The sequence below is a fragment of the Balaenoptera ricei genome, chromosome 5 (assembly GCF_028023285.1).
Source record: "Balaenoptera ricei isolate mBalRic1 chromosome 5, mBalRic1.hap2, whole genome shotgun sequence".
Taxonomy (NCBI): domain Eukaryota; kingdom Metazoa; phylum Chordata; class Mammalia; order Artiodactyla; family Balaenopteridae; genus Balaenoptera; species Balaenoptera ricei.
Window position 1 is genome coordinate 128,797,981 of NC_082643.1, and position 509,396 is coordinate 129,307,376.

The following is a 509,396-nucleotide window of genomic DNA, read 5'->3' on the forward strand; positions in this document are numbered from 1 at the left end:
TCCCACTTATTACAACTTGCCCCTGCTGGGGAACCCATCGCTCTGGTGTCTTTTGTGGTCAAGGCTGTTCGAGGTCTGTTTTTGGTTCCATTTGCTGGTGCAATGGTGGATCCTCAAATTCTTCACAAAGGAGCCCCTTAACAAATGAAATCCTCCAGATTATTGATAATAACTTCAATCTACCTTTAGGCTAAAAGAACCCCGCTAAAAGATAAGAAACTGAAAGAAAACTGAAGGCTTACCTCTCTAGGTGTAAAGACTAGATCAAGATACTTCTATAATTTAAAAAAATGTAGACATCCTATATATGTATTGTCCTGGGAGGTAGAAGGACAGAATCAGGTCTGATGTGTGAAGGGCAGTGAATTATTAAGACTCCACTCCATGCTTTCATGCTGTTACCTTTTTCCTAAAGCAGAGAGTCCACAAACGGTCACCACCTCAAAGCTGCAAGGGTAGAGCAGTGCGGAAGCAACCAGAAATGTTAGAGAAGGAAAAGCGTTTTGGAAATTCTCCAGACACTCACACTCCACTTCATTTTTCTGTTCAATACTGGATTCCACTGTGCAGCATCCTTGCCAGGTCCTGAAACCTCCGTTGATAAACTCCTTCAATGACGGAGAGCCTCGTCACGCTAGTGAGTCTTCTGTATTGCGTTAAATGCTGTGATGTACCACTCCAATCCCTCTTCGCCGCACCCTCCCTGTCCCTTTTAGGAGGGAGGCATCCCTTCCCCATCCTGCTGGGTGTGTTGACAGGTGAGGCTTTCAGCTGAGTCTCTCTCCAGGAACTGTCCTCAGCCGAAGAGAGTCACTTTGCCCAACATTACACCTCTTTTCTAGGTTGAATTGATAAGAAGATACAAAGGTCTGTCCTTCTTGCCTCAACTCAGGACAGCTCTGCAGGATCATCCCATATCAAGCCCATGGGATTGGCTGAGGCCTTTGTTGAGACTGCATTACCATTCAGCTTTTCACTCTGCCCAATCCTGCTCCCTTCACTCTCCCCACAGTTGTTGATTCCAACAGCACTTCCTGATAAACTTCCTACATAGAAATCTCCATCTCAGAGTCAGTTTCCCAAGGAACCCAACGTGTGGTATAAAGTATAAATCTGCCTTCGTATAAAAAAGTCCACTTGTCCTAATTTTGACCTCAGAAGCTGTACTGGGTAAAGCAATTTCTGTTCTACGTGATGGCCTTTCGGATGTTTGAAGGCAATTATTATGTGCCTGGGGGAGTCTGTGAGAAGGAAGAGGCACCAGACAATGCAATATGACTTTAGGGCCAGAAGAGTGTGGTGTCTTGGAAACCATGCCTGCATCAGAGCTGCCAAGCACAGTTAGAGATATTCCCACCCACAGGACCAGCTGGTTCCATAAACAGTTTCCCATAACCAACCTTGAAGACAGTCTGTATTAGTCTTCTATTATGCAAACAGTTCTCGCATAAAAAATACCACAAATTTAGCGGCCTTAAACAACATCCACTTATTAGCTTACCATACCATAGGTCACAAGTCCAGGAGGGCTCCACTAGATTCTCTGCTTAGGGTCTCATAAAGGTAAAATCAGTGCTTCAGTGGGGCTAAGATCTTATCTGAAGGGTCTGAGGAAAAACACTCCCCCAAGCTTGTTCAGGTTGTTGGCAGAATTTAGCTTTTTGCAGTTGCAGAACTGAGCTCTCCATTTCTTTGCAGACAGGCAGTCACGGACCACTTTCTGCTTTTAGAGGCCGTTCTCACATAGCTCTCTCCATCTCCAAACCAGTGATGTCCTGTACGTTTTTCTCATGCAGATCTCTCTAACTTCTTCTTCCATCAGCCAGAGAAGGCTTTTTGCTTTTAAGGGCAAACAAGTAGCTATAGATATATCTCACTTTAAGAAACTATGACACATGTAAAATCCAGATTTATTATGAAAACACAACTGAATAGTGATCTATAATAAATATCATGGGTTTTGGCAAAATTTAAAGTCAGAAGGAAAAGTTATCTAATCATTTCAAACAAAAGATAAATTAGTGAAAACTTAAGGCGAAGTAGTAATTACCTGAAATAGTTACAAAATAACTTCTGTAATATAAAAGATTTGTAATGGGCTTTCTTTAAAAAGCAGGCTACCCATGTATCCTTAAATGATACAATATGTTGCAAAACCACTTATGTACATCTGAGAATGGAAATCTATAAAAGATAATAATTGAAAATTTTCATGTGCATAATGCCAACTTCAAATTATTCTTTTTACATATGTATATTTGAATACATCCTGATTCTAAAAGTAATATATATTGTTTTAAATTTTGAAAAAAAAATACAGAAAAGAATAAAGGAGAAGATAAAAATCACTCATTTCTACTTCCAGATGCAATCATTTTTAAGATTTGGTGAATATTCATCCAGTTTCCTAACTGAATGCCATTAAGCTTTCTATTTAAACTTCATTTTAATAAATACATATTAGTTCACTGTATGAACAGACTTTAACCTACTTAAGTATTACACTAATTTTGGATATTTATACTTTTAATATATTTGCTATGATAACATACTGGGATAAACATCATGATCTACGTTTTTTATCATTTCCTTGGGATTAATTTCTGAATCAAAAGATATAAACATTTTCAGTTTCTTGAAACTCTTGGACTCAAGGACACCAGGCAGAGTGTAGGGCAGTGGTGAGGTACCTTACTGAAAACAGAAGTGTTAGGTAAGGGGCTTCCCTGGTGGCACAGTGGTTGAGAACCCACCTGCCAATGCAGGGGACACGGATTTGAGCCCTGGTCCGGGAAGATCGCACATGCCACAGAGCAACTAAGCCCGAGCACCACAACTACTGAAGCCCGCGTGCCTAGAGCCTGTGCTCCGCAACAAGAGAAGCCGCCTCAATGAGAAGCCCACGCACCGCAACAAAGAGTAGCCCCTGCTCGCCGCAACTAGAGAAAAGCCTGCACACAGCAACGAAGACCCAACGCAGCCAAAAATAAATAAATAAATGGATTTATTAAAAAAAAAAAAAAAGAAGCGATAGGTCAAAATCTATGTATATTAAGAGATGAGACCCTCATTAATCACCCTCTTCACACACTTGGCTCCCAGAACACTGGCAGCCAGGATTCAAGAAACTGACCCAAGAGAAATGTCCTACAACAATGACATTTGGAAGTCCTACAATGAATAGCTAAATCCCATCTAATAATCTTACATTTTAAAATTAATCTATTACTCTTTATATCTGTCATCTGCAACCAGTAGTACCTTACAACTCAAACTACATTTTCCAGTCTGCTCTCCATTTGTCCACCATTAGAGTATCGTACAGAATACTTTTCACTGCCCTAAAAATCCTCTGTGCTCTGCCTATTCATTCCCTCCTCAGGCAATCACCGATCTTTTTACTGCCTGCATAGTTTTGCCTTTTCCAGAATGCCGTACAGTTGGAATTATAAATTATGTTACCTTTTCAGATTGGCTTCTTTCACTTAATGTTCCTGTATGTCTTTTCATGGCTTGACAGCTCGTTTATTTTTAGCAGTAGATAATATTCCATTGTCTGCATGTACAGTTTATTTATCCATTCACCTACCGAAGAAGAACACCTTGGTTGCTTCCCAGTTTTGGCAATTATGAATAAAGCATCTATGAATATCTTTGTGCTTTTGTGTGAACATAAATTTTCAACTCATTTGGTAAATACCAAGGAATGTGACTGCTGGATTGTATGGTAAAAGTATGTTTAATTCTGTACGAAACTGCCAAACTGTCTTCCAAAGTGGCTTTACCACTTTGTATTCCCGTCAGCAATGAATCTCCACATCCTCACCAGCATGGTGTTGCCAGTGTTTGGATTTCAGCCATTCTAACGGATGTGTCGTGGTATCTCCTTGTGTTAATTTGCAATTCCCTAATGACGTATGATGTGGAGCTTCCTTTCATATCTTGTTGGCCATCTGAATATCTTCTTTGGTGAGGTGTCTGTTCAGGTCTTTTGCCCATTTTAAAAAATCAGGTTGTTCCTTTTCTTACTGAGTTTTAAGAGTTCTGTGTATACTTTGGGTAACAGTCTTTTTTCAAATGTCTTTGGCATATATTTATTTTCTCCCCGTCTGTGGCTTGTTTTCTCATTATCATCAAGATAATCAAGCATCTTCGCAGCGGAGTTTTTAATTTTAATGAAATCCAGTTTATCAATTATTTCTCTCGTAGACTGAGCTTTTTGGTGTCATATTTAAAAAGTCATCACCATACCCAAGGTCATCGAGATTTTCTCCTGTGTTATATTCTAGCGTCAAGTATATTTTTAAAGCGAATAGAGCCCCGAACGAGAATAAAGGGTCCACACTAGGCAGGTCAGCCACCACTTCTTATTTATCGTTGTTATCTCCAAAGACTAAAACTCAGCTTGGCACATAGCAAGTAATCAATACGTATATGTTTACCTGCATGAATGAATGTAAATGGCCTTTTTAGTCAGCATTTAAATTCCCACCAATAACGGACGCCCAACTCGCCTCTCCTACTCCTTTTCCTGGCCTTCCGCGGAGCGGCGGGGCCTCGGAGCCCCTCAGTGCCCCCTCCACTCTTGCTCGTGGCCCTCCAGGCTGCAGGTGGTAGCTTCCTTTGCTGGGGGCGGTTCCTGGACACCGGTGTCCCTCGCCTGGAACAGCCCTGCAGCCCTGAAGGAAGAGTGAAGAGCACTAGGCGGCGTAAGAGCGCGGCTTCGGGCGGCCGGGCTGGAGGCGCTCGACGGCTCGCCGCGGGCCCCCGGGACCCTGCTGAGCGCTCGACCAAGTTGGACTGGCCGGCGGGGGGCGCCCAGCGGTGGAAGAGGGGCACTCTGGACTGGGCCAGCCCCGGGCGGCCAACAGAGCGCCCACCTGCCCCGGTCCTGCGGCGCCAAGGTAGCCGGGCCGCCGGCCGCGGGGTTTCCGAGGTCCGCGCGGCTCGGCCCGAGGGCGAAGGAGAGGGAGGGCGGTCGCTGACACCGCCGCCCTTCAGTCCCAGGTTTCTGCGCGACCGAAGCTGGCAGCCGTTTCCTTCAGCTCTCGGTTTCCCGGCGGCAGCCCGAGCCGTGCCGGAAGCGGGCGGCGCCACGGGCGCCGGGGGCGAGACCTCGCCGTGCTCTGCGCCTGTTACCTGTTGCGCGCCCTTGCCGCCGAGTCTCAAGTGGGCATGTTTCAGGTGGGCAGGTCCAGCCTCCCCAAACCTGCCGCCCGGAACCTGGAGGACCTGGACTCTGTGCAGCGCGTCCTCTTCCACAGGTCAGTGCTGGGCCGGGGGATCCGCGAAAAGACAGCCCTCCGTTCCCGGGGATGAGGGCGAGGGGAGGGGCGACCTTTCTTTCGGGCATCTTGCGGCGAAAGTCTCGTGTGGGATTCTCCTTGGGGCGGTGCTCGCCGCGGGAGGGGAGTCGGGACCTGCCCTCCGCCCTTTCCAGAATCGGACGCTCGGGATTCACCCGCTCTGGTCGCTCCGAGGCTGGCCCCGCGCGGGACGGGGTTACCCACCCCACTGCAGAGAACACCACCTTCTCTAGAAGAGATACAACAATTAAGCAAAGCTGTTTTTTAAACATCTCTAGACTTTCTCCAGGAAAATGAGCTGAGAGGTTTGTTTGGACTTGGGCTGTGAGTGGAATTAGAAGGAGGCACTTTTTAACAAACCTAAATTCTATCCAACCCCCCCCCCGCCCCGAGCACACACTCACGTACAGTCACGCGTGCGCATCCACACACGTAACTACACAAAAGAGATTTAGGAGTGCCTCTCGGATAAGAATCCCAACTTGCCGTAAACTGCTACTGTATTAATTTATTCTGTCGAACCTTATACTTTATGGAAAATAGACTAACAAATATTAAAGCCCATGGTAACGGTTAGAGGTTTATGGAAGAAAAAGAACTAAGAATCCACAAGGAGAGCAAATTCTATTTCCATTTTAAGATTAAGAGAGGATGGTTGAAACGCCAGGCAGTTTAATGCTGCTTTGACTCTAAGAGAGCCTGGCCTTCATAATACGTGATCTGGGAAAAACTCGCTTAGAAATATGTCAAAAGTATCTCTTGAATACATTTGTAGTGAGAAAGAGTAAGTGGCGCTTGGTAAATATCTGTCAGGGGGAGGCTTATGTGAGTTCTCTCATCTGTAAGCGTTTCAAGTGACTCTTTTAAGTCTTTGTACAAAACCATATGAGCTGTAGAAATCCTGTTCTCTTAGAAGTGTGAATAGAGAAGAAAGACATTTCTGTATTTGAAGAAAAAACAGTATTTTGAAGGGAAAAAGCAATATTCAACATTTTTAGCCTATAAATAAATAGTATCCTGTTTTACTTATTCTGTTAGCCAAAGATAAGGTTGGAAATGAGAAAATTGGATAATGCTTATGGATTTAAAAGTATCAGACATGGTATTCGATTCTGAGGAAATAAAGGCATAAATGGAAAAAATGGCTTAGTACGTAAATAGAAAAAATGAACTTAGTAAAGAATGACATTTAAAGGTTTATACAATCCTGTTCTGTTGGAAGTGTGCAAGGAAGAAATCCGGTCTCTTCAATTTAAAAACTGTCTTCTGAAACCTGCAATTTTCCACAGTTGGTTTCCTTCCCCTCTCTCCCCAAGAGAGCCCCTGCCGTATACAATAAAATATTATCAAATGAGCAGCTAAAAGGGGATTCTGCTAAATTCCCAAAGACAGTTCTCCCTGCATTTGAAAAAATTACAGTCCATGAATAATCCCCCAATTTATTAACTAGAAACTCATTCACAGCATGACTTTGATAAAGCTGGGAGGGGTGTTTGTTTTAAATGCTTAAAACCCTGATGCAACAGAATTTCTTCATGTTTTAAATGTCAGGTGCCAAAGAATTCCAAACTGATTAACCCTGCAGGGTTTCAGATCCAAAGCACAAACCTGTCTGAATGAACCAGGACAAAAGAATATGTTTAAACTACAGTCTTCAAAACTGAGATGATTATTTCAGAAGTAAGCAGTGGAGTGTTTCTGGAATAAACCTGCTCAGTATATGAAAAGCTACTTTATCTGAATTACAAATAACTGCACCCACATGCTATGGGAACCAATGGAATCTGAAACTTAAGTGTCTTTGTCAGTATGATGGCTACAATTCTCTATTTTTAACAATATGTGAACATCTTTTTGCTTTTGCAATGCATTATTTTTGTCAGTGGTTATTTACTGTTTAATGTTTTCAAACACACTTATTAAAAAATTGGAAACATCTATAGAGGTTTCTGTTTCATTTCATTAAGATAGATTTTCACACAAGTTCATATTTAATCAAATGCCTTTTGCTCATATATGTAAAGATTTGTTCAGACATAATGTAATAGAAATTAGAGAAAACAGATAACCTTTAAACTACACTCACCTACTCATCATAGTTCTCAGGTTCTAGACCAGTGCATGGCCTATTTTTTTTAATGCCAGTTTTACAACATTTTCATGTTTTTCCTTTAAAACATCCCTTGTAAGATATCCACAAAATTTTGGCAATTACATTAAAGAGACCGGTAGCCTTGAGCCACAGAACATTTATAGACAAGAAAGAATAGCAGACTATTCTATTTTTACATCTTACTTTAAAGGATAACCCTTCTGAGTGTTTATTTTTTAATTACTTGTATATTTTCCATTGTAAATATGGTTTTCAAAATGTAAAGCATTAAATTGCTGTGCTCTTGAAAAAGATACTTCAGCCAAACCAAAACTGAAGCAAAGTTGCAAATTTTTCTCTGCATGAGGTGTTAGCTTCAAAATATGTCAATATTAAAATAACAATAGCTCAGCTAAAAATATTCAGCTATCCTACTTCTTGATAAAAAAGTTACATATAGGTTGTCTGAGTCAGGGAAAACTTCAGTATTGCATTTCCCAGTTATTTTTACTTAAGTAAATCAACAAATATTTGTGTCACTCTTGATTATAGGAAGTACCCAAATAATCATATTAGCACTCATTAGAATTTTGCAAAGATTTTTCAAAAATTTGTGCACAAGGTTACTGCAATTGAATCATTCCCTTGGAGTCCTATTCCATTGCATACTGTAATAGTTGTGGGATTTGGCAAGACTTAACTTGTCTATATTTTCCTGTTCATTCTGTAATATAAAGGGATATTGAAGGATGGCGGTGTGAACTTCAGGTGATATTTAAGTGCTCTATAGAAGTAAAGTTCTGTGAAACAGAAGGGATTATATTTACAACTGTCCTAAAAAAATTAAAACAAAACCCAAAAAGACAGCTATTCCTAAAGGCTCTGAGAAGATTCAGCTAAGTGACTTTTGCCCAGAACCTAAAGGCTAACGTATGGCTCTGGTCCAGGCTAGAGTGCCGACATTTTGACGCCTAAGCCAGCAGAGAAAGTGAGCTAAAGGCAAGTCTCTGAAAATGTTTGATGACCTAAATTTCATGCTTTTGGCAACCGTAAAATAAGCATATTTTAAATACCTCAAATATCCAAAATTCTCAGGGGTAAAGGTGTGCCCCATTAGATAATATTCCTGATGAATAAAATATCCTTTTAAACTCAAAAAGTAAAATCTAAAATAAATAATAAAATAAGAGCTTTTTGAAAATATAGTATATATCACACACTGCTCTGTTTCCTAACGTGTAAGACATTAGATTTCAAAGGTTATCTCAGTTGGTTCTTAGCAAGCCTGTATAGTAGGTAGGGACTATTATTGCTGTCTTCAGATGAAGAAACTGATCTTGTTCCCAGTCACTTGGTCGCTTGGTTATTAGTGACAGAATCAGGATGAGAACCTGGCTCCTCTGGGGAATGCCTGGCACTTATAGATTATCAAGCATTTTCATAGTGGTTATCAAATTAGAGTTTGACAAACATAGTAGGGTTTTTTTAGGTGCTTCTGAGGGCACTTGACACTCATTTATAAACTATGGTTTTTGTAAATCTCATGAGTGTCCTACTTTTTTCTTCATCAGCAGATTGTCAGGCATCAACAATTTTTGCTGCTGTGTATTCCTGTTTTTTGTTGTTGTTGTTGTTTTAATTTTTAAAATTTATTTATTTATTTATTTTTGGCTGTGTTGGATCTTTGTTTCTGTGCGAGGGCTTTCTCTAGTTGCGGCAAGCGGGGGGGCCACTCTTCACTGCGGTGCGTGGGCCTCTCACTATGGCGGCCTCTCTTGTTGCGGAGCACAGGCTCCAGACGCGCAGGCTCAGTAGTTGTGGCTCACGGGCCCAGTAGCTCTGCGGCATGTGGGATCTTCCCAGACCAGGGCTCGAACCCATGTCCCCTGCAATGGCAGGCGGATTCTCAACCACTGCACCACCAGGGAAGCCCTGTATTCCTGTTTTAAGGAGGCCTTCCTTCCTTTTGGTTGGCAGCTACTGATCTATGGCAGTAGAACAGTTTACCAAATTTGTTAGAACTTGTAAATGAAAATATACAATGAGGATAAATAAGAGTAAATGAACTGGGTTTGGGGCTTAAACTTTGTGCCATCTACTTTAGTTACTTTTATGTTTGCTTTTGGATTCTCATCTATATTCCGTTATTGTTCAAATGCAGCATGCATGTTCTTGGAACAAGTTCCATACATTTTTACGGGTAATTCAATTTTTATATAGGAAAACGAGAATTTTCAATCATAACGCAATTCTATAAACATAAGATTGCCGAAATGTTATTCTTATATATTATGACTCTATCCCAAATTTGAAAAATTCCACATTATGAAGTCTGTTTTTAAAATGCTATTTTGCTGAGTCTACCAAGTTAATTATTCATGATTTTAAAGTGACTGCAGTTGTCAGTATTACTACATAGTTCATGAATTATTATTTCCATGTGCACAATTGAGGCGATATGAATTAGTTCCTAACAAAACTCTGTTACATGAATTTTTTACCTTGCAATTAAATTTTTTTTAATGGACATGACCTCCTGTGGCCCTGTTTTCATTTGGTTCTCATTGCTAGCTTATATTACTATTTAGGAAAGAGCTCTTGAACCTGCTAAAGATACTAAATATTTAATTATGTTCTTATCTGGTGTATTTTATGTCAGAATTGTATTGTTTGCCTAATTGAGATGGTAATCAATGGAAATAAGGACCTTATGTCTCATATATATTAAACTAAACATATCTGGGCCTCAGAAGACGGCTGGCCATTTGTGTAGTGGAAAATAGAAAATAAGAATATACCCTGGCCTGGAAGTTTCCTGGTGGCCTAATGGTTAGGATTCTGGGCTTTCACTGCTGTGGCCCAGAGTTCAATCCCTGGTCAGGGAACTGAGATCCTATAAGCCGTGCTGTGCAGCCAAAAAAAAAAAAAATTATATATATATATATACACACACACACCCCGGTCTAAATCTTTTAAGTCTTCCTACAATTGATAATTATGAAACAGACAGTCGGTATTCTTATAAGGCTCTTGAAAATGGCATTTTATTCTTTTCCTTTCTTCATCCTCTCCAGTATATCTAAGGGTATCAAATATTAATTTAATTAGTATAAATATAATATATAAAGTTAGAAATCTGGAAATCAGATTACCATACCCTGAAAATTTAATTAAGAATTTAAAATGGGGCTTCCCTGGTGGCGCATTGGTTGAGAATCCGCCTGCCATTGCAGGGGACATGGGTTCGAGCCCTGGTCTGGGAAGATCCCACATGCCGCGGAGCAACTGGGCCCGTGAGCCACAACTACTGAGCCTGCGCGTCTGGAGCCTGTGCTCCGCAACAAGAGAGGCCGCGACAGTAAGAGGCCCGCGCACCGCGATGAAGAGTGGCCCCCGCTTGCCACAACTAGAGAAAGCCCTCGCACAGAAACGAAGACCCAACACAGCCAAAAATAAATAAATAAATAAATAAGTAAACTCCAAAAAAAAAAAAAAATTGGGAGGCTGCAAGAGGCCAAAGTGAGAGCAGCCCTGTTTAAAAGAATTTAAAATGATTGCTATTATTTCTTCTTTTGTGAAAGATCAAGCAAAGGTGTAACTTTTTCTGGGGGCAGGGGAGGAATTTTGTTCATTAAACATACGGAAATAAAGTCAACATAACTCAGAGATTTATCTAGTGTGAAAGGACATTTTTTTTTTGGCCGCACTGCGCGGCATGCGGGATCTTAGTTCTCCGACCAGGGATCAAACTGGAGCCCCCTGCAGTAGAAGAGCAGATTCTTAACCCCTGGACCACCAGGGAAGTCCCAAGGACATTTCTTAAAAGATATACTTTTATGTGGCACTTCTTGCTCTGGTTCAACTTTGTGCAAGATCAAAGACTGAAAAAAAAAAAAACAACAGTCATGTCTTCTAGGAGTTGTCATTTGGTAGCAAAGATAGACACATTCCTAAATAGTTTAGATACTAGGCAGACTGGCAGTTAATTATACCAGAACTTTATGGGATATGTTATGAGGGGAAGGTGGAAAGAGGAATTCTTACTATAAGGTAGGAGAAGAGTCTGGGAAGACTTCTTGGAAAAGGTACAGCATGAATTGGGACTTGAAGGAAAATGTAGTGTTTTGGATAAGCAGCATTCCACAGACAGGGAACTGTGTGAGTAAATGATCCACAGAATAGCTAATGTTTTTTGACACTTTGTGTCCTAGGTATTTTACGTGCATTAACTCACTGGATTCCAAACAGTCCCGTGAAAGAGGTACCAATATCCTAAGTCGCAGGTAGGAAAAGTGAAGCTTGCAGAGGTTGTTTGCTCAAGATTATACCCATGATGGGTGCTGAGGCAGGAAGAGGTCTGCCTGCCAGGCTCAAAACCAGGAGGTGGGAGTGGGTTCCAGCCTGTTTGCGAAATGGTCAGTGGGACTTATAGGTATGAAGCATAGAACTGAGGTAAGGCTAAGGGCAGTGTTTCCCAAGTTTGCCTTTGAGGATCACTGGGGTTACTTTTTAAAATAGAGATTTCCAGGCCCCTCCTCTGGAGATTCTGATCCTGTTGAAGTGGGGCAGGACCCTAAAGTCTGTATGTTTAACAAGCACCTCAGGTAAGATATTTTGATTAGCAAGTTGGACACACTTGATTAACTTAATTAATGCATAGCAGGAAATAACGTCTCTGATTCCTAGTTGGTGCTCAATTATTTGTAGAATTGGAAAGTTTTTTTAAGAGACTACACAGTTTGGATTTTATTCTCTGTTTAATGGGGCAGCATTGAGACTTATGAGCAGGGTATGAAATTATTAGATACTTACAGAAAAAAATGAAGTGTTATTTATAGTAAGGAAATGTGGAGTTTTGTTAAAATTTAAAATGTCTTTTTTCTTTGTTTACTTCCAATAAGTTGCTTTTAAAGTGATGAAAGGCTAAGTATTAAAGAGGTGCCTAAAGCATTTTAATTTTAGAATGGAATCTTAGGGATTGTGGTGAGAATAAGTATGTATGTTTTAACATGAAACATAACTATTAGTGATTCCACCTTTTAAAATAATAGTATCTCTGATTTTAAAAGTAATACATCTTTTTTTTTTGGACCTCAGTACTGATGGAAATATTTGTTTCTCTTCCTTCCTGGTTCCACTGTCTTCAGGCTTCTGACCCCATTACTTTCTCCATCACTTTTAGCTGGCAAGGTTGCCTTCTACTTACCAGAGAAAATAAACACCATCCCATGGAGACTGCCTCAGCTTCCTGAGTGAAACTGGCAAGTCAGCATCCACACCTGCACCCTCCTTTGGGTACCAGCTTCAGGGAAGAGGTGTTAAGCAAGGTCATAGCCCTCCATCTGTTCCTAGGGTGCCATATCCTCCTGCCACCTCAAGAACCTCCTTTACCATTTATGAACTAGTCCCCTGTTCTCCAATTTGAGTGGTATATGGACCTCTCTTTTCAGGAAAGACTCTTGCAGATGGATTTCCAGGGATGACAAACTTTATTACAATTTTAAATAAACAGGCATAAGCTCTGTGCTTTATAGCTCTTATATAAGATAAAAACAATTTTATAAATTAATACAAATAAACTACAAAATAAAATTCAATCGCTAGTTTACAGTTATAAAAAAGCAAATTTAGAAATTAATACAAATAAAACCATAAAACTTAGGATATTCAAATATACATAGTTTAATGTGACAAATGAAACTAAATTGCAGCTTGAAAGTTTAAATATTTGATGGCTACTGCTCAGGTTCTTTTGAGTTCTTCATGCATATATCTCTCTGGGCCATGGGGAGACTCATCTTCACTACTCTTCTCTGTTTGGAACATAATATCCTGTAATAACAAGATAAGTTAAGCCTTCCTCTAAGAAATCTGCTGTGGCCCCACATGCCCTAGTTTGTTTCCCTTTGGGTATTCCAGTAGAACTCTGTATTTATCATAGGACACTATATGTTATAAACTGCCCATTCACCTTTCAGTCTCTACCATCTACCCATGTAGTTTAAGTTGAATCCCCAGCACCCATCCATTGAGATCATAAAATAACATTATATCCTTCTCTTACCTGCTACAATAGGAACATTTCCCCATGCATTACTCTTTGAAAACATTTCTATTCACATCATAATATTCATCATACTTTATATATAAAGGTGTATTTAACTTTTCCCCTATTGTTGAATATTTAGATTGCTTTCAGCTTTTCACTTTTACAAATTTTATAAATTTTATTTATATCCCTTATTTTCTTAGAATAGATCTCTAATAGTTGAATTACTGGGTCCTGAGGAGTAAATATAATCTAGTGGTTAATGACTTAAGTTCAGTTCTCCGTTGGCTTTGATGCTTGCTAGCCATGTGACCATTAACAAGATGAATAAACTCTCTAAGTTTCAGTTTCTTTATTTTAGTATAGGGATATTTAGTTCATATATATTTATATACATATGAATAGAACAAGTAATTAGAACAATGGCTGAATCTCAATAAATGCTAGCTATTATTTTGTACTTACAAAAAATATTTGATGTAGGTATTCGCAAATGACAGGTAAATTTTACCTGTTTACACTTCCAACTTCAGTGATGAGAACACTTCATCAAATTATAAAATTTTCAGTTAGAAAATGAACACGCAGTAGATTTCACAATATGGGCACCAATTTGAAGCACCTCTACAATATCTGCTTGGGAGAACTGTTAAAATGTTTGCCACTGGGAAACAATAAGAAAACCAAAGAAACAATGGCGCGTATTTACATTAACACCTAGAAGGCATTGCTTAAAAGCGTCCATTCCTCGCGCGTATGGAGAGGTAAAGGGTAGCTTCTTTTACCTCAAGGGAAGCTCAGGCGGAGCGCCTCTAAGGTTTTGGAGAGCTGTTCAGCGTAGAAACAAAGTGCAAACCGCAAGAAAACAAAACAGTGGGCCTCCGCCAGTTTTAATAAGTTACGCTGCTCCAAAGGAGTGTGCTTAGGAGAGCGGAAGTGGTTAAGTTTCAGCTTCTTCCATTCCTCCCGGATACCCTCCTGGAAATTCAAGTTCATTGGCTCCTTTCAGTCGTCTCGCTTCTCTCAGGGAAGCTTCATCGTCTCCCTGGCAACCTGAGCTGCCACCAATTGAAGCTGAGGATTGGTGGTCACGTGCCCCCTACCCGTTCCCGAGCGGAGGCACGATGGCGGCCCCGGCAAGCCGTAGCTGCGAGATTTGAATTACCCTACTTGTAGCTGCTGCGGCCCTAATGATGGCGTCTCCGGCGTTGTGCGGTTCACGTCAGAGCCCAGAGGGACTCCCTGGAGACCCTTCCTCACAAGAAGAAGATGCGGATTGTGATCCTGAAGGTCCGGTCAGCGACTCGGGTTCATACTCCTCTACGAGTACCGATTATGAGTAAGGTTCTCGAAGAGGGACAATTAAATCCATTCCTTCTGCCTCGAGAGTGTTACACGTGGGCTGGGGGGAATTCGAGAGTGTTGGCGTGGTAGAGATTAAGTGGGGTTTATTTGCACCACGTTTCAGTTGTGTGATAATGTGAGCCGAAATGACTGTGCCATTCTTTGTTACTTTAGGTTTTTGTGATTTTCAGAGGAGGAGGTTCTCTTCTTTGTGGTGGGTTCTGTAATATATGAGAGTGTATCTATCTGTTAGAGTGTTCATAAAATTCTCTTCTGTCGCAGTGTCTTCTTGCTTTGGTGTCATGATCTTTGTGACTTTAACCTCAGTGTTTAGAGTGAAGTGACATCCTCCACGTTTTATGTCAACTATTTAAATTATGTAGCTTTTTCCGGTTATAAAAATGAATAGCTATATAAAAGAAAGAAAATCCACCCTAGCCTCGCCATCGAGAACAACCTCTCTTAGCATTTTTGGGGGTATTTCTGCTGTATTTTCCTATACATTCCCATGGTTTTCTTGTTTTCTATTTTATGTTATAATGTAATTTTTAAATACAGAATATCTAAGTGTTATTTTCTATTTTCTTATCCCTAAAAATAATGAAAAAGTTATTTTTATTCACAGTACCCAATGCTACTTCAGTTTTGAAGGAATTTATCCCTTACTGCTATGGATTAGAAAAGTCAAAGTAATTAGCGGTAGCTTGAAATGACTAGCATTGAAAAGGTTCTGGTGCCAAAACATCAATCAGTGACTGCCATATATAGTCATTTTTAGGATGACATTTTATGTGTATTTAGAAATAACAGTTACAAGTATTTAATGTGTATTTAGGAGTATCAGTTACTTGGCAATTATCTTCACCCATAGGTATGTAAAACATTTTTATCATTATCTTTAAAAGCACAAGGGAGAAAACCATCACTAATGGCTGCTTAATTATATTCTAGAGGCTTAATGAGGACAGATTATATTCTGGAAGACTTGAACAAATTTAAGGATCAAATACTTTGTACAATCTTCTACTGTGGTCGTTTAAAAAATAATTAAAAAATTCATGGCTATCAAGCAAGGCTGCTGGAAGGAACTATGGATTATGTAGAACCTTATTTAGTCTTGCTATGGGAGCCATAGACAGTGTGAGATTCAAATTCTTGGTTTCTCTACATCTCAGAATCACACATTTTTAACCCAGAGAGAATCTATTATATTCCCATGATCACACAGCCAAATGTTGTCAGTGGAGAAATTTAAGAGACCTGATTTCAAATGGGGTGCATTGATTTTGATGAGTGAATAAATGAGCTAGTCCTTTTTTCTAGGAAATAAGCAAACTGAGAACTCGTGTTAGAAAACTTATTTCAAAGCATTTTGTGACTTGGAATACATGTGTGCATATATATATATACACATATATATATATACACACACACATATATATATAATATTTTAGTTTTTTTAAAAAAGGGCATTAAACTTTCTATATCAGTCATTCACTGATCACTCCACATATTCCAGTGTCTTTATCATCCTAATAATAAAAGTACAGGAAATCTCAATTGTAAACTGTTTGGCTGGTCTATATTTCAAGTCCTACCAAGGTTCAGATTTTATGGCTGTCGCTTCTTGGTGTTTAGGACATGAGAGTTGATATACACTGACCAGGTAGGCGTCTGTTCTGTTTCTTCCTTATGGTATTTACTTCCCTAAGCTGCAACATCACCAATGCAAAAGGTGGGCTTCCCAGCATGGACAGGACACTGGAACATGTGGATCCAAGGTATAGGGATGCGAACCTAAGCTTTCTCATCAAAGCTAAGAGATATGAATTGCCTGTTGTCTTTCATTGCCTACATGGAGGTTATTAAAGAAGTTATGCTACTTATTGATTCACATAAAGTATCCTGAACTTTCAGGGTTCTAGTTAATTTCTGCATATTCTTTCTGGAAATTATCATTGTTTCTTGCATGCTTTGAAACCGAAAACCAGTTTGAGCTGCAAGTGATTGTCAATATAGAATTAATAAGTTTATCATTTTTTAGATAAAATGTCTTCAGGGTACATTCTGGTATAGTACTTTTAATAGGTTTGTTTAAGACTTACAAGAGGAAATTTTTAGATTGGTGCAGTACATCTTAACCTGGCATATTGGCAAGTTCCTGAGGAAGTTTCAGAGGTAATACTGGAGGGTGGGTTGGGTTGAGGAAACCGTTGACTAGTTTCAATATTAAAAAAAACAAAAAATTATTTATTTACTTATTTGGTTGCACCGGGTCTTAGTTGAGGCAGGTGGGCTCCTTAGTTGCGGTGCACAGGCTCTCTAGTTGTGGCATGCAAACTCTTGTTGTGGCATGCATGAGGGATCTAGTTCCTTGACCAGGGATCGAACCCGGGCCCCCTGCATTGGGAGAACGGAGTCTTATCCACGGCACCACTAGGGAGGTCCCGACTAGTTTCAATGTTGAAATAACAGAAATCATACATTTACTTGCAATAATGCCATGCTTTCTTTGCTTTGGTTTACATTTACCCAACTCATTGAAGCCACATTGGTTCATGTTGGCCAAAGTCATCTGTTTTATGACTTAGATTTTTGATTTTTCGAAGTGAATTGTTTATTGTGAGTTTTAAAGCCTTGACTGATGGAGGCGGAAAAAGGATACTTTAGAAAGAGAATTTAGCTATAAAATGCTAAGGAGCGTCCACTGACAATAAGAAGAATGACTGGAGAAGAAGGAAAATAATGCCCTTTAAATTTTTTTTTCTGGGATTTTTTAACAACTTTACTGAAGTATAATTGACATATAATAAACTGTACATATTTGAAGTGTACGGTTAAGTTTTGACATGTATACATCTGTCAAGATAATGAACATATCCATCTTGTCCAAAAGTTTCCCCATGTGCCTCCTTCATATTACTCATGCCTGCCTCACTCTTTATAACCACTAATCTGCTTTCTGTAATGATAGCTGAGTTTGTGTTTTCTAGAGTTTTATAAAAATGGAGTTATATAGTATGGACTCCCATTTTTCTCTGGCTTCTTTTAATCAGCGTAATTATTTTGAGACGATTCATTTTGTTGCCTATATGTTGTTTGTTCCTTTTTATTTCTGAATAGGATTTATTTCTGAATAGGATTCCATTTATTTCTGAATAAGATTTCCTTTTTATTTCTAAATAGGATTCAGCATAATTGGTTTTTTTTGTGTGATTATTCAGCATAATTATTTTGAGACTCATTCATGTTGTTGCCTAGGTGTAGTTCTTACCTTGTAACTTCTGAACTGGATTCCATGGATATATCAAAATTTATCTTTTTCTTGGGTTTTAACTTGGGAATGTGCTACTCAAAGAATAAAAATATTTCATTCAAAGTTGTGGTGCAATATATTAATATCAATTTAGTATAATATTTTCCTTTTTCTCTCCTGCTCTGACCCTTGACTTTTTCCTTTTAATTTAATTTTTCTTTTATCAAATTATATAGATTAAAAAGTCAAATAGTATGTAACTAGGTTTATGATGAGACATGGTAATTCTCTGCCAGCATCTCTGTATGCTTCCAGCTCAGCATGTTTGAAGAGAATTCATTATCTGCCTTGTTTCTCCTCTAGTGTTGCCCATCTCATTTGCTGACCTCACTCTTTTCTTACTCAGGTCCTCAGATCTAGTAAGTCTCCAGTCCTTTTGACTTGCTTTTCTGATATCCACCCCACCACCTCCTCCTGCTTGTAACAGGCACTGCCTTACTTAAAGGGCTTGCATCTCCCATACACCAGTAGTCTAACTGGTCTGGGTGCCTCTAATTTCTCCTGTTTTCAGTCTTTCTCCCATACAGCTGCCAGAGTTTGCTTTCTAAAATCATTTTTCTCTTAGAGAACCTACTACAAAAAGATATAATGTGGCAGTTTGGATCAAAAATAGGATTAAACACACACATGAACATTACCAGCAAAGCTAACTAAAATGAAGTAGATATCCACGTGCTTAACCAGGTCATCCCTGTGATCAGGAGGTGAAGGCCGAGATTTAAAAACTAACAGTAATACTTCAGGTTTGTTTGCAGATGACTGTATTATTCCGAGAATTCAACCACTTCAATTACAATGGAATGTCTTTATAATGTAGCCTGAAATAACTGAGACTTTTGAAAATGAGACTAATTCTGTTAGTATTCATAGCACATTGGCAGTGTCGGAATAGTTTTTTCAACAGATCATTATGAGAGGCATCCTGGTACAGTGTAATAAGTACTAGATTAAGAGTAGGAGTCAACAACCTGAAAGTGTTAACATTTTCATTTCATCAAGTTTTCTCTGGTCTTGAGGGATTCAGAATTAGGAGAATTCTTGGTTATAACTTACTGTTTTACAAGATGTCTCAAGACTCCTATATACTAAGGGGCAAGTACTTAAAGAGAAAATAAAGGCTGAATGTGTAAGCATTTCTACCTCTTTGGAAATGAAGTCTTTGTGTAGATGACCTAGAAAAGACATGCTTTTCTTTAACATGAAAACTATCCTCCTGGTACTGGGAAACTTGATGGGCCTTCATCTATTTTGACTTATTTCAAAATTTAAAATATTAGGACAATTGTGTTAGAGCAGTGGAACTGTAAGATACTATATGATACTATAATATCATATAGTATCTGTATAATACTATACAGATACTGTATGTATCTGTATGATACTATAATTATACTATAATGATGGATGATACATGTCATTATACATTTGTCCAAACCCATAGATTGTACACCACGAGAGTAAGCTGTATGTAAGTTGTGGATTTGAGGTGATTATGTTTTGTCAATGTAGGTTCATCGATTGTAACAAATGTACCACTCTGGTGAGGGATGTTGATAATGGAGGAGGCCATGCAAGTTGGGGGACAAGGAGTATATGGGAAGTCACTCTACCTTCTGCTCAGTTTTGCTGTGAACCTGAAACTGCTCTAAAAAAAGAAAAGTCTTTTAAATCATTTTTCTACTCAAAAGCTTGATGGCCTCCCAAATAAACTCCAGATTCCTTAGGATGCTTTTTTAAGCTCTTTTAGATCTGTCCCTAGCCTATCTGATCTCATCTTTGATGATCTTCCTTTAAGTCACCTGTATTCCTATTTGTCTAAGCTCTGGCCGCTATTTAAAAAACATCCAAGGGAATTAATTCCCTGGCTGTCCAGTGGTTAGAATTCTGCACTTCCACTGCAGGGGGCATGGGTTCGATCCGTAGTTGGGGAACTAAGATCCCACGAGATGTGTGGTGTGGCCACAAAAAAAAAAAAAAATCCTAGACTGAGTGGCTTATAAACCATAGAAATGTATTTCTCACAGTTCTGGAGACTGGAAGTCCAAGATCAGGATATCAGCATGGTCAGGTTCTGGTAAGGACCCTCTTCCAGGTTGCAGACTGCAAGTTCTCATTGTATTTTCACATAGCAGAGAGGAGAAGCAAGTTCCCTGTGTCTCTTATAGGGCACTAACCCCATTCGTGAGGCCTGCACCCTTATGACCTCATACAATTCTAATTGCTTCCCGAGGGCCCCACCTCCTAACACCATCCCATTGGATGGAAATGTTTCAACATATAAATTCTGGGGGAACATAAACATTCAGTTCATAATACTACTACACTGAAATATTCACCCATTCTCATTCCTAACATGTTCTTTCATACCTACACTTATACGTATCGATACTTTGTTCTCTGTTTGAAACACGTTTTCTTCCTATCTCTGCTTGTCACAATCATTCAAGTTTTCATTTAAGTGCCACCTTCTCCTAGGACCTTATTTGATCCCTCTTAGACTTAATTTCTCCAATAACAGTTTTTCTCCTATAGCAGTTTTCATTCCTCACTTTTGTCACTTGCATTTCAGCTAGGTGATGAGCTCTCTGTCCACCTGACATCTTTAAAAGCACAATAAAGCCCTATCAAAAAATGATTTGCTGGTCTTTGATTTCAGTTCTACCAGAGTTAGAGCGTATCCTTAACTTAGTGATGTGTAGACATGCCCTGTTTAGCGGAAGGGCTGGGGTAGGGAATGGGGTCATTATTAGCATAGTTCTAGTGGAGATGTGTTCCTGATGTAAAAATTTATTTCATGCAATGACTACACAGTTAGTAGTTCACTGGCTGATCCCTTCTTCTCTGACGTGCTCCACATTTGTTCCAGTGGTTACTGGCTGGGCTAGAAGCAGCAGCAGCAGCTCCCACCAGGTTCCCCACCTCCTCAAGCTGCTATAACAGCTAGCATAGATTTTAACCCTTAAAATCATGGTTTCCTTTTAGAAAACAATCAAAAGACTTCGGGGATGAAAATCAGATATTGCTAGTAGACAGAACACAGAAATGAAAACACAGAAAAGCATTAGGCAGACCCGTACTTACTGAACAAGCCCCAGATAGAATCCATGATAATTTGTCATGGTGTTTTTATTTTGTGTGGTTTGTCTCTGTACCTAGGATTGTCCTGCTGTACCTGTTAGCACTATATAACTATGTAACTACATGTGTTGGCCATTTTGGTAAAGCACATTGTGCTTTCCCCACTAAAACGAAAAAAAAAGTATTATAACTGGTTTGAAGTAGTAGCAAAAGTCTGTTTTCCTTAAGGAAATGTGCCATGAGGGCTGGCTATTTTGTTAATGTTTTTTCTTGTGGTGGCCAAGGAAATTATATATATATATATATATATTATATGATACTACTGCATTTGGTGAAAAATGCTGACATTAACGCAACTAAGGACCTGAGAGATTCAATAACTTAGAAGATGAAAAAAAGATTTAGTATCAACATAGAATTTTGAAACACCTGAGTAATTGAGAAACTTAAAAGCATTATCTGAAGTTCATTTTCTTTAATATACTGTTAGAGCTTATGTAAGTAAACTTGCTTATTTGCAAATTAGCAAGTTTTTCTTTGGTAAGGACTCTGCTCACATTTGCCACATCATTTAGGGCCTTGAAACCAATTAAAGTGCCGTCAAACTTTGCAGGCAGACTATAAATATACAGTTATTTCTGTTTAGAGCAAAGTAGAATGAACAAAATAAAAATCTCATTGAAAGACATTTGCACAATGACAGCTTTGCAGCTTGCACCATAGGCTCTCAGAAAAAAATGAAAGAGTATTTATATTAATATTGATTAATGTAACCCATGTATTATAAAAATCTTAATTAAAACTGCTAGATTTAATTCCTTTTTAAAAATAAATATTTTAGACTTCCCTGGAGGTGCAGTGGTTAAGAATCCGCCTGCCAATGCAGGGAACAAGGGTTTGAGCCCTGGTCCGGGAAGATCCCACATGTGGCAGAGCAACTAAGCCCGTGCGCCACAACTACTGAGCCCGCATGCCACAACTACTGAAGCTCGCGTGCCTAGAGCCCATGCTCCACAACAGGAGAAGCCACCACAAGGAGAAGCCTGTACACTGCAACGAAGAGTAGCCCCTGCTCGCCGCAACTAGAGAAAGCCCACAAGAAGCAATGAAGACCCAACGCAGCCAAAAATAAATAATTAATTTAAAAAAAAACTTTTAAAAATATTTTATTTTGGAATAAATTTAGATTTACAGAAAAGTTGAAAAGATAGTACAGATAATTCCTGTAAATTCTTCACCCAGTTTTTCTCTGATGTTAACCTTTTACACAAATAGGGTATATTTTTCAAAACTAAGAAATTAACATTAGTATAGTACTATTAACTAAACTCTAGACTTTATTCAGATTTCACCATTCCCCTACTTATGTCCTTTTTCTGTTCCCGGATCCAATCCAGGGTATCATATGGCATTTAGTCATCACGTCTCCTTAAGTCTCCTCTGGTCTGCAGTAGTTTATCAGTCCTTCCTTGTTTTTCATAACCTTGATCACTTGGTTAAGGTGATGTCTGCCAGGTTTCTTCACTGTGAAGTCGCTGTTTTTCACTTTCCATACTCTGTCCTTTGAAAGCATGTCACTGAGTCCAGTCTACACTAAAGAGGAGGGAAGATTAAGCTCCATCTCCTGGAGTGAAGAGTATATATAATATTAATTTCATTATTAATAAATAGTTACAATGAAAAGTTGGCAGTTTTGTTTTATTGTTGTTTTTAATACACCCCCTCCATTCTAATAGAACTAGTTTGAGAGTACAGTCTTTCCAACTCTGTTAAACTTTCTGATATGTTAATCAGTTATGCTCTTGATGTTTTTCTAAATAGGAAGTAATCATCTGTGGTAGGAATAAGGAACCTTTTGGGAATCCTGAACTGTGGCCTTAAAGGCAGTATCTAGTTTTGGTTCATACGTTACCAGCACTTAGCCTGGAATCTAGTAAATAGAGATCATTGGAGGCATCTTCATTTATTGCTAGGGGTTGGAAAAGTGCAGAAGTACAGGAGCTATATCTAATAAAGGTGTAAGTTTCTCTCCAGTTCTGACTGTGGTGCAAGAGGATGGGAACTGTCATTTATTTGGCCTTTACCATGCCAGGCACATTATTTTATTTGCTGTTGATAACGGCCCTGTGAGGTAGCTATAATCTGTTTTCTGGAAGAGGAAACCTAAAGCTTAGAAAAGTGAAAATCTCAATAGAACAGTGTTTGAACCAAGGTCTGTGACCTCTCAGGTCATTTTCTTTTTACTATATGTTTTGTCTTCTTTTTCAGTTTCCTATGTTCATTTCCTTGTCTTTATTCCTGTCTCTTATCTCCCTTCTTTTAATTTCTCCCTTTTTCAAAAAATTTTTTCTGCTTGAAGTGAAATATTTTTTAAATATAGAGCTTAAGAAAGTGGATCTCATTCATTGCTGGTGGAAATGTGAATTGGTATAGTCTTAGGGTAAAGACACCTACCTACCTACCTATCTATCTATCTATCTATCTATACCCCTACATAAAAGAATGGTTACTGTATTGTTGTCCATAGGGGCAATACTTGTGCTGGTACTTCTGCTTGGCAAAAAAAAAGAAAAAAGAAAAAAAGTGAACACAACGCTTATCAGTAGGTGAGTGACCAAATGTGCTACATTCCTCATGCTACATCCCTTAATGTAGCCATTCGAGGTTTTTAAATTGTTTTTTTAGTGTTAAATGATAAAGGGGTGTGTGTGTGTGCGTGTGTGTGTGTGTGTAGATTCCACTCACTTTTTCAAAACAAACAGTAACAAATAACCCTATATATGTTTTATATGATTATAAGAACACAGATTAAAAAAAATTTTTTTTATTGAAGTATAGTTGATTTACAATGTTTGTTTTTGGTATACAGCAAAGTGATTCAGTTATACATATATATCTATATTGTTTTTCATATTCTTTTCCATTATGCTTTATCCCAGGATATTGAATATATCAGTAGTTCCCTGTGCTATACAGTAGGACCTTGTTGTTTAGAACACAGATTTTTAACATGTCAGTGAAAGGTAGGAAGGGAGGATGACATGTATGATAATTACATGCCCATTTATATAAAATGAGTCTGTGCTTATGTGTGCATGAAAGTACAGTCACCAACTAGAAATCTAGTCAACACCAGTTCTTTCCTCTCCCTCATCATCGCATCTAATCAGTCTCAACGTCCTGGTGATTTTCAAGCATTTCTCAAATGTTTTTCCTACTTTCCATTTCCTCTACAATTGCCTTAGTTATCATCTTTGCTTGGACTATGGAAACAGCCCCCTAAATGGCCTCTTATTTTTTTTTTTAATTAATTAATTTATTTATTTTTGGCTGCGTTGGGTCTTCGTTGCTGCATGGGCTTTTCTCTAGTTGTGGCAAGCGGGCGGGGGCTACTCTTAGTTGTGTGCGGGCTTCTCACTGTGGTGGCTTCTCTTGTTCTGAAGCATGGGCTCTAGGCGCGCGGGCTTCAGTAGTTGTGGCACATGGGCTTAGTTGTTCCGCGACGTGTGGGACCTTCCCTGACCAGGGCTCGAACCCATGTCCCCTGAATTAGCAGACGGATTCTCAACCACTGCGCCACCAGGGAAGCCCCTGGCCTCTTATCTTGAATCTTGTCCACCTCAATTCCTTCTTCTATTGCCCTGTCAAAGTAGATCTATTCAAGGATTTCTAACATGTAAACCCCTCTACCTAAAACTCTTCATTGATGCTCTCTTACCTGCACGACAAAACCCAAACCCTTTGCCAGGGTCCAAAAGGGCTTGCAAAATTACAACTTGCAAAATTAGACTTCTCCTGTCATTCCCCACCTCACCACCTCCACTCTGGCAACTGCAGACTAGCTTTAGTTATCCACGTAGGCCATGGAGACTACCCCTCAAGGCCTTTGCTTGTGCTGGTACTTCTGCTTGGGATTCTCTTCTCGTCTTCCCCTTCAGCTCCCCAAGCCCTCCTCCCCAGACACTTGTTGCTTTAAAACTCACCTCTGGGGTCTTCTCTACCAGAAAGTCTCCCTTGACCTCATCCTCAACCCCAAGCTAAGCTGGATGGCCTCTCTTTTGCACCTACCATGTGTATTGTCGTGAATTCCTTCTCAGTTTCTCTTCCCCACTAGACAAGGGAAGGAACTGATGTTTGCATCTTTGTAATTCCAGTACTGTCCACTATGCCTGGAACTGTTTATTTGTTCCACAACTAAATGCCACCCCCTGTGGCACCTCCACCTGCAGGGATCTTAAAGTCATAACCAAAAAGTGGTTTCACATTCATATTTTAGAGAATAAGTGACTTCCCTGGTGGTCCAGTGGTTAAGACTCTGCACTTCCACTGCAGGGGGCCCAGCTTTGATCCCTGGTGGGGAACTAAGATCCTGCGTGCCACACCACACTGCCCCCCCAAAAAAGGAAAAAAAGTATAAATTCCAAATTTAGAGAATTAGGTGAACCATCTTCATGTTTAGCAGAGAGGGAAAAATGTTTCTTTGGGGTCACATATCTCTCATACAAATGACAGGCCAGATTAAAAGGGTGAGATTATAAAGCAAGTAAATTTCATTCATTTTCTAATTAATATATATCTTCATAAGTAATTGTGTATAATTATGGTATTTTCATTGCACCATTTTATTTTATTTTTTAATTAATTAATTTATTTATCTTTAGGCTGCGTCAGGTCTTAGTTGTGGCAGGCAGGATTTTTTGTTGTGGTGCGCAGGCTCTTCCTTGCACTGCGTGGGCTTCTCTCTAGTTGTAGCATGCGGGCTCCGGAGCATGTGGGCTCTGTAGTTGTGGTACACGGTCTCTCTAGTTGTGGCGTGTGGGCTCCAGAGCATGTGGACTCTGTAGTTGTGGTACACGGTCTCTCTAGTTGTGGCGTGCGAGCTTAGTTGCCCTGTGGCATGTGGGATCTTAGTTCCCCGACCAGGGATCGAACCAGCGTCCCGTGCATTACAAGACAGATTCCTAACCACTGGACCACCAGGGAAGTCCCTGTGCCATTTTAAATTATGGTACATTGTTATCTAAATTTTTTATGGTGGGGACACAGTTATTTAGACTCATCAGAGTAAAACTACAGAGATATTAAATACTGATTTCTGCAGGTACAGACAGATATAGTCAAAACAACTGATATGGTGAATAATCCACAGTAAGTAGTGCTAAGTGCCGAAAATTATGCCACACACTGGGAACCAGCAAGTGCCAAAGAAATGTTAGTTTTGATATCTGGGGATAGTTATGCCTTTTTTTTTTAACCATTCATATATAGTTGAAAATTCTGTGTTAATTACCAACTACAGACCAGTGTAGTGGTTAGTTTCTGATTAATAGAATAGTGCATTTTTTGGACGAATTTTCACAGTATTTAGAAAGAGACACGACTTTTAAGTTAAAAGAACCAGGATTGCTAATAAACACTGCAGAAAACAGATGTCTTCTAACTGGTTGAATGATTAGAACACAAATTATATCATGCCAGGATATTACAGCTCATGTTTCTGAAAAGACTCTCTCCACATGTTAGTTCTTCCACTGTAACCAGTTTTGCTTTAAAGAATAGCAGTTTGAAAGGTAAACTGTTCGTAACATTGAACAGGGTAGAGTTTGTGGTTAGGTCTGTTACCCTAAGACGGGTATTTTTGTTTTTTAATGCTCTTTGAATCATTTTAATAATAATAATTTTGTTTTTGTTAATGGCCTACTTCCCAGTTAAAAGTTTTTTTATAATCACATGATGAATCATGTAATGTGTGGTTTACTTTTCTTACTACAATTATTCATTAAAAGGAATTTTATGAAATTATAGGCTACAGAGTGATTATTATTAACTGTGATTACAAACTAGTTGTTTTCAGCAAAGATTTTAGTTCGTGGTGGGTGAATGTTCCTTTTTTGAAAATTTATTATATAAACAAAGTCTTTTAATACTGGTAGGCTTTCACTTTTGTTTTAACGTGTCAGCCATGCTGAATAATTTCTTTGCAAATAGGATGTTTTTATGTGCAATTTCTGAATGTCTCACATCTGTGGATATAATTGTATAATCAACTACTAATGTAAATTATTGTCCAGTGAAATTGTCTAAAGTGACCAGTAACCACACAGGGACTGAATTAAATTTAAAAAACGAAACAGAACCTTAGATTCTAGAAGGGGGCCATCTCTTTTTTAATTTGTTTTCTTTTCTATCACTGTGCCATTTTGATTCCATCTCCTCCAACCCCAGTTCTTCAAGGCTCTACAAAAAGCATTCTACAGGAAATAATGTTGATGCTCACAATAAATTAGAATCAGTGAGGAGACTCTGAAATAATCAAAGACCTTTCACCCTTCGCGTCTCCCCGCACCCCAGCCCCTACCCTCACCCGCCTGCCGGAAAGGCATAACTGTTTTTCCCATGTTTGGCTGTGATTTAGATTATCTTTTCTGTTTTTCATAGTGACCTTGAGCCTGAATGGCTGGACAGTGTGCAGAAGAATGGAGAGCTATTTTATTTGGAGTTGAGTGAGGATGAAGAAGAAAGCCTCCTTCCTGAGACACCTACTGTGAACCATGTCAGGTTCAGCGAAAACGAGATTATTATTGAAGAGGATGATTACAAAGAAGGAAAAAAATATGAACCCAAACTCAAGCGGTTTACCAAGATTTTAAAAAGTAAAAAACTTTTACCCAAGCGCTATAATAAAAAAAATAGCAATGCCAGTGGGCCAGTATCCATTCTAAAGCACCAGTCCAATCAGAAAACAGGAGTTGTTGTCCAACAGCGGTACAAAGACGTGAACGTTTACGTGAACCCCAAAAAGCTAACCGTCACCAAAGCCAAAGAGCAGCTCAAGCTTCTGGAAGTACTGATTGGGATTATCCATCAGACCAAGTGGAGCTGGAGAAGAAGTGGAAAACAGGGCGGTGGAGAGAAGCTTGTGGTCCATGGCCTGCTGCCAGGAGGATCTGCTATGAAGAGTGGTCAGATATTAATTGGTAAGTTCTGCTGGTGAACATCAGTCCTTGTTTGCAGGGTTAATGGTTGATGATGCTTTGTGAGGAAAGTGATCAAAACAGAGTTATACCCAGAGTCTCAACCAATTAAGGACTGCCTGACGATATTTGGGACAGTAGTGAAATTGGAAGGATTGTGTACTGCAATGCACAGCATTCTTAAGACAAGCACTTTAGTGCATTGAATACACATGCGTGCCTTGTTAGGCCAGGGAACAGCTTAACTAATTTTCAAGTTTTTATATAATTTTATTTCATCTTGGTTTTCTTTGCTGACAAGAAAAAGAAAAGTTGACTGTACAGTGATAATTTAGGTTTGAATGACCTATATCCAATAACATGATACAAAAATATATAATTTATGAATAAAAATACTTTAAAATTGTATGTTTGCACTTAAGTGCCCCGAGTTCTTGGAGTGGTTTTAAACTGTTTCCTATGGCATATGTAGCAACATTGGTGTTATATGTAAATTTCCTTTGAAGGGCGCTTGTCATAAAATATCCCACCAATTTTGAGGGGAAAATAAGAAATCCACAAGTTATTCTGAATATATGTTAAGATGAGCATTTTGTGTTGCTGATACATTTTAAGCTGTTGGATATGTTTGAGTTTGTAGCAAAGATAGATTAGTTACCTAGAGATAGATTAGTTACCTAGAGATAGATTAGTTACCCAGAGATAGGTTAGTTACCCAGAGATAGGTTAGTTACCCAGAGATAGATTCGTTACCCAGAGATAGATTACCCAGAGATAGACTAGTTACCCAGAGATAGACTAGTTACCTAGAGATAGACTAGTTACCCACAGATAGATTAGTTACCCAGAGATAGGTTAGTTACCCAGAGATAGATTCGTTACCCAGAGATAGATTACCCAGAGGTAGACTAGTTACCCAGAGATAGACTAGTTACATAGAGATAGACTAGTTACCCACAGATAGATTAGTTACCCAGAGATAGGTTAGTTACCTAGAGAGAGACTAGTTACCTAGAGATAGATTAGTTACCTAAAGATAGATTAGTTAAAGATGAGAATATGTTGTTAACAAAACTTACAGGTAGAAACTGTTCTCCAAGCTGATGGTCTTAAGTTGACCCAGCCTGAGAGATTTTGATAAAGGAACTTTTATAGATTCTTTAGAAACATTTAAAAATATTTCTTTAAGTCCAGATTTTTTGTTTGTTCACTGATTCATTAGATAATTTTTTGAGCACCTGCTAAATGCCAGGAACACGAAGATTACTCTAATGATCCAGTTGCGCCTCCTAAGGAGCTCATGCTGTAGTGGAGCTCACGTAGGGTCAGAAATAAGCAGACAGTTTCCCACCATGTGATAAGTGCCATGATAAGGGTTTGCAGGGAGGAAGCCTGCAGGAAGGGCATCTGTGCAAAGCATGTATTCCACATGGTTGCAACAAGATCTCCACATTCTCTTCTTACAGCGTGATGTTGATACTCCTCCCATGGAGAGTTATGGTATGTGTGTGTGACTCTGTGCCCCACCGCCCCAGCCTTGAATCTGGGTGGGTCTGTGACCACGGCTTAATTGGTACTGTGCACACAGACTTAAGGAGTGGGCTCGTAAAAGGGGATGTGCCTTCTGCCTGTCCCCATTCTGTGAGGAAGGCCAGGCCACATGAAGAGGCCCTGAGTCGTAGCATTCTGGCTGATAGCCCCAGCTGAGGCCCCAGCCACGCTCAGGAACAGCCATCAGACGTGAGTGAAGAAGCCGTCCGGGTAACCTCTGCCCCAACCATCTGGCTGCAGCTACACAAGGAACCCTGAGTGATAACCTCAGCTGAGCCCCATCACCCCCAGGACCGGGAGAGACAATAAATGGTGGTGGTTGTTTCTTTCATTTTTTTTTTTAATTGAGATATAATTGACATACTACATTATATTAGTTTCAGGTATACAACATAATGATTTTATATTTGTTTATCCTCCGAAATGATCACCGCAGTAAGTCTAGTTAGCATCCATCTCCACACATAGTTACAAAGGACGGTTGTCGTTTGAAACTACTGAGTTTTTTGGGTGATTGCTTTTGCAGTAATAGGTAACTGGAACAGGAGCTAATGCATACTTACATTCTCTCAGGTCCTCATCTTCCTTTTTTGTCAAGTTACAGAATTGGACCAAAATACCTCTAAGGTTTGTTCTTTTAGTTCTGTCAAAGGAGACCAGAATTCCTGCTTATGAAATCCTGCCTGGTTATTGCCCACCACCATAATTGTATGATCCTGCATGCTGGGAAACCTCGGCTACACATTCTCTTTATACTCGCCTGGGGCTTCTGCTTGGAATGCCTATTTGGGCCGAGTTATAGACAGATCTCTAAAATTCTTTTTACCCTTTTCTCTTGAAACCTAACAGAGAGGTGGTTATGACCAATGAGCCTCCTATTCCATATTTCCTTTCCCCTGATACTCACTCCAGTCTGCTGAACCTTCTAGGAATGGCAGTTACCTCTGGCCGTGATCTTTGCACCATCTGTATGGGTGGAAAGAGAATGAACCAGAGAGAAGAAGACTACCAGGGTGGTCCTACTGTTTATCGTTAAAATAATTTAAAGATACACAAGATGCTAGTAGTCTACCTTTTAACCTGAGTGAGGTAACGTGGATGCGTTCACTTTGTGATAATTCATTGTACTGTACTACAATTTATGCACTTCCCTGCATGTGTATTAAATAGCAATAAAAAGTTAGAAAAATGAGGCTTATGAGTTCAATTTTGTAATAGAAAAGATTATGATTTACTAATAAGTAGAAAAGGAAATTTGTCGGAATAAAATGATTATTTCATCTTTGATGCGTAGCAAAATGGTTGGCTCATAATAAGCCCTCAAAAACATTTACTGAATGAATGAATAAACCATGTAAAAAGAATACATGCAGGGAAAACAATTAGAAGTTAATATCAATACAGCAAAATGCTAATAGTGTTGGATTAGGGTGGGGGCATTATGGGTAATTGTTATCGCTACTTTTCTAAGTTTTTAATTTTATGATTATGTTCCATATTTTTTAATTATATAATTTTGGGACTAAAGAATGGATGATTTTTTTTCAGCATTAATTTTTTAAAAATTCTCTGAGCAGTCACAGGTGTAAAGCTTATAAATAATGAATATTACTTTATGCCCCTTAGAGCAGAGATATAAATCGCTGTTAGGAAAGAGACTCCATCCTTGAATACTTCATCGAGCAGATGCTCTTGTTTATCAAGATCAGAAATCCTATTCCAAGTTGGGTATGTGTTCATACCCATTTGCAAGAATGGACGATTTTAATGTCATGGTGGGTTTGCTAATCGCACAAGGTGCTTCTGTGGTGGTAATTTCTCACTTGCTTCTTTCATAGTGACATTTCACACTGCAGTCACCCCACAGGCAGGAAGATCATGAACACTTTGTCCTGGTCAATGCAGTTTGCTCGGGGTGACTTCTGCTGTTGTCTGGCTGGAGGTTGACCCACTGTTGACTAAAGTCCCTTGACCAGCACAGTGAGACGGGTGACTTTTCTTTCCTTTTACGACAGCAGAACTCTGTTCTATTCTCATTCTTCTTTGCTGGATTCTTGGGGGTTTTGCTACCTTTTTTGGTGCCATTTTTGGTGTTCCTGCTGCCAAGGGCTTGCATGTTTAATTTTTATATTTCTATTTTTGCGTTTCTGTTAAAGTTGGACAGTTGATAGCTCCCGGACTACCTGTAGCTAGCCGCCGACTCAGTCCAGAGCAAATAGAAGTTCCCCTTTTATCTACATCCTAGAAACTGCATATCATCTCAGTGATTTATTTTTGTCCTCAAGATTACCCATTTTCTGGTCATTTTAAACTAGATGTTTTTTTAAGGATTGGGAAGGATAGGGTTAGAGAGAGTACACATTGATATTCTTTTTTTTTTTTAATTATTTATTTATTTTGGCTGCGCTGGGTCTTAGTTGCGGCATGCGGAATCTAGTTGCAGCATGCGGGATCTAGTTGCGGCACGCGGGATCTTTGTTGGGGCATGCGAACTCTTAGTTGCGGCATGCATGCAACATCTAGTTCCCCATCCAGGGATCGATTTCAGACCCCCCTGCATTGGGAGCATGGAGTTGTACCCACTGGACCACCAGGAAAGTCCCCACATTGATATTCTAGACACACATACCCCTGGAAACTATTTCTGATGAAGAATAAACAAAGTTTATTTCAAGCTGTTTTTGTGTCAACTTCTAATGTTCTCACCTGTGATCATTAAATAGATTTGTTTTGTATAATACTTGTGCTAAGTTTCTCTTTTAAATTTTAAAAAATTTTGGAAGTGTTTTTGGATTTACTTTTAAAAATCATTTTAGTTGAGGTATGACTCCATAATATGCACAAATCTTAAACGTATACTCAGTAAATTTTGACATATGTATGTCCCTGTGTAACTACCACCCAGGTCAAGATATGGAATGTTTTTGGTACCCAGAAGGCTCCATGGTACATCCTCCTAGCCAGTACCCCCTCCCAAAGGTAATCTTTTAAAAGTCAGAACTTTTCTATCAACAGAGTTGATTTTGCCTCTTCTTGAACTTCATGTATATGAAAGTATATGGTGTGTATTCTCTTGTTTCTATTATATTTTCTTTAGTTTATAATCTATGAGAAATATCCACGTTCTCACTATGTAGTATTCCGTTGTATGAATACATACTATTTATTTTTCCATTCCACTGTTGATGGACATCTTGGTTATTTCCAATTAAAATATCTGAAGTGCTCTTTTGAAAAGACAGATTTGTTTTTCATGAACACATAACATGGTTTTATTCTCTAATATTTTGCAGACTATTACTTGGTATACATTTTTATTTTCTCCTGTAATAGGTGTAACATTTTGATATTCTTAATGAAAATAACTCTACTTGTTTGTCTCTCCTCTCGCACGTCATTTTTTCCCCATATTTTTACCCATGGAACTTGAACGACTAGTAAAGGAAAGACACAAGCAGTGGGTTCACCGGAAAGACAGAATTTTAGAGTTTTTATGCCTTTGTTGAGAGCGTCTGGTTGTTACTTCCCCCTACGGATGAGCACCAAAGGAATCCCATGACTTACCAGAGAGCAGACAGCCAGTCAGTGATAAACCTGAGACCCACAGGTTGTGTATTCCATTCACAGAGCTCTTTCACTTGCCAGGTTGCTCACTTGAATGGGTGGGGAAAGTGCCAAAAGATTTCTCTTTGAAACAAAAACGAAAAGAAATGACTTAATCCTTTCAAAATGTAATTGGGAAATAAGTGTTAAACTACCACAATGTACTGTTTAACCCAGTTAATTCATTCTGAGACATTTGTCCTAAAGAAGTAATCTAAAACACATCTGCAAACCGCAGCCAGCAGATCAAATCAAGCCCACCACCCATTTTTGTACAGTCAGCAAACCAAGAATGGTTTTAACCTTTTACAATGGTTTTTTAAAAAAAATCAAAAGAGTGATATTTTATGACATATGAAAATTATATGAAATTCAGATATCAGTGTTCATAAATAAAATGTTATTGGAACACAGCCACATTCATTTGTTTATTGCTGCTTTCAAGCTACAATGTAAGAGTTGAGGAGTTGCGACAAACACCATATGGCCTGCAGAGCCTAAAATATTTACTGATCTGACCCTTTACAGAAAAAGTTTGCTGACCCCAGATGTAAAAACAGGAAAAGCTATGTGCACGAAAACATTTATTCAAGCATTTTTTAGTAATAATAAAAAGCATGAAAATGTCAAACCAAGGGTATGGTTATTTAAATTATAATTTAATAAATTTGTATGTTATTTGACTATTAAAATTGTAATTGTAAAAACTGTATACCAGCATAAAAATTCTTATTACTTGAGAAGTTTAAAAAGAAAAAAATCCTTGATGCCTCATTTGTGTGAACAAAGGTAAAGACTAAAAATAATTTGCAGAAACAATCATGGCTATAGTGCCATCAATAATTAATAGTTATCAATAATTTTTACAACATTTCTGCAATATTATTTTCTATTTTAATGAGAAATAAAAACCTGGCACTAGTTTCTTATCCATCATCTTCAGAGAATGTGATGTTTTACTTAATATTCTGAATAGTAGTTACAGTAGATGAGCTACCCTTATTCAAGGAATTCTAGAATGGTAGGTTGGGAGGGACCTTAATTTTCTCTGGTTTAGTGCTTACATGTTATAGTTGAGGGATTGATATTGAAGTTAAAAAAATACAATAATTTTTATTCTCTCAAAACTTAAGAATTTGTCAGTAAATGCATTAACTTGAATGTATAAAATGGCAGTATGTAACTATGTTTCAAAAACCGGATGCTTTCCCCTCTGAAGTCAAATTCAGCTTAAATGATCTATTTATTTATTTAAGTAAATTTATTTATTTATTTTTGACTGTGTTGGTTCTTCGTTGCTGTGCGTGGGCTTTCTCTAGTTGCGGCGAGCGGGGCCTACTCTTCGTTGCGGCACACGGGCTTCTCATTGCAGTGGCTTCTCTTGTTGCAGAGCACAGACTCTAGGTATATGGGCTTCAGTAGTTGTGGCTCGCGGGCTCTAGAGCGCAGGCTCAGTAGTTGTGGCACACGGACTTAGTTGCTCCGTGGCATGTGGGATCTTCCCGGACCAGGGCTCGAACCTGTGTCCCCTGCATTGGCAGGCAGATTCTTAACCACTGCACCACCAGGGAAGTCCCTAAATGATGAACTTATTTATTTATTTATTTATTTATTTATTTTTGACTGTGTTGGGTCTTCGTTTCTGTGCGAGGGCTTTCTCTAGTTGTGGCAAGTTGGGGCCACTCTTCATCGTGGTGCGTGGGCCTCTCACTATCGCGGCCTCTCTTGTTGCAGAGCACAGGCTCCAGAGGCGCAGGCTCAGTACTTGTGGCTCACGGGCCCATTTGCTCTGCGGCATGTGGGATCTTCCCAGACCAGGGCTCGAACCCATGTCCCCTGCACTGGCAGGCAGATTCTCAACCACTGCGCCACCAGGGAAGCCCTAAATGATCAATTTAAATGCACAATCTGATCCTACCCCACTGTCTCATACCTATTTCCCAGTCCTCTTGTATGTAAATACCAGCTTCTAACAAGACTGATTTATTCTTTTTCCAATGACTGCCAAATGTACCTTGTATGTCCTTCTATTCTTTAGCATTCATGGTCCCTGACTCTCACTTGGTGCTTAGCCGAAGTTGCTTTGTTCTGTTAAGCGGGTATATTAATTTTCTATTGCTGCTGTGACAAAGTACCACAAACTTAGTGATTTAAAGCAGCACAAATTTATCATCTTGCAGTTCTGGAGGTCAGAAGTCTAAAATGCGTCGTCTGCACTAAAATCAATGTATCCACAAGGCTGCATTCCTTCTGGAGGCTGCAGGGGAGAACCCCTTTCCTTGGCCAGCTGCTGGAGGCCACCTGCGTTCCTTGCCTTGTGGTCCCTTCATCTTCAAAGCCAGCAGTGTAGCATCTTCATGTCTCTCTTCCTCTGACTCTGGTTTTCCTGCCTCCTTCCTATAAAGAGCCTGTGATTACATTGGGCTCATTTGGATAATCTCCCAATCTCAAGATCCTTAACTTAATTACATCTGAAAAGTCTCTTCAGCTATGTAAAGTAACATATTCACAGATTTCAGAGATTAGGATGTGGACATTTTTGGAGGACAGTTATTCTGCCTACCACAGTGTGTGTGAGTTTTAATTTTTTTCTCTTTGCAGTAGTAATAATATATGCTTATGGCAGACCATTTAGAAAATGTAATTAAACAAAACAAAGAAAAAGCCCAATCACCCAAAGGGATTCACTTAAGTATTTTGATAAACGGGTCTCCCCCTTTATGTTTTATATGATTCTTGAATGAAATCTCTTGATAAACTTGATAAATTTCCCCTCTTATTTCTACCCATCAATAATTCTCAGACTATTTCTTATTTAACAATTCAAATCAATTCATGCAGTTCATTTCCTTTCAGCCTTTGAAGTGGGACCCTGCATACAAATGACTCTCATGCACTTGTTGAGAAAAAACTTTCCTGGAGTGCACGCTGCCCACTGCAGTGATGTGACATCCAGGAAGCCTGCCATCTCTGAGTCACCTCACAGAGGTGCTCAGAAAGACGTGAGGAAAGCAAGTATCTGGGAAGTGAGAAGTGGATGTAACATTTCTTTTATAGAAAGAGACAATTTTCTACTAAACATTTAAAAATATTGTGTATATACTATACTTGTTCTAAAATTTATTTTCATATCTTTTGTGATGATACATGTCTCCTATTTTTAGAGGCTTGTTGGACATGATGCTTCCAGATGATACTTCCTATAACACTCAACTACGGAACTGTATTCATTAGGGTTTGGAGGGGGAAAAAAACAAAGAGTCATTTGGGACATTATCCAATGGAGTTTTAGTTTAAAGGAGCAAGGTTTAAATCTTTTCACTATTTAGGTGTCCTGAGGATAGAATAATCTATAGACAGTAGAACTCATGGTTGGTACGGTCCAGAAGGGGTTTTGTTTTATCAGTATATCAGTACTTCTATATTGTGTTCACCTCTCTCCCTCCCAATCTCTCTCTCTCTCTTTCTCTCTCCCTCCCTCCCTTTTTTTTTTTAAATGTTTATTTATTTATTTAATCTATTTATTTGGTTGCACCAGGTCTTAGTTGCAGCAGGCGGGCTCCTTAGTTGTGGCATATGAACTCTTAGTTGCAGCATGCATGTGGGATCTAGTTCCCTGACCAGGGATTGAACCCCGGCCCCCTGCATTGGGAGCGTGGGGTCTTATCCACTGAGCCACCAGGGAAGTCCCCTTCCTTCCTTTTTAAAATCACTATAGCTATAAATAATTTGATATAGTACACTTGTTTAATCTCATTTAAAAATAATTAAGGGAGTATGTTGCTTTTTCATTTTTCCAAGTTGAATTGAAGTTGGAAGCTTATTTTAGTTTGCAAGTTCTTACTCTTTTCTTCCAGTTTGATTGAGATATAATTGACATACAGCACTAAGTTTAAGGCGTACAGCATAATGATTTGACTTACATACATCATGAAATGATGACCACAGTAAGTTTAGTGAACCTCCATCATCTCATATAGATACAAAATTAGAGAAGTAGAAAAAAAATTTTTTTCCTTGTGTTGAGAACTCAAGGTTTACTCTCTTAACACCTTTGTTATATAACAGACAACAGTGTTAATTATATTGATCATGTTGTACATTACATTCCTAGTACTTATTTATCTTATAACTGGAAGTTTGTACCTTTTGACCACCTTCATCCAATTCCCCTCTTCTCTCCTCCCCCGCCTCTGGTAAGCACAAATCCAATTTCTTTTCTGTGAGTTTGTTTGTTTGTTTTGGAAGTATAATTGACCTACCACACTATGTTAGTTCCTGTTACACAACATAGTGATTCGATATTTCTATACATTGCAAAATTCTTACTTTTAAGAAAAGTTACCAGGTTGCTCAAAGTGCTGCAATAGTGGACCATCCTATAAGGCTTGGTGCCCAAACCTGAGGAACTCTCTCAACTGAATAGCATCTCTTGAGCATTTGAACCTAGTGTAGGTCATTGCAAGCTTTCAGAGGGCTGGCCTAAGGAACTCCTACTCACTCTGCACTTAACCCCTTTCCCATATGATAGATATCAAGAAGAGCAAGGAATGAAGGGAGAGGGGGAGGGGGAAGAATAGCAGTAGCTAAAGTAATGGCAGCTTCACCTGTTCCCCAACCCTCATTCCCACAGGGCATCATGAAAAGGGCCAGGTGACCCCTACACACATAGTGGGTTGCATTAAAGGACAGGAACTTGGAGCTTAGGGAACACAAATCTTTTATAAAGAACAATTATTAACAATAAGATATTGTTAATATATCTTATACTGTACTTTTTTTTTTTTTACTGTTGTTATACTGTACATTTGCTCTGGAGGGAGGCACTATCTCATCCAAAGCTGTTCGCTATACAGACAGTCTTGAAAAGATAATCCAGAACACAGACTTTCAGTGCCTTGGCTTTTAAGATATACGAAAATATGAGAGACCAATGGAGAATTGTCTACCAACACTATTTTATCTATATATATCAATATATATTTATTATCTGTCTTCCCCAAAGAGTATTAAGCTCCATGTGAATAGAGGTTTTTGTCTGTTTTGTTCAATTCTCTATCTGCAGTGCCTAGAACAGTGCCTGGCATACAGCAGATGCTCAATAAGTATTTTTTGGATAAACTAATGAATGGATGAGTATGAATTATTTAATCAATTTCCTAATGATAGGAATGAGGAGAAAAAAATAACCTTGGTATGTGTATTTCTATTAATGTACTCACTGGTGTTTAGATATTACCTTTATGTTGTGAAAGTAAATTTCCATTTTAACACTGATCTTTATTAAAACCACCTGATTTGATCATATACACATTTAAAGAAAAGCCATGGAAAAGGAGATTTTTTACCGAAACATGCTATAGGTTTTATTGCGGTTGGGGGCTTTTGAAACAAAGACGTGTGTAGGCACATATCAGTAATAACAGTGAATACGCAGCATATTGAGTTATGATATACCACATGGATTTAATTAAAATTTCAGCTGAATTTTTTTTACTGTGAGTCTAAGTGGTTAGATTCAATTTTGTTAAGTGCAATATTTGGTTTATGCTACAAATTTTCCATTTGTCCCTTGGCTTTATGTAATTCTCCCAATTGTATCAAAAATGAGAATATTCATCTCTTTAAATATTCATAGGTTATATATAGTTATGGTGCAATGTTGGGCTGCATTATAGTTTAAGAAAGAGTGGGGTGGGAGATTAGTTCTGCCACTAATGAGCTTTATAACCTTGAACAAGTCCCTGAATGTCTGTACCACATTTTCCATTGTACTTTGAAGATCAGAATAGATGCTTTTTAATGTTCCAATTCTAGATCTTTTTCAGTTTTGGATACTCACACTACTGTCTTTTATTGTGATTCTGTTTTCAGGTGATGTCCTTGTTGCCGTGAACGATGTAGATGTGACCTCTGAGAACATAGAGAGAGTTCTGTCTTGCATTCCTGGACCTATGCAGGTGTGGACATTCTTTTTCTGTGTTTTATGATGAATTACATGACATAAGTGTTTGTGCTATCTTCTTTTTATGAAATTCTGAAAATAGTCATGTATAATGGGCGAATTATACTTACATGCTAGGACATTTTTAAAATTTTAGCTCTTAGAGATTGTTCCAAAAAGAGAGAAACATCTACGAGAACAAGAATAAAAACATACATAATGACCAACTTGCCATTATAAGTACCACACCTGCTGATGAAAATCCAATTCCTAGAAAAGCCATTTAAAATAGTCATGGAATTTTCTATTTTCTGACTTAGTAAAATCATAATTGCTATAAAGTTTTTTATTGTGGTTTTGTTTATTTTAAAATCTATACTATTCTCTAGATTTTTTTTTTCTTTTTTGTTATCTAGTTTAGCCTTACTCCTGAGCTTTCAGTTAGCTACTTAATGAATTATTTTTCATTCCTTGTAGGTAAAAATAAATCTCTTTCATAATAAGTTATTTTGATTCTCTAAGCATTGACATTTTGTATTACAGATGACATTTTTATGTCATTAGATGTATTTTTTTTAGTTTAGTTTTTTTTTAATTTAATTTTATTTATTTTTTTATACAGCAGGTTCTTATTAGTCATCAATTTTATACACATCAGTGTATACATGTCAATCCCAATCGCCCAATTCATCACACCACCATCCCCACCCCACCGCGGTTTTCCCCCCTTGGTGTCCATACGTTTGTTCTCTGCATCTGTGTCTCAACTTCTGCCCTGCAGACCGGTTCATCTGTACCATTTTTCTAGGTTCCACATACATGCATTAATATACGATATTTGTTTTTCTCTTTCTGACTTACTTCACTCTGTATGACAGTCTCTAGATCCATCCACGATTAGATGTATTTTTAAAATGCTATACCTCCTGTTTAAGAATGTTCTGCTCTTGTTATCATCAGGAATTGGCTTTCTCTCTTTTGAGGGGTAGGGAGGGTGATATGTTTTAGACAGGTTAGAGACTCCATCAGGCAGTGAGAGGATGAAGCAATTTTCAGATTGATCAGGATGAAGAACAGAATGCCTGATAAATCAGAATCATATCTGCATCTGATTTGAGATTCTGAAATAATAGGACCCATTATGAAATTTCTTGTTTTCTAAGAAAAAAGACTCCTGTTATGTTCACTTCCTTCTCTTAACACACACACACACACACACACACACACACACACACACACACACACAGATGCTCTGTAAATTTAGCAGTCTTTGGAAATGCAAAATGAAAGTGCTAGAATAACTATGGTAGCCAGTGACTAGCAATGTCTAGGAGTGGATAGAGAGATGGAGATGGAGATGGGGCTGTTTGAAATAATAGCAATCAGGCGGACATAGTGCTGGAGTAGGGTGTGCTGGTATTCCCTTTAGTTGCTAGATGAGGGGAGGAACAGGGGTGGGCCAAGGTACTAGGGCACCTTAAGGGGTCCAGACAGCAGCTACTTGCCAGTCAGTAATGAAGAATCACAGAATTTTAATGACTGAAACAGTGTCACCCAAGTGAACTGGCTGCGTATCAGCCCCGAGTGAGGGCTCCTCCTTTCTTGCCTATGTCAGTGGCAGGTGTCCTGTCAGCGCTACCAAAGTTCAACCACATCTGTTCTGTCTTCAAAAAAAGAATTATGTTTCCAGTGGAGTCACATTATACTTATATTTAATTAACATTTGCAAATTCAGCTATGCACACTTGGCAGAAAAAAGAAGAAAAAGAAATAATGATTTAAATATTTTTGGACCAATTTCACCCACCATTTCCATGTCCTCATTAAGCATGAAATAACAGTGTATCTGTGGTCTGCCTGGTTTGCCTTTACAACTGCATTAAATGTGGTTCTGTGCTTAAACATATATATATATACACACACACATACACACACACATAAATATATGTATTTTATATATATTTATATTTATTTTATATATATATATATTTTTTAACAACATGGCTCTTAAGTGCCAATTCTTACATCTTGTGCCAAAATGAGGAAACGGCAATTTGTTTTAAAGATGGAAGAAAAACTGTTGTGAGTTGGAATTAGCCTATTGAGAGAATATGTTGTACTCCAGCACGGCCTTGCCTTCCTACTGCAATTTCAAGGGGATTTTGACTATATACAACTTGAGAATTGGGAAGGGAACTAGTGTTTGTATGTGCCAGCAAGTGTGTCAGTGCTTTGCTAATTGCATTCCCTTTGATAATTTCATTTGTTCCCCATAACAATCTGTAAGGATCTGATAATTTGTATTCCTATTTTATACATGAGAAAAAAAAATCTGAGAGAGAGTTAATGATTTGTCCAAGGGTGCAGAATTAATAACTCAGAGCTAGAACTGAAACTGACTCCAGAGCATAATCCTCCCATTTCACAGACAACCTGGGTAGATCTTTGTGTCTGCATCCCCTTGTTCTTGTTGGGCCAGAACTAACTGCAGGGGACTTGTCTCAGAAAAAGCTGTTCTACCTAGTTTGTATCTATGGCATTTGAAACCGTTATGCAAGCAATAAGGGGAGAGGAATGCTGATTTATAAAGACTACCTTAGCAGATTTAACATTTAAATTTGGAAATAGCCAACAGTAACATTTTAAACTTAGAGTATAAAAATAGCCTGAAAGGCTTCTTGTCATCCAACAGAAGATGCCCTGGAAGAGAGTATAATGTGGTAGAAAGGTCACTGAGGAGAAGGAGGGCAGATCTCTATTTTAAACCTCACTGAGCAAGTTTCCAAACTCTTCTGGGTTTCAGTTTCCTCATTTATAATCAGAGGGGGTTTGAGAGAATAAATCTCTGAGCCCCATTCCAACTCTACAGTTCTGTGTTTGAATTTTAAATAAGTTCTGTTATAAATAGTTTCAGAACACCAGGATGAAATCCAGAGGCAAAGCCTATATACTACATGAGGCACAAAGAGCCCAAATCATTTCTTTTAAAGCCAGGTTTTAAGAATCTGCAAAACAATTATCTTAGATTCTTCAAAAATGTTAATGTCATGAAAGAATAAAAGGCTGGACAACTGTTTTAGACTAAGACAGACTGAACTAACATACAACCAAATGCAGTGACTAATCCTTTATTGATCCTGTAGTGCAGTTAGGAACAGCTGTATTGGGATATTTGGGGAAATTTGAATACAACCTTTACTAGAGAATAGTATTGTGTTTAATATTAAAATTCTTAAGTATCATAATTGTATTTGGTTTTGTATCCTTAGGAGACATGGACTGAAGTACTTAGCAATGAAGCATTAAAATAGCTGCAAATAATTCTCAGGTAGTTCAGGCGAAAATTTTGTTTAAATAGAGAGAGAGGGTTAGGATGGAAGGAGAGGGGAGTCACATAAGCGAGAAGAGCGGGAAGAAGCAAATGTGGCAAAATGTTAAAAATTGCTGAAACTGCGTGAGAAATATATGCATAATCGTACAATTCTTGCAACTTTCCGTAGGTTTAACATTTTTTGAATAAAAAGTTGTGGGTTTTAAAAAAATGTTTTAAAAATTCAAAATGGCAAGAACAAAGGTGCAAGTACTTTTCTAATTACTGACTTTTGTGACCTTGACCTGTTGCCACAGCTCTGTTCACTCATTTATTCAATAAGCACATAATGATGCAGTTATGCCATCCCCTCCCCTGGCTTGATCAGGAAACTTGGGTCCAAACATTGCAGTTGACCGGGATTGATTATATTAAGCCCTGGGCCATCGCCGGGTTTCCTGGAACTTTGGAGGAAACCAACTCCTTTTCTGGGAGATCAGCCTGCAGAACATTCATCTTAGACTCTCATCTTTCAAGTACTTCTTAGACCTAAGAGAGAGGAGAAAAGGCTTCTTAAAGGAGATGACACTTGAGTAGAATATTTTAACTTTTATTATTTCTTTGTAACACAAAAAGTGGTACTCATATATACTGTGGAAAGATTAGGAAATAGGCAAATTTTTAAAAAAGTATTTGTAAGTGTTTTTTTATTCTCAGAACCCAGAGGTAACCAGCTGTGTCAATATTTTAAAGAAGACTGATGTGATCAGATTTGCATTTAGGATTATATCCCTCTGGATGGGACTGGGGGTTGGGAAACCAGGTGGTCAGCTTTCCAGTAGTTCAGAAAAGAAGGGGTAAAGGCCTGAGCAAAGGACTTGGCTGTGGATATGGAGGAGAAGGAGTAGATTAGATTTAAAGTATGCGGGAAGTAAAGAGGACAGTACTTCCTGCAGGAGAGAGCAGAGTCCAAGATGCCTTCCAAGTTTTGTCTTGAGTAATCTCGTGAGATCACCTGAAAGAGGAGGATCGAGGAGAGAGAATTTGCTGAGCCAAGTAGACTCAATTCCTTCAGAGTTTTGACTAAGGAATATTCAGAGCATCTGCCAGACAAAGGAGAAAAGATCAGACACATGGAAAGCAACGAAGGTGCTGTGAGGGAGACAGTGTAGACCATGGGGCAGAAGTGAGAGTGTGGTCTGGCTCTGGAGCTGCTTCAGATTCTGACAGCCTCCCCAGGTCCCATGTGTGAAGAGGATGGCATGGTAGATAATGGGGAGAGAGGATCGGTTGGTTGGTTTGGCGGAGGCTGAAGAGACATTGCTTGTCACATGGGGTGGGTTGGAGGTGGGAGTAGAGAGAGGATATAATTCAAGCAACAAGATTTTGGAAGTGGTGAATTATAGAGAGCATATCCTTGGACCTGAGGTAAGACATATCATCTCCTGAACTGAGGGGCGGGGGGCACCGAGGAAAGAAAGGATGGGCAAATTGCACAAATAAGAAAACCTTCTGAGGAAGACAGGAGATGATGAAACGTGTCACCAGTTAATGCCCATGGAGGAACAACAGAAAACCCTTTTTATAAGAAGCCTCATATAAACCCAACAGAAAAACCCTCTTTGTAAGGAACTTCATATGAACTCTTATAAAAACCTTTTTTTATAAGAAGCTATAAACTATCTTATATCAGATGCTTCTTAATAAAAGTTTTTTCCTATAAAACGCATAATACCCTTAATATTTACATATATCAACCCCTTTTTAAATATAGCACTTAACTCTTAATTTGGTTATCTGTCTTACCCTTTTATCATTTTATCAAGACAACCAGATTTCCTGACATTTATAGCTACTTAACATGTAAGCTTTTCAGAATGTCTTGTTAAAGTGTAGTTATCTTTGCATTATGGAGCCAACTTTACTTAAATCAGAAGAACAGCGGCTAAAATAGTTCCTTAAAGAATGTTAATGGCTGGTTCTGTGGTGTGTGTATTTGTTTGAGTTTTTGTCACGCTGAGGGGAAAAGGTTCTTGCCCCACAGAAAAGAAGTCCTGTTGTTTGCCAAGTGTAGCATTAAAGTTAGTTTTCAAGTGTGTCGTTCTTCACCAAGCATAGCAAACCAGTCTTAAATTTTAGGTTGCCGTTGCTGCCTAAAGTAAAATTGGTAAATTTTTATTTTAAGTCTACCAGCTCATTCCCTTTTGTCATTCTTGGTGGGTCATACCCTATCTTTTGACCTCTCCACCCACAAGAATCTCAGCTGGAGAAGATGCCCTCCCTTCTTTCTCTTCAGACACATATTTCTTTCTCTGAGGACCACTGGGGCGCACAGCTCTCACGGACGTTCCAGCCGACGCAGCCCGCCTCTGTGACACCTGCTCCCCTAGGATGTCGCTCATCTCCTGCTTCCTGCAGTCAGATTTCTCACCCTCTACTCCATTCATATACCCAGGGCCTCCCCAAAGCCCAGTGCTGGGGGCAATCTTCAAAGCTCCCCTCTATACTGGTACAAAGTCTGCATTCAGGATTTCCCCCAATTCTAAAGATTTTTCACGTTCCCAAGGAACACTGCCAAAGACTCCCATATATTTTCTTTTGGACACTCCTAAATCCTCATTCTCAAATGAAAGAACCCCCTGAGCTCCAAGCCATTTTTACCTCATCGGATCCTTGTGCAAGGATTCAATGTATTTATGCTTATGTTTATATTTTTACTTATGTATACATATATTGAGCATTACCCACTAGAACAGATGCCATCCTCAGAACATAGTCTTTCAGGCCATATAATGCTTCCATGTTGCTTGTTTGGGTCAAAACCTCACACCAAATATTCTTTTTCACATATTTCTAAGATTATTTTGGAAACAGTGTCTCTTCAACTCTCCTCACTTTATCCTTATATTAATTTTCCTCAGATAACTCTTGATTGTTCTTATATAGGATCTCTAACTTTTTATGTTTTTGTTTAACTTACTTGATATTTTCCCCCCAAATATACTAGTGTTCTATTAGCCTTTTTAGATACAGTGTTCTAATAATACCAAGGGCCCATTTTTCAACATCAAGTTTACAGAAAACATTAAAAATTAGTAAAGGTTGATCTTTTCCGTTTGGAATATTAAATGTTTTGTAAAGAAACATGATCGTTTGGCCTCAGAAAAATTTCATGAGGAACTTCTCCCTTCCTACTCTCTGGTCATGACCTGGTTCATCTTAACTCTGAATACATATATATTGATGAATTTAGACCTTATGTCTCTTTTCTACTTGTTAATAAAATAAAATCTGAAACTTATTTTAAAATTTTATTTATTTATTTATTTATTTGGCCGCGCCAGGTCTTAGTTGCAGCACGCAGGATCTTTAGTTGTGGCATGCAGAATCTTTAGTTGATATGCGGAATCTTTGGTTGATATGCGGGATCTTTCAGTTTCAGCATGCATGCTCTTAGTTGCTGCATGTGGGATCTAGTTCCCTGACCAGGGATTGAACCTGGGCCCCCTGCATTGGGAGCATGAAGTCTTAACCGCTGGACCACCAAGGAAGTCCCAGAAACTTATTTTAGAAAATATGTTTATTTAACTAAATTCACTTTAGGTAGACAGAGATATCTTAGTGCCTCTGAAGTGCCAGACAGCTACAGATAAGCAAAATTGAATACAACCATAAATAGTCCCTCTTTGCCAACCAAAAAAAGTATATCTAGATATTTTTTCATTTGAAAGATTTTATTCATCAGAATAGATTTATTTTACAGTATAATACTAACAATAGTTAGATGGGCTGATGGGATTATGAATGAATTTTTTTAAAATAATATGCTTAACATTTTTGATAAAAATGTATAAATATGTAAGGCTCATTTTTTAAAGGAGTGATAGTAATATATTCATATTTATCATATAGTTAAAGTTGGCCTTGAAAATAGTACCTTTTAATAAATTAAAAATAGGTATTGTTTATTATTGTCTTGATAATAATTTTTAAGTGTTTCCTCTCAAAATGCAACTTACTGCATACAAACAATTTTATCTTCTTTTAAATATTGACAACATTTCCTTTTTCCACCAGTTTTTTGAGGTATGATTGAAATAAAAATCATATATGTTTAGGTTGTACAGTGTGATGATTTAATATCCTATATTGACCAGACTTTTTTATTCTTGATCAAGCATGAATTTATTTTTTGACTTTTAAAATTTAATCTAATTAAAGGAGTCATTGCACTTTAATGTCTAAATTTAAAATTTTATAGGTTGTTACAGTTAGAATGTCCTGTCTTGCTTATCTGTATTCTGATAAGGCTTTAAACATTAGGAATATTTTGTGCCTATATAGCTTGTGATGACGTCCTTACTACACAAAATTAACTATATTTAGTGAAAACTTCTTTTAGTCAAGATACACACTGGTGCTTCTTTGAAGTAAGCAAGTTATCTTTGGCCAGCTGGCATCTAGACACATATCTCCTTTTTCAAGGAAAGTTAATTGAGAAGTGGAAGCTACCTTTCAACCACTGGAAAATGGCCACATTCTGGACTCTTACCAATCTTGTTTGACATCAGGCCATGAAATTAAAACTATCTTGACAAAACTGATAGATAATCTTCTTAGGGTCATGGTTCAAGATCTGGCATATTGATAGTTTTTACTGTCCTTAGCCTTTATTTTAAAGGACCACAAAGAGTGTCTAAGAGACGAATATTTGAATATCACCTCACTTGAAAGGAGAGCTAATTCTGGTTATATGAGGTCGCTTTTAATCCTGAATCTCTTCCTTTTACCTTCCCCAGATGAGTCAGTGCTATTACCATTCTTAATGTAATGTTACTCTCTATTACGCTATCAGATCATACTAATTTTTGTTTTTCCATGGCATTTCTCGTATTTGTTGTCAGTACTTAGAATAAAATGATTACGTTTAAACTAATGAACTTATATACAGAGAATTATATATTCTTAATAAATATTTGTAATAATATGTGCCAGATATTGTCCTAGGACCTGGAGATACAAATATAAATAGAATACACAGTCCCTGCCATCAAGGAGCCCATACTCAAGAATGATTTTTATGCATACTGTGCGTGCCTGAGTGAATGTGCATGTACAGATCCTTCTTTGTGAAAACCACAGCTGATTTTCCCTTGTTGAAAAATCAACACGTTTTAACTTTTTAAAGGTGAAACTGACGTTCGAAAATGCACATGCTGTGAAAAAGCAAACAACTCAACCAAGACAGAAAAAGGCACAGTCAAACACAAGTGATTTAATCAAACTTCCATGGGGAGAAGAGGTCAAAGGTACCCAGCAGAATATTCTAAACACTCCTCACATTGTTATGTATCTCACACTACAGCTCGACTCGGAAACATCAAAGGAAGAGGTGAGTGTCTTCTCAAAAGTGCAAAGGAAAAAAGTAAGGACCTTTTTATAGTCTTCCAAATGATTCTCAGTCATTCTGTGTCTTATGTTTTTGGTATGTCTCTTACACACAGCAGTCTTCAAATTGACAAGCTCAATGAGTCCGTTTATGGAGATTACTGAAATATTTGAATTTGTTTCTTCTACCTTCTTTAAAAATTTCTATTTGAATTGCTTTTTCCATGATATTTTTTAAACTATACTTGGTTGCTTGTATCATTATTATTCTTGCTGTATATTCTTATTTCTATTTTCCTGTGATTACTCTAAAAATTTTATCATGATATTTCTCTTAACAGATTCTAAAGTTAAATACTATCTTAACCCCTTTTCAGAATAATTCAAGGCCCTTAGTACACCTTAACTCCAATTTTCCCCTCTTCACCTGCATGCTATTGTCATCAATATTTCAGTGCTATCATTTTTTTAAATTCCACAAGTTGGGCATAATTATACTACTAGTACTACTACTTACTATTATCATATTTTATACATTACAAAATGTATAAATTATATATCATAAAATGCATATTTTGTACATATTTCATACAGATGAGTCATCTTTAAATTTATATATATGCTTACCATTTTCTTTATTCACTATTCTTAAATCTTAGGCTGACCTTATTTGATCATTTTTCTTCTTCCTAAAACATATACTTTAGGCATCTCTTTTTAATGGAAATCTGTTGGTGATAAATTCTTTTTGTTGTTATTTATTTGATGATGGCTTTTTCACCCCTTCTTGAAAGGTAGCTTTATAATTCTACATTGTGAGAATAGGCCAGTCGCTATAACAAACAATCCTAATGTCTCAGTGGCTTAACATAGTAAAAATTTATTTCTCATTTCAATGTACATGTTCCTGGTCAAATGGCTCAATGATTTGAGCCCTTCATCCAGTGGTTCCATTATTCCCAAGGACTTCAGAGTCCTCTCTTGGATCTTTTCCATCTAGTTGGCCAATGAGAGAAGAAAGAAAGCATGCAATATCACATGGGACATTTCAGAGGCCTAGCTTAAAAGTAGGAACATCACTTCTGCTCATGTTCCAATGCCTAGAACTAGTTATATGGTCTCTCCCAATGCAAGAAGTTGAGAAATATAGTCTTCCTGTGTGGCCAGGAAGAAGATGAAGTTAACACATAGCATTACTTATGCCCAGTAGGTAGAAAGTTATTTTCTCTAATCTGTTCGAAGATAGTATTTCTTTGTCTTCTGACTTATAATTGCTGTTAATAAGTCTACTGTTGGTCTTTTCCTTTAAGGAATCTGTCTTTTATTTTCTTTGTTCAGTTTCTTGCTTCTGGTATGTCCAAACTATTTTTTAACCTCTCCATAGTGTTTTTTTGTTTGTTTATTTGCTTAAACAGTCCTATTTTTATTTTTAGAAGTTCCTGAAAAGTTTTTAACTAATCTACATGCAAATCTGCCATGCTGTTCCTAGTAGTCTTTTGTTGTTTGCTTGTCTTAGTGATTCTATACTTTATTTCTCTAAGCATCTCATACGTAGCTCTTCTTCATTCTATATCTTCCTATTCCAATATCTCTAAGTCCTAATGGGGACTCTGACTTGTGGCTTACCTTGTTATTTCCTTGGGTATCATTGACTAAACTTACTGCTTGATTTTATCTTTGGGAGTCCTGTGGTTCTAAATGGGGAATGCCTTCCTTCAAAGAGAAGTTGCTTCTTCTGCTTCTATCACTGACATAGAGCACTTCAGCCTCACTAAAGGGTCTAGGTTTAATGCAATGGTCCTAGGCTCAGCTCACCTACCTAGCCACTGGCCCAATGCTCAGTGTCCTGACTGAAGACACTGTAGGTATCAGCCCTCAAGACAACCTGCCTCTGTCCTTCTGCCCACTACTCACCACTCCCAGCTGAGGCCCCAGCTTGCTTTGCAGTGCTGGGGAAGGGGGTTGGAAAGGTATGGAGAGGATGTCATTGGAAACCTCTCTACTTGTTATATATCCAGCAGTTTAACAAGTATGTTTTGGCCATGAATCCAGTTGTTTTACAGCACAAGGGTCTCAGAGCATCTAGTTTACCATAATGCTTTGAGGAGAAGTGAGATCTAAAAAGTTTTTACCTAGTTTACATTTCTTTCCTTTTGAAATCCTTGCAGCCTATACTCTCAATACCAAACCCATTTTATCCAAAGGGTGTATTTCCTTGTGTTGCTTCTTCATATGTCAAAATTTAGCCAATAATTGAACTGGAAAGGAAGGGATTTACTTCTACATATTTTTATAATTTTCTGTGTTCTGAAAAATACATGGAGACGTAGAGTTGATAATTCTAATTTCTTACACGTTTTACTAGTCCCTTGTATCTTTAGAACAATACGAAATGTAACCGTGTATTAAATAGAACACACAACATGTGTCTGGGATGGTAGCATCCTGAATCTTTCGAGGTCATCTTGGAGTAGGATAGTGCTGAGGCCTTTTGTCATCCTTGCCTTTCTTTCCATGGGAAAGTGTGTAGATGCTTCTCTAATGAACAGGTTTCTGTCTGTCGACAGCCCTGTATCAACACTGTAATTAGGAGAGGCTTTTTATTCTTACTGAACAGAGTGGAAACTGCTGCAAATACATGCTACTAACGAGTGCTTTAAAATACAGCTAATTAAATTGGTTAGGAACTGTAGAGCTTGCCAGGTCTTGAATCGTGAGGCTTTCTGGGGTGGTCGAAGCAGAGGTTGGAATAGAGACTTTCTCAAATGACCTTTGTACTCTGGTATTACTCATTTTACAATTAAATGTCATAGGGTCATTTTGTTTTCATGTGAGTTACATATTTAATAACAGCTTGTTTTCTTCAAGTTACAAGATTTGGACATTTTTAAAAAAATGAATCAAAGACTATATGGTTATTTGTTTAAAGTGGTATTTGGTATTTGGCTAAATACAGTAAGTTTATTTACCAGTTAAGGTTTAAATTTATTAAGTAGACATAACAGAAGATCTTCACTGGTGTTTGAGTTAATTTCTAGAGATAAAATGTTTTATAATATTCTTAAACTACTACAGAAATTTTGAGTTGTTAGGCAGACTGTATTTGGCCCACATAATTCCATAGCAATTTTCATATACTGAATGTGCTTAATAAGTATAAAAAAAGATGTGTCCAGTTTGTCATTATTTATATTTTATCCTAATGTAAAAGTTGCGAAGGCATGGACTCCAAGTCACATAATTATTTCTTGTAAAGAGAGACCAAAGCAAAGTGTAGAATGCTCTTTAGAGAGATAACCAAAGAAAAGATACAGTATTTTAAGAGTTTGGGCTTTCAATAATGGCTATGTTAATATTTATGAATATTGTCATTAAGTAGCATAACTGGAAATTACTCTGAATTCTCTATGGTTTCTATCTAGAAATTTTAATTTTGCCTGCTTTTAATTTGTCATGTGAGAAAAATAGTATGTTGCTTTAAGTAATAGCAAAAAAGTGAGGCACAGAATGATTCAATCCATCATGTAAAAGTATTAGCAATGCACATCTTGATTTTGAAATTTATAAAAATGAAATTTTTAAAAAACTGTGTGTTTCCTGGGAATATGCTCTTCTTGAAAATAGAAAACTATTAAGCATTTTGTGAATAATCTTATGGATTTAGTATTTTCCATAATTTAAAATGTCTCTTTTAAAGTTTGAATACAGATTAATTTGTGGTGGACAAACGCTTTCAAATTTAAACAGAAGATTTTATAATATCATAATACTTCTTTCTTCCTATCTGCATGACTTTAATTTAATTTTGTATTCTCACTCTGTAAGTTTAATTGCAGTCTTGTCTTGTGTTTAAATAAAAATTTAATGGTTTCACCAAAGATGAAGCTTATCTTAAAGACTCCTAAAATTTACATTTGGTGTCTGTGTGCATATGTAACCACAGGAGATAAGAATATATAATGAAATATAAATATTAGTATTTGAATTTATTGTAAAGGGACATTAATGTTTGAAACATTGTTTGCAATTAGCTGTAATTATTCCAACGAATCACTATCCTACTCAGCATATGTATCATGACTAATTTTGACAGTCTCTAACTTATTTTCAAATGTGGTATTTTAAACACTAGGTAATGTGTTAAAATTCCAGGCCTACTTCTCTCCTTATGTTTGAATAAACCTCCCACTGAAGCTGAAAGGAATCTTTTTTTTTTTTTCTTAATTTGAAGTCTGAACTTGCCATGAAAAATATAACAGTTGGAAAATTTGATGGGAATTGACATTTCTATTTCTTTTTATTTAACAGCAGGAAATCCTATATCATTATCCAGTATCTGATGCATCTCAGAAACTTAAAAGTGTGAGAGGCATATTTCTCACACTCTGTGACATGTTGGAAAATGTAACTGGGACACAAGTTACTAGGTAATAATTGATTTTTATTTAACTTTAATTCTCTTTCTCTCAAGTTCTTTACCTTAATTCTGACAAACAAAATACTAATATAGGTATCTATTATACAAATATATTTGTATCTATAATGTAAATATTTATATGGCAGATACAATGTCTGCAGATATTTGGTTTCTCTCCTAGGTTATTTCTACTAATCATCTATTTAAAATGTAAGTTCTGAGTTCAGCTGTAGATCTGGATGTTTTGGACTTTAACAAAGTTGGATTAATGACTATACTTCAGAATTTCTTCATGAAGGCAGTCTCTCTTAAGCACAGCATTATGATGAGTTTGGGATTTTTTCTGATTTTATCTTGACTATTAACTTGCTTGACAATAGCTTTGTGGTTGGTAAGGATGACTGAATACTGAATTTTTCATATAGTTCAAAATATTTTGTTCTGTTCTTAGAACAATGATAGAAAACACACAATACACATACACTTTAGGAAGAGTATTCAGAAGGCAGTATCATCTGTGCAAGTTCACTCAGTGATGGATAAGCAAATTGGTGTTAAATAACTTTTTGAAAGTCAATTATAGAGCCACACATCCCATTCCATGTTTTTTTTTTGGTTTTTTATTTATTTATTTATTTTTGGCTGAGTTGCGTCTTCGTTGCTTCGCGCGGGCCTTCTCTAGTTGCAGCGAGCGGGGGCCACTCTTCGTTGCGGTGTGCGGGCTTCTCATTGTGGTGGCTTCTCTTGTTGTAGAGCACCAACTCCAGGCGTGCGGGCTCAGTAGTTGTGGCACATGGGCTCAGTAGTTGTGGCTCACGGGCTCTAGAGCACAGACTCAGTAGTTGTGGCGCACGGGCTTAGTTGCTCCGCAGCATGTGGGATCTTCCCGGACCAGGGCTCGAACCCATGTCTCCTGCATTGGCAGGCGGATTCTTAACCACTGCACCAGCAGGGAAGGCCCCCATTCCATGTTGATTTATCAAGTCTTGACTTTGAAATATTATAGTTAACTTATGGAAAAAGGGGGCTCAAAGTTTTTGAGTTTTGTTTTTGCTTTATTTCATAAAATAGATTTATAGATTATAAACCATTTTTCTTCCTTAATATTTCAACAATTTTAGACTTTACCAAAAACAGTTTATCTCAAACTTTGAGCTCCTTAATATTGATACAATATCAAATTGGATTTTCTAGGCTTTAATTTTTCTTTTCCCATCTTCTGATTAAAATGACACCTCTAGGATTTTATTTTTTTTGAAGTATATAGTTGACTTACAATGTCATGTCAGTTTCAGGTGTACAGCACAGTGATTCAGTTATACACACACACACATATATATATATTCTTTTTCAGATTCTTTTCCCTCTATAATGGGTAATTATAAAATATTGAGTGTAGTTCCCTGTGCTGTACAGTAGGTCCTTGTCTAGGATTTTAATAGTTGGGATCTGCAAGATAACAGGAAGAATTTCCTTGTTTTTCTAAATGAAAGTGATGTTTAACTCTGGGACTTTTAGTATAGTGTATATAGAAAAGATTAGTTCATTTCAGAATACTAGTAACCGAGGCTCCATTTAGTCTAGAAATTCACATTTATAAAAGCATGTGATAGGCCTTTTAAAATTTTTTTTAATTGCTTTATTGAGATATAGTTCATATATCATACAATTCACCCACTTAAAGTGTACAATTCAATGGGTTTTGTATATTCGAAGATATGTGAAACCATCACCAGAGTCAGTTTTAGAACATTTTTTTATCCCAAAGAGGAACCCTGTACCTTTTAGCTATCAATACACCTACCCCACCCCAAGCCCTAAGCAACCACTAATCTACTTTCTGTCTCTATAGATTTCCCTATTCTGGACATTTCCTAAGAATGGAATTGAAATATGTCGTTATTTGTGACTAGCTTCTTTCACTTAACATAATGTTTTTAAGGTGCAGGACTCATTTTTAATCTTATTAGTAAGAAAATGTGTTTGTTTCCCCATGTGGATTTTATTTTATTTTTCTCTGAAGTATAAATATTTTACTTCATATTTAGACCTTGTTAGCTAAAATATGGGTTAAACATGTGGAAAACAGTAAATATATAGAGAAAAACTTTTTTGTGAAAGAATATGAAAATAATTGTTATTTCAAGGATTCCTTAGCAACATGTCTTTTGTTGCATACACTGTTTTAAAACTATAGTGAAATGAATTATGACTATAAAGGAGTCTAATATTTGTCTAAAAGTATATGCATTTTTAAAACTTTATTAAGGCAGAAGTAATATCCCTTTAAAAAAATCTATTTAGCAATTCATATTTAAAATCCCACACACTTATCTACTGTAGTATAGAAGGTACACTATATCCTAGGACTCAACAGATAAAGACTGATGGGTGTATTTTAATTTCAAAGAAAACACTAAATATATATATATATTTTTTTTAATTTTTTAAAATTATGTTTAATTTTAAAGTAGTTTTAAAAAGAAGTATCTGATCAGTTAAGAAAACATGGAAAATATAAAAACAAATGGAAAAAATTAAAATTACCCCAAAGTCTACCACTCAAAGATAACCACCACAGATTCCACGAGGCAAAGGACTTGGCTGATCTTGTTCATTTCTGTAACTCCAGGGCCCAGGCACGTAGTAAGTGCTCAGTAGATATTGCTAAATTAAATGATAACCTTTCACTTAATTTTTTCCATCTATTTTATACAAATGGAATCATGCTCTACCTACTGTATTGTAACTTTTTGTGTGTGGCAATATATCATTTAACATTTTCCCAAATCACTAAATGTTATTTTACATTATATTTTTATTTTATCTTCTTCCCACCACCTACCCACACTATAAGAAGGAATCATGTTCTGTGTAGTTCCATAGTTTATTGTTGTATCTCTTTTTTAGAACACATTTAATTTGTTTTCCAACTTCATTGAAATATAATTGAAGTACAGTAAATTGCACATACATAAAATGTATAATTTGATCATTTTTGACATTGGTATAGACCCTGAAACTATCACCATCATGAATATAGCCATCACTCCAAACATTTCCTTGAGAATATGTTTAAATCTGGCTTATATTTTGGTTACTTGTTTATGTATCTGTGTCCCATACTGAATGATCATCTTTTGAGCTGGGACCACATCTTTGTTTCTTTGTAATCTCTTTTAGTAAATCATGTTCATAAATAGACAATCAGAAAAGATTTGTTAAATTAACACACTGGGATGGAAGCTTTCTTTTGAAAATAAAATTGTATATAGTCAGTTAATGTTAGCAAAAGAATTTCAACATATTTTTGCTGTAATGGGTCTACTTTTGTTTGACCTAGAGTTTTTTGTGGGTTTTTATATTTCAGAATATGTTTTTGTTGTACAATTCCTTGCCTTTTCTGTGTGGCAGTTAGGTATATGCCAAGAAATTTGCTGATTAAGTGTGCAGTTCTTAAATCATGCCATATGTAATCTTTTATGAATGACTGTTTATAATTTTATGACATTTAAAGATGTTCTAATTTCATTTTGACTCTATTTCTTCTTAGCTCATCCCTTCTTTTAAATGGGAAACAAATTCATGTAGCTTATTGGAAAGAATCTGACAAGCTGTTGTTAATTGGCCTGCCTGCTGAGGAGTAAGTTGAGATTTTTTGTTTACCTTAAAATCATTTCTGAAATACTGCTAACAAAGTCTGTTTCATTAAAATGATGACATTTTTGTCAAAAGGTAAATTCAAGAAGTTTTACAATTTAAAGGTTTGCTGCACTAGTATAATGGCTACCTGTGTTCATTTGGTATGAATAGTACAGAAAGGTACCAGGAAGGCCCAGCTAGACCAATTAGTAAGGGTGGAGGCTGTCAGTACACTTTCCTCTGAGATATGGCCAGTACAGAGGTGGCTGAGAGATGAGGGGGTCCTCTGAGATATGGCCAGTACAGAGGTGGCTGAGAGATGAGGGTGTCCTCTGCTCAAACTTTTGACAGTATCGTGGTTTGGATTTTGCATGTTTACAGTTTTTTACTGTTGGTGATTTTGGAGAATTAAGGGTCAGCAGAAAGGTGTTTTGCCTCAACGTTGAGCACCTTTGACCAAATAATGAATATTTATCTTTAAAGTGACTTCTCTAATGGTATGTCTTATATTATCATGGTCTCCTTCTTAACATTTTTGCAAGTATTTTGAAAAATGTCTCATGTTAATAGTGGGAGGTAAGAGCAGGGCTGACCATTTATACATTTGGTAGAAGTGAGTTACTAAATCCAGCCCACACTCAAGGGGAAGAGTATCAAACAACTGTGGACTTGTTTTAACACCACAAAGAGGAATTCCAAAGGAGGCTGCAGTGAAAAGTATCAAAATTATTATGTTTTAAAGTGGTCTTTAATTTTGGACAGAAAGAGATATGATCTATCATAAATGTGGGATTCAAAACTTTTAACATGAGGGGATAGTGGTGCCATTATATATGTTAAATGATGGCTCTCTTTTACCAGCTAATGTGCATTTTTCTGTCTAAAAACACTGCTCGGAGACTGCCCTATGCCAATGGGTTGGATCGTGAAAAACTGAGTTGTTTTGAAAGAACAAGAATCGGAGAACATCCAGAACAAGACACTTTAGGGTGTGGTAGCAGGGTGAAACATCTGCCTTTGGACTTTCATAGTAGCCCAAAAGGCAAAAGACAAGACACAGATGATACAATGGTGAGATAAGGTAGTGTGGGCAGTTAGACAGCAGAGAGGAAGGCCCAGCTAAGGAACTGAGCACAGGCTGCTTCCCCACTTTCTGATGCCACCAGCCAGATTAGTTAGGCAGACAGAGACCGTTTCCAGGAGAGGTTTTACCCTGAAGCCAAAAAAGGACTGTCACTGCTGAGCTCTGGATCCAGGTTGTGCTGGTTAGGGGGTGCTCTAGCCAATTTCTCAAGCTTTGTTACCGGGGTGGGAGTGGGGAGGCGGGGTCTTCCCTAAATACTTATGTCATCCCTATCCTTGAGAACTTGGCTTGTTAATTTAGAATGAATTCGAAGGTCCTCCTCCTTCTCTATCCTGAGCTTCAAGTCAGAAAGAGCCCTAGCCACCTCTTTACCCAGCTCTTTTACGGCTCATAGCCACCACCCCGTACCAAACTCTTTTCCTCATTGCATCTTGTTTCACATGACTGTGAAAGGTAGTTATTATTATTCTCCTTCGTTTAGACTGGGAAACAGAGTATTGAGAGGTCATGCACTAGCACCTCCTCAGTGTCAATTTATATGTCTCTGTATCTCCAGCATCGTACAGATGGTTTGTAATTGAACTCTGGCAGCCTTGGGATTGTTTTTCCCTTGTCTGTCTTAATGCCACAGTCTGTACTTTCTTTCTTCACCACTGTGCCTTTTACAAGCAGGATGAGAAAAGTGTTGCCCCACCCAGGATACAGTGGAGCAGATACTCCAGGAACATGTGTTTTCATGGGGGGAGATCATCTTCCTGTGACAGCTGCAGTCAATAACGGGGACCTAACCAGGAAGACAGTGTGATGTAGTGGAGAGAGTAACCTTGGAGCTAAGGAGATAAATGCCCACCAGCAGGTTCTGTTCCCTGGGTGTGCCTGCAGAAGTTGCTTAACTTCTTAAACCTCAGTTATACCCACTGGTATAATGGGAATAAAAGACCTGCTTTGTAAAATTCTTACAAGGCTTCAATGAGAAAATGTTAAGTTCATTCCTTTCCTTTCTCCTACATTCTTTCCTTTCTCTTTCATTTAGGGGTGTCTTTTTGTCACAAGAATTAGAGGTTGAGATCTGGGTATTACTGGAAAGTGTCAAGAATTTTAACATTTCTTTCTATAGGCCCAGATACTGAACCAGCTGCTTTATATGCATTAATTTTATTTAATACTCAGAATGAACCTGAGAAGGCTTAGTGATTATGGTCCCATTTCACACATAAAGGAAATTGAACCCTAAGGGGGTTAACTAATCTCCATATAGATGGTGATATAAAAGTGCCTACTTGACCCATGTTAGAACCCCAGATCTAGACATCAAACTCTTTAATTGCTAATGCAGGAAACAACCATTATACACAGCTATACTCACAGTTAACACGCATGCTTTTCATATTCTTTACATATAAAATGTAAAGATGATCTGCTTCTTTTATATTATGAATCAATTGATTATGTTATAAATGAACAGATGTATTTTTGCTTCTTTTTAGAGTTCCTCTTCCTCAGCTAAGGAATATGATTGAAGATGTTGCCCAAACCTTAAAATTTATGTATGGTTCTTTAGATAGGTAAGTACTTCTTTGAATTGAACCTCAAGTTTTAAGTATATGATTCTAAATCACTTTTTTGCACTTAATAGTGTTCCTTGGTTGTCAAGTTACTTGTTTGGGTTTTTTCTTCTTCTTATTATTTTCTCATCCTTCATGACTGGCTTTTATTTTACAGCTCTAGGCAGTTTTTCACTGGATCCATTGCTTTTTCTTTTTTGGTCTCATATGTTACTTTTGTGAAATAGTGATGTAACCACAATTATATTCTGATCTGATGTATTTTTGTAGGGGCAAATGTAAGAGCATTTCTTCAGAACAGATACAGAAAAGAGAAGTTTTTTGTGTTTTCCTCTGATTATAAGACCATTGTCAAATTCACTATCCTAAAATGTGATACTTTTTCCTTAAAAAAATTTTTAGTAAAAAAAATGTATGTGCTATTAAAATAAATAAAAGACATGGTGGAGAAGGTAATTGTCTATTTAGTTTCATGTATATTCTTCCATATATTTTCTATATAATATGAATATACATACTCTCTTTTTTTACCCATGTGGGCTCATATTATACATATTTTTCTGCTTCTTGCTTTGTTTTTATAAATTTTTTTAATATAAATTTATTTATTTTATTTTTATTTTTGGCTGCCTTGGGTCTTCGTTGCTGCACATGGGCTTTCTCTAGTTGCGGCAAGCGGGGGCTCCTCTTCGTTGTGGTGCGTGGGCTTCTCACTGTGGTGGCTTCTGTTTGTTGCAGAGCACAGGCTCTAGGCGCGCCGGCTTCAGTAGCTGTGGCTCGTGGGCTCAGTAGTTGTGGCTTGCAGGCTGTAGAGTGCAGGCTCAGTAGTTGTGACTCACGGGCTTAGTTGCTCCACAGCATGTGGGATCTTCCCGGACCAGGGCTGGAACCCATGTCCTCTGCATTGGCAGGTGGACTCTTAACCACTGCACCACCAGGGAAGCCCTGCTTCTTGCTTTTTTAACCTTGCAGTATGTGATGCATCTTTCTTGATATGAAAGAGGAAATTTGGGGTAACCGTTTAATATTTGAACATGTAAAATTATGGATGGAAAACGATGTTTGTTAAGTCCCAGTACTTCAGAGGGCTAAAATGATACCTTTGCTTTCAAAGCTTTAAGAGTATATCAATATAAAAATTCAAAGACAATTTATACATTTTTCCAAACCATAGTAGTATCAGATCTCTGTTTATCTAGAGTGGATCTTTATTGTCACTGTTGTCAAAGCCACATAAAGGAATTTTTTATGATGATGCCATCTGGGAAAATTGTCTAATTTGCAATATTTTCCTCCAGGAAAATACAGACACCTCCCTCTCAAACCCAATTACTTATTAGCATTTTCCAAATATGTGAACTACAAAAGACTGGGCAGCCATATACAGTGCTTTTACCTTTTACTAATAAGAAAGATTTTAACCAATGAAGATTATAAACTCTTAAGGTGGTTATAAACTACCTCCTTAAATTTATACTAGATGAGCAAACCTTGCTATGTTTTGCCCTAATTGAAGCTTTCTATTTTCATAAGACTAGAGATAATCAAAGATTAAATTCCTATAATGAATTCTGTATATGAAGATAAAGCAATTGGAGTTGTTCTGCAAATTCCACTGGAGTAGGTTGGGGGCAGAGGGACTCTTAATTTCTCTGAATTTCATTTTGAAATTTAGCTTCCATTGATCTGGAAGTATCTCCAAGTTGACAGCAAATTTAAGTAGTTTCTTCTTGCCTAGGTGGGAATTTGAAAGGCAAACTAAGATAATAAATGTAAAGATCCACTGAGTTCTTAAAACCAAGAAGCAGTATGGATCCAAGATATTGTTAATAGTCATTTTGCAATATTTTGTTTAATCACAAGGTTTTTTTCTGATTATGAAAGATATTAAAGGCCATTGTGAAAAATTATGAAAAGACTAAAATGTCCAAAAACTTAAATTATCTTTTTCAAGTTGTGAGCTGGTTAGTTCCCTGTGAGCCACAGAAAACTGATTATACATTAATGAAATTTAGTGTTTTGATCAAATTAAAGATATGTGTCCTTCATCATTCCCAGCCAATCCATCAGCAAATCCTAACCAGTCTGTCTCCAAAACACATCTCAAATCCATCCATTTCTCCCCATCTTCACTATTACCCTGTCCACCGCCATCTCTCACTACTACAGTAACTTCCTGATTTCCTTGCCTCCATTCTTGCCGCTTTAATTTCCAAAGTTCCAGTGATCTTTCTACATTATTATCTGGCTCCCACATACCTTTCTGATTTCAGACCTCAATCCATGCTGCCCCTCTGTATTGTTCTGCAGGCACCCTGGCCAAACTTGTTCCCACCCTGGGCTTTTGCACTCTTCCCTCTCATTAGACCTTCTGGACATCGGGATCTCAGCTTAAATGCCCCGTTCTCGAGAGACCCTTCCCTAACCATTTGATCTAAAATAGCCAACCAGTCACCTCACCCATTCAGATGGTCCTGTTCTCTGCTTAGTCCTTTGTACAAGTTCATGTTTTTACTTTTTGTTCATTTGTTGTCATTCTCCAGTAGAATGTGAGCTCCATGGGAGCAGAGACCTTGTCTTTTGTCTTGATATTTTTACTGCTGTACTTCCATCAATGAGAGTAGTTCCTGAAACATAGTAGGCACTCAAGTAATTAGTTGAATGAATCGGTGAATATTATTCTGATATATTAATGGTATAAATACCAGTTATTGTGTTATCCAGTAGTTTATACCAGTGAATGGTTGTAGGTAATGGTATATGCTACTTTTACATGGCTAAAACCAAGTTGTCTTTTTTTTTTTTTCAAGAGTTTTTAAATAGTTATGCCTTCATTACTGAAGAGGGGAGGAAATAGGCTAATTATGTGTTTACTGTATACCAGTAAGTAATAAACATAATAAGTACTTACTATGTACTGGTACTTTGCATGAGAGTTAGATTGTATTATCCCCATTTTTACAGAGTTGGGACCAAAGTTCAGAGAAAGGTTAAATGATTTCCCTGCGAGATCTACCTAGTAAAAGCAGTGATAAGATTCAAAGTCAGATCTGTTCTATTACACAGCTCAATATCTCTTTGTTATCCTGTGTTTCCGGAAAGATACTGGGAGTTGTAAATGGTTGAGAGATAGTCAGAGGTAAAAGCGAGTTACATTTTTTGCAAAAAGGGAACTTCAGCCCATTCTGTTATAGATATACCACTTGTGTTAGCCCTGTGGTTTTCCCATAGTACCATCTGCCCTATGTATTTGAGAATAGGCTTTAGGGTAAAAAATATTGACAGGGTGAATTTCTTAACACACGCCATCAGTAACATAGCAGTAATTCTTATTAAGGGAGAAGTCAGGAAGAGAACCTATGTAGTCAGGAAAGATCCAGTCCCCTTAGGAGCGTACAAGCAATGACTACCGTTTCTGTATGTTGTTCTAACTTTACAGCTCTTGTTTTTTCAGTGCCTTTTGCCAGGTTGAGAATGTTCCTCGTTTGGATCATTTTTTCAGCTTGTTCTTTCAAAGAGCACTTCAGCCTGCTAAACTACATTCCAGTGCCTGTCCCAGTACACAACAATATGATGTTTCCAGTGCAGTACTTTTAGACAATCTCCCTGGAGTTCGGTGGCTCACACTTCCACAGGAAATTAAGGTAATCTTAGGCGTCATAAATAAGAATCAGAGCCACTTGCCATATATTCTTTATCTTCTCTCTCTTTTTTTTTTTTTTCCTTAGGCTTTTTTTTATTTTCAGGTTATGGGTAAGCGTTAAAGGGGCAATTGGTTGATAAGGTAGGAGGTTCAGTGCAGTGAACTTTTTCTTTCTAAATAGAAATTAGCTCTCTCATCTTACTTTAACATTTAAGCTTTGTTCAAACTTGGAATACTTTTCAGATATCGTAATTATATGGTGTGTCTTACTTTTGAATTTTGTGATTTAGATTTTATAATGCAGGGTCATCGAGTCAGGTAGATGAAATGACTGGCTAACAAATTAATAATAGCAAAATCTTTGTTTACGTGAACATTTGTAATTAGCTTTTGCCCTGTGCCAGAGATAGCTCACTAAAGGTAAGATTCATGATGGTTAAACATTATCAATGTGACTTTAGTCATTTCTGTACATCCAAAATAACTTTACTGTTGAATGATTGAAAAGCTCATTTCAGACATTTTCATCAACAGTAATGTATTTAGCCACAGCATTTGTAATAGTATTAATGAGGCACTATGCCATAGCAGTTCCTTGCCCATGAAGAAACCCAGGTTATGCTGTAGTAATATCCCAATTCAAGATTCTGCTCTTCATGGAATTCTACAATGTATGATCAAACAAATGCCTTTTGAAGTTTAATAATAATTTAAACAGATATATCGGTCCCTTTGCTCAGTTTCCTCATCTGTAAAATGGGAACAATAATACTACCTACTTCATAAAGAAGTTATGAGTTATCACACATAAAATGCTTAGAATCATGCCTGGCACTTTGTAGTTGTAATTATAGCTGTGAGAGTACTATTATATAATGATTATTTGGAGGGAGTTGAGGGGTTAAAGCATATTTAAAGGAAACTTTACCTTCTTGTATTCTTTTTTTGTCCTTGCCTTTGTCAACTGCCCCCTGCTGCATTTTGTATCTCAGGCCAATGATTATCATTTTCCTAAATCATATAATAACTAAAAAGTATGAGATAAAACTAAAAGTATGAGATATATAATTCTGCTCCCATCAGTGTTTTCATAAGAAATCATAAGTGTTCAAAATAGATACAATTTAACTAGATAACCTTACGTTTAAGATAGAAAGATGCTGTTTCCACAGTCTGTCTCATGCCCATTCTGGGGTCTTTTTCTTCTGAAAGATACAAGGCCGCTTTTCGTGAGTCAGAGTTGCCATCTCATGAGGCCTGTCGGTCTGGTCTTGCCACGTTCTTTCCCCTGTCTCAGAATCTCTTCACTAAAGAAATCTCTTCCCTCAGAATATATAGTCTCTTCTGTGAGAGTAGAGGTACTTAATGTTTGTAGGGGCAAAGTCTTTAGACTTTGGATATATTAAGATTAAATATTATTTTCCTTCTAAGAGTTCTTGTTTAAGACATTTAAAATATAGCCTATTTTGGTCTTATAAATTCCATGTGAAGGCTACCTCCTGTATTCAGATTTCTTTTTTATTGGAGGTTTTTTCCCTTAATTTGACATATATTTGATTAAAAGGACTGTATGCTTTTATTTCAACCTAAAAGAATATCAGTGTGAGAAATCACTGTGAATTCTACTGTATATATTTTTTAATCTTTTGACTTAAATCATACCTGTTGCTTATCTCACCAAAGCTCTGGTTGTCTTTGTCCTTGTTGAGTTGGACACTACTGTATGCAGATCAGCCTTCATTGTGCCAGGTACTCAGATTTGTGGTGTGCTTTGGGAATCCAGAAAAGTCCTCTGGATGCTCACAGTTTAGTTGGGTAGGTGGAATTAATACACGGGAAACAATGAGGATATAGCTTAGACATTTTCTATATTTTGTATTCTGGTTAAGAGAATTAAGAACAATATTTTTGCAAAGAGATAGATACCTTCTGATAAAGTGATCTAAAAGTCTCTGATGAATGTGAAGTTTAAAATACATAATAACCCTTAAAGTTTTTGTTTTTGTTTTACCAGCAAACTCAAAGAACTCACACACTTTCCTTTTGCCTTTGAGATTTCTTACTGTGTGAAAAATAGTGGGGTTTATTGACTATATATATTCTAATGGAAAATATTAAGGAATTTTATGCCTTGAGAAATCTAGTTAAAAACATGTGTGTGTGTAAGGTAATTTGTGCCTGGTAAATTTTAGGTGGAAATAGTTGGTTTTAACTTGGAAAAAAATGTACTTGTTCTGAGTTTAGTATATGATGAAGTCGCACTTCTGTCTTCTTTCCCAGAGAACTTCCTTATTTTGTTTGTTTGTTTGTCAGATTTTTAAAAAAATAATTTTTCCTAAGATACACTGGAATAATAAAGAGAAAAGATATTTTACTTTTTCTCTTAAGGAATATGAAGAAGCAATTATAGTAACCTTGTATATTAGCCTGTAGAGTTCAGTAGCAGGAATAGCAACCTGTTAAACATTAATGTCTCTGAGATCAAAAATCACAAGTAGGTAATTTTCTTTTTGTCCTATAGTTTTTCACAAGGGAAACTATAGCCACGAGAAGGAGAACATGGAGTATTTGCTAGATGCAGAAAAAAGTAGGTCACAAATGAGTAATAAGTCATGCCATATGAAAAGCATTGAAAGGCATGACTAATGTTTCCACAGCTTTTGTCGTCTCAGTAAGACACATTTGTGAAACAGTCCTGCAGAAAGTGCCTTGGCCTTAAAAAACAAAACAAGGATTATTTTTCACAAATACTGTATATGCTACAAGCTTCAACTGTCAATAGTTTCCAATTTATATATATGCATTACAGATTAAACTGCAGATTAAATTTATTCTGTTTTTAAATTTTGAATGCTTCAGGGAGGGACAAATACATGAAAGAGTTCAGGCAAATTCCATAGAAACAAAAGCTAAATCCTAAGTAAGAGATTTTTCTAATAACTCTGTAGGGTGGTTAAACTGTGCCAGATTCCAGGGGAACACTTGCCTTCATGATTTAATCCGTGAATAAAGATTAACAGTCTTTTTATACAAAACATAGGAGGGAGACAGAGAAGAATGTTGGATTCTTGGATTTTCCAAGAATCCAACTTTTGAAAAATACATAGGAAATAGAAAAATAAAAACAATTCATAATAGACTGGCTACATTCAGATTGATTTTTTTTCCTTTTAAGATTTTTAAAATGTTAAAAAATTTTCTGGGCTTCCCTGGTGGTGCAGTGGTTGAGAGTCCGCCTGCCAATGCAGGGGACACGGGTTCGAGCCCTGGTCTGGGAGGATCCCGCGTGCCGCGGAGCAACTAAGCCCGTGAGCCACAACTACTGAGCCTGCGCGTCTGGAGCCTGTGCTCTGCAACAAGAGAGGCCGCGATAGTGAGAGGCCCGCGCACCGCGATGAAGAGTGGCCCCCGCTTGCCGCAACTGGAGAAAGACCTCGCGCAGAAACGAAGACCCAACACAGCCATAAATAAATAAATAAACAAATACTTTAAAAAAAAAATTTTTTTTTTCTAACAGAACTGTAAAGCAGCTTTTTAACCTCATAAATTAGTTTGCAATGAGTACAGAGTGAAGCCCATTTTGCGATAACTGAGATTTAATTGAAAAATGCCTATAGGTTAAAATACATTAATTTTTTTTTTTGTAATCGCAAAGCTTAAAAGCAAGATGTTCCATTTGGGGACATTTCTTAAATAACACAAAGGAGAGAGATATATTTATTCAATTCTTCAAGTAATTATTAAGCAATTTTATATGGTCATTACTAAAAAGTAAGTAATATGAGTTAAATGTTTGTGTTACTCTTTTTTTTTTCTCACATAGGTGGAATTAGACACAGCATTGAGTGACTTGGAGGCTGCAGATTTTGCAGAACTGGTAAGAGAAGCAGTGGATTTTAGGAAAGGTTCATTGTTGATTTCTTATTTTGTAAATCAGTCATTATTCTAAGTATTTTCCAAGGGGGCATGTAATAATCTTGGAATACATAACATTAGGATTCTATATTGAAATGGACAAAATTTATTTTGCTTGCCTTAAGATTTTCTGTTCAGTTAAAAATATTTGTTACGTAATGTATACGTAATGATTAATTACATTAGTATCGTTTGGAACCGGGATTTGAGAGAAAGGATACACATGTAATATTGGCTGGTAGTATGGTTTTTGATCTTTTTAAAAAACTATTGATATATTTTCTAGCTCTGTCCACTAGAGCACAACTATTACCCAGGCCGTGGTGTATAAATAATATTTCTCACTAAAGGGAACCAAGACTCCTGTGAGAAATGACTGATTCCAGATTTAGGGCTGACAATGTACAAGATAAGCCTGGCAACATCTTGTTATATCAGACATCCAGAAAGCTTTCAAAAAGTCATAGGGTTAATTTAGGTTTCAAGTAATCAGGAGAGACCTTGAAGAGGCTCCCTCTTGAGCATCTATAAGGACAATAACTTGAAGCACATCAGATATGTCTAAGTCCATGAGTTCATAATGGTACTAAAGAAAAAAAGAAAGTTCTTGGTCAACTTTGGAGGATGCTAAGGAACTAATACACTATTGTGAAAACTGGTAATTAAGGAGAAAGAATCAAACATTTATCTGCCTTTCCTATCTGAACCATACCTCAAGGTTACCAAATAGAGATGAGGGGGAGTTTCTCTTTACGGAAGTGGTCTACCTAACATATCAAGAAAGAATGACAGAATTGGAATACCATCATTTTTCAATTCCCCTCAGTGAGTTAAAGGGTCTAAGCAATGATCATCAGTAGCTGTTAACATCACAAAAAGAAAGTCAGCCAGATAGTATGTGGTTCCTGATGGAAGCACACAAACCACCTATGAAATGTACCTGATCACGCCTCCAGGTCTAACTACCAGTTTACAGGAAATACAGCGGAAGAGGGACATGTTAAATGACCCCATTTGGGGGAGGGAGATTGCAGTCTGCAAAATTCAGACTAGACAAAACAGGACGGTTTCTTCAACAAATAAATTTGTTGAAGAAGGTGAGGGGGTGGGCGTGGGGTTAGGAGAAGCTGAGACAGACCTATGAGTCATAAGAGACTCAAGAAACATATCAGCCAATTTCAGTATATGGACCTTACTTGGATCCTGATTCAAGCAAGCAAAAATTTTTAAAACATCTATGAGACAATCAAGGAAATGAAAACACTGTTAACTGGATATTAGGTGGGAATAATTCTCTAGATGTGGTAATGATATTATGGTTATGTATTTTTTAAAGTCCTGTTTTAGAGATGCATTCTAAAGTATTTACAGATGAAATGATATAACATCTGGGATTGATTTTGAAATAATTCACCAGGGAGAGGAAAGAAGGAGAGAGGGATAGAGATGAAACAAGATTAGCTATGTACTGGTCATTTTTTAAGCTGGGTGATGATGGGCACATAGGAACTAATTATACTATTTTTTTTTTGTATATGCTAAAAATTTTCAGTAATTAAAGTCTTTAAAAAGTAAATGGGAAGTTAGGAAGTAGAAGCAGTGAGGCTGGATCATTCTTCAACAGATTGCTGGTAAATGTGGGGAGAGAATATTAGCTTAAGGGGTGGCTTAGTCTTAGCTAAGATCCTGAGCAAATGGAAGGGTATTTTGTTTGTAAAAATAGTGGAAATTTAAGCAGGGTGAACTCTTCATAGGTCATAAATTTTTTCACTAATGGAAAAAAAAAATTAGCTAGATACTAATCATTAGGAGCAGTTTAGATCTAAAATATTCAAATATCTGGGTTTTTAGGAACCTATATCCAATAGGTTTAATTAAAACTCTAATTCCTGCCTTTATAGAACATCATTTTAATGAACAGTGGAACTAACTATGGCTAGAAAAAGATCTATTGGGATTCCTTGGATACAACGTCAAGACACAGTACATAAAAGAAAAAAGTTGATAAATTGAGAATGTAAAATGATACATTTACTTTGGAAAACAGTTTGGCAGTTTCTTAATAACCTAAACATACACCTACCATATAATTCTGCCTTTCTATTCCTATCTAATTACCCAAGAGAATTGAAAGCTGTGTCAGTACAAAGACCTGTAAACAAATGTTCGTAACAGCTTCATTTTTAATAGCCAGAGACTATTCAAATAACTCAGGTGTCCATCAACAGGTGAATAGACAAAACAAATTGTGGTATATTCATGCAATGGAATAATATTAAGCAAAAAAAATTGGCAGGGGGTGTTGATGGAGCTGTTCTATATCTTGATTTTGGTGGCACACAGCTGTACACATTTGTCAGAACTTGCAGAATAATTCACAGTGAGTTTTACCTTAATTTAAAGAAAAAGAAGGATCTATTCTAAACTTTTTGTGAAATTAGATTTAATATTTAATCTTATATTTTAATTCTGTGTTCTTTTCTTTAGTTGTTTTAAATTATTATTAAGGTATAATTTATATTCAATACATTCTTCTATGCCGTTTTATAGTCAGTCCCTCTCCCTACCCCCAGCCTCTGGCAACCACTGATCTGTTTTCTGTCCACATGGCTTTACCTTTTCTGGAATGTCATATAAGTTGAATCATATGGTAGATAATATTTTGGGTCTGACTTTTTTTTAAGTAGGAAGTTAAAATATGTATTTTTATACAAATATTACATGAGTACATTTTTAGGGAAAAGTACAAACAACAAACATAAATCTAGCATTTTGCTTGACCACTCATACATCAAAACCAGCCCTATTCTTAGAGTTAACCATTGTTATCAGTTGATATATATTCTTGGTAACCTTGTATTTATGATCATACACTGAAGTAATTTTGTCTGATAATGTTCAGTATAGATGATGCTTTCACACTGCTAGTAGGCATATAAACTGATGCAACCTTTCAGGAAAGCAATCTGGCAAAATACGTTAAAAATATATATCCTCTGATCTCGGAATTCAACCTCCAGGACCTTATCAACTAAGGAAAATATCAGGGATGTAGACAAAATTTCTTTATAGGAATTATCTGCACAACGCTGTTTATACCGTGAAAAATTACTGGACACAAATTAAAATACCACATTATGGAATCTGTTCAATAATACATCCATTAAAATCATGTTTAGAAAACTGTCTATTGACATGAAAAAATGTTCAAGATCATTTTCTAAGGAAAAAGCAGGGTCCAAAACTATACACATAAAACAGCTTGCCCACACCCGTTTGGATGGCTACCATTAAAAACAAGCAAACAAACACCCCAGAAACACCAAGTGTTGGCGAGGATGTAGAAAAATTGGAACCCCCGTGCACTGTTGGTGGGAATGCAAAACAGTGCAAATGCTATAGAAAACAGCATGGTGGCCCCCCAAAAAATCAAAACCAGAACTACCACATGACCCAGCAATTCCATATACTCAAAAGAATTAAAAGCACAATCTTGAAGAGATATTGGCACATCCACATTCACAGCAGCATCATTCACAACAGCCAAAAGGAGAAAGCAATCCCAGTGTCCACCAACAGATGAATGAACAAACAAATAGACAAAAACCATGGAAAATACATACAATGGAACATGACTCAGCCCCAAAAAGGAAGTAAATTCTGATATAGGCCTCAACATGGTTGAACCCAGAGGACAGATACCACACTAGGTGAACCAAGCCCATCATGAAAAGACAAAGTAGGGACTTCCCTGGTGGTCCAGTGGTAAACAATCCGCCTTGCAATTCAGGGGACACAGGTTCAATCCCTGGGCAGGGAACTAAGATGCCACATGCCACCGGGCAACCAAGCCCACATGCCACAACTACTGAGCTCACGCGCCTCAACTAGAGAGCCTGTATGCCTCAAACTACAGAGCCCACGCGTCCTGGAGCCTGTGAACCACAGCTAGAGAAGAGCCACAACTAGAGAGAAGCCCGCACACCACAATGAAGAGCCCGCGTGCTGCAATGAAAGATCCCGCATGCCTCAAGAAAGATTCCGTGTGCCACAAGTAAGACCCGACGCAGTCAAAAATAAATAGTAAATAAATCTTAAAAAAAAAAAGAAGACAAAGTAGTGCACAATTCCACCCACAGGAGATGCCTAAAGTAGTCAAGCTCATAAAGACAGAAAGTAGAAGAGTGGATGCCAGGGGCTGCAGGAAGGCGTGGGGAATGGAGAGTTGTTTAATGGATACGGCATTTCAGTTTTGCAGGAGGAAGAGTTCTGGAGATTTGGCTGTCCAACAGTGTGAATGTACATAACACTACTGAGCTGTACACTTAAAAATGATTAAGATGGTAAATTTTATATTATGTGTATTTTACCATGATCAAAATTTTAATTAAAATAAAACGATTTTTAATTTATTTATTTATTTATTTATATTTCATGCTTTTTTAATATTACTGAACACCCAGTTAATCTCATTCCAGAGAAGGGTGACATTTCTGGGGCACAGAAAGAATGGTATTCACAGCTATTTCCCCAATCACATTTACTACCATGAGCCAAGAACATCCAGTTGATTGCTTAAGGGAATGTATCTCACCTGAAATCCTCTTGGACTGCATGCATAAAATAAAACAGTTTTTAAAAGCTGACCTATAGTGAAGCCAATCAGAGCTTCCAGACCCTCAAAAAGCTTCCAGTGAACTTAATACCTAGTTCTTAAATATGAGGACAGTAAAGCATCACAAGAAATATCTTTGACATAAAGGCAGTCAAAACAAATGAAAAAAGGTGGGCCTGATTTCTTTCACTGAGCATAATGCATTTGAGATTCATTCATGTTGTCTATATCAGTAGTTCAGTCCTTTTTATTGATGATAGTGTTCCATTGTATGATGATATCACAGTGTTTATCCATTCCCCAACTGAGGGATATTTAGATTTTTTCCAGTTTTCAGTTTTCCTTAGGTTTCGTTGTGTTTTTTTTTTTTTCAACTTACAAAAGTAATGCATGCATATTGGTTAAAAATAAATGCAAGCATGGTTATTAAAAACAAATGTCCTCCCTCCTCATCCCTCTCCCCCAGTTCCATCCCCAGTTACAACTGCTCTTACAGTTTGGAATATATTCTTCCAGACCCTTTTCTATACACATACATACCCCCATACAAACCAACACATATGTATATACATACATGTATATAATTGGGGGTGCTGTTTTTAACAAGACTTAGATCATAGTGAGTATTTTGTTCCACAGCTTGCATTCTTTGCTGAACAATGTATTCTAAAACCTTTTGTGCTTGCTCATATAGATCAACCTTATTTTTTTAAACAGATGTATGATATTCTGTGATGTGAACATAACCTTATTTCCTTAACCATTTTCCATTGTTGAACTTTATCTCCAGTTTTTGCATATTACAAATTCTACTCTTAACTTTTTATACAAACATCTTGAATCTCTTGTTCAAGTATTTCTGTAGATTTCTAAAAGAGGAATTACTCAAAGAGTATGTGTATTTAATTTTTTTTTTTTACGTACTGCTCAGTTGCCCCCAAATAGGTTGTATCAATTTGTACTTTCAAAAATAGTATATGGTAATATTGGATACTTTAGGGGATGTCCAGTAGAAGCATTTTGTCTTAGTAGATTTCTTTCAATCCCTCTTGGGGTAAGAAATCTTATGTTCTACTCTTAGATGTCTCTAATCAACATTATCTTACAAGAATCAAAAATAAGATTGTTCTCAGTCAAAAATAAATATATAGGCACCTTATGTCTCACCCTAATAGCCTAATATATTGATTTTTAAAGAAGGCACTATGAAAAGTTCAGTTACTACAAGGACCTGCTGTTCAGGGAACTATATTCAATATCTTGTAATAACCTATAAAGGAAAAGAATCTGAAAAAGAATGTGTGTGTGTGTGTGTGTGTGTGTAACTGAATCACCTTGCTGTACAACTGAAACACTGTAAATCAACTATACTTCCATAATAAATAAATAAATATTAAAAGAAGAAGAGATAAGTTACTTAAGAATGTAATTTCCATTTTAACTGTTGTAGCTTAACTAGGATTTTTTTAAATCATAAAAAATATATATATACATATATATAAAATTTTATATATATATAAATCCACTGTGGTTTTTCCCCCAGTCTGAGGATTACTATGACATGAGACGGCTATATACAATTTTGGGCTCTTCTCTATTTTACAAGGTAAGTTGAAGCTTGAAATTTTTATATATGTCGTACTGCTATATGAACAGACCTAAAGTAAATTTTCTCAAATTCTTACAAACATGAAAAATACATTTATCTCTTTTTCTCTGAATGTAGGTACCATAAAATTTAGATCTTAAAACAAGACTTGTACCTACGTATTTACAAATACAATAAATATTTCTGGTTTCATTACATTTTAAAGCATTTACAAACGTGTAAGAGAGAAACAGTACTCAAAGAACCAAGTGTATATGAGAGAAGAGCAATACTACTTTGTTGATTTCCTTTTGCAATCATGTGGTTTTTTTCCTTATCTTCAGAAAATAACTATGCATCTTGTAAATTTTCTAACATTAAGTAGTTGACTTCCATGCAAAGCAAGTTAAACATCAAATGAATTTAAGTATTTTAATTTTTAAAAAAGATTTTTAAGCACAATATAAAACATATCTAAAGAAGAATCAAACAATACAGAGCTGTAAGCAGTGAAAAGTAAGTCTCTCCCCACCTTGACTCCTGCTTCTCCACTTTTCATCTTCAGAATTCAGTGCTTTTGTAATTTTGCCAAATTCTCAGGCTAGTGCTACTTAGAGGTGATCTTGCTTTATGCTAAAGTGTACCTGTTATAGACTTAAGTTATCCCAAATACTTGATGTCTAGTTGAAAAAAACATCTATTTTTACTATGTCTTCATTTATTCCATTTGAAACTGGAATATTTTAAGCCAACTGAAGAAATACCTATAAAACTCTTAGAACTATATTATAGAATTATTGCTTTATGTCACTAGTTGACTTTTATTCTCTGTGGTTAAATTCAAGGGTTATTTGATATGCAGTCATTTGCCTAAGGATGATCTTATTGATATTGCTGTATACTGTCGCCACTATTGCCTACTGCCTTTAGCAGCAAAACAAAGAATTGGTCAGTTGGTAATATGGAGAGAAGTATTTCCTCGACATCACCTCCAACCTTCTACAGACTCAAACACTGAAGTCTTTCAGGAACCTGAAGGGAGGTATTTTTTGCTAATTGTTGGCTTGGTAAGTTTACCTTAGTTTTTCTTGGGATTTTTTTTTTTTTTTTTTTTTTTGCCATTTACAGACTAAATAAATACACAAACAAAAATGATAATTTAAAATTATAACCATGCCAAATAGTAGTATTCAAACAAAATGTTATGTGCCCTTATTTCTTTTCATTTGTATCCATTTAATACTCATAGAGAAATATTAATGAAACTCAAGATTTTAGCAGGTTCTTAAGATCTTTTGTTCCCATTTCTATAAAAACAGAGGTTTTATCTTCTAGTTTGTTTTGGGAAATAGACATGAAAAGAATATAGAACCAGAAACAGAATAAATATGTGATTGTAAATGAAAGGACTACCAATTATTGAGGCTCTTTGAAAGCTACCTTAGGGAATTCCATGTGCCAAAAGTGGCAGTTGAGGGTATATCAGGATAAGGCAATGTGAGATTTGTTTTCAAGGGTGATCAAGAAGCATTGAGGATAACTAAGAAGGGGAGGGAGGATTTTTCAATAATCATCACACGATTATGCCCCATGCCCATATCTGTTTAGTATTCATAAATTTATATGTGCATGTTACATACAAATATTTTCATGTAGCTAAACCTATGTTAATTTTTTTTCTTATAGAGACATTATATGTTGTGTGTGCTATTAGAAGCTGGAGGCTGTGCATCCAAAGCTGTTGGGAATCCTGGACCGGACTGTATATATGTGGATCAGGTCAAAACAACTCTTCACCAGCTGGAAGGGGTAGATTCCCGCATAAATGAACGGCTAGCCTCTTCTGCAACCCCCTGTTTGTCTTGTGCTGACTGGTTTCTTGCTGGATCACATGAAAAATTAGATAATTTAACAACCTCCCCTATCCTCAGTCGGCTACAAGGTGCTTCCAAAGTAGCAACCTCTCCAACATGCAGAAGAACTCTTTTTGGTGACTATTCCCTAAAGACACGGAAGCCCAGTCCATCCAGAAGTGGAGGATCTGACAGTGGTTGTGAAGGTGGAGAAGGTGTTGGCCTGAGTCCCCACACTGCAGCATCTCAGGGTTCTGATGGTTCAGAGGAAAGCGGGGCCTTGCTTAAGGTGTGTGTTCATTCAAGTGTGTACGTTCTGGGAGCTAAGCTGTCTCTCCAGTCCTTACTTCTAATTGCAAGAGAATTTTTAATGGCAGATACTTCTTCATTTGCACTAGTGGTTTTAGTCACTGTTGGCAAACCAACGAGTTAGGACCAAAGAAAGAAGAAAATATCAAGTAATAAAACATTACTAGCCCCTTGACAGCTAGGACATCTACTTGACAGTAATTACAAGTAGGGAAGCTCTTTAATCCCGCCTTCCATGTTCAACTCTTTCTTTTCTATTCACAGTGATAACAGAAAACATGCTACTTGTGGGGCATTTGGTGGCTGATCTAATTAAATAGACAAGAAAGTGTTCAGTAGAAACAAGAGAATCAGAAACTTTAAAAAATTATATAGATAGGTAGATAGATAGATAGATTCGATCTCCTAATTCCAAACAATAGAGCACTCTTGGAGCCCTAAGTGGGTATATTTAGGAAGTACTCACATTGGTGGTACTCATTATCCAAGTCTGTGAAATCGGTAGGAAATATAGTCTAGGAGGATTTGGATAGACTTAAAGAGCCCTGAACAACTCCTAAAAGAAATTGAATTAATCTCTAAGATTCAGCCATTTAACAAATATTGATGGAACGTCTACTATGTGCCAAGGGCTATCCTACACAAAGGAGATAAAAAGATGAGTAAGACGCAGCTCTTGCCTTTGACGAGTGCAGAGTCTAGAGAGGGGGACGAGTATGCATACATATAAATTGTAACAAAATTTGGTGATGGCTCCATTATGGCTCCAGTAGAAGGTTTACAGGGAGAACTGTCATGTCTTCCCATGACATGGCCCTCGGGTCACTGTTGCCATAGGATAAGCCAAGAGGTACAAATTAGCATCAAAACTATTTAAAAGAAACATTGCAAAATAGTAAGTAGTTCTCTTAGAAGGATTTTTAGTTTTACGTCATTTCTCCTGTTTGATTCCATTCTTAGATATAAATGGATCTACTTAATAATACTTTTTAGGTCACTAAAAAGAAGTCTGCTCTTCCAAATCCATTTCATTTGGGGAACCTGAAAAAGGACCTTTCAGAAAAAGAACTGGATAAATATAACACAATGAAGTAAGAAACTTCCTTGTTTTATTCTTTTTTCACTTAACTCTGTGTCTTCGAGGAAATGTTACAACGAAAAAGTGCTATTCCATAACATATAGAGATTTTATTCAACAAATGTAATTATGATATCTCTTATATATATGAAAGGTAATAGCTATGCTGTTTCTTTAATATCTTTCATTATACATATAGGAAACATACTCATGTTATAAGAAATAAAAAGCATACAAAGTAATACTTCAAAATGTGAAAGTTCCCACTTATGTCTCTTCCACAGGTAACCTCCCTTTTGTGTGTCTAGTTTTTACATTAGAGTTTACTATTTTTAGACTCTGGTGGATGCTGTGTTTTTGCAGATAGTCCTTAGCCCCGGGTACTCATTCCCAGTGCTTGAGAGTGATGGCTGCTAATGGCTCATGCATGGCTGAGTCCCTCCCCTGGCCTTGTCTTATTTGGAAGTTTACTTACTCCGCCAAGGTTACAACCTCTCTGTAGGAGTAGCCTACATCTAATGACTAATAGATAAGTAAGTACAAAGGCTTGGCCCCTACTTAAATTCAGGACAGCTCTAAAAGGCCATCCAAGCTTCCGCATTCCCGGTGGTATCTGCTGAGACCTCTGTCTCAACTGCGGCACGGTTCAACTTCTCCCAGTGCTCAGTCCTTCAGTCTTACCCCCACAGGTGTTGTTTCCAAGCATCCCCCCTGATAAACGTCCTCCCTGCATATCTCCCGATCAGAGTCTGGGGCCAGAGAACTGAGCCTATGACACCCTCTTTAGAAAATAAGTGAAACCTCAAATTTACAGTAAGTAGGGAGTTCTCATGTAAAAGGAACTAAGTGAGAGGAGCATGTGTAACAGCTTAATTATTAAAATATGAAATGTTACATATTTACTTCTTGTTGGGCAAGAACAAGAACACTATTATGTGGTGACAAGCTGGTCTTCCTGAGCTTCGTCTGCTATTTAATTACAATGTCATGCATGGTATCAACTTGTGTAACAAACTCAATTGCACACTGTTTTTTTTTTTTTTTTTGGCCGTACCACGTGGCTCACGGGATCTTAGTTCCTTAACCAGGGATTGAACCCGCGCCCTCAGCAGTGAAGCGCGGAGTCCTAACCACTGGACCACCAGGGCATTCCCTCAATTGCGCACTTTTATTTGAACAAGTAGACATATACAAATAGAATTCCCATTAAAAAAAAGAAGTTCAGAGCTACCGCCTTCTTGATCGTTGAAACATTTTATAATAAGTTCAAATATATATCTCACAGAGTTTTCAGGAAAAGCCTTTTTCCTGAAGTCAGGGCAAAAGCAAGGTAATTTGTCTACATAAAATAATGCACTGGAAATATTGATACAATGTGTTAAAATTTGGAATTTAATGCCTTCCAATATGATGTTTAACTTTTTAATAGTTAAAAATGTTTTTTAATCAAAGAAATCTAAATCAAACCTTTGTTGGAAGCCTGAAATACCTTCCCCAACCCTAGTCTTCCATTTAACAAAAACTACTGCTCTGAATTTTTATTACCTCCATATCTTATTTTTTAAATATGTATGTGTGTTATTTGGGCTTTATCTCTAGTAAAAAGAAACTCTTTTTCCAAGTTTATAACGTAAGTTTATATTATAACTTAACATAAATTTATAATTATGTTAAATTAAGCATAAAGTAATATGTGATGTAAATCATAGGCTCTCCTATTTAAAAGGATGCTACAGATGCCTACTTATTCTCTTTATTAACATGGAAAGATCTTCAAACTATGTAGTTAATTTTAAAAGTGTGATATAAACCAGTGTGTAATATATTATCCTAATTTGTATGTGTTTTTGTAAAATAAAAATTTATAATATACTAAAAACAATAATATACAGAAAACATTTCATTCAGTAACCAAGTCCTATCCATTCTGCATGGATCCAACCCCTAATGATCCTACCCTAGATCAAGCTCCTATTCTCTCACCTGGTTGTATTGCAATGGGCTCCCATCTCCCAGCCTACCCTGAATACATTCTCTGCTATAGGAGTGACCTTTCTGAAGAACTAATCTGATTTAATCTGCATTTTTTTGAACAAATATTTGTCTTCCCAGTGAGTAATTGCTTGTTTGATGATTTTTAAACTTTCGGTTTATACACTGAGTGAGTTAATATACACTGAGTTGATTTATGGTTTTCAAGCACTAGACCTGCTCATTTTATCGTGGGGTTGTTTTCAGAGAAAATTAAAGAAGTTAACACAAATGTTAATTCTAAACTTCCCTAAATAGGAATCTTATTAATTAATGATTCCTATTAAGAATTAATGATTCTTATTAAGCATCATTTCTGTTCTATACCTTTTCTTGAATTTGGTGACCTCAGGATTAAAATGTATGTTTTAAATTATTTTCCTTTTTGAATAATTATAATTTTTTTCATTTTGATTATTTTTTACTTGATCGAAAAAATATCAGCCACCAGTGTTAATGAGCCAACCACCCTATGGAAAAGTATGAGAAAAATTTGTAGATGATCTCCTTCCCTGCCTATCCCTGGTCTCTAAAGAGAACCAAGAGCATTAGTTAGTGATCAAAAGTTATTCTGATCTTGCTGCCTAATTAACAATTTAACAGGAATTTGGTTATCATGGATGACTGAGGCAGTATTTAGGCTAAGAGCTGAAATATGCCTTTGCTTTGCCTCTGTGCTATGGCTGGAAGAAAAATCAACTAAATGAATTTTTTTAATAGACATTAGAATGAGAATAGAGCAGCCTGAGTGTTTGAGATGCAGATGGGGAATTGCTGTCCATTTATTTAAAGATTGCCAATCAGGAAAAAGCAAGGTATAGTGGAGTAGAGTCAGTTAAGCTCTGACACTTAGCTAGGTGGCCTCAAACAAGTTAATCCAAGTCCTCTGAACATTGATTTCCTCACGGTTGAAATGAGGATAGTAATGTTTAATATCTTACAGGGTCCTTATGAGAATTAAGTCTAAGGTATTTTAAAGCACCTACCCTGGAACATAGAAGACATTCAGTATATGATAACTATTGCCATTATTTCATTGTTGCTGTTATTGTCGCTCTTTAGGTCTTCTTACTGCTGGCAGAAATAAGCAGTATTTATAGGTTCTGCTGGCCTGTCTGAGATCTCAGTAGGGGAAGAAAGGATGGAGAAGAAGAATGGAGAAGTGAAAATAGTAAGAGAACATAGAAGAGAAGGAAGACTGTAATGATAAGAAGTAGTAGAATACTTCTAGCAATTGCCATGGTATTCTAAAATATTAACTCAGCTTTGCAGTTGGTAATAATAATTTTATTTTTCTTCAGGATCATCAGTTTGACTATCGTCGTAAGAGACTTTAATGCTACTAACTGAAAAGCTTAGTTTATTGGAAGGTGTTTTTATTTGTGGTCCACGCTAGACATACCTTGTTTATGGCTTGTAGGTATCTGGGCCAGACATGGGCTGAGTTATTCATTACCAACCATGGAAAAAGAGGAGTTTAGCCAGTTTGGGTTGTTTAGCAAAGGGATGATTAAGTTACTTGCAAACGAATTGGTGTTTATTTATCCTTGCGTGACATGTAGTGTTTGCCTCCATTAAGGGAATCGATAATAGCCCTAGCCTGTATTTCAGATAAGGAGGAAGAGGAAATTCAATGTTTGGCCTAGTTTCCCTTCCCTAATTACACTCCTAATATTCTTTTGTAGTTAAAAGCTTATTAGATGTCTACAACATTCAAAATGAAGCAACATTTTTAAGTTTACTTCTAATATCTTTTTTTTTCTTTTCAAGATTGACGTCTGGTCCTGAGAACACACTTTTCCACTATGTTGCCTTAGAAACAGTGCAAGGGATCTTTATTACTCCTACCCACGAAGAGGTGGCACAGCTAAGTGGCTCTATCCACCCTCAGCTGATAAAAAATTTCCATCAGTGTTGTCTCTCCATTCGTGCAGTTTTCCAACAGACATTGGTTGAAGAGGTAGGGCACTGCTATAAATATAATTTTCTGCCAGTTTATTTCCAGACCTCTAAATATTCTCTCTAAAACTCTTTAATCAATATGTCCAGCAATGACTGTTGTCATTTATTTTTTTTAACAGTCATTCCATCTACCTTGAGTGCCAAAGGATTATATTCACTGTACTTAACTTTAAAACTTTGTTTCATAATTCTGAGTTTGATGTCCCAGATTACTATTTCAGGAAACAGTGGACCTGTGTGTTTTCTATAGCAAAGTAGAACACAGTAGTTTGTAATGTAAACTTGCCTCCCATATTTGACCCAACCATTTCTCAGACAGTTATCTCTACCATTTGGTAACTGATAATTCTTTAAGTATTCAACCAGCAGGATAAGGTATTTTGGAACAAAAGGGAATAAAGTATAGCAGTAGGCGCAATACTGTTATGTTTCAGCCACTTGGTTGGTTGGTTGCTTGCTTGCTTGCTTGCTTTTCAATCCAGGATGAAGTTTTATTTGATATTGTACCTCTGGATAAGTAGTAATGTTGTATACAATTAAAATATCAATTAGATAGTTTTAATAGCAGGGAAAGATAAGTGTTGATTTCTTGAAAAGGATAAACATACAGAAGTTTATTTGTGACTGGTCAAACATCATACTGCCAAAAAAAAAAAAAAAAAAAAAACCTCCCTGAAGAATGATTGTAATGTACATAGCAATACGTGTACTAAGGATGCTAAATTTGTGAAGAATTTAGGCTTAAAGGTAGAAGAACATTGGGCTGGGAGAAGGAATCCTGGACTGAGCCTTATTAACTCTTCCTATTTTCTCAGCTATAAAGTGAGTGAGCTGAATTATATCATCTCTTAGGACTCATTCAGCAGTAAAATTCTTTGTCTTACAGGATTTCTTCTTCGAGCTCTCAGAAATTGGTATTCAACAAAATGTTATGTTTGACTATATATGTCTATGTGCTTTGCATTGTTAGGCTCCTCCTTTCCTGTTTAACATACTGATAGATTCTATAAGGTTTATTTCATTAACTTATTTAGTAATATTTGGTAATATAAATTAGACTTTCCCATATTATTTAAATATTGAGGTACCTACTACACACCAGATACTACTCAAGATGCTGGGGATACAGCAGTGAACAAAACAAAGTCTTTCCTCATGAAGCCTGTATTCTAACAGGGGAGGCTAATGAATTAGCAAGCAGTGTAATATATCAGGTAGGGTAAGTTTCAAGAGGAGTAATAAAACAGAGTAAGGTCGAGAGGTGGGGGTTACTATTTTGAAAGATGTCTCTGATCATGTCAAGTAATATTTGAACAGAGACCTGAGTAAAGTGAGGGACCAAGCCATGTGGCAGATGTGGAGGCACAGCTTCCAGGCAGAAGGAACAGCAAGTACAAAGCCCCAGAGGTAGGGTGGCTGAGAGAGCCCTGGAATGGGCTGAGTAGGGAGGAGAGTGGTAGGAGTTGAGATGGCCAAGGTAGCAGGGCCAGGTCATGCATGGCCCAATAGACTAGGGACTCTGGGCTTTGTTTGGAAGAAGACGGGAGGTTCTTGGGCAGTTCTGAGCAGAGCAGGGACGTGATCCTTAGTTTTGAAAGGATCCCTCATGCTACTGTGAACGAGCTTGTAGGGTAGAGAGGGTGGAGGCAGGGACCAGTTAGGAGCTGTGGAAATTCTCAAAGCAAGAAGTCAGTGGCTTCTGGATCTTGAATATATTTTGGAGGATGAGCTGAAAGGATTTGCTGATGTCTTAAATAAGTATTTTGAGAGAAAGAGCAGAATCAAGGATCACTCCACTGTTTTGGCCTGAGCTTTACAAAAAGTCTTTATGTTCCAAATGAGTCACTGGTTTGCTAATGATTTAATCAGTGGGAAATTTAGAGTATGCTTCAGAGGAAGAGGCAATACTGCTTTAAGTATATGTGTTTTAAGTATATTACAAAATCATCTATTCATTTAGTAACTCATTAGTAATCTGTTCATTAAGCACCTACTGTGTACCAGGCACAGCTGCTTTCAAAGAATACAAAGATGAATAGCATATTTTGTCTGCCCTGGAAAAGAGATTTTAATGTACTGGGAAAAACAAACCTATAAACTGCTGATATAATATAGCGTAAATACTAATAAGGTAGGGCTGTGAACAAAATGTTCCCTTGGAGAGTCAAGAGAGACTTTATCCGTGAAGTCTCTTTTAGGAGATGGTACTTAAAGTAAGTATGAGGGGACTTCCCTGGTGGCACAGTGGTTAAGAATCGGCCTGCCAATGCAGGGAACACAGGTTCGAGCCCTGGTTCAAGAAGATCCCACATGCCGCGGAGCAACTAAGCCCATGCACCACAACTACTGAGCCTGCGCTCTGGAGCCCGCGAGCCATAACTACTGAGCCTGTGCACCACAACTACTGAAGCCCACGTGCCTGGAGCCCGTGCTCTGCAACAAGAGAAGCCACAGTAATGAGAAACCCGCACACTGCAACAGAGAGCCCCCGCTCGCCGTGTGCAGCAACAAAGACCCAACACAGCCAAAAATAAATAAATAAACAAACAAATAAATAAATGTATAAAAAATAATAATAAAGTAAGTATGAGGAAGAATAGAAATTTTCCTGCAGGTAAAGAGAAGAATGTCATTGCAGGCACTTAAAGTATTACGATCAACCAATTCAAATCTATATATAAAACGTTTTAAAGTAACAGTTAATACCAGTTAATACTAATAATACCTATTAATTTACAGAAGAAGAAAGCACTAAATGGTGGAGATCATTCAGGTTCTACAAATTCAGTGACTTCTCTTAACCCTGTGAAAGAACATGGTGTATTGTTTGAATGCTCACCTGAAAACTGGACTGATCAGAGAAAAACACCACCAGTTATGGCTTACTGGGTAGTAGGGTAAGTGGAAAAAAATATTAAAAAGTGACAGAAAAGTGGTAATGGAGATAAACATTTTCAGATATAGGCATGGAATTATTAATCTAACTATAATATTTTAATGTATTTTAGAATTTTATTTTATTTCCTAAGTATCTCCTTTAAATTGCTCCCAACTCTTTTTCTGTTAAAAAAAAAAAAGAAGAAAACTTATTCAGTTATCTTACAAAATTGTATTAGTCATACACTAAAAGGTAATGAGTCCATACTTTCACTGCTATTTCCTTCTCTCTGTCCCTACTTCTTTTCTTCCCTCTCTCCTTTCTTTCCCTCCTCTCTTCCCCTCTCCTTCTCCTACCCCCAACCAACTACAAGACCCTGCCCTCCCTGGCCCCTGCCCACCTGTCTGTTTCCACCTCCTGTCACTCTCTTCCTCCGTCCACTGTGCACAGTCACATTGGATGGGGGATGGTCTGCTTCTTCACCTTTGCATATCTGGCTCCTGGATATTCAGACCAGTGCTAGCATGCCATCGCCTGTTAAAGAGACAAGCCATGATCTCTTGCCCACATTAAAGTGGCTACTCGGTTATTCTCTGTTCTATCACCCCTTTATTCTTAATTTTCTTGTTTGTTTATGATCTTTCTACCCCTCACTAGAATGTCAGCTTTATGAGGTCAGGAATTGATCTGTCTTGTCCACCACTGGCACCTGCAACAGCACCTGGCACACGGTCACTTGATAAATATGTAAGGATTTAGTAAATGGAGCTGTGCTTGGCAAAATGTGGTGGTGGGTAGGTGGACTGAAAAACACAAAGCTAAACACAGTCATTGCATCTGATGGTCTTACATCTAGCAGAAGAAATATGAAACATGCTTAAATACCTATGTATATATGGATGCATATTCTATGGAGATAGAGAGAAAGATAGCTGGCTATATATAGTAAAGTAGGTAATACAACCAAACACTCTGGGAATTCTGAGGAAGGGGGGGAAATCTAAGCTGAGATTATAAAGAAAGGCTTAGAGGTTCCATTGATCTGCTTTAGAAAATGAATTGGATTTGGATAGAGCATTCTAGGAAAAGGATGGTATGAATAAAGATCCAAACAAGGGAAATCATAAGGCATGGCAGTGAGTAGACTGGTTTGTTAGGATGGTAGGGGAATGGCATGTGCAAAGATGAAGTGAAAGATCAAGCTGGAAAGCTAAGTTAAGACCACTGCAGAGAGCCTTCAATTCCTGACTAAGGAATGGAATTTTGAGGGAAATATTGAGCCACTGACAGTTCTTTGAGTTGCGGTAGAGAATTGGTGGAGGAAGGAGCACAGAGTAAGGTGGGACTAATGTTACTGGACACCTATCATATAGTACTAAGCTGTATGACAAACACTTTACAAATGTTATCCAAAGCAGTAATTCCCATGTGCTGGTCCACGAGATTTAGAATCACCTGAGTCACTTATTAAAATCAGAGATGCCTGCATCCCACCCCAGACCTACTGAACTATAATCTATGGGAGTGGGACTCTGTATGTTTAGTAAGCTCACTTGTGATTCTGATGTGTAACCAACCAAGTTTGGGAGCATCAGCATGATCAAAACTCAGTGTAGTGTGATCAGAGCTGTGCTATTGGAAGATCAAGCTGGGAGCAGCAAATGAAAATGGTGTGGACACAAGAGAGAATAGAGATAAGAAGACCAGTTAGGCACACATGCAGGTGTACAGTGGAGCCTTAACTACATTCACAATTGGAATTGAAAAAAATCAATAGGTGTTGAATTATGACGAAGCTGATCTATGTAGAATAGAGAAATTTAAGGAAGTCAGGCAGAACTACACCTGATTTAAATGGCTTGATTTGTATACATTAGTATTGATTAAATAGACTAAAATTTTTAACTCTTTAAGACAATCAAAGTTTCAATGTTAATCCCAATTCAATGTCTAATAACTATTGTACTTAGAATGATGGTACACCATTGGCTGTATTGTAATAATAATGACTAAATTTAATACTTTAAAACTGAGGGACATGATTATACATATTGATAAAATAGGCTTTTTACACTCTGGAAAAATAAACATAATTGACCTAAGGCATATATTATTTATTTTATAATAAATCTAGCTGCATTTCCCCCTACTGTAGATTTAGATTAGTGGTTTTGAATTTACTACTTATTCTTTCAGAAACAAAAAAATTAAGTAAAATAAATTGAAGCATTGGAGTCTTTTTCCTTTGTTTTTTTGTTTTTGGAATTTCTGAAATGAGTGTGTTCTTTTCCTCTACAGGAGGCTCTTTCTTCATCCCAGACTTCAAGAACTTTACGTCTGTTTTCATGACTCAGTCACAGAAATTGCCATTGAAATGGCTTTTAAATTGTTCTTTGGATTAACCTTGTAGCTGTGTTTTCTTGATGTATAGCAACACTGTGCACAGACCATAAAGTAGTGTTAGAACTGCTGAAATCCATTCACAAAGAGATAAGGTTTAACTTCTTTCCACTATTCAATACTGAACATAAGATTGTTAAAGACTGAGATGATATGCTGCTGGATTTGATGCACTAAATCTTATTGTGAGACTTTTGAAGAAGATACTTGATCAAAATATGAAGAAGGGATTGTTAACTTATTTCCATTTTGGTATATACCATTAATTTATTTACTAGTTTGAAATAATGTGATGTGTTTTATGTAAAATTAATATAGGAATGTTTATCTGGGAAAAATACCCAATTCGTTGTATATTTTTCTCAAGACTAATATTGATATCTGGCGAAACAATCATGAAATTGGGAGGCGGTGACCAGGTTCTGTAACTGATTAGTGCTGTGACCATGAGCAAGTTGTTGTACCTCTGTGAGCTCAGAGTTTTCATGTACAAATGAAATGATTGCTTTGAGGTGTCTAAAGACCCTCTTAAGTATAAAATGTGCAATTTTTTCCCTCTTGCTTATTGTTTGGTACCTAAATTTGTAATGTCCAAGTACTGATTCCTTCTTAGATCAGATACTTTTCTTTAGTTTAGGTGTTTTAGTAGATACCTCACAATGGGGGAAGAGAGGAGTGAAAATTAAACTTCTTTTTTTATTTATTTGATTTTCTTTACTCTTCCAGGTCAGTTCTATTTTGACTAGGATATATTTTTTTAAACTATTTGTCCATAAACTTTCATTGTTTTTCTCTTTGTTGAAATATATTCAGGTATACACACATTTTATGCAAGTTCATGAATTTTGGGAAAGTTGTATGTAAATATTTTTTAAAAATCTAATCATGTTGAAAACACTGAAAAAGTTGACTAAAGAAATTCTATGGCGACTTCTTTTGTTCAATACAAATTTTTGCCTTACAAATATGGATCATTATGTATTGGGTTTTCCCAAAGGGGGACATTTTAATGAACGATAGTTTACTTGACTTTGAGTAGAGAAAGAAAAGTACTAAGATGAGAATTTTCATTGGCTGTCAGAATTTGGTGGATTGAAAGAAAGGAAGAACACGACAATTCTTAATTGACATTTACCCAGTGGATTCTACTGAAGTCTCAGATGCCCCCAAGACTTTATAATACTGGGTTCTTTCTTCTTCAGGACTTAACTTTGGAAGGCAAATTATGTCAGCACATCTAAAGCCAGTCCCTGCCTTTCCCCTACCTCAAACGTGAGACCTCCAGCTTACTCTGAATTAACTGCAAAATGTAGTCGATGCACCATTTGAAACATCTGGTCTTAGAAGAAACACTATTATCCCTCTGTCATGAGTTTAAGAGATTTTCACCCAGGCGTTTAAGATGCAAACCATTATACTTGTCCCATTAGTGACTTGTGGGCCTTAATTTTGGCATTCAAAACAGGGAAAGAAACTTTGGTTCTTGAAATGTAGAAAATGCCTTGCAATATCCTCCCCCTTAAGATTATAATATTGGTCAAATGGTAGACAGACTCTTTACTACTGTCTTAGGACTGCTTGTGTACATATATAGGTATTGAGGTATTCTTTAAAAGTATTTAGTAAATGTCTTAAATTTCTTGATATGTCCTCCAAAACACCATGAGCTATTTTTAATACTGAGAATTATTCATAAATGCAGCTATTGATCACCTCAGATTTTCAAACAGACTGAACTAAGACTTGGGATTTTACCATCAGGACCTTTTTGTTTCATTTAATGAAATTTTGGTTTGTTGGACTGCTTTCCTGGTGTCAAAGAATCATGAGACCACCATTTAATAACTGAAATAAAAAGACAAAGCAGACTACTGATGGTAATAAGGGCGAAGTCATTTGCAACATTGTAGATGTGCTCTGTAATGACCATGTTGCAGAGACATTGCACTTCTAAGAAATAAAACCAAACATTATCTTGGCTTTTATCTCTAAATGGATATCAAAATAAGCATTATAAGTAAACTTAGCTGCCCATTTTTCCATATATGTTCAGATTCACATCTGAAAGTAGATCAGTCTGATTATTAGACAAGAAGTGCCTATCTGCCATTTTATTAAATAAAGAGGGACAAAGAATACTTTAGCAGATATAGAAACATTCTTAAGTTGGAGTTTATTAGCATCCTGCAAAAGTTATTTTTTACCAAAGACTGTAACGCAAAAGCCTATATAACCAGCATTAAAAAAAAAAAAAAAAGTGCTGTCTTACCACCATCATATATTTTTTAGCCCCATGAAATTACATTTTAGCTTCTAACCCCTTTCTCTTTCTTTATCGCTCTTTTGTTTGTTTCTTTTGGTCAGGTTAGAGAAGAGAATGTTTCTTATTTGTGCCAAGGGACCCTTGATGTTGATGCATGCTGGCAAGATAGTAAATTTGCAGTGCCTGCTTTTTTATATTTCTAATACAAATGGGAAAAGCTATGAAATCAGTTTACTAGGTTTGTCCACTTTGAACATTCTTGAAAATAATATTGTGATTAATCATGTGTTGTCTGTTTGATTTCCTCTAAATAGTGCCTGGCATATGCTGTGTGCTATAAAAGTGTTAGCTGCTACTACTACTACTACTATTACCACCACCATTTATTATTATTATTATTAAATATCCATTGGTTGAAAACCATGGAGTCAGCTAAATCATACCTTCTACTGTACAAAATTTTGGAAAGCTAAGAAAAAGTATTCCACACTAAACACTTTTAAAACAATGACTTATACTTAGGATATTTTAAAATATATTATTGAATGTTACTAAAACTTTAATCTGTATACTAAACTGTGTGGAAATAATTTAATTTTGTAGAGTTGTACTTCTATATTCTATATAATTGAAGATATTTTTATACTATATTGATAGTTTTTAATAAAGATGGTTTAGAGGTTTGTTTGCAGTTGTGTTGCCTTTTTGTCCATTCATCCTACAAACATTTATTACATTTCTGCTCTGTACAAAGCACTGTTCTGGATGCCAGAGATACAGCAGTGAACAAAACAGCTAAAAATCCCTACCTTCATAGAGCTTATGTTCCTGTGGGAGAGGTAGGCCACAAATAAGACAAATAAGTAACTATGTTGACAAAAGCTAAGAGAAAAAAAAAAAAGTGAAGCAAGAAAATGGGATACGAAGTGTGGGAGACAGGGTGGCCAGGGAAAGTGGTGCTGAGGTGATCCCACATCTCAAGTAAGTGAGGAAACTAACCAAGCTGATTGCCAAGGAAAGAAGAGTGAACAGTGCAAAGGCCCTGAGACTCTATACTTTTAATATCAACATATAAATCACCAGAACTTTTTTCATTCCCCAAATCAGTAAATAAAATACAATGCAGCAAATTAAAATAAACATTTTCAGCTTTATCTATTGAAAAGAGCTGATTCAGAGCTCTTAATAGGGTTAAAAAAAAAAAAAAGCTACACTTCTAAGTACTTTCACTTTTGCTGTCTCCTAACAAAGAATACATGTCAAAAGTAAGCTAGAGGATATCATAAAGGAATATGCTATGAACATGTCAACTACGGGGTCAAATGTCAGGGGAGAGGGGCAAGGGAGTCAAGAAAGGAAGGGACAGAAAATTGCCCTGGGAAGCAGCAGAAGACTTGATTTTGCGGCCTCCGAGATACTTATGTTCCCTGTGACCAGAGATGGTTCCGTTGACCTCTCTTGGCACCTTAAAAAGACAGTCTGGCTTGGAGTGTGATTCAGGCAATTCACCCTTTAAATTTCTCCCCAAGTCCTCTGAATTACCTTAAAAGTGAATGAAATGTTTCATTTTTCAGATTTTTGCAGATAAAATGCCCATCATTTCTTGAATTTGTAATGGGTTTCACAAAGGATTTTGAAGTCAACACAATGAGAAGACTTTAAATATTTCAAGCTAGGAATAATGATTAATGCAATTGCTTCAGAAAGATTAATCTGGCAGCAGCATGTAAAATGTAGAGAGACTCAGGCTGAAAAACCAGTTGAGTCAAATAAGCCACCATGGAAAGGAAGGTAGCACCAAACATGGTACCAGTAGGACTTGCCAACTAGCTTTATGTGAGGTAATCAAAATAGTAACAGAATTCCTGCTCTGGAATCCTTCTGGCCTAAATATTTGTTTTTTTATTAGTGACAAGTACTATTAAAAGTGTTCAGACACACTTAAGATAATAAAGAAGCAAATGTAACCTCAAGTTCAAAAAAGCCAGTAACTCATCTCACATTTTATAGATGTTTTAAGACTGCAAGTCCTACAGAGTAAGAGATGATAAGATGGAATCTTCCTTTATTAGAAACCATCAAACAAGCTGTAAAGAATCAGGAATATATTGTTTTATTAATAATACTAAGACATTATTTGCCTCTTTCACTCTCATTAGCGTACAGTGGAGTTCTCCACCAGCTACATGTTGTGTGATATTGCAGCAAATGGAGTGCAAAAGCAGCTATGTAAATCCGGCTGTCTTTTATTAAGCCAGACATTTAAAAAGACTTTCAAAAATATAAAACAAGGCTGTTCTCACTACATTTTTTTGTTTGAAAATAGTTACTTTTTATTTTAAAATGTTTCTTATGTAGGGGTTTATTATTGTTACTTTAAATGAGTTGATTTTTAAATTTTTCTGTTTCAATTTCTGAAATGGTTAATGTCAACACGTAACACCAAAACAGAAGCTTCTTTGTGGTCTTCAATGTTAAGAGTGAAAAGAGATCCTAAAATCAAAGTTTGTGAACCACTGTTCTCGAACAGGTCATTGATTCTCAACCCTGCACATCAGAATTACCTGGGGAGGACTTTCCTGGTGGCGCAGTGGTTAAGAATCCGCCTGCCAATGCAGGGGACACGGGTTGGATCCCTGGTCCGGGAAGATCCCACGTGCTGTCGAGCAACTAAGCCTGTGTACCACAACTACTAAGCCTGCGCTCGAGAGCCCGAGTGCCACAACTACTGAAGCCCAGGTGCCTAGAGCATGTGCTCTGCAACAAGAGACGCCCCCACTTGCCGCGACTAGTGGAAGCCCACGGGCAGCAACAAAGACCCAACAGAGCCAAAATTTAATTAATTAATTATTTTTTAAAGAGGAAGAAAAGAAAATACAAGGCTTAAAAAAAAAATCTAAAAAAAAAAAAAAGAATTACCTGGGGAATTCAAATTCAAATACAGACACCAAGGCTCACTTCTAGATATCCTGATTTAACAGTCAGGACCTAAGCCAATCATCAGTTAGACTAAACACTCACCCACTCCCCACCTTTGAGTGTGCAGTCTGGCTTGAGCACCACTGCTCTATACAGAATTACCAATTTAAATAAAATACAGGGGAAAGAGGAACATGTGTTATGGGGTGCAGTCAGTAAAACCAGACAGTGACTAGACAAACGACCCCTGCTAAATCACACGAGCAGAAATTAAAGCAATTTCTAACAGAAGGTGTAAGGCAGCGGTCCTCAACCTTTTTGGCACCAAGGACCAGTTTCGTGCAAGACAATTTTTCCGAGGACAGGGAAGCTGGGGATGGTTCAGACAGTAAGGCCAGCGACGGTTCAGGCGGTACTTCCAGCAATGGGGAGCGGCAGATGAAGCTTCGCTGGATGGCCCGCTGCTCACCCCCTGCTCTGCCGCAGGGTTCTTAACAGGCGGCGTCCCAGTACCTGGCCTAAGGGTTACCCTGGGAACTAAAACTAAACTCGGTTAATCCCACACAGTTGGTTTATTGCTCTGTCCTGGTTTGGGCTACTAAATTTCCTTATACAGAACTGGTTCTCCCGCGACCGTTCCCGCACCTTCCTGGGTCAGAACCCACTAGCCTCCTCGCCCTGCCTGCCGCAAGGACAGCCCCGCACCAACACTTGCCAAGACACTTTAAAAGACTTGCACCACGCGGAGGAGCCACGTGTCGGGAGTCACGTGGCCGGCGCCGGGTGGCGGAAGGCGGTTGGAGGCGCCTGCGCAGCTACGCACCCCCGGCGCGCTGGTTTCCCGGCGGGCTGAGCGGCGCTTTCCAGCCGGGACGACGCTGAAGCGGTCTTTGGCTTCCTTTTGTCCGTCTCTCCCGCTCTCGTTTTGAGCTTCTGCTGCCCGATTTTACGTCCATCGTCCCACCATGCAGAGTGTACCTCCGAAGAAGAAGCTGGAGAAGAAGGCGGAGAAGCAGCTCTTTGACGCCGCGTCCTTCGTGAAGGACCTGCTGGCGGGCGGGGTGGCGGCGGCCGTGTCCAAGACGACAGTGGCGCCCATCGAGCGGGTAAAGCTGCTGCTGCAGGTGCAGGCGTCGTCCAAGCAGATCAGCCCCGAGGCCCAGTACAAAGGCCTCGTGGACTGCCTGATGCGGATTCCCCGTGAGCAGGGTGTGTACGCGAGGCCGCCGCGCCAGCCTCTCCCCGCGCCGGGTCAGCTTGCCAGAAAAAGGGGTGCGTGGGCCGGGCGGGGACACTTGCGGGCGCCACGGCCGTGTGTGTCGGTGATGAGTTTTTCTTTGCCTTCGAAAATTCAATTTCTTAACCGGTCTAAGAGGCTCTGCTTTCCCAGGGCCAAGAAGGCCTACACGTGACCAGTCCTGGGGCAGGGGAGACCACCACCTTCTCTTTCTCTGAATTTCTCCTTCGCAGGAGGCTCTGCACCTCCGTGCACCTGTGCCTGGCTCAGGAGGAAGATGGTTGACCTCCCCGTATTGGGGTAGATGCCATCAGGCCCTTGGCTGTATGTTAATAGGTGCTTTAAGTTGCTTAAATATTTGTTGAAATAATACGTTTAAGAGAAGTATTCCAAATATGGAAGCATTGGGGCCTCTCAGTATCTAGTACGTATTCAGTGAAAAGAGGTTCTGTTTATTCTCAAGAACTACTGAAGACCAGGGCTGAGACCAAGGAGGCACTCACGTATGCCCAAATTTTAGGGGGATGCCAAAAAAACCTCAGTAGTAGAAACAAATAATATTTTAATGCAATATATTTAAAAATCGAAATTAATGAGAAAAACCCATGATGAGCAAGATATAAAAATTTTAAGGAAAGTCGGGATCAGTATTAATTTTTATTTTTTGGCGTCAGGCTCTGTCTTTACTTAAAGTTTTGATATTTTGGTTCCTTGCGGAGTTTTTTTCCATTAATATTGAAATGATTTCAAGGAATAGATAATGAAAATGCTTTATTAATCATTCAATGCCCTCCTCTCACTGAATGGCTCCTTAAGTTAGCTAAGTGGATAAGAGGATAAATTGATCAGAAATTTTCTGATATAGCTGGATTCAATTGAAACCTCTATATGAACTCTAAAAAGGAAAGAGGTCTATTTGTATTCTGAACAAGAAGTGAAGTGGCTTCAACTCCAGTGCAGTCCTTTCTTTCACTCCTAAGTCTAGGGCAGGTTACTCTTCCTCCCATGAAAAAGGATTCCTGGGAACTCCGTGGTGGTCCATTGGTTAGGACTCCTCACTTCCACTGCAGGGGGCACGGGTTCAGTCCCTGGTCGGGGAGCTAAGATCCCACAAGCAGAGTATTTCAGGTTGAGGGTAGACTCTTAAGACATCATCTAAACTGTGGATTTAAAGTGCCCATCTGGGAGCTGAGTTTAGATCTTTAATGGTAAGTGAGTGATTCACATCTTCTCCCTCCCATTTATTTTATCAGAGCAAGCTTCCCATTTCTCTTTGGAGCAGTAGGAGCCTCTTTATTATTTGCTAATCTGCTTTAAATATTTAGTCAGGTAAAGTTAAATATTCTGGATAGATTGTGCTGACCAGTGCTAAGTCATTTTATATTTTAAATGTTTTTTGTAGTATTTAAACCTAAATATATTCCATATGGCTCTTGTAAATTGAGACCATTATGAATAGTATTCTGGTTCCAGCTTTCTTTAAGCAGAATTTTAAGAAAATGTTTCCTAGTATATACCAGGCCTTGTTATGAGTACACCATGGTATATTCTATGCTAAAAGATTAGTAATTCACAACAGGGATAATATTGCCATCTAGGGGCATTTTTGGAAACTTGTGAGGAATTTTTTGTTTAACACAAAGATAGAGGGGAGTAATCCTTAATTGCAATGATATGAAAGGCAAAATCCAGGGCTGCTAAACATCCTGCTGCTGCTGCTGTACATGGCCAGTCCTACACAACAAAGACTTATCCTGCAACCTCATGACTCAGATCTCCCACTGGACATTCATGTAGCAGTAAAACCTGTTTATGATGATCTAAGCCTAGAAACTAACTCTTATTTACCTATAAACACAAACTGTCTGGGGCAGAATTCTAGTACACAGTGATTCCAGTAATGCAGCTATCTTGTAAGTAGAGGAAAGATTGTACTTTGTTTTATTCAGAGTTTTACTGAGAGTTGTTCATCATTGTGAAAACTCATGTTAGCAGTTGTGTGTGTGATATTTGGTCACAACTTATATCATCTGCATTTTTAACTATTGAATTCATAATGATTGTATAGATATATTTATTAAGCCCTTTTTTCCAAATGTCAACGTGTGTCTTAAGCACAACTGATTCATTATAAATAGAAGCAAGCAGTGGACTGTTATGTCTGTGGTATGATCACGCCTCACCAATTTACTAAGTAATATATATATTTTATAATAAACTATTTTATTTTCTTTTTGTATATAGCAGAAAGGGCATTATATTGATTTTTTTGAACTAGTGAAGGGGTCATTGTCTTTGAATTCTATTTCTAGATAGTAAAGGAAACATTGTAAAATATTTATTATGTATAGAAGACTTGAACGTGGTAGCGCTGAGAATCACTGTGCTAAATCAGTATGGAGCTTTACTAGGCAATCATACTCTGAGGCTGTTATTTTCTGGAATTTACCTTCTGTCTCTTTTGTGAAAGTCAAGATACATTGCAATCTCAGTGTTCTGAAGTTTCTCTTGTTTTTCCTGTTTGCTCGAGTTTTACTGATAACTTTTCCTTTCTTTAGGCAATATGGAATGAGCATAAGAGGCAGTGAATTCAGAAGGCACAACTAGATGATCTCTCACTATCTTCTTACCTTATCTCTTTCTTTACACCTCAAGGAGAGAGCTCATTCTTCCTCTGAACATAGCTTTAAACATCTCCTTGGGTGTCTTTGATACTTTTTATAAGCTTTCCTTGGCTTCTGAAAGCTTCTGGATTTATCCTGACTAATGCTTTTTTTTTTTTTTTTTTAATTTATTTTTATTTTTATTATTTATGGCTGTGTTGGGTCTTCGTCTCCGTGCGAGGGCTTTCTCCAGTCGTGGCAAGCGGGGGCCACTCCTCATCGCGGTGCGCGGGCCTCTCACCATCGCTGCTTCTCTTGTTGCGGAGCACAGGCCCCAGACGCGCAGGCTCAGTAGTTGTGGCTCACAGGCCCAGCTGCTCTGCGGCATGTGGGATCTTCCCAGACCAGGGCTCGAACCCGTGTCCCCTGCATTAGCAGGCAGATTCTCAACCACTGCGCCACCAGGGAAGCCCTGACTAATGCTTTTTTTAAAATTTATTCTTTAGTTGGTATTATGACCTTCCAACTTTGTATGTGTACTTTTATTTAGTACTTTTTAAACCTTTATTACACAAATAATGCATGTTTACTATAGAAAATTGAAAAACAGAGAGAAACAAAAAGTTAGCACTGCTAACATCACCACAATTAACATTTTGGTGTCTGTGCTGTGATTTTTTTCACTGAGCAAGCTATGCATCGGTAAATATATTTTAATTAATATAATTGTTTTATTTAATATATTGTAACGTAGGCTTTTAAAGATATTATCTCTAAATCTCATTTTTAAGAGCCTACCAGAACTCTTTTCTCTTTTAGGTATTCCTGGCCATGAATTCATCAGCTGTCTTTAATCTGAAGTTTTCCAAACATATTTTCCTGAAGGCTAAAGCAGTGAGGTTTTTATATCTTGAAGATGATATTTTGGGGTATGGAAAGAAAATGTTAAGTAAATGTGTTATCTCAATAAAATGGGAACATAAACTTTACTGATATTTAGTAAATGAATTGGCACTGGCACCTATGGTTGGCCAAATGTCAGTTATATATCACAGGATGCTAAGGTATCCTGAAAAAAAGAGTAGGAGTTACACAGGGTAAAGGGGATAACGGGTACCCTTACTCAATTATTGTATAATGAACATATTATAGTTTATGTTGGCTCAGTTAAATGGATTTATAGAGGTAATAAGACTATTTGAATATTTAAAATTGTCAAGAATACTATTTGAAATATAGATTCACATATACTATTTTTAAGAATGAACCTCATCCTAAGGGTGCCTTGAGATAATAGCAGATGATAGTATGAAAACATCATGATTAGCAAGATATCTGAAAATACTATTTTTTAACTATTAAAACAAATGCTCAGTTGTGCCCTAATATCTAAAAGTTTTCCCCGACCACCCTATCTAAATAGCCCTTCCTCATTCTCCAACTACATATACTATTTTTTTCTGTGGCCACTTAACATGTTTATTTGTTCATTGTCTGTCTTTCTCAAAATGTAAGCTCCATAAGACCAAGAACTTTGTTCCTATGCACTTGGTACCAAATAAAAGGTTTTTAAATGAAGAATCTTTTTTTTTTTAATTTTTACTGGAGTATAGTTGATTTACAGTGTTGTGTAAATGAAGAATCTTTATCTCATTCTTTAATTTCTCTTTTGGATGTGTTTTACAAATGTACATAACAGGGTAGTATAGTAGCAAAGGTATATAATTTACTTTTTTAAGTATGTACATATTTGAGAGTCATGATTACGTTTTTTTAACTGATAGGCAGACTGTCAAAGCATGTTGGAGCCTGCTAGTCTAGAATATACAGTTGACCCTTGAACAACACGGGTTTAAACTTTGTGGGTCCACTTACACACAGATTTTTTTTTTCCCCAGTAGTAAGTACTACAGTACTTGATCCCTGGTTGGTTGAATCCATGGTTGCAGAACCATGGATATGGAAGAACCACGTATAGGGAGGGCTGACTACAAGTTATTACTTGGATTTTTGACTGCATGGATAATCAGCATCCCTAACCCCTACGTTGTTCAGGGGTCAACTGTATACCCAAACATGCCTAGCATTTGCATTCTTGGCTAGAAGGGGACCAGTAAGTGGCCCAGTAACTTTTTCCCATTTTCCGATCAGTTCTGTATTAATTCTTAATTATTTTCTCAGAATTAAGTTCAGAGTAGGTTTTTCTCACCCTTAAATTTTGAAGAGATTATTTTTACTTAGCAATTAAGTAAAAAAAAACTTAGATGTTCTGCTATTACCAGAGAAATATACCACAACCCCTATGTTTGTCTCTATCAATTTTGTGATTATATATTAGGAAACTGTCCTTTTGTTCTGTGTGACTAGAGAGTTAAATACTGCTACATTTGCATCACTCTTGCTTTTCCCTTGTTTTATTCTGACCACAAAGTACTACTGTTTTTATCCAAAATGGATTTTTACCTAGAGGCAATAGAGATTTAATAGCTCTAGGCCTGGAGTCAGATAGATCTAGAAAATTCTGGAGTTAAGTCCCAACCTTTCCCTTACCTTGTAACCTTGAACAATTTTTATTTAACCTCTCTCAACCTCAATTTTCTCAGTTCTATACAAGGTCTAATAATATTACCTACCTCATATGGTAGTTGTGGCAGTTAAACAAGATAATGCCTGTAAAATACTCAGCCATGTGTCTATTGCATAGTTAGTGCTCAATAAATTTTAACTCGTTAATCATTTTGAATACATTCCTAAATTTAGAAACATGTATTCCTCATGTTCATTTGTAAATGAATGTATTTGAGATAAATTTGCATTACATATAGAGTAGATTTTTGTAATCTATCTAAAGAGCCTACATAGTACACAGTGTACTTAGAGTACATTTGAATAAAACCTTGAAACCTGGCCCCCAGAAATAATATTTCTATAGAAGATGCATTCAGAGTTCCACTTTGAGGTTCCTCCTCTTTGCCCTCTTACTAAGGACATTGGAGCTCCTAAAAGCGTGGTACAGCAGTGAGATGCAAAGAAGGGAATAAGTTTTTTAAGTATGATCTGTGGAAAAAGAGGCTAAAGCAGGGGTTTTTAACCTGATATCTGTAGCTCCAGGGAATCCATGAATCCTGAGAAATACATGCAAAAGTATTTTATGTGTGTGAGATACTTTTTCATATATAACTCATTAAGAGCTGCCAGTTTTCCTGTTATACTTCTAGGGATTTATTTATTTCTAGATTTTTCATTGAGACATTGACAGTTGTTTTGATGAATCCTCTGGGTTTTTTCATGCAAATACAATTTTGCTAAAAGGAATACGTTCTTCTGTCAATGCTAGCAAACCCCTTTAGTCATAAATCTGTCACTCTGTCATGGTCTCGTTAATTTGCAGATGTCTTTGTCATCAGAATCTACTATTTATATTCAGTACATTAGCCAAAGTTACAAACTTTTATACTACTTTTATATTTATATGACCTTCTTTTTGTGAAATAAATATTAATTCAGTACTGTAATCATAATTATATAATTATAACTAATAACTCATAATCTGAAACCTGTAATATCTCAATACCATCTAGCTGAATCAACCATTTCCAAAATGACTATTAATAAATAAGAGCCATGTATAAAATGGGAATTCTAATACATTTTTGATACATGACACTTTTTTAAACTCAGTTTATTAGTTTTTTTTTTTAAACAAATGATGATTTCAACTTAAATCCCATTTGATCAGATCAGCAATTCTTCAGCCAGTATGTTCTTCTTTATCCTTTTAAGATCCTCTGCAAGTAGTCTGTTGTTGTGTTACTATAAAACATGGTCTAGAAAATCAAATCTGGGCTTCCCTGTTGGCGCAGTGGTTGAGAATCTGCCTGCCAATGCAGGGGACATGGGTTCGAGCCCTGGTCTGGGAAGATCCCACATGCCGCGGAGCAACTGGGCCCGTGAGCCACAACTACTGAGCGAGCCTGCGTGTCTGGAGCTTGTGCTCCGCAACAAGAGAGGCCGCAACAGTGAGAGGCCCGCGCACCGTGATGAAGAGTGGCCCCCGCTCGCTGCAACTGGGGAAAGCCCTCACACAGAAACGAAGACCCGACACAGCAATCCATCAATCAATCAATCAGTCTTATTCTTCAGTATCATTTACACAGTCACATTTTACTTTCAACATTTCTCTTCCACAGGTCTGACCTCAGAAAATAAAAATGCTTAACTATGTTATTAAGTGTTTTTTATTAACTATGAAGAACTTAAAAATCTCTAAAAATACCTCCAAAGGTTAGATTCACCAACTTCCCTCAGTAATTCAACGTGGCCATAACTAGCAAGAAATATTCCTTTATAATTTGCTTATATTTCTCATGTTTTAAGATTTTTATTTTGCTTCCATTAAAGAAAAATTGTTGACCTTTCTTAGTACAGAAAATATTTGTATGATTAAATTATTTATGGAAAAGTATTGTAGTTAAGTGACTGAATTATTGAGCCAGATTGCTTGAGTTTGAATCCAGATCTACAGTTTTCTGACTAAGTAACACTGGGCAAGTTACTTAACTAACTTCTTTCTGCCTTAGAAGTTGTTTTTAACTCATTTCTTCATATTTAAAATGGAGAGACTAATAGTACCTACATCATGGGTGATAATGAGAATTAAATGAATAAAAAACAGTTCCTAGAAATTAGTATTATTGTTTTGTTAATATTGCCTCAAAAATTTTTACAGTAATCATTTTCCATTTTTTAAAAAATAGAGCTTTATTTACCATACTTTAATAATTTTAGGACTTCTCTAAGATTTGTTTCTCCAGAAACCCAAAGCTGAACTAGAGCTTTGGAGACAGACAGAAGACTTGATTCAAAATCCTGGTTATAGTTTCTAAACTTATAAAAGTTTCAATTTATGCATGTATAAAATAGGTATTACAGGAGAACGTATGTCATAAGCATAGTGTGATGATTAAATGAAATATATAAAGCCTTTGCCAGTGCCTGGCACATATTAAATGCTCAAGAAGTTGTAGCTATTACCATTATGTGTTAAATGCCCTAGTAATTTATGCCTACAACTGAATGCCTTGTAACTGAATCAGCTGTGAGGACTGAGATTTCTTGGCTATTAATATACTTCTTAATTGTCTTTGTGCAACTGCTTTATTTTTTTTTTTTTTTTGGCTGTGTTGGGTCTTCGGTTCATGCGAGGGCTTTCTCTAGTTGAGGCAAGTGGGGGCCACTCTTCATCGCGGTGCGGGGACCGCTCTTCATCGCGGTGCGCGGGCCTTTCACTATCGCGGCCCCTCCCGTCGCGGGGCACAGGCTCCAGACGCGCAGGCTCAGTAGCTGTGGCTCACGGGCCCAGTTGCTCCGCGGCATGTGGGATCTTCCCAGACCAGGGCTCGAACCCGTGTCCCCTGCATTAGCAGGCGGATTCTCAACCACTGCGCCACCAGGGAAGCCCTGTGCAACTGCTTTATATTTAGCTTGGGATCACCAATATTCAGTGTTTTATCCCACAAAGTATAGTTATTTAACAAATAAATATCTTTCCCTTTGTGTGTTTATCTAATCTAACTTTCAGTTTCTGAGCACCGGTCCCAGTCAACTGAGATTATCTTCATTTGTATTTTTATCTTTAGAAGACTGATTCTGGGTATTCTATTCTCCCAGCTGGAACTAGAGGTATCCTATTCAGAGTAGCAGGGTCAAACCATCTGTAAAAACAACTATGGGTCCTGAAGGGCTAGCCTGTTGTATTCCAGGGCAGCTATGGATTATAAAGGCAGTTCTGAATTATCAGGGTAACACAGTGACTGAATTATAAAGATTGGTCATTACATGGAGATTTGAAGTGGGAAGATTATTGACCTTGAAAGTTTCCTACTATCCATCAAGCCTCTGGAGACTGCCTTGAATTGTAAATTGATTCTTTTTTGGCTAGGTATTAAAATATAAAGATAAGACTCTTTTATCCCTTTCTCATTCTCAGGAGTGTAGATACAAAACAGTTTTGTTCCAACAGCCTTGTCACCATAGGAATTGTATTTTATTATTTGGAAATGAGGCTAAGGGTTACTAGCTTCTCTGACAAATACTAGTAAGCTCTGTTTTTCTACTACTAAAGAGCCCTGTATTCAACTGGTAATGCTTTCCATAGGTTTTTAGGCATTCAAGGCTTCCTGTTGGAAGTTAACAAAATTGAAATGGGGTACGTGGAGTTAACACTGCCTTTTTTCTTCAGTTGGAGACACATGTAAACTTTATTTTTTTCCTCACGAGAAAAGATGTTTTAGATAGTTCGAACAGCTAAGTTTGTTAAAACTATGCAAATTATTTAATAATAATACAATATAAGTTTAGTATATTTTCTTTTATAGGTTTCTTCAGTTATTGGCGTGGCAATTTGGCAAATGTTATCCGGTATTTTCCAACACAAGCTCTAAACTTTGCTTTCAAAGACAAATACAAACAACTGTTCATGTCTGGAGTTAATAAAGAAAAACAGGTAATTATTGTTTATTTTATTTTGTTATTTTTTAATTGAATGAAAGATTCTTTAAATTTTATAGTACTTTGCAATTTTCAAGTTTTGCACACATGATTTCATATTGTCTCATAGTAACCCCTTTTTTCCACCATCCCTGTCTGCCCTTCCCCCTTCCCTCTCCCCACTGGTAACCACTAGTTCTCTATATCTGTGAGTTGCTTCTTTTTTGTTTTATTCATTAGTTTGTTGTATTTTATAGATTCCACATATAAGTGATATCATATGGTATTTGTCTTTCTCTTTCTGATTTACTTCACTTAGTATGATGATCTCTAGTCCATCTTTCTGCAAATGGCATTATTTCGTTCTTTTTTATGACTGAATAATATTCCACTGTATGTATGTACCAAATCTTCTTTATCCATTCATTACCTGTGGGGTTTTATTTGGAGAGGAGGTGCTCAAATGGTGGAAAAAAATAATAGTTAAAACATAGTAACTGTTAGGGACTTCCCTGGTGGTCCAGTGGTTAAGAATCTGCCTTCCAATGCTGGGGACATGGGTTCGATCCCTGGTTGGGGAACTAAGATCCCACATGCCGCAGGGCAACTAAGCCCGTGCACCACAACTAGAGAGAAGCCCACACACCACAACTACTGAGCCCGCCCACTCTGGAGCCCACGCACCACAACTAGAGAGCCCATGCACTGCAGTTGCTGAGCCCGTGCACTCTGGAGCCCGTGCGCCAAAACTAGAGAAACCCACGAGCTGCAACTACTGAGCTCATGTGCTCTAGAGCCCATGCGCCGCAACTAGAGAAGCCCACACGCTGCAACAAAGAGCCCGTGCAACTGCAACGAAGACCCAGTGCAGCCAAAATAAATAAATAGAAATAATAAATAAATAAATACCTTAAAAAAAAGATTAATAATACCTGAGAAAAAACATAGTAACTGTTAGCATACTATAATATGTATTGTTATAGAAATTACATATGGAAAACATAGAATTGTATTAACTTTTACCAGTTTCTCTAAACCTCTTAACACAGTTTTAATAACTAAGAGATGTTTTGTCTCAACGCAATATTTCTCTGAATAAATATTAATTTTAATATAATTTACATTTTATAATCCCTATTCTGCTGCACTAGAAAAATTCAGCATTTAATCTGGTTTTGATAAGCAAAAAAAGCAGTCAACAAACGTGTATTTCCTAATACTAAAGTAGTTTATTTCCTAAAGAAGCAAATTGTTTCTTCTTTATGACTGAGGCTCTATTTGACTGAGATTAAAGTGTGTAGGAAGATCAAGTCAAATACAGGAAAATGATAAATTTAACTTAGAGAATTCTCTTGTAAGGAACTATATTCCAACAAAAATTAATTTCAAAAAAGAGAACTCTCTTTTTTTATCACAAAGGTGCTTTTTCTTTTCAAGGTAATCACTCCCTTGGTTATAAAATCTCATTTTCAAAATTTCCTACTCGTATGAACTATGTGTCATTTGTCCTGGTCTCCATTTGTTTTGTTACCTCTGTATACACTAGACCACCTACATTACTGTCAAGATCTTCCCCTCACCTGCCCTTATAAAGTCTCTCTACCCCCTCATCCTTTGTCTTTTTCTCTTCCTCCAGCCAACCAACCAAGCTGTCCTAGCAGATTCTTTAAAAGCAACTATTTATGGAACATTTCTTTGTTGCTATTTCTGTTAATTTCCTTTTAGACCCTTTATTTCCTTTATTGAGTGCTTTGCGCTGTTATGTAGTTGGAGGTATAAAGGTAACAAAGAAAATTCTTTACGCTTATATTCAGAAGATCTGGATTTAGGTCCTGGCACTCAGCTTATTTAGCTGTGTGAATTTTTGAATATCACCTCTCTGATCCTTAGTTTCCTCATCTGAAAATTGGACATAAGAATACCTACCTCATGAGGTTTAGATGAGTAAGGTTTAGATGAGACTAAACATGTAAAGACACATAAAGTGCTTGCAGTAGTGCTGTGCTTTTCTTTTTTTAAGTAATTGGTATTTTTTTAATATTATTTATTTATTTTTGGATGTGTTGGGTCTTTGTTGCTGCATGCGGGCTTTCTCTAGTTGCAGTGAGCAGGGGCTACTCTTCATTGCAGTGCGCAGGCTTCTCATTGCGGTGGTTTCTCATTGCGGAGCATGGGCTCTAGGTGCGCGGGCTTCAGTAGTTGTGGCACACAGGCTCAATAGTTGTGGCTCGCGGGCTCTAGAGTGCAGGCTCAGTAGTTGTGGTGCACGGGCTTAGTTGCTCCATGGCATGTGGGATCTTCCCAGACCAGGGCTCGAACCTGTGTTCCCTGCATGGGCGGGCGGATTCTTAACCACTGCACCACCAGGGAAGTCCCAGTGCTGTGCTTTTATGGTAGGCACTCAGAAAAATGTTTCTGTCATCTTTAGGTAACAACTCTAATAATTGGAACTTCTCTTGACTAAGAACCTATGTCAGAGGGTCCTCAAGACCATCTTCATGTTCAGTGATTCACTAGGCCTCAGAGAACTCAGAAAAGCTGTTATACTCATGGTTTATTACAACAAAAAGATATAGATTAAAATCAACAAAGGGAAAAGGCTCATAGGACAAAATCCAGGAGAAACTAGGTGCAAGCTTCTAGCTGTCCTCTCCTCGTAGAGTCACCTGGACAGCACTTAATTCTCCCAGCAATAATGTATGACAGCACATATAATGTGCTGCCAAATAGGGTTGCTCACTTGAGCCATGGTGGCCAGGCTTTTTGGGGAGTCAGTTTCATAGGCATGTGTAATGTGACTGACCTTAGCTACTCAGTCTCCAGCCACTGCCCCCACCCACTCAAGAGGTCAAACTGATATAGTTTAGCTCAAAGCATACAAAGGGGTGTTCACCATAAATCAAGGTTAGTATAAACTATCTGGTGTTACCCAAAGCTTCAGGCATATAAAGACACTCTAATTAGGTAGGATATTCCAAGTGCTCAGACGGTTATCTCAAACGAACCTTCGAGTTTGAGCAAGGGTGGTCCTTAAGATCTTTTCAGTGTGTATAGGGTTTGGGCAACACAGGCCTGCTGAGTTAACTCTTTATTGAACATTTTCCACCCCATCTCCCCCAAAAGATAATTCCTGTAAGACTAAGCCAAATGGAGCAATTAGAATTAACCAGAAATTAACCAGAAAATTTATGTTACTAACATCTATCCCTAACAGTGTAAATAACATGGCTCTAAAAGTTTTTTGTTTTTGTTTTTTTAATTTAATTTAATTTATTTATTTATGGCTGTGTTGGGTCCTCGTTTCTGTGTGAGGGCTTTCTCTAGTTGTGGCAAGCGGGAGCCACTCTTCATCGCGGTGCGCGGGCCTCTCACCACCGCGGCCTCACTTGTTGCGGAGCACAGGCTCCAGACGCACAGGCTCAGTAACTGTGGCTTACGGGCCCAGCTGCTCTGCGGCATGTGGGATCTTCCCAGACCAGGGCTCTAACCCATGTCCCCTGCATTGGCAGGCAGACTCTCAACCACTGCGCCACCAGCGAAGCCCGGCTCTAAAAGTTTTGAAGTTAACTTTGATCCGTGCTAAAATTCTGTAATAAATTTCATATTAGTAGAGCCTGAGGTAAAAACATTTTTAGTATACCTATAAAGAGCATGCTATCTTATTTAGAATGTAAAGGTATTCAGTCACAAGTAATAGTGTAATGTTTAAATATATATTATTTACTAAATCTGGATACTAATGACCCTTTTATTTCTCCCCTTGGACATCAAAATTGTATCCTATCTCTGCCTCCAACCCCCTGCCATGAAAAGTGGGGGAAAAAAAAAAGAACTTAAAAAGAAAAGTCAATATTTTTGGTTTCTTACCTGATCTTAAAAGAAGCAGAGAAGATAGAAAAAACAAATACAGTGTGTGTGATTTAAAAGTGGTTGATCTACCACAGTGAGATATCTCTACACACTTACCAGAATGGCTAAAATGGTGACAACAGCAGATGTTGGCACGGATGCAGAGGAGCTGAATCATTCTTACATGGCTGGTGGGAATGGAAAATGATACTGCCACTCTAGAAAAGAGTATGACAGTTTCTTACAAACTAAACATATGCTCATCATACAATCCAACTCTAGGGCATTTATCCCAGAGAATAAAAACTTCTGTTCACAAAAAAAGCAATGTATACAATGTTCATAGAAGATTGTTTCATTATAGACAAAAATTTGGGAATAACCCAGATTTCCTTCAACAGGTGAATGCTTAAACAATCTATGGTACATCACACCATGGAAGATTACTCAGCAATAAAGAGGAACAACCCTTTGATAAAACAAATACTGTATAATCCCCTTAGGGACCTAGAAAAGGCAAATTCATAGAGACAGAAAGTAGAATAGAGGTTACCAGGAGCTGAAGGGGAGGGAGATTATTTAATAGGTACAGAGTTTATATTTAGCATGATGAAAAGTTCTGGAAATAGATAGTAATGATGCTTATACAGTATTGTACTTAATGCTGAATTATATACTTAAACATGGCTAAAACAGTAAATTTTACGTATATTTTACCACAGTTTTAAAAAAGAACAGACTTTTGATACAGCAACTTTGAATGCTAAGTGAAAAGCCAATCTCAAAAATTATATTTGCTTTCTGATTTCATGTTTATGGCATTATTAAGGTGAGAAGATTATAGAGATGGAAATTATAATAGTGGTTGCTAGGAGAGAGGGAGATGGCTATAAAAGGGTAGCAATGAGGGGTCTTTATCATGGAACTGTTCACCGTGGTGATTGGTGGTTACGTGAATCTGCACACGTGATAAAATGGCATAGAACTAAATATACACACAAATAAGTGTGTGTAACTGGTGAAATATGAATAAGGTAGATATTTATCAGTGTTACTTTCCTCTGCTATAGTTATGCTAGATATTACCATTGGGGGAAATTGGTTGAAAAGTTTATAAACTCCGTATGTATTAGGATGCATGTGAATCTGGAATTATCTCAAAGTAAAAAGTTTTAAAAAAATAACCATGGTAGGCAGGTGTGTGCCTACTATATACTGTTTCACTGAATTTTTACCTCATTCTTTGAGGTAGTTATTTTTATCCCAAATGTACACATAAGGAAAGCAAGACAGAGCTTAAAGCACTTACCCTAGTCATGTGTTCATGTCTTTCTAACTCCCAAATTTAGTTCTTTCTGCTGCACTCTATTCCTCTCTCAGCTGAGGTGACTAGACTAGATGAGTCTTAGCTGAACTGGGCATAAAATATGCCTCTGCCACTCCTTAGCAGCTACCAGCACAACCCTCAACAGAGAAGACTAGAACTTCCAGCTCTCTTCCATGCCCAGACAAACTGTTAGAAAGAACTTTGGTCACAGGGTATTTGTTCTTGGAGGCATCAAGTCTGTTTATCATCCATTTGTCAACAGTTGAAAATAAACAGGATTATTTTCCTCCAAACCCCCTAGACTCTTTTGTTCTCCTCTCCTTGCCTGATTCTTTTTCATGCCCTCTCCTTTTACAGTATAGTAGTATCTGAAATTACTAACTTATAATTAAAAACTCATTTATGCTGATATACAACCTCTCCTGGGTCTGTTTTATTTTCAAGCTTAATTGTGGAGGGACAGACTTGTTACAGAAACACTTGCAGGATTATCATTCAGCATAGATTCTTATTTCTTGTCTCCCTCTCCTTCCTCCCTTCCACCCTCCCCCTTCCTCCCTTCCTTCCTTCCATTAGTAGTTTGGCCATGCTATTTATACATGTTGTGCCTGCCTGCTTTTTCATAGGCCCCACTTTCACTATCATAGGGGTCCTCGTTTGAATAATAAATTATATGATCATTCGCCCAGGAAGTCATGGATCTGTTTTCTTTCTCTTATCTAGGAAGGAAAAAAGAAAGGTTAAATAGAATTTAAGATGCACTTTATAAATCTTTGTGCTGCATATCATATTTGGTTTGGCTTATTTGCTTGTAAGAAACAGAGACTTAAATTACTTCAAGAAAAATGAGTATTTCTTGCAATGATACACTGGCACTGGAATTTGAACCAAGGACAGCTGTAGGGATCAAACTGTATTCTTTATCTTTGTCTCCCAGGTCACTTAGTCTATCTCTGTCTCTAATGATCTGCTTTTTGGGTGTGTTTGCTCTGTGTTTTCTCATTATTGCCCTTTTTTACTTACCTATATTTTCTTTGTTTCTTTTAAGTTCAGTGTTAATATCATAGTGATTCCTTCTAACCTTTCAGATGGTGAGAGGTTCTTTACCTGAGATCCATGCATGCTTGAGGAATAACTTACACTAAAAGTATCTGTTTATATATATGTGATTTTTTACTGGAAGAGTATCTATAGGTTTCAACAGTCTCAAAGTAGACTGAAACCTAAAAAAAAATTATTTAATATCTTTTCCATTTCTGTCCTTACTGATAACTGGCATAGAACTTCTGGAGTCAAATTCCTAAGACTTAAACTATGGCCCAGTTCTACTTTTTCTACCGGGTTACAGATCATCTTCTAGACTATGGATTAGCTACCCTGGGGTGAGATTCAACCTTCTGGTCTAATCTCTGTGTGATTATGAACTGTGGCTACCTATACAGTAGAACTTATGAGTTTCACTTAAAAGGCACGATGGGAGTCTGAGTACCCTTCATTAAACAAATATTTATTGAATGCATTACTCTTACTCTGGGCAAGGCCCCATGACTTGCTTTCTGAAATAAGCAAATGAATTAAGAATCTAGGCCTCAAAAAAATGTAGGCAACCTAAATGTCCATGAACTGATGAATGGATAAATAAAATGTGGTCGTGAAATATTATTTGCCAGTGAAATGGAATGAAGTGCTAACACATGCTACAACACGGATGAACCTTGTAAACATGTTATATGAAAGAAGGCAGTCACAAAAGACTGCATATTGTGTTATTTCGTGTATAGGAAATGTCCAGAATAGGCAAATCTGTAGAGACAGAAAGTAGCTTAATGGTTATGTAGGGCTCAGGGGGATTGGGAAGATGGGGAGTGACTGCTGGTGGGTACAAGGTTCCTTTCGGGGTGATGGAAATGTTCTGAAACTGGTAATGATCGCACAGCTCTGTGAATATGCCAACAGTCCATTGAATTGAGTACTTTACGTGGGTGAACTGTGGGGTGTGTAAATATATCTCAACAAGTAAAAATAAAAATAATAATTCTGGCCTGAAGAAATTTATAGTCCGTAGAAGATAAGACAAGACAGGTACACAAATAATTATAAATTGAAAATAGAAAGTTATTGTAAATACTATTTTAAAAAAAATGAGAATCTGGAACATGTTGACACATTTTACATATTGATCACATGATTCACCTTTAATTCTCTGAGAGATGAAATATTTATGGGGAGAGGGTATGATTACATACAGTTTTGGGTGGGTTGGAGATCAGAGAATTTGTGGAAGAAATAGAATTTGAGTTAGAGCATAAATTGATAACTTTTTGTTTTAAAAAGATAGGAAGAAAATTTAAAAATAAGAAGGGCATTCCAAGCCAAGAGAAAATTGAGAGTTCTAGAGAATTTGTGGAAGAAATAGAATTTGAGTTAGAGCGTAAATTGATAACTTTTTGTTTTAAAAAGATAGGAAGAAAATTTAAAAATAAGAAGGGCATTCCAAGCCAAGAGAAAATTGAGAGTTCCAAAACATCTGAGACTTAAAATTGTTAGAAATAAGAGCCAGAGAAGCAAGAAACTGAGCTTGACTAGAATGGTTACTGTGGCCTTGTACCCTAGATTTTCTATGACAGTTCCAATTCAAATATTCCTTTCTTCTCCAGTGAGCTCTAGATGTTGAAAAGCAGTTTATTGGACTTAAGCAGGGCACATTTCAAATGTTTATCAAAAAGAACTTCAACAGCCCACGTGAACGAGTAGATCAATAAGGTCTTACATGCCACTCAACCACATTATAATTGATTTCTGCCAATTTACATGTTGGCATTTGAACATAATCTATATTTTTGAGCTACTTAAATTTATTTCTACTAAAACTACAAAGTGAAACTGTGGCATTATGATGTATTACTGTCCCTCTCCCCTGCCGCCAAGAAGGGGAACCACTAAAGCCTCCACAGATGCCTAACATTTTAGTCATAACTAAAATATATTATTAACGAAAAACTTTATACAGTCTAAAGAGCAAAATATCTTATGTGGCCTCTTTTGCTAACTTGGGCTACTTTTGCTGGAGGACATTAAAATATCTTGGAATTTCAGTATGTCAGCATCTAAGCTGTATCTCCCAGACCGCCTGGTAAGAAATAAAGGCTACATGGACATGAAGGGAAGTATTTTGCATGATAATATATGCGTTATTATAGGTGATCACTTTATAAAAGCAGTTTGTAAATCTGGCTTTTTAACCTTATAAAAATAAGGATGTTTAAAAATCAGATTCTATAGTTTAATAACCATGTTTTAATTAATATGTTTCAGTTCTGGAGGTGGTTTTTGGCAAACCTGGCTTCTGGTGGAGCTGCTGGGGCAACATCCTTATGTGTAGTATATCCGTTAGATTTTGCCCGAACCCGATTAGGTGTTGATATTGGAAAAGGTATGGGATTTTTAGAAATACTAACTCTTTCTTCTTTGTGTTTTTGAACACTGTATTATCTGTTTTAGTTATGCTTATAACAACAGTGTTGTGTTCCATCTAAAAATTTTATTCTCAACCAAATGGTAAAGTTATAAAGCCTAAAGATTACTACTTTTTTCTTTTCTCTTAAAAGAGGGAAGGGGAAGGCCAACACTGTAGTAACAAAAAGAGTAAGCACAGAGACTGCTTATAACTTATTTCCAGTTTGTTTGTTTAGAGAGCCATCTTCTAGATCCCTTCATGCACTTAGTTTCCTGTCTTGACTGTGGCTCCTCTCTACATTAGATGTATAACTCTCATCCTAGAGATTCCCTTTTCCTCTGTCCTTACTTATTTATCACATCTTTCTGTGTTTTCGTTACACCCTTGTTTTGGTAGATATGTTGTTTGATAGCTTTCTGAGCTTTCTGAGAAGGGTGGATAGGAGATAAATTGAGATCTTGCATATCTGAAAATGTCTATGTTTCACCCTCTTAATATTTGGCCATATGTAAAATTCTGGATTTAAAATTATTTTCTTTCACAATTTTGAAACCATTAATCTGGATTCTAGTTTCTAATACTGCTCCTAAGAAATCATTCTCTTACTGCTGATCCTTTTTATGTGGCTTTTTCTCTTTTTAATTACCTTATATCCCTGATGATATGACATGCACAATGATGTATCTTTGTGTGAGTCATTTTCAGTAATTGTGGAGGTCACTCAGTTGGCCCCATGTGAGCGCAACACAAGTTGGAGCCTCGTGTTCAGTTCTGAGGATGACAGAGGAGTAAGTCACTTGGCTACTCAGGGTGAGGTGGTGGATTTTGAGCATCCAGATGCTAATTTGTTCTCACCACAATAGTACTTAATTCCTCGAATTTTAAGTCTTTCTGTGGTTATTGGAATCAAATGGCTCGCTTCTCAACAATATCTCCCTCTGCAAGAAATTAGGTTTCAACTTTCTCTGCTCCACTTAGTGAGTTACCATCTTCCACCTCCCTTCCATCTTGCTAAAATTTGTGGATTTTATTCTCATCATGTACTCTTTTTTGCTTATATGGCTTTAAACCTGTTTTTTCTTTATTATTATTTTAATAGAATTTCTTAAGGGATCAGAGAGTCTTTCAACGAGTATTATTGAGTGCCTGAGGTGAACCAGGCCCTGCTTGAGATACAGGTTGTGTATGTGTAATATACACACACACCATATTAAACATGGAGCTCCTGGTTCATGTACCTTACAGTCTTGTGGAGATCACGAGTAGTAAAGAAAAAGAATAAATGACTAAAATATATTGTCAGCAAAAAATGCCATGAAAAAAATTTAGGAGAAGAGAGTGACATCAATTTAGATAAGTGATTAGAGAAAATACCTCAGAAGGTGTGGCAGTTTGAACAAAGATGAGAATAGGAGTTTCATCTATGATGTTTAACTGGCATTCCGAATTTTTTTGTTATTGTTAAGAAAGTGAAAATAACATATGTACCTTGGTTTAATTTCAATTCTATAGTTTTGTTTTCTCTCAAAATTGGGAGAACTTAGTTTATTTTGAAAGATTGTATTCTATATATAATATTTATAAAATATCAAGGAGTTCTAGGTCAAGGGAAAATAAAAACAAAACCAGCAAACACTAGAAAAATATGACACCTCATCTAAAATGTCAGTGATCCTTAAAGTTACTAGTTTTTAGCTTTGTCTTTTTGCTTTATCCGTCCTTTTGCTTTTCAGCTGAAGCAAGTTGTAGAGTTTTGCATGCCTAAGTATTTTCTGGATGCTGACTAGTAACTTCTCATAATTTTATTGAAATGTTTTAAGCCAGTCAGATTGCTTGAATTAGATTGCTTTTATAAGAGATTAATATTTTCAGTTAAAATATCTTAAGATACTACTTGACATCTTAATTATCTTTAAATGAATGGAAAGATTTTGACTTGTGCCTTTTTTTTTGTTATAAAGATTTCTAAATGTTAGTTCCAGATAATTTAAATCTGTAAAATGTTTAATTAATTTACTTTGATTAAAGTGTTTATCTGATATAATGTTGCTGATAAATTTTAAATGGCTTTATTTTAGGTCCTGAAGAGCGACAATTCAAGGGTTTAGGTGACTGTATTATGAAAATAGCAAAATCAGATGGAATTGTTGGTTTATACCAAGGGTTTTGTGTTTCAGTTCAGGGCATCATTGTGTACCGAGCCTCTTATTTTGGAGCTTATGACACAGTTAAGGTAATTTGGTACTTTAACTAGTATATATTAAATAAATTGTTTGTTTCTTTTTATTCTAATGTTCAACAGGTATGTTTACTTTTAATTATAGAAATTAAAATAAATGATGACATAAGAGATATTATAGCATTCTGTTTAATCATGACTTTGCCATAACCTACTTAAGTTATAACTGTATTATGGATCTGACTTTGGATATAAAGCATAAATATAAACATTAGGTTTTTGTGCTGTTTGCACTGAACGACTCAAATAGAAAACATGCTGATTAGGTTATATCATAATTAGATCTTTGGTATATAGGAAGGGCATAGAGTTTTTCTGATTTTACATTCATTTTATTATCACTTTTTTACATGCATATTATCAGTTTACTATCATCAATGGAAAGCAGGCAAGGCATAATTAATTAGTTAAATATGATAAATGCTACTATAGCTCAGTGATCTATTGGGTACTGTTAGATTTTGTATTGTATTCTCCAGGTTGTTCTGCAATCTGCCTTTTCAGTTCAGATGTAAATAGCACTTCATAAGGTAGGAAAGAGAAAGATCATAATAATGGCTACCATTTTTTGAGCTATTACGTAGTTTTGAGAACTTTTTAAAGTACTTTATATCCTCACAGTGTTCTAGGATAGCTTTTAATATATCCCATTTTAAAGATAACCTAGGAATGGCTAAGTAATTTATTTATGTGGCAAGCACAGGTCCCGTGCTCTTAATCACTACATCATAATGCTTCTAAAAGGAAGCAATGAAATTAATCCCAGTATTATTTACTAAATAAGATTAAAACTTGAGGGAAATTTTATAATAGTTTTATATATTGTCTCTGCCCTCCCTCATTAGTATAAATGTATCAATAGTTGAATGTTATTTTTATTGTGGTCTGGACATAATACTTTTCGTTTGTAGTGTATTTTTTAGACAGATAAATAGATTAATGGAAATTACAGGATCTTATATATATTTATTTAATCACAGAAAAATTTATGTTTAATCACCCTCTGCTTTCCTCTGTTATCACCTGTAGTAGTTGTAAAATTTAGGAATGTTTCTTCACTAGCTTAGAGCTTTAAAGCTGTTTATCACACATCATCTGTTAATAATAACAGGCATTCTTTCATCTTTTCCAACTCTATGAGGAAGAACCATGGAGGAACTTTTTTGGTCACTGGCTGCCATCTCTAGTTTTCAGTGCTATTAATAACAAATCTCCTGTAATAGCAGATATGCTATTCTTTTTCAAATATGCTTTCAAAATATAGCCATGTGTGGGATTCTCATTTCTTATTGATCTCCCACTATTATTTTAATCTTTCCACATTAAATCCAACTGTTTTTTTATTGCATTTTAAGTATAATTGAGCCCTCTTTCATATATTTATAAGAATTACCCTTTGACTTAATGATTTAAGATATTTTGGAAATTTAGATGGTTACTTGATAATTTTTCTTTTCTAGGGCTTATTACCAAAACCAAAGGAAACTCCTTTTCTTGTCTCCTTTTCAATTGCTCAAGTTGTGACTACATGCTCTGGAATACTCTCTTATCCCTTTGACACAGTTAGAAGACGTATGATGATGCAGGTATTTTATATTATTTGTAAGCTTAATTGAGTTTTCCAGTATCTGATATTCAGATGTAATTTATTAAAATTTTAGAGACATTCTGGCTGAAAGGCATAAGCCATTTGTTTTACTTACTAAAATAAATACATGATGTGTTCTGTCTTGTATTCTTTTCTATCCCAAAGCAGCCATCATCCAGCAAAGTTTCTTCCATGTCTGCTATCAGAACAGAAATGTCTTTTACTCCTATAGTATGAGTATGTATTATTGTTTGGAGAGTGGAGGGGCATGGCAAGGATTAGATGTGTTTATCTTAACTGAATATTATTAGATTAAGTAGAATAAGCCCAGTCATAGGCCACTGACATATGTAATCATTTGTTGTAGTATATTTTAATAAAAGTAAATAATTTTTAACTCCAAGGATGAAGACTTGTTTATAATGATGTATGTTCTAAATGTAAATACCCAAACCAAAATTTTGATAAAATCAATCTCCATTGCTGTTACCTGTTACATTCATTCATTCAACAAATAATTGAGTGCCTATTCACCAAGCTCTGGTGACACAAATAAAATAAGGCAGAACCTGCACCCAAATTCATAGCATAGTATTGAAGGCATACTGTTAATGGTTTAAGTAGAAATGTGCATAGGTTCCAGGAATGCAATAGGGGAGGGGTACCCAAATGCTTAAAGTGATCAGATATGGCCTCTTAGAGAGCTAAATCTCAGTAAATAGGCTTTTTCTCCAGACAGTGAAGAGTACATTCTCAGCATAGGGGAAAAAACATACCTAGAGGTATGGCTTGAGAAGAATTTCAGTATACCCATATGATAGGTTTCACGAGGGCAAGTGAAAATAATGAGGCCAGAAAGCTATGTTTATTATGTGCCAGAACTGTCCTAAGCATTTTACACTTTAACTCATTTAATTCCCAAAACAATGCTGTGAGGTGTAGTTATCCTCATTATCCTCTACAAAATGGTCCTGGAAGAACCCAGTGGGCCACCTGAAAAGGTAAAGCATATCTATCCTATTGCTTCATTTATGGACTATCCTTAAAGTTGTTCCCTTTATATCTGTGTTTCCTCTTGATCTATGTCTAGCTCTAGTTTAATAAACTGAAACACTTTTGAAAATTAATTTGCGAATAGACTGTGGATTAAGTAAGTGGTACTGTATCAATGTTAAATTGTCTGATTTTGATAACTGTACTTTGGGTATGTAAGAAAATATTCTTAGAAAATGCACACTGAAATGTTTAAAAATAAGGGGCAATGATAGCTGCAACTTACTGTCAAAATAATTCAGAAAAAAAATTGTGGGTGTGGATTTTTATATATATGTGTGCATTGCTATATGTATAAAACCATACCACTGCCATAACATAGTACCTAAGACTGGGTGGCTTAAACAACAGAAATTTATTTTCTAACACTTTGGGAGGTTAAAAGTCAGTCAAGGTGTCCAGCAGGGTTGGTGTCTTCTGAGCGCCTCTCTCCTTGGCTTGTAGATGGCCTTCTTCTCCCTGTGTCTTCTCATGGTCCTTTTTCTGTTTCTCTTCTTATAAGGGTGATCATAATGGATTAGGGTCTGCTCTAATGAGCTCATTTAACCATAATTATTTTTATAAAGACCCGGTCTCCAAATTTAGTCACAGTCTGAGGTTCTGGGGTTAGGTCTTCAATATATGAATTTTGTGGGGACACAATTCATAACAGTATTCTTTAATTTTTACATTTTGATTTTATATCCCACAACTTTGTTAAGCCATATTACAAACACCAACCTATATGTACACCCTTTGAAGTTTTTTTTTGTTTTTACACACACAGTGATATAATCTGCAAATAATAGCAGGCTTTTTTCCCTTCCTTATCAATTCTTATGCCTTTTATTCCTTTTCTTGCCTTTCTGCACTGGTTGAGACCTCTGATTCAGTGTTACATGAAATAAGTAATAACTGGCAACCTTGTTTTGGTCCTAGTCTTACTGGGAATGCCTTCAGTGTTACAGATTACAAAGTTTAATGTTCGCTGTGGATTTTTCGTAGTTATCCTTTATTATATTATGACTGGTCCTTTCTGTTTTGGATTACAGTAATTTTCCTCTTTTTTTTTAATTTTTTTTTTTTTTGACTGCGTTGGGTCTTCGTTGCTGTGCGCGGGCTTTTATCTAGTTGCGGAGAGTGGGGGGCTACTCTTCATGGCGGCGCACGGGCTTCTCATTGTGGTCGCTTCTCTTGTTATGGAGCATGGGCTCTAGAGCACCGGGGCTTCAGTAGATGCGGTACATGGGCTCAGTAGTTGTGGCTCACAGGCTCTAGAGCGCAGGCTCAGTAGTTGTGGCGCACGGGCTTTGTTGCTCCGTGGCATGTGGGATCTTCCCGGCCCAGGGCTCAAACCCGTGTCCCCTGCATTGGCAGGCAGATTCTCAACCACTGCTCCACCAGGGAAGTCCTGGATTACAGTAATTTTTAATCATGAATGGTGGTCATGTTTTTTTCTATATCGAGATGATCATATCATTTTTCTTATATGCCTGGGATCAATCCAGCTCGGTCATGATGTATTGTATTTTGTACCCCTTGCTGGGTTTGATTTGCTGGTTTTTGTTCAGGATATTTTATCCGTGGTTTCTGTGACACAAGCTTGTCATTTTTTTCCTTCTTGTGTTATCCTAGTCTAATTTTGGTATCAGGACTATGCAAGCCTCATAAAATATGTTAGGGAGTCTCCCCACTTTTTCTCTTCTTTGGAATAATTTCTGTGAGATTGGAATTAAATTTCCATTGAATGTTTAGTAGAACTCACATATAAAGCCATCTGGACATGTGGTTTTCTAATTTATGAGAAGATTTACAACAACTGGTTGAATTTCTTTAATGAATTTAGTATTCTAAAGTTTTTTCCTATTCTGTTGGTAAATTACACTTTTTAGGAATTTATTTCCTCTGTGTTTTCAAAATAATTGTCATAAAGTTGTTCATAATATCATCTTGCTCTTTCTTAATCTCTGGGTCATCTGCAATGATGTTACCTTTGGCACTTCTAATAATTTGGGCGCCTTTTCTTGTTTTTCCTGAAACAGTGTTTCTAGAAATTTGTCAAAGTATTTCAGATAACTAACTTTTGACTTTTTATGCTTTCTTTTGCGTTTATTATTTCCTTTATTTCTGGTGGTTAAAGTTACCACTCAAGCTGCATCTTACAAATTTAGTTGAGGAGTTTTGTGGTTGTTAGTTAGGTTTTAAATATTTTCTAAGATGTGTTTTTCTTAATACCCAAACGTGATATTTTTCTAGTTATCTTTTTTGTTCTTGATTTCTCTCTTAATTGCAGCATGGTGAGAGGATAAATCATGGTATGTGATGCCAATCTTTTAAAATTTGTTAAGCCTAATATGTGGTCATTTTCAAGTGTGCCTGAAAAGCATGAGTATTCTGCAGTCAGTGGGAACAATACTCAATATATGACCATTAACTCAACATACTTACTCAACACAGTGTTAATTTTAATCTATCCCTGTTGCTAAATTAAATCTGTCTTATGATAAAAGATGTTAAGATAATGGCAAACTATTTGTCTTTCTTTGTATAGAGTGGTGAGGCTGAACGGCAATATAAAGGAACTTTAGACTGCTTTGTGAAGATATACCAACACGAGGGAATTGGCGCATTTTTTCGTGGTGCCTTCTCCAATATCCTTCGTGGTACAGGGGGTGCTTTGGTGTTGGTATTATATGATAAAATTAAAGACCTCCTTAATATTGATATTGGAGGTAGTTCATCAGGAGATTAAATTGAAAAATGGATATAGTTAACTTATTAAATATACAAATTACATAGCTGCCATTTGTGTACATTTTGATAGTGTGTTATTACTGTCAGTATTTTCTTAAAGTGCTAATTCTGCAGTGAAGCATAGGCTTTTTTCAAGGATTTAAATACTAAAAAATCAAATAAATGTGGTTTCTTTCCTACTTAGACTCAAACTCACTTGAATGAGAAATTGTACTTATTTTAAGTGGTACCTGTTATTTTTATTAGTTTAAAATCTTTTTCTTTTGTGATTAAAAAAAGTAAAATTTATAATGCTAAAATCTAAGAAGTGAAAGTATCTTCTTTTAAAATGATATTCTTTTAATGTAACTGTCTCCCCATCTTTTAAAATCATATGATATGACAAATATTTCTTAAAAGCTTATTAGGAGATGTCATCATGATATCTATGGGCATAAGTAAGCTTTATTCTACAACATCTCTACTAAAGCAGCTCAGGTTATTACTATGTATTGTGTTTATGGTATCATATAGCTTTTAATAAGCACAGATTCTAGATCTGATCATAAAAAAATTGATAATGACTTTAATGACACTGCAAACTGTAGTTGGAAAGTAAAAGGTATAAAAATGGCGTATCTGCTAACTTTTATCTATAAAATAAATAAACTCTTGCTAATGTGAATATATCTTGGAACAAAAATATCCCCTTGAAAATTACTTTGTGTACTTTGTATTGATGATAATAAAGGAAGTTTAAAACTTATGCCTGAGCTTTATTTTCCTTGATTCTAACTTATTAATAAGCAGAGAGTAACCAAATTTTTGTTAGAATTGGGAACTGGCTTAAAGACAGAAAGCAGGGTTTTCAAGGTTTTGTACAGGAGTCTGTCTTGTTTTTCAGAAATGTTGTAGAAGACAGTACATTTGAAATCCCCAAGACTTTAAAGTTTTAGTGGGTAAAGGAATGTTAAGCTAATGGGGATAAACTATAGAAGGATTTTGTGAGGCTGTGAGTGGGCAAAACCAAAACAGGGTGAGTGAACTTATTGGTGCACAGGGCAAAGTATATTTCACGGAAAATAATCCAAACTATACTTTTTAATATACTGGTGTTATCACTTGAGGAAAAAAGTTAACTCTTCTGAAAACTCTCAACATGATTTCTTGCAGTGGTCAACATAACGGAAAAAGTTATATAACAAGATAGAAGATGCTTCTATACTGTCAGTAGTGCTGTTTACCACAACAAAAGGAAGATTTAAGATGGCCCAAAGAAAATCAGTTAAAATAATAAAATATTAGGAATAGTGTCCCGTATAAAGATAAACTAAGAAAAGATTAAAGTTTTTGATTTGTTTAGGAACATGCTTAGAAGCAAAAAGTCTTTAAAATCTTGAATGGCATCCATAGAGAGCAAACAGAATTTAATTACTAAATTACTAGACCAAAAGCCTGTTCTTTGAATCCTGGAACATGTATATAGTTAGGACAAAAGAAAATAAAATGTTAACCTAGGTGACTGAGGCTGAACATGCTGTGCCTACCAACCACACAAACTGTCCAATAAAGTTGAAAGGTTGGAAGGAGTTTTATTTAAGAGGAGAAACTAGGAAGATAGGCACCAAACCTAAATTGACAAGGAGGATTGCCAGCCATCTCAAAGCAGTGAGTAGGAAAAAGGAAAGTCATCTGTGAGAAATCATAACCCCCAGGCTTGTGTCACAACAAAGTATAGAATATATACATAAATACTATCTGTGATACAGGAACTCCAAACTGAATAAGTAAAACTGTTCTAGGACCAGTGAGACTTCCTCAGGGCTCTGACAGAAACAAATACAAAACCTCTCTGGGACACTTCTATGACCCAGGGCACGCAAAAATCCCACAGAAAAAGCAGCCTTACTGAGGATGAATTCATGGTGAAAACAAATCATATGAGGAAACAAGCACTGTGTGGGAGAGTTGGTAGATACAATCAGAATTAGCAATTAGCACCCTAACTCTAAGAACTAAAAATGTGATAAAATACTCTAAAAGGCTATAAAGTTAGAATGTTTAAAATGATTAATAGATTTTTTTAAAGGAAGCAAAATAATACAAATAGTACAGTATGAAAGAACAGACAAGTCTGAAAGAACATCTAGAAATGGTAGAGTGCTTGAAATTAAAAACATGACAAAAAGAGGCTAAGAGTCATAGAAGTTAGAATAAAGAGACCTTACACATTCTAATAGGAGATCTAGAAGAAACTGAAAAGAAGGGGTGAGAGGCAGTAATCAAAGGACAATGTCTGAGACTTCTCCAGAACCTAAAAAATCTATCCATCCTCAGGTTAATAAAAAATTCCCGGTAAATTTAAAAAAATTTTAATGCTATAAATTTTATTGAAGATGATGGGATAGTACTTTATATTTGTGCTGTATTACACAGATTTCTAAAGCACTGACATACATATTAGAAATAACCCTTGAAGTGAGGTAGATAATAACTGGGAAGGTTAAATGATTTGCCTCAAATCACAAAAGTTAGTGGCAAATCTTGGACTCCCTATATCTAATTTAAAGTTCTTTTTACTAATACTGTACAACTAGTATACTTTAGGATAATATAACCTGAGAGCTCACAGTTGGCCTTGTAGAATGCAGAATCCACCATCTTCATTTTACAGAAGAAGGAACTACACCCCAGAGATTCTGTGGCTTGCCCAGAGAGGCACAGGTAGTTGTTCATTCCATCATTGGAATCGGGTCAGCATCTGGTTCTTGCAGTAGTCCTCTTTTCAGGAAACAGGGTACACCTGCTCTGGAATCAAATCCCTACTCAGCTCTTATTGGCTGTATAACTTTGGGAAATCATTTTTTTTTTGTTCATTTTTATTGGAGTATAGTTGCTTTACAGTGTTGTGTTAGTTTCTGCTGTACAGCAAAGTGAATCAGCTGTACGTATATTTTTAAAAATCCACATTAGACACATCCTAATGAAACTACAAAGTATCAAATAAAACTCATGACTTGCAAAGGTACACTATTTAGACTCATCAATAATAATGGATGCCAAAAGATAAGAGACAGTTACTGTCCATCAAGAATTGTATTGTCAACCAAATTATTATTCAAAAGTTAAAGATTTTTAGAAACAAAATATTCACCATTCAGAGACCTTTACTGAAAGAAAACCCAGAAGGAAAGAGGTATGCAAGAAGCATTGAAGTAAACAAATTGGTAAACATATTGGTAAACCAAGATAAACACTGGCTGTAAAAGACTTTTTGGTGGGAGAAGTAATGTAACTTGGTGAATTGGGGAATAATTTAGTCTCTCAGTTTTCTTGGGAGCCTACACACATTTTGGTCTCTTGCATTTTTTCAGGGGCAGGCCCCAATGTAAAACTAGGTATATTACTATAACTAGGCAGGTAAGTCTGCTTAATTCTGGAGTGCAATAATTATAAGCCCATAGACACATTTCTCTAATATCAGTAAAGCTGATTTTTTTTTTTATCTCCATTGCCCACTCTTCTAGCTCAACTGTTTGAAAATTCAGGTAGAGATTCAGCTAAAATGGTATCTAGAAGGAAATTTATGGCTGCAAATATATGTATTAGAAAACAAGAAAGACTGAAAATTAATGAGCTGGGTGTTAGAAAAAGAACAAAGTAAAAAAAGAAATATAGAAGGAGATAATAAAGAGCAGATGAAATAGAAAACAAAGACATAATAAAAAGGCAAGAAACCCAAAAGCACTTTAAGAAACCACTAGTGATAGGAGCCAAGAAAAGAGATTCAAATATTAAGAATGAGAACGTTGGACATATAGCTATAGAAAAGATTTTTTGAATAAATGAATAATCAGCTTTATGTCAACAAACGTGAAGGCCTACATGAAATGGTCAATTTTCAATAAAAATATAAATCAATATTGATACAAGAAATAATAGAAAACAAAGACTATATCCCCTAAAGAAACTTAACCCATGGTCATAAATCTACTTGTAAGCTCCAGGCCAAGATGGTTTTCAGGCTTGTCTTAACCAAAATTTTGCCAGAGAAAAGAAAAAGGGGAAACCTCCTCAACTTCTTCTATGAAGCTAGTATAATCTTGATATTAACAAGAAGAGTAAAGAAAGGAAAATTAAACCTTACGGATACAAACATTCTAAACAAAATAATCACAAACTAAATCCAGTATATCTAAAAACAGAACCATCATGGGTGGCCTAACAGGTTTATCCGAGGAATACAGGGATATTAGAAAATATATTAGTATTACTCACCACATTAACTGATTTAGGGAGAAAAAAAGATCATTTCAATAGATGATGAATAGCGTTTGTTGAGTTTCAGTATCCACTTACAAGAAAAAACTCTTAGCAAGGAAAAGAGGATAATTTTAGCTTTTTTATGTCAACGCAGAAGTATCTTCTTTAACATTAAGCACAAGACAAGGATGCTCACCGCTATAGCTTATATTCACCATTGTACTGAAGAGCTTAGGCAACATAATTAAGAAAAAACAAGAAGTAGGATTTAAAATGAAGAAAAAATTTGGTTATTTCCCAGGCCATATGGTTCTATATACAGAAAATCCAAGGAACTCTACAAATACTAGAATTTATGAGAGTACAGCAGGATTGATGGATACATTGATCAATATACATAAATCAACGTAATTCCTATGTTGTAGCAGCAGCTGGGCATACCTACCATGTATTGGCCTTTTTGGTTTCAGGCATTGTGGCTATGCTCACATTATTTAATAATAAAAACAGCCTCATAGGTGTATTTGCCATCTTCATTTTAACAGGTTTTGAACCTGGGACTTGGATAGTTAAGTAACTTGCCGAAGGTCAAGGTCACCTACTAACTTAGGTGAGGCTGGGACTACAACCCAAGTCTATGTGACCCCAAACCTAGCCAGGAGGTACTCTCATTTCCTCCCAGTAAATGTAGAGAATGTAATGATAATACTCCCTTGCTCCTGACCCCAACTCTTTACTCCGATATTTTGCGTTTTTTTAATAGGAAAATTATTCTCACACCCTCAAGTTGTACACACAGCATGGAGAAATAAATGGTCCTAGGAGAATTTCTGGATATTCTGGACTAAATCCAGACGTTGGCGGGCCTACATAGGATGGTGGCCGCAGGGGCACCTGAGGAGAGCGGGGAGAAGCCGGGAGCCGCCCAGCAGCCCTGGGACCCGGGGTCTGTTGGGAGCAGCGGCACCCAGTCCCCGCGCTGCTCACACACTGCCTGCTGGGAGGCGAGGCCGCGACACCCGCCGCGTCAGAGAGGACAGAGGACGGCGTCAACGGGTGTCACCAACTTCTCCGGTGTGCTTGTGAGACGGAAGAGCGGTGTGATTCTTTAACGTAGGAAGACCAGAGCCAAAACATGACATTGCGGTTTCCACAGTACCGCCCTTGAAAATGGATTTCACGTTCCTCATAGCAACAGCAGCAGGAGCTATAGCCACCCTTGCTGCTGCGGCTGTTGCAGCATTGATAGTGGTAAGAAGTCTAAGTTCTTTTAGAAAGTGGACAAATAAGGACAATGAGCGTACGAAAAAACCTCGTAAAAAAGTCTCTTTCATGAGACCAACCCATGGGAAACAGGAAAGACATGAGGAATCGGGCGAGAAGGAACAGGAATCACACAAGGAATTGGACGAGAATGAACAGGAAACCCCGGAAGAACTGAACGACAAGGGACAGGATCACGAAGCACCGAATGACAAGGAACAGGAAAGCTAGGAAGAAGTGAACAAGAAGGAAGAAGAAACTCACAAAGAAAGGAATGAGAAGGAACAGGACAGCCAAACTTCGTAAGTGTAAAGTACATCTTGGTTAAACTTCAGGCAGACGACAGATGCTGATCAAATGAAGAAAGCAGACAGCTGGGGCAGCGGAGGCTCCTTTTCTGCGGACCAAAGGGCAGAGGCTGGAGGCCATGCACAGGCTTGCTTGGTGTCACAGCAACACACAGACGTAAGGTTACTTTCCTGTAAAACTGGTTTTCAGAGGTAAGGGTTAGGGGAGGAGACTGCACCTTTTAGGATGATATGAGGGAAGTTACACGAAGGGAAAGTTGTCAGTGTGTTGTTTCTTGACATGTTTTTTTTTGGTATCTCAAGCCCTGGTGAGGCGGAAAAAAAAAGTCCCGTTGGCTTTCACACGAGACACTGTCACTTGTGAGGAGTAAAGGACTCCTTCCCCCCGGGATCGGCGGCGCCCCTTAGGGCGAGGCGAGGCCGCTGCCGGCCGCACAATGGGAGCCACCTCACAGGGGCGGGCGCGGTGCGGCAGGACTGCGGGCGCGCCGGCCGGCGGCACGTGGGCGCCGCGGGGCGGCGAGGCCGGCGGCCGGCGGGGCGGCGAGGCCGGCGGGGCGGCGAGGCCGCGGGCGGGCCCTTCGGGGGGAAAGAGCGAGGAGGTGGTTGCCGGGTCAGCAACCGCCAGGCTGCGCGCCCGACTCCGGGCAGGCCTGGGCAGCGTCCTGCCCCTGCGACCGGTCGCCCCCGGTTACCAAAACAATCGGAAGGGGTCCTTCCGAACACGTGGGCAAACCGCCGGCGGCCGCTCTCACCTAGCCCAGCCGCAGTGCGCCCCGCTGCCGCGCGGTGGCGACCGAGCTAGCCAGTTCTGCTTCCCCTCCTCCTCTCCTGCCCGATCCTCCCCGCTCCCCCTTCTCCTCCCTCCCACTCCCGGCTGCCTCAGCCGCCTCCATTTTCCAGATCTTTCTCGAACCCGCAGCTCCTCGGGCAGCCTTTGCCCGAGTGCTGACGGAAGCGGCCGAAGTCGAGGCCGGGAGCAGCCTCGGGCGCTGAGGGGGAGCTGGCGCGCCTCCCCAGCGACCGAACGCGCAGGCGCAGACCCAAGTAACTGCCGGTTGGAGGCGGCCGAGCCGCAGTGGAGAGAGACCTGGGTGGCTGAAGCTGCGGCGCGGGCGGCCTCCAGCTCCTCCAGGGTTCTCCGACGTGCTGCCCTCGTTTTAATGCGCAGCGACTTCGGGTTATCTCTCCTTTGCTTCTCGTAGGAGTCGCAGTTCCAGGAGCAACAGCCTAGGAGAGGACGCGGTCCCCGCACAGGGGGCTTCAGCACCATCCCCCCGACCATTAGGCGGCGGGATGTCTGTGGTCGGCATTGACCTCGGCTTTCTCAACTGCTACATCGCAGTAGCGAGGAGTGGCGGCATCGAAACCATCGCCAATGAGTACAGCGACAGGTGTACCCCGTAAGTGCCTTGTCTGGTCATAACCCTAGGAAACGTTTCCTCCCGACCCTTACGCTTGTCCCGCCCGCTGGTTTCTTCTGATGCGCGGAACTCGGAGATGACAGGTGCAGTCCATCAACTGCAGTCTCTAGGGACCGCGGGTTGGCGGGCCCAGGTGGGAGTCGGACGTACTCGCTCCGCACAGCTGCTTTTCCTTCAAGGACAAGGGACTTAACTCGGATAGCTGGCCCATCTCTCCCTTCTGTACCCACGCCCCCCCCCCCACGCCGCCCACCACGCCTCTGTCCGCCGGCGGCCCTGCTTTAGTTTTCGGGAAAGGGATTGGAGTGGGACCACCACGATGTCCGGAACACTGGAGAAAGATCTTTGGTTACCCCTAGTGGGGCTTGTGTGGGATTACTGGCCGCGGGCGGGCATCCCCGCTCGCTCAGTAAAAAAACTGTTTATTCTTTCTGCCCTTCCTCCTTTCCCCATCTGTCAGCATGACAGCTTTCTCTCAAAAAAGTAGGAAATGAAAGCTTAGACTGCAAATATCAGAAGATGAGTTGCAAGTTCATCTGACCCAGAAAACCTTTTTTGTTTGTTTTTAAAGAAGAGATTGAGATATTCAGGTTTTTACCTCAGTGTCCTTGAGGATTCGAGGTAATCGGATCGGTTTCCAGGGGCGTAGGTTAATGGTACCTTAATAGGGAGAGAATCAGGGATGGGAGTCGTTGGCCTCAAGTATTGGTAATGTTCATCCATTAAAGGAAAGCGGGGGAGTTAGAACCTACCAAAAGCATATTTCTACAGAATGAACTGTTGGGGAGTCGGAGGCCGCTGTCCTGTATAAACATGACTGTGAAGTGATTCCATTACGAACACTTGATGAAACACTTAGGAGGAGTGGCATTATGTCATGGAAACATGTTTCCCTATGTTCCATCGTTTCTCTGATCTGGGAAGTTAGCAAAGAATAGAATTAAGTAAGACAGGGTATGAAAAACTAGCTTCTTATTGTAGACTCCTGTTACCGGTAATTTTATGAGGAAACCAACTGTCCATGTCTTATTTCCTATGGAGAGGCAACTAAACATGTTAATTTGACCCTTCTGAATGGTCCAAAATACAATACTTTAAATATAAGACTAATCTTGTCAGTGTTAAGCTAAGCCTTTAACTAATTATATTACTACACTTTTATGAGTAATTTAAATTATGTCAAGGAGATGTTGACGATAGCTTACTTGAATCAGTTTGTGCTTCTGTTTCTTTCCAAGAATAATCTATAAGGTTTTATACCACCTTTTTCTAGATTATATGCATTACATTTCTTTTACTGAAATTTTGGATCTTTGTATTCTCAAATGTGAGCATAGGTCAGTTAATTTTCATAATACTGTTAGAACTCTTCTTTTTACATCTTTTTCTGGCTTTTATGCACAATGAGAAGGTGAAGTAGTAATTGTGAACTATTTATGACTTCACCTCTACAACGTTTTAAGCCACAGCAGATATGGGCTTCTGCCAGAAAAGCACTAGGAAATTCCACTCTCCTCTTTCAGCAGAGTAAAGGTTAATGGGGGCAGTCTTTGGCTTCAGGGACTTAGCCTATGGAGAAAAAGTGAGAGGTAGGATGGACGTTCCCCTTATCTTTAAAGCCTTATCCTAAAAGATCAGAAACCAGAATTGTAAAACAGATACTGCATTTCCAGGCTCAGAAATCTTAGTAGTGGGTCCATGACTCTTTAAATTTAAAGAGCCTGGCCAAACTTTCAGAGAGTTATTTAGAAATTAGGCTGCTTATTTAAGTCTTCTAGAAGTCTCTCTGTTAATATTCTTAAGCACATTGGCAAATTCTGTGTGGCTGAGATTTAATGATCTTTCTGATTGTGAGTAAGAGAGTCACTTCTAATATCTAGATTTAATGAGCCTAATCCAAAGTAGAAAGTTCTAAAGGTGGAAGGATTGTATTCCTAGCTTTGTATCAGCAACTCTTCCCTTCTTTCTGTGGCTGTGTACTGTCATTTATCTCAGGAATATATCTTTTATTGTTACTGAACTAATACTTCACTGTAGTCCAGTGTTCTTATACTGTATATTTGCTTTACAGGGCTTACATTTTTGAGGGAAAACATAGCCCCTTCTGATCCCTAGACATTTATTCATTAAATGCCTGTCTTGCAAAAAGCATAACTATTAGAGGACCTGTAACTTTTCTAATACACCACAGTGTTTAATAATACACATAAACTAGCTTTTCAAAAAAATTTTTTTCCATATTCCAGTTGCTGACATCAAGGTAATATGACACAAGGTAATATAATGAGATGCAAATACATTATAAAAAGATCCTGTGAGGACTTCCTGGGTGGTCCAGTGGTTAAGACTCCGAGCTTCCACTGCTGGGGGCACGGGTTCGATCCGTGGTCAGGGAACTAATATCCCACATGACCTGAGGTAAATAGAATAGAATAGATTAAAATAGGATAAAATAAAATAAAATATTGATGAAAAGATCCTGTGGAAAAGAGGTAGGAAATGTTTGATTTAGTTGGTTTCAACATCCATACTTTTTCACATTTGTTTCATCCTTTAACATACTTGATTATGGATTCATGGAAGAAGCCCACGTATAAACGAAGGACAATTTAATGAAAAAGATAATTGCTTAAGTTTGGTCTACAATTAAGGGACCAAGGGCAAGTAGTTAAACCTGTTCTTCAGATTCACCTTCTGTAAAGTTGGGAGTGCTTGTACTAGCCTCTCTTATCTCATGCATAAGTTGAAGAGGAAGAAAGAAATTAACATGCATAAATTGAATAAAATATTAACTTATTTTTTCTGAATTTTTTCTTAATTGAAATTATTATGCAAATAGTACATGTTCATTGTAGAAGTACAGGCATGTTAAAAGATGAAAATAAAAATTATAATTTTTCCATCCAGAAATAAAACTTCCAGATGGTTTTCTCTGTGTGTGTATTTCAAGGGTAGATTATATTTTATATTCTATTTGGTGTCCTCTTTATATATAAAATATATTTCTATACTATTAGTTTTAGTGTCTGTATAATCATTTCCTTAATTTAATTCATCCCTTATTGGATATTCAGGTTGTTTATATTTTCTTTTTATAAGCAGTGCTGCGATAACTATCTTTATAACTAAATTTTTGACCCTTAATTCCTTCAAGTAAGTTCCTAGAGGTAGAATTGCTGAGTGTGCACATTCTTAAGGCCTTAGATATGTTTGTATTGCTCAATTAAGTATAGATGTAGGGACTGGAATTTCCATGCTAGACTCAGTTATATCAAAGTGATTAGTTTCACACATGGGAAAAGAAAACTGCAGCCAGAAATCCTCATTCAGTATCAGATTAAAGCATGTGGTCAGCTAAAACATGCTGCCTGCCTGTATTGATAATAGTGATTTCTATGTGCTAAGCGTTGTGTTTGCATTGTCACACATATCACACCAGTTCTTTGAGTTTGATAATACTATCTTTTTCCATAAGAAGCCTTAAGCAAAGTTAAGTATCTTGGCCAAGAACTAGTAAGCAGTGAAATGGATTCAGTTTCAGGCTGCTTTGACCCCTGAACCCCAATGTCCTTACATTATCCATTGGCATATGGATGGTATCTATATATTGGGTTCAGGGGGGTGTAATGGGACAAATTGTCTGGGCAGTTACTGTAGAGAGAAGGAGCTTTACTTTAATATCAGTCAAGTCATCTATTTTTGGGTATTTTCTAAGAAGTATTATCTTGTTTTAAAATGTTTTAATATGCTTTTAAGTTATTTTAAGAACATGTAAAAATCTTGTTTCAATTTAGAAACTCATTAAAAAATATGTACACAAAATAAGTTAGTGTAAACCTATGGAGGAAAGTAGTGTGGAAAGACTATAAACTATTAACAATGGATATTTCATGACAGTAGAATTATAGAGTGTGCTTTTAATACATAGTCTGTAATGTTTTGAATTTTTATGAACTTATTTTACAATAAGGAAATTGGACCTTTTAATCAAACTATTATTTCAAGACATTTTTGTTAGGTGTACGTATTTGTTTTGTCATCAACATTCTGTAGGATCCGACTTACTGTTCAATTCTCTGTTTTTCTGTCTTCATTACTTTTTCCCTATTTCTTTTCCAGTGTATGTATAATCTGAAAATATGCGAAAATATTATTTATACACTACACCTCAAATATGTGAGATGTCCTCTTCAATGCACAAAAGTAGAAATCACTTACCTTGGGGTATTGAAAATAAAAATTTTTGTACACAGAAAATGACAAAACTACAGACATTAACAGTGGCTAGCTGGGTAGGAGGACTTTTTATGATAATAGCAGTTTGGAGTAGGAGAATATTTTTACAGTTTTTTAATTAAATATTCTTTGTACTATATGAAATGGTTTTGTTTGTATGTTTTACTATTAGCTTACATTAACTTTGATTTAAAATATTTTAAATACTGAAGAATTACATAAAGTAAATCTCCTTTTTCTCTTCCCAGACACCTCCTAAACTTTAGTGTGTTTCTATACATTTGCGAGTATATGTATATAACTGGGATTTTTTTTTTAACGTAGAATTTCATTATACGTATTTTGTAATTGCTTTTTTCAAAATATACTGTGGACATCTCAGACTTGCTCATATGACTCTAATTTATCTCATCTTTTTAATGGTTGTACAGCATTCCGTTTATCTATACACTACCATTAGTGTACATTTCAAAATATTTTGCTGTTGACAAACAAAAATTCAATGAACAGCTTCCCCCCCCCCCCTCCTTCTTTTAAAAAATGAAATTGTGCCTAAAAGAGTGGGTGGGCAGGTATCTCACATTTTAGCATGGCCAAAGCTAGAACTATAAAATCTTTTAGTATGAATATTATGCACAAAACAAAATGAATCTCCAGTCATTGCCTTGAATTTGTGGGTGAAAAATTCTGAAAAGTTTCTAGAAGGCAAGGAATGATAGGTACAAATTACATAATATCTATTACGAGTTGAAGGTGCTTCATGCCATTGGTAGTCTTTTTAGCATGTGGTCACTAAAATACAAATTAATGACCATAGCTGTGTTCTAATAAAACTTTATTTGCAAAAATAAGTGGCAAGGGGTAATTTGCAAACCTCTGTTCTAGGCAGTCATAATCAAAAGACTTAAAATTACTGTGCATGGCTATTTGTCTTTGAACTGATGAATTTTAAGTAAGATAGTTAGCTTTTAAAATAATGTATCTAATCTAATAATTAATCTAAATACTTAGACAGTATGTCTCATTTAACGTACCTAATCAGCTTTTTAAATATTGTGTCTACCTATATAAATGTCTGTGTGATTTCTGTTAATGGTTTCAAGTTATAAACTAATTTGTGAATTACGCTTACTAGAAGCATTTGGAAACTATTAAAGGAATTTTTATTATTTTTATCTGTTAAAATGTTTTATGTATTGTCCATATTGAAAGATTTGGAAGTTTATATTATTACTAAATCATATATGCCTAGAAGTTTTATACCTTTAAGTAGCAAGCTAAAAAGGAAATGGCAACAATCAGTCCTTTTGAGAACATTCCTCCCCCACCCCTTCTAGGGCAACTTTTTTCCAGATAATTTTGAGAAATAATAACTAGATGTTTTCTTTACTGTCAAACTCTCAGATCCCTTAATTTGTTTATAGGCATTGAAACACTCTAAGAATGTTTTCTCCAACTTATTTGAACCACTAAGGAATCATTTTGTACAGAACACTATTTGAGAAATGATGCAGTGGTTCTCAGCTGGAGAAAATTTTGTCCCCTAGGGCGTATCTGACAATATCTGAAGATATTTTGGTTGTCACACGGGGAGGGGGAAAGGAGGAATGCTACTGGCTTCCAGCAGGTAGAGGCCAGAGATGCTCCTGAAATCCTCTAGTGCACAAAATAGCCCCACTACCTCAAAAAAAATTAGCCCAAAATGTCAGCAGTACCAAGGTTGAGAAACCCTGCTCTATAGACATCTTGGCAACCATAGTTGAAAGTAGTTGCTCAGAGGTTGACAATTTGATTCAGAGCCAAATTGGCCATGTAAGGAGCGGACCTTTTGATTTAAACCAATTGATTGTCCTCTCATATCATTAATTCAGCTATTGTATTTCTTAGCATCTACTCAATGATAGCCAAAGAGGCTATAAATAGTAATTATGGTCTCATGGGACTGGCAAGGGAAAGCGGAGATTTCTAAAAAATAGGGCTATTTTTAAAGTTTAAATGGTAAGATCAAGAGGTTTTGAATCCTTTGCTTTATAAAGAAGCAAACAAATTTAGTGTTGCCCTCTTAGGTGAGAAGTTTCATAGTCTGTTGGCAGTATGTATTTTCTCCAACCTAACCATGCTTGGCTTTATAAAAATAGGCTTTATAAGAGAGACAGAAAGTTAATCTTAGATTTTAAGGGAAAATACAAGTACAACTTTCTTAAAGTAATATCCTGTCATTTGATTTTTATGCCCCTCCTCTACTAAAAGTGATATAAGACATTCAGAAGTTTTGCTTATTTGTTTAGAGTTTTGTGGCATTCTTTGAGAATCTAGGACTACCACTGTGGTGGCAACATCAGACTGGATATAATAGATTTAAGCTGCATTGTGAACTCTCCTTTTTTTTTTTTTTCTTTTAGGTATAAAATGGAATTTCTAAATAGTAGTTGAAATAATATATAAAAAGTATAATAACTGGATTATGTGATACATAGTTGGATAAACTGTTGAATATCCTTTTCTATAAGAACTTTTATATCAACCTAATATGTGTGTATTTTCCTTGGTATTACTAAAGGTCAGGTAAAAGTTTTGAAAGAGAATAGGTATTTAACTTATTTTGATTTTTCTGAGTGAATACAGCACTTAATAAATGATAGTTGAATCAATCTTATTTGGAATTAAGTGTTCTAACAGAAGTTAAACTCTTGAGAATCAACCTAAGAATAAGATTTTCTGTGCATTGAAATGTTGGTAGTCTCGTATTGAAAAAAGTATTCAGAAGTGTATCCAAATAATGGAGTTGAGACTAAGATGGACTATAAAGCAGGCTAAGAGATGGCAAGTCCATGTTTTCTCTGATGAGTTTTAGGGTGGAATACCAACAATCCGCGTGGATTGCTGTATCAGGTATGCAGATATCTACTCTGGCAAAGACTGTGTTGAATCAAGGAATTATTTGCAAGAGAAATGAAGATGTCACCTGAACCGCTGATTCTTACTATATCCTGTTTTGGCCAGATCACAATTAAAAGTAACTTCCATTTCGTTCATCTGTTCATCACATTTAACATTTTAGTCCTAAATATATATCTGCTTAGATGTCTCAAAGGTACCTCAATCTCAACCTGTCCAAAATAGAACTTGTGATGGTCCATCCCCAAACGTGTCCCTCTTACAGTGTTTTCTGTCTCATTGCATGGCACCACTATCTACCCTCTTATGCAAACTGGAAACCTAGACATTATTCTTGACACTTACCTCTTCCTATTATCTATTTCAGCACTGTTCAATAAAAATAAATATAATGTATGTGAGCCACATACATATTTTAAAATGTTCTAGTAGTTACATTAAAAAGGTAAGAAACAGGCAAAGTTAATTTTAATATACTTGATTAAATCAGTATATTCAAAATCTTATTTCAACATGTAATCAGTGTTTTAAAATTAATGAGATATTGTAACATTTCTTTTTAAATTTTAAATCTTCAAAATCCAGAGTGTATTTCACACTTAAAATAAATACATCCAATTCAGACTAGCTGCACTGGAGCTCCAGTGGCACAGTTGGTTAGCGTGAGGTACTTATACAGCCTAGCTGCGTTTCATGTGGCTGATAGCCACGTGTGTCTGGTGGCTGCTGGATTGCACTGCGAAGGCCTAGTTCACCACCAAGTCCTTTGAGTTTTAGCTCCTAAAATCTCTTATTTCCTTTTCCTTCTGTCTCAGCTGCTACTATACTGATAGAGATTATTGATAACTTCTAGCCCTCCACCCATTCCTGTAGTCAAAATGATCTCCACCAAACACACCCCTAATTGAATCCATCATCATTTACTCTTCCTTCAAATCTCATCACTTTCTCCGATAAGCCATTCCTGATGCTCTTTTAGGTCAATTCGTGCTGTTGTCTACTCTCATTGCACCATGTGTACCCGTTTTTGTACCACCTAGTTTACTTTCATTTGTGACTCTATAGCAATATAAGTTCCAAGGGAGCCAAAACGATGTCTGACTTTTTTCCCCTTATTATTATAGCTTTAGTACCCAACAGAGTGCCAGACATGTAGTAGTTACTCAGCATTCATCTGTTAAATTGACTGAATGAACCTAACTGCTTGCCTTCCGTGAAAAGTCCTGTGTCCCCAATATAACAATATCTTGTTCAGCCCTTGAAAAGCACTGTTCTGGGATCTTTTTTTTTTTTTTTTTTTTCACTTTGTATTATATGTAAGCATGGAGTGTTCATTCTATTATTCAAAAGGCTTTAATGAACTCTCATAACCTACTGAAATATATTTCAAATTTATAATATATCATTTGAGACACTGTATAATCTGGCCCTCTGATATGTCTACCAAAATGTCCTATGAAACTAGCGAAGTTGTATTCTTCCTAGTCTCCAAGTGAGCATTAACCTTAGGAGCCATCTTCCCTTTCTTTCAGTAAGTACCTTGGTTATGTACCAGATATATAGACCAGTGCTATCCAGAACTTTCTATTCTACAGTGTATGTTCTATGTATTTTCTGTTCTCTGCATATCCAGTAGCCATATGTAGCTGTTAAGCACTTGAAAGTTGGCTCTTGAGCCCTTGATGTGACTAATGCTGAGGAACTGAATTTTTAATTTTAGTCAATTTAAATTTTACTAGCTACATGTGGCTAGTGGCTACGATATTGGATAGTGCAGAACAAGGCAATGGGACATACATTATCTACCTACATGGCATTCACATCCTAGTGTGGAGATAGTCAGTAAAAAAATAAATTGTATCAGATGGTGATACATTATGGAGAAGAATAAAATTGTGGAAACAGGAGATGTATGTACTGGGGAGGAGCAAGAATGCTATTTATATAAGATAGAGAAGGTGTCTCGGATAAGCTGACATTTGAGCCAGAGACATGAAAGAAGTGAGAGCTCATGGCATGTGCTCCAGAAAGAGAGAACAGCATGTACAAAGCCCCTGAGGCAGAAATGTGCTTGCCCTGTTCCAGAAATAGCAAGGAGACCTGTGTGCCTAGATTGAAGTTACAGAGCAGAGCAGCTAAGAACCAAACCATGAAAGGCTTTATTGGCTGTTGGGGAGATAGGACACCCTTGAAGGGTTTTTAACAGAGGAGTTTGTCTTTAAGAGGATCACTCAGGCTGTCATATTGAGAATAGACATATACTGGGAATGTCCTTTTCCACAAAACAGATACATATTAAAATGCTTTCTTTTCTTTCAAGTCTTAATTCAGAAATCACATCTTCCACCTGCTTTTCCTAAGCCTTATTATCTAGAAGTGATTATTCTCTTTTTTTGCTAGTATCATTCATAATTTTATTTTATACGTTGAATATTTTTCAATAGACTAAATTCTCCAAGCACAGTGATTGTAGCTAGTATACACACAATGCCTGTAAATATTTTTTGATTGAATGAATAATTACCTGTAATTACAACTGAAACCATGGAAACATTTTCTCGAATCACAACATGAAATTTTTTTTGAAAGTTTTTTTAATAAAAATGTTACTCTACACTTGTTTTTATAAGCAGAAGTACATTTGCAGTAATAAAAGCAACAGTCATATTGTTCAAAGCATTTACCTATATTCACTCACTTAATCTTCACACAACTCTGTGAGTAGGTATTATTATCAACACTATCTTCTAGATGGGAAGCTGAGGCAAATAATGGTTAGGTAATTTCTACAAGGTTACTCAGCTGTTAATCGGCAGAGCCAGGATTTAGATCCAAGGAGCCTGGCCTTACTAAATACAGTTAGTTTTTTTAGTAAGTCATAGACCAGTAGAATTTGGAAAACAATTTTGGAACCAATACAGTGTTGCCAAGTATTAGCACATTTAAAAAAATTCTAACGTTTATTCTGACCACTATTCTATTACTTAGGAAAGTTTAAAAATATGTAAAATTATGATTTCAGTAACCTGTTTTTTGAGTAATACATAATTATATTCATTCCTTTAATTCATTTTTGTATAAAGAGAAGCAGAGTAATAGCACATTAGTATAAAAATACCTTGAGAACAAACTTTGTTTTTTTCCTGTTTAGAGCCTGTATATCTTTGGGATCAAGAACACGAGCCATTGGAAATGCAGCTAAGAGCCAGGTAAATTGTTCCTGTAGATGTTTTGACTTATAGGCAGAGTTAACTTCATATGGGTAACTAAGCTCCCATTTTATGTACTTAAGAGTGAAAAAAAGAATAAAGAATATGACTGGTCCTAATATCTTTGTATCTTATTAGATATGTTTTGCTTTGGGTTGTAAAATATTTCTTGAATTTTATTTTTAAAAAATCTTAGTTGTGAAGTCAGAGTATGCTACCAAATGGCGTCAGTTTTTCCTTGTATGGTCACTTTCTATGAGGGATATCCTCCTATCTAGAATATATACTTCTACAACAAGTGAATGATGTGTTTGTAAAAGAAGGTGGGAAAAAATGGAGAAATTAATATCCAGAGTAATCCTCTGTGGCTACTATTTTACTACTACTTTACATGGAATCTGTTTAAGTATTTATATTTCTAGGCTTCTGAAATCCGTTTGCATAAAACAGTCACTTTTTTTTTTTTAATTTTTTTTTTACTTATGGCTGTGTTGGGTCCTCGTTTCTGTGCCAGGGCTTTCTCTAGCTGCGGCAAGTGGGGGCCACTCTTCATCGCGGTGCGTGGGCCTCTCACTATCGCGGCCTCTCTTGTTGCGGAGCACAGGCTCCAGACGCGCAGGCTCAGTAAATGTGGCTCACGGGCCTAGTTGCTCTGTGGCATGTGGGATCTTCCCAGACCAGGGCTCGAACCCGTGTCCCCTGCATTGGCAGGCAGATTCTCAACCACTGCGCCACCAGGGAAGCCCATAAAACATTCACTTTTAACATTCCATGCTATAGGTTCATTTTCCTTGGACTTTATTACCATGAACCAAAATCCTTAACAATTATTTCTTACATTTTAATATATACCTGGGTCTTCTTTATTACAGAATAAGTCTGTTTAATGGAGCGTTTTTCCTCATGACTTTTTGTACTCAATTATTCAATTGACTCATTTATCCACGAACTTTTGCTTAAGATTTTTTTTATCAAGATTGTCTTACAGTTGGCCTGTGTATGAATGTGTTTTTTCTTTCTTTTCCATTTTCATATTACACATAAACAAATGTTGTTTGTGCTAAAAGGACCCCTTCACTAAAATTTACATCTCGTATTCTGGCTGATCTTCCTCCTCTTCTTTTTTTTTTTTCTTTTTAGTCTTCCTTATTTTTTGGGGCTGCGTTGGGTCTTAGTTGCGGCACACAGGATCTTCGATGAGGCATGCGGGATCTTTTCGTTGCGGTGCTCGGGCTTCTCTCTAGTTGCAGCTTACGGGCTTCTCTCTAGTTGTGGCATGCCGGCTTTCTTTCTCTAGTTGTGGCGCCTGGGCTGTCTGGCTCCAGAGCATCTGGGCTCTGTAGTTTGCGGCACATGGGCTCTCTCGTTGAGGCGCGCAAGTCAACAGTTTTGTGGCGTGTAGGCTTAGTTGCCCCGCGGCATGTGGGATCTTAGTTTCCTGACCAGGGATCGAACTCGTGTCCCCTGCATTGGAAGGCGGATTCTTTAACCACTGGACCACCAGGGAAGTCCCCTGGCTGATGCTCTAAGTGTATCATAGACCTCAGACTCTCTGAAGAAAGCAAACTATAAGTTACTTCTCCAAAAAAGCTGAAGAGATCAACATGGTAATTCAGCATCCCAGTAGTTTTCATCTCATAATTGAAGATCAAGATCTACTTGGCTTTAAAGATCACTAAGAGGGCAACAACTGGATCTCAATAATATTCTATAGTTTGAACTACATGTTCTAGTTAAAGAAAAAAATTACTTTGCCAAAATACAAGCTATTTACAAATTAAGACACTTTAACTTAGCATCATGTTACATGGAAGGAGTTTTAATTTACTAGCCTAGGAGCAGTTTTCAGCAGTGGAAGCAACATAGTAACACAAAGAATAAGATATTGAGAGTAAAAGAAAAACATGGCAATAAAAAACATAGTTTAAATAAAAACACGAATGAAAGTGGAAAGAAAGAAATCAAAGATACTAACTTATTAGCCCAAAAGTGTTGAAGAAAACCAGAAATGAGTTGTAGATAGATTTTCATTGTATTATTTGAAAAGTTTTACAGTTTTGTTCTTTTTAAAAAGTTTTAAAGTTTTTTTTCTTTTTTGAATCTAACATTCCTAAGGTAGGAGCAGAGTTGGAGGGGCAATAGTGTAATTTTTCTATCAATTAGAAACCAGAAGAATGAATGATTGTGTGTGATTCTGAACTTGGATATATAGGATAAGGAGACTTGGTGATTCTCAAGTATTAGCATAGTGTTTATTTTGCATTAATTAAGTAATTGATAAATAAAAGTATTTACTGCCAACAGATAGTCACGAATGTAAGAAATACAATTCATGGTTTCAAAAAGCTTCATGGGCGATCATTTGATGATCCTGTTGTGCAGACGGAAAGGATCAGGCTTCCCTATGAGCTGCAGAGGATGCCTAATGGAAGTGCAGGAGTTAAGGTAAGCTTATATTCCCAGAATGCAAACATATGTTCAAATTAAAGAAACCAAATATGATAATATTGCCTGTTTTTAAATATTTAAAAAATTTTTAATTTAACTCCTTTCCTCTGGATGCAGTACCTATATACCAAAAATACAGGCAGTTTTCGTAATATGCTTTAGTGAATGCAAAAAAAAAAATCTGATTTAGAATAATAATCTTTTTAATCCAAATACTTTTATTGTCAAGAAAAAAGGATTATTATTTGGAGAACTTTTAGAGGTGAACCACTTTTAAGGAATAAAGGCAGAAGCATATGTGATTTAGAAAAATAGGCCCCAAAAGTATGTTAATTTCTATAATGAGTTTTCTCTAATTTAGAAGAATCTTATAACATATTATAGAAGTATTAAAGCAAACTCTTCTTCCAAGTAAGAGATGGATTCTGGATTTTTACTTCTACATCCTGAGACAGAAAGTTATAGATTGGTTAACAAAAACTAACAGAATACCCCAAACCACAGAGTTATTATATGGCTCAGCAATTCTACTCTTAGGTATATACACAAGAGAATTGAACCATATGTGCACACAAAAATTTGTACGCTTATGTTCATAATAGCATTATTTATAATAGCCAGAAAGTGGAAACAACCCAAGCGTCCATCAGCTGATGAGTGGATAAACAAAATGTGGTATAGCTATTCAATGGAATATATTATTTGGCCATAAAAAGGAGTGAAGTACTGATACGTGCTACAACATGGATGAACCTTGAAAACATGCTAACTGGAAAAAAGGCAGATATAAAAGGCCACGTATTGTATGATTCCATTTTTTTGGCTATCCAGAATCAGGCGAATCAATAGACGTGGAAAACAGATGTGTGGTTGCTAGGAGTTAAGGGTAAGGGGGAATGGGTGAATCTACTACTACTACTGCTAATGGGTCACTCTTTTTAGGGTGATGAAAATGTACTACAGTTAGTGGTAATCAGTGTACAGCTTTGAATAGACTAAAAACCACTGAATTATATACTTCAGAAAGATAAACTTTATGTGATATGAATTATATCTCAAAGTTAAAAATTTTAATAGCTGATTTTAAACTTGATATATATTTCCATGTTTAGAAGAGGGTTCTGACTACAGGATGGATGATGAGTTGTAGTAAGGAGACATGAGACTTACAGTAGTTCAAAGAAGACACCATGAGAGATTAAAGACAAGTTGAAAAATTGTGCAATTTGTGGATCAGGAGGTGAAATTTGTGGATCAGGAGTTGCTGACTAGGAAGCTGGATGGGTCATGATAGCAATAAATGAGATAAAGAATAATATTCACATGTCCTTTAGATATGATAACTTCTGGTTAATGACTCTGGAGCAGTTTTATTCTAAACTACTTAAATTCTTTTGCTTTTATTCTTTCAAAAGAAAATTAAAAATTATGCTTTGTGAGTAGTTTGATAAAAACACAATAAATTATTTTTACAGAAAGCCAAAACCTAATTTTTAAGTGATACAATTTTTATACAGTCATAGTGAGTGCATGTAAGCTAGTTGAAGAGGCTTTGAAAACGTTAATCAGTCCTGTGTCAAACTAAGTTTCTTCATCTTTTGAAGACTGAAGATCTTTAGCATTCAACTTCTCAAGCATTTTATCCACTTATTTTTTCTGACATTTGTTTGAATAAACTTTGATGTTTATTTCATCTAACTTTTACATTATTTTTAAAAATACTGTATTGTTGTGCCTCCTATAATCAGACTAAGACACCTGGGTACTTGATTCATTTTCCCTTGTTTCAGTGTGGTTGATTTCTTCCCATGTTTAAAGACAGTAATTTCATGTAATGCTTGGTTTTGAACTTACTTGTAAATTGATTTGTAAACAAATGGCTATCAATTTTAAGTCTGTTTCAAAGTAAATTTTATATAATTATTTATACATACTTATACACTTACATACAAACATGCATTGTGCTGCTTGAGAAGTTCTTTAAAGCTCTTCCAAAGTTTAGTGTATTCGCTCCATTGCGGTACAAAGGTAAAAGACATAGCCTTTTCTTCTGTAAATTAGATGTAGTTATTGTATGGGTTTTAAGGTGACTTTGTATTGCTTATAAATATTGTGGTTGTCATTATGAAAGGGTTTGATTAAAGTTTCATTTGTAAAGTTTCATTTTATGTGCTTAAATTCAACCTAGTCTTAAACCTGTGTATGAGATGAAGTGGTTATTTTAAAAAATAATTTTAAAATTCCATGTATACATCTATATACAGTAATATATATTAAATTTCTTTTTTTTTAAATAAGGAATTTTTTCTTTTGGCTGTGTTCTCATTTCCTTTTCACAAAACTGTATTACTAAAGTTTTCATTTTAAACCCAAGAAGAGTTCTAACTTCCAAAAGAAAGATTATTTGATCTTTTTCCCCTTATTTGTTTATAAGGGTAGTGAATGATAAAACTTGCTTTTGTGGGAGATGGGGACCTGGAGCATGTAAAGACACTCTTGAAGATAATTTGTTTGGTTGTAATACTATGTGTAAGGCACTGGAACTTCAGAGATGAGACATAATGATACTAGAGCAATCCTTTTGGTATATAACTTCATTGAGCACGGACTTTGCCTTTTTCACGGTTGTGTATCGATCATGTATAAGGTAGGTGCTCATAAAATACTAGATGAATAAATGACTCTTGATAAGTATCTCCACTTTTGGCTTTAGGTGCGATACCTAGAAGAAGAGAGACCTTTTGCAATCGAGCAAGTTACTGGAATGCTGTTGGCTAAGCTTAAAGAGACTTCAGAAAATGCTTTGAAGAAACCAGTGGCTGACTGTGTGATTTCAGTAAGTTTTACCTCAGTAATGAACACTCATGAATCATATTTTCCAGTGTATTAATGTTGTATTGAAATATTTTTCTTCCCTTTATTCCTTCTGCCCTTATCCAGTAAATAACCTAAATCCATTTTTACTTTTATGTTAAAAAATTATTTTATTTGATAAAGTTCAGGATTGAGTTTCCCATAAAGTTAACTGTGATAATCAGTGAATCTTAAAAACTAATGTATGTGATTAGTTGGTGGCTGCTGTACCTGCCACTTATCCCTAAGAATCTTTCCAGGTAGCACTTAACGTCCCACCTCTAGGGACCGACCTTATTAACATTTATGTCAAAGGTTGAAAATGCCCAGTTGGGAATTTGAGATTCTGTATATTCTGTATCAGAAATAAAAGATCCTTTTTTTAAAATGATAAATTAGATGTATTTAACTTGTATACTTGCAGAAGTTTTGACATACTCATACACCCGTGAAACCATCATCATCACAGTCAGTATAATAAACACATTTATCGCCCCTCAAAATCCACTTGAGCCTTTAAGATAAAAATTGTTTGTATATAAGATGAACAACATGACACTTTGATATACATAGTGAAATGATCACTACAGTCAAGCAAATTAACATATCCATCTCCTGTGGTTACTTTTTTTGTGTTTGTGTGGTGAGAATACCTGAGATCTACTTTCTTAGCACATTTCCAGTATATAATACAGTATTGTTAAGTGTAGTCACCATGCTGTACGTTAGATTTCTAGAACTTATTCATTCTACATAACTGAAATTTTGTACCCTTTGGCCACTGTCTCCCCATTTCCCCTACTCCCTGCCCCTGTTAACCACCATTCTACTCTATCCTATGAATTAGACTTTTTTAGATTCCACATATAGGTGAGATCATGCAGTACTTTTCAGAAAGAAAAGATCTGTCTTTTAAAGATTCTTAACAAAACATTTAATCTTTTACCCCCTGTCTTATCTCTTGAGATCCCATTATATATTGATAACTAGTTTTTAAGTTATATGTTGTCACCTAAATGTGAATATATTTTTAGTACTGTTAAACTTGACTACGTAAGTTCAGGAGTCTCATGTCATCAGAAGAATAGAATCGTATTATGAACTCTTCAGTGAATTTAGTAATTAAAATTTGTCAGGTGTATTTATTTATTTTTATTTATTTATTTTTAAAATATTTATTTATTTGGTTGTGCTGGGTCTTAGTTGCAGCAGGCGGGCTCCTTAGTTCCGGCATGCATGTGGGATCTAGCAGCCTTGACCAGGGATCGAACCTGGGCCCCCTGCATTGGGAACATGGAGTCTTAACCACTGCGCCACCAGGGAAGTCCCTGTCAGGTGTATATAGAATTTTTAAATGAGAGAAAAATATTAGCTGAGTATTTTGTTTTCCAGTCATTTTGTAATAGTAAATGATGGAGTTTACCATTGTCCAGGCCCTATTAAAGGCATTTAACGTGTATTAACCCATTTAATCCTCAGAACCACTCTGTAGGTAGGATATTATTAACCTCAATTTCACAGATGAAAAAACTGAGACACAGAGAAGTTAAATAACTTGTGGTCATAACTCTTCCATTATACTGCCACTTGAAAGTATATGTCAGAATGGTGCACATTTTAAAAATGTATCTTAAATTCAAATCCATCCCTATTTATTTAGCCATACTTGATTTTACTTTCATGTCAGAAATTAGTATCAGAACATGGCATTGTGAACTTCTTGGGCATTATTAACTTTGTAATCAGTGCAGTAGACCCATGTGAGCTGTACAAAGGGAGGTATTTTCTGCTCTATGCACTGTCATATCCCTAATGGCTAGAAAAGTACTGGTACATAAGTGCTTAGTGAAAATTAAGTGAACCATACCTTATAATTTAGGTTTTTGTCTGAAGGATAATACCAAAATCAGGATATACAAACTTAACAAAATTCAAGTTCTTTTTGTGTTATTATCTATTAAATGAAATTTCTAAATTCAAAAAGCACTAAGATTGGAGGAGACTACTTACTTAAAATTGGAAGAGCCCCAAGTTTTGTACATGGATATACTTAATTAGCTTTTTAGAAATTTGTCTGTAGACCAAATGGAAGTGCTTCTTAGTTTGACAGTAATAAGTATATGTAATCTTAATTATTAGTTTTAAATTAAGAGTTTATTTTTTAATAGAAATATATTTAATGTTTTTTCGTGATTTATAAAGAAACACATGCTCATCATAAGTCCCCTGCAATATAGTTCCCCCTCCCTTTGAAATACAACCATTGTAAACATTTGGGAATATATTCTTCTAGTAGTACATACATACACAAAAATGAAATCATGCTGTATATGCCCCCTTTTTTTAATGTAATAAAGATACTATTCCATGACAATTCAGATCGATCTGATTCTAACATCTATGTAGGATTCCATTATGTGGATATAACATATTTAACCAATCTCATTTTAATAGACTCTTGGGTTTTTAACGTTTCATTATTAAAGATTAACAAATAAGTATTTTTATAGACCAGACCAACATGAGAAGAATTTAACATATTTTTGAAATCCTACAGTATTAATTCTATTTTACTAATTGCTTTAAATTTGTGTTCATACTTTAGGTCAAAACTTTATGATGTGGAAATTGCCAACCTTAAAAAAAAAAAAAACTAGTATTTTTTTCCTCATTTATTTAATTAGAACACCACTCTTTGCCTTAAGCTGTACATAAGTTCATTTTTCAATTGATGAAATGTTTAAGTAAAATCTATTACATTGAACTAATAACACTTAATTATTGTTTTGCAATACCAGATTCCGAGCTTTTTCACTGATGCTGAGAGAAGATCTGTGATGGCTGCAGCCCAGGTTGCAGGCTTAAATTGTTTAAGGCTAATGAATGAAACTACTGCAGGTAAGCAGTTTGCAATTTGAAAATCACTGTCAGAAAAATATTATTATAGTTTTTTTTTTCTAATTAATACAAAGCATTTATTTTTTAACTCTATTATGTACTGATATAAGCTTGTCATTTTGGAGCACGACATTATGGCAGAGTTTAAACATGTCTTTCATTGGCTATAAGAGTCATTAATATTATAGGGTTATAGATGGGTAGAGAAAAAAACATTAACCAATTTATGAAAAGTGAATTTACTTTGAAACTAATAATTTGTATTACTCTACTGTGTGTTAAAATGTAGTATCAGCATGACTTACCTATTGTTTTCCAAGTGATTGCTAGGCTGGAATTAACCTAATTCTTTGTTCTTACATAGTTGCGCTGGCATATGGAATTTATAAACAGGATCTTCCTCCGTTAGATGAGAAACCAAGAAATGTAATATTTATTGATATGGGACATTCTGCCTACCAGATCTCAGTTTGTGCTTTTAACAAAGGAAAACTTAAAGTAAGTAAATAAATGATTTGCTATATTTAATTTTAATGTCTAAGAGCATATGAGACTATATAGAGAACCCTAATGCTTGGGTTTAAATCCTGGCTCTGCCACTTAAAAACTGTGACCTTGAGCAAGTTACCTAACCTCCCCAAATCTCAGGTTCCTCACCTGAGAATATTATCAGTAGGTACCTCATAGAACTTTTGAGGATAAAATGAGTTAATGATTATAAGATGCTTGGAATGCCATATAGCAGATATTATGTGTTAGCTATTTTTATTATTGTTGAGGTGTTCAGTCACCTATCAGGGAGCATAAATTACATATTTATAAATGTACATAGGAAACATTTCTAAAATGATTCCCATTGTCTTTAGAAACCTTTCTATCCTGGAGTCCTAATCAAAATTTTCTACAGTGTGGTATTATTTACCTATATATGCTTATCTTCTTACAGCCTTTGTTTGGTTTTGTATTCATTTCTACATTGATTGTCTTACCCAGACTTAACACATACTCTCTCTCTCCCCCCATTACACACACGTATAGATTAGCTCAGAAGAGTAAATGCTTTGGGTTATCCAGTACCTTTTAGAGCCTCTCATCTTGCCGTTTATAGTACTATATTAACATCCTTGTAATCAGAAAATTAAAGGGAAATGACTCATAGTGAATACAGAATAGTTTTTTGCAAATTGATTTAATCCTTGGTATTTAGTGTTGAATTTTAACTTTATTAAAAAAGAACATTTTCCTTTCTTCCTTTTTAGTGAATACCTTAGAGTATAGAGCTATAATTTTTTAGGTCACAGGCCCTTTTGGAAGTTTGATAAAAGCTATGGCCCTTCACTCAGAATGATGCACATTTGCACTAGTCACATACCTACACAATTTTACATCTAATTTTGGGTAATACTGGACCTCATGAGAAGTCTGTCCATGGATTCTTCATGCTAATCTGGGATGACATCCCAATCAGGCTGTGCTCACATCCTACTGTGATGTTTACCACTATTCCACCACCCATCCTTGTGAAGAAAAGCTGATGAACCACACCAACAGTGGGATTCTACTTTTTTAGTCGTGACTATTATAAGTAGTTATTTTTCCCTCTACCTCGGGGAGAGAGACTAGATGTCTTGGGTCCTATGTTTTCAAGAACTATATCGTTGAAGTGCTGTGACTTGTCTATTCCTTTTCCACTCGACTGCTAACTGGGGCCTATTGCTCAACAAGCTTATTATATTAAATTTTTGTCTCTCCTCTTCATTTTTTTTGTTTTCTTTTTTGTTCCCTCGCGTGCTTTTTTGTTCCTTCTGTATATTTATGCGGGATGGGGGCACTAATTCCTGATTTGTAAGTTGACCAATTACAATATTTTAGATTTAATCTTTGGATTGGCTCTTCTTGGCTGTTTTGTTTTTGGTTACATACTTAGGACCCTTTCCTTGCTCTCTTAAACTTGGTTTTTGGCCCACCTCTTCAGTGTTATAGAACCATAGGTTGTAAGATAATGAAGTTTTAGTCATTGTAACTCAGTTATTTCAGAATTAGAATTATTCTTTCACGTAGGTATATAGATCTATAACTTAAAGCAGATAATTCAGAGTGGATAGATATGTTGGCTAAATATAAGTGATAATTAATATAAGTGGTTCCAAGTTTGGCACCCCTGTGATTTTTGTCAAGTTCTTTGGTTTTGAATTTTAAAAGGTATTTTGGAGGGGGTGCTGAAAACATCTAATATTTCTGAAAATTCCGTTCTGGTTTTTCAATTAAACAGGTCTTGGCTACTACCTTTGATCCATATTTGGGTGGCAGGAACTTTGATGAGGTTTTAGTAGACTACTTTTGTGATGAGTTCAAGACAAAATATAAGATAAATGTAAAAGAAAACTCTCGGGCCTTGTTGCGCTTACATCAGGAATGTGAAAAACTAAAGAAGCTAATGAGTGCAAATGCATCAGACCTTCCACTGAACATTGAGTGTTTCATGAATGACCTTGATGTTTCTAGTAAAATGAACAGGTACCATGCATGCTTTCAGTTTGAAAAGTGTTTCCTTATTTTATGTTTAGTTCATGTCTGATTTTTCTTCGTTCTGTTATTTTAGAAGATATGCTCAATTTTTATATCCCCAAATAATTAATTTTATTTCATTTTCCCACAGGGCTCAGTTTGAACAATTATGTGCTTCCCTCTTAGCCAGAGTTGACCCACCGTTAAAAGCAGTAATGGAACAAGCTAGTAAGTGGAAGTTACTGAACTAACCATCAAAACTGTACCATGGTGTTACTTGAATGGGGTAGACAATGGTAAAAGCAATAAAAAATTCATGTGCTTTTTGAAGACTTGTATTTCTTGTTTTAGAGAAGGAGATTATAACTCATTGTTTATTCATAAGAGCAGGGCTACTAGAAATAGAGCTTATGAGAACTTCTGACTCATATTGTTTACATCATAAAACTAATGCTAGTTATATTTGAAGGTGTCTATATGTAAGATTTTAAAGATTGGTTGAAAGTGGAAATGAGGACATGACTGCTTTTTGTTAAAAGTTTTTTGTAATCAATTAAAATTACCTTCTCTGGTGATATGTGAGGTGGAAGTTAAAACTGAAGGACTCTGAAGTCCATGAGGTGTTTGTCTGTCCTTGTGGTCACTTCATCATCTAGACCAAGTACAGTACCTGATAAGCAGATAATTAATATCTACTAAATTTTGCTTTTTTCCAAAATTTATTTTTATCTCCTTTCCATTTTACCTTGTTTTGAGCAAATAAAAAAATACATTTTTTTAAAAAAGTACTTTCCGGGGTCTACTGTTCACATTTTTATAAAGGCTGTCTTATTTTTCTCAATTAAACCTTTCCTTTTCCAGACTTACAACGTGAAGACATAAGTAGTATAGAAATTGTAGGGGGAGCAACACGAATTCCTGCTGTGAAGGAACAAATCACTAAGTTCTTTCTTAAAGACATAAGTACCACATTAAATGCTGATGAAGCTGTTGCAAGAGGATGTGCATTACAGGTATGATTATTAGTCTTTTTTTAAATTTTAGAATGTATATTTTGCCAGAAATATGGTAATAAGCCTCAAAGAACTTTTTAATATTATCTTGTCCAACCAGTTATCAATAAGCTAAAATTAAATTGAAATTATTCCTGAAATATAAGGGTTGTGTCTGTCCCATTTGTTTGTAAACTATCATAGGACAGTATGTCTGTAATTATACTGAAAAAGCATTTATTTTATGAATTCTTATAATTATTCCTATTTAAAATTCTTTTTTTGAGATTTAAACATATTTTACATCAGTTTTTGTAAAGTCACATTTTTACATCAGTTTTTGTAAAGTCACAGAAAGAGTGCTCTGACACTTTAAAATTTTAACTAGTTATTACCAAAAACCCAGAAATTTTTAAAATGTAACAATTTTATTATAAGAACTTTATTAAGCAGTTCAATCATGGCAACCTAGGGTATGTTTGGTGTTTGTTGATTTAAATATGGTATACATCTTATTTTCAGTGTGCGATTCTCTCACCAGCATTTAAAGTGCGTGAATTTTCCATAACAGACCTTGTTCCCTATTCAATCACGTTAAGATGGAAGACCTCTTTTGAAGATGGGACTGGGTAAGTTACTTCTAAAGCCTTGGTTAGAGCTTGTCCTAAATAAGCAATTGAACCTACTATTCTAAATTAGAGGAATTTATACTTCTTAAACTTGTCAAACACTTTAGAATACTATCTTAGAAACAAGGAGAATATAAAAATGATATACAATCTGTAAACCATTATGGCATATTTTTTAATTAGTATTTTATTATAAAAGTAAAACATTCTCATTTTCAAATAAAAATCACAGTATAGAAATATAAAAACTTAAAAACTTGCATTTGCCGTACCCCAACTCCCTTAGCCCATTTTATTGAGGTAACTAACTATTGTTAACAGCTGGGTATATATCTATCCAGTCATTTTCTTTGAATATCCAAATAAAAGCATGCACTTTTAAATCGTACTTTATTATTAAATTTGCATTTCTGACTGTTGTGAGCTGCAAGTCTTTTCATGCTTTGACATTAACATTTCCTTTTCCATGAACTGCCCAGGATATAAATTGTTTACTTTCCTACCAAAATAAAATCTGTATTTCAAATATTATATTTGACTGCTTTTCAGAAGTATAGTTTGTATAATAAAATAAACCTGTATTTAGGGTTTTGAAGTTGCTTTTAAGATTTTGTTCTGTGTTCTGTACATCTGCACCCCCAAGAAATTGAAATTTTTGCACAAATTTCAAAAAATATCGATAGAATTTGGTCCTCAGATGTGAGCAAAAACATCCTTATATATTGCCTTAAAATATACCTATTCTCAGATAATTTTTCTCATTTTAGTAGGATAGAATTGTCTGTTACTATGTCAGACGTTCTAAAACTTTGAGCCCTAAACTTGTCAAAAGGCACGTTTATTTATAGCAAAACCAGTAATTCTTTTTCTTAACATTTGTGCACAGAGGTCTTTAAAATTGCTGCTTACCATGAATTAAAAATGAGATGGATTCTGTAATTAGGTTCATAGGCAACTTTCTATTTGTTTTTAACTGTTTTCCCGCTCCATTTTAGGGAATGTGAAGTATTCTGTAAGAACCATCCTGCCCCATTCTCAAAAGTCATTACTTTCCACAAGAAAGAACCATTTGAACTAGAAGCATTTTATACTAATTTACATGAAGTGCCTTATCCAGATCCAAGAATTGGTAAGAGAACTCCAAAACGTTTTTTCATAAATTTTAGCCTCTTACAAATATGTTAATATTTGAATCAAGGAAACAAAGTAACATTTCAGCTAAGCCAGCACTGGATTTTTAAAGAAAGATAATCATACTTTTTTCTAAACGTGCACTTTTTAGTGCTCATAGTTTATTTCTGGAATAACAGCAAGTTTGAATCTTTTTAATTCATTTTGAAATGCGTATTTAAAATGCTCTGTAATTGACCTGAAAAGTTTGGGTGAGGGTTATTTTTTAATGGAAGAACTCTTTAATCAGTAAACTGAAATTGTGCTGCCAGACTGACTACATATTCTGATTTTAAACTTATGTTCACTGGCAACAACTAGAATCCAGTTAATCACTGGATTAATACGAAAGTGGAAATAGGAGACTATAATATCCATTTTAGCTGAGTAATCTTTTAGAAGATATAAAACAAAGTAAGATTTACATCATTTAAAAGAGAAGGAATATTAAGTTTAAAAATTTTCTGTATGTGCTACTTCTATTGATAGACTAAAAAAGGGGACAATATTAATTTTTCATGTACATTATTTAAAGCAGTAGAAGTAAATTATTGAAAATGGTATTAGTTTTTGAGGGCTTCTGGAACAAAGTACCACAAACTAGGTGGTTTCAACAATAGAAATTTATCGTCTCACAGTTCTGTAGTCTCGAAGTTCAAAATTAAGTTGTTGGCAGGACTGGTTCCTTCTGAGGGCTGTGAGGGAAGGATCCATTCCAGGCGTTTGTTCTTGGTTCATAGATGGCTGTCTTCATGTTCACATGACGTTCTCCTTGTGTATGTATCTGTCTCCAAATAAGGACACCAAGTCATTGGATTAGAACCCACCTGATGACTTCACTTTAACTTGATTACCTTGTAAAGACCCTATCTCCAAATAAGGTCATCTTCTGAGGTTACTGGAGAGTAGGGCTTCAACATATGCATTGGGGCCAGAAGGAGGTCACAATTCAACCTCTAACATAGGTCAGCCAGATTTTTTATATACAGTTTTTCTGCCTGGTAGTGTCTCTGTTACTATGGATAACATTATATATTTGAGACTTTTTTTTCTGAAAAATAAAACATCAGATTTCTTAAAGTGAAAAATTAATGTGACCTCAGTAGGTAGTAGTGACTGGATAACTTAGCAATTTTGCTATAGGAAAAATCCAGAAAAAATTTTAAATTGCTTTATTTATGAATTGCCAAGATGATTATGATTTGCAAAGTTTATAGCAAAAAGGTAATATCTATTTGGTTTTCAAACTCAGAAATTGAATTTTGTTATTTTGGTTTTAGTGTAGCAACATTGTAAAACTTAAAAGTGATATTGCCTTCAGTCAGATTGTCCTTGGTTAAGATCCCAACTCTCCTTTTTCCTATTGTTGATGATTTGGGGCAGGTTGCTTAACCTGTCTGAGTGTTTATACCAGGTTTATTAGTATATTAAAAAGGTGATCTGGGGGAAATGCATGTCCCACAGAAATTAATCAGCATATGATAATTTATGATTTTCTTTTGCCAGCATCTGAAAGATGATAGTAAAACTATTGAATGAATGAATTGAATGAGTTAATCTGAGGCCCATGTACTGATCAAAGCTCTTTTTTCCTTAAGGGAGCTTCACTATTCAGAATGTTTTCCCACAGTCTGATGGTGATAGTTCCAAAGTTAAGGTTAAAGTTCGTATTAACATCCATGGAATCTTCAGTGTGGCTAGTGCATCAGTAATTGAGAAGCAGAATATAGAAGGGGATCACAGTGATGTTCCTATGGAGACAGAAACTTCTGTTAAGAATGAAAGCAAGGATGATGTGGTATGTAGAAATTCTGTTTCAAAAAGGTTCCTCTAATATATGCAGTGTCTTAATTCTACCTGGTACTTTTAATAGTTGAAAATATTAATATCTGAGGTTTTGCTCTGAAGTTCTGCTATAGGAATCGGTATATAAACTTTTAAAAATACAATCATTAAAGAATAATTCTATTTTAAATGCTCTACATCTTTTCACATTGTAACATGCTTTTCGGAGGCTTGTGTATTTTTCATAGCATTATATGGAAAATATGCATATGTGTGTCTGGAGCCATCTTTCCTAAATTCTTTATTTCTATTAAAAACATTTATTATAGCTAGCTTTTTAGCTTACAGATAAATCCAATTCAGAATGATAAATTCTGAACTGTATACATATTTGTTTTTAGATTGAGAATACATGCTTAATAAAGAAATTTTCAGAGCTTAGTTAGGAGATATCTGTGGCAGTTGAGCAGAAGAATGTGCTGTACATTAAGTAACATTAAAACAGATTTTTGACAGTTTCTTTATGAAAGAGTTATATGACTCTAACATTGTATTTACTCTTGGCATACTATGAATGAAGGAATCTTAGGAGAAAGTTATTATATTCCATTACATAAAGTTTTCATCTTTTTATATATACTATTTGTAAGTTATTTTAATGGCTTTTGTTGGGTTTTTTTCAAATCATAATTGGAGGTCTGCCCTAGGCTTTTCATATATTTCTGCATGTTAAGAATGGATTTTAAGATTTTAAATTTCAAGACAGTTTCTCCCTTTTGTGAAAGTTGTCTTTTTGTCTGTTTTTACTAACAGTTACTATAAAATCTTTTTTTCCAGATTGATCAGAATTCTACCACTACTCCTTAAAGTACTTCGTTAAAGGACCATGGCATTTTCTTTCATTCTTCTTCCCATGTGTTATTTTCCTATTACATCCTCCCTTCCTTGAATTGAGGAGAAGGAAATACTGTCCTAATATGTTAGTGAAGATACAGTCAGTTTTTCATAAATAAACATAAGAGTAATAGGTGAAAAGTTAATTTTCTTAATTGTAGTTCACAACAATGTATGGCAGACGTTTAATCCATTTAAGATTTATTTTTTGCTAAAATTGAAAGCATTCTGTATGCCTTTTATTTTCTTTTGTTTTTAACATCTTTATTGGAGTATAATTGCTTTACAATGGTGTGTTAGTTTCTGCTTTATAACAAAGTGAATCAGCTATACATATACATATATCCCCATATCCCCTCCCTCTTGCGTCTCCCTCCCTATCCCACCCCCCTAGGTGGTCACAAAGCACCGAGCTGATCTCCCTGTGCTATGCGGCTGCTTCCCACTATCTATCTATTTTACATTTGGTAGTGTATATGAGTCCATGCCACTCTTTCACTTTGTCCCAGCTTACCCTTCCCCCTCCCCTTGTGCTCAAGTCCATTCTCTACATCTGCATCTTTATTCCTGTCCTGCCCCTAGGTTCTTCAGAACCATTTTTTTTTTTTTTAGATTCCATATATATGTGTTAGCATATGGTCTTTGTTTTCCTCTTTCTGACTTACTTCACTCTGTATGACAGACTCCAAGTCCATCCACCTTACTACAAATAACTCAATTTCGTTTCTTTTTATGGCTGAGTAATATTCCATTGTATATATGTGCCACATCTTCTTTATCCATTCATCTGTCGATGGACACTTAGGTTGCTTCCATGTCCTGGCTATTGTAAATAGAGCTGCAATGAACATTGTGGTACATGACTCTTTTTGAATTATGGTTTTCTCAGGGTATATGCCCAGTAGTGGGATTGCTGGGTTGTATGGTAGTTCTGTTTTTAGCTTTTTAAGGAACCTCCATATTGTTCTCCATAGTGGCTGTATCAATTTACATTCCCACCAACAGTGCCTTTTAGAGTGAGTTCTTTTAAAGCTATTTCACTTTCTTCACCTGTTTTTCTTCAAAGTCTCTGTGTAATGTTTTAGACCTTTAGTTTTCTCTGTATCATGTTAGTGAATCCTGGGAACTAAAAACAAGGAGAGTATGGCACCCATTTTCTACCTCTCCTAGCATTTCTTATTTGCTGCTTCTGTTTGTCTGTGGGCTTGAAATCCAGTTAGCCAGTCCTTTCGGATGATCTCTTGAATGTGGACTTAAAAAACTCACTCATGAATAAAATGTATGAATTTATAACATCTGCTTTGGCCATTCAGAGATTGATCTGCTTACAAGAGTGTTTTCGGCTTACCAGAACCCAGGTAGTTGGTGTTCCGTATAAGGTATTTCTTCTTCTTAAGTGAGATGTTCCTGATTATTTCTTTTATAATTTATATAATCAAGAGCCAAAAAAAAGGTAACTAACGTTATGGATCATATACTTAGCATTGTGAGTGAGCACATTCACATATATTAATCTCCTTTTAAATCCCTACCTTAGCTGATATGATAGGTGTTGAATAAATTGTAGTTTATTTCCTTATTCTTGCTAATAACGTAAGTTATCTCCTTATCGTTGCTTTTAACATAAGGGGTGATGTTGAGTACCCTGCTGTGCAAAAGACATCCTGTGTACTGTATTGCATAATGGTTCTCTCTAGGACTTCTCTCTTTAATTCTGTATCCAGAAGTTTAAAAGCTTAAGGCTTAAATACCATTATAGAGCCCCTTCCCCCCTCCCAAAATGTGAACAAATTCAAAGTATTTGAAGCTAATTGGAAGCTAATTGTTTTAAGCTTTACAGCAGAAGCTTTATAGCTGAAGGTTCTTTTTACGGTTCCCTAGTTGCTGACATTGCTGGCTCTGAGGTCAATGAAACCCAGACATATATCAGTGAGCAACAGTAGGAGTTCTTTGTTTTTTTCTCTCTTTGCATGAGAGTCAATTTATGAGAGATTATTTTATGGGCCTCATTTTTTCATTAAAAATTAAGATGGCTTCGATTTTCCTGAAAAACCATAAAATAGATTGCCAACTTTTCTTCAATACAGTATAAGGATGTCTCAGAAAATGGACACTTTTCTTCTAGGTATTTAATAATATCTGGACATATTAGGAAGGTATTACAACTTAGGCTTCATGGCACAGTGAAGGATCAAAGAGACTATTTATCATACTAATGTACCACAATTTATTCCCCAGTTGTTGACAATTTGGGTGTTTATCTTTTTATCTATTTTTTAATTCAAAATATCTGATTACTTATATGTACCAGGTACTGTTCTAGGCACTGAGGATACAGTGGTATTAAGCAAGATAAAGAAGGTCCCCACCCATCTGTAACTTACATTCTAATGGAAAAGGATAGGCAAGAAGCAACAAGATACCATATAAATATAAAGGAAATTAACAGCAGGGGATGCATAGTGGAAATTAAGTGATGAGGAAAGCCACCTGTGAGGAAGGAAAAGGAAAGCTAGCCTGAAAGATGAAAAGGCAGTTTGAGAGTAAGGAGCAGGTAGGTAGTTATCCAGACAGAGAGAATAACAAAGGCCCTGACGGCAGGATACCCTTTTTTATTGTTACAGATACTAAGGTAGCTGATAATATAAAATATAGAAAAGGGGAGAGTGACAAAACAAAAAGAAATTGAGAAGGTAGGTCAAGGGACAGATTAGATAATTATTCTGGATTTTATTCTTAAGTGCTTTTTCATTTATTCAGCGAATAACTAGAAGTACCTAAATTGTGTGTTTGGATATAGCAGTCAATAGAAAGACAGTCTCAGCCCTCGTGGAGAAGCCAAAGTCTAGAGGCACGTCCATTAACTTACCCGCTAGTGATAATATTCCTATGAACCTTCTTAAAATTATTTTAAAAGACTAACAGGTTACTCTCATATCAACTGTAAGATGTACAGTTTTCCACTTAATATATCTGAAATTGGGATGGGTCATGCAAATGATAATATCTTATATTCACTGTTGCCTATGGCAGTAATCATGAGAAGTTCTCATCATCTGTCTATACATGTGTGAACTTGGTTGTTATTCCTAATGGCATGAGTAAGCAATTGCAACCCCTTGACATTAAACAGATTGTTTAAGGACCATTCAAGGAAGGAATATCAGTCCTGGTTGTTGTCCGAAAATAGTCTATTGACTCCTTCTGGTAAGATAAAGAAAAAAGCATCATAAAACTTGTAGAATAGAGGACTTCCTTTGGCAGTCCAGTGGTTAAGACTCCACTGCAGGGGGCACGGGTTCAATCCCTGGTTGGGGAACTAAGATACCGCCTGCCACATGGCGCAGCCACAAAAAAAAAAACTTGTAGAAGAGGTATCAGTGGCTTATTAGAGACCATACTGGAGCAATTTTTAAACAAATGGCTGGGTCACTAATGCTCTTGATGGCACAGAGAACAATATTGTGTAGAATAATTCAAACATCAACAACTGAATCAAGTGATTCAGAAGAGTTGGATTCTTAATGTGAAGTAGTTTTAGAAATACCTTAACCATATTATTTGATTTATTTCTTTCAGAGATATGAATATATACACAATAGAAGAGCTCTTTCAATAAGTATAAAATAAAAATGCTAAGTGATAAAGTATTTTGGCTTTAATTAGCAGCATTGTTTTCTTAGTATTACATGAAATAGAGTTATTAATGTATTTTTGTCTTTCTGCTTTACCCCAACTCACCACTATAACACATTTTCCACCTCTTTTCCATCATAGGGTTGGGGAAATTGTAGAGTTGGAAGGTGGTAGGGCAGGGAGGATGGGGGTGGAATTTCAGTAGCTGACCTTTTAACTACAAAGAACAGTGGTGTAAATTATCTTCTAACTTGTTTTTCTCTTTGGCACAAATAAGCATTTATTCAGGATAGCCTTCTGGACATTATATGTATACTTAACTCCATATATATATATATGAAGACCTAAATTATCCTGATTCCTGAATTCCAAGCTTTCTCCTTTTTAGGAGGATGGTGGTGGGTAAGATTAAGAAAGACCAGAAAAACTTAATACTTGTGATTGTTTGCCAAGTGGAGAGTCCATCTTGGCAATCTTATGGGTTGAAAATTTGTCTTTTAGACATTAAAAAAAAATATTAAAAGTTTACATTGTAATAATTCAGAGACATCTACTTTGACAGTTTTGATACATTTCGTTTGAGTATTTTCCTACATTTAAAAAATATAATTGAATTTATGTGTAATACTTAAATTTTGTATCTTTTTCTCTTTATTTTCCCACATTAAGTTCTTTATAAACATTTTTCATGTCAAGTTTAATGTTCTCTTTTTTTGTGAATCTTGGTTTGTGAATTTGACTTGAGAACAATTTTCCATTTATTTTGCAGTTATTTGGCCACAGGTGAATGAAACAAGATTTATTCACATAGCATCAAATAGATCTTTTCATCTTACTTACTACCTGTTAATCTAATTATTTATAGTTACTCTCAAAAACAGCTTCTACTTCACTGTGTTCACACATTTGAAAACAGGCTTGAACTCTAAGCTGCTGTTCATTACCAAACAAATAGAAAAAAGAAAGAAAGAAAAAGACTACAGATATTGTCAATTACATATTTTCTTTGCAGGATAAAATGCAGGTTGACCAGGAAGAAGAGGGTCATCAAAAATGTCATGCTGAACACACTCCAGAAGAAGAAATTGATCATACAGGAACCAAAACAAAGGTTTGTTATACTGTGGTTGTGTCTTTTTGAGATTGATATTTTGAGTTAATACATTTGCTGTGTAATGCATGCTTTTAATACACCTGGTGTTTTTAATTTCGTATTATGAAAGCATATAACCAGAATAAATACATTTCAGTGATTCACTATAGAAGATTTTTAAAAGAATGAATAAAATTATATTTTGGCAGGAAAAAAAGATGTTTTTCATTAATTTTTTTTTCTCATTAAAAATCATGTAATCTCAGAAAATAGAAACCGGAATAGGACAAATGAAGAAAACTTAAATTAGCAATAATGCTGCATCTGAATATTAACCACTCTAAGCATTTTGCTGCATATCATAAAGCATTTTTTTTGTGCAAAATAATATTTTTGGAAGTAAAATTTTAAAGGGTAAATGACTCTATTATTAAGAGTCATTATTTTATTAAAAAATGATTGCTGATAGAAGAGAACGGAGAAACACCCTGCCCCAGTCACCCAGATGAATGTGGCTACAGCTCTAAACTATCATCTTTGACAGATTTTTCTAACCTGAATAGAATTTAATCTGTGATGGTTAGCTGTATAGATTTTTTCCAAAGGCTATAAAGATTCAGTTATAAATCCTAGTTGCTCAAGTAATATAAAACCTGAAACCCATTTTTCTAAATTTTTTATTTTATTCAGTATGTTTGCCTTTAATTATTCAACAGCTCTATTGAGATATAATTTACATACCATCCAATTCTCCCATTTAAAAGTACAATTCAAAGGTTTTTAATATACTCACAGAGTTATGCAGTCATTATCACAATTTTACAACATTTTCATCACTCCAAAAAGAAGCCCTGTACCCATTAGCAGTAACTCTTTATTTTCCTCCCAACCCTCTCCCTGCCAGCTCTAGGCACCCACTAATCTTTTTGTCTCATTGACTTGCCTGTTCTGGACATTTCATATAAATACAGTGGTACAATATGTAGTCCTTTAATGACTGGCTTCTTTCACTAAGCATGTTCTGGACATTTCATATAAACACAGTCATGCAATATGTAGTACTTTAATGACTGGCTTCTTTCACTAACCATGTTTTCAAGGTTCATCCAGGTTGTAGGATATATCAGTACTTCATTCCCTTTTATGGCTGAGTAATATTGTATCATACAGATGCATACCACATGTATTCATTCATCAGCTGATGGACACTTAGATTGTTTCTACTTTTTGACTATTACGAATAATGGTATTATGAACAATCATATACAGGTTTTGTGTGGATGTATATTTTCATTTTTCTTCGGTGTGTACCTAGGAATGGAATTGCTGGGTCATATGGTATCTCTGTGTTTAACAATTTGAGGAACTGCCCAACTGTTTTCCAAAATGGCTGCAATATTTTACTATGTTGTCAAAAATGTATGAGGGTTCCCATTTCTCTATATCCTCACCAACTCTTCTTTTCCTCTTTTTTTTTTTTTATTATAGTCATCCTAGTGGTATGAAATGGCATGTCATCGTGGTTTTTATTTTATTTATTTATTTTTGGCTGGGTTGGGTCTTCGTTGTGGTGCGCGGGCTTCTCATTGTGGTGGCTTCTCTTGTTGCGGAGCACGGGCTCTAGGCACGCGGGCTTCAGTAGTTGTGGCATGCGGGCTTTAGAGTGCAGGCTCAGTAGTTGTGGCACACGGGCTTAGTTGCTCTGCGGCATGTGGGATCTTCCCGGACCAGGGCTCAAACCCGTGTCCCCTGCATTGGCAGGCAGATTCTTAACCACTGTGCCACCAGGGAAGCCCTCACTGTGGTTTTAATTTGTATTTCCAGCACAATATTTTTTATGTAGAAAGATTTAGTGTATACAGGGTGTAAAATACTATCAATATTAAAATAATGTTTTTAATTAAAGTATAGTAGATGATAATAGTTTTGTTTGATTTTACTTTGTTTCATCAGAAATCAGTCTCTTAAATTTCTAAAACTAGCTTAAAAATATATTTACACTTTTCTTGCATTTCTTTTGCAGTCTGTATCCTCAGATAATCAAGAGCGATTAAACCAGACCATTAAAAAAGGAAGAGTCAAGAGTATTGATCTACCTATCCAGAGTAGCCTGTGTAGGCAATTGGGCCAAGATCTTCTCAACATCTACATTGAAAATGAGGTATATAAATCAGAATTGATGTTGAAGTAGGTGGTAGTGTGTTCTGAAATTTTTGTAGAAGTAAATGATTATCCCTCAAATTTGTGGAACTAGGCTATAACTCATAAGGAATTATTAAATAGATTATTGAACTACTTTATTTTGGACAAAATGCTGAGCTGTATTTGTGTCATGTACAGTGTAACTTTCATCTTAGTTACATGAAAAACATGGATTGTCTCCACTATAGAGAAAGGCCTTTCCAATACTAGTAATTCTTAACCCCTTTTATTGTGTCTTAATAGTAGCACACCCAGCAGACATTGTATAGGAAAGTATTACCAGCTCCCCTCTTCTAATGTGTTGTCCTTAAAGATTAAGGTTCAATTCAGAATGTTTTCTGACTTCCATTTAATACTTTTTAGAATCTGTTGTCATTCTTGAAATTTTCTTTACATATTTACATGTTTCATTTTACAGTCTCTTGAGGAAAAAAGTTTGGTTTCTTTACCAATAGTTGTGTGTAAAAAGTAATTTTTTTATATTAAAATTTACACTTAAGTGGTAGTTACTAATTTCTACGGGCTTGACTGGCATTAAAGAAGGTCAGTTTTCTTTGAAGTGCCACATACTCTCCAATTGCTGCATGTTATTCTGGGAATTTCCTCAAGAGATTTTTGACTTTACAATGCTGCTCTTTCTAGTACCTAAGTATATCACCTATTCATTAATTATTAAAGGCTACACTTTATGTGAAGCAAGCATTTCTAGAGATCCTGAATAATTCTGAATTTGTATGATTTGAGACTAATTTTCTCCAAGGAATGAATTGTGGGGAAGTGCAGCTAATGATAACTTTTGTGTATAAGATTTTTTCTTAAATTCTTAAATGGCTCACTATTTTTTTTTTTTAAATAAAATTATTTTATTTATTTATTTTTGGCTGCGTTGGGTCTTCGTTGCTGCGGTGAGCGGGGGCTACTCTTCATTGCGGTGCACAGGCTTCTCATAGCGGTGGCTTCTCGTTGTGGAGCATGGGCTCTAGGTGCGTGGGCTTCACTAGTTGCAGCATGCGGGCTCAGTAGTTGTGGCTCGCGGGCTCTGGAGCACAGGCTCAGTAGTTGTGGCGCACGGGCTTAGTTGCTCTGGGGCATGTGAGATCTTCCCAGACCAGGGATTGAACCCGTGTCCCCAGCATTGGCAGGCGGATTCTTAACCACTGTGCCACCAGGGAAGTCCATGTCTCACTATGTTTTTTTCAAATTGGAATATAGTTACTTCACAATGTTGTGTTAGTTTCTGCTCTACAGCAAAGTGAATCAGTTATACCTATACATATATCCACTCTTTTTTAGATTTCCTGTCTCACTATTTTAAATTCACAAATATCAGTGCATTGTAGTATTATGTTTAAAATACTGTTTTTGTTAAAGTACAAATTTTGTTTTTTATTAGTCTTCAGATTCTTTGCTTTTGATTTGACAATAATGATTTTTGTTAACATCGTTAAATACTTTGATATCTTATTTAATCCTCAAACCTATGAAGTGTAAGTACTCTTTTAATAGATGAGGAAACAGGCAGAGGTAGACTGAATCACCCAAGTTCAGAGAGTAACCTTTTGTTTTGGAGCCAGGTAGTCTGTCTCCAAAGTTCAAGATCACAACCGCTATACTGTGTCACTTACCAAAGCCAACATTTATTCAGTACCAGTTATGTGTCAGGCACTGTACTAAATATTTTATGTGAATTACATCAATCTTATTAACAGCCATACGAGACAGATAGAAGTAAGCACTCTAGGATAAGAAAACTGAGGCTTAGGTTAGGTGACTTTGCTGCAATTTCAAAGGTAGTAAGTGGGAAACCTGGGATTTGAACACCAATATGTACAATGACATAGTCTATGGTTATTTTTTTAAAAAGCTTTTATTGAGGTATAATTCACATACCATACAGTTCACCAATTTAAAGTGTACAGTTCAGTGGCTTTTGGTATTACATTATTAATTTTTTAAATTGTGGTAAAATACATATAACGTGAAATTTGCCATTTTGACCATTTTTAAGTGTACAACAATTCAGTGACATTAATTATATTCACAGTTATATAACCATTGCCACTATCTTTTTTAAAGATTTATTTATTATTTATTTTATTTATTTTTGGCTGCATTGGGTCTTAGTTGTGGCACACAGGATCTTCGTTGAGGCATGCAGGATCTTTCGTTGCAGTGCGCAGGCTTCTCTCTCGTTGTGGTGTGCAGGTTTTCTCTTCTCTAGTTGTGGTGCTTGGGCTCTGTAGTTGTGGTGAGTGGGTTCCAGAGCGCATGGGCTCTGTAGTTTGCGGCACGCGGGCTGTAGTTGAGGCACGTGAGCTCAATGGTTGTGGCACATGGGATCTTAGTTCCCTGACCAGGGATCAAACCCGCATCCCCTGCATTCTAAGGCAGATTCTTTACCACTGGACCACCAGGGGAGTCCCACCATTGCCACTATCTTTTCCAAAACCTTTTCATCACCCCAAACAGAAACTGTAACCATTAAGTAATAACTCTCATTCCTCCCTTCCCCCAACCCCCAGTAAACCAATCTATCAATACTTTCTGTCTCTATGAATTTGGTAGATAACTCATATAAATGTAATCATAGAATATTTGTCCTTTTGTATCTGGCTTATTTCACTTAGCATAATGTTTTCAAGGTTTATCCACTTTGTAACATGTATCAGAACTTTATTTCTTTTTATAGTAGAGTAACATTCCATTTTGTATGTATACATTTTATCCATTCATCTGTTACAGATCAAGTGAGTTGTTTCCACCTTTTGGCTATTGTGAATAATGCTGCAGTGAACATTGGCATACAAATATGTTTGCGTTCCTGCTTTCAACTTTTTGGTTATATACCTAGGAGTGAAATTGCTGGGTCATAGTGTAATTCTTTTTTTTTTTTTTTTTTTAGAATTTATTTATTTATTTATTTATTATTAATTTTTTTTTGGCTGTGTTGAGTCTTTGTTGCTGCGCGCGGGCCTTCTCCAGTTGCGGTGAGTGGGGGGCCACTCCTTGCCGCGGTGCGGGGGCCCCTCACTGCAGTGGCTTCTCCTGCTGCGGAGCATGGGCTCCAGGTGCGCAGGCTTCAGCAGTTGTGGCACACGGACTCAGTAGTTGTGGCTCGGGGGCTCTAGAGCGCAGGCCCAGTAGTCGTGGAGCATGGGCCCAGCTGCTCCGCAGCATGTGGGATCTTCCCAGACCAGGGCTTGAACCCGCATCCCCTGCACTGGCAGGCAGACGCGCAACCACTATGCCACCAGGAAAGCCCCATATTGTAATTCTTTGTTTAGCTTCTTTAGGAGCCACCAAACTGTTTTTTCCCTAAGCTGCAGTATTTTACATTCCCAACAGCAACGTACAATGGTTTCAAATTCTCCAAATCATCACCAACACTTATGTTCCATTTCTTTGATTATAGTCATCCTAGTAGGTGTGAAGTGGTATTTCATTGCAGTTTTGGTTTGTATTTCCCTAGTGTTTTCATGGCAGCTAATCTGAAACTTTTTGAATAGGGGAAGATGATAATGCAGGATAAATTAGAGAAAGAAAGAAATGATGCGAAGAATGCTGTTGAAGAATATGTATATGATTTTAGGGACAAGCTTGGCACTGTCTATGAAAAATTCATCACACAAGAAGTAAGTCTAAATTTTGTAGTTTTTTATGAGAACTATTTAAATGTTTGCTTGAGAATGCTAATATGAATTATGTAAATAAATGTACCAAATGTGTTATTGTTGTCAATCTTTTTGAGTACATTTAGGAATGGTTCTTAGTTATTTTTCCAAATTGCAGAAGGCTGGTGAGAAAGATGTTTATAAACAAAAAGTCAGAAGAAAAATAATTTTTTACACTTGAAAAAAATTTTGTCCTTCCTTGATGACTTTTATTTCTAAGGAGAGCATTTTCAATCAGTATCTCTTAAATGTATAACTAGGACTTGAGAAAACTGTCTGCAATATTGGAGGACACAGAAAATTGGCTTTATGAAGAAGGAGAGGACCAAGCTAAACAGATTTATGTGGATAAGCTTCAAGAACTAAAGGTAAACTTTTTAAAGTCCATGTTAGTGTTGAACAGAACATTAAGTTGTCCTAAAAATTATGGTGTAAGAGCACAGTGTATGTGTTTAATAAATAAATATATAAAAAATTACTAAGGCAGGTATGTGTAAGAGGAAGTGTTCTCTGAATTTGAGAGGTGAGTAATGCTACATGATAACTGAAATTAAATAATGTATAATCATATTTGTCTATCATGATACTCAGATATAAAAATTTAGCAGATGACCAGAGTGTTAATATTACTTTCATAAAAGCCATGTTTCTGAGATGTCATTAAGAAGTGATTTGTCAGCCTGACCCCTTATCCATTATTGCTCTGCTTCTTTCCCCCTTGACTGCTCCGATTTTGAGGAGTAATACACTGCCCTTTTGTATTTTCACATTGTAACTAATGTGAAATTAGTGGGACACCAGGCCAGCAAAGAACTTGAGAAATAGTACCCCTGCTCTTCAGTGTCCTTTTACAAAGAAATAAGGAGATGTGTCCACCAGCTGCCCTTTTTCTACTAGGTCAGTGGTCTGACTTTAAGAAAAGACCACTATTACTCTTTTCCTTCTGCTTGCTACCCAGCGCTCCCCCACACAGAAAAAAAAATGCTTTAAAAGATTAGAAGTTAAGATTGGAAAGATGACAGGAAATTTTAGTCTTTCCTTCTTTGTGTGAATCGTAGCAGTGCTTTAATGTGCACATGAATTACCAGGGGCCCTTATTGAAAAGCAAATTATGGTTCAGTATATCTGACTTGGGCCCATGATTCTGCATTTTTTAATAAGCTTCTGGGAGATTCTGATGCTGCTGGTCCCTGAACCATTCTTTGAGTAGCAAGTGAATACACAGATGCTAAGTGATGACATTAGTAAGGACTTCTAGCGTATGGGAAAAGGAAGCCCTTCAGGGATTGGCGGGGGCGGCGTGTGCAAAAGAAGTTACTTAACTTAAAAGCAAAAGAAGTTAATACCTTGCAAAAATTACCTTCATGCCAATAAATTACTTTCAAAGGGAATAATTAAAAAGCAACTTGAAAACCTAAGCTTATGAACGCAAAACTAGCTTTACTGTATTTTATCTTGGTGGTTTTTACTCCCCATCTCCCTAAAATATATATACTTGGGGCTAGAGGAGCAAACCAGGCAGCTGAGGCTAACAGAAATAACTGAAAAGCCCAGCAGCTCCCAGAATGGATTATTTCGCTTCAAGTATATAAGTAACCATAGAAATGAATGTTATAGATGTTTTCACAGGCTTTACTGTTTTTTTGAGATGGCTTTTAGGAATTAAAAATGCTTTCAGGGGCTTCCCTGGTGGCGCAGTGGTTGAGAGTCTGCCTGCCAATGCAGGGGACACAGGTTCGAGCCCTGGTCTGGGAAGATCCCACATGCCGCGGAGCAACTGGGCCCGTGAGCCACAGCTACTGAGCCTGCGCGTCTGGAGCCTGTGCTCCGCAACAAGAGAGGCCGCGATAGTGAGAGGCCCGCGCACCGCGATGAAGAGTGGCCCCCGCTCGCCGCAACTGGAGAAGGCCCTCGCACAGAAACGAAGACCCAACACAGCCAAAAATAAACAAATAAATTAATTTAAAAAAAAATGCTTTCAAAAACATTGACAATAAAAAGTATAATGTGTAAATAGACTAAATGCAATATGGTATCCTGGAACAGAAAAAGATGAAATCCACATAATCTGGAGTTCAGTTAATAGTAATACACCAGTGTTGGTTTCTTAGTTTTGACAAATGTACCACGATGGTATAAGATGTTAACATTAGAGAAAAGGTGCTTGGCTCTTCATTGTTTCCTTTGTAACTTTTCTGAAAACCTAAAATTGCTGTAAAATAAGCTGATTTTTATTTAAATATGTAAAGGATTTGAAAGAAAATATTTGTTTTTCTAATGCATTCCCCTCCTCAAAGTTATAGGAGGCTGTTTTAAAATTTAGAATCTCCCTCCTACCAGGCAGCTGGGGCAAGGGGCTGAATGGGTCTTTTTGTTTTTAAGCACTATACTTAAAATACACATCTTAATCTAATGAATAAATATAACATAAATAATATTCAGTAGGTATTAAATATCAGGAAATCCCAGTAATCATGTTGCTTTTAGAGTTATATGCATTATAAATATTTGAAACCAAGTTTCAAATACATGAATTCTGCACGCAGCATATAGTCCTTATGGTTTTCTTAATGGTTTTATAGACTTTTAACACGTAACTTTAAAGTAATTGAAGTTTTTCTTTGGATTTGGGAGGAATCAAGAGGTAATCTTAATGAATGAGAGAAGACAGGCATTCCTGTGTAGGATTCAATAAGCAAATAATCATCTCCACATAGGAAAATAAGAGGGGGGACATATTTTAATCTGACCACCTTTCTTTCCTATTCATCATTCTGTAAGGGCCCAATAAAAGTTTTCTGTTAATAACTTTTTCTTTTTAAAAAACTTACGTTAACAGAAATATGGCCAGCCTATTCAAATGAGGTACGTGGAACATGAAGAGAGACCAAAAGCTTTAAACGACTTGGGAAAAAAGATCCAACTTGTCATGAAAGTTATAGAAGCATACAGAAACAAGGTATTGAATTCATAAAGTAAACTGGTGATGATGGTAATGTGTGTATTACGCAGAGAGGGTGGGGTAAATCTAAAAATTCTCAACTACAAAGCTATAGCAGTTGTTGCTACCAAGTTCCAGAGACATTGTGCACCAAACTTAAAACTTTTTTTCTTTATTGTAAAATTATCAGTAAAGGATACTGATAATTTAAAATACAGTGCAGATATGTGGCTTTAATCTTTTAAAATTCCCTAAAACTATATTATAAATTAATCCAGTGACCAAATTCATTGTTTTCTTCTTAGGGGTTTCATTATAGTGCAAAAGGTTTTTTTGGACCTTTTTTAATTTACAGGCCTCTTTGAAACTGGACTCTGCTAGCATTCATTTTGTCCCTTGGCCTCTTTTTCTTTTGGTTGCACTTTGTCTTCCAGTCTTTCAGTCATCTGTAACTCCCGTATCATTTATTGTTTTATATATATGTGCCCAAATCTATCTTACTACCCTTAACCTTTCCACTGTTTTTCAGCCTCAAATGTTTAGTTATATAGATAATATCTCCATTTCGATGTAACAGTAAGATTTGACAAAATTAAGCTGATGATTTTTTCCCTCTAAATCAGAGGTTAGCAGACTTTTTCTTTAAATGAACACATAATAAATATTTTAGGCTCTGTAGGCCTACCATCTCTATACAGCTACGCAACTTTGCCATTGTAGTGCAAGAGCAAACACACAATGTATAAACAAATGGGCATGGCTGTGTTCCAAAATAACTTTATTTAAAAATTCAGCAGGTTGGATTTGGCCTGCAGGACAAGTTTGCTGACTCCTGTTTTAAACAAATATTCACTATAATTCCCCCAGGTTTTAACCCTGATGTTAAAATTGCATCAGTGGGCTGGAGAGGCCAGCACCAGAAAGATTTAGGCAGGGTATTATCATAGCTTACATTTATCAAGCACTTACTAAATTTTAGGCACTTTGCATGAATTATCTCACTGTATTCTCACAAGAATGTATTATGTAAGAGAATTGCAGTGCTTAAGCAAACTTGTCAAGGATTACACAGGTAGTTTAAGAGATGCAGTCAGGATAAAACCTAAGCAATCTGAAACATACAAACCCTTAACAACTATACTGCTTTTCACTACACAATGTGGAGGGTGATTACTTATTTTAGAAATAAAAGATTTGTAAATTCTATAAAATAAAGAGTGCAATCCAGCCAACCTAAAAGAATCATCCAGGTACTGATTGTGAATGTGCCTGCCAATGTCAATGTCCATATAAGTACAAATAGAATGTAAGGATAATGGAAAAGTAAGAAGGAACAAGCAGACAAATAAAAACACCAAGAATATTTCACACCTGGTATTGGAAGATCTGTATACAACTACTATAACCTAGTGTTCGCCAGGCTGTAGCAGTCTTCTTGAGGATGCAGGTTTAAAATATTATTCAAAGCAAGGCAAGATTTCACTTATGCTCAAGAATTTTGAGTTACTATGTTCCAGGCTCTCTTCAAGGTGCTGGAACTACAGCATCAAACAAAACACTGAACTTGTTTCTAATATGCTTCAGTGGGAAGAGATAGACAATAAATGAGTTACTATGAAGTAGTCAGATGGTGGTGATAAGGGCTATGGGAGAAGTAAGGGACTGCCATAGGTGGAGGAGATTTGTCAGAAAGGCAGACTAATAAGATGACAGCATGTGAGGGGAGAATTAAAGAAGCTGAGGGTTCAAGATGTATGATAACTATAAAGAGAATGTACTTAACAAAGGGGGAATAGCAGTTGCAAAGGGGAGAATGTGTTGGAGTAACAGTAAGGAAGCCACTGTGGCTCAGAACAGTGTGGGGTGGGATTATCAGTTGCCAGATCATGAAGGGCCTAGTGGGCCATTATAAAAGTTTGGCTTTTACACTAAGATAGGAATCCACTGGAGGCTTTTGCGCATAGAATTTAAAATTTTGACTTATCTTTTAAAGGCTATGGAAGCAGAGAGACTAGTTAAAACATTAGAATAACACAAGCAAGAAGTGACGGAGCCCTGAACCCGGAGAGTGTAGGGGGAAGAAGTGGTTGGATTTCTGCTGCATATATTTTGAAGGCAGAGCTAATAAGATTCACTGATAGATTTTATGTAAATATAACAGAAAAAGGAGTCAAATGACTCCAAGGATTTTTGGCCTGCAAGGGTGAAGTTGCCATTTACTGAAATGGGGAGAACTTGGAAGAGTAGGTGGGGAGATAATCATGAATTTGAAACATAGGTAAGTCGTTTCAAACATTACAAATAAGAATTCAAGTTGGAAGTTGGATATAGAGTAGGGAGTTCAGGGAAGAGGTTCAGGCTAGAGATTATTTTAAAAGCATGCAGACAGGGACTTCCCTGGTGGCGCAGTGGTTGAGAATCTGCCTGCCAATGCAGGGGACACGGGTTCGAGCCCTGGTCTGGGAAGATCCCACATGCCACGAAGCAACTGGGCCTGTGAGCCACAGTTACTGAGCCTGCGCATCTGGAGCCTGTGCTCCGCAACAAGAGGCTGCGATAGTGAGAGGCCTGCGCACCGCGATGAAGAGTGGCCCCCACTTGCCGCAACTAGAGAAAGCCCTCACACAGAAACGAAGACCCAACACAGCCATAAATAAATAAATAAAAATTAAAAAAAACTTGCAACTTTCACGTTGTGCATTTTAAAAAAAAAAAAAAGCATGCAGACAGAGGGATGAATGGGGAGGAGATCCTCTTTCTATATGTTGCATTGTCATTTCTTTCTGGTTTTGAGACTGCCAGTCTAAATCACGACATCTTAGATCATTGCCTACATGTGACAGCTGCAGTTGTCTCTTTCAGACAAAATTTTATTATGTATTGGGTTGGCTGAAAGGTTCATTCAGTTTTTTCTGTAAGATGGCTCTAGTAGTGCTTAGTTGTCTTAAACTTCGTTCGAAACAATTTTATTAGATTGTATTTTGACAGCTGTCATATCAGCGTGCATTTTAAAAACAACATCAAAATTGGTGAATTTTTGTGTAGCCATTTTAATATTGAAGATGGAAGAAAAAAAAGCAACATTTTCGGCATATTATGCTTTATTATTTCAAGCAAAGTAAAAATGCAACTGAAACACAAAGATTTGTGCAGTGTATGGAGAAGGTGCTGTGACTGAACAGACATGTCAAAAGTGGTTTGTGAAGTTTCATGATGGACATTTCTCTCTGGATGATGCTCCACAGTCGGGCAGACCAGTTGAAGTTGATAGTGATCAAATCGAGACATTAATTGAGAACAATCAACGTTATACCACGCAGGAGATAGCCGACATACTCAAAATATACAAATCAAGTGTTGAAAATCATTGGCACCAGCTTGGTTATGTTAATCACTTTGATGTTTGGGTTCCACGTAGGTTAAGTGAGAAAAACCTTCTTGACCAAATTTCCGCACGTGATTCTCTACTTAAATGTAATGAAAACGTTTCGTTTTTAAAACAAATTGTGACGGGCAAAGAAAAGTGGATACTGTACAATAATGTGGCACAGAAGAGATCGTGGGGCAAGCGAAATGAACCACCACCACCAACACCAAAGGCCGGGCTTCATCCAAAGAAGGTGATGTTGCATATATGGTGGGATTGGAAGGGAGTCCTCTATTATGAGCTCCTTCTGGAAAACCAAACGATTAATTCCAACAAGTACTGCTCCCAATTAGACCAACTGAAAGCAGCACTCAATGGAAAGCGTCCGGAATTAGTCTACAGAAAACGCATAATCTTCCATCAGGATAACCACGTGTTTCTTTGATGACCAGGCAAAAACTGTTACAGCTTGGCTGGGAGGTTCTGATTCATCTGCCATATTCACCAGACATTGCACCTTTGGATTTCCACTTATTTTGGTCTTTACAAAATTCTCTTAATGGAAAAAATTTCAATTCCCTGGAAGACTGTAAAAGGCACCTGGAACAGTTCTTTGCTCAAAAAGATAAAAAGTTTTGGGAAAATGGAATTATGATGTTGCCTGAAAAATGGCAGACGGTAGTGGAACAAAAGGGTGAATGCGTTGTTCAGTAAAGTTCTTGGTGAAAATGGAAAATGTGTCTTTTATTTTTACTTAAAAACCAAAGGCACTTTTTGGCCAACCCAGTAATTCTTGTCAACAACTTAAACATATTCTGTTGTACAAGTCAGAATTTTCTGTCTAGCTTTCTCTGTGCCTGCTTAACTTATTTTTCTTTACTCACTGACAAATTTAAGTCCATGCAGCTTCTTTCTTGGCTAAGTACTACTTTTTCCTCTAATACCCTTCACCATTCTTTTCCAAACCTGACTTCTTCAGAAGGCCTTTCCTTTTAAAACCCCATACTGATCTTTCTTTCTCCCAGTTTCTTCAGTTCTGTGTAGTTTGTAAATGGCTTCTTCACATGGGTATGTGTGAGGTATACACTCAATAAGAGTCTAACTCTTTTAAGCAGAAATTATCAATAAATTGGTGCTTATTGAAAAACCTGTTACATTAAGTAAAGTGTTTTTTTTCCTAATAGGATGAAAGATACGATCATTTGGATCCTGCTGAAATGGAAAAAATTGAAAAATATATCAGTGAAGCCATGAGTTGGCTGAACAGTAAGATGAATGCACAGAACAAACTAAGTCTCACTCAAGATCCTGTGGTGAAAGTTTCAGAAATAGTCGCAAGGTCAAAGGTTAGAAACTATAAACTTCTCTTTATCATGGGTTCAGTCACTAAACTTTTTTAATGGGAGCCATACTTTGAGAAATAATCAACTTGGCAGAAGAATATAGAAAAACAGGAATTTGAGGCTAATCTTTAATTTTGGGGAAAAAAACATTCTAGGTGGGACATCTCTGTCCCTTGATTTAATTAGTCATATACACAAAGCTGTTTTTTAGATTTTAAGTGTAATACAGAATGAAGTAAAGCAATGCGGAACTCCAAATATGTCCGATTTTTCTAGGCTGTATAATACTTCTGAGCCTCCATTGTAAAACGGCAATATATATTTGTCTTTGACGTAGTTTGAAATGTGTAAAATTCCATGGTAAAATCTTACTTATGAGGTAAACTTTCCAGTTTAAAAAACATTACTACTGAAAATGTTAAAGGTTATAGAGAAAACTATGAAAAACACGGGGACAAACTTGATAATGAAGATCAGCATCTAAGTAGAAAAATGAGTAAAGACATTGGTAAAACAACTGACAAAGAAATACATATCCAATAAACATTTGAAAAGGTGTTCATCTTCATTACTAATCTAAGAAATGCAAATCTCTTCTCTCTGATTTGGCTGTGTGTTTACATTCACAATCTTTGCCATAATTGCCAAGGGTGTGAAGAAATGGATGCTCTTCCTGAGCAACTTGGTTAAATTTGTTACCGTTTTTCTGGGACATCATTTCAGAATATGTATAGAAATTTAAAATGAGTTTACCCTTTAATGCAGAAATTACAATTCTAGGAATTCATCTTAATTTGACTGTTACGTAAGTATATGCAGATAAATACTCTTGCTTATGATAGCAAAAACCTGGCAACAACCTAAATACCTATCAGTAAGAAACTAGATAAATAAATTGATGCATATTTCAACATTACAACGCATTTTGACAATTAAATATAGTATTTAAGATATCAGAGATAAATCTATTTAGATATATAGATTTATACAACATATTGTTGAGTGAAAAAGGAAAGATAACTTTATTTAGATTCTGTAATCTCACTGTATCAATTAGCGTGTTCATAGATTTGTATGTTTGGAGATGTGTGTGTGCATGGACATACATCTAGGATGTTCACCAAAAGGTTAGTTATGTTAATCTATAGGAGATGGAATTTCAGGTTATTCTTTTTAATCTAGTTCAGTATGTCTGTAGGTATTTGATTCATTTTTAAAACAAAAACAGGTTTTAGGGTGTTTTTTATTGGAGTATGTTTGATTTACAAGATTAGTTTCAAGTGTACACACAGTGATTGTTTTTATAGATTATACTTCAAAGTTATTATAAAATATTGGCTGTATTCCCTATGTTGTACAATATATCCTTGTAGCTTATTTATTTTATACATATTAGTTTGTACCTCTTAATCCTCTACCCCTATCTTTCCCCTCCCCAGTTCCTCTCCCCACTGGTAACCTCTAGTTTGTTTATATCTGTGAATCTATTTCTTTTTTGTTATATTCACTCATTTGCTTCATTTTAAAAATTCCACATGTAAGTAATAACATACAGTATTTGTCCTTCTCTGTAAGCATAATACCCTCCATGTTGTTGCAAGTGAATTGTCATTCTTTTTTTATGGCTGAGTAGTAATATTCCACTGTATACACGTGCCACATCTTCTTTGTCCAGTCATCTGTTGATGGACACTTAGGTTGCTTCCGTATCTTGGCTATTGTAAATAATGCTGCTAGGAACATTGGGGTGCATGTATCTTTTCAAATTAGTATTTTCATTTTTTCCGGATATTTACCAAGAAGTAGAATTGCTGGATCATATGGTAATTCTATTTTTAGCTTTTTGAGGAACCTCCATACTGTTTTCTATAATGGGTGTACCAATTTACATTTCCACCAAAAGTGTACCTAGGGTTCCCTTTTCTCCATATCCTTGCCAAAATTTGTTATTTGTGTTCTTTTTGATGATAGCCATTCTGACAGGTGTGAGATATGTCATTGTGATTTTGATTTGCATTTTTCTGATGATTAGTGATGTTGAGCAACTTTTCCTGTACCAAAACGGGTATTTTTTTAAATCATAAAACAATAAGAGTATTCTCCTTTTGAGAAAGTTTGGCAAAGAATCTATAGTAATTTACTCCTAATCAGATGAGATGCAGAGTGTGATAAAGACCAGTGTGCACTAAAACACTCCCCAAGGATGTTACTTCCTATGTTTCCGTCCCTATCCCAGTATCTGTGACACTGGTCTTGAAAGAACTTTAAGTGTTTCAGTAGCTTTATCTGAAATGGTCTTTTATTTCTGTGTAGAAAAAGCAAGGATATGGAAAATTTATCTCTTTTAAATTATTAAGTTGAATTTACTTTCATGGCTTATTTTTCTTTCAACAGAAAAGGCTACTGAGCTGTTTTCAGAAAATAAATAAAGTTAGTGTGTATATTTATATAATTCCATTTATTAAAACTTTTTATGTAAATGTTGAGAAACTTTAATTTATGCAATAGGTATTACGTGATGTAATTTTCATAACAGAGCTCTCGGCATAATTTAAAGGAATGAATTAGAATTTATTCCTGGGAATTCCCTGGCGGTCCAGTGGTGAGGACTCCGCGCTCTAACTGCCAAGAGCCCAGGTTCAATCCCTGGTCGGGGAGCTAAGATGTCACATGCTGCGCAGTGAAGCCAAAAAAATAAATAAAATAAAAACTATTCCTGCCAAAATAAACTGTATTCAAATTATGAGGAAAAAATTTTAGGAACAGTAAATACAGAATGTATTATTAAAGACTGAATAGATTCTTATCACCCCTGACAAACACTAGCCGAGAAGTTAAATCCTTCATTAAGGTAGTTTAAGAATTAGTTGGTTATCTAGCTGAGCCAACAGCTATTCAGGAATGTGGAATTATGTGGAAATTTAGAAAGTTAATGTGGACTTTAGAATGTTAATGGTAACTTGTTACATAATATTTTTAATATAATCAATTTTCTTCATGTCTTTAGGAACTGGATCATTTCTGTAACCCCATCATTTATAAGCCCAAACCGAAAGTAGAGGTTGCTGAAGACAAGGCAAAAGCTAATAGTGAACACAACGGACCAGTGGATGAACAGAGTGGGACTGAAACTAAACCAGATACAACAAAAGACAGCACACAGCATACTAAATCTTCTGGAGAGATGGAAGTGGACTAAGTCTTAATTTTACCTTCACATAATTCAAACAGTACAAGTAACCACAGGGTCCATTCTTCTTCTTTTACATCTGGTACACACAACAGATGTTTAGTTGTTCTTAACCACTTTTTGTCATTTGTTTTTTGGAGTAGTTTTGAAAAGTGTTATACATTGAGTGCACCTCTGTTCATTTCCATTGCTGCTTAATGTGAAGCTTTAGCTGAATATACATTAACAAGTCAGTTTAAGCTTTCCTAATATATTTTATGTCAAACATGCAAGATTGATAAGTAGTTGGCAACCTTATTTAAAGCTTCTCCTTGGATAAACCTCAGCTCCTTTATTCAGGAAAGGATACTGTATTGTGCTACTGTTGCAGAAGCATAGATTTAATTGCATCATTATTTTGAAAAACAAATATTGAAATTGATGTGGTTTAAAGCCACCAAGTCACTGACCTTTTTCTAGTTATGGTATTGTTATAATTTAAATATTAAAACAAATAAGAGGTTCCTTGACAAATTAGTCCATCTCGTTGGTGTGTCATAAGAACTTCAAAACTTTGTTTTCATCATATAAATGAACTAAATCACACACTGAAAGGGAAAACGCACAATTTTATGTTAAGGTTACACCAGCAGTTAGCTTCTTTTCATTAGTCATGTGGATTGATGTTTCTCAGAGTAATTCAGTGTCTTTAGCACTTGAAACTTCTGATCTACTTGTCCTGAAGACCAGCTTCTGCTAAAGTAATGCTGGCCCAAAAATGATGAAGCATTTTTGATGAAAATACCTTCATGTTAAGGGGGAAATGCTGTTGACCTACTCAGACATGCATCTGTGATGTTGATAACCTTGTTTTAGTTTTAACAGTTGTTTTGGTCTTCTTAATTGATTTTGTTAATATGTTAACAGAGGGCAGGGAGAAACGGCACAATGTGTATTGCATTATATACATTTATCACTGATTTACTTAATGTTAACATATAAACACTAAATAAGCAGTAATACTTGAAAAGAAGCACTTATACCATAGGTCTTAGGAAATACTGCTTGTAATAAACTTAACTGTGTTACATATCAACAGGCAAAATATAGAATGTTACATAGTGTAATATGATATGATGTGATTAAATTATAGTTCCTGCTGTTACGTTACCTGTTCAGACCTTGGCTCCAGTTTTGGTGCTTCGTATATAAATTATATGGGTTGAGGGGCTGTGAAATTAAGATATTTTAAAGACTTAATCTGTGCTTCATCACCAGACTTGTTCACACTGTTCAGTTCTGTGCAGAAGCTTGATATGGGAGCAGAATGAAATGACTTTTCAACCTACAAGAAAAAGAAGCATAGACAATGCATGGGCACTTGTGTTCTTAATGCCAATCAACTAGATTGACTGACATAGGTTAAAATTTTGAAAGGCTCAGTTTTCCCCAAAGCTACATCATCTTTATATTACAAATTAAAAAAAAAATTAATATGGGCTTTTCTTAAGTAATAAAAATTGAGAGTTTAATATCTTTAGGGATAGTTGTTACTTCTCACAACTAGTTCTCTAAGAGAGATTCTGTTTCTACAATGTAGTCTGCACTGAAAGGAAAGTATGGAGCAGTGCATTTTGCAGGGATTTTTATTCATCCTTTTTGAGGGAGATGTCCCTTTTTTGCATTAAAAAATCATATAGGCCCAATATATTTTTTAATGTTTTCAAACTAATGAAGTAATTATATCCATTAGTAATGATGAAATACATTTGTTTAAAAGCATGTATTGTTACTTTTCGTTTGTATGTTGAATATATGGTTCACTTCAGTAAGGGCATAAAAGTTATGAAAGGGAATATATAACAGTACACATAGGGAGTTCACAGCTTTTTGTTATGAAGAAAATCTCCACCCACTTTGTTAGGAGCTGTACCTCCAAAACTAATTGGGAATATGTGGGAACAAACCTTTCTGCATCTGAATTGTGTAGTACATCCAGACATTTTTCAGTTCCGTTAAGTCAGTTTATATAGTTCTGTGTTTTAGTCAGAATTATAACATTCCAATTCCTGCAGTTATGTAACACTTCATTTAATAAGTTAAATATATCCAAAGATAATATGTATACTTTTCCTACCCATTTATTCAACTTAAATGATTTTCAAAAGCCCTTAACCTTATTTATTGAATACAGTAATAAAAGAGAAAATGTTCTCCTTAATATAGTTTTGGGTAGAAGGCATGGGTTCAGTTTAATTTTAATCTGTATGAAATATGCAGTGCTTAGATGAAAAATTAAAGATCTTTTTTCAAAATAAGCCACTATTTTAGAAGTTATTTTAAAAAATACATTGCAAAATAGGATGTTTTCCTGTAGTAAGCAAATAAGAACTAAGTATGTAGGAAATGATTAATAGGATTAATAGGATATGATTAATCTAATGTATTAATCTAATACACTACGACTCTATGGAAAAGTATAAATTATTTGGTTTTAGAAATCAACTCCTGATAGCCAATCACATGGTGATTTTAAAAACAAAGTTCGCTAAATAATGTAACAAAAGAAAGTCTGTGATGTTTTAATTCCTTAGCAATATACAGAATACTTAAGTTTTAAAACAACTATTGATACAAACAGCACACCAAAGAAGTAGGCTATTGGAATAACAGATAATCTCAATTTTAAAAAGGTAAAAATTAGACTTTAATTAAGAAGAAATAAAGATTTCTTAGACTTTAGGGGGTCAATTTTTAGTATGATTATATTTCCTAGCTAGAAGTGTTTAAAGTGAATTTGGGGGATCAGTTATCAATATAATAAAGTGATATGTTAAAACAGTTTATCCAAATTAGCACAGCTTCAACTGTTTTGAAAGATTATATTTAAAGATAATAGACATTTGAATACAGTTATCAGTTGACCCAAAACAGATTTAACCATCCCTCCGTTTTCATAAATTTGAATTGTAATACTAAGCCTACAAACATTCCCAATAGGATTTTCTGTTTTGTTTTTAATAGTTGGTATTTGGTAGTTCACAACAATTAAAGTCTTGGCATTAATTTTACATATCATAGATTTAGAAGTGATAGAAAAATATAACTTCACCTTTCTCAGCTTTTAGAATCTGACAACAAAAAAACTTCAGTTCTAAAGTAGATGTTGTTTTGTGGTTAGACTTCAGAACTTTTAAGTGGAATTTGGTTTTGTGATAGTGGATTCTGTAAAACTTAATGAGAGGCATATCTAATTGTATTGATACATCAGTATTTAAAATCTGATGGCATTGATTAAAGTCAGCCACTGATGACTTTTCAAATGACAAAGGTGTAGGGATGCTTATAAAGTTTGATTCTAATGTTTTATTATCCTCTTAACTACAGTATGTTTTATAACTATCAGTCATTTACCAAACTAATCTTCTTAGTCAATTTCAGAAGAGACAGACTTTTTGATCAAAAAAGAGAAAACAGTTTTAAAATTACCTTTTTTTTTCCTCAAGGTTAAGCCAAAGTATAATTTTAAAACAACTTCCAGGAAGCACATAATCTTTTCTTTTGATAAAAAGTCATAAGATTTAATGCAGATCAAGACCAGGTCTTTAACCAAAACAAACAAAAGCTTTAGTTATTTTACTTTCACATCTCTAATACACAATAAACTAAAATTAATATTCTTCCATATACTCATGTTTCCTAACCAAACAGCTCTGGGTTTATAATATAGCCAGATGTCTTAAGTTTTTTTTCCCTTGTTAAATTCAAGGGTAATTGTTTCATACAATAACAGGGTACCTGGAATTTTTAGAATATTAGCAAACTGCTTAGAAGAAAAACCCCTAAATGTCTATGGCAGTGGTCAGTACCTATAGGGGGTAATGGCTCTTTCACCTTCCAGATCTCTAGGGGTACCTCTAGCATATTGTTGGAGTAAGTATTAAAAGAAAAGGCATGTCTGTTAAGATACATTGTTAAATGACTTGGAGCTTTCAAGTCAAAGAAAGAAAACTAACAATTGAATCATGAACATTTGACTCAGTCTGTCAGGCAGGTCAAAATCCGTATCAACAACAACAAAAATAAATGGTAATGATCTTTGCTTTGGAATCTCTAATTTACTGTCATGTCCTAGGTCACATGATGAGTATTAGGGAAGTGTACTGATTACCCATCCTATAAAGAGATTAGTGAACTTCAACATGTTTTAGTTTAACTGCATTATAGTATATACACTATAAATGGAAATTATCTTAGTCTTTCCTGTTATCTTGTTTTATCTTTCAGTTCTGGACTCTTAAACATTATATTTCTCTCAATTATATTTTGTTTTATTTTGGATTATTCTTTAAGTCTTTTATTTCATGGATTTTAAAAAATACTTCTTTTACGATTACTTTGATAGCTAATTTTATTACCTGTCTTCTTTTTACTTTAAAACCAAATCTTACTGTTAAGAATTTTTTGACTCAAATTTATACTTGAAAAGCCATGTTATAAGTTTCCATATGTAATTTCTCTAAAATTTAATAGTGGCTTAATAGATTTTTCATATTCTGGCCTTTGAATACTTTTAAGTAGTTCTAGACCAAAAGAGGTCAATTTTGTGAGTACTGTGTATTAAGTAATCAACATCCCTCATTTTTAATCCAGATATCAATGTAACAAAAAGGGTCAGAAATTCAAAATAGTTGTTAAAGATCAGACAACTTCAATTCTTTGCTGCTTTCTGATAACATACATGTGTTGTGCATCCTCCTTGTTTTTTTTCAGAATTTCTTAAATTTTTTGCTTCCAAGACCTTGAGTTAACATGCTCTTGAAATCATATGGACCCACCCAGAATGTAGATGTAAAAATGTAATTAGAAATGGAGAGCTAAGCAAAGGAAACTTTAAAATGTTGTGGTTTCTTCCCCTGAAATAATACTTTTATGGCTTAGTGTCTTGGAAGGAGACTCACATTAAAAGTAAAACATGTTATATTTGGCAGGATGAAGCCATTGTTGTTTAATATAGAAGCAAATTTTTAATGAAGTTACTGAATTGTTTAGTACTAATATGGCATCAAAGTCATTTTTCCTTTCCCCAACCATTATTAAAATAATTTATACACATAGTGACTCCGACTCCAGTCATTAGTATAAAATACCTTCTGGCAGTTTAGTACCTACTAGCTATTTTTTTTTTTTTTTTTTAAAGAAAACTACTGCATTTGATTTCTCAATTTCCCAGTTTGTTTTCAGCACAAAGAGTGACCGGTGCAATGCAGAAAATCATAATCAAGTGTGATGTGTCTATAAACTGCATATAACAGACCCTTAGTTTCAATAAGCAGACATGAGAATGGTTTGTGATGTTAAGTCAGTAATGTTATTATATACGACGCTAATATATATGTGGCATGCAATTTTGGTTCACAAACATTTATAAAATGTTTACATTTGACAGAATCAAAGTATATAAAACATTTTCTATGTATGTAAAATGGCATCTTCATACTAGTGAACAAAATAGCAATTGATAAATGCATTTCATTTTTGGATGGCAAGTGCACATTGTCAAGAAGTTATGTAAGTATAAATATATTTATCTACTTACTCTTTGAACCATGAGTTTTACACACCTGAGGCTTAATGTTCACCTAGTGAACTTCACTGACTTGGTGGTTTGTGGACAGGTCATCAGAGTCATTTACATAAACTTGCTTGGCAGTGAGGGTTCTGAGTAAATTGGCAAACTTTTTAAACCATCAAATGATATCGATTCTGAAAACTACAGTAGTAGTTTGCTAATACTGTGTTGTCAGCGAATAACTATATTAGAAGAGAAAACCTAGCAATAAATGAACTAGACTTCAGAAATTTTCAGTACACAAAGAGGAGCTCCCTGCCCAAGTTTCTCCTAACCTCTTTTTGAGAATTGCTATTCCAGTTGAAAATGTGTCAAACAGCATGTTGGGATAAGAAAACAACTGAGGTCCTCTGGTCTAGATTACAGCATTTGGTGCTTAATCTTCTAGTGCTTGAACAGTTTGTGAGAATAAGAAGGATAATAAATCCTCAACTCAGAAAAATATTTATACCCCCACTTAACTTTCCAATGAAACGGAAATAAATACTTTCAAAGTCTAGAAGGCTGACCAGTTGGCAGTTCATTCCTGTTCATCTTATCCTGATGTGGGGGAGAACTGGAGAGGATTTCGCCCTTTTTTTTTTTAACCCATAATCCCTAGTGATTAAACAGCAAAGAGGTGATAACCTTCCCGAAGTGAAGAAGGAATGTCCGTTGACTGTAAGTACCTCCTAATACTTTATCCTCAAGCTCTCCGCTCTGCTGAAAGGTAAAGAAATCGGTTCAGGATGGTTCATGCGTTCTGCAAATCCCAAAAGGCAATTTGAAGCAGTTCTATTGAGCAGCATTTCCTTACTTTTCTTCACAATTACATTTGGTCTCCTGTTTAACCTCGCTGAAAAGGATTTGTGTATTGGTTTTAGACATAACAAGATTCACGTTAAATTAAGAACAAATAACTAGGAATCTGTAGTAAAGAAAATGAACCCTGTTGAAGGCAAAGAGAAGCAAAGAACAAAGAGAAATAAAAGAAATCCAAATATCAGTAGTTATGGCAATATAAGTACCATAAACTTAGCAGTTTAAGAACTATATGTAGTGTTTACAAATACACTTCTTAAACATAATGACGTAATAGTTGAAAGTAAATTAATGAAAAAATATAAGAAAATGCCAATCAAAAGAAACTTATTAATCAGATCAAGTTGCCTTTACAAAGTGGGGAAAAGAGGGGGGGAGTATTGGGATACAGAGTTTTAATAATGGTAGAGCAATTCACCAGAAACATAACTCTGCAACAACAGCCTCTAAATATATAAAGCGATTGACAATTACGAAAAGAAGTTTAGGCCCACAATAACAGTGATAACTGGTAGTAGGCTATAAGTATAAAGAGAAATGAATAGAACTTTAAAACCTATATCTAATATAATTATATGAACTGTCACTCAGCTATTAGGTAAAACTATTACATAAATATGTAATATTTAGTAAACATGACACCATAGCCAAAAGAAATTCCGTATGCTTGAATTGAAAAAAAATGAACTTATAGAAAAGTAAAATCCTGTTGAAAATCAAAAAATACTTCTAATTGAACGACAATATAAACTTGCTTTAAATGGCAGCTGTACCCCTTAAACCTCAATCTCTTTTGGACCTACTCTTTCTTTCATTGCAGTACATGAGCATGCACATAATAAGCACTCAGCAATCTTTAAGTAAATGAACCTGCATATAAAATGCAACTTGGTAACATGCAGCAGAAGCACTAATTTAGAATTTTATACAGGCATACCTCATTTTACTGTGCTTTACAGACACTTTTTTACAAATTGAAGCTTTATGGCAACCGTGTGTTGTCACAGGATGGTAGGTATTTTTTAGCAATCAAGTATTTTTTACGTAAAGTATGTACGTATTTTTTTCGACTTAATGGTATTGCACACTTAATAGACTACAGTATAGGGTAAACATAACTTTATTTTTATTTATTCATTTATTTATTTATTTTATTTCTGCACCAAGCACGGCATTCAGGATCTTAGTTCCCTGACCAGGGATCAAACCCGTGCCCCCTGCAGTGGACGCATGAGTCTTAACCACTGGACTGCCAGGGAAGTCCCAAAGATAACTTACAGGCACTGGAAAATCAAAAAATGTGTGAAACTCACTTTGTCATATTCACTTTATTACCATGGTGTGGAACTGAACCTGTAATATCTCTGAGGTATGCCTGTATGCTTTAATGCATGTACTTAAAATGATGTAAAAGATGTAATGACCTAAGAATACCAGTAAAAAGGTAGACAATAGCAAAATGAACTTAAAGAAGTTAAAGGTAAAGAAGGAAATAAGAGCTGAAATCAATAGTAAATGGAATAAAGAATCAAAACCTGTACCTGAAAATATTTTTAAAAACAGACAAGCCTCTACCAAAGTTAATCAAGGAAAACAAACATAAGCATTAAAGAGATTGATTTTGAGTTAAAAATCTACCCATAATCCCATTTACAATCCCATCAGAAAGAATACAATACGTAGGAATAAAACCTACCTAAGGTCGTAAAAGACCTGAACTCAGAAAACTATAAAACACTGATGAAATAAACTGAGGACAAAACAAACAGATGGAAAGGGATAATGTGTTCATGGACTGGAAGAATTAATATAGTTTAAGTGACCATACTACTCAGGGTAATCTACAGATTCAATGCCATCTGTATCAAATAGCAAGGGCATTTTTCACAGGACTAGAACAAATAATTTTCAAATTTATATGGAAACAGAAAAGACCCCAAATAGCCAAAGCAATCTTGAGACAGAAGAACAAAGCTGGAGGTAGCACAGTCACTGATTTCAAACTGTACCACAAAGCTACAGTAATCAATGGAACAGAGTAGAGAGCCCAGGAAAGAACCAATATTGTAAAAATGACTATACTACCCAAAGCAATCTACAGATTCAGTGCAATCCCTATCAAATTACCAATGGCATTTTTCACAGAATTAGAACAAAAAATTTTACAATTTGTACGGAAACACAAAAGACCCCGAATAGCCAAAGCAATCTTGAGAAAGAAAAACGGAGCTGCAGGAATCAGGCTCCCTGACTTCAGGCTATATTACAAAGCTACAGTAATCCAGACAGTATGGTACTGGCACAAAAACAGAAATATAGATCAATGGAACAGGATAGAAAGCCCAGAGGTAAACCCATGCACCTATGGTCACCTAATCTATAACAAAGGAGGCAAAAATATACAATGGAGAAAAGTTTCTTCAATAAGCGGTGCTGGAAAAACTGGACAGCTACATGTAAAAGAATGAAATCAGAATACTCCCTAACACCATATACAAAAATAAACAAAATGGATTAAAGACCTAAATGTAAGGCCGGACACTATAAAGCCCTTAGAGGAAAACATAGGCAGAACACTCTTTGACATAAATAGCAGCAAGATCTTTTTTGACCCACCTCTTAGAGTAATGAAAATAACAAAAGTGAACAAATGGGACCTAATGAAACTTAAAAGCTTTTGCACAGCAAAGGAAACGATGAACAAGACAGACAACCCTCAGAATGGGAGAACCCTCAGAATGGGAGAAAATATTTGCAAATGAAGCAATTGACAAGGGATTAATCTCCAAAACATACAAACAGCTCATACAGCTCAATAAGAAAAAACAAACAACCCAATCAAAAAATGGGCAGAAGATCTAAATACACATTTCTCCAAAGAAGACATACAGATGGCCAATAGGCACATGAAAAGATGCTCAACATCACAAATTATTAGAGAAATGCAAATCAAAACTACACTAAGGTACCACCTCACACCAGTCAGAATGGCCATCATAAAAAACTCTACAAATAACAAATGCTAGAGAGGGTGTGGAGAACAGGGAACCCTCTTGCACTGTTGGCAGGAATGTAAATTGGTACAGCCACTATGGAGAACAGTATAGAGGTTCCTTAAAAAACTTAAAGTAGAGTTACCATATAATCCAGCAATGCCACACTGGGGTATATAAATGAAAAATATGAAAACACTAATTTGAACAGATACATGCACCCCAATGTTCATAACAGCATTATTTACAATTGCCACGATATGGAAACAACCTGAATGTCCATTAACAGATGAATGGATAAAGAAGATGTGGTGTATATATACAATGGAAAACTACTCAGCCATAAAAAAGAAATGTTGCATTTGCAACAACGTGGATGGACTTGCAGAGTATTATGCTAAGTGAAATAACTCAGAAAAAGACAAGTACTGTATGATATCACTTAGAATCTAAAAAATAAACTAGTGAATTAACAAAAAAGAAACAGACTCACAAATATAGAGGATGACCTAGTAGTTATCAATGAAAGGATGGAAGGGGGGAGGGGCAAGTTATGGGTTGGGCATTAAGAGGTACAAACTAACTACTATGTATAAAATAAATAAGCTACAGGGACATATTGTATAACATAGGAAATATAGCCAATATTTTATAATAACTATAAATGAAGTATAACCTTTAAAATTATGAATCACTTTTGTATATCTCAAACATATAATATTGGACAGCAACTATACCTCAGATAAATAAATAAATAAATAATTTAAAAGGTAACATACTCATTGTAAAAATACTGTAAAAACAGGAAAACACAAAGATTAAAAGATAAATCAACGAACGATTCAGGAAAAAAAAAAAAAAGACCTCTGTGAGAGGTCTCTATATAATCTACATAGATAGAAAAAATTATAAAACATTACTGAGACATTATAGTAGACCTAAATGAAGAAAAATACCATGTTCAAAAATTGGAAGACTTGATCTTGTTAATGACAGTTCTCCCAAAATTGCTACATAGACTCAATACAGTTCCAATTTCAATGCAATGCAAGTCTAGTCAAAATCTCAGCAGGTGTCTTTTGGAGAATGACAAGCTAATATTTATATTGAAATGCAAAAAGCCAAGAACTGCAGACACTCTTAAAGAAAAATAAAAACAGGGTATCGGCTACAGCATTATACATATAAAGCTATTAAGCTTTAGTTAAAATAGCGTAATATTGGTGCAGGAATGCAATGGAACAGAATAGAGGGCCCACAAAAAGACCATTCATTTGGTGACAATATAGAACATTGGACAAAGGTCAGACTCTCACTAAAAGGTACAGGGGAAAGTTGTCATCCACATGGGGGAAAACACATAACTAAGTACTATGTCACAGTATAAAGAAGAATCAAATCCAAGTAGACTAAAGACTTAGCTGTGAAAGTCAAAACTACAGAAGTTTGTTCATTTAACTGAGGTATAATTAAAATGCAACATTGTATTCGTTTCCAGTGTACAACTTCATGATTCAATATTTGTATCAAAACTTTTTAGAAGAAAATACCTCATGACATCCAGGTAGGAAAAGATTTGTACAATCCTAAATGAAAAGACTGAAAAATTCAACTGCCATGAAATTAAGAAATTCAATTAAGACACAAAATGAGTGATAAGTCACAAAGTGGGAGAGGATATTTGAAACACAAATAAATGATAAATAGCTGATATCCAGAATCCAGCAAAAAATTCCTACAAATCTATTTTTTAAAAGACCGCCTAGGGACTTCCCTGGTGGTCCAGTGGTAAAGAATCCGCCTTACAATGCAGCAGACGTGGGTTCGATCCCTGGTCCAGGAACTAAGATCCCTCACGCCATGGGGCAACTAAGCCCGTGCACCACAACTACTGAGTCCATGCGCCTCAACAAGAGAGCCCATGCGCCGCAAACTACAGAGCCCACGTGCCCTGGAGCCCCTGTGCCACAACTAGAGAGAGAAAACCCACACACCACAACTCGAGAGAAGCCCATACGCCACACTGAAGAGCCCATGTGCTGCAGTGACAGATCCCACATGCCTCGATGAAGATCCCACACGCCACAGCTAGACCTGACGCAGCCAAAAAAATAATAATAAAAATAAATTAATAAAATAAAATAAAAGACAGCCTATTGGACAAAAGGGCAAACCCTTGAATAAGCAATTCACTAGAGGAATGATCAATAAACATATGAAAATGTTATCACCTTATTTGTAACCAGGGAAAATGCAAATTAAAATTAATGCGAGATAACACTATATGCCCACTAGCTTGGCAATAATTTCAAAGTTTGACAATACCAAGTGTTGACAAGGATTTGGAGGAACAGAAACTCTCACTGTTGCTGGTGTAAGTATAAATTGCTAAAACCACTTCAGAAAACAGCTGGCATTTACCTAGTAAAGTTGAATATACTATACACACTCCAGTTCAAGATATTTAAGATATTCATGCATACGGACACCAGGATACATGCTGGTAATACATTTACATAGCAGTATAACTGGCTTTGGTCCCAAGCAAGAAACAACCAGAATGTCCATTAATAGTAGAATGGATAAATAAACCTTGATATAGTCATACTCTAATACTCTGATACCATACAGGAGTGAATATAATAAACTACAGCTACATGCAACATGGATGATTCTTACATGATGCTGAACGAGAAATACACATACATGAAATACATATTATGTTAATTCCATTTACATAAAGTGTTAAACCAGGCAAAATGAAACTACACTTTTTAGAGATGCATATACAAGCATAAATCTATAAGGAAGCAAAGATTATTACAATTAAAGTCAGGATAGTGGTTAACTTTGGAGAAATGGAAAAGGTTGTGATCAGGAAGAGAAAGGAACTTCCAAGGTGGGGGCAACATTCTATTTCTTGAACTGTGTAATATGGGTGTTCACTTTATTTATCAAACTGTTCAGAAGTGTTGAAATGTAATTTTCAACAGGTATACTATATTTTACAACATAAAAAGTATTAAAATAAAATGGCTCTTACTCTCAAAGAAACTCAAAGACAACTTTAAAACAACCGTCTCAACAAAATTTTCCATGTGGACTGGAAGTAGTGATTATGTTACCATACTCTTGTATTGCATGTTGTGTCCTAGTTTCACAAACAAAAAGATCTATTAGTATATAAAAATCAGCATAACTCCAACTTCTGCCTCCATCTTCATATAACTATATTCTCCCTGGGAGCCCCTATTTTCATATGGCTGTCTTCCTATAATGAGATTATTGGTATATAAAAATCAGCTGTTTTCTGGAAATTAATTGCATTTATAGAAACTGCAAGTATAGAGAAATCTATTACTAAAATCAAACACTTTTTCAAGGTCACCCAAATATGAAATAGATATACCTCTAGGAATCCACAAGACACCCAAATATGAAATAGATATACCTCTAGGAATCCACAAGACACCCAATGAGATATGTTCTAAAGCTTTTAATCCTATTCAGTTTACATTTCTTAAGAGCTTATTATTTTTGTTCATTCAAACAGTATTTTAATTAAAAAAACTACAAATTGTGATAACTGAGATAATGTAAAAATAACTGTGTTCTCTATTAGTCAGCAATTACTTCAATAATTGCTACGTAACTACCACAAAACTAAATGGCTTAAAATAGCAACCATTTATTCCTTGATCTTTGGTTTTAAGCAGAAAATAAATGTAATATTGTCAAGCAGGAAAAAATGCCAGATGAAGATGAAAATGAAGCACACTGCTTAAATATTTTTATATTAGTTTATTTTGAAAACGTCAAACATAGCAAAAAGTTGGAAGAACTGTGTAGGGAGCATCCATAATTCACCTTCACCACAAACATTCTGATTGCTGTATTTGCTTTATCACATAACTATCTTATCAATCAATTCATCAATATATCTGCATTTCAAACTTCTAAGATGTAGCTATCAGTAAACTTCGTCCCTAAACACTTAAACACTCATATTGCTAAGTAGAGGTATTGGTATTTCTTTACATTTTTAAGGTAATATTTACATAAAGTGAAATGCACAAATCTTAACATTTGATGTGATTTCACAAATGCATACACCTGTGTAATAAAGCCCTCTCAAGGATTAGAACATTTCAGTTATCCCAGGAATTTTCTTTATGCTCTGTATATTAATTCTGATACAACTATAGGCAACCATTGTTTTGAATTTCTTATCAGAATAGTTTATCTCATTCTAGAATTTTGTACAAATAGAATATTACAGTCTATTCTCTTTTGGCTTCTTTCACTTGCATGATTATTTTGAGGTTGATCCAAGTTATTGTGTATATCAGTAATTTATTGTGCACATTCTCTATTTACTTCTTAGTCTTCTGTCTAGTTGAGCTATTTACTATTGAAAGAGGGGTACTGAAGACTCCAAATATTTTGATAGAACTATTTCTCCCTTGAATTCTCCATTTTTGCTTCATATATTTTGGAGTACTGTTGTTAAGTGTGTGTTATGGTTGAACTGTGTTCCCCCCAAAAGATGTGTTCAAGTCCCAACCTCTAGTACCTCAGATCGTGACCTTATTTAGAAATAGGGTGACTGCAGATGTATCTGTTAATCCCATACTCCTAATTTATACCCCCCCTCCCCTTTGGTAACCATAAATTCAGTTCCTTGAATCATATTTGATTTCCTTTATCAGTGTTTTATAGTTCTCAGTGTGTAAGCCTTTCACCTCCTTGGTTAGGTTTATTCCTAGGTTTTTTAGGTTTTTTTTTTTTTTTTTTGATGTGATTTTAAATGGGATTTTTTATTTTTAATTTCTTATTCAGGTATTTCACTGTTAGTGTAAAGAAATGCAACAGATTTCTGTATATTAATCTTGTATCCTGCTACCTTGCTGAATTCGTTTATCAGTTCTAGTAGTTTTTGTGTGGAGTCTTTAGGGTTTTCTATATATAGTATCATGTCATTTGCATATAATGACAATTATACCTCTTTCCTTCTGATTTGGATATATTTTATTTCTTTTTCTTGTTTGATTGCTGTGGCTAGGATTGCCAATACTATGTTCAATAGAAGTGGTGAGAGTGGGCATCCCTGTCTTGTTCCAGAATTTAGAAGGAAGGCTTTCAGTTTTTCACCATTGAGTGTTATGTTGGCTGTGGGTTTGTCATAAATAGCTTTTATTATGTTGAGATATGTTCCGTCTATACCCACTTTGGTAAGAGTTTTTATCATGAATGGATGTTGAATTTTGTCAAATACCTTTTCTGTGTCTGTTGACCATGTGGTTTTTGTCTTCCTTTTTGTTAATGTGGTGTATCACACTGATTGATGTATGTATGTTGAACAATTCTTGTGACCCTGGAATGAATCCAACTTAATCATGGTGTAGATCTTATGTATTTTTGGATTCAGTTTGCTAATATTTTCTTGAGGATTTCTGCATCTATACTCATCAAAGATATTGGTCAATAATTTTTTTGTAGTGTCTTTGGTTTTGGTATCACAGCAATGGCGGCCTCATAAAATAAATTTGGAAGTGTACACTCCCGCTCAATTTTTTGTAATAGTTTGAGCAGGATAGGTATAAATTGTTTTTTGTATGTTTGGTAGAATTCCCCAGTGAAGCCATTTGGTTCTGGACATCTGTTTGCAGGGAGTTTTGTTTTTTTTTTTAATTACAGGTTCTATTTCCCCTCTAGTGATCAGCCTGTTCAAATTATCTGTTTCTAACTGACTCAGTTTTTTTTTAATTTTTAAAATTTATTTATTTATTTATTTATTTATTTATGGCTGTGTTGGGTCTTTGTTGCTGCGCACAGGCTTTCTCTACATGCAGCAAGCGGGGGCTACTCTTACTTGTGGTGTGCGGGCTTCCCATTGTGGTGGCTTCTCTTGTCGTGGAGCATGGGCTCTAGGCACACGGGTTTCAGTAGTTGTGGCTTGTAGGCTGTAGAGCACAGGCTCAGTAGTTGTGGTACACAGGCTTAGGTGCTCTGCGGCATGTGGGATCTTCCGGGACCAGGGCTCGAACCCATGTCCCCTGCATTGGCAGGTGGATTCTTAACCACTGCGCCACCAGGGAAGTCCCTCTAATTGACTCAGTTTTGATAGGCTGTATATTTCTAGAAACTTGTCCACTTTTTCTAGGTTGTCCAATTTGTTGTCATGTAATTGTTCACAGTATTATCTTATGATTTTTTTTTTAACTCTGTAGTATCAGCTGTTATTTCTCCTCTTTCATTTCTTATTTTATTTGGGTGCTCTCTCTTCTTGGTGAGCCTGGATAGATAGATGTTTGTCCTTTTTTTTTTTTTTTTTTTTATCTTTTCAGAAAATCAGCTCTTGGTTATATAGATATTTTCTACTTTTTTTTAAATCTCTATTTTATTTACTTCTTCTCTGATATTTATTATTTCTTTCCTTCTGCTTACTTTGGGTTTTGTTTGTTCTTCTTTTTCTAACTCTTTTAGGTTAGGATGTTTGAGATTTTTCTTGTTTCTTGAGGAAGGCCTGTATTGCTATGAACCTCCCTCTTAGAAATGCTTTTGTTGCATCCCGTAGATTTTATGTGTTTTTATTTTCATTTGTTTTGAGGTATTTTCTGATTCCTTCTTTGATTTCATCTTTGACCCATTTTAAAATTTTTTTAGTAGCATTTTGTTTAGTCTCCACATGTTCATCTTTTTCCAGTTTTCTCTCTGTGGTTGATTTCTATTGTGGTCAGAAAAGATGCTTGAAATAATTCCTATCCTCTTAAATTTGTGGAGGCTCCTTTTGTGACCTAGTATGTGGTCTATCCTAGAGAATATTCCAGGAGTGCTTGAAAGGAATGTGTATTCTGTTTGTTTTGTTTTTTGAATGCACTGTCTTATAGATATCAATTAAGTCCAATTGGTCTACCGTGTCATTTAGAATCTCTATTGCCTTACTGATTTTCTGTCTGGAAGATCTGTCTATTGATGTCTATGAGGTGTTCAAGACTCTTACTATTATTGTATTCCTATCAGTTTATCCCATTGTGCCTACTAGTATTTGTTTTATATATTTAGGCACTCCTATGTTGGGTGCATATATGTTAACAAATGTAATATCCTCTCCTTGTATTGGTCCCTTTATCATTATATGCCATTCTTTGTCTTTTTTTATGGACTTTGTTTTAAAGTATCTTGTCTGATATGAGTATTGTTACCCCCACTATCTTCTCATTTCCATTTGTATTAAATATCTTTTTCCATCCCTTCACTTTTGATCTACATGTGTCTTTTGCCCTGAAGTGAGACTATTCCAGGCAGCATATTGTAGGTTCTTGTTTTTTTATCCAATCTGCCACTCTATGTCTTTTGATCGAAGTATTTAGTCCATTAGCATTTAAAGTAATTATTGATAGGTATGTACTTACTGCCATTTTGAACCTGGTTTTCCAGTTGTTTTTGTATTTCTTCTTTGTTCATTTCTCCATTTTTTTCCTTTAGTTGTTTGATGGTTTTCTTTTGCACTGGGTTGGCCAAAGAGTTCGTTCAGATTTTTCTGTAAGATGGGCCTAGTAGCACTTAGTTGAATTTAACTTCATTCGAAACAATTTTGTTAGATTGTTTTGTGACAGCTGTCATATCGGCGTGTATTTTTAAAAAAACTTATCAAAATTGAAGTTACTCTTGCCCTGCCACTAGGTTCATCAGTACCGTTTTTTTTAGATCCCATATATGTGCATTAGCATATGGTATTTGTTTTTCTCTTTCTGACGTACTTCACTCTGTATGACAGACTCTAGATGCAGATGTAGAGAACGGACTTGAGGACACAGTGGGGAAGGGGAAGCTGGGATGAAGTGAGAGAGTAGAATTGATATATACACACTACCAAATGTAAAACGGATGGCTAGTGGGAAGCTGCTGCATAGCACAGGGAGATCAGCTCAATGCTTTGTGACGACCTAGAGGGCTGGGATAGGGAGGGTGAGAGGGAGGCTCAAGAGGGAGGGGATATGGGGATATATGTATACATATAGCTGATTCACTTTGTTGTACAGCAGAAACTAACAAAACATTGTAAAGCAATTATACTCCAATAAAGATATTTTAAAAATTGGTGAATTTTTGTGTAGCCATTTTAATATTGAAGATGGAAGAAAAAAAGAACATTTTCTGCATATTATGCTTTATTTCAAGAAAGGTAAAAACGCAATTGAAGCGTACAAGAAAAGATTTCTGCAGTGTATGGAGAAGGTGCTGTGACTGATCGAACATGTCAAAAGTGGTTTGCAAAGGTTCATGCTGGACATTTCTTGCTGGACGATGCTCCACAGTCGGGTGGACCAGTTGAAGTTGACAGTGATCAAATCAAGACATTAACTGAGAACAATCAATGTTATACCAGGCGGGAGATAGCCAACATACTCAAAATATCCAAATGAAGCAGTGAAAATCATTTACACCAGCCTGGTTACGTGAATCACTTTGATGTTTGGGTTCCACATAAATTAAGCGAAAAAAACCTTCTTGACCTTATTTCCACATGTGAGTCTCTACTTAAATGTAACAAAAATGTTCCATTTTTAAAACAAATTGTGACAGGCGATGAAAAGTGGATACTGTACAATAATGTGGAATGGAAGAGATCGTGGGGCAAGCAAAATGAACCACCACCAACCACACCAAAGGCCAGTCTTCATCCAAAGAAGATGATGTTGTATATTGTGGGACTAGAAGGGAGTCCTCTATTATAAGCTCCTTCTGGAAAACCAAACAATTAATTCCAACAAGTACTGCTCCCAATTAGACGAACTGAAGGCGGCACTCGACGAAAAGTATCCGGAATTAAGTCAACAGAAAATGCATAATCTTCCTTCAGGATAACGCAAGACTGCATGTTTCTTTGATGACCAGGCAAAAACCTGTTACAGTTTGGCTGGCAAGTTCTGATTCAACCGCCATATTCACCAGACATTGCAACTTCGGTTTCCATTTATTTTGGTCTTTACAAAATTCTCTTAATGGAAAAAATTTCAATTCTCTGGAAGACTGTAAAAGGCACCTGGAACAGTTTTTTGCTCAAAAAGATAAAAAATTTTGGGAAGATGGAATTATGAATTTGCCTGAAAAATGGCAGAAGGTAGTAGAACAAAACGGTGAATATGTTGTTCAATAAAGTTCTTGGTGAAAATGAAAAATGTCTTTTATTTTTACTTAAAAACTGAAGGAATGGGACTTCCCTGGTGGCACGTTGGTTGGGAGTCCACCTGCCAATGCAGGAAACACAGGTTCGGTCCCTGGTCCGGGAAGATCCCACATGCCCCAGAGCAACTAAGCCTGTGTGCCACAGCTGCTGAGCCTGCACTCTAGAGCCCCAGAGCCACAGCTACTGAAGCCCGCACGCCTGGAGCCTGTGCTCCACAGCAAGAGAGGCCATGGCGATGAGAAGCCTGCGCACCACAATGAGGAGTAGCCACCACTCGCCACAGCTAGAGAAAGCCTGTGTGCAGCAACGAAGACCCAATGCAGCCAAAAATAAAATAAATAAAATAAGTAAATTTATTAAAAAAAAAAAGAACAAAGGAACTTTTTGGTCAGCCCAATAGTATGCTTAAGAGCCTTTCTTTTTGGTTTTTGTGAATCTACTGTAAGGTTTTGATTGGTGATTACTCTGGATTTCAAGGATGCCGACCCATAACTATATCTGCTTGCTTTAAACTGAGAGTCATACAAGTTAAACACATTCTTAAATGTCTACATTTTTGTACTCCCCTCTCTCATATTTTTTTATTTTAATGTCCTATTTTACGTTTTCATGATTATCTTTTAGTGCTACTTGTAGTTATAATGTTTTACAAAAATTATTTGATTTTTTTTTAAATCTATGTCATGGCTTAAGTGATCTTCAAGCATATATTTGCCTTTCCTGCTGGGATTTTCCCCTTTTCTGTAGAATCTTGTTTCTTTTTTAGAGATCTTTCAATATTTCTTTTAGGGTAGGTTTAGCATTGTTGAATTCTTTGTTTTTGTTTGTCTAAGAAATTATTTTTCCTTCTATTCTAAATGATAATCTTGCTGGGCAGAGTATCCTAGGTTGCATGTTTTTCCCTTTCAGGAATTTGAATATATCATACCACTCCCTTCTGGCCTGCAAAGTTTCTGCAAAAAAGTCAACTGATAGGGGAACTGGGGGTTTCCTTGTAACTCCTTGTTTTTCTCTTGCTGCCTTTAGAATCCTTTCAGGGAATTTCTCTTGTCCTTTAATTGGGAGTAGTTCCTCTGTTTTTTCATTTTACTTAACTTTCTCTGTCTCTATTAATTTAGGAGAAAGTTACCCACTATGGTTTTGAAGGGGTGTTTTTATGTAGGAGCATCCCTGTGTAGACTGTGTGTGTCCAATATTTTTGGTGCAAGGGCTGGTTTTGGTATGGATGCCAGCCATGTCTTTTTCAATGTGTGCCAGTCATTATCCCCTTGAGAGGGGGTGTGACTGCTATTGTGGTGTTCAAAGCTTGTGCTGGATGTGAGGCAGGGCCTCCTCTTTGTTCCTTGGCTGTCACCACCCTGTTGGGGGCAGGGTCTGCTCCCCAGTTGTTCAAGTAGAAGCCCTGAGGGTTGGGTTTAATCAGGCTCCATCCAGTTGAGTGTGTGCTCTACCCCAAAGGAGGTGATCGCTGAAGCAAATGAGGCCCGTGTGGTCACAGTGACCCTATGCGCTGCCTGTGCAGGCATCCATGGTTCCGCTCAGCAGCCCAAGGTAGCATCTCTTTTTCCATTGTGTTCATCCCAGATGTAGTGAAAGGCTGTGGTGTGGAATAGGCTGTGGCTGGGGATTGAGGCACTGTGGCTGTGCTGCCACCTGAGACCTGGGTTGCCTCTGGCAGACCTCTCCCAAAACCCATCTGCCCCAGATCTGGCATGAAGCTGTGGTATAGAGTGGGCAGAACTGGGGCACTCCTGCTAGGAAACGAAATGCCACATGCTACTGCACAGGGCCTGACTACCCAAGATTCAGCACCTAGCTGCTGCGCATTCTTGTGGTGCTGCTCAGTGCATGTGCTGACAATGTGTGCTGTGGCTGGGCCCACCATCATGCATAGGCTGACAAAGAGCTCCTCAGCTCCCCCTGAATCACACCCCAGGCCCTCCAGGCTGTCTCTGCATGGCTAGATGAGTCCTCTCCCAGCGCCTGTCTGCCTGAGATTCGGCACTTAGTTGCTGTGTGTTCTTGCGGTACCACCCCATGTGCACACTGACAGCGTCTGCCTGGCTTGCCCAGCCACCCCGATAGGTGCACTGACAATGTTCTCTGTGGTTCCACCAAGATCACACCCCAGGCACCCTGGTCTGTCTCTACACAGAGAGACTGAATCTTTGCCCTGATCTGTGCCAGGTTGTGGTGTGGAATGAGGGGGATGGGGGTGTTCACCCCTTCAGATTGGGAAATGCAGCAAGGCGGCAGCTGACAGTGTTAAGTCTCCTTCCACCCTGATTGTTTGCAAGCCAGCACGTGTGACACTGCTCCTGAGTAGAGTCTAGGCTTCTCCAGTCCTTCTATCTGTCTCAGTGGATTTACCAATAGGCAAGGGAGCTCCCTAGTGTGAGGATCTATCCATGTGGACCTCCTTTTCCTTCCAGACCCCTCCCAGGGGCACCAGTCCCAACCTAAGGCCATTTTTTTTTCTTTTGTCCTACCCAGTTACATGGAGATCTTTCTTGCAACTTTGGTTGTATAGGAGATCTGCCAGTTGGCAGTTAGTTTTCTGTGAGAGTTGTTCCACATGTAGATGTATTTTTGATGTTTGTGAGGTAGGTGAGCTCCAGGTTCTCCTACTGTGCCATCTTGATCCCCCTCCTCCTATAACTATAGACATAGACTTAAAGTCTATGTCATCTCATATTAGTATAGCCACCCAGCTTTCTTTTGGTTACTGTTTCCATGGAATATCTTCTCATCTTTCCACTTTTAACCTATTTGTGTTCTTCAATCTAAAGTGAGTCTCTTATAGACAGTATATAGTTGATTATCTTTTAAAATCCTTTCAGCTTCATTTGCATTCAAAACAATTACTGATATGGAAGGACTTCTGCCATTTTGCTATTTATTTGTTGTATGTCATATCATTTTTATCCTCTATTACTGCCTCCTTTTGTGTTTAATGGATTTTTATATAGCATGCTGTTTTTACTTCCTCTCATTTCCTTTCAATATATATAGTTTAAGTCATTTTTCTAGTGGCTACCCTAAGGATTACAATTAATATCTTACACTTATAACAACCTAGTTCCAATAACTATCAACTTAGCTTCAACAGTATACAAAAAATCTACTCTTTTATAGCTCCGTCTCTTCTTATGTTGTTCCTGTCACAAATTATACCCTTATACATGGTGTGTCCATTAATATAGGCTTATTATTATCACTTACACATTTGTCTTTTAAATTATATAGGAAAAAATTTACTAACAAAAAAATGATATTATATTTTATACTTAACTATGTAATTATCCCTACTAGTATTCTTTATTTCTTCATATGCTCCAAATTACTGTCTAATGTCTTTTCATTTTTTAAAAAAAAATATTTATTTATTTATTTATTTATTTTGGTTGCGTTGGGTCTTAATTGCAGCATGCGAACTTCTTAGTTGCAGCATGCATGCAGCATCTAGTTCCCTGACCAGGGATTGAACCCAGGCCCTCTGCCTTCGGAGCACAGAGTCTTACCCACTGGACCACCAGGGAAGTCCCTGTCCTTTCATTTTTTAACCAAAGGATTCCCTTTAACATTTCTTTTAGGCAGTTCTATAACCAACAAACTCCCTCAGATTTTGTTTATCTGGGAACGTCTTATTTTTTCCATTTTTGAAGAATAGTTTTGCCAGATATGGAAGTCTTGGTTTACAGAGTTTTCGTTTTTGTTTTCTTTTTTTCTCTCAGTATTTTAAATATGTCACCACACTATCTTCTGGTCTCCAAGGTTTCTAATAAGAAATAATCTTATTGAGGATCCCTTCTTTGTGGTGATTCACTTCTCTCTTGCTGCTTTCAAGATTTTCTCTGTTTTTGGTTTTCAATAGTTTGTTTATAACATGTCTTAGTGTGGATCATTTTAAATTTATTCTTTTTGAAGTTTGTTGATTTTCTTGGATGTGAAGATTCATGTCTTTAATCAAATATGGAAAGTTTTTAGCCATTATTTCTTCAAATATTCTTTCTGTCCCTTTCTCTCCTCTACTTTTGGAACTTTCATTATGTATATGTTGGAATATTTGATAGTGTTCCACAGGTCTCTTAACCTCTGTTCATTTTTCTTCAAGCTTTTTTCTTTCTGCTCCTCAAACTGGATAATTTCAATTGACCTATTCAAGTTAATTGATTCTTTCTTCTCCCTGCTCAAATCTGTTGTTGAAACACTCTAGTGAAATTTTATTTTAGTTATTTACTGAATTCTCATTTGAATCTTTTTTATAATTTCTATTTCTTTATTAAGATCCTCTATTTGTTCAGACATTCTCAACATTCTCCTGGTTTTCTCTAGTTCTTGGTGTATGGTTCTCTTTAGCACTTTGAGCATATTTAAGACATTTGATTTTAAGTCTTTGTCTAGTAAGTACAATGTCCGGGCTTCCTCAGACACTGGGGCAGTTTCTGTGAATTTTTTTTCCTGTGAATGGGCCATACCTTGTTTCTTTGCATTCCTCATATTTTTTTGTGGAAAACTGGACATGTTAGTATTATAATGTGGTACCTCTGGAAATAATATTCTCTCACCACCCCCTCCTCAGAATTTGTTGTTGTTACTTGTGGTGGGTTGTAACTGACTGTTTAGTAAACTTTCTACATTATTTTTGTGAAGACTATACTTTTTTCTCAGAAGTATATGTTTCTTTAGCTTAGTATTCAGCTAATGCTTTGACAGAGATTTCTGGATGCTGGAGCCAAGAAAAGGAACAAGATAAAAAAGGATTCTTCTCTTTTTTCAGATTTGAGGGCACTCCTTCAACATTTAGCTGGGCCATATAAAACTCTACTCTAGCCTTCACTTCCTGCTTGCACTGCGACTAAAGATCAACCAATATTGAAAGGCTAGGGTCTTCTCAAGTATCTTGTATGTGTTCTGCCCTGGTCATGTGGATAACCTTTTAGATTCCCTGGTATACAAAGGAAATTCTGAAAGTCCCTATTGCCCCAAAGTATCTTATTCCCAGTTTGTCCTCTGAGGTTGTGTGACTACTGTGCAACTATTGCTTGTCCCAACTGTTATCTTTTGCCACAGCATCTTGTTTATTTGTGGCAGTGGTTTGTTCATTTGTCTCTCAATGTGTTTAAGGGATGCCTTCCGTGGAGCCAATTCTCCACCTAGAGAATTCCACATTGGGTGAAACAAAGGCAAACATCTATATGTCAAGGAACCAGAAGACACATCGAAACAAGACAATCAAAATTCTTTGAGAACAAGGTCTATTCTGTTCCCTCCAGGACTAGAAACCCACACCAAGAACACAGGTTGATGCCTTCAAAACCAGGACCAACCTGGGAACAGAGAAGTGTGAGAAAGGTAACTTAAATGCCACAAAGCTCTCCTATGTGCTTCAGTCACCCTTTTCCTAATGAAGCATTCACTTAATTGCTATAAACCTTTGACTATCTTCCAGGATTCCAGTAAATTTGATCCTGACAATTTGCCAGTTTTTTGTGGGTGTTTCTAGGGAAGTACAAAACCCCAGTTTCCTACTCCACCATTTTCACTGACATTACTAGTCACACCTCTTTGCATTATTTTTTGTTCTTGTTTTTAGCAGTCTCTCCAGGGATCGCAATATATATCCTTAACTTTCATAGTCTATTTGGGGGTTACTTTCGTACCACTTCACTTCAAAGAATCTTCCAAACATATTTAACTTACCCGATTTCCATTTATTCTGTAAATGTCATATATATTACGTTTATATACAACATAAAACTCAAAGTAAAAGGTTTTGATTTTTACTTTAATTACTGATGTAAACTTTAAAGAAATTAAGAAAAAGTGATATTTATTTATACTTATCCATATATTTCCCATTTCTGGTGTTCTTTATTCCTTCCTGACGATCTGAATTTCTATTTGGTATCATTTCCACTCAGCCTGAAAATGTTCCTTTGGCATTTCTTGTAGTGCACGTTAGCAGATGATGAATTCTCTTTGTTTCTATTCATCTGAATTAATATTTTGTTAGGTACAGAATTCTGAGTTGGCAGGGTTTGCCCTCCAACCCCGCCCAAGCACTGAAATATGTCAATTCCCTGTCTTCTTGTTCCATTATCTCTCATGAGAAGTCAGCATCACTTACATCATTGTTTCCCTGCAGCAATATATTGCCTTTCTCTAGCTGCATTCAAAGTTTTCTCTTTTTCTCTACTTTTCATAGGTTTGATTACGATGTGCCTAGGTGTGGTTTTCATGGTATTTTTCCTGCTTGGGATCCAAAGAGTTTCTTGAATATGTATACTTAATAATGTCTTTCAAAAACTTTGGGAATTTTTGAGCTATTTTTTTCTCCATAAAAAAGAAAAGCTCGGGGCTTCCCTGGTGGCGCAGTGGTTGAGAATCTGCCTGCCAATGCAGGGGACACGGGTTCGAGCCCTGGTCTGGGAAGATCCCACATGCCACGGAGCAACTAGGCCCGTGAGCCACAATTACTGAGCCTGCGCGTCTGGAGCCTGTGCTCCACAACAAGAGAGGCCGCGATAGTGAGAGGCCCGTGCACTGCGATGAAGAGTGGCCCCCGCTTGCTGCAACTAGAGAAAGCCCTCGCACAGAAACGAAGACCCAACACAGCCAAAAAATAAATAAAATAAATTTAAAAAAAAAAAAGAAAAACTCACTCCACCACACATTTAAAAATTTTTGTTGACTACTGGAAATCATTATCATTCTATGATATCTGAAAATTTTTAGTATCTGATATATTTTTACAATAAAAGGAGAATTAAATCTTCTGAAAAATAGAAGAGGGGGGTACTCTCATAAACACATTTCACAAGTCAGCATAACCCTGATACCAAAACCAGACAAGGATGCCAAAGGAAAAGAAAATTGCAGGCCAGTATCCCTGATGAAAAGAGATGCAAAAATCCTCAATAAAGTATTCGCAAACTGAATCCAAAAATACATTAAAAGGATCATACACCATCATTAAGTGGGATTTATTCCAGGGATGCAAGGATGTTTCAACATCCACAAATGAGTCAATGTGATACACATAACTTTTTTAAGACAATGAAGTATTATCATATGACCATCTCAACTGATGCAGAAAAAGCATTTGACAAAATTCAACATCCATTTATGACAAAATTCTCAACAAAGCAGGTACAGTGGGAACATATTCCAACATAGTAAAGGCCATATATGATAGGCCCACAGCTAACATCATACGCAAAGGTGAAAAGCTGAAAGCATTTCATCTAAGATCACGAACAAGACAAGGATGCCCGGTCTTGCCACTTTTATTCAACATAGTACATGAAGTCCTAGCCAGAGCAATTAACCAAGAAAAATAAATAAAAGGCATCCAAATTGTAAAGGAAGAAATAAAACTGTCAGTATCTGCGAATGACATAATATTATATATAGAAAACAGTAGAGACTCCCTCAAAAAACTGTTAGAACTAATAAACGAACTCAGTGAAGTTGCAGAATATAAAATCAATACACAAAAATCAGTTGCATTTCTATACACTAATAACAAACTATCAGAAAAAGAAATTAAGAAAACAATCCCACTTACAACTGCATCAAAAAGAATAAAATGCTTAGAAATAAATTTGACCTAAAAATTTAACATCTATATATTGAAAACTACGAGATATTAATGAAAGAAACTGAAGACACTAATAAATGGAAAGAGATGCCGTGCTCATGGATTGGAAGAATTAATATTGTTAAAACATCAAAATTCCACTGGTATTCTTCACAAGAATAGAACAATCCTAAAATTTGTACGGAACCACAAAGGAACCCATATAGCCAAAGCAATCTTGAGAAAGAATAAGAAAATTGGAGGCATCATGAGTCCTAATTTCAAACTATGTTGCAAAGCTATAGTAATTAAAACAGTATGGCATCAGGATTTAAAAAGACACATAGGTAGTCCCCTTGCGGGCTGATGGTTAGGACTTGGCGCTTTCACTGCCATGGTATGGGTTCAATCCCTAGTCAGGGAGCTAAGATCTCACAGGCTAAGCAGTGCAGGAAAAAAAAAAAAAAAAAAAAAAGACACATAGATCAATGGGACAGAATCAAGAACCCAGAAATAAACCCACACCTATACAATCTACTGATTCATGATAAAGTAGCCAAGAATATACAGTGGGGAAAGGACAATCTGTCAATAAATGGTGTTGGAAAAACTGGGCAATCACACGTAAAAGAATGAGACTATACCACTATCTTACATCATACACAAAAATTAACTCAAAATGGATTAAAGACTTGAACACGAGGCTTGAAACCATAAAATTCCTACAAGAAAACATAGGTGGTAAGCTCCTTGACATAGGTTTTAGCGATGACTTTTTAAATCTGACACCAAAAGCAAAAGCCAAGAAAAGAAAAACATGTGGCAAAATATCAAGCTAAAAAGCTTCTGCACAGCAAAGGAAACCATCAACAAAAAGGCAACCTACTGAATGAGATAAAATAATTTCAAATCATATATCTGATAAGGGGTTAATATCCAAAATATAGAAATAACTCACACAACTCAACAGCAAAAAAACAAACAACCCAATTGAAAAATGGGTAGAAGATCTGAATAGAGTTTTCCAAAGCAGATATACAGATGGCCAACAGGCACAGGAAAAGATGCTCATCATGACTAATCAGGAAAATGCAAATCAAAACCACAATGTGATACCACTTTACACCTGCCAGATGACTGTCATCAAAAAGTCAACAAATAGTCAGTATTGGCAATGATATAGAGAAAAGGGAACATTTGTGCACCGATGATGGGAATGTAAATTGGTGCAACCACCATGGAAAACAGTACGGTGTTTCCTTAAAAGATTAAAAATAGAACCACCAATTCCATTCCTGGGTATTTATCCAAATAAAACAAAAACACTAAGTCAAAAATACACATGCACCCCTATGTTTCACTGCAGTATTATTTACAATAGTCAAGATATGGAAACAGGGCTTCCCTGGTGGCACAGTGGTTGAGAATCTGCCTGCCAATGCAGGGGACACGGGTTCGAGCCCTGGTCTGGGAAGATCCCACATGCCGCAGAGCAGCTAGGCCCGCGAGCCACAATTACTGAGCCTGCGTGTCTGGAGCCTGTGCTCCACAACAAGAGAGGCCACGATAGTGAGAGGCCTGTGCACCGCGATGAAGAGTGGCCCCCGCTTGCCACAACTAGAGAAAGCCCTCGCACAGAAACGAAGACCCAACACAGCCATAAATAAATAAATAAAAATTAAAAAAAAAAAGTAAGCAAAATAAAAGAAACAATAAGAATTAGAGAAATCCAATGTTCATTGCAGCACTATTTACAATAGCCAGGACATGGAAGCAACCAAGTCTCCATCGACAGATGAATGGATAAAGAAGATGTGGCGCATATATACAATGGAATATTACCCAGCCATAAAAAGAAACAAAATTGAGTTATTTGTAGTGAGGTGGATAGACCTAGAGTCTGTCATACAGAGTGAAGCAAGTAAGAAAGAGGAAAACAAATACCGTATGCTAACACATATATATGGAATCAAAAAAAAAAAAATGGTTCTGATGAACCTAGGGGCAGGACAGGAATAAAGACACAGACGTAGAGAATGGACTTGAGGACACAGGGAGGGGGAAGGGCAAGCTGGGACAAAGTAAGAGAGTAGCACTGACATATATACACTACCAAATGTAAAATAGCTAGCTAGTGGGAAGCAGCTGCATGGCACAGGGAGATCAACTCAGTGCTTTGCAACCACCTAAAGGGGTGGAATAAGGAGGGTGGGAGGGAGACGTAAGAGGGAGGGGATATGGGGATATACGTATGTATATAGCTGATTCACTCTGTTATACAGCAGAAACTAACACAACACTGTAAATCAATTATACTCCAATAAAGATATTTAAAAAAAAAAGAATTAGAGAAATCAATGAAATTGAAAACAGTAAATCAATAGAGAAAAATCAACAAAACCAAAAGCTAGTTCTTTGAAAAGATCAAAAAATTCATACGACTCTAGCCATGCTAACTAAGAAAAAAAGAGAGAAGTTACAAATTACCAATATCAGAAATGATAGAGAGGACATCACTACAGATCCCATGGACATGAAAAGGATAATAAAGGAATACTTCGAACAACTCTATGCTCACAAATTTGATAACCTAGATGAAATTGACCAATTTCTGTAGCACATAATCTGCCAAAACTCACACAAAAAGAAACAGACAATCTGTTTAGGTCTATTATCTATTAAAGAAATTGAATCAATAATGGATAACCTTCCAAAACAGAAAGCACCAGGCCCAGATGGGTTCACTGGTGAATTCTATCAAACTTTTAAGGAAGAAATTATACCAATTCTCTACAATCTCCTTCAGAAGATAGAAGCAGAGGGAATACTTCCTAACTCATTCTCTTAGGTCAGCATTACCATAACACCAAAACCAGTTGACAACATTACAAGGAAAGAAACTACAGACCAATATCTCTCATTAACACAGACGCAAAAATCCTCAACAAAATATTAGCAAATTGAATTAAAAAATTATATAAAAAGAATTATACACCATGACCAAGTGAGATTCAACACTCAAAATTTAATTAATGTAATTCATCACATCAACAGGATAAAAAAGAAAATCACATGATCATATCAATAGATGCAGAGAAAGTATGTGACAAAATCCAATACCCACTGATGATAAAAACTCTCAATAAACTAGCAGTAGAGGGGACCTTCCTTAACTTTGATAAAGAGTATCTATAAAAAACCTACAGGGACTTCCCTGGTGGTCCAGTGGTTAAGATCCGCACTCCCAATGCAGGGGGTGCAGGTTCGATCCCTGGTTAGGGAACTAAGATCCCGCAAGCCGTGTGGCATGGCCAAAAAAAAAAAATTTTTTTTTAAGAAAAAAACCTACAGCTAACATCATACTTAATGGTGAGAAACGTGAAGCATTTCCACTAGTATCAGAAACAAGGCAAGTATGCCCCCTCCCATAATGCCTTTTCAACATCATACTGGAAGTACTAGCTACTGCAATAAAACAAGAAAAGAAAAGAAAACATGTACAGGTTTGGAAGGAAGACAAAACTGTCTTTGTTTGCAGATTATTCTATCACCTATGTAGGAAACCAAACAACAACAACAAAAAACCTTCCTGGAACAATAAGTGATTATAGCAAGGTTGCAGGATATATGGTTAATATACAAAAGTCAATTGCTTTCCTATATACCAGCACTGAACAAGTGCAATTTGAAATTTAAAATACAATGCAATTTACAGTAGCACCCCAAAAATGAAATACTTAGGTGTAAATCTAACAAAATATGTACAAGATCTATATGAGGAATACAACAAATCTATGACGAAGGAAATCAAAGAACTAGATAACTGGAGAGATATTCCGTGATCATGGATAGGAAGACTCAATATTGTCAAGATGACAGTTTTCCTAACTTTGATCTACAGAGTCAATGCAATCCCAACTGAAATCCCAGCAAGTTATTTTATGGCTATCAACAAGCTGATTCTAAAGTGTATACTGAGAGGCAAAAGACCCAGAATAGCCAGTGCAATATTGAAGGAGAACAAAGTTGGAGGACCGATACTACTAAGGGTATTGGGTGATATAAATCTACTGTAATCAAGACAGTGTGGTATTGGTGAAAGAACAGACAATTAGATCAATGGGAAAGAATAGAGAGCCCAGAAATAGACGCACAGAAATACAGTCAATTAATCATTGACAAAGGAGCAAAGGCAATAGAATGAAGCAAAGATAGTTTTTTCAACAAATGGTGATTAAAAAACTGGTTATCCACGTGCAAAAAAATGACTCTATACACAGCCTTTACAGCCTTCACAAAAATTAACTCAAAATGGATCATAAACCTAAAAATAAAACTATAAAACTCCTAGAAGATAACACAGGAGAAAACTTAGATTACCTTGGGTATGACAATGACTTTTTAGATACAACACCAAGACACAATCCATGAAACAAATAATTGACAAGCTGGACTTCTTTAAAATGAAAAACGTTTGCTCTTCGAAAGACATCGTCAAGAGAATGAGAGACAAGCCACAGACTGGGAGGATGTTGCAAAAGAAACACTGATAAAAGACTGTTATCTAAAATACAAAGAACTCTTAAAACTCAACCATAAGAAAACAAACAACCCGATTAAAAAAACAAGGCAAACTGTTCAACCCATATCTCACCAAAGGAGACAGACATACAGATGGCAAATAAACGTGAAAAGATGCCCTACATCATATATCATCAGGGAAATGCAAATTAAAACAAGATGCAACTACACAGCTATTAGAATGGCTAAAATCCGGAACAATGATAACATCAAATGCTGGTGAGGATGTGAACAGGAATCCTAATTCATTGCTAGTGGGAATGAAAAGTGGTACTGCCACTTTGGAAGACAGTTTAGAAGTTTCTTACAAAACTAAAATATACTCTTACCATAAGATCCAGCAATTGCTTTCCTTGGTATTTACTGAAAGGAGTTGAAAACATGTCCACAGAAAATCCTGCAAGTGGACATTTATAGCAGTTTTACTCATAACTGCCAAAAGTTGGAAGCACTAAGATGTCCTTCAATAGGTAAATGGATAAATAAACTAATATATCCAGACCATGGAACATTATTCAGCGTTAAAAGAAGTGAGCTATCAAGCCATGAAAAGGCATGGAGGAAACTTAAATGCATATTACTAAGTGAAAGAAGCTAATCTTTAAAGGCTACATTCTACGTGATTCTAACTATTCAACATTCTGGAAAATTCAAAACTAGGGAGAAAGTAAAAAGATCAGTGGTTGCTGGGGTGGGGTAGGGGCGGTGAATAGGAGCACAGAGGATTTTTAGGGCAGTGAAAATACTACAATGATGGGTATATGTCATTATACATTTGTCCAAACCCACAGAATATACAACACCAAGAGTGAATCCTAACGTGAACTATGGGCTTTGCATGATTATGATGAGTCAAGTAGGTTCATCCTTATTAAAAATGTACCTTTCTGGTGAGTGATGTTGATAATGGGGGAAGCTATGCATGTTTGAGAGGAGGGAGTATATGGGAACTCTCAGTACCTTCCACTTAGTTTTCCTGTGAACCTATAACTGCTCTAAAAAATTCTTTTTTTTTTAAGTCGATATAATCCCTGATACTAACAGAATAAAGGATAAACACCACAACCTCCACACCCCCCCCCAAAAAAACCCCACAATGACAGCAAATTACAGGAACTTCTGAAAGTTTAACAGCAAAAGCAAGTCTAATTGGAAGACTGGACTCTCGAACCAACCGCTCAAGCATTGTAACATATAACCCTAAAGGAAGGATTTCCAGGAACGAAGGGAAAAGTTGACTTTTCTCTGAACAGCTTTTATACAGCTTGTAGGTAGACAAACTTACGTAAACCTGATATATCCATTAATGTAGAAGAAAAGAGCTTTCCATTTAGAAACTGACCTAAGTTTGTGGAGTAGTTCTTAGTTTGTTACATATCCTTGCTGAATACCACCATCTTCTCATCTGCATAAAGTGTATCATACCAACCTCAGAGGTCTTTTTTTTTTTTTTTTTAGTTATTTCTGAGATATACATTTTAAAGTAATAACAAGAATTATGACATAACATTATACCAGAACATATAAGATTTTTAGAAATTTCTAAAAATTTCAGAGGTCTTTTTTGATCAATACATTATCGCACGTGTGTGAGAACTCTCAAATGTGTTATTCTACAAATGGCATTAAAATTAATAGAAATTTACCAAAATAAATAATGGAGTCCATTTTCTTAAAGCACCGTATCCATTCATCACAGGTATGAGAAACTGGAGTAAGCACAGAGGTGTAAACGGGTGGTTAAGTCAGGTACTGATTTTTTTCCCCTATGCTGTTCCGTCAAGTTTAAGCATTTGGAATTCAAAAATTGTTTTAAACCCTTTACAGAATTGGAAGAAGTAGCTTTTCAGACCGTGAAGTGAGTAACTAACCAGTTGTGAATGTCTCATATCTTAGGCTACCTTTTTTATCCGTCTTGCGCGGGTCTTCCAAGAGCCGAACTGCCAACGCTCCCAGCCGACTTCTCGGCCGCCGAAGCACTTCCGGTCCTCGGCCCGCGGGCGAGGGGATAAGGAGCCTGCCACGCATGCGCGCCCCGGCGCAGCCTCTGCGGAGCGCCCCGCCTCGTTACGTCCCTTCCAACCTCGCTAGAACGGCAACCGGCGGGAGTTTTTCAAAATGGGAGCGCGGAGGCGCCGCCCAGGCCTCGGAAGGTGCCCGGGAGACCTTTCGGTGGCTGTGGTGTCGTCGCCGGGAGCGGCGGCCTAGAGAGCCGAGCCTGATGGACGCCAAGACACGCTGCCTACTTGGAGCGCTGCCTCGAAAGGACTGCGTGAAGGGAGTTAATCCGGGGAGCACGGACCGCGGCCTGGAAATATGGCGACCTGCATCGGGGAGAAGATCGAGGTGAAAAGACTCGGCGGTCCTCAGTAGGGCGGGTGGGAGTCGGAGTGCCGGGACTCGTCGAGACCCTGGCAGGAAGGGGATAGAGCGCAGCTAACGGCTGCAGGTTGGACGCCGGAGTGCTTTGGGAGGGTCCCAACCGCCGGGGGCCCGGCTGTTTGAGGGCGGAGCGGCCCGCCCCTCTGAGACGCGGGGGCGGTGGGACAGGTGTGTTGCTCGCGGCCCCGCCCTTCTGTCCCTAGGCACCGCGGCTTCATGTCAGCGATCCCGCCGGAGCTGCCGCGCTAGAGCAGGGCGAGGCTATCTTCCCCTTCTCCAAGGGGATGGCGGTTACCTCCGGCGGGAGTTGCGGCGGGGTTCCGTTCAGGGCCTTAGCTCTCGGGGGCTGGCTGCAGGTGGGACGAGGATGCTGAGGCTACGCTGAGGCTGAGGAACCAGATCATTAGGGTGCTCTATCTAGAGACCAGCCCGGAAGCTCAGAGACCCGCAAGGCGTCAACATGCTGTCCACCCCAGACACCTGCTGTATCGAGGTGTGATACCTGCTTGAATTTTGAATGCAAATTCTCCTCCCGATCCATTTTAGCCTCTTTTTTCCAGCCCCTTCCTATTTTTCTTCCTTTCTACGTCGAAAATCATCACACATATTCTTTAATTTTAACTTTTAAGGATTTTAAAGTTGGAAATCTGCTTGGTAAAGGATCATTTGCTGGTGTCTATAGAGCTGAGTCCATTCACACTGGTTTGGAAGTTGCAATCAAAATGGTAAGAATATGTTAATCAGTTTCTCACTTCTACTTTGCAAGTAACTAGGGAGGTTTGCTACTTGAGATGTTAGAAACTCCTTACCTGCCAGCCTTTTCTTTATGCTGTAAAAAAACCCATTGCTTAGGCAGAAGACAGTAGTTCCAACAGTTGAACTTAAGGATCTCTTAGGAGATCCTTAACCATGCTTAAATAAGTGTTCTATCTTTACTCATGTTCATTAGATTTGGTATCTGTTTTAATTATACGTACTTGGAGTAATTGGTAGCAGTCAAAGAACAAATAATTTGTTTATAATAAGAAGAATACACTTGTGCATAGTTCTGTATTACACTGTAAAAAGCTAAAATACTATTCTTGATTGTTAGAAGTCAGTCCAATAGGAGTAACATAAGCAAATTAAGAAACACCTAAACCAGTAGGAAAAGGGAAGGGAAGTTTTGTTTTAAAGGTTTGCTAAATTTTATTTGTTGTTATTATCATAGATATGATGGTTGAGCTATTAAATTCTTTAAGTTGGTAGAGTGTATTAGAATGCATTGGGCAAGCTTATTGAATGTCCACTCTGTCATGCACTCTGCTAGGTGCATGGGGAAAATAGACAACGAAATAAATTGATCTCAAAAAGAAGAAGATAAAAGGACTTCAGAAAATTTTAAAGTATACTTTCTCTTTTCAAAGTTAACATGACAACTTCACATTTGAAAGTTTATCATCAACATTTAAACCTCTCATGTTATTTTTAGATAGATAAGAAAGCCATGTACAAAGCTGGAATGGTACAGAGAGTCCAAAATGAGGTGAAAATACATTGCCAATTGAAACATCCTTCTATCTTGGAGGTAAGATACAAATTTTATAAAAGTGGCCAAGGGCATTGAATTTTTCTGTATTATAATTTATTATGCCCTTTTACGTTTCAGTTGTATAACTATTTTGAAGATAACAATTATGTGTACCTAGTATTAGAAATGTGCCATAATGGAGAAATGAACAGGTATCTAAAAAACAGAAGAAAACCATTCTCAGAAAATGAAGGTAGGCTGTGCTTCTTTTATTCTTTCTTTCATTTTTCTTAAAAAAATTTTTTTTTGGAAAATACAAATTTTACTCTTTGTAGTTTTGAAGAAAGTACTGTTTTATAATATTTAGTAAAACTGTTTCAATTATTACTTTGGGCTATAAAAAGGGATATTTTCCCCCCCAAATTAAAAAAGCTGTTAATTCATATAAATAATTCAGGCATTACAGAAGTAAAGTAGAAGAAGAAATTTGCTATCCATCTTTTGCCAAAACAACATTTAAATTAAGTCATTGGTCACAGTTGAATGTGTATCCTTTCAAATCTAGAAAAAGCTTTTTAGAATGCTGTTGATGACTATAAAGTACTTTCTAAGTCAAACACAGTATCTTTTGAAACCATTTATTATAGAAAATGTCAAACACTTAAGTTGAGACAGTAATATAATGAGCCCCTATGAACTTACCACTGAGCTTCCAAAACTATCAACTCATTGTTTCATATGTACCCTTCTTATTCCCCCAATTCCTCAGAGTATATTGAAGCAAATCATAGACATCTTTTTATCTTTAAACGATACAGACTTTAAAAAAAAACAAAAAGTAAGCACAAAGTCACTATCACACCTAATAATTCCTTACTATCAAACACATTGTCAGTTTCAGCTTCCCCAGTTTCTTATAAGTAACTTTTTTTTACAGTTCAGATCAGGATCAAGTAAGGTCCGTGTATCATCACACAAATGATTGTTTTCAAATTATCTTACCCTGCTAACTGACATTGTAGGCTAAGATTGAAAGCTAAGAAAGGTGGTTGCTGATAGGCTTTTTGTCCATTTGATCTATATTTAACCCATTTGGAAAACAATTTGGTCATATGTGTTAAGAGTTAAGGAAATGTTCATATCCTTAGACTGAAAATAAGAACATAATACATAATAAGAAAATAAATTCATATACATATTGATGATGAGTACTGCATTTTTCATAATACTGTATAATAGTAAGGCCTTCTTAAATAAGACAACTTGCAAAAGATAGGAAGGAAATGAATTACCAATTTGACTAATTAAAATTAAGAACGTGTATGACAAAGGATACTGTCAACAAATTTAAAAGTTAAAGATAGGAAGAAAATATTTGTATAACAAATGGCTGTCCAATTAATATTTAAAATATAAGGCATGCCTTAAAAGAAAAGATAATTGTATAGGAAAATGGACAGGGGATGTAAGCAGACTGTTCACAGAAGAGAAAGTATAATTGGCCAATAAACATACGAAAAGATGCTCAAAATCAGTAGTAATCATAAGAATGCCAACTAAAATAATGAGTACCATTTTTTTACCCATTGGATTGAGACTACCTAATTTCAACAAGGATATGCTTGAAAATAACAGTGTTTTGGAGGGCGATTGGCAAAGTGTTAAAATACTAAATTTTATCTTTCAACCCAGTGATTCTACTTCTTGAATTTACCATAATGAAGCACCCCATATATATGCACAAGAAAACAAGCATGTACAAGAATGTTTATTGCTGTATTTTTTTATAATCTTGAAATGACCCAAATATTAATCAATAGCAATTTAATAAGATGGAGATCTATGTGTACTGACATAGAAATATCTCCAAGAAATATTGTGAAGTGGCAAAAAAAGTAATAAACTATATTTTTATATTTTAAAAACATTTATTACAGTGTATTTCTATAGATTTAAATGTACATAAGCACATGGAAGAAAAGTTTAAAAGAATATAAACTGTTAATAGTGACTACTTTTTAGGAGGGTTTGGGAGGACATCAAAGGAACTTCAGCTTGCTTTTCTTTTTTTCTCTTTTTTACAATTTGAATTATTTATGAATTGTTTAATTATAAATATTTTCTCTTTCTATGGACTTCTGGTTACCCTAGTTAACTCTAGTCACTCCCAATTCCTAATAAAATTAAGCTTCCCTTAACTGTATTTAGAAAACTCATTAGTTGGAAAGGACAAAGTTTAAAAGGAGTGCCTAGTTGTCTTAATGGGAATTATTAAAGAATATTATGAAATTATCAGAGTGGTATTTTGGCTGGTAAAACTAAGCTACAAACCAGTTTACTAACTGTCATACTGGCATATGTACTTGGGTTTCATAATGTATTCTTAATACTGAATCTTCAGATTTTCTAAATTGTAAGTTTTATTTTTTGCATTCTAACAGCTCGACACTTCATGCACCAGATCATCACAGGAATGCTGTATCTCCATTCTCATGGTATATTACACAGGGACCTCACACTTTCTAACCTCTTACTTACGCGTAATATGAACATCAAGATCGCTGATTTTGGGCTGGCCACTCAATTGAAAATGCCACATGAAAAGCACTATACTTTATGTGGAACTCCTAATTACATTTCCCCAGAAATTGCAACTCGAAGTGCACATGGACTTGAATCTGATATTTGGTCCTTGGGCTGTATGTTTTATACGTTACTTATTGGAAGACCACCTTTTGACACTGACACCATCAAGAACACGTTAAATAAAGTTGTATTGGCAGATTATGAAATGCCAGCTTTTTTGTCAAGAGAAGCCAAGGACCTTATTCACCAGTTACTTCGTAGAAATCCAGCAGATCGTTTAAGTCTGTCTTCAGTATTAGATCATCCTTTTATGTCCCGAAATTCTTCAACAAAAAGTAAAGATTTAGGAACTGTAGAAGACTCGATTGATAGTGGACATGCCACAATTTCTACTGCAATTACGGCTTCTTCCAGTACCAGTATGAGTGGTAGTTTATTTGACAGAAGAAGACTTTTGATTGACCAGCCACTCCCAAATAAAATGACTGTATTTCCAAAGAATAAAAATTCAAGTGATTTTTCTTCTTCAGGAGATGGAAGCAGCCTTTATACTCAGTGGGGAAATCAAGAACAAGAAACCAGTAATAGCGGAAGGGGAAGAGCAATCCAAGAGGCAGAAGAAAGGCCACATTCTCGATACCTTCGTAGAGCCCATTCCTCTGATAGATCGGGCATCTCTAATAGTCAGTCGCGAGCGAAAACGTATACAATGGGACGATGTTACTCAGCAGAAATGCTTTCAAAATCCAAAAGATCAGGAGTAGATGAAAATGAAGAAAGATACTCATCCACAAACAGCAATGCTAATATTCTTCACTTCTTTAAAGAAAAGACATCCAATGGTTCTGGATCTTTTGAAAGACCTGATAATCAAGCACTGTAAGAATAATTCTATCAAAAAGCATTTTACTTTTCGATAAACATTGTATTAGCACAAACATGAAGCTGCATCTAACTAAGGGTTACCTTTTTTCTAACCTTGTCAGATATTCCTGGGGCACTTTTAACTATGACTTCTATTTTTTAATAGGAAGAGAATCAGAATGATGATTTTGAATTGTGGTTAAGAATCTCTTAAAATGAGTGTATGTGCTCATGAATGTATTTGTAGTATGTGTTTAATACTTGGGAATTTCTAGTGTCATTTTAAATTTTATATGAAGCAGGTCTCCAGTGCAATGTATCATATATTAAACATGTCTGATTCCTAAAGTACTCTTAACAGTAACTGTACACACACACACACACACACACACACAGACACACACACACACAAATAGAGAAAGAGAAGTTGACCCTAAGTGATGAGTAATCATATTATTGACTGCTTCTCACATGAAGGCAAGTTTTTAGTGACTAGTGTTTTTCTTTTTCTGATCTTTGATTTTTATGTTTAAATTAAAAGAGCCATATAGAAACATTGTCACAGTGCCATGGGCATTTTGGCATGGGAATTTAGCTTCATAGACACAATTTAGTTATGCAAATGTTGGGTTCTACAGTTAATGTAAAAATTTTTAGGTATTCATATCAGAAGAGAGCTCACTTTTTTAGTGTTTTTTTATCTTAGAAGGTTACTACCTGATAATTTTTTATTAGTTTATGGGAAATTTTTTTTTCTTTGTTTAGCTCCAATCATCTTTGTCCAGGAAAAACTCCTTTTCCATTTCCAGACCAGACAGCTCAGACTGAAATGGTGCAACAGTGGTTTGGGAATCTGCAAATAAATGGTGAGTTTTTAATGGACTATTTAATAAAAAGTTAATGACTTGGCCACTTACCAAGCATTGCAGTTTCCTATTTGGGTTTTCTTAAGAAAATAGTGCATTTTCAATAAACTGTTACAATAACAGTAATAATAACTGTTAACACAGTTTGAGTATTTACTGTATCAGCCACTGTCCTTAATGCTTAACATATATTATTAACTTATTAAATTCTCACAAAAACCATATGAGGAAGATACTATTATTAGCCCTGTCTTACAAATGAGGAAATAGTAGTGCGCAAAGGTTAATTTGCCAAGCTGCACTGTCCATAAATACAAGAGACAGGAGTCTAACGCAAGCAGTCTGGCTCAGAGACTTCACTCTTAACCCCTCCGCTCTTGCAGCCTCTCTGTAATAAGTACCTACTATCAGTGCCTATAAAATAATCAAAAGATGGTTGACTTTATTTTTAAGTAGAAGGTGATGTGGACCATCATAGTGTACCAATGGGACCTCACATACACTAAAATACACAGCTACTAAAACCTAAACATTTTTAAACAGCTGTCATCCAAGTCATTATTTTATTTATAGATACAGAGTTTGAAAGTTAAACATTTCTCATTATTGAACATGACATTCACAGAAGGTAGGCTGGAAAATAATGATGGAAAAAAGAATAAAAAAGAAACATATGGAGAGGAGGAGAGAATTTTTTACTAAGTATCATGTTACCTCAGACAAAGTGCATAATATGGCTGTAATTTAAGCAGAGAGTTGTTATGTCACCTCAAGAGTCTATTTTTTTCATGTATATTATTTTCAAGGGCCCAAAAGAATTAATCTTCTCATGTGTACTTGTCAAAGATGATAATTCAAGTTTATGTTTTTTAAAACTACAAAACTGCCATGTGCTTAATCTTGCACTTAACCTTCTATTGTGTTTATAGATACTTTTATTTGATAACATGGACATGTCTGAAGTAACCTGTTTATAATACTGTAGTAGTGCTGCTACAATTTTAAAGTATATTATTTGATATAAGATATTTTCTGTCATAATGGGAGTTATGGAGGGAGGCACTTAAAAGTCATTTAAGGGAAAGCTGAGATATAGATTTTTAGAGTTTAGCATTAGAAAAATTGCCTTACAAAGTTTTATATAGTCTAGTCATTTTAAGGGCTTAAAAAAAAAATAATGTTCCCATGTGAACTCTAAAACTGTATAAAATTTAAATGGGTAAAGTTCAAGAACTGTTTTAGAAATGTGGGTACAAATATATTTGTAATATTAAGTATTAATAATAAACCTATTTCATATATTTTAGAGTGTTTTGGTTTTAGTTGCATATTTTGTAAGTGAAGATGAAATAGTCCTTAGCTTAAAGAGAGTGAATTTACATGTTATGTAGAATGATTACCTGGGAACTCCTCTCAAATCTGTATTTGTTGCAGCATTGGCAGTTGCTTTAGTATTAGTAGGTGACCCTAGGTGACTAGTTTTTGCTTTGATTGAAAAATTAATTTCATATTAATATCTTTTCTTTCTTAGTCTTAGATTAAAGGTATTCCTTCACAGGCTGGCTTAAAATGTCCTTTTAAAGTCACTATTTTATTATGCCATATCTTTTTGTTGTTTTTTTTTTTTTATTGGCCGAGCCGTGCAGCTTGTGGTATCTTAGTTCCCCAACCAGGGATTGAACCTGGGCCCTTGGCAGTGAAAGCGCCAAATCCTAACCACTAGACCACCAGGGAATTCCCTTTTGCCAAATCTTAAACTGAAAAATTACAAGCTTTTTTTTTAAACTAGATTTCTTTTGTTCCTCAGGAAAAAAGAATGCTATTGTAACCAGCATGACAGTTTTGTGTAGACTTGACTTTTTAATTATTCACTAAGTTGCTTTATTCTATGTATATTATAGCTCATTTAAGAGAAACTACTGAGCGCAACAGCATTAGCCCAAACAGAGATTTCCAGGGCCATCCAGATTTGCAGGACACATCAAGAAATGCCTGGGCTGATATAAGAGCCAAAAAGAGCCCCAATGCTTCTGATAATGCGCATTCTGCAAAACAGTTGAATACCATGAAATATATGACTGCATTTCACAGTAAACCTGAGATAATTCAACAAGAATCTATTCTTGGCTTAGATCCTTCTTCCGAACAAAGCAAGGCGAGGGGTATGGAGCCACCATTGGGTTATCAGAAACATACATTACGAAGCATTACATCTCCTTTGACTGCTTACAGGTTAAAACCAATCAGACAGAAAACCAAGAAGGCTGTGGTATGTCTATTATTTTTCTAAATCACTGGATGATATTTTCCTTGAGTATATGGTTTCTGGTATCAAACATAATGATATCTTTTCAGTTCCCTATAATGTTCCTGTATTTTTGATACGTACTTGATAAACTCACTTAAAAGAGACTGGGTGTTTATGGAAAAATAGCTGTTGTTTCCTTCTGGGTACTTTAAGGATGGTGAATTGATAGTAATTTTTGAATTTTATATTATTGATAATGAAAAACATTTAAAAGTAATACTGGCTAAATACTGTGTTAAATATTAATCACTAAGTTAATATTTAATACTATCTTTTGCTTTTGTTTTCATTGTTTTACATTTAATCTAGTCTCAAAAAGATAAACTAGAAAATATAACTTTTTTTAACATCTGAAACTATTTAAAGAAAAGGAGTATGCACAAAATTAAGTATAGGATTTTTCTTTTTAATGTCATGTGTGCATTGGGAATGGTGATTTTGATATTTTAATTCCGTCTTCATCCTGTTTGTCCGTTTTCCCTTTCACCCAGTCTTGCCTTTATTTGGTGTGCTATTGTCTTTTCAAGCCCTTAAATTCTCCACCCTACCTTCTGCTTTCTTTCTGCTCACTGGTTATCATTTCACACTTCATTATACCTTCTTTCCTTTGCTCCTTATGTTTCACAGTTGTGCTGAAATACACCTGTGGTCTAGACAGTTGCAGTGAAGCAGCTATTTGATTTTGACTTTAATTTTTGTTTCTGCCATGGTTAAGTACTTTTCTGTTAACTAATATGTATGTCAGAACTGTTCTGGTAAATAAGAGAATTGTTACTGATTTTAGTTTTTTTTTTTTTTTTAGGTGAGCATACTTGATTCAGAGGAGGTATGTGTGGAGCTTCTAAAGGAGTATGCATCTCAAGAATATGTGAAAGAAGTTCTTCAAATATCTAGTGATGGAAATATGGTAATGTGGATTTCCTTTATTATCTTGCATTTAGCATTCCATTCGTTCTCTAATGATATTTAAAAAACAATTTTTAGTCACTTTTCCTGATATGATAGTATCTCTGGAATTCAAAAACTAAAATAGCATACTGCATAACATTTAAATAAATTAGTGTGGTGTAAAAAATAATTATAACTAGGAACAAAATCTAAACTTTAGGCTTAAGTTTAAAAAGCAAAAAAATTACTTTTAGAGAATATTTAGCATTTTCAATAAAAATAATATACATGTGAGCTCTTTTTATAATTTTAGTAACAAAATATAGTGCTCTAACTTAATGGCATATAATCAGAATTCTTAAAAATTTTTTGCCAGATCACTATTTATTATCCAAATGATGGAAGAGGTTTTCCTCTTGCAGATAGACCGCCCTCACCTACTGACAACATCAGTAGGTACAGTTTTGACAATTTACCAGGTATGTAGATTTACCAGGGAATAAACTTAGATAATGGATTTATATATACATATACTCTATACTGTGGGTATCATAAATTGTAAATATTTTGGCTTCAGTTGGGATGCAGGTTATGTTCTTATAACTTTATATCTGGTGGGATGTGCTATACCTTACTAATCCAATGTTTAGTCATATTCTGTGTTATAATGGTATTTTATTGTTTACTTAAGTAAAAACTAACTCTAGGATATTAGTCATGTGTCACACAAATATAATTTGTACACTTGTATAGTTACAATTTGTGTAGAATCATGTTAAAAATTCAACATGAAGTATCTGGTTTTTGACTTTTGAAATCATTACTGTGCTACATAATGATCACTTGTAATTGTGGTTAACCAAATTTGGCTCCTGGTTTAGCTTCTGGATATTATGAATTGGGAAATTAAATACTGAGTAGTAAGACTTCCCTAAGGTAACTTAGAAACAAATAAGAGAACCTATCTAATCTAACTCTGTTAGAAATTAAAACACGTAGACAAGACTATCAAATACTATAAATGACCATAGTTACAGGGAACTGCTAAAATTTACTACTCTATGCTTTACTAATATGAAAAGTGCTACATTTCTTTTCCTAAAAGTCATTTGGTTCTGATATCTCAGGTAGAACTCTTTTCATTTCATTTATTAAAACTTTCCTGGAGTCATTATCTTACTTTTAATAAGGAGTCAGTGATTCAAAGTAAGAGATTTTTTAAATAAGCATGATACTGGGACTTCCCTGGTGGTACAGTGGTTAAGACTTCGCCTTCCAACGCAGGGGGTGTGGGTTCGATCCCTGGTCGAGGAGCTAAGATCCCACATGCCTCATGGCCAAAAAACCAAAACAGAACAGAAGCAATGTTGCAACGAATTCAATAAAGACTTTAAAAATGGTCCACATCAAAAAAATCTTTAATAAATAATCATGATACTAATCATCAGATTCTGTTATATACTTCTTAGGAATTTTATTATACTGTCTTTAGTTTTCATTAAAATAGTAGACTTACATCTCTAAAATATTTTTGTTTGGGTAATGGGATTGTTAACTTTGGGTAATGGGATTATTAACTTTCAACTTGCATTTTTGAGGAAGAGTAGAAATAAATGTTAGACTGTTACGGAATTTATGTCAACACTTTATTCCCTAATGTTAGGTAACTTTTTTGTTTTCTCTCCCTAGAAAAGTACTGGCGAAAATATCAATATGCTTCCAGATTTGTGCAGCTTGTAAGATCTAAATCTCCCAAAATCACTTATTTTACAAGATATGCTAAATGTGTTTTGATGGAGAATTCCCCTGGTGCTGATTTTGAGGTTTGGTTTTATGATGGTAAGTGCCATTTAGAAATGGTAATTTTTTTCCCTTTAGTTTGTAACTTAGTAGTTGTGGGTTTTTTTGGTTTTTTGTTTTTTGTAAATTCAACACAGTGAGATTTATTTATTTATTTTATTTACGGCTGCGCTGCATGGCTTGCGGGGTCTCAGTTCCCCGACCAGGGATTGAACCCAGGCCACAGCAGTGAAAGCTCTGAATCCTAACCACTAGACCACCAGGGAACTCCCCAACACAGCGAGGGGTGTGTGTGTGTGTGTGTGTGTGTGTGTGTGTGTGTGTGTGTGTGTGTATCCATACATAAAAATTATACAGCACAGTATACTATATGTCAAATGTTAATCAAAATTTATATATACTTGCTTGTAAACAATTTATTCTCTAATATGTATATTAACTCTCTTTCCCCTTTTGGCTCCAGTTTAACAACATTCTGATTGATATTATAAAAAATAACATGAAATAAACAATATCCTGTTTCTTATTAGAAATTTAAATGGACACATACCAAATTTTTAGAATAATAAATATCACAAAAGGATAAGGTTGAACCAGAGAATTTTCTTTTCTAAATCTATAAAGATGTTTACTTTTTAATCTGTAAAGTTTCCTCCTTTAAGGGACACATAGTACATACACTCACACAGTACACATAATTATAGCTGTCCTTCACTTATGTTTTTGTATGAGAGTAGTGGTTTTTTAAAAATATGAAAGTATCAAACTTAAGCCAGTTATATGCGGAAAAGAAAAATGGCCTATATTTTTTGACTACTACTTTGAGAGCCTCATTTTATTAATGGCCAATAAGTGAATGTAAATGTTACCTTGATCTAGGAGTCATTATGTACTGGGGTATGATAATGAATATAAATCTAGGAATATTTAAAGAAATAATAAAGGGTTTTCTGCTTAATTTTTAAGGAGCAAAGATACACAAAACAGAAGATTTAATCCAGGTGATCGAAAAGACTGGCAAATCTTACACCTTAAAAGGTGAAAGTGAAGTTAATAGCTTGAAAGAGGAAATAAAAATGTATATGAACCATGCTAATGAGGTATGTACCGACTTTTAGTAGGTTTTTTCTTACCAATTAATAATAATACAAATGACATAGATGAAGTAATGACAGAAAGCACTCTTTTGAAATAGGGCCACCGTATTTGTTTAGCACTGGAATCCATAATTTCAGAAGAGGAAAAGAAAAGTGGAAGTGCTCCCTTTTTCCCAATAATCGTAGGAAGGTAAATGTTTGAAAATTTATTAAATATGGCTAAAATGTGTAGAAATGTTTTTTTTAAAAAACCAGTTTAGTGTTTACATTATGAACATTCTTTTGTTTTCTATAAATTGAAAGCTTTAAAGGAATGTATTTGACATATCTTTCTCCTTCAGAAAACCTAGTAGTACTAGTTCACCTAAGGCCTTCACACCTCCTCCTTCTGTGGATCCAAACTATCCAATGAGAGAGACACCATCTCTGAATAGAATGATCATAAATAGTGCTGCTTCTCCAAAACAGGCACCAATACTTAATCCTTCTGTAAGTAAATATATGTCACTTCTGTACTTTAAACTCTTCAATGATTGCCTAATGTCCTTGATATAAACTAAAACACCCTACTGTGGCCTTACTATCACCTACCTACTTTTCCAGTCTCATTCTGAGCTACCCCACACTCTGTGCCTAGTTCCTTGATTAAGCCAAACTCTCAGGGCCTTTTCACATGCTGTTCACTTGACCTGGAACTCTTTTCCCGAACCCCTTAATGGCTAATTCTTTCTCATCTTTCAGGTCTCAGTTTAAATATTACCTCAGCAAGGCCTAACGTGACTCCTCTGGGAAAAAGCTAAATATATTAACATATACATTGTTTTATTTTTACTAGTAAAATATCATTAACTGCCTTAATATCCATGATAGAATCATGGTTAAACAAACTTATATTTTTACTCAATGAACTATCATGCCAATAAAAACTATATAGCAATGTAGTAAAGTGCGAGATTAAAGAAATAGATCTCTGTGTGTGTATATGGGTATGTGTGTATTCACACACACAAACATACATACTATAATTGCAGCTATGAAAAATTATACCTTGGGAAAAAAAGACAAAAGAAATCTACCAAAATCAAAACAGTAGTTGTGTGATTTTTTTTCCTATTTTATACTTTTCCAATTTTCTGTAATGTGATTGTATTTTTTTAATTTTGTTTTTTAAAAATTAATTTAAGATAATGAAAATCCGGTCATCATCTACTTTTGCTGAAGTTGGCTTATTAGAATGCTAAGGAATAATATCTTCCTTTCTTTTATTGTTTGTAGATGGTTACAAATGAAGGACTTGGCCTTGCAGGTGCAGCTTCTGGAACTAACAGCTCTCCTAATAGTCTAAAAGATTGTCTCCCTAAATCAGCACAACTTTTCAAGTCTGTTTTTGTGAAAAATGTTGGTTGGGCTACACAGGTGAGAAGTTAGATTTCTCTTTGCAAGACAGTTTTTACACCTTTTTTGCATTGATTATATCATTAATAATTTTCACATTTTTTTATATGTATACAGATGGAAAGCTCTAGATATTGTTGATAACAAATTGCCTGCTAGGGCCTAGGTAACCTGTTTTTGCCATTTGTTTTTAAAGTAGAGGTCATGATGATGGCTAAACATTAGGATTTGAGAATGCCCAGGGTGTCGTAAGTTTTAGAAAGTATTTGTAATCTATATTAATAGAGTAACTTTTATATGGCAGAAAAGAATTCTTGCATCTAAAAATGAGGTCTACATTGAGTTTCAAACTTAAAGAATTTTATGTAGGTGTAAACTTAGATTTGTATATTTTCTGAAAGCTTGAACTTTGGAGATGTTTGAGCACAGCACATGTAATTTTTACTTAGCAGTGAAGTAAAATACAGCCTAGTCCTTTATGGGGGTAGGAAATAACGGGAAGGGAACTCAGCATTTGTTGAGTACATGCTATGTGGTACCATGTTTTCCACATACATTGTCTCATTTACCAAAATAAAACCTAGTAAAGTTGATGTTATCGCCTTTCATAGATAGTAAAATTATGGCTCATAATGGATGGTTGACTTGCACATTCCTACTAGTTAGTTTGCAGAATCTGGATGTAAACCCAGGTCTATTTGATTCCAGTGTCCATGTCTTCTCTGTACTCTGTTTGGAGTGGCACATTGTAAACATCAGTGACTAAAGAAACCAATTTTAAAAGCAAAGATGTAACATTCTCAAGCACAATAGAAATTCTTTTGGCCTAAGAACAAAGAATAGAGGGAAATTCTAATTTAAGAAAGTGTTGCTTGGTTATTTCCTAAATCTCTTCTTGGTTAGAAATACTATGGGAAAAGAAAAAAAAAAAAATAGCTTGCTCAGATATCCTAGTGGAAATGAATGGGAAACAGGATTTATGTAGAATAATTTTAATTTATGATGCCCTATCCATTAAAGGAATAATCTGAAAAAGATATGAGTATTCTCAAATGTTACTACCATCACAACCCCAAATTTGTAGTTACCTGAAGGGTTTTGTTTTTTTTTTAAACTATATGAAAAACCTGTTAAACATGAGTACCTTTTAAGAACTTCATATCCTCTATAGTAATTTTGCTTGCTTATTACTTTTCTAGTTAACTAGTGGAGCTGTGTGGGTTCAGTTTAATGATGGGTCCCAGTTGGTCGTGCAAGCAGGAGTGTCTTCTATTAGTTATACATCTCCAGATGGTCAGACATCTAGGTAAGTTCTTAAAATACTGGTTGAGATTCAGCTCTTTGCTCTAATTTTGTTTTATCTATATGATGAAATAAATGACTTAATAAAGTTACTATTTTCATGTTGACAAAGTTCATATTATTATTTAAACTGTTAAGTATTCATAGCGGCTCATATAGTCTTTTTAATGCATATTTTATGAGTATTTACAGGAATGCAGGGTAATTGGTACGGATTATCCACTCCAAGTGGTTAGATTCCTTTAGCCTTCTTATTCCTTCAGTCTAACTAGGTTGGCCCTTTTCAGAAGTAATGGACTTCTAAGTTCAAAGTAATATACTTAGACAATTTACATAAAAGAACATAGAAACAAGGAAGCTGTCTTTTAAAAGATAACCAGATTATTTTTCCCAAATGAAAGGCTGTATCCCCTGATCTAGTGTAAAGTGATTAATGTTTAAAAGACTTTTTTGAATGTATATATTCATTCTAAATGAGGATGTATGCCAGGCTAATAAGTATGCTAACAAGGAGGATCTGGGAATAGCAAGAATAAGCAGTAGTTTGGTCTCCACATTTCAAACCATTACTTACTAAAAAGAGGTGGGGTGCCAACAGTGCCAGTACAAACACGCTACTTTATGAAAAGTGCATATTGTAGAGAAAATACTTGGTACAAATATAATTTGTGGATATCTACCAACTGCTTTTGTGTGTATATATGCAGTACCATCATTTAAAGAACTCATAAAGTAAGAGGTTTTGTTAAATCAACTCTTTCAAATGCTCCAGAAAGTGGAAAGATACAGATATAAAATGGGTAGAACCTGTGTTCAGAAAATAAAAGTTCAGATTTTACTTGATATGGTCATATGGAAATTTTTAATATTTAATAGAAATGTATTTATAATGTGTTTAGCTTAGTATTTTCTTTAAATTAGGGTCTTCAATTTAATGAGGAATCCAGATTTTCAGCTTGCTTTAGAAATTATAAAGTCCATTCAAGTTTTTTGACCTAATTTTCTTTTTATTATTTAAATACATTTAGAAATTGGTCTATTTTAAAAGGAAACAGGGACTTCCCTGGTGGTCCAGTGGTTAAGACTTCACCTTCCAATGCAGGGGGGTGCAGGTTCAATCCCTGGTCGGGGAGCTGGGATCTCACATACCTCGCAGCCAAAGAACAAAAACATAAAACAGAAGCAATGTTGTAGCAAATTCAATAAAGAATTTTTAAAAAATGGTCCACATCAAAAAAATCTTTAAAAAATAAAAATAAGTAAAGGAAACAAATTGAGTATGCTTAATTTAAGTATCTATTAAATAATTTTGTATGATCTCTCTGAAGTGCCTTTGCCATTGAAGAATTACTGAAAAATATAATGTGCCTTTTGGTACTCTTACAAACCAAGTGACTAAGTTATAATTTTATATTTTTCTCTTTCGTTCACTTAGGTATGGAGAAAATGAAAAATTACCAGAATACATCAGACAGAAATTACAGTGTCTTTCTTCCATCCTTTTGATGTTTTCTAATCCAACTCCTAGTCTTCATTGATTGAAGCTCCTTTTAGATATATATATAAGTAAGTTTAATAAATAACGTTTTTGTTGGCTTTCAAGTAAAGTGACTTTTTTCATTTTAAAAAACTTCTTCAGAAAGCCTTTCTATAAAAGAGAATTTTAATCTATACCATAACGGATGTATTCTAATGAGAGAACAAAGCAGAATGAAACTTGAGTCACTTACAAAATGTAGTGGTCGTAGACTAAAATAGGACACCTAACTTTGCTCTTAGAACATATACTCCTAAAATTACTGTGTTCGTATATTTGTATTGAACAATGTTTTAAAGCAAAAATATAAATGGTATGTGGTATATTTGTGCTTTTATTTTTTTCCCTACTTCTTAGATATGCTAAGAATCATGGACAAAACATGCTGGAGTTTCTGTATTTTGAACATGTAAATAATGTGTATTTATGTTACAAGTAACATATGTAAACATGTATATTTGTTTTATATTTATTTTTGTAGCACTAGTTTGTGATGAAACATTTCTGAAAATGCATTTTATTAAAAAAATAATAAATACAGTGTTACTTTATCTTTTGATTTATTTAATTAAATACTTAATTTAGGGACTTCCCTGGTGGTGCAGTGGTTAAGAACCCACCTGCCAATGCAGGGGACATGGGTTCAATCCCTGGTCCACGAAGATCCCACATGCCGGGGAGCAACTAAGCCTGTTCACCACAACTACTGAGCCTGTGTGCTGCAACTGCTGAAGCCCGTGCGCCTACAGTCCGTGCTCTGCAACGAGAGAAGCCCGCACACCGCAACGAATAGTAGCCCCAGCTCGCCACAACTAGAGAAAGCCCGCGCGTAGCAACGAAGATGAAAACGCAGCCAAAAGTTTTTTTAAAAAAAGAAAAACATATAATTTAAAGTAAGTTACATAGTAAACTCATTTTTAATTTTTTTGCCCGTTTAAGAGCCAATTAAATTTTTTTAATTAATTTTTCAAATGGTAAGTACATTGTTTCTCTACCTTTATCTGAAAATATCTGTATATTTTAATGATAAACATTTTAACACTGAAGACCTCAACAATGCAATTAACTAACATGAGAAAAAAGAATATTTGATAGTGGAACAGCAATTCTTAATGAAATACTCAAGGTAAAATAGGAATAGAATGAAACTACTTAAATATAAAGACTGTTAATGCTTCCTGATTTTTATAATCAGAGAAATATTGGAGCCAATTCCATTAAATAGTCAGGAATACCCAATGTCACAATTATTCAGCATTGTTTTGGAGGTTGTTACCTACGGCAATGAGAAGAAAAATAATAATTTGTAACATAAGTTGCATAGTTAATAAGAAAAAGACAACCCAATAGAAAAATGGGCAAAAGATATGAACAGATAATTCACAAAGGAGAAAATCCATATAACGAATCAAAATCCATATAATATACTCAACCACATCTGTAGTCGGAGAAATACAAGATTAAAACAAAAATCATTTCCCTTTATGAAAGATTCGTAAAAAATAATAATAGTGGTACAATGAGCAGGGCGTTCTCAGGTGTTGTTGATTACAGTGTAAATGATAAAGCAATTTGGCAATATCTATTAGAATTATTTTAATACACAGGTAATCCAACTTTGGGGAGGAAAATTATGTAAACCCTTCTCTTAGGGATAAAAATATGATTAGAAGAAAGAATTTCCTCTTAAAAATGGAAATAATTGAAGTCCTAGCTTAATTTTGAAGGCTAAAGACTCAAATACATTTTGCTTTGACAGAATTTAGGTGTATTTTTTTTTATCATCTTCTTAATAAGTCTTAATGTGTCTTTATGTTTCAGGTATTTCTCTTATACATACTATACAGCTGATTTTTTTCAATCCAATGTAATAAGCTCTGTAGTCTACTTTGTTTACATTTATTATCATTTCTGATTTATTTTCACTGTTTGTCATTACAGTTCTGTTGCATTTACTTCCCATCTTATTCTGTGTTTTCTACTAACCATACTTCTTCTTTGCTTTATCTTCCTTTCCTCCCTTCTTTCATGTTGAATTTCCTTTTCATATGCATATTTAAATTTTCTTTCAGCAGATTTTTCTTGAATTAAAGTTTTTAGAATTTGTTCTGTTTCATTGCTTTTGGTTTTCTTCTTCAAGGAGTTCTGCTATATGTATGTTAAATCACCTGTGCCTAATTTTTATATCCATCACTTTCTCCACATCATTTTTTTCTCTATTTCTGTTATTTTAATTTTCCTCCATCTTCAATTTCCCTTAAGAAGTTATCTGTGGCATCTTATTTACTCTTGTGTTCCTTCTAATTTGTTCTTCATGTCTGAAATTATTTTTTAAATTTCTTATTCTTTCCTGAGCTCTGCCAGCAATATTTTCATACCTTCCTATTATCTTATTTCTCTAGTTCATTGGGAAATTTTCCCATTTCTGTTTTTCAAATTACGATGTTATTTTTTAATCTTTCCATTACTTTGTAATTTCTTTCATCTCATTTTATAATACATTCTGTTTTTATCTGCTTTATGGGCATATCTGTCTGGCATGCCTTTGTTGTCTATGAGAACATTAGTTCAACTGCACTCTTCCTGTTTCTTCTCAGTATTTATTCCAGTAAATGGCATCTGCATCACTAGCTGTTCATGTCAGAATCCTGGAACTGATTCTTAACACCTTCTTTTACCTCATCTAATCACCAGTTAATCCTGCCAACTCTACCTCTAAAATATATTTTACATACTTTTAATTCCCAATTCCACTGTCAGTTCCCTAATTCAAGTCACCAGCATCACTCATCTGAACTACTGCAATAGCCTCCTGCTTGTCTCTAAACATCTACTCTTGCCTCCTGCGTGAGTCAGCGTTTTTACTTGCAAACATCAAAATCTAACCTAGTTAGTTTATACAGAGAATATATTTATTAAAGGATATCAGCTCACAGACCCTCGAGGAGGGAAAGAGATTCAGGCTTTGCAGCTAAAAACAATGGCTGAATCACAGTGTAGGAGCTTCCCCAGAAGAAGACATCCTAACAACCCTGCTCAGCACAGACCCCACAGCCATGCTGTTGAAGCTAGGGGACTAGGTTCTGGGAGCTCTGGCTGCTTTCTCAGAATTCAGCCACTGACCTTGCTCCCTCACTGAAGTCAGTTTTGCTTATGCTGCTCACTTCCTCTTCTTGCTCAGTTCCTTATGAAGTTTCACATTGGAGGCGTGTACTGGCAGAGCCAGAAACACAAGCTCATGCCTTGGCTGCAAAGGTAGAGAGAACGAATGCATTTCGGCTTCTATCTAAAAGGAGAGGCCCAATGTGAGAAATTCTCCAAATGTAGAAGGGTCTGCAGGAAATGAAGAGTGGTCACATACATGATAAATGTCCTCCACATCCCTTCCAATTCATACTTCACACTGCAGCCAGCTCATTCTAAACTACACAGCTGATTATGTTACTAAACGTTAAACTAATTGTGGAAATTTAAAAACACACAGAAGTACAGATATACCAGGATAAGGAACATCCATGTGTCTCCCACCCAACTTCAACAAATATTTTGCCAATCTTGTTTCATCTTTCTTACTGATATCCTTCCCCAACTGGAGTATTCTGAGGCAAATCCCAGAAATCATATAATTTCTATCATTAATTCTTTAGTACCTTTAACAGATAAGGAGCTTTTAAAAGCATAACCAATAACACATATCTCAGAATTAACAGTAATTCCTTAATATTTAATGGTGAGTCCAGTTTCAAATTTCTCCGATTACCTCAAAAATACCCCTTTTACATTTGACTTAAAACAAGATCCAAAATAAGATCTATATAATGCATTTGTTTTATATATCTCTGAAGTTTCTTTTCATCTATGACTGCTGATCTCTCAACTTTTATTTTTTCCATGCCATTTTTTTTTTTTTTTAATTTTAAGAAACTGGACCATTTATCTATAGAATATATCATCTTCTGGGCTTAGATGATTACTTCCTAGAGGTGGCTTTTAGTTGTGCCTTTCGTATTTCCTGTAAACTGGTAGTTTATATCTACGGGCTTGATTAGATTCTGACTCAGTGTTGTTTGGCAGGAACACTTTCATAGGTGGTGCTGAGTACTTGCTGCTGCATCAAGTCAGGAGGCACGTAACGCTGACCCACTTTTAATGATGTTAAGAGTGATCAGTGCGTTCAGGTGTTGTCGGCTTCCTCCATCCTTTGGAAAGTTCCTCAATAATCTTCCACCTCAGTAGTTTTATCATTCACTGATGAATGGTGCCCATATCTATAATATGATTTCACTAAAGGATGCTAGATGGGGGTTTTTCTATTATTCCCTTGTATTTATTAGCTTGGATTATTCTATAGGAAATAACTTTCCTTCATCAATATTTTATTACCCTGAAGTTTAGATACAGGAGAGGCAGAAGAGAAGCTTAAAAGTCTTTATTTCCTGGTTTTTAGAGTAAAGAGTTAAAGCCCTAGCAACCTCCAAAGGTGACCAGTGTGTTTCTTACTTTTAATATCATTATGAACTCATAGATTTTCACACATTCGATCTGTTTAAATTGGCTGCAGATATTATTCTTCTCAATGCCTTATTTTATTTTATTTTTTTTAATATTTATTTATTTATTTTTAGCTGTGTTGGGTCTTCGTTTCGTGTGAGGGCTTTCTCTAGTTGCGGCAAGCGGGGCCCACTTCATCGTGGTGCGGGGGCCACTCTTCATCGCGGTGCGCAGGCCTCTCACTATCGCGGCCCCTCCCGTTGCGGGGCACAGGCTCCAGACGCACAGGCTCAGCAGTTGTGGCTCACGGGCCCAGTTGCTCCACGGCATGTGGGATCTTCCCAGACCAGGGCTCGAACCCGTGTCCCCTCCATTAGCCGGCAGATTCTCAACCACTGTGCCACCAGGGAAGCACTCAATGCTTTAATTGTCTCATTTTTGGCTAGTATAAGTTCCTTTATTTGATTCCTGGGTCCTTTTGGCAAGACAAGCCACAAAACAGAGAATGCCTAAAAATAAAGTCAAACAGAGGTATGCTGAACTAAAAAGAAAAAGACTGAGTCCTGATGACATTATTTGGACTTCTAGCTCCAATCATGCCTAAAGTTAGAATACTAAACTCTTACTTGCCACTGGAGGAGTCCTAATGCTTAGGGCCTAAAGGCCTCGCATTGTCCCTCTACAGCCTCAACTAACGGGACTCTTTTTCTCAATCACTATTCTCTGGCCACCTTGCACCTATTTTAGTTCTGGGAAAGCTCCAAGATCCCTTCCTTATCTTCCTTTGGGCTAAGATATGTGTTGGTGTAATCCCCCAGAGAAGAAAGTACTCTCAATAAAAAGACGGGGGCAGTCATTTCTGCAAGGTTACAGTTTATCTGAAGTTTATTCAATATTGTAAATCTTTAGAAGTTGGGAAACTTCTCTATATCATATTCTTGCATGGAAACGGTCTAGCTATTGATATTATGCTAAGATAAAAGTACCCGTCAGTGGGCTTCAAATTATGTTTCTCAAATATTTCTGCTAATAGGAGTCACTGGTATAGGTAACTTAAATTACCCTACAATTAGCAATTAATTAACTGCAACTTTATGGGCTATTTTCATCACTATGAAAAATACAGTAGTTAAGAATGTAGATTTTGAAGACAGTGTTACTTAGATAAGTACCTTAATTTCTCTGTGCCTCTGCTCCTTCATCTGTAAAATGGGAATCATAATAGGATCTTCACTCTGTAAGATTACTATGAGAATTAAACAGTACATTACACACTACCTGTAATATGGAAAGAACTCTATAAAATAGTTTGCCATTATCATTTTCCTCATTACCATTATTGTTATTTCTATCATGCATATTATCGAAACCAAGAGTGGAGTTCATGCTTTAGGATTAGAAGTTACCTAAAAAAATGTAAGACAGAGGAAGGAGCTGCAGAACATCAGAGAAGAAGGATCACAGGACTTACCCAAAGAGCCAGAAACCTGGCTATGGCCCTGATAAATCTAAATGAAGCAGAATCTTACTATGGGGGCAGAGAAAAGTGAAAATCTTTAAAATTTAATCATAGGATGATTTCTGTCAGATTAAGCCTTCTTTAGAGCTGGAGAAGTTGGATGTAAGAGTACGCAAACTTCAAAAGCAAAAGAACAAACGATTTGATTTAAAAATGGGCAGAGGATCCGAATAGACATTTTTCCGAAGAAGACACACAAATGGTCAACAGGTACCTGAAAAGGTGTTCAACATCACTAATCCTCAGGGAAATGCAAATCAAAACCACAATGAAATATATCACCTCATGACTGTTAAAATGGCTATCAAAAAGATAAATATAACAACTGTTTGCAAGTATGTAGAGAAAGGGAACCCTCATGCCCTGCTGATAGGAATGTAAATTGGTGTAGCCACCATGGAAAACAGTATGGAGGGTCCTCAAAAAATTAAGAACTACCATGTGACCCAACAATTCCACTTCTGGGTATATATCCAAAGAAGATGAAGGCAGGATCTCAAAGAGATATCTGCACTCTCACGTTCATTGCAGCATTATTCACAACAGCCAAGATACAATGGACAACCTAGGTGTCCATCAACAGATGAATGGATAAGGAAAATGTAAGTAAGTGTGTGTGTATGAATATTATTCAGCCATAAGAAAGGAGACCCTGCCATTTGTGACAAGATGGATGGACCCTGAGGGCATTATGCTAAGTGAAGTAAGTCAGAAAGAGAGGAACAAATACTATATGATATGACTTGTATGTGGACTCTAAAAGAGACAAACTATTAGAGGCAGAGAGTGGAATGATGGTTGCCAGGGGCTAGGCCGTGAAGGAAGTGGGGAGATGTTGGTCAAAGAGTACAAACTTCCTGTTATAAGATGAATAAGTTCTAGGGATCTATTGTACAGCATGGTGATTATAGTTAATAACACTGTATTATATACTTAAAAGTTGCTAAGAGAGTAGATCTTAAATGTTCTCACCACGAAAAAGGAAACGGTAATTATGTGATATGATGGAGGTGTTAGCTAATGCTATGTGGTAATCATTTTGCAATATATAAGTATCAAATCAATATGTTGTACACCTTAAACGTATACAATGTTATATGTCAATTATATCTTGATAAAGCTGGAAAAAAACAAATGACAAAGGGAAAAGGTAACCATCTACAAACCAAGGAGAGGCCTCAGAAAAAACCAACCCTGCTGACACCTTGATCTCAAGCTTTCTAGCTTCCAGAACTATGAAAAATAAATTTTTGTTATTCAAGCCACCCCCCCAAAAAAAGTACAACAAACAATATAAAGTGCAAATTATAGTGTTTACTCTTAGATTTGAAAATATTTATAACTTAGAGTAGGAAACATTTGGAAAAGTATTTAGAAATATTTTTGCGTAATACTGATTATCCATATACATAGTTCTGTACTAGTCCCTTTTAGCAGCATTCAACTTATGTGAGGTAGTAAAGTATACATAGTGTGATTTAGCCAATTTCTAGTAAACTCGGTAAACTGTTAGATTACAGCTATTTTACCTCAGATTTATTAGCCTGCCTATATTGGGGCTGTCGGGGCCTATCCAAATTTAAAATTCTGCAGTTCTGAGTAGCTATGCAGACACAGATTGAAAACCGTTGGCTCTTCCATACCACTACTGAGAGAGAAAAAATAAATAAGGTAATAGTTTTTCTCTAGAATTTAAGGGAATTAGAAAATGCCAATAATTTTAAGTTTGCTGTTCAGTATATGTATACAATAACACATATCTGGCTTATGGTTCTAAAGTGAATTATTTATTAGGACTTGAAAGAAAAAAGTAGTTATCTGTATTACAGGTAGCGGAATCCATCTTAATCTCTTAATCCTCTTATTGCTCAAATATGAGCATTATTCATACACATCCATTAACTTAGTGGTTAATTAGTAAGATCCTGAACTAAAATAAGACGGAAAGTGTAGTATTAAAAATCATGACTTATAGAAGCTAAGGGAGGATGGCAGGCATGGTAAGTATAAAATTTAACAGTCATGATTTTATTTCATAAGGAAAACTTTATAACAGAAAATGCATTTTTTAATAAAAAGGAGATAGCTGTGAATAAAAGTACCTCTATTTAGGTAAACAATTTCTATAATTTCATTCTATTACAAGTAATTCATACAGAACTCTCCTTATGATTTCACTGCATAGATATTCTCTTGTTATTTTAATGACGCCTGTGCAGTTTGACTTGAGTATAACTTCACATTTATAGACCACTGTCTATTCACTCATGACTTTATGCCACCCCGCAAAAAATGTCATATGAAGATTATTTCTTTTTTGAGATAAGGAAACTATGATCCAGAATTTTTATATTATCTTGCTATTCATAATTACACATAGAATTCCCTATTTTGTTCAATATATGTTCTTGTTATTCAACATATGCAATATCTGCAACCTGACTTTAGGAAACTGACTCTTAGCAATCGTCTAGCAGAGCCTTAAAAGAGAAAGCTCCACACAGCAGGTACTTTCCACCACAGTCTTAGCTAGGTTATCCTTGAATCCTTCCATGCCTTACAGAAAAAGCAATGAGTCTTCTGTAAACCACAGCCAGAAGTGTGATGGTGAGCACCACCATTCCACACACGAGGCTGAAAGCCCATCGTGGACCCCAGGCAGCGTACACTTGGCTGATGAAGACGGGTCCAAGAATCCGTGCTGCACTTCCAGACGCTGTTAACCAGCCCATGTACACACCCTGTTGGGGGAGAAGCAGACTGATACTCAGGTGTAGTTATTTGAAAAGCAAGGATGATGCTAATATTACCAAACTATGACAAACACGAGAATCACTTCCTCCATCTGTTATTTTTAAATTAAATATAAACTACCTCTCTATAAATACAGCAAATAATGAGCAATAAACTTATTTGATATACTGTTTAGGAAAATAAAAGTGTAAAAGAACAAACACTGTCTGCTGAAATGATTCATAAATTTACTTTTTAAGGCTACCATTTATTCTGTACTTGCTATTTTCCAGACACTGTGTCAGGTGCTCTACATATACTGTTTCCAACGTTCACAAATTTCTATGATTGGTATTATGCCCACTTAACAAATGTGGAAGCTAAAGCTCAGAAAATTCAAGTAACTTATCCAAGAGATATGAAGCCCTGTTTGGCTGACTCCACTGTATTAATTTCCGCTATACCACAATGTCACTGCTCCAACTACTGTATCCAAAACTATAGCCCATACAATATACCCAAGAATGTGCAATGCAGCATTATTTTTAATATCCTCCAATTGTAAATAACTTGTCTGTCAAGTGTGGATTAAGTAAATAAACTATGGTACATTTAATAAATGGAATGCTAAACAGTTGCTTAAAAGAATATGGTCTTATACAGAATAAGATCTTATAACAAGAATAACATCTCTATACGCATTGACATGGAAAGAAGGCCACGGTATGTTAAGGGGAAAAAAAATCCAAGATGTAAAAAAGGTTTATATACATGAGATATAATTCATTTTATCTTTTTTTAAAAAGGCATGAGGGTGGATATGTTTGAAAAGGCATAAAAAATATCGTGAAGTGTACAAATGAAGTAAACAGTGGTTGACTTTAGTGTGATGGAGGTATGGAGAGCCTTCCTTTTCTGCTATACACATTTCAAATTACTTGAATTTTGTTATAACCATCATGTATTGTTTTTGTAATTAATATGCTTTTATTCTTGACTTTGAAAATGTGAAAATATAACTTTATAGATTAAAAAACCTAGAAATTACCAAAATGTTTTACCTATTATTATAGCTTTAAAACACTGATGTTAAAATTTTTTTCTCTTTGCTTTATTTCAATAGAGCACTAATTTCTACCTTGAAAATGTAAAACTATCAATTTAATTTTTATAAAGAGGAAGGTACTATTTTCATTTTGTTGCCGTTTAAATAACTGCTACTAAAAAGAACAGTCACAAGTAAAACCTGGAAATAAGTAAATGTATAATAGGAAAATGACTGAATAAATGATGGTACATACATAAGATGGAATATGTCTCCATTAAAAATAATTCCCTAAAAGAAAATTAAATGTCATGGGAGAATATTTACAGCGTATTGTTATATTTCTTTAAAAAAGCAGATTACAGGGACTTCCCTGGTGGCACAGTGGTTAAGAATCCGCCTGCCAATGCGGGGGACACAGGTTCGAGCCCTGGTCGCGGAAGATCCCACGTGCCGCGGAGCAACTAAGCCCGTGCACCGCAACTACTGAGCCTGTGCACCTAGAGCCCTTGCTCCACAACAAGAGAAGCCACCCAGTGAGAAGCCCACACACTGCAACGAAGAGTAGCCCCCGCTCGCAGCAACTAGAGAAAGCCCACGCAACAAAGACCCAACACAGCCAAAAACAAAACAAAAAAAATACAGAATGGTAGCAAAAAACAAGACTGCTTACAAGTATACCTCATGCAATTGCAGTGTCATGCTAGCTGACTCACCTGAGGTTTTGGCCCCAGAATTTTTGAATATAATGTATATGACATAACATTACAGGATGGATAGCCTATGCCAATTAGCACAGCTGATGTGAGGAACTGGGCCAGATGGATCATGGGGGTGTAGAGGCACCAGGCTTGTTCAACTGGGCAACCAGTTGGTCCTTCATTGTGATCTTCTCTTGGAATCTTCCAAAGAGTAATAATTATTTCTCCAAATGTGGTATTAGGGATTGAATTATTATGTAAATCTGTAAGAACAAAATCAGTACAGTGTATTACTTGTTAATTTAAATGAATAACGGGCTAACATTATAGAATTATGTATAGCTATACCTTCCCACTGTATTTTGGGAAACTGATGTCCCCAAGGTAACAAGATAAAGAAGCCAACCCATACAACAATGAGTCCTCCCAGTAGAATAGCACGCTCGCCAACCCTGTTAAAGGACAGAAACTGTAATTAAAAAATGAAACATTGTATTACAACATAGTTTCATTACTTTTAGAATTTTTAAAACTATAAATAAAATAATATCTTGATACTTTTAGTGATATACTAATTAAAATAAATGCAAAATATAACTTCCCACTAAAAGGAACCAGGACTCCTCTGAAAACTGGCTGATGTCAGGTCTGGGGCAGAAAATATATAAGATGAGCCTGGACATCTTATCATACCAGAAAGAACAGAAATTACCAGTGACTACTCAGTCATGATTAGAAGGACTCAGAGGGAATTCCCTGGAGGTCCAATGGTTAGCGCTGTGAGCTTCTACTGCAGGGGGCACGGGTTCGATCCCTGGTCGGGGAACTAAGATCCTGCAGACCTCACAGCGTGGGTGCCCCCCCCCCCGCCAAAAAAAAGGACCCAGGGCCAATTTGAGGAAGCTGGCTAAAAATATGACAACGTGAACACCAAAAAGAACAGTAATGACAATGGCTTGAAACACATAAAAATGTTATTTATAAATTCATACTATATTAAAATAAAATACTCTTGGTCATTTTTAGAGGATGTTAGGGAACCCACTCATTATTTTAAAAATCAGTTAATAAAAGGAAAGGATCACCCTGTTTCTCCTACAAAAACTGTACCTCAGGATAACCAAATAGGTAGTGATGGAAAAGTTCTCTTTATATAAAGTGTTCCAGCAAATAAATAAAGGAATGATAGAATTAAAATACCAGCATTTTGCATTGATCTATTAATAAATTAATGGATCTAAGGAATGGTCAATGGCCACTTACATCATAAAAAGAGATAAACAAAACTTCACATTTCTCCTGATGTAAGCACATACCACCACCTATAAAACATTCTTGCCAAAAAAACTGAACTCAAATCTCATCAAGCTTCTAGATCTAAGTACCAATTTTCAAGAAATATAGTAAACATAGGAAAATATTAAAAAACAAAGACACCACAGGGATTTATTCAGCAAGATCCAAAATGTGGGAAACTATAGGGCAAACATCTTGGTTGCTTCAATTTGTAAGGGAGAAAAAGAGAGAGATGGAAGAGATGGAAAAGAAACTTATAGATTAAAAGAGACTTAAGAAACGTAAGAGCCTGAGTCAAGTGAGTAAGCTGTGAAATAAAACAATATAAAACAAAACAAATTTTTTAAAAAATTTGAGACAGTGGAAAAAATTTGAATACTCCCTGGATATTTGATGATACTTAGAAATCACTGTTAATTTTTTTAGATGTGATAATGCTGTCATCATTAACTTTTATTAGAGTTAATGAAATATTTATGGAAGACATGAAATGATGTCTAACATCAGCTTCAAAATAATCCAGGTGTAGGGGATAGGCAGTGTGGAGTAGGTGGAGGTATAGATGAATCAAGATTGTCCAAGGTTATAATTGTTGAAGCTGGGTAATAGATATTAAACATTCAGTACATGATTCTCTCTATACCTTTGCATATGTTTGAAATTTTCCATAACAAAAAATGAAATATACAGGGACTTCCCTGGAGGCACAGTGGTTGGGAATCTGCCTGCCAATACAGAGGACGTGGGTTCGATCCCTGGTCCGGGAGGATCCCACATGCTGTGGAGCAGCTGAGCCCGTGAGCCACAACTGCTGAGCCTGCATGCCACAACTACTGAAGCCCACGCACCCGGAGCCCATGCTCCACAACGGGAGAGGCCACTGCAATGAGAGGTCTGCACACCACGGCAGGGAGTGGCCCACGCTCGCTGCAACTGGAGAGAGCCCATGCGCAGTGACGAGGACCCAACGCAGCCAAGAATGAATGGATTAATTAATTAATTAATTAATTTTTAAAATGAAATATACAAACAAGATCAAAGATTCCTAAAACAAAACAAACAAACCCAACACTTCCCATTACCCTCAGAATACCTACAAGGCTTCACATCTTTCCAACCTGATCTTCTCCCATTTGCCATTTCTCTCATTCTGCTCTGGCCAAAATGGCCTTCCTGCTTGTCCCTTAAATGTACGAAGCTCAGTCTTCTGGGGCAAGAGAGTTCCAGGCCACTGCATGGCTGTTCTCTGACTTCACTGAGGTCTCTGCTTGGATGTAACTTCCGTTTGAGCTGCCCTCCTTGAGCAGCCAATCAAAACAACACATCCCCTCTCTCCCAACCCTGCCTTGCCACTTTTTATTCTCTTCCTCTGCTCTATTCTTCATAGTACTTCCCATGACCTGATTTCACATTTGTGTTTATTAGCTTTCCCCCCAGTAGAATACAAGCTCTTTGAAGGACATGAAATTGGATAATCTGTAAGAATGCCTATCAGCAGGACCACTCTACTTCTGTAGCAAGATGTAATGCATGTACTATTATTTAACTTTGAATATCAATCTATGTCTATGTTTGTATCTGTATCTTGGCCCCTCTACTTGGCTCTATAAGGATAGGAATCTTTGTAGTATTCCCCATAACACCTAACCCTACACACTGACTCAATATTTGTTAATTGATTTTAGAACTTTATTAAAGTTCTAAAGTATTGTTAAAATATTTTAGGAATAATTAAATCGTTAGAACTGTCTGAATTCATCAACTAATGTCCCACTCCAGACTATATGAATGAACTTAATTTTATACAAGTATTTTCCTTAGTGTGTGCTTTACAGTTATACTTTTACAAAATGCTTCTTTAAAAAAGTGTTCTGTGATCAAAGTTACAATTAACTTTGAGAAATGCTACGTACTCTTGTCACGAAGGTGATATAGTATATATATTGAAGATTTAGAAATTTTAGAGTAAAGAAGTTTGGTGATTTTAACCAGAATTTTCCAGACTTAACCATTAACCTTTCACAGCAGAACAATGTTTTATGAAATACGCTTATAGAAATACTTTAAATAAAACATAATATACAAAAGATACATTAGAAGACAATTATTCACTTTGTAAAATATCTTGCTTTACCAAAGAACATACTACATGGTATAGAAATATGCTCCCTTAATAAATTTTAAATCTGTTTGCAAACATTCAAGGACTAAAACTCATACATAAGGACAGAAAAGCTTTATATTATTTTACTAATATATTCATTTACATCATTAGCTCTATTTCATGTTTCACTTTAAAACAAAAAAAGACTTTAAATAAAACCAAAGACAAATAACCTACTTTTTGGAAAGTAATTTTATCCCCATGAAAATAATAACTGCCTCAACTCCAAGAGCAGCAAGTATTATGCCATCGTATAACACAGCTTGTTCTCTGGTCCAGGCATACATATCCATTGTTAATGGAGTAACAATGCTAAGAAAAATAAAAAAGAAATTATTCTTATTTTATTTCAATCATAGGCATTGTTACTTAAAGTTGAAATAGTAAGATTTAATAGTGATACCAACACATTCAAGAATCTGCATCCCTTTTAACAATGACACCAGATCTACATAAACAAAAATTTTAAAACATTTTAAGGACATTTTGTTGTAACATGCACAAGCTACTAAGTTTGGCTGTTTGCATTTTTATTTTTTAATATTTACTGTAATTATATAAGTAACATGTCCAACATTGCAAAAAGTTTGAAAAACAGGAAAAGGAAACAAACCAACCATAATTCCTACCATTCTAATATAATTAAAAAATCATGGTTGTATTTTGATTTAAACTGGTCTCTTTTCAATGAAATAATGTTACTATGATTAAGTTATTAACTTACTATGATTAAGTTATTAGAAACTTCTGGGATTTTTTTTTCTCTTCCTCTGTCTCTTTCATACCTATTTTTGAATGTACATATTTTTCTCCCTACCTCCGAATGCTGCTCTTCCTTTATATGACTATCTGTCTCCTTCCTTGCCAAGCTTCTTTTCCTACTTTCTGTCTCCTTCTGTTAACTGGCTACAAAAAGGAATTTTAAAATATTCCAAATATTCATTCTTTTAAAAAAAATCACCATTTTTAATTTTAAAATCAGATGAGCTGCTTTGGAAGATAGTTCACTCGTTTCTCAATAAGTGAAACATAGAATTATCATATGATCCACTTCCTGGTATATACCCAAAAGAACTGAAAGCAGGGACTCAGATACTTGTACACTAATGTTCATAGTAGCATTATTTACAATAGCCAAAAGATGGAAATAACCCAAATTTCCACTGACAGATGAATGGATAAACAAAATTGGTATATAAATACAGTGGAATATTATTCAGCCATAAAAAGGTATAAAATTCTGACACATGCTACAACATGGATGAACCTTGAAAACATCATTCCAAGTGAAACATACAAGACAAAAAATGACAAAGGATGCATGATTCCACTCATATGAAGTACCTAAAATAGTCAAATTCATAAAGAAAGAAAGGAGAATAGAGGAAACCAGGGGCTGGGTGAGAGGGAATGGGACTTAGTGATAAATGGGTGTAGCACTTCTGTTTGGGATGATAAAAAGGTTCTGGAAATGGGTGGTGGTGATGGTTGCACAACACTGTGAATGTATTTAATGCCACTGAATTGTGCAATTAAAAGTAATTAAAATGGTACACCTGAAACAAATACATTATTATATACAAATCTGGCCTCAATAAAAACAAAAGAAAATATGGCAGAAAAGCTCTAAGAATCATAGCAGACTACAAGTTTAATACATGTCCAATAACATGGTTCAAAAATGGGAAATAAATATACAAGAGAATAAATTATATCCTTTAAATTGAAAAAAGAAGTTAAAATATTAAGTTTATGTTATGTATATTTACCATAATAAAATAAATACCCCCAAAATCAGATGAGCTAAAAATTCCATGTATCTCAATAATTTAAAAAAAAAAATCAAGTATATCTGGCATAAAATGTACTGGCATAAAAATGTTACAAGATATCGAAAAGTGAAAAAACCAAGTTGTCAAATGATAATATCACATATTCTTGTTGGTTTAAAGGACACACACACACACACCCCTTAATACTTACAGTTGTATAGAAAAAAATGTTTCAAAACAACACACACTGAAGTATTAGCAGTGGTTACCTCCAGGGAAAGAAGTGGATGTGGAAATACAGTTGTAGTGTTTGGAATATTTACAAGAATATACTATTTTAATAATATAATGGAAAGGTATTTTAAAAATTAAAAAGCCATATGACAAGGGACGTCCCTGGTGGTCCAGTGGGTAGAACTCTGCATACCCAACACAGGGGGCCTGGGTTCAATCCCTGGTTAGGGAACTAGATACCGCCTGCATGCTGCAACTTTAAGAGTTCGCATGCTGCAACTAAGACTCCACGTGTTGCAACTGAGAAGTCCGCATGCTGCATCTAAAAAGATCCCGTGTGCTGCAACTAAGACCCAGCACAGCCAAAATAAATAAATAAATAAATAAATAGTTTTAAAAATAAATAAATATATTTTTTAAAAAGCCATATGGTAACTAACGGTCAACAAAGCCTACACCAGGCAGAGATTTTGTAATATACTAGCTTTCTTCAGGATCAGGGCTTAAACAGAGTTAAAATTTCTAGACTGAACCCAACATACATAAGTAGGGCGCTGCAGGACAGAAGGGAGTGGCAGGATATATTTAAAGTGATGAAAGGGAAAAACTTACAACCAAGATTACTCTACCCAGCAAGGATCTCATTCAGATTCAACAGAGAAATCAAAAGCTTTACAGACAAGCAAAAACTAAGAGAATTCAGCACTACCAAACCAGCTCTACAACAAATGCTAAAGAAACTTCTCTAGGACGGAAACACAAGAGAAGAAAAAGACCCATAAAAACAAGCCAAAACAATTAAGAAAATGGTAATAGGAGCATACATATCGATAATTACCTTGAATGTAAATAGATTAAATGCTCCAACCAAAAGACAAAGACTGGCTGAACGGATACAAAAACAAGATCCATATATAAGCTGTCTACAAGAGGCCCATTTCAGGGATTTTCCTGGTGGCACAATGGTTAAGAGTCTGCCTGCCAACGCAGGGAACAGGGGTTCGATCCCTGGTCTGGGAAGATCCCACATGCCACTAAGCAACTAAGCTCGTGAGCCACAACTACTGAACCTGCACTCTAGAGCCCGCAAGCCACAACTACTGAGCCCACGTGCCACAACTACTGAGGCCTGCGTGCCTAGAGCCCGTGCTCCACAACAAGAGAAGCCACTGCAATGAGAAGCCCACACACCACAACGAAGAATAGCCCCCACGAGCCACAACTAGAGAACGCCCACGTGCAGCAACAAAGACCCAACACAGCCAAAAATAAATTAATTAATTAAAATAATTAAAAAAAAGAGACCCACTTCAGACCTAGGGACACATACAGACTGAAAGTGAGGAGACAGAAAAAGATGTGCCATGCAAATGGAAATCAAAAGAAAGCTGGAGTAGCAATTCTCATATCAGATAAAATAGACTTTAAAACAAAGACTGTTAGAAGAGATAAGGAAGGACACTACATAATGATCAATGGATTGATCCAAGAAGAGGATATGACAATTATAAATATTTATGCACCCAGCATAGGAGCACCTCAATACATAAGGCAAATGCTAACAGCCATAAAAGGGGAAATCGACAGTAATGCAATAATAGTGGGGGACTTTAACACCCCACTTACACCAATGGACAGATCATCCAGACAGAAAATAAATAAGGAAATACAAGCTTTAAATGATACAACAGACCAGATAGATTTAATTGATATTTATAGGACAGTCCACCCAAAAGCGGCAGAATACACTTTCTTCTCAAGCGCACGTGGAACATTCTCCAGGATAGATCACATCTGGGATCACAAATCAGCCTCAGAAAATTTAAGAAAACTGAAATCATATCAAGCATCTTTTCCAACCACAACGCTATGTGATTAGAAATCAATTACAGGAAGAAAATTGTAAAAAACACAAACACATGGAGGCTAAACAATACACTACTAAATAACCAAGAGATCACGGAAGAAATCAAAGAGGAAATTTAAAAAAAAAAAAAGAAACAAATGACAATGAAAACACGACAACCCAAAACTTATGGGATGCAGCAAACGCAGTTCTAAGAGGGAAGTTTACAGTAATTCAATCTCACCTCAGGAAACAAGAAAAATCTCAAATAAACAATCTAAACTTACACCTAAAGCAACTAGAGAAAGAAGAACAAAAAACACCGAAGTTAGTAGAAAGAAAGAAATCATAAAGATCAGAATAGAAATAAATGAAATAGAAATGAAGAAAACAATAGCAAAGATCAATAAAACTAAAAGTTGGTTCTTTGAGAACAGAAACAAAATTGATGAACCTTTAGCCAGACTCATCAAGAAAAAAGGGACAGTATTCAAATCAGTAACATTAGAAATGAAAAAGGAGAAATTACAACTGACACCACAGAAATACAATGGCTCATAAGAGACTACTTCAAGCAACTATATGCCAATACAATGGACAACCTGGAAGAAATGGACAAATTCATAGAAAGGTACAACATTCCAAGAATGATTCAGGAAGAATTAGAAAATATAAACAGATGAATCACAAGTAATGAAATTCAAGCTGTAATTAAAAAGCTTGCAGCAAATAAAAGTCCAAGACCAGATGGCTTCACAGGCAAATTCTATCAAACATTTAGAGAAGAGATAACACCTATCCTTCTCAAACTCTTCCAAAAAAATTGCAGAGGAAGGAACACTCCCAAACTCGTTCTACAAGGCCACAATCACCCTGATACCAAAACCAGACAAAGATATCACAAAAAAAGAAAATTACAGACCAATATCACTGAGGAATATAGACGCAAAAATCCTAAACAAAATTCTAGCAAACAGAAACCAACAACACATTTAAAGGATCACATACCATGATCAAGTGGGATTTATCCCAGTGACGCAAGGATTCTTCAATATATGAAATCAATCAATGTGATACACCATATTAACAAATTAAAGAATAAAAACCATATGATCATCTCAATAGATGCAGAAAAAGCTTTTGACAAAATTCAACACCCATTTATGATAAAAACTCTCCAGAAAGTGGGCATAGAGGGAACCTACCTCAACATAATAAAGGTCATATACAACAAACCCACAGCAAACATCACCCTCAATGGTGAAAAACAAAGCATTTCCTCTAAGATCAGGAACAAGACAAGGATGTCCACTCTCACCACTATTATTCATCATAGTTTTGGAAGTCCTAGCCACGGCAATCAGAGAAGAAAAAGAAATAAAAGCAATACAAATTGGAAAAGAAGAAGTAAAACTGTCACCGTTTGCAGATGATATGATACTATACATAGGTAATCCTAAAGATTCCACCAGAAAACTACTAGAGCTAATCAATGAATTTGGTAAAGTTGCAGGATAAAAATTAAAGCACAGAAATCTCATACATTCCTATACCCTAACAATGAAAAATCAGAAAGAGAAATTAAGGAAACAATCTCATTTACCATTGCAACAAAAATGAATAAGATACCTAGGAATCAACCTACCTAAGGAGGCAAAAGACCTGTACTCAGAAAACTATAAAACACTGATGAAAGAAATCAAAGATGACACAAACAGATGGAGAGATATACCATGTTCTTGGATGTGAAGAATCAATATTGTAAAAATGACTATACTACCCAAAGCAATCTACAGATTCAACGCATTCCCTATTAAATTACCAATGGCATTTTCCACAGAATTAGAACAAAAAATTTTACAGTTTGTATGGAAACATAAAAGACCCCGAATAGCCAAAGCAATCTTGAGAAAGAAAAATGGAGCTGGAGGAATCAGGCTCCCTGACTACAGACTATACTACAAAGCAACAGTAATCAAGACAGTATGGTACTGGCACAAAAACAGAAATATAGATCAATGCAACAGGAGAGAAAGGCCAGAGATAAACCCACACACCTATGGTCACCTAATCTATGACAAATGAGGCAAGAATATACAAGGGCGAAAAGACAGTCTCTTCAATAAGTGGTGCTGGGTAAACAGGACCTCTACATGTAAAAGAATGAAATTAGAACATTTTCTGACACTATACACAAAAATAAACTCAAAATGGATTAAATACCTAAATATAAGACCAGACACTATAAAATTCTTAGAGGAAAACATGGACAGAACACTCTCTGACATAAATCATAGCAATATCTTTTTGGATCCACCTCCTAGAGTAATGAAAATAAAAACAAAAATAAACAAATGAGACCTAATTAAACTTAAAAGGTTTTGCACAGCAAAGGAAACCATAAACAAAATGAAAAGACAACCCATGGAATGGGAGAAAATATTTGCAAACAAAGTGACAACCAACAAGGGATTAATCTCCAAAATATACAAACAACTCATGCAGCTCAATATCAAAAAAAAAAAAAACAACTCAATCAAAACATGGGCAGAAGATCTAAATAGACATTTCTCCAAAGAAGATATACAGATGGCCAAGAGGCACTTGAAAAGATGCTCAACATCACTCATCATTAGAGAAATACATATCAAAACTACAATGAGGTATCATCTCACACTGGTCAGAATGGCCATCATCAAAAAATCTACAAACAATAAATGCTGGAGAGAGTGTGGAGAAAAGGGAACCCTCTTGCACTGTTGGTGGGAATGTAAATTGTTACAGCCACTATGGAGAACTGTATGGATGTTCATTAAGAAACTAAAAATAGAGCTACCATATGACACTGCAGTCCCACTCCTGGGCATATATCTGGAGAAAACCATAATTCAAAGAGACACATGTACCCCAGTGTTCACTGCAGCACTATTTACAATAGCCAGGACATGGAAACAACCTAAATGTCCATCAACAGATGAAAGGATAAAGAAGATGTGGTATATATATACAATGGAATATTACCCAGCCATAAAAAGGAACAAAATTGGGTCATTTGTAGAGATGTGGATGGACCTAGAGTCTGTCATACAGAGTGAAGTAAGTCAGAAAGAGAAAAACAAATATCGTATATTAACGCATGTATGTGGAATCTAGAAAAATGGTACAGATGCACCTATTTTCAGGGCAGGAATAGAGACGCAGATGTAGAGAATGGATATGTGGACATGGTGGGGAAGGGGAGGGTGGGATGAACTGGGAGATTAGGATTGACATATATACGCTACCATGTGTAAAATAGATAGCTAGTGGAACCTGCTGTATATAGCACAGGGAGCTCAGCTCGATGCTCTGTGATGACCTAGGTGGGTGGAATTGTGGGGGAAGTGGGAGGGAGGCCCCATATATATGTATATATGTATACATATAGCTGATTCACTTCGTTGTACAGCAAAAACTAACACAATACTGTAAAGCAACTATACTCCAATTAAAAAAAAAAAAAAGCCATATGATAACTAATGGTCAACAAAGCCCACACAAGGCAGAGATTCTGTAATATACTAGGTTTTTTCAGGATCAGGGCTTAAACAGAGTTAAAATTTCTAGACTGAACCCAACATACATATGTAGGGAGCTATATAGCTTAAAGTAAATTAAATTAATACACAAAGTTTTATAAGTATATTTATCATAAAACTCAGAGGAAAGGGAGAAAGACCAGTGAATCAGACTCCCTTGTAAGGAAGGAAGATAAGGCAGTAAGATTACAGGCAGAGAATTAACTACATTCAAGTTAAAAGGCAAAAAATTTATATATGCTTTTTACATCATAAGAAAAATACGCCTTACATAAGGTTTTTGAGAACATCTATATTCCTGATTAATATTGCATTAAGAAATATAGGTTACTCACACAATCAGATTTAGATGAAAACAGAAAAAAACTTACGTTTCAAAAAGGGCAAAGATAAACAGAATCACAAAAAACAGAACATTGGTGGCCACAACAGCAACTTGATCAATATTTCCTTGGGGGACCTGAACTTCATCTGTACTTGCTGTAGTAAACAGAAGAAAAATTATATTACCTACACAACTAATTTTTCTTATGACACTAAAATAGTGTAAAAATTATATGTAGCAAATTCAATGACTAAACATTTAAAATCATTTTTTTAGGCTTTCAAAGCAATTTAAAAGTTAACAATTTACATAACAGAAATAACTTTTAAATGGCATTTAAAATTAAAGTGAATTTTCTTCCCAGGACATACACTTCAATTCTGTTACCTACAGGAAATACTCAGATTTTCTATTTGGCGTCTCTCAACCAAAAACAGAAATGTATGTCCATAGAATTCTATAAAATGATCTCATACTAAATACTAAATTTGCTTTAAATTTCAGTTGCAGATTTTTTTCTACCTTACCTAAATTTTAAATTTACACGTATTTCATGAAGACCTCAAATAGTTTATTAAATAAGTTCTCAGTTCTATGATTCACCTCAATGGATATATATTTTGAATTTCTATTAGTAAATATTAGTAAATATCCTTATTTTTTAGCCACAATTTTTTTAAGTCCTTACGTTATCATTTATATTTTTTGCAAAGAACTACCAAGATTTGATGGTGGTTTTATAAATTAGGAAGGCAAATGAGTTAAGATATTCACTTATCTTGAACTATATAGTTAAGTAACACACTCAATATAAGCTGTATCTGATGTAACTGAGAAATGTGAAGCCATATATTGATACATGTATGTATACATATCCATCATGCTACTTTATAATTTACTCACTTATTCAGAGTAAACCAGGCAAGTAATACAAGAATGTATGTTATCTTTAAGTGCATGTGTAGCAGAAGTGGGGGCAGGGGGTAATTTTCCTAAGACACAGTAAATGTCTGTAATTTTTTCATTATAGTGCCTGCCTTTATATCTCAGGATACCTGAGGAGGAGTTCTTCCTCCACTAGTAAGTGAGATTTGAAAATAGTCTGCTATACTTGGGGGCAATTAAGCACCTTAGACACTCGACATAGGGTTATGACCTCCCTTTCACACAAAGAAAACCAGTCACACCTTTGTCCAGTTCCTTTTCTGGGGTAGACTCTGGTCCCTGTGGGCCTTGAATTATTTTGGATAGACCTCCCTGATTCTCAATCACCACCTAGAAGCCAGTCTTTACTCCTTTGAATCAAATATCAACATTGCCCCAAGTTAGACTGGAGTTTACTTCATATGTGGTTAGTTTTCTGCAGCCTCCAACCAGTGCTAGCTTTAGTGGGGAGACTCAGAAATGTTGCATCCTAAACTGTGGGAACTGACTAGGTATCCTAATTATAAGAATTTTAAGAAAACACTACATATTGATTAAAAAACTGTGTAATTGGAAATTAAATCCTATCCCATGATAACACCTTTAATAATAGGAACAACTTGATATGTTTTATCTAAACATTTACTGAAATTTAAAAATGATCTTTGTTTTATAAAAATTATTTTGAAGGACCTAGAAATCTTATGAAAGGAAACAGATCTCTCCGTTTTAAACTCTCATTTGTGTTTTAGAGCAGTGCTGTCCAATAGAACTCTGACGTGATGGAAATGCTTTCTCTCTACTGTCCAGGACAGCTGGCTGCTAGTCACATATACCCATTAACTAAGCACTTGACATGTAGCTAGTGTGGGAGTTCCCTGGAGGTCCGGTGGCTAGGATTCGGCGCTTTCACTGATGTGGCCCGGGTTCAATCCCTGGTCAGGGAACTAAGATCCTGCAAGCCACGCCACACAGCCAAAAAAAAAAAAAAAAAAACGTGTAGCTAGTGAGATAGTGAGAATGAGGAATTTCTTAAATGTAATTAAGTTTAAACAGCCAAATGTGACTAGTGGCTACCACACTGGACAATGTAGCTGTATGTCTTTGCTACTCAAAGTGTGGTTCACAGACCAGCAGCATCAGTTCCCATGGGAGCTTGTTATAAATGTAGATTCGCCCTCCCCAGGCCTACTGAAACAGACTCTGCACTTTAACAAGGTTCCCAGGTGCTTTCTAAGCATATTAGTCAATAAAGCAAGGATCTATATGGTTATCCCCTTCAACTTATGAAAGATTTCTTGTGTATCTTCCCTCTCTCAGCCCCTCAACCTCACCCTCTTTAACTTGCTCATTCTCTTTACCCTTAAAGACGTAGAGAGATAGGTCCTTTAAGTTAGCATCCTATCTTACACCTTTTCAAAAGAGTAGCTTATACCCACTGCTGGCACTTCCTCAACTCATTCTTTCTTTTGTTCTTTCTTTTAATTTTGAAAACTTTCAAACACATCCTTATCCATCTATGCCCTAGATTCAACAATATTTTGCCACACTTGATTCATCTACCCCTTCCTTTCCTCCTTTCTCTCACTCTCTCTTTGTTGCTGTAGTGTTTTTCACTAGATGATTCCCAAATTTCTATCTCTAGCTTTGATCCCTACTGCCAAAATTACAGATGCCTCTGGAATTTTTTAGTTATTCTAGGGTAGCATTATATTTGTGGCTTGAACCAAATTGAAATCATCTTATCTTTTCAGCCAGTGTCCCTTCTTAAATTCTTCTTCTCTCATTCTTTCAATTATTTAGAATCAAAACTCAGCAGACATCTTCAACAACCCCCTCCATTCCTTAATATTCCCTATCCAATCTGTCAGAATCTTCTTTTTTTTTTTTCTTCAAAAGCTCATATCTCATCCCTTCTCCATTCTCAGTTACTGCTGTAGTTCAGGCCTTTACATATCTGGATTAGCCTCACTTGCAATCTGACTATCGTCATACTTCTCCTTTGTTCAAAATTTGCTATAGCTCCTCAGCACTCTGCTCTCCGACTACTTTTAACTTTCCCTTCCACCAGTTTTGTTGTAAAAATTAAATAAAATGTCTATCAAAGAACTTGGTAAAATTAACAGTGCCTTTTCCAAAACTTTATAAACTCCTTGAGGGCAAGGACTAAATGGCATTCTTTTGCATGGGGGGATAATCCCCAAGGAGGACATAACTAGGAGTACTTAAATAATGGTTTATTTAGTAAAATATACCTACTTACCAGACTGGGTACCTATTCATGAGTCAGAGAAAGATCTGAAGGATGAAAATGTGCATTTGTAGAGTATACCAAAAGAATAAAAATACAAAAGAGAAACCCTACTTATTCCCATGATTAAGTGAATAAAGAAATACTTGAAACAGAAAGATATATTTGGTAGCAATAATACTGAAATCATTCCAAAGATCTCAAGGATTTTAGGATTACTGGCTTTTTGAAAACAAGATGAAGTGATTTTTAGCAATAGTTTTAACCTTACCAATTGTGCACACCAAATCACTGATATAGGCATGCCTTTAAAAAAAATCAACTTAGCTAACTTTCAACTTTGAAGATCTTCCCCAATTACCCATTGTATTGTCCTCAGAGACAAAATTCAAGTGAATATCAAAGAGATAGAATCATTAGAAACACTTCGTAATATTATAGTAATTTAGTCAAACAGGTTAATAGTACCTTCTTCAAAATTAATATTTTTACACTGTCGTCCTGAGTCATCCACACGATGTTCTCTTAAAAGAAAAACATAAATATTGTATCCATGAAAGGCTTAGTATAACAGATAATAGTTTAAATTTATTACTAGCTTTCTATTTTTTCACATTCTGGTATAGTTTCTTTTACTGTCTTCTGAGTAATGAAATTATTATGATATATAACCAATAAAATTTTCAAAATACAAGTTACAATTATTATTATATTATCATATAAAATGAAAAAAAGCCTCAATTCATCCAAAACCACACATGAGCTGCCTTAATCAGTATTTGAAGTTTTCCAATGATTTTTAACATGAGTTATAAACATTTTGGACTCTTGGATAAAACACTCCAAAGAAATATAAAGTAACAAAACTTCTGTAGTTTTATAAAATTTTTTCTAATATATAAAAGATAAGAGATATACATTACGAGTAACTTTTGTATCTAAGGTTGAACCTAATCGTTAATCTACTTAAAATGTTGCTTTCATGCCATTTCCCCTACGTAGAAACCTATCATTAGTAAACCAAGACCAAACCTTGAATCTTTAAAGACCTTATAATCTGTTCTTATTCATCATCTATTATTTTAGTTATCAGTACCACATGCATTAGCTGATCAGAAAATATGAACACAACTAGACATCAAAAACCAAATAAAGACATCATAGAAATAATTATTCTCCAACAATGATAATGCTTATTTAATTTCACAATCTACAAGAGTAGTTTTATCATTTCTATCTAATTACCTTAATACAGTAAGAATCAGAATAATATTTAAAATTCCCAGGAAGGCGCCAAGTAAAACTGGTGCTGTGTACATGTTTATCTGCAGCTTAATGGTATCCCATGTCACGCCCTTTTCTCCAATGAGTGCAAAACAAGTCTGAAAAACTTATTAAAATAAAATGTATACAGATTAATTATTATATGGGAGGCACAGGCTAAAATAAACGTGAGAAATATTTACCATAGAATTGGAAGTAATGTATGGAATCATCCATCTGCATCAGGGGCAAGAAAATTGGTTCTTGGTGGGGAGAGGCAAAACATTTACTCTTTTTCTGTATAAAGTACAGATATGCATACAGTACATAAAACACATACAATGTAGATCTGTGGTATTAAAATTTCATGGGATGGAGTGATTAGGAAAGAAATGCCTAAAAAGCCTCCTTAGGGGGACAATAACATAAAAAATGGGTGAGAAGCACTGATGTACAGGCATTCACAAGGGATTATACCTAACATAACTTGTCAGTATTTTCTTTTTTTAAAATACATCTCTGTACAAAATTTAAATTATATAATTTCTTCCATAAGTAAATTATTAAAGTTTAATCAATTTCATTATAAGAAACTGTCACATTTTAACTCAATATTTTAAAATATTACTGTGTATATGGTACTTAAATTATATATATTTAATATCATTTTCAATTTGGATCTGTGGCAAAAATCAGATTGGGTTAAGTATTGGTTTGCTCTCCTGATTTAGATTCTATATCTGGTTCTGCCAGGACTTTACATGCAACCTTAGGGTGAGGATTAAGTAAAATACTGCACCTAAAGCACTTAGAACAGCATCTAGCATATAGTAAGCAGTCAATAAATGTTTGTGCTTATTGATGTGGTTATTATTGGAAAAGTCATCTAATCTTTTCAGGCCTACATTTACTCATCTTTAATACAAAATGTTTTAGTGAATAATCTTTTTTTTTTAATTTTATTTACTTATTTATTTATTTTTTGCTGCGTTGGGTCTTCATTGCTGCGCGCGGGCTTTCTCTAGGTGAGGCGAGCGAGGGCTTCTCATTGAGGTGGCTTCTCTTGTTGAGGAGCACGGGCTCCAGGGGCACAGGCTTCAGTAGTTGTGGCTCGCAGGCTCTAGGTGCACGGGCTTCAGTAGTTGTGGCACACGGGCTTAGTTGCTCTGCACCATGTGGGATCTTCCCAGACCAGGGCTCAAACCCGTGTCCCCTGCATTGGCAGGCAGATTCTTAACCACTGCACCACCAGGGAAGCCCCATGAGTAATCTTTAAAATGCTTTTTAGATGGCCAAAATATTTACTGAGAACCTAAGCCTACACCAGGTACTGTGCTAGAAACTGAGGGTAGAGTGGTAAGTTTAAAAAGACCCAGACTATGCCCTCATGTATATAATAAGGCAATAGGTTCAATTTTTCTAGATTTCTGCTTATATTTTATTCCAGAACACTGAACCAAAATACTAGATTTTGGTGAATGACGAATTAGGCTTTCTTCTGTTGAAGGGAAGTAATGGAAGTAATGGAAACTGGAGGTTGGGGTGTTAATGATGAAGTAAACTGAGTTGGATTCAAATTGATGCTATTTATAACTGCAATATTAAAAGCACGGGCCAATTATATGGCTTTTCAAAGTTATGCTAGGCATAAAAAATTAATTTCTCTACTCATTTAGCAGAAAATTAATTGGCCTTAGGGAAATATTAAATCTCATTAATATATTTTTATATTCATTAAAGTATGAAAGCTTGGAAAGAAGAAGAGACTAGTAAATCTTTTTTAAACTTTCATTTTCTTCGACCTTAGAAAAGTCTTAAAGGTATGGGCAAAAGGCAAAAGGGGAAAAAACCTCCTATAACTTTCCTCAAATCCTTCCATTAAAAGAATTTTGTTTCTCATAAACAGGAAAAAAAAAGCAAACTCTTGCTGAGATGTTAAACTAAATGATTATCTGACAGAATGTATACTTTGGAATCAGACAGTGAAGTTTGAATCTCATATTTCCCATTTACTATCAGGGTGACCCTGGATAATTTACTTAGATTCTCTATGCCTTTGTGTTAATTTGTACAGTGGGACTAATAACATTTAATTTAGGGAACATGAGTTAACACATATAAAGAGCCTAGCCTCACTGCTAGATCAAAAAATATCAGTTTCCCTCCCTTTGCCTTCAGCCATGAGGTTTTATACTTGAATTGCATCTAACATTTGAACCTCAAAAGTTTTCCCAATTCAAATCCAAGTAATGATAAGTGAAGAACACCTACCTGGACCTAGAATAAAACCTAATGCTTGACATGCACTTGTGTTTGCCATGGAACTTGTTCTTTCCTGAAGAGAGGTAGCACCAGCAATATATGATCTAATAACAGCTACATTTCCTAAGAAAAGACACAATAATACAAAGTAAAAGAAAATATTCTCCAGTTTATAAAAATTCAACTTAATTAATTAAGTTAATTCAACTTAATTCAACTTCTGGCTCTATACAGAAGAAGAAATATTAACCTACAACATAGTTACTGCTTCCTCTTTATGATTATACAAGGCATGTATAGTGAACAAATGTATCAATTAATGGAAGATATTACTTTTAGTAAAATGAAAACACAGTTAAAGATGTGAATGAATGAAAAAATGGCATACACTTTAATGGCATTAAACTTTTTCATCATTAAATACCAAGAAAGCATTGAGTGAATGGAGTACTACTAATTGCTACACTATTTTAAAAGAAATATGCTACACACTCTGCATGTTTATAAAAAGAAATCCTAAAAATTTAAGTCAAAAAAATTTGCTTAGCATTTATGTTGAAGAGACTCTGCTAGGGGCTAGAGAATATTTTCAAAAGTCATAAATTGTCTCTAATTACACTAAGTTTACTAGCTAGTTGGTGATAAGGGATGAAAACAGTGCAAAACAGTATATAAGCAAATGCCAGAGACATGTTGGAGAAGCGGTAGTGTAGCCTAAGAAAGCTTCATGGAAGACGTGGAACTTGAACTGAATCTTGAAGGATGAAGAATCATGGGAACAGAAAAGAGAAGCTATAGGTAATGGGAACATCATTAGCAAAGGCAAAATGATAGGAAAGATATTTGCAATGAGACATCTGTATGTTGAATGTCGTATAGGAGATTGAGAAGAGGTGACCCTAGGTGAGAGAAGGCCATAAATGTCAGGATGAATGTGAGTCCAACACAACCAAAAATATACATGCATGCATATTACCTGCTCCAAATCCCACCAATCCACGAGCAACCAACATGTAGTATTTATTATGAGAAGCTGGAACCTGGACATATGCATAGAGGCAGTTGGCTGCCACCGAAATGAAAATGGAAACTGTAAGAGGTTCTTTTCTTGGTCGATAGTTAGACCACAAACCAAATATAGGTGAAGCTACCATTTGGCCAAGGCTAAAAGAAGCAATAACCCAGCCCAAAAAACTTGCATCGGCAGTCTGATCAATCTGCAGAAAAAAGTACAATGCTTTAAGAATTGTTATCCGAGAAAAGTAAAGTAAAAAATCTAAATACATTTTTTCTGACCATGTAACATTTCTTATTAAAAAAATAAAAACAATAATTCTAACACATAAGTTTTATAACATCATTACTTACAGTAAGGAATTCAAACTTCTGACATTACAATTAAATGTGTTAGCAATTCACTATACACAAGGAAAAATGTTTAAGAAACTTCATCTTTTAGAACAATTACAGAAATTCTGTCATAAAAATCTTGTTAAAAAAAATCACATTATATACCTAACAATAACATCATAAAAATAATATGCCATTCTTTAATTCTTGTAAAGTAAATATAATTATTTACCTTACGCTACTCTATAAACTAAACAACCATTAGCACTGTGAATCTATTTTTTTTAACTGGGCACAATAATCAAACGCTTAAAGACAATAATAAAATTTCTCTCATTAAACCTACTACTAATTCTTCCTTTCAGCATAGACAATCCAGGATTCTACCAAAGAGGATTTATATATCATTAATACTGAGGGAAAAACCAAATGATTACAACTCAGAAAATACTTTAAGAAAACAGAAAATTTTAGCTTACAAAAGGGACTATGGAATAAATCAACAGATTGGGTTTTTAAAAATATGGTAGGTTATATAATAATTTGGAAAAATAAGAGCCATTAAATTTTAGGACATAAGTTTAAACATATATAGGTTAAGTGGTAGGACAACTTAATAAGGAAAACCATGGCCTTTTCTTTTCCAAAGATATTTTTTAAAAGCTTAAAATGAAGATATTTAGGTACATTTCTGTTTGTGTGGGATGAGAAATAAGAGTGAATAAGTATAATGACTTCATGTCATATAAATTTAAAAATTAATTTTCAAAAAAGCAATGAAAACAATTTAATATTAAGTGTCTAGTGGTTTGAAAGCAAAAGGATAAAAGTGTCTTCTCAGGATATCAATTGATCATAATAGTCAAGTGTCTGTTTCATGGACAGAAGTGAGCTGACTCTTGAAGATGGCTCTAACAATTTTAACAACATTTGCTATTTTTATTGGATACTATTCTTTACAATGACTGGAAAACTGGAATCTTCTAGAATTCTGCTGGAATTTTAACAGGAAAGTAAAATGGTTTGGAAGATACAGGTTCTATACTACAACAGAAGGTATCAGTTCAGTAATTGAACTGTTATCTGTGCTCCTGTGTGTTTCTCTCTCTCTTATAGTAATAACAGCATGTTGTTTCCAGTCCTCTGGCCGCCTCTAATGATCTCTATCATATTGTTTTCAGGATAAAATCTAAACTACTTATTATGTAAAACTAGCTCACAAGCTGGCCACTGTCTTTCCTCTCTAACTTCGTCTCTCTGCGTGCTCCCTCCCCCCAATTCTAACTTCCAGCCACACAGAACTTTTTGAAGTTTCCAAAATGAGTCAAGCTCTTTGCTTCCAGGCCTTTGCACAGGTTCCTCTACTGCCCCTTCCATCAGGAATGCCTTTCCAAACTCCTACTCCCTGGCCCTGACTGCTCCTCTGGTGGCCAGTTTCTGTAGGCCTTCCAAACTCAGCTCAGATGTAACTGCTTTGGGGAGATCTTCCAGGATCTCTTCAGTCTGGATCAGCAACATCTCCCTAACCCCCATGTCTGTCTGTCTGTGTCAGTCTGTGTGTACATCTCTCTCTCCCCCGGCCCCCACTCCTTCTCTGTCTCTCTCGGCCTCTCTCCCTCTCCCTCTAGCTCTCTCTCCCCTGTGAACACGCACACACACTCACACATCATGCTCTTAGACTCTTACCCACTCATATTGTATGGTAATTATCTGTAAACTTGTTTGGTTTTGCACACTTCAGTAAAAGTTAGATCCGTCTCTTCTTTTAAAAAAAAAAAGCCCACAGTGCGTAGTACTGAATTTCAAAACATTCTTCTCTAAACATGTTAATAATACTGACAAAGTCAAAGTTCTAGAAATCTTAATGCTTTGCTATGGGAGCTGAGATGTGTTCCAAGCCTCCTCAACTATTTACTTATAGATTATTGCTTATTCAGCCAATTAACAGTCATTAAGGCGTTCTCTGTGACAAAACCTGAGCGAGGCAATATGAATACAAATTGAATAAACACAGTTCTTGCCATCAAGGAGTTTCCAAACCAGGTTCTACTTATTTGATTCTGAAAAATCCTGCATTTTTGAGTAGCTGAGGAAAAAAACCAGCATGCTTTAATTCTTTATCTGTCAAATGAGGGTAACTTCACAGAGTTGTTATGAGAATTATTTAAGCCAAGACATGTATAGTGCCTAGGGTCATGTCTGCCTATAGTATGCACTAAATGAATGTTACCTATACATAAAAAATTAATATTTCTTAGTATTTTGTTTTTACTGATATGTCAGTTTTATTATTATATTTTATTGTAACATGCATGAGTAGTCCCACTATGTCCCTGGGCCTATAGATAACCTATCATTCCAATTCAAAATCTGGGTTTAAGAATATGAGTTTTCCTGGAAATCAATCACAACTCTGGGCAACACAGGCTACAGAATCACTGGGCTGATAGCTGTCTATCAGCCAGGGCCAGAAGCACAAGTCAGAGATTCACAGCAGTGCCAAATTCCTTTCAGACAGATAACTTACTGTTTGGGGGTTTTAGAGGGGTGGTTTTGGCCTAGCTTTTTATCTTTCTCACAGATGACTTTTAAGCTAAGTAATATCTGGTAACATATTATTGTAAAAGAGATAGTAGCCTTAAATTAAAAATGAAAATTTTGATAAACAGCAAGGACCTACTGTATAGGACCTACTATATTCAGTAGCTTGTAAAAACCTATAATGGAAACGAATCTGAAAAAGAATATGTGTGTGTGTGTGTGTGTGTGTGTGTGTATAACTGAATCACTTTGCTATATACCTAAAACATTGTAAATCAACTATACTTCAATAAAATAAATAAACAAATAAAATTTTAAAAAAAGAATGAAAAATCTTAAGGCAGTGGGTAACATAGAACTGTAGAGTCAGATTTTGGTTTCAGATAGGCTTGATTCTGCCATTTTCTAGCTGTGTGAATCTTGGGCAAGCTACCTAACTTCTCTAGCCTGAGTTTCTTTATCTGTTAAACAGGAGTGATAATGACCACCTCACAGAGTTGTTATGAAGATCAAAAGATGATTTAGATGAAAGATTTAGTATTGTGCCTGGCACACAATAAGCTATCAATATTATTCTGAAATAACTTGAGAAAATTAACTCACAAGGTTTTTGGTGAAAATGTTATGCTTGTATTGCCAAAGAACTAGTGATGTGTTCGTGTGCTCTCAATAAATTTCCCTTTGAAGAGATTGCAAATATCTGGAGAAAGGAGTGTACCTTTTCAAAATTCAACTTATTATGCTGAGTAGACCTAATTTTGTAAATACCTTTCTTTTGAGAATTTTGAGGTTAAAAAAACTAGATACAGGGATCATAGAAATCAAGAGTTTTGATACATGGAAATACATATTTTAGCACAGAAGATATTGCTCCAGAATTGTTAAATATTCTGTTCCAATTCTAATAATTCTGCCAGTATGGAAAGAATTTTTAGTGTCATGAGTAATGATTTCATGTAAAATAAATTTTTAATTAGTTTAAATTAATTTTCAAAATGGCAGTGAAAACGTGGCACTAAATCACTAAAAAGTAAAATGTGTATTTTTTTCCTATATTTCTTTTAAAAGATAGCATAACAAAATAGCATTTTTAAGTTAAAAATTGTAAAAACTAAAAAATCTAAAATGAAATATAAGATGTCAATAAATTTCTTATATAATAGGTATAATTTTTAAACCCTAAATATTCATCAAATGTGTCTACTATTTTTGTTGAAGCCATCCAACCATTCTAACAATCTGGTAGAGAAGTTAGGTAAACTCTCTGTAACACACTGTTACAACACTCAATGATAAGTATTAATGATAAAGGGATATGGAAGCACATAGGAAAACCTTCTAATGCAAACTGGGGTGAGGGACAGTAAGAAAAGGCTTTTCAGAGGAGGTGACATTGGAGCAAAGCCTTGAAGAATTAATAAAAACTAGTGGAGAAGAAGGGAGGAAGGGAATGGCAGAGGAAAGGAGAGATGGAGGGAAGGAAAGCACTCCAGAAAAAAAAGGAGGAAAAAGTGTAAAGATCTGAGGACCTTAGGTTCATCCAAGTACATCATATAATAAATTACTGGCTATAGATCTAATATTGGCCAAGGCTCAGGATCTAGGCTGAAACACACACACACACACACACACACACACACACACACTCTCTCTCTCTCTCTCTCTCTCTCTTCTGGAGAAAACCAAAATATAAGGGGCAAGTTGATAGAGAAAAATACACAAAATAATTTAAGAATAAAGAGTTAAGAGTAATGTCATGGAAGCTAAGAGAGAGTTTCAAGAAGCAAAGAGAGGACAACAATGTCAAACACTACCCAAATGTCACCTAAAGTAAGGACTGAAAAGTATCTACTATTTGGTGAGCGATTAAGTCATTGGAGACCTCATCAAGAGCAGTTGCAGGGTAGCAGAGGAGTTAATCAGATTGTAGCAGGTTAAGGAGTGAAGAGGAGTTAGGAAGCACAGAGGAACTCCTTCAAGAACCTTAACTGAAATATTATTATAGATTAATTATGTCTCCAACTTAAATACTGATTTTTAATAAATTCATTACTGGAATTTTAAGACAGAACTGACAGTTATATGTCAAATATATTTTTTAAAAAGGTAGAATTGACAGGACTTGATCATCAACTGATGATCAACTGATGTCAGAGTACCCACCAAACTTGCATCTTCTTGTCACTCCCTCCTTCCCATGTAGTAACCACAGCATCAAAATACATATATTGTCTATTCTTTTCACAATGTCCCCTGACAACCCAAATTAATTCTATCAGCAAGCATGAAATTATCCCATAGCAATATCATTTATACATTTTAGGAATTCAGACTATGTCTAGCTTAGTTTCCTTTTTATTAGGGAAGGGGTATGGATGGGATGGGAAAGTGGCTAATAAGCAGGTGACCATACATCTACATTTGCCTGTGATTGGATATAATCCTATTTTCCTGCTAAAGCACTCTTTTCACTTCAAGAGTGCTCTGGTTTGCACAATAAAGCATACGGTCACCTTACTTATAAGCCTCTTTTGAAGAATTACTATCTCAAGTTATTTTAGTAAAGATTAAATCAGAATACCAAAGAGACTCTCTAGAAAACTCTTAACTACATAAGAGTTATTACTACTATAGCTACTTAAGAGAAGAATAAAGTGCACAAACCTTTTGGAGATATGGCCATATTGACATTATCACAATAGAAAATCCTGTGAAGAGGCAAATTCTGTTATTCATACTTAATAATAATTTCATCACTATAGATACAAATTTTTGAACTATAGCATGGATTTTAAAACATCATTCTGAATTTACAAATTTATGACCACAAATGTCTAATTTATTAAGCAATGGGGTTTTATTTATCAGAAGGAAAATAAATATTAAAGGCTGGAAAACATATATATAATTATAGTCCCTCACCATAATTAACATAATAAAAGCAGAGGGCCTATTTCTCCTTATTCACGTGTCTTTACTGTAAATGAAAATTACTGGAACTTCCCTGGTGGCGCAGTGGTTAAGAATCCGCCTGCCAACGCAGGGGACACGGGTTCGAGTCCTGGTCTGGGAGGATCCCACATGACGTGGAGCAACTAAGCCCGTGCGCCACAACTACTGAGCCTGCGCTCTACAGCCCACGAGCCACAACCACTGAGCCCGCATGCCACAACTACTGAAGCCTGTGCACCTAGAGCCCGTGCTCTGCAACAAGAGAAGCCACTGCAATGAGAAGACTGTGCGCTGCAACGAAGAGTAGCCCCTGCTCACTGCAACTAGAGAAAGCCCATGCACCGCAACTAGAGAAAGCCCACGCACAGCAACGAAGACCCAATGCAGCCAAAAATAAATAAATAAATACATTTATTTAAAAAAAAAAAAAAGAAAAGAAAATTACTGAGAGCTTTGTTAAGTTTTTATAGCAGAAATGAATGGCGGTAAGGCTACTTTGTTACAGAGGAATTCCTAGACTTCTAATCTGTGTTGTTTGGGAGAGATAATTCACTGTAGGGAGGATTAAGAAGAAGGAAAATGATCTTTAAAGGGAGCAGTGGCTATAAAGAACCAGAATTTCTCAAGATGGGCATACCTTAAAAGAAAATTATCTCTGCTAGCTTTTATTGCTTGAGAACTGTAATGATAAACTCCAATGTTATTTGTCGATTTTAAATATTAGGCACATCCAATCACAATTCTATCAAGGCTATTTAAAAAAAAAAACAGCTCTATTAAGATATAATTCACAATGAATTCACCCATTTAAAGTGTACAATTCAATGGTTCTTAGCGTGCCAGATATGTGCAACCATGACTACAGTCAATTTTAGAAAATTTTAGTCACCTCAAAAAGAAACCCTGGGGGCTTCCCTGGTGGCGCAGTGGTTGAGAGTCTGCCTGCCAATGCAGGGCACACGGGTTCGAGCCCTGGTCTGGGAAGATCCCACATGCTGCAGAGCGACTGGGCCCGTGAGCCACAGTTGCTGAGCCTGCGTGTCTGGAGCCTGTGCTCCGCAACAAGGGAGGCCGCGATAATGAGAGGCCCGCGCACCGCGATGAGGGGTGGCCCCCGCTTGCCGCAACTGGAGAAAGCCCTCGCACAGAAACGAAGACCCAACACAGCCATAAATAAATAAATAAATAAATAAAAATTGTATAACTTAAAAAAAAAAAAAAGAAACCCTGGACCCTTTAGCTATACTCTGCTATCCTCTATCATTTCCCCAACAGCCCTAAGCAACCACTAATCTACTTTCTGTCTCTATAGATTTTCCTATTCTGGACTTTCATATGAATAGAATCACATAATATGTGGTTTTTTGTGTCTGGCTTCTTTCTTTGCATAATGCTTTCAAGGTTCATCTATGTTGTAGCAGTATCAGTACTACATTCCTTTTTAAAAGTCTGTTTTAAAAAATAATTTAATTATTAGTTTCATCTTAGTGTATTTTGAATTAACACATTGACTTGATGAAAAGAATCAATTAATGTTTGAAAATAAGACTACTATCTCACAATCAAGAAACTTGTGAACAGGTAAAATGTTTCACATGCCAATTAAAATCTAAAGTTAAAAAATTTTTTGCTGTTAAATTTGAAATTATTACTTATATTTTAGATAAGTGAGTACAAAAATTAGAAGTGCTTTAAATAAAAAAACAATCTGTTGCAGAGATTGTTACCTAAACAACATTCATTTGCCCCCTTCCTCCTCTCTGATAGAATCCTGGTTGTATTGAGGTATCCATCACTCCTCCACAAAGCCACAGGCTTTAGAGGACACTGTGTCCACCCCAAATTCCAGAGGGTAGATCCTGATTAGATCTCACTATCCCAGCTGATGATGGGTTTAGAAATTAACAGGTAACCCAATTCTGCCCAGTGAGAAATAAGGGGAGGTCTACTTTGGGACCTCTAAGAAAGGACCCCTCATCTCTTTGGAGGTTTAAAAAATAAGTCCCTTTCAATCAATAAAAATTACTGTGGAAGGATGTGACACGTGGAACTGCTGCCGCATCCCTCCTATAGCCTAAGAATGAAGGCAATATGCAGAAGAGAGCAAAACCAAAAAACTTATTCAGAAGCAGAGCCAGTGAACTTCACTTGGAGTTGTCCCACTATGGATATCTTATAAGAAAATACAAATTACTGTTCAAGCCAATTTGAATCAACATTTTTTCCTGATATTTGTGGAAAGCATAATAATAGATATACAATCCAAAAAAATGTTGAAAATATCCTTTATTTTGTACTTTTCTTTAGTTTTAGCTTTATTTAAAATCTATTTTTACTCAATGTTGAATCATAAAGAAGACTGGCAAGAGAGAGAGAACAAGAGGGTGACCTGGGATAAATAGAAAGGATATGGAAAACAACTTAGTCAAATGACCTTCACGAAATCCATGTCAGGGAAAGAAACCATTTGTAAAATTATTACCTACAGACTTAGAGTCCACGCTTGGAAAAAAAATTGATTCCCTAAAACATTCCTTTATAAACTATCACAGTATTGAGAATTCCTATATATTTTCATTCCTTACCATTTTTAACATAATTACAGTTCTTAATATTAAAATTTTTTTCCTCATAAAGGTTAACTTTTTCAGTAAATATATTTTCAGAAATAATGTTAATAGGTTAAAATAATCAAGCTATACAGATTAATATTCTTGGACTTTACTATTGGTATGTGTCAATATAAAAGTTAAATGAGGTTCACAGGCAACAAAAGAAAAAAGCAAATACATTAAACTACATCAAAATTTAAAACTTCTGTGAATCAAAGGGCACAATCAGCAGAGTGAAAAAAAGAGTCACGGAATGGTTGAAAATATTTGCAAATCATATATCTGATCAGGGATTAATATTCAGAATATATAAAGAACTCCTACAACTCAACAACAACAAAAAACAACCTTATTTAAAAAATGGGCAAAGGACTTGAACAGACATTTCTCCAAAGAAGATATACAGATAGTCAATATGCACGTGAAAAGATGCCTAACGTGAGTAATCATCAAGGAGATACAAATCAAAATCACAATGAGCTACTACCCCATTAGAACGACTAATGTCAAATAAACATAAAATAAGAGTTGGTGAGGATGTGGAAAAATTTGAACCCTGACTGTTGATGGGAATGTAAAATGCAGCAGCAGCTATGGAAAAAAGTATAGCAGTTCCTCAAAAAATTAAAAATAGAATTATCATATGATATAGCAATTCCATTTCTGGATATATACCCAAAAGAACTGAAAGCAGGATGTTAAAGAGATATTTGCACACCCATGTTCACAGCAGCTATTTGTAAGAAACAAGACATGGAATCAACCCAAATGTTCATCAACAGATAAATGGATAAACAAAATGTGGTATACACTGAAGGGGATCAGAACATGCTACCCCAAAATATGCTGCTTCGGCATATTGATTATTTTGAGCTGAAGGCAACTAACAAACAGCAGACACAGAAGGGCTTTCTGTCTTCCCCCTTTCTGCCTAAAAACTGGGCATAAATTTCCCCTGAGAAATGTACTCTTCCAGTACCAGGAAGAAGAAAACATTCTTATCACTGGAGATGGAGCATGAATGCTGAGATGAGTCTGCACAAACAAACCTTACTCAAATAACCCTCATCCCCCATTAGTTTCCCCCATGTATTTCCTACTCACTTTCCCACAATTTACCATTCCTAGAAAGCCAACCCCTTTTCTTTGTCTAGTCACCTCTCCACAAGTAGAGACCTTTGTTAAAATAGTATATAAGTCGCTGAGTCTAACCCTTTCTTTGGGGTTTTCACTTTTCTATGAAGCCCCGTATGTCACATAAAAATACTAACATCAAATAAATTTTTATGCTTTTCTCCTGTTGATCTGCCTTTTTTTTAAAAAATAAATTTATTTATTTTATTTTTAGCTGTGTTGGGTCTTCGTTTCTGTGCGAGGGCTTTCCCTAGTTGCGGTGAGCGGGGGCCACTCTTCATCACGGTGCGCGGGCCTCTCACTGTCGCGGCCTCTCTTGTTGCGGAGCACAGGCTCCAGACGCGCAGGCTCAGTAATTATGGCTCACAGGTCCAGCTGCTCTGCGGCATGTGGGATCTTCCCAGACCAGGGCTCGAACCCGTGTCCCCTGCATAGGCAGGCAGATTCTCAACCACTGCGCCACCAGGGAAGCCCCTGATCTGCCTTTTGTCAGTTTAATTTGCAGGCCCCAAATTAAAAACCTTTCCTTTACTTTCTTAGCTATAAAACCTAAGAAAGTAAACGAAAAGTTTTCCCTCTCCTAGAATTTATACAACAGACTATTATTCAGCCTTAAAAAGGAAGGAAATTCTGACACATGCTACAACATGGATGAACTTTGAGGACATCACGCTAAATGAAATAAACTAGTCACAAAATTAAAAATACTGTATGATTTCATTTATATGAACTATCTAGAGTAGTCAAGTTCATAGAAACAGAAAGCAAAATGACGGTTAACGGTGGCTGAGGGAAGGGGAAATGAGTTGTTGATTAATGGGTATAGAGTTTCAATTTTGCAAGATAAAAAAGTTCTGGAGATTGGTTATACAACCATGTAGAGATATTTAACACCTCTGATCTTAGAAATGGTTAAGATGGTACATTTTATGTTATGTGGTTTTTTACCACAATAAAAAAATAATTTTTAATTAAATGACATTAAAATATGATATTTTATCTAAATTTTTTAAATTATGTATAATTTCTAATACTTACCTACACTGCTAAGAAACATAGTAAGATACAGAATCCTAATAGATCTCCATCGGCTCTTATAATGCTCCTCAGTTTCTATAATATCCCATTCTCTAGGTATAAAGAAGAAAAAAGTAGTATAAAGTTATCTCAGTATATGCAAATCTTTCTGTGGCACAATTTTATTTTCTCTCTCCTAAAGTCATGAAAATTATATGATAGAGGTATAATTTACTAATATTGGTTTTTACTATACTAATTCATCTATAAATAAGTATTATATCTTTTAATTTCTATGGATTATATTTATGGATCACTGTGCATAGAAACTTGGGAGACATGAGGCAGCTTAAAAAGGGAAAACATTTAGTGAACCAATTATTTTGCTATTGTTGGCATGCTATAAACTTATGAATCAAGCATGTTTAAATTTGCTAAACTGACAAAATGAATAAAGTATATCAAAATAAATAAAATAAACTAGCTACAACCATTAGATCTCCTACAGGTGGGATATACAACTAGTAACTATTAAAGGATAATAACTGTCATCATTATGACATGCTCTACTTGATGACAGCAAATTAACTTTGCTGTAGGAAGCTATTTTAGTTGGGTACTTTCAGCAAAATTAATATAAAAGTGACACTAGGAAGGTTTGATGTGACCTAAGACATTCGTAGCCCTGGGGCCTCCTGAAACATCTGCCTTTGCTCCAACACAGGTTACCAGACAAGCTCTGTTACTGGACCAAAGAGAGACCAAGGCCCCTCCAGACTGGGTTGATCTTTCACTATCACCCTTGACCTGGATTAAGGGCACGTATGTTAACCACGTAGCCTACCTCTGTCAGGTGATAACATTAGCATGTGTACCCATTACATTTTCACATATGCACACAAAAAGAGTTAACAAATTTACCCTAATATAAGCATTATGTTTTCAAATAATTAAGACGAGCACAACAGACAAAATGCCATCTTATCTTCCAACATTATTTTCTAAAATAGACTTAGAACTGTTAGTCTTCAAAAAAGAAACTTTTTTTTTTTTAAATGTGATGTGACTGGGAATGTTAGAGAGGGAATGAAGAAGAGAAATAACATTTATTAGATCTATTATGTGCCAGATATATTAGTTCCTGATATAATATACATGAAGCGCTTAACACTGTATATGCTGTTCCACAAAAACAGACTGTAATGTCGCATACCTGAAAAATAGCAGAACCCCAGATGCTCGTATTTGCAAATCAATATATTGAAATTTGGAATACATAATGCAGATACAGGAAGTCCCCTACATACGAACCTTCAAGTTGCAAACTTTCAAAGATGCAAACATGCATTTGCATGTCCAATCACATAAGTTAGTTCACGTGTCTGGCAAACATGGTCACACGTGTGCATCCTCTACAAGTGGTTGTGCTTTTGTGTACTTTACGGTACAGTACTGTATAGAGTACAGTAGTACAGTATCTTTATTTCAAGCCCAGGATGTCCGGAAGCAAGCATGAAAGCAGCGGTGATGTGTCTGGTACTGCTAAGAAGTGCCAAGTGATAACGATGGAAACAAAAGTGAAAATAATTGAGAGAGTGGAGCGAGGCAAAAAGATGGTAGACGTCGCTCATTCTTATAACATGAATCGTTCAACCATCAGCACGATTCTAAGAACATGGACGAGATCATGGAACACATGAAGTCTGATGTGCCAGTGATGTCGACAATAATATCAAAGAAGCGTGGAAAAACGATGGAGATGGAGAAAGTTCTCAGGGTGTGGATGCAGGATCAGTATCAGTGTTGAGTCCCACTCAGCTTAATGCTGATTCAAGAGGAAGCCAAAAGCCTTTATGAAGAATTGAAGAAGAAACACGGTGAAGAATCAAAGGGCGCACCTTTTAAGGCCAGCCATGGCTGGTTTCATCAGTTCAATGCTACAGCCAAGCTTCACAACGTAAAAGTAAGTGGCGAGGCAGCGAGTGCAGATACGGTAGCTGCCTGGGAATTTCCTGAAACGCTTTGAGAAATTATTGATGAAGGCACGTATTCACCCAAGCAGGTTCTTATTGTGGATGAGAGAGGACTGTACTGGAAGAGGATGCCAGACCAAAGTTACATCAGTAAGGAGGAAAAGTCGATGGCAGGCTATAGAGCAGCAAAGGATAGGCTCTGTTGTCTGGTGGCAATGCTTCTGGCGATATGAAGCTGAAGCCTCTCTTAGTTTATCATTCAGAGAACCCAAGAGCCCTTAAAAACATAGCCAAGGGCTCTCTTCCTGTTGTGTGGAAGAGTAACCCCAAAGCCCGGGTTACACAGGCCATTTTCCAGGATTGGTTTTTCCACCACTTTATCCCGGAGGTAGAGAAATATTGTTTGGAGAAGGACGTCCCATTCAACATTCTTTTGCTGCTCGATAATGCTCCAGACCACCCCCCATTCATGAACGACTTTCATCCTAACATCAAAGTAGTGCATCTGCCACCAAGTACTATGTCCCTCATCCAACTTATGGACCAGGGAATTACAGCCACTTTCAAGAAATATTATTTACGTTACACTTTTAGTCAGGCAGTAAAGGCGACTGACGAATCAGGAACAACCTTGCGACAATTTTGCGAGGACTATAACATCTACAAGGCCATAAAAAACATGGACTTTGCTTGGCGTGAGGTTACGGCCGTCACCATGAATGGGGTTTGGAAGAAACTTTGCCCGCAGTTTGTTCATGATTTTCATGGATTTGAGAAGGTGGATGAGGAGTCCAAAGAGGTCTTCAGCAACTTAGTGACCCTCAGCGAGAAGCCAGAGCTAGATCTGCAAGAGGACGACTTCATCGAACTCCTTGCTGTGCAACACGAGGAGCTTACTAATGAAGACCTGGTGAAACTGGAGACCCAGAGAAAGGACGAAGAGAGACAAGAGAAAGGAGAAGTAACTGAAGAACCGAAGAGATTCACATAGCAGGAAATGGCAAGGGGATTTTCTTTATTTGAGGAGGCACTGTTAGTTTGTGAGGGACAGGACCTGAACGTAGAACGTTACATGAAGGTTGCAGCAGCCGTTCAGAATGCAATCCAGTGCTACCATGTCATCCATGATGAGAAAAAAAGAGCTACTACCCAAACATCATTGGATCGTTTTTTTCAAGGTGGTAGATAGAATTGAATCCAGCAAGGAACCAGAACCTGTGCCATCAATGTCAGGTGTGAGTGAAATTGCAGCTTGCCCTCCGTCTCCTATTGCTAACAATCCTTCAGCTCTGCCATCTCCCACCTCCTCTCCCTCCTCCAGTCAGTAACTCTTCTTGCCTGTTCACTCGATGCCAGTCCCTGTATGCTAGCTGTTGTACTGTACTACTGTACTTTTCAAGGTACTGTACTGTAAGATTAAAAATGTTTTATTTTTTGTGTTTGTTTGTTTTTTCTGTGTTATTTTGTGTGAAAAGTATTATAAACCTATTACAGTACAATACTACATAGCCGATTGTGTTCGTTGGGTATCTAGGGACTTACGAACGCTCTCTCAGAATGGAACTCGTTCGTATGTAGGGGACTTACTATTATTACATATCAGCAAAAGGTATACACCATTCAATCCCACAGCACTGAATTCTGGTATCACTTTAACTGGGTTACTATTATAGTTTTAATGAACTCATTATTATTTTCTGGAGATCGGAAATCTAACTGATAGTCACGAATAAGAACTATCACTAAAATAAGCCTGAACATTTTCAAATAACCAATTTGCTCATATCTTATCTAAGTTATGGAACTAAGAGAAGTAAATAATTTGATTCTGAAAAAATATATATAATAAAATTGTTTGAGTGACTTTGACTTGAAGGTCAGTCAAAAATCTTTCTTCTTTTAATGACAGCTATTAAATATTGAAGGGATGATAGAAAATCACCATTTACTCTCCATGTAATAATGCATGAAAGCAGAGATCATCAGTGAATCCTAAAATAACTGGTTGGAAGGTCAAAAGTCCTCAAAGTATCACTCTTTTGTCGATCCACTAATCAGAAAATGGAAAATGAGCCTTTATAATTGAGAGATATAACAGTCACCCTCTTAACCAAGTAGTCAAGCGTGGCATTCCCGACAGTGGGATGGCCTGGCAGCCAATGCCTCCTGACATAACACACTGGGACGTTCTCAACATAAGCCATGGAATTTTCTTGCCAGAAATGTTTGACCAGGATCTACCCAGAAATGGTCCACAAATTCAGAACGTGAGATGTTCCAAAGAAAACAGAAAACTAATCTAGACTTATCAGAGGATTCAGTGTTAGTAAGAACAAAAAGAGAAGGTCAGGGGACAGTTTTAGGTTGGAGGAGTCTAAAAAGACATAAGGATCAATGCTTGAACATTAATCAGATCCTGTTTAAAAAAGAATAGCTGTAGAGTACATTTTTGGAACAACTGGAAAAATATGAGTATAGACTGTATAGTGCATGATATTTTGAATTAGTAATGTATTTCTAGCTGTGGTAACAGTGACATAGCTGTGTAAAAGAATGTCTATGTTTTGGGGAGATGCAGGCTGCAGACTAAAATATTTAGGATAAAGTGCCATAATGTCTGCAACCTACTTTTGGGTAGTCTGGCAAAAGAGGGGTGGTTGTGTGTGTGTATGTGTGTGTGTGTGTAGAAAGATTTCAGCAGTGTGGAAAAGGCTAACAATGACAGGGTAATCAGGTATTTATTGCACTGTTTTTTCAATTTTTCTACGGATTTAAAATGCTTCAAAACAAAAATTTTACATTTCCTTTTTTTAAAATAAATTTATTTATCTATTTATTTATTTTTGGCTGTGTTGGTCTTTGTTGCTGTGTGCAGGCTTTCTCTAGTTGCAGTGAGGTGGGGGCTACTCTTTGTTGCGGTGCTCGGGCTTCTCATTGTTGTGGCTTCTCTTGTTGCGGAGCACGGGCTCTAGGAGCGCAGGCTTCAGTAGTTGTGGCACCTAGGCTCAGTAGTTGTGGCTTGCGGGCTCTAGAGCTCAGGCTCAGTAGTTGTGGCGCACGGGCTTAGTTGCTCCACGGCATGTGGGATCTTCCCAGGCCAGGGATTGAACTTGTGTCCCCTGCATTGGCAGGTGGATTCTTAAGCACTGCACCACCAGGGAAGCCTACTTTTCCTTCTTTTTAATTCAAAAAGTATAACTGGGACTTCCCTGGTGGTGCAGTGGTTAAGAATCCGCCTGCCAATGCAGGGGACACAGGTTCGATCACTGGTCCGGGAAGATTCCACATGCCGTGGAGCAACTAAGCCCGTGTGCCACAACTACTGAGCCTGCGTGCTGAAACTACTGAAGCCCGCGTGCCTAGAGCCCATGCTCTGCAACAAGAGAAGCCACTGCAATAAGAAGCCTGCGCACCGCAATGAAGAGTAGCCCACGCTCTCCACAACTAGAGAAAGCCCAGGCGCAGCAATGAAGCTCCAACGCAGCCAAAAAATTAAAAAAAAAAAAAAAAGTATAACTTTGGTGAAGAAATGTATCTTTCTTCCTTGTTGGAGATAGTAGGAACATAGGAGAATATAACTGTCCTTCAATCAAGTTACCATTTTTATTACATTCCAACGTGATTTGTTTAACATTTTGATTCCTTTCTATTATCATTGCTGTATTCTGGTATTAGTTCTCCATTTGAGATTCTCCTTCAAGTAAAGTTGCAATGCTAAAGGGTTTTGTCCTGTCCAAAATTTTCATTACAAACTATACCTCAAATGATAGCATGTTTATCAAAGTTGCGACTTAAAAACTATGAGGAATACACATGGATTTACTGAAGGGAAAAATAAAATTGTACTTTTACCAAAGAGAGCATCTGTGAACTACTGAACAGCAAAAAAGAACCCATATTGAAAGAGGATAAGAGAAAGCAGTGTGTGGTCACTGACAAAATAGTGTAATGGTGTAAAAGTTATAGAAATTAAAAGACAGAAATAAACTGAGAATGTTCTATAAAAGTATCTTGTATACAACCATAAGTTCTAGTAATATTTGTTTTACAGAGACTAGGCTAACATTGCAAAGAAAAATTTTAAGCACCTATAATACTTCAGGATATTCTAAGAGAGGGATCAGCAAACTACAGTCTAATAGGCCAAATCTGGCTTACCACCTGTTTTTGTGTAGCCCATGAGCTAAGAATCGTTTTTACAGATGAATATTTGTGATCAATTTCATGACAGAAAACATTAACTTTGAGCTCCAATTAAACAAAATGCCAACTCTCCCCACAACAAGAATTCTATTCCTCTCATTATTAGACTTGTATTACAAAAAATTGTACTCATTTATTATTACATTTTAAATTTCATTACTACAAAATTTTGTGGAAATTTATTTTCTTTCTTGTTATCTAAGTACCTATATAATAACTTTGATTTTGCCTCCTGGCCTGCAAAGCCTAAAATATTTACCGTATGGGCCTTTACAGGAAAAGTCTGCCAACCCTGGTCTCTTAAATTCTATGGATAGGGTCAGTGGGGATTCCTGAGGACTTGATGAAAGGTTGGGGTTGGTGGTGAAGTAGACTCATGTTTTTGCAATTTACTCAAAGTGAATAGGGCTTGCCAGTTAGTTTTACATATGTTCCCTTTACTAGGGAATCTACGTTTTTAAAGACAGTACACTTATTGAATTATTCTCAAAATACTCCCTTTTTATTTTAAAAATGCTAAATCTAGAAATTAAATTCAGATAGGCAGAACATCTGAATTTAAATGGACCCTAATGAGCATCAATTACTTGAACATAAGAGAAAGAAAAAAAAATTCCCCTTTTAAAGTAGGTTTATTTGGACAAAGTGACAGAATGTACCATAAGAATTCATCTAACCATAACTCAAGGATCCTAAAATCTATCTGGAAAACAACCAAGAATTAGGAAGAAGCAAAAACAATGCTGAGAAATCCAAAAATCACAAAGTCCATGTACTCAAGCTCATGCACTTGATTAATACGAGAGATCTTTAGCTTTCAGTCAGAGCTTCTATGTTCTAACTCCCTACAATTCTATTAAGCTTAGATACATGATTTTCAAAGCCCCAGCAAACTAGAAGTCCCAAAGAAAAGTTGGGAGAAGAGAAGTTTGCAGATAACAACAAAAACAGAGGTTGCCAACAGATAAGAAAAACATGATGAGGAATAGTCTGCCAGAAACAGAATAGGCAGAAAAATGAAAAATAGATGTGAAAAGTATAGCACTGTAGAACAAATCAGTATAGCAGCACATAGTCCCAAATGCCTTATTAGGCCCGGATGATGTCACTCTATCACAATATATTTCAGTAGTGACATTCATTTTAATGATCTCAAGATAAAATGTAAACAAAATTACATTCCATATATTCCATTTAGTAAATCAGGGACCTGACAAATACATTTTCCAAAGGGTTTCAAACAAAGTGATTTTTAAAAAAGGTTTGGTGCTCATACACAAAAATAAACTCAAAGGATTAAAGACCTAAATGTAAGGCTGGATACTATTGTATAAAACTCTTAGAGGAAAATACAGGCAGAATACTCTCTGACGTAAATCACACCAAGATCCTTTTCGATCCATCTCCTAGAGTAATGAAAATAAAAACAAAAATAAACAAATGAGACCTAATTAAACTACTGACAAGGGAATAATCTCCAAAATATACAAACTGCACATGCAGCTCAATATCAAAAAAACCCACAAACAACCCAATCAAAACCTGGGCAGAAGACCTAAACAGACATTTCTCCAAAGAAAACATACAGATGGCCAACAAACACATGAAAAGATGCTCAACATCATTAATTATTAGAGAAATGCAAATCAAAACTAAAATGAGGTATCACCTCACACTGGTCAGAATGGCCATCAACAAAAATTCTACAAACGATAAATGCTGGAGAGAGTGTGGAGAAAAGGGAACCCTCCTACAGTGTTGGTGGGAATGTAAATTGGTACAGCCACTATGGAGAACAGTATGGAGGTTCCTTAAAAAACTAAAAATAGAGCTACCACATGATCCAGCAATCCCACTCCTAGGCATACATCCAGAGAAAACCATAATTCGAAAGGATGCATGCACCCCGATGTTCACTGCAGCACTATTTACAATAGCCAGGACATGGAAGCATCCTCAATGTCCATCAACAGAGAAATGGATAAAGAAGATGTGGTACGTATATACAATGGAATATTACTCAACCATAAAAAAGAAGGAAACAGTACCGCTTGCAGAGACGTGGATAGATCTAGAGATTGTCATACAGAGTAAAGTAAGTCAGAAAGAGAAAAACGAATATCATGATATCACTTATATGTGGAATCTAGAAAAATGGTAGAGATGAACTTATTTGCAAAGCAGAAATAGAGTCACAGATGTAGAGAACAAACTTATGGTTGGGGGGGCAGTGGGATGAATTGGGATATTGGGACTGACATATCTCCACATATATACAGCTGTCATAGACAGCTGAAGTTTACCTGTGAATTTAGTTAATTTACTGTAATAATTATATATGTTTAAAATAATACTTAACTTCGTTTTCCTAAAGGTTTAAATACGTAACTGCAGAGTAAGAAACAAACTCTAACAATTCCAGGCTCAAAATAACCAGAATAATAAGGGTCAAAATACACTTCATCCCTTAAATGCTTAAAAATTAGTCTTTATTTATACATTTGGCATAGGACAAAGGCGAGCTCATCTTAGGTTTACTTGCAAAAAAGTATCAAGAAGTTATCAGGCAATTAGTTAAGTGAATACTGAGACCGGTATCTTCAAGTGTCGAATAAAACTGTGTGAAACGTATAATCAGTTCTGTAAAGGGCCAAATGCAGAGGGTTGGTTGCTACATCAGTGTTGGAGTAAAGGCACAAGAGGCAGTTTGCGTTTCTTCAACACCTGCACCAGAACCCGCCGGCTCAAGGCGCCACGCGGAAGTGAGAGCGCATCTCCAAGTCTCGCGCAACCTGCCGCCGGCTCCCGCCACCCTGGCACCCCTCCTTCGGCCCACAAAGCCTGATGCAGGAAAAGGGGCCAGTCCCAGTAGCGCAGGAGGGTCAGGAGACCCTCCCCCAACATCCGCTCACCTGCTTCCGGGTATGCTGTGGCCTAAGAGCGGCTCCTGCTCAGCCTCTACCCCCAAGCTCGCCATAATTACAGCTCCCACAAGGCTTGGGGCCAACTCTCGCGATACCTCCTGCTCCCTCCCATTCCAGGCGGCCTGAAGCTGTCAGAACAGGCCAGCAAGTGCGCGTGCTCGCCCAGCGACTAGAGTGGGCGGAGCACCCCAGGTCAGAGGCGGGGGCCCGCAGGATGAGGGGCGGTGCCGAGAGGATGATGGGGGTTAAGGGCGGGGCCCTAAGTCCTTATCTTCCTCCAGGGTACGCGCCTCTCCGCCTCCAGGGACAACGTGCGGAAGAGCCGGGGAGGGTTCGGGGGCGTGTCCAAACAGCCACCCCCGCCCAGGGTTCGTCCTCCTCCCCAGCCGCCCTGTCAGCTACCCCTCGCTTCTCAGTTCCTGGAGAGGCTGCTGTAGCTGCGGTTGGGGCTCAGAAGGAAGGCGAGTCCCGAGAGGCTAGAGAGCCGCGGCGTTCGGAGTCTCGGCCAGCTGGACAGCAGGCGCCCCACCAAGCGGACATTGAGTAAGTAGACGGTCCCGGCCGCGCTTCCCAAGCCTTTTGCCGCGCTTGCCTACGTGCCAGGAGGCAGGACTGAGAGCGCAAGGCTTGGCGGGAGATGCGGGGGTCCCGTGCCGAGTGAGGTGGGCTGGCGGGCTGCCCGGCTGTCACTTCTCCCTGTGGAAGGTGAAGGTTACGCGCTGTGGTTTTCTTGCTCGGCTAACTACAAAGGTACCTTACCCGTAGTGCCTTATTAGGACCTGGGATGAAGATGATCCTCAAATTCGAAACCACCGCCGCCTGCGTGGACTGAGAGCTTCCGCCTTGCAAGATGCCACTCAGCAGAGCCTGCTGCTGTAACCTGGGGGTTAGAAAAGCCACAGCACCAGTTTGACAATGACCAGATCTTTTCATCACAAGGAAAATGACATTTTTAGAAAATATGTTCTGGGTTGTTTTTGTTTGTTTGTTTTCAGTAGATCTTGGTGCTGCTCCTTTCCTGGTGCTTACATATTAACGTCTTACCCCTACAAGCAGGCTTGTAAGCTAATTGGTAGCAGTAGTCATGTGTGTCACAATTACTGTTTTGTTAGCACTAGATACATTCTTATGTGATTTCATTTGATCACAACTGTCCTATCAGATAGGTAAAGCAGACACGTTTCTATTTTACAGAGAACTAAGGCTTAGAAAAGTTCATAACTTACCCAGAATCACTCAGTTTGAAAGTGTCAGAGTTGAGACCCAAATTCAGTTGTTTTTGATCAATATTTAGGAGCACTTATCCAATGCCAGGCACTATACTAGTTATGTGTTGTATGGTATATGCCATCACTTCTGATCTTTGTCTTGTTTGTGACCTTGTGTGTATCCTGTTAGACACATTCCACTGGTGAACAGCTAAACTTGAAATGTGTTTTCTACTAGTTCAGAATTATCTTCTGAATCCAGACCTGACATTGTATACTTGGATTCAGTCTTGCAAATTTGTTTGTAACAGCTCACAAAAACATATCAGATTCCTGTGATTGTTTCCAAGAAGGTACATGGGTAAAATTAGTATTTTTTTGTCATAATATTGCTTTACTGTATCTTCAACTTCTTTTTTAATCTCCGGAGTCTAGCGCAGTGTATGGCATATATATATATGTATATTTGGTAAAGGAACTTTTAACCAGTATTGCACCAAGCAGAATGGGTACTAAATAAATATATGTTGAATGAACACTTACTGAATTACCTCATTTCATCCCTACAACAATCCTCTGAGGTGGGATTGTCTCAAGCATACAAGGAAATTCAAAGTATGGAGATTAAGTAATTTGCCTAGGGTCACACCTCCAATTAGCAACAGAGCTAGAATCCAAGAAACACAGGACCCCTGACTATAAAGACTGTGCTTTTCACCACCAGCCTTTCTATGAAAAGAATGTCAAGATTCTTTTCCCACATCTCTTAAAATATTTCAAAACAAGTAATCAATTTTTATATAAATGAAATAATTTGCTATTATGTATTAGGCCAGCTATTATTCCCCTTTTATAGTTTAAGGTGTCTTATTCAAGGTCACACTGCTAGTGAAGAACCCAGGTCTTCTGACACTGCTATTTTCCATTGTTGCCTCCAAGTGATGACTTTAGATGGCAAAAGTACATGGGATGAATGCATGTACAACTGGTGAAATCTAAATAAGCTCTGTGTATTGTACCAATAAAAAAAAAGGAACAAATCATTTCTTAGAAACATACAACATCCACAGTAAACATTAAAAAAATTTGTTTAAAAACCTAATTATTTCTTTTAAAGCCCATGGAAAAGAAGAACTAAATTTGAAAAGAGATTCGATTATTTGCTAAATGTTTCACATAAGCATATGAGACAGTCCACCTGTTGTATTTCCGTAGATGACTGCTTAGAATAGAATAGATAGACAGCTAGAATAGATACCTCTCCAAACAAATAAACAAAGTTCCTGTTTTCTTATTCTTCTCCAAATTAAGATGAAAAGGAATTAAATTTGTCGAGGTAGGGTAGTAGATTTTAATAGTGGATATCGGTGTATCTAAACCCTACTGTAAGTTGCTACTTAAACTTGCATTGAAAATAAGTGATTTAAAAGTGAAGTTATAAGATAAAAATTAGGTCTGCATTTTTGTGGAGTAAAGTTCTTGTACATGGTGGTTTTTTTTTTTATTTCATATATGCCTTTGAGATATGTATCAACTATATGAGGATAAAAGTCCAGAAACAATTAGTGTTGCATTTAAATGCTTAAGTACTTGAGTGATAGGCGATAAAAGTACTAGATGGCATAAATAGACGTTGAGTGTCATTTTAGCAATAGAGCTCATTTCTAGGAAAGACTTTTCATTCCTTGGCACTGTAGTAGAACTTCTATTTTTGTTTCACTTTGTTTTTCTTTTTTGCATTGGCTATATAAAAGTATAGATGACAATTGTGTCAGTTTGGCTTGATACACACTGCAAAAGTGGGTCCTGTTTCTGCAGAAGCTCACTGGTCAGTTCAGCTTAATGTTGGGACTTTAAAAAGTATCTGATAATGGCTCCAGATGGTGCCTCTTCTTGGTATATTGGAGTTATCTTTACCCTGGGCTTGGATTATCATCTGTTCATGGTGGCACTGGATAGCAGTTAGCCCTACCTAGAAAGACCTACATGTTTAGAGCATCCCAGAAAACCTGGTATTTTATATCGTTCTTGGGACTGAAATGGGATTTAAGAAGATCTGTGTAACCCCAAACTCCCAGAATGAAGATTATCATAAGCTATGTGTGTGTTTGATTTGCTTTCTGTTCATGATTGGTCAGTTGTTTACTGTCAGGTAAATGTAGCAAGGAAAATGCTGGCTCTAGATTTGGAGTGCTGACTCTTATGGCCTATATTACATGAAATTAAAGTGATTCAGCAGCTTTCCTAGTATAGGGTTTAACATTAGAAATGCCTAAACAATTTAGGCACCTAATAAATATAGAACTTTACAAAATGCTTGAAGAGTTCATTTTTCTCAGGTCTTTTCCTGTTCTCTGGCAACTTTGTACTTTTGCATGTTTGTCTTAGCTTGTTTATCTATTACCAACCCAGAAGAATACTATGTAGAAAAATGGGTTGTCTCATGAATAGTTTAGTACTTTTCTTCTTACTGTAAAACATGAGTGTTGGAATTTTGCTCTTTTTTACACTAACATGGAATATGCATATTGCTTTTGAAGCCATGGATGTTACAAAGGAAGATATTGGCCCCCCATTCTTTTCCTGCCACTGTAGAGAAAATAAGTAGTCTATAATACTTGCAAAAGATAATGAAGTCCTGTGTTGTAATGACATGCCATTGTTCTCCTGCAGTTTAATAAATGTACATGAAAATGTATCAGTGCTATTTTTTGAACAATTCCAGAAAGACCCAAGTGAAACAGGAGGGAAGAGGGCAGGGCACAACCTTTAAAAGAATGACAAAGCCCGAGGACATGACATAAACTGATTAGAACCAAATAGGTGCAAGATGGCCGACTAGTGGACTTCCACTAGACCTTAAGCCTCAGGATACGCTCATTGTAACACATCAGCAAGCTAAATGACACACCCACAGGCGCCATGACAGTTTCAAGGCCGACCATAAAGGTCAAAAAGTAGGCAGTGGCCCACTTTCTGGAAATCCCCACCCCTTCCCCAAAATAGCTGGAATACTCCTCCTACTCATTAGCCTATGAAATTACCCACCCTTATAAAAACTGACCACCCCATACCCTGGTGCTGCTGTCACCTTCTGAGATGGCCCACACTCTGTGGGTTGTGTTTCTCTCTAAATAAATGCACTTCTTACCTTTCACTTTGTCTCTCCCTGAATTCTTTCTGCAATGAGACATCAAGAACCTGAGCTTCATTAAGTCCTGAGGCCAGGTGTGTGATCTTAGTTAAAAGACTGGGTTCAAGTCCCAGTCTGGGTTTTGGCTGGGTTCAAGCCCTGGCCCATGGGTTCAAGTCCCAATCTGAGTTGCACAGTTTCACAAAGAGTAAAATAATTAAAATCATCATTCATCACTCAGAATTTTTTCCTTATGCTCTAGAACCCCCCTGAATAGAGTTGCATATCTTAATATATAAAAAGAGTTGGTCTCTTATTTGAAATACAGAACACTAATTCAGAATTTTGCTATTTGGGTAAAGAATAAACTGTTCCATTTCTACCACAGCTGGGTATACTCAATTCAACTCTGATATTAATCACCCATAGATTAACACTACAGGAGTCAGTGCAGATCCCACCAGTTAAAGGTTCAGTTCTCCAGATGCCATTGCTTCTGATGCCAGCCAGACTTTTGACTGACTTGGCTACAGATTTGGGGGTTCCTGTAACCCCCTTGGATCAATAATTTGCTAGAACAACTCAAAAGAACTAAGTAAACCACTATACTATACTTCTTCTGGCTTCGCTATTAAGGATGTAACTTAGCAACAGCCGTATGAAGAGACAAATAAGGCAAGTTATGAGAGGGAATGTGAAGCTTCCATTCCCTTTTACCCTGGAGTCAGTGCACATCACCCTCCAACATATGTTCATTAACCAAGAAGCTCCACCATGCCTCAGTGTCTATAGAGTTTTTATTGGGGTGTTCATGATTGATTGGATCCTTAGCCACGTGATTCAACTCAATCTCCAGCTCTTTTCCCCTCCTGGAGGTCAGGCTGGCCCAAAGTCAGCCCTCTAATCAAATGGTTGGTCTTTCTAGTGACCAGCCAGAAATTATCCTGAATCTGTCTAGGGTCCCACCATGACTCATCTCATTAGCATAAAGACACTCCTATCACTCAGAAAATTCCAAGAGGTTTAGGAGCTCCACCCCGGGAACTGGGGTCAAAGACCAGATACATTCTTTATTATACTGACATTTACCCTTCAAAGAAAAGAAAAAAGAAAAAAAGCTGGTCAAGCAATTTAAACATATACTATATATACTTACTTGATCTTAATTATTGCACTAGGGACTTCCCTGGTGGTCCAGTGGCTAAGACTCCGCACTCCCAATGCAGGGGGCCCGGGTTCGATACCTGGTCAGGGAACTAGATCCCACGAGCCACAACTAGGAGTTCTCATGCCACAGCTAAAGATCCTGCATGCCTCAACTAAAGATCCCGCATGCCGCAGCTAAGACCTGGTGCAGCCAAATAAATAAATAATTTTAAAAAATAGTAATTGTACTAAATTAGAAAATGTATATAATGAGGACAGCAATTCAGAAGCCAATTTGCCTTTTATCATTTGTTTAGTGAGTAAAAAACAAAATGCTACCAAAAAAAAAATACTAAGATGCAAGGGTTTCTATTTTGTTCGGGGGGTTTTTGTTTGTTTTTCTGGGCAAGTGTTTTTGAGTGAGTGGAAATATATAAACATGATTTAGGCAAACTTTCAAGAGCTCGCTTGTAAACAAATGTTTATTAAGGTCTAAGGAATTTATTTGTTTTCCTATTGGTAGGAAAATAAGAAGATGGTAATTGTCACCTCTGCCATTGAAAGCCCTGAGGGTGTCAGCCCAGACGTCTAACTCAAAGGCTGAGGTGTACAATTGGTTTCTCCCAGCATGTCAGTCAGTCTCTAAGGTGGCCCTCATGATCCTATCCTCTGATGTTTGCTCCTTTGTGTAATCCCCTCCCTCTTAGTGTGGACAGGACCTCTGATTTGCCTTCTAACCAATAGAATACGGAAAAGGTGATTGGATGTCACTTCCATGATTATGTTATGTTATATAGCAAAGTTGATGGGATAACACTCCCATGGTTACATTAAGACTTTGTCTTGTTAGCACGCTCAACTCTCACTCTCCTGTTGGCCTTAAAGAAGTAAGCTGCCATGTTGTGAACTTCCTATGAAGAGAGCCATGTGGTAGGGAACTGTGAATAGCCTCTAGGAGCTGAGGCTGGCCTCTGGCTGATAAACAGCAAAATGTTGAAGCTCTCAGTCACATAACTGCAAGGAAATGAATTTTGCTAACAACCTGAGTGAGATTGGAAGCGAGTTCTCCATTCAAGCTTCCAAATGAGAATGCAGCCCAGCAAACACCTTGATTGAAGCTAGATGACACCCTGAAACAGAAATGCAAGTAGCCTGTGTTCTTGGAACTAATCCTCAAGAAAGTGAGAAGATTGGGGGAGTGGGGGCAGAACCAAGTAGATTCAAGATTTGTTTTTCAAATTCTTTTATTTAAAGGTCTCAGTGAAGCCTTCAAATATTTAAATTATGCAGTGGTGTTTTTTGAAGAGAATAGTAAGAGCCTTGAATTCTGTTCTAGGGTCAGTAGAATAATGAACTGCTTACTGAGGAAGTTGTTAAGAGGGAAATTGTCAATTTACTTCCTCTGAAAAATTTTGTTGAGAAGCTATCAAATTAACTCCAGTTTCTAAAATGTTTTCATATTTTTTGTCGTAAAATACACATCACATAAAATTTACCATCGTAACCATTTTTAAGTGTACAGTTCAGTGGTATTAGGTTCAGTCATACTGTTGTGCAACTGTCATCACCATCCATCTACAGAACTCTTTAAGACTTGCAAAACTGAAACTGTATACCCATTACCCCCCTCCGTTCCCCTTCCCCTCAGCCCCTGGTAACCACCATTCTGCTTTCTGTTTATGAATCTGGCTGCTCTAGGTACCTAGTAAAAGTAGAATCATACAGTATTTGTCTTTTTGTGACTGGCTTGTTTCACTTAGGCTAATGTCCTCAAGGTTCATTGGTGTTGTAGCATTTGTTAGAATTTCATTCCTTTTTAAGGCTGAATAATGTGCCATTGTAGGTATATATATATATACCACATTTTGCCTATTCATTGATAGACACTTGGGTTGCTTCCACTTTTTAGCTACCAAATTCTAAATTTTAAGAAGACAGAGAGAACATGGCTAATTAAAAAACTAGTGTTTATTTTAGATCGAATACAAATTTTAGGTCTACCCTGTGACATAATGAATTCTCTTAAAATCAGTACCTGCATTGTATTTATGCCATTTTATAGGATTTGGATAATTTATTATTGTAATAAATATAGGGTTTTATAGTTGTATCTTTGCATTTGTGACAATATTGTGACATTTGTGACATGCCTATGATTTATTTGATTTTCTAGCTCAGGGGTAAGCAAACTATGACCTATGGGCCAACCTGCCTGTTTTTTGTATGGCTTGCAAGCTAAGAATAGTTTTTACAGATGCATTAGTACTCAGTTTGATGATAGAGGTATCAGCTATGAACCCCCATTAAGCAAAATCCCAAGTGACCTCCAATGAGAAAGAGGAATTTAACATTAAAAAAAAACTGAATTTTACACTTAACTGCAGTGTGTTAGGGAGTTCTCTTGGGTGTGGTGCAATGGACTGGTTTGATTATATAAACGAATCTCTGAAGACTCAGTTAAAACTTTGATTTTTCTATACAACCTTTCCTGCTCTTTTGCTACCACCTTTAACTATAATCATCACAGATAAAATGTAGGTTGTTCATTTTATGAAAATAAATCAAGTTATACTTATGATTTCTACTCTTAAGTTATACTTCAGGTTATAAAAAATTTACACAAACAGCAACAACAACAAACTGTAGTGAACTCCTAAATCTTTACTTGGGAAAATGTTTCCAAACTTTACCTTTCTGCACTCTCTGCAGCCTCTCTACATGTTCAAGTGATGGTAGCCTTTCATCATAGCTCTTTGCTGGTAGTTTGGGTCTGGATATTCATACTTCATAAGATAATTCTTATTGTACTTGGACTTTGACTTCATTAGGCAACAGCAAAGGATTTTTCAGCAAACTATATTAATGTTAGAATACCACAGAGTTGTAAAATATGTAGAGACGTGTAATTAAGGAAAGCTTGAAAATAGTATATAATTTCATAACAGATCTTTAAAATCGTTCAATCAGAGAAAGCCATTTAAGAGGTTGGTGCCTTAAGGTAAAGGGATTCTTAGTTTTTTTACCCTTATAAGATTAAGTTGAAAACAAAAGTTGGTAAGTTTAAGTAATAACACATAAAGGCTTTAACCATTACCATAAAAATTAATAACAGGAGTTCTCCTCTCTGATTAGCAATGTAAGTCAATTGAGTAGAAAAATTATGGAAATCAGTTTTTGAAGATTATCGACATTTTTCCTTTAAAATTAAATTTTGACTATATTTATAATAAAATATTGACTATATTTTTGTAAAGTGGTTAAAGAAAGCCAGAAAATGTATCTTATCATCATTTGTAAGCATAAGCTACTTGGAAGCTTATGTCATTCAGTTCTGGATTAACTTTCAAGGTGACTATTGAAAATTCTTAGAATGTTTTAGGAAATTTTTTTAAATATATTTTTTCAGAGGAAGTGGCAAATAAATGAGTACATTAGGGTTTGTCAAATTGATTTTTGCTTTTGTCCTCTTTTTCAAATGGAATTGGTTTTCCTCCTGTAAACTATAATGAATAAAGTCTACAGAAATCCTATATGATTGATATTTGATAGATCCATTCAACACATTGATATACTAAAATTGCTACAGTGATAAGATAATATCTTGATACAATAATGGTGACAGAAGCTCTGTGTGGAATCCTAATGGAATTTCTTCACATTTAAAGGTATGTAGAACTACTGTTAAAAACCTTACGAGAAATCATCTTTTGGACTTTTAAATTTAAATTAATAGACTTTATTATTTATAACAGTTTTAGGTTTACAGAAAACTTGAGCAAGATAGTACAGAGAGTTCCCATATCCCTTCTCCCCCTACCCCACAGTTTCCCTATTCACATCTTGCATTAGTGTGGTACATTTGTTGCACTTGATGAACTCAATATTGATACATTATTATTAACTAAAGTCCATAGTTTACCTTAGAATATACTCTGTGTTATACAGTTCTGTGGGTTTTGACAAATATATAATATCCTGTATTTACCATTATAGTATCATACAGAGTAGTTTCCCTAAAAGTCCTCTCTGCTCTTTTGTCCATTTTTTAATTGGGTTGCTTCTTTTCTTATTGCTGAGTTTTGTTTTTTTTTTTTTAACTTTATTTATTTATTTATGGCTGTGTTGGGTCTTCGTTTCTGTGCAAGGGCTTTCTCCAGTTGTGGCGAGGGGGGGCCACTCTTCATCGCGGTGCGCGGGCCTCTCACTATCGCGGCCTCTCTTGTTGCGGAGCACAGGCTCCAGACGCGCAGGCTCAGGAGTTGTGGCTCACGGGCCCAGTTGCTCCGCGGCATGTGGGATCTTCCCAGACCAGGGCTCGAACCCGTGTCCCCTGAATTGGCAGGCAGATTCTCAACCACTGCGCCACCAGGGAAGCCCTTATTGCTGAGTTTTAAGAGTTCTTTGTATATTTTGAATACATGTCCTTTATCAAATAGATGTTTTGCAAATATTGCCTCACAGTCTTTGGCTTGTCTTTTCATTTCTTAATGGAGCTTATTTTCAATGAGCGTTTGTTGAATCAACCATTTTCTTTAAAGTCTTGGAATATTTGCTCTATTTTCTCTGATTATGGTCTCTCGTGTACTCTTCTGAAAGTTTACAGTTTCACTTTTTATGCTTAGGTCTCTGATCCTAATCCACATGGCTTTTTTGTTTGTGTACTTAGTATGATGTGTTGGGATTTAATTTAATTTTTTCCCACATGGATAACCAATTGCCCTGGTACCTTTTATTGAACTTAGTAATAACTAATAAGTTCTAATACTTTGTTGACTCACTTGGATTTTCTCAATAATAGTCATACCCTTTGTGTGTAATGGCAGGTTTTCTCCCCCTTTTCTAATCTTTCAAACTTTTTATTATTTTTTTTTCAGCTTAGGATATCCTGTACCATTTTAGAATGCAAGTGATAATAGTGGAATTCTTGTCCCTCACTTTTAAGGGAATACTTCTAAAATTTCATCATTAAATATGATGTTTACTGTACATTTTTGTTTGATATGTTACATCAAGTTAATGATGCTTTCTTATATTCCTAGATTTTTTTTTCTTTATAATTATGTCTGGATGCTGAATTAAATCAGATGCTAGGAGGGTTTTTTTTGCTTGTTTTCTTTATATCTCTAAGACATGTTTTTTTTTCTGTTTAGTTAGTTAATGTAGTAAGTTACTCTAAAATATTCTTACATTCTTACCATAAACCCATCTGAACTATCTACTAGTGTTCTTAAAGAATTATTTGGGTTCTCATTGATTTTTTTTAAATTTTCTATTTTATTAATTGCTGCAAAAGGAATGGTAATGATCATTGAATACAACTATCTCTAAGACTAAGAATATGAATGTAAAGTCTGACAACATAGAATTGATATAATTTACAAGAGTTAGAGGCAGAAAAGAAAGAGAAGGTAGAAAGTACACAGATTCTCTCCAGGCAAGATGGCGGGGGGTGAGGCTGGTGTGACTTTAGGGCAGCTGCACCTTTCTCGGCAAGATCTCAACACTTTGGATGTTACCAAGTTGACGCCACTTTCACATGAAGTTATCAGCAGACAGGCCACAATTAATATAGGTACAATTGGTCATGTAGCTCATGGGAAATCTTCCGTTGTAAAAACTATTTCTGGAGTTCACACTGTCAGGTTCAAAAATGAACTAGAAAGAAATATTACAATCAAACTTGGCTATGCTAATGCTAAGATTTATAAACTTGATGACCCTAGTTGTGCTCGGCCAGAATGTTATAGATCCTGTGGCAGTAGTACACCTGATGAGTTTCCTACAGACATTCCAGGGACCAAAGGGAACTTCAAATTAGTCAGACATGTTTCCTTTGTTGACTGTCCTGGCCATGATATTTTGATGGCTACTATGCTGAATGGTGCCGCAGTGATGGATGCAGCTCTTCTCTTGATAGCTGGTAACTAGTCTTGTCCTCAGCCTCAGACTTCTGAACACCTAGCTGTGATAGAAATCATGAAACTGAAGCATATTTTGATTTTACAAAATAAAATTGAAATGGTAAAAGAAAGCCAGGCTAAAGAACAGTATGAACAGATCCTTGCATTTGTACAAGGTACAGTAGCAGAAGGAGCTCCTATTCCAATTTATGCTCAGCTAAAATACAATATTGAAGTTGTCTGTGAGGACATAGTAAAGAACATTCCAGTACCCCCAAGAGACTTTACTTCAGAACCCCAACTTATTGTTATTAGATCCTTTGATGTCAACAAATCTGGCTGTGAAGTTGATGACCTTAAGGGGGGTGTAGCTGGTGGTAGTATTCTAAAAGGAGTATTAAAGGTGGGCCAGGAGAAAGAAGTCAGACCTGGTATTGTTTCCAAAGATAGTGAAGGAAAACTCACGTGTAAACCCATCTTTTCCAAAATTGTATCGCTTTTCGCAGAGCATAATGATCTTCAGTATGCTGCTCCAGGTCTTACTGGAGTTGGAATAAAAATTGATCACACTTTGTGCCGGGCTGACGGAATGGTGGGGCAGGTACTTGGTGCAGTTGGAGCTTTACCTGAGGTCTTCACAGAATTGGAAATTTCCTATTTCCTGCTTAGATGGCTTCTAGGTGTACTCACTGAAGGAGACAAGAAAGCAGCAAAAGTGCAAAAGCTGTCTAAGAATGAAGTACTTATGGTGAACATAGGATCCCTGTCGACAGGAGGAAGAGTTAGTGCAGTCAAGGCTGATTTGGGCAAAATCATTTTGACTAATCCTGTGTGCACAGAAGTAGGAGAAAAAATTGCCCGTAGCCGAAGAGTTGAGAAACACTGGCGTTTAATTGGTTGGGATCAAATAAGAAGAGGAGTGACAATCAAGCCAACAGTAGATGATGACTGAAGAATTAAATAACAGATTTGGATGAAGTCAGAATTTCTCTTAACAACCTAGGGGTATATTTTCAAAGCAATAGTGAGGAATTAATTTCACAGCTCATTACCTTAGGAGTAGCTGTAAGGATATTCTCATTTTTTGGTGATGAAAATTTAACCTCTAATACTAAAATAGGGTCTACAATAAATGTAAAAATTGATGTAATGTGGGATTGAATCTACATTTTACCAAAAATTAATCATTCCCAAATAATGTCTAATTTATACATCACTGCAGGTTTGAAAGGAAACTGCTACAACCAGCCTTTGCTGTAGCACACATACCACTGAACCTGTTTGAAATAAAATTTTTCTTCTTAAAAAAAAAAAAAAGAAAGTACACAGATTTCCTCAGCTTTCACAATCATTACAGAGCTATCATTTAAGGATTAGAGATATTAGTATACTTAAAGTTATAAAGATAAGCAGTAAAAAAAATCAACTAAAATTGGGTGGTGGGGAGAAGGGATCAAATATATCTTTCATTATTTATCATCAGGAGTTAATAAATATTATATAGAACATGGAAATACAGGTTTGAGTATTAAATAGAGTTATAAGGATAATCAATAATAATGTTGCTATTATTAGTAAGTATAGCACTTAAATTTGCTAAGTGCTGTTTAAGTGCTTCAAGTATAGTAACTCATTTATTTCTCATACCAATCGGAGGTAAGTACTGTCATTATCCCTGTTTTACAGATGAGTTACAGAAAGGATAAGTGACTTGCTCAAAGTCACATAGTAAAGGATTCAACCAAGGGAGTTTGCCTATAGAGTATATGCTTTTAGCCTTTATGATATATTGCATCTTAAATGTATCACTTTCAAATTTACATACACTCAAATGTAAAATATGAATGATCAAAAAACTGAAGTCAATAAAACAAAAAAATAGAAAACAAATTATCATAATAATAAAAAAATATAAATAGGTTAAACTCACTCATTAATAGAAAAAATGAGGTAGGCCTGTATATCCTGAAATTGAAAGAGCTTTGCAGATATTTATAAATAATCAGGGTGAGGAAGAAATGTCAAAAAATACAAATACTGTAGTTGATCTCTTCTGTGTTTAAAGAAACACACCAGGACTTCCCTGGTGGTCCAGTGGTGGAGAATCCGCCTTGCAATGCAGGGGACGTGGGTTCAATCCCTGGTCAGGGAACTAAGATCCCACATGCCTCAGGGCAACTAAGCCCAGGTGCCACAACTACTGAGCTCACGCACCTCAACTAGAGCCTGCATGCTGCAGACTATAGAACCCACGCACCCTGGAGCCTGCGCGCCACAACTAGAGAAGAGAAAACCCCAAACCCACATGCCGCAACTAGAGAGAAGCCCGGACACCACAATGAAGAACCTGCACGCTTCAACAAAGATCCTGCGTGTCGCAAATAAGACCCGACGCAGCCAAAAATAAATTAAATAAATAATAAATAAATCTTTAAAAAAGTAAAATAAAATTGCTAAAAATAAAAAAAAAACCCACACACCAAAATCCCTAAAATATGTGTATGTATATAAATGGATAGAACAAGGGATCACAAGAGTACAGCATTAATAGCAGTTACCTTTTGGGAGGAGAGGAAGCTTAGCAGAAATGAAGAGAGACTTCTTAGCTTTACTCTGTATATTTTTATATTGTTTGAATTCTGCCAAAAATGTGTTACATAACTCAAGCAAAATTTTTTTAAAGTGTGTATATGTAAATAAATAATGTCAACAAGAAAAAGGTCAGGAAGAACAGAATTTAAACTCTTAGAACTCAATATCTCTGAAAAGTAGAATTAGAGGTAACAGGAAGATTATTTTTCCCTAATTTACTATATATACTTCTGTATTATTTGAATTTTAATATGTTACAGTGAACATTTTTTAACTAGAACATGAAGAAGAGAATATGTGATCATTGTCACTTGCCTTTTTTCTTGTATAAATTATCTGTTCCTGTGCTTTATTCACTGACTAGATAGTTTTTAACAAATTTCATTGGAACATAGTACATGAATAGACTTCAGAACGTATATGATTTTAATGCGATTTGCAGTTTAAAGATTTGGCAGCTCTTTTTTGTCACGTAGGTCTTGGTTTAAATGTTACCTCTTTGGTTAAGTGAAGCTTTTTTTGACCATCAAAGGAGCCCTCTGGTCTTTATCATGTTGTCTTGTTATATTATGATAATAATGTTGTCGTCATCTAGTCTTGCTTACTTTTTTTCCTAAAAATAATTTGTTTTCTTTCCCTGAAGTATAAGATCCATGAGAGGAAGAATGTGCCTTGATCATCTTGTAGCACAGGACCTAAAATAACTCTTTGCATATAGTAAGCACTTAATAAATACTGTTGCATGAATGAAAAAAGTAATACTCATTCTTAAAAGTTCAGAAACTTGCATTTAGGCCATCCAATAATGGCTGAGCTATGGTGAACTGATTAACGATAATTCATAGGAATCTAGTAATCAGAATACCATTTATAGCAGTAGATATGAATAGCGTAATAAACAGAGCTGGATATGCATTATGGGTTTTTTCCTAGCATTATTATGAAAAATCAAATTTAATCAAGAGTAAAAAATGAATAACGTGTGGAAATTGGGAAAAAGAGAGGTGGGCAGTTTTAAAAAATACTAGATACTATTCTCTGGCTATTGATTGTATTGCCTAACACAGGGGTCCCCAACCCCCGGGCCGCGAACCGGTACTGGTCTGAGGCCTGTTAGGAACCAGGCCGCACAGCAGGAGGTGAGCGGAGGGCCAGCAAGCAAAGCTTCATCTGCCGCTCACAGAACTGCCTGAACCATTTCTCCCGCTGTCCGTCCGTGGAGAAACTGTCTTCCACGAACCCGGTCGCTGGTGCCAAAAAGGTTGGGGACCGCTGGCCTAACAAGTATATTACCTAGTAAATGTTTATTCTTGGTCCTGAAAATTGTAAGAGACAGTATGAATGATTTGGTTTTGCTGGTCCAGTCATAAAAATAATAAAGTGCCAGTCCAATTGATGGTGGATTAGATTGTACACCTATGCAAACAAAGAAGAGCATTAAGTTAAAGTTGTAGTTTGTTACAAATCAAAGAGTAAAAATATGACATGAATGGTGGTTCCCCAAAAAGCATTCAAAGTAATAGATAAGCCCTTATTAAAGCTCACTGATGGAGCTGCAAATTTCCATTTTCCATTTTTCTAAGTAGAATAAACCCTGAACCTGAATCAGGTTTTGCCTGGAAATCAAAACTACACCATTCAGTTTGAAAAGACAGAGGCAGATATTTTTTTAAAACTTTAGAAATGTTTGGGAAAGATAGATAAGTGGTACATAAGTAGTAGCACTGATTAATTACTACTTTTCATGCCCTGCAGTGTAGAAGACAGGCAGTGTAGTATAGTAGATCTTCAGCCATGTGCCTGAGATTCAGTCTTAGGTCTGCCTCCCACTTGTTGTGTGACCTTAAGTAAATCATATCCTCTCTGTGCCTCAGTTTCCTTGTCTTGGGGTACTATATCTTCATAAAATTGTTGGGAGGTTTAAACAAGAATGTACGTGTGTGTGTGTGTGTGTGTGTGTGTGTGTGTGTGTAGTTTTTAAATGGTGCCTGGCAGATAAAATAGTACTACATAGGTATTAGCCACTCCTATTGTTATTCAACAAATACTGAATATTTACTGTCAGTCACTGTACTGAGGATGGGAAGGTCCTGCCCTAGAGGAATTCAGAGTTTACTGTAGCTCAGGGCTCTACTTCATCTTCTCTACTTTCATCCGAGTTCTTTTTTCCTGTATCTTGTATCTTATTTCCAAGAGAATACATTCAAAGTTCTAGTTTAATCTCATTTTTAAATTTTCCCCCAGTTTTATTGAGATATAATTGATAATGTTGTATTGTTTTAAAGTATACCACATAATGACTTGATATATGTATATACTGTGATGTGTTCACCACAATAAGTTCAGTTAACATCCATCATCTCACATAGTTACAGTTTTTTTTCTTGTAATGAGTACTTTTAAGATCTCTAAGATAAATAAGTCATGGGGATATAATGTACAGCATGGTAACTATAGTTAACAATACTGTGTTGTGTATTTAAAAGTTGCTAAGAGAGTAGATCAATGTTTAATTTTTACCTGATATTTGTAGAGGTGGTTAGAAAATTGACCTACTGAGTAAAATAAAATGTTTTAAAGTCATTTAAATTTTTGTTTTATAGATGTTTGTTTGCTGCTCATGGGTGTGAGCAAGTTAGATATTCTATATCGGAGACTTCTCCTTACAAAACTTTTTATCAGAGGATGGGGAAGGCCAGAGGATCTCAAAAGGTAAGCATTTTTTCTGAATGCCTCTTCTAAATTTGTTGTTTTAGTAAACATTTGAAACTTCATTTCAGTTATAAAGTCCTTTACTATAAATATAAAGTGATGGGTAAATTAAGCATTAACTACTATATAAGAAAGAAATTATTTCCTTTTCTCTTTTATCTAATTATTGCTCTTAAGCTTTAACCCATATAATCATAAATTGAACTATTTTAAAAGTAATTCAGACTTAAAGAGCTCTCAGACATAGATTTTTAACTTTGGTAATTTTTTATCGATTACAGATTTCAGGGACTAAACTTTCTTGGGTAACTTGAATTTGTAATGACTATAAAACTGTGATATACTGTAGCTCATGGAAGTATTTGAACTTGTGAAAAATAATTTTAGGGATTTGTGCCTTTAATTTTGAGTCTTGCATATGTTAATTACTTTTGGAACAATGATACGTCTCATGTTTTTTCTGAGACAAAATGTCAAGCTTGAAAAAAACCAAAGCCTTATTTTTTCTTTAATTATTAAAATTAAATTTTAACATAGTTTATGAACTGGACTTGCTAATTTTTAATTACTTTTCATCAGTCTCAATATAATGGGAATACTGAATTTTCTCCTTTTTTCCCCCCTTCCCATAATAGACTCTTTGCATTCAGAAAGATTATTGGAAATCGAGAAAGATGTCAGAATCTGGTTTCAAGTGATTATCCAATATACATCGATAAGGTATTCAGATGAAAGAAATGCAATTATAGAAATTCAGGTTTTATATAACTGTGTGGCAAGAGTGGGCTGAATGTTGGAGTATAATAACAATAAACTCTAAAACATGAGTACAATATAGATTTTTCATTTAATATTTTTTTAAATGCTATTATATACCCTAGCTGAATGCTTATAATAACTATATGCATGTTTATATGGGAGCATATATTTAATACTTAACTAAATACAAGAAAATATTTAGGGATGGATCTTTTTGAGCCTCATCTTTTATCTTTAGGCTCAAGAGAGTTAAATTATTCAACATTTCAGAAGAATTACAAGTAATACAGGGAAGTACTCTATTGAGAGAATCAGCACATGAGAAGTTATTAGCAAAACAACTGTTAAATAACATGAGGGAAATGTTATGGGATATAGTTAATTGCTGAGAGAAGGGTAGAAAGAAAATGCTATAAAATTAGAGAATATGAGAAAATATATTTGAAATAGTTTTGTTTTTAAGCAGCATGTTTTCCTGTAAATCACTTCTAGGCTTATGTAATCGGATACTTGAAGCCCTGTAGGGGAGGGCCTGCAGCTGGGTAGGCTTCACATCCCTCACGGCCTTCAACCACAGTAACTCTACTTCCGTCGCTTTTATATATTGGATGTCTTTAGCAGATTTCATTCTTCAAAAGACTTTCACTGCTAAAAACAGGGTCTTATAAATTGGAAATCCCTCCTCTATACCACATAGCTGTTCCTTTTGTATCTTCTGGACTTAGAACATTTCTCCCTCAAATTTTGCTAAATATTTCCATTTTCTCTGTCTTTTTCCTATTAAAAAATCATAGGCTTGAACAAATTTAAAACATACCAAGTAAAGATCAAAACTCTAATTTATGCCACTTTCCACCTCCTAATTCCATTTTCCTCCCAAGGAGGAATTACTGTTAGGATTTTAGAATGCTTTCTTACAGATATCCTTCCTCTTCCCCACCTTCTCTCTCTTGTTCTCTCACTCTCGGTTTTTAAAGATTGAGATATACAAATCTTTATATACAAAAGATATACAAAAATTCAAATACAGAAAAATTACCCTTTTAAAATGTACAATTCAGTGTTGTTGTTTTTTATTATTACATTCCCAAGATGTGCAACTATCACTATCTAATTCCAGAACATTTTTATTGCCCCCAAAAGGAACCCTGTACCCATTAGCTGTCACCTCCCACTTCCCCAGCCTCCCACCTGCTGATAATCACTCATCTGTTGTCTCTGTGGAGTCACCCATTCTGGACATTTCATATAAATGGAATCATCCAACATGTGGCCTTCTGTTTCTGGCTTATTTTACTTAGCAAATTTTTAAGGTTCATCCATGTTGTACCATGTACCACTGCTTCATTCTTTTTTATGGCTAAATAATATCCCATTGTGTATATGTACAACATTTTGTTTATCCATTATTCAGTTGATGGGCATTTGAGTTTCTACTTTTTTTTTTTTTTTTGGCTCCATTGGGTCTTAGTTGTGGCACATGGGATCTTCATTGAGGCATGTGGGATCTTTTGTTGTGGCACGAGGGCTTCTCTCTAGTTGTGGCATGCGGGTTTTCTCTTCTCTAGTTGTGGCACGCTGGCTCCAGGGCACGTGGGCTCTGTAGTTGTGGCTCCAGAGTGCGTGGGCTCTGTAGTTTGCGGCGCCCGGACTTCTCTCTAGTTGAGGTGCGCAAGCTCAGTAGTTGTGGCGCACAGGCTTAGTTGCCCTGCGGCATGTGGGATCTTAGTTCCCTGACCAGGGATCAAACCTGCGTCCCCTGCATTGGAAGACGGATTCTTTACCACTGGACCACTAGGGAAGTCCCGAGTTGTTTCTTCTTTTTAACTGTTATGAATAATAATGTTATGAATATTCATGTACTAGTGTTCTTGTGGATATATTTTTTTTCAGTTCCCTTGGGTATATATCTAGGAGTGGAGCTACTCAGTCACATGGTAACTGTACGCTTAAATTTTTAACAAACTGTCAACTGTTTGCCAAAGTGCACCATTTTACTTTTCCACAAGCAGTGTATAATGCTCTCAATTTCTCCACGTTCTTACTAATATTTCTACCTGCCCTAGCCTTCCTAGTGGGTGTGAAGTATATTTTATTGTGATTTTGATATGTCTTCCCCTAATGACTGTGATGTTGAGCATCCTTTCATGTACTTATTGGCCATTTGTATATCTTCTTTTGAGAAATATCTGTGAAACCCTTGCCCATTTTTAATTGGGTTATTCCTCTTTTTAGTGTTGAGTTGTAGCTTGCTTAATTTTTAAATCTGTCTTATATATGGCTCTGAAAGTGTTTTTTTCTTACCAAATTGCCATTTATCCCAACACTATTTGTTGAATTATTATTCCCTTTCACATTAGTTTGTGCTGCCTCCTTTGTCAAATAATTCTTCTAAAATAGATAAAAGAAAACTTTAAAACTGTAGGAGGCACAAAGATGACTAAAATGTAAACACTTCCTGGATTAAAAATTTCGTATTATACACGTTAGGTCTCCTTACCATTTTCAAAAAATGCAATGCAATCCCAGTTAAAATATTCAGTTTAGAGCTAAGGTCCATAAAAGGATCCTAAAATTATTTTGGGAAGAACTCAAATATATATTTGGGAAGTACAGTCAGATCAGGAATACTTGAAAAGGAAGAGTGGTAAGTAAAAACTAGCTCAGTCATATATCAATGGGTATTGTAAGGCACAGCATGATCAGCACAGCCTGACACTGGTTTAGAAATAAAAGATATGCTAATGAGACCTGATAAATGATTGAAAATAATTTGTAAAATTATTTTCCAAAAAAATTTATGGAAACTTACTTCATGATAAAGTAGTATTTTAAGTCATTTGCAAAGAAAATGTGGATTATTTAATAAATGATGTTGAAACAACTGGTTAGTATTTGTGTTTTTTAAAAAGGTTGATATATTTAGCTTCTAAAAATACAGTTTTTTGTTTCTGGTTTTAATGAAAATATGTGATGCTTTACTGCTAATTTAATTTTGACTATTGGCCTGATAAAGATTTTTTTATTTAAAAAAAAAATAACTATTTGAGGTGAAAAAAAACTTAGGTGTTGAATATTAGGAAATGCCTTTGCTACATATGTAAATATCACATTTCACCTTATTTAATGTGTTGACATGACTCATTTCATCAGTAGGTTACCTGAAAATGAGCCATTCTAACATATATAATGTCAACCCTTATTTGATTGTGGTAAATTATAATTTGTTTGTAAATTGTTTTTATATTTATCTTTATATTGTTGAATTCTTGTAACAAATTTTTTTTTTGTTATTGTTTGTCATTGTACAAATAAGGTTTACTTATAGTTTTACCAAGTAGACTCAAGTAGAGAACATAGAAGGAAATGAAATGTGTGTAGGAGCCTTTAGAAAGCAGAATGGGGCAAAAGGATACATAGTAGGCACTAAAAAAAAGTTACAACTGAATAGAACTTTTTAACAGAAAAACATCTCTGATAGACCTAGATACCACGTCCTTGTGTATGCATCTTTGTTTTGCTTTTTTTAGATTGAAGAGCAGTCAGACTGTAAGATCCTAGATGGACACTTTGTTTCCCCCATGGCCCACTATGTGCCTGATATCATGCCAATTGAATCTGTTATTGCAAGGTAAGTATTTTTATTCAGAAAGTTAAAGTAGTAGGTTGTTTACATTCATTTATACAACTACAATAATATCAATGCCATATTATTTCAAATTACTTATTATTAATTGCAATAATTATTTAGCATTTTTCCATTAAATGTGAGGTGGGACAGAGTAAAAATACAGAGCTTTAGTATACATTTGAACCTAAGTTGTTATCAGCTTAATCTTCAAAATTTCAAGAAGCAGGACAGTGCTGGGAATGCTAAATGAAGCAGAGTTGTTAACATTGGTAGTTTTGATTATGAGACTGAAAATTAAGAGTTAGTTTTCATGAGCACAAAACAGATATAATCATTAAACCATCCTAAATTTTCTTGTCTATGTTCTTTTCAACAATTTATTGACAATAGATAAGTAGTGATATTTTCCCTTGCCCAGGCAAAGTAAGCTCAGAATTCAGGTTTATGTTGCCTGAGAACACAGCCGCCTAAGGTCAAACCTTGAGCTGACAGAGTGCAGTGTTCTACTGTGATAATAATTCCAAAATGTCAACTGCTAAGGAAATTGAAGAGAAGTAAGTCAGTTTGGGAAGATAAAGTTCTGAAGATGGATGGCGGTAGTGATTGCATAACAATGTAAGTGTACTTAATGTCACTGAACTGTACACTTAAAAATGGTAAAAATGGTAAATTTTATATTATATATATTTTACTACAATGATAAAAAAAGAAGTCATATAGGAAAAAACATTAAATGAGAGGACCAAGATACTACGATAAGAAGACGACAAACAGAGAAGACTGTGTTTTTTCTGGTGTGGTTTGCTTTTACCTCCAAACATAAAAGTTTTAATAAATCAGATCCTGTTATATACTCCAAGTTGAAAAAAAGATAACATGAACTATGTTATTGATATCAACAGCTTGTACAGCCAAGCATTATTCCTGCAAGGAGAAAAAGTGGAGCTATCTAAAGAATTGTTTTTCTAGGACTTAATCATATATATTGATGTCTTTAAAAATAAGAAAATTTCATTATGCATATATAAAGTTGTGGTATTGAATAAGGTAAAAATGATTGCAATAAATTCTGTGCTTATATTGTAATTGAATTTCTAATACCGTAACACCAAGCAAATTTACAGTATCTTTGTTGCCAGTTGGGCAAACATTAGTTTAATCAGTCAATTACAGTTTTGGGGTTTTTTTTCTACCAAAACATATGTTTATTTTTATTACATTCCCATAACCATTATAACAGAACTTTAATGCAGTTTAATAAATAAATAAATGATAATGAAAATTCATCAGTGCCTGAAAACTCAGATTTTTTTAAACTACTAAATGATCATATTTTAAATACACAATTCTACATTGCTAATATCTATTGAAATAGAATTTATAGATGAATAATCATGCCATAAATCACCTGTACTTTCATCCAACAGGACATGGAAAACAGCAAGTCAATTACAGTTTGAATGTCAAAATTCTGAATGACCTTTTCTCCCAAATAATTTAATTATGAAACTTTCAAGAATTCAAAGTTTGTATTAAAAGGCTTTTAGTTTCACTGATATGTTTTATTTTAAATAGATTCCAATTTATTGTGCCTAAAGAATGGAACAGCAAATATAGACCCGTATGCATTCATCTTGCTGGAACAGGAGATCATGTAAGACTTTATTATAACATCTTAATCCCTAATTTGTTAAGTTACTCTCTTTAACAGATGTGGTTATTATATTTTTTAATTTAATTTTAATTTTATATTAGAGTACAGTTGATTTACAATATTGTGTTAGTTTCAGGTGTACAGCAAAGTGATTCAGTTATACATGTACATGTATCCATTCTGTTTTAGATTCTTTTCCCATATAGGTCATTACAGAATATTGCGTAGAGTTCCCGATGCTATACAGCAGGTCCTTGTTGTTTATCTATTTTATATATAGTAGTGTGCATATGTTAATCCCACACTCCTAATTTATTTATTATACTCTTTAAGTACGTCATCTTTTCTTTCCTCAGCATTACTGGAGACGACGAACACTAATGGCTCGTCCTATGATTAAAGAAGCCCGAATGGCTTCTTTGCTGTTAGAAAACCCTTATTATATCCTTTTGTGATACCTAGAAATCTTTTCTCTTATTTATTTATTTATAGATTTAGTCATCAAAAGGAATGATAGTAACCAGCTTTTCTAAACCAGTTAAATTTAGTCAGTTCAGAAAATGCTTAGGAATTAAGGAGCAAGAATGAAAAGAAGTGAAAAATTGTTTCACGCCTTTTTAAAAGGCAATTTAAGGATTTTGCTTCTGTTGTATAATGAAGATAAACTGTCCTTCTGTTTCTTTTGAGATTTATACTGGATTTTAATATTAATAAGTCAAGTGTTTGACTTATTAAGGAAACCCTCATGTTTTAAATACATTTACATTTAAGTATCACTTGAGGTTTAGAACAGTTCTTAATTTTTAAGATTATGTCAGACTATTCCCAGAAGAAGAAGTGAAACTGACGCACAGATATAAAGAAATGTTCAGCGTTGCTGGTAATCAGAGAAATGTAAAGTTAAAGGAACAGTTACAAAAGATTTAAAAAATAAAACACAGTAGTCATAAGGCTATTGTGAAATGGGCACTCTTATTACTGATGACTGTGAAAATCAGTTCAACCCTTTGGGAAAGCATTTTTACTATATGCATCAGGAACCTTTAAAAATCTCACATCCCTTGACATTTTGATTCTGGGAAGTTTATTCTAAGGATAAAATATTAAGAAAATAGAAAATGATAGAAAAGAGGAAAGATATTTAATAGCCTATATAACTTATAATAGTAAAACAATAGAAATAGCTTAAATGTCTAACAATAGAAAAATGGTTAAGTAAATTGTGGTTCATAGCATTGGAATGTTGTACAGTTTGTTGTGTTATGTTTATTACTTTACCACTTACTACCTGTATGACCTTGAACCTGTTAGTTAACCTTTTAGTACCTCAACTTTTCCTTGGTAAGTGGGATTTATCTCTTAGGTTATTCAGAGTATTAGAATAGTTAATACTGGTAAATAATAAGGATTCAGTAAATTTTAACAGTTAGTTATTATTAAAAAAGTTTACAGTAATGAATGAAAAGTATTTATAATGCAAAAAGAGGATATAAAACTCAATGGTATGGCATAGGTATGCAAAAAACCTAAAATAGAAAATCCATTATTTTCTATTTAGAAACTGTGCCTAAGGGAAAATTTTGGAAAGAAATACAACAAAATATTAGTATGGTTGTCTGTAGATAAAATAGTTTTTCTTCTAACATGATTTTCTGAATTTTCTAGATTTTTTTATAAGTGAAAAAAGAAACCAATAAACTTCATTTTAAAATTAAGTTGGGGATTACACAACCCTGTTGAATTACTAAAAATATTGAATTGTACACTTTAGATGGGTGAATTGTATGGTATGTGATTATGTCTCAATGAAGCTTTTTAAAAAAAGAAAAATAATTAAGTTGAAAAACCTGAGAACTCCTAAACAGCCTATTTGGAAAACAGTTATTTCAGCATTAAATTGTCTTCAAGTTTAACTATTTTACTTAAGTTAATGTGTTTTGAGACACAGAGTGTGTTTAATTATTTAAAAACTTTCTCTTTGACCCACATTCTTAAATGGCTGCAGGAAACCCAAGGACCAAATGTAAGTATGTGTTATCTTCATTTTCCAGTCTTTATACTGAATTTTCAGCCATCTTAAAATTTTTGGTAGCCTAAACACTTTTTCTGAAAAACAGAATTCTGGCCCCCTTACATTCTTGTGGTACCTGGATCTTTGCACATAATTATTCTACATGGGCGTATAATAAATAACCATTGACAAAATGAATTTTTGTACACTTTGGCAAGGTTTCATATAGGAGCTAATTATGTGAGTATGTCTTTATATGAATTAAATTAAAAAAAATAGATTATAGGGACTTCCCTGGCGGTTCAGTGGTTAAGACTTCACCTTCCAATGCAGGGGGTGTGGGTTCGATCCCTGGTCGAGGAGCTAAGATCCCACATGCCTCACAGCCAAAAAAAAAAACAAAGCAAAACAAAACATGAAACAGAAGCAAATATTGTAACAAATTCAATAAAGACTTAAAAAAATAGATTGTAACTTGGTCACTTTAGTAATAAATTATATTTTTTATAATTATATAAGAATAGTTCTGGATTCTAAAAATATATATTTAAGTGCTTCTTATAAAGAAATGTACTTATGTAAAATCAGTTTCTAAAACAGAAAGTTTCAGTTGAATTGGCATTTAAATTAATCAAAACATGTATTATAAAAATTTTCTAACATTATATTCATAAATTATGTATTTTGTGAAAATAAGCAACATTTAAGATTTCGGCAATACATGAGCCTAGTATTAGTTTGAATTCTTTTACATTGCTATTTATTTTATTTTTTGTTGTTGTTGCCTCGTTTCTTTTTTTAAGATTTTAATTTTATTTGAGTATAGTTGATTTACAACGTTGTGTTAGTTTCTGCTGTACAGCAAAGTGAGTCAGTTATACAAATACATCTATTCACTATTTTTTAGATTCTCTTCTCACATAGGTTATCACACAATATTGAGTAGAGTTCCCTGTGCTATACAGTAAGTCCTTGTTGGTTATCTATCTTTTTTTTCTTAATTTTAATTTATTTATTTTTTAATTTTTGGCTGCGTTGGGTCTTCGTTGCTGCACGCGGGCTTCCTCTAGTTGTGGCAAGCTGGGGCTGCTCTTCGTTGCAGTGCATGGGCTTCTCATTGCGGTGGCTTCTCTTGTTGCAGAGCACAGGCTCTAGGCTCGCGGGCTCTAGAGTGCAGACTCAGTAGTTGTGGCACATGGGCCTAGTTGCTCCGTGGCATGTGGGATCTTCCCAGACCAGGGCTCAAACCCGTGTCGCCTGCATTGGCAGGCGGATTCTTAACCTCTGCGCCACCAGGGAAGCCCTGGCAGGCGGATTCTTAACCACTGCGCCACCAGGGAAGTCCTGGTTATCTATCTTATATATAGTGGTGTGTGTATGTTCATCCCAAGCTCCTGATTTATCCCTCCCCCGCCACATTTCCCCTTTGGTAACTGTAAGTGTGTTTTTGATATCTGTAAGTCTGTTTCTGTTTTGTAAATAAGTTTATTTGTATCTTTTTTTAAATTAGATTCCACATATGATTGATATCATATGATATTTGTCTTTCTCGGTCTGACTTACTTCACTTAGTATGATAATCTTGAGGTCCATCCATGTTGCTGCAAATGGCATTATTTCATTTTTATGGCTGAGTAATATTCCATTGTGTGTGTGTATGTGTATATATATATATATATATATATATATATATATACACACCACATCTTCTTTATCCACTCCTCTGTTGATGGACATTTAGGTTGCTTCCATGTCTTAGCTATTGTAAATAGTGCTGCAGTGAACATTGGGGTGCATGTATCCTTTCAGATTATGGTTTTCTCTGGATATGCCCAGGAGTGGGATTGCTGGATCATATGGTTGTTCTATTTTAAGTTTTTTAAGGAACCTCCATACTGTTCTCCATAGTGGTTGTACCAATTTACATTCTCACCAACAGTATAGGAGGGTTCCCTTTTCTCCACACCCTCTCCAGCATTTATTGTTTGTAGACTTTTTGCTGATGGCCATTCTGACTGGTGCGAGGTGATACCTCATTGCAGATTTGATTTGCATTTTTCTAATAATTAGTGATGTTGAGCATCTTTTCATGTGCTTTTTGGCCATTTGTATGTCTTCTTTGGAGGAATGTCTATTTAGATCTTTTGCCCATTTTTTGATTGGGTTGTTTGTTTTTTTGACACAGAGCTGTAAGAGTTGTTTGTGTATTCTGGAGATTAACCCCTTGTCGGTTGCTTTCTTTGCAAATATTATCTCGCATTCTGTGGGTTGTCTTTTTGTTTTGTTTATGGTTTCCTTTGCTGTGGAAAAGCTTTTGAGTTTAATTAGGTCCCATTTGTTTATTTTTGTTTTTATTTCCATTACTCTAGGAGATGGATAGAAAAAGATATTGCTGCGATTTATGTCAGAGTGTTCTGCCTATGTTTTCCTCCAAGAGTTTTATAGTACCTGGTCTTACATTTAGGTCTTTAATCCATTTTGAGTTTATTTTTGTGTATGGTGTTAGAGAATGTTCTAATTTCATTCTTTTACATGTAGCTGTCCAGTTTTTCCAGCACCACTTATTGAAGAGACTGTCTTTTCTCCATTGTATATTCTTGCCTCTCCTGTCATAGATTAAATGACCATAGGTGCATGAGTTTATTTCTGGGCTTTCTATCCTATTCCATTGATCTATATTTCTGTTTTTGTGCCAGTACCATACTGTTTTGATTACTGTAGCTTTGTAGTATAGCTACAGCATACTACAGGAATCAGCTGGAGTCTGCTTCCTCTAGCTCCATTTTTCTTTCTCAAGATTGCTTTAGCTATTTGGGGTCTTTTGTGTTTCCATGTAAATTTAAAAGTTTTTGCTCTAGTTCTGTGAAAAATGCCTAGTATTAGGTGAATTATTTTATGCTGCTTTAAAAAAAAATGCTTTATGTTCTATTGTAATTATTTTTTTCTTAGAAGAGACAACTATAAATTTGTTTTTCCTTATATCAATAGTGGTAATTTAATGAAAAATTGACAGTATAGAAATATTATTTTCTCATACATAACAGTTTTAAGTTATATCAAGTAAATAAGACATTCTTTTCTGGACTTCAAAATAGTTTGGTAGTTGAAACTCAATGAAAATTACATGTTGTAGAGCAGATACAGTTTTTTTTTTTTTTTTTAATTTATTTTTGGCTGTGTTGGGTCTTCCTTGCTGTGCGCAGGGTTTCTCTAGTTGCAGCGAGCGGAGGCTACTCTTCATTGTGGTGTGTGGGCTTCTCATTGCGGTGGCTTCTCTTGTTGTGGAGCACAGGCTCTAGGCACACAGGCTTCAGTAGTTGTGGCTCGCGGGCTCAGTAGTTGTGGCTTTTGGGCTCTAGAGCACAGGCTCAGTAGTTGTGGCGCACGGGCTTAGTTGCTCCGCGGCATGTGGGATCTTCCTGGACCAGGGCTCGAACCCATGTCCCCTGCATTGGCAGGTGGATTCTTAACCACTGTACCACCAGAGAAGTCCCTAGATACAGCTTTTTTTAAAAATCAGTTTTAGGTGATTAATATGCAGAACAATGTTAGCAGCATTCCAATTCCATCCATTTATTCCATTGTTTTACTTAGCTATCTGGTCCTTTAAAGGAAAAACATGTATTCTGGCTGCCTGTTGTAAATTTGCATATATTATAATGTAAATACATAAAATAAATAATTTTCTCTTTTGTTTTGTGAGGCTAGAAGGTCCAGCTTAAAAAACGTGTCTGATCTTTTTGTGATGGGAGGAGCTCTTGTTTTAGAATCTGCAGCTCTCTTGCACTGGCTAGAGAGGGAGGGTTATGGACCTCTAGGAATGACCGGAATATCCATGGGAGGACACGTAAGCATTTTCATTTTAACTGATATTTAATTGTGGTTATGTTTATAAAATCTAGGGAATCAAGCAAGGTAATGGATTTATGGCACATCCTTCTCTGTGGGCCTCTCATAGTGTACGCATGCCAGAGAAAATTGCAGCCCCGAACCATTGCCCAGTCTCCTTACCTGTGGGCTGTGAGCACTGAAAGGAGTTGTACAGTGTGGGAGGTGGGGGGAAGATCTAGGGAATCTATTTATTTAAAAATTCACTTTAGGTATAGAATTAATTTTAGTTTTGGTGAAAGCAGAAACAGATTCTAAACTTTGATTCCAATTATGAAGTAATGATATTTTTTGTACGATTTATGTAGACACTGATTATACTACTTACTCCACAGCTATATCTCAGGTGTTAGATTTAATATTTTATTAAAAGTTGATTATAAACTTAACTTCAAGTGTCAACTATAAATGCCTTATTTTGCTGTTAAATTGGTGAAAATAGCTAATTTGGAAAACACTTTTCCCTTATCTCTTCTCTCCATCAACCTGTTTTACCTTTGCTTTCTAGAGTGTACTAAAATGGCCTCCTAATTGGTTTCTCTGTCTAGTTTTTTCACTCCTTAACCTTTTTCTTAAGACTTTTTCTCCACACTGTTAACTAGAGTGGTCTTCCTAAATCTGATCTCTGCTCTCTCCTGCTTAAAACCTTCCACAGGTTTTGCTATTGAACTGGGCACTAGCTATGCCAGGTGCTAGCATCCATCTAGTGCCCCCTCATTCCCTTTCACCTGGCCGAATAAGAGCTTGTCCTTCTGCTTCCAGATTAGAGCTTACTTCCTGTGAGAAACTCTTCCGGATTCCCAGCCTTATCCCAGACTATACTTCGTTTCTCAATAACACGTACTTATTTCATGCTGTGATTACTTGTCTAGCAGTCTGTTTTCTCTATAAAGCAATTGATTCAGTGAGGGCCAGGAACATGCTCTGGTTCATTTTCTGGACATATTAGTCATACAATACATTAAAATATATATATTGTGTAAGTCATTTGAATTATAAAATTAAGTGTAAAAACTTACTCAAATTCAAAACAACTACCAAAGAGTGAAACTGATAAAATTAGCTTCAAAAACTCAAATTCAAAACAACTAAAGACAATGAAACTGAAGAGTGGGAAAAGATTTCTTTTCCTAACTAGTAGTGTTTCCATTGTTATGACCTAGGTCAGGGTGTTATAACTGTCAGCTGGACTACTACCTATTAACTGGTTTCCCTACCTCCAATCTCACCCTCTCTAATCAATGTTATAAAATACTATTTAGCTTCATTGAATCACTTGACAATAACACTCCTTTGCTTAGGTCTCTTTATTAATTCCCCATTATCTACAGAACAAAGGGACCTCTAATCTGATCCCGATCCATCTTTCTAGCCCTACCTATCTCCCCTACTCCATTGGCCACATGTGCCCTATTGACCAGTGTAACTGAAGTATATTGGCTGTTTCCCTACCAGACCCTGTGTTTCTCACCATCTTGCCTTTGATTATACTGTCTCCTTTATATGGAAGACAAGACCCCATCTTTCATTTCCCCTAGAAGACTCAACCATTTCATGAAGCCTTCTCTGATTCCTCTAGCCAAAAATAACGTTTCCCTTCTCTAAACATATTACATCATTTTATATCAGTTATATAATCTGCTTTGTAGTTCACCAAATTCTTGACATCTTTCAGTCAACCCTGAAAACCTGAGATTTTATGGTTGAGATTTTGCTCTATCTGAGCAGGTCACTTAGATAATGAGTGTGCTTAGCCTACTGCCCAGCATCTACATCCCAGCGTGTTTGCTTTGTATTTATCAGTAGAAAGTAGCTTTCTGTGATGGGTCTTAAGGTACTTAAAATTTCCTAATACCTTTTATTGCTTTTTTAGGGGGCAGTTATATGTCATTGTTGAGTTTTATGGTTTGGGGAATTTGGAGAGTTTGCTAGACATTCTCATGAGTGTTTAAGAGACTTTGTGTTCATGTCTTATCTCACCAACTACTATACAAAGTACTTCTTAATATTAAATATTTTTCATTTTAGTGAATGTAAACTTTAAACTGAATCTCTCTGTTATCATGTTACAGATGGCTTCCTTAGCAGTATCCAACTGGCCTAAGCCCATGCCATTGATTCCATGTCTGTCTTGGTCCACAGCATCTGGGGTCTTCACTACGGTAATTTAATTGCAATTAATATTTAGATAATTATATATAATTAAAGGTAATTGTTTGCAGGGTTCCAAAATCACCCCCAGGCTTGGTGATTCACTGGAAGGAATTGCAGGACTCAGTATATACTCGTACTCACAATTAAAACTTACTGCAGCAAAAGGATACACTACAAAATCAATCAAGGGAAAAGGCACACAGGGCAAAATCCAGAGGAAACCAGGCATAAACTTCCAGTGGAGTCTCTCAGGATGTGTTTAATTCCCTCAGCAATGAGTTATGACAATATGTGCAAAGTGTTGTCCATCAGTGAAGCTCATTTGAGCCTAGGAGTCCAGGGTTTATATCAGGGGTCAGTCGCTTAGGCACCCTCTGCCTAGCATGTACTAAATTCCAGAAGGAAATCAGGTGTTCAGTAGAAACTACATTGTTTGTATAAGCAGTTTAGGCACAGTGACCCACTTTATCATTTTGGAAGTTTTATATCAGGGTAAAGAACTGTTTACTAGTCAAGTTACCAGACTCTAGTCAAGGGCCAACCTCACAAGCAGGCTTGTTTAAAGATAGGAAATCTCAAGTCTGCTTTGTTAATTTTTTTCTGCACAGTAATAATAATAAAACTATTGGACAACATGTTTTATACGTGTGATTTGATCTTAATTTAGTTTGTTATTTCAGGGCGTGCTAAGTAAATCGATTAATTGGAGGGAGCTAGAAAAGCAGTATTATACACAGACAGTTTATGAAGAAGAAATTATTCACATGCTTGAATATTGTGGAGTAAGTATGTTTAACTTCTGCAGAACATTGTGGGGGAAATGTTGATCATGTTGAATGATTCAGATTTTTAAAAAGAATTGCAGTTTTGTTTTGTTTTTTTAATATATATAGCTTTTTTTTTTGTGACCGCTCCACGTGACTTGTGAGATTTTAGTTCCCCAACAAGGGATTGAACCCAGCCCTCAGCAATGAGAGCGCAGAGTCCTAACCACTGGACTGCCAGGGAATTCCCTGAATTGCAGATTTTTAAAAAGCAGTACTATTTTTTACTTAATAGAATTCTTCGTTTTAAAATAAAATACAGAAAATCATGCAAAGCAAGTGCATAGCTTACTACATTTATTAAATGGCTAACACATTTGAATAGAACTTGACCACCCAGCTCACAACTTAGCACCCAACCCAGAAACCACTTTCATGTGTCCTAATCAGAAGACATTTCTCCCCCCTACTATTTAGTTATCATTATCCTGATTTTTCTAGTGATTACTTCCTTCTGTCAAATATGCATCCCTAGACACTTCAGTTCTTTTATTTTATGGGTCTTTTAAGTGTCTTTTAATCTATAAGTTCTCTTTCATCCTTTTCTTTTCCTTATAATTTATCTATTGAAGAACTTGGGCTATTTACCTGTAGAGTTTCTCACAGTCTAGATTTTTGTTTGCATTCTCATGGTACACTTTAGCATATTCCTCCATGCTCTCTATTGCCTGCAAATTGGCAACTAGGTCTAGAGGCTTGATTAAACTCAGTTTATCATTCTTTGGTAAGAGTGTAGGAAGCAGATAATGTCTGGCTGCTCTTTTTTGTGGTGTAAGCAGCCATTGATGCTTAATGCCTATGTCTATTATGTTGAGTGTTGCAAAATGCTGATACTCTAATTCTATCCTCTTTTTTCATTTATTAATTGGAATACTTTGATTTAAAAAAAAGCCACTTCCCTTATCAATTATTTGGTTACCTCATAGTTCATTTCATATACCTTAATTTACCAATTATCAGGGAAATGAGTTGGTTCTCTATTATTCTCCTAAGGTGACCAATTCTTTTCAGAAATGTTTTTTCTTTTCACGAATTTTAAAATTTTGCACATTCAGTTTAAAAGTTACTGAGAACCTCAGGAAACCTCAGGGGAAAAAAAGGACTCTTTCTACTATCGACGAGGACTTTTTATTTGTAATTACATCAAAATAAAACTCACTCTTGTAGGGGACTTATCTGGCAGTCCAGCGGTTAGGACTCTGCGCTTCCACTGCAGGGGCATGGGTTTGACCACTGGTCGGGAAGAAGATCCCGCGTGCCGTGCAGCTTGGTTGGGGAAGGTGGGGAGGGGAAGAGGGGGAAGGAAGGGGGGGAGGGAGGGGAAGGGAGGGGGGAGGGGAAGGGAGGCGGGGGGAGGGAGGAAGGGAGGCAGGGGGGAGGCGGGAAGGGAGGGGGGAAGGAAGGCAGGGGGGAAGGGAGGCAGGGGGAGGGGGGCTCACCCTTGTAAAATAGGTCTATTTTGCGCAGCCTCAAAGGGCAGTTAATTACTTGCCTAAGAACTTTATTACAAAATAGCTCTCCCTGTTAGCTAGTTCCTGTGTCCCACTATACATATAATCAGAAAGATACTTATATTTGAGAGCCTATGAGAAAACCTAACATGCATTTTTTAAGGGAGGTTCATACATTTTGGCTGTCTGAAATGACAGTGTATTCTTCTCCAGCCCTTTTTCTCTGTGACTCTTGGTGATTGTATACAAGAGTCCTTTTGTCTTAGTTAGAACTAGTTCACAGTTATGAATATTCAAGAAATATCAAGCCAGCTTTTTTTTTATTTTAAAAACTGTGTTTTCCCAATCAAAAGAAGTTAAATTTGTTGATGTACTGCTCTGAATAATTCTAGGATGCTTTGATCTTCCATTTCCCGATGTTACTAACCTTCCTTTCCTTCCTTTTTATATTTCTGTGATCTGGATAGCTTTAATGATTTGTTCTGCTAACCAGGTTGTTGTGGTTTGCTTATTTTCCCTTGCCTTCAACCCATTTTTCGTTCTTTTATTTTTTAAATAGGTTGTATGGTCATATAGTTCAAGCATCAAAAAGCATAAAAAGATATATAGTGAAATGATTCCTACCCTTGTTCCCAGTTTGCCTAGGTCCTATCTCTGTCAACAAATAACCCACTATATTATTTAGTATTTCAAGGAATTTTTCAAACCGAAAGAAATCTCAACTTTTCTCTCTTCCCTTTTCTTATGGACAATACACAAATGTTTCCTTTTTCTTTTTCACTGCTGCATAACAGCCTATTATATGGACGGATGTACCATGATTTATTAACCAGTATACTGTTGATGGGCATTTATGTTGCTTCTCATCCTTCACTATTAACAAACAGTTCTGCAATGAGTAACATTGTACATACATCAGTTCACAAGTGCAAATTCCTAGAAATGTTGTTGCTGAGTAGAAGGGTATAAGCAGTTGTAATCTTAGATTTCGTCTAATTCTAGTTGTGTGAATTTACACTACCAGCAGGAACATGTGTGTCTGTTTCCCCATAAGTTCACAAATTCAGTGTGTTATCAGACATACATGGTTTTTTTGTCAACCAGACAGGGAAATTTGGTATAGTTTTTATTTAATTTACTTAAGTAGGGACTTCCCTGGCGGTGCCGTCCAGTAGTTAGGACTCCACGCTTCTACTGCAGGGGGCATGGGTTCAATCCCTGGTCACGGAACTAAGATCCTGCATCCCTCAGCAAAAAAAAATTTACTTAAGGATAAGTGAAATTGAACATGTTTATAAGTTTTCTGTTTTTAATTAATTAATTTATTTATTTTTGGCTGTGTTGGGTCTTCGTTGCTGCACGTGGCCTTTCTCTAGTTGCAGCAAGCGGGGGCTACTCTTTACTGTGGTGCGCGGGCTTCTCATTGTGGTGGCTTCTCTTTTGGGGAGCTTGGGCTCTAGGCGCACAGGCTTCAGTAGTTGTAGCACACGGGCTCAGTAGTTGTGGGTCTCGGGCTCTAGAGCACAGGCTCAGTAGTTGTGGTGCATGGGCTTAGTTGCTCTGCGGCATGTGGAGTCTTCCCGGACCAGGGCTCAAACCCGTGTCCCCTGCATTGGCAGGTGGATTCTTAACCACTGCGCCACCAGGGATGTCCAACCTTGATAATTTTTAATTTTTCTTAGTTCAGCCTGAGAAAGAGATTTGGGGTGGCTGGTGTATTACTGCCAGGATGCACTCATAAGAATTTTAGAAGTTCTAAGGTTAAAGGAAATCATGGATTTCAAAACTTTGGCAATAAAAAACATGACACAGGCGGGAATTCCCTGGAGGTCCAGTGGTTAGGACTCCGTGCTTCCACTGCTGGGGACCCAGGTTCAATCCCTGGTCAGGGAATTGAGATCCTACAAGCCGCAAGGTGCAGCCAAAACAAAACAAATGTCACAGGCTAAATGATACTCTTTACTATTTAGTAAGAAACATTCAGCAATAAAGTATCATTTATCTTCATTCTCAGTTAAATTTTGACATCTCTTTTCTCTTTTTGTTTTTATTATGGTAAAATATACACAATATAAAATTTACCATTTTAACCATTTTTAAGTGTACAGTTCAGTAGTATTAAGTACATTTACATTGTTGTGCAACCATCACCCCCATCCATCTCCAGAACTTTTTCATCTTCCTAAACTGAAACTCTGTACCCATTAAACAAAACTCTATTCACTCCTCTTCCCATCCCCTGGCAACTACCATTCTACCTTCTGTCTGTATGAATTTGAGTACTCTAGGTACCTCATAAAAATGGAAACATACAATATTGTCCCTTTGTGTCTGGCTTATTCATTTTGCATAATGTCTTCAAAGTTCATCCATGTTGTAGCATGTGTCAGAATTCCATTGCCTTTTAAGACTGAATAATAATCTATTGTATGTATATACTACATTTTGTTTATCCATTTATTCATTGACGGACATTTATGTTTTCTCTGTTTTAACAAGGTTGTTAAATAAAATCCTATTTTATATTAAATGACATTTTCTTTTCTTTCATATAATCAGACAGATTCTTTCAAAATGGGACAAGAGTTCCTGAAACACTTCCCTAGCAGTGCAGACAAGCTAACTAACCTTAACCTGGTTTCTAGAACTTTAAATTTAGATATGGTGGATGAAGTTGTGTCCCAAAAAGCTGCTGAGTGCCATAAATCTAGTAAAACTTCTGTCAGTTCCACATCAGAAGGACTCTTGTTGCAAGATACCTCTAGGATGGGGTGCTTCAATCAAACACTTTCAACCAACAAAAGTAGTTATACGCGTTGTAATCCTCAGTCATACCACCTACTCAGTAAAGAACAAAGAAGAAACACTCTTCAGAAAGAATCTTTAATATTTATGAAAGGAGTTATGGATGAATGTACTCATGTAGCAAATTTCTCAGGTATTAATTTTTATATGAAATTGAGAATATTTGCTGATGATATGTGATAATCATGCTGATGATATATAAAATATGTGAAATATTTTTAAGGATGCTTTACAAGATAATTTCATATTTTCAAGAATATATTTATTGTTGGCTCCACAATGTGTTTTCTAAGATAAGTTGGTTATGTAAATGTATCATATTTAAATTTTATCCATGAAAATCTAAGACCCTTTTATTAGTTCTTTAAAAACATTGGGTTTTGTATCTTCTTTAGAATATTCATCTCAATTTTGTATTAGAGACGAATATTATAATGTTATGGTATAGTATAGTTGATTTTTTAACTTAATAATCAAAATTTTTAGTTCGGCAAATGTTTTACTTACTGCATTGTATGGTGTATTTTATTTTCCAATATGATTACTAGTATTTATATAAAATTCTTAGAGCTTCTTAAAAGTATATATGTTGCATCTTAAAAAAATCCTGTACCTAGTTCCAGTTGACCCAAGCCTCATCATAGTGGTTCAAGCCAAAGAAGATGCCTACATTCCACGAACAGGAGTTCGAAGTCTACAAGAAATTTGGCCTGGTTGTGAAATCCGATATCTAGAAGGGGGTCATATTAGTGCTTATCTTTTTAAACAAGGACTCTTCAGGTAAGATGATTGGTCTAACAGGTGTCTATTTATTTGTTGTTTGTTTGGGGGACTTTTTTGGCTCAACAAATATAAAGATTGGGTATTTTTATTATGCATTTTAGCCCTCTTATTTCCTTCCTGCCTCTCTCAATTCTCACATTGTGATACTCTTTCCTATCTTGTCTTCTAATTTTCTTTTCCTTCTAGAGAACTAGGAAATAGCATATGATAGGCATGCTTTGTTGTGTGGTTTTACCCTCTTCAAATATTAACAGCCAGGTGTTTTAGGGTGTAGGGAGGAACATTAGGGTTTGTAAAACTCGCTTTGGCTCATCATGAATTTTTCACTCCACTCTGATGTTCTTCTCTCAGAATGACCTGAGTATCTGTGGAATAATCTAGCAATGTTTTTCAGTAGCAGGTGAATACTGAACCCTAAAAGAGAAGTGAAATACTGGTTTTATTGTTAATAACCTTATATGACTCTGATATTTGCTAAAATTTATAAAGACTTTTTGCTATTATTCTAGTTTTTTGATAATGCTGTTTTATTTCTACTTCTATTCAGATTTGATTGTAACAGGTATCATTGGAATATTTATCATTAATGGTTCAATTAGTTCACATAAAGTGCTTAGACCAGTGCCCTGTGCAGTGTTCCAAAACTGCCAGCTGGATAGCAGTATAATAGAAGAATGCGTGTGCTATATGTTTGACATGTTTTAGTTCTTTTTAACCTAGGAAATAATTCTTTGTATGTTGTTGCTTATGTAGTTCAGTTTATAGATATCACCTTTTTGAGGTACAGTCTAATTCTTCAAGTCTGTAATGTCCTCAAGAATATAGTAACCCTTTCTTTTCATAGCATGATCTTTTAAAAAATACTCATGTATCAAGCATTTGAGTCCCTGTTAGTTGGTGAGTGAGCAGACTACTTATCCAGTACTCAAGTGACCCTCTGGCACAGCAAAACTAAAACAAAAACAAACGAAAATTGTGAGTACTTAGTGTTGCTAGGGTTGCTCAAGAGTCTAAAGTTCTGTTATACATGTGAATGCAGGGAACGCACATGCTTGTTTTAGTAAATGGTTGTCAAATTTCTTTTACTCTTTTACGTATCTACGTGGGAGTGTGGCTGAGAGGCATTAGGAAGAATAGAAGTCAGCAGCAAAAACTCATAAGTGCTAATTTGAAGGCTTCGTTTGAGAAAGAGATAAATGTTAGCTATCAACATGTGCCAGGTACTAGAGCAATCGCTTCATATGTTATTTTTAATATCACCTTTACACAGGAACACAGGAAACAAAAAAGATTAAATAACATGCTCTGGTGGAGTAACTGCTAAGCCATTTGGCCTCTCCACTAGTCACTTCAAAACCTAACAAAGTTTAGATGACATTGGAGTAGTAGAATTTTACAAATTCAGTCTTTTCACTTCCCAGATTTAAAAATAAAACAAGCCAATCCTTTATGTGCTCTAATAATTTGGGTTAAGTTATTTAGAACGGATTGATAATACAAATGGATAGGAGACTATTCATATGACTTAAACTGCATATGTATACCTTTACTAACCTTCCTCATACCATGTACACAAGCCCAGGTTGCAACCTTAGACCTCATCTTATAAATTTTTGAGCCAAATACACACAAACATTATACAAAGCTTTGTCTTTCCATCAAATTGGAAATCACAGTCTGTAGCAGGTGCCAGTTTTAAAGTTAATCTTAATATCTTTTTAAGGATGTGGGGAAATGCTTAGTCAAACAAGTATAACACAGGAGTAATATGATCTCAGTTATCATTTAAACTGGGTGAAAATACAGACATAAGCATTAAAAAAAAGCTTGTAGGAAAAGATTAAATGTAGATATCTTAGAGTGATGGGATTATGACTTTTTTCCCTTTTTCTGAATTTTCTACAGTGAAAATGTATTTGACAATAGGAAAAAAAAATAAGCCTTAAAAATAATATCTTATGAAACTGGGCCAGATCAGTTTGACTCTTCCTTTCCAATTAAAATACTAAAATACCTAGTGAAGTTAATGTAGGAAACTAAGGCTTTTAAGTTCAGTTGCTATATCATAATCTATGCAGTAGATTGAATATTACATTTGAAAAGTTCTATGGCCAGTTAATTTTCAACAAGTAACAGAATAAAAAGAAACCAGTTCCTTTTCATTTTATCATTTCATATTTTATACATAAATGTATACATATATTATATAAATTTAAAGGCACAAAAAAGTGCTTCACAGGAAAAGATGGCATTTATGAACCATCGGTTGGAAGTACATTTAAAGTTTTCCAGTAGTGGTGAAGTTACATGGATCCAAACTCACCCTCGCGTACCTGCCTCTTCCACAGCTATTGATATTTGGAGAGGAGGTCAGGTTGCAAGACACAGGTTATTTGGAAATAACTTATAGTAAAAACACTGTCTGTCCCCCTTTTTTGCTAATTACTTGTAGTTTTTCTTTCATATTTAATTTTAGGCGCGCCATCTATGATGCATTTGAACGCTTCCTCCGTAAATACGCTAACTAACGGGATCACTGTATGTAACCAGTGCAGCCATCATGTTTCTTACGAAAGGAGTTTGATCCTTTGATGATGTGAAGAACAAGCAGACAGCACTATATATCTAATTGCTGTCAATCTAGTCTGGAATTCAGTGTTACAGATCAGTCAACTATAATCTTTAAATACATTTGAATAATTGTAAACCAATATTTGGATGAAATAATGCTGAACTATTTTGTACTATTTGTGGGAATCCCATAAAATCAATATCTAGTCTGTTGTTACTATTTATGTAAACTTTAACTTTTTAATTATGAATAATTTATTAATTTAAAATAAATGTATTCATAGAAACCCTGTTGGTTTTTAAAGAACTGCTAAATCAAACTTAGTTTGTAATATGTCACCCTGTATTGTATATATGCCCTTACATGACATTTCTATTATTGACTTGATTTGAGAAACATGTTTATTTCTTTTATGGATCCACAGTGAATTTATAATCTTATTTTCAACTTTAATTTTCTGCCATGGATACTTATCATGTGTAAAATCAGTTTTAACTTTGAATACTAAAAAATCCTTTTTGCTTTATACTTAAGTACTTTTAATAATTAAATTGAATGTGAGAATGCAGATAAGATGCATAAGACTTGGCTAAACTTTAAAACTTTGCCAAATATTAGGTTAGAAAAAATTGCCAAACATTTTTCCCCTACTTGAAAAGTTTCAATTCATGAACACTGAAATAATGAAAGACCTATTGCATTAATTAATAACTGTTTCTTAACATTTTCTTGTATACATATTCTGAGTTTGCTAAACATCTAACTTTAGGCCAAGTACTTAACAGCTTTGGTTTTTTAATTTCAGAAATTAATGACCACATATGAAATTGATCTGTCCGTATAAACTTTATTTTACAGAAAAGATATAATAACTAGTAACTTTTTAAAATGGAATATTATATGGCTACACTTGGTGCTTTCTTTTTATTTTATTTTACTTTTAAATTTTTTTGGCTGCACCACACGGCCTGTGGGATCTTAGTTCCCTGACCAGGGATTGAACCCGGGCCCTCAGCAAGAGTGCGGAGTCTTAACCACTGGGCCGCCAGGGAATTCCTGGTGCTTTCTTTTTATGTTAAACTTCTCAAGCCAAGAGCTAAAATGTTTTTAAAAGTAGAAAATATTTGGGGTTTAGAAAAAATATATTTGAGTTTTATTTTTTTGAAATATGTGTTGTCTGTGGGTTATTTTAAAATATGTATTCCTAGTCTAGTAAGGATATTTGAATTATAAGATGCCTTTGTAGCTTTTTAAAGATTTTATTTGTCCCTCTAATGCCTCCATCACCTTAATTTTTAAAAACTATTTTTAAATGATAAATGTGAAGTCACTGATGGCATACAGTGTTGTAAATTCTGTAAAACTACTTTGACATAACAAACAAACGTGGTTACAGCCATTTGAGCTATAGCAATTTTACATGTTCAGATTAGAACCTTTACTTTTCACTGAAAGTATGAAATCTACTAAAGTTCTCCAACAAAATACCCTTTAAAGATAAAGTAAAACTTGTTGTTAACTGAATTACAAGTACTTTCTTATGTATTTAGTGAGGTGATTGAATGCTTTCTGAGCAATGGCTTTAGTGAAACCAGTACTTTATTTTTCACATAAATATTTCCTACTAAGCAATAGTGTACTATGGTATATAACTTTCTATTGGTAAAAGAATGAAATTTCATTTCAGTTTAATTAACTCTTAGGCATAACTAATTTCTCCCAAATAAATGTGAAAGAGGTGTTTTTAAAATTTCTTCTGTTATCCATCCAGATGTTCTAAGAATATATCCACACAACTACCTAAAGAAGTGCTGTCTGCCATTTTGAAGATTGGATACATAAATTGCTAGAAATTCATTTAGCCCAGAGTTGCAAACTGGCAATCAGTACAGGACAGCTTGTCCCACAGTTGTTTTATTCAGTGTGCATAATATCTCCAAAATTTTTGAATTCAAAAAGTCTTTAGGCTGGGTATGCATTCCCCAGTTTGCCATAATCCACCAGACTCTGAGCTCTTGTATTAGACTACTTCACTACTTTGTGTTTCCCACTTAGCCCTGAAGACATCTGAGCCTGACACCCCGACTTAGATCTGTGGTTAAAAAACGTTTCTGAATTTCATGATTTGATAATGTTGTAAGTACTATTAAATCATTTTAGCATATGCATTTTAGATTGTTTCTTATGAATGTAAATTTTAATGTGGTGCTTTCTTTTCTAAAGATTATTGAATTATTGACTCTGTAACTGAAATTTGTAAAATCATTTCCAAATATTTTTTACTTCACAATAAAAGTCTTAAAAATTAATTACTTGTTATGTTCAAGAGGTATTATTCTAAACGCAGAAAACCCGTGTCACATTTGATTAATATAGCCAAACTTGAACTAAGTGTGTGTTCCTTCTTAGTAATATTATGACCCAAACAACGTAAGGCAAATATAAGCAAAGGAGTCTCTAGCAAAACAGTATTCAGTATCTACAACAAGAGCCAAATTTCCCCCCAAAATATGTGTGATGTCAGGGAAACCAGCATTCTGACGGACCAATCTAAATGTTGTGTAACTCACTATTAGATATTATTACATTTACACTAGTAAATGTACTGCAAACAATTAAAATCTAGAGATAAGAACTATAGGACTGGGAATGGGGGTCCTGAGCAGAGGCTGCTGTAGAAACTCAGTTTGAAAATAAAAGAAAGATTACGGCAGATTAGACAACGGGAAAAGAGGTACATTTTGACCATTTTGCAGGAGCAGAGTAACTTAATTCTAGGAATGCTGTTATAGGCAGAATCCTAAGAAACCAATGACTGTGTGAAAGACTTTGAAAACAGTTTTAACTAGAAAATGTTGGACCAAAAACCCAAGGATTTTTCTCAGGACTGAAAGAGCTAATAGGCAGATTCACCAGATTGTGTTAATTAAGAAAAACTGTATAAGCAACTGTAAAAAGTTTAATCTGTGTATAAAGTAGCTGGGATAAAAGTTTTCCTATATACAGTACCTGGATAAAGTACCTACATCAAGTACGTACCACTTTACTGCTCTAAGTGTGGTCGGTAGATTTGCAGCATCCTCTGGGAGCTTGTCAGAAACTCAGAATCTCAGGTGCCATCCCAAACTTACTGAGTCAGAATCTGCATTTGAATAAGATCTCCAGATGGTTCAAATACACATTATGTTTTGAAAAACACCCTTCTAAGGTCAGTGGTTCTCAAATTTTAGCCTGCATAGGAATCACCTGGAGCCTTGTTAAAAAGATTTCTGGGCCCCAGTGCCCAGAGTTTCTGATCCAGTGAGTCTGGGACAGGGCGGGGGAATTTGTATTTCTAACAAGTTTCCTAGGACACTGATGCTGTTATCCAAGGGGTTACACTTTAAGAACCTAAGAGCCATGGCTCTAATTGGATCTCAGGCCTTGGCTGCACATTAGAATCACCCGGTGGGGAGTTCCCTAGTGGTCCAGTGGGTAAGACTCCGTGCTCCCAATGCAGGGGGCCCGGGTTGGATCCCTGGTCAGGGAACTAGATCCCACATGCATACCACAACTAAGTCCGCATGCTGCAACTAAAAACATGCTGCAAACGAAGATACCACATGCTGTGACTAAGACCCGGCACAGCCAAAATAATAAATTTAAAAAAATAAAAAAAAAAATCACCTGGGGGAGTTTTAAAAACTAGGTAAGAATGCTCAGACCTCACCCCAAAGATTCAGATTTAGTTGCCTTGAGGTACCCAAGCTCCCCGGGCAATTCTAATGTGCAGCCAGGTTTAAGAACCATGTGCTTCAGCAAAGGAAAACATAAGACGAAAAGTCAACCCTCAGAATGGGAGAAAATATTTGCAAATGAAGCAACTGACAAAGGATTAATTTCCAAAATATACAAGCAGTTCATGCAGCTCAATATCAAAAAACAAACAACCCAATCCAAAAATGGGCAGAAGACCTAAATAGACATTTCTCCAAAGAAGATATACAGATTGCCAACAAACACATGAAAGGATGCTCAACATCACTAATCATTAGAGAAATGCAAATCAAAACCACAATGAGGTATCACCTCACACCAATCAGAATGGCCATCATCAAAATATCTACAAACAATAAATGGTGGAGAGGTTGTGGAGAAAAGGGAACCCTCTTGCACTGTTGAAATTGATACAGCCACTATGGAGAACAGTAGGGAGGTTCCTTAAAAAACTAAAAATAGAACTACCATATGACCCAGCAATTCCACTACTGGGCATATACCCTGAGAAAACCATAATTCAAAAAGAGTCATGTACCACAATGTTCATTGCAGCTCTATTCACAATAGCCAGGACATGGAAGCAACCTAAGGGTCCACCGACAGATGAATGGATAAAGAAGATGTGGCACATATATACAATGGAATATTACTCAGCCATAAAAAGAAACGAAATTGAGTTATTTGTAGTAAGGTGGATGGACTTGGAGTCTGTCATACAGAGTGAAGTAAGTCAGAAAGAGAAAAACAAATACCATATGCTAACACATATATATGGAATCTTAAAAAAAAAAAAAAAAGGTTCTGAAGAACCTAGGGGCAGGAGAGGAATAAAGACGCAGACGTAGAGAATGGACTTGAGGACACAGGGAGGGGGAAGGGTAAGCTGGGACAAAGTGAGAGAATGGCATGGACATATATACACTTCCAAATGTAAAATAGATAGCTAGTGGGAAGCAGCTGCATAGCACAGGGAGATCAGCTCGGTGCTTTGTGACCACCTAGAGGGGTGGGATAGGGAGAATGGGAGGGAGACGCAAGAGGGAGGAGATATGGGGATATATGTTTATGTATAGCTGATTCACTTTGTTATAAAGCAGAAACTAACACACCATTGTAAAGCAATTATACTCCAATAAAGATGTTAAAAAAAAAACAAAAACCATGTGCTTTAAAGGACTCAAGGAAGAGGAATAGCTGCTGCAGGAAAGGATGTAAAGTCATTAAATCAACATAGATTTTGGCAAAGAATTCCTGATTTCTGGGTGTTATCAGCACCGAAGAGATATTAAAGTAGCCAAGAGGGCCTGTGTCCCTTTTGCTTCTATATTGTTAAGGGTAGATGTGTATTAGAACAGAATGAGCTGAGGGTGCATTTATGCACTTACGTGCAGCAAAGCTTCTGTAAACCTTAAACATAAAGCACACACAAGTATGAGCAAGGAAGAAATGCTACCCCTTTTGCTTTATTTTCTTCAACCATAAAGATTACATCTTCCCTTCTTTTTTTTTACATTTATTATTTATTTATTTAATTTATTTTTGGCTGCGTCGGGTCTTAGTTGCAGCACGCGGACTCTCTAGTTGAGGCGCGTGGGCTTCCCTGCCCTGCAGCATGAGGAATCCTAGTTCCCTGACCAGGGATCGAACCCATGTCCCCTGCATTGGAAGGCGGATTCTTTACCACTGGACCACCAGGGAAGTTCCACATCTTCCCTTCTTAACCACATGAAATTGCTTTTAAAAATGCAGATATATTGGCTCTTTGAAAAGTTAAAGCATTTCTTTAGAAAATTTTGCTTTCACTTCTAGAGCAGTTACTCCTCAAGATTTTTCCATCCATGTCAGTCACTAAAATAGATGCCTTTGCTATTGTATGTTTTAGAGACACTTGTCACCAACTCATAGACCTTTGATACACTTCCCTTGCCCTGTAGATAACAAGTGACTTTAAGTCCTTACACTCAGGCAAAAGGCAATCACTGATCCTGGTCTGCGTTTTTACTCAAGCTCAACTGTAATCCTACACCAAGAGCGTCACCTGCTAAGCATTTGGTCCTGAACTAATTCCCCAACCTGCAACTCCTCTACAAAACACCAATTGGCTAGTTGATACACAATGATAACATGGAACGTAAATATATTTTCTACTTGAAAATATAAATATGTTTGTACATTTATTATTTCATAGTCTTCCTTCTAGATGTCATTTTGTACCAATGTGTCTTAGGCTGTAAAGTAGGAGAAAATAAATTGGTAATCTGAGAGATGCATTGGGAAGCCCTTCTGAGTAATAAAATCTACTTGAGAGGAGATAGGTTTGCTGTCACTTGCAGAACTGTACAGACAGGACTATCTGGGGTTTGCTCTTATTTCTACTTTAGGGTCATGTCTTTAATTCACTCTTTGGTATCTCCAAAATGGATGAAGATTCTAAGCAGCTGGTCTGGTAATTTGCTCTGTGTCCTGACACCTGCCAGGTCTTCAGGGGTTTTTTTTCATATCAGAAAGTAATCATGACACTTCCGGGAACAAATTCCTCCAGAGAATAGAGCTACGCCTCTTGCAGCAGTTAGCCAACTTGTGAATTCAAAGGAAAAGTTCTTGAAAGAAACTAAAAGTGCAACTCCAGTGAACACACAAGTGATAAGAAATTGAAACAGTCTTATTGCTGATATGGAGAAAGTCTTGGTGGTCTGGATAGAAGACCAAACCAACTACAACATTCCCTTAAGCCAAAACCTAATTCAGAGCAAGCCCCTGACTCTTCAATTCTATGAGACTGAGAGAGGTGAGGAAGCTGCAAAAGAAAAGTTTGAAACTAGCAGAAATTGGTTCATGAGATTTAAGGAAAGAAGCTATCTTCAAAACATAAAAGTGCAAGGGGAAGCAGTGAGTGCTCATGCAGAAGCTGCAGCAATTTATCCAGATGACCTAGCTAAGATAATTAATGCAGGTGGCTTCATTAAACAGCAGATTTTCAATGTAAATGAAACACTCTTCTATTGGAATAAGATGCCATCTACGACTTTTATAGCTAGAGAGAAGAAGTCAATGCCTGGCTGCAAAGCTTCAAAGGACAGGCTGACTCTGTTGTTAGGGGCTCATGCAGCTGGTGACTTTAAGTTGAAGCCAATGCTCATTTACCATTCAAAAAATCCTAGGGCCCTTAAGAATAATGCTAAATCTACTCTGCCTGTGTGTTATAAATGGAAAAACAAAGCCTGGTTGACAGCACATCTGTTTATAACATGGCTTACTGAATATTTTAAACCCACTGTTGAGACCTACTGCTCAGAAAAAAAGATTCCCTTCAAAATATTATTCTCACTGACAATGCACCTGGTCACCCAAGAGATCTGATGAGGATGTACAATGAGATTGTTGTTTTCATGCCTGCTAATACAACATCCATTCTGCAGTCCAAGAATCAAGGAGTCATTTCAACTTTCAGTCTTATTATTTAAGAAATAGCTTTTGTAAGGCTATAGCTGCCATAGATAGTGATTTATCTGATGAATCTAGGCAAAGTCAATTGAAAACCTTCTGGAAAGGATTCGCCATTCTAGATGCCATTAAGATAATTTGTGATTCATGGGAAGAGGTCAAAATATTAACATTAACAGGAATTTCGAAGAAGTTGATTCCAACCCTCATGGATGTCTTTCAAGTGTTCAAGACTTCAGTGAAGGAAGGAACTTCAGATATGATAGAATAGCAAGAGAACTGGAATTAGAAGTGGAGCCTGAAGATGTGACTGAATTGCTTCAATCTCATGATAAAACCTGAATGGATAAGGAGTTACTTTTTTTTTTTTTTCCGGCCGCGCCACAAGGCATGCGGGGATCTTCACCGACCTGGCATTGAACCCGTGTCCCCTGCATTGGGAGCGCAGAGTCTTAACCACCGGACCACCAGGAAAGTCCAGGAATTGCTTCTTATGGATGAGCAAAGAAAGTGGTTTCATGAGATGGAATCTACTCCTGGTGAAGACGCCATGAAGATTGATGAAATAACAGCAAAGGATTTAGAATATTATATAAACTCAGTTGGTAAAGCAGCGGTAGGGTTTAATAAGAGGATTGATTCCAATTTTGAAAGAAGTTCTACTGGAGTAAAATGCTATCAAACAGCACTGCATGCTACAAAGAAATTGTTTGTGAAAGGAAGCAGTCAGTTAACGCGGCAACTTCATGGTTGTCTTATTTTAAGAAATGGCCACGCCCACCCCAGCCTTTAGCATCCACCACCCTGATCAGTCAACAACCATCAACATTAAGGCAAGACCTCCAACAGCAGAAAGATTATGACTCACTGAAGGCTCAGATGATGGTTAGCATTTTTTAGCAATAAAATATTTTTTACTTTATGTACTCTTTTAAAAGACATAATGCTATTGCACACTTAATAGACTACAGTATAGTGCAAACATAACTTTTATATACACTGGGAAACAAAAAAATTCACGTGACTCACTTTATTGTGATATTTGGTGGCACCGCATGGCTTGCAGGATTCCCCACCAGGGATTGAACCAGGGCCACCACAGTGAAAGTGCCGAGTCCTTAACCACTGGACTGCCAGGAAATTCTCTACTATAATTCCTTTCTTGAATAACTTTGTTTTCTTGTACTTAATTGCTTTCTTTGTTTCCTATGTACTTAAAACCTCACTTTTCCCCCCAATTGCTATAATTTTTCCAGATTTTCAAATAATTTATCAGTTCCATTTTTAACTTTGGTGACCTACCTCTCCCATTTCTCTCCCAGAATTCTTTCCTCTAGTATTAGGACTTCTTATCCCCTTTTTGCTAGTTCTTCTGATTTTCTTTTTCTTATTTTTCTTCCTAGTTTGGAAGCAGCACACCCTTTGGCAGCTTTCTGAGAAAGCAGTGATGGGAGGTTTTGAAGCTTGCATATCTGAAACTTCTTTATTCTCATCTCATTTTTATTTTTATTTCTATTTTTTGGCTGCATTGGGTCTTTGTTCGAGTGGGGGTTACTCTTTGTTGCGGTGCACAGGCTTCTCACTGAGGTGGCTTCTCTTGTGGTGGAGCACGGGCTTTAGGGTCGCAGGCTTCAGTAGTTGCAGCACTCGGGCTCAGTAGTGGCTCACGGGCTCTAGAGCGCAGCTCAGTAGTTGTGGCGCATGGGCTTAGTTGCTCCGCAGCATGTGGGATCTTCCCAGACCAGGGCTAGAACCCACGTCCCCTGCATTGGTAGGTGGATTCTTAACCACTGCACCACCAGGGAAGTCCTCTCTTCTCACTTTTAATTGATAGTCTGGTGGAGTATTGACCTCTAGACCGAACACATATCCATCAGAATTTTGAGCATTATTCTACTTCTTTTAGCATTCAAAGTTGCAAATAAGAACTCTAATGTCATTTTAGTTCCAGTTTTGTTTCTTTGGGTTTTTTGGGGGGTTTTTTTGTACTTGACTTGTATTTTTCTCTTTTAAGATCTTCTTTTTAACTTTGTATCCTGAAATCTCATGGTGATATGCTTTCATGTCTTCCTTCTTTTAATTATGAGGTAATTCAAACATATAGAAAATAGTATAACAAGAACCTATGTACCCACTACTGGGATTAAGCAGGTGTTAAATCTTTGCCATAGTCCTCCAAATATATTCTTTTTTAAGAAATGATAAAGATATATAAGCAACAATCGACAAAGCAACCACCTATATAAAACAGAAACTATAGGAAATTCAAGAAGAAGTAGCTAGAAACACACTAATAATAGGAGACTTTTATAAACCACTGTTAGTACCAAAGAGGTCCTAAAAACAAAAATTAGGAGTATACAACAGCACTGTTCAACAGAACTTTCCACAGTGAAGGAAAGGTGCTATAAGCACTCTATCCAAAAGAATAGTCACTAGCCACATTGGCTGTAAGCATGTAAAATGAGGCTATCATAACTGAAGAACTGAATTTTAAATTATTTAATTACATTTAAATTTAAAATATTAATTTAGGTAGCCACATGTAGCTAGGACTGTACCTATTGTATTAGATAGCACAGATATAAAAAAAGCTAAATGAGGGCTTCCCTGGTGGTGCAGTGGTTGAGAATCTGCCTGCCAATGCAGGGGACACGGGTTCGAGCCCTGGTCTGGGAAGATCCCACATGCCGCAGAGCGGCTGGGCCCGTGAGCCACAATTGCTGAGCCTGCGCGTCTGGAGCTTGTGCTCCGGAACAAGAGAGGCCACGATAATGAGAGGCCCGCACACCGCGATGAAGAGTGGCCCACACTTGCCGCAACTAGAGAAAGCCCTCGCACGGAAACGAAAACCCAACACAGCCATAAAAAAAAAAAAATTAATTAATTAAAAAAAAAAAAATCCTAGCTTTAAAAAAAAAAAAACAAAAAGCTAAATGACACATTAAGATAGATCTTTTGGATATATATAAAGCATTATGCTCTAATAATATAGTATAATGTTTTGGAACATTTCCAAAAGCCATATATTAGGACACAAAGGAAAACCAGTATGTTTCATAAAGTAGAACTATTACAAACAACACTCTCTTGTAACATGCAATAAAACCAAAATTTAAAAATTAAAGCCAGGACTTCCCTGGTGGCGCAGTGGTTAAGAATCCACCTGCCAATGCAGGGGACATGTGTTTGAGCCCTGGTCTGGGAAGATCCCACATGCCACGGAGCAACTAAGCCTGTGTGCCACAACTACTGAGCCTGCATACCGCAACTACTGAAGCCCGCGTGCCTAGAGCCTGTGCTCCGCAACAAGAGAAGCCACCGCAATAAGAAGCCCGCGTAACACAACGAAGAGTAGGCCCCGCTCGCCGCAACTGGAGAAAGCCCACGCATAGCAACGAAGACCCAATGCAGCCATAAATAAATAAATAAATAAATAAATAAATAAATAAATTCATAGAATAAAGTTTAAAAAAAAATTTTTTTAAATTAAAGCCAGTACTTCCCTGGTGGTCCAGTGGTTGAGACTCCGCGTTTCCACTGCAGGGGGCGCAGGTTCCATCCCTGGTTGAGGAACTAAGATCCTGAATACTGTGCAGCAGGGCCAAAAAAAAAAAAACCTCTGTGTTTCAATTCATGTAAAATACACTTCAATAAAATATTTTTAAAAATAAAAATACACTTTTTACTGCAAAGTTATGGCAATCAAAACAGTGAGATACTGGAATAAAGCAGACATATAGAACAGGGGACTAGAATAGAGAGCCCAGAAATAAACCCTGAATATATGGTCAAATGATTTTCGACAGGGTGCCAAGACTATCTTTCAACAAATGGTACTGGGAAAACTGTATATACAAATCAAAAGAATGAAGTTGGATCTTTACTTTACACCATATATAAAACAATTAACTCAAAATGGATCAAAAACCTAAATATAATTTTCTTAGAGAAAAGCACATAGGAAAATCTTCAAGACATTGGATTCGGCAATGATTTCTTGGATATGACACCAAAAGCACAGGCAACAAAAGAAAAGTTGAACTTTGTTACATTTAAAAATTTTGGGGGGAGTTCCCTGCTGGCCTAGTGGTTAGGACTCCATGCCTTCACTGCCATGACCTGGTTCAATCCCTGTTTGGAGAACTGAGCTCCCGCAAGCCGCTTGGAGCCGCCAAAAAAATAAATAAATAAAAGCAAAAACAAAAAAAACCTTTGGGGTATCAAAGGACAGTATCAAGAAAGAAAAGGCTACCCACAGAATGGGAGAAAATATTTACAAATCATATATCTGTTAAGGGATTAATATCCAGAATATTTAAAGAACTTCTACAACTCAACAACAAAAAGACAAACAACCCAATTAAAAGATGAGCAAAGGATTGGAGTAGACATTTCTCCAAAGATATGCAAAAAAGTACATGAAAAGATCAGTAGGGAAATGCAAATCAAAACTACAGTGAGATTCTACTTTACAGCCCTTAGGATGGCTATTAACCAAAAATGGAAAGTAACAACTGTTGACAAGGACATGGAGAAACTGGAACATTTGTGCATTGATGGTATAAATGTAAAATGGTGCAGCCACTGTGAAGAGCAGTATGGTAGTTCCTCAAAAAGTAAACATAGAATTACCATACAATCTGGCCATTCTGAGACAGGAAGGGGGCAGGGCACAACCTTTAAAAGAATGACATAGCCTAAAGATACATAAACTGATTAGAACCAACTAGGTCCAAGATGGAGGATGAGTCGACTTCCACTAGACCTTGAGCCTCAGTATAACACTCTTTGTAACACATCATCGAGGTAAATGACGCAACCACAGGTGCCAACACAGTTCCAAGGCCGACCATAAAGGTCAAAGTGGGTAGTGGCCCAATTCCTGGAAATCCCCACCCCTTTCCCAAAATAGCCAGAATATTCCTCCCACTCATTAGCCTATGAAATTACCCACTCCTATAAAAACTGACAACCTCATACACTGGTGCCTCTCTCACCTTCTGAGATGGCCCACACTCTGTCTATGGAGTGTGTTTCTCCCTGAATAAGCCTTCTTTCTCTTTACTATGGCTTGCTCTTGAATTCTTTCCAGTGGGAAGCCAAGAACCCACACTCAGAGGCCGTCCCAGGGATGTGACTTGGGACGTGACCATCCTCTCGTGCCCCACTCTCTTTCCTGCAACAATTCCACTTCTAAATATCTACTCAAAATAATTGAAAGCAGGAGCTCAAATGGATACTTTTATATCAATGTTCATAGCAGCATTATTCACGATAGGTAAAAGATGGAAACAACCCAAATGTCCATCGACAGATGGATAAACAGAATGTTGTATTTTTCAGCCCTAAAAAGGAATGAAATGTTGACATATGCTACAACACGGATGAACCTTGGAAAAAATTAAGCTAAGTGAAATAAGCTAGACACAAAAGGACAAATAATGTATTATTCCACTTACATGAGCTACCTAGAGCAGTCAAATTCAGAGATAGAAAGTAGAATGTTGGTTACCAGGGGCTGGGAGGAGGGGGGAATGGGATATTATTGATTGATGAGTATAGAATTTCAGTTTGAGAAGATTAAAAATTTCTAGAAATGGATGGTGATGATGGTGGCACATTGTGAATATACCTAGTGCCACTATACAAAACATTTAAAAATAGTTAAAGGGGAATTTCCCTGGTGGTCCAGAGGTTAGGACTCTGTGCTTTCACTGCTGAGGGTGCCGCACAGCGAGGCCAAAAAATATATAAATAAAAATAGTTAAAATGGTAAATTTCATCACAATTTTTAAAACAAGAGTGAATGGGGGGCTTCCCTGGTGGTGCAGTGGTTGAGAATCTGCCTGCCAATGCAGGGGACACGGGTTCAAGCCCTGGTCTGGGAAGATCCCACGTGCCGCGGAGCAACTAGGCCCGTGAGCCACAACTACTGAGCCTGCGCGTCTGGAGCCTGTGCTCCGCAACAAGAGAGGCCGCGATAGTGAGAGGCCCGCGCACCGCGATGAAGAGTGGCCCCCACTTGCCGCAACTGGAGAGAGCCCTCGCACAGAAACGAAGACCCAACACAGCCATAAATAAATAGAAAAAAAAAAAAAAAAACCATTAAAAAAAAAAGAGTGAATGGGAGGAGGGAGGGAGACGCAAGAGGGAAGAGATATGGAGATATATGTATAACTGATTCACTTTGTTATAAAGCAGAAACTGACACACCACTGTAAAGCAATTATACTCCAATAAAGATGTAAAAAAAAAAAAAAAAAGAGTGAATGGGGGAGGGGCTGGGATGTGAAGATAGCAACTATAAGCTTCTCTTTGGAAAGGTATGCTAGAAAGACCAGCAGTGACTGGAGGGGGAAATGGTTTCAAATTAGATTTTGTTTGTTTGATAGTAAACACTAAAGTTTGTCTATATATTGATGAAAATGATCCAGGAGAGAAGAGACTGTTGTTGTTGATTCAAGAAAGGGGTAATGAGCAAACCAATTCCTTGAATGAGAATTTCAAATCATATTGTAAAACCAAAAGTTTCCATAATTGACTACCTTTAATTTGTCTGATTGATAACTGCATGTTGTTCGAACACTATTAAACAAGAAAACAGGAATATTTTGATTATTCTGTTGCTGAATTATCAGTCTTGGAATTATATTTTTAAAATTAGGCATTAAATGTTCTAGGCAGTTTGTCTTCTTAAGACATAGATGTCAACGTAACACATAGACTTCTATGAAGTACATATTTTTCCAAGCGTCCAGTTTTAGTACAGTAATGTCATATGCCGTAGTAAATTCTTATACTGTCACGTAGGTTTTAAAATTAACTTGGACAAAGTTCTCAAATTAACTACATTATCTAATCATATATACTTAAAGAGATACTCTAAAATATAGTATGATTTCACTTCCTATCTATTTCTCAAAATGACTAAGAATTTTTATCTGATCTTTCCCTATTTCTTACTTAGATTTAACTGACAAATGGTTGGAATCTTAAAACTTTATATCTAAATTGTTTAAAACAAAAGGAAATTTTAAAAAATGAGTTTTCACACTATTATTCAAAAAAAATAGCTAAGAAAAATTTCCCTCAATATTTCCTAAGATTTTTGAGAAAAGGTTTAACCTGAAAATTTCAAGTGAGGAGGTAGAGATTATATCAGTAAATAAATAACCAAGAAACAGGGGATAATGGAAAATGTCTGGAGACCTATATGTTTACTCCTATGAATATCATTCATTCTCGTTAAACTCCAGGTGCTACAAGGCAAATAACAGATTGATGCTAATTACATTATAAAAACAATTTTGTAATGGTTTTGTGAGTCACTAAAAGTATTTTTATTTATTATTTTTAAATGGACAAAATTTTTACGATTTTGATTGACTTATGAACAGCACCCATTTGTCAATTTCTAAGTGATCCAACTGCTAGAGAAGAACCATAGCATGGGGACTTCCCTGGTGGTCCAGTGGGTAAGACTCCACGATCCCAGTGCAGGGGGCTCAGGTTCGATCCCTGGTTGGGGAACTAGATCCCGCATGCATGCCACAACTAAGAAGTCCGCATGCTGCAACGAAGATCCTGAGTGCTGCAACTAAGACCAGGTGCAGCCAAAAAAAAAACACCATAGCATGATCTACATACTCCCTTGATCACAGATGTTATATTAGGTCAACAATAATGAAGTTGAGCAATGGCACTCATAGAACAAATTATTCTTACTGGGAATGTGTTTTGGTACTTCCATCTGGATACATATGAATTCACCTCACAAAAAATGAGGGCGGAACTCAGATTCAAAACCACTTAGTAGGGTCTAGAAATCCTTAGTTTTTTATTAGTAGTTTTATCTTTACACTGATATGTAAAGATATCCAAGAGTTATTGAAATAATATATAGTATGCAAAGAAAAAGGATATATAAACATGCATAGAAAAAATTGGAAGGATATAATATACAAGGAACTATGACTATTTCTGGGGAGTGAGAATAGAAGGGACAACTTAAACTTTTCAATTAATGACATTGTTGTTTAAAAATTTTACCATTGCATGTATGATTTCAAACATAAAAAACAAACACAGTCATTTTTTTCTTTTCTTTGAGATTAATGGCTTATGATAAATTTCTAGGAGTGGAATAAGTAGGCTGAAATACCTAAGAATTTCTATGGTGCAAATCTTGTGCCAAATTGGAAAAGATGCTTCAAATGTTGCAGATACAGCACATCTTCAAGTGTTTATTATTTCAGCACACAGTCTGGAATTCTGATAAACATTCTTCCTATAAAAATGTGGCAGAGCCCTTTATCGCAATATAGCTGATCTGCCCTGTTTTCAGCCACCTACCTTCTTATAGCAGGTGAAACTCAGATGTATTAGAAAATGCATTAAATAGAGAAATAAACTGATGTACCCATTTTAAAAAGCGTCCTTAAAGCCATGACAAACCAATCTATAATTTAAGATTAAAAAAAAAAGCAAGTTGCAGATATGGTTTTATAGTATTGTATAATATTAAGAAAAACCTTAGAAAAGAATATATATTTACAAAGCAAAATGTTATGATGCTGAGAATGTTCTTTATACCCTTAAGGAATTGAAAGAATTTTGAGAGTGGTAAAGGAGTTTGGTAATAGAACAATCCTGAACTATGTAAAGGGGATAGCTCATTAGTTGAAGAATAAATACTAATGATCTGTAAATAAATAACTTATAGAAATAAACAACAGAAAACAAAACTAAGGATAGGTACAGTCATACAGGTCAAATATAGATGAAGAATCATATTTTCATGATAATATTTTTAGTGCAAATTAACCAAGGAAACATCAGATTATACAGAAATAACTAATCATTATAAAGTCAAACACAGCTAAAGTGAAAAAAATTTATGAATGTATCAAAATTTCTTGACAAAATTTAGAACTGCAAATTTGACCTAGGAAACTCAGTCAAAACAAAGGTCTTCAGGGAGTTCCCTGGCGGCCTAGTGGTTAGGATTTCAGGCTTTCACTGGCACAGCCTGGGTTCAATCCCTGGTCAGGAAACTGAGATCCCGCAAGCACTTGGCATAGCCAGAAAGAAAAAGAAAAAGAAAGAAAGGAAAAAAAAGTCTTCAAAGAACATTCACAATATAAAATTAAGAGGGACAAGAATTGACCTCACAAAATTATTTTAGTTAAAAATTAGCATAAAAATGAAACTAGCTTAACTGCTCTATAGAAAAATTGATCAAAGAGTTAATTTTGTTTAGTGGAATTTGCTCCTGAAAATATTTTATAAGTGTTATGACTAGGGCATGCATTGTCCTGAAGGCTAGGTTAAGGATTTTGGTATTTATGCAAAACTACAGGAAGGCATTAAGGGTTTTTTTCAGGTGGCGCAGGTGGGGATGGTGTGGGGAGATGTGGAGTTGTGGGAGACTGAATATGATTTAATGCATTTTAAACAGCTCATTCACTCTGGCTGCAGTGAAAAGAACTAGTTGTAGGGGGCCAGCAGCCTAGGCAAAGAGATCAACTGGCAGGCTATCAAAGTGGTCCAGGTGAGGGATGATGATAGCTAAAATTATGATGGCAGTGGATACAGAGAGAGTTGGATGGATTCCAGAGATGGATTTCAGGTGATGGATTGGTGATGAGTTGGAATAGAGGATAAGTGAGTGGTGCCTTTTCAAAGAAATAGAGAACCCTGGAAGAAGACCAGTGTGAGGGAATGGATCTAGAGTCTAGTCTGGCATGTACAGATTTTTGATGTCTAAAAATAGACAGTAGCATATATGAATCTGAGGCTCAGAGAAGAGGTTTGGGTAAAAGAAAAAAAACTTGCAGTCACTGGTGTTTATAGGGTAACTGATATTATAGCTATGGTTAAGATCTTGAGGAGCCTAGGGAAGAAAGAGGACAACGGTTCTCAAACTTTTTGGCCTCAGGAATCATTTATACTCTTAAAACTTGAAGATCCTAAGGAGCTTTTGTTTATGTAGATTACATTTATCAATATTACTACATTACAAATTAAAACTAAGAAATACTCATATATTATAAATTTATTTATTTTATTTTTGGCTGCGTTGTGTCTTTGTTGCTGTGCGTGGGCTTTCTCTAGTTGCGGCGAGCGGGGGCTACCCTTCATTGTGGTGCGCGGGCTTCTCATTGCGGTGGCTTCTCTTGTTGTGGAGCACAGGCTCTAGGTGCATGGGCTTCAGTAGTTGTGGCACGCAGGCTTCAGTAGTTGTGGCTCGCGGGCTCTAGAGTGCAGGTTCAGTAGTTGTGGCGCACGGGCTTAGTTGCTCTGTGGCATGTGGGATCATCCTGGACCAGGGCTCGAACCTGTGTCCCCTGCATTGGCAGGCGGATTCTTAAACACTGCGCCACCAGGGAAGACCAAGAAATCTTTTTAAATATTGATTAATTTTAAAATAACAATAATAAACTCATTACATGTTGTATTAGATTTCTAGGGTTGCTGTGAAAAAGTAACACAGACTGAGTGGCCTTAAACAACAGAAATTCTCTTGCAGTTCTGGAGGTTAGAAGGCCAAAATCAAGGTGTCCACAGGACCATGCTCCTTCTGAAGGTGTTCTCAGTGAAAGATATGTTACATGCCCCTCTCCTAGCTCCTGGTGGTTGAAGGCAATCTTTGTCATGCCTTGGTTTATAGATGCATGATTCCAATCTCTGCCTCCTTCCTCACATGGCATTCTCATTCCTATGATCAAATTACTCTGTTCTTATAAGGACACCAGTCACTGGATTAGGGCCCACTCTAATCCAGTATGGCCTAATTTTAACTTGATTACATCTGCAAAGACCTATTTCCAAAGATAACATTCACTGGTACTGGTGGTTAAGACTTGAATGTATCTTTTTGGCAGACACAATTCAACCCACAAATGTTAACATTTATAACGTTTTTAATAAAAATAACTTTGTTTTCCAATACACCCCCTCCCAATTTTTTTAGTGAGTAGTGTAGCATTATTTTCGTTTTGTAAAACTTTTAAATATCTAACTTCATGGAAGACAGCTGGACTGCCATATCTGCTTCCGCATTTAATCTGTTCTGAAAGGTTAAAGTATATGAAGAAAATCTGGCTGGAAAAAGGAAAAGTGTTTTCCTTTTCAGATAATTGAGGATATTCTTCTTTGATACTACACCCAAATACTACAAGTGATAGTTTCTTAAACTTTGCAATGTGGTATCTCAAACCATATTCATTTTCATTCTTTGATTCATTAAAAACCATTGTCCTGTATCCCGGAACAGAAAGAGGATGTTAGTGGAAAAAGTGGTGAAATCTGAACAAAGTCTGTAGTTTAGTTAATAGTGTTGCACCAATGTTAATTTCTTAGTTTTGACAAATTTACCACAGTTATGTAAGATTTTAGGGTAGCTCAGTGAAGGTCATATGGGAAATCTTGCTACTGTCTTTGCAACTCTTCTGTAAATTTCAGATTGTTTTGCATTAAAAAGTTTTTTTAATGGATGCTCATATTAACATGTTTATTAATGTTTTGCAATTAAAAACATATTTTCACCTCTTATCTTGCTTTATCATAACAAATGGGTTGGCAGTAATGGCTGGAATTACTATGTCCATTTTATAAAAGAAAAAACAGTGAAAGAAGATCAGATACTTGATAAGATTCTCACTGTTGAATGGTAGAGCCAGAGCTCTTCCCCTTCCCTTCCTTCTGTCTCAATCTTCCAGAGAGATTCCCCTTAGCCTGGGCTAAGGACTCTAATCTTTTATTTCTGTAATGTTCAGAACTTACTTTTATCGTAGCCCTTATCTCATTATATTTATTTATTTATTTATTTTTTATGTGGACCATTTTTTTTTTAATTATTTAATTTATTACAATATTGCTTCTGTTTTATGTGTTGGTTTCCTGGCCCCAAGGCATGTGGGGATCTTAGCTCCCGGACCAGGGATCGAACCCGCACCCCCTGCATTGGAAGGCGAAGTCTTAACCACTGGACCACCAGGGAAGTCCCTCATTGTATTTAAATAGTCAACTAGGGGCTTCCCTGGTGGCACAGTGGTTGAGAATCTGCCTACCAATGCAGGGGACACGGGTTCGAGCCCTGGTCTGGGAAGATCCCACATGCCGCGGAGCAACTAGGCCCGTGAGCCACAACTACTGAGCCTGCGCGTCTGGAGCCTGTGCTCCGCAACAAGAGAGGCCGCGATAGTGAGAGGCCCGCGCACCGTGATGAAGAGTGGCCCCCACTTGCCACAACTAGAGAAAGCCCTCGCACAGAAACGAAGACCCAACACAGCCATAAATAAATAAATAAATAAATAAAATAAATAAATAAATAAATAAATAAATAAATAGTCAACTATCTGTGCCCCACCCTTTCCAAACCCGGTCTGTGAAAGAAGCAGGTCTGATTCATTTTTTATGCATGTGTAGTTCAAGGACTACCAGATGGTCCATTAAAGTTTGCAGAATGATTCCAAGGGCAGTGCTCTTTCCACTATACCAGGTTATAGTTTTACACTACAGTTGACCCTTGAAAATCAAGGGTTAGGTTAGGAATGCTGACCCTCTGCGCAATAGAAAATCCTCCTGTAATTTATAGTCAGCCTGGCACTGCGTATACTTGGTTCCTCCATATCCCCTGTTCTGCATCCCCATATTCAACCAACCCTGCTTGGTCCTGTACTGCTGTAGTATTTATTATTTTAAAAAATCCAGGTATAGTTGGACTCAAGCAGTTCAAACCCCTGTTGTTCAAGGATGACTGTATATTATTTAGATTCAGCCGCTGAGGAGAGCAGGAGGTGGTCGCCTTGGTGGAAGATCCTGTTCTTTGGGGTAAACTGCAATCTGCTAGGGATACTTTTGCAGGCTCCAGTTAGAAGTGAGACGTCCAAGGATCACTCTAAAGATAAAGTAGTCACCAGGGAGTAAAGTGAGAAGCACCGTGACAAGGGTAAAATTCAGAATAGGCACCGCGCCTCCAAGGATAGCAGCAGCGCTGGTCTTCATGCAGCTCTACCGCCACCTCAGCAGCAGCCCCGGCTCAGGCGCTGGGAAAGTTCCAGCACGTCAGGCACCTCCGGCTCCAGCAGCTCCTCTGCCAGTCAAGTCCTTCTCCACACAGATATGACAAGAGGCCGTGTTCCTGCTCCCAGTCAAACCACCCAAAAGAGATGGAAGAGGAAAGAAAAGGAGGAGACGTTCCCCCTGTCCCCACCCCAAAGGGCGCCAAGCATGGGAAAGCTCACCAAGACTGTGACCAAGGATCATGGCATGGAGATATTCTCCACCTGTGGGAAAATTAAGACCATTGACACGCCTGTAGAAGGGAAGCACCTTGATCTATCTGAAGGCCAAACACAGTAGAGTTTGAGAATCCATTTCGAGGCGAGAAGGCCCTGAAGCACATAGACAGAGGATAAATTGATGACCAGGGGACCAACGCCACCGGTGTGCTGGCCCCCTGGCCTAGGCAGCCCCCCAGGTGATCTAGCCCTCCCGGGAGAAAGCTGCTACTGGTTCCCCGGTGGCGCAGGTCATGCCCCCCGAGGCTCAGGTCTCTGTGCGCCAGTGACCCCCCTTTGCCGGCCACGCCACAGTCCCAATTCCTCTGGGTAAGCGGGGCCACTGAAGTTCATGTCCCCTGTAGTCTATATCCCACGCAACTCGGTTTTGTCACTGTTCTACAATGGAAGATAGGAAAGAAATCCTCTCAGAGGCAGGCTTCTAAAGCAGCAACTGAGACTTTTCCTGTGAAGGCTGAGCTCTGGCTGCAGGAGTGGTGTTGGTTTGGGATGGACCTCCAGGTTCCTGGCTAGAAAGCTCACACATTTCCAGCTCCTGTGACAGAGTCGGTTCAGTGGCAAAGCCAGCAGGGACAAACAAGGCTCCAGGTGGCAGTGTGGCCCCTGATTGGGTGCACATTTTTCCTTTCTATAGATGACCTGGGGCCACACTGTTGGCCTGGTCATACTCTTGCTTGTTACCCTGAGAGATCCTTCGGGAAAAGGGGGGAAGCTTTGCTGCAGCTGCCTCTTCTGTTAGGCCTGGCCCCTTGCTCCCCTGCCTGAATCCTTTTCTGACCTCTAGTGTCAAAACAGCCAGAGAAGAGCCTCTCTCTGTTATCCCATGTTAGTTGACATAAATGGTTGTTTTTACACGTACTCATGCACATACACGTACACCCTACATCTCCCTTTCTCTCTCTGGAATAGGTGAACAGGTCAAGAACCAGCTCTGCGGAGTCATCACGGACCCCGCTGTGGCTGGTATACATGGTGGTCCTGCAGGTTACCTTGGCAGCATCTACATTGTTTTGGCTTTTATTGTATAGTCAGTATAATGGGGGAGAGGGGCTGGAGGTTGAATTAATCACCAATGGCCAATGATTTAATCAATCATGCTTAAGTGACGAAACTTTCAGAAAAATCCATAAGCAGTGGGATTTGGAGAGCTTCTGGGTTGGTGAACACATCAAGGTGCTGGGAAGGGGGGGTGACATGCTGGGAGAGAGCCTGGAGGCTCTGAGTTCCTCCTCCCCCTTACCTTGCCCTGTGCATCTCTTTCATCTGGCTGTTCCTGAGTTGTATCCTTTAAAATCAACTAGTAAATGTTAATAAAGTATTTCCCTGCGTTCTATGAGCCATTCGTTCAAATTATCAAACCTAAAGAGGGGGTTGTGGGAACCTCTGATTTGTAATTGGCTGGGCAAAAGTGTGGGTGGCCTGAGTACCATGTTTGTTGCTGCTGTCTAAAGTGAGGGCAGGGACTTCCCTGGTGGTCCAGTGGTTAAGAATCCACCTTCCAATGCAGGGGGACATGGGTTCGATCCCTGGTTGGGGAACTAAGATCCCACATGCCGCAGGGCAACTAAGTCTGTGCGCCACAACTGGAGAAGCCTGCACGCCGCAACGAAGAACCAGCACAGCCACGCCCCCTACCAAAAAAAAAAAAAAAAAAAGGGAGGGCAGACTTGTGGGACTGGGTATTTTAACTTGTGAGGTAGTTAGTGTCAGAATTGAATTGAGGGACTTCCCTGGTGGTCCAGTGGTTAAGACTCAGCGCTCCCAATGCAGGGAGCCTGGGTTCGATTCCTGGTCAGGGAACCAGATCCCACATGCCGCAACTAAGACCCGGCGCAGCCAAATAAATAAATAAATACATATTTTAAAAAAAAAGAATTGAATTGAATTCTTGGACACCCAGGTGGTGTAGGAGAATCAGAAAACTGGAGAATTGGTGGCTGGTGTCAGAAAACACTCCAGATCTATCATCAAAATCTGTTCCAAATATTCACCTGTAAATGCTGATCTGTAATGAAATTTTACATATTTCAACTTCGAAAACGACTTTTCATGTAGATAGGTACTGCCAAATAACTAATATCAATTTAAAGCAAATGCTTTTAATTCAACATATTCATCATCCTTTGCAAGGCAGTTATAGCATTTGATTAGATTCTTCTCTCTTATTATCTATCTGGCTTTTAGCAATAGTACAAAGTGATGACAACACCACACATGGTCTCTGTCACAACTACTCAACTCTGCCATTGTAGTGCGAAAACAGCCACAGAAAATACATAAATGAATGAGTATGCTGTGTTCCAATAAAATTTATTTATGGAACTGGAATTCAAATTTCATATAGTTTTCATGTACCACAAAATATTCTTTTTCCTTTTCCTTTTAACCATTAAAAGATGTAATAACCAAGTTAAGAGGAAAATTAACTAAGATTCAGGCCTTTGGGCTGGAAGATCTGGTTAGAAAAGATGTATAGGCCAGAGGGAATTGTACTTTTATTCTGAAAAGCTGCTCAATTATACAATTGGCTTTATGGTTTTGGTTTTCTTGGAGGGGAAACTTGAAAAGACGTCTAGGGTCCACCATTTTTAAAGCTTGCATCAAATATATTCGAGACTTCTAAATTTTTGTGCAATATGCTATTATCAAGTTGATGGAGGTCAAATTTTAAGCTAATAGCTATTGACTTCAGCCATTATCATATTAATGCCTAAAGATCCTGCATGCCGCAACTAAAAAAGATCCTGCATGCAACAACTAAGACTCGCTGCAGTCAAATAAATAAATAAATATTAAAAAAAGAAAAAGTGAATGGAGAAAAGTGTTTTAAAAGTCAGGCTTATAAGTCTAGGGATCTAATATACAGCATGATAACAATAGTTAATAACACTGTATCAAATACTGCAAATTCACTAAGAGGGTAGATTTCAGGTGCTGTCATCACAAAAAATATACGGTAACTATGTGAAGAAAAGATATGTTAATTAGCTTGACTACAGTGTCATTTTGCTATGTATATGTATAGCAAACCGTCATCTTATACACCTTAAATATGTGAAATTTTTATTTTTATAAAAGACCCAAAAATAAATAACAAAGCTAAAAAGTGTAAAAACCACTGAATATTCTGTAATAACCTATATGGGAAAAGAATCTGAAAAAGAATGGAGATACATATATATGCATAAATATAACTGAATAGCTTTGGTGCTCACTTGAAACTAACATAACATTGTTAATCAACTATACTCCAATATAAAATAAAAATTAAATTAAATTTAAAAAATGTAAAAAATATTCTTAGCTTGCACCTGTATAAAATAAGTGGTGGACAGGATTTGACTGATGCGCTATAGTTTGCCAAGTCCTGATCCAGATAATCCATATAACCCTGAATCATTTTCTTTTTTTTAATGGAAGGTGGGGTCTCTTTTTTTAAAATATTTATTTATTTTTGGCTGTGTCAGGTCTTAGTGGCACGTGGGATCTTTTGTTGTGGCACTGGGCTCCAGAGCGTGCAGGCTCTGTAGTTGCAGTTCATGGGCTCTCTAGTTGTGGTGCATTGGCTGCAGAGTGTGTGGGCTCTGTAGCTGCAGCACGGGGGCTTATTTGCCCCTCGGCATGTGTGATCTTAGTTCCCCAACTAGGGATCGAACCTGCGTCCCCTGCATTGGAGGGCGGATTCTTAACCACTGGACCACCAGGGAAATCCCAATTTTCTAAGTAGTATATTTTCACTAATGCTTATGATTGCCTTGGAAACAAGAAGTTTTGGAGTAATAAATATGTTGTTCTTATTTAAGGAACATGTAATAATAATAACAACATTTTAAGTCAGAAAAAGAAAGCCAATGGTCTTACGTTTTGTCTTACCAATGTATGATTTTGTAACATTTTTAGTCATTTGAAAAATATTGGCTCACTGAGTTATGCAGACCTTCCAAATGTTGACACACTTGATTACACAACATTTAAAAAATTACATTCATTAATGTGAATATGGTCTCTAGATTACACAACAGTATGGCATCAATGTCAATTTTCTGTCTTCTATAATTTTACTGTGGCTATGTGAAATGTTAACATTTGAGAAATCTGGGTGCAGAGGATACGAAAATTCGTTGTACTATTCTTGCAACATTTTGTAAGTCTGAAATTATTTCAAAATTAAGCATTAAAAAATAAAGAAAATGTTTATAATGGTAAAAAGAAATACATTAAAATCACTACTGATCTCATCAGAAATAATCTTTAAGTATTGGGAAGCTATTGAACTCATGGTGGTAGTTACAAGTTTTTCAAACTTCTAATTTTCTCTTGATAGCCTGAATTTTATCACTGGCAACAAATATCGTCAGTTGTTTCCATTGACATGAAAGGCTCACTTGATTTTTGAGAAAATGTCTGCCAAATTACCTAAATATGAACAAACCTAGTTTGTTGTCAGGTGTTCTTTCCAGTACAAATGAATTCAATGAGAAACATAGCTAGTCCACTTAAAACTCAAACAATCTCAGCACTTATCCTCAAGACAATCACCATACTTTGATATACAGCAGAAATGATTTTTATATACTTCGTATTTCATCACATGGAATATTAAAAACACATGCACGGTTAAGTTTTAATCAAATTAATAATTTTTACTGCTCCATCAAGGACATTCTAAGGGGAAGCTTACAATTAAAAAAACAAACAAACTGTGAATGTGTGACAGTGAAGAATACAATGACTGCTAGTACAGTTTGGTGCCACTGCCTCGATTCATATGCTAAGTAGGCATAGATTTATCTACCATTGCTTTTGTGCCATCAGTGCAAGTGTCAACACAAGGAAAAAGGCAAATAATATCTTAATATTGTTATGAAAATAGTTTTGACCTCATAGACTCCCTGAAAGGGTGCCCAAGGCCTAGGGTTTTGGGGAGCACATTTTGAAGATCTGCTATCCTAGGACATAGCCTTGGACACCTATACCAACAATTAACGTTTAGGCAAAGAAAGATTAAAACGGTAGACTGAGAAGTAGCTAGAAAGGCAGAAGGAAAACAATGAGAATGTGGTATCGTGGAAGTAGGGAAAAGAGGAACAATCAGGAACTCATGGAAAAACAAAAACTGTACCAGAAAAATCAATAACCATATATATATGACTTTAACTAAAATGTAGTAAAGGCCTTCCCTGGGGGCGCAGTGGTTAAGAATCCGCCTGCCATTGCAGGGGAAATGGGTTTGAGCCCTGGTCTGGGAAGATCCCACATGCCGTGGAGCAACTAAGCCCGTGCTCCACAACTACTGAGCCTGCATGCCTAGAGCCCGTGCTCCGCAACAAGAGAAGCCACTGCGATGAGAAGCCCGTGCACCGCAATGAAGAGTAGCCCTCGCTCGCCGCAACTAGAGAAAGCCCACGCATAGCAGTGAAGACCCAACGCAGCCAAATAAATAAATTAAATAAATAAATAAATAAATTTATTTTAAAAAAATGAAATGTAGTAAAAATTTGTTTATTATCTTATATTGATGGAATATAAGATATGAATCCATTTGATCTTGTTTCTAGGGGATCCTGACATTGACGCCACAGAGAAGGAAATGCAATCTTGGTACACTACATTGTTCTGCAGTGAGGAACATCTACATACTCATAAGAAAATATAAATCTGTTTATGGATTCTTCAATTTTAGAACCAATCTATGAATAAAGCATAAAGAAGTGCATTATGGCTACACAATAGAATATAAACAATTAAGCTTGACAATGTAAATGAAAGGAAGAAATGTTGTCCAGGATGTGGCAAATTCTCAAACACTGCCAATGGGAGTATAAATTGGTACCAGAGTATGGAAAATGGTTTGGCAATATCCACAACAGATGAGATATGCATACCCTATGACTCAGAAATTCTGTTCTTAAAATTATACCCTAGAGAAATTGGCACATGCACACCAGAAAAGAAAAATTTTACCATAGCAATATTTATAATAATAGCCCCAAACTGAAAACAACCCAAATGTCCATGAACAATAGAATAAAAAAAAACTGTGGTATAGTTATATAATGGAATATACAAACTATAACAAAATGAATGACTTATAGCTGCTTTAAACAATTTGTATGAATCTTAAAAACAATATTGAATGAAAGATGACACAGGGACTTCCCTGGTGGCACAGTGGTTAAGAATCCGCCTGCCAATGCAGGGGTTATGGGTTGGAGCCCTGGTCCAGGAAGATCCCACATGCCGCAGAACAACTAAGCCCAGGCGCTACAACTACTGAGCTTGTGCTCTAGAGTCCACAGGCCACAAATATTGAGCCCACGTGCCGCAAATACTGAAACCTGTGTGCCTAGAGCCCGTGCTCCGAAACAAAGAGAAGCCACCACAATGAGAAGCCCACACACCACAACAAAGAGTAGCCCCTGCTCGCTGCAACTAGAGAAAGCCCCGCTCAGCAACAAAGACCCAACCCAGCCAAAAATAAATAAATAAATTAATTAATTAATTAATTAATTTTAAAAAATAGGCAAACCTATGGGATACATACTTAAGTGATAGGCCATAAAGAAAAACAAGGAAATGATTACCTCTTAAGGGGGAGAAAGTGCTGTGAATGGGAAAGGACACACGCAGGTTCTAATTCTTGACCTGGTTAGCTGTTCACTTTATCCATTCATTTGTATATTTGTTGGTTTTGGTTTTGGGGAGGCACTTTTCTGTGTATGCTATATTTCACGATAAAGAAGGTTAAAATGTTAAAAATAAAAACAAACAAAAATTGGAATATAGAACATGGGGTAGGGTGATATATTCTCATTTTACATTGTGAGGATATAAGAGATTCTGTCTAAAATTGATGGAGGGAATTTCATGGCAGCCCAGTGGTTAAGACTCCGTACTTTCACTGAGGAGGTCCCAGGTTCAATCCCTGGTCGGGGAACAAAGATCCCACAAGCCGTGGGGCGTGGCCAAATAAATAAATAAAATAAAAAGAGTTTTTTAAAAAAAAATTTAAAAATGGTTTCCCTGGTGGCGCAGCGGTTAAGAATCCACTTGCCAATGCAGGGGACACAAGTTCGAGCCCTGGTCGGGGAAGATCCCACATGCCGTGGAGCAACTAAGCCCGTGCGCCACAACTACTGAGCCTGCGCTCTAGAGCCCGCGAGCCGCAACTACTGAAGACCGCACGCCTACAGCCTGTGCTCTGCAACAAGAGAAGCCACCGCAATGAGAAGCCCGCACACTATAACGAAGAGTAGCCCCCGCTTGCCGCAACTAGAGAGAAGCTGGCATGCAGCAACGAAAACCCAACACAGCCAAAAATAAAATAAATTTAAAAAAATAATAAATTTATTTAAAACATTAAAAAAATAAAATTGATGGAGCAGTAAGTAAACATTCAAATATGTTCTTTAAAGTAAACAGATAAATGATAAATATCAAAAATAGGGAGGGGGCTTCCCTGGTGGCGCAGTGGTTGAGAGTCTGCCTGCTAATGCAGGGGACACGGGTTCGAGCCCTGGTCTGGGAAGATCCCACATGCCGCGGAGCAACTAGGCCCGTGAGCCACAATTACTGAGCCTGCGCGTCTGGAGCCTGTGCTCCGCAACAAGAGAGGCCGCAGTAGTGAGAGGCCCGCGCACAGCCATGAAGAGTGGTCCCCGCTTGCCGCAACTGGAGAAAGCCCTCGCACAGAAACGAAGACCCAGCACAGCCAAAAATAATAAATAAATACATAAAATTAAAAAAAAAAAAAAAAAAATAGGGAGGGAAGGGAGGATGGGCTACTGTAGGTGTGCTAAATCCTCATGTTTTATAGTGGCAAGTCAAAATTTGAAAGATGGTGACTTTGGGGACTAGGACTCAGTGAGGTAGAATATTTTTTTCCCATTATAAACACTATAAACAATATTGTACCATTTGGTTTTACCATATGATAGAGTAATTGGATTTAAGAAACAAAATAAATCACCGCAAGCTATTTTTTTTTTTAATATTTCTGAACAAGCTTAAGGAAAAAGAAAGGCAATATAGTGTAGTATATTGTTAAGCGTATGAACTATGGAGAAATTTGGGGCCAGATGGCTTGGGCTCAAATCTTTGCCTTGGCACTTTCTTAACTGTATGATCCTGGGCAAGCCATTTATCCACTTGGTTTCCTTGTCTGAAAATGGAGGCAATAATCATTTCTATTTTATATGGTTGTTTTGAGGATTAACACATGCAAAGCACTTAGAATAGTGTTTAGTATATGTGTGTTAATTATTAGGTATCATTGAGTATTTAATTCTAATAAATGAAAGATGAAGGCTGAAAATTAGTCAGTGGACTTATTAACATGTAGGTCATTGGTGATTTTAATGATATGATTGAGTGTGGAGTCAGAAACTGGACTGAAGATGAAGCAGAAAAGAAATAGAGATACATACTGAAGTGTCTATAGGCAAAACTGTCTCAGATTTATTTTAAAATACTGCAGGAGAGAATGACTGTGTGTGTGTGTGTGTGTGTGTGTGTGTGTGTGTGTGTGTGTGTGTGTAAGTTGTAGCAGGCAGAATAATGATCCTGTACAGATGTTCTAATCCTTGGAACCTGTGAACAGGTTACCTTATCTGGCAAAAGGGCTTTTGCAGATGTGATTACATTAAGGATCTTGAGATGGGGAGATTATCCTGGATTATACAGATGGGCCCAATCTAATCTTCTTTTTTTTTAAATAAATTTATTTATTTTACTTACTTATTTTTGGCTGCGTTGGGTCTTCGTTCGAGCGGGGGCTACTACTGTTCATTGTGGTGCGTGGGCTTCTCACTGCGGTGGCTTCTCTTGTGGCGGAGCACGGGCTCTAGGCACGTGGGCTCAGCAGTTGTGGCTCACAGGCTCTAGAGTGCAGGCTCAGTAGTTGTGGTGCACAGGCTTAGTTGCTCCGCGGCACGTAGGATCCTCCTGGACCAGGGCTCGAACCCGTGTCCCCTGCATTGGTAGGTGGATTCTGAACTACTGTGCCACTAGGGAAGCCCCCAATCTAATCTTATGAATCCTTAAAAGTAGAAGAGGGAGGCAGAACAGATGCGCAAAGGGAGATTTGACTACATTACAGAGGAGGTTGGAGATATGTGATGTGAGAAGGACTCAACCAATAACTGCTGGCTTTGAAGATGGAGAAAGGGACCCCTGAGCCAAGGAATGTGTAGGCAGCCTCTAGAAGCTAGAAAAAACTAGCATCTACATAAAGGAACGAAGCTCTGACAACACCTTGATTTTATCCTGGTGAGACTCCTGTTGGACTTCTAACCTACGAACCGCAAGATAATAAATTTTTGTTGTTTAAAGCCACTAAATTTTTGGTAATTTGTTATGACAGCAATAGAAAACTAATACAGGGGTATATATAAATGAAACAAAAGTGTCAAAATGTGGTTAATTGTTAAAGTTGGTTGATGGGTAAATGAGAGTTCCCTATATTATTCTTTCTATTTCTGTTTATATTTCAAAATGAAAAGAAATAATAAAAGAGATCTGCTTCGATGCACTTGGAGAAGTTGATGTATTAAATACCAAATATAGGGACTTCCCTGGCGGTCCAGTGGCTAAGACACCATGCTTCCACTTCAGGGGGCATGGGTTCCATCCTTGGTGGGGAACTAAGATCCCGCATGCTGTGCCTCGTGGCTAAAAAATAGAAAAAACAAAAAACAAATATAAGTTATTATTTTTCAATGAATAATGTTACTGCTAAATTAATTAGACTCTGATCTTCACTGATCTACATATCCCTTCTCTAACAGGCAAATCTTGATGGGAAGCCAGGTTTGGCCATCACAGAATCAAGAGCAATGGGGAGCAAGTAGAGTTAGTAGTTATCTTCATGCCTGTGTACTTTATGATGGACAGATATGTCCATCACTACTTTGAGATGTTCGAATTCAGAAGACAGGACACTCTCATTTCAAGAAAATACTAGCGGGAATTACCTGGTGGTCCAGGGGTTAGGACTCCCGCTTCCACTGCAGGGGACACAGGTTAGATCCCTAGTGGGGGAAGTAAGATCCTGCATGCCACACAGTGTGGCCAAAAAAAAAAAAAAAAAAGACTACTAGCAACATATTAATATATATCATATCCAATTATTTAATAAATTTCTTAAAGCACTGTCTCTTTTCTAAAATTAATTAATTAATTAATTAATTTTTGGCTGTGTTGGGTCTTTGTTGCTGTGTGAGGGCTTTCTGTAGTTGCAGCGAGTGGGGGCCACTCTTCGTTGCGGTGCGCGGGCTTCTTGTTGTCGTGGCTTCTCTTGTTGCGGAGCACGGGCTCTAGGCACGCGGGCTTCAGTAGTTGTGGCACGCAGGCTCAGTAGTTGTGGCTTGTGGGCTCTACAGCGCAGGCTCAGTAGTTGTGGTGCACGGGCTTAGTTGCTCTGCAGCATGTGGGCTCTTCCTGGACCATGGCTTGAACCCGTGTCCCCTGCATTGGCAGGCAGATTCTTAACCACTGCACCACCAGGGAAATCCCTCTTGACTTTTAATAGATTGATTTTGCTCTTTTTGAACTTTATGTAAACTTAATTTTATATAAATCACAGTGTATTGGTTTGTGTCCTCCATCTTTTTTGTTTAACAGTTTAACATTATGTCTATGATAATCCCATTGTTTCTTTTTTTTTTAAATTATTAACACCTTTAATTATTATTTATTTATTTATTTGGCTGTGTTGGGTCTTCGTTTCTGTGTCAGGGCTTCCTCTAGTTGCGGCAAGTGGGGGCCACTCTTCATTGCAGTGCGTGGGCCTCTCACTATCGCGGCCTCTCTTGTTGCGGAGCACAGGCTCCAGATGCGCAGGCTCAGTAGTTGTGGCTCACGGGCCTAGTTGCACCGTGGCATGTGGGATCTTCCCAGATCAGGGCTCGAACCCGTGTCCCCTGCATTAGCAGGCAGATTCTCAACCACTGCACCACCAGGGAAGCCCCCATTGTTTCTTATAGCTATAGTTTGTTCATTTTTCAAAGCTGTATGGTATTTCATTATATAACTATGCCACTAATATATTCTACTGTTGATGAACAGTTTGGTTATTTCTAGTTAAGGGCTATTATAAAGAATGCTGCTATGAACATTTGGTTCATGTCATTTGGTGCACAAATTACTGTTGAGTAGGACTAAAATGCCTGGGTCAGAGATATGTTCCTGTTCAACTATAGTAAATACTGCCAAACAGACTTCCAAAATGGTTGTGCTAATTTATATTACCAATGTATAAGAGTTCTCACTTATCCCCATCCACATCAACAATTTTGATAGTGTCAGACCCTTTTTTTAGTCACTCTGGTGGGTTATAGTGTTTTCTCATTGTGGTTTTAATTTGCATTTCCCTGATTTCTAATAAGGTTGAACATGATTTTCATATGTTTATTCCCTACATTTTGATTCTCTCAGATGTTACACTCAGGGTGTGTCACCTACAGTTAATTCTCAATAATTTCTCCTACTTAATTACATGCTAAGAATACTAAGAAAATGAGGCAAAGTGCCTATTCCCACACTTCTACCTCAACCCCTATTAGTTATTCTAGGGAGAAATTTAGAACTTGATTTCCTTCTTTATCTTACTTCTCACAACTATTAGATCAGCAAGTCCTATTTCCAAAATGAATCTTAAGTCACTCTATTGCCATATGTGCTGCCACAACTTGAATCCAGACCATCAACTCATTCCTGGACTACCACAACCACTTCTTTTTCACAGTTTGGATTTTGCCACTGCCCATCTCCCTTCATTTTCCATACTGCAGCAATAGGGGTGTTAATTAATTGTTAAAACTTTTTGGTGGCTTCCTATTGCTCTGAGAATAAAATTCAAACCCTGCCACATCTAGAAGCCCCTGCAGGTCTGCCTTAGGCTATCTCTCCAATCTCATCTCTAGCCATGCTTTGTTTATTGTGTCCTAGCTACAGTCCTCTTACCAGGCCTTGGTAAATACACTCCCACTTCTTATACCAAGGAGCTTACACCAAGCTCCTTTCATTTTAACAGAATACTTGTCCCATAGCCTGTTCCTTCTCATCCTTTAATTCTCAGTTTAAATCTTACCTCCTTGATTGGTTTTCTTCATAATACTTATCAACAATCTGTAATTATTGAGTTTGGTTTTTGTCAGTTTCCTCTAATAATAGTAATAGTAATAATAATAGTTGTAGTGGTAATGATGACAGATTTTAGTTATTGACCCTTACTATCTGCCAGGTACCACTCCATGAGTTTTATTTTTAAAAAAATTTATTTATTTGGCTGTGCTGGGTCTTAGTTGTGGCATGCAGGATCTTTAGTTGCGGCATGAGGGATCTTTAGTTGCGGCATGCAAACTCTTAGTTGGGGCATGTGGGATCCAGTTGGGATCCAGTTCCCCGACCAGGGATCGAACCCAGGCCCCCTGCATTGGGAGCGTGAAGCCTTAGCCACTGGACCACCAGGGAAGTCCCCACCCTATGAGTTTTTTTTTTTTTTTTTTTTTTAATTTATTTATTTATGGCTGTGTTGGGTCTTTGTTTCTGTGCGAGGGCTTTCTCTAGTTGCGGCAAGTGGGGGCCACTCTTCATCGCGGTGCGCGGGCCTCTCATTATTGCGGCCTCTCTTGTTGCGGAGCACAGGCTCCAGACGCGCAGGCTCAGTAGTTGTGGCTCACGGGCCCAGTTGCTCCACGGCATGTGGGATCTTCCCAGACCAGGGATCGAACCCGTGTCCCCTGCATTGGCAGGCAGATTCTCAACCACTGCACCACCAGGGAAGCCCCCTATGAGTTTTAAATAAACTTACCCTTTTAATCCTCACAGCAACCATACAACTAGGTACAATTATTCTTCACATTTTACAGATAAGGAAACCAAATCACAGAGAGGTTAAATAATTTGCCCTCAGTTTTACTGTTAGGAAGTGGCAGAGCTGACATTTGAACCCAGATAATCTAGTTTCAGTTTAACCACTGTGCCACTATCATTTTTTTAGAAACTGTAGGTTACAATCTGTATGTACCTGTGTCAGGAAATTAATTTAGTGCTTTTTTAGAAAAGTAAAATGGAATAGATCACATAAGAATGTACTCATTTGTAAGGATATGTACTGGTTTGTGAAGCTTTTGGTTCAATTATATGTATCAAGTCATGAGGTGTGAAAGCTACTGCACTATGCATTCTGCCTTTCTGCGTAACTTCGTGAACTGACCAGTTCACCAGTGTATCCCCAGGGTCTAGCTCAGTCATGGGACCACAGTAAGCACTCAGTGAATACTTAACTAATTGATTAAAATTAGCTATAATAAGTTTTAAGAAGGTGACAAAAACTTTTCCCTAATTTCTCTGATGTCAGAGAAACTTTATTTTTTCTAATGTCAACCACTGAAGTTCATTTGAACTTGAATTTAAAGATCTCATTTGTGTTGTGCCAGTATTCATAAAGCTATACTAATATTAAATATAACTGGATTGTGTGAAGAATTCAGAAAGGTTATTAATCCTTTGTATACCCTATTGTTTGAAAATCCCTGTTCTTTGAAACCTGGAAGAGAATTCCTTGAGCTTATGCTTTTAGAGTTATTTTTTTAAAAGATTAACTATTACTTCATTATTTGTGTTATTTCAAGTTATTGTAGAAGAAAAAAGACTAAATAGTGTGGCAGGAAAGGCAGACAGTGTTCAGTATCAATCCTAGCTATTACTGGCTGAGAGTTTTTAAGCAAGACCCAAACTTTTGAGAGAGTTCCTATTCTGTTAAACTGGTGTATTAAAACCTACCTAAAAGTAGAGAGATAGGAATGGCAATCTGGTTGAAAGGTAGCCTAGATTTGTTTTGGAGCTATGTTTACATGAGAAGCACAGTGTTTTTACCTATTTGTATGATACAGATAAGTAAAAAAAGAGCAAAATTTTCTAGAGGTGCTTTTATTCTCACTTTAAGATTGAATACATCAGTTGTATTAATCGAAGGGAAGGAGCAAAGCCTTTCAAACACAAATTAGCACTGACCCTACCTTGAAGGTTAGAGATAATTGGAAGTATTTAGTACTTCTCTGAGAATTACCTCATAATTAAAGCAGTTATTATGATAAACAGGGCCCAAGGCTCTGCAACTGGAGGTAATGATGTTTCAGTGTATCTAGTTTAAAAATCTAGTCTTTTGAAGAGTTATTTTAGGGCTTCCCAGGTGGCGCAGTGGTTGAGAATCCGCCTGCCAATGCAGGAGACACGGGTTCGAGCCCTGGTTTGGGAAGATCCCACATGCCGCGGAGCAACTAAGCCCGTGCGCCACAGCTACTGAGCCTGCGCTCCAGAGCCCGTGAACCACAACTACTGAAGCCCGCGCGCCTAGAGCCCGTGCTCCGCAATGAGAGAAGCCACCGCAATGAGAAGCCCACGCACCACAACGAAGAGTGGCTCCACCACAACGAACAGTAGCCCCCGCTCGCCGCAACTAGAGAAAGCCCGCGGGCAGCAACGAAGACCCAACACAGCCAAAAAATAAATAAATAAATTTATATTTTAAAAAAAAAGAGAGTTATAGGAAGTTAAAAAAAATCTCTGGGTTTAGTTTTATCTTCTTGCACTGTAGGACTTTGAAATAGATTATATCTAATGCATTCTTTGAAACCTTTCTAGTATGCAGTACAGCTATCTGCACATTGGGTTTTTACCAGCCTGAACCTCAACTGCACTGGTAATAAAAACAAAGATCTTGATGTTCTCTTGGGACTTTGATTTCCTGAGACACCAGGGAGAGGGGGAGGAGAAATGGGTTCAATCACCTGAAGACATATTAGCATACTCTAAACAGGAAAAACAAGATTCACCTTTTAGAGGCTCATTTGAACATGTGATCATCAAGTTTGTATAATTTCTTTAGGTGTTTCATAACTTCTGAGGCCCAGAGAACCATTTTCTCTTTTTTGAAAAGATAACCCTATACCTCTGTTGTAGATTCCAGTTTTTCATTTAAAAAAAAAAAAAAAAGATCAGGCTTCTAACTTCAGTAGTTCAGTAAAATTAAAGCCACATATCCTGGTTAAGTCTATGGATTTAAAAGCAATAAAAATAGGCAGTATTATTGAGCTAAGGTCTTGGTAAGCATTTTACACATATTATCTCATGCAATCCTCACAATAATTGTATCAAATAGGTCTCAGTGGAGGCAGAGAGGCTGGCTAGTTAAGAGGTTGTAACAGTATTACAGAAGCATAAAGGCAGTTTGGAGTAGGATGGTGGCAGTGGAGAAAGCAGGACTTTGTGACAGACACTTAGGAGGTACAATCAGTCTTGGTGAGTGTCTAGAACACTGCTTGGCAGATGCTTGAGATATATGTAAATGAATGGATTATGGAGGGTGAGGGTTATATGGACTCCTAGGTTATATGGTGGTCCACTCACTAGGATTGGGAAAGGGAAGAAAACCTGGTTAAAGGGGACCTCCCTGGTAGTGCAGTGGTTAAGAATGCACCTGCCAATGCAGGGGACACGGGTTCAAGCCCTGGTCCAGGAAGATCCCACATGCTGTGGAGTAACTAAGCCTGCGAGCCACAACTATTGAGCCCGTGAGCCACTATTGAGCCCACATGCCTAGAGCCTGTGCTCCACAACAAAGAGAAGCCACCGCAATGAGAAGCCTGCACACCGCAACAAAGAGTAGCCCCCACTTGCGTGACTAGAGAAAGCCCACGCACAGCAATGAAGACCCAACACAGCCAAAAAATAAACAAATAAATTTATTTAAAAAAACAAAAACCTGGTTAAAGGATGTACCTCTCTCACATTCCTACTGATAACTGGCTTTCCCATCCCCATTGCCTTGATGGCAGTATTCTGAACCAATAACCTGTTTCTCCAGGCCAGACGGGGATCCTACCCAAGGGCAAATAATCCATAGGATGGATAATGATTTGTGTGATCGGGCTACAAAAAAATAAATTAAGTCCTTCTTTGATGATTTTGAACTAAGAAGCAGAGGAAGAATCTTGCTGAGTAGAGGCCAGATGACAAACTAACGGGGCTTCAGCAATGGCAAATTAGGTCAGTCAGGTTCCCATCAGATACCAGATGGAAAACTCAAACTGAATAATTTGAAGAGAATTATTAAATTATTTACAGAGGTGCAGGTAAGAGTCCGGGAAACCAACAAGGGATAATGCAGTACCCCAAGGACTAGCGGTTATTACACTTAGGCCTGAAGAGGCAAAGGGAAGGATTAGAGATTAACTGTACAGAGAAGGCTCTGCAGTCAACCCTTGGTGACCCATCCTGGGGAATAAGGACTATGACCCCACTATCTTCTGGCCTTGAATCTCCTGCCGATACTTCCCACTACCTGAATCCATGGAGATACCAAGCAGAACAAGGGATTATCGTAGGTGTAATCTGGGTGGGTCAGCCCTCCCTGACACAGAGCAGGGAAGGGGTGGAGAACAGACATGGAGGAGCAAACAGAAGATAGGTGAAGTTGTTTCCAAGAGGCAGTTACATGGAAGCAGGAGTTAGTAATATGTGTTTAAAAGAGGGAGAACAAATAGCCAACTCCCTTCACTGACATTAGTGGCACTGCACTACAGTGAAGATACCCAAACACCTACTGTCGAGTTCTTTGCAGACCTTTTGAGTACACATTTACCCTCCAGTTCTTCTCTCCTTGGAAGCACAACCTATTGCCAAGAAAGTCCTGTGTTTCGTCAGTAAAGCATCTTTATGGTTTTTCACTTAAAAAAAAAAAACCAAAACAGCAACAAACAAAACCACCAACCATAATTAGTTAGCCCATATGAATCTAACTTTGGGAACCATTCCACATACCCTTTTTCTCAACTGAATCCACGTCTTTAATCCACGCATATTTAAATAGATGGTAAAATAGAAAGTGTTCTCTGAGTCATGTGGAGTGTGAATTTGTTGACAGGCTTTTGTAAAAGAGTCAAGCATTACTTGGCGAGACTCCAAAAGGCTGATTATAGCAGGAAGAGCACTTAGTTGGTAGTTAAAAACACAAGGCTTCACCAATAAGAGAGCTAGAAAAGATGGCGCCTCTCTGGAATACACTTAGTGGTGGAAGCACAGTGGAAAACAAGAAAGGCTTTATTGTTTATAGTTGTTGTAATGTGCGAATAGTTTATTAGCCCTAGGAAAATAAGGAATTTATGCCTAGTACAACTTTTGAGTAAACAAAAAAAGATAGTATCTCGAGTTTAATGTGATTGAAGCAAGACTCATGGGATGGGAGTCCTGTACACATTTGGCAGCCCTTAAAGGAAGCCAGGAGGGACCCATTGTCAAGTCCATACGAACGTCAGGTACAGATATTTTCAGGGGGTTGGGGGGGACGGTCCCTCAGGGGAAATTTTTTTCACCTAGCTGAACCCATTTTCGGCGAACTTGCACGGGAACAGAAACATTGTTAACTCATAAATACACACATATGAAACCAATATCACTCATTTGAGTGCCAAGTAGAAAGCTCTCATTGCATTTTAAAAATCAAAATATATTTGTACCTTTTTAGGGGCTTCCCTGGTGGCGCAGTGGTTGAGAATCTGCCTGCCAATGCAGGGGACACGAGTTCGAGCCCTGGTCTGGGAAGATCCCACGTGCCGCGGAGCGACTGGGCCCGTGAGCCACAATTGCTGAGCCTGCGCGTCTGGAGCCTGTGCTCCGCAACAAGAGAGGCCGCAGTAGTGAGAGGCCCGCGCACCGCGATGAAGAGTGGCCCCCGCTTGCCGCAACTAGAGAAAGCCCTCGCACAGAAACGAAGACCCAACACAGCCATAAATAAATAAATAAATAATTCCCATTTAAAAAAAAAAAAAAAAAAGAAAGAAAATATATTTGTACCTTTTTAACATATATCCATTCCAGGAAAAAGTATTTGGAGCATGGTTAATTTGTAAAAAAGTGTTCTCTACAAATTCAAAAACGTGTATAAAATAAACAACAAGGACCTACTGTATAGCACAGGGAAGTATATTCAGTATCTTGTAATAACCTATAATGGGAAAGAATCTGGAAAAGAATATATATATGTATAACTGAATCACATTATAAAAAAAAAAGACACACACAGAAAAACCTCATAAAATTGTTTAAAAAGCCGGCGAAGTATTAACAATCTGTTTTACTCCATACGACTTTAAAAATATTTCGGATCGTGGGTGGGAATAGGGGCGGAGAAGTGCACTAATCCTAGTGCCGGGGCAAAGGTTTCATAACTTTACCTACAGATTACACTGTTTTTATTTTGGACGCGGCTCAAGATTACAGATGACCGCAGTGCCCCAAAGCGCCGGGGGAAACTTTTTCACGGGGCGAGGCGACAGACGCAGGGGACAAGGTGGCCCGATGGTGGTATCCAGGCCCATTCAGGAGCCGCCCAGCCTCGGCGGCCAAGATTACCCACCTCTCCTGGAGTCAACTGCACTTCAGGGCCTGTGGCAAAGCGACCCCACCGCCCGCCCCGAGCCACGTGCGTAGCGCGCCCCGCCCCTCGCTCGCAACCGGCGGAGCGAGACGCGAGCCCGTCGCGAGTCACAGAGGATTGGTGCGCGCCCCGCCCCTGCGCCCGCAGAGGGGGCTGCCGTAGCCCGCGAATCGGGGAATCGCCCAGTTCGCTCTCCTTCCCCCTCGGCTGGCCGCTGGGGCGGGGCCAGCCCTCAAGCAGGGCGGCACCCAGGCGGGATAGTCAGTCAACCACCGCGGGCGGCGGCCCGGCGAGGGCACGAGCCGGTGAGCGGCCACGTCACGCTCCTCCGGGAGGCCCCGCCCCCGCTCTATCCTCTCGGACCGCCCCCTCCACGCCCCCGCCTCCGCCTCTGACCCCACGAGCAGTTACTGGCTCTGGGAGCGCGAGCCTCCCTGATTCTGCTGGAGGTACTACAGCTTCGCGTTGCGGTGTTTCTGCCGCAGCCCGCGTCAAGTGAGGGCTCCCGGCCCCCGGCTGCGGCGCCCGGCGCGTGTTGGCAGGCTCGGGGCTCGCGCCGCTGACGCGGGCTGGGCCGGCGGGCGGTTAGCGCCCCGTTCGACGCCGGGAGCTCCGCGGCCTGAGCCGACGCGGGCGGCCGGGCTCTCGGGTTCTCTTCCCCAGGCCGGAGCCAGTCGGTGTCCCGGCGGAGAGACGGGCAGCCGGGCTCCCTGGCCCCGGGCCGCCCCCGGCTGGGGCGGCTGGGGCAGGGGAACGATGTCTGCTCGCGTCCGGGTGCCCGCCGCTCACCCTCAGGAGGAGCGGCCCGCGGTACCAGCTGAGAGGGAGTCGCTGTCGGCCGCGGCGAGCCGGCAAGCCGGGAAGCTGCCTCCGCCCGAACGGGAGGGCAAGGAGGCAGCGAGGGAGGAGAGGAACGCGCTCGCCACCAGCACGGGGGCGCGGGGAGAGCCCTTGCCGGCGCCCGTGCTGGGACACAGCGTGCCTCAGGCGGCCGTGTCCGTGAAGCCCCTGGCGCTGCACCTGGCGCACAAGGCGCGCGGGCAGGGGGGGCCCTTCGGCTGGGAGCCGCCGCCACCGCTGCCGCGGGACTCGCCGGCCGAAGACGCCCGGGAGGAGGAGGCGGCGGCGGCAGGCTCTGAGGAAAAGCTACCGCCGCCGCCGCCGCCAACGCCGCCGCCGCCGCTGCCGCGGAAGGAGAATCCCTGGACCAAAAAGCCTTCCCAGCACCTGTCCCCCGCCGGGACGGGGCCGCCGCCGCTGCCCCCACTGGAAACCCTGGAGGCAGGTCTGTGGCTCCTCTGCGGTGGGCACCGGGAGGGTGTGTGCAGGGGCGACTCGCGTGGCGGCAGAGGCTGGCGGGGGGTGGTGGGGTGGGGGAGGGGCAGGCCTCCGTTCCCTGTCAGTCGGAGGTATTTCGTTCCAAGGTGTCATTCACTTTGCCTGTTTACATAAATGGACATCTGGGAAGGGAGCAGCAGGAAGAGGTGGGACCTCGGGTTCTCCTTGACTGGTGGGGCACGGCGGGGGTCACGGAGCTGAGCCGCTCGGCGGGCACAGCCTCACTTATGTCTTACCCCACGTGTTAGTGACGTGGGACAGCTGACTTTAGGTAGGTGTTGCAGTTCATCCTATAGAAAAGTTTCTGTAGACTTTTTAAAAAGAGGTGAAGCCAGTCGGAGCAAGGGGGTTTATATGTTAAGTGGAAGAGCAATTGTGAATTTTTTATTGTGAAATAATTGGTAAGCTGAAAATTTCAGTGTTTTCAAAACCGTGCTAAGTAGTCATATTAAAAATGAGATGCTGTGCTGTAGTTGCTACTCAAAAGCTTTGAGTTTACGACTGTGGTGGAAACTGGTTGAAATGAAATAGGATAGTTGACGAGAGAGTGAATTGCCCATTAGGTGAACAGTAGTCTTCTGACATTCAGTTAGCTCCCCTCTCTAGGGGAGGTAAGATTATGCCACTGCATTTGAATGCTGACCAATGCAGTATGGCCCTTGGTGCTTTATTTTGGTTATAGCAACTGCAGGTTTTTTTTTAAAATTTTTAGTTTAAGTGGAAATACTAAATAAACCGAAGACAGAAACCAGTATCTCCTAGTTTTGCTTTCTAATTAAGTTGTAGTAAATTAATTGAACTTTTCATATAGAAATTACAGCTGTTTACGTACAAGTCTTCACTCTTCTTAAAATTAAGGTTAACAGTGGAACAGGGAAAATTCAAGCATGTTTACAGGGTTGTGAGGCTCAAAAGAGATAAAGGAAATGGTTAAATATAAGGTGATTGTTATAGACACACATATTGCAGGTATAGAGGTATAGTAACATTTCTTCCAAGGAACTCCAACAGAGTGAGATAAGTGATAATTGATTTGCACAGTAATACTCAAATCATTTTTTTTTAATGCTGTGGTACAGTATAACTTTATTTAAACAAAAGTTATTTTACAGCTGAGGTCTGATAAATGGTTTTTTTTTTTTTTTTCCGAGTGGTTAACTACCCTTTTTTTTTTTTTTTTAATATTTATTTATTTATTTATTTTTGGCTGTGTTGGGTCTTCGTTTCTGTGCGAGGGCTTTCTCTAGTTGTGGCAAGCGGGGGCCACTCTTCATCGCGGTGCGCGGGCCTCTCACTATCGCGGCCTCTCTTGTTGCGGAGCACAGGCTCCAGACGCGCAGGCTCAGTAGTTGTGGCTCACGGGCCCAGCTGCTCCACGGCATGTGGGATCTTCCCAGACCAGGGCTCGAACCCGTGTCCCCTGCATTAGCAGGCAGATTCTCAACCACTGCGCCACCAGGGAAGCCCTGATAAATGGTTTTTAAATCATCATTCTTGATAAATCTTAACACTTGCAGAAAAAGCTGTTTAAAATTTTGCTCTAAATTTAATACTGCCACCAGTCTCCTAGCTGCAAAGATCTATTTGTTTACTAGTATTAATAACTGAAGTGAACAAAAATCTTAAAGCAAAATCTCTATAAAATTTAGCAAAGGGAAAGAAAACTCTAGTGAATCTTAATGGCTGTTTCCCCTCCCTACTTCTAGACTTACACACATTATACATTATATTCAGTGATCTACAAAAAAAACCCTATTGGTTGTACAGTTAATTTGACAGGTTTTAAAACTTTCAAGATGAGACTCAGAAATTTTAATTGGAAATGACCTTGTGAAAATATTTAACAGTTTAATATAATTAACCTACAGGTGCCTTCACTGGGGTCCTTAATCTTTGTTGGAGATTAAGAACCAGGTGATGCTTGATGTATGGTGTGGTTCATGGGGATTTTAATTTTGCTGATGTTTCTCTGTAGGCAGCATTTCTGTTCTTGGAATCTATTTTGTGCCCTCAGGAATACCGTTCTTCCTGTGTGAAGTGCTAGAGTAACTTTATAGCCTGTCCCCAGTACTGACTCTATACTTCTACACAACTTCTATTAGTAATTGAATAACTTAGGTAACTTTGATAAGAGATTTGTTGTGTAGAAACGCACAACTTGGGTTTTAGTCCAGATAGTGTTACTACCTAGCTAGTTGACTTTTGTGATGATTTCTGGGCCTTGTAAATGAATGAAGTGGATATATTTTCTTTCATTTCTTAATACCAGATTGCCTTCTATAACCTGGGTCTGCCGGCTTCCTATTTTCCTAAGCAAATTTGCAACCTCAAGAATAATGAAATAGGAGCAGAGGACCTTTAGGGTCCAGGGTCCAGAGTAGGTGCAAACTAAGGGAGTGTTAAATTAGTACAATAATCTTATTAGTAGGAGGCCTATGTGATTTATCCTATAAACCAGGATATTCATGAGAGGGAAAGAGGATATGAATTATGCTGTAATAACAGAATTAAACTATGTTTGTCCTAACCAAACCTGGATTTACTGTCACTCACTCAATGAGATACAGGAATTCCATCCATAAAATTTCGCCAGAAAGTTTATTACCAGAGATAGAAACATAGGAAATGTAGGGAAGTATTTAAGGACTTGTAATCATGAATTTTCTGTTAGAACCTGCAGTTCTAACTGAACTGCAGGTGAGGCATTCTTCAGACCTTGTGACACACTTTCCTCCACTTTTGGGATGGTTCTGGCTTGTGTATTGCTGTTTCTGGTAATCCAGATAAGGCCCTCTTTTCAACCAAAGCCTGGCCCACAGGAGAAGCCTAGAATAGTGTCACTGCAGTTTTAAACTCCGGTCAGGAGACTGGAAAGAATTGTCCCCCAACCCTTGTTTAAAGTAGTTTTATTTATTTTGGAGACCTTTATTAAAATCACAGTATGGGATTTATGAATCACTTACCTGTACCCATGGTTACATTTTGCATATTAAAAATAGCTTTCTAATACAATTTTAATTCTTTTACACACAAAAACGATGTATAAAAATATTGATTTTGGGAGTTCCCCGGTGGCTTAGTGGTTAGGATTTGGTGCTTTCACTGCAGAGGCCCAGGTTCGATCCCTGGTCAGGGAACCATCCCGCGTGCCGCGAGGCGCAGCCAAAATACAAAAAATAAAAATAAAATGATTTTTTTTTCATCTTTTTCATCCTTCGTCTTCTTGACTCCATCAACCTTCTTTTCTCCAAGTGTGCTTCCCAGAAACCTCAAATAAGCTTACTGTAACTCTAATAACATTTTAATTAAGTTATGTAAATGATACATAAATATGTTCTTGTAAAGGAACTTTTGATGTTCCCTTCAGAAAAAAGATAGTCATGTTAGCAGTTTACTGAATATCCTTTCAGTCCTTTCTGTGAAATTACTTCCAAATATAGTGTTTTGTATATGTGTTTAGAATATTTTTAAAGTATTGGTAGATCTTTTATTTTTCTTCTTTACAACTAGTGAGTTTTTTATTTTTTAAATTAAGGTACAATTAACATCAGTTTCAGGTGTGCAACATAATGATTCGAGATTTGTATATACATATTGCGAAATGATCACCATAAGTTTAGTTAAGTACCATCTACATACTTAGTTATAAAAAAATTTTTTTCCTTGTGATGAAGTTGATCCTTTTTAATGTAAACTTTAAAAAATTGCTGAGAAGTGGTCCATAAATATAACTGATGTAGTTAATTTAGCCATTTACCTATTAATCAACATCTTGGTTGTTACATTTTTATGCATGCCTTTTATCCTAGAGAAAATACATATCTGATTTTCTCTAGGAGAGAAAAGTGGAATTGTTAGGTCACAGTGTATTTGTTGACAAGTTGCTCTTGAAAATGACTACTAATTGATACTCCCACTTTCAGAGTACGAGAAGTAAGTAGGTTTTTTTACATGTTTTTTTAAAATTTTGTTTTATTTATTCTTTATACAGCAGGTTTTTATTGTTATCTGTTTTACACATATTAGTGTGTATATGTCAATCCCAATCTCCCAATTCATCCCACCGCCACCACCCCCACCCCCTGCCACTTTCCCCCCTTGGGGTCCATACGTTTGTTCTCTACATCTGTGTCTCTATTGCTGCCCTGCAAACCGGTTCGTCTGTACCATTTCTCTAGGTTCCACATGTATGAGTTAATATACGATATTTGTTTTTCTCTTTGTGACTTACTTCACTCTGTATGACAGTCTCTAGATCCATCCACATCTCTACAAATGACCCAATTTCGTTCCTTTTCATGGCTGAGTAATAATCCTTTGTATATATGTACCACATCTTCTTTATCCATTCGTCTGTCGATGGGCGTTTAGGTTGCTTCCATGACCTGACTATTGTAAATAGTGCTGCAGTGAACATTGGGGTGCATGTGTGTTGTTGAATTACGGTTTCCTCTGGGTATATGCCCAGTAGTGGGATTGCTGGGTCATACGGTAACTCTATTTTTAGTTTTTTAAGGAACCTCCATACTGTTCTCCATAGTGGCTGTATCAATTTACATTCCCACCAACAATGCAAGAGTGTTCGCTTTTCTCCATAACCCTCTCCAGCATTTGTTGTTTGTAGATTTTCTGATGATGCCCATTCTAACTGGGGTGAGGTGATACCTCATGGTAGTTTTGATTTGCATTTCTCTAATAATTAGTGATGTTGAGCAGCTTTTCATGTGCTTCTTGGCTATCTGTATGTCTTCTTTGGAGAAATGTCTATTTAGGTCTTCTGCCCATTTTTGGATTGGGTTGTTTGTTTTTTTAATATTGAGCTGCATGAGCTGTTTATATATTTTGGAGATTAATCCTTTGTCTGTTTGTCTGTTGATTCGTTTGCAAATATTTTCTCCCATTCTGAGGTTTGTCTTTTTGTCTTGCTTGTAGTTTCCTTTGCTTTGCAAAAGCTTTTAAGTTTCATTAGGTCCCATTTCTTTATTTTTGGTTTTATTTTCATTACTCTAGGAGGTGGATCAAAAAAGATCTTGCTGTGATTTATGTCAAAGAGTGTTCTTCCTATGTTTTCCTTTAAGAGTTTTATAGTGTCTGGTCTTACATTTAGGTCTCTAATCTCTTTTGAGTTTATTTTTGTTTATGGTGTTAAGGAGTGTTCTAATTCCGTTCTTTTACATGTAGCTGTACAGTTTTCCCAGCACCACTTATTGAAGAGACTGTCTTTTCTCCATTGTATATCCTTGCCTCCTTTGTCATAGATTAGTTGACCATAGGTGTGTGGGTTTACCTCTGGGCTTTCTATCCTGTTCCAGTGATCTATATTTCTGTTTTAGTGCCGGTACCATATTGTCTTGATTACTGTAGCTTTGTAGTACAGTCTGAAGTCAGGGAGTCTGATTCCTCCAGCTCCGTTTTTTTCCCTCAAGATTGCTTTGGCTATTCGGGGTCTTTTGTGTCTCCATACAAATTTTAAGATTTTTTTGTTCTAGTTCTGTAAAACATGCCACTGGTAATTTGATGGGGATTGCATTGAATCTGTAGATTGCTTTGGATAGTATAGTCATCTTCACAATATTGAGTCTTCCAATCCAAGGACACAGTATATCTCTCCATTTGTTTGTGTCATCTTTGATTTCTTTCATCAGTGTCTTACAGTTTTCTGAGTACAGGTCTTTTACCTCCTTATGTAGGTTTATTCCTAGGTATTTTATTCTTTTTGTTGCAGTGGTGAATGGGATTGTTTCCTTAATTTCTCTTTCTGATCTTTCGTTGTTAGTGTACAGGGATGCAAGAGATTTCTGTGCATTCATTTTGTATTCTGCAACTTTACCAAATTCATTGATTAGCTCTAGTAGTTTTCTGGTGGCATCTTTCGGATTCTCTATGTATAGTATCATGTCATCTGCAAACAGTGACAGTTTTACTTCTTCTTTTCCAAGTTGTATTCCTTTTATTTCTTTTTCTTCTCTGATTGCCGTGACTAGGACTTCCTGAACTATGTTGAATAATAGTGGCGAGAGTGGACATCCTTGTCTTGTTCCTGATCTTAGAGAAAATGCTTTCAGTTTTTCACCATTGAGAATGATGTTTGCTGTCGTTTTGTTGTATAAGGGCTTTATTATGTTGAGGTAGTTTCCCTCTATGCCCACTTTCTGGAGAGTTTTTATCATAAATGGGTGTTGAATTTTGTCAGAAGCTTTTTCTGCATCTATTGAGATGATCATGTGGTTTTTCTTCTTCAAGTTGTTAATATGGTGTATCACATTGATTGATTGGCGTACACTGAAGAATCCCTGCATCCCTGGGATAAATCCCACTTGATCATGGTGTATGATCCTTCTAATGTGTTGTTGGATTCTGTTTGCTAGTATTTTGTTGAGGATTTTTACATCTATATTCATCAGTGATATTGGTCTGTAATTTTCTTTTTTTTTTTTGCAGTAACTTTGCCTTGTTTGGTATCAGGGTGATGGTGGCCACGTAGAATGAGTTTGGGAGTGTTCCTTCCTCTGCAATTTTTTGGAAGAGTTTGAGAAGGATAGGTGTTAGTTCTTCTCTAAATGTTTGATAGACATCACCTGTGAAGCCATCTGGTTCTGGACTACTGTTTGTTGGAAGATTTTTAATCACAGTTTCAATTTCATTACCTGTGATTGGTCTGTTCATATTTTCTAGTTCTTCCTGGTTTAGTCTTGGAAGGTTATACCTTTCTAAGAATTTGTCCACTTCTTCTAGGTTGTCCATTTTATTGGCATAGAGTTGCTTGTAGTAGTCTCTTAGTATGCTTTGTATTTCTGCAGTGTCTGTTGTAAGTTCTCCTTTTTCATTTCTAATTTTATTGATTTGAGTCCTCTCTTCTTCTTGATGAGTCTGGCTAAAGGTTTATCAATTTTGTTTATCTTCTCAGAGAACCAGCTTTTAGTTTTATTGATCTTTGCTATTGTTTTCTTTGTTTCTATTTCATTTATTTCTGCTCTGATCTTTATGATTTCTTTCCTTCTGCTAACTTTGGGTTTTCTTTGTTCTTCTTTCTCTAGTTCCTTTAGGTGTAAGGTTAGATTTTTTATTTGAGATTTTTCTTGTTTCTTGAGGTAGGCTTGTATTGCTATAAACTTCCCTCTTAGAACTGCTTTTGCTGCATCCCATAGGTTTTGGATCGTCGTGTTTTCGTTGTCATTTGTCTCTAGGTATTTTTTGATTTCCTTTTTGATTTCTTCAGTGATCTCTTGGTTATTTAGTAATGTACTGTTTAGCCTCCATGTGTTTGTGTTTTTTATGTTTTTTTCCCTGTAATTGATTTCTAATCTCATAGCGCTGTGGTCAGAAAAGATGCTTCAAATGATTTCAATTTTCTTAAGTTTACCGAGGCTTGATTTGTGACCCAAGATGTGTCCTATCCTGGAGAATGTTCTGTGTATACTAGAGGAGAAAGTGTAATCTGCTGTTTTTTGGATGGAATGTCCTATAAATATCAATTAAATCTATCTGGTCTGTTGTGTCATTTAAACCTTGTGTTTCCTTATTAATTTTCTCTCTGGATGATCTGTCCATTGCTGTAAGTGAGGTGTTAAAGTCCCCTACTATTATTGTGTTACTGTTGATTTCCTCTTTTATGGCTGTTAGCATTTGCCTTATGTATTGAGGTGCTCCTATGTTGGGTGTATATATATTTATAATTGTTGTATCTTCTTCTTGGATTGATCCCTTGATCATTATGTAGTGTCCTTCCTTGTCTCTTGTAATATTCTTTATTTTAAAGTCTATTTTATCTCGTATGAGAATTGCTACTCCCGCTTTCTTTTGATTTCCATTTGCATGGAATATCTTTTTCCATTTCCTCACTTTCAGTCTGTATATGTCCCTAGGTCTGAAGTGGGTTTCTTGTAGACAGAGTATATATGGGTCTTGTTTTTGTATCCATTCAGGAAGCCTGTGTCTTTTGGTTGGAGCATTTAATCCATTCACGTTTAAGGTAATTATCGATATGTATGTTCCTATGACCATTTTCTTAATTGTTTTGGGTTTGTTTTTGTAGGTCCTTTTCTTCTCTTGTGTTTCCCACTTAGAGAAGTTCCTTTTGCATTTGTTGTAGATCTGGTTTGGTGGTGCTGAATTCTCTTAGCTTTTGCTTGTCTGTAAAGCTTTTGATTTCTCCATCGAATCTGAATGAGATCCTTGCCAGGTAGAGTAATCTTGGTTGTAGGTTCTTCCCTTTCATCACTTTAAATATATCATGCCACTCCCTTCTGGCTTGTAGAGTTTCTGCTGAGAAATCAGCTGTTAACCTTATGGGAGTTCCCTTGTATGTTATTTGTCATTTTTCCCTTGCTGCTTTCAATAATTTTTCTTTGTTTTTAATTTTTGTCAGTTTGATTACTATGTGTCTCCATGTGTTTCTTCTTTGGTTTATCCTGCCTGGGACTCTCTGCGCTTCCTGGACTTGGGTGGCTATTTCCTTTCCCATGTTAAGGAAGTTTTCGACTGTAATCTCTTCACATATTTTCTCAGGTCCTATCTCTCTCTCTTTTCCTTCTGGGACGCCTATAATGCGAATGTTGTTGTGTTTAATATTGTCCCAGAGGTCTCAGGCTGTCTTCATTTCTTTTCACTCTTTTTTGTTTATTCTGTTCCATGGCAATGAATTCCACCATTCTGTCTTCCAGGTCACTTATCCATTCTTCTGCCTCAGTTATTCTGCTATTGGTTCCTTCTAGTGTATTTTTCATTTCAGTTATTGTATTGTTCATCTCTGTTGGTTTGTTCTTTAATTCTTCTAGGTGTTTCTTCTTTAATTCTTCTAGGTCTTTGTTAAACGTTTCTTGCATCTTCTCGATCTTTGCCTCCATTCTTTTTCCGAGGTCCTGGATCATCTTCACTATCATTATTCTGAATTTTTTTTCTGGAAGGTTACATATCTCCACTTCATTTAGTTGTTTTTCTGGGGTTTTATCTTGTTCCTTCATCTGGTGCAAAGTCCTCTGCCTTTTCATTTTGTCTATCTTTCTGTGAATGGTTTTCCTTCCACAGGCTGCAGAATTGTAGTTCTTCTTGCCTCTGCTGTCTGCCCTGTGGTGGATGAGGTTATCTCGCTTTTTTTTACATTTTTTTAAGGCACTCATTTACTGTAGCAATATAGCATTTTATGACATTTTTCCCTTAAATGTAATAAAACATGTGATTCATAACTCTCAATGCGTTTTCTTAATTAAAGCTTTGCAAAAGATTATGGTCATGAGTAAAATCGCCCATCATACTGCAGTTTTTGTTTTCACTATCCAAGCTCTTAAAATGAATTCCTCATCTATTAGGAATTGTTTCCTTATAGATTAAGATATTAGGATAACATTCAAAGAAGTTGTATAGTAGCTCACTAGTGATGTTTGAAAAATGGATATGTGACGATCACACACTTGTTCGTGTATATTTATGTATATTTGGAGCCACTGGTAGCTTACGTTTCTTAAGTTTCATCTGCCTGAAAAAAATTTTTTTAATTAAAATTTCTTTATTTTTTAATTTTTAGGTTGGCTTTCTTTTTCAGTCTTAGGTTTTTTCTAATGATATGGTAGGAGGGCAGTTTCCTCCATTACGGTTGGAACATGGGAAAATGAAAATATTGTTTTCTTTTTTTGGTAATTAATTAATTTATTTTATTTTTGGCTGCGTTGGGTCTTCATTGCTGTGCACAGGCTTTATCTAGTTGCAGCGAGTGGGGGCTACTCTTCGTTTCGGTGTACAGGCTTCTTATTTTGGTAGCTTCTCTTGTTGTGGTGCACGGACTCTTAGGCGTGTGGGCTTCAGTAGTTGTGGCTAGCAGGCTCTAGAGCCCAGGCTCAGTAGTTGTGGTGCACGGGCTTATTTGCTCTGTGGTATGTGGGATATTCCCGGACTAGGGCTTGAACCTGTGTCCCCTGCATTGGCAGGCAGATTCTTAACTACTGCACTACCAGGGAAGTCCTGAGGTCATTTATTTAAATACAGTTATCCGTAAACCTACAGTGAACATTTTTTTTTTTTTGGTTGGGGGGCCGTGCTGCTCAGCCTGCAGTGTCTTAGCTCCCCCACCAGGGATCGCACCTGTGCCCACTGCAGTGGAAGCATGGAGTCTTAACCACTGGACCTACAGGGAAGTCCCTGCAGTGAACATCTCATACTGACATCTTTGTACCTTGTCTTGATTACCAGATAATTTCTCAGAAATGGAATTGTTTCATTAAAAAGTATATACATTTTATTTTACTTTATTTATTTTTAAAATTTTTATTGGATTATAGTTGATTTACAGTGTGTGTTAGTTTCAGGTGTACAGCAGAGTGATTCAGTTATATATATACACATATATTCATTGTTTTTCAGATTCTTTTCTCATATAGGTTATCACAGAATATTGAGTAGAATTCCCTGTACTGTACAGTAGGTCCTTGTTGGTTATCTTCTCATATAGGTTATCACAGAATATTGAGTAGAATTCCCTGTACTATACAGTAGGTTCTTGTTGGTTATCTATCTTATAAAAAAGTATATATACTTTATTATTATTATTATTATTATTTTGGCCACACAGCTTGTGGGATTTTAGTTTCCTGACCAGGTATTGAACCTCGGCCCTTGGCAGTGAGAACATGGAGGCCTAACCACTGGACCGCCAGGAAATTCCCCAAAAAGTATATACATTTTAAATGACAGATTACCCTTGAAAGGTTCTACTACTTAATACTCATTCCAACAGCATGAGAGAAATGTCCATTTAAATAGGCGGGTCAATGCTTGGCATTCTCTGTTTTGTCAGAATGATAGGTGATAACTGTTCTGTTTTACTTTACATTTCTTAGTACAATTGAGTTAACATTTCATATTTGGCCACTGGTATTTCATTTTTGAATCATCTCTTTATCTTTTACTCAGATTTATTTATTTATTTTTAAAAGCTCAGTGTCATTCTTTTAATGGAAAAAGAGTGGGTTGATGAGGTGGTCTAAGAGCAGCACAAAGGACTTGCTTATGTTGAACTTGGAATTAGACAAATGTGTTCGCAGTTGGCATTGCACATCTGCATGTTCCCCTTCTACCTCTCTTAGGGAGTCTGCCCTGTGAACTTGACAGCATGAAGGAGCAGACCAGAATGCTTGCTTTTTGTGGACAGCTAGCTCCCAAAGAAAAGGGCGGAAAGTTGTTGGCTTTGCAAGTCAGTTCTTTTCCTAAACTCATTAATCAGGAAACTTACTGTTTCTGTGGGAGGAATTGGGACTTGGGAGCAGGAATGTTCCAGGAAAGTCTTCCTTTTAAAAAAGAAAATTAGGGGCTTCCCTGATGGCACAGTGGTTAAGAATCCGCCTGCCAATGCAGGGGACACGGGTTCAATCCCTGGTCCAGGAATATCCCACATGCTGCGGAGCAACTAAGCCCGTGTGTCACAACTACTGAGCCTGCTCGCCTAGAGCCCGTGCTCCACAACAAGAGAAGCCACCGCAATGAGAAGCCCATGCACCACAATGAAGAGTAACGCCCGCTCACCACAACTAGAGGAAGCCCGCGTGCAGCAACGAAGACCCAACTCAGCCAAAAATAAATAAATTTATTTAAAAAAAAGTAAATTAACTGTAAGAGCCATTTAGTAACCAATATTAAGAAATCACTTTCCGGGCTTCCCTTGTGGCGCAGTGGTTAAGAATCTGCCTGCCAATGCAGGGGACACGGGTTCAAGCCCTGGTCTGGGAAGATCCCACATGCCGCGGAGCAACTAAGCCCATGCGCCACAACTACTGAGCCTGTACTCTGGAGCTCGTGAGCCACAACTACTGAGCCCACGTGCCACAACTACTGAAGCCCGTGCGCCTAGAGCCTGTGCTTCACAAGAGAAGCCACCACAGTGAGAAGCCCACACACCGCAACGAAGAGTAGCCCCCCCGCTCACCGCAACTAGAGAAAGCCCGCGCGCAGCAACGAAGACCCAACACAGCCAAAAATAAATAAATAAATAAGTAAATAAATAAATTTATTTTAATAAAAAAAGTTATTTAAAAAAAAAAGAAAGAAAAGAAATCACTTTCCTATTCCAGTGTATCCAACCACATTGGCAAGCATAATTTGTCAAATACCTTTTATTGAGAATAAATTACAGTATTGATTGTGTACTTCATGATGCTCCATCAATAAAATGTCAGAATTATAGAGGGCACAGAGTTAAATGTGCACTTTTTTCCCATTGTATTTCCTGAGGAGGAGTTAAAGTTGAGAGAGTAAAATTTAAACAAAAATCCAAAATTTTTGAGTTCAAAAGAATTTATTGAAATCAAAATCTCTCTCCCTTTTATTTTTATTTTTTTAATTTGTTTAATTTTTGTTTTTTAAAGATTTTTTTTTGATGTGGACCATTTTTAAAGTCTTTATTGAATTTGTTACAATATTGCTTCTGTTTTATGTTTTGGTTTTTTGGCCAGGAGGCATGTGGGATCTTAGCTCCCTGACCAGGGATCGAACCCGTGACCTCTGCATTGGAGGGCAGATTCTTAATCACTGGACTGCAAGGGAAGTCCCCTGATTTTAAAGCAATAGATTATTAACTCATGCTCAAATATTTTTTGGTTTGTAAATAACATATTTAATATTGAAGTAAAACAGTTTTTTAATTTTTATGTGGTCAGAATAATTTTTTAAATTTCTGACCTTAATTTTGTGATTATTAATGTCTAATTGATTTGTAATGAAACTTGCTTATGTGGCCTATCCCTAAATACTTTTCAGTACATCTAGTAGTTTGTATAAGGCTGTGTTTTGTAACCACCAGACACTTAATTTACTTGACCTAGCAGTATTTTGGGACATGTTTTCTACTTTGTTGAGGGAAAGGTCTTTCAAATGTTCTATACTGTATAACTTCCATACAATATACGTGGTATTTACAAAATATACCTCAGTCAAATTCTAATGTTCAAATATTGTTTTTGTTAAATTAGATTTTTTCCTGCTTCCCTTTTTGTCCTATCTGTCCATATTTTTTTCTGTATCTCATTTTTGTTAGTGAAGTATTTATCCTTATGCACATTGACACATATGTATACACTTATATATGTGTCCCTAAAGTATAAAGAAGTATAAAGCAAATACCCATGTACTCACTATTCTTCTTTAGAAATAGAATTACTACAGTATTCAAGATCCCTGTGTGCCCATCCCTGGTGATGTCTTCATCCTTGATCAATCTTCCTTTCATGAAATCTTATTTGAATGTTTCTGGGTTTTAACTCAAAGATTGCTTTATTTTAGTCTATGAATTGGTCATTGCCATGATTTATGGGATTCATGTTTTGTGGAATTACTGTGTTTTCTGTAGCTGCAGATCCCACTTTTATTCTGCTTTTTAATGTTTAGGTCATGTTTAGCTAGATGATCATCATGGTAGATAATGAATCAAGATACAAGACACTGTAAAGCTTCATTACAATGAAGACTATATTTGTCAATGTTTGTGTTCTTATTCAAGAGGGACAAGTGATGATACCATGATAGTCTTGTGCAAACTTTTACAGAGATCACTTCTATTCTTTATGGCTTGGATCTAGATACAGCCTACTAGTTTGCCAAACTTTGTTTTCTGATGACAGATAGTTTGAAGTCTTCTGATTTATTTTCTGCATGCTCCTTGATGCATGTGAATGTATTTATATGTATATATAATATATATAGAAAAATGTATCCCATTGGGAATTGATTCACTAACTTTACTGTATTAAAACATGTTATATTGCTAATTTTTCCGTGTTACATTCTGTTAGTGAACGGATTGTTCTATCAGTTCAGTGTAAGTAAACTGTTAATATTTTCTACTTCTTGATTTGAACACTGAAGACCACTTTGAATCTACATTTGAAATGTAGTTGATTTCTTGTTAGGAATTTGAGTCTCAGAACTTTGGATTTTGTTGAGAATAATTATTCCACTGACTTAACTGAAATTGGTTTAATTGTTATTTTGTTAAATATTTTGCATGATGTGGTTGTAAAAACAATTCTATGTTTTTTTGTTTTGTTCTGTTTTGTTTTAGAGCTCAGTCCCCCCCAAATTATAAAAGCAGGAAAACTCAAGACAAAGAAATCCAACAAGGTATGTCATGACAAGAAATAGTTTTTAACTATTTTGAAAGAAACTCCTCTTAGATTATTGTGTATTTTTCTCTTCTAAGTCTATCATTGATGTTAGTTTAAAGTTAATATACTAGAGAATTGTAGCCTTTATCCAAATCCCCATATGCCTCTGTTATCCTGTCTCTATCAGTTTAGTCAAGGTCATTATTCATGCCACAAGTTGGATCATAAGACGTTCCTCTTGCTGTGTTCTGTTTGCTGTGTTCTGTTGTTTGGAGAAGGTTTTGCATTATTTTGGCAAATGCCTGCATATAATTGAATGAGGGTGATTTTAAAAATTGCTTTCACTTTTAGAAAATATTTTTTCTATTTAAAATTTCTAAATTGCAGACATAACACTTCTTTTATTTACCTCTCAGGCTAGTGATTTCAGCGATATGGCGAACTGGCCAACACCAAGTGAATTAGTGAACACTGAAGTGAGTATTGTTTTAAGACTTCTTTTTTTTTTTTTAAATAAAGGGAAGGTATTCTCCTTTTAACATGCTGAATTTTACTTCAAATTTAGAGAATTGCATTAATAAAATACCCATTTTTCAGATACCTTGATTTCATTCATCACATTGCCTTCATCTGATTGTATTCTCAGGACCATACATTTGGAAAGGATGGGGTACCATGCTGTCAGCTTCACGTAATGCCTACAAATAGATTACTTTTTAATGTGTCTAAGTGAAGCCCATTTTGTGTTTCAGAATGTATTGTATATATGTTTTCTCTTGAGTTACAGTCTTTTCAATGTGTTGAAGTCCTAACTCTATATATACACATGAATATATATCATATCAAGAGATGTTCAGTAAATGGATTTTTAATTTATCCATGAAAGAAGTTCTAAAAGATGTTCTGGGATATTCTATCAAAAGTCTTTTTAGAGAAGTAGCATATATGGTATCTGGTTACATGGTTTCATTTGACACTGTACATCTTGCTATTTGTAATTTGTGCAGAATTATTGGTGTGTGGTTTAAACAACATATAAAGCAGCTTAATTGGTGTATAAATGACATAATAATAATAAACTGCACATATATAAAGTGTACAGTTTGATATGCTTTGACCTATGAAACCTTTGCCACAAACAAGATAATGAACTTAATTTGTAATTCTTCCTGTCACATTCCACCCCCTCACCCCATCATCCCAGACAACCACTGATAGGCTTTCTGTCACTTAGTTAATTTGCATTTTCTACAGTTTTTTTTTTTTATTGGAGTATAGTTGATTTACAATGCATTTTCTACAATTTTATGTAAGTGGAGTCATACAGGATGCATTCTTTTTTTTTTTTTCTGCCTTTCATTTAGCTTAATTATTTTGAGATTTATTTATGTTATATGTATTAATAGTTCGTTCATTCTTATTTTCTGGTAGTACTCTATTGTATGGATATAACGCTGTCCATTCACCTATTGGTGGACATTTGTGTTGATTCCAGTTTTTGGCTATTAAGAATAAAGCTGCTATATAAACATTTGTGTACAAAATTTTGCATGGAATAATGCTTTTATTTTTCTTGGGAGTAGAATGGTTGGATTTTATGGTAGCTATTTATTTAACTTTTTAAACTACCAAACTTTTTATTCCACCAGCAGTGTATGAGAATTATAGTTATTCTGTAGCCTCACTAATACTCGATGTGGTCAGCCTTTTAATTTTAGTGAGTCTAGTAGTTGTATAGTGGTATCACACTACAGTTTTTAATTTGCATTTTTCTAATGATGTCAAGCACATTTTCATGTACATTTGTCATCAGTATATCTTTTTGATGAAGTGTCTGTTCAACTCTAGCCCACATTTCAATTGTTTTCTTGTTACTGCATTATAGAGTTCATTATATATTTTAGATACAAGTCCTTTTATCAAATACTTAGCAAATATTTTCTTCCAGTTTTTCAAATGACTTTTTTTTTTTTTAATTTTTTTATATTTATTTTTGGCTGTGTTGGGTCTTCATTTATGTGCGAGGGCTTTCTCTAGTTGTGGCAAGTGGGGGCCACTCTTCATCGCGGTGTGCGGGCCTCTCACTGTCGCGGCCTCTCTCGTTGTGGAGCACAGGCTCCAGACGCGCAGGCTCAGTAGTTGTGGCGCATGGGCCTAGTTGCTCCGCGGCATGTGGGATCTTCCCAGACCAGGGCTTGAATCCGTGTCCCCTGCATTGGCAGGCAGATTCTCAACCACTGCACCACCAGGGAAGCCCTCAAATGACTTTTAACAGTGTCTTTTGTAAAGTAGTTTTTTATTTTTGATAAAAATTGTCATTCGTTTGGTGATATTTGGTAAGGTGTTACCACAGATTTTTGGATATGTTAGTGAAAATGTTCATGAAAATTATTTCATTCAGAAAACCTTTTTGCAGTGTCAGAGTGTCATCAGCCTAGGAAATAAGAAGCCACAAAATAGAAAAGAAAGAGAAGACAAGGTTGAAAAGAGAAGTAACAGTGAAAGCAAAGAAAGCCGGGAAACAAAATTAGATGGTCCTGGTGAAAATGTCAGTGAGGATGAGGCTCAGTCAAGTAATCAACGAAAGAAAGGTTAGTTCGTTTATATCTTCATTTTGATTTTTAAGTTTTTGAAGAGAGTTGTAGTAATGAAGAATTGTATTTAATCAGTTGATTCCTGGTAGTCACCAGTTAGTAGTTTGGATTTCTTCAGGATACCATCTACAATGGTAACTGATGTTACTTTTGTAGCATTTCTGAACTATGAGACTTTCCTCTCTACATTTGACTTGTATTTTATGTAAGAATGGATTTAAATTCCATCTATAGAGGTGGGTGTAGATATATTCTTGGAAAGTTGTATGCTAACTATTGTTTTTTAAATCTGCATTGGAACGGCTCCCTTTTTTTCAGGAAATTTTGAGAAAATATTTTTCTGAGACAAATTGAGAACAATCTTGGTCAACTCTTTTTCCTCATTGCATTCCCCCATTACGTTTTGAAGGAAAAAAATATTGTCTTTACATCCCTTTCCATATTCTTTTAGGAACTTCTCATGTGTCTAGGGACAGATTATGATTTAACTGGTAAAAGCATATTCTCATTCAGTGTTCTGAGTCTCAATAAAAGTGTCTTCAGGGGTTTTTAGGCAGAAAAGTTCTTTAAACTGTCAGAAGGTCAGTAAAGTGACCTTCTGAGGCAAAGTGAACACTGGGGAGAGGGCAGGGGGTGCTATTGGAGAGGTAGGCAAGGTCCACGTTATTCAGGGCTTTGGTAACTTGGAATTGGCATTTTAAGTGCTGTGGGAAGCCATTGAAGCATTTTAATTCTTGGAGGTGATGGGGCATGGGAGGGGACATTTCATGATGAAGTAGTTGCCAGCCAACTTCTTTAATAATGGAACTAACAGCCTACCGTATACTGAGCACTTACTTGAATTTTTTTTTTTTTTTGATGCCTATTATAATCCTTAGCTGCAGGGTAATCATGAGGCTCACTCGATATAGTATGCCAAGGGTAATTGCTCAGAAGTGGTGGCAGTAGGACAACCATGTGGTTGTTAAAAAAAATTTCCCCATTTCTTGAATGCTTAATCACTTACCTTTTTCATGCTCCTTTGATACGTAAGTAGTCTTTTTGACTGTCTAGAAGTCATACAGGTAACAAGACCTATCCTGCTCTAAAATTTGTCTTCCTTGTTAGTTGCTTCAATTAAAACTGATTAGCCAACACTAAAATGTGGGTGTTTGTAGTTAAAGTAATTTTATGTAATCAGGTCATGAATTGACTCTTCTTAGAGCACACATGTTTATCTTTAACACAAGTGCTTATTTATGCCCAAAAATCTCATTGATAGAATTTACAGTATAGACTTTAAGGAGTTTTTAGATTCTTTCATATTCTCTTTTCCTTATCTGTCTGTAGTTTACAGTATTAGTAGGAAATTAGTACACTAATATTCCCTTAATTACTTTGATAGTTTTTCCTTTCCCCATGAGTCTTTTTGTTTTAGTTGAAATATATAGTGGACAGAAGACTGAACATTTTGAAACCTTAACTATGGAATTCATGAATAGATAACCTTCAGAATTTCACTATACTAAATATAACAATTAATTACACTATCATTTAGTCAACAAGAAGCTTTAAATTGCTTGTATCTCTTAAGAAGTTAGGAAAATGTGTAGTAGCTATACAAAGATTTATCAAATGCAGTTAGACAGATTTTATATTTAAACTTTATTTTGAAAAAGCTCTTTCATTAGTAGTGATGCTGGATAAATTAATATTTGAGGCAGTGATTTGAAACTAAAAGTGTTTTGAATCACTGGTCAAACAGTTATCAGGTATACCCTGTTCTGAAGCCTAAGTATCAAGTATTAGATGGGAGTAGTGTGTACACTTAATATTTTTTATGGCTTATTTGTCAGAATTAAACAGAAGAGTGTGCATTTCACCTAAAAGCAAAAGAATTCCAATGATACTCTATCACTGGCTTTTCACTTGAGTTTTAGAAACTTATTATTTGCCCAAACAAGTTTATTAAAGAGCTGGGGGAGCAGAAGAAAATCATTTTGGTACTCTACAAGTAATCCCTTTAAGGACAAATTAAGTCTTTCATTTATTTAATTAAAATTTAGAGTGCTTTCACAATTGCAAAGCTTTAATGAAAATTGTGCATTGTCATTAAATGATTTTATTTTGTTTTCTTCAAGCTAATAAGCACAAATGGGTACCACTCCACTTAGATGATGTAAGACCAGACAGTCAAGAAAGACCAGGGTCCCGGAATAGCTCAAGATGTCAACCTGAAGCAAATAAATCATCACATAACAATAGGAGAAATGACACACGAAGTAAGTAACATTCTAAGAGAAAAATGACTAATCTAGTCTTAATCTTACTATTTTAATAACCATGTATAGTATAAACTATTTGAGAGTAAGTTGCAGACATTGTGCCCCTTTAACCCTAAATACCTTCAGAGTATGTATCATAAGATCAGTAATACACTGACTATCCACAGGCAGAATTTCTCAATAATGCCCTTCACAGTTTTTTTCTCCTCTTTTCCGGGATCTAATCTGTGATCACCCATTGCTTTTAGTTGTCTCCATTAGTCTGGAATAATTCTTCTGCTTTTGTCTTTCATGACATTGATTTTTTTCTGAAGGCTATAGGACAGTAATGTGGTAGCTATACCTTACTTTGGGTTTTCTGATGTTTCCTCATGATTGGATTTGGGTTATAAATTTTTGGCAGGAATACTGCAAAAGTTAAATGGTTTTCTTTGTAGTGTATAACTTGAAAACACATGTGGTATTGGTTTATCTTATTATTGGTGATATTAACTTTGAGCACTTGGTTAAGATGAGGTACTCCAGGTTTCTTTATTGTAAAGATACCCTTTTTCCCTTGGTAATTAACATGTAATTTGTGGAGAGAGACTTTGAGACTGTGGGAATACCCATTTTTTCATCAGACTTTTCATATGAGCTTCAGTTTCCATTGGTGATTTTTATTCTTGCCTGATTATTACCATGATGGTTGCAAATGCTGAATAGGTAATCTTCAGAATTTCACTATACTGGTATTTGTCTTACTGCATCATTCTTTCTATATTTATTAGCTGGCATTCCACTGTAAAGAACAACTTCCTATTATCAGTGTGGACTAAAGGCTTCTTATGTTTTCAGTGGTTGAAATTGTTATCATGATTGTTCAATTTAATGCTCAAATTGTCCCAGAGTTGGCTAGTGGGAGCCTCTTCTGGGTGGTTTCTGGATCATTCTTTAAAAAGTCAACTTTACTGAGTTAATAATTATATATATTAAAGTACACTGTAATTACTGTCAAGTCCCCTAACCACGAGTCTACTTTCTGTCAGATTTGATTTATCTTTTCAGAATTTCATATAAATTGAACTGTGTAATATAAATTATATCCTCTTGTGTTCTTTTGCTCAGCATAATAATTTTCACATTCATCAGTATTGTTCCATATATCAATAGTTTGTACCTCTTTATTGCATAATAGTTTTCTATTGAATGGATATTCTCCTTTATCCATTCATGTTGGTGGATATTTGGCTTGTTACCAGTTTTTGCCTGTTATGAGTAATGCCACCATGAACATTTGTATACAGACCTTTGTGTGGGCATATGTCTTAGATTTTCAGGTAAACATATAGGGGTGGATTGCTAGGTGGTATGGTAAACGTGTGTGTGTGTATATTTTTTTGCTGTGCCATGCAGCATGCGGGATCTTAGTTCCCCAACTAGGGATTGAACCCATGCCCCCTGCAGTGAAAGCGTGGAGTAGTAACCACTGGACTGCCAAGGAAGTCCCTGGTAAACGTATACTTAACGTAATAAGAAATTGCCAAATGTTTCTTTTTTTTTAAATTAATTAATTAATTTTATTTTTGACTGCGTTGGGTCTTTGTTGCTGCACGCAGGCTTTCTTTAGTTGCGGATATGGGGGCTACTCTTTGTTTTGGTCCGCGGGCTTCTCATGGCGGTGGCTTCTCTGTTGCGGAGCACGGGCTCTAGGCATGCCAGCTTCAGTTGTTGTGGTATGTGGACTCAGTAGTTCTGCCTTGCGGGCTGTATAGCGCAGGCTCAGTAGTGGTGGCGCACAGGCTTAGTTGCTCCGTGGCATGTGGGATCTTCCCGGACCAGGGCTCGAACCTGTGTCCCCTGCATTGGCAGACGGATTCTTAACCACTGCGCCACCAGGGAAGTTCCACCAGTGTTTCTTTCCTTTGCTATATGTTAGGTCATATGTCTTGTGGAATTTCCCATATTTTGGATTTGGCTAAATGCTTTATCGTGATACTCCTTAACATGTTCCTTTGTCTTTTCTAAGTGTAACTGGTAATAATAACTAGAGGTTTGGTTAGGATCCAGTTTATTTTTGTTTTTATTTTTGTTTTGGTAGGAATATTTCATAGTGCGTTTGTGTCACAGCAATAGGAATAAAATGTCTGGGTGTCTTACTTTCAGATTGTGTTGCGGTTGAGTTGGTTCAGGTGTTGTTAGCCTTATCCATCCATCATAAAGTGTCCCATCAGGGACTTCCCTGGTGGCGCAGTGGTTAAGAATCTGCCTGCCAATGCAGGGGACACGGGTTCGAGCCCTGGTCCGGGAAGATCCTGCATGCCATAGAGCAACTAAGCCTGTGCGCCACAACTACTGAGCCTGAGCTCTAGAGCCCGTGAGCCACAACTGCTGAGCCCGCGTGCCACAACTACTGAGGCCAGCGCACCTAGAGCCTGTGGTCTGCAACAAGAGAAGCCATCACAATGAGAAGCCCACGCACCACAACGAAAGTAGCCCCTGCTCGCCACAACTAGAGAAAGCCCGTGCGCAGCAACGAAGACCCAACACAGCCAAAAATAAATAAATAAATAAATTTATTTATTTATTTAAATAAATAAAGTGTCCCATCAGTTTTTCATTTAATGGTATTGCTTTCATTAAAAGTCATTCCCCAGGGCTTCCCTGGTGGCGCAGTGGTTGAGAATCCGCCTGCCAATGCAGGGGACATGGGTTCGAGCCCTGGTCCGGGAAGATCCCACATGCTGTGGAGCAGCTAAGCCCGTGCGCCACAATTACTGGGCCTGTGCTCTAGAGCCTGTGAGCCACAACTACTGAGCCCCTGTACTGCAACTGAAGCCCGTGTGCCTACAGCCCGTGCTCCACAACAAGAGAAGCCACCGCAATGAGAAGCCCGCGCACTGCAACGAAGAGTAGCCCCTGCTCGCCACAACTAGAGAAGGCCCACGCACAGCAACAAAGACCCAACACAGCCAAAAATAAATAAATAAAATTAATTAATTAAAAAAAAAATCATTCCCCAGATACATTATTTCAGCAGGGTTTGTTCAAGTTTCAGAAAGAAGAGGACAGGAGGATATGTGGAAGCAGTTGGCTGAGCATTTGTGTTTTTTATTTGTTTGGGTTTTTTTGGCCACCCCACGTAGCTTGTGGGATCTTAGTTCCCCGACCAGGGATTGAACCCGTGCCCTTGGCAGTGAAAGTGTTGAGTCCTAACCACTGGACCGCCAGGGAATTCCCTGAGCATTTGCTTTTATAGTTTTCTACTGAAATCTTTTAAGTCTGATAATTTTTAAGGCATATTGTCCTGTGAAAGCACTGTACAGTGAGTCCCTGTCTAATCACCATCTAGATTTAGTAACTCTGCTATCTTTAATTCATCCATCTGCTGAATCATTTGAAAGTACCTTGCAGATATCGTGACACTTCAGCACTGATGTCCCAAGAAAATGCAGCATCTAAGAAAATCAGCACTAATTCATTATATCATCTAAAATCTAGTCAATAGTTATATTTACTCAATTGTCCACAAAATACGACTTTAAAATTCTAAAACTTGCTACTGGTATCTAGTGAGTAGAGACCAAGGATATCGCTAAACATCCTACAGTACCCAGGACAGCCTCCACACTAAAGAGTTATCTGGCTCAAAAGGTCAGTTATGCCATGGTTGAAACACCCTGGTCTCTGGGGTATACATACCTTTACATTTATTTGATTGTTTCCAATTGTTTTTCAAAATTGAAATGTACTTGTTTTTACTCCAGCATTATACAAAAGTTCTGTCTTGGTCAACATTTGCTATTGGGAATTCCCTGGCGGTCCAGTGGTTGGGACTCTGTGCTCCCACTGCAGCGCTGCAGAGGGTACAGGTTTGATCTCGATCCTTGGTCGGGGAACTAGGATCCCTCATGCTACAAAGTACAGCCAAAAAAGAAAAAACAAAACAAAAAAAATTGATATTATAGGACCTTAAAATGTTTTTCAGACTGGGACAGATAAAAAAAATACTCTTTCATTGTCTTAATTTGCATTTCTCAAGGCCACTGAGGCTGAGCACCGTTTTTTTTATTGTCTATTTGCATTTCCTTGTTTGCCCTGCCAGTCTTTTAATGATTTTTCCTATTTGGTTGCGGTGTGTGTGTGTGTGTGTGTGTGTGACACAGAGAGAGAGAGAGAGAGGATGCACGAGGGCATAAGAGACATTTGTATGAGTTCTATATGTATTCTGGATATAACTGCTATATTGTGCTGCAGATATCTTCTCCCAGTTTTCATTTCCTTTTTTCTTTAAAAGAAATGTCTTTTACTTAAATAGAAACACCCTTTCCTTAAAAAAATTCCTGTTTGTGAAAATAAGTATTATTGTGAAAATAAGTTTTTTTTTTTAGGAGTTTTATATAGTACAAAACTCAGTTGTCTTGGAACTTCTTAAATTTTTAACAGTACAGTTTTAGCAAACGATCTCGTTATCTTTTTAGTATGTTACTTTACTTATCAGAATATCTTCTTTGTATGTCAATACATAAGATGTCTTTTATGCCACAGACATTTTGACAAATTCCTATGGAATCTCTTAAGTTTGTATCTTTCTGAATAATGACTGGTTACTAATAACTAGTTACAAAGTGGGGAGGGGTGGTTACCACATTTTCATAAAGATAATCATGTTTTCATAGTTGCAAATTGGAATGTATAAAAATATTTTTATTTTAAAAAAGGTTGGAGGCGTGAAAGAGAAAAGAAAGAGGATCAAGATGAAGCTTCCAGTGTGAGAAGTGAGGGTGGTAATATCCGAGGTACCTTTAGAGGCCGAGGAAGAGGCCGAGGACGGGGAAGAGGACGAGGCAGAGGAAATCCTCGATGTAAGACTTGATTTTTTGTTTTGTTAAATTAGATGAACACTGAAAAAAGTGTGCAAGTCATCTGTTTTTCCCACTATCCCATATACTGTTTTAACTGATTTTACTTGTCTGATAATAAAGATGGTTTTGTATTTGTTTGTTACCCCTTGAGATACTTCACTTTGGATTTTTCTTTATAGTAACTATTTCTTTTTTTTTTTTTTTTTCAATCTGTGATCATTTTTCTTTTTCTTTATTACATCAAGTGAACTTTGATTATTCATATGGTTATCAAGAACATGGTGAAAGGACTGGTCAACCATTTCAAACAGAACTTAATACCAGTATGATGTATTACTATGATGATGGTACAGGCGTACAGGTGTATCCTGTGGAAGAAGCATTGCTTAAAGAGTATATTAAACGCCAAATGTAAGTCAATCAGACATAAACAGATGGGGCAGGAAAATCCATTGTAATATCAAACTTTAACATCATTGATAATATAACACATTTTCTAAGCTGTTTATTAGTAAAATTAGAACATTTTAAGAGTATTTTATATTTTGTTTCTAGGAAATGTTAGTAGAGCATGTATAAAGTGTTTTAAAAAATTTATTTTTGGTTCATGTTGTTACTTTATTAAGACCCCTGCTTTCTCTCTTGAGGTACTTCTCTGCTTAAAGGATATTAGTTAAAATGTCACGGCATAATATGAATGATTAAATATAAGAATATAAAACTACTTCATATATTTGAAATTGAACAAGTAAAATTTAGCTTATTTGCAAATAAATGTTTATATTAAAATTTGCAAATGAACATAAATGGCAAAAAATGGTGATATCTTCTGACTTTTATAACAATTGGTTTCAGAATTGTAAGTTTGTTTTTTAACTTTTAAGTTCTCTTTCTTTGTGACACATATTCAAAGGAGACTACCTAATCTTTTTTAGTTTTAGGCTTTTTATTTTAGTTCTTGTAATAGTTGCTTTCTGAGTATTGAACTTGAAGTTTAGGAGAATATTAGTTTTTTCTATTATCTTTAAGCAAAAAGTAACCCCTCTGCCTGTTAGTATTATGTAGGATGATTTGCATATTTATATAGTATGTTTATATAGTGGTGAGAAAAGTGTTTCCAAGTGATGTGCCTAACTAATTTACTGAAATTTGAACCTTTTTTTATCCTTATAAAGGGAAGGAAAAAGGCTATTTTTGAAAAGGCATAAGCATTTTTATTTTTATTTATTTATTTTTTATTTTTTTGGCTTTGTTGGGTCTTCGTTGCTGCGCCCAAGCTTTCTCTAGTTGTGGTGAGCGGGGGCTACTCTTTGTTGCGGTGCGCGAGCTTCTCATTGCGGTGGCTTCCCTTGTTGCGGAGCACAGGCTCTAAGCGCACGGGCTTCAGTAATTGTGGCACGCGGGCTCAGTAGTTGTGGCACACAGGCTTAGTTGCTCCGCAGCATGTGGGATCTTCCCGGACCAGGGCTCGAACCTGTGTCCCCTGCATTGGCAGGCAGATTCTTAACCACCGCACCACCAGGGAAGCCCCATAAGCATTTTTAAAACATCCACCTTTATTTTAAAAAGAAAATGGACCCTAGTCCATTAATAGAAAATAATATCTTCATCAGCATCAGCCAGGCATCTTCCTGGGATGCCTTCATGGTGGATTTGATTGGCTTACAATATGAAGCAACTTGTTTATTTTATTTTTGCTTCTTTTGTTACAGTTGACACAAACACTAAAGAAAAGGGCCTTTTTATGGGCAGAAAGTGCCTGGCATGTGGCTATCAACTTCAAAACACTATTCCTGTCTTCCTTTGTAACTCTTGCTGCCAGGTCCCTTCTGAGACCTGACAGTGGACATGCAACTCCATGTCAGGATAATCGGCCTCTAATGTGCTCATGCAAGTGAGGGAGGAGCATAGCTACTTCAGTGTTGACAAAATTTCTGATCATGCAGTGTAGAATCCAGAGCTTCTAAGGTAGGACATGATAATGTCCCCTAGGACACTGAACAAAGTATCAGACATGGCATTGGGCATGACTCCTTTTTTTGTTATTATTTAGCAGCAGAGTTTTTGGCAGATACTAGAGCACCAGGTTTAGAATGGCTCTTCACTGTTACTGCTCTCTGATTAGTGGACATCTGGATTTGAGGAGTCATGCTTTTGACTTTGTGTCTTTAAGGTTTCTCAGACATAGATAGGCTTCTTCATTAGGGTTTGGATTTTCCTCTTTGAGAAGTTACTGAAAAACTTCTTGTACTTCAGGAATATTATGCTAAATATTTTGAAGTAGGAGGCTTAACTGTATTATGGATGGTTGAGTTCTTAAAATCATTTTAACTGAAAATGTATGTTAATAATTTGACATTTTTGATGTCAGGATATTAAAAATGGAAGATCTTGATTATTTCTAACTGGGGCAGTCTCTTGGCATTCAGATTTAGACATAAGTATGTTTGCAGCCCGTTAGAAGTTTTAAAAAGTGTATACTGTAGGTAATAGTGATTTATGAATTTATTTAGATACTGTGTTTCTCACAGAGTACTAGATTAAAAAGGCATCTTACTAATTATTCAGAGAAGTTTTTGTCTAAGAACAGTTTTAACTTGTGTTTAAATCAGATGTCTTAATGTCTGAAAATTTCAAATTTATGCGTATGTATTACGTGCCTACTGCATTTTAGCCACTGTGAAAGGGCTTTTGAGACATAACAAAAATCAGAATGTTCATTTCTTCAAGACTTCGATTATTTTCTTCAGCGTTTAAGAAGAGTAAATGATTTACTAGTGTTACTGCGATGTCAGTTGTATTTCACTGATCTAAGGGAGCTTTGCACTTTGATAGTTGGATAAATATCAGAGTATAAAGAAGCAACTTGGGTATTTACATTTCTAAAATAAGACATTTTTCCCACCCAGTGAAAGGTAGCTCAAAGCCAGTTTTCAGTTGTAGGTGATTATTTCTTCAAAGTTAAAATTTGACCTAAGTAATTCAAGGGTATCTTGAGTTCCCCAGTCTTACTCCCAAATATATGAGCTGGTGTGCTTTCTTATCATTTGCCACCCTTCTTTGAAAACTTGCTCTGTGATTTGGAAACAGTGTAGGATTTTTAAACTGTAAGCCATATCATTTGATGTCATGTATTTCTTTTGTATTATTCTTTTCTACATTTCCCCCTATTTATCCTCTTGTTCTGTTTTTCTAGAATCTTGTTCTCATTTTTTTTATATGCAGGCTGTAATTTAAACGTGTTTCTCAAATGCCATTATATGTATTCTTCATATTATCTTTATATCTTGGAACTTGTAGTTGTTGATCATACAGTTTGTTCATTTACACTTCTCTCTATACTTTCCTAGAGAGAAGATTAGGGTGTATAAGTTGCTTCTGTATTTTTTTTGCCCATGTATATACCTCATGGTGTTGCAGATATTCTTTGTTTAACTGTATTCTGTTCACTTTTAACGTCTTTTATAGTTCTGCCTCTCGAAGGGGGGAGATAGTGAACCATTCAAATATAAAATTGTGTGCATCTGTGCCCACATATTCACTCAGTTTTTACTTAGCATTGTGCTGAATGCTGGGGTTCGGAAGTATTAAACAATGTCAGTACCCCGCCAATTTAGAAAACAAACTAATCTACTCTGTAAACTTGACAAAGAATACTTCCAATATACCATTATTTTCAGTGATGGGAAAAAGTTGGAAGGCAGTCTGTTGATGTGTTTAACTTTGTTATTTAGTGTTTAAATGAAGCAAGTTAAAATAGCTTTGAAATGAAATTTTTCACTTAATTGACTCATTAAAAAGTTAATTATTGAACTGTTTTAAAGTATGGTTAATTGTTTATACCTGGGTAAAGCTGATCTAACAAAGAAGTACGTTTTTGGGAAGATAGTATTCTAAATTTCTTTCTACCTGTGTAAGAGAAATTACTAACAGTAGGGTTTTGTTGTTATTATATTTACCCTATGTATGTTGTGTTAAATGTATATAATGTAATTAATAAATCAAAATAGTTTTATAACAATTGATATTATAAGCCATAGACATTTTAATATTCTGTTGAATAAATTGATGAAATTTATATTTACTTCTTTATTTCTTTTTTCAGTGAATATTACTTCAGTATAGAAAACTTGGAACGGGACTTCTTTCTTAGGAGAAAGATGGATGAGCAAGGTTTCTTGCCTATTTCCCTGATTGCTGGTTTCCACCGTGTTCAGGCTCTCACTACAAACCTTAATCTCATTTTAGAGGTAATTTTTCATACACAAAACAGTCTGTACTTTAGTTATGCTGTGAACCTAAAACCGCTCTAAGAAATAGAGTTTATTAAACAATTTTAAGGAAGAAGCGAAAACAATCTGTAGTTACCTAAGGCTTAGACTGTATCTCAAGGCTTTTTTGCCATTTTATAAAACCCAAATAAATGTCTGACCCCTCAAAGGATTACTTAATGATGTTTCCACCTGTTTTTAACCTGATCCTTCTTAGATGGGTTGAACCCCAGCACAAACTTGAACATTCTTGGGTGTTCTTGGTCCTTTAGTCTTCAGGTTGCTGTAAAATAGCATGTATTAAATTATTAAATTAAAATTTAAATTAAATTAAATTTAAATTTAAATTTAAAATTTTTCCTGTATAAAGAGGGCTAATTTAAAGTAGTCTTTCTAGTTGTGTTCTTTTTTTATGTTTTTAATAAATTTATTTTATTTATTTATTTTTGGCTGCACTGGGTCTTTGTTGCTGTGTGTGGGCTTTCTCTAGTTGGGGCGAGCCGGGGCTACTCTTCGTTGTGGTGCATGGGCTTCCCATTGTAGTGGCTTCTCGTTGTGGAGCATGGGCTCTAGGTGTGCGGGCTTCAATAGTTGTAGCACTTGGACTCAGTAGTTGTGGCTCGCAGGCTCTAGAGCACAGGCTCAGTAGTTGTGGCACACGGGCTGAGTTGCTCTGCGGCATGTGGGATCTTCCCGGACCAGGGCTTGAACCCGTGTCCCCTGCATTGGCAGGCGGATTCTTAACCATTGTGCCACCAGGGAAGGCCGGGACAGGATATTTAAAAAAAAAAAAAAACTTTTGCATTACCATTATGGTTAGCATTATTAATACATAGTGACTGATTTTTTTTTGTAGAGTTTATTTATTTATGTTTGGCTGCATTGGGTCTTCGCTGCTGTGCACGGGCTTCCTCTAGTTGCGGTGAGCGGGGGCTACTCTTCGTTGTGGTGCGTGGGCTTCTCATTGCGGTTGCTTCTCTTGTTGCGGAGAATGGGCTCTAGGTACGGGGGCTTTGGTAGCTGTGACACACAGACTCTAGAGTGCAGACTTAGTAGTTGTGGTGCATGGGCTTAGTTGCTTCGCGGCACGCGGGATCTTCCCAGACCAGGGCTCGAACCCGTGTCCCCTGCGCTGGCAGGTGGACTCTTAACCACTGTGCCACCAGCGAAGTCCCCACGGTGACTGATTTACAGTAAGAAATAATACTACTGTGAAACATAGAAACACATAAGCATAGTGATTTAGAATAGCATAGGTCTGAATTCACTTAACATTCATTATGTACCTACCACTTATTACAGTGGGAAAGATGTCTTTTTTTCCCTTAAGAAGGTAAGGCTTCATTAGGCTTTGCAGTATAAACATACTGATTTAGAGCATGGACTTTAGAACCTGCATACATATCCTCCTAGCTCTGTGACTTCAGGCAGGGTCCTGAGACTTCTGTAAAGTGGAAATTGTTACAACAATACATACTTCATAGGGTTGTTATGAGTATGAAATGTGTAACGGCAGAGTCTGGCATACACAGTAAGCTCTAAATAAGAATTTGCTGTTACTGTTAGTCTTCAAGGATATCCTTCTGTTGATTACTCCTTTTATCTTCGTTTCTACCAGCTTTTTCCTATATGTATTTGAATATGCTTAAGTCTTAACTGTCTTGAAAAAACTATCAAAAGAAGCAGAATATATTTTAGCTAACACCTGTATCTGCTCTGGTTGAGTGTGTCTACACAGCTAAACTTACTGAATCTGTTTCCTCCTCTCCCATTCGTTTTTCACCTTACTTCACTCTTTTTCTTTTTTTTGTTTTTTTTTTTTTACTTTGATACATATGTATATTGTAATAATGATGGCTATTGCAGTGTTATCACTTAACATAGTTATAGTACAATATAATAGAAATAATAGAAAATAATAGGAAAAAAACCCTCAGATACCCAGAAATGTTGAGTGTATACTGTAGCTCATTGTTTAGGAGTTCAAGATAACCAAGATTTGGTTTTAGTAAAAATATGTCTAACTCTGTCTAGATCTTTTCCTTAATTTGTGTCTGCTGTGAGCCTTTTAAGTTTTTGTATGAGTCTTTTAAGGCCTGAGTTACAACTTTCCCCCTTTCTGTTTTCTTTATTTTCTTCTTGAGTTTTTTTTGTTTTTTTCTTTTCAGTAGGGAATTAATTCCCTGTGATTCAATATTCAAAGGGTATATAGTGAAAAATTTCCTTCTCATCTTTCACCAACAGTGAACTAGTTAAACCTTCCTTGGTGTGGCAAGTAGTGTTACTTCTTTTTTGTGTATTCTTCCTGAGATAGTTCATGTTTTGCTACATATACTGTTATACCCCTTCCTTTTATAAAAACAGCATATATTGGAAGATCATTCAATAGCTATATATAAAGAACTTTGAATTTTTTCCTGAAAATTTTTCTTTAAATTGAGACATAACTTATACATTGTATATTAGAAGTTATAAGATTAAGAGTGACTTTCCCCTATGTACATACTTGTGTTACTGCTACACAGATTAAGATAGAACATTTTCAACATCCCAGGGAGCTCCCTTGTACTCCCTCCTAGTCTGAATCACTGTTCTCCTCAAAGTAGTTGCTTTTCAGAGAGGTCCCTCATCTTGTTTTTTAAACATTTAATAATCAAAGTTACTTGAAATCTTTTATATCTGACTGTTGCTTGTTATTTCTGTAAGGCTTATCCATGTTGTTATTGTGTGTGGCAGTTGTTTATTTTTCATTTTGCAGTAGTATTCAATTGTATGAATATAACTTTTTTCGGGTTCCTCTTATAGACATTTGGATTCTTTACAGCTTGAATATGTGACTGTTGTGAACATTATTACTGTACATATTTTTGGATGGACATATGCACTTATTTTTCTGTGAAATTGATGGGTAACAGGTTATTTGCGTGTGCGTGTGTGTTTGTGTGTGTGTGTATACAAACATATATATATATACGAGCTTAGCTTTTGTAAATACTGCTAAACGTTTTTCCAAAATATTGAACCAATTAAAACTACTGCTGTTCAGAGTTTGACTTGCTTCACATACCAGCGAACAGTGTTGGTGGTCTTTTTCCAAAACATTTTGAAAAACTTAAACCCATAGCAAAGTTTTAAGGTGATTTTTCTTTTTCTTTTTCTTTTTAAAATTCAGGTGTAAATAACATGATGTAAAATGCAGGGCTATTAGGTGTTCAGTTCGAGTTTTGAAAATTGTATAAGCCTGCTCCAAACAAGATATAGTTAATTACTCTAAAAACTTCCTTAGTGGCCCTTTGCAGTCAGTCCCCCATCCCCTCACCCTTTGCCCCACCAAACCAAAGCACTTTTCTGATTCTGTTACCAGAGATTTATTTTGTCTTTTCTTTACTTTTGTGTAAATAGAGTTCTTCTGTCTCCTGGCTCTTTCATTTGTAGTTTTTGAAATTCATCCATGTTATTGCAAGATCTGGATGTTGGGTATACTGCTTTGCTACTGGGGTGTCATTGCTTCTAGAACATTCAGTGGACAAAACTAGAAAAATACATTAAAAAAATACATATATCAGCAACTCAAACGCTTTACTGTAAGATTCTTCCTTATTTCCTTCATTCCATATTTCAGACTCTCTTCTCTTTCAGTGAGTATCCTGATTCCCATCAAAAGAGTTTGTTTTTAAATAATTTTAATACTAATTTTAAAGTAATGTCCAGTTACAGAAAATATACTTACTTGAGAAGTAAGTATGATACTAATATTAAGGGCATACAAATGTAAGATACTTAAAGTAATACATATAATGTGTTCTCCAACTAAAATATAGCGAGTTTTAATCTTTATAAGTTAACAGTTTGTATGTTGAGTTTTTATATTTGTATTTTTCCTAGTTTCTAAAGGTGTGAGTATCCTTGAATTTCAGGGAAGATTCAGATCAGTAAGGCTGTAATTTTTATTTGGAAGAAATTTTGTTCTAGTTTTATTTTATCCTTAAATTACAGCAAGCTATTTTTGAGAGCCACCATATCCTAGTGGCTGAGAGTTTTCGTGTTGGACAGATAATAAATGGTTTGAGTCCTGGTATTGCCTCATACTAAGTCCATAACCTTTATCAAGTTACTTTATTTCTTTGAGCCTCAATTTCCTCATCTGTGAAACCTACTTTACACTTACAAGGTGTTATGAGGAATCTCTGCATGTGTGTGTTTATTATTCAATAATGGTGGTATTTATTATAATAATTAAATATAATGCCTAAATTTTATTTGATGATATTATATTAAGGGAAAACTAAAGGAAATAGGAGCGGAAAAAATTGTCAATAAAAAATTATAGCAGTTTGCTTCAAGTTGATGCAATACTCCTTAATTGAAAATTTGGTTTTCACAATTAGAATAATTTGCTATATGTTAAATCAGGATATTTGTTACCTTACAAGGGCAAATTATTTTAAAATCTGTTCTGTTCATGGATATTCTGAGAAATATTACATTAACTGTAATATCCTATGCTGATTTCAGACTTAAAAAATGTTTAGGTTATTAGAAGTATAGGAGGTACAATTAAATTTTTTGAATGAATGTTCTTTAATAACTCAAAATTCCTATTTATAGGCACTGAAAGATAGCACAGAAGTGGAAATTGTGGACGAGAAAATGAGAAAAAAGATAGAACCAGAAAAATGGCCAATTCCGGGCCCTCCTCCACGTAGTGTGCCACAAACAGACTTCTCTCAACTGATTGATTGCCCAGAGTTTGTACCAGGCCAAGCCTTTGGTTCACATACAGGTAACAGCTTTTCTTCTAGAGCAAACAGCATAACAGTGGGCTATTTAGTCCAATTTACCTATCCTTTTTAAAGTTTATATAGATTCAATAGAAAATTAAAGATAACCCAGTGACTTACGATGCTTTAAATTCTATTCGTATTGCCTCCCACAGAAAGTTATAAATTAAATAGGGATTTAAGAATTATGGGAGGAGCTCTGCTCTATTTATTCTTAACTTATTTGTCTACTTTGTCACATGTGGAGTTTCTACCTATCTTAATTTTACTAAATGATTATAGATGTATTCCGCCAGTTTTCCCCTTGTAAGACTGGAATGGTCTAAAAGTCTTATACTCAAGAGTGGGGTTAGCCTTCCTTTAATTTTTTTCTTATGTGCTTCAACTTTGTCTTGAAATGACAAGATGACCTATATTCTAAATCAGAATTGGGGATCTCTTATGAAGTTATTATAATTATATATTAAAGAATTGGTGGTATTTAGAATTTCCAAAAACTGCTTTAATGTTAAGAATTTTTTCCTGGATCATTTTTAAGACATTCCCTCTTGGGAAAAAATATGTGTGCTTAAACTTTTTTCAGTCAGGGTGATGATCTACTGATGCTCTTGGATGTCATTTGATCGGAATATGCAGAGGAATAGGTGACTCACTGAAATATCATTATAAACATTGGAACAAATCGTCTGCAGAAATGAAAGCGACCAGACTTCTGTGCAAGAATGTCTACTCCCAGCTCCTGTGGAGGAGGTTGGGCCAACACTACCATGGAGATAAACACCTTTGTGATGATGATGAAAGACAGACCAGAGGACTGCTGTTGTTTTTATAGGAGCTGCCCATTTGTTTGTAATTAGCCTGGGCTGCATGTGCTACTTTTTTTCATGGTGGGAAAGTTAATTATCATTCTGGAAATATTGCAAGGTTCTGTGTTTTCCTTCCAGACTTATGTACTTGTGTCCAGATCAATAAAGCAGAAATAGAGAGACTTGAGTGGAATTTCTCAGATTGTTAGGTCCTTTGCTATTTGATTTGCTCTTCACAGTATAGTGTACATTGTATAATTCACATGTTGTCATAGTGTTTCGCATGGACTGTAAGATTTATTAATGTGGACACTAAGGGATAAGAAACTTAAGAAACGAACGAGAGTTTTTTTTTTTTTTTTTTTACTCTTCAGAATATATTTTATATACCAGTGTAGAGACCTCCCATCAATAAAGCACTGATGGACAGTCTCACAGATATTTTTATTTAGTGTTTCTTTGATTGTCAGCCCTCTGTGCCTCTACACCTAGCAAGCAACTTGGGCAGGTGTTTTAAAAGTTGAAGAACTTCAAGTGACATTTTTTAGTTTTTTTTAAAAAAGAATACAATGTCTGATGGTAAGTTAGATTAAGTTATTGTGTAAACTTGGGGTCCAAGATGACATTTTTAACCGTCTTATGAACAGGCATTAGGTCAGTTGTTAAATAGAAAATACTTTTTCCACAAGGTAGCTAAGATAAGTCAGTCAAGTTGGTGATGCCTGTCCATTAACCATTTATGCATTATTAATAAAATTACAAGAATAAAATCACAATGTTTGTACATTTTTGTGTTTTTTTAAAAAAAAAATATACTCATTTACATGCTCATACATATTGCCTGAACGAACTTTTTGGCCAACCCAATATAAGCACATGTATTGTGAATATTGTGAAACATACAACTTCATGGTAGAAACATTATTCAAGCTTAAAGAGCAATTAGAGATGATTATATCATAAACTTAAGTAGGTATTTAAAAATTCAATTTCTGTGTTAAAGATAGTAGATACTGATTTCTCTGCCTTTTGCCAGATACTGTTCTAATGGTGTATACATGAACTATACATACTAATTTAGTTAATTCTCCCAGTTACTAGTGGTGGTTCCTAGTCTACTTTTAAAGCTTTATTTACTGCATGAATAGAGATGATTCATAGTATTAGGAATAGGGTTCTCTAGAGTTAATGTTTTTTTCATTCCTATAACTTCAATATTAATACTGACAGCCCAAACCTTTTCACTCGTACTAATTTTTTGGATCAATTGATGACATGTACCATTAAGTTGTAGAGTGGCAGTGTCCAATAGAAATATTATGTTTGCCACACATGTAATCCTAATAATTTTTAATAGCATTAAAAGCCGTAAAACAAATGAAATTAATTTTAATATATCCAAATATTATGACATTAATATAAAAATTATCGACCAATGTTATTTTTGTACCAAGTGTTTGAAATCTGCTGTGTATTTTACACTTATCCTGAGCACATTTCAGCACTAGCCACATTTCAAGTGCTTTGTAGCTCCACAAGGCTAGTGGCTATTGTATTGAACAATGCAGTTTTAGAGCGTTTTCTGTTATGAATCATTATACTTCTTTTTAAAGCAATATAGTAATCTGGTGGTTGAAGCCTGGATCTGTGTGTCCATGGAGAAGATAATAAATCCATCTGACTCTCGTATGTAGTAGATGAAAGTAAAATCTTGGAATACTCTCTCAAACTCACTCCTGGAATGTGCCTTTGCATTTTCATTTAGTAAGTTAGAAGGATTGTTGGTGTTCATTTATTTCAACTTTCTCTCTGTAGTATTCAACTTTGCAATATTTTCAGGGAATTGGCTTTGAGGAGTAAATAATGTTTAGAAGTTTACCGTATAAATTTGTTTTTAAAACACTTTTTGTCCAAAGCAAGTTCATATTGCATTACAACTTAAATATTCTTCGACTTCTGAAAAAAAATTTATAAAGGAATTGATTTGTATTTTATAGAGCATATAATTACTTTGATTAAAAGTGTGGAGAAAGGCATTTTTAATTCCATCAGAGTTGTAAAATGTTTTGTTATTACCAGGGCATTGCACTTTAATGACGTGACATTCTAGTCTTCACAGTATTCACTGCGAGCCAAGGGCCAAACTGCATTTAGGTAAACCTTGTTAGGCAAAGGAGATGAGAAAAGTATGAGTATTGGCCACCTTAGTATAGATCCTAGCAGAACAATGAAGGATTGATTTTGCCTTGAATAAAATATGAATTTTATTTGCTTAGTAGCATTTAAGATTCCCTAATTTCATTACAATTAATGAATCTAAGGTTTCACAGAGAATTGACTCCCAAATGTCTTGTCATAATTAGTAAGTGACTTGCATTGATATTCTTGAGAAGTTTGAATGAATATGTCTGCATAAGGGTTGATAACATTCCTGTTATTATTCATTGGCTTCACTCGAATACATCTTACAAAGCCCTTTGGGTTTGAAAATCACTGAAAGATTATAATTGAGATTGATTTATCATGTTTTTGTGAAGAAAGAAAATGCCCAAGTAAAGAAAAAATGTGTGTTATAAGTAAGAAAACCATTATTTTAACTATAGAACTAACTTAAAATTTTAGAGTCTGCCCCAAATTCTCCAAGAATTGGAAGTCCACTGAGCCCAAAGAAAAACACTGAAACAAGTAATCTTCAAGCAATGTCTAGAGTTTTGTCTGCCAGTTTGCCCGACTTGGACTCAGAACCTTGGATAGAAGTAAAAAAGAGACATCGTCCATCCCCAGTGAAATTGAAGGCAAGTTGTTATGACCCAAGTGAAGTGTGATATATTTTTTTAGAAATTTTAAAAAAATTTTTATTTATTTATTTTTGGCTGTGTTGGGTCTTCTTTGCTGTGCGTGGGCTTTCTCTAGTTGCGTTGAGTGGGGGCTACTCTTTTTTTTTATTTATTTATGGCTGTGTTGGGTCTTAGTTTTTGTGCGAGGGTTTTCTCTAGTTGTGGCGAGCGGGGGCCACTCTTCATCGCGGTGCGCGGGCCTCTCACTATCGCGGCCTATCTTGTTGCGGAGCACAGGCTCCAGACGCGCAGGCTCAGTAATTGTGGCTCACGGGCCCAGTTGCTCTGCGGCATGTGGGATCTTCCCAGACCAGGGCTCGAACCCGTCTTCCCTGCATTGGCAGGCAGATTCTCAACCACTGCGCCACCAGGGAAGCCCGGGGCTACTCTTGTTGCGGTGCACGGGCTTCTCAATGTGGTGGCTCTCAATGTGGTGGCTTCTCTTGTTGCGGAGCCCGGGCTCTAAGCGCGTGGGCTCAGTAGTTGTGGCTCGCAGGCTCTAGAGCACAGCCTCAGTCGTTGTGGTGCACGGGCTTAGTTGCTCTGTGGCATGTGGGATCTTCCCAGACCAGGGCTCGAACCCGTGTCCCCTGCATTGGCAGGCGGATTCTTAACCACTGCGCCAGCAGGTAAGTCCGAAGTGTGATATATTCTGAGTGGAGTGTAAGGCCACTGTTTTTGAGGTACATATATAAATTCAGAAAAGTTTTAAGAAAAATGGTAAAAATTGGAACCTTTGCCCTTCAGTAAAGCTTATGGGTTACTAAGTAGTTGAAAATAAATAATATTGTATCATTTTTTAAAATTTATCTTATTTCTGAATATGATTTAAGAATATTTCGCTTTAACCTTTTTTACTTGAAATTAGTTTATATTTGAATAATATTTCAGTTTTGTTAAAGCTGACAAAATTTTTCTAAATTTTGAATTTATAACTTTGCCATATTATTTGTAACCTTGTTAATTATTTGTAAAATTCTTTTACATGTAATTACTTGTAAATGATACATGTCTGGTTAATATATGTTTTGGTGATTGTACAGTAGGAAAGGAAAAGAGAATAAATTTCTTGGGGGCACACAAGGGAGTGAGATGATCGTGGTTAGGGAATAATAAGAGAGTTTCTTGTGGTAGAATTGCTGTATTTTTGGCTGGTGGTTGGATACATGAACTTCAAATGTGATAAAAATTGCTCTGATCTAAACCACAAACACAGAGTACAAGTGAAATGGAAATCCTAGTAAGACTGATGGGTAACATCAGTGTTTATCTTGTGATAGTCTACTATAGTTTTACAGTGTGTTAACATTGGAGGAAACTGAGTAAAAAGTACACGAGATTTCTATTTCTTTTCTTTTTTTTTGGCCGTGCTGAGCAGCATGTGGGATCTTAGTTCCCCGACCAGGGATCGAACCAGTGCCCCCTGCATTGGGAGCGTGGAATCTTAACCACTGGACCACCAGGGAAGTCCTCGAGATTTTTATTTCTTATAACTGTATGTGAATGTACAACTATCTCAAAGTAAAAAAGTTTACTAAAAATAAACTTGGAAATATTCAGATAATTTCAATATTCAAAGTAAGCTCTAAAAGGAAAAGGTCACTAAAAATAATTGGGCCCAGATGTGGGAAGCATGAAGAAAGCTATCATATTACGGATTATTATGAGTAGAGCTCTTTATTCCTAAAATAAAAGCATGAAGAAAGGAAGCACGAAGGATTTAAGGATGGTTCTTCATTGGAGGAATGGAGAGGGTGTTGATATTTTACCTCAGCATAGGATGTTTGGCAATGTCTGGAGACAATTTTTTTTTTTAAATAAATAGATAAATTTATTTATTTTTTAATTAATTTGTTTGTTTATTTATTTATTTATTTATTTATTTATTTATGGCTGTGTTGGGTCTTCATTGCTGTGCACGGGCTTTCTCTAGGTGCAGCAGGCGGGGGCTGCTCTTCGTTGTGGTGCGCGGGCTTCTTTCTCATTGCTGTGGCCTCTCGTTGCAGAGCACGGGCTCTAGGCACGGAAGCTTCAGTAGTTGCAGCACGTGGGCTCAGTAGTTGTGGCATGCGGGCTCTAGAGCGCAGGCTCAGTAGTTGTGGTGCACGGGCTTAGTTGCTCCGCAGCATGTGGGATCTTCCCAGACTAGGGCTTGAACCCGTGTCCCCTACATTGGCAGGCGGATTCTTAATCACTGCGCCACCAGGGAAGCCCCTGGAGACAATTTTTGGTTGTTAAAACTGAGAGAGTGCTACTGCATCTTGTGAATGAAGGCCAGGGATGCTGCTAAACATCCTACAGTGCACAGGACAGCCACCCACCCCACCCCCTGCCACCACACACACACCCTAAGGAACTATCAAGCCCAACATGTCAGTAATGCTGAGTTTAAAACCCTGATTAAAGATAACTTTTTAATTTTTTTATTTACCATTTAAAAAAAATTGAAGTACAGTTAATTTACAATGTTGTGTTAGCCTCAAGTGGTACAGCAAAGTGGTTCAGTTATACATATATGTATATCTGTATATACCTATTCTTTTGCAGATTTTTTCCATTATAGGCTGTTACAAGATACTGAATATACTTCCCTGTGCTCTACAGTAGGTCCTTGTTGTTTATCTATTTTATACATAGTAGTGTGTGTATGTTAATTCCACACTCCTGATTTACCCCGCCCCCCCACTATCCTGTAGTAACCATAAGTTTTCTGTGTCTGTGAGTCTATTTCTGTTTTGTAAATAAAGATAAGTTTTTACTTAGCAATGGTAGTTAAGCACATCATACTAAAATGTTAACAAGAGGTTTTCTTCCTTGGGACATTTTAAAAACCTAGAGCAGCTTCTCAAAATAAGATTTTCTAAAGATTCTGATTAATTTGTATATTTGTCATGGCAAACCTGGATAACAAGGGAGGATCATATCTTGGGCTCACTGACAGAAACTTGTACCATATTTCATTTATACTAAGATCTATGTTTTTTCCTTCATGTTAAAAAAAAAAAAACCCTCCACATTTAAACATTTCTTTTAAAATAATGTGTTAAAATTGATAGCATCTTTGATTTGATGAAAACAGTTTTTGCAAGGGTTAGTTGGATTTTACTGTATAGGGCCAGCAAATTGGTGATGGAGTGTGGTTTTCAAAACGGAAAGAGAATTGTATAATATCTAGGACCTTTCAGTTTCATGGCCAAAGAATATTGGTACCATTAGTAAGACCTGAAATGTATTCCAGTACTACAGAGTGAGGGCTTGGCCTGGAGGAAAGATGACTGTAGGTTCATCAGAGATACCTGCTGAGGTAGGTTAGTTATTGACAACATACTTTTATGTATGTATGTATGTATGATATTTCAGAGATACCTGCTGAGGTAGGTTAGTTATTGACAACATACTTTTATTTATGTATGTGTGTATGTATGTACGTATGTATGTATCTATCTACCTACCTACCTACCTACCTACCTATCTGCACCGGGTCTTAGTTGCGGTAAGTGGGATCTTCACTCTTCGTTGCATTATGCGGGATCTTTAGTTGCGGCATGCCGGATCTAGTTCCCTGACCAGGGATCGAACCCGGGCCCACTACACTGGGAGCATGAAGTCTTAGCCACTGGACCACCAGGGAAGTCCTGTCAACATACTTTTTAGAAAATGATCTTTTTAAAATAGACGTTCTAGAGTGGGTATAGAAATCTTGGTCAGATTTCATTTTCCCCTAGAAATCTTTTTTTTTTTTAATTAATTTTTATTGGAGTATAGTTGCTTTACAATGTTGTATTAGCTTCTACTGCACAGCAAAATGAATCAGCCATACATATACATATTATCCCCTCCATTTAGGACACTACAGTGCATTAAGTAGAGTTCCCTGTACAGTATGTTCCCATCAGTTGTCTATTTTATACATAGTATCAATAGTGTATATGTGTCAATCCCAATCTCCCAATTCCTCCCACCCCATCCCTTTCCCCCTTGGTATCCATACATTTGTTCTCTAAGTCTGTGTGTCTATTACTGCTTGGCAATTAAGGTCATCTATACCATTTTTCTGGATTCCACATACATGCATTAATATACGATATATGTTTTTCTCTTTCTGACTTCACTCTGTGTGACACTCTCTAGGTCCATCCACGTCTCTACAAATGACCCAGTTTTGTTCCTTTTTATGGCTGAGTGATATTCCATTGTATACACTTACCACATCTTTTTTTTTTAATTTTTTAATTTTATTTTATATTTTTATACAGAAGGTTCTTATTCGTTATCCATTTTATACATATTAGTGTATATATGTCAATCCCAATCTCCCAATTCATCACACCACCACCACCACCCCCTCCACGTTCCCCCCTTGGTGTCCATACATTTGTTCTCTACATCTGTGTCTCAATTTCTGCCCTGCAAACCAGTTCACCTGTACCATTTTTCTAGGTTCCACATATATGCGTTAATATATGATATTTGTTTTTCTCTTTCTGACTTACTTCACTCTGTGTGACACTCTCTAGGTCCATTCACATCTCTACAAATGACCCAATTTTGTTCCTTTTTATGGCTGAGTAATATTCCATTGTATACATGTACCACATCTTCTTAAACCAATTGTCTGTTGATGGGCATTTGGTTGTTTCCATGTCTTGGCTATTGTAAATAGTGCTGCTGTGAACATTGGGGTGCAAGTATCTTTTCAAATTAGAGTTTTCATCTTTTCCAGATATATGCCCAGGTGTGGGATTGCTGGATCATATGGTAGCTCTATTTTTAGTTTTTTTAAGGAACCTCCATACTGTTTTCCATAGTGGCTGTATCAAGTTACATTCCCACCAGCAGTGTAAGAGGGTTCACTTTTCTCCATACCCTCTCCAGCATTTATTGTTTGTAGATTTTTTGATGATGGCTATTCTGACTGGTGTCATTGTAGTTTTGATTTGCATTTCTGTAATAATTAGTGATGAGAATCTTTTCATGTGTGTGTTGGCCATCTGTATGTCTTCTTTGGAGAAATGTCTGTTTAGGTCTTCCACCCATTTTTTGATTGGGTTGTTTGTTTTTTGATATTGAGCTGCATGAGCTGCTTATATATTTTGGAGATTAATCTTTTGTCAGTTGCTTCATTTGCAAGTATTTTCTCCCATTCTGAGGGTTGTCTTTTCATCTTATTTATGGTTTCCTTTGCTGTGCAAAAGCTTTTAAGTTTAATTAGAGGTCCCATTTGTTTCCCCTAGAAATCTGAAAACATTTTTCCACTGTCATCTTCGTCAGTTTTTCAAAACTCTTGTGAAATTCAGTTCCTTCAGAGTGTGTCAAGTGATTTTTTTTTTTTTTAAATATACTCACAAAGATTTTTTTTTTTTTTTCAATTTTCTAGGATCTGCTTTACACTCTCCATTTTTTTTTTTATAGCTACTTTATTTATTTATTTTATTATTTATTTTTGGCTGTGTTGGGTCTTCGGTTCGTGCGAGGGCTTTCTCTAGTTGCGGCAAGCGGGGGCCACTCTTCATCGTGGTGCGGGGACCGCTCTTCATCGCGGTGCGCGGGCCTCTCACTATCGCGGCCCCTCCCGCTGCGGGGCACAGGCTCCAGACGCGCAGGCTCAGTAGTTGTGGCTCACGGGCCCAGTTGCTCCGCGGCATGTGGGATCTTCCCAGACCAGGGCTCGAACCCGTGTCCCCTGCATTAGCAGGCAGACTCTCAACCACTGCGCCACCAGGGAAGCCCAAGTGATTTTTTTATCGCTGAAAGCTTTTAAGATTATTTCTTCATCCCCACTCTTGAAATTTCAGATGATATATCTTGGAGTTGGTCTATTTTTATTCATTATGTTATTATTTATGTCCTTTAAAGACTTTCTCTTTTGGGCTGATGATTGTCTCTTAATATCTGGTGATCTTTGGTTGATGGTTTATATTAGTATTGGTAAATTGGTACAGATTTCTTTTGTGTATGGCCTTATAGATCTGCTCATCCAGAGGACCATTTTCCTGAATGTGAGGTATGATTGCACACTCTTGGTTAAGTGTAAAGGTCCTATAGACTTGGATTTCTAGACTTAGGCAGAGCAGAGTTGGGCTGGTTTTGGATCTCCAAAATTGCTAAAATAAGGAGTACTTTTTTATGGGAGGTAGAATTTGTTAGTATATTTCATTCATTGGTAAAATTACCTTATTCTTTTTCCCCTTTTTGTTTTAGAAGTTTAGAATAATACTAGGATGTGTTCAGCCTCTCTGTAGCTCCAGCACCTAAAATATGAGCCCTCCCTTGGCAAATGTTTAACTTTGTTTAGAAAGCGATTCTTGGGCTTTTAGTTGGGGGCAGACTTTATAATAAAACTTTGTATTCTCGGATAAGGGTGTGGGGACAACTGTGTCCTGTAGTTAGTTTTCCAGGTACCTATTTTGATTGCTGTCACATAGTCCTTTCCTGCTTTTTGTGCCTACTATCTCAAAACTTTTTAGGACCCCAGTGGGATCAATGGTGTCTGCCTTCCCTGTAGCCTTCCTTTTTTTTCTTTTTTTAAAAATAATATTTATTTATTTAGGCTGTGCTGGGTCTTAGTTGCGGCACGCAGGATCTTCGTTGCGGCAGGTGGGATCTTTTTAATTGCAGCATGCGCACTTTTTAGTTGCGGTATGTGAACTCTTAGTTGGGGCATGCGTGTGGGATCTAGTTCCCCAGCCAGGGATCAAACCTGGGCCCCCTGCATTGAGAGTGTGGAGTCTTACCCACTGGACCACCAGGGAAGTCCCAGCCTTCCTTGATATGGGTTTTAGATTTCTATTTCCTCTAGTCATGTTTATTATTAATACAATTCCATTTGCTTTCTGCTTTCCAGAAAATTATAAAAATTTCTGATCTGATAGTTATACTTGTTTTCTTATTGACAAATTATGGTATTAATATAATTGTGAGGTAAAAAGGGTTGAGACTAGGGAAGATCGTTGAATCTGGAAGTCAGAAGACCCTGGTTGTTCTGGGAATTCCCAGTGGTTAGGGCTCTGTGCTTCCACTGCAGGGGGTGTGGGTTCAATCCCTGGTTGGGGAAGTAGGATCCCGCATGACATGCAGCGCGGCCAAAAAAAAAAATGTCTTTGGTTGTTCTAGTCCAGACTAATTCTGCAATTGTGGACAAACAACGTCACATCTCTAGGCCTTTTTTTCCCTCATCTGTAAAACAAGTTGGTACTAAGGACCATTCTAACTCTAAAGGAGTCTTTAATATAATCCTTCTTTTTTCAGCTTTGTGGGTTTTTTTAATCTTAAACTGATTGTTTAGCAGTTACTTTATATTTATTGGCCTGGAATAATACTGGTGTGATTTTCTTTTACAGTTTGACTGCTAATCTAGTTATTGAGCATACAGTTTTGATATTACTTACATTAACATTGTTATGTGACATTTATTGTAAAAGTGATAACAATGTTTTTATATAAAATACCAATTTCTTCCTTCAGGAGTCACCACCTCTACCTGAAGAGGCATCAAATCAACTCTATCTTCCAGATGAACAAGAACAAGAAGAACTTGATTTTTTATTTGATGAAGAGATGGAACAAATAGAAGGGCGAAGAAACACATTTACTGATTGGTCTGATAATGATTCAGATTATGAAATTGATGACCAGGATTTAAACAAGATTTTGATTGTAACTCAGACACCACCTTACATGAGAAAACATCCTGGAGGAGATCGAACAGGCAACCACATGTCTGAGGCAAAAATTACATCTGAACTTGCTAAAGTTATCAATGATGGCTTATATTATTATGAGCAGAATTTGTGGATGGAAGAAGATGAAAACAAACCCACAGCCATAAAGGTAATTGTTTCTGACCAACATCTTTCTGTTGATGCTATGTTTTGATTGCATGTTGCTGCTTATGTTTTCCTAAACTTGAGGGTTTATTTTATGAAATTTTGAATATAAATAAATTATATTTAATTTGAAAAATTCCTGGAAATATATCTGATATTCACAACCTGAAAAATTATTTTATTAAAATGACAGTGAAATAAGTACTTTAATTACAAAAAAAAATATTAGCACTCACTGATTAAAAACCCTTTTTTCAGGTGAAAATAATAAGAAGGCCTTTTCTCATAAGAAGGAATAAAATCTAAAGTTATGGACAGGCTTAGTTTATATGCTCTTTCCTTTCCTGGCTATAATCACCCTAGCTATGTGAGCAGGGCTTCACAAAGGAGTTACTTTTGTTGCCCCTTGTGTCCTTCTCACGTTAGTCTGCAGTGCATGTTCTGTGGTTGTAGAACTGGTTGTTGACAAGTATAGAAGATTAAACTGGCTGATTCTCTCTCCTTGTCCAATCATAACTTTGTTGCTGGGAGTGGTGTTTGAAACCTTGTTCCAATTTTTTATCTTCTTGCATTTCACCCCACCTCCTGGTACCTATCCCAGTTATTAAGGTACAATAAGAGAGTGCCAGAGTAGTCTACTGGCTATCTGCATTCCTTTTATATGACTTTTAATTGTATAGATAGGAATTAAAAAGGATCTTTTTCTGCCATTAAATTGATCAGAAAACCCCCCAAAATTAAATATTTGTTTTGGGGATAGAATAATGAGGGAAGAGTTGTATAAGTATAATATGCCAAATAGGAAAGAGATCTTGGTCAGAAATACAGTTCTAGAAAGAAAAGCCAGCCAACTCGTGGTTGGAAAGAAGGGACTGGCTGTCTGTGGAGCTCCATATCATCAGTAAGTGTACTTTCCTTCTTGAGTCTTCATTTCTTTTCTTCCTTGAATTTCTCCATCACTACTTTTACCGTCTTCTCTAGCCCCTGCCTTTATGGAGATCCTGCCTCAGGATATGGTAGCTTGTCAGTGACTTAGAGCCTGAGCAGTTCTCTCTGTCCTACTGCTATGGGAAAGGAAGTGTGTTTTTATAAAGTTGGTTGAAAGTCTTTCCTTGTGTAAGGGTTGTTACTTTATTTGTGATACTTAAGTTCTGTAAGTAACATCTAATGTAAATCCTTTGGGAACAAAAAGAGATAGAAAATAAACTAATAATAGGTTAAAATTGCACTACCTCCATTCCCTATCCCTCTACCCTGCTTTGTTCTTCACCATCTACCATTCTGTATATTGCACTTACTTCTTTTCTGTTTCCATCTCATGAATGTAAGATCTATGAGGATAGGGATTTTTGTCTTATTTTGTACACTGCTGTATCTCCAGCTACAACAGTTCCTGGCACAAAGTAGTGCTCAATTCATATTTGTTAAAATGGATAAATGAATTACAGATTAAACATTATGAACTAACCAGGGGAACCTAACCTCTGTGTATAATATTGGTTCTGTGGGAAAATATTTTCAGAGTGCCAAATAACGAACTTTCAAGTCACCTTGAGAAACATATCCTGTTGATAGATGATTATTTGCTTTAAAGTGTAGACAACAATAATTAAATTTAATTAACTCATCTATTGCCTTAGCCATTAAATATTAGTCAGGGGAAAGTAATCTTGGTTATATGGCTCTTAAGCATTATGGGTCTGCTTGTAATTATGTCTTATCTGATCCCTATGTACACTCCTGTTATTTAACTTATTTCCTTTGTTTCTAATTCTGTGCTCAACATAATTTCTCATTAGAATTGTACTTTTTCTGAGGGTCTGTTTAGAGGGAGAGGAATCAATTATTTAATATATATTAAACTCCTACTGTGTGTGTGACACTGTGTTAGGTCCTGGGCATGGAAGGGGAAGATAACAGTAGGATCTCTACATGCCTGGTTCTTACAAATAATTGGGGCGATAGACATTAAAATAAGCTGCAATAAGTACTTGATCACAAATTATGATAAATGTGAAAAGAACAAGATGCTATTGGATTAGGCTATAAGGGAATGCCTGTGAGAAAGTCACAGTTATAGTGAGATAGGAACTATGAGTAAGAATGAGCCATGCAAATAACAGATAAACCATATTCTAGGAAAAGGGACTAGCAGGTGTAAGGATCTGAGATGGGAAAGAATTTGGTATATTTGAGGAACTGAAAAAAGGTCTGTTGATAGTATTTATGTAAGAGAACAGTTATAGATATATAGACATGCATCTGATCATAGAAGGTAACATGTGGGCCATGTTAAATAGTTTGGAACTTACCTAAAGTTCAGATGCAGTACCTTGAAGAATTTTATACAGGCCAACAGGATGTGATCTAATTTTTATTTTTAAAGTATCACTGGTTACTGTGGCAGAGAACGGATTAGATGGGGACAAGAGTGGCAGAAGAAATCCAGTTGGGAGGCTATTAAAGTAGTCCAGGAGATGTATGTTGGTAATTTAAGATAAATTGGTGGCAGAGGAAATGTAGAATTTAGAAGACCCAGGTCTGAACCCTGAGGAGTGATCATTTAGGAGTTGTATAGGAAACTGGTGTGGAAGCCAAACACTGTCTTCAAGAGGAAAGAATAATCAGATGTGTCAGAAGCTGGACAGATTGAGTTTAGGTATAAATGAAAAGAATACCAAATTGGTAGGGTTGTTTGTTGATCATTTCTGACTTTGTGAAGGGAGTTTTGCTGAATCCAGAAGCTGTGTTGAACTGTACCAAAGAGTAGGTGTAGGCCTTCTGTTTCTGACATGTTGTTATTACTGAAGACAACTAAAATGGCATTTTAATAAATGAGAAAATATCTACTTAAAATCCTTGAAGATCTACAAGGTAAGTTATTATCAGAATAAAACCATAGAGAAGTAGAGTGTTGAAACCAGTTTTGCCTGGGAGACCATTTTGGAATTTGGGTAGTTTGAGAAGTTCAGCTTTGCAAAAGCCACCCAAAATATAGGGGTAAAAGACAAACCCATGGCCCAGTCAAAGTCAGGGATTCCAACAGGAGTCCTTTTCCCATTGAATTGGTACCTAAGGAAAATACCCTAGGGAAAGAGAACTTAACTGCTTTCTCATCTTCACCTCTATGGGACCACAAAGCATATTTCCTTAGTTGTGCTAAGCAGAATAAGGAGAAAAAAATTGGCTTAGAAGTTATAATCATGCACCCCAAATTCACACTATATGGGTGACTAGAGTAACTACTAGTCATAAATTTAAAGTGATTGTGGCCTGTTTATTTCCCAGAAATGAGCAGAAACGAATCTAACTTTTTTGTGAAGACATTCATCTTTATCCTAGGCCTCAAAGAATTTACTCAAATTATTTTGTAATGAAAGTGAGCAGCTTAGGCTTCCCTGGTTAAGAAACCGCCTGCCAGTGCAGGGGACACGGGTTTGAGCCCTGGTCTGGGAAGATCCCACATGCCACGGAGCAACTAAGCCCGTGAACTACAACTACTGAGCCTGCGCTCTAGAGCCTGCAAGCCACAGCAACTGAGCCCACATGCTGCAGCTACTGAAGCCTGCGTGCCTAGAGCCTGTGCTCCACAACAAGAGAAGCCACCACAGTGAGAAGCCCATGCACTGCAACGAAGAGTAGCCCCTGCTCGCTGCAGCTGGAGAAAGCCCGAGCACAGCAACAAAGACCCAATGCAGCCAAAAATAAATAAATAAATAAATAAATTTAAAAAAAAAAAAAGAAAAGAAAGTGAGCAGCTCACAAAGTTAATAAGCAAACAAGGAAATAAGGTACTGCATGTGAGAATGAGCAAAAGTAACAGACAGTAAGACCATACCCTGAAAAATTTTAGATAGTAGGATTATTAAACATAGTATAGAGTAACTTTGCTTACTGTGTTTAAAGAAAAATATCTGCAGGGAAAAATAAATTCTAAAGAATAACCTTTCTAGAACTTCTGGAATAAAAACAGTTAAGGCTGAAATTAAGAACTCAGTTAATTGAAGGGATTAACAGCAGATTAGATACAATTAAAGAATCAGTGAATTGGAAGACAGTTTACAAGAAGCTATTCAGAAATCAGCATAGAGAGATAAAGAGATAGAATATATGAAAGAAGGTATAGAATGGTATTGTAGACAGTCTTTGCTATTTGGTGTATTTCAAATCAAGTTGTATAATTTAAAATTTAACATCTAGTGGATTTTATTATAAATCTTTTTATTTTTGAGAAAAGTAAAAAACAAGTGGAATATAGAGTGATAAACATGGTCTAAGATAGATATTTATTCAGAGTTCCAGAAGGAAAAGAGAGAAAATGGGACAGAGTCAGTATTTTAATAGGTAATACCTAGGACTTTTTCTGAACTGCAGAGAGGTACCAGAGTGGAGCAGCCAGGGAAGAAAGGCAATTACTTTCAAAGAAAGAAGAGTGACTGGACAGCTAACTGATAGCTGACTTCTCACCAGTAACATTTGAATGCAACAGACAATGGAACAATGGTGTTAATATAAAATGGGAAAATAACTACCAACCTATAATTGTGTGCCTTGCAAAAGTATCTTTCAAGTAAGAGAGTGAAATATAATGAGAGAAATTGCAGTTCGTCAAAGGAATTTCCAAAATTGGAATAAAAGTGATTCCAGGTGCCAGAGATACAGAAAGGAGTATAGAGCAAAGCAAGTGATAAATATGTAAATAAATCTGAATAAATATTAACTGTATAAAACAATAACTGTGTCTCACAGATCTAATATAACATTAACACAAACTGGGAGAGAGCAATGAATAAATCGTATTTAAAGGTACTTTTGTGTTTGGAAAGAAGATAATTGATTATTTTTAGTTTTAAAAGTTTTCATTTTGCCATTTGAAGGATACCCAGTTAAAAATAAGATTAGAAGGAATAATCTTGAAACTAGGAGAAAGGGAAAATACGGAATAAGACAAGAATAAAGGGGAAGGAATCTTCCAGCACAAAAATGAGGTAGTAAATTGAAACCCAAATATTTAAGTAGCAAAAATGAATATTGTCAGAATATATGCAAATACAACCAGTTATGTTATTTACACGTGACACATCAAAAAGATAAGGAAGCCAAAGGATTGAAATTAAAAGACTGAAAAAATACACACCATAAAATAGTAATAATCCAAAATCAATCTACAGATTCAGTGTAGTCCCTGTCAGTATCCTAACTGGCTTCTTTGCAGAAATTGACAAGCTGATCTGAAATTCATATGTAAATTCAACGGACCCAGAATAGCCAAAACAATCTTGAAAGAGAACAAAGTTGAAGGATTCATACACAGTCCTTACATTAAGGCAATGTTGATACTAGTATAAGGATAGGCATACAGATCAATGGAAGAGAATTGAGAGTTGGGAAATTCACCTATGTGTCTGTGGTCAACCAGCTTCCAGCAAAGGTGCCTAAAAAGCCATTCAATAAGGGAAAGAATAGTCTTTTCAACAAATGGTCTTGGGACAAGTAGATATCCACATACAGAAGAATAAATTAGACACCACCCTAACTCACCATGCACAAAAATTAATTAAAAATAAATTAAACACATAAATATAAGAGCAAAAACTGCAAAGCTCTTAGAGGAAAACATAGAAGAAAATCTTTGTATTTGACAGTGGTTTCTTATATGACACCAATAGCACAAGCAACAGGAGGAAAAAATAATTTTGATATTATCAAAAAATTTAAAATTTTGTATTTCAAAGGACACCAGAAGATGGACCCCCCCAAAAAAACCCATTTATATTAGCACCCCCCAAAATGAAATAACTGAGATATAAGTCTAAGAAAATATGTACAAGGTCTATGTGAGGAATACCATAACTCTGATGAAAGAAATCAAAGAATTAAATAAATGAGAGAGATTCTGTATTCATACACAGGAAGAGAGACTCAATATTGTCAGTTTTCCCAAATTGATCTGTAGATCCAATGCAATCCCAATCAAGATTCTAGGAATTTATTTTGTGGATATTGACCAACTGATTCTAAAATTTTATGGAGAGGCAAAAGACCCAGAATAACCCATACAATACTGAAGGAGAAGATAAGTCAGAGGACTGGTAATATCCAACTTCAAGAGTTACTATAATGCTATGGTGATCAAGACAGTGTGATATTGGTGAAATAACAGACAAATAGATCAATGGAACAGAATAGAGAACCCAGAAATGACCTCTAAAAATAAACTGATCTTTGGCAAAGGAGCAAAGGCAATAAAATGGAGAACATAGAGTCTTTTCAACAAATTGTGATGGAACAACTGGACATCCACATGAAAAAAAAATTAATCTAGACACAGACCTTACTCCCTTCACAAAAATTAACTCAAAATGGATCACAGGCTGAAATGTGAAACACAAAACTATAAAATTCCTAGAAAGTAATATAAGATAAAATCTAGATGATCTTGGGTTGAGCAATGACTTTTAATAAGTTGGATTTCATTAAAATGGAAAACTTTTGCTATGTGAATGGCACTGTCAAGAATGAGAAGCCAAGCTACGGAATGGTAGAAAATATTAGTAAAACACACATCTGATAAAGGACTATAATCCAAGATATACAAAGAACTCTTAAAATCAACAATATGAAAACAACCTGAATAAAAAATGGACCAAAGATCTGAACAGACATCTCACCAAAGAAGATATACAAATGGCAAATAAGAATACAAAAAGATACTCCACATCCATATATCATCAGGGAATTGCAAAGTAAGGCAACAGTGAGATTCTACTACACGCCTATTAGAATGGCCAACATTTAGAACACTGACAACACTAATAAATGCTGCTGAGAATGTGGAGTAACCCTCATTCATTGGAGGTAGGAATGCAAAATGGTACAGCCACCTTGGAAGACAGTTTGGAAGTTTCTTACAAAACTAAACATACTCTTACCATACAATCTAGATTGTGTGGACAATTTTTTGTCCACACAAAAACCTGCACATGGATGTTTAAAGCAGCTTTATTCATAATTGCCAAAACTTGGAAGCAACCAGGACATCCTCCAGTAGGCAGATGGATAAATAAACTGTGGTATATCCAGACAATGAAATATTATTTAGTGGTAAAAAGAAACGAGCTATCAGACCATGAAAGGACATGCAGGAACCTTAAATGCATGTTACTAAGTGAAAAGGTCCAATCTGAAAAGGCTGCATACTGGGTGATTCCCACTAGTCAATGTTCTAGAAAAGGAAAATGATGGAGATAATAAAACTAGTGGTTTCTAGGGGTTGGGGGGAGGGAGGGATGAATAGGCAGAACAAACGATGTTTAGGGCAGTGAGATTTTTTTGGTATGATAATATTATAATGATGGATATGTCATTATCCATCATTATATCCATCCATATATCAAAACCCATGGGAAGTACAACACTGAGTGAAACCTATGTAAATTATGGACTTTTGGTGATGTGTCATTGTAGGTTCACTGATTGTAACAAATGTAACGCTTGGTGCAGGTTGTTGATAGTGGGCAGGCTGTGTGTGGGGGAGGTTATAGGGTATATGAGAACTCTAGTTTCATATAATTTTGCTGTGAAGGTAAAACTGTTCTAAAACATAGTGTACTGAAAAAAACAGCTTAGGAGAAAATATTTGCAAATCATATTTAATAAAGGAGTTGCATTTTTAATATGTAAAAAACTTACAACTCAATAATAAAAAGGGCAAATAACCCAGTTATAAAATGAGCAAAGAAAATGAATAGATATTTCTCCAAAGAAGATATACAAATGGCCAATAAGCCCATGGAAACTTAGTTGACATCATTAGCCATCAGGGAAGTGAAGTGAAAAATCATGATCACAATGAGGTGCCGCCCATACCTACTAGGATGACCACAATAAAAAATATATACTCACAATTGCTGGTGATGATGGGGGAAATATGAATCCTCATGGACTACTGGTAAGGATGTAAAATGGTCCAACTGTTTTGGAAAGCAATTTGGCAGTTCTCAAAATGTTAAACAGAGTTATTATATGACCCAGGAATGCCACTCCTAGGTATATACATGAGAGAAATGACAACATATGTCCACACAAAAACTTGTACACAAGTCTTCCTTGCAGCATTATGAAAGTGGAAAGAACTCAAATGTTCGTCAGCTGATGAATGGATAAATAAAAGGTGGTATAGCCATACAATGGAATATTATTTGGCAATAGAAAAAAGTGAATTTACTGATACATGCTATATGAAAACATCATGGTAAGTAAAAGAAGCCAGTCACAAGGTACCACATATTATATGATTCTGTTTATCTGAAATGTCCAGAACAGAGAGAAATTAGGTTGGTGGCTACCTAAGGTGGAGTTTGGGATGGGTGGAGAAAATAGTGACTGCTAGTGGGTACTGGGTTTCTTTTTGGAGTGATGAAAATGTTGTAATATTGATTGTGATGATGGTTGCATGTGTAAACTAAAAACAATTGTACACTGGGGTAGATTGTACCACATGTGAATTATATCTTAATAAAATGATTTTTAAACAAGTAAAAGGAAAGACATCCTGTGTACATGGATTGGAAGTCAGTACTACCCAAAGTGATCTACAGATTCAGTGCAATCCCTATCAAGGTCCCAATGGCATTTTTTGCAGAAATAGGATAACGGATAATGAAATTTATATGGAATCTCATGGGACCCTGAAGAACCAAAAACAATCTTTAAAAAGAGGAAATAAAGTTGGAAATCTCATGCTGCTGATTTCAAAACATATTGCAAAACTCCTGTAATTAAAACAGTGTATTGCTGGCATAAAGATAGACATAGACAATTGGAATTATAGAGCCCAGAACTTGAATGCCAAGACCACTCAGTGGGGAAAGGACAACTTCTTCAACAAATGGTGTTGGGGAAACTGAGTATTCACATGCGAAAGAATGAAGATGGACCCTTACTTTAACACCATATGCATAAAAATTTTAATAACAGATTAAAGAATTCAACCTAAAACCCAAAACTCTTAGAAGAAAACATGGGAGTGAAGCCTCATGACATTTGATTTGGCAGTGATTTCTTGCATATAACACCAAAAGCACATGTTTAAAAAAATAGACAAGTTGGAATTCATGAAAATCAAAAGCTTATGTGTATTAACAGACACAAAACAGGGTGAACAGACAGCCTGCAAAATAGGACAAAATATTTGCTTATCATAACTGATAAGGTGTTAATGTTCTTGAATATATAAAGAAACCCAACAACTCAACAAAATAACTCAATTTAGAAAATGGACAAAGGACTCGAATAGACATTTTTCCAAAGATGATATACAAATGGCCAATAAGCACATGAAAGTATGCTCAACATCATTACTCATTGGAGAAATGCAAATCAGAATCAAATGAGTTATCACCTCAAACTCATTAGGATGGCTACTTTCAAAATAAAAAGCAAAACACAGAAAATAACATTTGTTGGAGAGGATGTGGAGAAATTGAAACCTTGCATTGGTGTTGGAAACATAAAATAGTATAGCTGCTGTGGGAAACAGTATGGCATTTGGAAAACTAAAGAGATATTTGCATGTTTATAGCAGCAGTATTCACAATAGCTAAAAAGTGAAAACGACACAAATGTCCATTATCAGATGAATGGATAAACAAAATGGTGGTGTTTATGTGCGATGGAATATTATTCAGCTTTCAGAAGAATGGGAATCTGCCACATGCTACGTACATCACTGATAGTCTTTCAGGACATGCTAAATGAAATAAGCAAGTCCCGAAGACATAGTGTATGATTCCACTTATATGAAGTACGAAAGTATTAAAATTCATAGAAACAGAGTGGTGGTTATGGGGTGGGGGGAAATGGGGAGTTGTTTTAATAGGATAGAGTTTCAGTTTTGCTTAATAAAAAAATTTGGGTATCTGTTGCACAACAATGTGGGTATACTTAACACTACAGAACTATACACTTAAAGATGGTTAAGATGGTGAATTTTGTTATTTGCTTTTTTATCCCAATTAAAAATAAAAATTATAAAAGAAACCCAGCCATTTACCAAATAAATAAAAAGTAAAGAAAAAAAGCTGTAGTACATATATTTATATCAGACAGAATAGGCTTACAAAGTAGACTTGAAGACAAAAAGCATTACTAGTGCTAAAGAGTGTCCTTTTGTAATGATTAAAAGTGAAGAAATTCATCAGAAAGTATAACTTAATATTTGATGTATTTAATACAAAATATTCGAATATGTGAAGCAAAAGTTGATAGAACAAATCCAGTCATAGTGATGTAATTTACCCCCTAACTAAATAAGGAATGATCAAATAATTTAAAAACAGAATAATTTGAGAAACAACTCTGTACCTAGCAACTGCAGAGTACATGTTCTTTTTGAAGATATCTATACTACTTTGACCTAGTTTATAAAGCAAATTTTTAAGCATTGATAATACATAAAACACATTAATAGTGGAATTAATTTAGCGTTTAACAATGGAAATAAAACCCCGTGTGTTTTGGAACAAAGGTATATTTTAAATAACTCACCAAAGAAGAAATCATAGTGGAAATTAGAAAATCTAAGTGGAACGTTAGCTGAATTTTAAAGGTGCACCTAGAGAGAGAGGCTTAAATGCAAATATTAGGTAAAATGCTTGAAATTAATAAACCAATCACCACTATTATCTTTGCTATATAAAAATTCTCCCCCCACCCCCACCCCAGTCTCAACGGCTTAAAGTAAAAAATTTCTCACACTGCTTGGCAGTGACTGGGTTGGCTGCTACAACTCTGTGTGTGTGTGTGTGTGTGTGTGTGTGTGTGTGTTTGGTTCTGTTTGGTTGGTATTCATACTGAAAAAGCAGCCTGTATACAGTACTTGCTCATTCATTCATATAGCAGATGGGGTGAACAAGAGGATGAGCTAAAGTGTATAATTGTTTTCAAAATTGCTGCTTAGGTGTGTTTTATGTATATTTGCTCACATTCCGTTGGCTAAAGCAAATCACGTGGGTAAGTGTTGTATATGGGCCAGAGTTGTATATGCTCAAAGGAGATGAAAGGTAATTACAATGGGTAGATGTACATAATCCTTTAATTTAGGAAATCTGGGCTCTGAGCAATAATAGAATCTACTGTAGCTTTTATGAAGCTAGAAGTTAGAAAGTTCTCAAGAAGTTAGAAGAAGAATTAGCAAAATAAACTTCCATAAAAGTATATGGAAAGAAATAATTTAATTAATTAGATCTAAGAGAGGATTAATCATACCAACACTTAATTCTTTGAAAAGACCAAAATTATACTTAGGAAGACAAAATAGAGGAAAATGTGCATATTTTAGCTGCAGTGAAAATAAGGATGTAATTACTGATTATGGAGAACTTTTTTTTTTTTTAATTAATTTATTTATTTATGGCTGTGTTGGGTCTTCGTTTCTGTGCAAGGGCTTTCTCTAGTTGTGGCAAGTGGGGGCCACTCTTCATCACAGTGCGCGGGCCTCTCACTATCGCGGCCTCTCTTGTTGCGGAGCACAGGCTCCAGATGCGCAGTCTCAGTAATTGTGGCTCACGGGCCCAGTTGCTCCGTGGCATGTGGGATCTTCCCAGACCAGGGCTCGAACCTGTGTCCCCTGCATTGGCAGGCAGCTTCTCAACCACTGCGCCACCAGGGAAGCCCCTATGGAGAACTTTTAATAGGTATTTCAGACCAATGATTTGAACATTTAGATAAGGAAAAATTTCTAGAAAAATATATGTTAACCAAAACTGACTGGAAAAGAAAGTTGCTATAGATCATTTTAAATAATCTTCAGACTCCAAGATTTAACTTAATTTTATTAGCAAGTTCTTCTAAAATTGGAATAATTCCAGCCATGAACAAGTTTGCAGTGAATAGAGCTGATAAGTATTCAAATATTTGTTGAATTGACTGAGGTAAAAAAGGGAATACTTGACTCATTTTATGAGAAGAGCATAACCTTGATACTAATACCTGAAGAGAACATGAATGAGAAATTCATGAAAATATGAATGAGATTTCATTTTCTAATAGTATAGAACAACCATGAAAGTATCTATGTATTTTTGAAATGTGTACAAACATACATAGAAGGTAATACTATAAAGAAAAAGGCAGGAATAATTATCACGTAAGTCAGGATTTGGGTTGTTTTTGTGGGGAGTAGAATACACAGGGTTTCAATATACTAACAGTGTTGTGTTTCTAGTAGTTTTTACATATTAGTTTTCTTTTTTAAAAATTTTCATTTAAATTTATTTATTTATTTTACATATTAGTTTTCTAAACAAGTTGCACAGTTATGTTTAATACATTTTCCTATGTGGCATATTTCATGACAATACTAAGAACAGGCTAGCATGAAGGGGAATGTGTGGGACAAGAAGAGGTAAGCCAGAGATGAGTTACTCACTTCTTGGAGCTGCAGGGCTGTTCTTGGGCTAAAATAAAGGTTAGGGTGAACTTTTTTTTTGTTTTTTAAATACTTAAATTTTTTTTTATTGAAGTATAGTTGATTCACAATATTGTGTTATTTTCAGGTGTAAGGTTGAACCTGTTTTTGTTTTTTGTATACAGCTATTTGTCTTCTTGTCCAGTGGTCTGCTTGGGGTGGTGTTGCAAAGCTGTACATTGTTGAAGGCTTTATTAACAGGGGACATACAGATAGGACTTCCATCCAAGAGATGTGCTGCTGGGCCTCGGCATCTTGTCACTCATTGCTGGCTGGCTTCTGGGCTTGTGAGGCTCAAGAATTGTCCAGTCTACTATCCGTCGTGATGCCTCTCCCTAATGAGAAATCTCTAGTTTGAACCTGCAGAACAAAGGAGAAAAAACATTACGACCAGTTCTTCACTCATTGTACCCTCTGTCCGAGTTGATTGTGTGGAAACCTAAATATACTCATGCCTTTGTTTCTAGCATATCAGGAAGAACCTTCAAATTGGAAGCTTTTGAATCACATTGGTCAGTCAATCTCATCTTTAGGCTCATCGCATTTGCTATTTTGCAGTATGTCAGCTTTGTCTAGTACTTCTTAGAGTATTATGTGAAGTTATCACTGCTGGTCTAAGTGTCAATTCCCTGAGTTCTCCTTGGCTTTCCTGGCCTTATATTGTATGACAGAACATACCCAGCTGCTGGATGATTGAGACCATCAGCAGGCTCATTGTTGAGAGGGTAGACTGGAGGTGGGCTCTCTTCAGCCTTGACCTATTCTGAATTTGTGGAGTCCTCAAGCCTTGGGAGACCTGATGGCTGTTAATCACTCTGACTTTGCTGACTACTTTGCTGTCTCCTGCTGCATTTCCCTTACAAATGCAGGCAGGCCTTTGTGTTTGTTGCAGATGGTGAGAGGAACTTCAGTTGTGGTGAAGTCTTTGGTATGTAGCTGGAAATGGTGTACAGATTCACCAGGAGATGCCACATCCTCACCTGGCAGACAGAGACATGACATCATACTGACTTGGCAAGCTGAGAGTCACCACCACCACTTGAGCTGTTCCTCTTCTCACAGAGAAGAACACCAACTTGAGAACCTCTCTGGCAAAGCTGGGGCCTATTCCTGACCAGGAGTCAACTTGTGTGCAAGTTCCACTGAGTGCAATTCTGGACCAAAAACTAACTTCTCTGAACCTCAGATGGGGATCATTCTTGTCTTCTCTACCTCACTGAGTTTTTTTTTGGTTTTTTTAAAAATAAATTTATTTATTTATTTATTTATTTTTGGCTGTGTTGGGTTTTCGTTTCTGTGCGAGGGCTTTCTCTAGCTGTGGCAAGCGGGGGCCACTCTTCATCGCGGTGCGCGGGCCTCTCACTGTCGCGGCCTCTCTTGTTGCGGAGCACAGGCTCCAGACGTGCAGACTCAGTAGCTGTGGCTCACGAGCCTAGTTGCTCCGCGGCATGTGGAATCTTCCCAGACCAGGGCTCGAACCTGTGTCCCCTGCATTGGCAGGCAGATTCTCAACCACTGCGCCACCAGGGAAACCCTATCCCACTGAATTTTAAAGACCTTTGAAAACTGTAAAAGACTGGGCATGTGTGAGAAGGAACAAAGGCCATATGGTTATGTGGGATCAGGAATAATGATGCAAATAGAGGTGAGACCAGGAATTTAAAGACAATGCAGAAGCTTCAGGCTTTACATAGAAATTGTGACATCAAAGTACAGTCTGTGGATTTCTTCCCCAGGTGCCATAGTGTCAGATATTTTCATAATTAGTCCTTTTGTGTTGTGTATTTTAAAATGCAAAACTCTTTTAATTCTTCCTCCTAATACCTTACTCTGAAAGACTTCCTCAGATTGCTTTCCTCTCACAGGCAGCATGAGGCCCCAACATTCTCCCTTTAGATAGATATGGTTTTGATTTGACTTCTCCCTGCTGAAGAGACAAGTGAATTAGGAGACCTAATTTCAGGTTTTGCCTCACTATTTAAATTTTAGCCAAAGTCCCTTGTACAAGTCAGTTCCTTATTTTAATACACATACTTCAATTATGGTAGCTTTATAGTAAGTTAACTCTTTCCCAGGAATTCATTCATTAACATATGCTTGAGTGCCTGCCCTGTGCCACACTGTGCTGGGAGCTGGGAATGTGGTAGTGGACATGACTGACTATTGAAAATGCAATCTCCAGGTAATTCATAATGGTGATGTTTATGAGAGTAGGGTGTGTGGATGGAGATAATCCAAAAAATCTAGATAAATAGATAACTACCGTAATTGACCATTGAATTTAGTTATGAGCTGCTTCATAAATAGGAAAGAAGAAACTTGCTGAGTTATCGCAGTGGAACAGTTGGGGGAAAAGTTTGAAGAAATGAGAAGTGGAAATATGAATGTAATGCATTCAAATATATTTGAATATTGAATATTATTTTGAATAATATAATATGAATATTGAAGCTTGGTATAATATATTGGAGAAGTGGCAGTACCTTAAAGGAGATGAGTCAAAGTTTGTGTGTGTGTGTGTATGTGTGTATTTGTTTATTAATATATTTTTAAAGATTGGAAAGTACTGGAACATTTTACCTGGTTATGGGAATGGTCCAGTGGAAAGGGAGAGTTGAAGATGTAGAAGGGAGTAGAAAATGGAGCTAAATTCTTGAGACTGTGAGACTGGATAGGATTCAGAGCATTGTGGATCAGGGTTTGTCAGCCTTGGCCCTATTGACATCTTGAACCAGACACTAATTCTTTTCGTGGAAGCTGTCCTGTGCAACAAAGGATGGTTAGCATCATCCCTGGCCTCTATCCACTAGATGTCAGAAGCATCCCACCCCCATGACAATTGTAAAAAATGTACATTGAAGAGAGTTATGTGGGCAGAATCACCCCTAGTTGAGAACAATTGATACGGAGAGAGGTATGGGCCTTTCAAGGAGAGGCTTTGGTTCTTTACCTGGAGGGAAGAAATAGAACATGAGTGTAGATGGGTTTGTAGATTTCGTGGTAGAAATAAGAGTAATTTCCTCCTCATGATTTTACCTTTCTCAATGAAATGAGTCAGGGTTATGGGGCTGGTGAAAGGGTGGAGAGTGACAAAGTTAAGTCATTTTTGTAGAATGGAAGAAAACGGTTCTTAGAAAAATCAGAGATTCCTGGTGAGCAGTGGGAGACTACAGGCTATTTCTTTTGCAGAAATTTTACTAGGGAGGCTTTAGACCAAAGGGATTAGGCAGGAAAATGGAGGACAGTACCAAGATTATTCTTGATTTATTTCTTAAAATGATGGAAAAGATCCTATCTAGATCTTACTAGGTCATGAGTATTTAAAGCTGTTAACTTATTGAAACTTTTTGGCTTTTCCATTACACCACATTCTCTCACTTTTCCTTCTACTTTTTCTTCTTTTTTTTTTTTTTAGTATTTATTTATTTGGCTGCAATGGGTCTTAGTTGCGGCATGTGGGATCTTTTAGTTGCAGCACGTGTGATCTTTTTAGTTGCAGCATGCGGGATTTAGTTCCATAACCAGGGATAGAACCAGGGCCCCCTGCATTGGGAGCACGGAGTCTTAGCCACTGGACCACCAGGGGCGTCCCCCTTCTACTTCTGTAGCCATTCTTTTTCAGTTAGATTTATGTTTATCGTCTGTTCCTTAATTGTCAGAGATTCCTAGGCTTATGACTTAAGACTCTATATTCTTACTCTAACTGCTCTCTCTAAGCACTCTTTCTACGCAGGACTTTATTCACCACTGTATGTTGTTTTAATCCCAACTCTTTTATATCTAGACAAGATTTTGACCCTGAATTTCAGATGCAGTGTGTCTAGCTGCCTCCTGGGACATTTCATCATATTTGTCCTAGAGTTCTTTAAAAATCAACATGCCCCAAACTGAATTTATTATTTCTCCATTCAAAACCCCCTTCTTTAGCTCCTTTTCCTCCTCACAGTAAACAGAACTCCCCAGTCGGTTTATGATTCCTATCTTGGTGATTGGGTCTGTGATCCCTGAACATTGGCATGGGTATATCCCTTTTGCCTCAAGTTAGTAAGTCTTGTTTGTATTACTCTCATATTTCATGAATTCTTCCATATCTCCATGTTTCCACTTTTCCAGCCTCATCTCACTGCTCTTTTGCTCTGTACACTGAAGTACTTGGAGTTTCCCAAAGATACTCTTCTCATCTTTAAGCTTTTGTGCATGTTCCTCCAAAGCCTTGAAATGCTCTTGCCCCATTATCTTTGCTACACAAACTCCTATTCATGATTCAAACTTGGTTAGACATCACCTTCTTTGAGCATCCTTTCATGTTCTACATTTCCTGCTCTCTCCACAGTTACGTAAACCTCTATAGTAGCAGAATACAATTGAAGGAGCTTGATTCAAGTGTTCTCTTTGTGAGTATATGAATAGCTATGTTCCCAGATAACCCTCCTATGGAAAATAACTAAAAATTCTAGATTAAATTATTGAAAAAATTACCAAAAAAAAGTTATGCTTGTTCCATAGATTGACTGAATATGCAATCCCAGAGAAAAGAAACTGAGCTCAGAAGCGGACATTTACTCAGAGGGCGTGTCTTGGTCTTGGTTCTGAATGGAGGCAGGTGGGAAGTAACCACTCGATGGTCAAACATTTATGGATTTGCAGCTCAAATTCATAATATACTTTAGTCTGAAAAAAGCTAGAACTAAGAATATAAAGTAGTTCTGGACTATTAAAATCACAGGCGCCTGGCATAAGCAAACGTATATCCTCTTTGGAGGAACTTATTTCAGAGGTTGGCAAACTCTTCTGTACAGGGCTGAATAGTAAATATTTTCTGCTTTGCAGGTTACTTAGTGTCTCTGTAGCATGTTCTTTGTTTCATGGTTGGTTTTTTGGTTGTTGTTTTTTGTATTTTTAAATTTTATTTTAATGTAGCCCTTTATTGTAAAAGCTGTTTTTAGCTAGAGGGCTGTACAATAAAACAGACCACGGACCAGATTTGGCCCACTGATTGTAGACTGACGTCATTCTAAGCCTCAAAATATTCCCATAAGTATTTTCTAAGGGAAGTAAGTTTAGAATGGGGTTGGTGCTCAGAGAAAAAAATGACTAAGCAAGCAAGATAGTTCCACTATCTTGGTGGAGGATTTTATGTATACTTGGAAATAATTTATAATCTGTAGGTTTTAGGTGTAATATTCTGTAAATGTCAGTTAGGCCAGATTGTTATCTGATAGCATTGTTCAAATCTTATATATCCTGTAGACTTTTTTTTCTCATATAAATTACTGAGGGAGGGCTGTTAAAATCTTCAACTGTGGTTGAAATTTGTTTATTTCTTCCTTTAGAGCTGTCAGTTTTTGCTACATAAATTTTGTAGCTCTATTATTAAATGCATGTATGTGTGATGCATATGTATGCATCTGTTATGAGATGCAGTATACATATGTAGTTATGTATTCTTGACGAATTGATTCATCATTGTGAAATATGCACAATGATCCATATTGACTCATCATTATTTTAATTTTTTTTTTTTAATTTTGGCTGTGTTGGGTCTTCGTTGCTGCGTGCAGGCTTTCTCTAGTTGCGGCAAGCAGGGGCTACTCTTCATTGCAGTGTGCTGGCTTCTCATTGCAATGGCTTCTCCTGTTGCGGAGCATGGGCTCTAGGCACCTGGGCTTCAGTAGTTGTAGCTCGTGGGCTCTAGAGCGCAGGCTCAGTAGTTGTGGCACCCAGGCTTAGGTGCTCTGTGGCATGTGGGATCTTCCCGGACCAGGGATCGAACCTGTGTCCCCTGCGTTGGCTGACAGATTCTTAACCACTGCACCACCAGGGAAGTCCCTCATCATTATTTCTTGTAATGCCATGTCTTGAAGCTGATGTTGAAGCCAAAGTTGCCAGCTTTCTTTTATCTTTTTACTTTCAGCCTATTAGTGCCTTTATTTTATTTGTATTTATTTATTTTATTTTATTTTTATTTATTTATTTGCTGTGCTGTGTGGCTGGCAGGATCTTAGTTCCCCGACCAGGGATCAGACCAAGGCCCTGGCAGTGAAAACGCTGAGTCCTAGCCACCAGACCGCCAGGGAATTCCCCAATTAGTGCCTTTATTTTATAGGAGGGTTTCTTGTAGACATCATATAATTGGGTCTTACTAGTTATAATATTTTTATTCCCTTTTTAACTTCTTTTGTGACCTCTAAGTTAATCAAACGTTTTATAATATTACATTTTATTTTCTCTTTTGGCTTCTTAGTTATGCTGCTTTAAACTTTTTTATTTTTTAGTGATTACTCTAGTGCTAATAATATGCCTCCTTAACTTTTCTAAATCTATCTAGATTATTATATCATTTCACACTTTTCTCATCTGACAGTTAATATTTCTTGGCTTACAAATATAATTTATAATTACAAAAATATAGTTCCACTGCCTTTGTGCTAGTGTTGTCGTATCCTTTTACATGTATTCTAAACCCCATCTTAAAATGTTATTATTTTGCTTTAAACTAACAGTTGTCTTTTAAGGAAATTGTGAAAAGAAAAAACAGTCTTTTATTTATTTATTTATTAAATTTTATATTTTCGCTGCGTTGGGTCTTCGTTGCTGTGCGTGAGCTTTCTCTAGTTGCAGCAAGTGGGGGCTACTGTTCGTTGCAGTGCACAGGCTTCTCATCACGGTGGCTTCTTTTGTTGAGGAGCACGGGCTCTAGGCGTGTGGGCTTCAGTAGTTGCAGCACATGGCTCAGTAGTTGCGGCACGCGGGCTCTAGGGCACACAAGCTTCAGTAGTTGTGGCATGTGGGCTCAGTAGTTGTGGCTCGCAGGCTATTTTCCCTCTGTTTTATACATTAAATTATGTCTTCAAATCTGTCTTTTATTTTCACTAGCTTTTGTCTGCCATCTCCATTCTATTCTTAAGCTCATCCAAGTACAACGTTTTCAGTTCTATAACTTATTATTTTTGTAGTCTACTTTTTTGGCTGGGATTTCCTATCTGTTCATTCATTCAGACCATCTTTTCATTTAGTTCATCAAACTTAACTCTGTAATAGTTGCTTTAAAGTCCCTATTGTAAAATCCAACATTTGAGACATCTGGAAGACAGTTTCTATTGACTGTTGTTGTTATTGTTGTTTTCTTGACTATGTGTTACATCTTTCTGTTTCTTTTCACATTTTAGATATTAAATGTGAAATGTTTTTTACTAGACATTTTAGGTATTATACTGTAGAGATTATAGATTATGTCATCTTCCTCTGAGGAATGTTGGTTTTTTTGTTTTATTGGCCTGACAACTTGGAATTTTGTGGGCTTGGTTTTATTCTTTGTTAGGTTAGATCTGTGGAAAACCTCTCTAACTTGGTAGAGCTTAGCCTCTAAACCCTATGTCTCGTCAACATCTTATCAGGTTTTGTGTTAGGCTCTGCTAGGGAATCTAGAGTAGGTCTTACTGTAAGGGGTGGGTCTTACTCTGTAGCATGGCCTAATTTTTAAAGTGTATCTCACCTGGATGCCCTGGGTGTTGATGAGTGGTTAACAAGGGTTCTCCATTCTCAACTGGGTCTATATGTCATCATCTCCCAATGCTATTGGACCTTTAATATAACTGTTCAGCTCAGTCCCATTGCAGATGTTTTTGGATATGTCTCAGGGAGTCTTATCCTCTATGTATGTAGCTCAGCCTTCAGCCAAGGACTCACAGGGGTCTGACCCCCTACTCACAAGGGGTATTGCCTCCTCCAGCACTAATTAGCTCCCTCTTCCTCAGTGTTCTGCTCTATAGATTCCACTGCTTCAGCTTCCCTGAATGCTAAGCACTACCTTCTCAGCTCAGCAGGACAGCCATTCTTTGCTTGGGCTGAAGCTTGCTGTGCTATGGTTGGGAAATTGTACTGAGAAAAGAGAGCTGGGGTGATTGTGGAGTCCACCTTGTGAATTTCTCTTCTTTCAGAGATCAGGATCTTGCATTGCTAGTTATCCAATGCTAAAATAGTTACTTTATATCAGTTTATGGTTATTTTCATTGGGAGAAGTAGGCTTGTATCAGTTACTCTGTCATATGCAGAGGCAGAAGATCATAACTGTTACATCATAAAATTAAAGTCTGACAGTATTAAGTCTTTGTAAAGAACGGCACAATAGGAACTCACATACCACAGTTGGTGCTAGATTAAATTGTTAGAACCATCTTTTTTTAAAAATTGAAGTATTGTTGATTTACAATATTATATTAATTTCAGGTGTACATCATGGTGCTTCAGAATTTTTATAGATTATCCTCCATTTAAAGTTATTATAAAATATTGGCTATATTCCCTGTGCTATACAATATATACTTGAAGCTTATTTATTTTATACATAGTAGTTTGTACCTCTTAATCCCCTACTCCTGTCTTGCCCCTTCTCACTCCCTCCCCCGACTGGTCACCATTAGTTGTTCTCTATATCTGTGAGTCTGTTTCTATTTTGTTATATTCATTCATTTATTTTATTTTTTAGATTCCACTTGTAAGTAATAACATACAGTATTTGTCTTCTTTGACTTATTTCACTAGGCATAATACACACTAGGCCTGTCTATGTTGTTGTGTGTTACAACCATCTTTGTAAACAGTTTAATATTACTTACTAAAGTTGACTGTTTATGCATCCTAGGAAACATCTATTCCATTTCTAAATGTATACGTATACACACAAATATCTAATAAGCATCAATTTCATATCATGTCCAAAATAGTATAATGGATAAATAAATTGTGTCTTTGTGTATAATGGTTTGGTATTTAGCAGTGAAATAAATTAATCATAGATACAGAAATGGGGATGATTTTTTTTCTTTCAATATGTTTTATTCTGATGAAGTTACAAAAGTAGATACAAAATATTTTTTTTAAAAAGTAGTTAACTGACTTAGAAAAATAAAGTCCCTAAAGTTTTAAAAATACAAAATAAAATTTCATGTAAAGAACATTTAAAAATATTTTAGATGATAAGACTAACTTAAACTATTTTCATTGTAGACCAAACATGAATGTTGTTCTATAATAAATCTATAGCACACTGGTAATCCATTTGGATTTACAGAATAGTTGTTTGGAATAGAATCTGATAATGAGAGAAAACCCAAGTGAATTTCAATGCAGTTGCTTCAGTAAAATTACTGCTATCACAGGTAATATCAATATCATCCCCCAAAGCCCTTTACAGTCTGAAATATCAAAATCTAATTCAAAAACAAAGGAAGACCGAGGAACTATTATTTTCCCTCTTTGCCAGAAGTGTACAATAGTAAAAAACCAAATCCAGTTACTGAACTGATATTAGGAGGAAATAATGTCCCTGTTGAAGCTGCTTAGTTTGGTGTACCAGCTGGTATTTTCAGGCCAGAATTCTACAGACAGGAGAGACAGCCACCTACAACCAGGCAAGGGTAACACCAGCACCATGACTGGAGCTGCTTAAAAACAAAGAAATGGGGATGATTTTTAAAGTAATGCCGGTGTAGATCAAATGAGAGAATAGTAAAATGATGATAATTGAAACTAGGTAATGGATATATAGGGCTTCAGTATACTGTTCTATTTTTGCATATGTTAGAAAAATTCCAAAATAAAAATTAAACTAAAAAAGATTTGGTGAATGTTATTCATGGAATATATGCAGTATATTATATTATCATATTAAAATATGATTTTATTTACATAAAGTTCAAAGACAGGGGAAGTGAAATATATTGCTTAGGGGAACTTTCAAAGGTGGTTAATAAAAGAACAGTTAGGGAATGACCTTCACTAAAATCCATATAACAGTACCTCTGGAGAAAAGGAAGAGAATGTGATTGGACAGAAGCAAACAAGGAACTTTAAGCTACTGGCAGTGTTCTGTTAACCTAGATGGTGGTTAACAGGTGGTATTCACAGCTATTAATTTTTATACTGTATACATATAGTTCACACTAAGGCAGAATTATTTTAAAAGACCTGGATGAAAGAATTTTGAGAGTTTTTGGTTGGCATAATCAAGGGAGGCATTATAGAGAAGGGTTAGGCTTAAACTTGGCCCTAGTAATGAATATTCTATATTATAATTAACAAAACACTTAATCTAGGACCCACTGTTTTGTTCAATACTCCTGACCAAAAAAAAAAAAAAAAAACCCCACAACAAAATATCTTCCTTTGGAACGCATTCTTCTTCTTTTTTTTTTTTTTTTAAATATTTTTTTTAAATTATTTATTTATTTATTTGTTTTTATTTATGGCTGTGTTGGGTCTTCGTTTCTGTGTGAGGGCTTTCTCTAGTTGCGGCAAGCGGGGGCCACTCTTCATCGCGGTGCGCGGGCCTCTCACTATCGCGGCCTCTCCTGTTGCGGAGCACAGGCTCCAGACACGCAGGCTCAGTAATTGTGGCTCACGGGCCTAGCCGCTCCGCGGCATGTGGGATCTTCCCAAACCAGGGCTCGAACCCGTGTCCCCTGCATTGGCAGGCGGATTCTTAACCACTGCGCCACCAGGGAAGCCCTGGAACGCATTCTTCTTGACTTCAGTTTCTGTCTTGTTTTTCATTCAATCATCCATTCTTTGTTCATTCATTACAGATATTGGAGTACCTGTGAGGTGTCAAGCTTAGTGATAGGCACTTGTGTACAGTGTTGAGGAAAATAAACGGCAAGTCCCTGATGTCATGGAGTTTACAGGCCCAAGGTCCTTTATGTTTCCCCTGTTTGTTGAGCTCAGACTAGGAACCTCTTTTGTATGTTTGATTTAAGGTGTAGACTAGTCAGCCCTAAACAACTGACTCATTTCTTGCCTTTTCCTGGGACTCTGCTTGATTTATTTTTCAGGTTTCTGTGGCAGAGAAAAATTTTTTCCCACTGCTAAAACAGTGGTTGTAAAATTTGTCCCCTTATAACTTTTATCAGAATTTCCATCCCTTGATGCACGCAAGAGCTTTTCCTTGGTTTTTAGGCACTATCTGGAAATGTACAAAATCAAAACAGAATAGGTAGTCCAACTAGTGAAGGTAACCAGTTGGCTTGACTTGAAGGGGGAAAATGGAGAAAAGAGAGATGAGGACAGAAAGTAGCCTCTGGTGCTGTAAGTAGGTGGACTGTCTCTTAAATAAATGTTAAAGCCTTGTGATTGTTGCAAAGAACAGTGACAATGAAAATGTTGTGTCTCAAAGAAAGTGGATTGAAGAGTGACTAAGAATTCAGTACTAAAACAATGTATGTCAATAAATGAAAAACCAGTTTCTAAAGTATCTCCTTCAAAGATAGTGTTTAAGTTAGCTATTACAATGTAAATTATGTAGTTTATAAAATCTGGCCTATTCCTTCTTTGATGGAATTGCAGTGGTGTGTAACACAGATGTACTTTTTAATATCCTGATAAAGATAATTTATAAAATACAGTTTGCAATTTTTAAATTACTGTTTCTTGAGTAAAGAAAAGTTGCTCAACACTGATAGGTCTAAGACCTAACTTATGTGTCTTCTCTAATGCACTGCAGTTAAATATTATTTGGGAATTGGTTCTAGAGTCCTTTTAAGTTGAAAACTGAGTATGGCCAAAATACTCTTAAAAGTCCTTTAAACGACTCGCAAAATACGTATGTGGTTTTAAATATAGCCCCACATCATAATATGCATATGTAAATTTATCATATATATAGTAATGTAGCAGGATCATATTTATAAAATATTCAAGTGTTTCACTGTTTGAAGCACTTGAGCAAATTTATGAAGATTCTAACTTGGTGGCTCTTCCTGTTCATGGTCATCTTTTCCCTAAGAGGCTGATTTTTAAAATAATTCAAATTTAATCAGTGTTTCTCTGTGGTTCTCAACTTTTTTTTAAACATGAAAGCCTTTAATTATAAAATTAGGTCCTTGAGGATATGGTGAAACTATACTTGTTTAGATACTTTACCTTTTAATCTCTTTTTTTTTTTTTTTTTGGCCGCGCTGCATGGCTTGCGGGATTTCCCCGACTAAGGATCAAACCCAGGGCCCCGGCAGTGGGAGTGCGGAGTCCTAACCACTGGACTGCCAGGGAATTCCCTAGATACTTTACCTTTTAATGGTCAGGACATTATTAAAATGTATGCATCCTTTTGTTGGATTTTTCTTTATGTGAATTAACATTTTAGGGCTTAATTACTTCACTGCCTATGTTCATTGAGTAGAATGGCAGTTGCATTAAAAAATAATAACTTAAAAAGTTACTGTAATTGCTGAACAAGTATAATCAAATTTCTTTAAGTTAAAAATGTTAGTACTATTGTGATGTACTGAAATTGAAGATTGTTTGGGTAGGTGGGATGGGAGCAGATTGTGAAGTGTCTTGAAATCTATGTAGGAATTTAGAATAAGGAGCGATTGCAGTTCTTACAAAGAAAAATGGTATGATCACAATATGGTCTAGTAAGATTTACTCTAACAGAAGCATTAGCCTAGGTCAGAGTAGGGGAGGGCAGAAGTTGAGTTAAAACTTATTTATAATAATCCAGGGGTGAAATGAAATGCTGAATCAAAGGGATATGTATAATATGTATGTGAATTTTTTTGAACCACCTGTGAGTTAGTTATAGACACTATGCCACTTTATCCCTAAATATAAAGCCTGTATCTCTTAAAAACAAGTACATTCTCCTACATAACAATAACTGTCAAACGTAGAAAGTTTAGTCTTGATAGAGTGCTGTATCTAATATATAGCCTATATTTAGATTTCTCTAATTGTCTTAATACTGTCCTTTATAACTTTTTATTTATTTTTTGATACCAACTCCAAGAATCACACATTGCATTTAGAATTACATAATTTTAATTTTCTTTAATTTAGAATAATTCCTCAGCCTTTTTTTTTTTTTTCTTTCCTTTTTTTTTTTTTTTTTTGTCTTTTCCATTATGGTTTATTACAGTATACTGAACGTAGTTCCCTGTGCTATACAATAATATCTTGTTGTTTATCCATTTTATATGTAATTGTTTGCATCTGCTAGTCCCAAATGCCCAATCCAGTTCTCCCCTGTCCCCCCTTCCCCTTGGCAACCACAAGTCTGTTCTCTGTGTCTGTGAGTCTGTTTCTGTTTTGTAGATAAGTTCATTTGTGTCATATTTTAGATTCCATATGTAAGTGATATCATGTGGTATTTGTCTTTCTGACTTAACTTCACTTAGTATGATAATCTCTAGGTCTATCCAAGTTGCTGCAAATGGCATTATTTCATTCTTTGTTATGGATGAGTAATATTTTATTTTGTATATATATATATATATATATATATATATATATATATATATATACACACACACACACACACACACACATACATACACACCACATCTTCTTATCCATTCATCTGTTGATGGACATGTAGGTTGTTTCCATGTCTTGGCTATTGTAAATAGTGCTACTATGAACATAGGGGTGCAGACATTGACATTTTTGAAGAATCCAGGCCAATAGTTTTGGAAAATATCCCTCAGTTTAGGTTTGCCTGGTATTTCCATATGACTAGCTTTAGGTTAAATATTTTTGGCAGGAATATTACATAGGTTATGTGCCCTCTTTAGTATATCACCTCAGGAGACATAATGATGTCATTTGGTTTTCATGTTGTCACTTTCCTTCATGTCTTCTGCAAACAGATGAAGAAGGTACCTGCTTCCCTTTGTAATTAATAAGTGATCTCTGGAGTAATATTTTAAAGCTGTGTTCCCCAGCAGTCTTCACTTAGTGTTTTAGCTTCCATTGATGACTTTTGCCTGAGTCAGTTTTACTACGGTGATTATAAAATGGTAATTTTTTGTTACTCCCTCTATGTCAGTTAGTTAGCATTCTTCTGTAAAAAAGAACTTTCCATTCATTTTTTATTTTGTATTTTAACTTTCTCTTCTCTCTCTGTCTGTTTCTGTCTGTCTCTGTCTCTCTCTTTTTTTAATGTCAGTATGGACTCTTGAATGGATACCATTCCATTCCAGTTATTCATTTTGATGTTCAGATGTTTCAAATTTGGTCAGGTTAGAACTTTCTCAAGATGGCTCATGTATACCAATGTTATGTCCCCATTGCTTAGCACTTTTCATACCTTATGACAAAATGGCATGCTTGCCTTTACTGGGGGGTGTCTTTTTTTTATTATGGTAAAATATGTATACAGAAAATTTACACTTTTAACCATTTTTGAGTGTACAATTTCCGCCTGCTTTTTAAATGTGGTCTTCCCTGGTCCTACCCTTGACCTGCTTCTCTTAGAACTTTGTTATCTTGTCCATAAGTGAGAGAATTTATTCCCAGGTTTTTAATCATTAACTGTATGCTAATGACATCCTAGTGTCTTTGTGGGCCTCTAGAACTGTAACCAGTAGCTATTAGATTTTCCAGCTGTGTGTCTCATGTTCCATAGGTATCTCATTTATATTCTGTCTCCATTTTAAAAATTAAAGGAAACCTACCCTAAACTTGTTTTCTATGTTTTTTTTATTTTGGTTGGATGCCTTAGGCATCCTCATCAACTTCTAACTTTCAACACGCAGTGTGTCACTAGGTCCTATCCATCCTTCCCTAACCATCACTACTGCCATGCAGCAGTTCTGGTCTGCACCATCTCTCCATGGGGTTTGTATACTAGGTTCTTGGCTCTAGTTCATTCTCTTTCCAGCTTTCCTCTTGTCAGAGAGTAGTCTTCCTCCTTCCTTTCTCCTTTCCTCCTTTTTTCCTAGCAAGTAAGGGAATTTACTACCAGAAGTCCAAGGAGTAGTACTTGCTTCCAGACAAGTCTTTGTCTAGGACTTCAAAGAATGATTTCACATTTCTCTACTCCTATCTTTGGTCTTCTTTCCTCTGTGTTAGCTTCATTTTCAGTCAGGCTTTCTCTATGAGATGGCAAAGATGGCTTCAGATAGTTTCAGGCTTACTTAATTTTCAAAATAAGTGATCCCAAGGAAAAGAATGCAAATCCTTCAAATTTCTAAAATATTAATCCTACTATTTTCCTATTTTTCTTAATGCTCTTCAGTGCTTTTTTACCTCCCTCAAGATAAAGTTCAAATTCCTTGGAAAACAATAATTCATGATTTGGCTCTTACATATCTGTCTTCATTGTGCCACTGCTTTCAGTTTTAAAATTCATACTCAATAAATACCAAGATGCATGTGTTATTTCCTCTGTCTGCACTATTTTTTTACATTGTTTACTTGCCAAACTCCTTTTCATCCTTTAGAATGCAAAACCCAGTTCAGATTTTACACTTCCCAGGAAATACCTCTTTGATAGTTTTTATTGTCATCCACCCCAGAAAAATCATGTTTTTATTCTAACTTTTTACCTCATGTGTGCCAATTTTTAACTCTTACAGTGAAATGTATACATTTCAAATTAATTTGTATACAAGTCTTATCCGTTGATTATTAAGTCTTTTTGGTCCCCTTTTGAGCAAGACAAAGTATAAGTTTATTTTAAAAACAAAAATTAGACTTTGGCTATAGATTCAATTGGGGTAGACTGTGTAATTCATATCAGCCCTCCTGCCAAGAACAACTGTAAAAGTAGGTAAAAAAATCTGCATGAAAGCACAGTAGAGCTAACAATACAATAAAGAATTGTGTGGCTAAAATCTGGAGGAAGGAAATCTGAAGAAGACTGGCATTACAGTCTGCATTTCCCTCAGAGGCATCAGCTAGTTCCAGAAGAAGCAACTGAAAAGCTGAAAAGAGATTTTTTGAAAAACTCATGGAACTAGGGTAATAAAAATTGGTGTTCAGAAACCAGTTGGGGACCTCTCGTAAGCCTTCTAGGCTTTGGGAACTCTAAAGGCCTACATCCTAGAAAATCAGGGTAACTTAAAAAGATCTGCTCTCGGTAGGGTTAGTGTCTATTCATTTTAATTCCTCATTGGATCAGCATGCTGATGCCTGTAGCCACTTAGTTGAAGGAATACACAAATCCTTTCTAGAGTAAAATATCATCCTACGCCTCAAGTTTTCAAAAATAATGTCTGGCCCCCCCAAAATAATCAGACATACAAGAAGACAAGATGATATTATAGAAAAAACAAAAGGAACAACAGAAAATAGAGACAGATCCATAGAGATCCAGATAATAGAGTTATCAAACAGACTTTAGTATTATTAACATGATTTTTAAAAAGGTAAAATGGAGAATTTCATCAGAGAAGTAGAAATTTTAAAAAGGAATCTAACTGAAATTCTGGAAATGAAAAATATAAAATGAGTGCAATGAACGGGCATAACAGTAGATAAGTACACGCTGAATACAGAATTACTAAGATGGGTTAAGAAAAAATCAAGAGTGAAGCATGGAGCAAAAAAAGTGGAAAATAAAGAAAATAGTGTCAGAGACATAAGAGATACAGTCCCAAGCTCAAACATACATTTGATTGGATTCTCAGAAGAGAGGAGTGAGAGGATAAGGCAGAAATATTATTTGAAGAAATTATGGCTGACATTTTACCAAAACCAATGAAAGATATAACAAGGGATAAATTCAAGAAGTCCTATGAACTCCAAAGAATATAAATATAAAGAAAACCACATCAAGGTTATAATTTAAAACTGCTGAAAATAAATAACAAAAGCCAGAGAAAAAGGACAGATTTCTTTAAAAGCATCAATAGTAAGACTTACAGCTAACTTTTCAGCAGAAATAATGGAAGTCAGGAAACAATGGGATGGTATAATCACAGTACTGGAAGGGAACTAGTGTTCAGAAATAAAGGTAAACAAATAGTTGAAGAGTACACTTAATATAGGTGAATTTTATGGTATGTAAATTGTATCTCAATGAAGCTGTTTAAAAATGAAGATGAAATAACCAACAGACATGAAAACTGAGAAAATTTGTTTTCAGCAGATATGCTTTAAAGAAAGTACAAAGGAAGTATTTTAGGCAAAGAAAAATGATTCCAGGAAGAAGGTGAAGGTACAGAAAGGAATAAAGAGCAATGGAAATGGTAAATACATGTGTAGATTTAAATAAATATTGACACTAACCACAACAAAGTTGGTATAACTCTATGGGTAAAGTGGATTTTTAAGGCAAAAAGAATTATTCAAGATTAAATGGGACATTTCATAATCATAAAAGGTTTAGTTGCACCAGAAAATATGTAAGTTCTAAACTTGTATGCATTTAATAGCAGCCTCAAAATATATAAGACAAAAATTGATAGCTGTGCATAGACAAATTTATAATCATAGTGGGAGATTGTAATACCCCTTATCAAGAAAGACGCAAGGTATAGCAAGCAGATGAAAAAATCAGTAAGGATGTGGGAAATGTGAACAACACAGTTAAGAAACTTGGCTTAATTGACAGAAATGAAATACTGCACCTGACATCTGCAGAATTCACATTCTTTTCAAGTGCACATTAACCCTTATACCATACACAGAAAAATCAATTCTAGATATATTGTAGTTTTAAATGTGAAAGTCAAAATAATAAAACTCATAAAAGATTAAGATACTATTTCCATGATCTTTTAGTACGGAAAGATTTACTAAACAGGAAATAACACAATGAAGCAAATGATTGATAAAATGTACTACATTAAAAAGAACTTTTCAACAGAAGACACCATAAGAGACTGAAAATGTAAGGTACAGAGTGGAAAAAAGACATTTACAACATTTTGTAAAGAACTCGTACAAATCAATGAGAAAGACAACTGTATAGGAAAATGAGCAATAGAATTGGATAGTCATATCACACAAAAAAATTATCCAAATAAAATATACTAAAGGTTTTCATCATTATTAATAATCAGAGAAATACAAATTAAAACCACAATGAGATAACACATCTACCAGAGTGGCTACATCTTTAAATTTTTCAAATTTTTGAGATAATTATAGATTCATAGGAAGCTGGAAAAATAGTGCAGAGAGGTCCAGTGTACCCTTCACCCAGATAACCTTGAAAGGTTATCTTAGATAATTAAATCTAATTAAATCTGATAGCTTAGATAATTAAACCACAATATTAAAACCAGGAAATTGGTGTTTATTATCACAAATCTGTGTGTATACTTCTCTGTCATTTTATCACATGTAGATTCACATAACTACCATTAAAGTCAAGGCACTGAATTATTTTATCACCACAAAGATCTCCCTAGTGCTATTAAACTTACACCCATCTGCCTCCCCTCTGCTATTCCTAATCCCTGGTAGCCATTAATCTGTTCTCCATCTCTATATTGTTGTCATTTTGAGAATGTTATATAAAAGGAATCATACAGCATGTTACCATTTGAGATTGATATTTTAAAAAAATCATAATGCCCTTGAGGTCCATCCAAAATGTTGTTTATATCCATAGTTTGGTCCTTTTCAAAAAGACTAAATTTTTAAAAACTGACAATACCAAGTGTTGATGAGGATGTAGAGCAATAGGAACTTTGATATACTGCTAATGGGAATGTAAATAGGTACAACTACTATGAAAACATATTTGCATTTTCTACTAAAGTTGAAGTGCACCACCTGATTCAGCAATTCCACTCCTAGTAAATAGTCAATAAAAATGTATGTCTGTTGTCATAAATCACAGGAATTTTTTTTGGATTCATCTCCTAAAGTAAGGGAAATAAAAACAAGAACAAATAAATGGGACCTAATTAAAAGATTTTGCATGGCAAAGGAAACCATCAACAAAAGGAGATTACAACCTACTGAATGGGAGAAATTATTTGCAAATGGTATGACCAATAAGGGGTTAATATCCAACATATATAAACAGCTCATACAACTTAACATAAAAACAAAAACAAAAACAAAAAGAAACCCGATTAAAAAATGGGCTGAAGAACTGAATAAATATTTTTCCTAAGAGGACATGCAGGTGGTTAACAGGCACATGAAAAGATGCTCAGCATCACTAATCATCAGAGAAATGTAAATTAAAAGCACAATGAAATATCACCTGACACCTGTCAGGATGGCTCTCATCTAAAACAACACAATAACAAATGTTGGCAAGCGTTTGGAGAAAAGGGAACCCTCCTACACTGTTGGTGGGAATGTAAATTGGTGGAGCCACTGTGGTAAATAGTATGGAGGTTTCTCAAAAAACTAAAAGTAGAACTACCATGTGACCTGGAATTTCCAGTCCTGGATATATACCTGAAAAAAACAAAAAACACTAATTTAAAAAGACACTTGCACCCAATGTTCATAGCAGCATTATGTACAATTGCCAAAATATGGAAGCAACCTAAGTGTGCATCAAAAGATAAATGGATAAAGAAGATGTGGTATACACACACACACACATGCATACACACACACACAATGGAATACTACTCAGCCATAAAAAAAGAACAAAATTTTGCCGTTTGCAGCAAAGTGGATGGACTTGGAGGGCATTATGCTAAGTGAGTAAGTCAGAGAAAGACAAATACTGTATGTTCTCATTTATATATGGAATCTAAAAAATACAACAAAGTAGTGAATATAACAAAAAAGAAACAGACTCACAGATATAGAGAACAAACTAGTGGTTACCAGTAGGGAGAGGGAAGGAGGGAAGGGCAATATAGGGGTGGGGTAGTAAGAAGTACAAACTATTAGGTATAGGATAAGCTACAAGGATATGTTGTACATATCCAGGGAATATAGCCAATATTTTATAGTAACTATAAATGGAGTATAAACTTTAAAAATTGTGCGTTACTGTATTGTATACCTGTGACATATAATATTGTATATCAACTACAATTTACAAAAAGGTAAAAAATCATATGTTCACCAAATAAGTGTTCTGTAAAAACATATTTATAACAACATTATTTATAACAGCTATAGTCTGGAAAGGACCTGATGCTCATCAACAGTAGAATGGATTTTTGTATCTATCTTTTTAAAAAAAAAATTAATTAATTAATTAATTTTTATTTTTGACTGCATTGGGTCTTCGTTGTTGCGCGTGGGCTTTCTCTAGTTGCGGTGAGCGGGGGCTGCTCATCATTGTGGTGTGCAGCCTTCTCCTTGCGGTGGCTTCTCTTGTTGCGGAACATGGGCTCTAGGCATGCAGGCTTCAGTAGTTGTGGCACGTGGGCTCAGTAGTTGTGGCTCGCGGGCTCTAGAGCGCAGGCTCAGTAGTTGTGGCGCACGGGTTTAGTTGCTCCGTGGCATGTGGGATCTTCCTGGACCAGGGCTCAAACCTGTGTCCCCTGCGTTGGCAGGCAGATTCTTAACCACTGTGCCACCAGGGAAGTCCCTAGAATGGATTTTTTAAAATTGTGGTTTGATCATACAATAGAGTACCGTAGAGCAGGGATGGGCAGACTTTTTCTGTAAAGAGCTGTGTAGTAAATATTTTAGGCTTTGTATGTCATACATTGACTACGGCAACTACTCAGCCCTGCAGTTGTAGCATTGGTGCAGCCGTGTGCAATATGTAAACAAATGGATGTGGTTGTGTTCCAATGAAACTATTTACAACGACAAACTTTGGCCTTTAGGGGCTGTAGTTTGTTGAACTCTGCTGTAGAGCCACAAACTATAGATGAATCTCATAAAGATAATTTTGTGTTAAAGAAACCATACATTATGATTACTTTTTTATAAAATTCAAAAACAGGCAAAATGAATCTATAGAATTAAAGTCTGAGTATTGGCTGTCTTTAGGAAGAAAGACAGGGTAGTGATAAGAAGGAAGGAGCATGAAGGGTACTTCTCGGGTGCTAGTTATATCATCTTTACCTGAATGGTGGTTCCATAGGTCTGTTCACTTTTGACTACTTATTGAGATATATACCTATGATTTATGCCCTTCTCTAGTGTGTGTGTATATATATATATATATATATATATATGTAAATTGGGGTGTGTTATACCATAATTAGTTTTAAAAGTTAAAAACAAAACAGAAATGTATTATTTGTGTTCCCATCAGAATAGAACTGTGTTTATTCATTTTTGGCATATGATAAACATACAATAAATGTTCATTGAAGTGGGAGTTGCTAATAGCAAGCTCTGTAGCAAGATAAGGGACAGTGAATGGTAATGACTCAATTAGCTTGAAGAGCTTATTGAAGACTTTTGGGAAAGCAATTTTGGTATAGGGGAAGTAATCATTTAAGGCATTTTCATGAAAAGAAGATAGATCCTAGTTTAAAAGGCTAACTGGATCTAATAAATGGTGTGAGCTGTCAAGTAACATTCATGTTTGAAGACAGAAGGAAAAGATTGTTTGGATAGTTGTTAAGAGCAAGATGCCACAACTATTTTGTAATGATGATGTTTAATTTGGCTCATCAGACAGATACTTTTGTCATGTCTTTTACCTGCTTACACTCTTTTTAGATGTTACTCTGTAAAGGGTCATGGACCAATTAGCACTGAGGAGTAGTGTAGATGTAATACAGGGTTTATTGGGGAAAACTTACCAGAAGTAATAGAATGCAAGTAGTCCCTCAAACTCTTTTTTTTTTCCCCACAGCTTCAGCCAGGCTTCGATAGTCTTCATGCATTATGGCCAGATGACCTTCCAGTAGAGAATGGCCTCCACCTCTGTAATGTTTTACATATATGTAGGTCAGGGCAGGGAACATCTATGTGATTATGTAACAAAAATTAGAAAGGGGCCCTAGGGGCAGGGATGGGCCCATTCTTCCTTTGCTAACAGCTTAGACCTACGCAGTATCCTTGCTACTAAGCTTATAAAAGGGGTTTGGAAATGAACCTTCAGAGCCATCTAGGTTTATGTTTCATCACATGTTTCCCACTATTAGAAAAAGAGGCAGAAACTTCTTGGACTAGTGTTAAAGGTCTATTAGCTTTCTCCAGCTTCCTTACCGGACCACTGGTTCTAAACAAATTTTGTCATTTACTGAATTATCTTCTAATAAATGATTGCTTATTCCAAGCTTCTCATCTTTGCTCATAGTACCGAATTTAGGATGCTTTTCCCTTTCTCTAAATTCTTATTCTAAGGAGCTGCTTTGTCCCATCTCTTCTGTGATGCCTCCCTTATGATCTCAATTCTTATACCAAATACTATCCACTTTTCATACACTGTCTAATATTATTTTTATGTGTGCATTTCTTTCTTTCCATCTAACTTGTAAATTCCTTAAGGGTAGGGAACATGAATTGGATTACTTTGTAACCTCTATAATACTCTAGTGGCCTTGTGTGTAAATGCTCAACAAATAGTTAATGATAAGAATGTATGTTCTTATAATGTATTTTAATTATAAAATAGTCATAATATTTTAGGGTTCTCGATGCCTCTTTTAGACTCTGAATATTAATTGTTATTAAGTATAATGCTAGATTCTTTATTAGAACATCTTTTCTATTCGGTTGCAATCCCTGTTTTTAAAACTCATTTTCTGAGATTAGTATCAATTATTGTCTGTTGGTTACTCTATTAGCCAGTTTAGTAATTAGATTCCTCCATTCTACTTCAGCAAGAAGTTGAGAACTTTAAGAAGCTAAATCTCATTAGTAAAGAGCAGTTTGAAAACCTAACACCTGAACTTCCTTTTGAGCCAAACCAAGAAGTTCCTGTAGCACCTTCACAGTCCAGGCAAGGTATGTAAATCTGCTTTTGTGTAAGTGTCCGAATAATATTAAAGCAGTTCTAAATTGTTTTAAAGTATGCTTCTTTTTTATTTGTGAAAAACATTTAGATATCTGGTAAAAGACTAGAATTTTAAAACTCAACTTTTATTTATCCTTTGGTGAACTTCAAAACATTTTAGAGACTTAAAAATACAGATTGTAAATTTGGTAAGACAGCCATGTGGTAAATGATCATAGTTGGAAGCCCACCTTACTCTTGGTGAATAGGCAGGTAATCACAAAGGTGATCCAGGAGTTGTCTATTATAACACCACTTCATGCTCAAACCCAAACGCTTACTTAAAAGTAGGCTGAATTGATTGGTTTCTTTATGTGTCTCATTTGATTTTGAGATTTCTGGGAATGCTTCTCTTTGCAAAATAAGAAAAGATTTTCACTCACTTGCTGATTCCTTAAAATATACCACTAGCATCATTCTTTTGCCTTAAGGCCTTAGCTTTGTGTGAAAGTGTAAGTACATTTGGGAGATTCATAAAATTGAATCTGACATTTTCAGGCAAGTGTAACTGATTTTATTATACTTTTTCCTGAAGGCAGGTTAAAGAAAAACTTTTAATTTGGAAAACTTCAGACATATACAAAAATAAAGCAAATTGTATAATGAAACCCCATGTACCCATTACCTACCCATTAGCTGCTTTATCGTCTCATAGCCGATTTTATTTCATCTTGACTCCACTCATTCTCTTTACCTCCCACTTGGATTATTTTGAAACAAACTCCCAATCATATTATTCATATTTTTTCATTCCTAAATATTTCTGTATGTGTCTTTAAAAAGATAAGGACTACCTATTTTAACACATAAATAAGCCAGTACCATTATCACATCTAAAATTAACAGTAATTCCTTAATATAAAATATCTAGTTGGTGTTCAAATTTTCTCATTCATCACTTAAAAAAAAATCAGGATCCATATAAACTCCAAACATTGCAGTAGGTTGATATGTCTCTTAGTATATAGGTTCATACTGTTGTGGTTTTTTCCCCTTGAACTTTATTGTTGTAGAAACTAGATTGTTTGTCCTGTAGAATTTCTTACATTCTGGACTTTGCTGATTGCATCCCATGGTTTCATCTAACCATTTTCTGGTCCTGAATTTTCTTTAACTGTGATTTTGATACAGAGGCTTGATCAGATTGAGGCTCACATTTTTGCAAGAATATGTCATATGTTGTGTTGAATACTTATACCAGGAGGCACATAATGCTCGATTGTCTCTCTTTGGTGTCTCTCTTTGATAATCATCGCTTGAAGTTTTATTTCACAAGGGGCTTCAAAATAGTGATAATTCTATTTTCATAATTACTTCTTAATTTAGTAGATTACTTCCATAAAGAGGATTTCCCTTAATTGACTATTTGTTTTTCCTGAGATAGAGTTCTTATAGGAAAGGGAATAAATGCTTAATTCTTTCACTTTGTCTACTAGTTTTCAAAGTAATGAGCTCGTTCTCTACATCTTTGGTGACCAATGAGGAGGTTTTTTGGGTTTTTTGTTTTATTTTAAAATTATCACTATGATCAAAACTATTAGAGCTCATCAAAAAATTTGGTAAAGTTGCAGGATATGAAATTAATATACAGAAATCGGTTGCATTTCTATATAGTAGCAATGAACTATCAGAAAGAGAAATTAAGGAAGCAATCCCAATTACAATCCCATCAAAAAGAGTAAAATACCTAGGAATAAACCCACCTAAGGAGGTAAAAGACCTGTACTTGGAAAACTATAAGTCACTGATGAAAGAAATTGAAGACGACACAAACAGATGGAGATATATACCATTTTCTTGGATTGGAAGAACTAATATTGTTAAAATGACCATACTACCCAAGGCAATCAACAGATTCAATGCAATCCCTATCAGAATATCAATGACATTTGTCACAGAACTAGAACAAATAATTTTAAAATTTGCATGGAAACACAAAAGACCCCAAATAGCCAAAGCAATCTTGAGAAAGAAAAACAGAGCTGGAGGAGTCAGGATCCCTGACTTAAGACTATACTACAAAGCTACAGTAATCAAAGCAGTATGGTACTAGCACAAAAGCATACATACAGATCAATAGAACAGGATAGAAAGCCCAGAAATAAACCCACGCACGTCTGGTCAATTAGTCTACAACAAAGGAGGCAAGAATGTACAGTGGAGAAAAGACAGTCTTTTCAGTAAGTAGTGCTTGGAAAACTGGACAGCTACATGTACAATAATGAAATTAGTACATTCTCTACATCATATACAAAATAAACTCAAAATGGATTAAAGACCTAAATGTAAGACCAGAAGCCATAAAACTCCTAGAGAAAGACTTAGGCAGAACACTCTGTGACATAAATCACAGGAATGTTTTTTTGCATCTTTCTCCTAAAGCAAAGGAAATAAAAGCAAAAATAAACAAATGGGGCCTAATTAAACATAAAAGATTTTGCATGGCAAAGGAAACCATTGACAAAAGGAAATGACAACCTACTGAATGGGAGAAATTGTTTGCAAATGATATGACCAATAAAGGGTTAATATCCAACATATATAAACAGCTCATACAATGGAACATCAAAAAAACAAACAACCTGATTTTAAAAAGGGCTGAAGAACTGAATAGACATTTTTCCTAAGAGGACGTGCAGGTGGCCAACAGGCACATGAAAAGATGCTCAGCATTGCTAATCATCAAGGAAATGTAAATCAAAACCTCAATGAAATATCACCTCACACCTGTCAGGATGGCTGTCATCCAAAAGAACACAAATAACAAATGTTGGCAAGGGTGTGGAGAAAGGGAACCCTCCTACATCGTTGGTGGGACTGTAAATTGGTGGAGTCACAGTGGAAAACAGTATGGAGGTTTCTCAAAAAACTAAAAGTAGGGCTTCCCTGGTGGCGCAGTGGTTGAGAATCTGCCTGCCAATGCAGGGGACACGGGTTCGGGCCCTGGTCTGGGAAGATCCCATGTGCCACGGAGGAGCTGGGCCCGTGAGCCACAACTACTGAGCCTGCGCATCTGGAGCCTGTGCCCCGCAGCAAGAGAGGCCGCGACAGTGAAAGGCCCGCGCACCGCGATGAAGAGTGGCCCCCGCTTGCCGCAACTAGAGAAAGCCCTCGTACAGAAACGAAGACCCAACACAGCCAAAAATAAATAAATAAATAAAGAAATAAGTTTATTTAAAAAAAAAAAAAACAAAAAAAAAAACCTAAAAGTAGAACCACCATATGACCTGGCAGTTCCAATCCTGGGTATATATCTAAAAAAACAAAAACACTAATTTAAAATAAAGACACATGTACCCCAATGTTCATAGCAGCATTATTTACAATTGCCAAAGTATGGAAACAACCTAAGTGTGTATCAACAGATGAATGGATAAAGAAGATGTGGTATATATACATATACAATGGAATACTACTCAGCCATAAAAAAGGAACAAAATTTTGCCATTTGCAGCAACATGGATGGACTTGAAGGACATTATACTAAGTGAAATAAATCAGACAGAGAAAGACAGATACTCTATGATCTCACTTATATGTGGAATCTAAAAAATACAAACTAGTGAATATAGCAGAAAAGAAACAGACTCACAGATATAGAGAACAGACTAGTGGTTACCAGTGGGGAGAGGGAAACGGGGAGAGGGATTATGAGGTTAGGGGATTAAGAGGTACAAACTATTATGTGTAAAATAAGCTACAAGAGTATATTGTACAACATGGGGGATATAGCCAATATTTTATAATAACTATAAATGGAGTATAACATTTAAAAATTGTGAATCACTATATTGTACACCTACAACTTATATACTATTGTACATCAACTATACTTCAATTGAAAAAAGAAAATTATCACTCTGATCTCATAAATACATTAGATGGGTTTTACTCTACTGTCTTATTGATACTTGGGCCAATTATCAGTTTATTGACTTTTAGCTCCAAATCCACCTTTCATTGCTTTGTTCTGTGATAATGGAGTTGGACTCTTTTTTGAAAATATTATTTTTTCATTTGTTTATATTTATTTATTATTTTTGGCTGCGTCGGGTCTTAGAGCTCTGGGCTCTCTAGTTGAGGTGAGCAGGCTCAGTGGTTGTGGCGTGCAGGCTTAGTTGCTCTGTGGCATGTGGGATCTTCCCAGACCAGGGATTGAAGCTGCAGTTCCAGTCCCCTGCATTGGAAAGCGGATCCTTTACCACTGGACCACCAGGGAAGTCCCTGGAGTTGGACTCTTAACTGTCTTGTTTGCCAGGTGGTTAAGCTTTGTCAGTACTCTAGTTGCTACTGAGTTGGTCATTGTTTCTAGGCCTTTTCCATTGAAAGAGCTTGGACATTTTTTTAAGGAAAATTATGTTATGAATTTATATTGATATTTTTTGTTCAAATTTAGGATTACAGATTTTAATTTTAATTTGTTAGATTTTATATTTGTACCACTTTTTACTTATGTGAAAAAAATATCATTCCTAAGCACAGTAACAGAATTGTTTATCCTATGATATAGTAGCTTCAGAATAACAATAATATTAAATAATATTACTATAAGTACTAAAAGAAGCTTACTTTTAAAAAAATTCTTTAAATTTTTAGGCTTTGAACTTTTAAAAACTTTATACTTTTAAACTTTTTTTTTTTTTTTAACATTCTTAGGGTATTCCACTAAGGATGTTTAGTCTAATTACAAGATTTTTTGTGTTGTTTAATTTGAGTACATTAAAATCGAAAATTTATGCTCCTCACAGCATCATAGAATTAAAGTCCCAAGAGATGTATTTTATTTAATTAATTAATTTACTTAAATTCCCGGGATCTACTTTTAACTTTTTAATAAGTTATGCCATACAATACAGTTTTAAAATTCAGTGACTCAAAGTGATTTAAAGTTATTATTGAAGTCAGAGTTAGTGTGTGCAGTTTTTTTCATGATAAAAGAAGTGACCACATTTTAAATAAATGAAGATTTCATGTTAGCATCTTTGTTTAGTTTGGCACCTTGGACTGTACCCTATGAGAACTATTAAAGAGATATGCAAAGTCTTGGAATAAACTACAGATTACACTCTGGTCCCCTGATAATCTCAATAATTTTTATTGTTAACTGGGCAGATATACTGCTCTGTGCAAAGGGAAAAAAGATAGCATCCCATTTTCAAAGGGAAAGAAGCATGGAGGATATGGTTCACAGCTACAAAAATACATATGATTCATTTGAAAATGGAGCCTTCTTAAACACAGTGATCTGGTCAACCATCAGCATCTTCCATTGCCAATAAGTGAATATTCTCCCGTATGCACAGTTCGGATTGCATCATATCTACCACTCTTCATTTTACTCATTTTACTTAATATCATCCCATGGGCACGTTCCCAAGTTGTTAAGTCCCAAAGAGATAAATTTTACAATGCATAAAAGTAACAAAGAATTAGAGGGAAGAGGGACTTCCCTGCTGGTGCAGTGGTTAAGAATCCACCTGCCAATGCAGGGGACACAAGTTCGATCCCTGGTCCGGAAAGATCCCACATGCCGCGGAGCAACTAAGCCCGTGCACCACAACTTCTGAGCCTGCGCTGTAGAGCCTGTGAGCCACAACTACTAAAGCCCATGCACCTAGAGCCCGTGCTCCTCAACAAGAGAAGCCACTGCAACGAGAAGCCTGCACACCGCAACGAAGAGTAGCCCCCAGTCGCCGCAACTAGAGAAAGCCCTCGCACAACAACGAAGACCCAATGCAGCCAAAAATAAACACATAAATAAATTTTTTTTTAAAAATTAGAGGGAAGGGGCGGGGGAGATAGGGTATGGGATTAAGAGATACAAACTACTATGTATAAAATACATAAGCAACAAGGATATATTGCACAGTACATGGGAATATAGCCATTGTTTTGTAATAACTTTAAATGGAGTATAATCCATAAAAATATTGAATTATGTTGTATGCCTGAAATGAATATAATATTGTAAATCAACTATACTTCTATTTTAAAAAGTCAATATGAAAAAAGATTAACATCAGTAGAAAAAGTAGTTGACAAAATGTAAACTGGAGCTTCACACAGGGGAAAACTGTATGGCTGGTAAATATGAAAAGATATTATACTCTACTTTGCTGCGATTTGCCAGTTAAAACCATGGTGACATAACATATTATAACCCAGCAGTTTCACTTCAAGAGATACTGTTGCAAATGTTTACCAAAAAGAACATTTATAGCAACATTGTTCATAATATTAAAAAAAAAGAAAACTAAAAAAATACCCATTTATAGTAGAATATAATATGTGGCATATTCATAGAAAGGAAAAATATGCAGCAGTGGAAAATGAAAGAACTAAAGCTACATGTGACAAAATGGGTTAATCTTAAAAGTAGAGGATGTATCGATTTAATGCCATCATATAAAATTCATGGATACATGCATAGCCTGTAGAAACCATGAAGAGCAAGGGGAAGTAAAAAAAAAAAATTAATATAGTGTTTAATTCCTGAGAAAAGGGAGGAATCCCATTTGGAAAGTCTGCAAATGGGTTTGCCTGAATCTGTAATTTATGTATTAGCCTAGTTGGTGGGTTTGTGAGTACCAACTCTATGTTTCTTTTAAATATTGCCTTCCTGGGTTATAAGTGATTAAGCTCTTTAAGTAAAGTCTCAGATATTTACCAAAAGATTTTTTTTTAAATACAGTGTTTTTAGGAAGCTTAAATTTTTTCCATACTTAATTTCTTGTTCTCATTTTCATTTCTAAATCAACTGTATTTTTAAATTTATATATACATTTATTAATCTTCATGTTCTATAATCTCCAATTTTTAAAAATATGAACAGAAAGAATAAACAAAAATTAAGAATAGAAATCAATATATTGCTATGATAAGAAATGTTGAATAGATTAACTTTCAGTTATAAAGACAATTATGGATTAGATTTAAAGAATATTCAGCTCTGTGCTGTTTGTATGTCATAAGTATACAGAAAGATTGAAAGGCAAAAGGATGCAAAATGCTATAAAACAACGTTGGTAATAAAAAGAACTGCTATTGCTATTACAAAATAGAATTTAAGGCAAAAAAAAGTGTTTGTTTTCACTGTCTTTAATATCTATCTTCCTGTTTATCCCCTATACCCGATTCAAACAGGCTTTTGCCCCTCACACCCCAAATCAGCTTTTGATAGTGCCTCTAGAGATCTCTGTGTTTAAGAGGGGTCATATCAATCATCATCTTCCCCAACAGCACTGGATCAATCATTCTCTGTCTTGAAACACATTCTTCCTATACACTATTTACTTAGTTCTCATTCTACTTCAGGGAGTCTTATTTGCTGGTTCTTCCCCATTTCCCCAAGCTTTGGATGCTTTAGCACCTAGTCTTCAAGTCTCTTCTCTTTCTGATCCTCAGTAACTCCTCAGGTAATAGTATTTAGTTTCATGGTTTTAAATAGAATCCTTATACCAATGAGTGTCAAATTTATGTGTACAGACTCCATCCTATATTCCATATAAATAACCAACTGTGTAGTCAACAGTTTCACTTGGATATTTTATAAACATGTCAAACTTCTTATGTCCAAAATCCAAAGTCTGAATTACCACGCCTTTCCAAGGACTTCTCCCAGACTTCTACATCTCTATAAATGTTAACTGCATCTTTCTAGTTGTACAGGTAAAAAAAAATCTTGATGTTATCTTTGATCCCTTTCTTTTTCAACTTCTATTTCTTATTCCTTCTTATTCCTTTATATCAATTACCCTTTAAAATATATCCAGAACCTAACTACTTCTCCCCTTCTCTACTTCTATCACCCTGGCAAAAGCCACCATCATTTTACCATTGGTTAATTATAATAACTCCTAATCTGTCTCTTTCCTTTCATTCCACCTTACAAGGATCCAGAGTTATCTTCTTTCTTTATTTTCTTTAAAAAAAAATAAAATATAATTTATATTCAGTAAATTTCACACTTTTTGGATATACAGTTTTGGGAATTTTGACAGATGCAGTCATGTAATTGCCACCTACTCAAATTATAGCACAGTTTCATTACACCCCACAAATTCTCCCATGCTTGTTTGTCGTCAACCCCGTGCCTAGCCTTTGGCAGCCTGTCTTCTATTTTCTACTCCTATAATTTTGCCTTTACCAGAATATCATATGAATGGAATTGTATAGAGTGTAGCCCTTTGAGTCTGACTTCTTTCATTTAGTGTAATGCATTTGAGATTCATCCATATTTTTGTGTGTTATTTGTTCCTTTTTACTGATAAGTAATATTCTGTTACATGGATGTAAGCATTAGTTGAAGAACATGTGGGTTGTTTTTAGTTTTTGGTGATTATGAATAAAGATGCTATAAATATTTGCTTATAGGTTTTGATGAGACTATAAGTCTTCATTTCACTTGGGTAAATACTTAGTGGGATTGCTGGGTCATGTGGTAAGTGTATGTTTAACTTTATAAGAAACTTTCTAATGGTTTTCCAAAGTGGCTGTGTCCTGTGTCATTTTGCATTCCCGCCAGCAATGTATGAGGGTTCCAGTAGCTCCACGTCCTCAGGAGCACTTGGTATTGTAAGTTTTAAAAAAATTTTGCTATTCTAATAGGTATGTATTAGTATCTCATTGTGACTAAATATGCTGAGCATCTTTTCATGTGGTTATTTGCCATCAGTATATCTTTGGTGAAGTGACTGCTCAAATATTTTGACTTTTTTTTTGAGTTTTCTTACTGACCTTTGAGAGCTATTTATTCTAGTTCAAGTCTTTATTACATATGTAATTTGCACATATCTTCTCCCAATCTAGAGATTATCTTTTCATTTTCTTAAGAGGGCCTTTTGGGAGTTCCCTGGTGGTCTAGTAGTTAGGATGCAGTGCTTTCACTGCCGTTGCCTGGGTTCAGTCCCTGGTTGGGAAACTGAGATCCTGCAAGCCACATGGCGTGGCCAAAAAAAAAAGAGTGCCTTTTGAAGAGTAGAACTTTTTTTTTTTTTTCCATGCTGCATGACTTGCGGGATACTGATGTGAACTTCTTATTTTTAATGATGTGCAATTTAAAAAAATTTTTGTGGATTATGCTTTTGGTGTCTAGGTAAGAAATCTCTGCTTAATCCAAAATCCAAAGGTTTTCTTTTTCTTTTGTTTTTGAGCAGAGAAAGGTTTATTGCAGGGCCATGCAAGGAGAACTGCGGCTTGTGCTCAAAAGCCCAAACTTCCTTATGGTTTTCAGGGAAAAGTTTTTATAGGCAGAATTTGGAGTGAGAGCTGCTGGGTTTGTGACTTTCTTCTGACTGGTTGGTGGTGAGGTAACGGGGCAGTGTTCTAGGACTCTTGTGCTGAGCCTGAAGTTACCGTCTTCCACCTGGGTGGGACCTTAGTTCCTGTAGAAGAACTCAACAATATATTGTTTTGTTTTGTTTTGTTTTTTAAAGTGTGCTTACATTGAAATACACATTTTATTTATTTATTTAGTTTTTATTTTTGGCTGCGCTGGGTCTTCGTTGCTACATGTGGGCTTTCTCTAGTTGTGGTGAGTGGGGGCTACTCTTCTTTGCGTTGCGCAGGCTTCTCATTGTGGTGGCTTCTCCTATTGTGGAGCACGGGCTCTAGGCACGTGGGCTCAGTAGTTGTGGCTCACAGGCTCTAGAGTGCAGGCTCAGTTGTTGTGGCTCAGGGGCTTAGTTGCTCCCCGGCACATGGGATCTTCCTGGAACAGGGCTTGGACCCGTGTCCCCTGCATTTGCAGGTGGATTCTTAACCACTGCACCACCAGGGAAGTCCCGATATATTGTTATGTAGTTTCTTTAAGGAGAAACCAGGACCTTGCCCCATTCTGCACTATTGTTTCTTGATGCTCCTCCTTTGTTTCTGCATTCCCTCACTTCCTTGATTAGCAGCTGCTTGAATCTGCACTTTGGAACTCTGGGAGGGTCTAGGAGGCTGAATGAAGCCTATTCCCTATATACAAGAAATGGGGGACACAAAGAATTTGTACCTGGGAGGGCCCCATATGGTCCTGCCCAATTTCAGTCCCCCCTTTTGTTTGCTACTCTTCAATCTTGAGAAAGCGTGTTGGACAAGAAAGGGAATAACATTTTGGACAGAGAGCTTAATCATAAACTTGGCAGAGGAACTTGGTTTTAGGGGACTCGGTTTCAATCCCCACTCCTGTTTCAACCTTCCTCACATCTTTCAGGGAATGAGGTGACGACCACTCTAGCTACTTCCTCCTGAAATAGGGTGTAGTCCTGCCTTGATTTGGGGAATGGACACCGAGTTGGTAATACTCCCCTGTTCCAAGTCCTGGATCTGAGTCTTGTCTGAATAAGATCTCAATCCCTTGGTCTTCCATTTTGGTGCAACAGCCCCAATTAGAAGTAGGATGAGTGACAGCCCAAACTTTAATAGACAAAATAGATCTCATTCCCTGAGGAATTCAGGAGAATAAGCCTGAAAATCAGTCTGGACCTGACATTTAGGGGGAGACTTGTAGCCAGTTGTCTAATTTTATTTATTTGTTTGCTTGTTTGTTTATTTATTTATCAGCTGTGTTGGGTCTTAGTTGCGGCACATGGGATCTTTCATTGCAGTGTGCAGGCTCCTTGTTGCGGTGTGCGGGCTTTCTCTCTTGTTGTGACACATGGGCTCCAGAGTGCACACGCTCATTAGTTCCAGTGCTCTGGCTCTCTAGTTGTGGTGCACAGGCTCCAGAGCACATGGGCTCTGTAGTTGCAGCACATGGGCTCTCTAGTCGTGGTATGTGGGCTCAGTAGTTGTGGTGCATAGGCTTAGTTGTCCCGCAGCATGTGGGATCTTAGCTGCCCAACCAGGGATCAAACCCGGGTCCCCTGCATTGCAAGACGGATTCTTAACCACTGGACCACCAGGGAAGTCCCCTGGTTGTCTAATTTTATATAAGTAGGTTTTAACTTCTTATGTGGCATTTACGTATATGTAACAGGAACTATTGGCCACAAAGATTTTCTGTTAGAGGCTTTATATTTTTAGCTTTTACATAATTCAGGTCTCTATTCAATTTTGAGTTAATTGTTGTTTGTTTTCTTTTTTTTCTTTTTGGTGTATGATATAAGTATGGATATGGATATCCAGTGATTTCAGCACCATTTGTTGGAAAGTTTATTCTTTCTCCATTGAACTGACTTTTGATCTTTGACAAAAACCAATTAACTATATGTGTATAGATTTTGGACTCTATATTCTGTTCATCTTGTCTCTATGTTTATCCCTTTGCCACTAGCACAACTTGATAACTATAATCTTAAAATCAGTATACGTCCTCCACCTTTTCTCTTCTTTTAAAAAAATGTCTTGTCTATTCTAGTTTATTTGCCTTTTCATAAAATTATAAAAATAGCTTATTGGTGTCTATAAAAACTCCAACTGGTGTTTTGATTGGAACTGCATTGAATCTTCAGATTAGTTTAGGAAGAATTAACATCTTAATGGAATAGAATCTTCCAATCCATGAATATTGCATACTTCTCCAGTTAAGTATTTTTTTGTCCTTCAGTGTTTTATAGTTTTTGGTGTGTTTTGTACACATTTTGTTGGCTATGTTCCTAAGTATATTATGATTTTGGTGCTGTTGTAAATGGTGCTTTAAAATTTTTATGATCCATTGTTTATTGCTAGTATGTAGAAATAGGATTGAATTTTTTATATGATCCTTTGTGATGTTAATTTTATGTGTCAACTTAACTGGATCAGAGGATGTCCAGATGTCTGGTTAAACAGTACTTCTGGGTTTCTCTGTGAGGCTATTTCTGCATGAGATTGGTATCTGAATTGGTCAGCGTGGTAAAGTAGTTTGCCATCCCCAGTGTGGGTGGACATCATCCAGTCCACTGAGGGCCTGAATAAAACAAAAAAGTGGAGGAAGGAGGAATTTGCTCCTTTTCTGCTGTCTCATTGTTTGAGCTGAGACATCTCATCTCATCTCAGACTGGTATTTATATCATCGACTCCCCTAGGTCTCAGGCCTTTGGACTCAGGCTGAATTACACCACTGGCTTTCCTAAGTCTCCAGCTTATAGATGGCAGATCATGGGACTTCTCATCCTCCATAACCTTGTAAGCCAATTCCTCATATTAAATCTCCTTTTCTATCCTATTGGTTCTTTTACTCTGGAGAATCCTGACTAATACAACTTTGTATCCTGTGATATTGATAAACTTACTAGTAGTAGGCCTAGTAGTTTTTCTATAGATTCTTTGATATATTCTATATTGATGTATTTCTACACAGATAATCATGTTGTCTATGAATAGATGTAGTTCTATTTCTTATTTATCTATGCTTTCATTTATTTTCTTCCCTATTGCCTCAGTTGGCACCTCCAACATGATGTTGAATAGAAGTTATAAGATAAGACATCCTTGCATTGTTTCTGATTTTAGGAGGAAAGCATTCAGTCTTTCACCATTAGGTATGATATTAGTTGTAGGTTTTCCATAGATGCCCTTTATTAGGTTGAGGAAGTTCCCTTTTATTTCTAGTGTGCTGAGAGATTTTAATCATGAATGGATGCTGATTTTTTGTTCTGTCTTTTTTTCTGGGTCTTTTGAAATGATTATATGGTTTGTCTTATTTGGTTTATTTATGTTGTAAATTACATTGATTTGTCTTCAAATGTTGAGCTAGTCTAAGAGTCCCAGGATAACCTCATTTGACTGTGACATATTATCCTTTTTATACATTACTAGATTCAGTTTGCTTTTTTTTTTTAGAGGAATGAGGAATATCGGTTTGTATTTTTATTTTCTTGGATTATCTTTGTCTGGTTTTGGTATCAGGGAATGCTGCCCTCATAAATGAGTTGGTAAGCATTCCTTCCTCTTCTATATTTTGGAATAGTTTGTATACAATTGTTATTACTGATTCCTTATAGGAGTGGTAGAATTTGCCAATGAAGTCATCTGGCCTGGGATTGTTGGAATGTTTTTAACAACAAATTAATTTTTTAAAGAGATATAGGACTATTTAGGTAATCTAGGTTTTCTTGAGTGAGCTTTTATAGTTTGTTTATAAAGAGGTTGTCCATTTCATGGGTGTTTTTGGTAATATTCCCTTTTTATCCTTTTAATGTTTATGGAGTCTATAGAGATACAGGCATAACTCAGAGATGTGGATTTGGTTTCAGACCACCGTAATAAAGTAAATATCACAATAAAGCAAGTCCTATGAATTTTTTGGTTTCCCAGTCTGTATACAGTATGTTTACACTATACTGTGGTCTACTGAGTGTGCAATAGCATTATGGCTAAAAGAAAAATGTACATACTTTAATTTAAAAGTACTTTATTGCTAAAAAATGCTAACCATCATCTGAGCCTTCAGCAAGTTGTAATCCTTTTGCTGGTGGAGGGCCTTGCCTCAGTGTTGATGGCTGCTGACTGATCGGGGATGTGGTGGCTGAAGGTTGGGGTGGCTGTGGCCATTTCTTAAAATAGGGAACAATGAAGTTTACCAAATTGATTGACTCTTCCTTTCACGAACAGTTTCTCTGTAGCATTCAATGCTGTTTGATAGCATTTTAGCCACAGTGGATCTTCTTTCAAAATTGGAGTCAGTCCTCTCAAACCCTGCTACTGCTTTATCAACTTAAGTTTATATAGTATTCGAAATCCTTTGTTGTCATTTCAACAGTCTTCACAGTGTCTTCACCAGGAGTAAGTAGATCCCATCTTAAGAAACCACTTTCTTTGCTCATCCATAAGAAGGAACTCCTCATCCATTTAAGTTTTATCATGAGATTACAGCAATTCAGTCACATCTTCAGGCTCCACTTCTAATTCTAGTTCTCTTGCTCTTCCCACAACATCTGCAGTTTCTTTCTCCACTGAAGTCTTGAACCCCTCAGCGTCATCCATGAATGCTGGGATCAACTTCTTTCAAACTCCTATTAATGTTGATATTTTGACCTCTTCCCACGAGTCACAAATGTTCTTAATGGCATCTAGAATGACGAATCCTTTCCAGAAGGCTTTCAATTACTTTGCACAGATCCATCAGAGGAATCACCATCTATGGCTGCTATAAGCCTTACGAAATGTATTTCCTAAATAATAAGACTTGAAAGTGGAAATTACTCCTTGTTCCTGGGGCTGCAGAGTGGATTTTGTGTTAGTAGGCATGAAAATGTTAACCTTGTCATACATCTCCATCGGAGCTCTTAGGTGACCAGTTTCATTGTCAGTGAGCAATAATATTTTGAAAGGAATCTTTTTTTCTGAGCAATAGATCTCAACAGTGAGCTTAAACCCCCTGGAAGCCATATTGTAAACAGATTTGCTGTCATCCTGGCTTTGTTATTCTATTTATAGACCACAGGTAGAGTAAATTTAGCACCATTCTTAAGGGCCCAAGGGTTTTCCAGAATGGTAAATGAGCATTGACTTCAACTTAAAGTCACCAGCTGCATGAGCCCCTAACAACAGTCAGCCTGTCCTTTGAAGCTTTGAAGGCCGGCATTAATTTCTCTCTAGCTATGAAAGTCCTAGATAGGTATCTTCTTTCAACAGAAGAATGTTTCATTTACTTTGAAAATCTGCTGTTCCTGCATTATGTTAGCTAGATTGCCTGGATAACTTGCTGCAACTTCTGCATCAGCACTTGCTGCTTCACCTTGCATGTTTATGTTAATGAGATATGGCTTTTTTCTTTAAACCTCATGAACCAACCTCTGCTAGCTTCAGACTTTTCTTCTGCAACTTCCTCACCTCTCTCAGCCTTCATAGAATTGAGGAGAGTTAGGGCCTTGCTCTGAATTAGCTTTTGGCTTAAAGAATGTTGTGGCTGGTTTGATCTATCCAGACTTACTAAAACTTTCTCCATATTAGCCATAAGGCTGTTTCACTTTCTTATCATTCGATTAAAGTGGAGTAGCACTTTTAATTTCCTTCAAGAAATTTTCCTTTGCATTCACAACTTGACTAACTGTTTGGCATTAGAGGCCTAGCTTTTGGCTTATCTCCGCTTTCAACATGCCTTGCTCACTAAGCTTAATCATTTCTAGCTTTTGATTTAAAGTGAGAGACGTGTGACTCTTCCTTTCACTTGAACACTTAGAAGCCTTTGTGGATTATTAATTGGCCTAATTTCAATATTTTTGTGTCTCTGGGAATAGGGAGCCCCAGGGAGAGGGAAAGAGATGAGGGAACAGTTGGTTGATGGAGCAGTCAGAATATACACATTATCAATTGTTTACTGTCTTATATGGGTTTTGTTCATGGTACCCCCCAAATAATTACAATAGTAGCATCAAAGATAACTGGTCACAGATTACTGTAACAAATATAATAATGGAGAAGTTTGAAATATTGTGATAATTACCAAAATGTGACACAGAGACATGAATGAGCAAATGCTGTTGGAAAATGGCACCAATAGATTTGCTGGATGTAAAGTTGCCATAAACCTTTAATCTGTAGGGAATTCCCTGGTGATCTAGTGGTTAGGATTCCACGCTTCCACTGCAGGGGGCACAGTTTTGATCCCTGGTCAGGGAACTAAGATCCCACATGCCACGTGGCCAAAAAACAACAACAACAACAACAAAACACCTTTCTCTTTGTAAAAACAAAAACAAAAACGCAATGTCTTTGAATTGCAATAAAGCAAAGCACAATAAAACAAGGTATCTCAGTAACTCTTCTTTCACTCCTGATATTTGTAATTTGTGCTCCCTTTCTTTTTTTTCCTGATCAGTCTGGCTGGAGCTATATCAATTGATCGATTTGATAAATTTTCTCTTTTTAAAATTTTATTTATTTATTTTTATCTTTGGCTGTGTTGGGTCTTCGTTGCTGCACGCGGGCTTGCTCTAGTTGCGGTGAGCAGGGGCTACTCTTCGTTGCGGTGCATGGGCTTCTCATTACGGTGGCTTCTGTGCATGGGGTTTAGGCACGCAGGCTTCATAGTTGTGGCTCGCGGGCTCTAGAGTGCAGGCTCAGTAGTTGTGGTGCATGGGCTTAGTTGTTCTGCGGCATGTGGGATAGTCCCAGACCAGGGCTCGAACCCGTGTCCCCTGCATTGGCAGGCAGATTCTTAACCACTGAGCCACCAAGGAAGTCCCTGATACATTTTCTAAAGAAGATTTGTTTTCATTGATCTACCTTATTATTTCTCCCAGTAGTATTATTTTCTGCTCTAATTTTTATTTTTCCTTTTTTTTTTCTCCTGGTTTGGGTTTATTTTGCTCCTCCTTTTCTGGTTTCATAAGGTAGAAGCTTAGATAATTTATTTGAGAACTTTCTTGTTTTCTATTATAAGAATTTATATTGCTACAAATTTCCTTTTAAGCACTATTTTAGGTGCATCTCACAAATTTCAATATATTGTTTTCTCATTTTTATTCAATTCTAAATATTTTCTAATTTCTTTGTATTTTTCTTTGACCCATCAGTTATTTGGAAGTGATTTTGTTTAATTTCTAAATATTTGGGTATCTGCCTGATATGTTATTTTTTAAAAAATATGTATTTATTTAGGCTGCACTGGGTCCTAGTTGTGTCACTCGGGATCTTCGTTGTGGCATGTGTGCTTCTTAGTTGCGTCATGCAAACTCTTAGTTGGGGCATGCGGACTTCTTAGTTTGGCATGCGAACTCTTTAGCTGTGGCATGCATGCAGGATATAGTTCCCTGACCAGGGATCAAACCCGGACCCCCTACACTGGGAGCACAGCGTCGTAACCACTGGACCACCAGGGAAGTCCCCCTGATATATTATTTTTTAAGAGGGAAGTTTACATTAGTCATTTGAGATTTTTCTAATATAAGCATTTTATCCTATATGCTTTCCTTTAAGCACTATTTAAACTTCATTTCACAGATTTTGGTGTGTTGTGTTTTAATTTTCATTCTTTTCAAAATGTTCTCTAATTCCTCTTGAAACTTACTCTTTGATCCATGAATATTTTGAACATGTTGTTTAATTTTCAAGTGATTGGAAATTTTCCTATTATATTTTTGTTATTGGTCTTATTGATACATAGTTTCATTCCATTATGGTCAGAGAACATACTTTGCATGATTCAATTCTTTTAAATTTGTCGAGGTCTAATTTATGACACACAGTATGGTCTGTCTTAGTGAATGTTCCATGTGCATTGACAAGAATATTTATTCTGCTGTTTTTGAGTGGAGTGATCTATAAATTCTTATTAGAGTCAGTTAGTTGATGGTGTTTGTAAGTTCTGTTCCCTTGCTGATTTTTTTTTGGCTACTAGCTCTATTAGTGAGAGAAAAGTGTTGACGTCTCCAGCTATAATTGCAGATTTGTCTGTTTTTCCTTTAATTTCTGTCAGTTTTTTCTTCATTTATTTTGAAGCTCTGTTTACTAGGTGTACTACACCCTTAGGTTTATTGTGTCTTCTTAGGAGTTGACCTTTATATCAGTTTATACTGCCTTCTTTATTCCTGGTCATTTTATTTGCTCTGAAATCTAGTTTATCTGATTTTGATATAGCCATTCCAGCTTTTTCTTGATTACTCTTTGTATGGTATGTGGTGTGTCTTTTTTCATCCCTTTATTTTTAAGCTACTTATTTCATTATATTTGAAGTGAGCTTGTTATAGACAGCATATAGACTGGTCTTTTTTTAAAATTCAGTCTGACAATCTGTCTTTTAATTGGTATGTTTAGATTGTTTACATTTAATGTAATTATTGCTATGTTTGGATTTAGATTTTGTTTCTTTGTTTCCCTTTCTCTGCCCTGTTTGGGTTACAGTTGACCCTTGAACATCTAGGGGGTTATGGGTGCTGACCCCCCAACATAGTCAAAAATACACGTACTGCTATCTCTCCCTCAAAAACAAAGGAATTGATAAATGACTCACCCAAGGATAAGAAGCTGAAACAGTTTGAATAGAATCAGGACTCAAACCCTAGTTCTTTTGATTCTACATATTGTGATCTCTAATTGAACACAAACTTTTCCCACACTTAGTTAATTTAAAGATCTTTAAAATGAAAATACATGTCCTATATTTATTGAAAAAAAATATCTGCTTATAAACTGACCTGTGAAATTTAACCCCATGTTGTTCAAGGGAAAACTGTATATGTAATTTTTTAAATTACATTTTAATTTATCTAGGGTGAGTTTGGCCATATATGCCTTTTTTGTGTAATTATCTTTTTAGTAGTTCCTCTAGGTATTAGGTTGCTCTAGATACACTTAACTTTTCATTTTATTTAGAATCAATATTTTACTACTTCAATAGGAATGTAGAAATTTTACTTCCATATAAGTTTCTTTGTGTTATAGTCTTGAAAATAAATTGAAAATCCTATGTGTTATATTTTTTACTTTTAACTATCAAGTATGTTTTAAAGAACTTAAAAGGATAATAGTCTATTATCTATATTATACTTTTACCATTCTCTTGCTCTTCCTGTATTTATGATGTTCCAAGTTTCTTTCTGATATCCTTTTCTTCTGTTTGAAGTACTTTCTTTAGCAATTCTTTGAGAGAAATTCTGCTGACTATGATTTATTTACCTTAGTTTTCCTTCATCTGATGATGATGTGTTTATTTCACCTTCATTCCCAAAGGATGTTTCCTTGGATATAGAATTCTGGAATGACAGTTCTTTTCTTTCAGCACTTAAAACTGTCAGGCCCCTTCTTTCTGTCCTCCATAGTTTCTGATTTAAAAATATTGTAGTAATTCAGATTGTTCCCTTACTTGTATTGAGTTCTTTTTCTCTAGCTACTTTCAAGAATTTTTATTCGTCTTAAGTTTTTAGCAATTAGAGTGTGATGTGTCTGACCATGGATTTCTCTGGATTAATCCTTGATGGGGTTCTCTCTGTTTCTTGAATGTGTAGGTTCATGCCTTTAGCCAAACTAGGGAAGTTTTTTTTTTTTTTTTTTTTTAAATTTTATTTATTTATTTATGGCTGTGTTGGGTCTTCGTTTCTGTGCGAGGGCTTTTTATTTATGGCTGTGTTGGGTCTTTGTTTCTGTGCGAGGGCTTTCTCTAGTTGCGGCAAGTGGGGGCCACTCTTCATCGCGGTGCGTGGGCCTCTCACTATCACGGTCTCTCTTGTTACGGAACACAGGCTTCAGACGCACAGGCTCAGCAATTGTGGCTCACGGGCCCAGTTGCTCCGCGGCATGTGGGATCTTCCCAGACCAGGGCTCGAACCCGTGTCCCCTGCATTGGCAGGCAGACTCTCAACCACTGCGCCACCAGGGAAGCCCCAAACTAGGGAAGTTTTAAACTATTATTTCTTAAAAAATTTTTTTGGTTCTGCATTTTCTCTCCTCTCAAGGACGTATTGTTGTTCCACAGGTTCCTAAGGCTTGATTAGTTTCTTCCAATTGTGTTTTGCTCTGTCGTTCAGATTGGATAAATGCTATTGATTCTGGCTGCTTTTACTATTTCTCCTTATCACCTGTTGGAAGAAGTTTAATTGTGATTGTCTTGATGTGATTTTCTTCCAGGCTTATTGAATTTTTTATCTATGTGTTTACATATTTTTAACCAAATTTGGAAAAATTTTTAGCCATATTTTAAATTAACATTTAAAATTTTTTAAATTAATAATTTTTAATGTACTTTTAAATCTTTCCTTTCAGATTCCAGTTACATGTATATTAAGCTACTTGAAGTCACATAGCTCAATAATGCCCTCTTCTTTTTCTTCAGTCTTTTTTTTCCTCTGTGTTTTGTTTTGGGCAATTTCTAATCCTATGCTTTCAGGTTAATTAATCTTTTATTCTGCAGTGTCTAATCTATTTTTAAACCCATCTGGTGTATTTTTGAAAAATCTCAGCTGTTGTATTTTTCTTCTCCTGAAGTTGGATTGGATTCTTTTTTTTATTGTCTGTATCTCTTTTTGATGTGTTCATACTTTCCTCTACCTTATCGAATACATGAAATATAGTTATAATGACTTTTTGCAGGCAAAGTGTAAATCCAGTTTCAGTGGTTGGCAAATTTATTACCCATAGGCCGAAACTGGCCTGACATGGTCTAATCTGGCCATACCATTCATTTACATATAGTCTATAGCTGTGCTACAATGGCAGGGTTGAGTAGTTTTAACAGAGACTTTATGACCCGAAAAGTGAAAAAAAATTACTATCTGGCATTTACAGAAAAAAATTTGCTGAGTCCTGCTTCAGTGACATTTTATTCACATTCACATTAAAAAAATAGAATGTCAGTCCTCGTGTAGCATTTTTTATTATCAGCCTTCAGTGAACACCAACAGCATAATATTAAGTTCTGTTTTTATAAAGGCAATTCCTGTCTATAAAGACAATGGGGAATGTGGATAAGGTTCATATGGTCCAGGTATGCAGGTGTGCAATGATTTGGTGGCAATAAAATTTGGAAAATCTTAAGTGGCAAAATAGTTAGCACAGCCCCCTCAGTCCGGTGGTTCTTAAACTTTGGCAAGTATCAGATTCACCTGGAAAGCTTGTTAAATCAAGGAACTCTGTCCCCAGAGTTTCTTGATTTAGTAAGTTGAGGTAAGACCTGAGAATATGCATTTTTAACAAGTTCCCAGATTATCCTGATACCACTGGTTGGGACTACACTTTGAAAATCAGTGCTTTAGCCTAATCCTCTGAAATATCAGTCTTCTCTGATAAACTTTTAGCAGAAACTGTATGGTAGTCAATCACAATTGAGGTTCCCTGAAGAGCAGATGGCCTGGTCTTTTGTGGTTTAAAGCTTTCTTGAGGTATAATTTACATAAAATTAACTCACTTTAAGTGTATAGTTTGATTAATTTCAGTAAATTTGTATAGTTGTACACCAGTGCCACAATTCAGTTTTTAAATTCCATCATGATAAAAGTTCCCCCACGATCATTTGCAGTCAGTTTCAGCACTCAGTTTCAGTCTGAGGTAACCAGTGACCTGCTTTCTGTCTGCATGTTTTTACACTTCCTAGAAATTTCATGTAAATGGGATCATATGATATGTAGTCAATGTGTCTGGCTTCTTTCAATTAATATAACATTTTTGAGATTAATCCATGTTGTTGCTTATATTTGTACTTCATCCTTTTTGTGAGGTAGTGTTCTATAGCATGGACATACTTCATTTTGTTTATCCATTTGGAAGTTGATGGATATTTGGATTTTTTGGTTTTGGTTTTGGCTGTTATGAAAAATGCTATTTTGAACATTCATGTACAAGAGATGGCCCATGATTTTGATAAAAAGAAGTTATAATATCTAGATGATATTCATGTATCATCCCAGGCTTATATTTGATAAAAAACAACTTTAGGGACTTCCCTGGTGGCGCAGTGGTTAAGCCTCTGTGCTCCCAATGCAGGGAGCCCAGTTTCCATCCCTGATCTGGTAACTAGATCCCACATTCATGCCGCAACTAAGAGCTCACATGCCACAACTAAGTGTTCACATGCCACAACTAAGGAGCCCACCTGCCGCAACTAAGGAGCCCACCTGCTGCAACTAAGACCCAATGCAACCAAAAAAAAATTTTTTTAATGTATTCTTATTTCCTAACTACCTATATTTCTAGTAATTTAATTTTTACATCTACTATATTTTATGTACTTGCAATTGTGTTAACTATTTTTGATAATTTTTTGTCAAAATATTATCATTTTTTAATATTTATTTACTTAGTTAGTTAGTTATTTTGGCTGTGCCAGGTCTTAGTTGCGGCACGCGGGCTTCTTAGTTGTGGCATGCATGCGGGATCTAGTTCCCTGACCAGGGATTGAACAAGAGCCCCCTGCATTGGGAGCACAGAGTCTTACCCACTGGACCACCAGGGAAGTCCCTGTCAAAATATAAATTGGTATATGGTACGCTATACAAATTTTGTAAAATGTTTCTTTTGAGATAACAAAAGTACTCTATAGATCTTAGTCTTCACAAAATTGGTATATCTGGACTCTTCTTGGTGGGTAAAATTCACACTGAATTAAACCAGGAATAAAATAAATATAAAACTGAAATAAAACATAACTTTTTAATATGGAAATGTTCACATAAAAATAAAAGCAGAGAAAACTGTCTAATGAACCCCCATGTACCCATCTCACCTAATTTCAACAATTGTTAATAGTTTGACATTCTTTTTTCATCTGTATCTTGTTCCTCATCTGTTTCTGGTATTGCATATCAAATCTCAAACACCGTATTATTTATTCTGTAAATATTTCATTGTATATTGCAAATTTATATATATATATATTAATTTTCATGGTACCATTATTTCACATAAAATTAGCAATAATTCCTTAATATCATCTACTACCCAGTTTTTGTTTGTTGTTCCTGATTGTCTGAAATATATCTTTTCCTAATTTGTTGTTTGAATCAGGACCAAGCAAGATGCACACATTGCATTTGATTGATAAGACCATTAAGTCACTTTTAATCTATAATCATTCCTCTTCTCTTGTTTTTCCACGCCAGTGATTTGTTGAAGAAAGTGATTACTTTGTCATGCAATTTCTTATGATCCAGATTTATCTGATTGTATCTTCATATCATATGTCCCTTTATCTCCTCTGTTTCCTGTGAACTGGTATTTAGATATAGAACAGTTAGTATATTCAGGACTTTTATATTTCTGATGGCAAGACTATTTCTTAGGAGGAGTTGTTTACTTCCCATTGCATCATATGATGTCTTTCAGGCTCACTTTTAGTGATGTTATGACTGGTCATTGGGTTTAGATGCTATCAGTCTGATCCATTCATCATAAAGTTTCCCTTTACCTTTTTTTTTTTTAAAGGCTTTTTTTCTAGAGCAGTTTTGGGCTCATAGCAAAATTAAGAGGAAGGTACAGAGATTTCCCATTTACTCCCTGATCCCAATTTGCATAGCCATCACCCATCTGGTGCAAGATGTTGCCTCTTTATAGCAACATCCCACATCAGAGTGGTACATTTGTTCCAATTGATGAGCCTACATTGACACATTGTAGTCACCAAAAGTCCATAGTTCCATTAGCATTTACTCCTGGTGTACATTCTACGGGTTTGGATAAATGTATAATGAGATGTAGCCATCATTATAGTATCAAACATAGTATTTTCACAGCCCTAAAAATCCTCTGTGTTCCACCTGTTCATCTCTCCCTCCCCTCAACCCCTAGAAACAACTGGTCTTTTTATCATCTCCATAGTTTTCCTTTTCCAGAATGTCGAATAGTTGGAATCACCCAGTGTGTAGCCTTTTCAGATTGGATCCCTTCACTTAGTAATAGGCATTTAAGGTTCCTTCATGTCTTTTCATGGTTTGATAGCTCGTTTCTTTTTACCACTGAATAATGTTCCATCATCTGGGTATGTGACAGTTTATTTATCCATTCACCTACTGAAGGATATCCTGCTAGCTTCCAAGTTTTGGCAATTATGAATAAAGCTGCTTTAAACATCCATGAGCAGGTTTTTGTGTGGACATAAGTTTTCAGCTCCTTTGGGTAAGTACCAAGGAGGGCGACTGCTAGATTGTATGGTAAGAGTATGTTTAGTTTTGTAAGAAACTTCCAAACTGTCTTCCAAGGTGGCTGTACCATTTTGCATTCCTACCACCGATGAATGAGAGTTCCTGTTACTCCACATTCTTGCCAGCATTTATTAGTGTTTTCAGTGTCCTGGATTTTGGCCAATCTGATAGGTGTGTAGTAGAATCTCATTGTTGTCTTACTTTGCAATTCCCTGATGATATCTGATGTGGACTATCTTCATGTGTTATTTGCCATTTGTATTTCTTCTTTGGTGAAGTGTCTGTTAGGTCTTTGGCCCATTTTCTAATCAGATTTTGTTTTGTTTTGTTTTTTTAATTGATGAGTTTTAAAAGTTCTTTGTATATCTTGGATAATAGTCCTTTATCAGATGTGTCTTTTGCAAATACTTTCTGCCATTCTGTGGCTTGTCTTTTCGTTCTCTTGACAGTGTTGTTTGCAAAGCGTAAGGTTTTCATTTTAATGAAGTCAGTATATCAGTTATTTCTTTCATGGCTCGTGAAATCTCTCCTCAACGTTTTACCAAATGCTTTTAGCAGCTACTGATGAGTATTCCCCTGGTCCTCTATTTCATTAGAGTTGCAAAATATTAACCTTCCAATTCTATTATTTCTGCTGTATTTCTTAACCTAGAATTCTATAAGGAAGAATTTTTTTTTTTATCCACTCTTTGTTTACTCTGGAATTCAATTTTTACAAGAAAGGAAGGATAAATTCTTGTTTATTTCTTTGTATTCAATTTATCATTTTCAGAATAATGAGTTGGTACCCTAGCAACTCAGAGATATGATTAAGTTTTTAAGTATCATTATGAACTCATGGGGTTTATTTATTTGATGTGCTTAATCCAGTTCAGTCATTGTTTTCACTGGTGATGTCCCCTAAAGTTTGCTGCTATGTTTTCATGAACTATGCTAATATTTTCATTTTTAACTTCATTGCTTTCTGGCTCAAGATTTCCTAGGCTCGTGTAATACTTTGTGCTTCAGACTGTTTTTTTTTGTTTTTTGTTTTTAAGGAGACTGGATCAGTGGGAAATTGAATTTAGAGACCATAATCTAGATGCTAGGAAGCTTACTTTCTGGGTTGTTACTGCTCCTAGATCTTTGAATATTTCTTTTACAAGGGCACTGGATTTACCATATTTTTCATTGTATGCTCCTACTTTTAACCCCCGATATTGTGTATCTTTTTGCTATACAGAAAAACAGCATTAACACAATTCAGTTAAGTTTATCAGTCATTGGGTGGGGATATACTTTTTTCTAGTCACAGTTGTACAGCCTGGTATACATACATTAGATTTTGGCCCTTGCTTTCAGGGAAGCACTGAGACTTACTGTTAGCATTTAATGGAATGATATGTAAGAAAATAAATTTTAATTTAATAAATCTAAAAATAAATGGATAAAATGCAGAGGTGGTACAAATAAAGAATTGATTAATTCTGTTGACAGAAGATGTTTAAGGAATGCTATGCATTCCCAGGGAAAGTAACATTTATGCTGGGTATTAAAGGAAGGATATGAGTCTAACTGGGTGTAAAAAGATGAAGGAAAGGGACTTTTAGTTAGAGGAAAAAGCGTATGAAAAGATATGAAGCAAGAAAACAGGAACAACAAGTAGGTTGCTATTTGGGGCACCAAGGTTGAAGTGGAGAATGACAATAGATGAGGCAAAATCAGGAAAGTCTTATATGCCGTGATAAAAAGCCTATACTTCTCCTATAGGCAACAGGGAAATGCTGAAAATTTTTAAGTAGAAATGTGAAATGACCTAATTTGCTCCTCAGAATAATCATTCTGGCAACAGTAAAGAAAATGGATTAGGAGGGAAAATGTCAAGACAGAGAGATTAGGTCTTAGAGTGGTAAGTTCACTTTTTGAGTTTACAAACTTGCCTCTAGAATAGTACTTGGCATATAGTAGTAGGTACTCAATAATATCTGTCAAGTGAACAAAAGGTTATTGTATGAATCAAAAGAAGTTGAGGGCTTCCCTGGTGGCGCAGTGGTTGAGAATCCGCCTGCCAATGCAGGGGACACGGGTTCGAGCCCCGGTCTGGGAAGATCCCACATGCCGCGGAGCAACTAGGCCCGTGAGCCACAGTTACTGAGCCTGCGCGTCTGGAGCCTGTGCTCCGCAACAAGAGAGGCCGCGATAGTGAGAGGCCCGCGCACCGCAATGAAGATGAAGAGTGGCCCCCACTCGCCGCAACTAGAGAAAGCCCTCCCACAGAAACGAAGACCCAGCACAGCCATAAATAAATAAATAAATAAATAAATTTAAAAAAAAAAAAAAGAAGTTGATAAGTCTGAAGAAAAACCACATAGAAATAGAGCCTGCATTTTTGACAATACTACTTGATTCATCTGCTTGCTTACTTAGTATTTTATCTTAAGATTTTCATAAACTAAGTAAAACAACCCAATAGAAAAATAGTCAAAAGGATATAAATGGCAAGCTCACGACAGGGAAAACTGAGTGATGACTATATGAAAATATGCTCAACTTCTCTAATGACCAAAGAAATGCAAATACCTTTTAAATCCCATGAGATGGAAAAAATATTTAAAAGTTTACACAAAACCCAGCCTTGACCAGGATGTTAAATCGTTGGGACATTTACATGCTGCTGCTGGAAGTATAAATTGGTGAAACAACTGTAGAAAGCAGGTTGACTATCAGTATTTAGTAAGTCAGAAGATGCACATGCCATTTGACTCAGCATTTCCATTTCAGCTATAAACCCTAGAGAAATGCTCACACCTGTATAAAGATACATGTTCAACAATGTTCATTGCAGCATTATTGATTATACCAAAACTTTGAAAGTAACACAGATGTCTTCAGGAGAATGAATAAATTTTGATATGTGTATAACAGCATGATATTCTGCAGTGAAAATGAATAATCCAAAGCCATATGAATAGACCTGAATAATTGTCACAAACAAAATGCTGACTGAACAAGCCTGCAAAATGATAATATAGTGTGATGCCACTTATATAAAGTTAATTATGCAAAATAATATTATTATATATATACAATAACAGATAAAAATACCAAATTTAAGAGCCTGGTTATCTCTGAGGAGGAAAAGCAAAATGGAATTAGGAAAGGTTACACAGTGGTCTTTAGCATATTTTTCTTTAAAAAAAAAGTCAGAAATAAAGCAAAATTAAAATTTAGTAGGGTAGGTGATATGTAGACAAGTGGTTTTTTAAAATTCTTTCTTATATATTTGAAATATTTCTGATGAAAAAATCCTCTGAGAATAGAGAATTTCAGAATTATCCTTGTTCTCAAAGTAAAATATTTTTCTAGCACCTAAATCCTTTTAACAGCTTTTTATTTTGCAGATTTGACTGATGAATTAGCTCAGAAGTTGTTTGATGTTTCAGAAATATCTTCAGCAACAATGGCCTGTTCATTACCCACAGCAGTTCCAGAATCTACTAGAATTTATCCTGCAAGGACACCCAAAACACCTCGAACACCTGGATTACAAGATCCAAACAAAACACCAAGATTTTATCCTGTTGTTAAAGAACCCAAAGCCATTGATATAAAGGTACGCAAAACACCAGGAATATAAAGCCTGCCATTTGTATACTTCAACATTACAAAATGATACTTTTTTAGTTTCTATCACGATAAAAATAATGTATATTTTAGGCTGCAAGAATTCATTAAAAAATGATATTTTACCATAGCGATGTCTTCTCAGGTTAAGGAATAACTTCTTTACAATGGGTAGTGTTAATTAAAGACGATCAGAAGGTGTAATGAGGAATCATTCTAAGTTGTATTTTTTTGAATCCTTGTGTTGAAACCTAGCAAAGGGCCTTGTGAAGTTTTGTAACTTGTATGTGACATATTTGAGTTTTGTGACTTCATATGATTTCATAATGTGTCATCCACCATATGAAAATGTTTGAGTTGGTTTACAGTCAGAGGGTTTTTTTAATTGACTTGTGAGGTTCACACTACTGAAGGTAATTGCAATGTTTGACTTCTTTTTCCTTAGAGTCCAAGAAAGAGAAAAACAAGACATAGTACAAATCCCCCTCTCGAGTGTCATGTTGGTTGGGTAATGGATTCCAGAGATCACGGGCCAAGAGCATCCTCTGTCAGGTACCGTATTTGTCAAACATTGCTTTGTTCTTGATTTTAAATTTGTTGAAAACAGTACTAATTAGATATTTGGGAACATTTAAGAATTAATATGTTAGCAAATTAATAGAACAAGAAAATAGTAAAAAGAAGCCAAAGAAGGGGAAATAAGTGGGACAGTTTTACAATAAGTATATTAAGGAATAATTCAGTAGGACAGTTGTTGTTTTTTTTTTTCCTTTTAAAGTAATTTTCACAAATGTGTGCTCTTCAATTAAAAATAGGTCTATTAAAGTTATTATCTTTGGAAAGATTCCAGATTTTTCGTAGCATAGTAGGTTCTTAGTGAGTTAATGTGCTAAACAATCCACGCAAAACTACATAAAGGATATGGAAATAAAACACATTAATATTTTGGAATTTTTCCTTTGGGGGGAAATAATTTAGATTAGCTGGTTATTAGCAGTAAGTGGTTTGTCTTTTAGTTTTTAATTTAAAAAAGAAAGACTATTATTTACCTCAAAAGAGATGACAGAGCAAACCTTTTACAATGCCAGTTAAGTGCATTATAAAAGTATGGTTATGTTTTGTCCTGTAGAGTGGATGCAGAGGTGATTTTACTAATTGCTTTGTGTTTCTTGAAAACCTATCTTGTGTTTGTATAGATATTTTCAGACTAATTATCTGATCAGCTTTCTAATTGGAAAATGAGCTTTAGGAAAAAGTGTTTTTTGACTGGTTAAGGGAAGGATTAGTTAGTTTCTTTCAAAGAAAAGCTAGAGAGTGTATCATGATCTGAAAATCTCCAAGTATGTCTTTCCAGGGATGTTAATTTGTTTCTTTTACATTTTGTTCTCATTAGATATATTTTCCTTAAAAGATAAAATGTGTATATGTTCTTCTTGCACACCTATTGTATACGAATAGTTATTTTGTATTCTAAGTCATTTTGAGAGTTTGTTTCTTTTATTTATTTATTTTTATCAGAGCAGTATATTTAGAGATCAGTAGATAATGGTGAAAAATGTTGCACTGATATGTAGCAGGGAACAAGGCAGGTACAGTCCCTGCCTTTCTGGAGCTTAATTCAGAGATGACAGGCAAGTATGAAGTTACAATAATGAGGGGTGGATTTTGTTTGCCAGCTTGTCTTTTAGAGGAGTTGTAGCTACACAGCAGACTTGAGCGGGAGGTACACAGAGCTCCCGGTACCCTCTGCATACCCTGCCTCCCCCACTGTAAGCAGTCATATCTTTGACCATCTACATTAATGTCAGTGCTGGCAGTGTCTTATATTCTGTTTGTCTCATCTGTTCTTTGCTCTTTTCTCCTACTTTCTTTTGGATCAGCTTAGTTTTTGTAATGATTCTATTTTATCCCTACTATTGTCTTCTTATTGTATCTCTTATTTTTTACTGGTCTTCTAGGGTTTATAATATACGTTTTAAAATATAATCTATTTTCAAGTAATATATCATTACACGTATAGGATAAGAACCTTACTGCAGTAAAGTTCCTTTTCCTACCGTCCTTTCTGCTATATTTTGTTATTAGTTTTCTTTAGACAATTATCTTTTAAAACAATTAACATGAAAAAAAGGAATTTTAAATGTATTCTCATTTTTACCATTTGCAATGCTCTTCATTTCTTAAACACTTCTTGCGCAGGTCTATTGGCAATGAATTCTGTTAGCTTTTGTTTATCAGGAAAAGGTTTCTTTTTTTTCCTTTTGAAAGGTATTTTCATTGAGCATAGAATTCTATGATGGATCTAGGTATGAATTCAGATTCATGGCTCATTCTGTTTGTAATGAATTTTAAGCATCAAAAGTGATATGGTTCAGTGAAATAGTTTTCAAACCTTTTTGTCTAAGGACCTCTTTATCCTTTTAGTTATTGAGGACTTCAAAGAGCTTTTGTTTATGGGAGTTATATAATGTAAAAGTAAAAAATTAAACTGAATTGAGTTTAAAAGTAAAACTGAAAACAATTAAATATTTATTCATTTAAAATAACAATAATAAACGTATTACATATTAACATAAATGACATATTTTTATGAAATATAATTATATTTCTCAAAACAGAAAAATTCCTGAATAGAGTGGCATTGTTTTAAAGTTTTGCATATTTGTTTAATGTTTTCCCTTTATATTAGATAACTGGATTCTCATGTGTTTCTATATTTAATCTTATAATTTGTTTTTTTATTGTTGAAGTAGAGGAATAAAATCCAAGAAAGGGAGGAGTATTTTAATAGCCTTTTCAGATAATTGTAGGTATTCTTCTTTGATATTATACTAAAGCTGAACAAGTGGTAATTTTTTAAAAGTTAGTTGCAGTGTAGAATCTAAACCATATATAAGTGACCTTCTTCTACTCAGTGAATTTTTCATACTCTGTTACATTAAAAGCCATTGGACTTCTTCCACTTTGAATGGCTCTTTTTGTCTATGCATGCATTTGTAACATCATGAATTGGTCATTTGGAAAAATTGATTAACTGAGTTATGCGGGCTTTTAAATGATGACACATCTCAGAATACAATAAAAAAAAAAATTACATTAAAAAAAATAACCACTAAGGAGAGTAATGTCAGGAAGATGGCAGAATGGGAAGGAACAGGAATCTGTCTCACCACTTAGACAACAACTGTATCAACAGAAACTGTCTGCATTGACTATTTTGGAACTCTACAGTCTATCTGAACACTTAAAGCTTCCAGGGGAAGGCGTGTCTGGTAAATGGTTAATATTCGTTGATATCAGCCTTTGGTGTAGTAGCGGCCATCTCCCACTGCCCCAGCCCTGTGACAGGCATTTGGGAAGATGGCAACCCACACCTCTGGTGTGGCTTGCTGGATCCAAAGTAGGCAATAAGGACCTTGTCCTCCAAATATTGGAGTTCTGTGTTGACTGCTAACTGCCTCTGGTCAACAAGGTACAGACACAGAGTCCAGTAACCATTGTTTCATCCCCACTGTCTGAATGTCCTTTTTTTTTTTTTCTTTTTTTCGAAAACAACCACTAATAGAGGGAAATTTAGAAAATTACCACCCATGCCCAAGGAAAGATGTGGGAAAAAACCTAAGGAGACTTTAAGCTTTTACCTCAGGCTTATCCCAGCACAGAAGCAGCCTACAATAGCTGAAAAAAAACAGCAAACCCTGGGGAAGAGGGAGAATTTGATTTCCAGAGTTACCACATTATAAGATTCAAATCTTCATTGTTCAACGAAAAAATCACAAGGCTTACAAAGAAATAAGAAAGTATGGGCCATTTGAAGGAACAAAATTAATTGACAGAAAATGTACCTGATGAAGCCTGGGTTCCATTCTTTCTAAACGAAGTCTTTAAAACAGCTGTTTTAAGGATACTCAAAGAGGTAAATAAAGGAAGATATAGACAAAGATAGCAAAACAATGTATGAAGAAAACAAGATTATCAATAGAGATAGAAATTATACAAAGGAACCAGAAAGGAATTCTGGAGCTGAAAATATAATAACTAAAATGAAAAATACACCAGAAGGCTCAAAAGCAGATTTCATCAAACAGAAGAAAGAGGAAAGAATCAGTAGACTTAAAGATGGAACAATTTGAATTATCAAGTCTGAGGAATAGAAAGAAAGAAGAAAAAACTAGCAGTGTCTAAGGGATCTGTAGGACACATGAACTAGCCCAATACACACATTGTGGGAATCTCAGAAGGAAAAGAGGAAAAAGGGGGCAGGAAGAATATTTGAAAGAATAGTGGCTCCCAATTTGATGAAATACATGAATCTACAAATCTAATAAGCTTAATGAACTTGAAGTAGGATAAACCCAAAGAGACTCACATTAAGACACTAATCAAACTGTTGAAAACCAAAGACAAAGAGAGAATCCTGAAAGCAGCAGGAGAGAAGAGACTCATCACATACAAGAGGTCCTTAGTAAATGTATCAGGCAGTTTCTCAGAGGCCAGAAGTCAGTAGACTGATATATTCAAAGTGCTGGGGGGAAAAAACCCCATCCACTGAGAATTCCTTATCTGACAAAACTGCCCTTCAAAATTGAGGGAGACATTCAGAGATAAACAAAGCCTGAGGGAAAAGAAAAGGAAACAAAAGACATATTGAATTAGAAAGAAGAAATAAAACTGTCTTTGTTCACAGATGACATGATTGTATATGTAAAAAGTCATAAATAATTAACAAAAACTCCTGGAACTAATAAGCAATTACATCAAGGTTGCAGGATATATGGTTAATATACAAAAGTCAATCACTTCCCTGTGTAACAACAATGAACTAGTAGAATTTGAAATTAATTAAGCAAACTACTGTTGGACTTCCCTGGTGGCACAGTGGTTAAGAATCTTCCTGCCAATGCAGAGGACACAGGTTCAAGCCCTGGTCCGGGAAGATCCCACATGCCACGGAGCAACTAAGCCTGTGTGCCACAACTACTGAGCCTGTGCTCTAGAGCCTGTGAGCCATAGCTACTGAGCCTGCATGCCACAACTACTGAAGCCTGCGCCCCTAGAGCCCATGCTCTGCAACAAAGAGAAGCCACTGCAATGAGAAGCCCACGCACCGCAACAGAGTAGCACCTGCTCGCCGCAACTAGAGAAAGCCCGCGCGCAGCAATGAAGACCCAAAGCAGCCAAAAATAAATAAATAAATAAATAAATAAATGTTTAAAAAGAACAAAATACTATTTACATTATCACCCCCCCCAAAAGAAATAGGTATAAATCTAACGAAATATGTACAAGATCTGTATGAGGAAAACTGCAAAACTCTCTGATGAAAGGAATAAAAAAACTAAATAAATGGAGATACACTCCATGTTCATGGATAGAAGACTCAATATTGTCAAGATGTCAGTTCATCCCAACTTGATCTACATATTCCATACAATTCCAATAAAAAATCCCAGGAAGTTATTTTGTGGATATTAACAAAATGATTCTTAAATTTATATGGAGAAGCAAAAAACCCAGAATAGCCAACATAATTTTAAAAAATTTTTTTTAATTTTTCCCTTTGTTTATTTATTTTTTTAAATTGGAGTATAATTGCTTTACAATGTTGTGATAGTTTCTGCTGTACAATGAAGTGAATCAGCTGTATGTATACCTATATCCCCTCCCTCTTGGACCTCCCTCCCACCCCCCCATCCCACACATCTAGGTCATCACAGAGCACTGGGCTGAGCTTCCTATGCTTTATAGCATGTTCCCGCTATCTATTTTACACATGGTAGTGTATATATGTCAATCCTAATCTCCCAGTTCGTCCCACCCTCCCCTTCCCGCCCTGTGTCCACCTGTCCGTTCTCTATGTCTGTGTCTCTATTCCTGCCCTGCAAATAGGTTCATCTGTACCATTTTTTCTAGATTCCACATATATGCATTAATATATGATATTTGTTTTTCTCTTTCTGGCTTACTTCACTCTGTATGACAGACTCTAGGTCCATCCACAAATAACCCAGTTTTGTTCCTTTTTATCAGAATAGCCAACATAATTTTTAAGGAGAAGAACTAAGTTAGAAAATTGATACTACCTGCCTTCACTGTAAAGCTACAGTGATCAAGACAGTGTGGTGTTGGTGGAAAAATAGACAAATAGATGAATGGAACAGAATGGAGAGCCCAGAAATAGATCCACATAAATATAGTCAAATGGTCTTTGATAAAGGAGCAAAGATAATCTTTTTAACTAATGGTGCTGGCACAGTTGGACATTCACATGCAAAGATTAAGTCTAGACATAGATCTTACACCCTTCACAAAAGATAACCCAAAATGGATCACAGACCTAAACGTAAAACACAAAACTATAAAACTCCTAGAAGATAACAGGAGAAAATCTACCTGATCTTGGATTGGGTGGTGACTTTTTAGATATGACACCAAAAGCAAAATTTGAGAAGGAAGAAATCAATAAGCTGGACTTCATTAAAATGAAAAACTTTTGCTCTGTGAGCGACACTGTCAAGAGAATGGAAAGACAAGCCCCAGAATGGCAGAAAGTATTTACAAAAGACATATCTGATAAAGGACTATTATCCAAAATATACAAGGAACTCTTAAAACTCAACAACAACAACAAACCTGATTAGAAAATGGGCCAAAGACGAACAGACACTTCACCGGAGAAGATATATAAATGGCAAATAAGCACATGAAGATAGTCCACATCATATTTATCAGCAGGGAATTGCAAAGTAAGACAATGGTGAGATTCTACTACATACCTATTAGAATGGCGAAAATCCAGAACACTGGCAACACTAATAAATGCTGGTGAGAATGTGGAGTAACAGGAGCTCTCATTCATTGATGGTAGGAATGCAAAATGGTACAGCCACCTTGGAAGACAGTTTGGAAGTTTCTTACAAAACTAAACATACTCTTACCATACAATCTAGCAGTCGCCCTCCTTGGTACTTACCCAAAGGAGCTGAAAACTTATGTCCACACAAAAACCTGCTCATGGATGTTTAAAGCAGCTTTATTCATAATTGCAAAAACTTGGAAGCAGCCAGAACATCCTTCAGTAGGCAAATGGATAAACTGTGGTATATTCAGACAATGGACTATTATTCAGTGGAAAAAAGAAATGAGCTATCAAACCATGAAGAGTCATGGAGGAACCTTAAATGCACATTACTAAGTGAAGGGATCCAATCTGAAAAGGCTACACAGTGTAAAATTCCAACTATTCGACATTCTGGAAAAGGAAAACTATGGAGGTGATAAAAAGACCAGTTGTTGTTTCTAGAGGTTGAGGGGAGGGAGAGATGAACAGGTGGAACACAGGATTTTTCGGGAGGTGAAAATACTGTGTATGATACTATAATGATGGCTACATCTCGTTTTACATTTGTCCAAACCCGTAGAATGTCCAACACCAAGAGAGAACGCTAATGTAGCTATGGACTTTGGGTGATTATGATGTGTCAGTGTGGGTTTGTCAGTTGTAACAAATGTACCACTCTGATGGGAGATGTGCTGGATGTTGATAGTGGGGGAGGCTGTTGTGTGGGGAACAAGGCATGCAGATGGTATGAGGGAGCTCTCTATACCTTTCACGCAATTTGCCGTAACCCTAATACTCCTCTAAAAGATAAAGTCTTTATACCAAAAAAAAAAAAAAAAAATCTGAAAGAGTTCATTACCACTAGATCTGCCCAACAAGAAATGCTAAAGATAGTCCTCAGTTTGAAATGAATGGACACTAGACAGTAACATGAAGCCATCTGAAGAAAGAAAGAACTTTGGTAAGAGTTTTGTTGTAATTTAATTTGTAACTCCATTTTTTACTTTGTATGTTATTTAAAAGACAAATGCATTAAAAAATTACTAATCTATGTTGTTGGGTATATAGTGTATAAAGATGTAATTTATGACATCAGTAACAGAAAGTGGGGAACAGAGGTGTATAAGAGCAGAGTTTTTGTTAATGTAATCCTCATGATAACCACAAAGAAAATATCTATAGAATATATGTAAAAGGAAATGAGAAGGGATCAAAATATTTTATTCAAAAGGAAAAGAAACAACACAAAAGTTAGGCAATAAGAGAGGAAAGGAGGGACAGCAAATCTATAAGGCATATAGAAAACTAATAACAAAATGGCAGGTCCTTCCTTACCGGTAAGTACTTTAAATATGAATAGATTGCATTTTCCAATCAGAAGGCAGAGATTGGCAGAATGGATTAAAAACATGATCCAACTATATACTGTCTACAAGAGACTCATGTTAGATTCAAAGACACAAATAGATTGAAAGTGAAAAGATGCAAATTTAAGAGAGCTGGGGTGGCTATTTTAATATCAAACAAAATACACTTTAAATCCAAAAAGATTACAAGAGGTAAGGACATTATATATTAATAGAAGTTTCATTATAAACATTTATGTAACTAATAACAGCCCCTCGGGAGTTATATGAAGCAAAAATTGACAGAATTGAGAGGAGAAATAAATAGTTCTACAAGAATAGTTGGAGATTTCAATACCCTGATTTCAATAATGCATAGATCAACTCAACATAAGATGATTAACAAAATAGAGGACTTGAGCAACATAATAAGCCAATTAGACCTAACAGACATTTATAGAATATTTCACCCAGCAATAGAAGAATACAAATGCATAAGTACACGTGGGACATTCTCCACAATAGACCAATGTTAGGCCGTAACAGAAGTTTCAATAGACTTTAAAAGAAATGTCACACAAGGTATCTTCTCTGACCACAGTGGGATGATGTTAGAAATCCCTAACAGAAGGAAAATGAAAATTCACAAATATGTGGAAATTAAACAACACATTCTTAAGTACCCCATGGGTCAAAGAAGAAATTGCAATGGAAATTAGAAAATACAGTTGGCCCTCCATATCCATGGGTTTCGCATCCATGAAGGGTTCTGTAACCAATCCTCCATGAATACCGAGGGATGACTGTACTTAGAGATGAATGAAAGTGGAAACAGCATACCACATCTTATGGGGTGCAGGAAAATTATAGATGTAAAAAGAAGAGAAAAAAAGAGAAAAGAAGAGAAATCACATTTAAAAAGAAGAGAAATCACAAATCAGTAGCCTAACATTTTACCATAAGGAAATCAAAAAGGAAGAGCAAACTAAAAACAAAAATAGCAGAAGGAAAGAAATATTAAAGATTAGAGTAAAAATAAACAATATAGAGAAGAGTAAAACAGTAGAGAAAATCAGTGAAATCAAAAGTTGGTTCTTTAAGAAGATCAACAAACTGACAAGCCTTTCTTTAGCTAGACTGCCAAGGGGAAAAAAGAAGATACAAGTAACTAAAATCAGAAATGAAAATGGAGACATTACTACTGACCTTATAGAGATAGAAGGGATTCTAAGAGAATACTATGAACAAATTACTATACATCAACAAATTAGGTAACCTAGAAGGAATGCATAAATTCCTTGAAACATATAAATTACCTAAACTGATTCAATAAGAAATAAAAGATTCGACCCACCTGTAAGAAGTAAAGAGATCAAATCAGGAATCAAAAATCCCTAACAAAGAAAGTTCTGGGCCAAATTGCTTCACTAGTAAGTTCTACCAAATAGTTGAAGAAGAATTAACACTAACTCTCTTCAGACTCCTTCAAAAAATTGAAGAGAAGGGAATACTTATTCTCTGAGGCCTGCATTACCCTAATACCAAAACCAGATAAAGATATCACAAGAAAATAAAATTATATGCCAGTATCCTTATGAATATAGATGCATATGTCCTCAACAAAATATTAGCAAATGAAATCCAATAGCATAATAAAAGGATTATTCACCATGGCAAGCGGGATTTATCCCAGTAGTACAAGAGTGGTTCAATACAAGAAAATCAACATTATACATCATATTAATAGAACTAAGGGAAAAACTACATAATCATATCAATTGACATAGAAAAGGACAAAATCCAACATCCTTTTATGATTAAAACCTCTTAGAAAACTAGGACTAGAGGGAAAATTCCTCACATGAAAAAAGCATTTATGAGAAACCCATGGCTGGCATTATACTCAATGGTGAAAGACTGAAAGCTGTCCCCCTAAGATCAGGAACAAGACAGGGATACACGCTTTTGCCATTGGTATTCACTGTTGTGCTGGAAGTCCTAGCCGGAACTAATAGAGAAGAAAATGAAAGAAAAGACATCAAATATGAAAGGAAGAGGTAAATCTATCTCTAGTCACAAATAATATGATTCCATAAATAGAAAATTCCAAAGAATCAACAAGAAAGAAACTGAAGCTAATAAACAAATTAGGCAAAGTTGCACTGTACAAAATACACATAAATCAGTTGTGTTTCTATATGCAGCATTGAACGATTTGAAAAGGAAATTAAGAAAGCAATTCTATTTACATTAGCATCTAAAAATTAAATACTTAGGAATAAATCTAACCAAGGAGGTGAAAGACTTATACACTGAAAACTGCAAAACACATTGCTGAAAAAATTATAGGAGACCTAAATAAATGGAAAGACAATCCATTTTCATGGATAGGAAGACTTAACATTGTTAAGACATTATTACAATCCAAAGTGATCTATAGATTCAACACAATCCCTACAAAAATTCCAGTAGCCTTTTTCACAAAAATGGAAAAGCTGATCCTCAAATTTACATGGAATTGCAAGGAGCCCTGAAAAGCCCAAATGACCTTAAAAAGAAGACTAAAACTGGAGGACCAACACTTCCCAACTTTGAAAGTTACTACAAGGCTACAATAATTAAAACAGTATGGTCTTGGCATAAGGACAGACGTATAGACCAATGGAATAGAGAGTCTAGAAATAAACTCTGTCATATATGGTCAGTTTATTTTCTACAAGGGTGCTGAGACTGTTCAGTGAAGGAGAGGGTCATCTTTTTAACAGATGGTGCCGGGAAAACTGGATATCCAGTGTGTGAAAAGATGGGATCCATACTTTATACCAGATACCAAAAAATTAAAATGGATCAAAGATCTAAACTTAAGAGCTAAAACTATAAAACTCTTAGAAGAAAATGTAGGGGAACATCTTTATGACCCTAGATTTGACAGTGGTTTCTTGAGCATGACACCAAAAACACAGACAATAAAAGAGAAAAATTGATAAATTTTACTTCGTCGTAATTACGAACTTTTGTGTATCAAGGAAACTATCAGAGTGAAGAGACAACCTACTGAATAGGAGAAAATATTTGCAAATTATATATCCGATAAGGGGTTAATATTCCAAATATACAGAAGTCTCCCAAAAAACCCAATTCAAAAATTGGGAAAGGATTTGAATAGAATTTCTCCAGAGAAGATATACAAGTGGCCAATAAACCCATGAAAATGTGTGCAATATCATTAATCATTAGAGAAATGCAAATCAAAAACCACAATGAGATACCTCTTCATACCTATTAGGATGGTGTTATGGACTGAATTGTCTCTCTGAAATTATATGCTGAAACCCTAACCCCCCTGCTTGACTGTATTTGAGATAGGGCCTTTAAGGAGATAATTAAGGTTAAATGAAACCATAACGATGGGGCCCTAATCTGACCTTGTAAGAAGAGGAAGAGACACCAGAGATCTCTCTCTTTCTGCGTGTAGACAGAGGAAAGGCCATGTGAGGACACAATGAGAAGGTGGTTCTCTGTAAGCCAAGAAGAGAGGCCTCCCCAGAAACCAACACTGCTGGCACTATGATCTTGGACTTCTAGCCTCTAGAACTGTGAGAACATAAATTTCTATTGTGTAAGCCATCCAGTCTGTGGTATCTTGTTATGGCAGCTGAGCTGACTAATACAGATATGTATAATAAAAAAAACTGAAAACAAATGTTTGTGTGGATGTGGAGAAATTAGAACCCTGTGCATTGCTCTTGGAAATATAAAATGCTGCAGCCATTGTGGAAAACAGTTTGGCATTTTCTCAAAATGGTAAAACATAGAACTAACACATGACCCAGCTATTTGACTCCTAGGTATATATCCAAAAGAATTGAAAAGAGGGAGTTGAACAGATATTTTTATGCCATGTTTATAGCAGCATTATTCATAATAGCCAGAAGGTGGAAACAACACTAGAGTCCATCAGCGATGACTAGATAAACATAGTAGGTATATACATACAATGGAATATGATTCAGCCATATAAAAGAATGAAATTTTGATTTCAGCTTCAACATGGATGGACCTTGAGAACATGCTTAGTGATATAAGGCAGACTGAGAAGGATGAATATAGTATGCTTCCACTTATATGAGGTACCTAGAATAGTCAAAGACAAAGTAAAATAGAGGTTACTGGGGACTGCAGGGAAAGGGAAAGAGTTATTCATTATTTAATGGATAGAGTTTTTGTTGGGGATGATAAAGAAGGTTTTGGTAGAGGTAGTGGTAAGAGTTATATAACATTGTGAATATTTAATGCTGATGAGTAGTACACTTAAGAATGGCTAAAATTACAAATATCATATATATTTTACAACACACACAAACTCCTAAAAAATAACCCAGCACTGATTTCATTAGATAAGTGTTTAGGTATGAGTGGGAATTACTAGGCTCATGGTGACAAATACAGAGTTTCCAAAATTCTTATTTTTGCATGAAAGCTCGAATTTTTCCTGAACGTTACAGACTCATTTTGTTCATTTTCAAGGAAATGTCTGACACAAAACAAAGCCTGAATAACCATAATTTGTTGGCTAGTCTTCTAATTAAAAATGGTATTCCATGAAAAAAACAGTTCAGCTCACAATTTTATCGCATGAGTGCTTTAAGACAACTGTTGTAGTTAGTACTGCTGTAACAAATATGCCATAGGCTGGGGAGCTTAAACAACAAACAATTATTTCTCACAGATCCAAGATTAAGGTGCCAACAGATCCCATATCTGGTGAGGGCCTGCTTCCTAGTTTGCAGATGGCCATCTTGTTGTATCCTCACATGGCAGAGAGCAGAGAGAGAAGAAGGAAGCTCTCTTGTGTCTCCTCTCATAAGGGCACTTATCCCACTCATGAGAGCTCTACTGTCATGACTTATTTATGTCCTAGTACCGTCACATTGGGGGTTAGGAATTCAACAAACATTTAGTCCATAACAACAGCCATCATATATTGATATGCTGCCAAAGTGCTTTTCTCCCCCTAATTGTTATAAAAAACACATAGCATGAATATTCACCATCTTAACCATTTTTAGGAGTACAGTTCAGTAGTGTTAAGTATGTTCACGTTGTTGTGAAATATCTCCAGAATGTTCTCATTTTGCAAAACTAAAGCTTCTGTCCCATTTTGTCACACATAATGAGACGTACTCAAGTGTTGAGATTTCATAAAGTTAATTTTTTTTTTTTTGCTTCATCAAGGAACTCTTAAGGTGAAACTGGCATTAAAACTTTTTTTCAAGTACATAGCAGTGAACAATATAATCACTAGTAAGTAAAGTTTGGTACCACTGCCTCAGTTTGCATCAGCAGTTTTATACACCATTGTTTAGTACTATCAGTACAAATGTAAACACAGTGAAGAGGGCAAATAATGTCTAAGTATTGTTGTCAAAATAGTTTTGACCTTGCAAACTTTCTGGAAGGTTCTTGGGAACCCCTCCAAGCATCTACAGACCACACATTGAGAACCACTGATTTAGAGCAGTCTTAGGAAGATCATTTTGGTGGCAGTATAGAGGAGGGAGATTGAAAAAACAAGGAGACCAATTAGTTCAAGTGAAAGAGGAGGAAAACCTCAATTTGAATAACAGAGTGAAGATGAAAAGGAAAAGATAGATATAGGCGAAATTTCAGAAGTGAAATTGATTTACAGAATTACAGGTATGTCTTTAGGATAATGAAAATATTGCCTTTGTGCCAGATTTTATCCACTTATTCAATTTATATCATTAACCTAATTACTCATGAAAATTGAAAATTTCCCCAGTACTATAAGAAAAAAACAAATATAAACTAAATTAATAATGGATCTGGAGGAGAAGAGTAAGCTAGCTAGTCAGTTATCTGCTTCTACTTATTGTTTTAGTTTGAGAATTTATGACCATGTCCTTTATCAAGTTCTGAATTTACCCATGTGTTGAACATAGATAGCAATTCATATGTAGATCTGTGTATCATTAGTTTAGGAGAGTTTTGGGGACTAGTGCCTTTTCCACTGCTCAGACTCCCAGTAAACAAGTAGTACAAAGTGGTTTAAACACTTGGTTCTTGATATTTCAGTTTGAAGGCTTTTTTCCCCTTCCTCAAACAGCAGTTCAAATGCTTCGCCTTCAGAAGGTGCACCGCTAGTATGTACTCCTCATTCATTCCCAAAGTTCCAGCACCCTTCTCATGAACTTTTGAAGGAAAATGGCTTTACCCAACAAGTGTACCACAAGTATCGTAGAAGATGCCTAAGTGGTAAGAGCCTTCCTTTATATAGCTATCTTTAAAATTAAAACATAATTCTAAAAAATTCAAATTGTGACATTTAATATCAGGTTAAAATAGTCTTTTGTTATAATTGCCTTAAGTAAATGTGTTTATATATATTCTTTATTCATGTATTTTGTAGCTTAGACACATTAGGAAATAAAACTTACTATATTCTTATTACTTTTGACAAATGCTTAAATTTGAGCAGTGAGTCAGAAAATGGATTATTTGTTCTTTGTTTAAAAGAAACCCAATTGGGTATTAATATGTTTCAGCTTTCTTTATTTTACGTTATGTAAAACGTCTGCTGTTTTGACTTTTTCCAGAGAGAAAACACTTGGGAATTGGCCAGTCCCAAGAAATGAATACCCTCTTTCGTTTCTGGTCCTTTTTCCTCAGAGATCACTTCAATAAAACAATGTATGAGGAATTTAGACAACTTGCTTGGGAAGATGCAAAAGAAAATTACAGGTCAAATATTTTCTCATATTTTTACACTTGGAGGGAATTTTTTAAAAATACTAAAAACTAGTACGGAAGTAGCCTGATTTTGAACTGTGAAAGTACCACGTGATAACTGGGAGAAGGACTGTGTTAGTTTTCTATTGCTGCATAGCAAATTACCCCAGAACGCAGAAGCTTAAAACAACAAACATTTATTAGTTCATAGTTTCTAAGGGTCAAGACTCCAGAAACAGCTTAGCTGGGTGGCTCTGGTTCAGTTCTCTCATAGGATTGCAGTCAAGGTATTGGACAGGGCTGCAGTCTCTGAAGACTTGACTCAGGCTAGAGGATCTTCTTCAAGCTCATTCACTTGGATATTGGCAGGAGGCTTCAGTACCTTGGCACATAGGTCTCTCCATAGGGCATTTCACAATGTGACTTCACCCAGAGTGAATGATCTAAGAAAGGGGGAGAACTTCCAAGATGAACGCTTCGGTGTCTTACTTAACCTACACTTGAAAGTGACATCACTTCTGCCATATTATAGTGTTCACACAGACCAACCCTGGTATAATGTAGGAGGGGACTACACAAGTTTGTGGGTATCATGTTTGGAACCATGTTAGGGGCTGGTACAAAGGCCAAATGTAATTTGAAAGACAGATTTTTCTCTCACTTGCCCCTACCATTACAGATTTCCCTTGGATGTGCATATATGTCCCCAAATTGTTACATGCTTAGAGCCAAATCAGTTAAGATTCCTTGAGACAAGAAAAAATAAGGTCTCTCATGATACATCCTGACGCACCTGTTCAGTCTCATTTTTTCCTACTACAGTTGACTGTTCAACAATACCAGTTTGAACTGAATGGGTCCACTTATATGCAGATTTTTTTCAATAGTAAATACTACAGTACTACATAATCCATGGTTGATTGAATCTGTGGATATGGAGGAACCGTGTATACAGAGGGCCAACTTTTAAGTTATACTCAGATTTTTAACTGTGGGAGGGTTGGCGCTCCTAACCTGCACGTTGTTCAAGGGTCAACTGTAGTCCTCTAGGCAACCGTGGTACTGAACTACATGTTCTCCAAATGAACCGAGCTCTCTAGCCTCTAGACATCTGTACATATTCTTACCTCTGCTTATTCTTCTCTTCATCCTCCCTCTGCTTTGCTAACTCTTCTTTTTGTCTAGGTTAGATCTTGCTTCCATGAGAAATGTTCAGGGGAAGTTTGTGCCAATAGGGCTGAGTTGAGAACAGGCCAAGAGGATGAGAAGGAACATGAAATGGATTCATGCAAGCTAAGCTATTCATTCTTGGGAAAAGGGAGGAAAGGAGATGAGATGGAAGAAGAAAAAAGATAACTTTCCACTCAGTATTTACCTAAATTTACCCTTCTTCAGGTTCTAAAAATGGATTCCTCTTGTAAAGCTCAAATAAGAATCTATTGTTAGTCAATATTGTGATCTTCAAGAGGAATACAAGATATGCAAATAAATTTCTTTGAAAAAACATTTACATTTGCACTGACTTGTGTAAAAACAAAGCCCATTTAGTTTTCATATAGAATCTTGATCTTGTTCAGGAATGATAGATAAATGGCATGTGTACCTCTTTTTCCCTCTTCTCTGTCCATTACTGACATCTTTAAATCAATCCCAGCATTGTTTAATATTATTCTTGAATTCAGATTTATAGTCTTTCTTATCACAGCTTTGATAGCTACTGCCAGTTTATCAGAGTTGGCACTGAAGGCAATATTTGCCATTTCTTTCTTTAAAAATTTTTTATTTTATGTAGGGGTATAGTTGATTTACAATGTTGTGTTAGTTTCAGGTGTACAGCAAAGTGATTCAGTTATACATATACATATAATCCATTCTTTTTCAGATTCTTTCCCCATATAGGTTGAGTAGAGTTCCCGGTGCTAGTAGGTCCTTGTTAATTATCTGTTTTATCTACGGTAGTGTGTATATGTTAATCCCAACCTCCTAATTTATCCCTCCCCTAACCTTTCCCCTTTGGAAAACAAACCATAAGTTTGTTTTCAAAGTCTGTGAGTCTGTTTCTGTTTTGTAAATAAGTTCATTTGTATCATCTTTTTAGAGTCCACATATAAGTGATATCTATATGATACTTGTCTTTGACTTACTTCGTATGACAATCTCTAGGTCCATCCATGTTGCTGCAAATGGCATTATTTCATTCTTTTTTTATGGTTGAGTAGCATTCCATTGTATATATGTACCACATCTTCTTTATTCATTCATCTGTCGATGGACATTTAGGTTGCTTCCATGTCTTGGTTATTGTAAGTAGTGCTGCTCTGAACGTTGGGGTGCATGTATATTTTCAAATTGTAATTTTTTCCAGATACATGCTCAGGAGTGGGATTGCTGGATCATATGGTAGTTCTATTTTTATTTTTCTAAGGAACCTCCAAACTGTTCTTCATAGTGGCTGATCTAGATGTTCTCATTCAAACTGTGTTTTGCTACCCGTTAGTGGGTTGTGAAATCAATTTACTGGTTCTGACTTACTTAAAAAAATAGAAAATATCAGACTGCACTGAACATAGTAAGGTTAATATGTTTTACAATTCATACATAAATACAAATTTAATTATTTATAAAACATATGTTTTTATGCACACACGTATATATGTGAGTGTTGTGTTGACTTGGTCACAAGGTAAAATATTTTTCTTACTATTGGACTTAGAAAAGTTTGAAAGCATTTGTTATAATTAATCTCAGCATATTTTGCTATTTATGCAAACAATTTCTGTTTGTTCCTCAGGACTTTCTATAACTTTTCTGATCCCATTTCTACCCAAGTCTAGATTGGGAGTTCCTCTTCTTTGTTCCTATGGTATTCTGTGTATGTTTATAATAGCTTAACATACTATCTGACACATAGTAAGTGCTCAATAAATGGTTACTTTTATTAGGAAGAAGATCAGTACTGAATATATCCATTGACTAACATTAGCAGTAGGATGGTTTCAAGAAGAAAGGAGAGAAGTAACATTAATTACATACATATCTGCAATGTGCCAGCTCTGGTCTAAGTGCTTTACGAATATTATCTATTATTGAAAAGAAGGATATTATTATCCCCATTTTTAGAGAGATGATTATAAGCCTAGAATTCAAATGTAGTTCTTTCTGGTTCTCAGCCTTTTTGTTTTCTACTCATCTAAGCTGTCTCACAGTGATTGGTTAGTGAGTAAATGACAACTGAGAGACTGGTCATTTGCCCCTGCTCTTTACTCCAGCATTTATGCTGCATATTTGGATTGTATTATTAATGTTATATTTTTGATCTTTGGAATTAGTTTGCTAAAAAATAAGACTAGAAATCCAGATATTGTAGTAGTCAGTTGGCCTTTACCAAAAATCTAAGAATCCTAACATTCCTCTAAAATGTCATTTACTTGATAAAACCTAAAATTTCTCAATCCTCCTTTCCAGAAGGAAAGAAAGAAGCCTAGGCTTCACCCCCAGGGGTTATGATTTCACTGGTTTGGAGTGGAGCCTGGGCATCAGCACTTTTTAAAAGCTTCCTAGATGGTTCACATATGTAGTCAAGGTTGAGAACCACTGGTATCAATATAATATGATCCCATAAGAGGAGTATTAAGACAGGTTTGTCATTCTGAACTGGTGTTTCTTTAGTACTCAGTCCCCTTAGCCTCAGTCATACAAGCTCAAGGAATAGTGTCACTTATGGCTACCAAAGGAAAGGGCTCAGGTTAGTGTATGGTTGGTAGTCCTGCATTCCTCTTGCCGTCTTACCAAGAAACCTGTTTATTCTTTCAGAGAGACCGTCACTCTCTATCTTGTAAATAAGCTGGTTACAAAGGACATATGCATGCATACGCGCGCGCACACACACACACACACACACACACACACCCTTCTTCCTGTGAATAATGGCTGGGCAGTATTATGATACCAGGAATGAAGAAATACAGCCTCTCCTCCACTGAGGCACCCAGAATGACTTAAGGATTCTAAATGAGGAATTTTCTAAATTGCGACATGTTTTATTTGAATGAGCTAGATGGTCCCTTTACTGACCATTGACCTTGTCCATGTCCATTGACCTTGTCCATGTCCACTCTCATGGGTTCTGCTCATCACCATTAGTTGAAGGTTGAGCCCATGTAATTTCTTGATCCACTGTCCAAAACTTGTCTCAGGTTCTTTAGGTAGCTGTAAGAAGAAACAAATTTTTCTGATTTATGCAGTGATACAATTCTTTTGGCAAAATATCTTTTATTTAATATACTTTATAAGCAGGAAGACTCTCTTAGGAGACATTTAATTAGGTTTGTCCCTTTATAGTTGAATGGGTCAACCACACCTAGGGTCTATGGCCCAAGAGTATGGTCTTTATCTTCCTAGAGATTATGTTCAAGAGTATTTAATACCATGTACTAACACACCATTATAAGCCTTGGTTTGGGAAAAAATCTAAAACATTGCCAATCTGTCACTCTTTTGAAATACCAGGGAAAAATACCAGGGAGTTCTTCAGAAATACCAGGGAGAGATCCTCTGTCTGTTCAAATAAGCCATAGTGTAGTTGTCCAAGGGCTGCCTCTTATTTTGCATATTCCCAGTATACCTCCGTGAGATGCTATGCCTGAGTCAACAAAAATAGCAAAGCCAGCTGTGGATTACTAATTACCACTTCAGCTAAAAATCTTCATACTAAAAATTACATACATTTGAACACTTTTGTTTGAGATTATTTGTGTCATGTTTTCCTGTATCAGTGCTGTTAAATATGACTATTTGCATTGTCATAGGAAAAATTTTATTATAAACTTTTTATTTTCTTCCCACAGGTATGGATTAGAATGTCTGTTCAGGTTTTATAGTTATGGACTGGAAAAAAAATTCAGACAAGAAATTTTTAAGGATTTCCAAGAAGAAACCAAAAAAGACTACGAATCTGGTAAAACAAAACAATAACCTTATTCTATTTGGAAATTGTAAATCTGAGTCTGTCAATAAATAGGGAGTTTGTAACTGTTTTTTTAGGGCAGACTATTTAAGACTTTCAGGCCACTGTTATGGTTTGTGATGAAGGATAGAGCACCGTATAGTATGAAGGTCTTACTTGTGAGATGTTGGAAAATAGCCACTCCGAAGTGTTTCCTTTATGGATTTGTATTTTGTCTTTATTCATTTGACACACATGACTACTCACTGATGTTCCATTACATGAAAATTCTATGCAACATGAGCAAGTGTGCTTGGAAAGGTGGAATAGCACAGTAACAGTGCAGACTCTGGGCTAGATACCTAAGTCTGAATCCCATTTCCCCTACTTTGTAGCTCTGTGGCCATGGGTAAGTTACTTAACCTTGTTAGAAAAACAAACAAACAAAAAAACTCCAAAAACCTTGTTAGCCTCAGTTTACTCATCAGTAATATACCCAAGAGCACCTATATTATAGGGTTGTATATAGTTCAAATTAGTTTAATATACAATAAACCACTTAAATAATACCTGTTACATGGCAAATGCTCAATAAATGTTAGCTGCCATTATTCATTTTACAATGTCTTATCTTCAAGATCTAGATAAAGTGTATATAGAAGACATGGTTTAATGCTGGAAGGATCATATCCAATATGAATCATTTTTTAAAGATTCTATATATTTTATCATGTATGTTCTTCTTTGTTATTAGGTCAGCTGTATGGATTAGAAAAGTTTTGGGCTTATCTAAAATATTCTCAATCTAAGACACATTCTATTGACCCCAAACTTCAGGAATACCTCTGTAGCTTTAAGAAGTTGGAAGACTTCCGTGTTGACGTAAGTTTTAAGTCCTTTCCCCTGTATTATTTTTATTACTCTTATGCTTGAGCTATCAGTGACTTTCTTAAGTTTAATTTTATAATTTTTATTTTTTAAATTTAATATTGAAAATTTAACTTTCCAGTTTTGAAATCAAACTTTAAAAGAGGTGCAAAAGTAGTATAGAGAATTCCCATATATTCTGTTTACCCAGAGTCCCTAAATGTTAATATCTTACATAACCATGGAACAATGGTCAGTTCACTTTAATTTTGATATGCATGATAAACATTTTATGGTTTTAGTAACTTTTATGTGGATATGTTACTCATTTCTCACTAGCAGTTTTTATTTATTTATTTATATATTTTTTTAACGATTTCTTTATTATTTATTTTATTTTATTTATTTTTGGCTGTGCCGGGTCTTAGTCGTGGCACACGGGATATTCGTTGTGGCACACGGGCTTCTCTCTAGTTGTGGCATGTGGGTTTTCTCTTCTTTAGTTGTGTCGTGCAGGCTCTAGGGCCCGTGGACTCTGTAGTTGTGGTGCGCGGGTTCCAGAGCATGTGGGCTCTGTAGTCTGCAGCACGCAGGCTCTCTAGTTGAGGCGCATGAGCTCAGGAGTTGTGGTGTGTGGGCTTAGTTGCCCCACGGCACGTGAGATCTTAGTTCCCTGACCAGAAATTGAACCCGCATCCCCTGCATTTAAGGTAGATTCTTTACCACTGGACCACCAGGGAAGTCCCCTCACTAACAGTTTTTAAATTTTTCACTTTTTATGTACTTGTATCCTATAGTTTCCATAACACGTGCTCATATAACATGGATTTATGGTTCCCCACGTAATAAAATTAGGGCAAGAATGTTATGTGCATGTGTAGAGACAGGAGAATAGGCTTTAGACAATTTGATTTCAAGAGGAAAAGGAAAACATTTTAAAAAAAGAAGGGGATGAGCATAATAAGTTGAAAAGGAGAAAGAAGAGAAGAGAGAAATAAGGAAAGAAGAATCAAAAAGAGCAGAAAAGAGAGAGGTGAAAGGAAGGCTAGGTTCATCTCTGCTTAGTATTATAATTAGTTTGTCTTTTGTAGTTTTGTGTAAATAGATTTGATAGCCCAAGGATGGAATTAATAGAAGTGCCTCCATCTCTGGAATTAAAGAGCTGTGTTTCAGACTTCCCTGGCAGTCCAGTGGTTAAGACTACGCATTTCCCAATGCAAGGGGCATGGATTCGATCCCTGGTCAGGGAACCAAGATCCCTCATGCCTTGCAGCATGGCCAAAAATTAAAAAAAAAAAAAAAAAAGCTGTGTTTCTGGAGTGGTCCAGCCAGTTCTGTCACAAGATGTCCCTGCTTTATAATACTAGTGATTTTTGCCCTATCTGAACAGAAGCCAAGAATTCAGACCTCTGCTTTTAAATACCGTGGAAGTTTGGAGAAGGAAGGTGTTAGAGTTATAAATGCTTTGCAACTGACAGAAGTTGCATAAAGAAGGAAAATAGCCTCTCTGAAACATTTTCCCAGAGACAACGAACCCAGCCTTATGCTTATGCCCTACTATTTAGTTCAAGCCCTAAAACACAGTAGCTTAATAAACATGTTGAATGAAAGAATTGACTGATAAGGAGGAAATTTAAGTTTAATACCTTAAATTGCTGTTAAGTTTTCATTATACTAATAAAATCTACTGAAGTGCCGGCATAGTTTCCCTCTGTTAGAAAAGTCTGGCCTTAGATTTTGAAGGGAGGAAAAAATAGTAAAATCATCACTATGTTGTCTTTCATAATTTGCAGCCCCCTATAGGTGAGGAATTTGAAAGAAAAAGACATTCATCTACTTCTGGTGAGGAAAGTAATCGTCACAGACTTCCGTCTAATTCCTCTACAAAGTCACCGAGTGCTGCTAAGCCTACACCTGCCAATCGGCTTCGGGTCCCAACAAACTCTCCCAGAAGGAATACTTCACAGCAGTCCAATGACAATTCACACCAGAACAGTGCTGCCTCAGTCTCAACACATGGTGAACTGCCTGAGAAATAGACTCTGATGAAAGTTGTTTGCCCTTGAAATCAACATTTACATCAGTAATTATTGGGGGAAATCTTCTGATGTTTAATTGTGATAAATTGGTAGCATTGGAAGAAAAATGGTAGCATTTTTTTCTAGGAAGATAAATTCTAAAAACGTTTTCCCTGATTTCACGAATAAGTATAATTTTGGTAACCTTTTATAGAGATCCTCTAGTAATATATTTTGGTCTCAAATATATATTTGAAATAATATATTTCTTTTTCAAAGCCATTGTTTATAAGAACAGCATTCCTTAAATATATACAAAAACAACACGAGGAATGCCTAACATTTCAGCTCATACTTCTTAAAGAAGATATAGTATGTTATAGTCATCTATTCTATAGAGCTTTCTTAAAGAATCCAATAACCCCACTGTCAATTCATATTTGAACTTACCAAAAACAAAGGACAATTATGTATATGTTTTTTAAATTCAGAAAAAGAATGTGAAATGATACATTTGCTTTTCTTTTAGATTTATAGTTTAAAGAAAACTATTTTTTTTTTTTTTTTACAGAAGTAGAAATATATTGCAGTTATATTGAAGTATATGCACTTTGGATGTTGGGTTTTGCTTTTTTCCCCGCTAGTCATGCCTCATGATTTCCATAGTTATTGTTGTGTTGGTATGGAGTGTTCTGAATTGACATCAGCCAGTTACATATTAGAAGAGATTTACTTTTTGTGACTCTATAAACCTGCACAAGTAATTGAAAACTGAGTTGGGATTGGTTGGAATACTGTCCTAAATTAGTTAAATCTTGCACTGTTTTGAATGCATTTGCTGTTTGTACATCTGCAGGTGTGTATGTCACAAGTAGTCAGATTATCTTCAGTTTAAAAGGAGTAACTTTTTGTGTCCTTTACTTTGTTTTATGCTTATAAAAAGTGTTTGCAAGAAATGAATTGACTTCTAATTTTTATTGCTGTTGCAACCGATGTAAATGATAGTTTCAGTTTTTGTGGGAATTAAAATAAAGCACTTAATTCTAAATTATTTGAATTGATTTTTAATTATTTTTGTTTAGAATACAGCTGAAAAGCCGTAATTTTCAAATTCTGCTAGTAGAAGACCACTGTAGTGGGTGGGCCAAAAGTTTCGTTCATTTTTTTTCTGTAAGATGTCTTTAACTTTATTTGAAACAATTTTGTTAGATTGTATGTGACAGCTGTCAGATCAGCGTGCATTTAAAAAAAGACTTACCAAAATTGGTGAAGTTTTGTGTAGCCATTTTAATATTGAAGATGGAAGAAAAAAAGCAATATTTTTAGCATATTATGCTTTATTATTTCAAGAAAGGTAAAAATGCAACTGAAACACACAAAAAGATTTGTGCAGTGTGTGAAGAACGAGCTGTGACTGATCAAATATGTCAAAAGTGGTTTGTGAAGTTTCATGCTGGAGATTTCTTACTGGATAATGCTCCACGGTTGGGTAGACCAGTTTAAGTTGATAGGGATCAAACCGAAAAAATAATTGAGAACAATCAACATTATACCATGAGGAAGATAGCTGACATACTCAAAATATCCAAATCAAGCGTTGAAAATCATCTGCACCAGCTTGGTTATGTGAATCGCTTTGATGTTTGGGTTCCACATAGGTGAAGTGAAAAAAACCGTCTTGACCGTATTTCCTCATGTGAGTCTCTACTGAAACGTAATGAAAATGTTCCGTTTTTAAAACAAATTGTGACGGGTGATGAAAAGTGGTTACTGTACAACAATGTGGAATGGAAAAGATCTTGGGGCAAGAGAAATGCACAACCACCAGCCACACCAAAGGCCAGTCTTCATCCAAAGAAGGTGATGTTGTTTATATGGTGGGATTGGAAGGGAGTCCTCTATTATGAGCTCCTTCCGGAAAACCAAACGATTAATTCCAACAAGTACTGCTCCCAATTAGACCAACTGAAAGCAGCACTCGATGAAAAGTGTACAGAATTAGTCAACAGAAAATACATAATCTTCCATCAGGATAACGCAAGGCTGCGTGTCTCTTTGATGACCAGGCAAAAATCGTTACAGCTTGGCTGGGAAGTTCTGATCCATCCGCCATATTCACCAGACATTGCACCTTCGGATTTCCATTTCAGTCTTTACAAAATTCTCTTAATGGAAAAAATTCCAATTCCCTGGAAGACTGCAAAAGGCACCTGGAACAGTTCTTTGCTCAAAAAGATAAAAAGTTTTGGGAAGATGGAATTACGAAGTTGCCTGAAAAATGGCAGAAGGTTGTGGAACAGAAAGGTGAATACGTTGTTCAATAAAGTTCTTGGTGAAAATGAAAAATGTGTCTTTTATTTTTATTTAAAAAACCGAAGGCACTTTTTGGCCCACCCAATATGTTGTGAATGAAGTTTCAGTGTTAAACTTACATCCATTTTTATTTAGCTTATATGTTTTCTTGTATTGGCAAGAAGCAGCTAGTTTAATACACTAAATTTATTATTTTCTTTTTGGTGTCTGGTTCTTATAGAATGACAGTATTGAAATACATATCTTATTTGGATAAGTGGACTATTCTTTAGTAAATAAGAGATTTTCATTAGGTTATTTCCATGAATAAATGATAATCTGCCATTTTATGATATTTAATATTGGGGAGGTCATTTTGATATTTTAATTTTAAGAAAAAGTCAAGTCAAATTTGAATATTCAGAAAATATACTTAGATCTTGGAAAGAGAATGCAAAACAACTAATAGATTTAGAATAATAAATTTTAAAATGTTTTCTTAAGTGCAGATGTAGTTCTGGCTTTTCAGTGAGGAATTTCCAAACCATGCTTATTAGCTTTAAGCGGTCTCTTGAAATTACCTAAAATTATCTAAGAATCTTTCTCAGTATCCTTTTTGTGTTGAACACATACATCTGAAACCTGTATTTAACCTAAGATTACTTCCACTCACCTAAATATGCAAATGTAAATTTGATTGGAAAATTGTATATTTTATATGAAAATACAGTAATCAAGAGTTTTGTGATGTGTAATAAATTAGTAATTTTATCATATTATTTTGATTATAAAAACAGTACATGTAAATTAGGAAATTTAGAAAAGCGCAAAGAGGAAAATAAAGTACTTTTTTAAAAAAGAAAAAAAACTGGTATCATGCTATACATATAGCACTATAACCTGCTTTTTCACGTAAAGGTGAGCATTTTCTGATGTCATTAATCTTTCTACACCATGACTTTTACAAGTTATGTAGTATTCTAGCATATGGATGTGCCATAGTTTATTTAGCTGAATCACCTATGGTTGAAATTTTACATATGGCCAGGTTTGGGCTGTTACAAACAACAATTTAATTTATCTGATATCCCTACAGATAAATCTTTGTGTATAAACTTGGAGTTATGGCCTAGCATAAATTCCTAGAAGTTGAAATTCTAAGTAAAAATGTATTTCCATTCAATGTACTCTAGAATGGTTGCACAGTTTACGCTTTTACCAACAGCATCTGCTTTTCTATGTCCTCAAAAACTGGTTATTATAAATCTTTCTCTTTGAAAGACTGAGAAGCAAAAAATATTATTTTAATGTCATTATTAAGATAATCATTTTAATCAGGTTACTAATGAGTGATAATTTTTATTGTTTATTAACTACATTATTTGTAGATCGCTTGGTCATATCTTTCATGTTTTCCTTTTGGAGTGATTGTCTTTTTCTGATTTATAGAGCTTTTTTACTTATCAAGGCTATTAACCCTTTGCTTTCTAATTTTGTTTATGTATGTTTGACATAGTATGTACATTTTTTTGGTAAAAAGTTTAAAAATTATACCCCTTAAATTCCAAATGCAAAACTTAAGCAAATAAAAGCATTGTTATTCAATGAAAAGAAAAATATTATTGACTATAAATCTAAATAGTCCTACCCAAAATATGTGTAAGTTCCTAGAGAACTTCCTTCCTTGTGATTTTGTAGTTTTCAATTTTATTAAATAAAAAAGACAACATTAAAATGTTTAAATCTAAACTACTTGTCCTTTTAAAGGGATAGTTGAAGCCATCTTTGGAATTCTTTATACAAAAAGGAATTAAAGAAGAAAGTTATATTTTAAAATAGATATCATTTTAGTTTTTAAATAGATTTTATTTTTTAAACTTGTTTTGCCTGTTTGGGACTTCACTCTGACATTCTCTCTTGCTTCTCCTTGCCATTATACTGAATGATATTACCTCTTTCTGTGCTTAATCTTATCTTTCACCTAATTTCTTAGCTCTTACGAAACTGCTTATTTTTATTTTATTATATAGGAGACGGATCCAAGAGAGTAATACCTAATTATATCGCCACTAGATGGCAGAATGGAATAAGATCAGTAAGTCTTTTGAGAGGCATGTGTGTGTGTGTGTGTGTGTGTGTGTGTGTGTTGAAGAACTCTCACTCCATCTTGTGGTGATATGTGATTATATCAATTACTCTTGCATTCCTAATAGCCACATGTTCTCAACAACTCGTGATTATCTTGTTACAGCAATGCCAAATTGTGCTTAGTTATTAGTAAATAAATACAGTAACAGCATTAAGTTTTATACATGGTTAAAGATAAAAATGCTATTGCTTTGGTTTCTTTTTTGTCATTTCACTTAAAAATTTGAAGTACTTCATTAGCATTATTTGTGATTAACTCTTGAGCTGTAAACAAGGCAAGAAAATTTTAAGATGCGTCTGTTTGTCTAGCTAACCTGTGTAGTTAAATCCTGCCTGAAATATGAGAAACTTAAAACTAGATGGTACTCTTATGACTAGAACAAAATGTTATCACATAGTTAGTTGAATGGCAGAGCAAGAATTTGTACTCAAATAGTCTAGCTCCAGACCTCGAGCTAGTCGTCTTAACCAGACTGTTCTTTAATAGCTTGAAATATTGGAACGCATGAACACTGACTCCAGAACTCAAAATGCTGTGATTCTTAACTATTATGAAATCAAGATTATATTCTTGTGGTTAAGACTGTAAAGTTGTTTTATCTTGGGCATCTTCTGCAGTAACGAGTGGTCTAGTGGAATATTTAAATATATAAGTACATTAGGTGCAATATGGTAAATCCTCTTTGGGGGGGAAATCATGATTAGTGACAATATCACTCATGTGTTTAAATATTTGCCTAGAATTAGCTACAGTAAAATAAAAACTAAACATTTTATTCAGAATACAACTAGAAATTTTGCATTACATTAGAGTTACTATTGTCAACTGAAGATATTAGATACTATTCTATTCAGAAATAATGGTGTTCCAGTCTTTAGAAAGCTTGAAGGAAATATGCCACATGGGTTAATTAACAGGAAGTACCTCTGGCTTTATAATTTTTTACCAATTTTCTGAATTCTTTACAATGAGCCTGTTTTTAACTTGGCCAATTAAAGACATGATTTGGTTAACAGAATGGTTTCTACCAATATATTACACATATTTGCCTCAGATAAAAAAGCAGAATGTGCTGTTTGTTGTTTTGATTTTGTTTCTTCCGGGTAGCATGTTAAGTCTACAAAATTGAATACCTTTCTCAGGTATTTTAAGGTACGTTAGACCTTCATTACAACATGAACACAACCATAGTACTGTAATGTTTTTAATGTTAAAATTTTCTGGTTTCTGGTTGAATGCCCTTAAGTATAATCTAAGGTGAGACTGACTTTTAATGCGTCAATAGAAGGGCTTTGAGAGGGAAGATCTGTGAGACCCCAAAATTTAATATGTAGAATTTTACATACTTACAGGTTCTTTGGGGGAGATAATCCATAGCTTTTTATCAGATTTCTACCAGGATTTATGATCCCAAATATGTTTAATAACCACTGCTCTAGAAATAACTTAGCTTATTTGTCAGACACATGAATTGAATCCTGGCCCCCCTCTCTGTTACAGTCCTTCATCTGCAAAACTGCACTTGCCTCATAGTGTTATAAAGATTAAATGTAAAGCATTTAACACAGTTATCTGACGTGCGGTAAGCACTCAGTAAACATTAGCTATTATTAGGATTAAGAACTGGACCAGTTATCTTCAGGTATGTAAACATATTTTCTCCAATAGGCTTTGAATGTAATTTTAAATCTTCATGTGAAATTAATCTACTTAAAACATTTTAATTAGCAAAGTCAGATTCCTTGTAATTGTTTCATTGTCCTAGGATAATAACATTATGAACACTTTTCTGCCCTTCTCACCTCCACGAGAAAAGAACTAGGGTGCTTAGATGCTGTTATTTCTGCTGACTCTGAACAACTGACAAGGGTATGAATTCCATGAAGCAGTCACCAGATCATGAATCTGATTATGGTAATGTCTCACTTTTAGTTATTTCGTCTTTTTTATTCAGTTAACAATTTTGCTCATTATGTTTTCCTAACATCACCACAATCTATTACTTTTGTCTCATCATAAATATCCAGTCCCTGGGCAGGATATGAGAATCTGCCTTTCCATGACTCATGGCCTCTCCCAGGCTCGGTGACACTCCAGTGACTTCCCCACTGCCACTCATTGCCACTTTCTTTTGCATGAACCAGAGTATACCGTGTAAGAACCAAGGGAGGCATCAAAATATCTCACAAGTCTGTTAAAAACAAACTTTTGAAAACTCTTTTGGGTTGTCCAGGAACTATGGTATAATGTAGTGGTGCTCAAGTTGGGGATATGCCCAAGAGTACATAAATCCTTTCAGAGGAGTTTACATAGGCACAGATAATTTTAAAGGAATCAATTTCCAGATTCTCAACTTCCATAAGTACTCCTTCCTAAAACTGATTTATCCATTAATATGCTCGTATTCCTAATAGATTTTTCCCATGTTATAAAAGAAAGCCATTGCCCTTACCCATCCCAAATATTACCCTAGATGAGAAAGCCATCAGGGGCCACACAGTGGTAAAACCTTTAATGATTCATTGAGCTCTCATAAACTCATAAGACTTATTGAATTTCTCTGCTTTACAAATACTTCTGTTAAGGGTAAGGTTTTGTGTGTATTTTTGGTTGGTGTGTTGTTCAATGAGAGAGTTAAGACATGTTTTTATCAAATCATACAAAATATATACTACAATTACTGTCAGTCCTCATTTTATTTCACTTGATAAAATGTTTAAAATTTTCCATTTCCTATTTATGATACTTTTTTTTTTTTTTTTTTTTTGGCCACGCAGAACAGCCTGTGGGATCTTAGTTCCCCGACCAAGGATTGAACCCAGGCCCTGGCAGTGAAAGTGCCACGTCCTAACCACTGGACTGCCAGGGAATTCCCAAGATACAGTATTTTAAAAATAGCTGCCAGATAGATTTGTTTTTAGCAGACAAAAACCTTCTCTTGCATTAGATTTCTTTAAAAAGTTGGATTATGATTCTTCTCAAAATAAGCATTTACCATAAAATTGTGGTGGAGATTGCTGAGCTATTTATCCAGTCCATTTCTTCTTCCCCTCGTCACACTACTAGACTGCATCCTCATCCTCCTGCTGTTTTAGGCTTGCCAGTATAACTGGTTCTGGATACTGGAAGGCAGGGGAGGTAAGGGGCATCACTTCTAGACCTGCCCATGTGCCATCTCCATGCTCATTCTTTCCTTTTTTGACTGTGGAAGCCGTATGTTGAAGACAGCAGAGCCCCGACATCGAGGGGACCTGTGTCCCTGAATCACCACCTAGTCCCTTTTGGGACTCTCTATTATCAAGAAATAGTCTTTTGTTGTATTAGGATGTCAAGAACTTGGAGTTACAGTAGTTAGTATTATCTTAACTGATCATGAAAAGTTTACTACCTATGTATAATAATTACCCAAATGTGTATATATGTTGTCTCGATCATTATGTATTAATATTTGTAATAATGACTCCAATCCAGAAGAAAAAATTTTTTTATCAATTAGAGCCACTTATGGTCAGAAGAAAATAAAAAATTTAATTGTGTACTTATTTTTGTTGTAGATACGTATCTGATGTTCAATAAGACATTCAAGCATTAAAATGTATTAGGATAAAAATCTGGAGAAACTGGAATGGAAATACAAGTTCAAGGAGAAAAGAGAAAGGTGTAAGTTTTCTAAATGTTAAAGAAGAGCTTGCTCATATACTTTAAAAAATGCATTTAAATGTTATATTTAGGTTTCATTGACTTCACTTAAAAAATTATATTTATAACTTTATGTCAGTATTTATAATGTGCTGGAAGTTATGACCTTTGCAACTATTAAAATGAAAAATTTTAGACGTCAGCTTAAAATGTGTGAGGGATACATACGTTTATGAAAATTATTTTAGGACGTTTTCAAGGAAAAATGTTTTAAGACTAATGGGAAAGTGCAGACTTTGGAGTTAAATAGCTCTGCATCCAAATTCTGATTCTGCTGGATCACTGGACAAATTAGGTTAACCCATCTTCCCTTATTCTCCTCCAATATTTAAATGAAAATACGTGTAAATTACTCACTATCTGGCACTAACCTGCTCCTGCTATTAAGAATCTTAATGGGGAGGGTGACATAAATTAGGAGTTTGGGATTAACATATACACACTACTATACATAAAATAGATAAACAACAAGGACCTACTTTATAGCACAGGGAACTATATTCAATATCATGTAATAACCTATAATGGAAAATAATCGGAAAAAGAATATAAGAATATATATATATTATATATATGTATATTAGCCACTCAGGTGAAAATAATTTATCAAATCCCTCATATGTGAGAGTGAATTTAAAAATTAGATACAGAGCGGAAAGACTTTTATTTGTGAGAGAAGGGATAATTTTAGAGCACGAACCAAGGGAAGAAGCTCTGTTACATGGCAAAATGGCAGTGGAAGGGACCTTATTTGAGAGGGTACTAAGAAAGATGGCAAGGCTGTTTGTAAAAGAAAAATGAGAAGGAAGCATAAATTTGCTTTAACTTACATTGTTGGTTCTAGTCTACCATGCAATTAAAATAGCTTTTACATTTTAAAGTTACTCAAAAGCTTGCGTTTAAGTTGGTGTAATTATTTTATATGTACCATAAATAGCATGTGCTTTATGAATCTCCTCCCTTGTGTTCCACGTGACTTCTATTTTAAGTAGCTCCAAAGTGATGCCAGAGTTAACTAGGTCAACTGCCACCTGTGTTCGTTTCTTTTATAAATCTTTTACATCTCTGAGAGAATTCAAGACATTAAGTATGGCAATTTCTTTACCTAATACCTCTGATTACAGTATGTAGCTATTGACTCAGCAGATGAATGCTAGTGGCCATGGCTGGAAGAGAAGCTGGGGAAGGCTGTGGAATTGCAAAGTTCATGCCTGGTAACAGGGCAAATGTGGTACCTGGTGTCAGCTGACCTTTCTATTAAAATTTGGACTTACCACTAGAGTTCTTGCATTTAGGGAAGGGATCAGAGAAAGTCACAAGAGAACCATATTTTGAAAAACGTTAGCCAATGTTGGTGGGAGTATAAATTGGTACAAAAACTCTATGATTGAAAATTTAGCAATAACTTTCAAATTTTTAAGCACATTTATCCTTTGACCTAGCAATTCCACTTCCCGGAATTTACCCTACAAATACAATCTTTGCACAGTGCAAAGATGTACATACTAGTATAATCATGAAAGCATTATTTTAATAGCATAAGATTAGAAACAACACGAGTATCCATCAGTAAGAGACTGAATCATTGTTACAGTGTGGCCATATAATGGGATTCCATGAAGTATGACAGCTCAACAGTTGATAAGGAATAATGGGATAGTCTTTAAGGATTAATAGGATAAGGAATAATCTCCAAGATATGTTAAATGAAAAAAGCAAGGCGTACAGCATTGTGTGTTAAATTCCACCTTTTGGTTAAAAAAAACATGCACATATCTGCTTGTATACAAATAGAATAGCCCTAGAAGGATAAATAAGAAAGTAATAATAATGGTTGCCTATGGGAAAGTGAATGGGGTAACTGGAGGGTTAGGTGGGAGGGAGACTTTTTACCCTATTTCTTTGGAATGTTGTGATATATGTACATTAAAAAATTTTTTTTCATTGAGGTATAGTTGATTTACAATATCATGTAAGTTTCAGGTGTACAGCACAGCGATTCAGTTTTTTAAATATATATATATATATATATATATTCTCTTTCAGATTCTTTTCCCTTATAGGTTATCACATGATATTGAGCATAGTTCCCAGTACTATACAGTTGGCCCTTGTTGGTTATCTATTTTATACACAGTAGTGTACATAATGTGAATCCCAGCCTCCTAATTTATCTCTCCCCCCAGCGCCCTTTCCCCTTTGTTAACCATAAGTTTGTTTTCTGTGTCTGTGATTCTTTCTGCTTTGGAGATAAGTTCATTTGTATTTTTTGTTTTTTGTTTAGATTCCACATGTAAGCCATATCATATGATATTTGTCTTTCCTTGTCTGACTTACTTCATTTAGTACGATAATCTCTAGGTCCATCTAAATGGCATTATTTCATTCTTTTTTTTATGGCTGAGTACTATTCCATTGTATATATACCACATCTTCTTTATCCATTCACTTGTTGATGGACATTTAGGTTGCTTCCATGTCTTGGCTATTGTAAGTAGTGCTGCAATGAACATTGGGGTGCATGTATCTTTTTGAATTACGATTTTCTTTGGATATATGCCCAGGAGAGGGATTGCTGGATCATATGGTAACTTTATTTTTAGTTTTTTAAGGAACCTCCATACTGTTCTCCATAGTGGCTGCACCAATTTATATTCCCACCAACAGTGTAGGAAGGTTCCTTTTTCTCTATACCCTCTCCAGCATTTATTATTTGTAGACTTTTTTAAAAAAAATAAGATACTTAATTTCTTTCTTTCTTTCTTTTCTTTTTTCTTTTTTTGGCCACATCGTGTGGTATGTGGGATCTTAGTTCCCCAACCAGGGATCGAACCCGCGACCCCTGTATTGAGAGCGTGGAGTCTTAACCACGGGACCGCCAGGGAAGTCCTATTTGTAAACTTTTTGATGATGGCCAGTCTTGACTGGTGTGAGGTGATATCTCATTGCAGTTTTGATTTGCATTTCTCTAATAATTAGCAATGTTGAGCATCTTTTCCTGTGCCTTTTGGCCATCTGTATGTCTTCTTTGGACAAATGTCTCTTTAGGTCTTCTGCCCAGTTTTTGATTGGGTTGTTTGTTTTTTTTAATATTGAGCTGTATGAGCTGTTTGTTATATGTACATTTTTTAAAAGCTAATTTTTTTTTAAGTTCCTAAGCTTCACAAGGCTAAGAAACTAAGATTTGTTACTATGACTCATCTTAACATGTCCTTTTGGGATTTTAAACAGGAGATAATAAATTATGCTCCTTTTTTTCCCCTTCAGTGCTCCAAACCAACTCAGATATACCCAGGAGTCAGACAGAAGGGGAGCAAAATATCTATTACTTAACCACTAATGTTGGATTTGACGGCTGGGTTTAATGCTCACCCCTTTGCTCAGAAAATTAAACTTGCCCATCCAGAGACAACTGGACAAATGCAGGCCTCTCCTCAGAGGCAAGATACTCACCAGTTAGAAGAGGAAGAGGAGATGAAGAGGGAAAACTGGTCAGTTCTACAGAGGGTTCACCCTGGTAAGAGGAAGGGAGAAAAGAGCGGAGTGGGGCAACTCAGTTCCTTTGCCAGCCTCACCAGTCACTCGCACAGGAAGAGCGAAAGCTGAGAGGAGGGCGGAAATGACCGTTCCCAGTAGAAACTCCTGGAGGGTTTTTAGTTTCTGTTCTGGGGCGTCTGGCAGGGATGCTGTGAAGAGGAGAGATGGGTTTCTCCTATAAGCACCCAGCGTTGCTGGCACCCGGGGCTCTATTTGCTGCTGACCACTGGTACCGACGGATCTCTCCTAATCCCCCTGCATCATCTTTCATACTGGTTTGATCAGCACCCCTGGCATACCTGGCACAGCTTCTCGCCTTTTGCACGCAGCTTCCCTGGCCCCTCTCCCCACTCTGCTGGTGCCCTCTTGCCTTTGCAGACCCCGATCAAGCTCTGCCTCTAGCAGCCCTCGCTCTGCTGAGCCCGTTCAGACCTGTCCTCTGACCCCCACTTTGGCCCTCAGCACGCGTTGCCTGTCTTGTTACATTTCTCCTTACGGCTCGAGGCTCTAGTACCTGTGATTTGCAGTCCTAAAGAGATCAGTTAAGGAGAGCTTAACTTCAAGAAAAAAAAAGAGAGACCCTATGGACTACAATTATATGGTTTACATGTGAGAAACTAAGATTTATAACTTATGACTCATTTTGACATCCCAAATACAATATAGAAGACGATGTGTGGTGAAGGGGCTGAGATGTCCCTTCCAGGCCGTAGAACTTATTGTGCAGTGAGGGAAATTTAATCTCTCTCCCTGCTCCCATCTGCTGTTTCCCAGGATACTGTGGTAACTGTTTGCTCATAGATGCCCCAGAAGCTCTTGGAGGCGGCTGAGAATTAAGTTGCTTATTAATTCATTTAGTCTTGACCTACATATGGTTGAATAATCACAGGGCCATCTGTCTTTCTTAATTAACATGCAGAGATGAGGAGATTTCTCCCTACCTTCTGTGGATCTCGTGTGAATCTTGTCGAGAGGGCCCCAGAACGACTTGCTGCCAGAGTCCTGGCAATTGCTTATAAGTGAAACCAACAGCTAATGGGGAGGGCTTTTGTTGTTTTCACTTGTTTTGTCTTTTAAAAAAGGCCTGTTGTGACTAGCCCTTGCTATTTCACCAGCCAAAGACAATCTCATAAATGAGTAAGCAATAGTATATTTCCTTTCAGGTTCAGGAGACAGAATAAACGATTTTCCCAGATGCCTATGAGTTTTATCTCCCACAGGCTTCCACTTTTCTCACAGGGTCCTCACACTTGTCTGTATGAAATAGATGGACTAAAAGCACTTGTAAGGGGGGAAAAAAATTTCCCTTCTTCTCTTCTAGGTTCTTTGCATGTTCTAATAAATTAATATAAAACAGATTAACAAGAGAAAAACAAACAAAAATATAATAACATGTATACCTCCATGTATACACATATCCATGGGGGATGCCCAGGAAAACTGAGTAACTCTTCAAAATGTCAGAAACCCTCACCTTAAATACCATCTTCAGCTAAAGACAAAGTTAAATGTTGGGGGTGGAGAGTCAGTTATGAGAGGTTATCAGGAAAAGTACAGTAAACAAGGGTAAGGTAGTTATGCAGATTTAAGTCCTTGCCAGTGATGAGTTCCTAAAGATTTGGTCATCCTCCTCTTCCAGCTATAGAGAGGGAGACACCACTGGAAATAGAAATTTTCATTATAAATGTAAATGTTTCTTACAAAAGGCTAACTTCTACTCAGTTTTTAGAGCTTCTCTCATGTCTGCTGTTTTATAAAAATAACCAGCTTAAAATATACCAAAGAGGCATATTTTGGGGTGGCAAAATCTGTTCCCCTTCAAAGTCTATTACAGAGCACTACTTCCTCTTGGTTGTTGACATGAAATGTGATGGGTTAAAAAGCTGTCAACTAAAACTGGACAAACCCTTATTTATTTTTTTATTGTAGTATAGTTGACTTACAGTATTATATTAGTTTCAGGTGTACAATGTAGTAATTCAATATTTTTATAAGTTATACTGCATGCAAATTATTATAAAATATTAACCATATTCCCTGTGCTGTACATTATAGCCTTGTCATTTATTTTATACCTAATAGTTTGTATCTCTTAATCCCCTTCATCTATTTTGCCCCTCCCCCAACCCTTCTCCCTTTGAGTAACCACTAATTTGTTCTCTGTATCAGTCAGTCTATTTCTGTTTGTTATCAGACCAAACTTGGGTCTGCTGCCCAGTCACGGTAAAGCCTATCTACTGACACCGGATTGTGGTGAAGCAAAGTACAGTGTTTATTGTAAGGTGCCAGACATGGCGTCTGGGGCAGCCAATGCTCAGAAAACCTGAACTCTCTGGTGGGTTTCAGGGAAGCATTTTTAAAGTCAAGGTGAGGGAGGGGAGTTGCAGGGTATGTGATCATCTCGTGCACGATTCTCTGATTGGTTGATGGTGAGATAACAGGGCAGTGTCACAGGGGTTATCATTATCAATCCTCAGGCTTGGTAGGTCTGGGGGCTGCGCGCTCATGGTCATCAAATAGTTAACTTCTTACATTTGGTGGGGGTTTTAGCATCAGTAAAACAACAACTCAGGAAATGTGCATCAGATACTGTTATCTAGGTACTTCAGAGGGGAACTAAAGATTCTGTGACTGCCATATGGCTGATTTACTGTTTACATTCTTACCAGTTCTCCTGGCCCAAGTGCTTTTTTCTTTTTTCTTTTTGGCCCGCTGCATGGCTTGTGGGATCTTAGTTCTCCGACCAGGGATTGAACCCGGGCCCTTGGCAGTGAAAGCACGGGAGTCCTCACCACAGGACGGCCAGGGAATTCCCCCGACTGCTATTTTTGTCACTACACGTTCACATCCTTTCAGTGACTAATTGTTGAGCCAGGGTTTTGTGACCTAGGAGAGGCCTGGGAGACTGCAGCTTTTCTACAAACAAGAGACAGGCAGAGGACATGGGTGGATCCCCTATATCCACCATGCCTGCCACACGTTTTGTGTCAGTTGAATCTTGATATATCCCTGTGGGGTATGCAGGACAGGTGTATAATCTCCATTTGATAGATCAATGAATATAATTAAGGAAACTGAGCCTTAGAGAGGTGAGATATTTGTTAAGGTCACTGCTCTTAAGTGCAGAGTTGGAACTAGAACCGTGATTCTGGTCTTTTTACAAAGTGCTCTTTCCAATCTAGTACCCTAATGGAGTTTCCATATACCCCTTTATTACAGTACTGTAACGTCATGACCATTTATTTGTAATGTGACCACAGGCTACTATAGGGGAGCAGAATTTGCCACCCTAAAATATATCTCTTTGACATATTGTTTAAGGTTGCTTCTTTTCTTTTTTTTAATGTATTTATTTATTTATTTGGCTGTGTTGGGTCTTCGTTGCTGCATGCGGGCTTTTTCTAGTTGCGACGAGCGGGGGCTACTCTTCATTGCGGTGCGCAGTCTTATTACGGTGGCTTCTCTTGTTGTGGAACACAGGCTCTAGGCACACGGGCTTCAGTAGTTGTGGCACGCGGGCTCAGTAGTTGTGGCACACGGACTTAGTTGCTCTGTGGCATGTGGGATCTTCCTGGACCAGGGCTCAAACCCATGTCCCCCTGCATTGGCAGGTGGATTCTTAACCACTGCACCACCAGGGAAGTCCGGCTGGTTATTTTCTGATAAACAGCAGACATGTGAAGGGCTCTGAAAACCAAGTAGGAGTTGCCCTTTTGCCTTCATTTACATTTGTAAGGGAACTCTCCATTTGTAAGGGTGTCTCCCTCTCTATACCTGGAAGAGGAGAATAACCAAATCTTTAGGAACTCTTATCCCTGGAGAAGGCAAGGACTTAAATTTGCATAACAGTCTTACCCTTGTTTACTGTGTGTTTCCTGGTCACCTCACTTAACTTACTCTCCTCACCCTCAACATTCTCTTTTGTCTTTAGCTGAGGATGGTATTTAAGGTGAGGGCTTCTGACATTTTGGCAAGTTAATCATCCTTCCTGGGTCTCTCCCATGTTCACATGTTATTAAACTTTGTTTCATTTTCTCCTGTTAATCTGTCTCATGTCAGTTTAATTTTTAGATCATCCCAGAGAACCTAGAAAGGGAGAGGAAAATTTCTTCCTCCCCAATACTGCATTATACCTCTAGGAGTGCAGAGTGGACCAGTCTGACTAAAAAGGCTTTGACTGAGACCTTGCCAGAGGTGGAGAACTATGAGAGCATGAGTTTGAGTTTTCCCCTTCTCTTGAATGCATCCACCACATATTCAAATCCATCTGCATACAAATGATGGGCTACCAAATGAACCTTGAAAAAGAACAAAGTTGGAAAACTCACACTTATCAATTTCAAAATGTACTACAAAGTTATTATCAAAACATGTGATACTGGCATGCAGATGGACATATAGGCCAATAGAATAGAATAGAGAGCCTAGAAACAACCCTCATATATATAATCAATTAATTTTCAACAGGGGTGCCAAGATCATTTAATGGGGAAAGGACCATCTTTTCAAGAAATGGTGCTGGGAAAACTGGATATCCAACAGGCAGAAGAATGAAGTTGGACCTTTTCTTTATACCATATACAAAAATTAACTCAGAATGAGTCAAAGCCCGAAATTTAAGAGCTGAAGCTATAAAACTCTTAGAAGAAAATGTAGGGGAAAATCTTCATGATTTTGGATTGGACAATGGTTTGAGTATGACACCGAAAGCACAGGCAACAAAAGAATATAGAGATAAATTGGATGTCAACAAAATTAAGAACTTTTGTGCATCAAATGATACTACAAAAAGAATGAAAGAATAACATACAGAATGGGGGATAATATTTGCAAATCATATGTCTGATAAGGGATTAATATCCAGAATATATAAAGAACTCCTATAACTCAACAACAAAAACAACCCAATTCAAAAATGGGCAAAATGGGACTTCCCTGGTGGTGCAGTGGTTAAGAATCCGCCTGCCAGTGCAGGGGACACGGGTTCGAGCCCTGGTCCAGGAAGATCCCACATGCCACAGAGCAACTAAGCCCATGTGCCGAAACTACTGAGCCTGCGCTCTAGAGCCCACAAGCCACAACTACAGAGCCCGCATGCTGCAACCTCTGAAGCCCGTGTGCCTAGAGCCCATGCTCCACAACAAGAGAGGCCACCACAATGAGAAGCCTGTGCACCACAACGAAGAGTAGCCCCTGCTCGCTGCAACTAGGGAAAGCTGGTGTGCAGCAACGAAGACCCAACGCAGCCAAAAATAAATAAATTAAAAAAAAAAAATTAGTTCTAAAAAAAAAAAAAAAAATGGGCAAAAGGGACTTCCCTGGTGGTCCAGTGGGTAAGACTCCATGCTCCCAATGCAGGGACCCCAGGTTTGATCCCTGGTCAGGGAACTAGATCCCACATGCATGCTGCGACTAAAAGTCCGCATGCTGCAACTAAGACATCGCATGCCACAACGAAGATCCTGTGTGCTGCAACTAAGACTCAGTGCAGCCAAAATAAATAAATAAATAAAATAAATATTTTTTAAAAATGGGCAAAAGATTTGAATAGACATTTCACCAAAGAAGATAAACAAATGTCCAATAAACACATGAAACGATGAGCACATCATTAGTCGTTAGGGGAATGCAAATCAAAACCACAATGAGCTACCACTCATACCCATTAGGATGGCTATTATAAGAACAAAAATTATAACACAACATTGTAATTCAACTATACTTCAATAAAAAATAAACTTAAAAAAATTAAAAAATGGAAAGTAACAAGTGTTAGCAGGGATGTGGAGAAATTAGAACCTTTGTGCATTGCTAGTAGAAATGGTGCAACTGCTGTGGAAAACAGTTTGGCAGTTCCTCAAAATCTTAAACATTGAATTACCATAAGACCCAGCTATCCTACTTCTGGGTATATACCTAAAAGAATTGAAAACAAGGACTCAAACAGATAATTGTACATCAATGTTCATAGCAGCATTATTCACAATAGCTGAAACGTGGGATAACCCAAATGTCCATTGACAGATGGATGAACAAACAAAATGTGGTTTATCCATACGGTGGAATATTATTCAGTCATAAAAAAGGAATAGAATTCTGATACACACTACAGCATGGATGAACCTTGAAAACATTATGCTAAGTGAAAGGAAACACACAAAAGGACAAGTATTGTATGACTCCACTCAGATGAGGCACCTATAATAGGCAAATTCATAGAAACAAACTAAAACAGAGGTTACCAGGGGCTGGAGGGAGGAGGAAGGAGGAGTTACTGCTTAACGGGTATAAGGTTTCTGCTTGGGTCCATGAAAAAGTTTTGAAAACATAGTTGCACAATATTGTGAATGTATATACTTTTTTTAAGTTTTTATTTTTGGCTGTGTTGGGTCTTTGTTGATAGGCACAGGCTTTCTGTAGTTGCAGTGAGCAGGGGCTACTCTTCGTTGCGGTGGGTGGGCTTCTCATTGAGGTGGCTTCTCTTGTTGCGGAGCACGGGCTCTAGGCGCATGGGCTTCAGTAGCTGTGGCACGCAGGCTCAGTAGTTGTGACGCACGGGCTTAGTTGCTCCGCGGCATGTGGGATCTTCCCGGGCCAGGGCTCGAACCCGTGTCCCCTGCACTGGCAGGCGGGTTCTTAACCCCTGCGCCACCAGGGAAGCCCTGAATGTATATACTTAATGCCACTGAATTGTACACTTAAAAATGCTAAAATGATACAATTTTAATGTTAATGGTATGTATATTTCACCACTATAAAAAAGATTTGAACATAAAACAAAAAATAAATTATGGGCTAGCTGCTTTACAGAGATAGAGAAGCAGGAACTCATAATTGCTCAGAAAATAAAAAGTTAGTTTGAAAGAGGGGGACAGGGCTTGAGTGGCTGAAACCAAGAGTAGTGAGTTGGAGACAGCTTCGTGGAGAAGGCTGAGAAATAAGAAGAGGGAAAAGAGCAAAAACATATTGGGTACTCATTATTTACCAGACTCCATGAGAAAGCTTTCATATACTCTATTTGTTCCATCCTCACAGCAATTTTGTGTGATAGGTACTGTTATGAACCTAATGTTTTGTGTGAGGAAACAGAATTTTAGGTTAATAACTTGCTCAAGGATTTACACAATTAGTGGCAGAGCCAGAATTTAAAACCCAGTCTATCATCTCTAGAACCCATACTCTTATTTTGTTGATCTCAACTTTTTTGGTTAAGAACTGGAACAACAGATCCACCCCATAGGCTTATTGTGATGGTTAAATAAGAATTTTTTGAGCTGGAAAATTCTGAATACACCTAAGGATTTTGTCTTGTTCTTTGATTGCTCTGTCCTCTGTGCTACCATTGGAGGCTGAGACTTCTTTTTAAAGCACTCTCTGCCATAGCGGATGTTTCACTTATATTACCGAAAGCTTGAAAGCTTGGCCTCTCTGTACAAATCAAGTCTCAGAGACAGACTTTTGGGTGAAGTAGAGAAGGATTTCTTTATTGCTTTGCCAGGCAAAGGAAGACACATCAGGCTTCTGCCTCGAAAAACTATGTCTCGCAACCCAGGAGGATTTGATGAGGGGTTTATAACAGTGATTCAAAGGTGGGGTCTCTAACAAGATTAGGGTGTGTGCAGGGCCTGCACTCCCTTAATCTCATCTCAGGTGGTTGGTCTCCTAATCTTTTTTTTTTTTTTTTTTTTTTAAATTTTATTTATTTATTTATTTATGACTGTGTTGAGTCTTCGTTTCTGTGCGAGGGCTTTCTCTAGTTGCGGCAAGTGGGGACCACTCCTCATCGCGGTGCGCGGGCCTCTCACCATCGCGGCCTCTCTTGTTGCGGAGCACAGGCTCACAGGCTCCAGACGCGCAGGCTCAGTAATTGTGGCTCACGGGCCCAGTTGCTCCGTGGCATGTGGGATCTTCCCAGACCAGGGCTCGAACCCGTGTCCCCTGCATTGGCAGGCAGATTCTCAACCACTGCGCCACCAGGGAAGCCCCTGGTCTCCTAATCTTGATGAGCTTCTCTGATAACTTTAGTCTTGCCTCAGGTTGTTTCCGGGCTGCTCCTCCTTTGATTAGCAACTGTTCAATGAATCTACCCTTTGGAACTCGGGGAAGGTCATGGAGGCTGGTGTCTTGCCTATAAGAAATGGGAAACAAAAGGGCCTCTGTGCCTAAGAACCCCACAGGGCCTCCCTCGGTTTCACTTAGTGGTTTGTTTTCGTACTCTTCCACCATTTGTGAATTTCTCAGTGGCAAAGACTCTATCTTATTCATTGTTTCGGGCAGGATTTAAACTGAGCTGATCTCCCTGTGCTATGCGGCTGCTTCCCACTAGCTATCTATTTTACATTTGGTAGTGTATATATAAATCCATGCCACTCTCTCACTAAGTCCCAGCTTACCCTTCCCCCTGCCTGTGTCCTCAAGTCCATTCTCTGTGTCTGCATCTTTATTCCTGTCCTGCCCTTAGGTTCATCAGAACCATTTAAAAATTTTTTTTAGATTCCATATATATGTTTTAGCATACGGTATTTGTTTTTCTCTTTCTGACTTACTTCACTCTGTATGATAGACTATAGGTCCATCCACCTCACTACAAATAACTCAATTTGGTTTCTTTTTATGTCTGAGTAATATTCCATTGTATATATGTGCCACTTCTTCCTTACCCATTCATCTGTCGATGGACACTTAGGTTGCTTCCATGTCCTGGCTATTGTAAATAGTGCTGCAATGAACATTGTAGTACATGACTCTTTTTGAATTATGGTTTTCTCAGGGTATATGCCCAGTAGTGGGATTGCTGGGTCATATGGTAGTTCTATTTTTATTTTTTTAATGAACCTCCCTACTGTTCTGAATAGTGGCTGTATCAATTTACATTCCCACCAACAGTGCAAGAGGGTTCCCTTTTCTCCACACCCTCTCCACCATTTATTGTTTGTAGATTTTTTGATGATGGCCATTCTGAACGGTTGAGATGATACCTCACTGTAGTTTTGATTTGCATTTCTCTAATGATTAGTGATGTTGAGCATCTTTTCATGTGTTTGTTGGCAATCTGTATATCTTCTTTGGAGAAATGTCTATTTAGGTCTTCTGCCCATTTTTGGATTGGATTGTTTGTTTTGTTGATATTGAGCTGCATGAGCTGCCTGTATATTTTGGAGATTAATCCTTTGTCAGATGCTTCATTTGCAAACATTTTCTCCCATTCTGAGGGTTGTCTTTTCATCTTGTTTGTGGTTTCCTTTGCTGTGCAGAAGCTTTTAAGTTTCATTAGGTCGCATTTGTTTATTTTTGTTTTTATTTCCATTCCTCTAGGAGGTGGTTCAAAAAGGATCTTGCTGTGATTTATGTCATAGAGTGTTTTTCCTATGTTTTCCTCTAACAGTTTTATAGTGTCTGGCCTTACATTTAGGTCTTTAATCCATTTTGAGTTTATTTTTCTGTATGGTGTTAGGAATTGTTCTAATTTCGTTCTTTTACATGTAGCTGTCCAGTTTTCCCAGCACCACTTATTGAAGAGGCTGTCTTTTCTCCACTATATTCTCTTGCCTCCTTTATCAAAGATAAGGTGACCATATGTGCGTGTGTTTATCTCTGACCTTTCTATCCTGTTCCATTGATCTATATTTCTGTTTTTGTGCCAGTACCATACTGTCTTGATGACTGTAGCTTTGTAGTATACTCTGAAGTCCAAGAGCCTGATTCCTCCAGCTCCATTTTTCTTTCCCAGGATTGCTTAGGCTATTCGGGGGCTCTTTTGTTTCCATACAAATTGTGAATTTTTTTCTTCTAGTTCTGTGAAAAATGCCATTGGTAACTTGATAGGGATTGCATTGAATCTGTAGATTGCATTAGGTAGTGTAGTCATTTTCACAATGTTGATTCTTCCAATCCAAGAACATAGTATATCTCTCCATCTGTTTGTATCATCTTTAATTTCTTTCATCAGTGTCTTATAGTTTTCTGCATACAGGTCTTTTGTCTCCTTAGGTAGGCTTATTCCTAGGTATTTTATTCTTTTTGTTGCAGTGGTAAATGGGAGTGTTTCCTTAATTTCTCTTTCAGATTTTTCATCATTAGTGTATAGGAATGCAAGAGATTTCTGTACATTAATTTTGTATCCTGCTACTCTACCAAATTCATTGTTTAGCTCTAGTAGTTTTCTGGTAGCATCTTTAGGATTCTCTATGTATAATATCATGTCATCTTCAAACAGTGACAGCTTTACTTCTTCTTTTCCAATTTGGATTCCTCTTATTTCTTTTACTTGTCTGATTGCTGTGGCTAAAACTTCCAAAATATGTTGAATAATAGTCATGAGAGTGGGCAACCTTGTCTTGTTCCTGATGTTAGAGGAAATGGTTTCAGTTTTTCACCATTGAGAACGATGTTGGCTGTGGGTTTGTCATATGCGGCCTTTATTATCTTGAGGTAGGTTCCCTCTATGCCTACTTTCTGGAGAGTTTTTATCATAAATGGGTGTTGAATTTTGTCAAAAGCTTTTTCTGCATCTGTTGAGATTATCATATGGTTTTTATCCTTCAATTTGTTAATATGGTGTATCACATTGATTGATTTGCATATATTGAAGAATCCTTGCATTCCTGGGATTCTGGAATCCCATGGTGTATGATCCTTTTAATGTGCTGTTGCTTTCTGTTTGCTAGTATTTTGTTGAGGATTTTTGCATCTATGTTCATCAGTGATATTGGCCTGTAGTTTCCTTTTTGTGTGACATCTTTGTCTGCTTTTGGTATCAGGGTGATGGTGGCCTCGTACAATGAGTTTGGCAGTGTTCCTCCCTCTGCTATATTTTGGAAGACTTTGAGAAGGATAGGTGTTAGCTCTTCTCTAAATGTTTGAAAGAATTCGCCTGTGAAGTCATCTGGTCCTGGGCTTTTGTTTGTTGGAAGATTTTTAATCACAGTTTCAATTTCAGTGATTGTGATTGGTCTGTTTATGTTTTCTACTTCTTCCTGGTTCAATCTCAGAAAGTTGTGCTTTTCTAAGAATTTGTCCATTTCTTCCAGGTTGTCCACTTTATTGGCATGTAGTTGCTTGTAGTAATCTGTCATGATCCTTTGTATTTCTGCAATGTCAGTTGTTACTTCTCCTTTTTCATTTCTAATTCTGTTGATTTGAGCCTTCACCCCTTTTTTCTTGATGAGTCTGGCTAATGGCTTATCAATTTTGTTTATCTTCTCAAAGAACCAGCTTTTAGTTTTATTGATCTTTGCTATTGTTTCCTTCATTTCTTTTTCATTTATTTCTTATCTGATCTTTATGATGTCTTTCCTTCTGCTAACTTTGGGGTGTTTTTGTTCTTTTTCCTCTAATTGCTTTAGGTCTGAGTTTGGGTTGTTTATTTGAGATTTTTCTTGTTTCTTGAGGTAGGATTTTATTCCTATAAACCCCCCTCTTAGAACTGCTTTTGCCACATCCCATAGGTTTTGGGTCTTTGTGTTTTCACTGTCATTTGTTTCTAGGTATTTTTTTGATTTCCTCTTTGATTTCTTCAGTGATCTCTTGGTTATTTACTAACATATTATTTAGCCTCCATGTGTTTGTAGTTTTTACAGAGTTTTTCCTGTAATTGATATCTAGTCTCATAGTGTTGTTGTTGGAAAAGATACTTGATATGATTTCAGTTTTCTTAAATTTACCAGGGCTTGGTTTGTGACCCAAGATATGGTCTATCCTCGAGAATGTTCCATGAGCACTTGAGAAGAAAGTGTATTCTGTTGTTTTTGGATGAAATGTCCTATAAATATCAATCTAGTCCATCTTGTTTAATGTGTCATTTAAAGCTTGTGTTTCCTTATTTATTTTCATTTTGGATGATCTGTCCATTGGTGAAAGTGGGGTGTTAAAGTCCCCTACTATGATTGTGTTACTCTTGATTTCCCCTTTTATGGCTGTCAGCATTTGCCTTATTATATTGAGGTGCTCCTATGTTGGGTGCATAAATATTAACAATTGTTATATCTTCTTCTTGGATTGATCCCTTGATCATTATGTAGTGTACTTCTTTGTCTCTTGTAATAGTCCTTATTTTAAAGTCTATTTTGTCAGATATGAGAGTTGCTACTCCATTTTTCTTTTGATTTCCATTTGCATGGAATATCTTTTTCTATCCTCTCATTTTCAGTTTGTATGTGTCCCTAGATCTGAAGTGGCTCTCTTGTAGACAGCATATGTACGGGTCTTGTTTTGGTATCCATTCAGCCAGTCTATGTCTTTTGGTTGGAGCATTTAATCCAATTACATTTAAGGTAATTATCAATATGTATGTTCCTATTACCAGTTTCTTAATTGTTTTGGGTTTGTTTTGTTAGGCCTTTTCCTTCTCTTGTGTTTCCTGCCTAGAGAAGTTCCTTTAGCATTTGTTGTAAAGCTGGTTCAGTGTTGCTGAATTCTCTTAACTTTTGCTTATCTGTGAAGTTTTTAATTTCTCCATCGAATCTGAATGAGAACCTTGCTGGGTAGAGTAATCTTGGTTGTAGGTTTTTCCCTTTCATCACTTTAAATATGTCCTGCCACTCCCTTCTGGCCTGCAGAGTTCCTGCTGAAAAATCAGCTGTTAATCTTATGAGGATTCCCTTGTATGTTATTTTTTGCTTTTCCCTTACTGCTTTTAATATTTTTGCTCTGTATTTAATTTTTGATAGTTTGATTAATATGGGTCTCAGCGTGTTTCTCTTTGTGTTTATCCTGTATGGTACTCTCTGTGCTTCCTGGACTTGATTGACTATTTCCTTTCCCATGTTAGGGAAGTTTTCGACTATAATCTCTTCAAGTATTTTCTCAGACTCTTTCTTTTTCTCTTCTTCTTCTGGGACCCCTATAATTCTAATGTTGTTGCGTTTAATGTTGTCCTAGAGGTCTCTGAGACTGTCCTCAATTTTTTTCATCCTTTTTTCTTTATTTTGCTCCCTGGCAGTTATTTCCACCATTTTATCTTCCAGCTCACTTATCCGTTCTTCTGCTTCAGTTATTCAGTTATTGATTCCTTCTAGCGTATTTTTAATTTCATTTATTGTGTTGTTCCTCATTGTTTGTTTGCTCTTTAGTTCTTCTAGATCCTTGTTAAATGCTTCTTGTATTTTCTCCATTCTGTTTCCGAGAGTTTGGGTCATCTTTACTATCATTACTCTGAATTCTTTTTCAGGTATGTTGCCTATTTCGTCTTCATTTATTTGGTCTTGTAGGTTTTTACCTTGCTCCTTCGTCTGTAACATATTTTTTCGTCATTTTATTTTATTTTATTTTTTGATGGGTGGTGCTGTATTCCTGTCTTACTGGTTGTTTGGCCTGAGACGTCCAGTACTGGAGTTTGCAGGCAGTTAGGTAGAGTTGGGTCTTGGTGCTGAGATGAGGACCTCCAGAAGACCTCACTCTGACTGATATTCCCTAGGGTCTGAGGTTCTCTGTTAGTCCTGTGATTTGGACTCAGAGCTCCCACCACAGGAGCTCGGGCCCAAACTCCAGCCTGGGAACCAACATCCTGCAAGCTTTGTGGCACAATAAAAAAAGAAAGAAAGAAAAAAAAAGGAGCAGTACAATATCAAAGAATAAAAAATAAAATAGAATTAGAAAGATAAAAATTATATTAGGAAAATTAGAACTATAATTGAAACAACTGCAGCAAGGTAAAATAAAACCACAACAGAAATAAGAAAAAAAAAGGGGGGGGGGGGGAATAAGCCAAAAGTAGAGAACATTAACAAAGTATAAAGAATAAAATAAATTAGAAAAATAAAAGATTTATTAGGAAAAATAAAAATGTAAAAGAATCAACAACAGTGAATCAACAAGGTAAAACAGAACCCAAATCCAGTTGCTGGGGGTTCCTCCTGACCCCTTAGGTGTCCGTAGTCCCCCTCCAGTCGGTGCCTGGTAGGTGCCCTAGTTGTGAGGAAATGCGAATTCCGCATCCCCCTAGTACACCATCTTGACTCCACCCCTCGAGATCTTAATATATTTTAAGAATTATTTCTTTTTTAGAATAGACATTACATTCACACAGCTCAAAATTCATATCAGTATATGGAGGAAAGTCTTTCTTCCCCAATGTTTCTTCCAGTTACTCCATTTCCTGGGTACCCTTCCAGAGAGTTTCCCAGAGGGTTTCCCAGAGGGTTTCTAAACATGCCCTTTAAAAACAATAAAATAAGAAGATTATTTTTCCTAGAGCAGTTTTAGATTTAAAACAAAACCAAGAGGTAGGTATAGAGATTTCCCATAAGTCCCCTGCTCATACATATGCACAGCCTCCCCCATTATCAACATCACTCACCAGAATGGTACATTTTTTACCAAGGATGAAGTTATATTGACATATCATAATCATCCAAAGTCCATAGTTTACCTTAGTGTTTGTTCACTCTTGGTGTTGTACATTCTATGGGTTTGAACAAATATATAATAATATGTATCCATCATTATAATATCATATAGAGTATTTTCACTGCCTAAAAATCTTCTGTGCGCTACCTAGTCATCCCTCTCCCAACCCAGGCAACCACTGATCATCTTACTATCTCCATAGTTTTGCCTTTTCCAGAATGTCATATCGTCAGAATCATGTGGTACGTAGCCTTTTCCGATTGGATTCTTTCGCTTAGTAATATGCATTTAAGGTTCCTTCATGTCTTTTTGTGGCTTGAAAGCTCATTTATTTTTAGTGCTGAATAATAGTCCATTGTCTAGATATACCACAGTTTATTTATCCACTCACCTACTGAAGGACATCTTGGTTGCTTCCACATCTTGGCAATTATGAATAAAGCTGCTACAAACATCCATGTGCAGGGTTTTGTGTGGACATAAGTTTTCAGCTCCTTTGATTAAGTACCAAAGAGGGCGACTGCTAGATTGTATAATAACAGTATATTTAGTTTTGTAATTTCCAAACTGTCTTCCAAAGTGAGGTGGCTATATCATTTTGCATTCCCACCACCAATGAATGAGCATTCTTACTGCTCCACATCCTCACGCGCACTCGGTGTTGTCAGTGTTTTGCATTTGGTCATTCTAACACCACTAAGTGTTTGTGTCTAGAAGGAGTAATTGCAGTTTGACTTATCTGACCAGATTTGGTCAATCCCATTTCCCTTGAGAGGAGGGGCTTTCAAAATGATCTGATTTGTAATAAGATTAAGAACATTCTAGCATCCTAAGAAGGAGGATTACTATGCTCTTGCAAGAGTGGTCCAGTGAAGGTGGGGGAGGGGCACAGACCCCTTGGGGAGCAGCTGTCTTCCTTCCCAGCTGCCCCTCAGGTTGCCCCTAAAGGAATGGTTAACAGAGGTTGCAAGAAACACCTGATGTTAAGATGCCTGTCCTTTACCCAGTTGATAGCCTCCAGAAAGCCTGAGACTGGTCAGATAAGCCAATTTTGTGGATAACATTCTTATCCTGAAAACTGAAAAACATTAAATGGAGTGAAAATTATCTGTCAGATATAACTCACCAGCTTGGAAGACCATATGGTTATATTATATGAAGATTACATTCTAGTTCAAGGACTCCCCAAAATATCAATTTTTTTGTTATTTTTAAAATTTATATTTGCCTACTTCATTCTGTAAAGGAATAGAAGTAATTTACAAGAATTTTAACCTTATAATAAATGGAAATTTAAAAAAACAAAGGATTTAAAGCTAGGATAGCATGCAGATTTATAGATCATAAAGTAGTTTATTGTTCTTAAAATTGGGCTGCCAATATTTTTTTGAGCTGCCTAATAGCCAAGGTAAAGCGAGAAACATGATAGGTTAAAACTTCACATTTCATTAAAGCAATAATGATTCAGTTTCTTAGGAGAAAGGAAACTTTTATTGTTTCTTAGGTCTGTAAGACATTTGTGTGGGGTTTCATGTGTTGGCATCAAGTGCCACATGGACATCTTTACCAACATTCCTCAATAAACACAACGGTGGGTTCTGTCAGAAGTTTCCTCTACCATTCCTCTGTGTAAACCAAAGATATAACAGTATACATAATTCAAAAACGTGTTCTGAAGGAAGAGAGTAGATTCCATATGCAATTCTGTGATAATCCAGGGAATAAAAGTGAGCCATCTAAGGGGATGGAGTAACTGTATGTTCTTCAAGATGGATTCCTTGCATATTTCCTTCAGTTGGACTTTTGATAACAGTTGAGCAGGAGCCTGGTGGATGTGTTAATTAACTAGATGTGGGAAATCCTTTCACCATGATGATCATTTTAAATATCTTACAATTTTATATGTCAACTATACCTCAATAAAGCCTGAATTTTTTTTTAAAGTTGAGCAGGAGAGAATTCAATGCATAAAATTTTACAATGCATAAAATTTTACATAGACATTCAAATATTCTCTGTAGTTGCCTAAGAGAAGATCCACAGACTTTCAGAATCAATCAAGAATGGGAGGATGGCAACCTTTATAAAAACTGAGGGCCTGGTATCGTGAGCACAATTTTGATTGCAACTTCCAGGAAACCAAAATAGCTTAAAGGCTTAGTTAATTTACTTTAATATTTATTTCCTAAAAATTTATTTAAAGTTATAAATTTCCTTTTAGTATTGCAAAGGTGAATCTCATAGATTTTTGGCATATACATAGTGTTTCCATTATAGGGCTATAAGTGTGACTCATATTTAGTAATATTTTTCAGTTTCTTAACACAAGAGATTTTAAAAAGGTATCCTTTGGTTGTTAATTTCTAAGTTTATTGTATTATGGCAAGATAATTAAGTCTGCATTGCAATCCTTCAGAATTATTTAGATTTCCATTTGACCTAATGCATGAAATATTTTTGTCAGTTTTTCATGTGTTCTTGAAAGTGTATTCTCTGTTGAATGTAGAGTTTTATATAATAGCTTGAGCTTATCAAATGCATTGTTCAGGTCTCAGATATAGGATTGTATGGAACTTCACATGCTACTTCAGAGAGAAGGCTGTGGATGAGGAAATTTTGAATTGATTGAATGTAAATCAAACTCAGCAGGGTTGTATCAGTTATCTATTGCTGCATAACAAGTCACCCCACATGTTAATGGCTTAAAAATCCATCATTCATTTGCTCACGGTTTCTATGGGTTGGCAATGGGCTGGGCTTAGCTGGAGTGGCTCTTTTGCCATTCTTGCCTGAGGTCACTCTTGCAGCTGCAGTTATCTGGGGATTGCATGAGCCTGGACCATCCAACATGGCCTCACTCACAGGTCTGGTGCCTCAGATGGGATGGCGGTCTTCTCTCTCCAGTCTCTCTCCAGTCTTCTTCACAGAATGCTGGAAGCTTTCCAAGAGGATAAGAGCAGAAGCTCTGAGGCCTCTTGAGGCTGGGCTCAGAAGTCCCATGGCACTTCTACTACATTCTGTTGGTCAAAGGAAGTCATAGGGCCTTTCCAGATTCAGGGAATGGGGAAATAGATTTCACCTCAGTGTGAGGAGCTACAAAGAATTTGGGGCCGCTTTACATCCATCACAAAGGGAAATGCAAGTTCAAAATAGAGTTTGAATTGGGTTATAGGGTTGTTGAAAGAAAGAAGTTCTACATGTTGTATTCTTGAGTACACGGTTTGAATATGAAACTGCTCCATATGGTTGCAAAGGGGCTGTGTTGAACAAAGTGTTCATGTCCTTGTGAGGCATGTTTCAACAGGACTGAGAGCTTGCAGAGAGGGTGTCTGCCTGACTCTTTCTAGTGAGTTATTTCATGGCTGCTTCAGCTCCTGGCGGACGCCCAGGTAAAAAACCCATTTTTAGAGCCCCATATACTTCGGCCCTGCTTTGTATGAGGTGATATATAAAGAGTATGACTTTTGAAAAGCCTAGGGCCATAATTTATCTAAGGCCTAAATGGGTAAAATTTTTGTGACATTATCTCTTCTTTATGTGAAGTTCACAGTACGTGATTTGTTTTAGCAAGATAAAGCCTGGCTGAAGGTAACTACAAGGGAAGTCCTGGTGACTGCCAAGTTAATGTACAGGCATGAAGCTAGTGTAGAGGAAAATGTTGAATGCCCTTATTTTTTTAAATTATTTATTTATTTAATTTTTTAATTTGGCTGCGCCGGGTCTTAGTTGCAGCTCGTGGGATCTTTAGTTGCGGCATGTGAACTCAGTTGCAGCATGGGGGATCTAGCTCCCTGACCAGGGATCAAACCTGGGCCTCCTGCGTTGGGAGCGCGGAGCCTTAGCCACTGAACTGCCAGGGAAGTCCCTGAATGCCCTTATTTAAATACCACATCCAGAATGACATGGGGCAGGGTGGAGTTGGAATTTGTAACATCCTCTGAAGAATCAATGCCAAAGAGTTTGGAATTTACACACTCGGTTCCTGTGATCTCACCAGGAAAGTAAAAGTTTCTGCTCCTAGGAATGAAGGCAGGGGAAGAATTCTTCATTTGAAAAATGCTATTTTGGCCCTTTTCCTCTCTTTGAGTTGCCTTTCCTTCTACCCCAACAAATCAGATCAGCCCTCTCTTCCCCAGGAGTCTCTGGGAATTCATATCTGGTGTATGAAATCGATTTGGATCATCTAATCTGCTGCTGACCTCCTTTCTGCCAACTGAGCTAGACAAATCTGAGCACTGCAAGGTGTGGTAAGCAAAAGAAGCAATTGTTTGCTAGCACACCATTTTACCTTTCATCCCATCTCTTAGCTCTCACATTCACAGTACCA

General features: G+C 36.5%; 8 protein-coding genes and 2 non-coding genes across 30 annotated transcripts; 8 read left to right on the forward strand and 2 right to left on the reverse strand.

Annotated features, from left to right (window-relative positions):
• The first annotated feature begins 4,715 nt into the window (after positions 1 to 4,715).
• Positions 4,716 to 87,775, forward strand: INTU (inturned planar cell polarity protein). Of its 4 annotated transcripts, XM_059923566.1 has the most exons (17): positions 4,716 to 4,904; positions 5,002 to 5,264; positions 27,624 to 28,162; positions 39,188 to 39,273; positions 47,756 to 47,959; positions 52,264 to 52,382; positions 55,926 to 56,015; positions 58,586 to 58,663; positions 62,118 to 62,307; positions 66,130 to 66,183; positions 72,380 to 72,442; positions 73,270 to 73,491; positions 74,111 to 74,566; positions 75,580 to 75,677; positions 79,466 to 79,655; positions 82,397 to 82,554; positions 84,834 to 87,775. In XM_059923566.1, the coding sequence occupies exons 2-17, from the start codon at positions 5,176 to 5,178 to the stop codon at positions 84,943 to 84,945; spliced, it is 2,748 nt and encodes a 915-aa protein (XP_059779549.1). In that variant the 5' UTR covers positions 4,716 to 4,904; positions 5,002 to 5,175; the 3' UTR covers positions 84,946 to 87,775. The 4 variants fall into 4 exon arrangements, with proteins under 4 accessions (XP_059779549.1, XP_059779547.1, XP_059779548.1 ...); XM_059923564.1 differs by lacking the exons at positions 4,716 to 4,904; positions 5,002 to 5,264 and adding an exon at positions 14,421 to 14,786 and having other exon boundaries at positions 82,400 to 82,554; XM_059923565.1 differs by lacking the exons at positions 4,716 to 4,904; positions 5,002 to 5,264 and adding an exon at positions 14,421 to 14,786 and having other exon boundaries at positions 52,267 to 52,382.
• Positions 87,776 to 91,082: 3,307 nt separating this feature from the next.
• SLC25A31 (solute carrier family 25 member 31) lies at positions 91,083 to 116,690 on the forward strand. Its single transcript, XM_059924258.1, has 6 exons — positions 91,083 to 91,326; positions 100,335 to 100,462; positions 108,938 to 109,055; positions 111,158 to 111,312; positions 112,779 to 112,904; positions 116,490 to 116,690. The coding sequence occupies exons 1-6, from the start codon at positions 91,083 to 91,085 to the stop codon at positions 116,688 to 116,690; spliced, it is 972 nt and encodes a 323-aa protein (XP_059780241.1).
• A 6,796-nt stretch (positions 116,691 to 123,486) lies between these two features.
• HSPA4L (heat shock protein family A (Hsp70) member 4 like) lies at positions 123,487 to 173,653 on the forward strand. Of its 2 annotated transcripts, XM_059923567.1 has the most exons (19): positions 123,493 to 123,908; positions 134,215 to 134,272; positions 136,577 to 136,717; positions 139,434 to 139,556; positions 142,372 to 142,471; positions 142,836 to 142,969; positions 144,744 to 144,988; positions 145,131 to 145,207; positions 145,841 to 145,992; positions 146,494 to 146,600; positions 147,596 to 147,729; positions 149,369 to 149,568; positions 155,098 to 155,196; positions 157,202 to 157,339; positions 160,887 to 161,012; positions 161,312 to 161,419; positions 163,891 to 164,010; positions 168,544 to 168,705; positions 171,710 to 173,653. In XM_059923567.1, exons 1-19 carry the CDS (start codon positions 123,802 to 123,804, stop codon positions 171,899 to 171,901), a joined length of 2,523 nt encoding a protein of 840 aa, XP_059779550.1. In that variant the 5' UTR covers positions 123,493 to 123,801; the 3' UTR covers positions 171,902 to 173,653. The 2 variants fall into 2 exon arrangements, with proteins under 2 accessions (XP_059779551.1, XP_059779550.1); XM_059923568.1 differs by lacking the exons at positions 163,891 to 164,010; positions 168,544 to 168,705; positions 171,710 to 173,653 and adding an exon at positions 162,777 to 163,097 and having other exon boundaries at positions 123,487 to 123,908.
• A 20,303-nt stretch (positions 173,654 to 193,956) lies between these two features.
• TRNAR-CCG (transfer RNA arginine (anticodon CCG)) lies at positions 193,957 to 194,029 on the reverse strand. The gene has a single exon. It is a non-coding gene; the product is annotated as a tRNA-Arg (tRNA).
• Positions 194,030 to 204,720: 10,691 nt separating this feature from the next.
• PLK4 (polo like kinase 4) lies at positions 204,721 to 222,110 on the forward strand. Of its 3 annotated transcripts, none has more exons than XM_059923570.1 (17): positions 204,721 to 204,999; positions 205,665 to 205,760; positions 206,507 to 206,602; positions 206,684 to 206,798; positions 208,987 to 210,010; positions 210,761 to 210,861; positions 212,763 to 213,130; positions 213,972 to 214,076; positions 214,434 to 214,536; positions 215,747 to 215,896; positions 216,824 to 216,957; positions 217,053 to 217,144; positions 217,296 to 217,443; positions 218,230 to 218,370; positions 219,549 to 219,655; positions 221,087 to 221,217; positions 221,774 to 222,110. In XM_059923570.1, the coding sequence occupies exons 1-16, from the start codon at positions 204,970 to 204,972 to the stop codon at positions 221,187 to 221,189; spliced, it is 2,913 nt and encodes a 970-aa protein (XP_059779553.1). In that variant the 5' UTR covers positions 204,721 to 204,969; the 3' UTR covers positions 221,190 to 221,217; positions 221,774 to 222,110. The 3 variants fall into 3 exon arrangements, with proteins under 3 accessions (XP_059779553.1, XP_059779554.1, XP_059779552.1); XM_059923571.1 differs by having other exon boundaries at positions 212,994 to 213,130; XM_059923569.1 differs by lacking the exon at positions 204,721 to 204,999 and adding an exon at positions 205,460 to 205,528.
• Positions 220,771 to 348,666, reverse strand: MFSD8 (major facilitator superfamily domain containing 8). Of its 7 annotated transcripts, none has more exons than XM_059923576.1 (14): positions 270,287 to 270,440; positions 261,220 to 261,311; positions 256,148 to 256,191; positions 250,569 to 250,809; positions 249,602 to 249,715; positions 247,313 to 247,457; positions 246,536 to 246,591; positions 242,939 to 243,047; positions 235,315 to 235,449; positions 232,026 to 232,129; positions 231,693 to 231,940; positions 229,866 to 229,939; positions 226,852 to 226,925; positions 220,771 to 220,800 (listed from the first exon to the last, which is right to left on the reverse strand). In XM_059923576.1, the coding sequence occupies exons 1-13, from the start codon at positions 270,349 to 270,351 to the stop codon at positions 226,910 to 226,912; spliced, it is 1,443 nt and encodes a 480-aa protein (XP_059779559.1). In that variant the 5' UTR covers positions 270,352 to 270,440; the 3' UTR covers positions 220,771 to 220,800; positions 226,852 to 226,909. The 7 variants fall into 7 exon arrangements, with proteins under 7 accessions (XP_059779559.1, XP_059779558.1, XP_059779557.1 ...); XM_059923575.1 differs by lacking the exon at positions 220,771 to 220,800 and adding an exon at positions 223,001 to 226,188; XM_059923574.1 differs by lacking the exon at positions 220,771 to 220,800 and adding an exon at positions 223,001 to 226,188 and having other exon boundaries at positions 229,760 to 229,939.
• On the forward strand, positions 270,546 to 309,855 carry ABHD18 (abhydrolase domain containing 18). 3 transcript variants are annotated; one of them, XM_059923584.1, is made up of 13 exons: positions 270,546 to 270,841; positions 286,881 to 286,989; positions 287,625 to 287,709; positions 291,279 to 291,379; positions 292,955 to 293,033; positions 293,390 to 293,474; positions 295,029 to 295,056; positions 298,753 to 298,891; positions 301,005 to 301,094; positions 301,767 to 301,868; positions 305,921 to 306,299; positions 306,784 to 306,946; positions 309,426 to 309,855. In XM_059923584.1, the coding sequence occupies exons 2-13, from the start codon at positions 286,898 to 286,900 to the stop codon at positions 309,475 to 309,477; spliced, it is 1,395 nt and encodes a 464-aa protein (XP_059779567.1). In that variant the 5' UTR covers positions 270,546 to 270,841; positions 286,881 to 286,897; the 3' UTR covers positions 309,478 to 309,855. The 3 variants fall into 3 exon arrangements, with proteins under 3 accessions (XP_059779567.1, XP_059779566.1, XP_059779565.1); XM_059923582.1 differs by lacking the exons at positions 270,546 to 270,841; positions 286,881 to 286,989; positions 287,625 to 287,709; ... (1 more) ...; positions 292,955 to 293,033; positions 293,390 to 293,474 and having other exon boundaries at positions 295,035 to 295,056; positions 298,748 to 298,891; XM_059923583.1 differs by lacking the exons at positions 270,546 to 270,841; positions 286,881 to 286,989; positions 287,625 to 287,709; ... (2 more) ...; positions 293,390 to 293,474; positions 301,767 to 301,868 and having other exon boundaries at positions 295,023 to 295,056.
• On the forward strand, positions 281,218 to 282,800 carry LOC132366130 (eukaryotic translation initiation factor 2 subunit 3-like). Its single transcript, XM_059923580.1, is given in 1 exon segment — positions 281,218 to 282,800. A coding segment is annotated over 1 exon segment (1,413 nt). The 5' UTR covers positions 281,218 to 281,224; the 3' UTR covers positions 282,638 to 282,800.
• LOC132366791 (small nucleolar RNA SNORA42/SNORA80 family) lies at positions 298,955 to 299,091 on the forward strand. Its single transcript, XR_009503518.1, has one exon. It is a non-coding gene; the product is annotated as a small nucleolar RNA SNORA42/SNORA80 family (small nucleolar RNA).
• Positions 348,667 to 348,865: 199 nt separating the features above from the next.
• LARP1B (La ribonucleoprotein 1B) lies at positions 348,866 to 479,221 on the forward strand. 7 transcript variants are annotated; one of them, XM_059923585.1, is made up of 19 exons: positions 348,866 to 349,755; positions 363,853 to 363,911; positions 364,312 to 364,371; positions 366,297 to 366,486; positions 368,610 to 368,750; positions 373,454 to 373,597; positions 373,843 to 374,008; positions 377,703 to 377,847; positions 382,477 to 382,651; positions 386,078 to 386,250; positions 393,757 to 394,122; positions 429,024 to 429,147; positions 456,057 to 456,268; positions 456,725 to 456,831; positions 470,594 to 470,742; positions 471,084 to 471,228; positions 476,064 to 476,173; positions 476,916 to 477,043; positions 478,822 to 479,221. In XM_059923585.1, exons 1-19 carry the CDS (start codon positions 349,227 to 349,229, stop codon positions 479,065 to 479,067), a joined length of 3,369 nt encoding a protein of 1,122 aa, XP_059779568.1. In that variant the 5' UTR covers positions 348,866 to 349,226; the 3' UTR covers positions 479,068 to 479,221. The 7 variants fall into 7 exon arrangements, with proteins under 7 accessions (XP_059779568.1, XP_059779570.1, XP_059779571.1 ...); XM_059923587.1 differs by having other exon boundaries at positions 456,099 to 456,268; positions 478,822 to 479,220; XM_059923588.1 differs by having other exon boundaries at positions 456,138 to 456,268; positions 478,822 to 479,220.
• The last annotated feature ends 30,175 nt before the right edge of the window (positions 479,222 to 509,396 follow it).

Coding starts and splice junctions, on each gene's coding strand:
- INTU (XM_059923563.1), top strand. CDS start 14,638: ATGATGGCGTCTCCGGCGTTGTGCGGTTCACGTCAGAGCCCAGAGGGA. Junction 62,308..66,129: donor CACTTCCACAGGAAATTAAG/GTAATCTTAGGC, acceptor TTTCTCACATAG/GTGGAATTAGACACAGCATT. Junction 73,492..74,110: donor TTTTGCTAATTGTTGGCTTG/GTAAGTTTACCT, acceptor TTTTTCTTATAG/AGACATTATATGTTGTGTGT.
- SLC25A31 (XM_059924258.1), top strand. CDS start 91,083: ATGCAGAGTGTACCTCCGAAGAAGAAGCTGGAGAAGAAGGCGGAGAAG. Junction 109,056..111,157: donor AGGTGTTGATATTGGAAAAG/GTATGGGATTTT, acceptor GCTTTATTTTAG/GTCCTGAAGAGCGACAATTC. Junction 112,905..116,489: donor GAAGACGTATGATGATGCAG/GTATTTTATATT, acceptor TTCTTTGTATAG/AGTGGTGAGGCTGAACGGCA.
- HSPA4L (XM_059923567.1), top strand. CDS start 123,802: ATGTCTGTGGTCGGCATTGACCTCGGCTTTCTCAACTGCTACATCGCA. Junction 142,472..142,835: donor AATGAATGAAACTACTGCAG/GTAAGCAGTTTG, acceptor GTTCTTACATAG/TTGCGCTGGCATATGGAATT. Junction 144,989..145,130: donor GTTTCTAGTAAAATGAACAG/GTACCATGCATG, acceptor ATTTTCCCACAG/GGCTCAGTTTGAACAATTAT.
- PLK4 (XM_059923569.1), top strand. CDS start 205,496: ATGCTGTCCACCCCAGACACCTGCTGTATCGAG. Junction 205,529..205,664: donor CAGACACCTGCTGTATCGAG/GTGTGATACCTG, acceptor TTAACTTTTAAG/GATTTTAAAGTTGGAAATCT. Junction 205,761..206,506: donor TGGAAGTTGCAATCAAAATG/GTAAGAATATGT, acceptor TGTTATTTTTAG/ATAGATAAGAAAGCCATGTA.
- MFSD8 (XM_059923573.1), bottom strand. CDS start 270,351: ATGGCGAGCTTGGGGGTAGAGGCTGAGCAGGAGCCGCTCTTAGGCCAC. Junction 256,192..261,219: donor TATGTTTCTTAGCAGTGTAG/GTAAGTATTAGA, acceptor GCCTCTTCACAG/GATTTTCTATTGTGATAATG. Junction 246,592..247,312: donor CTGATTCTTACTGTATTAAG/GTAATTAGATAG, acceptor TTTTCTTTTAAG/AGAACATCGTGTGGATGACT.
- ABHD18 (XM_059923584.1), top strand. CDS start 286,898: ATGGGTGTGAGCAAGTTAGATATTCTATATCGGAGACTTCTCCTTACA. Junction 298,892..301,004: donor GAATATCCATGGGAGGACAC/GTAAGCATTTTC, acceptor ATCATGTTACAG/ATGGCTTCCTTAGCAGTATC. Junction 301,869..305,920: donor ACATGCTTGAATATTGTGGA/GTAAGTATGTTT, acceptor TCATATAATCAG/ACAGATTCTTTCAAAATGGG.
- LARP1B (XM_059923585.1), top strand. CDS start 349,227: ATGTCTGCTCGCGTCCGGGTGCCCGCCGCTCACCCTCAGGAGGAGCGG. Junction 364,372..366,296: donor GTGAATTAGTGAACACTGAA/GTGAGTATTGTT, acceptor TATTTCATTCAG/AAAACCTTTTTGCAGTGTCA. Junction 382,652..386,077: donor AGCCTTTGGTTCACATACAG/GTAACAGCTTTT, acceptor TTAAAATTTTAG/AGTCTGCCCCAAATTCTCCA.